Genomic DNA, 417,578 nt, shown 5'->3' with positions numbered 1-417,578 from the left:
ATCCCGCCCCGCCGCCGCCCCCGGCTCAGCCGCGCTCGGACACGCGTGCTCGCCCCGCCGCCCCCACGCGTGATCCCGGGAGGGCCAGTAGCTCCCAGGTTTCGTTGCAAAGCTCGCGGCCGTGGAAGCCCCCGCACAGCGAGAAACGAGGGGGGAGCCGGGTACCCGGCCCCACGGCGGCCCGCTGAGCCCCGAGGAGCTCATCGCACGAGTCCGGGCTGGGGGAGCGGAGATCCGGCGGCCGAGGGGCGGATTTGGGGTCAAATGGGCGAAAACGGGGCTTGCCGCGGCGGCACACGCCCGTGCCGGGCCGGAGCCGTCCCCGAGTCCGCGCTGAGCCCCGGGACCCCGGGACAGGGCCGGGACCGGGAGGGGCCGGCGGGGGCGGAGGGGGCGCGGGGGCGAGCGGGTGCCCCCCGGCTGAGAGACGCTGGGGCGCCCGGGCAGCTTCTGCCGTTGACCTCGGGAGCGTGAAGGGCGGCCCGTGACCGGGCTCCGTTCCTGCTCCCGGTGGCCCAGACGGGCGGGAGGGGCACCCGCAGCACCGCCGGCCCCGGAGGAGGGGGTCCCCGGGCCTCCTCCGGCAGCGGGAGGAACTGCCCGGGAGAGCCGGGGACGGTCCCGCCCGCCGCTATCTCGTCCCACGGCGCCGGGGCGGCTCCGTCCCGCTTCTCCTTCCGGGCCAAGACCCGCACGAGGGGCCGTAGCCCCGGCCCTGGCTCGCCCACGGCCCGGGGGCTTCGGCCAGACCCCCACGCAGCGGCCGTCCCTCCCCGCTGCTTTCCCCGCGTCGTTCTCGTTTGCGTCTCGTCTTCTCCCTGTCCCCCCCACCCCTTCTGCACGGCAACTGGGGACCCAGCCCCGGCCCCGCGCGGGTCCCGCGTGGGTCACAGCAGGGATGAAGCCATTCCTTCCGCTGATGCCCGCGCGGGAGGCAGCTGAAGCCGCGGCCTCTCCCCTCTCCGCCCCCACGCGTGTCCGTGGGGCTCCGCGGAGCGGCGTAGCTCGGCGCAGGCGACGGGGCAGAGGCGGGTGCTCAGCCGGGAGCTCGGCGGCCCCTCAGGGCTCCCGCGAGCGGGGAGCCTCGGCCCCGGGACCGTGCTTCCCACCGGCACCGGGGACACCGGCAGCGGAGGTGCGGGGCAAAGACCTGTTTCCCCGGGGCTGCAGCAGCCCCGCGGCCACGGGGATGGGCCCTTTTAAGCCCCGCTGCGCCGCCGCGGACGCTGCCCCGGGAACCCCGAGCAGCGGAGCGAGGCGGGGGCGACGGTACCGTCCGGCCCGGGAGGACGACCTTCGCCCCCCCACCGCCCCCGGCCGGGACCCCCCTCCCAGCCCCCCCCGAGCGGGCGTTGCTGCCCCCGGGTCTCTCCTGTGCGCGGCACCTTCCCGGGAGCGGGATCCGGGCCACCACGTCCACGCCAATTCACGAGCCGCCCCGCGACCTGCCTTAATTAACAACGATTAATTCGACATTAACGAAAAACTCCCCGGGACGCCGCTTGCCGGGGGCTGGGAGGACGCGGGGGTGTGCGCTCCCCCCGCCCGGCCCCTCCGCACCGGCGCCGCGCTCTGCGCTGGGCCGGACACGCCACGCAAAACACGTGGGGCTGGAGGCGTGGGGCTGGGAGCCCACGGGAGCCGCGGGGTGGAAATTTTCCGCCTCCTCTTGTGAGCGACGTTTCACCTCTTCCAGCGGCGGCGGGAGGAAGGCTCTGCCCGTGGGTACCCGACCCACGCGTCCCCCGTGGGGCCCCCCTCCGTCCCCCTCCCGTCCCCCCCTCCCGGGGAACCCTTGCCCCGGTGACCCCAGTTGGAGGTTGCTGCCCGCCCGGGTGGCGGGACCGGGCAGGGCTCCGCGGCGGCGGGCAGGAACCCCGGGAGGCAACGATCCGCGGGACGGAGACAACGCCGGTGCCCTCCAGTCCCCGCTGCCGGTCCTGGCGCACCCCGGGGGCCGTGGCTCCCCCCGGGCAGCGCCCCAGGCCGGGGGAAAGCAAGTGCCTCGTACCCCCTGCACCAAGTAGGCGCACTGTGGAGACGGTCCCAGAGCCGCGCAGGTCTCGCCGTCCACGCCACGGGTGACCCGGCGTGTCCCCCCGGCGGCAAAGCGGAGCCAGACCGGAGCCCCGGGGCGAGGCAGCCGCGGTCGCATTTAGAAGAGAGGAGGCGCAGCCGTATCCTTGGGGCGACGCCCCCACCTTGGGTTTCCCACGCGTGAGCGCGGTGGCCTCCGAGGCCCGCTCCACCTCGGCTTCGACCTCCTTGGTGGAGAAGAGTGGGAGACGGCGGGGAGGTCGGGGGGGGCAGGTCCACGAGGGCCTCGCCCGGCCTCGTCCCGAGTGGACGGCGCCACGGAAGCCCACTCAGCACCGGGCCGTGGTGCTGAGGTTCCCACACGCGGGGCAGCCCCGGGCGGCGCCGCTGCCCGCGGGCTGGGGAACGACCCCACTCCGCGGGACGGGACCGAAGCGCCGCCGGGCCCCTCCGGAGCCTCCGCGCGACGGCCCTGGGGGGGCGTTTCGGGGCCTCGCCCGGGGGACCGGTCGCTTTGGATCTCCAGGCCCCCCGGAGGCTGGACCCGTCCCCCGTGGTTCGCCGCCCCGACGCGCGTGTCTCGGTCTCCCGTGGCCGCCTTGGGGACGGATTCGCGGCAGGAGAAGGCGACGGTTCCCGGGCGGGACGCGGTGCGGCAAGGCGAGAGGCAGGGGTGGGGAGGGGCCCCGAGGGGGCCCCGGTACCGAGTGCCACCCGCGCACCCACGCCACTTTGCTGACAGATAACGGGGGCGGGGAGATATCGAATCCCGTGTGGGGGCGCCCCGCTGGCCCCCGGGCTACCTCTGCGCCCCCGCGTGGACCGGAGCCGGGGAGCTGCCGGCGCGGGGAAACCGGAGGCCTGTGGTGATTCCCGCGCCGGCGGGAAGGATTCGCACTCCGGCGGGAGCGACGGCGCCGAGCGGCCCGCGGGACACGCGTGTCTCCGTGGTCGGGTCCCACAACCGCGGTGGCGAGCGGGCCGCTTTGTGCTCCGCTCCCCCCACCCCCCGCCCTGCGGGCCCCCCCGCCTTCCCTTCTCCAGGGCCCCCCGCAGCGGGGCGGGGCGTAGAGGGCGTGGCGGGAGGGCGTGGCATTCTGCCGCCGGCCCCGCCCCGCGCTCATCGGGACGCGGGGCACGTCGGGGGGGGGGGCGGGGCGGCGGCGCGAGCCAATGCGGCGCGGGCGGAATATTCCACCCGGCTCCGCCAGCAACAAGTGCGGGGGGGGGGGGGGAGGGGGGGGGCTGTGAGGGGGGAGGGGGGGCCGCGGCGCTGACGTCAGCGGGCGGAGTATTATGGTCTGGGCTGCGCTGGCGGCTGCCTGTGTGCTGCGAGCGGCCGCGTAAACATGGAGCTCTCGGCCGTCGGGGAGCGCGTCTTCGCGGCCGAGGCCCTGCTCAAGCGCCGCATCCGCAAAGTAGGTGCCCCCCCGCACCCACCCCCCGCGGCTCCCGCCTCCGGCCCCGCACCTTCTCCTTCCTTCCCCCGCCCCCGGCCCCGCCGCTGCGGCGGCCCCGCCGGCCCCGGCCCGGTTGCGGCTGGGCGCCCGCTGGGGGCGGCTCTTTCTCCCCGCCGCATGCCCGGGCGCTCCCCGCCGGCGGGGCGGGCGTGCTCCGCCGCTGCCCCCCCCTTCTGCCGGGCCGCGCACCCCCGCGTCGTGCTTTTTTAATTAAATCATTATTATAATTTTTTTTTTGTTGTATCCCCCCTCCCCCCACCCCACCCCCCGCGCGTGTTTTTGACGCGCGGGCTCGTGTTTGTTGCACGCGTGGAATTGCGGGTGCAAATATCTTTGTTGCGGGCTTTTATCGCGGTTTCCCCTCCATGCATATTTATTTTTTCTCTTTGCATCTGCAGGGGCGCATGGAATATCTCGTAAAATGGAAGGGCTGGTCTCAGAAGTAAGTCGGCTGTTTGTCCGTTGGGTTCTGCAGCCGGGGAGCTGGGGGGAGCTGGCTGGCTGCAGCCCTGCTCTCCCATTGTAGTAGAAAGGGAACTTGGGTCCCTTCCTTTATGTCCCATATATTTTAATTTTATTTATTTTTTCTGTTTCTGGCTCCTCACGCTCTTCCCTCTCTCTGTGTGTGTTTCCCACCCCCCCCGCCCTCCCCCGGCAGGTACAGCACTTGGGAGCCCGAGGAAAACATCCTGGATGCCCGGCTGCTCGCAGCCTTTGAGGAAAGGTACAAGGCCTTTGCTAGCCGTAGCCGTTGCGCTTGTAAATATGTTGCTGTCTTGTAGCTATGCTGAATTGAAGCTTTGGTTTTTTTAACACCTCTAGGGAGCGAGAAATGGAGCTATATGGGCCCAAAAAGCGAGGCCCCAAGCCCAAAACCTTCTTGCTAAAGGTAAGGAGGCTGGAGCCCCACGTGCACCGGTGCCGGCCAGGGCTGCGTTCCACAGTGGGGAGCGGGTCCCTCTCCGGTCCCCATGGAGGATGCTCCTTGCAAAGGTGGCCTCTTGTCTTGTAAGTTGTAATTATGCAGCTGGATGGCAGGATAATAAAATCACCAGTTGATTTATCTTCTTTGCAGGCCCAGGCAAAAGCAAAAGCCAAAACCTATGAATTCCGCAGTGACTCTTCCAGGGGGATCCGGGTGCCGTATCCTGGCAGGTCTCCCCAGGAGCTGGGCTCCACGTCCCGGGCTAGGGAAGGACTGAGAAACATAGCCCTGGCTCCCCAGGGCAGCTCCAGTACCAGCACCCCCAAGGGAGACAGCATCCGAGACCGGGTGATCCGCGTGGAGGAGAAACCTGGAGAGACACCCAAAAAGAGAGGCCCGAAGCCCAGGAAGGAGCTTTACAAGGACCTGGCGGAGTCTCTGGATGCCTCCAAGAGGAAACTGGGGGACCCGGGGGACAAGGTGGGAGACTACCTGAAGGCCAGGAAGATGGAGGAGGCAGCAGTGGGAGCAGCCAAGTTCGGCTCGGGACACAGCGTCATCCAGCTGGCCAGGCGGCAGGACCCCGACCTCCCCAGCGCCCTGCCCGGCCCCAACCGAGCCGAGGTGGGTGCCAAGCTGGGAGCCGCTGAGACCTACCCTCCGCGGCTGGCCAAGCACCGGGCAGACTTTCTGGACCCCAAGGGGCAAGGGGGGCTGGACCCCGGCGGGCCCAAGCTCCTGCACAGCACGGTGAGCCCGGGCACCGTGGGCAGCCTGTACCGCGATGGCGTGGGGGGCCAGGCAGGGCGGCCCTCCCTCATCGCCAGGATCCCCGTCTCCAGGATCCTGGGGGACCCTGAGGAGGAGTCCTGGAGCCCCTCTCTCAACAACCTGGAGAAGGTGGTGGTAACTGATGTGACCTCTAACTTTTTGACCGTCACCATCAAGGAGAGCAGCACGGACCAAGGATTCTTTAAAGAGAAGCGATGAGTTTGTTGGAGGAGGTGCTGGGGTTTTCTTCGGTCAGATCCAGACAAAAGCTTGGTTAGAGCTTGGTGGGCCTTTTTTTTTTTCTTTTTTTCTTTTTTTTTTTCTTTTTTTTTTCCCGGAGAGGATTTAGAAACTGTCCTAAATTCATTAACTTTTTTTTTTTTCCCACGTCTTACATTTCGTTGGAAAGATTATCTCTAGAGTTATATTTTCTATTAGATGTAAATATGTTATTTAAGAAAAAATGCTTATATATCTATATATATATATTTCAACTCTGAGTTGTTTTATTTAAATGGAGACAACAGTGACTGCTCAGTTGCTCTTAGAAAGGACAATAAAACTGAGAACTAACGGAGTTCATGCATCTGTTGCAGGAGCCGGTGTACATAACAAATGATGTTCATAGCTAATTACGTTCTGGGTTTTTTTAACTATTATTTTTCATATGATGCTATGGATGGTGGAGGGGGGAAGTGTTACTCCCTCGGGGGGCAAAGTGCCCTGATTTCTTGATTGTGATATAAGGTGTTGCTTGTACAATCAAGTGTGCTGTATCCAGAACTGTTGCCCTTGACAGTTGAAGTAAGCACTTGAATTTACAGTATTGTTGGGGGGGGTGCGTTTCCAGTTTTAACAAAAAAAAAAAAATGTTGCTACAAAGTCGGGGCGGGGAAAAGCAGAAATGCATAAAAAGGTTAAAACTGTTCTAGCAGAGTATTAACTTGAATTACCTTTTCTTGTGAAGGAAGAGGAGGTTTGTGTGTGTAAGGTTCCTGAGAGGGGTGATACTGAAATGCACTTTATAATAGAGTTGTCGTAGCAGTTGTGGGAGATGGGACTGAGCTGAGAATCTGTTTTCATTTTGTCTGGTCGCTTGATTCTGTTCCCCCACCCACTTAAAAAAAAAAAGAAAAAAAAAAAAACAAAACAAAAAAAGAAAAACCCAACAGAAAACCCCTCTGTTTACATTCCTGAAATGCCAGAGAGGTTTGGGAGGGTAGCATGTCACTGCCCATATTTAGATGCTTTATACCGCTATAGAAAGTGGATTGTTGTTGTTATTTTTTTTTTTCCCAACACAGTTCACTTCAGACTGTTGGAAGACTCCAGATAAAGTGTGTTGTAATATCCACATCTCTGACAAATACCAGAGCCACCTTTATGCATTCAGAGACAATAAATATTTCCCTTTTCTTATGCTAGTTAAACAATAGCCAAGAGGCGAAATATTCCTGTGCGTGAGCAGCCCTGCTGACTTGGGTGGCTTTATGTGGTTTATTTGCCTGTGTTATTTCTCCTGGCTCTGGAGGGCCATGTCACTTTTCCCCCTGGGCTGGGGCAGGGGCAGGGCACAGCCATGGGGTTTCATGGCTCTGACAAAGTTTCCCCTCCCGCCCTGGGTTGAGCAGCAGCCTTGGGTGGCTGTGGGGGAGGCATGGGGGCTGCAGCCCCCCACTCTGCTTGCTCCCTCTCCCCCAGCTCAGTCACAGCCTGACCTGGGTGGGAAACAGGACCTTTACCCATGTTATGATTTTTGGTTGAGGTGGAGCAGGTGTCCCCGTCCTGACGTGTTGGTCTGAGCATCTCTGTGGGTTGGAAAGCACAAATCTGTCCGGCAGTATCTGAGGGCCAGGGCTGGGCCAGGTTGCCCTCATCCCTGCTTGGCGGCCGCCCCGGCCAAGCTCCCGAAGGCTCCCCATTGGGGGGCTGCGCGGGAGATGAAAGCACACAGGGCCCGACGGGCAGGGAAAGGGGCTGGGACAAGGAGCAGCCCTCGCTGTTGGGCCCATCTGTGGCCCCACCTTACTCGCTCTCCTTCCCCATCCTTCTTTTGGGACCTTTGTCAGATGGCCTGGCAGGAGGATGCTGTATTGACTGTACAAAGGGAGCCATGTCTGTGAGTTCTGGATTTTTTTTTTTTGTTCTTTTTTTTTTAAGGCATATTTTGTAAAATTGAGGTTTTTAACTTCGTTTGTATGAAGAACCAATGTGCTGGTTTCAGTGCCGGTGCCAGGGGCAGCTGACACGGGACATGTGTGTTGTTGGAGGGACGATGATGGGATTGAGCTGCCCGTCTTCCCGCTGCCGCCGTGCCAAGGCTGGAGGATGCCTCCCTTTGTGAAAGAGCCCGGAACCGCGCTCCTGCCTCGCCGGGACGCAGTCGGGCTTTGGTTGTGCTTTGCTCCAGCCCTGTGTATATGCGTGCGTCCAGACACACATGTATCTGGAGCAAAACATATATGTGGGTGTATATGTGTGTATGTATATAGCGACGTATATACTGAGTGTGTGTGCGTGGGGGTGTGTGCGCGTGAATTATTTAATTCTAAGACTTGTACAAAAACGATTTGGCTAAATCTCAGTCTCAGAAGTGAAGCTTAACTACGTGTCTTCTGCCAGCCGTGAATGTCCATATGAGACCTGCTTTTTATGTGAGTTTAAATATATACTTTGTAAATAGAAACGTGTCTGTCTTCCCTTTGTGGCCCTGGGGTGAGGGGTGGAAGTGGGACTGGGGGATGCCCAGCAGTGTCGTGGGGTGCCTGGGAGCATTGTGGGGTGGGTGGCCCTGCATCTCCCCTCTGCGCGGGCGGTGCGCTGCGGCCGTGCGGAGCTGGGGCCGGACCCGACGGGGCGCAGGGAGTCCTGGGCAACCCCCAGCCGGGCCGGGCTGCCGCTCAGGGTTCCTGCGGTGCCCGGACGGGGCGGCGGTGGGCACCGTGTGCAGCTCTGCTCCGAAAGAACAGCTCCGGGACCGCCGCTCCGCCCCCGGGAAAGGCACCCGGGTACCGGGCCGAGCCCCGGCGCTGCCCCGGGCCGCGGCGCTCCGCCTTTCCGACGGGGCGGGCAGCGCGGCGGGGCACCGGCCGGGGGCCGGCGGGCCCGGCCTTTGTATTCAAATCTGCCCCGGCCGCGCAGGCGGAGCGGGGCGGGGGGTGGTGGGGTTTTTTTTTTGAGCTGTGTCCTCATTAACCTCCTTTCTCTGCTCCGCCGGGTGAAAGGCGGGGACCCCAGTATTATGGGAGCTGTCAGCGGCTGGGCGCGGAAAATGAGTGTCAAGGAGGAGCGGGAGAAAGGGCCGCACAATGGCGCCTTTCTCCCCCAGCCCAGCGGGGGGGGCCTTTCACACGGGTCGCGGCGGGGCCCCCGGCGGGGCGGGCGCGGAGGAAGGAGGGGGTGGGGGCGGCGGGGGTGACACACGGACACCGGCTGGCGGAGCCCCCGGCCCGCAGGAGCCGGCGCTCCCCTCCGCGGGGCTCCGCTCCCTCCGACGGCAGCCCCGACGGCGGAGCCCCGAGGGTCGCTCGCCCCACCCCGCCCCGCCGCGGCCGAGGAGCCGCTGCTCCCCGCGCTCTTCCGCGGCCGCGCAGCGCCCTCCCCAGGCCGGCCGGGCCCCAGCGGGTCCCCGGGCTGAGCCGGTGCTGAGCGGAGGCACCTGGGGACCCCCCCCCCCCGCCCCGCCCCCCCCGGCAGCCGCGGCGCCAACCGGAGCGGAGCCCCGCAGACCGCGTACAGCGGCCCCGTAGGATCGGGGGCTCGCGGGGTGGTGGTGGTGGTTCGCGTCCTGCCCGGACCCTCGGGTGCCGGTGGGGGCCCGGCCCCCCGTTCCCCTCAACATCATCCACCGCCATCCCGGCGGGCAGGGGCGGGAACACGGTGCCCCCGGCGCGGGGATGGGGGATGCGGTTTCGCAAGGCAGTGGCAGCCCCCGGGGGGGCCGGGCCCAGGCAGTGCCGGAGCTGCTCCCGGCGCAGTGACCACACCAGGCTGAAACGTTTTGAAAAAACCAAATTTATTAATATGCTAAAAAATAGAAGTGTAATGTTATAAAAAAAACCCCAAACCCAGCCCACCCGATGTAACCATCTCGTAGTTTTCCTGCAAATAAATTAAAAGCAGCCTAGAGGTCGTGGGTCTACACTAGCGTTAGTGTCCAGAAGCACTAGAAAACACAGGGCACACAACGCAAGCGAGGTGCGGGAGGGCGAGCGGAGGCCCCGGGGGAGTGGTGAGCGTGGCCCCGCAGCCCCGCATCGCTCAGCGGGCCGAGCGCCTGTCCTGCTCAACAAAGCCCTCAAGCTTTCCCAGGGTAATAACATCTCCAACTTTTGTTCTCTGAAAATAAAAGCAAACAAACAGCTGTAGTTTAGAGCAATTATAAGTGTCATACAGGAACGATTTGGCTCTCTCTTTAATTAAAACATACAAATCAGACCAGTGACTGGCACAAGTTACAAGAACAATTGTTTGTTTTCACCCATCCCTCAATTTCTTTCAGTTAAAAACCTTCTCTCCAGCTTTGGAGCCCTTCACACCCAGCTCAGAAACTCAAAGCCAGCTGAACCCCCTGAACCATCCCCATCCCTCCACGAACTCCAGTTTTTTTGGTACAAAATATATATATAAAAATAGACTAAGTTTCTAGGGAAGATGGCTGAATTGGCCACCTCTTCCAGTCCAATGGAAAACAACAAGTATGCTTAACCAGATTATGCCTGGAGAAAATATCCATTCAATATACAAATACTGCAGGACTTTCCACATCGGAAACCCCTTAGAAAATGACAAGTGACAAACCTTTAATTGGCTGTTTGACACACGGCTGAACACTCCAACCCATAGCAGCAAACTTGGGGGAAAAAAAAAAGGTAGACCTTGAATACTAATGGTACTGACTGGTAAACAGGGTCTGCACCGGCTTTCAACCCCTGTCCACAAAAGATTACAGTAAATCACTCACATAATGTGCCTTTGAGAGGCAAACTCCAACAGGAACCATTTGCTCAGACACCCCAGCGCTGCTGGGAAAGCTGAGATCTTGAAACATGAGGTTGGGAAGGGACTGGGAAAGGAGCGCAGGAGGAGATGAAGGTCAGAAAAAATTCTGGATTATAATTTTCACCATCCTTAGACCTTTGGAATTGAATCAGCTGGTGAGGAAAAGGCACAATAGCAAGTGGTGACAGCAGAGTCCTGCCGCTACTGGGGGGGACATGCCTGGGTAGGGTGGGTGGTGGGGGAAAGCCACCTGCCACTAGGATACGTGCACCCTCGGTGTGAGCCTGGACCCAGTGACCCTTTGCCCAGCCAGGAGGCAGGAGCAAGCCCCCACATGGAGAAATGCATGTGAGCTTCAGCTGAGGCTCTGGAGGGAGCAGCCTTCCTGGAGCCGGCAGGGAGCAAGCACAGAACACAGCACCTGCTGCCACAGCTCCTCTCCTGCACCCTCTGTGGACTCGTGGTGCCAGACGCCTTCTCGGGGCACCCCTCAGGTGATTTATCCCTCTGGGGGGGACACCAGTCCCCACATCCTATTGCTATAAGCAAGCGCATCCCTGCCAGGTTGGCTTCCTCTTGGTGAACATCCCTCAGCTGCCTTCAGCCCTGCAGCAGGGCTCCGCGCGACAGCTGGGTGTCCCGCTGGGGTCCAGGGCATCTCTCCCCGTTGGTGTCACAGCTGTCCCCAGCACCCTGTGACCATCCTGCTTTGCATAGGCACAAACCTGTCGTGGGACCGGTGTCACAGACAAGGCTGAGAACAAGGACGGTCTGAAAGGCACATTTGTTCAGTTTGGATTTGCAAAGGCCAAGTAGCAAACATTTGGTGTGTGGGGAAAAGCGTTACCCCCGCGCCCCCAGGTTTTTTTGATTCTTCTCCCAAAACGCTCATATCCCCCACACAAAAGCACACCCAGCAGAGACCATGCCCAGAGCATTCGTTTCTGCGGACACAGGCTAACGTTTTCTTGGACTGTTCAAAGCAACGGTAGCTCGTTTGGCAAAGTTAAAGGACTAGAAGGTAAACAGCACAGACTGACATTTTGGCATCATGGATCTCGATGGAAACTCTGTCCTTGGGAACCTCCTCCATGGACAACTCTCCCTCCCCTCACCTCGGTCCTTTGCCTGGCAGAACAACGCGCAGTGCATTGCTGGGCTGGGTGGCCAGCAGCAGAGCAGGGCTGCACCACTGCCCCGTAAACCCCCTGCCCCAGGCTGCCTGACACCGTGGCAAGGTGACATTTAAAGCTGCCTGGCTGCACTGGGCCAGAACTGGAGCTGGCTGGGAAGCCTGCACAGGTCTTGCTGCAAGGCAGCGATACACCTCCACCTGCCCCAGCTCACCGGCATGCCGTTGGCTTATGCAGGATGCTGTGCTCAGCTCCATAACGCAACAAACACAAAGCCATGACCAACAGGATGGTTGGGATTAAATACAAAAGCTAAGGGAGGGCGTCTCTGGAGCACAGGAGCCTGTCCTGGCAAAGGCTGCAGCTGCCGCTCAGGGAACAACCATCCCCCCTTGAATAACCGGACAGTACATGCAGCCAGCGCTGGCTTTTCTCGTCCCCCTGAGAACTGCACTGCCGCCAGCCAGCAGCGGCAAATGCGGCTGCAGTGGGCTGGTGTGTCAGGGCGGGTCAGAAGTACCTGTACCCCAGTTTGGTCCATTTATCTCCACACTCCTGCATGTGATGACACCGTGGGTGCCCCTGCCTGCAGCAAAGTCAGATGCCCATCCTGGTGCCAGGTCAGTCACCCAGCAAGTGGTGACCCCCGGAGCAGTGCCTGCTCATGCACACACCCAGCAGACGCTGGCGGGACAGCCCTTCGGAGGCACCTCCTAACCATGCATTGAGACCTGGCAGACTGCAGGCTTTTTATCTCCTCTGAGAAAGGAGTTCAGCATTAACAGAACTGAAACGACCTCAAATGCTGCTAAACTCTGCCTGAACTACTGCTGCTAATTTTGGCTTGTAAGAGTAATCTATTGTAGGGAAAAAAGACCTCTGTAAAAAAACCATTATTGGTTGCAATTACAAGCCAAAATGAACACCACGGCTGCTGGCACAGGACGGCAAGACGAAGGCAAGCGGCTGCTGCAGGCCCTGTGGCTCCTTGGGGAACAGCCTGCGGGGTGGGCAATGGCGTCAGGCATCCCCTGCCGCTGCCTGGCCCTGCCGCTTGTCCCTCTCTTCTCCTTCCCTTTCCATCGCTCCAGACTGCCTGTGCAGGCGCCCTCAACCAGCTTCTGAGCCCTCCAGCAGGAGAAAAATGTGGATGATCAGCATAAGTCGAACCCAGCAAGCATCCAAGGCGCAGGGCTGGACTGAGAGCTGTATCCAGCTGGGCTCCCAGCAGGGAGGGCTCACCCCAGCCCTGCCCAGGTGCTGCTTTTTAGCTGAACTCCAGCAGTGACCTCACAGACACCTGGCAGTCCGAGTATCAACCTACCTGCCGCTGGAAGGGTTTGCATGTCCTGTAAGTCTTAAAAAAATATTCCCCAGCTCAGTCCCTGTGAGTGCCTGGAAACTGCAGAACGGGAGGGGCCAACACTGGCGATGCTGGGACGAGGCAGAGGAGCGGTGCTGGGGCTCCCTGGGCTGCACAGCAATTCCAGCTTCATTTTCCTCTGAAAGGCAAGTCACTGCAAAGAAGCCAGCGGCTCTCACTGGCTCCCACCCTTAGTAAGGCAGGACCCTCCCCGGGCAGCAAGAATATGCCCACTGCCAGCCGGCCCTTGCTCTGAAAGAGGCACCTTTGACAGCCATATCATCAGTGGCATCCAGGATTCAGTCTTCCCCTAGACTGGGTTTATTCCCCTCCCTCAAAAAAATTATTTTTCCTTAATAAAAAAATGTAAACAATATTTCCCTATCAGCTGGAAACCACAACAGAAACGTCATGGACTTCACCATCATTGGAAGTGACCTCACCCAGGGGGGTGGCTGGGCGGAGTGTACCCTGAAAAACCCCCGTGTACAGCCGCCCCCCAGCAGCCCCTGAGGGCTGGGAGCAGCAGCTGCCTCATTTGGATTGACTTGCGACTCCCCACGGCTCACAGGCAGACTCGTGGGGAGCCCAGAGGAAAGAAAAGGATCTCCTTTTCCTCTCCTGAGTGTAAGCCTGGCCCACCGCAGCTCCACACCCTCTCCCCGCTGCCAGAAAGCCGCAGACCTTGTCATCTGCTGTTTCAAGTTGTAAAGCAAAGAAACCCATGTACAGTGAAGCCTGGCTCAAAACTTGCCAGCCTGTCACCCCCGGGAGCACCAGTGCCCCTGCTCCCGGAAAATGGCATCAGCCACCTCCACTTGGGACGCCGGCTCTGGAGAGCATGGAGAGAAGCTGGGAGGGATCCATCGACCCACTGGCAGTTCTGAGCAGGTTTCACTGCGTCTTTCTCACGCCTCACTAGACACGAGTCCCGGCAGGTCTCACGACGTCTCCACGTTCACTTGAAGAAAGTAAAACCTGATGGAAGAGCTGGGCAAAGCTGAGAGAGAGAGGCTGAAGGACCCTCTCCCTCCTCTCATGCTCCTGGGCTCAGTATTGCCGTAGGTTGAAAAACCCGACGCTGGTGGGGGACTCCTTGACCGTCACTGTGATCAGGTTAGCGGTGACGTCGGTGACAAAGACATGCTCGATCAGGCTGCGGGTGGGTTTCCAGTCCTGGCTGGTCTGGATTGAGACAGACATGTTCTGACCCACGCCTGGGAAGGAAGCCGAATCCCGATCTGAATCTGAGCTGGTCTCTTCACCTGTGCTCATTTCGGAAAGGGCGGCCGGTTTGCGGTTCTCCGCGGCCGTGTGCCCCTCCTGTGTGCCGGCTGTGCCGCTTTTGGCCAAGTCTCTGTCGCCTGCCCGGTGTGCCTGCTTCTCGCTCTTGCCGCCATCTGCTCCCGAGAGCATGCCGGCACCAGCAGCATTCAACCCAGCACCCATCGTGCCACCCTTCATGCCGGTGGCACCCGCACTCGCTGCCGCACTGCTGCTGGAGCCTTTGGACAGGGTGCTGCAAAGGTGGCGAGGGAGGCCGCTCCCGCCAGCTGTGCTCGGTCCATTTTTGACGCTCTGCAGGTTTAGAGCTTGGAGGTTCAGCTCCTGACTGGAGGTTGGCTGGCTGCTGGCCCCGGACGAGCTTGCTGGCATCTTGCTGCCGTTGTGCAGCATTTGGCCTCCTGCAGCAAACCCTGTTTTCTGGTCCCCTCCAGCACCACTGCTAGGAACCTTGGTGGTCTTGGGTCCCTGCATGCTCAGCCCAAGCTCCCCAGATGCTTTCTGGTTCCTCATTTTTAAGTCCAGCCCTAAGCCGCTCTTAGTGGATGCCTGGGACTTCAGCGCCAGCCTGCCCAGAGGCGAGGTGTCTGCCGAGTTCTGGCTTTGGGACATCCTGTTCATGTAATGCACGATGGAGCTCTGCCAGCTGATGGCCCGGTTTGGGCTTGTGGAGCCGCTCTTCATCATGTTGGGCAAGTTTTCTGCAGATGAACCCCCCGAGCTGAGCCCAGCCAAGGCACCCGGCGGGTCCTTCAGCACGGCCATGCCTGAGCCCTGTGTGCTGTGCTGAGGCTGCAGCTTCCCCATCAGCTTGGCGCTGCCGCCCACCTCCTTCCGGGATGTTTTCAGCACCTTTGTCAGGTTCACGGTCCTTCTAGCCGCTTTCTGCTCCGGGGGAAGAGGTTTCCGCCCACGCTTCTTCCTGGAAGTGTCTTTCATTTCAGGCTTTGCCACCAGGATCTGAGCTTTCTTCTGTGGTACCGGGTGAGTCTCTCTGCTGCGGGGACCCCTCTTTGCTTCCAGGTCACTTTCATCCTCTTCATCAGAGGAGGAGGAAGAGGAGGATGTGGAGGAAGAGGAGCTACTTGACTTAGTTTTTGTAGGCATCTCTGGTTCCTGCAAAGACAGGGAAAGAGTTAACACACGTTACAGAAGAACTGCTGCGGGCATTGCAAATTCTTCAGTGTTGCCTGACCAGGTACCTCAGACACACACAGGTTCTTTCCCCGATTAGCTGATCTGCTCGTCCTCTACCATAAAACGAGTTAGGGAGTGTACAGTGCAAAACCAACCTGGCTTAAATACCAGGCAGGACCCTGGTGCCAGGGAACTCTTCTTTCTCCTTCTATGCCATTGCCATTGCAGTGATGAAGAGACCTCTTCCTCATCAACCCAACCATCACTGCAATCTCCAAAGCCCCTCACCCGGGGTCTGTAGGCATTGCTGTGTCCTCAACACCCTCCAGAGGCTAAGCATCCACCGCACCCTGTGCTGTGGACACTCACGGGTGCCTTCCAAGGCCAGAGCCCCTCCAGCGCCGTCATGGCTGTGGATTTCCACCACCACGAGGACTCACCACATGTTTCCTGGGCCTGCCCCTGGGTCGCTTCCCCCTTTTCCGATTCTGTACTTCTTTTTCGTGTTCCCTGAAAAAAACAACAGTTAAGGACAATGTTTGCAGGGAAGATAGAAACCACCCCAAATCATGCTGGTTCCTCCCTTTCTTCTGTCACTAAAAAAACCCCTTGCCTGGGATGCTATAGGCTCAACTCCCATCCCAGCGCCTGAGCCACAGCTGGGAGGTGCCCTTAACCCCTACAGACACGTGGTGATCTTATACACTCTGAGCACATCACTTGCTTGAGCCCACGCTGCCACGGACACACCAGTGCAGCCAAAGAGCCCCAAGAACTGTATAGAAACCTGGGGACTTGTGCGGTTAAACCTCCCCCGTGTGGCACCTGGATCATTTACCCTGCGGGACCAGCACAGGTCACTGGAAGACTCAGGTCAGGAATGTGATGCAATGCAAGAAACAACTACGAAGTGAGGAAAGGGTTATAAAAATCGTGGCCTTAGAACAAGGACAGCTATCTGGACATCAGGGTACCCAGCTGGCTCAGCAGCAGGCATCTGCCCTGATTTACCAGAGGAGAGGTGAAAGGAAAGAGAAACTCTCTTGCACGCAGCATGGGATCGAACTCCATGGATGGCTGAAATACATTGACCAAACTGAGAGTGGCTCCCTGCTCTGCTCGCACCCAGGGGAACGGAGGCAGGCTGAGCAGTGATGGGGGAGCATCCCTGTTAGCATTCCTGTTTGCTGCAATAACATCCCCACAGCGAGAAGCTTCCAGCAGCCAGCAATGGACGGCACAGTGTTACTCATCCTGAGCCAGTGGCTCTTCTAATTCATGGTGAGATTTGCAGATTTTCTGGTACAACGGGATCAAGCAAAAGGAAGCATCTGCCCCATATCTGCTAAGCCTCGCCTTACACACTTGCAGAGCTAAGCTTCCCCTCTGCCCACGGGGAGATGCAGTACAGCCTCCGTGCCGAGGAAATGAAAATGCATGCCCAGAAACTGCAAGTTCTCTCCTTTGCTGGGCTCATTTCACCTCTCCCACACCTCCTGGTCTGGACGTGGTGGCCCAGGCCGGCAGCTACGCAAAGCCCGAAGTGATCGTATGGGGAATGTTTGCAGATCACTATACGATTTTGTAGTTCTCTGTTTAAAAAGGACAGTGTTAAGCCATAAAACATACGCTAATTAAACACCGTGCTGTCTGCACTAACCACCAGATTCCATTCCTGAAAAAAATTGATCCAGAAATGAGTTATAATTAAATCCTATCATAAACTTTAATGATTGTTATTAATACGGAGCCAAAATATTTGGCAGTGCTGTGCTTGTCGTAGCCAGCTGGCTACTTTTTTACCCTCCGTGTGTGATCCCTGGTGTATAATAGCAGGAGAACAATTGCTGGTCCTCGCTCAGCTCTGGGCAGTAGCCCCCGTGCTGACAGAGGACACCATTTTCTCCCACCCGTTACTTCTTCACCCCTCATAGCTGTGCCCTCCAGAAGTACATTTCGGTGCCTTCCAAGCCCACCGTTCCTGCAGTCCTGGGCACCGTCTCCCCACCGGGGCCTGCGGTCACCCCCCCAGGCACAGCGAGGCCCCGACCACTGGATGAGGAATGAGAACCAAAGCTCTCTGCTGGGCGCTGCCGGGCTCCCATTGTACAGCCAGCGCAAAACCAGATTGTGCACGGGGCCATAAATTCTTCGTGTTTACCCAGCCCGGGGAGAGACGTCCTAGGTGGACCTGAACTGTAATTTCGGGAGATGAACAAAAGGGCTGTGCCACAAAAGGCACGGCGAGCTTCAGTCTGTTGTTTCCACAACTTCCACCGCACGCGCGGCCAATTAGAAGTTAATTGACTTTATCGTTCGCTTAGAAATATTTATAGTTTGCTCACTTCTTTTGGAAAGCGAGGAGGAGTCTTGGATCAAGGATGTTCTCCTCGGGCTCCCAGCTGTTGTGCCTGCAACAGAAGACACGGACTGGGCAAGAGCAGGGGGCCGGTGCTCCCCGCCACCCCCGTTACCGGCCCGGCACCGGGGAGTTCATCCGAGGACAAACGGGCCCTTCGAGCTGCCCGGGGCCGAGCACCCGGCACCGGGCCCCGTGGGGACCGGAGCATCCCCGCGCTGGGGGCCGTTACCGCCCCTCCCGTCCCCGCGGGGCGGGCAGGGGAGAGGGGACGGGGGAGGGGGCGGCCACGCCGCCGCGGGGCGAGGCGAGCCCCGCGCATCCCGGGGTAGCTCCGGTTTCAGCGGGGGGCGCGGGGCCTGTGCCTGCCCGTTTTGGGGGGTGGGGGGCGCTCGGGGAGCGGCCGGCCCGGCCCGGGGGAGGTGTGCGTGTGTGGGGGGAGCGGAGCCCCACGCGGTGGCGGGGAGGGCCGGGCCGCGGCCGCGCTTATTTGTAAACAAAAGGAAAGGCGCGACCCGAACAAAAGCGGCCGGGCGGGCAGCACCCCCGCGGCCGCGCCCCGCACCGCGCCCCGCACCGCGCCCCGCACCCCGCACCGCTCACTTGGAGGACCAGCCTCGCCACTTGACCAGGTACTCCAGCTTGCCCTGCGGAGAGAGACGGGGAGAGGCGCGTTAACGGCGGCGGGGGTCGACGGCGGGGGGGGGCGGTGGTGGCGGCGGCGGGGGGGGGGGGCGCGGCGGGTCCCACCTTGCGGAGCCGCTTGCTGAGGATGCACTCGGCGGCGAAGACCTGCTCTCCCACGCTGCTCAGCTCCTCCATGGCCCCGGCCCCGCACGCACACGCACGCACACGCACACGCACACACAAGGGGAGCCCCCGGGCGCGCCCCCGACGGCGGCCGCGCGCGCCCCCGCCCCCCCATCCCCGCGCGCCCCTCGGCACAATACGGCGCGCGCGCCCCCGACGGGGGCGGGGGGGGAGGGGGGGGGGAAGCTGGTGAGGGGAGGAGGAGGGGGGGGGCTCCCCAAATTCCCCGCCGGCCAATGGGGAGCGGAGGGCGGGGCGTGCCGGCAGGGGGGTGGGGGGGAGGCATTGTCTGTGCGCGACCCCTCCCCTTCCTGCCCGCGCGGGGGGCGGCCGCTGCCCGGCCGGAGCGGGGACAATGGGGACGGCCCGGCCCGGCCCGGTGCTTTGTTCCCCTGGGCGAGGGGCTGGCTCGGTCAGCCCGGCGGGGGGGTCCCCAGTCCAACGGGGTGGGGGTCCCCAGCCCGGCAGGGGGGGTCCCAGTCCGACGCGAGGAGTCCCCAACCCGGCGGGGGGGGACCCCAGTCCGACGGGAAGGGTCCGCAGCCCGGCGGGGGGCGGGTGTCCCCAGCCTGGTGGTGGTGGGGGGGTCCCCAGCCCGGCCCTGCGGGGCTCCGCGGTCCTGCCCGCGCTGCCCTGCCGGGACAGCCCCGGTCCCTCGCGGGGACAAAGCAGCGGCGGGGTCGCAGCCCGGGGCCGGGGGCACACCTCCCGTGCCGTCCCCCGGGCCCCGCGGGCCGGAGCAAACGGCAACGGGCACGTCTTTGGTTCTGAAATAGTTGATTATAATGGAATAAAGCCCTCAGAGGGCGGCAGCTGCGTTAATAACGACCTCGCGGTGTCGGCTCACGGGCTCGGAGCCAGGTACGGGCCTGGCCCACAATCCTTTCCCCCGCCGCCGAGCCGCGCTACCGAACGCGCCGCGGTAACGACCGCGCCGCGGCACCGCACGCCACCGGGGCGTGCAAGGCGGCGTGCGGAGCTACTACACCGCGGTCGCGCGTTGTGGGCGTGGAGCAATGAAATATGGTGCTTTACAGGCATGGAAGAAGATGAGTCAGCACCTCAGGGAGTTTACAACCGCGGGCCCGGAGCCTGCGATTAACTGTGCAGGAGCCAGAGGGAAATGAATTTCCGTAGCCCCAGCGCCTGGGTGCCCGCTGTGCGCAGGGGCTGAGCGGGACCTGGACGGGCAGGACGGGCGATGGGGTGTCCTGGGCGCGGGGCCTCACGCAAACCCCGGGCAGTGCTGTCTCCGGTAAGCGATGCTGAATTTAGAAAAGCATTTTGCACGCACCTCCGTGAGCTCCAGGCTGGCGCGTTGGGCTGTCCCCGCTGCGGGCGATAACGTCGCTGCTGAGGAGCTCCTGCATGATGGAAGGGGAAAATAGCTGCTTCGTTAACAGAGCGGGGCTGACTGGGTCTGTAGGACAGTGGGTGTGCCTGGGGTGCTGGGACAATGCGGGGTAATTGTCCTAGGTCGAGTGCTATCACATTTTATTGTTTTCTTTTACAATTACCGTGGTGGTTCGCTGACCAGGAGAACCGTTAGAAGCATTTTTTTAACCAAAGGTGACACAGAAACGGAACCCGGTGCTGCGCTTTTTCTTCCTTTTGAGTTAATTTACCTTCCGCCAGCTCTGCTCTTTGTGTGCAGCACATCTTAAATTTTAGTTAAAAAAACGCGTGTGACTTTCCATCCCCGCGCGCATGAGCGGTGTGCGCGCACAATACGGCATTCACGGCGGGGTGTGTGCGGCTCCGGTGACCGGCCGTGCTGAGCGGGCTGGGCTCGCAGTGCGTGGGGCTCCCCAGCAGCCGGGATGTGGCTCTCCACCGGCGCTGAGAGATGAGCACCATCGGGAAATGAGCCCTGTTGTTCGGATAACGCTGGGTGGGCTCTTCTCCCAGCCGCCCCTTGGTGCCGGCGCTCCTGAGCTCCCCGTGAGGACGTGGGAATAGAATAGCTGTTCTCTTCCTTCCCAGAGCAAAGAAGAAAAGGCTGGTGTGAGTGGAGGTGCTCAGCTCCCTCTTCACCGAGCCCGAGGGAGGCTGGGGATGGGAAGCAGGAACAACCCTTGGCATTCAGGTCTCTTTGGGGGCTGAGTGTGCGCAGTGCTGGGGAGGCTGGTGCGTGGCGTGGGGCTGTGCCAGCAGCTTTGTCCTTGACCTGTGATCAGCCCCGAGCAGTTCATTCCCAGCAATGACCCACACTCTGTTAATGCTGTGCAGCCCCAGTGCGCTGCACGCGTTCCCGGTCACGCCTCCGTGTCCACGGGGAGCTGAGACCCCTTCGCCCATTGCAGGGAAACAGGCTGCGCTGCTCTGTGGACTGGAAATCTTTATATCCCCAGGGATTTACTGGCAGCTTGTCCTGGTCAGCACCTGGGCCCCGGTGGGCTCTGTGCTTTCTGCCTGTTCTCCCCAGTTTGGAGCTGGAGGTTAATTTGTGTAGTTTAAAAGCTGTATGTGATGACTGGGGTGGAGCCGGTGTTTCCTTGGAGCACAAGGCACACCAAGCCCTGGCTGTTGTCTGAGCTGGGGTGACAGCTTTCTCAGGTTGAATGCAGGTTTCCCATTATTTGAGGTCTTTAATGGAGCCTTGTGGTTTAAATGAAAAATCTCACTTTTTCTCAGAAAAGAAAAAGGAAAAGAAAGAAAACAAATCACTCCAAGAACTAAAGAAGTCCGAATTTCTGGCTTTGAAGATTTACAAAAACGGGAAGCGAATAAAAAAATCCTACATTTTTTATTTGTTAAAATCTCATGAGTTTTTACACTGCGATTCAGATCATTTGCTCTTGGGCTCAGCAATAGCAAAATGGTCTTGCTGCAAGCGTAGCTGCCTGCCCCTTCCCAGTGCCGGGACACCGTCCCAGCATTGCCTGGCTTTCTCTTTGGCATTTCAGGATGTTTTAGTGATGGAAAAAAAAATTGTCCACAAGTGCCTTTCGCCGCTGCCTATCTGCCTTGTGCTGCTGCGGCCAGCTCCTCTGGGAAGGGCAGGGGTGGTGCCTGCATGGTGGGACCAAGGGCAAGGAGGGCTGGGGCTCTGAAGGGAAAACCCGGAGGAGTTACAGGTCCTGGCGCAGCGGGATGTCCCCTTTCGGCTGAGTCGGCCAGAGGGGACCGTCCCAGCGATGGCGCTTCCCTGGGCATCGCTGGCCGGAGGTACCGCAGAGGCTGCACCAGCTCTGGCTTCTGGCTGGGGCAGAGCTCCCCGGGGAGGTGCAGGAGGAGAGGAGATGCCCACCTGCTGCTGCCGGAGCTGCGGCTCCACCTGCGAGTGCCTTTGGGCTGGATTCCATGTTCTCCATCCCTGACAAAGACTTCACCTTCCCAGAGAAACTTGGGAACATGCAGTAAATAGCGTAGCTGCCACATTCCCCAGCTCCAGCCGAGCTAAGTGGCAGCGGAGCCAATAAACTCAGCAGTTGCTGAGAAAACCTTTGGCATCTTAAAAATGAGACTCAGACTCCTGAACTAATCCGGTGGAGCATAATTTTGTAGCTCTTCCCAAGTATGCCATCCATCCCAGCAATGCTGTGTATCCTGCGTTATGTCGGTAGCGGGGGGCTGTCTCGCTGGGGTGGAGGTTTGCTGTCAGAGGAAGGTGTTCACCCAAAGACCAGACCTTCCTGATGAAATCAGCGGTGCTTCTGGCGCGGCAGAGGGTTTGGAGCAGGCGTATGAGCAGGGCTGCAGGAGCGAGCGTGGTGGTACCAGGCATCAGCCAGGAGTGAGAGCCTGTCCTAAGGGGCTTTGTACCAGCGGCGAGGGACACGGCTGCTCCCTGGGGGCTTGCAGAGCAAAGAGCTGGGGAGGTGCAAGGTGGGGGTCAGGGCTGTGGCTGTTTCCACGGGGCATTTGGCCTCTTGTCTTTGTGCCTGGACCCACCAGGAAGAAGGAGCATTGTTAGGAGTGCCCAGTGCTTCCTTCCCACGCTGTGAGCTCAGGCCTTTCCTGGGTCAGGGTTAATAGTGATGGGGTTTTCTGAGGGGGTACCAATGCGTGTAATATTACTGACTTCAAAGGATGAAGCTGGGGCCAGCCTGGGGAGCGGCTAGGCCACAGTAGCCATGTTTGTTGTGGGCAAATGGTGGTTGTTTTCCCAAGGCATCAGCCAATTGGAGCACAGAGATCTGCATATCATTTGGGCACCGCAGCCGAGTTGCAGCCGGGTATGGAGCTGTGCAGCTTACAGGATGGAATGACCAGAGAACATGTCGTGCCTGGGCCCTGTGCCTGGGTGCGGGAATTGTAGTGGCATGTGCCATCCCTGGACTGGGCATTTCAAGAGGCAGCAGTGTTCCTGCAAACTGTGTGTACGCCATAAATAAATACATGTATGTATATGTTTGTTGTTACGTTACCATCTCGGAGCAGCTGGGACCCCTGGGTAGCAAGCATCTTTCTAGTGCAGGAAAAAGAAAGGGAAGCAAATGGTGTGGAAATGCATAGCAAATTGGGATGCAATACACAGCAGGGCTCTCCCTGCTGTCTGACCCCCGGCCCCAGGGAGGGGGGCGGTGGGGAATGAATTACTTGGGGAAGGGAGGGCGGGGGGAGATGCAGCATTCGGCAGAGCTGGGATCTTGGCTGAGCCCAGCTGTGCATCGGGCAGCGACTGCATCCACCAGCACAAACTAGTGCTGGGTTTACCAGCAAGGCCAGGCAGGGCTTTGTCTGTTGGGCAAATGTTTGGTGGAAATGTCTTAAGGTGAAAGTGCACAAGGTGTGAGATGCAACGGGGAGGGCTGGGAAAGACTCAGAGGACATTCAAAATTTAACAGCATCTTCTAGATTCCAGGATTTGCTTTGGGAGAGGCTGGGCTGGAGGCTGTTCCTGGGCTGGGGAGCAGGAGGTCAGCAGCCAGTTTAGGCTGTCACAGCTCTGCGTGTCTGTCGATTAAACCCCCTCGCACCCACAGAGGGAAGGGTCTGCCTCTCCCATCAGGCCTGGGACTTCGAAACATCCATCATTCCAGGGCTGTGTTGTCAGAGGGGAGGAAAGGACTGGAAGATTTAAGTGTGTGACATGCAGCTCCAGGGCATCACTTGGAGCAACCCCGCGTGTTCTGGTGCAGCCGGAGCTGTGATGGGTGCTGCGTGCTGGGAAGCGCCCCGCGCCCAGCGGCTGCCAGAGGTGGGTTGTGCTTTCCCAGGGTTGTGCTGCTGAGAGCTTCAGCTTTGCATTATTACCAAGCAGCACCGGAGAAGGGATTTCTCCCTGTGGAAACCACCGAGGCCTTTCATGCTGAGACCCGGCGGGAGTTTATTGCTCCGGCGCAGGTGCCAGGCGAGTGGCCGGTAGCTCCGGGCACCGCGAGTTTTAACAGCAACCGAGATGCTCCTGGACGGGGTTTTACGGTGAGCTGGCCCCCCGCCCCGCCCCGCCGGTGCCGGGCTCTCCCGGTGGGGGGGGGGCGTGGGGCGGTGAGCGCGGCTCGGGAGCCACCGCCCGCCGGCTGCCGGTACTGCACCGGGACACCGGGCGGCGTCGGCTGGAGCGGGAGCAGAGGCCGGTCCCGGCAGATTTTGTCCCACGCGTGTGCGTGGGCGCCCAGGGGAGCAGCGGCTGGGGCAGGGCATGGGGAGAGGGGAGGGAGGGCCACAGGGGGAGGGTCTGGGGGGCAGGATGGAGAAGCAGGGCCAGGGTCCGAGTCGCCTGGTTCCTGCGGTGCTCAGAGACACAGAGTTCAGAGGATGCTCTGGGCTGTAAATACAGTCGGACTAAAGCAGTACCGTGTTCAATGCTTTCTTTTTTCTTTCCCTTGCCGCTGAGTGAAAACAGCTGCTCCAGGGTAGGTCTAATGGCAAGCCATATGATTTCAGGGGCAATGGAAATCTTCCTAGCAGGGATATGGCAGGGTTCAGTTTTCAGCTGGAACGGTATCTATCTCACAAGAGATTTTTCTGACAGAGCCCTGTCTCACTGAAACACTGCCTGTTGAATCAGGAGCTAAATTCCCGTTCACAGCTGAGGCAAAAATCAGCTGTTAGGTAAGGATTCCCGTCAGGAAGTTGGTCACTATAAACTCTGTGTTGCCTGTGTGGGTCTGGGAATGAGACTGGGGCCAGCCCTGTGAGCATCCTGCTCTGTGTCTGCTGCAGTCGACTGTTGGGCACCCTGAGGACCCCGGCACGGGGCCATGCGGAGCCTGGCAGCTTTGGGTTACCAGCTCTGCGGTCTCTGCCTGCTGGGATCTCAGGGATACCAGCTTCACCACAGAGCTGGCTGCCTCTGGCCATAAAACCGGCACAGCTGTGCTGACCTGTGTGGAAAGCCCTGAGATTGCCAGCAGGATTACTGGGAAAGTTGCTATGCACTATTATTATTAATATTATTTTAAATAATATTTGCATGCTGGCCCATGTGGCTCCCCTTTTGGAGCCTCCCCGTTGTTTGCTGCCAGGCTGTTTGTGCAGCGTGCTGCCGGCCTGACCCCCACCCCCAGCCCGGTTTCAAGCCAAACATTTTCTTCCTGTTTTTCTGAGTGGAGCGTGCGTCTCTTGTTTCATCTCGTTGGGTGATGCAGGGAAGGCAGCGCGAGCAAGTCTCTATGGCAACAGATGTTTATCGAGCCCCTGAGATGAGGCACAGGGTTGGGGAGAGGTACTCCAGCATCTGGGATGGGGTCCAGAGCAGCTGCCACGCTGACACCCCACTGGAAGGGCTGGGACCAGGGCTGCGGGATGGGGGGGGTGTCCTGCTCCCTGTCCCCTAAGCCCCAGCCTGGATTAGCAGTGCTGGGCTGTTTTCTGCAGAAAGAAGTTTCGCTTCATATGAGGGCCTTTTGCATCCAGGGTGTATCAGCCCCCCTACAGGGTACCAGACGGGTGGCACAAGCCAGCACAGGCTGTGCATGGCCCTGGGCTTGGGAACCTCAGGGCTGGGTGTTTCCTTTGAGCTGGGAGGTCTTCGCCATGTTGCTGCTGCATCCCCTGTCCCTCCAAAATACATCAAGGATTAATGACGCCCTCCCAGAGCTCCCAGGAGCTTATTCAGGGCCGCAGATGGGTTCAGTCTCATAAGTGCTGCCATAGAATAGCGCAGCTGGGGCCCATCCTGCCTGCGGGGTTTAAGCTTGGGGGTGTGTAGGTGGTATTTCCCATTTTTGTGACAGCCATAGGAGACAGAAAACTTTGGTCAGACAAGTAGAACAGTGCTCAGTGCACCCAGGGCTCTTGAAGAAGGGGCTGGAAACACCAGTTGACTTCGGGATCCCTCCAAGGCTCCCAGGCTGGGTGGCTGCCTTTGCCGGAGCAGAGCCGGTTCTCCCAACACCACTGCCACAGCCAGCCCAGCCCTGCAGCCACCAGAAATGAGCTGGGCCTCACTGTCTCCTCAGTGTGTCAAGGCTGTCCACTCTGTGCCAAGGCCCATCGCCATTTACAGGAGGCTTCTGGCACAATCAGAACTTTGATATGCTTTTAATTGCTTTAGATGCTCAACAGGTATTAACTGTCTCTGGTCTGAACCGAGTTGGAGTTGTTGTGCCTTGAGCAGAAAGGGAAGTTGGGGTAACCTTGTCGAGGTCAGACTGTCCATCGGTTCCAGCTTCCACAGCGGTGCATCCTGGTGCGCACCTGAAAGCTTGGGAGAGGCATCTCTCCCCTGGGACTCAGTCATTCTGGAGGAACGTGGATCGGTAATTTGGGGAGGTTTTTGGGAACTCTACAATTCTCTGAGACTGGGACCGGTTGTCTTCATGAGACGTCCTTTCTCATTTCTCCACGCATTTCTGGTAGAGCTGCCTGGAACTTGGAGGCTGCCAAGACAGGAAAGCACAGCACAGCACTGCTGTTACTTATTTCACGTATATGCAGCCTGTGGCTATCGGCTGGGAGTGCGCCCTGCTGGAAGTGCCAGGAAATTAGATTGAGTATTATTTGTCCTGATGGGTCTCCAGGCACATATGCACAGTGAAGTGAACAAACTTATGTCCTTATTTCTCTTGCAGCCACACTCAGACACACACAGAGCCACAAGGAACGAAGCATTCACCCCTCCTTCGTGATGCTCACACAACTGCTGTCCTGCCTAGACCCGGCCACACACAGAGGCCGGGGAGCAGAGGGACGGTTAGGCAGTGGCAGGCAGGTGCTGGAGAGATGCCCAGTCCTTCTTTCTAGCCCAGCAAATGCCATGGGTGGTGTCAATGCTGACCTGGGCAGTAAAAGTCCCTCTCCTTGAGGTGCAAAGCGCCTGCTGTGCCCTGTGGGGAGCAGCTGGTGGGCAACGTGCAGCACGGGGTTTCACAGATGGACAAAACGTGGAGAGACCAAGAACAAATGGGGCACGTGCCTGCCTGGACAGGAGCACTTCCAGGGGTTTGCAGGGTACCCTTAGACTCAGTTACCTCTGGTGGGGGGTGTTAGTATATTCCTCCCCAGCATCCCAGAACAAGAGCAATTCCCAGCATCACCGGCAGCTTCGTGGCAGGAGGGAGAGGAGCACCTGAACCTGCAACGCCAAGAGGAGTTCAGCATTAGCTCGGTGCCCGGCCCCTGCCCAGGTGAGCAGCACCACCCCCCCATCGCCCCCCCCGGCAGGCTGCGATAGCGGGGAGCTTGTGCGGGGAATTTGGCACACTGCTTCTCCCGGGGTGATGCTTTGCTGGCCTCAGCACTGCGCACATCTCCTGCTGCTGACCGCTAAGGGCTGTGGGAAGCTTTGCTTTCCTGTCGTGGATGTTTATACACCTTTAAAGTGAAACCTCCCCGCTTGCTGAGGCCGGGGCTGTGGGGGCTGCGGGGGACCGCAGCGGACATCAGCATACGGCCGCGGGGCACCGATGGCCGGTCTCCGCCGGTGTCCCGGAGGCACCGGGAGGCGGCGGGAGCGGGAGGGGCGGCAGGCGGCGGCCGCCAGGTGTCGCTGTTCCCGCGGGAATCCCGGCGGAGCGCTCCCGGTGCCGCCGCCGCCGCGGGACTCACGCAGCATGGGCTTCACTGCGTCCAGGGAGCCGTCGTGGGGCTCGGGGGTGATGCCCAGGAGCTTGCAGAGGAGGACGTAGACATTGACGCTTTCGAAGGGTTCGACCACCAGCCCCTGCTTGAAGGCCGGCCCCACGGCACGGAAGATGGTTTTCATGTTCATGGCCTCATTGTCAAAACCGTGTTCCCCTACGTTGAACTGGACCTTGTATCTCTGAAAGGGAGAGAGGATGTGAGTGCCCAAACCCTTCAGCCCCACCAAAGCATGGCCTCTGGGAGGCGGCAGGCATCGAAACAGCAGCGCTGCCAGATCCTGCATGTGGCTCTTACGTGCCATGTTCTGCAGCCACAGGGTTTAACAGTCTGTTTGGTTTCTTTGAGTTTTTGAAGTTGATGTAATAACATTAAACTTTGCAGGAGCAGGAGGGTGCTGCCTAAACACAGCTCTCAAGCAATTAGGCCTTGCAAGTTCCCTCCCTAAATGTCAGCGCATCCAAACTTTGTTGTATTGAGGAGCTTCACGATGGGAAGCTGCCTGCCAGCCTTGACTATGGGCCTTCCCTTAATGCCAGGCTAGGAGAGGATCCTGCAACTGATCTTCTGTGCTCATGCAAGTCCTGCTTCAAGATTTCTAGACCTTTTATTTTCTGAAAATCAGAGAAGGTCTTTACACAAAGAGCTGGAATTTCCATCTGTTTGTATGGGGACCAATCAATAGGAAGGTGTAAAGCTGGGTAGGTACTGGGGTGCCATGAGAAGGACAGGAGGAGAGAGGCAGATCCCCAAAAGGCAGTAAGATATGTCTGTGCATACACCTTACCCCATGGATCACATAGCCTGGATCACTGTACAACAGGAGTGGGGTGATCCGGGGATGGTTGGCATAGTGGAATCTCTTCGGAAAGTCTGCTTTCTTGTACACGTGTAAGTTTGGGTGGGCATTTTTCAGGACTGAGTACACATGCTCTAATTTTCCTTCTTTTGGCACCAGTAGTCCATTTGGTCCATAATCTAAGAGTTCAAACTGGATGTCTTTGAACGAGAAGTTCTGTACTGTCTGGATATGAATCTCATTGGTCTTTATGACAGTCTCCATGCCGTGGTCAGACGTGATGATGAGGCTGAGGTTTGATTCCAGGCCACTTTCCCGGATACGCTGCCTCAAGTAACCGATGGTTCTGTCCACCTGCTTGATCATGTTTTTCCTCTGTGTGGATTCAGGCCCATACTTATGTCCTGCTGAGTCCGGCTCACCAAAGTAGAGGGCGATGAAGTCGAGGTTGTTCACCGTGAACCATTCCATGGTGATGTCAATGTTCTCTCTCCAGTTGGTTTCATTGCTGTAGTTGAACAAGGGGTGCTCCACCAACTTCATATTCACTTCTTCCCCTTGATATTTTGCTCTTCCTCCAGGGAAATAGATAGAACCTGTCTTTAAACCCTGTTAGTGGAGACATTGCATAAACACACCTGAACTCGCTCTGCAGCACCTTTCCATCAGTCAGTGCAATACCTACTAATGTGGTTAGTTCATTTGCCCCCCTAGTATCTACCTCTGCCTCTAATGAGGTTTTCTTGCTCATTGCCAATTAAAAGTGATTAATTGAAAGCATTGCCCTTCCCAGAACTCCTGTGCGTTGGTTTTCTCACTGTGTTAGTAACACTAGTTATAACTTTGGAACCAGTGACCCATTTGTACCTTGCCTGAACCCTCCGGCTCTTGACCATCAAGACGTTAAGGTGTGTTTTACTCCAATCATATAAGCACTCACCCTGAAGTCAATGGGGCCAATTTGGCAGGTAAACACAAGCAAAGGTAGGTGTCTTGTGCCAGGTCTCAGGTCCTGTCTCAAAGCCAGATTCAAAGCCTACTGGGATCTAGAGAAGCCTTGCTGCAGCCCCCAGCAAAGAGGGGAGCAGCCCAACGGCCCTGGGTGTGGCTGCGGAAACGGGGTTTGTGCCTTGAAGTGTGTGAAACCCCTGGGCTCATGACGCTCCCTAAGGAGCCGACTGACATTTCTTTAACAGGAAGAAGATAACCTGTTTCATTAATGTCTTAATAAAGCTGAAATGCATCTATTATTTTTTGCTATTTTTAATAGAATGATCATAATTATTCCTGCCAGTGTCTGGGGATTTCATTTTTTTGCTGGTCTAATTAGCCTGTCGTTTGCAGCGAGGATGTTAGCTCATGGCCACTAGAGATCGTGGCTTGCCTGTAGCTTTTACTACATGATTGCAGGCAGGATCCGTCTGTGCAGGGTCTGTGCATGAGAGGAGGCTGCTGCACTTGCCTGTCTCTGAGCGGTGATCCAGATGGGCAGGCTGCCGTTGTCCCACCAGCTGTCCACGCCTTGCGTCATGTGGTAGGGCAATTTCTGACCTGTGCTGGTGTTGAACCACATGTTGTGAATGACTCCGTGGTTCTCCAGGTATCTCCCTGTCAGGAGAGATGGAGGAAGCGGAGGTGAGCCAGGCTGCGGCTGGAGGGGGGGTGTCTCACCCCTGCGTGGGGCAGTGGGCTGGGTCCAGGTCAGCGAGGAGCTTCTGAGCCTCTCGTATCCTGTCCCAGTTCCATTTTTGCCTCGTGCAAAGTGGGGCTCCCAGGGCAAGGACTGAACTGACATGCTGGGGGGATGCCTGCTCCTCACACGAGTGGGTTGATCCCAAGCAGGTCTCACCCAGACCCCGAGCCGGGGCACCCTCATCCCTGGAGGTGCTGATGCTGCCTGCAAGCGCTCCTGCCCTTCTCGAAGCAGGCAGGGTTCACCGTTACCCTGCATTTAACTAATTGCTTTGGTGTTTTGCTTTCTCTGTTGTTCACAACTAGTGAGGTCAGCATGCAGCAGAAATTCCCATTAGAAATGAAAGACTTGCTCTTCGTACTATTACATTTCATGTTATTTTTATTATTCTGGTCCTGAAGACTGCACAGTTACTGCTGCACAATAACCCCATCCTGCCCTGTATTGACAATGCCTCCCTGCCTTTTCTTATCTGCAGATTTCATTAGCATGTTCCACTCTTTTATGCCAAGGTTATTAATGAAAATCTTAAATAAGATTGGCTTCAAGATCGATTCTTCAGGAATTCCCCTGTTGCCCTCCCTCCAGCTTGACAATCTCCTCTCAGCATCACCTGCTGTCCTCTTCCCTGTAGCCTGTAACTTCCCCACATGAAAGATTTTGTACTAGTCTTCATCTTCTCCATCTTAACTAATGATTTCCCGTGTGGCACTGTATCAAATACATTACTAAAGTCCAGAAAGATTAAATTTAGTGCATCTCCCTTGTCTAAAAAATAATTTGTCTTATCAGAGAAGGCTATCGGGTTGGTCTGGTGCTATTTACCTTTGACAAATACAGGTTCAGTTCTATCCCTTTCTGCAGCTGTTGCCTTGTCTCTTGCTGACTGGGGAATCTGGATTAGGAGAATATCGTATGGAATATTATTTTGTGTTTGTGCCTTTGTAATTATATTTGTGTGTTTGCAGTGTTGTAGCATGTGTTGTACTCAGATATGTACACAGATTAGAGGCAATTGCTATTCGGCACCTATATAATATAAATAATGCAGGTATGCTAATAAAAACAAAGGGAGGACACTGTAGTGAGAGACTAATTTGTGCCAGAGCTTAGCATTAGTGATTAAAGTAAATGAAGCCTTTGGCTGCATGAACTGTACTTTAATCTTTGTTTTGTGACTCCGGTAGATAGAGAAGTAAACTTTAACTACAGGCTATCCTGTAACAAAAGAGAAGGAAATGTCTCGAGACAGAGACAAAAAGGGTGCCTGGAGGCTGCGAGAGCAAACCAGGAGAAGAGAAGATGCCAGACTCTGCGAACAGGGTTGGGTGAGCAGAAGTGCCATCAGGAAATCAGGCGACCTATAGAGACTATAAATCCAGTAACAACCGACAGGCACCCAGCTCGCGCTGCAGAACACATGCATTAGGAATAAAAATATACAAAACAGTTGATAAGCAGAACTTAGGGATGAGCCCTGTTGGGATGGCCTCCATGTAATTCCTACCATGATCTAGGTGGTGGCTACATAATTCTTACCACATCTGGTGCTCTTTACCTTTGATAAATACAGGTTCAGTTCTATTGCCTTCTGCAACTATTGCCTTGTCTCTCACTGTGTTTCCAAAATACAGCTATTCTAAAGCTTTGCATGCTGCTGAGGCTGGATGGCTGCTTGACTTAGTTTTCTTTACTGATGCATAAGCCTTAAACTCACCTTTCCCCAGCCTGCACCCTGTTCTGCTGCGCCTGGCTCAGGGCAGCGAGGACTCACCAGTCAGCAGTGTGAAGTGGCATGGGCTGGTGATGGTGATAAAGGCAGGAGTCATGTACCGTGCCTTCACCCCCTCCGCGGCCATAGCATCGAGGTTGGGGGTGTCCACATCCTGGTCATAGTTCCACCGAAAGCCATCAAAGGACACAAGGAGGACTTTGCTGCGGTCGGATACCGGCTGCACGGGGATACATCTTGCTAAAGAGAGGGTAGCAAAGAAGAACCCCAGTGAAGTGAACATCTTCATGCCCTTGGGCTGGAATAGCCCAGACATCCAGACAGCTCACATTAATACATGCAGGATGGGACTAAGTTCAGTTTTTATCTAATCTTGCAATTGGTGATCAGGTGCATCGCTTCAGCGAGCATTTCATATCAGAATGAGCCTCTCTACTGTCTAGTTGAAGTAGATTAGCTTGGATTTCCTTCTGCGTCAAACACAAAATCTGCTTCCTCCATCAGTGGTGTTGGGTGCTATCAGTACTTGAGAACAGGAAGAATTGCTCGTATAGCAGGAGGCTGCCTTCTGCAGGCAGCCTGTGCAAAACCTGCCTCCCCACCACCCTGTGCCCCAGCCACCGTCCTTCACACCATGCTGGCTGCCTGCAGCCCGTTGCTGTGTCCTTTCCACGCTCCCAGCATTTGGTGCCCTGCTCTTTGGTCAGCAGTTCAGCTTCAAAAGGCAATTCACCCCCCTCCCAGGGCCACTCATCCACCTTGAGAGAGGTGCTCAGAGGCTCAGAAACTAGTCTGGATTTACCCAAGGTCCCTGAGCATGATTTTGTGGAGCTACATGCTGGGGAAAGAGGCTGTGCCCTGGATCCTGGCCATGCCAGCAACCCCTGGAGATGCTCCAGAGGGTGAGCCTGGCGTTGAAGCCCCTGTGCCCCATCATCCCAGCTCCTGCTGCTTGGGCTCTGCTGCTTGCCACGGGTGCCCTTCATCCACTCGTGCGCTGCTGAGCTTTGCCATATCAGCATCCATTTTATCGGTATCTGCTGGTTTTATGACTTCTCTGGGGTTTAATCATTACTAATGACTCATTTCTCAGCAAAACTGAGATTAAGTCTTTTCTAGACCTATGTAACAGAGGTTGCCTTGGTCCCCCAGGGTCTGAACTCTCAGCCTTTGTGTCTTTGCTGATCTCCCTCTGCTCAGGTTCCAAATTTATTTCTTGGTGCTTTGCTTCCTAATTGTCCAGCCATCCCCCTCCCTTGCCAAGCAGAGCTGTCTCCACTGGTTCCTCCAGCCCTGACTGGGGTCATTCCTTGGCATTTATTCCCCAAGGGTGAGCTGGGCAGATGAGCCTCACGCGCATGCCATGGTTCGTCTTTCCTGGCCCATGACAGTCTCTTTGCAGACCTGAGCACCCCTGAGTATTCCTGTCTGGACTGATTCCTCAGGGTGCATCAACGTCTCAGTTGCCTCTTCCCCCGTGCTTGTGTTTCCCAGTTGTGACATGGGACAATCGTGCAAGGACATCATGAGAGGTTTGAGCGATCCTACCAGGGACCTCACGGCTGACACAAGCCAGGAGCACAGCCTTGGGCACTTGGTTTGCATACAGGGGAAACAAGCCCAAGCTGCAGTGGGATGGAGCCCGCTCTGAGCCCTGAGCTGACCTCTCCTCCTGCTAATGGAGGTCATGGGGTGGGGGCTGGTCTTACAGCAGCCCAAGGGGAAATCCCTCTGCAAGGAGCAGGGCTCACAGCCTGCTGGGGAGGAGGTGTGCGGTCTGCCGGGAGCAGAGCTCTGCTGAGCGCTGCGAAGCTGGAAGCTGCTGGTGTCACCAGTGTGTCTGCATGCCCTGGGTTTGTCCAGGCTGAAGTGGAGTGGTTGTTCTGCTGGGGTCCTGTCTGTCTGTTCCAGTAGCTGCTGTGTGTCTTGGGAGTGGAGAGCACTGGGAGAGGAGTTACTGTCTGGGCAATCCGCTCTGCCAGTCCCAGCACTGCTGTTCACTCAAGGAACTATTTTCATACCAGCATTTGCTGCCCTGGATCTGATACTGTCCTTTCAGCAAGGACAGAGGGGCCTGCCAGGCACTGAGGGTTTAAAGGGCTCATATGATAAAGATATTATCGCTTACCAAGCTCACATGAAGTCTTAAATATTCAGTGTGTTGTTCTGAGGTGGGTCAATAAGTCCCCATGCCATTGCTAATAGCACAGGGGAAGGCCCCGATAAGTTATCATGTTCATCAGCTCTGTGGGAGGGAAGAGACTAGAGAGAAGGAAGAACTGCTCTAATCTCAGAGGAATATTTAATGACAGGAGTGTCTCAAGGCACATTTTGATATTCGGTATCTGAAGAGCATGAGGCACAGATAAAGAACACCACCTTTGACCACCCTGCTTGGAGACACTGTCAATCTCCAGTTAAAAAGGCTGATGCAATTGATCTTGCAGCAGCAGCACCCCAGGCACTTATCCTGTGAGCAGATGTGCCCGAGGGGCTGTGGCTGCTGTGGGGCCACTGTGTCCCTGCTTGGCACCCTCCAGATCAGGGGCCCTTTGCTGGCAGCACTGACCCTGCAGCCTTGGAAGCACTCACGAGAACATACAATGAGCTATGCTCTGATGGCAAAAGTCATTAGTCCCAACATCTAATTGGGGAAGATGGTCCCTGCAAAGGCATGTTGGGCTGAGACTGTCTTTCCCACACTTGTGTACCAATTTTCTCAGTGAAGACAGGTGAAGGGGCTAGAAAATAGAAATCACGAGCACAGAGAAGTCATCTGCCAGTCGAACAGCCCAGTTTGAAACATGGTGCTCCGGTGCCCAGCCTGTCAACAGCCTTTGCAAAAAGTGACCTGCTGAGCACCCCTTGTGCAAGACTGCAGCTTTCCTGCAGCGTGCAAGTGCACACAGGTGGCACTGGGCAGCTGCCAGGTGTCTGTGCTGGGAGAGCAGTTTGGTAAGGCAGGCAGGTGGTTTTCCTTCTTTATTTTTTTATTTTTAAATGGAAAATCAAATTGCAAATTTCTCAGGGGTGCCATTTGAATTTCAGTCAGGAGTGCCACACTTTTTCCCACAAAAGTGGTTGCTTGGCTCCACAGGGCATGTGTCTACAGGGATCGGTTACCAGCACAGCCCTGGTGATGGGAGTGATGAGCTGGACAATGCCTGGGCAGGGGTCCACAGGTGAGGCTGGCTGGCTGGAGGGAGGGGGGCTGGGGGACACTTTATAAAAGCCCTCCATGCCCTTAAGAGCTCTTTTGGTGCTGCTCTGCCTGAGCACAGAGGGAAGAAGCGCTGGGAAGTGGAAGGATAGCAGAGCCCCAGGTCTGAGCCACCTCAGGAGAGTAGGGTACGTGTGGAGTCTCTGGGTGGGTGGGTGGCTGCTTCTCCTGGAGAAAGGCTGAGCTGCAGCCTTCCCTGCTCCCCAGGGAGAGCCCCCTCCCAGGCGCTTGCTGGGGTGTTGGAGGGCAGGATCGCTGCAGGCTGGAAATGGTGCACTTGGACACTAACATAGAGGATGAGTTGATGGAAAGCAAGTAGGTGTTTTTCTTTTGTTCACCTCGGTGTCCTGCCTGGAGTAGCTCTGCTCTGTAGATCAACTGCACTGTCCCAATGGTTAAGGCATTGCATATGCATCCCATCGGGAAGAGGGCAAAGGAAGGGAAAAGGGGAGAAGGAGGGTGGCCAGGAGGGTGAGGAGAGACTTTAACAAAGCAGCTGGAGGTGCTTTTGTTTGCTCTTTACACTAAGCTGGCTGCCTTCATCAGTCTGGTGCAGCTCAGATAAGGGGTAAATGTCTGCAGTGCTCCTTTTGGCTCCCAGCACAAGATTGCCTGAGTACCAAGGGCTTAGATAAGCTCATCAGTGTCAGTAAAACGTCTAATGTTAGGACCTTGTGGTTAAAGTTGTAGTGCTGCCCTGGTAAGCAAAACCAGAAGGAGCTCTGCAGCTGAGTGGGGCTGGAGGGACATGGAGCTACTGAGTGTTGCTGGAGGTGTGGGGTCTGTGGCAGCTGCTGGGGACTGGATGCACCTGGGACAGTTGGGTGGAGTTGATGGGTGTGGAGCAGACCCTGTTTTGTTCCCTGTAGGGAGCGGCTGAGGGCAGCTCCTGGAGAGGAGGCTGTTCCCAGACAGAGCAGACACCTGCTTTTGCTTGCACCTGGGGGAGTTACTGCTGTCTGTGGGTGTTCAAGCTGCTTTATCCTAGGCATGGCCAAGGAACTGGGATGCAGGTGAAGAAAGTGCTGGTAATGGCCTCAAAATCAGGAGCAGAGCAGCAGTGACGGTATGTTGCATGAAATCAAAAGCCAGGAGCAGTCCTGGACTTGGCCTGGGCCCTGAGGCAGATGGAGGGAGGAAGGTGCTCCAGCCAAACAGCTTGTAAAGGCTGGGAAAGAGGCAAGCAGATTGGAAAGGAGGCTTTGGTTGCTGCAGGGGAGGTCCTCAGGCAGAGCCTGGGTGCCTGTGCTGGGAGGCAGGAGTTTGGGTCTTACCCCTGTGGAACTGTTGGCCTGGTGCTCCTGAGAGCCCCAGGGCTATGGGGAGCTGGTGTGGAAGCTGTGGCCTGCGGTGTGACTACAGGCCTGACCACAGAGCTGGACCCACTTGCTAGTGGGCTGAAAGAGCGTGGTGGTGGCTGCGGGGATCCCCCAAATTGCACCACTCCCCGAGCCTGTGCAGCAAAAGGCTGGGAAGAACCTGGCTTCGGCCGCAGCGCCGTGGCGCTCGGCGTTGCGCCCTGCGGCCGGAGCCCTGCCCGGAGCGGGCACGGAGAGCTGCGGGTGGGGGGGGCCGTTCCGGGGACCCCTGCGGAGGGACCCCCCCGCCCAGCACCGAGCAGCGCGGCCGTGCGCCGGGCCCGGCCGCCAGGTGGCGCTGTTCAGCCGCCGGAGGGGGCGGGGGTCCGGGGTTGGGGGGTCCCCCGGGAGGGTGGGGGGGCAGCAGCGGCGGGCCCGGCGCTAGCCCGGGGCGGGGGGGCGCTGGCCCGGTGTCCCCCTCGGGAGCACCTGTGACGGGCAAGTGTGCGGTGGGAGAGCATGGGGGGACCCTCCCTGTAATGTGTGTGTGCGTGTCCCCATCTGGGTGTTTGCCTGGTTTTCTGTTCTCAGCCGGGACGGGAAATGTGCCACCCGCTCCCTCCAGGAGGTGCTGGGCTCGCTGCTCGGAGCGGTGCTGCGTGCGGCCACGGTGGGCCTGGAGGAACATGCAGTAGGGAGGGAGATGTGAGGAGGGGGCTGAGATGATCTACCTGTGGTCAGTGCTTTAGTCTGAGAAGGGGCAGGTGATGCAGCACTGTGACCCCCCCAGCCCATGCCTGGGTCACAGGGCAGCTGCCCCCATTGGGCTGCAGGGCCTTGTTGGGGGGACGGTGATAGGAGCACGTCTTGCACAGCCCATGGTGACAGGATCCAGTGATGTGTAGAGATGGAGCATGTGCCCTGTGCTCCAGGAGGGCCAGGAGCAGCCTCCTGGGAGCAGGGCTATGACTCCTGTCCCAGTGGGAGAAGGGAGCACACCCCCTGGGAGGGATCTCTGGGGACAGCTGCTTTTCTCTTCACAGGCATGTGTAGAAACTCTGCCTTAAGCACAACCCCAGGCTCTAATGCTCTTGAGACATCACTAGCTATGTGCCTGGTCCCCAAAGACTCCCCTACACGGAGAACAGTGCTGCTTCTCTCTGCTGGCTTGGCTCCGATCAGGCTCTGGCCGTCAGGTTTCAGCAAGTGTGGGAAGGGGAGTAGCAGGTGTCAGGGCTGAGAGCGACAGCCTTGGAGGAAACATGAAGGGAGCACGGAGCTGGAGTAGCTGGAGTTCAGCACTGGGGTCAGGCTGGCTCAGGGAGCTGGATGTTTGATGGAGCCCAGGGCAGGAGCATGGCAGGGTCTCTGTGCCAGGGCTGAGTCAGCTCTAACGCTGTCAGCGAGACCCAGAGGTTGTGCCCACTTGCTGCCTGGGGCTGTCTGCCTTCCCAAGTGCTAAATTTGCTCATGGGTTGAAAATCAAGACTCTCCCCCAAGGAAGCCCTGTGTGCAGTGACTCAGTCAAGTGCTGGCACCACCCAGATGGGCTCCAAGTGCTCTGGGCTGGGGGAGCACGAGGGCATCTCTCAAGGTTGGGTCCTGGGTGAGCCCCAACTCAGCAGCAGCTCTGTTTACCTGGGCTGGTGCTACACCTTCTTGGGTGATCTTATTTTCATCTAGCTTGCACTTCTTCCATGTGGTGGCCCTTGGCGAGCCATCCAGCACAGCACTCAGGGTGAGGAGAGGGGCAAGGGGCCAAAAGCAGTGAGGAAAACTGCTCTGCAGCCAGCCCTTCCCTGAGGAGGCAGGTCTGTCAGCCAGGCAGCATGGGTGTGAGGTTTTGCATGCCTCTTCTGCTCTGGGTGAGCTTCCTAGAATGCCCATAGACTCCTGCGCTCTCCTGGGCTGTGCCCCACAGCAAGAACCAACACTTGAAGTTTTCTGCAGCCTTTGGTCCACAGGAGAAAGGCCCATGGCTAAAACCCTGGCTGTTGCTCTCTACAGCCAAGTGATGTCCCTGGCTGATGATGAGGGGCTCTAGTCTCTTCCCTGCCAGCAGTGGTCCCATTCCCCCCTCACGCCTGTACCACTGTTGCTGGATGGTCTGGTCTGGTCCAGAGTCCATGGTGCTTCTTAGGCCCCAGCACTAGACTTCGCAGCAGGCCATGACCTGGGCTCCTCATTCTGTTCCCTGTTGGGGGTCTGAGCCTAAGGAGTGGAGCAGGGACAGCCCTGTCTCATTGCTGCACCCTGGCTCTGCTGTCCCCCTGGGACCCTTCCTCTGCTGCTCAGTTAAACCTGGTATTGACTGCTCCATCAGAGCCCAGGGCTCTTTCTCAGCTTTCTTAGCTAATGGCTGTGTCTGCCTCCCATTGATCCTCAGCTGCAGAGCTCATTGATTAAGTACATTTTTTATTACACTTAATGGTATTTTACTCCTTTCTGTGCTTACCTTGTGCCAGATGCTCACCCTGTGCTTCTGCCTGCCAGGGGGAGAATTCCTCTGGTTAGGGAAATGTCCCTCCACTGTGCTAGCCCTGCTCTCCTACCTTTGGTCACCACCCCTGCCCCGTTCCCTGTGCCCGACTGGCCTTCCTTCTCCTGCTTTCCCTTCCTGCCTCTTCCTCCTGGGCCAGGGCAATCTGTTTGCCCTCCAGCTCTTTTTGCCTTGGTACCTGCTCCCATGCCCTCCTTGGATGTCTGATTTTTCTCCCAAGCAAAGCAACAACACAGCCACGGTTCCCAATGCTTCAAGAGGGCTGTGAGCCTCCTTGGACAACCTGTCCTGTACCCCACCTCTGCACGGCTCCTATTGCACCTTGCTAATGCCTCCACTGAGCTGCCAGGGACCTTGCATTGAACTCCTTTCCAGGCTGGTGGTACCTCCCTCCCTGCTGCTCATTGCGGCATCCCTCCACTTGCCAGAGCCATGCAGGGCTGCCTTACTGGAGTATCTTGTCTGTCTGAGGTGCAGCTCTTCCAAGGAGTGTTCTAGATGTGTCTTACAGACTGCACAGAGCCTCTTGAGAGCCAGGAGGACTCCTGCCTGCAGGCTTGGTCAGGGGGGTGCAGATTTCCCTCTCCATTGCTGCCTGGGGCTGGTTCCAAGTGAAGGGGAGGGGAGATGGGTCAGCACCTCAGCAGATGTCACCCATTTGGGGCAGAACCATCTCCCTGTCAGGTTAGCTCTAACTTTTCTGCAGCAGAAGGGCATTGTCACTCCAGCAACTAGAACAGCCCTGCCCTGCTGTGCTGCCCCTGCCAGCAGCCACCCAGCCAGGGTACGGTGTTTTCCTTTGCCTCCCCCCACAAACACCTTCACACTCAGCACGCATTGTATGTTGCCTCACTCTGTGCCTCACCTCCTTTCAACTCTCTTGCATGCATCATTCAAAAGCCATAACATTATTGGGCATAAAATATTTACTTAACTGAGCTTTTTGCAAATATTCCCCTCCATTATTTTTCCTCCTTTTGGGAGCAGACACTGCTTCTCCTGTGCTCTCAAATGGCTTCTCTTAAATAATACAAGAAGAACATATGAACACCCAGTAGTCTTTTTCTTTCTCTTGAAATACCTGTAAATATAATGGTGTCACCAATCCATCACAGCTGCACCAGGACCGTGGCTCAGGAACACCCAGTAGCACAGGCCTAGCCTGTGTAATCACCTTGCTGCTGGAAGAGGGACAGAGAGGGAAGGTGCTTAGGGAGGGAGCATAAATATGTGAGAAGATCTGACATGATGCGGAGTATTAATATTAATTAAGAAATGTTCCTTTCACAAGGGACATCTGAATCTTAGCAGAGGGAGTGCAGGAATGAGCACTCCCAGTCTGGTCCCAGCTAGGATGCTGGGCCAACTGCTTGGAACAAAATTTCCTACAGCAGCTAAATGGCTGGTCCCCAGGAGAAAAGCCTGAGGCACGGGGATACTGAGGGATCATAGAATCACAGAATGTCCTGAGTTGGACCCACAAGAACCATCGAGTCCAACTCCTGCCCCTGCACCGGGGCAAATTCATACCCCAAATTCATACCATGTAGCTGAGGGTGTTGTCCAAGTGCTTCTTGACTATCACCAGGCTTGGTGCCGTGACTGCTTCCCTGGGGAGCCTGTTCCAGGGCTCCACCACCCTCTGGGGGGAGAACCTTTTCCTAGTACCCAGCCTAACCCTCCCCTGGTACATGTCCTTGCCATTCCCTCGGGTGGGAAGTGGATGTTTCCCACCACAGGCAGCAGGGCGGGCAGTCCTCAACAGCTCTTATAGAACATGGTAAAGTATTTTAGGAGCTTGAGAAAGCCAGAAAGGGCAGATGTTTTTCTCAGAAGTAGGGGGGTGTGTGTGTCAGGGGTGAGCATGTTCTCCCCTTGTATGAAGGCATCTGGCTGCTCACCCACAGCTTCCCCTGCTGCGGACTGGCGGCTGGGTAATGGGTGGCTCTTCCCACGGAGGGTGCCATGGGAGGACCCGTGTCGGGGCCTGGCTGTGGGCTGTGCTGTGCCTCATTTGGAGCTGTAGCTCTCACGTGCGGCATGTGCCATACCCAGCGTGGGGCTCCTTGGGCGTGGGTTGCACCGTGGCCAGGCGTTGTGGTGGTGATGGTGGGGGATCTGGCTCCTTGGGCATGGGGCCTGCCGGATCTCCCCACGGGGGTCCGGGCCCTGGCCGTGGGGTGGGCGCGGCGTGGGGCGGGCCCTGCCCGCCCGTGGGTCCGGCGGCGGCCGGCGCTGTCCGCGGTGCTGACGGCGGCGGCGCCGGGGCCGCTGCGCGCTCCCGCCGCTGCTCCCTATGGATTCACCCGATTCTATCAATATGCGCCCGGGGTGTAATCCTCCCTTAATCCCCCCCGCCCCGCCGAAGGAGGGGAGGTCGCGGGAGGCATAGCGGCCTCTCCCCCCTCCCCCCCGACAGCCGCCCCTGCCGGAAAGGCTTGATGGATCTCTGCAGCGCTGGCCAAATGCTCCTGGGATGCTTGGGCTTTTTCTTCTCTCTGGTAAGGTGTAAAGTCATCTCAGAGGGAGGGAAAACTGTAAATGGCAGGAAAAAAGTCACATAGAGAACACCACTGCAGCAAGGGGGGGGGGGGGGAAGAAATCAAAGGACCCTGTTCCCTTATACATGTGTCATTGTCCTCGTGTGATCTGAGCCTCTGGGATCTTGCTGCCTAGAAATAAACAAGTAGTTAAACAAAATGCATTGGGAGGAGGACATGGGGATGCACCTGAAGTTGCATCCCCCACCCAGGAGAGCTGGGCTAGGGAGCTGTGAATTTAATAACTTATCTGCCACTACTGATCTCATTTGCTTGCTGTTATCAGTAATAGTCGGGGTAGTTTAAATTTAAAGCTGATTGGGTAGGGTTGTGGGAGAATCTTAGTGTGAGTGGCTGGGTGGCAAAATGGCAGATGAATGTTGCTGAGTCCAAGTAATACAAAGGAGAAAACATCCTTAACTACAAGAACACGAAGCTGGCCTTTAATTTAATATTTCCTACTCAGGAAAAGAGACGTCGCAGTCACTGTGGGTAGTTCTATGAAAATGTCATCTCAGTGCCCAGTGTCAGTCAAATAGGCAAATTACTTGTTAGTAGTTATTAGGAAAGAGACTGAAAACAAAACAGGCAGCAGCATTATGCCAAGGTATAATACGCTGTGTCGCAGTGCAAACGCTGTGTGCGGTTTTGGTTGCCCAATCACAAAAAGGAGGTAGTTGAACTAAGAAGGTAAAGAAAAGGATGACAAGGCTGATCAAAGGCACAGAACATCTTCTGTGTGAGAAGAGACTAATAAATTTGGATTCTCTTGGTTAGCAGAGACAATAGAGGTGATACAGGATAGAGTTCTGTAAATTCAGGAGTGGTATAACGGTGAGTAATAGGAAATGGATATTCACTATTTCTCATAAATAGGTGACATCAAATGAAACAATCGGGCAACAGGTTTAAAACATAAATGAAGGAAAGGATTTTCTTTTTTTTCATGTAGTGCTTAATTATGCTGTGGAACTTGGGTCTGCAGGGCAGTTCAGGGACCCACAGCCCCTGGTTCAGAAAGCAATTAGACAGGTTCATGGAAGAGGAATGCATTAGCAGCTATTAAGTGTGGTGATGTAGATGCAACGCCCGGCATGAGGAGTGCTCTGCTGTTGCTGGCCAGGTACAGTGTCCAAGAGAAGAGGCTGCCTGGCAGGTGGCTACAGCCTGTGGCATGATGAAGCCTGCAGGCCAGTCCTGTGAGCCTGGTTCAGTGCTTGGCTCTGCTCCCCAGTCCAGCTGGGACCCCCTTCACCTCCTGCCAGCCCAGCCTCCCCTTCTTCTCCTAGGGTAGAAGGGCTGGACACGTGGGCTGTGTATGGCCCCATGGGCAGTGGGGAGGAGCTGGGGAGCAGAGACAGAGCCCAGAGCATCTCTGACCTGTGGTGTGTAGCCAGGGCCAGGCTATGGGCAGCTCAGTGCATGCAGCTGTTGCTGCTCTATCATTCCCTCTTCTGCATTAACCTGCTGTGACCATTCCTGGCCCTCCCCGGAGCTTAACTGGCCACGGCATCAGCTAGCCCTGGCTTGGGATGTACCTTTGTGTCAGAGGACTGTTTAAGTGTTTCCCAGTTACAGCCAAGTGAACAGACCTTTCCTTGTAATGCCGGCAAATCCATGTTCCTGAGGAGCCGTTAATTGATTTCCCTTTTCATTTAGCCTCCCCTGCCCATGGCTGTGCTGACACCCGCCTGCCCGTGCTCTCCTGCCTGCGCTCCCAGTCAGTGGCTGCGACAGGCAGATCCTGAAATTATTGATAAACACTCATTGGGGCTGGAGCCTGGTAAATTGCCAGCAACCCCAGCAGATTTCTCTCTTGCCAGCATCATTTTTCTTGATGACAGCATGTTCTGAAGTTTGTTGGGGAGGGGGCAGGGCCCCCTGGTAACTTTTTTTGTTTTCATGCATTGGTTGTTTCAAAAGGTCCCTGCATAAACAGAACAGAGGGAGGAGAGGTTCGGGAGCTAATGCCTGCAGTTATGTCTGCCCTCCAACCTGTCCCCAAAGAGCTCGCTGGGCTGGGCTGGATTCTCTGCTGAGGCCTGTGCCCCTCCTCACAGGTCAGAGCCACTCTGCCGTCCCGCTCAGCACCCTTCAGGCTCAGGATTTTTTGATCCTGATGTGCTGGATCCCTGTTTCTTCCTCCAAACCCTCTGCTCCCGCAGGCTGTCACCCTGTGTCATGGCATGCATGTGGGTAAGGACACGGGGCTGTGGTCTGAGCAGGGAAAGGAGCCAGCGTGGGCACAGCAGCTGGAGCAGGACATCCCCCTTCTGAGCCGGGACAGTCCTTGTCACTGAGGAGCCTGGCTGTTGGAAGGGCTGGCTCTGGCTGGCAACCTGCCCTCCCCAGAGGGCAAAAGTCAACTTGAGCATCTCCTGTGGCCAGTCCCTACCAGACCAGTGTAATTTTGCCTGGGCAGTGCTCTGTGCCCAGCTTACGCAGTGCATACAAATGCGGGCGGTGTGTTGGGTCTCTAGCTGTTGCTCTTTCTGGAGCTTGGAGCATTTTTCTCTCTGCTAGGTCTGCTAATTAGTGGGAGGTTGTGGATCAGGAACAGAGGGAAATGTCCTTCTGTGGTTCTGGCACTAGAAATAATTGAGCCATTTTTCACCTATGGCCAATCTAATTCTGTCCACATCTTGATTTTTCTCTTAATAGCTTGGGGATACTGTTGGCAGCCATGGGATTCACAGCCATGTCCAAGCTTTTCAGTAATCGCCTGGATTTTGTGCTCACTTGCTAACCGGTTGCTGGTTTTTCCTTAGTTTTTGCTTAAGCTCTGCTGGGGATGGGAAAGGAGCTCATTTTAGCCAAGCTGCATTTGCCTCTGCACTGATATTCCTCAGTCCCTCTCCCAGGGCAGTGGTGCAGGATGGTGCACCCAGCATGGCTCCTCTGCAGCAGCCACATGTCCCTGGAGCCGCTGCTCAGGTCTGGTTCCTGTCCCTTTCCTGCCCTGCCCCGACCCTGGGCAGCGTTCCTGCCTCTGGTTGTCTGGGCAGGGGCTCCTGTTACCCTGGGCTCCCCCAGACCCTCCACTCTGTGCACGGAGCATGTCCCACAGTGGGAGAAGATGGGCAGCGTCTCCTTGGGCTCTCACAGATGGGAAGCTGCCCTGGTCTGTGTTCCCTGGGGTCAGTCCTGCTGCCTCCCCGGCTGGGCAGCCCCACACTGGGGCTATGTGGGCAGGGGCTGCGGGGAAGCGAGGCTCCCCCGGCTGGCTCAGGGTGTGAGACCGGCAGAGACCTGCGCACGGGGCATCGCCGCCTGCTTGGGGTGGCTTTGCAGAAGCAGCTGATCTTGCTCTGTGCCTAACAAGTGCGTTCCTGCACACTCCGGTGCTCCCAAACCAGCAAACACCCCATTACAGTTGTCATGGAAATTAGAAAGTGTGTCTGCTTGAGTTTCCTCGGCACAGGGCTCTGTGTTCCCAGTGGTTCATACATCAGAGAGCCTCTTGCCGTGGTGATGTGGGAGCAGCTCTCGTGAGGTGGCTGGGGCTCTGTGGGCAGACACTGCTTCCCCCCACTGCTATGCTGGTGCTGGAGCCAGGCTGGTGCCGCGAATTGACGTGTCAGCCACTGGCCAGCCTGGGAAAGTGAAGATGTTCACGGCAAACTGAAAGGTGTGATTTATCAATGCTGGTCCCCTGAGGCTCGGGGCCTGTCAGGCACCAAAAAATCCCATACATCATGGGGAGGGGGGTGCTGCTGCCCCTTTTTCTTGTTTGATTTTTTTGCCATTTTATTTTTCTGTGAGTGCTGGAGTGCTGCAAGGCGAGAGGGGCAGCAGCGTGGGAGCCAGCACTGGGCACGGGAGGGCTTAGGCTGATGAGCTGTGGGGACTGATGGATGCAACTCACTGTTTCATACATTATAGAAATATCTCTCCTCCATCCGTGTGTTTGGAGGTGGGGAGGCTGCGGCGTGTGTGAGGAGGTCTGCAGGCTCTGCACAAATGAAGGGGCTCAGACATCTTTCCCAGCTTCACCCTGTCCTCCACATTTGTCCCTCTGTCTGTACATGTGTGCATGCATCTGCGTGCAGATTTGATTGTTTTCTTTATAACATTTTCTTTTTCCAATGTTTATGGGCCATGGGATTGGAAGTGAAGCATCTACTTAATTGCTGTCAGGCAAAGAAACGGGTTATAAAGTTGCCAAGGGAAAAAATAGATCACTCTGGGGTAAATGCAGGGGAGCAGGGCTGATGTAAAGAGGAGGGGGAGAAAGGCTCGGGATGGGAAGAGATGGAGGGGAGAGAAAGAACAGGAAGGGATTGGCAGGCAGTGAAGGGAGCTGGTGTGGGAAGGGATGTGGGGGCTCTCCCTGCCTCCAAGCTGAAATGGCACCTTCTGTGACAGGCACCTTTGCTGGCACTGAGGGGTGAAATGCTTCCCAGAAGGCAAGGGTTTGTGCTGGGAACACCCTGGGGCTGGAGCAGCTCCCTCCCACATTTCCCTCTTTTGCCTTAAACACCACAGTTCTACTAATGTGGTGTTTCCAGATGTGTCCTGGCACTGCGGAGTGTGTGAGTGCCTGCGCTGGGGCAGCAGGAGTGAGGACAGCTGTGTGAGGCCATGCTGGGCTGTGCCGGGGCACGAGTCGACCTGTCTGCCCTCGCCTGGGGCCTCTGCCTGTGTCCCCCAGAATTGGCAGTGTTTGCCTTCCTCATGCCATGGGTGGGGCTGCTGGAGCGCTTTGCAGGGGGGAAATCAGAGAAGGGAGCCCTCCCCATCCTCCCCATTGCCAGAACGTCCTGGCTGCCGCTGCTCCAGTTCCAGGCTCTTTGCTTGCAACTCTCTTCATCTGCATCGCTTTCTTGTTTCCTTCATTATCTCCCCCAGTCTAACTCTCCACCATGTCATCTTCATTGCACGGCTCCTCCCTCTCCCCGTTTGCCACATTACTGCAGTAAGGACTCACTTTCCCATCTTTTAGTCTCAGTGCCATACATAAAAGCGCTCTGATGGCCATGGCGTGATAGCAAAGACAGAACTTAATTTCACAGCATTTTCATATAATACTCCATAAAACTGAACAAATTTGCTGGAGTCCAAATCCATCTCATTATGCAGAGTCATTGAAAGAGAGGCTTTTACATTCGGGGACTCAGTGCTCAACTAGGGGATGGTACAGAAAAAGAGAAAAATAATTAATTAGGTGCTGCTCTGGATCTTTGATCCTGCATCGCAAGGCACATTAAATAAAATGTCTGGCTCATGAATAAACGCTGTATGGAGCCCTGTTTTTCTGACCCTGCTCAGAAAATTTTCAGTGAGGCTGAGGTGTGTGTGTGTAGCTCCCTGGCCTGAGTCCATGCCACAGGGCAGGGAGGAGGAGATGGAGCAGGGCAGGGCATCTCCCTGGGGCAGGAGCAGAAGGCTCCAGTGACAACCCCACTGGCATGCTTACAAAAAGTGTGGCTGCAATGCCCTGGCAGGGTGCTGGGGATCAGGATGGGATGAAGGAGCACCCAGCTTCCCTGGAGCTCTGCTGTGGTCCCCTGCTGTCCACGTTGCTCCCAGAGACCCTGTCTGGCACATCCAGGGTATTAGCCTTGCCCTGTTGGGAGAGGCTTTGAGGTGAGGAGCTGTGCCTGCAGCAGTCTGGGGATGGTGCGATGTGTCAGGGTCCCTACAGCGATCCCCATCCTCCTCCCCCCATCCCTTGCATTTAAGTCTATCCTCTGTACACAGCTGCATCCCGTCTCTCAATGTTTGTAAGTGAGCTTGAGATTCATGTAGGGTTTGTATTTTTTGAGTAATGCAATTTGTGGGATGTAAGGACTGAGGATCCAGCCGTGTCAGGCGGGCGAGCGGGCTGGGGGTGCACCAGGCAGAGGGGTCCTGGGGGCTGGGGCTGTGCTCCAAGCCCTTGGCTGAGTTGGGAATGAGCCCTCGTATGCTTTGCGTGGCAGCAAGGGCTCTCTCTGCCCTGCCTGTCACTTGGCCAGAACAGATGATTAGACCAGGCAGTGCTAACCTGGGCAGGGGAGCGGGAAGTCTTAAGGAAGCCTTAAAGCTTGGCTTTATTCACTGGCATCTCCCAATGTCCTGGTATGGGAACGAGTCCTGGCTGGGGCTCCCATGCCCCGATCAATGGGCAGCGCTGCTGTGCGGGGCAGGGTGGCGCAGTGTCCTCAGGGGCAGCCGTGGGGCTGGGCAGGTGGATTAAAAATGCACTAGCAAAGCAATCCTGCAGAGGAGAGAGCTCGCTTCACCTCGTGCTGTTAATTAATCTCCGAGCCAATGAGGATGCTCTCATCTGGTCTTTACTTAATCCATAACCCAGAAATCCTCAAATTATGTCATTTGTTCAATACAGATTAAATTAATTACTCTGGGAAATAGGCAACAAGTTGCATTTCTGATGCCCCTTATCGCATAATCAAATCTACAAAGTGCTTTCCGTGCAGCCGCAGTGGCAGCAGTGGGATTGCCTGCAGCAGGCATGAAATACTGAGTAGCATCCACTATAAATCTGGCACGGTGCTGACTCTTACAGGAAGCCGATGGCCAAACGAGGCCGGGACGTCTCCGCAGGAGTGCCAGCAGTGCAGCAGCCTGGGCAGCGAGGGATGGGCAGCTGCCGCACTTGCTGCCACTCGCCGCCACTCTTCCCACCGAGCAGAGCCACCAAGGAGCCGCCACCAAGGGCTTCACCACCTGCCTTGGCCCTGTCGCTCCCTCCTGCGGCTGCCATCAGCCTCTCTCTTTTTTGTTACCTCTTATTGGGATCATAGGTACAGCTTTCAGGGCTTTCTGGAGGATCCAGAGGGACAGGTTCCCCCCTGCAGTCCCCCCCACCAGAGCATGGCCCTTCCCCCTGGGGCTCCATCCCTGCAGGATGCATCCCTCCGCCTGCTGACTTTGAGAAAGCAAGGGAAACGTCCTCATCAGGATGGATTAGAAGAGCCGGGTACAAAATAATAGCAATTTACTCTTTATTGGAGTTATTGCAGGGAGGGAGAGCTGGGACGTGAGCGGCAAAGGCTATCACAGCGGCTGCGGCAGTGCTGCGGGAGTGTGGTGCTGGCCCCATGGGTGCTGGCCGTGCAGCCTGGGAGCCTCTGCTCTGCCTGGGGGGGCAGGGAGGGGTTGCACGGTATGGAGGGGTGGGCAGGTCGGGCATTGCCTTTCTGCCCCAAAGAGGAGCAGCCCTGGCACGGCAGGAACCTGTGCCTGTGACAGCCGTCGCCTGCACCCCTGACACCTCCAAATCCCCCTCCTGAGACAGGGCTGCAGCCTGGAAATGAGCCCTTCCTTTCCTGCTTGTCCTGAGCGTTTGTCCCCTGTGCTGGGAAAACCCTCAGAGATTTTTGCTGGAGCCTGTGTGGGGGGAGCCTGCGTGCTCCAGCACAGCTAGAGATCTTGTAGAGAGCACTAAAGATGATTCCCAAAGGCGTAAAAAGAAAATTTGCAGCCCAAGCGTGCTCCCTCCTCCCACTGCTCAGCTGCAGAACGCAGCTCTGGCATGTGAACTGCCGATCCAGCTCCGAGTGTCAGCAGAGCACATCCCCAGAAACACTTTAATTACAGCCTCTGGCCAGGAATGGGGGCTCTCGCGGCAGGATGAGCCCCCACGCTGGGCTGCCTGTGCCAAGGGATGCCTCACCCTCTCTTTCTGGCCGGCTGGGGGTCTGTGGGGAAGCGGCTGGGGAGCTCCAACCCCTTCCCGGTGGACTGGTTTTGGTGGTTTGGAGGAAAGCTTTACTGTAAGTGGTTAAGGCATGTACCAGCTTACACACAACTAACATTAAGAGCTGTTGTAACAAAAAATCTATACTAGTTGTTTGCTAAAATGACAGTAATGAATTGAAAAATATTACAAGCTGATCAAGGCAGCTATTCCAAGGCATGTTAGGGCCCTTAGCCCAGCTCTTCAGCTCGCCTGGGTCACCAGACACTGGAAAATCTATTCAGAGAAGATAGAAATATAATTTCACTCTGCCCTATCAATTTAAATAAATTAACTATTAGATTAGCTGCACTTAAAACAAAACAAGAAATCAATCCCACCAGCCTTGGCTGCTATTAAACTATGTTTTGCACCACTAAACCTATAATTGCTAAGGGTCCCTATGATAGGAGAGAAGCTGGGCTGTGAGGTGCTGCTGGTGGGCTCAGGTTGTGCTCCCTGGGTGGGAGGAAGGGCGTGGTGGGCAGTGGCTGGGGAGGACAGACAAACTGCCTGCCCTGAGCTCTTCCACCTCTGCCACAGCAGCTGAGCCTGAGATAATTCACAGATGAGCTTCCTTGAGTGCCTGAGCTCACCTGGGCAGCCTGGTCCCAGCCTGGGAGAGGTGCTGAGGTTGGGGCCGGCTGCTGGGGTCCCCCTGCACATCCCTGGGGATTGCCACCTTGGAAGCACCTAAAGCCCCGGGGTAGGTGGCTGGGTTGATGTGTGATCCCGCTGCAGCCTCCACCCCCCTGTTGTCTTCTCTGAGAGGGTGAGCAGAGCTGGACCCCTACCCAGAGAGTGCTGAGCCAGGGTGCAGGCAGCCCATCGGGCAGAGCCAGGTGGAGGCAGGAGGCAGGCATCCCCGCAGGGAGCTGGGGAGGGCAGGAGTCCCTGGGAGGGAGGGCAGGTTTCTGAAACGGCATTTCAGACATGGCTGTTCTCTTTTTATTCTTATTCTTTTTTTTTTTCCTGCTGAAACTGCTGCCTTGTGCAAACCTGCTTGAGCTCCTCAGATAAATTAGCATCTAGGGGTTTTTTTTCCTCTACGTTTTGTGCAGTTGCATAAGAGGGAAGAACAGAGGAGCCCAAGTAGCAGATTGCTTTGTAGAGAAGGATGAAACAGCTGCAGACAGAGCTGCTGTTTCCCTGCTGCTAACAGATCTCATACATTCAGCTGGATGAAGCTCATGGGTGTGATCTGGGCATATTTGGGATTGTCTGGGTGAGCGTGGCTGGGATGGGGAGACCAGGGGGGCGTGCAGGCGGCTGGGGCTCCTCCTGGCATGGCTGGGCATCTCCCGGCTGTGGCTGGTATTCCCAGGTCTCTGGTTTGCAGGGTGGCCGGGTGCAGCAGAAGCAGTCCCCATGGGCAGCCCAGCTCTGTCCCTCCCTCCAGGAGAAGGCAGCTGCCGGGCCCTTGCCCGCTGCTGTGGTCTCTGCCTCTTCTCCCCCTCTCCCAGGGGATTGAGAAGCCTCTTCGCAAAGAGGCCTAAAGAGGCTCTTAGGATACACCTGTGCAGGAGCAGGGGAAGCTACAGGAGCTTCCCAGCGGGTGCCATTCCCGGAGAGAGGAGGGAGGAGGAGGAGGGTGTCAGTATCCACTCAGCGGCCTCTCTCCCTGACCTAACCCCATTGATTTGTACCGATCTGAGTCTGATGAGGTGTGTGAAGCAATCAATATACCTGCAGCTCTGCCAGTGGATGCAGAGGCAGGGGATGAGGGTATGGTGTTTAACCCTTCCCTTCCCCTGCTGTGGGTCCCACCCCTTCCCCGAAGGCTCAGGGGCCTCTGCTCAGGTTCTGCTGTCCAGGCTGGGCTGTGTGTCCTGTTACTGTCTGGGGACAGATGGGTGGCTCCTGAATCACGCCTGTCTCTCAGACCACACGTCCTGGAATGTCCCCTGCCGAGCCTGCCCCACCCGAGCGCACCACCAGCCTGCCTGGCCTCTGCCTCTCAGTCACCTCCCTTGGGGATTTATTGCCCGTGTGCAGCGGGACCGATGCCATCAGGCTCCTTGGGCAGTGCTGTGGTGCAATCGCCTCCCCACCCGCTCTCCATCTAGCCTTTCCTGAGGCGAGTGTGGCCCAGAGCCAGCTCTGCTCTGACCCTCATGACATTTGCAAGTTCCTTACGATAACCTGTGTTATTGTTTCACCTTCCCATAAAACTCCAGAGAGAAGCCTGGGAAGAGCCTGGGGAGGAAGGAAACAAAAGGAGAGGAAAAAAAAAAAAAGAATCAAAGGCTCAAACTTGCAGAAGGGCCAAGAAATTTGGGATAGGAGGAGGGAGGGGAAGGGGCTGCTTGTGAGCCTGCAGAGCTGCTGGGCACACCTGGGGATGCTTGGCAAGAGGAGCTGGGAGCTGTCACCCCTGGGGAGGGAGCTGGGGGGGCAGAGAGCTCGGGGACAGCTGTGTCAGGGGAGCGCTCGGCTCTAAGTGCTTCCATAACCCTCAGCCAGAAGTGATTTTTTTTCTGAGGTGTAAGTGATGTAGGTAAATAGGATTATCTCACAAAAGCAAATGGCAAAATAATAAACATCCTTGTAACAGCAGTGCCCTGGTAAATGACTGGTGCTGAGGCAGGCAGCCCTCCCCGCAGCCAGCACTGGGAGCGGAGCCGCGTCCGTGTGTCCGTGTGAGAGCACACCAAGAAGCCGTCACCCAGAGAGCCTGTTCAGGGTGACAGTGTTAAACACCCACTGCAGAGCAGCCCTTGGCACATGGAGAAGCTTCTTTTCAGGACCTGACCTGACCCTGTGGCTTCTTGTAAGTGCAAAGCCATGACTGTGTAGGGCTGAGTATTTTGAGTCTGTTTATCAGCGTGACATGAACTCAATGTCCTGTGTGCAGTGTTTGGTGTTGTGCGTGGTCAGCAGCCTGGAGGCATGACTGCAACTTGTGCAAAGGTACCTGGGCTAGCAGGGAGGTAATGAGCTTGGGTACCAAACCTGTGGAGCCTGGCACCACGAAACAGCACACGAGGGGGGCAGAAGAGAGCAGGCCTCCAGCCCAGATCCCCTGAGAGGAGGTTGGGAACCAGCCCTGGTGTGCAGTGCCCTGCCAGCTGCCACTATGGACTCTGCCTTCACCTGCCAGGGTGTTTTCTTCCTCTGTCCCAGAGCCCAGGGTCCCTCCCAGCCCACCATAAGCTTGGTCTGACAGAGCGCTGCTTGTTGCAGGGCAGGGGCAGGCTCAGCTGTGTGCGGAGGGGGGAGCAGAGTGATTGGAGACCCCCCTCACTGGGCAGGACGTAACAGACCAGGTCTCTGTCTGGGAGAAACTGAGAGTGAAGCAGTGTCTTAGGGGGGCAAGGCTGTCGCAGGCAGGGGCAAGCACTGCCCATGTGCTCCCTGTACACTCTGTGGCGTTCTCATCGGGATGCTGCAGGAGTGAAGGCACAGGAGTCCCCCCGACTTCCTTATGGCAGCAAAGACTGAGTCTGCTCTAGTGGGGAAAGGCTCTTCAGCTGCATTAACAGGCTGGGATCTGATGGGAAACACGAAAAAAATTGGTCTCCTCCACATCACTCACTTGAGACTTTATCAGACTTGCCCCAATTAGGAAAATTCACATCGAAGGCCTCATTTGTGAAGGACCAAAATAAGAGAAAACGTTTGGCCCAGAGGGAAGCAGAAAAGGAATTTAAGCTACCTCTCATCTTTCATCATTTGCTTTCTCCCGCTCCTATCTTGGCAGTCTCAGTATTTTGCTTTGTCTCCTTCAGGTGACTAATCATTAGACTAATTAGTTGCTAATCAATGTTTAATTAAAACTTAGCTGTTAATTACTGGAGGTGCTACTGTAGGTTGGATATGAAATGTTATGAAAATACTTTTAAGGGCATTTCATAAGAAGTTGGCCTCTCTCCCTCATCTGTGGTCTGTCTCTTGGTCAGGGTCCTCTCCCCTGTGATGCTGCTCTTCCAGCTGAGGAACTGGGGTGGGGGCTGTGGGTGTAGTGCATCCGTACGGCACCGCTGCACCCTGCAGTGCCCGCTGCCTGTTCTCTGGAGTCGGCTCTGTCACCTGGGACCGGCCCGTGTGGGTGTCTCGGGAGCATCCTTGGTGCTTTCCTACAGAGCAGCCAGGGAAGAAATTTTTTATGATGAGGGTGGATGGGGCATTCCCCATCCCTGGAAACATTCAGGGTCAGGCTGGATGGGGCTCTGAGCAACCTGATCTAGTTGAATATGTCCCTGCTTATGGCAGGGAGATTGGACTAGATGACCTTTAAAGGTCCCTTCCAACCCAAACTGTTCTGTGATTCTATGATTTGGGATGCTGATGAGCATCCAGCCAAAAGCCAAGAGCAGTGGTGTAGCTACTGTTCCTGTATCTCCCTGCTCAGCCTCTGTTCGTTCCCTTAAACCTCTCTGAAAGCCGAGGCCAGGCAGCAGGGCCTGTCTCCAGAGACAGAGGCTTCGTTATGCACCTTTCACTGCGTGCAAGAGCCTGAAGGTTTTTCATCCACAGTCCATTGAAAAGAGCCTGTTAAATATTCCATCAGCAATGGATATGTAGGTCACCCAGGTGTGCTGCTGCCTCCAGGTACCAGATCATTTCAGCCCTTGGTGGGGAGCCTGCGTCTGCTCATTAACTCTGCGGCTCCTTCTCCTGCCCCGTATCCTTCTGGAGCAGGGGCTGGCAGGGCTGGTGTGCCCGGCCGGGAGCGGGGCCTGGCCCCATGGGTCTGGGAGCTTTGTGCAAACCTGGAGCGATGCGTGGGGCTGGGAGTACCACGTCTTGTTCAAGGGCCCTGAATGCCTTATGGCTCCATAGGGTGGGCACCTGGGAGAGGGGGGCCAGAGGAGCACCCCCAGGCTGGGGCAGGGGACCCCCAGGACCCTCATGTAGAAGAGGCATTGCCCCATCTCTGGGTGGTGGGGAGCCCTCCCTCCTTGGGGGCTGCACTGATCAGGTGGGGAACAGGCGCTTTGCAAGTGCTGTACATATGCTAATGACACGATTTACATTCTCCCTGCTCTTTACATTCCTTATTTCACTTTACTTGTCATTTTATGGCTCATTTTAATTTCTTGCAAGCAGACCCATAGGATAATAAGGTCTAGTGCTGCAGAGGGTCCCGAGGCAGACAGTGTGTCTCCATCCAGACAGAGACACTGGGAGCACCGCTAATGTGCCTGTGTCTGGGTCAAGCGGTGGCATGTTCCCATCACCTGGGGAAGAGCAGGGGGTTTCTCAGCAGAAGCAGAGGAGTTGAGTGGCTGATGTGCTGGGGCCCCTGGGAGAACCGGCTCCTGTCCGCTGTGCTTGGCGTTCTGCTTGTCTGTCCTCTGAAAACAGGCACCTCTTCAAGGGGCTGCTGAGCCCAGCTGGGTCCCTGTCACCCAGATGGTGTTTGCTGCAGAGACAGGTGCTGCGAGGTGAGGGGTGCCTCCAGAGCTTTCCTGACTAAGGGTCTGGAGAGTCTCAGTCCCTGTGAGGGTGATGTCCCCATCCTGGGCTGTCCCTAGGCGATGCCTGTTCCTCCCTCCAGCTGCAGGCTGGGACTTGTGTCACTCCATACATCGCCACTAAGTGAAATATGCCTTACTCTGTGCAGGGTGGGCTGCTGCAGGACCTGGGAGGGCGAGAGTAGGGGTGCGGGTGTGTTTGCTTGCTTGGTGCCACTGGATATGGGTTTTTCTTGGGGAAAAATAATTATCTTTTTTTCCCCTGCTAGTTAGAGAAAAATGCTGACAATGGACCAGGGTTTTGGTGATTTGCATGGTGACAACGCAAGGAAAGGGAGCTATGTTTAGAAATAATTGCTTTGTCTTTTGTAGAGGTATTAGTGCTTCATGCTGGCAGTTACAGGAATTAGCTGAAGGTATTGGTGACATAAATACAGAAGCCAAATTATTGCTACTTATAATCACTTTCATGTGTGTGAGAGAGAAAGAGATGTTATCAGGGCAGAAAGAGGAGAAGGAAATGGGGAGCCAGAGGGGCAGAGCTCTGGGATCTCCAGTACAAGGCTGGCACTTCCTTGGGCTCTGCTCTGGACCAGAGACCCTGTGGCTGCTGGGCTGGGGGTTTGCTGGCGCAGCTCTGCGCCAACCCTGGTGGCTGCTGCTCCACTGAAAAGAGATGCTGGCTCTGCTGAGGGTGCCGAGGGTCTGAGCCCACCTCTGGGGGCAGAGTCGCAGGGAGGCACCCGCAGCACCGGGGCTGCTGAATGGCACCTTCCCTTTAGCTCAGTTTGGCACCGAGGGAAGGTGGATTATGGGCAATGGCTTGGTTGCATGGGAGCTGGGGCAGATGGCATCCCCCACGCCGAAGTGAGACTTGGGGGGCTGGAGGGGTCCCTCCCGCTGCTTGTTCTGGGCGAGGTAAAATGGGCTGTGCCCATCCCAGCAGAGACCTGGCCGCATCAGTCAGCTGGAGGGAACAGGCGGCCAGCGTTTCGGGAGCCGTCCAGGAAGCAATCACTAGGTTTTCCTTAACAGTAGCAAGCAAGTCTGATATTTTGCTTCTAGAAAATAATTAACCAGCCAAGGAGGGAGTGGGGCTGTAGGGACAAGGACAGAGCGATTACAGATGAGTGGCTGCAGGTAGCGTGCTTCAGCTGCAACAGGGAAACTCGCTGTGTCGAGGGCATCGTTCCTGTGGTGTCCCAGCTACCACCCAGCACGAGTGGGAAGGTGACCTGCTGGCATCTCACCTCCGGGCTGGCACTCTGCTGCTGCACGGACACAGCCTGGAGCGGGTGTGGAGGTGGCTGCCAGCCCTTGGGACCAGGGGGTCTTTGCAACCAGGAGAAGCTGAAGAGCCACAAGCATGGAGCATGTGAAGACGAAACAGTGGGATCCTCCTGCAGCACAAAAGGTGCTTGATCTGGAGAGGCTGGTCCGGGTAAGCAGCACCAGAGGGATGCACGGCCAAGGCAAAGGTTCCCTGTGGCAAAGTTGTCCTGTCCCTGGATGCTGTTGCACTCAGCCCAGGCTCCTCTTTGGATGGAGGAGTGAACTGGGGGGGATTTAAAAAGTCGCAACCTTTCGGCTGTTAAAATGGGACTAGATGACAGCATGTAAGGTCATAAGCTGAAGGCCTCATGCGGATGCAGGTGCTCACCAGAGGAGTGGCAGCCCCACGTGGAAGCGTCTGTGGATGGGAGCAGAAGGATCCTCCCGCAAAAGAGCCAGCAGAGCCCCTTGGGAGGCTGCTCTTCTCTGGATTATGGAGCTGCTGCTCCATCGGGAGCACCTGAGGATGCGGCCGTGGCTCTGGCGACGCTCTGCTCTCCTGCTGTTTGTTTCTCTCCGGCTCCGGCAGCGCGGTTCCTTGCAGGCAGCATCCTCCCCCGTCCCTGCCCGTCCCTTGGCGGCGGGGCTGGCTGTGAAAAGTAAACTTGAATGTTGGGAAGGAACCGATCTCTGATGAAACAAGGCCATTCATGTTTTCAGATATTAAATTCTGTGCAGAATATTAAATAATTTCCTCTTCAATGATCCCAGTAAATTTAATTAGCTCTTGTTCCCCCGATAGAGTTGTCTCTACGATCCTGAAGCACTGTGTTTGGAGTCAAGGGGAACTCGGCTCCTGTCTGAAGTGCTGCCTCCCTGCAGTGCGCACACTGCACCTGCTGCAAGAGGTGAGCGGCCCCTTGGTCTGTTCCTACGGCACCTCCCTGCTCCGCACTGGGGCTCCTTCCGAGCAGGATCCCGGCTCCAGCTGCAGCAGTGGGGGAGACGGGGACAGGGCACGGAAGCCCCTTCTTCTCTGGTCCAGGTCCTGGCGGCTTGGCTGTGGGATGCTGTTTGAGGAAGGTTTTGTAGATGGTGTCGGTACAACTTTGCTCAGAAGATGGCTTGAGCTTCTCTACCTGGAGAGTGAAGGTCTGGGGAAGGGGAGGAACCTGCTCCAGGCAAGCCAGGGCTGCGGAAAATCAGCGGGATTTGGGTCACCTTTCCCGGGCCTTTTCTGTGGCCACTTGAGAGCCAGGTCCCAATGGGGAAGGAATGGAAAGCACACAAGTGGTTGACTTTCAGTAGCAGTGCTTGCTGATGATGATTTTGGTTTTTTTCATTTGTGTTTTTTTTTTGTTTTTGTGGGTTTGGTTTAGTTTTGTAACTTTTAGAACCTCAGAGGAAAAAGGGAAGGAAAAAAAAATCCCTTCCTGATGGAAGTGGCTAATAGTGGGTTATAAATGTGTCCCTGGCATGGTTCATTAGCTGCCATGACATATTGAGAGCTACGAGCGGTATGATACCAGCAAATCAATTCAGAATTTAATCTGAAAAAGAACGTGGGGAGGTTGGATCATGCAACATGTTACCAAACATTTCTTCTCAGATGAAATAGAGCAGCTCTTCTCTCCTGGTGCTCCTCCTGCCTGGTTGCTGTGCAAAACGCAAAAAAAATAAATAAACAAGTACCTGATTTACTGATGATTAATTTGCATAATTAGTGCTGTGTCAAATCACTTCACTGAGGTGCGAGGCACACTTTGCTGTAGATGTTTGCATGGACATCTTTCCAGGGTTACTCAAGCTCACCTTATTTCACATTTAACGGTCTCATAAGGACATAGCATTGGTGGCAACGGGATTTCATGGAGTCGAAATGGGAGGCGAGAGCCTGGAGGCTGCAGGGCAAAATCCCTGCCAGCCTTTGCATGCCCTGTCCTGCTGTTGGAGCAAATGCCCTTCCCTGACAATGTGTGCCGCCGCAGGTGGCCGTCGCCCTGGAGCCAGGAATGAGCTCAGACCTTGCTGTGACCGCGGGCTCTGGCCAACGCTGGCTCCTCGGAGAGCAGCAGCAACGTGATGGCTGAATCCTGGCCATCTACCTGCTGTGCACCACAGCTCTGCTCCAGGGATACTTTGGGAAGGTGGGCAGCCGGGGATAAGCCTTTGCCTCTGCCTGAGGGCAGAGTTGGGGCAGAGCCGGGGGCAGAGGCAGTGATGGGTCTGGTCTGTGGTGCCCAGGAGGGGGGAGGCAGGGATCCAAGCAGCTCGGCAGCACCTGCTGCAGTGTGTCCCTTGCTTTCTATAAGACTTGCCTTTTTGCACGGTGTTTTCTGACACTGAGCGCTGCTAATGCTGCAGAGTCAATCGCGTGGCACTGAGGAAATCCCAGCAGTGAGGCTCGCTGCGCTTCCCTCCTTGGCCTCCTGCTCCCAGGCAGGACCTGGGGTCTGAGCACAGAGATGGCTTCAGGCTCTTTACTCTCCCTCTCCTGGAACAGGGCAAGCGGCTGCAAAACGCCCAACAGGTGCAGCATTGCATCAAAGACGTAAATACATTTAATGTTTGAAAACACGCCGCGCTACAGGCAGCCCTGGTTGCACGCCCTCGCTCCTTCTCCCCCCGTAATGGATATCAGATTGTTCTACTGATGTTGGCATTGTTTTAGTAATTGACTGATGCAATGCAATGTTCACTGATTTAATAAGTTTGTTAGTATAATAGAGGTTGAGGATTTTGCTGTTAATGTGCAGTGACAATTACATTTTAGATTTGCTCATTATGTTGCATAACTTAGCCATGAAATCTATTGTAAATTATATTTTAAAAAGCATTATTTCTGAGAACATTAGCATGGCTCTCCCTTCTCCTCTCTCCAGTGCTGGAGAGTGCTTTGCAGGCTGAGTGTGTTCACGACCAGGCATGCGTTCAGCTCCTCGTTGTGTATTGCACGTTCCGCTTCGGGTTTTTTGGGTCAGGGCATCTGACACTTGCCAAAAAAAAGTCTGGGTCCTGCCATGTCATCCCACCCTCTCCATCGCAGCCAAGGACGGTGCAGGTACCCGGTGTTCTGGCAGCGCTCTGGGGAAAGCTCCAGCTGGCACAGTGCCTCCCAGCCCTCCGGCGGGCAGTGGGCCCCGCACCGCCCCGCCACCTGCGCAGGTAGGACGGGTGCTGGTGCCGGTGGATGTGGGTAAACCTCCTGGCAGGGCCAGGCTTGAGCTGCTGCTGCTGTGTCAGAGCTGAACACAGTGCAAACGTCCCTTTGTGGGGAAGAGTCATGAGGAGGGGCTGGACCTCGTTTGGGCACCTTGAAGTCAAGGGTCCCTGAGAGCCCAAGCCGTGGTGGAAGATGTGGAGGGGCAGCCACCTCCTTTTCCTGCCTCTCTTCCTGGTAGCAAGTGCCATCTGTTGCCTCTCAGAAGTGATTTCTGTAGATCTGGGACTGGCTGCTTGGCACTGTCCTTGCTGGGGCTCTGCAGAGGGAATAACGGGGACAAGACGCTGAGCCCTGGGGACTGGGAGGATCACCAGGTGCTGGGGTTTTGCTGTGCCTCCTGCTCACAGCATCTGCATTCAGGAAAAACCCAAGAAAGGACTGCAACAAGTCTTGTCATCTCTTTACTCCAGCCACGGTTATGAGAAGGAAAACCTCGTCATTGTTAAGGATAAAAATAAAAAAAAGCTGCAGTAATTTAACAGCTATGACTTCCTCCAAATGAAGGCCCTAAATACCAAACAGACTGTGAAATAAATGAAGAAAAAAAGAAAAACAAATATTTATTTCCTCTTGTTCAGGTAACAGCTCTGCCAAAAAGCGGGGGTTTGTTGACTTGTGCTTTTTCGAACTGCTTCTCTTCCCTCCACTGTTGCTCTCACGCATTCTCTGCCATTATCCTCCGTCTGCTCCTCCTCCTCTCCACAGCCAGGTTCAGATGCTTGCTCTCCCGGAGACCCACGACCAGATTCCCCCGGTGGGTTCCTCTCTCAGTGTTTCCCTGCCCAGGAGCCCTGGCTGGGCGCGCTGCTCAGTTCAGGCCTTTTCCCGCTGGGCAGTGCAGGGTTGCCTAGCAATCCCGCAGCATCACCGCCTCTCCTCCGCTCTGCTTAGCACACGCACACCTCCAGTTTGCAAGGCTGCACCTCCCGAGCTGGTACCAGTTTGCATTTCTAGGAACAGATGTCAACAGGGACCCAGCTCAGAGGCTTGAAATGCAGAGAAAATTTTGCAGAGCTGCTCTCTCCCGTGTTCCCAGTTCCTCATTCTCCAAATCTGCTGCCTAAAGCATCTTCAGCCTCAATGAACCATGAGAAAACAGCACAGCAGGGCATAGCAAGGAGCCATCCTGGCTGAGCGCTGCCTTTGTCTGGCAGGTCGTGAGAACAAGGGCTGCTCCGCTCTGACAGGGCAGCGAGGCTCGGGTTCGGGTGCTTACTGCATCCTGGAGGGCTAAAAATATGCACATTTATCATACAAAATGGATGTTGAGATGTATGAGGTGCATTTGGCGCATTTTATAGTCCTCATTCACGTTATGACTGTGTATAACCCTGATGATTTTCTCTGGAGTGTTTCTCAAAGCCCTTGGGAGGAAAGTAAAACTGTGTTAGGGGAGGAACGGGGGTGGTGGTGCCTGTTTTCAGGGGGCTGTGCATGGACTCTGCAGGATATTGATAATATCTCAAAGAGGGACCCTGTGCTAAGTTCATAGGGAGTGAAAGATGGCTTAAGCAGAGTGCAGGTATTCCAGATAGTTCTTAGGAAATATAACTTATGGAGGTTCACCACAGTCTTAACTGTTGGGAACTACAAATAGATCATTTGAGCCAGAAAAAGCTGCTGAGCCCCATCCAGCCACTCTGGCAGGTCTGCAAGGAACAGTTTGCTGCTGCTGTGCTGTGTAACTTACCCTGGGCTTTGGGGGGGCACTCGGGCCACCCGGCCACACCTGGTACGAGGGTCCCGCACTGCCACAGCAGCCACTGCTTTTATGGCCCTTTCAGAAAGGTGGCATCTGCTGGCGAGCCAGAGGAGAAAGGGCAGAACAACAGGACCTCTGACAGCCTGTGGTTTGCAAAATATGGTAATGCAGGTCTGCACCGTGTTCAGCCGGCTTCCCGGGGGAGGAGGTGAACAGCAGGAGAATGGGGTAGAGCTGGGAATGCTAGAGGTCTGCTCTTGCATAACGCTCAAGGAAGGACTCTTGCTTCCAGCTGCTGTGGGAATGCCCAGAGGTCCTTAAATTAGATTTAAAGAGAAGGAAGGGTAAGGGGCTGAGACATGCACAGAGCTTTGGTGAATCTGGGGTATGCTGGAAACCTACGTCCTGAGGGTTTCCAGCACTGCCTTGGTTTTCCCTGTGTTTGCAATGGGGAACAGAAACCTCCTTTCTCGCTGCCATCCTGCCAGGTGGCTGAAGTGGGCCCGGGCATCCCACCCAGCCCTCGGGCATCCTGCGTGGTGATGGGACTCAGACGCAGAGCGGCCAGGGTGTGTGTGTGTCTGCTCCTCACCCACCAGTGGGTCCGCATGGGCTGGCGCTGCTGAACGCATGGCAAAATGGAGAGAAGGCCCTTGGGGCAGCTCCCTGCCTACTCGCAGGCAGCAGCAAGCGCAGCCGAACTGCGGGAATAAGCTCCCCGTTCATCGGGGCTGTGATATGTTCATTTTCGGGGGGCAAAACAGGGAGGAAAAAACTGCCTCTTTTTCCGGATCAGAGGTGGGAGCGTGTGCTGAGCGCCCGCCGAGCACGCTGCCGGGCCGGGAGAGCCTCGCCGGGGTGGGGCCGTGCCTGGAGCCCCTCGCTGAGGGGGGAGCGTGGCGTGGGAGCGTGTCCTGAGCGTGGGGGCTGGGGGAGGGGGCGCAGGAGGAGGGGATCCCGAGCGGGGGGTGGCAGCCGCGGGGCGGGGCGGGGGCGGCCGTACGTGCCCCCCCCCTCCCCGCGGCTCTCGGCGGCGGCGGCTCCGGGGGCGGGCGCGTTCGTTCGGCGGCTCCGGGGGCGGCGGCGGTGCGGGCGCAGCCGCGTGTGAGGCTGCCCGGCGAGGCGAGCCCAGCCCGGTCCGGCCCGGCACGGCCCAGCCCAGCCCAGCTCAGCTCAGCTCAGCTCAGCCCAGCCGCCTCCCGCCGCCGGGGCTGCCCCCGGTCGCCGCTGCTCGGGAGATGCCGCTCGGCGGGCGGGGACCCGCGGCTGCCCTGCGCCTCCGCTGCCGCGGCGGGGACCGCTGAGCGCGTGAGTCACCGGGAAGGGGGGCGGGGGGCGGGGGGGGCGACGGTGGTGGTGGTGGTGTTGGTGGTACCCCCCGCCCGGCGGGAGCGGGGAGGCTGCGGGCGGGTGGGGGCAGCTCACCCCGATCGTGCGCCGGGAACTCGGGGGGGAGGGGGGCGGCGAAGTTCCCTCGGGGTGGCCCTGGAGGGGGGGAGCCCCCGGGGAGCCCCCCCGGGAGCCCCGGGGTGGCGCTGCCGGAGCGCATCCCGGTGGAAGGCTCCGGGCGGAGCGGGGCGCGACGGGGTGGGGGGGGGGGGGCTCGGCGGCAGCGCCCTCCCCGGTACCGCGCTGCTGCCCCGGTGCGCTCCGGGACGAAGTTTCGCTGCGGCGGAGGGGGTGGGGGGGTGGCGCGGTTTGGGAGCCCGAGCTCGGGTCCGGTAACTGAACCCTCCCGTTAACAACGTCTCTTCAAGCTGGAGTCGGCAGCGTTTGATTTGCCTGCGAAAGGATTCTGGCACAACTTCTCATTAAGTTTGCGTTATAGGTCCTTAACGGATGTCTTAATTAGGTGCCGTTGTTAACAGGAATGTTACGCTAATTAAAATCACACCCTTCAGGTGAAGGTAAATTGTGAGAAAAAGTTGGAGTCTGAATTAATGGGGTGGAGGAGGAGGAGGAGGAGGAGGAGGAGGAAGAAGAAGAAGAAGAAGAGGAAGAGGAAGAGAGATTCCCGCTCTTCTGGCCAGCCTCGGGGAGTGGGCGAAGCCGTGGGGGCACAGCACGGCCCTGCTGCGAACAGGCAGAGCCAGGCGAGCGAGCATGAGCTTGCACAGCTTTCGTTGGGTTTTTCCTTTCCTGTATCCCTGCCTGCCTCCAGGGATTTCATCGCAAGGCGAGCTCGCTGTGCCGGCATGTTAAGGGTTTGCTGTGCGGGGAGGGATGGATGGAGAAGGCCTTTCGGAGTCACCTGGTTTATTTGTGTTGTGGGTGTAAATGCAGAGCACCGTTATTCAGCCGCCCATATGCCGGTGGTCCCCTGTCGGTGTGCGTGCCAGGAGGCTGCACCGGGGGCAGCATCGCCTCTGAACGCTTAAAGGCAGACGTTTGAAGTAAACAAACGTGGTGTGGGGGTCTGGGAGCGGCCGTGCTGCCGAGGCGCTGGGCAGGCCCCGTGTGGGGACTGGCAGGGGGTGTGGGCGGTGTGCCGGCAGGAGTCGCGGGCACAGACCCATTGCTGTGGCTGGAGCAGCCTGGAGAGCACTGGGGAGGCTTCGTTAGCATCTGTGTGTGCGCAGGCGGAGGGATGGGGGGAGAGCAGGGAAGCAGGGATTTCTCGGCTTCTCACTCCAGTAAGCATGACATTAACAACACCGACTATTTTCGGTTGCCTTTCATGAAGGTTTGGAACTCGCTCGCTGCCTCCGTGGAAGCCTGACTGTGGGCAGGGTGGCTCCTGCTGCCTGGTTTTCTGTCCTGAGGGCCAGCCTGGCTGGGCGTGTCTTGGGGGGCACAGTCCAGGGTGGCCACAGGTCGCTGTGTGCTGCGGGAGGCTCTGAGGTCGGGGAATACCTCCCTCTTTTTCCCTGCCAGTTCTGCCTGGCGTTCTCTGGGATGTCTGGGGCTCATGGCTGGTCTCGCAGCACTTCAAGGGTGTGTTCTGCTGCCCTGGTGTTATTTGCATTCCAGCGGTACCCAAAGGCTGCAGCCAGACTGGAGGCCTTGCTGTGCTGGGTGCTGTGCAAACATCGATGAAGGCACTCTGTTCCCCAAACAGCTTCCTGGTTTCAGGCTAAAATGGTTGAGGCGTGATAAAGCCTCACAAAGCAAGAGATGAAGGCTATTTTCCTGGCTAATAGATGGAGAAAGAGCCTGGAGTTGATAATTTTCGTGGAGGGATGATTGCAGCGGGTTGGGGCTGGCAGGGCTGCCCAGAGCTGGCCAGTGGTTGGGAACTTGTTCTTGGCTCTGAGGAGCTGTAGCAAAGCTCTGCTTGTTATTTCACAGAAAATACAGGAGATTCCACCCCCCTTTTAAGTGATCTGTGGGGTTGTTCAGCACTGCTTAAAGCCTTGGCACAAGGGCATACAAACGCTCTGCTGCAGCATCAGGTAAATCTTTGCCAGGGTTCAGGTGGTTGCTTTTGGGGCACAGCTGTGGGATCCTCTCACAGGCACGTATATTTTGTGTAGTGAGCTGAGGGGGTGGTTTTGGAGCACTGAAGATGAGTGGTCTGGAGCCCACAGGCCAGCTGGCTGGTGAACTACTGTGGCTCTGAGCCCAGCCCCAGGTACCCAAAGGGGCACAGAGGGACTGGGATGGGACTGGGAAACATCCCAGCCCAGGAGTCGTGCCTCTCACTCCTTTCTCCAGTTTAGGAACCACATGGGACAGATGTCGCAGAACTGGAGGCACTGAAGGAGCCAACAGATGTCTCTCCCGGGAGCCTGCTTGGCACGAGGCAGCGCTGTCGGGAGCACGAGGCTGGCGTCTCTGCTGGGCACCCCGCGCTTGGCTGCAGGGCTGCTGCGGCGCCCGTCCCTTCCCTTCCTGCTGCTCCTGAACGAGAGGCACCTGAGCAAGCTGGGAGGTTTTAGGAGGCTTTAGGACGTTTTAGGTTGCTGCCTTTGGAAAACCGACACCTCCAGTGTTCCTTTCCCAAACCTGGCCAGTTGTGCGTATTCCGTATGTTCCCTTCTTACACAGTCCCTTTTTGCCAAGGGCTGGCATTTTTTCTCCTTTTCAAAATAAAGGGCCTCTTTCCCAGTTGCACTCGTCTCTCCATCTCCCATCACTAGAACATGTCGTCCTTAATTACCACGTTGATGTCCCAGGCAGTGGGATGGCTGGGCAGCCTACACGCTGCCTTCGCTGCTGGTGGAGCCCGTCTCTCCGTGCTGCTGCTGGTTGCTGATGCTTTGCCTCCCTGTCTTGTGCAGCAGGTTTCTTCTTTCCCACCTTGGGTGGGATGGTTTAGCTCGTTTGCCAAGATGCCTGAGAGGGATCCCCGGCTGGTGGGGAGTGCAGGAGCGGGGCTGGAGCGTTCACTGGCTGGGTTGGGCATTCAAGGGGGACGCAAATGTCCCCACCAGACTTGTGGCTCAAGCAGCTTGTCCAGCACAGGCTGTATTTGCTCATTCAGTGTATCAATAAAGGTTTTTAGTGTGTGCATTTACTAAATTAGTTTGTCGTCACAATTTTTCAAATGGATCAGCTGATGGCAGATAAATGCCTCTGAAGGTTATTGAGATAATAAAAGGCATGAGGGAAGTTCCTTAATTTATTTGAATTCTCTTTTAATTTACAGTCTTAAGGGGTGAGAGTACACAGAATAATTAGTTCTTATGAATGATTTGCTCTTTTCAAACAACTGTGGAAGAGGAAGGGGAGCCAGTGGTGAGGTTTGAGACTGGGCTCAGTGGAGAGCGGTTGAGCTGGAGGTGGTGCAGCCGCGGACGTGCGCAGCTGAAGCCGTGCGGTGCTGGGAGCCCAGAGCTCCTCGGGCATCACCGCGGAGCAGCCTGCAGAGGTATGGGGGGTGGATGGGTTGTCAACATCTCTCCTTTTTGCACATCTGGAATAAGAAAGTAGAGGAGACTGAGGTGCCTTTCCTGAGGCTGTGGAGTGAGTCAGTGTCTCAGCTGGGTTTGAAAGGTGACCTGCAGAGCAGCTTTCTTTCAAATGGATTTGAACGCCTTTTGCTGGTCAGTGATGAATACAATGAAGTGGAAAGGAGACGTATTTTCAAGCGTGCGAGCTGACAGGCCTCCCACATATCAGCTCAGAGCCCGCAGTGACCCTCCTGTGCCCTCCCCAGCCCCTGTCCTGCCCTGGCTGTTGTGGGCAGTTGGCTCCGGCTGCCCTGGGAGATTCGCTGCCCCTGGGGCCCTTGGGGAGTGCCTGTGCCCTGCCAGCAAGCAGAGCAGCAGCCTGAGCCCAGTGCTCTGGTGCCTTCTCCCAGCAGGATACTCCGGCTTCCCTCTCCAGGCTGGGATGCTCAGGGCTGCCGGCAGCAGCTGCTTTTTCCCTCTCTAACCTTTCGCAGTACAGGCAGGGGCTGTTGTCAGTGCTGTTCCAGGGCTTTCTGCTGGAATCGTTTGAGGTATTTTGGGATATGCGTTCTTGCAAATTAATTGTCAGGCTGAGATACCAGACGAGGAAGCAAAATTTTCTTCTCTGTTATTTCATTAGTTACTGAGATTAAATTTTTTTTTAACTTTATTTTTAATAAACCAATCTAAAGCTAGCTCTCTCCTTTGCTCAGCTTGCACGCTGATGCTCCAGGCATCATTGTGTCTTCCAGACTAGACAAGATTGAATTTCTAATGGGTAGAAATGAGCACACAAGCGCGGGATCCCTTTTCATGTTTCATTATCCGCTGTGTATGTGCTCCCCCCTCGCTGCCTGGCATGGGTTGTCCTGCCAGCGGCTCCTGCCTGTCCCAGGCTTTGCTGGGCAGTTCTTGATCCTTTTCCCTTGTTGGCATCGCCTGACCTCCCCTCTCAGCCCCGGACTGCAGGCAAGCCTCAGCAGCACAGCGGGATCTGTGTAATTTTAAACCCCTCTGCATGTCATCCCACCCCAAGTCCCCACGTCCCCATACCACCAGCTCTGCTGGCTCCCTTTCAGGCTGTGTTTTCCCTCTGTGGCTTTTCCTGTGTTCCTCAGGCCACTGTGGCAGGAGAGCTGTTATTTTATTTATGACTGTGGTATGCAGCTGTGCTGCTGGTGGTGAGGTGTGCTGGTACGTGTAGGACCCCAGCTCGGAGGCTCGGCTGCCCAGTGTGGGGCTGGCTGTTGCTCTTGTGGTTTATTTTTAGTTATTTTAGCTGTTTTTTGGCTTTACTGTTCAGAAACTGAAGCTGTTTCTGCTCCTGTGAGCTTCCTGGGTAGAGAGTGGCTCTGGCGCTCGGTCACTGCCGCACTGCACCCGCGCCGCTTGCCGGGGTCAGGAGCTGCGAGGATGGATCCTGCGGCAGTGGGGAGGGGGTCCCGAAGGGTTTTGTTGCTGGGAAAAGCTGGTTTCTCCCAGTGTGTTGATATTGGTTTTCCCAAGGAACTGTGTGCTCGTGCAGGCCCTGCCAGGCTGCCTGCGCCCCTGCTGCGGGGATGCTTTTCTATCTGGGAAAATAAAAAAAGGCTCTTTTGCCATCTTGGCTGGCGCTGCCGTGGGGTGGATGAGATGCTGCCCGCAGTCCCCTAGGGCCTGTGGGCCGGTGGGGACGGCGGCTGCTGAGCCCCAGCTGGTTCCCTCCTCTCCCCCTCTCGCACCCGTGCCGCAGTGCCTGGCGTGCCGCAGTGCCCGGCGTGCCCTCCCAGCTCCTCAGCTCTGCCAGGTGGGAGGTGGGTGCAAATGGGGTTAAAAGAAGAGGCCCTGGACTTACTGGGGGTTGAGTGGAACCACTAACGTTCCCTTTGGGAAGTGTGGTGAATTCAGGATTTCTTGCAACTGGGAATCCAGGCAGTGGCCTGAGTTCCTGTAATCTGCTAAAATCATCTCACGGAGTTGGTGAGCAGGGCATGTGCATGGCCGGTGCTTAGAGAAACCGGCGTTATTGAACCAGAGGAAGTCATTGCAACTAGAATTTATGGAAGTGATAAAACAACTTTTGACAACAGGCTCGCCTCCTCCACAGCCGGCAGAGAATATTTTCCTCTTGTCGGATCGATAAACAATTAATTCTAAAGCAGGGAGCCAGAGAAAAAGGGGGAGTTTTCCAGATTTCTAAACTCTTAATCAAGCTCTGGGTAAAACATAGGTGTGAGAATCTGAGAGCTACTGATAAAATCTTGACCTTGATAACTGGTTCCTCAATTCCTGGACCACAGATGATACTTCCTTTGCTGAATAAATCCACTTTAAAATATAGAACTTATTCCTAGATATTTGTGCTTCCAACGTGTTTAATGTAGCTTTACTTAATAATCTGCTACAAAATGCTGACTTTCCCCCCATGTTTTAACCGAATTCTGATTTCCATTCAGAAATCAGCTTAAATTTAATGAGTTTAAAAACACAGTAAATAACGCTTACAATTTACTTAGTCTTACCATAAGCTGTGAAAATAAAGAATCCAAATAACTACTTAAACCTGCACGCGGTGCATCCCTCTCGTTAGCAGAAGACCCGGCATCCTTTTGTTCAATATCATGTCTTTGCGAACTGGCCAGTGAGAAAGAAAAATTACTTTTAAGCTGGTAACTGGAGTCCAGATGGAATCGTGATAAAGTGCGATCAGTTAACAGTGCTGTGCTGGGGGATTTGCCTAGCGGCCGGCAGCGCTGGCTGGAATCGGCACCCCTGTGAAGGTGCGGCCGTGCATGCCGGGTGCTGCCCTGTTTGCGGGGCGGGAGCTGGGGCAGGCAGCGGTGCTGGTCCTTGCTGCAGGCAGCCAGGGGTGGCTGGGCTGGCTTCTCCCTGTCCTGCATCCCTGGGGCAGGTGGAGAGAGCCAAGGGCATGACGAGCCCTGGAGTGCTCTCCCTGCACCCCATCCCCCCTGCACCCTGTTTCTCAGCAGTGCCCCGTGGCGAGGGTCTGCCTGCCAGGGCCCTGCTGCCTGCCCTGCCAGGTTGCAGGCAGGGGACGAGGAAGGGAGCTGTGGCTCCGAGGCAGCGATGGTCAGAGTGCGCCCGTCCCTGTTGGTGGATGCTTGAGCAGGGCGGCTCCGCAGGCGCCACGTGCTCTTGGGAAACGGCGCGATGTTGACTGATGGAGCTGCTGCATCGTCCTGGTCCGCTCTGGGTGGGTTTGGGTTTGTGCGCCCGGCTGGGCGCGGGGAGCTTTCGGTGCCATTTTCTTAGGGGCTTAAACTGCACGGTGGCAGGAGGGGAGGCAGGTGGTGACGGCACTGGTGTCCTGTGCCTATGGGTTTGGGAGCCCCCAGGTCACTGGGAGTACTGACAGACCTTTGGGCTCTGGCAGATCTTCCGTCAGCCACCTTTGCTGCTGTGACTGATGGAAACTGTGGGTTTTAATGAAATTTCCCCAAGCGGCATGTGGGTCCATAATGCCTGATGGGCATGGTGCTGTTGGGTCATGGATGCGATTGAGCATTGTCAGTTTGTGGGCTGGGAAGGTCTGTTTGTTCTCCAGGAGTTACTGGGGTTGTCCGAGAGTCTGTTTTGCAGGAAAAAAGGCTTAGCGATCTCTCACAACTTGTGGTTTGGTTTCTGGGCAGTGAAGGAATTTCTGCTGTAGCGCTGCAGCAGGCATCGAGCTGGTGTGAGCTGCTGGCTGAACTGGGGCCAAACGCTGCTTTTGGCTGTTTTCTGGGCCCTGGCAAGACACCCCAACGCTGGGGTGTCACAGCCCTGATGCTTGAGCCCCTCTTTGGCGGGCATGGGATAGGGGCTGCGGTGCTCTCTGTGCGGGGCTCTGTGTGTGGCTATGGATGTTAAACACGTACAAATGGTGGATGCTGCTGGGGAGCATCACTGTGCGCCGAGGTGCTCTGCAGGCAGCCCAGGTAATCTGCATGTCAGCGCGTCGCTGCTGTAGTCAGCTAGAGCCATGTTACAGCTGGGGCTGGGTGCATGGGATGCTCCCACTGGGATCCAGAGGCTCTGGCAATGCCATGGCAGGAGGACATGCCAGCAGTGTCCTGGTGTGGTGGGGTGGCGGCACCGGTGGGGCTCTCCCCGTGCCCCCTGAGTGAGATCAGGGCTCGGGGCGCAGCTGCAGGAGCCCCCAGAGCCGCGAGCAGGCAGGCTTTGCATGGGAGGGCTCTTGCAGGCAGATCTGCCTGGGAAGGTGCTTCATGGAATATGCAAATCCCAGTATGGAGAGGGGCCTAAATAATTATACGCATAGCCAGATTTTTTTAAATAAAGCTATCTACAGTATATTGCAGAAGTAATTAGGAATCCTGAGCTGGCTGTATCTCGATCTTTATAGCAACATAGCTGATAAAGCATGATTCAGGGACCTCGTTATCTTTTTTTAAAGAAGTTTTTATTTAACTTCCGTGAAGTTGCCATGGTTACTCCTGTGCATGGCTTCCCTGCCTCTCTTGCCTTAAGTACAGCTGCTAGCGTTGAGAATTAAAACATCTACATTTGGAACAGCCTGCCCCCCCACCCCGCTGTAATCCTGGCTGTGCTCTTGTGGGGGGAGAGGCTGCAGTTCAGGAGTCTCATCCTTTGCTGACCCTGGAAAAGGCATTTTCAGCTCCTGTGCTTGAGCTGTTTGGCTTAGTAAAGCCCTGCCTTTCCTGTGCTAAACAAACAACCCAGGAGGAAGAATTTGGAAGGTAGGTGTGGGTCCCCATCAGCGTAGGAGAAAGATACTTGTGCTTTCTGAGCGGAGCTGCCTCTGCAGTGATGCACCTCGTGCGGCTGTTGCTCTGCATATGCTGTTGCATGCTAAATGGTGTAACAGCCCCATCGAATCTCTGACCTCCAAAACCAGAGCTTAGGTTCTGGGTGCTTGTCTGGGACAGTGCAAACCTCGCTGCAGGTGGAGCTGCTTCCTCCTGCTGCAGTGCCTCTGCTGAGGGGAACTGCTGGCCCCTGCCCTTGTACCAGCGCTGGGAGCCTGGTTTTGGAGCCTCCTGTGCTGGGATCGGCTGCTGGGTTTGGCTGCCGCTGGGGGCACGGTGTGGTGGGCGCTGGTGGCTTTGTGCAGGTGTGGCTGTGGGCGGCCTGTGCCGCAGCCTATGTCCCAGATCAGGGCTGCTGGGATGGCTGAGGGCGGCTGCGCCATAGTGGCCTGGCCGGTGCCGGTGGCCTCCATCATCTCTTTTGCTTTCTTGACGTCCCTTGTGGCCCTGGCAGCCCCGTGAGCATGTGTCATGGGACACTGCAGTGGCTGTAGCTTGTAGCGTGCAGGAGCATCCTTGCAGTCATCCCGTGAAGCAGACTGGGGACCAGGGATGTGCTGGTTGGGTATGTCTCTTGCAGGGGATGTGCTACCATGGGCCCCCCCCCCCATCACTGTGCAGCCCCCACACGCCGTGAGAGTTTTGCTCCAGTGCAGGCATGGGAATAGGCTTCCCCCCCGACAGGCAGCAGCGAGCCGCCAGTGACAGAGATTAACTGGCTCGCCAGCCTGCGGGATTCCTGTGATGTGCTGCGGCCACGCGCTGCTGTGCATTGGCACAGCCTGGGATGGTCCCGGCTGCATGACACAAGGCTCCTGTGGGGTGTGGGGGGGCTGCGGGGCTGCCTGCCCAGCCCTGAGCGGGATGGGGAAGGCGGTGGGAGGCGCTGGGAGCAGGGACCGGTGCCCCGGCATCCCGGCTTGCTCTGCGTTTTGGCTAATAGGGCATCGTTGGCCGGGAGCTGATGGAGGCAGGGGGTTTCATGAGCCCCGAATGAGCCCTCTGCCGATCCTATGCTGGGAGGCCATGGACTGCAGGCGCAGGGAGCCAAGGTGGGGTATGAGATCAGCCCGTTTCCATGGCAATGGCGATGACATAAGACAGCGACAGGAGATGTTTTGTGATAACGCATCTTGAGCCAGGCAAACCCAAGAAGTTGGGGAGCTGAGGAGGCAGCAACTCCCCTGACCAGCTGAGGGGCCTGGTGCTTGTCAGGGCGCTGGAGGGTGGGGAGCCTCCAGAAGGGAAAAATCAATATTCGACCAGTTGTATTTGATGGGAAGGAGCTGTGCTGCCGCCTCCTCCTGCCAGCAAAGGGCTTTGATTTCTGCTGGCAGGGGCATTTGGGTCTCACGGGTGCTTGGAGCTGCCGTTCTGATCCGCTGTGCCGCTTCCCGTCCCCACGGTGCTGGCCAGGTAATGAGGAGCCCTCCGCCGGGCTGGTGATAACGGCCATCTGTCCAGGGCAGGGCTGAACTCTGTCCTCATTATGTCTGTCAAAGTTTTGTCAAGCTTCCCCTCCTGCTCCTCTCGGCATTTTTAAGCAGCGGAGGGTGGGAGGGTGTGTGGGAGGTGAAGCCGCACCAGAAATAATTCTGCGCGTTTGGGGGTGTGAGTGGCGCTGCGGGAAGGCACCTCTCCCCGGCAGCCCCGCTGCTGGCCCGCCGGCTGTTTGCCTGGTTCAAAAAGTCCCCCAGATGAAGTGAGCAGCTTTTATTTGTTTGTCTCCCCTTTCTTCCTCCTACCCCCCTTTCTTTATTTCTCTTTTTCCTTCTCAGTTTTCCTTCCTGATGAAAGATTTTCTTGCAGTGTCAAGGCAATGTGACCTGGTTCTGTAATAAAGAGGAGGCTTATTAGAATTAAAGCCCAACAGTGTTAAAAAAGCAATCTTTGCAAGATTGAGGCCATCAGGGAATTGTAAATTCTCAGCAAAGACCTCATTTAAAGACTGGGATGAAAACACATGCGCACGCACGCACCGAAGCCTTGCACCGCGAGGGGACGTCTGGTTTTGAGGAGAATTTTGGGGAGGATGAGGGAGCAGAGCAGCACTCGGGTGCGCTTGGATTTGCCTGGGATCATCCCGTTTGGATGGGCGCGTTTGTGGCTGCACTCGCTCCTTGGCTGGGGCAGCTCCGTGAATATCCCTTGGGTTTGCGTTTGTTTTCCTTGTTCCTCTGGGGACACCCTCCCCGCGGTGCCTCCCCCTGCCCCGTCCCGGCTCATCCCCTCCCAGCGCAGCCACCCACCACCACGGCGGTGGGGGCGATGACAGCCAGTGCCGGGCGTGCAGCCGGTGAGTCAGGCTGCCCGGGCTTCCTGGCGACTCTCCGGCTCCGTGCAAGCCCTGAGGGGTGCGGGGCTCCCCTGTCTGTTCCCTGCAGAAGTTTCCCTTGGGGTGTGACGGGCACTGGGTCAGTGCCAGAGCCGGCAGGGAGAGCTGGGATGGGGTGTCCCTCCCTGGGGTGAGGTGTGCCGGCTCTGTGGACCCCTGCCCTGGCACTTGTGGTAGGTGCTGTCTGCTGGGGGTGCTCCCCCCACAAGCAAGCAGGGCTTGCAGTGCTCTGCAGGGCAGACCAGTACCCATGGCACGGTGTGGCTTTGGCCTCATCCTGCATGGAGCATGTTTCCCTCCTGCCTGCCTCTTTGGGAGCGTGGATACTTGTGGGAGCGTGGACTTCTTGTCTGTGCCTGGGGAGGCGCTGAGCACGTTGTGGGCTGCGGTGGGGAGCAGGTGAAGTGACCCTGCTGCCCTCCAGAAGCTCCCTTCTCTCCCTCCTCCTCCTCCTGCTGGATTCTTCTCCGGGGCTGAGGCTGCAGCGCGGGCTGCTGCTGCGTTCCCATGGCCGGCTGCGGGAAGTGAGTGTGGAGCAAGTGGAGTTGCTGTCAGAAAGGCCCCAGAGCTCCTGCTGTCCACGGAGCAGCAGTCCCTGCCATTCCCCGTGGTGGTCTGTTGTCATGATTTGCTGTTATCTGTCTAATTAGAAAGTAAGCTTGCCTGGCAGGGAGCTCGGCTGCTTCTCTGGCTCTAAGTGCCATGCACACCTGTGGTGCAGTAGAAATGAGGATATCTTAAGTGATCAAAAGGGACGGCTGATGTATGAGTGTTCATCAGCTCGCCTGCCTGGGGCTGGGGCTGTGGGAGCCCACGCTGCCCGGCCGGCACGAGGGAGAGCTGCCCAACGCTAGCTGGCCGAGGGGAGAGGGCTGCTGGCAGCCGGGGATGCTCAGGCTCCTGCTCAGCGATGCTTGAGGTCAGTGGGGGGGCTCTCTGTAATGAGGATGCTCAGAGTTTCGGACCTCGGACAGGCTTGGAGCCTGGTGGTCTGTGTATGGTGCTGCAGGGGAAGAGCTGTCACCTCCCATGGATTTCTGTCCCAGTGCCTGTGGCCAAGCCTCCTCGGGTAGCCAAGGAGCTGGCTGCACCGGAGGGACAAAAGCAGTGGATCCTGCCAACAGATGGGACATCAGGGAGCGCTTTCTCCCAGGTCTCACTAAAGTGCGGGGGGAAATACAGGGCAGTTAAGTTCTGTGGCTGTGCTGTCCCCATGATATATGGTGCACAGGTCAGCTGTAGCCTTTGTTGTCACTTCAGCTCCAGGATATTTATAGCTGACCGGAGCTGGCCCAGCCCAGGGCCTGCCTTGCAGCGCTGCTCCCTCTGCGTGTCAGTGCCTCCATACCCCAGCCTGGGGAGGGGAGCAGGGGCTGCAGCCCTGGGGGGGGAGCTCTGGGCTCCTGCCTGAGGGCAGATTGCTTGCACTGGGGAGATGTTCTTGGTCAGGGAGAGAGCTGGGCGTTGGTGGAGCTGGGTCTCCTGAGATGGATCGGTGCTGTGTGGTGGGAGTGTGGGGCAGGGTCTCCCCCAGGGGTGCTGTGTTGCTGCTCTGCTGCTGCCTGAGCAGGGTTTGGAGCCTGAGGTGTGCATGGATGCAACAGTGCTGCTCTCCAGACCCATGCTGGCGTCCCATGTGGCCATATCCTGCTGCGTGGCTGGTGCAGCCAGATGGTTTGTCCCGCTCCAGGAGGAGCAGAGTAGCTGGACACTGAATTTTGAGGTCTCTGGCATGGCTGTTAGGAATGAAAGCTCCTCGTGGTTGCTGCTTGGCTTGGTGTGTAGGTGCAGAGCAGTGGCCATAACCAGGGTCTCTGCAAGCATGTGCTGTTGAAAGAGCTTTGCTCTTCCCTGCAGCAGTCCGCTCTGATGGGTGGTTAGTGAGAAAATTCTTGCTGCAGCCTTCAAAGCCCATAGATGCTCTTTTGCTCCTGAACTTCCTCCGTGCTGGGGGAGCCGCAGGGTTAGGGGGATGCTTCAGACCGTTACCTAGGTCAGAACTTGAGGACTGCTGTTTCCTTCTGCCTTAGCCCTTGTGCAAAGTGGTGACAGTCTTGTGTGTGTCTGGAGTTGCATTTATCCTGAGATATGACTTAGAATTTGGGCTGTATGGTAGGGATTGGGCAGACGGGTTTTGGGGTCATCCTGGTCCTCTCCCATCCTGTGGATCCACTGCAAAGGCCCTGAGGAGCAGCTGGGGGCTTGCAGAGGGGATTCTTCCCAAAGGGATCCGAGCAGACCCCTGCTCTGCTGCCTGGGGTCTGTAGGAAGGCAAGGCTAGTGCTGCCACCTCTTCCCAACACACCATTAATTTAATGTGTCGTGTAGGAGCCTTTCACTTCAGGATAAATGGTCTTTCCGTCCAGAGCCTGTGTGAGTTACTCTGACGTTTTGCTACTGAGTAGACACGGGTAGGGGACAGTTGGGTATTAGATTGGGTGATAGGCAAGAGAAGCAATCTCTGGGAGGCCATCAATTTGGATTAAGCTTTGAGGACTGGGATATAGGGTAATCACCATCCTTCATTTCGGAGAGGTAAGAAACAAGTCAGCTTCTTTATGGATCATTATAGCTGCATCAGGAATTGCTTCCACCCTGGCCATGGGCACGCATCCCCACCGGGCCAGAGGCGGTGGAGGAGGGTGTAAAGCTGGAGGAGCGAGTTGGCTGCGGCAGAGCACGCTGGGGCAAACGCAGCTTTGGAGGCGTGAGGCAGGCTCTGGCCTCGCCGCAGAGCTGGGTGCTGCAGCCACTTTCCTCCTCGGCCCGGGGGGGCTGGCTCCCTCCCTCGATCGCACGGCTGCGGGGTGCTGGAGCTGGCTGAGGTGAGGTGGGCAGCAGGTGCCAGCACTGGTGGGAGTTGATGGGGGAGCCTGGGAACCTGGGTCCGGACCTGTCCGGGGCTGGGACCCCACCTGCTCCTGCGGTGCCTCCAGCTGTGTCCGCCGGCAGAGACTCCCAGATGAGTGTTGGAGTTGCTCGTTGACCAGAACTCGGTGTCCATCCCCTGGCACGGCGCCGTGGTGGGGGACACCTGCCACGGGGGGACCGGCTGCTGCGTCGCTCTGTTTGCGCAGCATCCCCCACTTTCAAGCCCTGCGATGGCAGGAGTTGCAGAGCATCTCCCTGGGCCTGCTGACAGCAGTGCTCTCCAGGCATCCTCCTCCCGCCCGCCCGCGCACGCCCACGCGCAGCCAGCGATAAAAGGCTCAGCCCCGTAAACAAGGGGGAGAGGAGGAGTGATGAAATGGAAATGGGGCAGCGGTCTGAGCTGGGGGAGTGCGGGTGTGAAGCCTGAACCAGCCGAGCTGAGCTGGTGGGGCTGGTTGCAGATGGTGCGCTGCCTGCACGCTGCCTCTGGCTGCGGTGGGGAGATGCTTGCGGGCCGGCAGGGAGGAGAAATCCGTTTTGGACTCGCTGAGCGGAAGGCCTCTCTTTCCTTTTGTTTGTACTTTTTATTTTTTTAATATCCGAGTGCTTCCTTTTCCAGAAGCTGTCATTTTACATAAACCTCTCAGCGAGGTACATCCATTCCCACTGCCAAAATCTCCATATCAAACACTTGTAACATGCCGCTGAACTGACAGCCCTGACTATACACGCTCCGTGGCTTTACAAAGGGATGCTGCGTCGGTGAAGGATATAAATACACGCATTGAAATGACACGCAGTGCGCTCGCTCTCCAGCTTGCTCTCCCCTGCTTTCTTGCTGCCCAGTTAAAATTTATCTGTAGCCTCGGCACGGGTGCCTGCGGCCCTCGCAGCAGCACCGCTGCACCCGCCTGGCACTGGTGTGGGCGGAGGGGATGCAGGGCGGGCGGCTGACGTGCTGCACAGCGCGCCGCTGCAGCGGGCACCGGGCTTGGGTGTTGCATGCACCGTGGGGAGTGGGCTGCAGCCAGGCGGCAACGTCCCCGGTGAGCGCGGGAGGCAGGAGACCCCAGGCAGCAACGCCCGGTGCCTGTGTGTGCGGGAGGCCTTTGCTGGTGCGGTGCCTTGGAGCTGGGCACCGGCTGAAGTGGCCTTCCCGCTGCCCGGGTGCAGGCAGCGGGATGCAGGCAGGATGCTCTTGCCTGTCAGGCAAGGGGCTGAGGTGCCTGTGGTGAGGGGAGGGTGTCGGGGCACCAGCAGCGAGGAAACAGTGCTAAAGCAGAAAGGGCTTCTCCATCTCAGCAAAGCACCTGAGTTTGCCTTTTTTTAAAAACAAAGGGGATTTGATGCAAAGGCACCTGGGCGCCTGGCACCCCGGGCAGCCCTGCCCCGGGCTGGTAATGTGCTTGCAGCAGCTGTGAGGTCAGGAGCCATGTGCAGGCTGCGCCCTGGGCTCCCCAGGAATCCTTTCCAGCCTGGATGTGGCTCTGTCTGCACCTTCTGCCTTGCAGCAGCTGTGGGCCGAAGAGTGGCCCAGGACTGCTCTGCCACGGCTGAGTTTGTGAACACACATGGTCTCTCTGGGATGTGGCCTGTCTCCCCCTGCTGCAGCGCGGCCGCTGCTTGTTTGCCCTGAACCGCCCTTGTTCGGCGTACGGTGACTCTGCTGCAGTCGGGGTTCCCATGCTGATGGGGCATGGTGGGGCAGGCGGCTGCCCCAGCCCCGGGACGGTGCAGCCCCAGGGTAACCCATGCTCCTGCTGATTCAGCAGGAGTGGGGGCTGCTTGGCTTGAAACTCTCTTTGCCTGAAATCCCGTTTTAATGGGAACGTGGGGACAGAGATAGTTAAGCAATCCAACGGCTTTCTTTTCAAAGAAAATTCTTTTCTTCTGGATGAAATTCAAATCCAACCCCAAATCTCTATTTCTTTGCAAAAGAGAAGGAAGGAAATGCAAAATATGTTCCCCATCCCCCCAAGTCTATCAGTCTTGCAGCTGATGAGCAGAATCACTCCTGCTCCTCCTGGGATTCCCCCCCTCCTCTTTGGAAAGAAGTTGCTGTTGGTGTTGTAGCCATGTGCTGCTGGGCCGGCTGTGAGCACCGCTCGGCTCATCCCCGGGACAAGATGTGGTTTTCCAGCAAAGCAGCGGGATGCTGGAGCAGGATACAGGGTAGTGGGCTCTGCTTGAGGGCCGAGAGTTCCTGCGGCCCCTTACCCCCTCCCCAGGGCTCCCCTGGGGGCCAGGTGAGCTCTCAGGGCCACCGCCTTCCTCCTGCACCTGGCCATTCTGTGGGGGTCTCTTGGCCAGTGCAGACCCCACAGGGCTGGGGGACATGGGCCAGCACCAGCCCGGGCTGTGAGGCCGTGGGTTGGGAAAGGGCAGTAGCAATAATTAGAGGTCTGGGCATGGGGACACTGAGAGACAAGGGCTGCATAGTTGGGGAAGCAGCGACAGAAGTCACAGCAAGCAGCAGTGACAGCCCAGCCCCTGGGGTTCTCTTGGTTCCTTCCTGTGTAGAAACTGGAGCTCTCCGTGAGCAGCCTAACATAGATGGAGACTGCCTGTGTCGGAGTGGGGGATGCCCTGCTGTGGGGACAGGGCTGTAATTGTGGGGTCTGTGTGTGAGGCAGGACCCATCCCCACCAGTGTGATCTGTTGGGGCATCCCATGATGGAGCGGAGCTGGCAGGTACCCCCTACCCCGCCTCGCACCCTTGTCCACTGCGTTAACGGTCCTTGCTTCATTGCAGCCCCTAAGGAGGGCTGTGGTGAGCTGCCCATGTGCTGCTGCTGTTGCCGGTGGCTCATCAAGCACCGTTTGGCAGCAGAGCAGCTCCGTCCTTCCTCCAGCCTCACTGCTGGAGGACCTGGAGCAAACTGGGGAGCAAAACTGCATGGGATGCGAGGCTCACTGGATCTCCGTGGGCTGTGCTTGCTGCGTTACGTGGCTGCGTCGCTCTATTCATCTTTCCCTTAAAAACGGAGTGCGCTGGCTGGTGGCGCGGGCTTTTACTGGCACAGCGTGTACCCCATCATTTGTAATGCTACGCTTGGAGGTTTCTGCTGCTCTTACAGACAGGAACCTTGACGTGGGAAATATGACAGTTATTTTTTTTAATGTAATACCATTAAAATGGTTTTTAATTGAGTTCATTTCTGCAAGTTCAATGATAAATTTTTAAGCACCTCAACTTGGAGAGACAGGTCTGCACTCAGCTCCTCCGCTTCTTGCGTGAGCGAAGCTCCAGGACCTGAAATGTTTCTGGACTGCTGCTTCTTCATCCTCAGAAATCCTCTGAGATCTCTGCTCCCCAGCTAAGGGGAAGCTTGGCATGTGCATGGGGGGTGTGTGTGTCTGTGTCCCAAAGCTCCTGTCCACTGCAGCTCTGCTGCCTGGGCTGTCACTGCTGAGGGATGTGGGGATGCTCTGGGTCAGGTCTCTGGAGACCCGAGCTTGGCCAGCTGCGCCAACGGAGGGTTTGTGTTGGCTCCTACCTGGGGGAAGGTGTGTGTGGGCCGATGCAGAGTGGGCACCCTAGCTGTGCGTGGGGAGGGTGTGCTTGCAGCTGGGTGTGCTGCGGTGCCCAGGCGGAGCGATGGTTGGGAAGCCTCTCCTCTACCTTGCCTCTGCAGCTCCTTCCAGACAGGGTGAATCAGCCTTTCCCAAGGGCCTGTGGTGATCTGCCACCACTGTAGCCTTGGGTTCTTGGGGAGAAGCAGCCCTCCCCAGGCCAGGGAGCCATGGAGGGTGAGAGCAGTGGCGATGCAAGCTGCAATGCCATCTGCTGCTCTCGCTGGCATATAGGCACAGACCTTGTGCCCCCATACTGCTCTTAAATTTAGAAGACACATGTGCACCCGGATGGTGATGTTCCTCAGAACGAGTGGCCCAGGTAGCACCGATGTGCTGGGGCTGGCAGCTGCTGGGGTTGTACCGTCCCTGGGGGGCTGTTACACCCACTGGGTGCCTGCTGTGGGCTTGGGGCACTCCCCGTGGCTGAGGGTAGGGATTCCCTTTTCCCATGTTGGAGGGAAACATCCAGGTTTGGTCCCTGGCTCAGTCCGGAGCCCCGTGTTCATTCCGAGGGAACAGTGACTGTTCTGGAGCTGGGATGGGCGCGTGGCTGAAAGTCTCCCCAGGCTGAGGTACGGATGCTTGGGGAGGGCCCAGCCGTAAAACCAGAGAGGGCTGCTGCTGGGGAGGGGCTCGTGGAAGGAACGGGTCTGGCTCCGTGCTTGCGGTGGGTGGCTGGCACGGTGCTGCTCCGCTGGCTGGGAAATTCCTGGTTTCTGATTTCTCAGGAAGGGCTGGCTGGCGTGCGTGTGCTGAGGAGGAAGGCAGGAGTCTGCAGACGAGCAGCAAATCAAGCACAAAATGCTGTGTGGTTTGAGACGGGGCCTTTTGGTCCATGGCTGCACTGTGGGGCAGGGTCCCTTTGGCCTTTGGAGCCCCAGGGGTGCTGAAGGTCCAGAGGGGTTTGGCCAAGAGATGAGCACCCAGCTGTTCCTGGCCATTGCTCCCCTCTTCCCGCTCCTTGCCGCTGTGGGACGCGGGCTGGCGGGTGGGTAAGTGTGGCGGGCGGCTGCGCACAGTCCTGCACGCTGGGTTTGCCCATCTGCTCTCGGTAGGGAAGGGTTGTGGGGGGGCTTTGGATAACAGGCTCAATCGGAGCATCGCCCTTGGCTCCATCCCCTTGCAGGACCCAGCGGGACGGCAACGCGGGCAGGCGGTGCCTCTCGCCAGTGTTGCCAGTACCTGCTCTTGGTTAAGTGCCCACTCTCCCGCTGGCAGCGGCAGCTGCTGCTGCTGAGCCGGGCCGGGAACAGCCCCCGGTGCCAGCTGCCTTCCCTTTTCCCCCCTCCTTGTCTGGAGGCTTTTCCCTCCCTGCCTGTGCGCGTTCCTGCAGGAGCACTGGTGTTGGAGGCAGGAGAGCGCAGGCATGGGGAGCGGGGGAGCTGGAGCTGGGCAGAGGGGTCGGTTAGGTGGTGGGCTCCTGCTGTGAGTGATGGAGGGAAGACGGTCTCTGCAGGCAAAGTTCATGAACGTTCATCACTGGCGATGGGAAGTTTTTGTACGTGCTGATTAACTGCCTCCCTCTGATGTGACATGGCAAGATAAAATACGAGCGACTGCATTCTTTGACTTAAAACTTAATTAAAACTATATATCAAAAACGTAAGACCCTAGGCTTAATAAAACCTGATAAAATTATACTAATACACTTCAATTTCAATCCAAGGCTCCCTGATGGAAGAGTGTGAGAGGCTGAACCCATAACTAGATTAGAAACACCTCCTATGCAATATTTATGGTGCTGTCCTGCTTGAGATGCATGGCCTCCGAGGAAGACTCTGGCACTGTGATGAAGAGGAGTTGTCAGCCCAGCTTACATGTAAATAGGGGAGACGGCAAGATCATACAGGCGTGCTGCTGGCAGGGGGATAGCAACTCTGGGGCTGAACTGGGGCTGGAGGATGAGTTCGAGGAGGGAGGGATGTCGCTCCCCTCATGCTGCCGAGCCCCGGGGACGCCTCTGTACCCTGTCCCTGCCTGCGCCGCGTGGCGTTGCTGCAGTCCCTGTCTGCGTCGCCGGTGGCCCAGCAGCCGTTTGGTGGGGTGAAGGGAGAGGTCGCGAGCTCTGGCAGGTGGGTTCTGCCCGCAGGCTCCTGACAGCTGCCGATAGCTGTTGGCTGCTTTGCCTTTACGGGGTGATTTATTGAGTGAGATGCTGCATGTTGGATTAGAGGCTTAAAGCCAGAGCCCTGCGATTAGGAGCAGAGTGGAGAAAACGAGCCTGTTAGTTCACTGTGCAGGAGTGCGGTTGTCCCGGTGCGGAGGGCGGTTGTTGAGCTTCTGGGGGGTGGCTTTGGGGTGGAGGTGCCCCTCTGCTCCCTCCTCTCCAGGCAGAAATTAGCAGGAGCACCCAGTCCCCTGTACGTTCCCTCCAGCACAGCCCGGAGCATCCCTGCTGCTGGAAGTGCTCACTCAGCCTTTCCCTGCTGGCCCCATATCCCCAGAATTTCACTTTCAGGCAGAAACGTCCCAGGTTTGTTTCTGCAGAGGGGTTGGTGCCTGGGGCGGGTGTCACCTGGAGCGGTTTGGTGGGGTTTGGGGTTACTGGCGGGGCTCGGCACGGCTCAGCCGGCTGCAGTGCCACCTCACCCCGGCAACGCGGGAAGCAGCTCTGGTAGACTGCTAATGTGGAGCATAAATCGTGGTGGAGACAGGGTAGGTCAGAGGAGGGAGGCAGGACCAGTAAAGCATTACGGTCAATGAGACTCTGTCCTTAGAGGAGAAACTGGGGTCTAATTACAGAGTGAAGGGAAAACACGCAGTGATGCTTTACAGGGATGGGCGGCTGGCACGGCTGTGGGAGCGCTGCCCTGCCCCGCTGCCCACCAGAGCACCGGCACAGCCGACGCTGCAGGCTGCGGCGTCCTTGCCCACTGCATCGGCTAACGCTGCCTCTGTGTCCTTTGCTGCCAGCCCTCCCCCCGCTGCAGTGTGCTTTTGGGGGCCATGACCACTTTTTTGATGTGTTTGCATGCAGCCTGGAGCAACGTGCTCTCGGGGCCTGCAGCGATTGCAGCTGGTGTTTGGAGTCAGAGCGTTTCTGTTGCCTTTTGTTCCTTGGGTTGCACCTAAACCCATTGGGACAGCCCCGTTCTGCAGCCAGTGCCCAGATGGGACGCTGAGCGTGGAGGGGCCCCCGTGCATGGGGGGCCAGAGCTGTCTGTTGGGGTTTGGGGTGCAGCCAAGGGCTGGTGGGCTGCTGGGATCCGGCACTGCTGGAAAGCTCTGTGCCCATCTCCTGCATCTGGGGTTTGTGGCTGCGGCTGGCCTGTCATTCCCCTCTCTCCTCTCCCTTCCAGGTGACAGGGTGCCTGTCTCCAGGGTGTGCTGATGTGTGTTAGTGATTTTCCAAGGCAGTGGCAAGACTGCAGCAAGTGGCCTGGCTTGACCCCAGGCACTGGAGCTGGGGCGAGGCAGGTGCTGGGCTGTTGGGGAGCCCCTTCCCTGGGCAGGAGGGGACCTGGTGGGCAGTAGCATCGGCTCTACTAGCCACAAGGTCTTCATCCCCTTGCCCACTCCCCACAGCCCCCAGGAGCTGAAAGTAAGGGTAGAGCAGAAGGAGAAGGGATGGGTGTTTGCAAGCCGATGCCCACCTTCTGCCTGCCTCTGCCCACCCTGCTTCCCTCCTTCCCCAGGCTTTGCCCCTGGCTTGCTCCCTTGCGCCATCCCTCTCCCCAGCCCCGCATGGGGACGGTGGTGCACAGTGCTCCGTGGAGCTGTATTTTCAGAGACTGCGGGGGATGTCGTGTGTGTAAAATTAGCACTGCCTTGTTAGTCCTTTTCAGGCTAATTCGGAGTGAAATGCTTTAGCAGCGGTGGGCTGATTCTATCAGGAGAACAAGAACTAATTAAATTCACTCTGACCATCAAGCAGTAAATTATTTATACCCAGACAGATGCAATCTTATCTGTAGCATCCAACCCCACTGAACTTGCATCCTCCTTGGTTTGGGGTGAGGAACAGATTAAATGTGCAGAGAGGCAAAAGGGGGCAGCAGGAAGGCTGGGGGGGCAGAGCGAGGGCAGCCAGGGAAAGCAAATCCATTTTCCCCTCCAGCACTGGTGGACCCCTCTGCCAGCACCGTGGCCCCATTTGGGGAGCTGGGGGTCTGCAGGGGTGGGACTGGGGGGGACAGCTGGAAGAAGAGTTGGGGTGTCCCCTGACAGCTGCTTGTTTTCATCCATTGCAGGGAGCTGGCATCAGACCCCTGCCATCGGCTGGGGAGGTGGCAGGGCAGGATCTGCCCTTGGCCGACGCTGGCAGGGAGGTGCGGGAGTCCTTCTACTCCTCCTCCAGGGGAGGAAGGCAGAGCACTGTGCAGAGGTGAGGGCAGGTTCCAGCCACCGTGTCTGGGTCCCTGTGTGGGTTCCCCCACGCTGCCGTGCGATCTCCATCACACCCCTCCCTGCATCTCCCGCAGGCCCAGTAGCTGCAGGCAGGGCGGGCAGCTCGGCTCGAGGCAGGTATGAACAGTTATCATCTCCTTAAGGATTTACTTTTTTGGTTATCTGACCCTGGTGCCTGATTAGATCATTCTTGCATCTCAGTGGTAACATGAGCTTTGACTGCTTAAAAGCTGCAGTTCACTCTAATTACTATTGAGCTGAGATCCCTCTCCTTCTCTTGAATCGAAAGGAAAGAGTGAAAAATCATTTGCTGATCCTTCAGGGGGTTGTAAAGGATTCCAGCAATCTGGGAAACTGCTCTGGTTGGGGCTGGGTAAAGCTGTGTGTTAAAAATTATCTGGCCATTGTTTATATTAGAGGGACACGAGGAGCTAATTGCAGAGCAGCCAAGACAGTCCATTGCAGGGCTGGTCCTTGCCTTCCTGGGGAAGGAGATCTCCATCCCTTGAGCAGGTGCAGCGTCGGGAAGGCTGGTATAACTGGTGAGAGCTCTGCCCGCTGGTGCCGAGGCACAGGCACCCAGTTCTGCTCTGTGCGGGGCAGAGCAGCCAGGAACGTGACGGGCGCACAGCCGCGCCGTTAGCAGGATTAGCAGAGCTGGGTTTATGTGTTTTCCAGCCATAGCTCCCTGTCGGGCAGGGGAGCAGCCAGGCAGGCACCCAGGGCAGCGTGCGGCCGGGAGCAACGTTCGTCCCCGCCGGGAGCTGCCCCGCTGCTCCTGCAGCCAAGGGGGTGGGAGGGGGACCATTCCTCTGGAGCCAATTTTGGGCTCCTGATACATTTATTAAGGTGTTTAAGGATACATCAGCTGTTAAGCAGCCCATGCCCATATGGGCTGAGTTCCTCCAGTCTCCAGTGCGGAGGGCTGGAGCAGAGCTTTCTTCAGGGCTGCCCAGTAATTCTTCCCGATAGCAGGAGGTGGGGGCAGGCTCCAGGGCTTGTGCCTTGTTTGCATGAAGCGCTCGGTAGCTTTGAACTGATACTTTCCACAACAAATTAATTTTTCCATACCTCAAGGTAAAGGCACAGACAAAAGTCTCCGTCAGCATTACGCGTTGCAAAGCTCGCGGGTGCGAGCGGCATGGGGTGCTGCTCCTCTCCTCCAGCTGCGCTGCGTTTTGGGATGGTTGAGCCCAAATGGTGTTTGCATTTGCACCGGTGATTAATCTCTGTAACAGGGGAGGGGACTCCTGTTATGAATCAGGCTCATAACTCTCAGCACACATATTTCCAAAGCCCTGTTGAACTATTAATCCTCCCGGCTCCCTGGAGTAGGGAGGATGGAGGGGGAAATGTCACCTTGTGGCAGGAGAGCTGTGATACGCAGCCAAGCCAGCCAGCTCTGTCTTGGAGATGGCTCCTGGTCTCCAGATCACTCCGATGGACCATGTGGCCTCACAATTGATTTAAAAAGGGGAGGAAAAAAAAAAAAAGGCAACTGCTTAGCTCTGGTTTTGCTGCTGCTGAGAGGACAGATTTGCCTGCTGGCAGCTATCTGCCATTAAATGGATGAGCTATTCAAGTGTGGGTTATGGATTTAGGATCAGCCTGACTGTGCTGGAGAAGACACACAATGCTGAGCCCAGATGGATGTGTGGTCCGGGATGGGGGCCCGGGGGGAGCTGACACGCTCTTTTCAGTAGCAGCAGAAGGTGGGATGGAGGAGCCTTCACTAGGAGCAGATAACCTTGCAAAGGGCAAGATGCTTCTCCAAACTACTCCGTCCACACGTGCGGGTGGCTTGGCCGGGCCCCCTCCTGGCTGTGCACAAGTGAGATTCACTGGGGCGGGCGTGCACGGGATGGGACGCGCTGCTGCCTCCACGAGCAGAAAAGCTGAAAGCAGAGCAGGAAAAGTGAGCCTGGGTTTCGGCTCATGGTTGAATTGGATCATAGGAAGTTGGTTAAACAGGCTCTGCTCAGAGGAAGTAATTGGCAATTTCCCTCTGGGTTTGGTGAAATTGGCTGGAAGGGACCGGGGGCTGCGCACGTGGCAATGCTGGAGGAGTGGGGTGATGGAGCCAGGGCTGCTTCGTCCCCGTGACCCACCACAGCTGCGTAGCGCTGCCTGCAAACCTGCAGAGCCAAGTGGGCAAGCTCCCTGCGAGCTGCCAGTGAGCTCCTGGCTTCCTCAGTGCCTCTTCCCATGGCGAGCGTGTTGCGCTCTCACAGCCTGTCAGCAGGGCAGTGCTGGCGGCCAGGTGCGGGAGCAGCTTGCTGGGACGGCCAGCCAGCATCACCACCAGGCGACAGTGGGAGAGGAGCCTTGCTGGACCTGAACATTTCAGAGTCTGGGAGCAACTTCCAGGCTGCAAACATCCCTTTCCAGCCCCAGAGCTGCCACGAAAATCCTCACTGCTCCTGTGGGCAGCCAGCACACATGGTCCTGGCATCCACAGGGATGGTGTGGCAGCAAGGAGTGAGCTGGACTTGCTCCTGCCCTGCCGACAGCCAGCAAGGAGGGGGACCTGATTTTTTGTTTTTGGCTCACGAAGATCACTTGTACATTGAGCAGCCAAAAAATGGAGCAGGGGGAGGGTGTCTCCCTGGTATTGCTCTGAGTGGGGTGGGATGCCACGTGCTCAGAGCCCGGGGATGCGCCTGTGGTCCCAGTGCCGCTGCCTCCTGTCTCCCTGGCCCGCGAGCACTCCCGGAGATGCCAGGCACGGGCAGTGGGTGGAGTCCGGCCCAGCACCACTAGTACGGTTCAAGAAGGGTGACCATTTTAATTTTTTTTAATTTTTATTTTCCATTTTTGACATCATTCCTCAACCCCTCTATCGCACTCCTTGTTAAGCTGTTAAATCACTGCATTTATTTAGTACGAGCATTGCTGAGAGCTCATTTTTATCTTGGTGAAAACCAGACTTGCTCATGGGCACATAATGAAATTGTATAAATATACCCTTAGCTGGGAATCTAATTTATTTTTCCTGTTCATTATGGGGTAGAAGGCCATTATGAAATGTATAACTTTTTTTTTCCCAGTGCTGGAATTGAAAGGCTGGTGCGGGCTCTTTTTATACTGATGATTTTGTCCTGATTCAATTTAAAGCTGGTTAGAGCTCAAATACTGTAGCATAATTGACAAAGATCAGTGTGGGTTGTAATGCTAATGCCTTGTCTGTGGCTCCGGCGCAACACTGGGCAAAAGCAAGTTGGAAACAGCATCCAGTGGATTCGTGGCATGCCTGGGATGGGCACGAGGAGCGGGGCCGAGCCGCCTGGGAGCAGCGCATCCGCAGGCATCCCCGCCAAGCTGTGGGAGCACGGAGCCCAGCTTGCCCCGTGCCATGGAGAATGGCAGAGGCCCGGCCCTGGGGTCAGCAGGACGTGAGTCTGTCCATTTGTCCATCAGCGGGATTGATTTTTGACTGTATTGATATTGCTATAAAGTCATGTTTATAGAGCTATAATTAAGCGGGGCCATTTAGCAGGCAGTGTTAAGTGCTAAGCAGATTTATGGCACAGTTCAGCCTTCTGCGGTGTTATATTTCACCATGAAGTACACCAGGTTTTTATGTGTTCTGCGATTGTGTTCGTTTGACAGTGATTAGTATAATGGGGGTTTCCGGGGTCGTGTTGCCAAGCTAAGGAAACAGCAATTATGGTCCCACTGCAGTATCAACTTAATTGCATCCATTTGCAAGTGACATGAGCCCGGGTGCACAGGAGCAGCTGGTGGGGCGAGCCCTGGCCAGAGCCTTCGCCACCCTGCGCCTGCTGGCCCCGTCCTGCCCCTGGCCGGGGAATGATGCTTGCTGCTCCGCTGGCTGCGACTCTGCAGATCTATTACTGAGCAGAAGGAAGGGCATCTCCTGTGCAGGTGCGTGGTGTTGCTGCCCAGCACTGGGCGCTCTGGGAGCGGCCACAGTGGGCTCCTGTACGTGCTGGGCTGGAGGAAAGGCACCACTGCCGGGGTTCCTGTGGGTTCGGGGTTCCTGGCACCAGGGGAATGGTGTGGGAAAGTCTGTGGGAACAGGCTCGCCCTTGGGGGCGGCAGCCCTAGGGGCTGGTGGTGCTTTGCTGGCATTGCCCGGGGCTGGATTATCTTCCTGCGGATGCGTTTCATCCTTGCGCACTTCCATTGCGTGACTTGAGCTTGCTGTTGGCGAGGAGCGGTGGGGGCACGAGGCTGGATGGTCGGACGTCTTACCCCTGCGCTTGGGAGCTGCACGGCCAGGAAATGGGCAGGCCAAGAACTGCAGGCAGAGCGGGAGAGGGGAGCAAACAGATCAGAGGGCAAAAGTGCCACCGGTGAATTTGGAGTCATGCAATTAGAGCTAACCTTGGCATGCACTTGTCAGCCTTTCCTTTGAACTCTCTCCCCCAACGGCTTTCCTGAGATCTAGAGATTTACTGGCTCAGCCGTTCACCGTCCTGATAAGTTGCAGTGAGGTTTTTCAGGGTGGTTAATAGAAACCCAGTGAAGGCTGTGAAGGAGCCTTTCCTGAGCATCAGGAATTTCTATGCCCTTCTGTGGGCAGGTCCTGTCCTTTAGCAGGGCATGGGAAACCTCTGGGCATGCTGGGGGGTGTGACGGGCAGGAGCACTGCCGTAGCGCCCCGCAGGCAGGGCCCATGGGTGCTGGGGCTGGCCGTCCTGCCATCGGGGACTTGGCACCCTGCCAGCCCAGGAGCAGCTGGAGGGAAGCAGCTCTGCAGGTGCTGGGCAGGGTGGGGACACGTGTCTTGCTGCAGGATGCTGGTCCCTCGCCTGCTGACCTAGAAGCAGTGGAGCATTGCGTGAGGCTCATGGATGCGCTGCCGTGAGTGCAGTGGTCCCGCCTCTCTTCAAGTGGAGATGGGGTTAGGGAAAGGGCAGTCTTCCTTGCTCTTGCCCTTGCTATGTGCACTTTCCCAGTTCGCTGCAGGAATCAGATGGGCTTTTGCCGACTAAGAGGTGTTAAACGGCTCTAAATACTCTTCATGCTGCAATATCTCCACCACAGCATTTAATTGAGTGCCACAGAAATGCCTATAAATAAATGTAATATGCCTGTGCCAGTACCCTCCTACAGCATCTTGGAGCTTGCAAGAAAGTTGACAAGTGGCTTGTGCTCAGGCTGCAGCTCCTGCCCTCCCCACTCCTGCCTGTTTCTTTTTTCCGTTTTTCCCCCCATCTGAGAGCAAGTGGGCCCACCCTGTGTTGGTGTTCCCCTGCGCTGCCTGCCCCTCTGCAAGACTGTGGTTTTTTGCCCTGCTTGCGGGTGAGCTGTTGCTGCCACCCTGGCTGCAGCACCGGCCCCATCCCTGTGATGCTCAGCACAGTGCCGTGTACACCGCATGCTCCCAGTCCCAGGGAGCCTGGGAGCCTGGGGGTGTGGAGTCCCTCCGTGGCGATGCCATCCTGCTGGGATGCAGATACGGGAGCGGGGATGGGGGGGTCTGGAGCAGCAGCCCAGTCCCGAGCTGCAGTGCCCATCAGGATGGGACTGGGAAGCTCCTTGCAGGCATCCCTGCTGCTTCTGTCATCCCTGGGGGCCACATCCCCAGGCACTGGGCCTGGCAGGTGTTTGGGCTAGGCACTGCACCTGTCTGCACCCCGAGTCAGCCAGCAACAGTGAGGAACAAATGCAAGTGTAGGAAATTGGAGAGCAGAGGGAAGGGAATGGAGCGTTTCACGGCTGTTTATGCTGTTCCTGCATCTGTATTTGTGTCCAGATTCCTTTGCGATTGGAGATTCATATACACCAAAATAGACGGATTTCCCACCAGACTGCCTTAAATCTCTGGCATATCAGTCTTTGAGCCCAAGCAGACAAAATGTCTGTGTTGTGCTTTATCTGTTGTAAAAGATACTTTTTGGTTGCTGGTGTGCAGAACTGCCTCCTGAGAAGTGCTGCTGAATTCCTTCCACGTTCCCTTCCCAGAGCCTTTATTAGAGAGAATAAATAACAAGCTTAAGGGAAGGTAGGAGTGGGCAGCCAGGTGCTCCTTGGTGTGCCCCGCAGCCTGGCGCAGCTGCTGCAGGGAGCGCTGGGTGCCCGGGGCGCTGGTGCCACAGGGTGCCCCTGCTGCATGGTCCCCTCCCTGGCTGTGGCCGCAGGGCAGGGGACGGATGGCTGCGTACATGGGGCTGTCCCCGTCAGCACCCCCTGGCCAGGGTGCTCCATGTGCCCGGGTGGGTGCTGGGGAGGCTGCGGGGTCTGTGGGGTCCCCAGGATGCCCCTGTGCTGAGCGACCAGCTGGACCCCTCTCATTGCAAGAGAGCCTTGGGGCCTCACTTAAGATCCTCAGCCAACTGAGATCCCTAAATAGGATCCTCAGACTCATCATTTAACTGCCTCTTCAGTGCTGATGAGCCACTCTGATGTTACTATTTAAAATCCTAATTGCTTTAATCAGCTCGCCTTTAGCCGCAGCTCAGCCAGCAGAGTCCAGGGGCTGAGAGCTCTCCTGCTCCCCTTCCGCCCGCAGAACCCCGTGCTCTCCAGGCGCAGCTGCAGCCTGGGCACCGCGCAGGGACCCAGCATCCCCTGGTCGCGGCACTCTGCTGCTCTGCGCCAGCGTGTGCTGGTGGTAGAGCCTGGCCGCGGGGTTGATGAGCTGGTGGGATGGCTGTGGAGCTGAGCCCTGGGGAGGGGAAGGACAAGGACTTAAGCAGATGAGGAGACAAGGAGCTGCTGTTACCAAGGGCTGAAGGATGCCAATGCTTTAATGAGCTGGAAATTCCCTGTTTCCTCTCCTGTAGCTCCCTGCGCTCACCTTTATCACCATTAATTCCCTTCCACAGTCAGAATCATTTCTCCTGTCCAGTAGGACCAAGGACAGCCCCGGTTCTGCCCCCAGTTCCCACGCAGTGTTAGGCAGCCCCTAGGAAAAGGGAGACACGTCCCAGCCCACAGCTGCAGCTTTGCACTTGCGGCTTCCCTTGTGGCGGTGGAGCAGGGGCTGAGGTGGCAGCAGGTGGGCTGCAGCCATCCCTGTTCCTGGATCTGGTGCCCTCCAGCCCCCTCCTCATCCGAGCGCATCCCAGCTGGCTGTGGGGACAGGGGGACAGAGCTCTCCCCGGGCTGCGCTTGCAGCCAGGCTCGCTGGGATGGATGGGAGAGTGCCGGATTAAAATAGCACGGCGCTTCCCCAGCTAGGGAGCCTTGCAGCAGGAGCCGCGTGGTGGAAAGACACCCACGCGGCTGCGCCGAGGAGGAGGGTGCTGGCTGATCAGCGCCTGACTGGCTGCGCTGGATGGGGTGGAGGGGCAGGAGATGGGAAGACCCAGATCTGTGGGCATAGTGCTACCAGTGAGGGACCCCCTCCCCACCTTTGTTGTCCCTTTCCAGTTCTCCTTGGAGGTGTGCAGGTGTGGGGTGATCACCAGGGCTGGTTCCCTTCCTCAGCTCGAGGCTTTGTGGCTGCTAAAAGCCAGGGTGGGCAGGAGGGATGCGTTTGTCCTTTGCTAGGGGGGATTAGGCAGAAGAGGGATGGGGGGGACCGGGGTGCTCAGCGCTGGCTGGGGCTGGCAGCCCGCAGGCAGGCTGGGAGGAAATGAGCAGGAAGCTGCCTGCCCGCCGGGGCTGATGGGCTCTCTGCTGCGGCTCCTCCTCTCTTGCCAAGCCTGGCAGCGTGGAAGGCGTTTGCCAGGGGATGGTGCCGGCACCCCGGGCACAAGTGCCAGCTCTTGGGGACAGGCAGCCCCTCGCCTTCTGTTGTGCTGTGACTTGGCTTCTTCAGAGCAGTGCATCCCACCTGCAGACCCTCTGCCAGCGCTAAGCAAGCCCCCATCCTCGTCCCACCATGCTCGGGGGCACGTGGCTGCTCCAGCCTCTGGACACATCCCTGTGGGGCACCAGTGGCCATGGGGAGCTGGCCCCCTCTCTCCCCTCCCAGCTGGGTTTGGGGGCAGAGCAGTGTCCCCCGGCCCTGTGAGCACCTGCCTCTGGGAGCACCCGTCCCTCAGGGCTTGGTGCCTCCCTTGCCTGGCCTCATGGTTCGGCAGCCTGCTTGCTTCTGGGGTACCAGGTGATGGATGGGCAACGTGCAGCAGTGGCCCTGGGGCTGTCTTGTCCCAGAATATCCCTGGATGAGCAGAAAACCTCATACAGTGGATTGCACAACTCGCAGCACACTTCCCGGGGAGCGAGGACATTTCTGCATTTATTCAAGGACATCCCGTCTCAATTAAATCCCGGCATGGGCTAAACAAATGGGCTGCTGAGATCAAAGGGGTTTTTTTTCCACTTTTTTTTTTTTTTTCCAAATCATTGAAAAGATGCATTGGAGGGCAAGTGGTGCGTTTGGCTTGCATTTGCCTGGTGGGGAGGAGAAACTTCCATTGAATTCACATAAAGGCGTTTGCCTGTGTTAATGTAGAAGTGGAGAGATGGTAACTGTTGGTCCAGGGGTGATGGCCCTGGGAGGCCATGGTGGCTGTGGGTGAGCCCGTCGGTGTGTGATTGCCTGTTGGCGTGGGATTGCCGTCGCACACTGGGAGATGAGCGGCAAATTGCTACTTCACTGCAGCCTCACCCCTGAGGTGCAGCACCCACCGGGACCGGGCTGGGGCCCCTCAGAGGGGTGCTCTGTCCCCTTCCAGGCGGCTGCGGATCCGGCCCCGGGACAGCTCCCTGTGGGGCTCCAGGGCAGCCCTGAGCCCCTCACCATGGGGTTGGGGGTGTTGGCCCCTGCCTGGCCATGTGTCGGGGTTGGAGCCTACGCGTCCCCCCGCTCCACCTCCAGCTCCTTGGGGATTGATGGTGTCGTTAAAGCGTCAGGCTGGCCCAGGGCTGGCCCCACTGCGGGCCAGGATTTATGGTGGAATCTGCCTCGGCGAAGGTTTTATCGCAGCCGTTAAACTGCCGAGCGTGTGCTGGGGGGCCGGCAGTGCTGGGGGCGGCTGGGCAGAGATCGGCCTTGTTTACTGCCAGTGCAGTGAGAGCCTGCTCTTGCAATCATCGTTAATGATGGGGGTTGCTCTCCTGGGGACCCCTTGGATGGGGGGCAGTGCCAGGATCCCCCCCAAGCTGTGAGGGGTTGTGATGTGATGCTGCAGCTGCGCAGGGGCAGCCGTCCTAGTGCAGGCAGGAGGGGCCGAAGCTATGCTTGTTTGGCAGTGAAACCCAGGCCCGTGCCCATGGAGGGGTATCCAGAGCCGACTGAATGTGTCCGGCTCTGCCCCCGCCTGCCGGGGTCTGTGAGCTACCAGTGCTGCCTCCGGCTGGGACACCCACAGCTGGGGTGGGCACTGGGGCTGGGCTGGGCAGGGCAGTTACCCGCTGCTGGTGCCACTGCCAGTGTTGCTGGCACTGTGCTCTCAGCATCTTCTGCTGGTGGCTGATGGCCGGACAGGTGTGCTCAGCTGGTGGTGTGCCATTCCCTCCCATGGGCATCCATGTACCCCAGAGCTGGCTCCTTGATATTGCGCTGGCTGTCACCCGGGCTTTGTGCTCTCTCCCCCATAGCCCCCGGCAAGCACTGGAGCCCCAGGAGTTGGGAGGATGTGCCGAGGCAAAGAGCCTGTGCGGCATCTGCGAGGATGGCAGACGTTGGAGCCATGGAGGTGTACGCTGCCGTGGCCTGCCCATGCTGGCAGCAGCAGGCGCTGTGGGACTGTGCTCAGTGGGAGCCCAAGCCCTGACGCTGTGGGGCCAGCCCGTCCTGCAGTGGCAGCCCCAGCTAGGCTGTGGGGCATGAGGCTGCATTGTTGGGGTGCGAAGCGGAGCACCGTTTAGCGGCGTGCGTCCCCGGGGTCCAGCGTGTCACCCGAAGCCGTCCCAGCACAGGGGCTGGCCACGGTCTGCACAACCACCCCCGGAGTCTGTGGTGGCATGGGCCTGACCTCCTCCTGCTCCCTCTGTCACGGATCCGTCTGTTAAGAAATCGATCCCTTTGCCACCAGCCCCGTCTCCTTTTTCCTTTTAAATGGTGTCACTCTTCTATTTCCTGGCCTCTCTAATAGATTTTTATATAATCACTACAGTGCACTTTTAAAGAGCGATAGATCACGTTCATTGCTTTTCCCCGTGATTAATTTCCCATAATAGTCCTCTGTAACACCAAGGCAAAGAGAGGAGAGAGAAGAAAACCCCCACATTATCCACTTTGTGCCCAGAGTATAAATGAATTAGATTTAATTTTTGTTTAATTGTTTCCATAGCTCAGCCTCTGCTAACTTTGCAGGATAATTTATTTTGCAGTCTTGGGGAAAAGAAGGGAAGAAAGTCTCTGCAGCCGATCGGTCTGCCTGTGGATAGTGGTTAATTACAGCTGATAGCCTTATCTGCTTGTAATTACTGGAGTCGCGTTGGGCGTGCTCCTGCTGGCAGCTCCCCTTTGCACACCCCAGGTCGATCATGCATGAGCAGTGTGGGGTCTGAAGCCATGGGTGAGCTGGGAGTGGGCGAGCTGGGGTTGTGGGATGCTCTCATGTGTTTTGACATCCAAAAAGCGTGGGGACTCCAGCCAAGTAGCTGCTTGGCTTGGGAGGGGAGCGGCTGGGCAGCAGTGGGACCTGCGGCACAGGGCCAACTGCAGGGGAAGGGGCGCGTGTCCCGAGTGCTGGCACGGCTCTTCCCGGTAGTGGAAGCAGCTGTGACACCCCTGGTGCAGGATTCAGTGGCCAGGTGACACCACCAGCATGGGCAGAGCCGGAGGAGGAACCAGGAGGGAGGTGGGCAGTTGGGCTGTCTGGGTGTGGGGCTGCCATGGAGCAGTGCTGGATGCTGGGGGGGCTGCCGTGGAGCAGGGCTTCCCACTGCCTTGTCCTGCGAGCAGCCCCGGTGGGAGGGGAGGGGCGTGCTCCCATGGGACACCCTGGCTGCACAGGACACCCTGGCTCCACAGCTCTGCAGACCCCAGGGTGAGGACAGGCCAGTGACTTGCATCCTGGGATGACAAGTAGCCAAGGTGAGGGGGAGTTTACTCTGGCAGCTGAACTCTTTGGAATAGCTCATTAAGGGGAATGTTTCGTGGGGAAGGTGTGAACTCCCTGTGCCATGGCCCTAGCAGCGCGGGCTCTCCTGGCTTGGCTGAGCCTCGAGCATCCTGCCCCAGCCAGGTTAGAGCCAGACCCCAGGGAAACAGCCCCACAATCAGCACACGTGAGAACAGGCAGGGATCTGTCAGTGTCGCTTCCTGCCCATGTGTTGCTGCCTCTTGCACTGGGGAGCTGCTCTCGGTGTGTCTCCTCTCTGCTCTGCAGGTCTGAGCTGGTGCTCTTCTCTCCATGCACAGGGTCGTTGGCTTCCTGGGAATCATGTCCTACTTCCCCCTGCCTGGTGCCGGTGCCTGGGCAGGGGCCACACCAGCAGCGGGGAGAGGACGTTCTGGGAATCACTGCTCAGCATCCTCCCCTCTGATGGCCCCTGGCCACTGGAGCCCAGTCCCATCCTGGTCCTGCCCTGGGGGAGCGTGGGAAGAGCAGCGGGGACAGAGTCACTGCACATCCTCCTTGCCCAGCTCACCCATTAATCACGGACTGCGGGGCATTGGGCCCCTGCTTAAAATGCACTGACAGTTCCGAGGTGAGAGCAGGAGCTCGAGAGAGCCTCTGCTAATCTGCTCCCTCGGAGATGGGCTACCTTCGGCCTGTTAATCAGTTGCAGTAATTACAATCCCAACTTTACATGTGGAATGTTAATTAAAGGACGGGACGCAGGGACCTACAGCCTGGCAGCGAGTGGTGTGCTGGGCTGCAAGGGGTCAGGCTGGGCTGAAGGCTACGGGGGGTAACCCCTGCACCCCCAGGCTCCTCTGCTTCTCCTCCCTGCAGCTGGGGCAGGTGCTAAGCCACAGTGATGCTGGGCAGGGGACTGGCTGCCTGTGCTTGCTGGCGGTTGGCACTGCCTGCGCTTTGTGTTCCCTGGATGGTGTGGCTGCTGGGGTTTCTGCGCTGAGACTGCTGCTTGCCTCTACAATTAGTTTGCTGATGCAGACGGCAAGATTTGGTGAGGAAATAGGATATTGCAGATGGAGGTCCGCTGCCCTCCCTGCTGCCTGCCCTGGCTCTGTCCTCTCCATAACCCCCCCAGTTCCCCTGAGCCTCCCCTTCTCTGGACTGAGCACCCCATGTCCCTCTGTATCTGTGTCCTGTGCTCCAGCTTCCAACCATCACCATGGCCTTCTGGGGGGCCCAAAGCTGGACACAGGATCTAGACATGGCCTTGCGGGGGGCTATGGCAGGGCCGGATTGGGGGGCACGCTGCTGGCTCATCCCTCTGCCCCCGGCAGTGTACTCCTGCCTGGCTGGCTGTGGGTAGGTCTGCTCTGGCAACAGGGCTTGGCGTTTTCCTTCCTGAATTTCATGAGGTCCCCCTGAGCGATACCTGGACTTGATGCTGGGGAGGAGGTCCTTGCCCTCTGTCCTGCACTGGAACCCTTGCACTGCTCTTGCTGATAGCTTTAGCCCTTGGCAGGGCACTCACACTTGTGCTGAGAGCTGGCAGATGCTGGCATGTGGGCAGCTGAAGCCCAGGGTGCTGCCCGTCCTCGGGGCAGGCAGAGCCTCGGTCCCCTGCCCAGTCCCTGCCTCTGCAGAGCCCCGTGCCGTGATGCTTTGAGAAGCATCCGTCTGTCTGACACTGAGCCGCAGTTGTCCCTACCTGGTCCCTGAGGAATACACGGCGTGCTGTCAGCCTGCGGCCCCTCTGGCTGTGCTGCATTGGTGCCCTTGGCTGTGCTCGCCTGTCCTGGGGGCTGGGAAGCCCTGTGGTGCCGGGGCTTTGGAGGGGATTACGTGGGTCCCTGGGGTGGCTGAGAGCCCAGGTACGAGGCAAGAGGAGATCCTGGGCTGAGCCCCTGCTGAGCCTGGAGGTGGTGGATGCTCCTCGCTCATCTCCACAGTGTGGCCAGGCCTCATTAGGTACAAGTGTTTCATGGAGGAGGAAGCGGGGGGAGCCTTGCTGGCAGCCAGCGGAGGTGGGGATCAGCCCCTGCCACGTCCGGGGGAGTCATTAAAACCCCGGTCATCAGCAGCTGGGGAGCGGCACAGAGCAATCTGCTGGGGCGTTAGTGCCCTGGATTATTGCAGCGAGCAGCTGAAGGAGAGCAGAGAAGAGGCGTGAGCTGAGAGGAATGACAAAGAGGGGAAGGAGAGGAAGAAGCCCTGGAGGAGGAGGAGGAGGTGGGGGGGCGAGGCTGGATCAGTGCCGCAGGCAGTGCGGGGTGCTCCAGCAGCGATGCTTTGGTGTCCCAGCATCTGCCTGGTCCCCACTCCTTGAGCAGGGATCCAGTGTTGGCCCTGGGTGCCCCATCCCTTGGCAGCCTGCTCCCCTTGGTCCCTGGGGCTGTTGGGCTCCTTTCTTGTGTTGCTTTTGTTTTTCCCACGGAGTGGTGGAGCTGCCGGGTCATTCAGATCTCTCTGTCAGCTTTCCCATGGGGTCTTAACCAGGTTCACTAATGCTTTTCTGTCTTTTTGTCCATGGTCATCATAAATCTGGGGCTTGTCTTGTTGAGCTCTGGGCTGTTCCAGTCTTCAGATGATCCAGCCTCTCAAAATGAGGAATGCTTCTCCTGGCATTTCTATCTCCCTCCTATCACCCGCGGCATTGGAAAGGGCAGGGAGGAGGACACGTGCGCTGCGGCAGCTGGTTCCAAAGACAGCGCCAGGAGCTGCGTGGCGGCTGGGAGGGGTGGCAAGGTGCAGAGTTTTGTGTGGCGCCGGCACCAGTGCTTGGGCAAGTCCTGGGGGTGCCATCGTCCCGCTTGGCTGTCCCGCAGCCTTTGCTGCCAAGGAGCCTCGGCAGCATGAAAGTCGCACCAAGGTGAGGAAAAAGGGGCTGGTGCTTCCCAGAGCAGGGCACTGTGCCAGGCAGGCTGGCTTCCACCACCATGGCAGAGGTGGGCACCAGAGCCGGTGATGCACCTGTGTTTCGCCGGTGCCGCCAATTCGTGCTGTGTTGGGGCTGCAGCTGGCAGTTTAACTGGAAAAGCTGCCATAGCTCTTGGAGGAGCAGCACTGGTAATCAGCGTTGCTCCAGGAGGAGCCACGTTGAATATTCGCTCTCCAGGTTTGGGATCAAGGACGGTCCCTCAGGACCTTGCTGGCCTGGAGCAGCAGGACTGCAGCCCCAACTCAGGCTGCTGCAGGTGTGTGACAGAGTGCAAGCACGGTCGGAGCTGCCGGTGTGCTGGGGCTGAGCGCGGCAGCTCTCCCATGGGGTGGCTTGGGGGTCTGGAGTCCCCCTCAAGCCAGGATTAGGGATTCCCCAGTTCCCTGGTGCCTGGCCCCGCAGGGTTTCCAGCTGCTGATCGTGGGGCAGCTTTTCTAAAATATGGCCAGTGAGTGGCCAATGGTGAGGAAAGGGGTTTAAGATCCTTAAGGAGAGGAGGAGCAGGACAGATATAATGAACACATCCCTGGGTAGCCGAGGTTGTCACCTTGAGAGCCCAAGGTGTGTGTGCAGGCAGGGGCAGGGCAGGGAAGCAGGCAAAGCTCTGCAGACAGGCAAGCTGCTGGGGTCAGATCATGGGGACCTTGCGCAGCTCACAGGGGCTGGGTGCAGTCAGGCTGCATGGTAACCTGCCTCTGCTTGCGCTGAGGAGGGCAACACTGGCAGAGCTCAGGTCCTCCTGCCTCTCCCCACCAGGACAGTGGTGCGGTGCGGTCCCAGCCCTTGGCGTGGGACCGAGGGCTGGGAGGTCTCTGTGGGAGAGGGCGAAGTGGTGGGTTTGCTGGGGGGCTGGCTCAGGTCCTTGCTGCCCTTTTGGTTTCTCACCAGCCTCAGGTGTGGTCTCTCCCTCTTCCTTCTCCTTGCCCCGCTGGGCAGGTGGCATCACGGGCAGCAAAGCGGGGTGACGCTGCCCACAGCTCTCCTGGGGTGATGCCTGTCTAGAACCTGGCAGAGCCAAGACAGGTCTCTTATCTCTTGCATCTTGGATCCTCTGTGCAGTGGTGTTTTGGCCCTCTGGTACCTTCTGTCCTCTGCCAGAGGCCCTGGCACTGGTGCACTAGACTGGGTCTCCTTGCATAGCTTTGGGCACCATGTGTCTCCACTTGCCTTGTGCTGTGGAGCCCCTGGGCAGCCCCTGCTCTGAGCTCAGGAGGTGATGCTACAGGTTGGGCTCCATCTCTTTGCTCTGCTCTCAGCAGGAGATCCTGTGTGCGGTCTGAATTTGCAGACCTTAAAATTGCAGGAGCACCAATGTTGTCTTTTCAGTTTATTCAACCTTTTTTGCATTTGGCTTCAAATAGCCACTCCTGATGAGCTGCCTTGTGCGCTGGCAGCTTGCGGTGGAGGCCTGGAAGAGCTCATCGTGTGGACCACTGCTGTCCCATTACACTGTGCAGATCTGCTGATGCCGCTCCATTTGACCACTGCCAGCCTTGTGAAAAAGCCCCTTTTCCTCCCTTCTTGGAGCTCCTTGGATCTGTTCCGTGGTCTCTCTCTTCCTTGTTCCTCAGGTACCATTTTGCAGCCGTATTTCGGTCACATGGGAGGTGGCTGGTGGAGGTTGTAGTGCTGGTCGCAGAGCTTCTGTCAACATGGATCCTGCTTCAGATTACCTTTATTCTTCTGTGCTAGAAAGTGCTGGCATTTCTCCATGCAGCTACTTCCTCCTGGCAAAGCACCAGCTGGATCACCGGGAGAGACACATCGAGGCTTTCTCCGTGCTTCCTCTGCGTGCTCCCTGGCTGGTGCCTGGGTCCCTCTTGCGGGTGGTGGAAGCCTCCCACCACCTTCCTCAGTCTCCCATCCTCCGATGGGGCAGGCTGCCTGCAGAGGTCCTGCAGACATGCCTCCTCAGCGCTCTGAAAACCCTCCCTGCGCTGGGGATGGAGCTAGGGACCCACAGGCAGCTCATGAGGGGCATGGCCATCACCCTGCAGCACTCAGCTTTTTTTTTTTGTTCTCTGCCCTCCTACCCACCACCTACCCCAAGAGCTGCCCTTAACAGCTGTTTGGGCACTGTGCTGTGAAAACCAGCCTGGTGAGGGCTGGGAGGGTTTGGCTTCCACAGCCCATGAGAACCTGAGCTCTGCTGGGCTCCTTCTTGTGCAAATTCCTTGAAATTGCACCAGGTGATTGCCCCGGCAGGACCACGGGGCCACGGGTTGCAGGTACCCAGCTTGGGGAGAGCTGGGGGCCTCCTTCTGCCCACCTGGAGATGGACAGGAGAACCGAGACATGCTCCAGTCAGCCTCCCGCCGGAGCAGAGCCGAGTTGGGGAGCCAGCGGCCGGGCAGGCAGGACTGCCTTGTGCCCAGCTCTGGGCTTCGGGGCTGCAGCACGTGGGACTGGCACCACTGCTGGTCTCTCCCCCCTGGGTGGCGTGGGTGTGGCACGGCTCTCTCCCCAGTGGGCTGGTGCCGTGGGGTGGCCGGGGCAAGACCCGGTGCTACTGGTGTGTTATGCAGCAGAATGTGACCCTCTGTCCTGGGCAGTCTCTTTCTCCAGCAGTACCAGATGCTTTTGGTGCAGTTCAAGTTTTTCCATCTCATTCATTTTAGGGATTAATTAAAGTGTTTCTCCTCCCTCCCTTCCTCCCTCCCTCTTCCCCATTACATACAGCTGCACATGGATTTTAGGGTCATGCTTGTTTACATCAGTTACATTTACGTTAATGGGTGTTTGTTTTAGGAAAAGCAGCAGAAATCCCGTAAAAACAAATGTTCCTTGCGTCCCACAACTGCCACCGCTGCCCCGTTGGGGCAGAGGCTCCCGGGGTGGGTGCCCGGACAGCCCCTGCCCAGCTGCCCCTCACCACCGCAGTGGGTATGGAGAGCTCTGGTGTGGGCATGGGCAGCTTCCAGCATGCATCGGGTACCAGCTGTGAGGGCTCTTCCGATGGTGCGAAGAGCAGCACCCTGAGATGGGCGGCGGGGTTTCTGGGTTTTGACTCCTCGGTCCTGCGCCCCGGCAGCAGCAGGAGCAGCCACTGGGCAGCCGGGTCGGCCACGCATTTGCTGGGGATAAACCCCTGTCCTGGAGTGGGGCTGCTGCTAAACCCTGCCTGTGCTGGGGCGGGCAGTGGGTTTGTGCTCTTTCACCAGGAGGTTGGATGGGGGAGAGCATTTAAGAAGAAGAAAGAGAAAGGGGAGGGAGGAAGTCTAATTATTTTTTCAAATGGCTCTCAGCTGCTGGATGCCTTTAAAGTTCCCTTTGTGTCCCCGTGGGTCAGGCTGGGCAGAGCCTGGCCCGGAGCGGCACGGCGCCGGCTGCCTTTGTCGGCATGTCTGCGGTCTCGGTTATTAGCTGGGATACGGAGACCCAGAACCTCAGATCTTCTGTGCGGCTGGTGGGAGAAATAAGCAGAGCTGCCTTATCACGCTCATTTAACTGGTTAATACATCTTCAGAGCAAATAATGCAGTCTGTGGGTGAATTGCTTAACCAACCTCATTACTATTGTGCATTTAGCAGCTTGGAGGAAGATAATACCTTTCAGGTTTGACCCAATTTTAGTTTTTGTTGTCATAACCATGGAAAATCGACCTTCAGAGACCCTCAGCAGTGAGCCTGAATAGGAAGTGATTTACAGCAAAAGTGCTGTGCAGAATACTTAATGCACTTGTGCAGAAAAACAGGCTGCAACCGTTGTCTTGGCATCCCTGTCCCCCCGCAGCAGGTGCTGCCTGTGCTCGTGCCCGCCCTGGCTCCTGGGCACGCGTTGCCCGTGCTGCCCGAGCACGGTCCATGCGGGACGGGGTCCACGATGGCTCGGCGCTGCAGCTGCTTTGCCTCGCCTGCTCAGCACCGTGGTTCCCTTCCTGCAGGTGCCATGGGCGCTCCTCATGTGAGCTGGAGCAGGGCTGGCATGGGCACCTACTTACCTGAGTGTGGGCAAGCTTCTGGCCGTCACCGCCGGTGCTGGGGCCGCTCACTGTGGCTGATGTTGGGGGCTGTCACTGCTGCCTGTGTCAGGGGCAGGGTGCATCTGTGAAGCAGTTCTCAGGCTCCTTGGGAGCCGTGCCCCAGACCCGGGGGTTCCCAGGGAGGCGCAGGTACCCACAGCCCTGCATGGGCCCTTATTCCTACCGCTGGAGGTGCATGGTGAAGCATCCCAACTGCTCACAGCCACGGCACTGCCTCAGAGCATCAGGGGACAAATAAAGAGGTAGAGGGTGATGTTCCTAACTGCAAAACTCAAAACAAAATTGCAGGACTGTAGAGATGTGATGCCCTGGGGGGTTCTGCCCCACAGGCTGCCTTCCCAGCCAGTGAGGGGGGGCTAGGGGGTGGCTGACAGACCCCCTCCATCCCCTGCCCCAGTTGATGGCTCCTGTGGCATTTCCCAGGACTGTTTTCTCCGTCCTTTTGTTCAAGAAGGTTTCTCCTTCCACTCCTGTCTTTCACTTCTTTCCTGGCTCTTCTATCTAATAGCAATGCACCTTTAGTGCGGCGGGACTCTTTACTAAGTCTGTGATAACTCCCTGTTCTCTGGAGCTGGACTAGGAAAATGCAAATGCTATGAGCGGGATGCATCCTGCTCCCCAGGCGCCTCGAGTTGCCTCCCTGCTTCGCTCCTAATGAGCACTTTCCTTCTGGCTTGCTCAGCCCGAGCCTGCTCACAGCCTGCTCAGAGATTCTTGAGTGCTGTGGTGCACCTTGTGAGCAGCGGGCACCCCATGCGCCTCTCTTAGCGTGCGTGCTCTCAGCCTGGCCGCTCGAGCCTGCCGGTGCCCAGCTGCGGCACGCTGACAGACGGCCTGGCCTTGGCTGGACTTTCCTCTCCCTACTGCTGCTTGTGGGTGCTCGGAGCTGCCAGCCTGGTGCTTTTCTGCAAGTGCCCTTCGTCCGCCCGGTTTGCGCCGTGGGAGGCGGTGACAGCCCCGACGCCGCGCCGGCAGTGTTCCCACGGGTGAGATGTCACCTGCGCCTGGTGGGGGTGGTTCCCATCCTTTTGGTTTTGTCTGTGGCAGGCAGAGACTTTCCCAGCGCCGGCAGCGGGTGTGCGTGGGACCTTCCTCTTGCTCAGACAGGGAGGAGGGTGGCAGGGAGGTGATAAGCCTTCCTCCCCTTTCCCCGAGGCAGCTGTGAGTGTGGCTCTGCCACCCAAGCCGGGCTGCGCGCTGCTGCTGCTGTGTGTGGGTGGTCCCCGCAGCGCGGGATGCGGCTGACAGCGGAGCCCAGGGCTGGGGGAGCATTGGGAGCGGTTGATGCCTGCGGGGTGCTGGCTTCCCCCAACCCAGTGGTGGGCCACCAGCCTGACTCCAGCCCCCAGCACAGCCCCAGGGGCCGGAGGGCTCTGCCTGCTCCCACGGGGGTTTGTGGGCAGGAGCAGAGTCCTGCCAGCCAGGTGCTGCGGCCGGTGGGATCAGTGGTGCAGCGGGGATGCTGCAGCAGGGATATGCTCTTCTCCCTCCTCTCCCTAGAACAGTGCCGGAGCGGGGGCACAGAGCGGGCAGCTAATATTAGATTGCTTTAATTCTGTTGTTTTGCAGCTAAAGGAGAAGCTGCTCCCTCAGTGCAAGAGTTGAAACTCTTTAGCCTTCCTCTGTGTCACCTCTATGGCCATGGATATCTCCAGGTGTGACGTAAGTGAGACTCGGGGAAAAAACATCTTCTGTTCAGCATCAAAATCCTATTACCAAGTGCCGTGTTCTGCTGCACAGATATCAGGCTCGGCACAGATAAGTGGGAAATAGCTCCTGATCTGGGCTGGAGCAGGAGCTGTATCTCGGGCTGCACAGGCTCAGAGTGCTGCTTCAGTGCGTTTTCTGCTGAAAGAAAATTCCACTCTCCCCCTCCTTTGCAACCAAGGGAAAAATCACTGCAGGTATTCGCCTTCACAGCTCCCCCCGGGCTGTCCCCTCCAGCACTGTCCTGGCAAGGGGGATTTCTCCATCACCCCACTGCTACAGTGAAGTCCAACAGACAGCACTGGGCTGGGGCCAGGGCCAGGCATTCTCCTGGGATTGTGGGGGCAGCGGCAGGGGTTCAGCCTCACGAAAATGAGCAGGCGCAGCCCTGGTCCTGCACCCCCTCGCAGCAGCAGCCATCAGGCTGGCCCTGTGATTGCAGATGCAGTGGGCAGCTGCCCTTATCTTCCTGCCTCCTCCCAGGGGTGCTGCTGGCTTTGATAAAACCTCTTAGCCTTCCGGGGGTTGGCTTGTAGATCTAATCGCAATATTTTACTGCGTAGTAAAAGCCTGGTGTCTCCTGGGGGAGATGCCCTGTGGGGATCGGCAATCCACTTTCACACCCCTCCTGGGGCTGGACCGCTTTTGCTGCTGGGGGGGATGTCGCAGGAGCAGGGCTGACTGCCGGTGGTTGAGGGGTGCTGCTGGTCCCATGCTGCCGGTGGGGAATGCGCCAGCCCCATCTCCCTGCACACACATGGGGTGCTTTTGAAAATAGAAGGTGATGAAAAGATATTACTGTGTTCATCTTGTTTTAGGGCTGCTGTTGGGTTTTCCCTGTGTTTATCATGTCCTGCGCTTGCTGTATGTGCGTGGGATTTTTTTGGGTCTTGAGTAAACCCTGCAGTGCAAACATGGAAGCTGGAGCTAAATGAGTTCATGTTGGAAATAAGGTGTCATGGAGGAAACCCAGGGCTGCTGCCTCCAATGCTGCCCAGTGCTGGGATGGGATTTTGGGGGAGAGCGGTCTTGGTTGCTGAAGTCCCGGGGAAGAGATTTGAGAGCAAAGATGGGCTTGGGCAGGAGCTGCCATTTCAGGGATTTCTGGGTGAGGTTCTTTGCCCTGTGTGGTGCAGGAACTTGGAGGAGATGATCCTCGTGTTCTTCCCAGCCCTCACACCCAGCTCCCTTGGAGGCTTAAATACATCTTGTGCCTCAAGCACCTGCTTTGGGCCAGTTCCCCCAGAGATGCTGGGCTTGCTGGCTGCCTTTCCCAGGGGATTGTGGGGTGCCTGATGCTGGCTTGGTCAGTGTGGAGGTGCATGTCCCAGCTGCCCACTCCATTCTCCAGCTGGCTGGCAGTGTGTGGTGGGGGCTACATCGGGGGTAAGCAGTGGGGAGACATGTATGATTTAAAAGCCTCTCAGGAGCCAGGATGGCTGAATCCCTGCTGAACCGCCAGCTCTGCTGCAGTTCCTGGTAATGCACGAATAACCCAAAGTGGAGAGAAGAGGGGCTGTGACAGCAGCTGCCTTGGGGAGAGGACAGCAAAGGGGCTCCTGCACTGGGGGGATTGGGGGATCGGGCGGTGACAGATCAACATTAAATGGGACTGGGATGGAGGGATTAGGGAGCATGAAGTTGTGCTGAGCGGTGCTCTAGCTCTGCGTGCTAATCAGGAGCCTAATGAGCAGGACTAATCAGGTGGAAGGGGAATTCCAGCAAGTTTGGGGAGGCTGGGGAGTTTCTGTGCTGTTCACCGTTTCTCTGGAGGTTTTCTGTGGTGTCTCCCCAAACGCGGTGAGGGGTTCCCAACATGGGGATGGTGCCTGCTCCCAGCAGCATGCTTGGCGTGCCTGGATTTCATGGCAGAGCCCGGATTTCATGGCAGAGCCCAACGGCTGCACCCCAGAGCCAGATGACTGCAGGCGCTGGTCCCAGTGTGCACTCCAGCCTGCTCCTGGGGCCAGGGCATGGGTGCTACCAGAGGTGTCCATCCATGTTTGGCAGCCGGGGATGCTGGAGCCTGAAGAGCAGGAGATGGGTGTCACTGGTGGGGCTGCAGGAAGGGTGGCGATGTAGGTCCAAGGGCACCTGCTGACTGTCAAACTGTGGGCTGCATGCCTGCTTGCTCTCTGCACTGATGGAGGTGGCCTGAGGAACGTGCCCGCCTTGCAGCCCTGGCCATCTCCTCCCCCAGGAGGCCAGGCAGCTGCAGGGGCAGTTCTGTGCCATGTTTGGGACCCCTCTGCCCATATTCTTCCATGTCCTTCCCTGGCCAGCATCTGAGACCCTCTGTGGGCTGCCCATCAGCTGCTTACTGGCTCTCTCGCCCCTTCCCCAGGGCTGCAGTGCTCCTGCACTGTGGGAAGTGGCATCCCTGTCTGGGCACTGCACTGCTTTGTTTATTGGGATGCGGCTGGGATGGGTGTTTGGGGGATGCTGGTGGGTTCGCATGGCCCCAGCCAGCAGCCTCCCCAGGGACTGCTGCAGACCCAACCTGGGGCTGCTGGCTCCCATTCACTTTTCTTTTGGTTTTGGCTGATTTGAAAGCGGGAGGGTGATTCGTGAGCCACACCACTGCAGGCATTTTTTTCTTCCCTCTTCTCCTTGCTTTTTAATGAGCCAACCTTGGGGGACCTTGAGAGACGCTCCTGCAGCTTTGCTGTGACTTATCTCCCGGCCTCTGCCCCCTATTCTGCCAAGGGGATAAATCTCGGCTCCCGGCACAGAGCCAGCGTGCCGAGCCCATCCCGCCGCACGGTGCAGGCATCATAACTCATGGCGGGCGGGGGGGCTGCCTGGCGGAGGTCGCAGGGTGGACGTTGCCGCTCAGTGCTGTGATGGATGGGCTGCCCAGGGGGGAGAAGGGAAAAAAAATCCCATTACAATGGGGGACAAGCTGTTAAATTATCTCCCGTTCAACCTGGGTCGAGGAAAACCAAACCAGACCTGCTGAGAGTGATGTGGGACTGCAGGCAGCCTCTGAGAAGCCTTTGGGGGGCACTGGGTGGTTTGAGGGGTATTTTTCTCCCTTTGGAAGAAGCCATGGCCTTTTCTTGTCTCCATCCCATGTGCTCTGCAGAGGCCAGGGCTTGTGCTCCCCAGAGAGGCAGGAACATCAGTATCCTGCATCAGTGTGGAGACTGGGATATGGTCCAGCTGGGGACCCCTGAGCCGGGGTCCCACTGCGCACCCCTTGCAGCCATGCCCGGTTCCCGAGGGCCAGACACACTTCCCCGCCTTTGGAGGGCTTTGCCAGTGATCAGGGTCTTGCCTGCCAGGCTGCCTCTGTGCGTGTTGGGCAGCCGGGCCATGGTCCAACGCTGCTCCCCAGCCGTGAGATAATTGTGCTGTGAAAAGAGTGGGACAAGTGGCGTGTGAGTCCCTGGAAGCCGTGGTGTTCAGAGGCGCTGAGCTCTGCCGCGTCCTCCTCCGTTATTAGCAGCGATGCCTACACAGGGACGGGACTGGAGCCTCTCCCTCTCTCTTTCAGGCTGAGAAGCTGCTGCTGTGAGACCCCGACGGCTCTTCCCATCGGCTCTGAGGGGCGAACGCGAGCGTGAGCTCTCACCTGCGACCGCACCACGAAGTACCTGCTCTTGGCCTCCAGGTACGTCGCTCCCACCGAGCAGCCCAGGTGGGGGGGGGGCATGGAGACAGGTTTTGGTTGAGGATGAAGCTGCTGCTTCCTGTGGGCCGTGCCTGGGGCAGCAGCCCACGATTCAGCCTGTTGTGTGCTTTGCACCAGCACTGGGAACAGATCCTGTGCCGACCTGCAGTGGCAGAAGTGCCCGAGGTCCAGGCTCTCGTGACATGACCTGGCAAAGGGGAGCATCACAGGGAAAAGCCACAGCAGCTCCGGTTCTCGTGGGACAGGGGGTGAGGGGCATCTGGTCCTGCCCTGCGGGCTGGGTTCCCCGCTGCTCTGCAGGGATCAGTCCTGGCCATCAACTTTCTGCTTGCTGCAGGAGCGCGGGAGCCCTGGAGCACCCGGGACCTCAGTGGACCCCCTGCACGGGCAGGGGCGTGCATGAGCATGATGCACACACAGCCCTGTGCGTCGCAGCCCGGCCAGACCTGCCAAGACCCGGCTCTTGGCACAGACCGTGCCGCAAAAACCCACCACGGCTGTTTGCGTGGTTTCTGTTTGGTCTGGTTTGAACCTGTCCTTGTCAGTTCATGTTACATGGACTAAAAGCCCGCCTTGTGCTGACACCAGCCTGCACTGGGGGCTTGCACCAGCTTAACAAGTAGTTAAAATTTAAACATAGCGGAGGCAGCATGACTTTCTCCTCCAGACGAGCTATCGTCCCCATTTCTTCCCAGCGTTGCTAGTACCTGAGGGTGCAGTCAGCGCTTGGAGGGGCTGTGGTAGCACTGGCACAGCCACGCTTTCACTGCGATGGCCAGGGATGGGTGCTGCTTGGGGATGGGCCACGTACTGTCTGCCACTGCATGCATCTCCAGGTGTGCTGTCCCGCTGGCTGCCTCTCCTGGGAGGGACCCCCGGAGCCAGGACTGCTCTTCCCCCAGCTGGTGTGGGCTGAGGGGAGCGCCCGGGCAGGAGCAGGTGCTGGCGGAGCTGTGCATCGCTATCCGGCTTGGCCCACCCCAGGGGTCCTGGCGCTGGGGAGCTGCGCATCCCCGCCTTGCAGTGCTGCTCACCAAAAGCCAGCTCCTCGGCTTGGCCCTGGTCCCACGTGCATGCTCAGAAATCATCAAGCAGGGAGCGGGATTTTGAGAATCCTCGTCCCTCGGCTGGGGCAGAGGTCGTCCCGAGCGGGGGATTAGAGAAGCCTTGCCTCTGCGAAGAGGCTGTGCAGATGGATTTCCCCAGCTGCATTAATCAGTTTGAAGGCAGCAAAGGCAGCTGAGCTCTGTGTATCACCTTGAAGCTTTTTTTTTGTCTTTTAGAAAACTTTGGGTGGATGTTATTGCTCATGAAAGCAAGGGGCTGATCATGCTGGGAAGGAGCAGGCGTAGTGTGGGCTGGCACTATTATGCAAGCTTCCCACATGCCGCTCTGCCAGTGCACTCCGTTCCAGAACAACAGCACGCGCCTGCGTGCCAGCCCCGAGCCCACCCCCGGGTCTGCCGGAGCACCGCGGTCCCGCTCTGCCCACGTTGCCCTCGCCGTGGGCCCAGCCTGCGCTGCCTGTGCTGCGCTCCTGCCTCATGCAACCTGCTCCTGCAAAGAGATGTGAGCCCAGCGAGTGGGCAGGGATGGCCAGGCAAGGGGGATGCACAGTCCTGGCTGGCCTCTGCTGGAGGGGGAAGCACGGGGCTGCACCCCGCAGCACAGCGGGAAGAGGGGCCGTGCAGGGCTGCCGCACAACAGCATGATACATCAGAGCCGGCCCGTTACATTTGCCCTGTCCAGAGCAGGAGCATTGGGAGTTTCTCCTGGGACCTTGGGGTGTGCTGGGCCATGTACAGGTCTTGGGACTGGGGCTGTGCTGCTTTTTGTGGGGGTTCGGAGTCAGATTGTTAAGCCGGTGGTGATGCGTGTTGTGCCCCTGCATGGGGAGGGAGGTGTCCATCCCAGGGGAACACGCTTTCTCGGCTGGGCCGGCACAGCCGTTGCTGCCAGGACGCACTCTGGGTGCCCAGGCAGAGGTGGGCAGCCACCAGGCCTCTTCCCCAGCTGGATTTTCTCCCTGCTCTTTTCTCCTCTGCTCTTAAACCTCCTTTCCGTACAAGCCATCTTTCTTGATGGGGCCTTGTATGAAGGCTTTGGGTTGCCGGCCAGAACCTCAAACGAGGGTGCAGGTGCCGTGCAAGAGGCTCGCTGGGACAGCGGGGAGCAGCCTGGAGCATGGAGGAATGTGCCGATGCAGAACCCCTGCAATGATGCTCCTCGTCATCCCCAAACCCGCTGGAGCCCCCCGGGAGGATAGCGCTCCTTAAAGGAAGGCTTAAAGATGAGCAATGGAGAAACATCTGACAGGGGAGCCCTCGAGGCGCTTTTGTTCCAGCGAGTGGGAGTGCGAGATCCGCTCAGACATGAAAGGCTGCGCAGCTCCGTCCCCAAAGTCATGGCGAGGAGGAGGACGGGGGTGTGCGGCTGCATGGGGAGGTCATCCCGGGAATGACTGGCACCGGGATCCCCGCTCCCTCCCACCCCTCCGAGCAAGTAAATTAGGTCACACTTGAAAGTCAGTTTCTTGGCTGTGGATTTAATTTAGCTTTTCCAGGCTAGTTATCATATAATAAATTCCAAGAGATTTATAGAAAACATGCCCAGGGAGGCTTAGCCAGTGTGTAACAAGATTTGTGCCTATTTCCCGCTGCCGAGCAGCTCCAGCAAGCGCAATGCTGCCGGCAGACATGCAGGCAGGGGGGGCAGCCCCGGGAAGCTCCCTGGGCAGGTTGGACCTGAGGACTGGGCTGTCACCCCACAGCTCTCTGGGGTGTGGGGGGTCCCAAATGCAGACGTCCTCTGCCCCAGCTCCCCAGCAGCAGCAGCCGCTGCCGTAAATCACGCAGGAGCAGGTGCTTTCCCTGTGGCCGTTCATCACTTGTCTTTTCATGTCTGCTCGACGTGAGCAATGCCAAGTGGGAGCCTGTCCCGGTGGTACCCAGCACGGGAGCTGCAGGCAGGTGGGGGCAGGTGATGCAGGTGGCAGCGGTGGAGTGAGCTGGGTGCCAGAGGGGAGCGATGGCAGGGATCACGGAGCCATGGGTGCCTTTCTGCTCTCTGCAGGGGAAGTGTGCGGGAGATGGCTGCTGGGGAGGACCCTGCGTCCTCTCTCCCCTTGCTCCTGGGGTGCAGGTGGCTGTGAGACGAGCTAAAATCTGCAGCTCTTTGCTCTCCCTGCTACTGGAGGCAGGTTTCCCACCGCTCTGCAAAAGGCCGAGAAGGGAAAAGCGTGTGGGTTTGTAGTGATTTATGATACTTGCGGCACACCAGCAGCTAAGTGGCTGGGAGAGCGCCGGCTCGGCACAGAGGGCACTGCCAGCCATGCTCCCCACTCTGTCTCTTGCTGCTAACGCCGCCCAATTAGTGTCTTATTAGTCACTCCGCGTGTTAAAGCATTAAGAACAATTAAGGGTGAGAAGAGTTTCCAGATGTAGCGGCAAGCGCTGGAACTGGGAGCTGGCAGCTCTGCTGGCTGCTCCCATATGGAAAGGATCTCGTGCACAGTGGGGCTCGCTGTGGGACCACAAGGACCAGCCCGCAGGCACTGGGGCCAGCATGGGGTCCCGGGACCACTGAGGTGCAGGTACCCGCTGGGCACCCCCACTGTGGTGCAGCCCCAGGGGGCAGTGCCCGCCTCTGCCGTCCGCGCCACAGCTGGGGGCCTTGCAGAGGTGGGGTACAGCCACAGGGCTTTGGGGCTGAATGTGGAAAATAGCCACTGGGGTGCTCGGTGCTGGGGGGAACAGCTGGGCGCTGCTGCTACCCCCTCGGCAGAGGCGGCCGCACTGCCCTGAGCGGGGGGATGCGCTTCCGAGCACCGCTTGAGTGCCTTGGACATGCTCCCCGATATTAAGTTTGCAAATGAACTCAAGTCAAATATTTATTTATTGGCTGGGCTGGGTGTGAGTCAGAGTCCCTCTGCTCAGTGCCCAGCCGTCGCTGGCAGCCCCACGCTGTGCTGTGCCTTTCCTGGCGAGAAAACAGGGCTGGGAAAGTGCCTGGCTGCGAGCAGCTACGAAAGTGCATCTGGGACACAGCGTGTGGGGGACAACCACCTCGATAAAGATAGCACCCATGTTGTGACACTTTGAAGCGCAGGAGAAGTAGCACAAGCAGAGACGAATGTGACTTCAGAGCCCAAGTGCAAGTGACTTCAGCTCCCCATAAATAGTCCCTGGGCAGTGCTGGAGGGAGGGGGCCTGGAGCAGGCGGTTCCTGGGGGCTGTCGTGGCACTCCTGTGGCTGGTTCCCCCCGTGCAAGGTAGGTCTCACCCCCACCATTGCACCCCAGCCCATTGCATTGGAGGGGGCCACCAGCCAGGGGCTGGGGAGGCGGCAGTGGCCTCTGGCTGGCACAGGCGATGGGGCATGCGGCTGAGCGGGGCTGGCCAGGTGCCGTTTCCATACCGCTTGCCGGCCACACTCCTCCTCACTCGCCTGCTGCCTGGGCAGCGACCCACTGCCAGCTTGTTGGCTTGGGTAAATGTATTTTATCTTGGCAGCCTCGGTGTGTTTGCCTGCCCGGGGCGGTTGTATTTATAGCTGTGGCCTCCCTGCACTCCTCAGCACCAAACCCCTTGCCCTGCAGCTGGGCACTTTGGGAAGTTTTCCCATCTGCTCCTGGAGGCTTTGGGTGCCCTCGTGATATGAAGGATCTCTGCTCCCCGGTGTGGGAGGCTGCCCCAGCCTGGGCGCTGCCTGCCTGGGGCTGCCTCGCCGCTGAATGGGCAGGGGTCTCCCTGGGCAGGGATGCTGTCATCCCCCCCTTTACTCAGCTGGGGCTGAGTGAGCGTTGTGAGATGCTGGCATGCAGCTGGGGCAGCAGAGGGAAGGACAGTGGCCTTCAGCGTGTTGGAATAATTTCTCTCCTGCTCTCTCCAGGGCAAGGAGCGGTTCTTGGACAGATGGTGTTTTTGAGTGACCTTGTAGCTCTGAGTGGTTCCCCCGGCTGCTGAGTAATGGTGGGAGCTGCGGGGAGCGAGCAGCGGTGCTGCAACCTGCTCGCGCCGGTGGGAGTTTGTCACGGAGCCAGGGTTGGGGAGGGATGTGGGGTGAACCAGGGGATGAAGCCAAAGCCCAAAAACCATGACGTAATGGCTGCAAGGAAATTAAATGTGCACTGCAATTCCCCACTCCCCTCGGCCGTGGGACGAGCGCGGCATGTCTGGTGAGGCTCTTCTGACGCTCCTTTACAGCTCTTCCATCCCATGCCTCCGTCTCCTTTGCCTCAGCAGTGAGGTTGCTCCTCTTCCTCCTCTTTGGGAAGAGCCTGAGTTTTTCCCAAGAGCCGAGGCAGCGGTGTCTGCAGTCAGTGTGGCTGGGGCCAGGCGTGGGGGGGAAGCCCCCATGCCACTGCCGTGGTGGGTGCTGTGGGAGGGTGCGGCTGCCTGTGCTGAGCCCCCAGGAAGGGGGTGTGTGGCGGCATGCCGGGATGGAGGCTGGGTCATGCCCGCGAGGGCTGAGCCGCTTGGCGAGTGCACTGGTGCTGGTGGGCGTGTTGAGCCCGAAGGGCAGGGACGAACAGCGCTGTGCTCCCCCAGCGCTGGGGTGGGTCTGCAGCGGCGAGGTGAGCCCCCTGCTCTGCTCTGCCTTGGGATGGCCCCAACCCAGTAGATTAGGGTGGAGCATGAGGTGGGATGTACCTCCCTCTGTGAGAAGCAGGGCTTTCTGCTCCCTGGAAGCGTGGCACGGGGTTCACTGTCCCCCACCACCTCCGGTGTGGCGCGGGGCTGGGTCTGGCATCGCTACTCGGGACGCAGCCCCGGACACAGCAGGGTGAAAGTGAGCAGAGTGTGCCTGCCCTTGGGGCTGGGGCTGTTCAGCCGCTGCCTGCCCTGGTCCCCACTGTGGGAGGTCAGGCTCCACCCTGACTCACCGGCCCCCAAAATTGGCAGGAACGGTGTCCAAAGGTCCATGTCCACTGTGTTGGCACTGCCTCTGTGAGCCAGAAGCTGAGGATGGCTGAGAGTGTAGCAGGTAGAAAGGCTTTTGCAATATGAAGTTTGTCTCACAGCTACAATCTAGGACTTTAGCCCTAAGAGAAAAGGCCTAAGCGTGGGTGAAACAGCACTTGGAGCTTTGCCTTTGCCATCGAAGAAGAGTCACTCCTGGGTCAGCATTAGCACGCTCCTTTGACACCCTTGCAGCTGCCTACCAGCTACGTGAAGGCTGCAGCACCGAGAGGTGTCCTAAATTGAGGAAGGAACAAGGAGATCTTGGCACCAGCCTGGAGCATCATTTGCATTCCGGCGCAGCTCCCTGCTGCGAGGGAGGCGGGGGCCGCAGCAGCGCCTCGGGGTGAGGAGCATGGCCGGCACACTGGCTCTGGCTGACATAGCGTCCCTTGGGACCACTGCTGAGAGAGGTGTGTCTTGGGGATCACTGCACTCCAGGTTTCTTGTTTTCATGTTTCTCTGCTCAACTTTGTGTCGGAGTTTGCCATCCAAGATTTGTACCTCCGCTTCTTCAAAATGGGAATTGTCATCTCACTCCGGCAGCCGGTGCCCCGGTGCCTTCTCTTGCCTCCGAGGGAAGATGCTCCCAACACCATCCCAGCTCAGCCACTCTTTCGGCTGCCAGGGGTTTGGGCGAGGAGGGAGCTGCGCTGTGCGTCCCTTGGGTCTGGCAGGGACCGTCAGGAGGAGGCTGCCCGCAGACATACCGATGTGGGCTTCTCCGAACCTTTCCCTACAATTCCTGTAATGTGATCTGATAAACTGCAGTGGGGCTGTTTCTGTTCCGGCCTGTTCCTGTGATCTCTGGGGATGGAGAGCGCCTTACCTTCCCATAGGGTGCACCACAGGGACCAGCCAGGACTGGGCAGTTCCCAGCTGGATTTGACTAGTCCATCATGGTGACCTGTGGGGTGAGATGCTGCTGGCCTGGCTGGAAGAGCTGTGTGGAGCAGGCAGCCTCTCCGAGCTGGGATGTGGAAATGCAGCATGGCGAAGGGGAGCAGCGGAGGATACGCGGGGGTCTTGTGAGTCTGCAAGTGCAGCACGTCAGAGTGCGGGACCCAAAGCTGCTCTGGAGTCACCAGAGGGAGCGAGCTGGGAGCAGAGCGCTCCCGCTGCGGCTCTGGCGTGTCCAGGTGAGGTGGGAGCACTGCGTGGAAAAGAAGGGTGCGTGTACCCTGCAGCATCTGCAGAGGGGATGGGGACTGTCCTCCCCGGGGTGCCCTGTGCCGGTGGCAGTGCTCCCGGGCAGGAGAGCTGCCTGCGGAGGCAGAGGTGGCTGCGGTTGGAGGGCTCTGCCCCGGGAATGGGGCAGCATGGGAGGAGGGGACGGGCCCTGCCGGGTCCCCTGCCCCTCACGCTGCGGGTGCTGCTGGGGAAGGCTGGGTGCTCAGATGTGGTGCATCGCCCGCAGCCGCCGGTGCCAAGCTGCCTTGCAGCATCTGAGCAGCTCCAGTTACTTAACATGCAGCAAGTGTTGTACTCGGAGAAATTTAGACGTAATTTTTTTGTGCTTGCATGTAAATGTGGGTAGGTGCTGTCCTGATTGATGGCAATTAGCATTTTCTAACGGTAACAGATGTTCAGATTGCCAGGAGGCTGGTACCTAACGCCCACACTGCCATCTGTTCCACTGGGCACTGCCTGGGGAAGCGATACCAGCGCTGCAGACCTGCGAGTCCTTGGTGGGGTGTATTTAACAGTATTGTGCAAGGTGGTTTTTTTTTTTTTTTCTGGGGGAAAATAATAATAATAAAGACGTTTTCAGGTTTATAAATAGTACACTCTGTTTATTATGGGATGGAGACTTTCCATCTGATTAGCAGCCTGGATTTCTGCACGGAGTTAGGGAAGCAATCTGGACAGCGCATGGAGCAGGGGTGCCTGGCCTGCAGTTTTCCAGGGCCGCAGTGGGAAGGGGCTCTGGTGCTGCAGCGGCAGCAGCCGGGGGTGTCGAGGGGTGAACCTGCCGTTCTCTGCCCGCTCCCCACAGCGGGCGGTCACTGCTCTGCGGGCGAAAGGGCTGCTCAGCTGTGGGCCATCACTTGTCAGCTCTGGTAGGAGAAACAGTGAAACATCCAAGTACCATTTAAAAGGACTTTAAAGGCATGTTCTAGGAAGAGGCCCAGACCCCGGAGCCCGGTCCCTGCTGTCTGGGCAGTCCTAGCTGCAGCCCCTTTCCTCACCTGATCAAGCATCCATACAGTGCCTGTCCCTCCCTGTGCACAGAAACCTCCTTATTTCCTTCCTGCCTCCCTTTCTTTGCAGCCTTTTACACCCGTTTATACTTGTGCCGACATTGTCCTTTAGCTTGAACAGCTCCTCTCCCTCCCTGGTGCCTACTCCCTGCATATTTATAGAGAAGAAGCCTTGGCTGGGGTTGGATGAGCTCCTCTGTCCTTCTGTCCGCTCCCCGGAGCAGCTCTCCATCCCCTGGGCAGTCCTGCCTGGCTCCTCCATCCCAACCCATCTCACATGTGGTCATCCAGCAGTACGGATCCAGCCCCAGCAAAGCATCGCGCAGCAGTGTGGATGCTGCCTGCTTTCTCCTGGAAATCTCTTTGCCAGGCAGCCTAGAAACACACTTGCTTTTTTCACAGATGCAGGAGATGGTGACTCATAGTCAGCTTGTAACTGAGTAATATACCTAGATGTTTCTCTGTGTGTTTTTCCAGGTTAGAGCAGACATTCTTGCGTAGTCCTTATGTTCAGCATTTTGAACTTTGTGCTGTTCGGTTGCTCCAGTCTTGAGGTCTGCCAGCCCCCCTGGGCTGAAGCCTCTCCTGCACAGCAAATGCCTCCCCCGGCCCTTGCCAGCCCGTCTTGCTGGGGTGCTGCTGCTGGCCAAGCCGCTCGCCTTCCCCTTGTCTGAAGGAAGATACCAACTTATTCTGGCATGAGCTGCCTGTGGTAAGGCAATGTTACATCTTACCTGTTTGTCATGTATTTTCATCTTGTTTTTCACTGAGCTTCTGTTCTGCGTGTTGGGGAGGTCTGGGGGGTCTCTCCCTGCCCCGGCTCCTTTCTTGGCTCCGTGCTGCTCTTTTCCAGTGCTGTGGCCGATTGGAGCTTGACATGTCTGTGGTTGGGCTGTTGAGTTAGGCCAGTTCTGGTGGGTTTCTGAGATGGAGGTTTCCTCGTTCCTCTAATTTGAACTCATTGGATGGTTTGAGTTTTGCTCCTGCTTTGGAGCTTCAATTTCTGTTCCTCTGTTCTGTAAAGCAGCCTGCAGGCAGCAGTGTGTTAATCACCACCCCTCCTGAAAGCTGAAGCTAATTGTTCAATCAGTTTTCAGGCAGCACCTAGGTTAGTTTTATCTCTACTCATCCATGCTGTTTAGCAGCCTCACTTTTTTTTCTGTATTATCTTTTTATTTACATAACTAATACCTTTTACTATTTTGCCACAGCATCTCATTCAGCCCCCTGGCAATCCTTGCTCTGCCCCGTGCTGCCTGGCACACAAGGTTTTCTGTGCCACTGCTGCCTCCCCACATTCCTTGCAGGCTCCCTTCACATGGCTCAGGTCCTGCTGGCTGGGTTATTTATCCGCTCAGTTCTGGGTCTGTTCTCCGGGAGCTTTATTCCTCTTGCTGAGGACTTTATTTACTCCTCCTGCATTAAATAAAACTCTGCTGGCCTTACAGCTGAAGGCTGTGGCCTCTTAGGTCTTCTTGTCTTTACTCTTGGAACTAGCCCTAACATACAGATATATTTTTGTTCGCTAGTCTGTTGTTTAGACTGGCTCAACATGTGGCCATCCGAGCCAAGGCTGTTTTCTGCAGCCATTCGTCCTGTTCTGTGTCCGTGCCAGGCCCTTCACGTGGCAGGACACCCCACACCGTGCCTGGAGATGTCAGGCTGCCAGAGAGGTGCAGACCATGGCCTTTATTGTAAGCTGCAAACTGCCATAAAGGCATGAAAAGATTCCTGCTGGAAGTCATGCACCCGTCAGGGGAGATGCTAAAAGACAAATGGATGCAAAATGCTGAAAAAACTGAGATGTGGTTTGCAAAATGTTACTGTGTTGTTGCTGATTCCTCTCAGAAGGAGGAGTGAGTCCCAGGGGCAGGCAAGGCCAGTCTGGAGGAATTAGTGATTCCCCCAGAATCCCTTTGCTCATCCAGGAGAGGCTTCCTCAGCCAGGCCTGGGGCGTCCCGCTGGCACACGCAGAGGGGCTGATGCAAGATGCCAGGAGCGAGACCACACCATGGAGGTCCCCAAGTAAATGAAGGAGTTTGTTATTTCCTAGAGGACAGGTCAGCTTGAAAAGGTGCTCTGGGTACAACAGAATTCTGAGCTTTTTTCCCTTAAATTGTGCCCAACGACAGGACTTCCCTGGGCGATCTGGCAGGCAGGTGGGTGTGCGAGTGTGGCGTGGGGGCATCCAGAAGGCAATGTGAGGCTTTGGGGATCCGTCGGGGCTCAAGGTGCTGGGTGCCACGGCCAGGCAGAGGTGCTGGTCACCGGTGCAGGCAGGGGACAGCTTCCCCTGGCTCTTGCCTGTTCCCTGCTCACCTGTGAGTGACATTCCACATCGGTTCGTTTGGGTTTTGTCCTTTCTGGGAGAGCTCTCTGGTCCGTAGCACATCCCAGCTATTTCTGTCACCCTGCTGACCATCAGGCTCCCCTGTTCTGTTTGTTAGTTGCAGTACAGTAATTTGGGTGCTATTCCCTGGGGGAGGAGGTGGCTGCTGCCTACTCCTGGCTGCAGGGGGGAGCTGGGAGGCTCTCAGGAGTGCTTGGTTGTGTCCCCAACCGCACTGGGCTGGACCGGCTGCTCCATCCCCTGGTGCTTGCAGGGTCCTGCCAGCCAAGGCGTACCTGCGGTTTGCGATGCTCTTGCCGTGGTCTGGTGTAGCCAGGAGGGATATGCCACTGTCACCAGGAGCAGTCCCCGGGAGCTGCAGGTGCTAAACCTGTGCACGGGGCTCATCGCCAGACACCTGTGGGTGACCCATGGCATCCCCATGGTGCCAGCACAAGGGGAGTCCCGGTCCTGCCCTCACCTGCGGCCCGTGTGGGGCTGGGACGATGTAGCACTTTGACTGGCACAAAGTTGTTTCTATGACACATGATTAGCTCTTCCCTGGGCATCATTAACATTTCTCTAAAAAGACCCTGGCGTTCTGCCAGCTGCTTTGTAAGCTGCTTCAGAAGAGAGGAAATCAGCTTGTCTCCTTGGCAAACTGGGCCAGGGGATGGAAGTTTTCTGATGCAGCTCAGTGTCCAGGGCAGAAACCTGCTTACCCACGGGAGCGAGCGTTCCCCAGGCCCCACCGTGGATTTCCCAGCACGTGGCCATTACCTGGCTGTACCACTCAGCTGCCGGCAGCAAGAGGGGTGGTGATTAAATGACAAAAGGTGAATTATATAGAAAGTGCTTTCCTCCTCTCTGGAGAGCTCCCACGCTTTCTTCGAGGTTTGATTCTGAGGCATTTCTGGTTTTTTTTTCCCCCCCCTCTCCCCCTCCCAGTTTTCCTTTTAAAAACATGAGTCAATTTTAGTGTGCACAAAGGGGAATACAGGGACCCTGAGCTGGATGCTGCGAGCTGCGGAGCCGTGCTGCAATAAATCCTGTCCTTGGCACTCGGCTGCTCCAGCTCGGGGAGGCTTTGCTGGGCTCGGGGGCAGCAGGCGAGCCTGCTCCTCCCCTTCAGTGCCTGCAATTTCCCTTTGCTGTGCCCATCTGGGAGGAGCCTGTGCAGCGAGCTGAACCCCTCAGCCTTGCTGAGCCCTGGACCCCCCTTCTGGGTAGCCTCTGGTGGGGGAGGGAGATGGCGAGGGCATTGCTCGGAGCTGGGGCAGAGCTGTGGCCCCTGTTGCTGGTGTGGTGACGGGAGGCATGGCAGAGGCTCAGGTCCCTGGAAGAGTGTGGTGTCCTCTGCTGCCATGGCCTCCCATGGCATCTCCCTGCTGCTGGCTCTAGCGTGACCCCTGCTTCACCAACGGGGCAGGCAGCAGCCCTGTATCCCCCGGTGCTGCTGGGGCTGCGGGGAGGAACTGGCAGCGATTTTCCAGCAGCCCGTCCTGCTCGGGGTTCAGGCTGTGTTTGCCTATCTCCCTTTCCACTTTCCTTCCCCAGGCAGCCCCTGACATCAGGCCGGTGTTTTCTCTGGTTGGCAGCCACGCCGTGCCACCATCTGGGCAGAAACGAGCCTTTGCTTTATCCCATGTGCTCCCCCAGTCAGTACAGACCTGCGGCCAACGTACTCCATCTCTGGCTTTTTTTTCCCGTGTCCATATCCAGTGTTCATGGCAGTGGAAGCAGAGTGAGCCGCACCTGGGGAAAGGTGACCCCTGTTACTGATTACTTTTTAAATTCTGGCAGGGCTGGACTCTGGTACAGTTGCTTCCCCCTTGGAGGCAGAGCCATGTGCTGGCAGGGGGGGAGAGGCTGAGGGCAGTCAAATAAATGAGGTGATGGATTGAGTCAGGGCCAGGCTGGAAGGGTTTGTCAGCTGCCATCACCAGGTGCTTCTCCAGTTGCAGCAGCCCAGCAGGGCTGGTGATGGCAAATGGGCTGGGGGCTGCACTGGCGCAGCCCCCCGGAGTGGGTGTGCACCCCAGGATCTGGGGTTCCTGTGGCCGCATCCAGCAGCCTGCCAAACTGGGGAGCTCTGGTATAAGTTTGGAGCTGTGGGATTGGATTTGCTTTGATTGTCCATGTTCTTGCCAGGTTTGGGACCTGGCAGCGTCCCTGAGCCACGGCGCTGCCGGGGTTTGGGATCGGCCCAGGAGAAGTTCCGAGGCAGCTGTACCAGGCTGGGGTGAGCTCGGCTGCTGCGCTGCTGCAGCACAGGGAAACCTGAAGGGACTTCTCTCTCTTCTTTAGAGATGTCCTTGGCCCTGGCCAGAGCCGGGCATGGCACGTGGCGAGGGAGGGGGCATGGGAGGCACTGCGTGGGGCAGAGGAGCCGGCGGGCTGCAGGCAGCTTTGGGACGAGCCAAAGCCTCACCCTGGTGTGAGCAAGTTCAGATGTCACCGCAGAGCTGGACCCAGAGCGCCCAGTGCTGCACGGGAGATGTGGGCTGGGGACGGGGTGAGGGGCTACAAGTGCAAGCAGGCTTCTCCCCTCCATTTTTTTTTAATTGGAAAAGAAGTCTGCTTTGCTGTCTTTGTCATTCTTCCCCTCACTCTCACTTTTCACATTCATCTGGGAAAACTTCCCCGAGTGTTCAAATAGGTGTCACCAGCCCGACAGCTTGTGCTGCTCTAATAAAATGGCTCCGTAGCAGAGGGTTTGATCTATTTTTAAAGCGAGCTCAGCGCTGTCTCCTCCCGCCCTCCCACCAGCAGGCTAAACTAAGCCCAAAGGCTCTTGGGAGCGCGGCAGCAGCGTGGGGTGGCTTGTGCGCCCAAAGCCTTTGCTCTCCCAGCCATGCCAGAGGCTGTAGCCATGGCCAGGGCTCTCCGTGCCCAGGAGATGCTCCGGTATGGCAGGAGCAGGGAGCAGAAGGCTCCCTTCACTGCTTTGTCAGAGAGAGGAGCTCTCTGTGTGATTTTTATTCCTTCAAGCAATGAATGTGCTGTATAAATTAACATATGGAAACTTAGCTCCGCTTGGAAGTTTGGTATTTTCTTCTCGTTTGATGCCCTGTTATTAAAACTCAATTTTCTACGAATAACGTCCTTTAAATAGAATTCGTCTTCCAGCGATGACTCATATCAAAGCAGCAGCTCCTCGCAGGAGAAGGCAGGCACGAGGGCAGGTCTGGCACTCGCAGCCTTGGGAATCCCCAGATTAGCTCCCGGTGCTTTGCTGAGCTTGGGGGAAGCTGTCCTGGTTGCCTCTCCTGCCTGTCCCGCTTCCTGCGCGTGCTCCAGCTGTCAGTGATGCCCAGGGACTCGGTACAGAGATCTGTCTGGGGTGTCCCTGGAGCCTGCGGACCTGCCTGTCCCCACCTGGCCAGGAGCGTCAGGAGGTGACTGTGCTGCCTCGCAGCTGCCCACCTGCCGTGCTGCGGTGCAGCCGGTGGCGGCACCATGCCGCTGCCTCCTGCCTGCGCTGGCCCCTGGCGCTTGCGGTGTTACAGGCTGCGGATGAGATGCACCCCCGGAGCGGGGTGCTGCGGTGAGCCGAGGAGGTGGTGGATCACCAAGCAGGCTGGCTGGGTCCGACCTTGCTGAGTGGCGGCTGGGGGAATCTGGCAGCAGGATGTGGGGTGCAATAAAATATGGCTTTTTCCGCTCTGCCACATTTGCGTCTGTTCTGTCTGGCGCTGGCTCTTTGCCTGTGCCGGTTCTCAGAGCCGTGCTGCCTCTGTAGCTGTTCTGTGGGGAGATGTGGCTCTGGTGCGTCCAGGAGATGCGGTGCTGGGCTGCTTGTTAACACAGGCAGATGCAGATGTGCATCGAAAGGGATGACTATTGCTGAGCCGACCTGTACTCCATCTGCAGCTTGCAAGTGCTGGGGGAGCATGGAGAAGCTGAAGGGCTGGAGGGAGCTTCTGCTCAGCTGCCTGCACAGGCAGGGGCTCGGGCCAAGCTCTTCTGCTCATCCTTGCAGAGAGTGAGGGGCCAGAGGGGCTGGAGATGGGGACGTGGTCTGCAGGTGGCTACAGTTTGTTATCAAGTGCCAAATGTTTGGCTTGGCCTGCTGGGGAGAGGATCTCTGCCCCCTTGGTTAGATTGATGATGATGCTTAGTTTTTCATTTCCCAAAGGGAACGGAGAAGTCTGGGGTGAAGAAATGCAGGATAGCAGCATGACAATGACTCTGCTCAGCCGGGACAGCGTGCAGGTGCGTGTGAGCCAGCATACATGGACATGGCTGGTCAGCGTCTGCAAGCACAGTAACAATTTATGAATTGTTGTTAGAGGTGTCAAAGGGTGTCGTGGGTCCCCTGCGCCTGGCGTGGCCTCGGCAGACCAGCAGGAAAGCAGGAGTGGTGCAGGCAGGTGAGGGGGATCTCACAGGCGCTGTTAGCAGGAGCGCACTGGTGTTGTGCCTCTTGGCACATGGTGAGACCGCTACTGTGATGTGGAAAGAAAAGGAAAGGGAGGAGGCACCGGGAAGAACCAGCAATGGGCAGATGTGGGGGACCCCGGGGCAGTCCCCTGCTCAGCCCTAGGCTGGGGGCTGTTGCTCAGGCAAGGACTGGGGCAGACTCAGCTTAAAGCAGCTCAAGGGGCACCGGGCAATGGAAACATGACATCAGTGGGGGCTGTCCCACCACCCATTGGGTTACATCTTCTGGGAAGGGACTGCGTGTGCTGTGAATCTTTGCCCCCGTGGTTGCCTGCCTGCAGCCCGTTTGCTGCCAGGGCATGGGCTGTGCCAGCTGCCCGAGCCCACGCTGCCCTGTCTCCCTGCCCTCACTGGAGTCCTGCTGTGGGGCAGAGGATGCAGCCCCAGACCTCCCGAGGCCCTCCACAGCCCTGTTCGCAGCGCTCACGTGAGTGGTAAATCTGGGCTGTATCCTGCTAATTGGCAGGGTTGCCTGCAGGCCGCTCAGGCACCATTTGCTTTAGCTCCCTGTCAATGTAAAACCCTCTCTAGACTGGGGAAGGGGAAGAACGGGAGAGCCAGCTGGCACAAACACTCCCACGCTGTGCTCTGCACCGTGGCTGCAGTGATGCTCTGCCATCCATCAGCCATGGGGCTGCCGGTGCTGGGCGAGCGGCCCCAGTGCTCGGTCCCTGGCAGAGCGTCGGGCATAGATGCATGGGGGACCCTGTAGCTGTGCCTAACCCATAACACAGTTTATCATTGCTGAAGACAGTGCCTCAAACCTTGTCGGGGCTCTGTGCGTCTCCCGAGACCCCTGGCTGGTGCAGGCTGCAGTGGGCTCTTGCCTGACTGGAGCAGGCAGGAGGCGGCAGGCAGGTGCTGGAGTTAATTGGGAAGGTTGTGGGTGGAAGGAGTGAGTGGCAGGGTGCTCGGGGGCATAGCTCAGCGCCTGAGCAGAGCGTGGGAGCGGGGAGCGGGAGGTCGGGCGCTTCGCCAGCCGGCAGTGAGCTCGGGGAGCGGGCAGAGTGGCAGGGGAGGGTGAGAGGTGTCAGGGACAGAAATAGGTGGGGGAACTGTGTCAGAGAGGGGGGAGGCGCATTTTAGGTGCTTACTGGGGCAGCGAGCAGGTCCAGTGGGCCGGGAGGCAGGATGGATGGGGCTGGGGCTGAAGGGCTCCTGTCCAAAGCTGTGTTTCACGAGCGCTTCAGCACATCTGCATGAGGCAGTTTCCCCCCGGGAGGAAGAGGAGGGCACGAGCAAATCTTCCAACACTGACAGTGTCAGGCCGGGGCAGCTCTGCTTGGTCCTAAGCACCTGCAAAAATGAGTTTTCTTCCACCTCCTGCCCCCCTCCCCAGGAAGCTGCTCGCTCCGGTTCAAAGTTTCCTGCCAGGATTATTATTCTTTCTGGTCTGGCATCTGTTAAGGTGACAGCAGTCAGGGAGAGGGAAGGTATTGGAACAAATTTCTCATAAAAAGTAGCTAAGTTGATGAAACCATTATGGTGCCTGCATCCTGCACTCAATCATCGTGACACGCCGGGGGAGAGGTGCACGCGCTGCTGTATGCCAAGCTTTCCTGCAGGAGAGCGTGGCCAGCCCTGCCTTCCCGCAGCTCCTGTCCCTGGGTGCGCACACACGCCCCGTCCCGTCCCCTCTGCCCGTCCTGCAGCCCGGGCTTCCCCACATCTGCCTGTTTCTCCTTGCTGGTGCAACTGTTGGTGTTTAATGGGAGGGCTCCGCCGGCGGGGTTCAGTTGTCGTGGCAGAGCAGGGCACCCATCTCCGGCAAAGTGACAGCATGGAGCCAACGTCCGACAGCTAGCACTGCTCCGGGCAGTGCCTGCTTCGGGTCCTGCAGGGTCGATGCAAATCCCTGCAACCATCTATCAGGGATCAGCAGAGGAGAACCAGGCAGGCAGCAGCCCTGCATCAGGTGATCCCACAGGAGCAGGGTCTGTGCTGAATCCCCAGCCCCAGGGCAGTGCTGTTGAGTGGAGCGAGCTGGGGCTGGGGGAGATGGGGCGGCCAGGGAAGAGAAAATGGGGCTGAGTGCTGGATTTCCAGAGTGTTACCTGCTTTTATTAAAAATCAATGATGCACTTGAGCGGTTCCACTTTGTCTCCCTGACAGCAAGGCCTCTGCATCAGCCGGGACGCAGGATCCAGCACCGCTCACGGCTCTTGTTATCACCCTCTTCTCTCTGCTGCTCGCCCCCCGCCCCCCCACCCCCGAAAGCCAGCCAGCTCATCTCCAGCGCCATCAGCACCGAGATTTACAGCCAGTCTCTGCCGATTGCTTGTGTCACCCTTCTCCTTGTTTTATTCCTATGATCTATCATGCCCTGCTCCTGCTGCACAGCCACCGGGGCACTTCATCAGGCAAGTCCTGACTCGTTGTCCCCCACTGCTGTGGAGGGAAATGTGTGTGATGGTGTTAAAATAACAGGGCAGGGTCCGCTTCCCCACATGCTGCACCAGCCTGACCCTTCCCCAGTGCCACCAGGGTTTAGGGTGGCAGTGACCCGACAGCTGCTGTCTGCAGGAGCCCGGGGCTCTCCAGTCCCTCAGCTGTCCTTCCTAGCAAGTGTTATTTGTTTAAACTTCTGGAGGAGCGGGGCCAGTGCACGCAATCCACTGCGTTACAGATATGTGGGCAGGCAGCTGCCAGCTGAGTGCCAGAGCCCACGAGACCCACGGGCAGCAGTGCCCGATGTGGGGTGGGCACCACAGAGGCTGTGGGGCTCCACAAGGGCTGGGGCAGCCCCAGGGCGTCAGACTGTGCCATGAGGCTGCTGGTGGCTGGGTGCTCCCTCCTGAGAAGTGGAGGGGTCGTGGCTGGTCCAGGCACCCTCAGCTGTGCTGTGCAGTCTGTGCTGCCAGAGCATGATGCATCCCTCCTCCGTATACCTCCCTGGGACCCTCATAAATAAACACAGCGTTCAGGGGGCTGCAGGCAGGGCTGCAGCTTGCACAGTGAGGCAGGGGATGCTGTTTACCACCAAGGTCACAGGTATCGCCGAGCAGGATGTATCTTCCATGTGCGGTGTTGGTTCTGAGACACGGCATCTGCCATGCAAAATATAGTGGGAATCTGTTGGCCCTGGCCCAGGTCCAGGCGGTCTGTCCGTGTCCAGCCAGGCTCCCCCAGGTCTTTGAATTCTCTAAGTGTCTTTTCCTGCAGAGGTGCTGCTCTGGGGACCATAAAGAGCCGAGAGGACTCCAGAAATGGCAGCTTATCTCTACACCAGGTCTCAGAAATTTTTTTAATCCCTTTTCTGCCCCCACAGCCTGCTTCACGCTAGGCTTGAAGTGGTCACCCATGTTAAGTGCTCACTCCTGGTCTGGGTATCGAGCTGGTGGAGGAGGCACTGGGATGTGAAAGGAAAACCCTTTTTCCTGGAGGCGTTGAGCTATTCCTTACTCTGACCTAGATGTCAGTTTAATGCTCCGGCAAGTCCCAAGACTTGCATATGAAGTTGCCCAGGGGAAGATGATATTTCAGGAACACAGAAGCTTCTCAGCAGTGGTAAAGTGCACGAGCTTTTCCTGGCAGGAGCCTTGCAGAGCCTCCGTATGCTAGTGACTGCCATGCCAGCCATGGAGCGGTGCCCCCCTCTCCTCGGGGGTGCAAGCACAGTGCCTGGGCAGCAGGAGTGTCCGTGGTGCTCTGGCACATGGTGGCAGTGCTGGGCAGAGCCTGCAGTGCTGCTGGGGCCGGGAGCTGGACTGTGACTGCAAGCGGCTTGTGGTGCCCTGTGCTCTGCAGCGTTGCAGCGCTGCCATCGGTGCTGCCTGCCTGGTGCTTGGCCTTCTTGCCCAGAGCAGGAGTATTCCCAGCTTCATCACGTGGATCCACAGCAGAGGCTGTGAGCAGACTGCAAAGAGGAATGCGGCGTGAGTTGAGGATGCACGCTTGACATGCTGGGTAAAACTGCATTTGCACACTCGTCCATCGCTGTGGCCGTCAGGTCTGATCTCCCGTGCGGGGCTCCAGCAGCCAGTGCTGAGCATGGGGAGCCCTGCTCACCTTCACCTCTGCTGTCCTATGTTAAACTAATTATTTTAATGAAGCGCACTGTGTTCCCCCAGGCATCCCAAGCCTAAGCCTTGCTGACACACAGGCTCTGAAGTATCTTAGCAAGTGCCCAAGTACTGGGGAGGTCTGACAAGTTGGGGAGCAGTGGGGAGACACTGAATCTGTCCCTGCGTTTTGGAGCTCTCCAAGGGGTCGCAGAGCTGCTGCCTGGTCTGTCTTCAGGCACCGAAGAAGAGCTTGAGCTGGGACCTTAGGAGGTCTGGAGGGGTTGAGCTGGTTCCCTGCAGGCAGATTGAGGTGCGGAGGTGGCCCCGCTTCCCTCAGCATCGCCACTGCCAGATGGCCCTGCACCACCCCATCCTCCTGTGTGCTGCCTGCACTGGGAGGGGAGCGACACTGCTCCATGTCCTCCTCCCTTCATCTGGGTGACACCGCAATAAATCATTGCCAATGGACCGTGGCCCCATGCCCCGCTGTGGGCAGCGTGTGTAGCGCTGGTGGTGGCTCAGGTGCTGGCTGAGGGTGTCTGGTGCAGCTGAGCCAGCTGCGGCGGGGGCTGGTGCAAGGTGGCTCTGCCCAGCATTGGGTGGCGGTGTCAGTGTGGGGCTGCACGAGGCTGGATTGCACGGGTTAGCTTTGACAGATGGATTTGAAAAATGTGATTTCATTCTGGTTTTCTTATTTATCTTTATTCCGCTGCAGTGGCTGCATGTGGAGAGCGAGGAGCAGGGACTCCACGTGGCACAGCCTGGTTGCAGTCATGCTGGCTGATGGGAATTGTCCCCAGCTGGGTCCCCGGCATGTCCATCCCCAGGGACAGCCTCAGGAGCCCTCGGTTCCCCAGGGCACTGCCTGCTGCATTCTGTTACCTGCCAGCTTCAGAAGGGATTGAGACCGTGGGAGAGTCCCTGGCAGGGAAAGCTGGCAGCTACCCAAAATGGGGCTTCCCTCCTTTTCTGCAGAAGGCTTTCTCCTTCATCAGGCACACCTGCAGGTGGTTGGAGCAATGAGGGCTCAGGGTGGGGAGCAATGCTGCTGCCCTATAAGAGCCCACCAAGGAGGGTGGAGTAGTGTTGTCTGCAGGAGGGCTGTGTTGGAGCTCTCTTCCTAGCCTGCAAGTGCAGCAGTGTGGTGAGAAGATGGAAAAGGTTAGTGGGGTTCTAGAGGGAATTTTGTGCTTGTTTTAGTCTCTCAGTGGCTTTTTTATTTTTCCTTTCCTGCCTTGTGCCTCAATATACCTGGGTGTTAAACAGAGGTCAGATTTAATGTCCCCTCTGGATCATGCACTGTAGTTGGTGGGTTTTTTTGGGTGTCTTGGTGAAGCCAGAGCCTGACCCCTGACTCCCCTCCTGCCTTGGGACTCCTTCTGCATCAGCCCCCCCCGCCCCCCTCCCCATGATAACTGGGGACCAAATGTTCTTCTCTGCTCCTATCTGGGTAGCTGTGCCCTCTCCTTCCTCCCTGGTGTCCCCTCTGTGCCTGCTGAGCTTGGATGCCTTCCTGGAGGTCTGACGAGGGCTTGTGCTCCTGGGTCCCCTCTCCTGCCATTGCTCTTAGAGCTTTTGTGGTAGGCACTGCCTGGCACAACCAGTGTGACCAAAAAGTTGATGCTTTCATGTTCTGTTCTCCTGCACCTGTGTGTTCCCCGTGGATGATTTAGAGCTGAAAGCCTGTGCTCTGGCACTGGGAGAGGGTTCCTGAGATAAAATAATCTCTGCCAGCAGCTGAAGTGACAGAAGCCCCATTAACAGCAGCATATGCCTGAAAACACACACATACTGCGAGGGAGGAAGATGCAGGGTGGGGGAGCGCGGGAGCAGCAGCCCACAGGAAGATGGGGATGCAATAGCTGGTAATTACTCTGCTGCCATTGGGATGCTCCTTGCTAATTTACAGCATTAGTGGAATCGGGATGTGATTCTTCCTCCTGAGCCTGGGCAGGGCTGTCCCCTGGTGCAGGCAGCCGTAATTATCCACATTTAACTGAGGGCTTGTAAAATCTATTTGTCTAGCAGAATGTGAGTATAATTGCTGTGAATTAAATAAGGATGCAGTTGTGGCTGGAGCAGGACCTTGCCTGACGGAGAGCACAGAAAGTTGTGTCTCCCCGGGCTATTCCCCGGCACCCTGTGCCGACAGGGAGGGACGCTGCTGCTGGCTTGGAGCTGAGGAGGATTTTGGGGGTTTCTGTGCATTGCTGTGTCCCCAGCACAGACCTTCCCTTCTTCTCTTGTGGCTGGTCTGACTGGAGTGGATGTGCTGACGGGAGCCAGGCAACCTGTGAGTATTCTCCATGATCTGCTGGTTTATCTCTTCTTTCAGCTTTGGTCCTGGGGCCAGGGATTGCCCTGGGTTTATTTTACTTGATGAGTGTGCTCCCAAAAGCCTGTCCCTGCATGCAGCCAGTTTACTGGGCTGTTCCCCTGGTGAAGGTCAGTGTGCTGAAATTCTTGCCTCTGTAGCCTGCCTTCCCCACAGCATTGCTCCTGGCTGCGGGAGGAGCTGTGTCCGGCTCCTGCCCTCCCTGCAGCTCCGTGCCCCTTTTTGCAGCCCATCTGTGCTGGCATTCTTTCTCCAGCGGTCGGCCAGGGGCTCGGGTGCCATGGAGCTCCCTGGCAGGGTGGGGAGCAGACGCTGGGTGCTGCTTGGTGGCCTTTCAGGTGGGCACTGGCATGGGTGGCACTAGGAGGGCTGGTGGAAAGCCAAGTGTCCCGTGGGCTCTGGGTGCTGTACAGAGGGGACCGGCTCTGGGTCTCCGTTCTGGTTGCGGAGCCTCCCCTAAGGGAAGCTCTCAAGGTGTTTCAAAGGCACTTGGAGCTGCCCTCGCTTTGCTCCCCGGGGGGCTGTTTCCTCTGCCTGGAGCAGCAGTGACAAACCTGTGACTTGGACTCGCTGAGCCTGGAGGAAGCGGCGCTGGGGCGGTAACGGCTTCATCTGTCCCCTTGGCCCGGGTGCAGCTCGTGGGCTGGGCGAAGGGGCTTGGGGACTGTCCTGCTCAGAAGCTGAGCTGGCAGGAGCGGGGTGGTGGGGGCAGGCAGCTGTCGTCTGTGGCTATCTTCCCCTCCAACCCAGCGCCGGGGTGGGATGCTAAAGGTCCCTTCTCTGCATTAGGGTGATTGTGGCTGCAATCGCTAATGGCTCGATTGAAAGGTTTCCTGTAGCTGCGCAGTGAGCCTGTGGGTGAGGAAAGGTTGTGTGTGTGATGGGAATGCCAGCAGCGTCATCGGGGTACTGAGACCACTCTTGATGTCTGTGCTGGAACAACACTGGCTGGTGAAATGGGCAATGTGCAGAAAAGAGTTACAGAAATGGTTCACGGTCTGGAAAATCTGCTCTGCTTTGGGAGATGTAGCCTAAGTAGGTTGAACTTTTCATCCAAGAGAAGTTTAAGAGGTGGCTTTGTGACGTAGGTTGTTTTAGGCTGTGATCAAGAGATTTCTGTGGGTACAGAGTGCTCTAATTTAGCAGGGAAAAGACATAACAAGATCCAGGCACTGAAAGCTCCAGCTAGACAAATTTTGACTAGAAATGAAGTGCATATTTTTATCAGGGAAGGTAATTAACCGCTGGAACAGCTTAAGCCTGTGGGGGATTCTCCATCACTTGACATCTCTGGATCAAACCCGGATATCTGTCTGGCAGGGATGCAGTAGCTTGAATGAACACGGGATTAGAGCACGGCCATCTTTGGCCCGTGTTCCTTGGGCGCTGTGCTCGGCAGGTCTGATGGCCCTTATAGCCATAAGCTGTAATAAGTAATAATGTTCAGTGTTGATACTTGGGGCTAGGTTAAAATTTAGGTTACGGCAGGAGAGATGGAGCACTAAAGCACTTGAAAATGGGAAGTGAGAGAGCTCATAGCTGTAGAGAAGGAATCTTGTTTTCTCTGAGGATTTCTAGAAGGAGGTGGCAGCATGCTAAAATTGCCCTCAGAAGCCTGGTAAGAAGAAAGTGAATGATGCCATGGGCTGGCACAAGAGCTTTGCTGCTGGAGCGCCCTGGGAGCCTCTGCTGGGAACAGCTCTGGCAGAGGGCTGCTTCCTGGGAGGTTTTGGGCTCGGGCCCCTCTGGCTGCTGCTCGTGCTCTGGGCAGGCACCCCCAGGACGTGGTGAGGAAGGGGCTGGGAAGGGTTGGTTTCTGTTGTTTCTGGGACCTCCGTGTGGTGTGTGGCTGTAAGTCAGTGCCACTGCAGGGGACATAGAGCTGCAGCCGGACTCGGCTCTGCAGCCAACGTACAACCAGCGATGGGCAGAATAACTGTCTTGCAGGTGATGCTCTCTTCATGCATCTTGGCATGTTGTTGGCCTTTTTTCCATGTAGCATATCAGGCAGGCCTTGCTCATTTTTGTCTTGAGATCCACAAGAAATTCTCCTGCCTTGAAAAGGCTGCCCCTTACCTGGGTGCCCCCTACTTGACATATGCTGGTTGTGGTTCCTGCCTGCTGCTGGGCAGCCTCTCCCCTCCAGCCCAGGTCTAGCCCTGTCCCAGTTTGGTATCTGCAGGAAACTGAAGAAAAACTTTCTGTGCATAATTGTGAAAATCAGACACTCCAAAGGCAGGCCTGTTTGTGGTTTTCCAGCCCATTTTCTGTCTGTGCTGTAATACTTCTGGCTAGACCATGCTGCTCTGCTTTATTTACAAGTGCTGTGTAATGGGGCTTCAGAAACTTTCCTGATGCCTAAGTCATGTTCCTGCTTGTATCGAGAGACCTGGTGACCTTCAGGGGGAATGAAATTAGATTGGGGTGACCTTGACACATCAGTGTTGGCTGTTGCTTGTGTGGCTCCTTATCTTGAGCTGGGTCACCATGGACAAACAGATGTCTCTCCTGTAGCCCTGTGTGCTCTGTGCTCAGCAGCATCCGGGGCAGGCGTGGGGGTCTGACCTCTGCCATCGGCTCGTGCGGAGCCAGGCAGTACATTGTCAGAGCAGGCAGGACATTTGCTCAGCGTGTGTTGGGAGGGTTCCCAGGGCCATCCATCTGCTCCTCCATGGCAGTGTGAAATTTGTGCAGAGCCAGTGAACCGATGGCCATGGGCCGGGGCCAGCCTGCTTGGGAACCTTCCGCCTGGCCCGTGCGTGCTGGGGGACGTAGGCGTCCGCTTGCTGGCAGGCCTGGGCATGAGCTGCCTGTGGTGTGTTGCTGCCAGGTCCTCAGCTGGCACCTGGCATGGTGCTGGTGGCTGACCATGTTCCCGATGGAGGAGCATCCTCTCCTGCTGACAAGGACCGCAAATAGCGACTGAGTCAGGCTCTGGAATGGGACCATCTTCCCAGGTCCCATATTTTTCCAAATAATTTTAAATCATTCCTGGGCTCAGAAACTGAATCCTGTATCAGAAGGGAGTGCCACAGGGCAGGGGTGTTAAGTGGGCTTTCTGCCACTCGGTGGGATGGGGACTTGTTGTGCCCCCTTCCTCCCTGCTTATGATGCTCGACCAATACTTGCAGGTTGCTCCGCACCAGGGGCCAAGGCAGCAGAAGTTGAGTTGTTCTTAGTGTTTCTGAGCATCGAGGAGTGCTCCTGTGAAGGCAAAGCTGGTCTCTGCCACAAGAGCAGCCCTGCCACGAGGTGTCCAGGGAAAGTGGGGAGACAAGTGTGGCAGTGGCTGCCGTGCTGCAGGGCTGGCAGGAGAGCACCGCACCTGACTTGTCACAGTCACCCCAGGGATGAAATGTTATTCCATGCGTCTGTGCTGCTACTCCTTGCGTTCATCCTTGAGCCAACCTCCTGTGGGACAGAGGGCACCCTGGCCTTCCTGGCTAAAGGAAAGGGGAAAAAATAGGGAATGTGGCATAGGAAGGGTTAAAGCAGAAAGATTTTTACCCTGTGGCATAAACACTACAGAATGCATGTTTGCCTTCATTTGCATATTGAAACATATCCTGAAGGCCCCTCGTTTTGAAAGTTCTGGTTTTTACTCCATCTTCCTATAGAAGGGAGGAAATTATTCATAATTAAAAAGTAATAATAATGTGGAATGAAGGAACCCAGCTGTATAATACCCAGCACAAAAGGGGGAGCGTGGGGAATCTATTTTTAATGGTTTCCACAGCAACAGAGATTTTGTTTACAGTGATTTTCCTCCTGTGCTGTGAGGCTGTTCCCAATTTACATTTTTAAGAAGCTCTTGCATAGGAGGTCCATCACTGGGGGGTGCTCTGGGCACTCAGGGAGGATGCTGAGAAGATAGGATGCAGATGTGGAGAAGCTGGCTGGTGCTTGTGGGATGGGGCATGATGAGCAGGAACCCTGGGAGCTTGGTACCTGCCTAGGCATCGTGCCCCATGTGTGATATCCCTGCTGGGCTCGTGTGGCTCTGGTGGCTGCATGACACAAACATCTGCTGAAAACTGGCCTAAGACTTTCAGATTTAGCTCTGCCTTCAGGAGCTGAACAGTGATGCTGCTGGCACAGGGACTCTGCCTCTGTCCAGTGGGAGCTGCAGCGTGGTTCCCTGGGGAAAGCTGTGGCTGTGCTGGAGCTGGGAGCTGAGCCCCTGCAGAAAGTGGGGGGATGCCTGGGCTGCACACAGGAGGGCTGTGCCCTGCCGCTCAGCTGTGCTGGGCAAGGGGTTCCCTTGTGTCTGCTGAGCTGATCTGTTTGCTCAGAAGTTGGTTTCCCTGCTGTGTGTGGGGGTCTGGGTGCTGGGGCATCCCTGTAGCTGCAGGGTACTGAGGAGAGCAGGACGGTGCTCGTTGCTTGCCCTGTGCTGCCACCGTTGCCTGCCTGGCCAGGTTGCAGCTCATCCTGGGTATGGGTGATGGAGAAGGCCTGTGCCCAGCTGGGGTCTGCAGCTGGTGCTTCCTCGGGGCCACAGGCTCTGGAGAGAGACTGAGTATTGCTGCTGCAGTGTAAATAATGGAGCAGAGGAGATGCTGATTATTAGAGAGCTCTTTCATCTGGCAGGCACAGGCACAACAAGATCCAGTAGCTGGAAATTGAAACTTGCCTGATAGGTACAGGTTTTTAACGAGGGCTAATAGACCAATGGAGCAATTTGCGGAGAGCTCATTGTGTTCCTTGGCACTGGGTCTCTCCCTCTGTGGTTCCCAAAAGCAGACATGAAGTAGTTTAACTGCGAGTGTTTTGATTGCTGCAGGAATAGTGCAGCTCCCTGGGCAGAGAGCATGGCTGGTGCTAAGTGAGGGTGAAGGAGGCTTATCCGTGGTCCCTCATGATGTCTGTGGAAGATGCTCTTTCTCTGGGAGGATGGGGAGGTGGATAAGGGCTTTTCTGTGTCGGGTTTTTTTTTTTTTAGGTTCACTCCCCTTTCCCTCCAGGGGTGGATGGTGAACAGCTCTTTCCTTTTCCCAGTACCTGTCTCAGGGTGCTTTAGCTGTGTGTCGCTAGGGATGGTGGCTCAGCTCTGCTTCAGGACAGTGACAAACACACCAGCCCCAAGGACCCTGAGCCAGGACAGGCTTTGGTTCTGCTCTCACCCTGTGTGACCATGTATGTGATGGTGTCCCTTGCGAGCAGAGCTCTGCTCCCTCACCTGGGGTACCTCCAGCATCTGGGTGGGTTTTGCTTTAATTACAGGCTCATTTTCATCAGTAGAAAGCAGGGTTGGCTCTTATGAAGTGCTCTGGTCTGACACGGTGAGTCTGGGCTTAACCACCCAAGGGAAGGTGAAGCTTGGGGCTGGAGTAAATGGTGTTTGAGGGCTCTTTGGGACCAGGGAGTGATCCTGGCCGGGCTGCCTGGGGGAGGGGGTTGGCCCCTTCCAGCTGCATGATGGGGAGCTGCTGCCTGGAGATCAGCTCCTTTTATGAACCAATAAAAGAAGGTTTTTATCACCTGTTCCAGCTAATTTTCTGTGGTTTGTAATGGCTTTGGGAAGCAGGTAATTGCAGTGATCGCATTACATGTGTAGGCATTAAAGGGAATTGAGGGGACTGTTTGTTAATTAGCTGTACTTGTGTGGAACCTGAAACATATTAACCTTCATATAATCCCAAACTATTAGGGATGAAGAAGGGATTTAATGATGGGAGAAGCAGAAAAACAAAAAGCAATTAGGGCTCTTTTTCCCAGCATTGCTGATGTGTTGGAGCAGGGGATGACTGGCAGACCAGCCCAGCAGGCAGGCTCAGGAATCTGGGGGGAAGGTGGGAGGGCTCCCCTGGAGTGGTGGGGTGAGGTGAGTGGAGCCAAGAGCCATGGGCAGGTGCAAACTCCTCTGGCAGCAGCACCCCCAGGCAGGAGGATGAGCAGGGAGAACTGGGCAGCTGTTTAACCTCCTGATGCTGCTCATCTCCCCCACTTTGAGCTTTGCATCATCTGAGCTGGGATTGGATGCTGCAGAGGCAGGTGTGTGTGCTGGGGAGCAGTTGATCTCCTCTGCTGGGGGCTTGTCTGGCTTTTCTTAAGCAACTCTGCAAATGCTGAGCTCTGAATACTTTCCTGGCTGTGGGTCTGCTGGGCATGGGGCAGCCCAATGGCCCATCAGAGGGGATGGTGGTCTTGGGCTGCTGCATGTGCATGGGACAGGGCAGGCTCCAGGCACTGCTTCCCTTTAAAATCCCTGGAGATGCTCTGGGACATGGCTGGGGAACAATCCACTGTGCAGCTGCTGGCTTAGCCCCTCTGAGGCCATGGGGATCTTGCTGGCAATTGTGGAGGGGCTTGAGCCCCCAGGGTACGGGGGCTGAAGCATGAGTGGAGGGGAGGGTGTGATGGAGACCCCCAGCGTCTGTGAGGGCCAGGCAGCTGGGGTCAGGGAGCTGAGCTGGGATCTGGAGCTGCAGGAAAGCATAAATAATGTTTCCATGGCAACCGTTCAACATAAACTCTTTCCTCCCTGATTATGGAGCTAACACTATTCCGATCAGTCCTGGGCTGCTCCCCCCCGTGGCAAAACCCTTCAGGTGTTGGTTATTTTTCATGCTCCATCACAGCAGCGGGCCGTGTTGGCTCTGTGTGCAGGCGCTGTTCTGCAGCGGTGAAACGTGGCGCTGCCGGAGCTGGGGTGGGAAGAGCTGTTAGCTCCTCTCTCACTTCTGGAAGCCTGGAGATTTGGAGGCCAGGCACTGGTTCCTCTGAAGATATTTAACCTGCCCCTCTCTAGTTGCACAGAAATGGGACAGGCTTCTTGCCTGGTCCCGCTGCCCAGGCGGGTGCTGCCAGCTCAGTAATGGGGTGCTGGGGCCTGTTGCCCTTGAGGGATGCGAAGCCTGGAGGGACTCGGGGGGGTCCCTGGTGTTGCACATCTGGCTGGCAGCCCGCTAACGCATCCTCCTCTGTTCAACATGTGCAAAGCAGTAGATGCTTCTCCCTAGGGACAGCTCTGGTTTTGCCCGTCTGTGCACAGTAGTCATGTGTGCTGGGAGTACTGTGATACCTCCTGCCCCAAATCGTCAAAGCCTGGCCAGGCGCATGAAGCCACTAAGACAGCTCCACTTTCCTGCTGGGAGCCCCAGTGCCTTCAGAAGCAATCGTTAATATCCATCAGCACCATGCAAACAAACTCCCCGCTCCATTTATTCCACCCAGCTCCCGATTTAATTAGGTTTTCCAGTTTTCCGCTTGTCCTGGGCCGATCACTCCTTAAAACAGTGGAGAATTAATTTGCACCTGCTGTCAGAAAGTGTCTCTCCCCAGTTAGAAAAATAATTAAGCCATCATCACACATCAGGGGTAATGAATCACTGCACTCCATTCCCTTCACAGGTTGTTTGTTTCCTTCCACACTGGCAAAGAAGGTGCAAACTAAATGTGAGCAGCTGCCAAGTTATCCCTGTTCCCTCTCTGCCCGATTTCATTCTAGCTCCGTGGACTTTTCCAGCTAAGATGGACCATGGCCTTTTGGAAAGGTCCTAAGCAGGCAGGTGAGTGAAGTTTTCCAGTAGCCCCAGGGATGAGAGAACCTGGGTTTGCTCCTTCCCACTGCCCTGGGTGTGTGTATGTGCCGAAGGGACAGGCTCTGGCTGCTTTTGCCGTATCCCACCTGTGTCAGCGCCCTGCCAGGGAGGGGAGCTCAGCCCAGGCTTGGAGCTTGCACTGCTTAGGCAAGCGATCCTCTGGTGTCAGCCTGCTAGTGAGGGACAAGGGGCATGCGGTGGCACGCTGTGGGGGAACAGCGGACCTGCCTGCAGTAGTTGAAGTAGTCCTAGTAGCAGGCTTCTGGGTGACTGCTCCAAAATGCAGATAATGCTGTTCATGTCGTGTGTAAATAGGAACGTACCAGTTGGAGTGGCTGTGGAAGTTGGTGGAAAGGAAGGGGGGGTGATGTGGCAGGAGCTGGTGCCCGTGGGGGTTTAGCTGTGCGTTAACCAACAGCGTGGCAGAGCCTACTGTGGCAGGGCCATGGGCACCCCTTGGTCCACGTGGTGTCTGTGTGGGCCATCACTGGTGAGCTTATGCTTGATGTGTTGTAGTTGAGTCTGGACATGCTGTAATGCTGGGGAGAAAGTGATATGATTGTTGGGAGAGAACATGGTAAATGCCTTGTATTTGTAATATGACATAATTACTGGCTTGGGTGTAATTGTGCCCTCAGATTTGGGGTAATGAAGAAGTTTTCCTCTAGATCAAATTGCTGGCGGTTTGCTGGAGGCTTTGTCTTTCTCTAAGTGCAGGTTGATTCTGCTTACAGTGATCAAATGAGGACTTTAATAAACCGTTTCCAGGACCTGTGTCCCCATCTCCCTTCCTGTGCTGTGTGGCACTTGGCACTTTTATCTTTTCACCTCTTTCTCCCTGACAGGAGCTCACCACGCCTTTGCAGACCCATGGTGCGCGGGGAGGCCATGGTGGGATGCTCTTGCACCTCCTCTGTGGCCTGTCATGGAGGCAGGGAGGAGACACCACATGCTTAGAGAGATCCCAGCTCTCTGCAGATGCTTTGAGCAGAGGCTGTGTTGTGTTAGCCTCCTTTCTTTGACAGATATATTGTTATCTCTTCTTGGGGGTAACCATGTGCACCAGGAGTGTCTCAGCTGAGAGCTGCTGGGCTCAGGGAAGTTGCTTCATGTTTGGGTAAGGCAGGGATTTCGGAGGGTGCAGCACAGACAGCACCTTTCCTCCTGTCCCCTTTTCCAACTGCCAGGCTGGCGCTTCCCCTTCTTTGCAGTAAATGGATCTGTCACTTCGCATATGGGAAGCATTTGGGGGAGCGAGGGTGGGATGGCTTCATCCAGGATGAGAAAGGGCTGGGAAGGTGGGTAGGCTCCATGCAGCACCTGCAGCTGCTCCGAATGAAGCTGCTGGGTCCCCAGGGACAGCTCCCTCCTGCTCTTTCCTTCTGAACAGCTCTGCCTCGGGTTAGCAGCACTCTGGGTCTGCAGGGATGCTGGTGGGGATGAACATGCCCGTGAGCGAGGCCAGCAGACTCCTTCCACTTGTAACCGATGCCCCATCTGGTCTTGTGTCATCTGCAATGAATCTTCCCTGTGCACTGCGGTTCCCAAATGCTGGGGTTACCTGAGGAGCTTTCCTAATGGAAATGTTCCTCGGTAGCAGAGTGGCCGAGACATGGTGTGAGTTGTCTTTACGCTGGTGAAAAGTGCTTGTGGACACACTGGCCATGCAGCACCATTAGCTCCTATTCTGCGGGCTCGGTGAATGGAGATGAAACGCTTGCCTTTGCTGATTTGTGCTCACACCTGCTCTCATGAAAGCCCAGTGCCCACTTCAGTGCCAGCTGATTAAATTAAAGTCCTAGTGAGTTTGAATAATTTTCCCTGTGAAATGTGGCAGATGGCCTCCATTAGGCGTCTGCTCCCAGCATCTGCCAGGATGTGATCAACCCCTCTTTGGAAAATGCACAAAAGGGAGTGGAAGTGGAGAGACCTGGGAATGGGAGCCCATCCCTTCATCAATGAAGAGGGTTCTCTTTGGAAGCAACCAATGTTCTGGAGGAGCAGCGTCCACGCATCGCTCCAGCCTTTCTGCGCACTTGCTGCCGTACCCAGCGACGGCAGGAGGAGGAGTGATGGGCTGCTGTTCCTGGCCCACCAGTCAGGTCACCCCAAGGGTAAGCAAAGCCCTAAAATTGGGGTGTGTGGTCCCATCTGAGGTTGTGCTGTGGCCTGGTGCTGCAGAACTGGGTGGGCTTCCAGGGTGCCAGCCCCTGCTGCTCAGCCCCCCTCATCTGCCCCAGCAGCCTAAGCAGCTCTCCTGTGCTGGGACAGCCAGGGAGCGCTGCTGGTGCTGGCTGGTCTTGAGGATCCTGCAGCTGTTGGCATTAAACCAGTCCAGCCTCCAGGCTCTGCTGCGAATCCTGCGAGCCCTCCTGTGCTCTCACTCCGGTCTGTGTTGCAGAAGGTGGCTGGCACATGTGTGATTATCTGACATGCAGCTGTGTGTGCATCCCCCCGCAGGCTGACCCTGTTATAAAGGGTATGGGACATGGGGATTTGTGTATGCATTGGGGTGCCCTGTCTCCAAATGCTATACCCGGGGGACTACAGGGCCCTGGAGGGGGAGCGTGCTGTCGATGGAGTCCCAGGACCTGTTAGTGACAGGCAGCGTGTGGCACTGGGAGCAGGCAAGGGGACGCTTGTTTGTGTGACAGAAGGGGACCGGGTGGGACCGGAGGGGATGGGTGGGTTCCCCCGGTGGGTGGGTGTTAGCGGCAGCCCCGGCTGGGAGGGGAGCGGAGCGGAGCGCTGGTGGCGGCGGCTCCCTCCGCGGGATCGGGCTACCGGCAGGTGGCAGCTGCTGCCCGCGCCGGGCCGGGGTCTCTGCGGGGAGCGGGCGGGGGGCGCCGGGCCGGGCCGGCCGTCGGGAGCCACCGGGGGAGCTCCGGTGCGGGGGGCTGCCCGCCTCCCTGCCCGCCCGGGCTCTGCGTCCTCCCGGGCGGCGCGGTGGGGTCCTGCCGCCGTTCCAGCGGTGCTGCAGCCCGACCCGGCCGCTGCGGAAAGGTTGCCCGTGGCCGAGCCCCCCGCTCCGCGGGCCGGAGCGTGGAGCCCCGGGGCAAACAGCTGGCAGCGTGTGGGGCGACGGGGCCCGGAGGGAGGAGGGGGACGCGCTGGGGCGCTGCCAACCCGCAGGCGGGGGCACTGCTCCGTTGGAGATCGATACAAATTAAGATGGTTTCCCTTGAAAACAGCTTAATAAAGCGAAAAAGGTAATAAAGCTGCGTTCAAACCTCTGCAAGTGCTGCAGGATGGAGCTGGCTCCGGGCAGCTGCCAGGGGAACTCACTGGGGACAGGCAGCAGGAGCTGCGAAGGGGCTCCCTCCTTCCCCTCGCTCGCAGCAGTGTGGGCCGTGCTCCCCCGGCACTGTGGGGAGAAAGCAGATCTCTGCTCGGTTGCTGTTTAAGTGCCGTGGAAGGTACCAATAAAAACCCATTCCCTGCCCCAGAGACCTTGCGGTAGGATTAGATGCGCTGTAGCTTGTGTTCGGGAGCAGAAACCGTGCTAGGGAGGAGGAGGAGGAATTGCTGGAGGCTACCCAGCATGCCTGCAGTGGCAGGGAGAAGGCTGCAAGTTGGAGGATAATCCGGGGGAAGAGTCTTGTGCGCTTGCCTGCGTGCACTGAGTGTCTGCAGCCGGACGGGGAGGTGAGATGGTCCTTCAAACCCTATCCCTGTGCAGTGGGGAAGCTCAGCCTGTGCCTCTGCCATGGGGCCTCGGTGCATCCCCCTGCTCTTGTGTTTGTGCCCTTATTACAGATAGGTGTTCTCCTTCACTTGCTAATTTAGCCATTGTCGTGTTCTTTTAATTAAATTAGCATCTTTTAATACATTTTGTCCTGCCATCACAGCTTAATGTGTCTCTCCAGCTGCAGCGAGCTCAGAGCTCCTCCAAGGCCCATTGGGTGTGTGTGTGTGCACAGCCCTGCTGGCATAGGGGTGCCCAGGTGAGCTGGCACTGACCAGGGTGCAGGATGAGCCCCTTTCCAGGGAGCTGGGGATGGGTCCCATCTGTTACCTCCTGCAGGTCCTTGGGGTCTCTCAGGAGGGTAAGCACAGGGACCTCCATCCTCACCAGGTAATTGATGTTGCTGGTAGGAGGGGAAGGGGATGGAGCCATCCCTCGAGGCACCAGGGCCTGCACATTTCAGGGCTGGTAGCTTGGGGCAGCCTCAGTGCTTGTCTGTTGCTTGCAAATTGTCAGGATCTGCCTGTCCTCTGCCAGGCATGCTGCCTGCTGCTCTGGTCTGACAGGCTAGCACATCTCTTGCCCCTCCTTGCTGCCTGCCTGGCTGCTCCCCTCGGAGATGGGCCCAGGCACCTTCTGGGTGCAGACAGGGCAGCTAGCAAGAGTGGTCTCCACTGCGGGTGCTGCTGCATCCTCTGCCAGTGTCAGGCAGGTGGTCTGTGCCCTGTAATGGATGCACCAGTCTATTAACATTTTCACACAAGTCAATTCTCTTCTTTAAGTGACCTTTAAGTGTGATGCCTGAGTGATAATTGGCCAGTGGTGAATGCAGGGCCCTGGCAGGACGAATCTCCGTCCTGCTGGGCTCCCCTTTGGTGGGTTCCAGCCTTAGTGCTGCAGTCTGGGGGCTGGCGTGCTCCAGTGGGCCGGGGAGCACATGGGCACTGCAGGTCTGGGTGCCCGGGGGAGGTGGGCAGCAACGGGTGCTGCTGAAGAGGTACAGGGTGCTTGCATCTGCATGGTTTCCTCTTGAGAAGGGTTCTGTGGCTGCCCCCAGCTTGTGAGTGGGCTCCCTCAGGTCCCCGCTCCCTGCTGTTGCTGGCAGGGAATGGTGTGGCAGGGCTGGCCTTGCTGCTGGCTGTCCCCCGGTCTCTGGGCTCCTGGTTTGGGGTGACGGTGTTCCAGGCTGTCAGCCCTTCTGGTGTCCGGGAGGGTGTTACAGCAGTACTAGCGTGGGCGCTGTGGGTGGGATGGACCCTGTGCAGCCCTTCCACTGGGCCTGTTGTGGCAGCAGCCTGGCAAGGAGAGGAGCTGGTCCATCCCCAGACGTGGAGGCGGGGGGTCCGGCTGTGCCGCAGCGAGGGGCTGTGGATGTTACTTAACCTTGCGCATTTGCTCCAGTTGTTTCCTGGCTCAGTGAGGGGGGGCAGGTGGAGGAGGGCTCCCATGGTCACCCTGCCTCACTGAAACGCAGTGAAACACCTCAATTGTTAGTCGGGGCTTGTCAGCTGTATCACAGGAGCACCGGATAAAGTGTTCCACTGAAGAAGATAATTGAAAATCAAAAAAGACTTTGTTAATTTGATTAGGCAGAGCCGTAGTTGAATAGTTCTTCATCAAAAGAGATTTAATTTTGACATGCAATTAAATCCTTCTGCTGTACTGGTGCCCTGTGCGTTCCCAGCAATAGGGCAGACTGGGCGGGGGGGTTAACAGGACAGCGGGGAGATGAGACATGCTGGGGGGGCGGAGGGGAAGAGGAGTAAGGGGAGTGTAAGTGCCTGACAGGCGTGACAGGAGTGCAGAGGCAAGGAGGGTCTATCGTAGCAAACGCTCCTCGTTTAGTACTGACTCTGAGTTGTGGTTTAACTGCTTTAACTAATTGCATCATTGCAGAAGGCAGCTCTGCACCTGCTCGGTCCTCTCGCCCCACCAGCATGGATCTCCTGGGGGTAAATCCCTGACCTACGGGGCTGCGATTGTTTGAAAATAGTCTTTGCTGGCAGCTGGGTTTGGTGCAGTGGCTGGAGCAGGTTTGCCGCAGGATCGGCACCCTCCAGCCCGGCAGGAGCTCTTTCCCGCTGCTGGGAGCTGGGGCAGGCAGCACTGGCGTTGGGGTCCCTGCGAGCTCCAGCCATCCTTCTCGCCGGCTGCTCCCTGCACTGATAAGGCAGAGGATTATCGCTGCTGCTGAGCTGAGGTGCCGTAATCCCTCCCCACTGCGCTGACGGGGGCGGTAGCCGGGTGGAAATCCCACAGTAGGGGTTGTGGATTTAGAGCTGGTGGTGAGAGAAGGAGCTCAGTGGGATGTGACAGAGCTTTAAAACGTGAAAAAAAAATGCCTGTGTGCCTCCTCTAATGGGAGCGTAGAAAGGCCCTCGCAGTGAGAAAGGGGTTAGGGGGAATCACAGGAGGGCTGTGTGCTGCGGCCACGGCGTCGTGTCCCGTTCAGCCCTGACAGCGGGAGGTGGTGTGGGTGAGCAGGCTGGGTCTCGGCCGATGCCGCAGCTCGCCAGGGCTGGGCTCTGGCCCGGGCCCTTCCGCCTTAGCGGCGCGGCAGGGCCAGGTCCTGGCTCTGCTCGGAGGCAGGTTCAACGCGGGGCACCCGCTGAGCTGAGCCCCATCCTTTCCCTACCTGGGTTCACATCAGCCTCGGTGGGAGCACGCCAGCTCCGCAGCGCTCAACGCCACGCTCGGTGGCGGGGGGTCTCCGAGGTCTTGGTGTTGGCAAAGCCCGTGGTGCCATGAGCTGCCCACGCGCCCTGCCTGCACCTCTCCCTGGGCTCAGCACCGGCAGCAAGGCTGGGAGCTCTTGGCACCAGGGGATTTCGACTGCTCTGATCTAATTCTTAGACTGGATGGAGCCGCGGGGAGTTTTTCTGTTACAGCCTTGCTGTTCCATTTGCCAGCCCAGAAGAGACTCTCTGAGAGGTGATGGACTTGGCCATGCAGAAGGCTTTTTAATTCCTGTGCTCTCTGTGCTGATGGGCCGTTCGTGGCGCCTGGCACAAGCTCTGTGCTGGTGCCCCAGGGTGGCAGCAGGGCCTTTGGTTGCTCCTGGGCAGTGAAGATTTCCTTCCCCAGGGGGGCTGGCAGAGCCTTGCAGCCGTCGCCCTTCCCTTGTGGAGACAGGCTGGGGAGTGAGCAATAGGGCTGATGTAAATCACATTTCCTGGTCTGGAGTGCGATGTAGCCAGTCCTGCCCATGGCCCCTCTCCTCTCTGCCTTTTGTTGTCCCTTTTGCCTTGGTCTTTGTCTCTGTTCCCCCCTTCATGCATTGCCATCTGCCTGGCTCCCCCCAGACCTGCTGCAGCTCCCGCTACACGTGCCCATGTTTCCTGCCGGTTTCTGTGTTGACTGGCCTGGCTCTATCCAGCTAGCTGTGCGCCGAGCTCTCGTGCTCCGCAGCTGCCCAGCTCTCCTGCTCACTCTTCTTGGCAGGGGGAGTTTTCCTTGGGGTACCTCTGTCCTGTGCTGCAAACGGCAGTGCTTGGTGCTGGCGCACAGACAGCAGCAGGAGAATGGGGACCTGCTGGGGGATGCTCTTTCAGCTGTGGGAGGTGGCAGGGGTGAGCCCTGATCTGGCAGCTCCAGGGTGTACCAGGTAGAGCAGGAGGTGGGGGATCCCAGGGGCCCCTCAGTGCTGTCCCAGCAGGGCCAGGTGCTTGGCTGGCTTGTGTTGCTGCAGCCTGGGCATCCTTGGCTGCTTGTGATGCTGCAGCATATGTTCCACCTGTGAAAAGGGTGCCCTGCCTGTCTCCCCAGGGCTGTGTGGGTGAATCGGGTATTGATCTGCCTCTTCCCTCTCTGACTTGAGCAGCGACAGAGGTGTGATAGCGTGACCCTCCCGTGCTGCCTGGCCGCTTGAGCCAGAGCTGACAAATCTCATGGCTCAAGCTGTTCTAATTGCCTTTAAAATGCTAACCAAGAGCCAGAGGCACTGCGTGAGGGCAAGAAAACGCAGCTGCCTGCAGCAGCCAGGGTGCCTCTGCCCACTGGAGATGTCAGAGAGGATCAGAGCGATCCAGCTGCTCTGGGGGGATGCAGTGAGCCCACGTGGTGGGACGCCCCGAGGAGACCCAAAGCATGCTGCTGCATGGGGTGCTGGGAGTGCCGGCAGGCCCCCAGCAGGCTCCGGCGGCACAAGTGAGCTGAGCGCTGGATGCACCATGCTTAAAAGCAGTGCTAGCGGCTTGTGGGCAAACAGGACTTGGGTGTTTTTGAAAGGCTGGGAGGGACAGCAGTGAAAACCTGTGCTGCGTTTGCATGGGTTTGTGTCCCTGTCCCAATGAGCAGTGGCCCTGATTCGGGTAAGGGGAGGTCCTGAAGCAGCTGCAGAGCTGATGTCATGTCTGGATAATGTACCACGGCATCATCTTTGCCCTGAGCTGCGGGGTCCTGCAGCAGGTGCTGCATCCACTTGGGTGGGTGCTTGGAGCTGCAGACCCTGCAGCACTGGGGCCAGAGGATCGAGGGGAGAGGCATGGACATGCCTCGTCCTAGCCCTGGGGCTGGCAGCACGCAGGCAGAGAGCAGGTTTGAAGTGGGCACTTGCAGCTGCCCGTGGTTTGGGTGCAGCAGCCCCTGCGAGCTCGGTGCAGTGTTTACCACTTCCATCTTGGCTTGTTGCCTTATTTGTTCTCCTCTAATTGAGCAAATGCGCTGTAGGCAGTGAAGCTAGGCCAGCATTGACTTTATTAGGGGAAAGCATCAATACAACGCTGCATGTTAGGAGGCTTAGTCTAACACTGTCAGACTACTGGAGTTTTAAAGTTGCACTTTATTCATGATGTTTTGATTTCTCTTGCTCTGGGGACTCTGACTTTGATAGATTGTGATGCGGTACCAGAACAATATGATACACAAGAGCAGCTTGCTTCCAAAAAAGGCATTTGCCACGAGAGCCCAACGTTTTCTTGAATTTTTTTAGAGTGAAAAATGATGGCATAAAGAAATCTTAAGCTTTGTGTAGTTCAATCATCCAGAATTAGCAACCAGAAAGTTGATTTTACTGCTGACTGGTAGGCTGTTAGAGGTAGTTACGCCAAGCTAATTCCTGGGTTCATTTTGCTGCATTTTTGCTGCTGCAGCAGCGCTGGCAGGAGCTGTTTTCACTCCAGAAGTTGAAGTTTCTGGCTGCCAGTTACCAAATTCTTCTTTTTGCAAGCGAGCGCCCGCTCCGCTGCTGCGTTGCTGTTGTCGGTCGGGTGCTCGTTGTCTCAGCGCGGAGTACAACACGCTTATCTGCTCTTCGTCTGGATGCCATAGGGGCTTCTGTCGGAGCTCCCCTGGAATTAAGTATGAATTAAATGTACCATTAAAATAAAGTGTTATCACAGCCATTTAATGAGTTTGAGTCTCTAACAGCTTCATTTTCCCGTGTTTGATGGCCATGCCCCTTCTTATTTAATTTGATTCTCATAGGTTGCTATTGACGGGCACTTGTGTTACTGAAGCACAAGCCCTATGCTGGGCTCTGCTGCCTTGAGTCAGGTGTAAATAACATTCTTGTGTTAGGCAGTTGGGCAGCTGGGAGCTGATCTCCGCTCCCTGGGAATGTCCCAGCCGTGGAGGCTGCCCAGCCCTGGCTCTGCCCCCTCTGTGGGAGGTCTGGCTCAGGGTAAGCCAGCCAAGTGCCACACAGCCCAGCTTTTGGTAAAAACGTGGGGGAGTGCTGTTGCACTGTGCACTTGATCTGTACCAGAATGGATGTGATGTGTAATCGGCTGCTTTGCTGCAGGATTGGACCCTCTCGCACATAGGGGCTGGGCTGTGCCCTGGTGCTTTGCAGCTTCAGCGTTTTCGTGAGTTAAGGAATAACTTTATGGGGAGGGGGAGAAGCTCAGGAGAAGCAGTGGCTGCTGTGTGTGTAGTGGTGCATGGTGCTGGAGCTTCAGGTGGGCAGGGGCTCAGGGGTGCCCACTGCCTCCTGCCCTGCTCCAGGCTCCTTGTTGGGCTGCAGGAAGGTGGGAAGATTTCGAAGCATTAGAGTTGCAGAACATCATCTCTTTTGGATGCGTCAAAACAGCATTTTTCCACAGCCTTGTTCTCGGAAATGTTTGAACCATTCTCACTAAAACTTCCCTCAAAATTTCAGCCTGAGGCAGACACTCAATATGGGAAACATCAGAGCGAAATGTCTTGCGTTGCACAAAGACACAGGCAAGTGATAATAGGGCCTTTTAAAGTGTTGGGGAATCGCTGTATGGTGGCATTGCAATCTATAAAGCCTTATAGCAACCTGGAGATGAACAGGCTGCCTGCTGCCTTGGCACCTTCCCAGGTTTCAGCAGAGTCCCTGCGGATGGGTTTGGCCCTTAGAAACACAGCACTGACCTCCCAGGCGACATCCGCGCAGGCTGGAAATCTTTGCCCCTCGCAGGGTGACCCTGAATGCAGCAGAGCGCTCGCAGCCTCAGCACAACTTGCTCCAGGCCTGATCCGATGCCCGCAGCACCTGCTAGTGAAGCTTTCCTTGCTGTCCTGGCTGAGACTGCTTCAGGAGGCTGCACTGCTGCCGGTGATGCTGTGGATCCTGCGGGGCTGGAGAAGGATGCTGTGGGCTTGACCATCCCCGTAGGGGATGCACTGCAGGGGCAGTGATGCCTGTGGCCATGGGAGCTCTTTGCTGAACACCTTGGGGTGGCAGAGGAAAAGCTGGTCTGCTTCTCTGGTCCCTGCCACCCCGGCTGGGCTCTGATAGCTGTGTAAATATGCAGTAGGCAGTGCACATTAGGCTGGGGCGGCTGTATTATTTACAGAGAGGCTTGGGGAGTCTCTGAGGAGAGCCAGCACAACTTGCATATTAAAACAGAAATTGCAACTAACAACAAAAAAGGGCATTTTTATAACATTTTTATTGAAGTCTTAATGAACAAATAAAGAAGCAGAGAAATCTGCATATGCATTTGTGAGATATAAAACTGACTGAATCAAGATGAAGCAGCAAGAAGCCTTGGCTTCTCTCATTTTCTGCTAGATAAGTAAAATAAAACTGCAAAGAAGAGAGAGGAGAGGGGGAAGAAAACTGGTGCGTGATCCTGGAACTGAGAGGCCCCAGTATGTGGTTCCTGTGAACCCAGTAAGATGCAGGAGGTTGGGTCAGCAGAGCTGTCTGTTGTCTTCCCCCTTGAGCTGTGCCAAAGTGATTTGAATGGATTCCTGAAAGCATATTGGAAAAGAAATTGGAAGCTGAAAAAAAAAAAAAAAAGTAGAAAAGGCTGGATTTGAACCCAGAATCTGTACAGGCAGCAGGTGCTGTGGGGCTGGGGGCTTGGGTTGCTCTGGAGAGGGGAGGGAAGGTGACTGGCAGAGGCTGTGGGTGAGCTGGGGTGGCCAGTTGGGAGATGGCAGCTGGAATGATCGCTGGTAACAGGGCTGTTGGATGCCCTGCCAGGTACCACAGGTGGTGCAGAGCCCTGGCTGAGGAGCCTGCGGCAGGGATGCTTCTGGTGGAGGGGAGGCGCTGGAGTGTGGCTGCACGGGCAGGGAGGTGGTGTGCAGTGGTGTCAGGGTTGGGGCTGACCCTGACCCCGCGAGGGAAGGTGGGAGGCTTTGTTCAGAGCACGGGCAGGAGTTTTGGGCATCACCCCTTGATTTGCATTTGGACACCAAGCGCTGGCTTTGGCTTTGTGTCACGGCGACCCCCAGGATCCCACACGCTGGGTTTGGGGGTGCTAAGGGGGCAGGTGGGGTCTGGAAGGGCAAGTGTGATCTCTCCAAATATTACGGGCTACAGAAACGCCTGTGTTAAGAGGAGCTTATCTGGTACTGAGGGCAATGAGGCGCATCAATCAGCGTCAGAGATGTATTGACAAACGAGTCAGCGTATAGACTGAGCAAAGCCACGGCGCGCGCCGGGCGGCTGATGGCAGAGTGCGGCGGTGCGGGAGAGCTGCTGCTGAGACCAGCCGGGGAGGTCAGAGCAGCAGCCACCTCCTGTGACAGATGGAGCTGCTGCGCTAGTCCCCGTGCCTGTTCGCTGTCCGTCCGGGGAGCAAGGATTTGCGTTGCTTCGGAGAATGCTCTGTAGCCTTTCCGTGTCTCAGGGGCACTGTGTGCAGCTGGTTCCCTCTCCTCCCTTCTGAGTTTCCCAGAGCACGGCAGACCCTCTCTTCCTTTTCAGCGCAGGCAGCTCCAGTGGGACTTCTGCAAAATACTCCCCAGAATGATTTATGATACTCCTTCAGCTAATTTTTAACTCTGATTGCTTCTCCTTCTCTTCAGTAGAATTTAACTAGTTTGCCTGGAATATTAATAATTAAACATCAAGGAATTATATCCCAAGCAGTCTTTTCAGATGAACGTTTGTGATTGTTTTAAAGCGCACAGCATCGGGTTTTAGTGGCTCTTTGATAGAATTTTGCTTCTTTTAAACTGCTGACACCAGTAACCCTATAAATTAGCAGATGATGGAGGGAAATCTCCTGGCTGCTTCTGTTGGTTTTTATAGTTTGATTTGTTAATAGGAGTTTTGGGTCACAGCCAGCAATTCCTTAACCGGCAAAGGGAAGGGTTTGCCCCACGGTGTGTCGGTGACCGCCTGGCTCTGCTGTGCGGTGCCACGTGCCGTGCGGGGCTGCGTGCGCGCGTGGGCCAGCGCCGGCCTTCAGCCACACGCGGGTGCAGAGATGCGTGTTGGTGCCGGTGGTGTGCAGGGGTGCGTGTCTGCCCACCGCTGTGTCCCTGCGAGGGGAGAGGTGTCCGTGGGTGTGTGGCGCTGAGCGGGTGGGAGAGTGTAAAGGCACTGCGGGTTTGAGGGTACAGTGGTGATTGCTTTTCTGCACAGCGAGACAGCCTTGGTGGGATGCTTTGAAAGTGCTTTCCCTACGGGAGTGGGTGGGCAGGGCAGCAGGGGGAGGCTTGGCTGTAACATGGGCGGGAGGTCCAGCCACAACAGGATGCTCGGCAGGTCCCAGAGGTTGTAGCCTGTTGCTGGCGTTTGCTGCAACTGTGGTGCTCTCTGCTGCACAGGAGGATTCTGCCTCCTTCTGCTTAATGCTGCTGAACTGCCCACAGCAGCTCGTGCTGCTGGCGTGAGATGATGGCTTCTTGGGCCTGATTCGTCTCATTATCTGCAGAGTGGGTATAAATGCTGCCAACATGGAGCGTGTGTGGTGGTATTCACTGTCCCCAGGCACGGGGGGGGATGACACCAAACTCTGCTATCTACCTGCCAGTAATCAGACTCAGTTGTGAACTCGAGGCATTGCCCAAGCGCGGGGAAATTGCAGCAGCCAGCTTGGTTGGGTTTAATCGCTCCACTCGCAAGCGTGTCATGATGCAGCCAGGAGCAGGGAGGGCAGCTGCAATCCAGGAAATCATCTTTTCTAATGCTGAGCACATGTTTCTGAGAGCATGGCCGAGGCAGCGTGTGTTTCTTGCCTCCAGGGTGGAGATGCTGTCATAGGAAAGGAGCTCATTGCACCTTCTGATTTTTGCTTTGAGCCTGGGGAGCACCCAGCGCTGGGTGCAGAGCTCCTGGGGGGGCTCCCAAAGGAGAGTTGTTCTCCGTGCAGAGATGTCATGGGGAGGGGTGTCTGGAGCGCAGCAGTGTGGGAAAAGCTGAGCAGCGTGTTCTGGGCTCTAGATGGGAGCTTTTCCAGTGTCAGGGCAGCACTAAGAGCCAGGCTTGCTGCTTCAGCCCTGCCCAGCCTGTCCTGCATCCCTCCTGCCCATGGGACAGCTGCTGGATGGGGTCCAGGAGGGGCCATGTGTGCTGGGGTCCTGCTCCTGAGCTGTCCCTTGGGGCCGAGGGTCCGTGCCTGCCCGACCCACTCCCACCCCTTGCCATAGAGCTGAAGTTTCATTTATTCTGAAGGGAAAAGAATTCGCATCTCCCCAACCAGCGCGAACCCAAATACAAATAAATTTCTCTCAAAGTGCAGTCATTGGAGAAAACTAAAGGCCGTTAGTCAGGCTGACATCAGAGGAGCCGCATTCACTCTGACAAGCAGCAAAGGCTTATGTTTTATTCACCAAGCCTGAAAAATACCTTCCTGAAGAGGGGGCCCATAAATAAACCAGCGTGATGAATATTACACGGGATAAAAACTGATAAAGCAAGGGCTCTAAACACAAGATGCACAATGAGGTTAGAAAAGCACATGGTTTTCATTACATCTAATCCTGCATGATGGGCTGGGGAGGTGAGCAGCAGGGTGGGACGGGGAAGCCACCCACAGGGATGCTTCTGGACCCCTCGGGAGGGAGGGGAGGCGGGACAGGCTGAGATGGCCCCACTCCTGGCCACACACCTCCAGGGGAGAGGTGGCATGGGCACAGGTGGGAGCATCTCTGCAGCCCCTGGCCTGGGGCAGAGGGAAGAGGTCAGGGGGCTGCAGAGGTGCTCCCAGCCCTGCCTGGGACACCTTCAAAGTGAGGTCCTGACTGCCACAGTCTATAGTATTGGGAGTAGCAGGGGTGACTGAGGTGGCAGACATGGTCTGTAACCTGGAGCACTTCTGGCTGTGAAATGTCTGTGGTTCTTTGGGATCTCCCCTATGAGGTTACCAACAGTTTCTCTCACCCTAAAAGCCCCATTGTTTGCAGTTACTGTGGGGCTGTGTCAGGATGCTGAGGCTCGGGGCTGGGTGTAGCTGTGGGCAAGCCCATCTTGTGCACAGTCTTTCCTCACCGTCGGTTCTCTGCCCATGGGTTTGCCAGGGCTGCACCGCCAGTGCCAGTGGCAGAGCTGCCAGGCTGTCCCCGCAGCACCACCATGCCTGGGATCACGACAGCGGCGGCGGGCTCAGCCCCGCAGCCCTGGCCTTGCTGAAGGCGGCTGCAGGGGTTGCGCAGGCATGAAGAGACGAGCTTGGGGTGCTGCTGGCATTGGAGGGACGTCTCCTGCTATTGCACTTCTTGGCATGAAATACATCTCAAATACAATGATTTTGAGAAAAGTAGGGAATTACGAAGGCTGTAATGGGAAAGTGTGTCTTCAGAGATGACATTTCCATGTTGGAGTGTTATTTAAAGGTATCTTCCCTTCCGCGGCCTCTTCCTTGCTTTCCGCAGACACACATGGCTGCTGGCTGCAGTCAGGGTTATCACAGTGTTTGGGGGTCAGGCCATGGTGCAGTGCCCCGGTGATACCTGTTGGGGTGCTCCAGCCCCGCTGGCGTGGGAGGACGGTCAGTGGTGGGGCCTGCAGTGCCCTGGGGTTGGGTGGTTGCCCCAGGTGCCCACCCTTAAACTGGTGTGGGCTGCGTGAGGCTGCAGAAACACAGGAGAAACAGAGTAAATGTTTCATGAACAAAGCTCTCTGCTGGATGGTGGGGGGTATGTCAGAAGAGGCGTTGTGATGTGTATTAATGCCGTTTGGAAATGCCATCGCAGACTTGGTATCTCCCCACAATCTCTCTGAAATTCTCCGAAATCCAGTAAGGGAAACATTGCAGTGCCTTCCCTGCCTAGGGAGCGCTGGGGGCTCAGGGCAGCCATGCAGCCTGCAGCCCCTTGCCCGGCCCGGTCCCCATCGGTGGGGGGCTCTGCGTGTGGGGGGCTTAGTGGCAGCTCTGGGTGCCGGGGGCTCGGTGGCGGGCGGCTGCTCCTGCCCAGCCTCTGCAAGGAGCCAGTGGTGAAAGACAGTGTTCCCCTGGGGAAAATGCTGCTTCCACTGTGGGTGCAGGCCTGGAGGGAGGAGGAGGAGGAAGAGGGTTCTGTGGGTGCAGCAGCAGCCATGGAGTGGGAAGAAAAAAAACTGCATCAATGGTTCTTGGAGCCGTGAGTGCCAGCAGGTCACGGTTAGTGCTGGCTGCCCCGGCCCTGGGGCTGGGAGGTGTGTGCTGGGGTGCCATGTGCTCAGCTCCTCCAGGTGACAGGGGCAGGATCAGGCCCCCTCCATGCCCGTGGGCAGCTGGAGTCTGGGGGCAGCCGTAGCTGCTGGCCGCCCTGGGTTGCTTTGCCAGAGGGCACGCAGTGGTGAGGCTCGTGCAGAGCTCGCTGTGCAGCGCCGGGCTCCCGCTGGTTTCATCTGCATTTAACTTTTGGGAACGTTTGCCTTTCCTTCTCTCTACCCAATTTAAGAAAAACAAAAGCAAGGCTTCTCGGGAAGCAACTGCAGGGCTGCAGCTTTGTGGAGGTCCCTCCATCTCTCTGAACAGCAAGCCACAGACAGCACGAGAAGCGTTTCATTCAAAAACCACACGTTCAAAGGCTGCAGAAGGGGAAGTTTGCACAGATTTATGGGCCATAATCCCGCATTTGGCAGATTCTGTGTAAACTGTGTGCAAACCTCCTTTGAAAAGTTCCTCCGCTCTTCCTTGGGTTTCCAAGGCTGGACCCTGTGGGGAGCAGGAGCAGCCCCCTGCCCTGCACCTCCCCGCCGAGCGGGAGGCAGGAACCTTGAAATATGAGCACTTAGCTTTTTATTACACCATTTAATTGCTGCCTGACAGTCTAATCCACCATTAAAAACACCAAAGCTCAGGGGAATTCACCATTGTTATTCAACGTGTATCTCCTCCTCGCCTCTGCTGCTCAGAGAACCCATCTGCTGCCTCCTTCCACCCCACTTGTTCCTGGGATGCGCGCTGTCCGGCACTGAGCGTGTGGCTGCTGCACGCCTGGTCTTGCTGGTGGAGACGACTTCTCGGTGGAAGCGGTGGGTGCCAGTAAGAGGAAACATGGAGAGGGCTGCCGTGCCACCCTCTGCAGCTGGCATGGGTTCCTGGGCAGCAGGGAGAGAGGGCTGGGGCTATTGAAGTAAAGACATGCAGGTGTCCTCAGGGAACCGTGGTGCTTATGGGCAGTGTAACTGGTGTGGAAACACCTGTAGGAGCTTGCCAGCGAGCCTCCCTGGCCTGCTGGGCTGCAGGGCCAGTGTTTGCTGTTCCTGGGAGTGTGTGTGATGGAGCATGTACATGGAAATGTGGGTCCCAGCTGGAGCTGGGGGGGTGGGCGGTTTCCTCCCCTGGGGCTGCCTGAGTTGGGATCCGTCTGTCCCTGGGGGCAGAAAAACGCACATGAGATGGTGTCCTGTCTGCAGGAGGAGCATGCCAGCCTCACCTGTGCTGTGGGCATCCTCTGCAAGCCTCAGGGCGGGTGGTGGGGGGCACTTTCAGGTCCTGGTTTTCTGCTGAGGAGGGCTGTGGGTGGCTCTTCTCAGCAGTACTGGCGATGGTGCTGTCTTGGAGCTCACCAGCTCCTCTGGAACGAGAGCCTTAGCCATTCTTGCTGTGTCTTGAAACAGGAGCTGAAAGCAACCCGAACAGTGGTGAGCCATTCCACCACCCCCCTCTCCATCCTCGGCTGCCCACAGCTCCTGGTGGAGAGCTGCTCTGCAGGTGCAAAAATCAGTTTGGGAAACTGCTTTTCATGTTGGATATGGGTTTTGCAAAGCTTTTTTCTTCTGAGCTGCAGCTCTCTGTGCTGGGCTGCATGCCTGGGTGGGCGCTGGGGTGCGGAGGAGGCACATGCTGCCGTGCTTATGTACCCTGTCTGCATCCTTCTCCGTGCTGGGGCACCTCCAAAGGGGTGCAGGACCTGATCGCATGCTCCAAATATTGCCTCTGCTGGTCAGCAGGAGTGGATCACCCCTCCCTCCGTGGGACCCTGCCGCCCTCCTAGGCACTCCCTGCCCGTGGTGGGGGGAGACGGGGGAGGCCAGGCAGGAGAGACAGGCTCAGCCGCTTCTCTGAGCGGTTCTTGCTCACGTTTTCCTAAGTAATGATATGTCTTTTTTTTTTCTACTTCTGTTGTGTAAAAAATAATGGTGTTGGCAGCTGTGCAGGATGCATTGATCAGGGAGTGCTTGGCTGCCAAGGGGACATGGGGGAAGCGTGGCTCCTGTGCCCCCCAAGCCATGGCAGGACCCCCCCAGCAGATCCGTCATGGGGGGCAGCAGGGGTGAGCTGCAAGGCCCCTGTGGAGTGTGTGACCATGGTTATCTGAAAGTACTGGTTTGTTCCCCTGGGGCTCCTCTGCATTTGTGTACAGGGGCTGGTTCCCCAGCACCCTTTCTTGTGCTGCCTCCAGTTAAAGCAGAAGGTGACCATTGATGCTGCTGCTGGGGGGATGGGGGGTGGCCCCAGGCCTTCTGTGAAAGTCACAGCTGAGACCCCTCAAGATGAGGGGGCTGCTGGCAATGTCACATCCTACCTGTGTCTCTGCTCAGCTCCTGATGCCTGGTCCTTTTCATGGTCCCAGTGCAGGTCCCCGCTCTGGTGGGCTGGTGCACACAGGACGAGGAGGTGGGAGCTGCCCCCCAGCACTGCCTCCACCACGGGGAGTGGCGTGCTGTGCCGGCCGGGCTCACGGCAGAGGGGAGCCGCAGCATTTTTGTTGGCTGAGCCGCCACTGCCGTGCTCCATGTGCTGCCGGCTCCTGCTAATTGGCACGTCTACAGGACGGATCAGCCTCACCAGCCTGGAGGGGTCTGCATAGCCCTTTTGGGCAAGGTGAAGCCAGTGCCGCTGTCCCCCTCACAGGTGTCTGCGTGGGCTTGTGAGGGGCCCAGCAGTTTGCCCACGGCCACTCCGACGTGTGTTAGTGGGGCCAGGGCAGCTGGTGCTCCTGGTCCGTAGTGCCATGCTCTGTCAGTGCAGCCCCACTCTTCTGGCAGAGCCCCCTGCTCCATGCTGCATGGGGGTCCCCAGGCCGCCCTCCCCTGCCCGCTGCCAGCACTGTATTAAAAAAACATAATTGATTTTTCTTCCTGCCAGCGCTTAACCTGGACTTTCCTGCTGCAGCGGCAGAGGGCCCTGATTACAATATCTCTGAAGAGGCCAGTGAGTTATAGTAATGGACACTCTTCTAGCTGTCTGTGCTGCTCATAAATCTATCCCCTCCTGAAAGTGCAGATGGTCCATAATCGTCCATCATCCCGAGCCGAGCGCCGGGCAGCGCCAGGGTGGGTTTCTCCTCTGAGGCTGCTTTTTCTGCAAGCTAAACGGAACTGCGACGCGGCGTGAGCTCTCTCCGTAATGGAGTGCGAGCAGCCCCGCCGTCAGCCATGATTTAGGAGGGAACGAACAATAAATATCCCAGAGGTTTGGGCTGTGAGCAGCCACCGGGGGGGAAGGCAGCAGGGCCAGAGGCGTACTTACACACAGCCTCGTTTGCTTTGGCAAGCGTGGCATGACCCCTGGTGAAGTGGGAGCTCAGGGGGGCTTTCCAAAGGCTGTGGCCCTGCTCTGCTCTCTGCACCGGTGCAAGGGGCAGGAGCGTCAGTTGAAATCCCAGCTTGCACGGTGCCTGTGGCCCTGGGTGCTTTGTGACTCCGCCTGGGAATAATGCCAGCTCCCGGCAGCAGCCATCTGGGTACTCCCGAGGCCCTGACAGGCAGGAGGGCACCGATGCGCTGGCAGAGCCCAGCTGCAGGCAGGAGCCTGGGCAGCATGGCACGGAGCTGCCTTTCTGCACTTTGTCCCCATTCCTGCCATTGCCAGTCTGTGCGCTTGGGTGCTGCGAGGCGCAGCATGCTGTGCTCTTCCCTGCAGCAGTGCCAACCCTGGGGTGCTGGTGTTCCCTCTCTGCCTGCGATGAGCTGGGCTGAGCAAAAAGTTGCTGCTGCTTCCAAACAGGCAACTGAGAGCTTGTGCATAGCCTGTGCAGAGCCCCTCCCTCCTCCACATCTAGTAGAGCCTGTGGCATGTTACAGGTGTCTCCAGCGATGTTCTTTCCCATGTCATTCGATCGGCTGTTGGTGCTGCCTTGTGTGAGCTTCGGCCCTACCACGCACTGGTGGGCGCCCACGTGCTCGTGGCTGAGCAACATATAGCTCCAGCTCCTGCCCGGCCATCCTCTGCCCAGCAGCCCAGGCTCTGTCCTGTGGCAGTGGTCTCTGCCTGGGGGTGCAGGAGTCAGCCCCCCCGAGCTGTGGGCTGGCAGGGCCCTGTTAGCGTGTGCTCACAAACTTGATCTGGTGATGCTGTGCTTGAGGCTTGGCCTGACCTGCCCTGGGTGCCCCTGCCCTTGCTGCTGGGTGTTTGCTGCCTGTCCCTCTCGGGACAGGGCTGTGGGGCCGTGCAGGCAGGAACCTGGTGGGATTTTGTTGCTCTGGCAGTCCTGGCTGGTGCCTGCTGTGCCCACAGGATCCTCAGCAGCCATCGGGGACCTGCCTGTCCTGCTAGTGTCAGAACAGGTCCCCAGCACCTCCCTGGGGACTTTGTGCTCCCTTCTCCCTGTTGCTGCCCATGAGCACTGGCTGCCTTACCCGGCCCCCAAGCTCTCTGTCCCCAGGTCCCTGGGCCCCTTGCTGGCTCCAGGCCCTGCGTGTTGACACCATCCCCACCACGCTGCCTGGGCTCTGCCCCCTCCCCACGGGAGACGTGCATTCATGTATCGATGCTGACGGCTGCAGCGCGGGGAGCCGGCAATACCCAGCTGTGGTGCTAAATGTCTGTATCGACCCTCCCACCAGAGTCGATTCCAGCTTGGTTACGGTGATTTTATTTGGTATTTAACATCTGAAGCGTGTGTGTCTGCGCCTGTGAGTGCTGGGGGATGCAGGTGGGCTGGGGTATGCTTGCTTGGAGCCAGGCTGGGATTCCCCATGCTGGTGCTGAGGACCTTGGCCCTTGCATGGTGACAGTCACCAAGCCCTCTCCCATGGGCAGATTTGTTCCTGTGCCAGCGGTCCTGGGAGTGGGCAGGAGAGCAGACCCAGGACCAAGGACCCCGGCAGCCTGGCCCCTTGTGCCCCTCCTCTTCCTCCTTGGGCTGCCTGCAGGCAGCCATCACAGGCAGGGGTGTTTACCAAGGGTTTTAGGAGGAAACACTCGAGCTTTTCTCCCAGAAGCCTATCCTAGACTGATTCAGAGCTGCCTTTTATCAGTGCTGCCTTGCAGCCAAGCTCAAGAAGCTGCGCCCCCCCCTTGCCAAGTGCCCTTATTTACAAGAATCCCCCTGGCATGGCCTTTAAGCACTTCCATTAACATTTTTGCATCTTGCTTATTGCAAGCCTGGGCCTGCCGAGACCCGCGCGTGGCAGGCAGCAGGCAGGAGCGCTAGGCTCACTTTAATTGGTTTGAAGCTCTTGCTGCCAGCCGTGGAGGGGTCTCTTTCCTTGAGTAATGACCTGGAATTTGATCACGCGGCTTTTATTAGATTGTGATACTGGAAGTGTAACTGTACAGGATCAAAGCAAAGCAGGCACTGCTGTGAGCTGGGAACTGCAGGGCTGAGGGAGAGGAGCCCCTCGCTGCCAGCCACCCCGGCAGATTAAAACAACCCAGGCTCCTAATGACGGAGCCACTCCGGCAGACATGTGCAGGCAGCACAGCCCTGCTGCCTCACTGGCTGCTCGAAGATGATGTGCTCCTTTGCCGAGCTGCCACCAACCCCTGGGGCTGTCCTGCCCCTTGCCACCAGCTGGCACCTCCGTATCAGGGTCAGACCCCCTGGAGCTTCATCAGCCGAGGGGGGAAGGTCCTGCCAGCTGTGTGGTGCCTGAGGACACAGGCTGTCCCAGCATGTCCCCGGGGTGTGGTGGGAACTGTGGGGGACCCCAGCAGCTGGTGCTGGCAGCAGCGCTGGGTACGACTGCAGCCCTGCACGTGCTCACATTGGGGCTGCTGAGGGCAGCGCTGGGAGCCGGGCAGGACAGGGCAGGGAGAGCAATTGCAGCGGTGATTAATGGTGCGCTGGTGGGAGCTGACAGCTCACGGTGCCCGCGGTGGCGATGAGCAGCTGGATCCTCTGCTCCCAACAAGCTGTTCAGGGCCCCCTGGGCCGTCATGGCTGTGCCCCGATGAGGGCAGCCCTGCATGGGCTCTCGGTGCCAGCCAGACTATGGGAGCCGTGCCGGCAGCGTGCGCCGTGGCAGCTCTCTCCGCTCCTGCAGCGAGGAGGGCTTGCGGCCGGTTTGGAGATTCTGGCAGCATCGGCTGGGTTTATTAAGCTAATAAAACAATGTTAAGTATCCGCACACTGGAGCCCCCTGAGGTCTCTTTATGTGCAGAGAGGAGCCGGGGGATCCCAGTGCCTCCGCACTGATGATTGCTCTGTCACGCTAATAAATAGAGAGGAGCAGGTAGCACTGCACCAGGCTGCTGGGCGGCTGCCACTCCTCCCAGCAGCGCTGGGCATGGGGGTACTTGCCTTTGTCTCTCCTGATGTGCCAACTATGCTGGTGCTTGGGCACCCCATAAAGCACCTGCCGCCCTTGCTGTCCCCTCTGCGCTCTCGATAGGCAGGGAGCAGAGCAGCAGAGGCTGCTGTGTCCCCAAGGGGCTGCACAGCTCAGGAGATGCTGGTGGCATCTCCTTTCACCTGTCCCCTGGTGCACGTGGCTGCAGTGCCACAACTGGAGAGCCTCGTCTTGTGCCATACCTGGTGCTCTGCCTCTGCTCCCAGCGCTGGCTGGGCCGCGCCAGTGGCACAGAGCTGTCGCTTTATAAAACCAGGTAGGGTCTCCCTGGCTGTAGGCTGGTGTAGAAACACCTGATCATGAGGCATGAATACCCCGTCTTCTCAGAGGGTTTGCGAGGGGCCTGGGCAGCCCAGCCATGCTGGGACAGTGCCCCGACCCTGGGAGCTCTACCCCTGCTGCAGTGCGTCCATGTTGGATGGTGGTGGTAGGCAGTGCACTGGCGGCATGCAAAGCAGGCCGTGTATAATAGATAATAATTAATAGACTGCTCCGGCAGCTAGCTAGGTAAGTAGATAAATAATTTTAATTATCCTTGGGGAGGCTGTAAATTCGCACACAGCCCTTTATTAAACTCTCTGTTTACAACAGTCATTTATATTGTGTGTCATTTTGCATAAAACCCCCTTGGGGCTGAATAACACTGCGTAATAACGGCTCCGTCATTGCCAGCGCCTCTGCCTGAGAGCTGCTGGCGGCGCGGGCAGGAGCGCTGCGGGCAGGGACCCGGGAGCTGGCGGCTGTGGGACACGGGCACCCTGGCCAAGGGGCAGCTATGGGTCTCCTGGGTGCCTTTGGTGTGCTCCTCCTGAAGGTGAGAAACTGGGTGCTGTGGACCCAGCTGGGCTGAGCTCTGCTCCCCCAGGGGATCCCCAAGGGCTGTCCCCAGACCCCCGCTCCTTCCCAGGAGAGTTTATGTTTTTGTGCTGATGGCAGGGTATTTTTTCGCCCTTTTTTGCGCATGTCTCTCAAAAGAATCATAAATTCCAAGCTGTGAAATCCCGCTGCGTCAGCAGTCTGCAAAATGAATTGATATTAAACGCGACAAAAGTCTCTCTAATTCACCCTGGCCACTTTCTGCTTCCCTCCCTGAAGACGTAATTGAAAAGTGGAAGAACAGAGATTGCCATCGTCCCTGCCCGGAATAACACTGAGCCATCTATTACTGAGAATCTCATTAATTGAGGATTATTTACAAATAACGGTGCTCTTGCAGTGCTGCACACGCTACCCTGTCCATGTATGTGCTCCCTCCCGCCGCCACCCCTCCTGTCACACGTATGTGCACGCAGGCTCGCCGGCCTGTCGGCCCCCGGGCACCCACACATTGCTCCAGCTCCCACGCACTTTTGGGAAACGGTTTTGCTGGGGCAGAGGGTTGCAGGAGCTGCACGAGTGAGTGGGGATGCTCACTGGGATGCTTGCCGTGGCAGCAGAGCGACCCGCTCGCTCGCTGCAGTGACCTCGCTTGCGGAGGACCGTGCTCCATGGACTAATTTGTTTTCAATGGCAGTTTCTGGCAGAGTCCCTGCCAACATCAGGACAAGAGTCTTTGGGGATTTAAAATTACTTTTACAGGAACAGCATGTGTTTCTCCGCTCCCGGATGGGTTTAAGGGCTTTTTTTCAGTGCGGGAGAGGCTGGGTGCTGCTGCTCAGGTACTAGAACCAGCCAGGCTTGTGCCCAGCGCCCTTTTCTCGCCTGGACAAGGGGGATGCACGCCTGGGGAGGTCACAACCCTGCAGCTGTACCTGCACCTGGCAGGTTTCAAGGTGCGGTTTCGTATTCTTGGCAGCGGGCAGCCTCCCCAGGGAGCACCGGCTGGCGACGGTGGTTGGCCACGTGGCCTCTGCCCCGCGAAGCGGCTGCCTGGCACCGTGCGCCCTTGGGTGGCCGGTTCGCAGAGCAGTCGAGCAACGTGGTGGGGAGGCTTGTGCCGGGTGGGCTGGTACTGGCCTGGGGAAGCAGCTTGAGAGACACGCTGGTGCTGCCTTTGGGTAGCGGCAGTGTTTTTTGGTACCGCCCCGATGCACAGTGGTGTTCATGCTCGCTCTGACTTCAGGCATGTGTGAGAGAGGTAACTTTGCAGAAGGCAGTCAAATAACCATATAGTTTAATATCCCCGCAATCAGAGCTGACATTTATGTCGTTAATTTTAAAACACTTTATTTCTCCTCTATTAAGTTAGACTCATTTCCAACAGACTAAATAACTCTCTTTCCCTAACTGTGGGCTGGTGTTTTATCGTTTCCTTCCCTCCCTGGTTTTTGTTCCCTTTCTGGGAAGCTCAGCGAGATGGAAGGAGAGGAGGTGTTACCTCTCTGGGTAATTTTGGGGTATCCCAGTGGATGGGCAGCTCTGCCTTCTGTCTTCTGAAGGAGGAAGGGGTGCATCCCTCTGCTTTTTTGGAAATGCATAATCATAGGAAAGACAGGGATCGGAGCAAGTGTACATGGGGACTTTACCAGTCCCCTCCCATCCATTTTCAGAGCCTGGAGGGATTACATCATGTGGTGGCTTCCCAGAATTTAAAGTCCTAAGTGATGGCTCTGCGTGGGGACAGTCCGTGGCCTGGCAGGTCTGTGTGTGCAGAGAGGTAAAAGACACAAAAGTGCTGGTTCTCCACTCCCATCGGTCACCACCTCCTGCGGAGCGACTGCCTGTGGCTTTGTTCAGGGTGGTTTGGGCAGGGTGGGGGTGACCCAGCAGTGCTGGGACTGGACCAGCCCCGGTGAGGTCCCCTCTGCTCGTCCTATCCCTCCAGAGGTGCTGGGACCCGTCACCCCCAAGTGCTGTGGGGGCTGCGCCCTTCCTCATCCTCACCCTTGCCCTGCCGGGGCTCTCACCGGGCGGACCCGGGCTCGCCATGTGCAGGGTGCGCAGGGGTGGTTTCAGTACCGCGTGCGGTGAGCGCTCCCCGGCCACGCCAGGCCAGGGTTATTAGTTATTTTTAGCAATCGATGTTATTGATGCTGTGCTAGCTGGAGGAAGCCACTGGAGGGCTGTTCTTCCAACTCATTACATTTAGAGCTGAACTATCCCCTTTTTATATAAATCCTGACACATAAAGATAAAATACACCATTTTCCACAGAGCTGCGGCCCAGTGTCAGGGCTGGCGCTGGCTGGGACCAGCCCTGCACACACGTGTCTTGGGGAAGGTCCCCTGGCTCTGCTGGGAGGAACGTGCTAGGCTGAGCAGAGCCTGGAGCAAATGTGCCATTGGTGCCAAAAACCGCTCCGGAGGGGCTGTCACATCAGGGTCCTGTGTGTCCCCTCTGCTGCGTCCCTCCCTGCAGCTGGGAAACCTCCTGGGGATCTCTCCATAGTTCATGGCCCAGGATGCTCCTCTCCTCCCAGCCAGCTTTGTGAGGGTCCATACAGTGGTCTGAGCTGCTGACGATAATGAACAGGGGACAGGGTTGGAAAAAGTGCCTGTATGTAAGTCTGATACGTGCAAGCACCCTGTGTGTCTGACATCTGTGTTGCTGCACGGAGTGCGTGGTCTGTGTGATGTGCTGGAGGTGCTGCTGTGGGGTCCTGAGCCCCTCTTGGGCTGTTCTGGGCAATGCTCGCTGTGGGCTGGAGGTCTCTGGCCGGCTGCCTGCGGGAGGGACTCAGGCTTTCATGCATGGCCAGCAGTGACGCTGTGCTAAGGTGCTGTCCCAGCCTCCATACCCCCTCCCCAGTCAGGCAGAAGCCCCTCAGAGGGGCTGGGCTCCCCCTCGCCTCTGCCCTTGGCACTGGCGCCCAGTGCTGCAGGGGTCTCCCCCACCCTGCGAGAGCCGTGCTGCTGCTGCTTCATTAGCATTAATACTTGGCCAATCTCTTTGATTAATGCACGACTTGAGCAGGAGAAACTAGTGCAGAGATGAAATGGAAACCCCAGGCTTCTTCCTAGCTCGGTCTGTGCCCCAGCCCGCTCACTCGATGGAAACTCAATCCTGGCCAGAGGGATCGATGCTAACCCGCTCACTGCCCACACTGTGCTGGTCCCAGGGCCCACGGGAGGCATTGCTCTTTGGGGAGCCAGGAGGAGTGCTGGGGGTGTGCCTACCCTGGGGGGCTGTGCCTTGATGCTGGGCTGCCCTGGACCACCACCTGTGCAGCCGGAGGGCATGGGATGCCCTTTGGGGACAGACCCCTGAACGTGGCCACCCCTGAACGTCCGCACATCAGTGCGGTGCAGGACGGTGTCTGGGTTTCCCCTGGGCTGGCATCCCTGCTCCCCCCTGATCGCAGCAGCATGTCTGTTCTGGAGCTGGGCATGAAGAGCTGCTTCCCCGGTGTCTTCCTCCCCAGATGGAGGAACGTCCCTGCCCAGGCACAGAGCAGAGGGCACCTGCGTTCCCAATGAAATCAGCCCAGCAGTGGCAAGGCAGCTGACCAGGCTCAGCGGAGAGGGCTCTTTCCATTTACTTTTGTAGTTTTTCATCTCAAGATGAAATTAAACTACAGAGAGGAAAAAAAAAACCTCTTCTTTTAAAGCAATGCAACAACGCATACCTTAAGGGGAAAACACTCTTACACAGAGGTTTTCCTGCACTTTAGTTGTCCTCCGTGTCTCAGTTCTGCGCTTTCAAAATGCTTGCCCCTGGCCAATTCCCCGTGCGCTCTGGGTTTTTGGTGGTTTGGATTTTTTGTTTCGTTCTTTGCTATTGTTTCCAATCAATTTTACAGTAGGTTTGTATTTAGGATAAAAGCCTCCCCCGTCCTCCGCTCGCTCTGCTGCATGTTGTGCCCCCGCACCTCTGCTGACGCAGCCTCGGAGCAGCGGGGGCTGAGCGGAGACCCTGCGCTGGGCAGCTGCCCCTCGCCCGCAGGTTGCCTACCTCTGCTGTGAGGCTCGCCCCGTGCCAATGCCTGGATATCCACAGCCAATATGAGCAGCTCTTCTTCCGTGGTCTAACCCCAGTCGCGGGTGCTGCAGCCGCTGCAGGCTGCTTGCGTTCTTGCTGGCTCCTCCGGCAGCTCCGGTCCCTGTCTCCCCTCCTGCTCGGTCGCAGCCATCCCGCTGGCTGCCGTGTCCCTCCCTTGCTCTGCATCAAGTGATCTCGGCAGTGGTCACCCCTGGAGCAGAGCTGTCTCCTTTTGTCATGTCCCATCAGGTTCTCACTAAAGAGGTTGAGCCGCAGGTTAATTTATGGTGTACAGGGGAGCCGAGGATGGGAATAGCGTCTGCCCTCTAAATAAGTCATGAAGCAGGATCCCAACAGCACAATTAGAACCCTCCGTTAATGATTATTTATGCGGCTGGGAATGCTTATTTAACCTGACTATATTAAATATTAAACCAAATTATAATATTTATAACTGTATTTACAACAAAAGGGAGCGGCGTGTTGCTGGGGCTGTGGTGTGCGGGCGAGGTGAGTGCATACCGGCGCTGAGGGGCCACAGGCAGCACGTGGTGGCTCGTGGGGACCAGAGAAACGGTCTCAGCTCTGTTCCCCACACTGGCCCAGCCCATGCCTTCCAAATGGTTTATCCGGAGCACCCCCATGGAGCAGGGGAGCCTGCGCTGTCCCAGCAGGAGGGTGAGGGGTCCCTGCTGGTGGCCAGCTCTGAGCCAGGGTGGGGAATGCTGCCGGACACAACCTCTGCTCGTCTCTCTGCCTGTGGGTGTCATGGAGCTGCTGGGGCCGAGTGATGCCGGCAGCCCCTTCCTGGGAAGCGCAGCCCCCTGCGGGACTCCCATCTGGCAGCGGTGGCAGGGCACAAGCCGTTTGCCTTCTGCTGGCCCTGCCTTCCCTGCGGTCATCCCTGGCGTCCTGGCAAGAGCGGTCTGTGCTCCCACCACCCTGTGCATGTCCTGCGGGGGAAGAAGGAAAAGCCCCATTTTGCCCTGGCAGAGCCAGCTGGGCACACTTGACTGTAGTTGACAGTAGCCACAGAGGGAGACGGGCAGGGAAATTGGCTGCTGTTAGCAGAGTCCCGACTGAGTAAAACACCCAACTGAATTGATTTCACTTGCAATTGGAAAGTCTATTGGAGAAGCAAACAGTGTTATCAACCCACAATGAGCTGAGTGTGCACTCCTCCAAAGAGCGTGCTGGGGAGCTGTGTTGCCGTGGGGGCACTGCCCTGCCGTGCCTGCACAGTCCTGGGAGGCTTTTCGTTCTCTAGCTGGGAGTGGGAAGGAATCATCTGCTGCATTTAGGAGTGCAGTACCTGGCCACCCGGTGGCCTGCAGGGAGGACGAGCTCAGACGGCCCTGGGGTGCCTTCTGTCCCACACCTTGCCATTGAACCATGCCAATAGCTGCAGTACTAGGGGCCAGAGAGCCCATAACCTCCCGCCGGGGCTAGGTCTGCTCCCTCGTGCCGAGCGGAGTCTGGGCAGGGCACAAGCTGTGGCAGGCGGTGGGGAGGCGGTGGGTCCCCCCAGGCTGTAGGTGATGGGGATACCCGGCAGACTACTTTGCCCACCATGCTGCCCCAGGGAGCTCCAGGGATACTTTGCCCTGGGGCAACACGGGGTCCCAGCCCGTGATGCTGCTCATCATGCAGAGCGCCTGTCAGGGGTGTGGGGCTATATAAAATACCCTGCCCCGTGCCACAGCGGAGAGGACAGAGTCATGCTGTAAAACCCCTCAGCTCCCAAGCAGCAGGCTGCTGTCTGCACCGAGCACAGCAGGTTTTGTAGAGACAACAACACAGCATTTTGAGGAGTGGAGAAGCAGCCTGGGGGATTTCCAGCTGCTGAGGGCAACTGAGAGGAGACCTGTGGCTGGGTTTCCGCAAAGGTTCAATGCCGCTGTGACCGCTAACAATATTTTCAGGTATGCAATCTAGGGTAATGACAGGGCTAATCAAATCCCCAGTATAAGCTGTTGGTTTTGGGGTCAGGAGGGAATGTACTGCACCTAGAGCAGCAGTGCTTAATTGCTTTTGTCTTCCCCTGAATCAGAGGAGACAGCTGGGCTTGGTGGGCCAAGGGGTCTCATGCTCAGGTCTTACAGCTGCGTGTGGCTGGGTGGTTCCTGCGTGCTCCAATTCAGCTCCTCTATGGCAGAGCCATGGCTCCTATTCTGCTGGCCCTAGCAATTGCAGGAGATAAGTGAAAAATCCCTCCATGCTCCCAAAGACGGTGTGATTGCAGGTTCCGCAGCCTATTGCAGATAAAATGATGATTAAGGGGTCCTACCCTATAAGCAGACAACCATGTTGACCTTATTTAGGCTCCTAATCAATTTGCCCCCAGTGTGATTAATTGAGATGCTTGCCATTGATTTTTCGTGAGACAGGAGCGGCTGAGGTGGGATTCACAGGGATGCCTGCAGGGAGATCTCCGGGTCTGTTCGCTCCGTGGCGGCAGCGAGCGGCTGAGCCGTGCCGAGTCCTCGGCCAGGTGGGGATTATGCCATTTCTCCTCAGCCGCAGCTCCTGGGGCAGGCTGCTGGAGGCTGCTGCGGGACTGTCTCCCTGCCTCTGCCTGTAGGAGGGGGCAAGGGCTAGGCACTGCAGCGCCGGTCATAGAGGTCCAGGTGGGATTTGGGCTTCCTGGGATCCTTCCTGCATCCTGCAAATGGTGCAGCAGATCCAGGACCTGGGGAGGCATGGTGCACTCTTTCTCTCAAGAGAGCCAGTAGCTCAGGGAAGAGCCTATGCAACAGGCGCTGCTGTCTGTCCCCCCATGGGCACACGGTTTGGGGTCCCCCCTTGCCAGTGGCTGCAGCAGTGCCAGTGAGAGGGTTGCTGGAGCGTGGGCTTGGCCGGGATGTGCTGTGAGGGGCAGCATGAACCCCTCCCCGAGTATCCCTGCTGAAGGTGGTGTGGGATCACCAAGCATCAGGGCGCCCGTGTGAGCCGCCAGCAGCTGCCAGAGTGGAAAACACTTTGCCCAGAGCTACGCGTTGGGGGTGAAGGACCTACAGCATGGATGATTGGAAAGGATTTTCTAGCTAAATTGCTGAGCAGATGGATTTACCCTGGGCTGGTCCTTGTGGACTCTGGAACATTTTCTCTTCTGTCATGGTTCCTTTTTATGACCTGCCATTTGCTCCAGCAAGCGAGAAGAGAGCCCTTGGCGTCCAGCTCCCGCTTCGGCCTGCCGTTCAGGAACACGTCGGCGTCGCTGCTGGGAGGCACTTGCTCCTTTTCAGGAATGGTGCCGGGGCCTGGCAGGACACCCCTGCACGCCCCTGCCTGCCCCTGCTCCCTGGCTGTGGCAGAGCTGGGCACACAGGGAGTGTGCTGCTCCCCTCTGCCTACATGGCTGGGGCTCTGCCTGCGCTGCCTGCCCGGGCTGGCGGGTGCTGGAGAGGTGGGAAGGGGCAGCTCCTGCTGAGGCAGGAGGAGCTGGCAGCTGCTGGCTGGCGCTGGAGGATGCTGTGCCAACGATACGGCGGTGATTTTTATAACGAGCCATGAATCGTTATAGCGACCACCTGCAGTGTGCGCAGGAGCCAGCTTGTGTTCTGGCTGGCGGGGGTCTGCTGCACGGGGGAAGAGCAGTGCCCCATCCCCTCTGCCGCTCCATCCCCTCTGCCGCACCGATGCCAGCACGGGCAGCACCAGCAGAGCACCAGTGACGTTGCCTAAGGCAGACCTGTGAGCCCTGGCACTGCTGGGACAGCGGCAATGGCAGCAGGCTGGGGAAGCGCTCCCCACCGCACCCAAGTCAGGGCTCCAAATGTGGTTTCTCTCTTTGCCTGTGGCCCACCAGTTCTGCTAATTACACACAGGCCACAGCCCCGGGTGGAGCAGCTTCCAGTGGTGGTGTGTGCCCTCAGCAGCTTGCTGGAGCTTGGCCCCTCCTGCATGCTGGGTCTATTTTTTGCCCCTCCGTTGTATTCCCGGTGCTGGTGACAGTCCTTTGGGGGTGATTTCTTGGCAGACCACTCCATGATGGCAGCATGTGCAGAGGGACAGTGGTGGCCCCGGGAGGGTGGGCTGTCTGCTCCCCTTGCTCCGCCATCAGCGTTTCTACAAGGTGATTCGGCCGGATGCTTTAGTTTCTACCATCCCTACTTATGACTGATATTTCTCTTTCTTAGATGAAGGGGGAAGGACGACACACTATCTCCCACCAAAAGCCCTTCCCCTTCCTCCAGCAGTGTTTCTGCCATTTACATTAAAGGCTGTAACGGGTTGGAGTAAATGGAGCAGGTTTGCAATTAGTTTTCAAAGTACTTATCTCATTAAAGTAAATGAATTATTGATTTAGTGACACTCATGCTTTTAGTGAGCGGCACAGTGCCATCACCACTCTGTTCCCTGGCTCACAACGGTGGTGGCCAGCCCTCGCATGCCTGCTCCTCGCGTGCACGCGTGTGCGGTCACGGGTGCTTGAGCAGCAAGTGGCTGCTCTGCCACTTACTTGGCTTCACAGCCAGCGCAGGCCCATGCCAGATGTGAGAGTTGTGTCTGTGGGAGCCCTGGCATGGCTTTGCAAAGGGCACACATCACGGTGCGGCCAGGCAGCAGGCAGCAGAGCCCTCCAAGGAGGGATAGGCTAGGGACCTGTGCAGCTCACTTCAGGCTGTGCCCTGGACAAGGTCTGGACCCCAGTGTCCTGGCACGCTCCTGTGGGCATGGTGGCTGTGCCGGGACACCTCCTGCCAACCCAGCCTTGCTGTGCCAAGGGTGATGGGGGAGGGAGGAAGGCATCCCACCAGTGACACAGGGTGCTCAGCTCGCTTGGTGCCCAGCAGCATGGCAGAGGACTGGCATGGGGCTGCCAGGCGGTACAAGGGGACTGGGGCTGGTCCATCTACCACTTGTGCCGCCTGTGGCTCCTCCAGCCAGCCCAGCGCTCGCCAGGACAGGGAGAGGGGTGTGCACTGGGCACTTGGGGCCGGATGCTGCCTGGCGGAGCGTGGCCACAGGAGGGTGAAGTGCTGAAGTGTTGTACTGGAGCCAAATGCTTATGGCTGAACCTCCTGCCCCCCAGCCAGCTGCTGACTCAGCTCTTTTGTGCTTCTCTGTACAGAGATTTAATCTCTCCCGTAAGATAAAATACTCCATTAATGGGAACCTGCCTACTCAGGGCCGCCCCTCTCTCGGTTCCAGGCAAGAAGGGCTGTGCTCTCCTGCCGCCAAGACCTGAGGCTGCCGCTGTTGGTAGAGGACCAAGAACAGGCCCAGGAGGTGCCCAACCCCACACGGGCCGGGTGTGCAGCTGGACATGTTCCCCTTTCACTCCTCTGCCCCACATTCAATGTGTGGTGGGGCAAGGGGCTGTGGGAGGGATGGCAGCAGGGTGAGCTGGGAATGCCAGACTCCTCTGGTGATGCCTGCCGTGCGAGCGGCTGCCGTTCGGCTCTGCCAGCGAGTGTTGCAGGCGATGCACATGTCAGAACAACTTCGTCCTGCTCAGGAGTGTGGCACACTGAGATGGAAGAGGTGGCGATGCTGGAAGACCTGCCATCATTGGGCGGGCAGGAAGAAGTGTCGGGAATGAGCAGAAGTTGCAGCAAGAATTTCAGTTGAGAGATTGACAGCAATTATTCAGGCTGGTGTTTTGGTAACCGGAGTTAGGGCTGGTGGTGCTGGCAGGGGCTGTGCTGAGCGAGCGCGCTCCCCAGGTCACGCCATCCCCTCCCCATGGGCTGAAGGGCTCCGATCATGCGTTGCCAAAGGAGACAGTTCTCCTGGGGCAGAGGGAGCTGCAGGGTGCTCAGCATCACCCGCGCGCACGGCAGCTCTTGCCCTGTGGTGCGACACCCTTGCCTCTGCCTCCGAGGAACCTGCAGCTGGAGCTGGTGGTCAGCCCTGGGCCGGGGACCTTGCCCGTGCCTGTGCCGCTCCACCTGCACACCCTGCCTACCCTGGGCTCGGCGAGGCAGAGCAGGTCCCCTGGGCAGGCAGGAGCCGGCCAGCCGCAGTATTGGGAAGGGAGTTACCAAAGAGGGGGCAGCGCTGCGTGTTCTCGCTGTCCCCAGGGAGTGACTGCGCTTTCTGGACTGGAGCCACCAGTTCGGGGACTCTCCCGAGCAAATGGCGACTCAGCCCTGGAGCCGTCCTAGTGACAACCCCTCGCCGAGCCCCGTCAGGAGCTGGGGCTCCTCTGGGCGCTGCCCAAGCACCTGCTGCCTGCAGCTCTTGGCTGGCGGCACGGCACGGCACGGCTCTGCAGCAGGCAGCCGGGCAGAGCCGATGGTGGTGAAACACGGCCTGAGAGCGGGAGCCAGCGCTGCCTCCATGCGGGACGGCCCCAGTCCCCTGCCCGCTCCTTCCACACACCTCCAGGAGCTGCTGGGAACGGGATGTTTTATCTTAGTTTAAAAAAAAACCCTTCTCATTTAATTAAAAGTGTTGACATTGTGCCTGGCCATCCCGCCCGCCAGAGAACGTGGTTATAAATTAAACATTAAACCTTTAATGGCCCATAAAGAAATATTCGCTGCTGCTTATGTATATAGGGGATATAAATAGAGAGGGCTGCTGGGGGAGGGGCAGGATATTATTTTTCCTCAGCCAGATAATCTTTGCTAATGAATTTAATTAAAAGCAAAATTAATTTAGGATTTTTGGTGGAGGGAAGGGGGGTCAAAATGTACATTGAAAAACTACTGAGAAATTTCCCAGCAAAGCAGAGCAAGGTGGCTAGCCCAGGCCTGCCCGCAGGGTTTGTCCCATGGTTGCAAAGCGGGGATGGGGGCTGTTGGAGCACAGCATCCACGGGGCCCCATGCTGCTGCTGGGATGAGTGACACAAGTTGCATTTCCAGGGGGCCCCGTGCGGACACTCTGTTTCAGATCCAAGTGGTTTTAGCTGTGTTGGGGTTTGCTTATGAGCTGGCCTGCATTGGGTTCGCCTGTTCTGGCACTGGGTCCGTGTGAGGCTGCTCGGGGCTCCAGCAGGTACCTGGGGCTGTCTCCTGCCTGGCTGGAGCCGATCAACTTTTCCTCTCCTGCTTTGGTGCATGTGGCAGGATGGGAGGTTTTGACTGAGCATCCCGGTCCCTGTGGTGCCTGGGACCACGTGAGATTTTTGCCTGGGCTGGAGCTGGGCTCAGCAAGCTCCCTGGCTGCGCAGGCGAGCACAGCGCATCCTGACTGCCGGGTCCCCAGGCTGCTGTGGGGAGTTTCTCAGAAGGTGTCTTCACTGGGAAATGTGTTTGGGAAATGAGATTTTACCCATCGCTGTACCTCCCTGAGGAGAGTGAGCATCCTTCAATTATTCATTGCCAAACAGGCTGTCTGGGTTCTCAGCACGCCCAAACCTACTGTAGCGTACGCTGGAGTTCTCTGCTCCCGCTTTGCTGTCTCTTGCCTTCCCCTGTCAGGGATTCTGGTGAGCGCTTTCTTGGTGAAGCTGAGGAAGACCTTGGGAGCGGTTGCTGCAAGGCAGGAGGGCAGGAGGCTCTGACAGGCCCAGGGCCATGCGGGGATGTCCCCTTGCTGCTGGGGGCCGGAGAGTTTTCAACCAATTTTGGGGGGGGCACCGGTGTCCCACAGCTGAGTCTGCCCCATGGCTGGCGTGAGGGGTGGCGGTGGCGGGGAGGGAAGACCCCCCAAGCTTGGAAAATATGTCTGGCTGGGCAAGAGTTTTCTGGAGGGTTTTTATCATAAGAGTACTAATGGAAGTCAGCACCAGCCTAATGAGCTGTGCTCCTCCATGAATCTGATTCATTGAGGCAGGAATTACCATAATTGATTATCCTGCTGTGCAGCTAAGAGTGGTGTTTGCTAACAGAAGTGCCTGGGAACCAGCCCCTGTCTTCCCAAGCCATCGCCACCTGTGGCTGCGCCTCCGGACCATCCGTGGCCACGCCTTCGCGGGGATCCAGCCATGGATTTGGAGCAGCGTCTGTTTGCCCAGCCCCAGGGACAGGGCTTGTCCTAGCCCCGGGCACAGGGTCCCTACACCCACTCCTGTGCACCCAGGGCTGCCTTGTCTTATGGTGCTGCCTTCAGGGCCAGGCTGTTTGGAGGACTATTGCAGCTCTGGAGTTTAAAAGTAGAGCTGTTGCTGCCTGCCTAGGCAGGTGCCTCGACACCTCCAGGGCCCCAGAGAAGCAGTTCACAAACAGAAACAACCCTTGCTTACTCTTTTTTAAAAAATCTCATGATGTATAAGCTGTTCTCATTATTTTTTAGGGTCTGACATGATTTATGAACATTTGGGTTGGCAATGTTGCAAAAGCCAATTAGTTGAAGTGCAGCTTTCAGGAAGTTTTCTTTGAAATTTGGTGATATTCTCTAAAAAGTGCCCGGAGCTGGGATGGCAGTAGCAGAGCCATGTGCTGCAGGGCTCCCTCCTTGCAGGAGCGCGACACTGTGCTGGGGTGCAAGGGACGGGGACGGGCACTGCTGGGCGGCAGACATGTAGGAGCATCCTTGGGTGCATGCAGCGAGCTGTGGTGGGCAGAGGGCTTGGGGCAGGCTGAACAGGCTGGGCATCCAGCGCTTCGGTGACAGCCGTGTCCTGTGCAACGCCGCTGAGCCACGGGCTGTGTCTGGGGCCAGGGCTGTGCTTGCAGAGTCCTGGGGAAACTGAGGAAAGGGCCTGTGATCTGCAGGAGCTGGGTCAGGTTCGAGGTGTGCTGGCAGAGCTGGAGGCAGGGGTCCCGCTCCCATTGCCCAGTGCAAAGTGCAGGCAGGCTGTGCTGCTGCTCAGCGTCAGGGCTCGGCCACCCTGGGTTGAACCCCCAGCCTGGCTGCCAGCTCTTTACCAGGGCAGGTTTCCCAACGTGCCCAGGGAGATAACGCTCACGTTCATACTCATATTCAAACGTTTTGCCAGTCAATGATCAAATAGCATTGACTGTAGGCAGGTTAGTGATGATGATCATTTGATTTTAATTCTTCCTCCTCTTTCTTGTCTTTTCTTAGAGAGCCCAGCGCGAGCATCGCAGAAGGAGCTGGGCTGAATAAAAGGTACGGAGGCGTTCATTTCTGGCGGGCCAGAAAGGCGAGGGGCTGCTCTGGGCTTGGGCACTGGCTCCTGGGGCCCCTCAGTTGCGCAGCCTGACCCAATACTCTTGGGGCCCAGGGTCCCTCTGAGCAAGACAAAACTGCATGCTGAAACCTGCACGTGTGGGGCGGGCGATGGGTGCTGCTGCCTGAGCTGCGCGGGGCCGGGTGGGACAGGGCAGCACCCTCTGCCCTCGGCTCCGGGGTCTGTCAGGGGCAGGCGGGCAGGCACAGAGCCATGCACTGGGGAGGGCTGGGAGGAAGGCTGCCCGCTCCTCTCCACCAGCAGCCCCCAGCACCAACCAGGTGCCGAGCCCCCGCACAGGCGTGACGTGAGTGGCGTGAGTCCCGGGTTAAGAGGGCTGAGGGCTGCAGTGTCTGTGAGCTGTCCGTGTGTGCTGACGTTGCTGTCTGTTTGTCTGTGCTCTGTGAGGCTCCCAGGAGCCATCCCTAAGGAAGCCTGTGGAGGGGACTCTGTCCTTACCAGGGTGGCACCAGCCCCCAGCCCCAGGTCCTGGCCCTGAACCGGCAGTTGCCCGCCACGGGGTATGTTTGCCCCTGGGGTCCTGCAGCCCCTGCTGTGCGGTGTCACACCAGCTTGTGGTGTCCCCTAGGCTCAGACCCAACTTGGGCACGTGATGGCTCATGCATGTGAAGGAGGTAACGGGGCCAGGTGTCCCCTGGCAGACTGGTCCCCACTGGGCAGACGGGGATGGCTGCTTCCCACCGTAACCTCGTGTTGCTGGGCTTCATGGCAGTAAGCTCTGGTCCCACCACAGCAGGGGCGGGCCAGGTCCTCATGAAGGTTCATCCTACTGAGTACAGCACAAGCCTGTACTCTGCCTGGGTCCAAGCCAGTAAAGCAGAGGAGGAAAGATAAGACAAGGGGCTGGGGGTGAGGATGCTGGTGCCTCCATCCCTCCATGCCCTGGCACTGGTCTGGAGGTGCCTGTGCAGCAGTGGGACGGGGGGTGGGGGTGGCCGAGGTGGTGGCACTGGGGAGCTGTCATTGTGCAAAAGTGATGGACGAAGGAGGCATTTGGGGGGAGTTCTTTCGTCTCTGTCATCATCAGGATAAAGATGAAGGTGACCCACTGGAGGGGTGTTGTGGTCCAGAAGGGTCCTGAGACACCATGAGAAATGTGGAAAAGGAGCTGCTAGAAAGAGCAGGAAGGCTGGAGCAGGAGTTGGGCTCACAGGCAGCATGAGCCAGGAGCCAGGATTAACAGGCTGGGCTGCAAGCTCACACCTGGAGGAAAATGTGCCAGTCAGCAGTGGTGCTGTGGGCTGTGCAGCCAGGGCACCGAGCGCTGGGACTGCTGCAGCGCAGTGGTTTGCTTCCATGTGGGAGCAAGAGCCCAAGCTTTGGCTGGCTCCAAGCTGGGCCATTCAGGAAACCCGACAACCCTGGTACAGCGCAGGCAGGGCACGGGTGATCGTCGGGGCTGGGCAACAGGGCAAGCAAGGAGCTCCCTGTGGGCCTGGGGCTCACCCCCACCTCTGGCATTCATGTCTGTACTGATGTGTCTGCAACTCACTTCCCGTGCCGAAGCAAGGGCTTTGCTCCCTCCCGGTGTCTGTCTGCACGTAGGAGACAGGTGACACTCAGGTGACTCCCTGGGGCTGCAGGTGCCCAGAGCATGCCAGGCCATGGCCGTGTGGTTGTGTCTGGAGAGATGTGCCCTGCAGTGGAGGGGAGGCAGCAGCAGGGTCGGTGTCCTGCGTCCAAGGAGCCCCGGAGCCTGGTTTGGATGGGAGGGTCAGGACATGGCTGCAGGGTGATGGGGTGCTGTTTGCAAAGGTGCCTCAGGGCAAGGGGTGTGCATGGACGCGGGGCTGGGGATGCTGAAGCTGGCGGAGGTGACACAGCACTGGGAAGAGAGCTGGGCCGGGGAGCCAAGCTGGGGAAGCGCTCCAGCTGCCAGCCTCTTCCCTGGCTCCGGGATGGTGTTGCCCCCCTGCCCAGTGCACCCCAGGTTTTGGCTTGCGTGGTGATGGAGGGGTTTCAATCTGCTGCATTGGGCCCCTCTGTCCCAGGTCTCTGTGCAGCTGGTGCACAACAAGAGCACATCCCACACAGCAGCATGGGGGTCTGGCAGGCTGGGGATCCCTGGGCCGTGGCTGGGGCTTTGTTTGCAGGGTACAGAGAAAGAGGAGAGGGTTTTGATCACCAAGATACAAGAAGGAGTGGGAAGCCCCTCAACCTGGCTGCCTGCAGTGGTGGCTCCTCTGCTTTATCACCCTCTCCTGGTGCTGAATTATTGAGAGTGTTGCTTTCTTTTATTGCTGTGCTGGAAGAGAAATGCCTCAGCCCAGCTCTGCTTTGAATATGATTATGGGGCTGGAGATGTCAGAGCCAGCTGGGCCCCAGAGACCGATCTGCCACCCCTCTCGCTCCTATGCCTTCGCTTATTCTTATTTATTCCCTTGCTCCCACATGTGGTTCAGCGCACACAGTCCCCTCTCTCCTCCGCCGAGCGGTGCCCCAGGAGGATGGGTGATTTAGTGCCTGACAAGCAGCGCTGCCCTGCTGCCGAGCCGCCATGCCCGCGGCACACGCCGGAGGCAGCTGGAAGCTCGCTCCCCACGGGGAAGGGGTATCTCGCCCCGGGAGCCCCACTGCCCCGTGGGTGGAGGAGCCACACTGCTGCTGGGCCGCAGGCAGGGCCAAAGCAGGGCTTGTCCCTGTGGCCCACCCTGTGCCAGCTCTCCCCCCGCCTCCTGTGCGGGATCTTGGCCAGCCCTGCGGCTCTCCCCTGTAGATGAGATCTCTGTCCTGGGGATCTGCTGGGGTGTGATGCTGGGACTTGAGGGACGGTCACTGCGCCAGCGTCAGCGGGGACTTCTGTGTGCCCGTCTCGTGCAGACTGTGGCAGCCACATCCTGGGCTGCAGGGTCCATCCCCATCGCCCCTGCACATGGGGACGGAGGGCTGCTGGCTCTGCCCCTCCGTGGGTCACAGACCAACCGCATCATGCAGAGCAGGTCACACTGGGGCCCCCAAAACAGCCTGTCCTGGCAGGGCCTGCTGGACCCTGGCTGAGCATCCCTGCCCACTGGGAGCAGAGATGAGGAGCGGGTGGCCATGCAAACCACTGCCTGCTGAGGGGGCGCCGGGAGCCAGCTGGCACCTCGCAGGTTAACTGCAAAAGCGGCCGATTCCCTTATTGACAGGGTAGCTTGAAAAATGCTGAGGCAGGACATCGGCTCCTCCGAGTGTCAACGCGGGAGCCCACGCTGCGCCGCAAGCGCACACGCTGCCATTGCTGGCCGCCCCCAACACCTAGCCTGGCCACCGGGCCCTGGACCCCTGCCCGGGCGCTCCAGCTGGGAAGCGGGTTGGCTTCCCCTCACACGCTCGCCCTTCCCTTTGCTTCCCTTTGCTCTTAAAGACGCCAGAGAGGATTTCATTTTTATCCCTCCCTCTCCCATTTTTTTCCCTCGGGTGAATAAGCCCCTGCCCCACCGTGTGCCTGGGGCTGTCCCAGCATCCATCCTCCAGCCCCAGCTCTCCAGCCCGCCCAGCAGCAGCATGTTGGATGCCGGCAGCCGGCTCTGAAGCGTGTGGCGGCCCGCGGCCGCGCTGCGCCGGGGAGGGCGAGCACGCCGGGCACCCGGCCCCGCCGGCCCTTGGCGCTGGAGCTGGACAGCAAGCACCCAAGGGGAGAGAGCCCACCGAGGAGGAGCAGTGCCCAGCGCAGCCGGCATCAGGGAGCAGCCCACCGCCCTCCCACTGATCCTGCAGAGCTCCTCAGCACCCCGCTGCCAGCACGATGATGTATTTTTGGGTAGGTACCACTACCAAGGGGGGGCATCCCCCCCCTCGCCGGGGTTTTGCTTAGGATCGGGGTCATTTCCTGCTGTTGTTGCTTCCCAGATGAGCTGCTGGCCAGGACAGCTTTCCTCCCAGCTGACAGGGGATGGGCAGGGATGCTGAAGGCAGGCTGGCAGTGGCAGAGGTGGGCAGGGCTCCCTGCCTGGGCATTGCAGCCTCATCCCTGCCTGAGGGCAACCCCAGCCCACTGTCCTGCCTCCCCTCTACTCCCTTCGAGCTCTCCTTAGTGCTGGCCACAGGCAGCAGCACCCTTGCCTGCCCAGGGTCGCCAGAGGCTATGGAGGGACACCCTCCCACCCCTGTCCCTTCTCGGCTGCGCAGGGTCAGCAAGCAGCCGGCTCCAGCACGTCTCTGCTGCTGGGTCGTAGAGTGGTAGGCTCCAGAGCCTGCCCCAGGGGCTGTGCTGGGAGGCACGTGGGTCTGCGGTGGCAGCGGGGCATTCAGGTAATGGGTCTGCAGGGAGCAGCAGCCAGCCTCTCTCACCTGGGGGTCTGTCCCCGGCTGGTGCCCACCCAGAATCTGGAGGCCGCTCGTGGGGTAGCCCCCGCACTTGTATCCCAAGCTTGAAGTTGGTGGCCAAGGCTGCTGTGATCCCTGTGGGTCCCTCTGCGGCTGCAGCACTGCAGTCCCTGTTTGGGTGGTTTGGAGTCCATGGGGCTGCACAGTTCAGTGTGGTTAGTCCCCACTGAGCCCAGAGCCGGGGGACACAGGCAGGTGGGAGGGCTGGGCTCTGCAAGGGCTCAGGCTCTCCATGTACAAGCAGAGCTGTTGAACCATCCAGGGAGGTGGCTGGTGGTAGACCAGCTGAGACACACCACCGCCACAGCCATCCCAACGGCTTTGACCAAGGTTAGGGAGGAGGGGGACGTGATGGGGTCTGTCCAGACACTTAGCAGTGGCTGGGGACAAGATGCGGAACGCAGATGCAACCTCGTCTCCTGGTGCAGCTGGGACAGTGAGCAGAGGGGAAGGGGACAGAAGCCAGCAGCGTCTTGTGGGGCTGCACCTCCCCAAAGGTGCAGGAGCTGGGCTAAGTGTCAGGCTCTGCGCCATTCTGAGGGGCTCCCTGTGGCGTTCCAGCCCACAAACTGGGGCTTAAGCCAGTGGCACCAGCTCCTTCCACCCCCTCCCTCCTGCTCCCACTCCCCTGGAGCTGGCTGAGCTGGCAGGGGGCCGCAGCAGTGCTTGGGGGATTACATGCTCTAGGGAGCTGCACTCCCCTGGATTTCAGAGCAAGGAGCTGAGCGGACAGAGCCGGTGAAGAGGGATATGGGGAAAGGAGCTTACGGGGTGGAGGAGGATAACGCGAATTCATTGTTTCTCAGGGAAGCAGCTTTCAGGCGTAAGGTGCTTTGTCATGAGAGATCTCTGTGCAGCTGCCGATCCCTGCTGGTCAGGAGCCCATTGGGGCTAGCAGAGCCTTCTCCTGCATTAATTCTGCCCAGGGACTTAATGAGCCGCTGTGGCTGTGAAAGCAAACTGCTCTGGAGTTTCCGCTTGCGGCTCCATAGGTGCCGCATGGCTTCGCAGAGCTCCAGCTGGTGCAGGGCATGGGGCAGCGGTGCTGAGGTGCCTATCCCAGTGGGAGCTCCTAGCACAGCTCCCCACAATGTATTTGCTGCCTGGAGCAGTGGGCAACGCAGTGGTGCTCGAGGGTCTCCCTTCCCCGTCCCTTGCAGTGCATGTAGGCAGCAAGCCCGGGACAGCCGCGTCTCGGCATCGCGTGGGGCACAGCAGCATCCCTAGCCCTGCTGGGAGAGAGGCCAGGCAAGGTCTTTGCTCCTGGCAGAGTGGCTGAGCATCATTTCTTGGCATCGCAGGCATCTCTCCGTCGCGAGAAAGCGGCGGGGTTTGGTTTCCCTGCGTGGTGGGAGCGTGGCCGCCGTCAGGAGCGCTGCGGGGAGCGCTGCGGTGGCGGGCAGCAGCGGGTGGCTCAGTAATCGACACCGCAACAGGCTGAGATGCCAAAGCAAAATGTCTTCAAATTAGCAGTAATTGCAGGCGAAATAAAGAGCATGTGGGGCGAGTGGAAGGAGGGTTCTATAAATATTATGATTTTTAAAGTTTGCCCTGGAGTCCTAGAGCCTGTTTAAGCGCTAATATCCTGTCTGTGCATTTAAAAAGCCTTATAATGAGGATTGAGTGTCTGTTTCCAGAGCACCTCCTGCCTGACGCTCCCCCTTTGCCCACATCACCTGTCTGCCCCTCCTGGCTGGTGGCATCCCAGCCTGGGCTGCCCGTGTCCAGCACCAACAGTGCCACACACACCCTGCTCTCGCCACTGCTCAGGGGCATGCTAACACCTCCAGGCGGCCTCGACCGTCCCATCCTGCCCCTTGCACTGGTACCCCACGGGCTGTTGCCAAAGCCCCCCTGCTGCAACCTGCAAGCCCAGTGTGCAGCGTTGCACCAGCTTGGAGGGGGTTGCGTTTACTTGGGAAACCCTCATCGGGCAGCAGGGCTGATCTCAGGAAAGGGGGGGTTCTGGGAATGCAGTGTTTCAGGTCCCTGGGTCTGCAGTTGCTCATTCCTCACATTGTCCTCCCTCATTCCTGCGTCACCCTCCAGCCCACACCGGGCCCTGCGGTGGCGGTGGCTCTGGCCGCACCAGTGCGGGGCACTCTGCTGAGTGCGGTGCGGCCATTTTACCTGCTGCGGCCCTGCTGGCGCTGCCCACCCACCCCACGAGCTTGAGGTGCTCGGCAGCATCTGTTCCGCCACAGTTCTGCTGCCTGCACGTTAATTCTCATTAAATCTAGGGAGCCTAATTGCCATTTCATGTAAATATTTTGTCAAGTGAAAGGGCTCTAGGAAGGGCTGTGCTGACTGAAGGCGAGAAGCCAGGCTCTCTTGCTGCTGCAGTGACAAGCTCCTGCTTGTCCTGCCCAACCACAGGTGTAAACTGTGTCCCTGCAGTAGCTGCCACATGTCCCGCAGTGAGCCCAGAGCTCGGACGTGGCTGGCTGCTGGCAGGTGCCTGTGCACCGTTTGCTCGTGCCGGATTATGGGGGGACACCAGCTTCCCTGCTCATGCATCTTGTGATACGGCTGCAACCCAGACACTGTTCTGTGGAGAGCACCAAGGGTCCTGACTCTTCTTGTGTTGGTTGAAGGGCAGAGGAGGGATGGCACAAGGGCCAGCAGGACGTCCCCCATGCTGGCCCCGCTGCTCTCCTGCTCTGCACAGCACTGGCAGCTCTGGCCGGACTTGAAGCATCTCCAGGCCCCAGTCCCATCCCCCGCCCCGCAGCAGGCGAGGAAAGTTTCAGCGAGGTGGTGTTTTTCTCTAGAACCCATTAAATTTTCATGTGCTTCCTCTGCATTTCTGCTCCCCTCCCGGCTGCTACAGCTGCTGTCCCAGATACTTGCCGTGTGTTGGTCATGGTCCCCTCCTCACCTGGTGAGGTCATACCCGGTTGCTGGTGACATCACTGCCCTAGTCTGGGATCTGTGACCTCATGGCCGCTGTGGCAAGCAGGGAGGCAGAGACAGGATCTGGGTCAGCAGCAGCAAGGGTGCTGGGAAGGCACAGAGGGGAGGTTTTCTGTAGTCTTCAGCTTCTTTGGAAGTTCAGACTGGGGGGGCTCCAGTGACCCCCCGAGCTATCAGAGCGATAGCTCTGATAGAGATAGAGAAGATAGAGATAGAGAAGGAGGAGGCTCAGCCAGGTGTCCCCAAGGAGCCGGGGCATCCTCCCCACATCCCACCCGCACTCCCTAAGGGTCCCTGTGCCCTGGCAGGACTGGTCCATAACAGACATAGTGGGTTTCAGTATGCCTGCGGTTAGATTAAACCACATCTGTCTTTTAGAGATGGAGCAAGAAACCAAGAATCTATAGGTGGCTGCATGGCTGTCTCCAGAGATGGGGGAGCGTGAGGGGATTCAGGGCAGCACGTGGCGCTGGGATGGTGTGAGCTGAGCTGGCTGGGCTGGGAGCTGTGGTGCAGCTGGGGCTGGCAATGCCGGCAGCAGGAGGATGCGCTTTGGTTTGTGCTGTTGCCGGTGCTGGGTGCTCTGTGCCAGCAGGTCCTGTGGTCAGGGGACCCCTGCCTGGGAGCATGTGCAGCCCCAAAGGCCCTCAACTCCTCCCACACTTCTTGGTGCCCATCACACTCTGGGAGAGGCATCCCTGTCCCAATCCAGTCCCAGTAAATCCTGATGCTGCTCCTGCACAGAGGGTCTGGGAAAACCCCAGGGGTAGCTCGGGCAGAGGGAGCAGCAGCACAGCGATGGCATGGAGGTGCTGGGTTGGTGGGCAGGGACCTCTCTGCGGTGGGGCAGAGCCCACTGGCACATGGTGCTCTCGCCTGTCACCTCTGTGGGTCTCTTCTCGCTGTCCTGGTCTGCGCCAAGTGTTGGGTTACTCTCTGCAGCCGAGCCAACAGGGCACACGGGACCTTCCCCTTGCTTCACAGCAGCTCAGATCCGTCAGCGCCTTCATCTAATCGCTTTATGTCTGACTAACTACTAATGAGCTTTTAATTAATGAATGCCATGGCTTGGGGGCATTCTGGAGTGGGTGGGAGGAAAGGACTAGACGGGTGCCCCGCTGCCTGGGTGCTGCAGGGCCACTGGTGCTGCACTTGCAGGCTGACCCTGTGGAGGCTGGGAGCGCCTGATCTTGCTGGTCCTCGCAGTGGCAGCTGTGCCTCGGCCTGACCCTCAGCCCCCCTTGGCAGCCCTCCTGAGTGGCAGCATCCAGGCTCGCGCCCCAGCTTTGCACTGCAGGAGCATGCTGAGGGGAGCCACAGGGGTCCCGTTAAACACTGGACACTTGCTGCCCACCCATGGTTGTGCGTTGTGTCCCTTTGGTGCATCCCTGGCAGGTCCGTGGGCCGCGGTGTCGTCCCTCTCCGCTGGGAGAGGGTGCGGATGGTGTCCTGGTGAGGACTGCAGCGCTGGGGTCTGGGATTTCCCATTGTATGCGGCGCAGGGGTGTGCTGTGGGGCTGGACATGGCGTTTGGGGCAGGCCTTAGGGGGCAGCAGGTCTGACGTGTGCTCAGGGGCTTGGTGCAACGTGTATGAGGGCCCCTCGGCACCTGGATGTGTGGGACGTGCTGCAGCCACACTGCACCGCCGGTCTGCCCAGCACCGCGTGCTCAGGCAGGCTCTGGGGCAGAGCCCTGGCCTGGGCTCCAGGCAGACCTCGGAGCCCTCGTTTCTGTCAGATGCAGTTTCCAAACGGCGGAGGCGAGTGTGCCTTGGAGGGGAGCTGACTGCCTGGAGGTTCTGGCATCTCCCTGGGAGCAGGAGCCAGCAGCGCTGCACTGGCCGCCTCGGGCACCTCCCGGCGGGTCTCTGCCACCGGGCCAGCTCCCGACCATGCATGGCCAGTAGATCCCGGCTGCCTGGGAGCACGTTCCCTCGGTGGTTTGGGGGGCGCACGCCCATCAGCTCTCCCAGCACAGGCTCTGCCCCTCAGCTCCGGCACTTTGCTGGGCTCTGGACCAGCGGACAAGGCCACTCCTGTCCTGGTGCTGTGTTGTTCTCCCTCTTCCAGAAAACAAAACCAAGGAGCCCTCCAGGGTTCATTTAAAATAAATAAAAAATGAAAATAGTGCTGATTTGAAGGAAAGCCAGCCCCATCCTGTGCATGGGAGCGCATCGCCAACCCATCCCCGAAGGGCAGAGAGAAAGATGTGCTTAGAACTGCAGCCCTGTGCAACTTCTGGCTTTGATCGTATATCTTACATGTGCCCTTTGCTTTCCCTCGTCTGATATTTATTAGGTTTAATTTTACTGGGACGCGGCTGTAAGTGAGACAGATGGAACGGGGTCTGTGCGCCTGGTGAACACATCTTAATTAAACAGATAAATAAACTTTCATTCCAGGAGACTTCAGTTTTGGAGGGGCTCCTCTGGGGCTGCAGCTCCACGGGGCTGGGAAGCCCTGGCTGGGGCTCCTCAGTGCCATCGGTTGGGGCTGCAGCATGGCGTCACCACCAGGGTGGCTGGGAGCAGCAGGGCGAGGGAAATCAGCTGTTGGTGGCTGGGGACGTGTTCCCCACCCTGGACCCAGCCGGTGAGTTGGCACAGCCCAGCTGTGCCCGTGTTCCACAGGGGCTCGCTGCTGCTGTGGGGGCATCTCTGCAGCCAGCCAGATGTTGGTGATGGCTGGAGGAGGGAGAGAGGAGTCTCGAACGCTCCTCAGCTACCAGAGCTGTGCCCAGTTCCCCCACTGCCAAGGTATTTATCCTGGGGAAACATGGCCAGTTCCTGCTGCTGATGGCGGTGCAGAGGGTCTGCACCAGCGGAGTCGGTGCCAGGGTATCTGCCCAGCACGTCGCTCCATGCGCTCTCCCTGCAGGAGACCAGCATCTCTCCTTGCCCCGCGATGGGAGCCAGCCCGGACCTCCCCATGACGCAGGCTGCTGGCTCGGGGCAGTGCCAGGACTTGTGGCGCTGCCACCAGCCAGGAGCACCTTTGAGTCACCCTGCCCGGAGCCAGGCTCCGGCGCGGGGGAGGATGGGCAGATTACCTCATCCTGGAGCTGGCTCCTGGCTCACGTGGTTTGCTTGGTTGGGCACCGCAAGCCCAGAGCACTGGGACATGCCCTTCCCTTTTCACCTCTGCCTGAGAGCAGTGCAGGAGCTGTGGTGGAGCCCAGATCATCCCAGGGCCTTTGGAGTTGCACGTCACCTTGCCCAGGTCGTCCCTCACCCCACACCAGCATGGTGTGCTGTGCTTGGGTGCATGTGGGTGCCTGGTGGGATCCCTCTCCCCACAGCTGCCTGAGGGGCTCTGGGAGGACGTGCTTGTCCCCCAGCCCTTGCAAAGCTGCCCCATGTCCTGCTCTCGGAGCACGTGGGAGGGCGCAGCACCAGGGCCACAGGAGTCCCTGGGAGCATGGGGTCTGAGCATAGAGGTGTGCAGGATGGGATGCTGCATCAGGTTCCTCATGGTCATTTGGGAGCTGGAGGGTGAGCAGTTGTGGTGGGACATGGGCGCTCGCTGCAGCCTGCACTCCTCATGGGCAGTGGCAGCCGGAGGATGCTGTTGGTAGCAGATGTTGCTGCCAAACTCCTTTCGGCTCTTAGTACCATGGAGTGGTGGTGATGAGAAACCCTCTCCCTGGCCTGTCATCCCCTCCCCAGTTTGGCACCTTGCGGTCCCTTTGGTGCATGGTCACCCCAGCAGCAGGACCCCGTGAGGGGGCTGGCACCCCCTTAGCCCCGGCTTCTACTTCTTCAGATGGCTTTTCCCAAAGCTATTTGTTTCCACCAGGTTTGTCCAGTGGCTCCGGGCCTGCCGTGCCACACGCCGCTGCTGTCGAATATCTGCAGCAGAAATGGGAACCGCTGCGAGTGTACCAGGACACTGCAGCATGTCGCTATGTCTGGGGATACTGTGGAAAATCCCAGCCTCCAAACAGGGCTGTTCGTGTGCTGGAGGCTCCGGCGGAGACGGAGCATCAGCAGCTGCTGGCACAGACCTGCCTTTGTGCATCACATTTGGCCAAGATGGAAACTGAACTGAGCCCAGGTTTCATTTCCCACATACCCAAGCACAACGCCATCCCGGCAGCTTTGTCGCTGGCCACGGCTCTGAAGTCGGGCGCGATGCAGCTCCGGCGGCGTGGGGCACTGGGGGCAGGGACCCCCGAGACAGTGTTGAGCTCTGCGACACCCAAGGGTGCCGGGGGCTGCCATGGTGTTGAGACGGGAGGAGGTGTGAGGTGGGACAGGAGACCCAAATGAGCACATGTGTGTGCCCCGGCTGTCGCTCACGGGCACCGAGGGATGTAGGCTATTGCCATGGCAGCTGTGACAGAGGTGTGCGTGGTGGTGATGCGTCAGGGCTGCTGGCAGCACCAGCAGGCCAGTCTGAAATGCCAAAAAGCCTCTCAAGCTGTGCCAGGGCCAGCACCCTGCCCATTGCTGGCGAGAGGTGCTCAGAGCAAGGGGTCCCCATGGCTCCAGGGAGCATAGGGAAGCCAGCACCAGCAGGCAGGGCTCTTCTGCATCACCTCGGGCTGCCAGACTCCCCCCAGCCCTCCTTGCAGGCGGGGGGGCTCACAGGCTGCCAGGAGCAGGCCCTGCCTGGGGCTCACACACCTTTGCGCTTGGCGGGGCCAAGCCACCAGTGCCCAGGGAGCACGGGCAGTGCCGAGGCTGCGGCCGCAGCTCCTCTCGCAGGGAAGGCCGGCGGGCTGCCAGCCCTGCCCGCCGTGGCGCAAGCCCGTGGCAGCACAGTGCGTGGCTGCTGTGGCTGTGCGTGCTGCGGGGCTGCAGGCGTGAGCAGGTATGTGCCTCTCCGGGGAGGCGGAGCTGGGTCTGCTGCATGGCTCCCTGCCCGTCCCTGCCAGCGCGGCTGTCCCTGTCTGCGTGTGTGTCTCCCGAGGAGAGCGTGGTGCGTGTGCACGTGTCCGGCTGTGTGTGCGTGGGGGAGTCCCGCAGCTGCCCGGCGTGGCGGCGAGGCTCTGCCATAGCGGGGGCTGCACGGCTGGAAGTGCCGGCTGCTCAGCACGGCTTCCCGGGGTGCCCGTGTTGCATCACCAAAACTCCCGGTAAGACCCTTCTTCCCTTGGGAGCCGGCGCCGGGAAGGGAGATGGTTCTGCCTGCTCAGCCCCATCCTGCCCACCTGCTTCCCTGGCGCGGCAGCGCGTGGCTGGGGGCTGCGACGGGGCTGCCCGGGCGGCGGGGAAGCCATCTGCGAGCGGCGGCGGCGGAGGGGTTAAGTGCGGGATCAGCTGTTCTCATGTCATTACGGATTCTCTTCATTTTATACAGAGCTCTGTTTGATGTCTGAATGCACAGGGGACTCCCCCTCCTCCTCCAACTCCCACCCCTTTTATTTCGCTCCCTCGCCCTCTCTCCCTTCCTCCTCCCCTTCCTTTCTCTCTCCCCGCTCCCGCTCTGGCTCACACACACCCTTTGCAGACCGTGCGCTCAGTGCCAGTGTCTAATGGCACCGAAGTGAACAGGCGAGCGCTGCTCCCGGGGCGCGCGGCGCAGCCGGCCTGCCGCAGATGAATCCCTCCTAACTAGCGCCGAGGGGTCGGGAGGGACGGCCGAGGAGGGGAGAGCCCGAGGGGCGAGCCGGGAAGACGAGGATAGCGGTGTGCGGAAGAGGACAGACCCGCGAGCAGCTTCACGGCTACCTGTCGACACATGCTGTGCTCCATGGCTAACTCGGGCTGCCTCCTTGTCTCCAACTCAGGCATGCTTCCTCACTCTCTCCCCTGTCCTCCAGCCTTCCTCTACCTCCAACAGGTAAGTCACCCTCTCCGGGGGATTTTTTTGCTTTCTGGTTCACACGTGTTTCTGGCTGGTTCCCTCTCGGCAGAGGGTCAGAACTTAACTGCTTCCTTCCCGGCCACGGGGCCTCTCCAGCACCAGCCCCGTGGCACCGGCGAGTTGTGTTGCAGTGGTGGCTCGTGCTCCTTGGCCACAATTCCTTTGGGGTTTCTGTAGTTTCTCTGCTGAGGCGGCTGGGAGCGCGACTGGGGCTGGAGAGTGGGCTGAGACGCGGGCAGTGCGGCAGGCAGAGTCGCCAGCGCGGGTCCAGTGCTTTCCCTGCCTCAGCGCTGCTGCTGCTCGGCAGAGGCGAGGGGCGATGATGGATGCTCAGATAAAGGAATGAGGCTCCTGTGTGGCCTGAGCAGCCTCCAGGGAGAAGGGAAGGTGATGAGCTTGTGCATGCACACGTGTGTGCATGTATGTGCGTGTGTGCGTGTGCCATCACGTCGTGCGTGTCTGCAGCTGGGCCATGGGGTTGAGCGTGCATGGGTTTGTCTTGCTGTAGATGGGAAGGTGCTGCAGAGGGACCTGGGGGGGCCAGTGGGTCCAGGCAAGCCTCAGGATCGGGCAGCCTGGCCAGAGGGTACCTGGGCCATCAGTTTGGTCCTTAAATCATGCCCAGTGCAAGCTGTCCCACGGGGCTGCCCTCAGGTCCCGCGCTGGACCCAGCACGCCGGGTTTCCGGGCTTGTTGTCCCAGGGGAAGCACAGCTCAGGAGAGGCTGCGTTTTCTTCAAAAGCCTCTTCGCTGCGTCGGAAATCCTGTCTCCCAGCCAGGCAAACTGCTCCATTTGTGCTTTCAGGAGTTTAAAAATTCATAGCATCCTCACCGCGCTCGGTGTGGCCTGCGTGGCTCACCTGGCAGCCGAGGACAGGCAGCACGGTCACGGACACAAACCCTCCCACCCCAGCAGGGAAAGGCTGGGAGCGTTTCGGTTCTTCCGGATGTCTGTAGCCTGTGTCCGAGTGGGTTTGCGGCCGGAGCATGGTCGTGCTGGCAGTGGGGACAGTGAGGCCCAGGGTTGCTCCATCTGGTGTGTTGGAGATGGGGCTGGCAAAGCTGGTGCTGCCGCTGGTTATACAAGTGCAGCGGTGGCCACGGGGTGCGCATGGGGCCGGGGCTCACGCGGGGGCTGCTGCAGAGGCTGGCCAAGATGGGTGCGTGATTTATTGCGTCCTCCTGCAGGCAGAGGCTGGGGAGAGCTGGGGCTGGGCTGGATTTTGGTCTCAGCTTCCCCAGGCTGCGCTGAGGTCCCCGCGGCTGCTGCTCGGCTGCCCAGGCACATCTGATACCGAGCAGAAACCGTTCCTGGGCCCCCACCCGTCCCCGGGGAGGTTTCTGTCCCTCTGAAGGGAACGCATGGATGCTTTGAACCAGCAGTCAGCATGGGGCCCGGAGCCTCTGTTGGGAGTGGGTGGCAGCATGGGAGATTTCCCTCTCCAGCCAGGATCCCCTCGTCCCCTGGCTGTCATGAGGGGCTCGGCTGTGTTGCTCGCCCTGCGGAGCTCTCTGGCACGGACCAGCTGTGCTGCCTGCCGGCAACCAGGGCTGCGGCTGGAGGCAGCAGGGGCCGGCAGTGTTGCGGGCAGGCGTGGGCTGCCTGCTGCCGGTGCCCAGCTGGGCCATGCACAAGTGGAGGTCGGGGTCCCTGGGAAGGAGAAGCTTTTCCACAATGCGCGTCTCTCCGCACCCAACAGCTCCTGGTTCCCCCATCGCCCTGTTTGTTTTAATTTGGCCATCGTGTTTAGCGGCTCTTCCTCCCCGCTCTCCCAGAAGCCTCCTGCTCCTTGGCAGCAGGTCTGGACTCACGAGGTGGGAAGGAGGGTTTTATTAAGAGATTTGGAGTTGGATTTTCAGCCAGCTAATGAGCGCAATGGAGGCCAAAATCTCTGTCCCCTTCCTGGGGCTTGTCCCTTGCTGAGGTTCTGTGCCCAGCACTTGGGGACAGGGTGTTCCTGGTATGTGTCGCAACAAGGCATCAGGCAGAGGGACGTCACTGGCTGCTGCCAGGCTCCTCATCCTGCCTGGCTGAGCAACGGGCCTGCCTGGTGCCTGGTGTTTTAGCCCTGAGGTCACTCTGGATTTTGGACTCGCACACCTTCAGCATGCCTGTGCTAGAGGTGTGTGCAGGGAGCAATGCTGCTTCTGCCCGTGGCTGCGTGCCTGGTGCGGAGCTTGCCTCTGGCCAGCCAGCTCAGCTCACCTGTGTGTGGCCAGAGACGCCTGGAGGGGTTTAACTGACTTTTCCCCAAGGGTGTTGTGATGTGGGGTCTGTGGGGGGCTTGGTTTAGATCCCCTAGGTTATGGTTCCCCGTCCAGAGTGCGTGTGTATGTAGGGAGGCAGATGTCTGTGTGTCCGGGGTGGGCACATATGCAAGGATGGTGCCTGAGCCCCGCAGCTGCAGGGGCCCATGCTGGTCACCGGCTCCTCCCACGCCAGGACACAGCTGGCTGGGCTGGGCTGGGCTGGCTGGGGGGCTAAGAGATGGGGGGCCACAGGGTCTGTGCGCAGTAACTGGTCCTATCCCCTTCAGGCATGTGCCTTCCCCACAAGGAGTTTGTTGGCGTTTGCTGTATTTGTTCCCAAGGAGGCCGCTTGTGTTTGTAGCTCCCCAGCCCCAGAATTTTCAACAGTGCTGGTATTTGAAGGAATGACCAAGAAATGAAGTTGTCTGCAAAACTTCAATTAGCCCAGCGCCAGGGTAAATCCAACTGCCAACAGGCTCTGGCAGTGCAAATGGCTCGTCCAAGTGGCTGCGGGCACCTTGCAGCTTGCTCAGCTCAGCTTCCCCTGCGTAGCTGCGCGGCCGCCCCAGTCCTAGCTGCAGGAGCTGTGGTTCATGGCACTCGCGTGGTGCGACTGTGCTGCATGCAGGAATTGCCCCCCACCCTGCCACGCTCCAGCACTGGGGCAGGAGTGGGGGACCAGGAGGGGAGGGGGCTGCAGGCGGGTGGTGGGAGGGTGGGTGCACACCCATGGCAGAGCATCCCCCACTGGTGGGTCAGGCGGGAGCACCATGTCCTTCGGTGGAGCTTGGCAGTAACATGTAGCTCTTGCTCAGCAAGGCCCTGGGTGCAGAGGGAGACTTTGGTGACTGTGTTTCCTTAACAGAAGAATCAGTTACTACTTAGAAAGTGTCACCATTATAATTATAAGTGAGCAGCTAATCACTCCAGGATGAGGCATGGTGCTGACCAGGAACAGACCTGGGGCTCTGAGGCTCAGCATCGGTGCTGGAGCACAGTGCAGGCCTGGTCACAGGCAGTGATGTGTGTGTGGGGCTGGATGTGAGCACAGGTTGATGTACAGGTGGGCTGAAACCTGCCGCAGAGCTGCCCCTGAGGTGCCACGTACCAGGGGCATCCCCAGTGCCCGCAGTCGCACCACACTGCCCAGCCTGCAGCGCAGGAGGCTCAGCTGAGCAGCACCTGGCCCGCTGGGAAACAGCCTCTGCAAAAGGCTGCTTGGAAAATTCCTTTCTAAAAGGGCTGCTGCCAAGTTTAGCATATTATATTTTTAGGGAGCAAGTCTATTCCGAGCAATATTGTAGCGTGTTGCAGCAGCGGGTTCGTTTCAAACCTGGTTTCTCCCCTTGCTTGCATGTCACACGGATGCGAGACCCGGCACGGCGGCTCCCGGCTCCGGCCGAGCGCCTGCACTGCAGCGGCTGCCTCGCTTGCACGGCAGAGGACAGGCTTTAAAGCCGCAAAAAACATGTTTTCCTTTTTTTAATATATTGAAAACACTGACATTAATTTTAGCATTGCAAAGCTGGTTTTCCCACAATAGCTGTAATTTAGGCCTACACTGCCTGGCGATGCTCTTTTTATAGGTATATTCCTATTTTAGTACTACAGTGATGGGTGAATGAGTAGATTAAATTAGATTTAGTATCTATCATTCTTTAAAGCATTACAGTCAGTCGGTGGAGGGGTATGGTTTAACAAAGAAGAAAGGCTAATTAGGGGAGCAGGCACAGGCTGCCCACACCAGCTCCCACTGCCCTCGTCCCCTTCCTGCCCCCGGCCTGCAGCCACCCTTCCTCAGGGCCCAGTGTCCAAATAGGAAAATGCATTTGAAACCAGATTTTCCTGCACAGCCCCAGGGCTGGGAAAGCTCTGGGGTTTGGAGCCGGGACTGGATGGGATGCCAAGTGCTGGGTGCCGGAGCCGAGCACCCTGGGCTCCTCGCTCCTTCGGGGATCTGCAGAGTCATGGCGGTGACTTGTCTCCCCAGCCGCTCTCCCCACAGGGTGAGCGCTGCCACCAGCTCCTGCCCGGGTCCTGCTGCCGACCCCAGACAGGACGCCTGCGCGTGGGTGCATTGTGTCTGCCGCGCCGGAGGGACCTTGGCAGCCAGCGGGGCCCTGCCGGCACCAACGCCAGCGTGAGCGCGGTGGCTCTGCAGGCAGCTGGAGCAATGCTGCCCCATTCCTAGGGCTTGAGTCTGTGAAACGACAGGATTCAGTGGTGGAGCTGGCGAGCAGCGGGGGCACCGAGGGGCACAGTGGCCTTTCCAGAAAGCGCATTGGTATTGGCAAGTAGGCATGCTGGGCGTGCATAGTGCTGGGCTGCTGGGAGGGTGCAGGGAGGCTTGGGAAGGCAGTAGCGTCAGGGGAATTCTAGGAAAGATGCCTTGGCACAGGAGGGTACCAAACATCCAAGGAAGGAGCTGGATCTTCCCAGTGCTGGGACACCCAGGCTGTGGCAGTGGGGCAGAGGAGACTCCAAGTCTGTGGAAAGCCATGCCTTCGGTATTCCTGTGAGGGCCACGGCAGCCAGGCCAGCCTGGCCTCATCCTCGGGCAGTGGCGTATGGAGGGGCAGGAGCCAGGCTGAGCAGGGAATGCATAAATGGCAGCACCCAGCAAGAGCCCAGGGGTGCAGGTCAAGCATGGACACAAACCCCCAGTGCAGGGGACACACGGGCACCTGTGTTGGACAGGGCTTCGAGGCAGTGCCTGCACATCCCTGCTTGTACCAGGGCCTCAGCGCACTGAAGCTGCTCGCTGCAGCAACGGCTATCGCCTGGTGAGCCCCGCCGTGCTGGTGTGAGCCTGCCAGCCTGTGACCAGGGGACTCTGCAATCCTGGCCATGCTGTGACTGCCAGCTCGGTGAAATGCCACTGCCGTCAAGCAGGCTCAGAGAGCCGGGCTGCCCGCAGGGCTTCACCCCTCTGCTGCCTGCAGGCAAGCGTGGCGGTACCACGGGCAGCCCTAGCAGGGCTTTAACCTGCGCCACCTACCTCAGCGTTCATCCAGCCAGCTGGGAGCAGATGTCCTCCCTCGCTCCCTGGGGCGAGGGCCGCAGCAGCGGTGGCACTGCTGGCACTGCAGCCCAGCCGGCAGCTCGGGGAGCCGCTCCCCCTGACCTAAGCTTGGTGGGCTGCAGGCTCGGGGAGGTGCTGGCCTGGGCACAAGGTCTGGCCAGGGAGGGACAAAAGGCAACATCCCAGCAGGTGACAGGGTTTGTGGTGGCCACCACAGAACAGGCATCCCCCAGGGCTGCAGGCATTGCCTGCAGGGGGGTCAGGCGCGTTCCCAAACCCCCTACAAGTTCTGCTGTCCCCATATGATGTCCTCCTGCCTGGGTTCTCATTTTGCCCGACTGGCACCTTCCCGAGCATCCAGCCGGCTCCGGTGGTCGGGCAGCCATGGTGTCCCCCGGGGTGGAGCCCCCACCCCAGCGGCCTTGGTGTCCTGCCTGCACTGCACAGATCTTACAGATGGGGTTTGCACAGCATCAGCAGGATTCGCTCCAGCCCCTGTGTGAGCAGCACTGCTGAGATGTGGTCCCTGGCAGCAGTAGCCTATTAAACAGAGTGAGACGAGCGCTGGAAGGAGACCCAGTAAGAGGAGGCAGTTTGCGGGGATGGTGCCAGGAGCAGCACTCGGGCAGCCTCCGCCTCTGTGCTGGTGCTGCCAGGGTTTCAGTGCGCGGGACAGGCCGGTGCTGCCAGGGAAGGCAGGCGGTTTGGGGGCGTGTTGGGCTCAGTGCCTGTGGAGCCAGGTCCCACTCCCACCCTCGGGGATCTCAGCCATTTCCCATCCATCAAAGAGCAAGGGGGCTGCTGTGCCCTGGTCCCCAGAGGGCTCCGGCCAGCATGAAATGGGTGCTGGGCCAGGGTGGCCTTGTGCCCACCAGGTGCCCGAGGCCAGCACCCAGGTGTGGTGGCTGGTGTGCGCAGCAGGGCCGAGCTGGTGATGGGGCTTGCTGCGGGATGTAGGGGTGGGGGCAGCCAGCGTGCCTGGCAGTGGCCCCATGGCAGGGGCATGAGGCAGGTCTGGCTGCTCCCGCTCCCCCTTGCTGGAGCACCGGGCTTGCAGCACTTTGTCATGATTTTCCCCCTGTCTCTGAGCAGCAATCCCTCACTGCTTGCATTACCTGAGTAGAAAATGACACATAAGCTGACATGATTGCCATGGCTCCCAGCACCCCACGGCAGCTCTTTCCCGGCAGCACGGGAGGGCAAGGCAGGGCGGGTGGCACGCGGTCTGGCCCCTGGCTCCTCAGCCTGTGCTCCCCCTTGCTGTCGCGTCCCCCTCCATCTGAGCTGCGGCAGAGCCAGGGAGAGGAGGGGACCAGCGGTGCCGAGGTGGCACGTCAGCGAAGCTGAGCAGCAGAGCACGGTGCCTGGCTGCCTGTGTGGCCCACCCTGCCCTGGCCACTCATCTCCCCCTCTGCTCCATGCCAGGGACTGTGCTGTTCCCCTGCATCCCTGTGGCCTCCTGCAGCTCTCTGCAGGGCTTGGTGGGGAGCCCCCAGCAGTGCATACTCACCCTGTCTGTTGGCACCCCTTCAGCAGCTTTGGGTGTTTACCAGCAGATTCCTGTCCCTGTCCTTTCTCCCAGGCTGGCAAGGGACGTGGCTGAGGACATGCTGCGCTGGCGGGGCCAGAGCTCGAATCTCAGGGTCCAGGCTGCAAGCCTGGGCTGTGCTGGCTGCATCCCCACTCCGGCTGCCCAGCAGGATGCACGGGTACCGGGTGTGCAGCCAGCTTGTCCCCCGGCAGCAGGCCCGGTCAGGGTGTGCATGCAAAGCCCCTCCTGCAGGCAGGAGCTGCCCAGGGAGGGAAGCAAGGGAAGGACATTAAGGTCCTGCTTCAGTGCAGGGGTCAGAGAGCTGAGCTCTGGCTCTGGGACAGGGTCCCCCAGGGGAGCAGCAGCAGGGGGGCAGCCCTCAGGCAGGGGAATACCATGCATCCCACCCAGCTGCACCCACTCGGTGTTTCCCCACCATGGCGCTGGGCGCAGCCTTCAAATGGCTCTTGTAAAAAATCAAAAATGGGGAGAGAAGAGCAGGAGCAGGCGACAGTGGCAGCTTATTTGTGATCTGCATTGTGTGTGGAGCTCTTAATTAGAGCTAATTAGACTAATTAACTTGCAAATGAGAAACTCATCTTTTCCTCCTTTTCTTTCACAAGAAAAAATAAAAAGATGAACAACAAGATAAATATTGAGGCTAATTACTTTGTACCTGCTGCAGAGCCCCTCCAGCTTGCGGGATGCCCCTCCTGACCAGTGTGCCTGCCAGCGCGGTGTGCTGTGGTGTGCCATGCCTGTCCCTATCCTGGTGTCCGTGCGTTGGCTGTCCCCACTCATGGCTGGTCCAACCACAGACACAGCTGCCCACGTCCCTGTCATCCCCACTGGCAGAGCAGAACCACCCACCATCCTCTATGCACCCTCGTGTCCCAGTGCCCGGCAAGGATGCGGCACGTGCCCTGGAGCCGGCGGAGGCAGCGGCCTCCACAGCACTGGCCATCACCAGGACCCAGTGGCCAAGGTCCAACACCATCCTGGCACTCAACCTTGGCCATCGGGTCCTAGTGATGGCCGGTGCCACAGGGGGGCATGGCAGTACCATCATGCCCTGGCATCCTCCCCACCATTCCCATCCCAACCTGGGACTGGAGTGGGGTGGGGGGGTCCCCACTGCGGCACCGCACAGTCCCGGCTGTTCTCCAACTCTCCCCTCACAGCTTCTCTGGTTTCCCCCCACTCTGATGCTGCAACACCCCGGGGGCTTTGTTATCACAACTCGGTTCAAATGTCTGATTAGTCTTTAGGAGATCGAGGGGTCAATTTTCCACAGCTCCTTCCTCTCCATTTAACTAATTTAACTGCGCAATTGTTACAAATTTCATTTTATTATACCCCTGCTTCTCAGTCCAATTGAATTACCAAAATCTCATTTTCTCAGAAGTGCTGAATATGTAATTAGAGGAAAAATTATGCTCCTGACTGCCTATTAGAGAGGGCTGCGTGAGAGAGCTTGTCCGGGCGCACACGCAGGTCCGTGGCTCCCCCAGCGCCCACGCTGGCCGGTGCGAGCATGCGCGCACGCTGGCGAGGCTGCGCGCGAGCAAGCGCCACGTGCGGCTGTGCCAGAGTCCCAGCGCCGTGGCGGTGTGACAGTGATAGGGGATGGTGGGTGGGCTCCTGAGCGCAAAAGGCTTGGCAGGAGCGGGACCAGGGGCAGTGCTGGCTGGGCTCCTTGGGGACCTGTGAGCTGTGGGGCAGGGTGCGGGGATGGTGGCTGGAGCTGGTGTGGTGCTTGCAGGGGAGGCATGAGACTGGCAGACGTGGCCATTCATCCTGCTGCTTGCTGTGTCTTGAGCTGTCTGGATCCAGCAAGGCTGGACTTGGCTGCTGGTAGCTCCAGCAGCACCGCACAGAGCCACAGCTGCAGGGGAGCCGATGGGGGCTGCTGGGGAGCTGATGGGGGCAGCTAGCAGGGGGAGCACCAGTCCCCTGGCAGAAGCAGCCTCTTGGCAGGTGCTGGGAGCGGCTAGGGAAGTGAGCCAAGTGCTGCACCTGCACTTGTCTTAAGGGCAGAGCTGGGAGCTGGTGGAGCTGGCAGCCCCAGCAGTGGCAGCCCTGCTTTTGGGCATTTGCAATGCCCTGGGCACCTCGGGCCCTGCTCACCTCCCCGCACCCGCAGCAGAATCCACTCAAGGGCCTGGGTGGGATCGTAGCCCTGCCAGCACATGGCCCCACCAAAGGAAGATGCCTGCTCCTCTCTGGGCCCTGCCTGGGCTGTGACAGCCAGACACGTGCCTTAGCTCAGCAGTGTGGGCTGGGACACCCAAAGGTGCCCTGTCCCCTCCAGAACCCCTCTGTGCCTCTCAGTCTGGATGCAGTGGGCACGAGGCACCCTGCAGCCCTTCCCAGAGCAGCAGCTGCTCTCCAGAGCCTCCAGGGCCTTCCAGCAGCGGGGAGACAGCAGCTGCCCCCCAGGGCTGCTGGCAGCAGCAGACAGGCCAGCCTCCGGCATGGCTTGGTCACTCTGGTGCACAGAGCCGCGTGGTGTACGGGCACCTGCATCCAATGCTCCCAGTGTCTGCAGGCCTCAGGAGGACTAGGTAGCTCAGGCAGATGCTCCTGAGGACTTGGGTCCTCTCTGGCCCATCCCTGTCCCCAGGCTCTGCAGCCAAGCTTGAGCCTTATGTGCCTGCCTGTCCCAAACCCTTTGGTGGCTACTGGGGACCAAGTGCTGCTGGGAATCCCGGCCAACACTGTGTGCACCAGGTCTGCGTTGCTTCGGTGTGCCTGTAAGAAAAGCTGTGTCGGGGGCTGGCCCGGCTGCTCCCCTCCAGCAGCGTCTGCTCCGGGCTGGGAGCTGCTGCGGGCGAGCCCCAGCACCACTGGTGACGCTGGGAGATGCTGCAGGTGCGCCCTGGCACTGCCGGCGATGCCGGGCCCTGCTCAGAGGGAGGAAAGTGCCGCACGTCCCAGAGCAGTGATCCTCCCACTCGCTGTGGGCCTGATCCTGCCACGTCTCCAGCGGTGACGCAGTCCAGTCCCTCCCCAGTGCAGCGGTACAGGTACGTGTGAGCCTGGGAGATGTCAGCGGCACACATGCGGGGGGTGGCCGGGAGTCCCCCAAGCACCCCCGTCTCGCCTCGGTTACACAACATTATCATTTCATAATACTCTGAAATATACATGAAGTTGGCTGAATGCAGATGAAATTGCACCATTTACTTCATGAATATTTCATGCAGCCTCAGCTCCAAAGTTTCCGGCTGGTGGAGCCAGGAGCTGGGGCCGGACACTGCTCCCCCCTGCCCCTTGTAGGAGGTGACAGGGACGCGTGGACACCTGGCCTGTGGGCTGGCATCTCATCCCCACTCTTGCTGGGTATTGTATGGCTGCTGGTTGCAGCATCCTTCCTCCGCGGGCTCCTGCACGCCAGGCAGAGGGGAAGCAGCGTCTGGCCCTGGCCCCTGGCAGCCATGGCAGCCGAGTCTGCTGGCAGGGGCTCACAGGGCTGAGGGCAGGACCTGGCCCCGCTGCCCTGGGCTGGCAAGGGGCAGCTCCCCTCTTGCAGGGTCCTGGTGCAAGGGGCAGAAGGTGCCAGGACAGTGTGAGGCAGCTGAGAAAAACAGTCTTTTTCCCATGCCAGCAGGCTGCCCTGCCTTCCCCCCCCGCTCCTCCTCCTCTCGCACCGTCGCTCCTGCCCCTCGGGTCCTGCCTGTTCTCTCCAGCCCCGCTGCTCTTTGCAGAGCTTCCCACTTGAGCATCCCCAGCAGATGCCATTAGCAGGCTCTCACCCCCCCCTGCTCCTCGTTAATGAAGACATTAAGCACGGCGGCTGCTACCTCTGGCCTCCACAGCTCCTCACCTCCTTTCACAGCTCCTTCCCAGGGGGGTGATTCCCCCGTTGTCCCACCCCAGCTCTCTGTGGGGCGGCAATGGCCTCCATTCTGGGGAGGAGAGGAGAAGCAACCCGCCGCCATCTCCCACCAGCCCCCACGGCGTGCAGGGCTTGACCCTCCTGGGGCCAGGGACGTCCCTGCAGCGAGCACCCCGACCCCGCTACCCCGCTGCAGCCTTGGGGCTCTGTGCCTGGTGCCTGCTCGGGGCCAGGCACACTGCTTTGTATGGATGGCGCAGCATTTTGGGTAATGAAATATTCACAGGTCAGTGATTCCTTGAGAAATGACGGGGATCAGTCAATTCCTTTTCAGGGAGTAATTTTCTTCCCCTTCACGGCCTCTGTTTCATGTTGACAGTCATTAGCATGAGCGAGCGGCTGGATCGAAGAGGGGACATTGTGGCTGTCACGCATATGAGCCGCGCCGGGCATGGCCTCGTGGCAGCTTGCGGTGATGGCACAGCCGCATGACCCCTGGGTGCCCATGGGGCACGTGGGGCCGTGTGAGGACCCTCCTGCCACCACCGGTGCATTTGCTGAGCCCGTCTCTGCTGCCCAGCACAGCACGACGCTGCCACACTGTCCTGCTCCAAGGCAGCGGGCACGAGGGTGGATGCTTCCATCAGCCTCCCTGTGCGCTGCCCCTGTCCGTCCCCAGCTCTGTCCTGCTGGCAGGCACGGTGGGTCCCACGGCAGCTATACACTGCAGACCTGTTGCAGCAGCGAGCAGCTGCCCTGGCACAGGCGGGCTCAGGCACCCTTGGGGAATTGCTCAACACCCTTCTCTGCGCTCCGCTCTGACCTCGGGCTGTCTTGCTCTCCGGCCAGGGGATGCCCTGACAGTGAGTGAGCAAGCGGAGCCAGTCTGGGTCAGGGTAACGTGCTTGCTGCCTGCCTGCCTGCACTGCCTGCAGGATAAGCTGCCCACTGAGGCTTTGCAGCTTGGAGGAGCGTTTGGCAGCCTCCTTGAATGCTGTGGTGATGTTAGGACCCCAGCCCCTCGCTGCACCCCTCAGTGGGTGTCTGGTTCCTGGTGAAGGGAGCAGGACAGCTGCAGGCATCAAAGACCTGAGCTGGACTGGCTTCCCACGGCTGCCTGCGGATCCATGCTGCCTTTGCTTCCCAGACACCCGTGGCTGCAGGCTCCTCGGTGTGCACTGCTCTTGGGGCTCCCTTCTCGCTGGTGGTGGGGAGGTCTGCGGTGATGGGACTGTGTCCCCTCCCCAGCTGCTCTGGGGACTGGCACACTGCTGTCCATCCAGGCTGTACATGTGCCGTGACCAGGTGGTGCCGTGCTGGGTCCAGGCAGTGCCGTGCCACCCCTGCACCAGCAGCACTGGCCTGAGCACAGTGCATGGGAAGGGGACATCTCCAGGCAGAGCTGGCCAGCTGGGGGTTGTCCAGGGCTGGAGACATGAGCAGGAACAGGCTGAGGCAGCAGGAAGGCCATGAGGCTCTAGGAGAAACTCTGGGCACATCTGTGGCAGCTGCGGGGTCGCACAGGAGGGGAGCAGCCTTGGGACATGGCTGTGTGTGCAAGCAGAGGCCCTGGCTGAGTATGGACAAGGCTCGCCGGCTGGCCTTGCGGGGCCACTGTGGGCCCACCGTGCTGCTCATCCGTGGCCAGAGGTGGGTGGCAGTAGGTGATGGTTGCTTGTGAGTGGTCGATAACTCAGGAGCTCACACACTGCACTTTCATACCATGCCGGCAGGACACCCATCGCTGGCAAGGTGTGGCGGCACAGTGCAGGGTGCCTGGGGCCAGCAGGTGCCCTCTCGTTATTGCAGGTGCTCTGCGCTTGCCTAATTGCTCAGACGCGTTCTCTGTATTTGGGGGCTCCTAGTGCATTATTTTCTTAAAAAGGAGCAAGTGTTAAAAATGGTGTCGTCAGCCCCGAGCTGACAGGCACAATCACCAAAGTGCGGCGTCGGCAGGAACTGGCCCCACACGCTAAATGACTTGAAAGGAAATGGCCTGGATTGTGCTGAGGAGGCAGAGTGCGGTGGGGAGAAAGCAAGTGGAGCAAACAAAAAAACTTCATTAATTAAAGAAACTCGTTAATGAGGGACATTTAATCAGCTAAAGATTATATCCACCCCCTGTCTGCTGCAGCAGCCACTGCGCAGGGCTGGTGGCACGGGGCTGAGCTGTGGGCAGGGCAGGGGCCACCATGCAGGGGACACCAGTCAGGGGACCTCGGGGTCCAAGCCTGGGCTTGGGAAGCAGCATCCCACAGCCAGCTGGATGGAGCCGCTCTCTGGGGGTTCCCCTGGCCCCGTCAGCTCCCCAGCCCCCAGGCTCCTCGTCACGGTGCTCAGCCAAGGAGCTAGGAGGCAGCGGGACGCCAGCCTGTGGGACGCAACAGCGTGTGCTGCGCTTCCCAGGGCCACTTCTCCCCTTGACGGCAAAGGCCTCAGCTCCCTGTCTCAGCCCTTCTGCTGCCATCCCCAAGGCCATGGTGTTTTGGCATGGGGCCATCCCACAGCCTTGCTGGTGTCCTGGCCACAGATGGGCAGCATGGATCGTGGGGTGCTGCTTTTGCCCCTCATGCCGTGTTAAATACTGCTGGCTTTGCTCTGCACTCTGTCTCGGGTACCGCACTAATCTCCTGTCTCATTTACTAAATGAGGACTACAGGCTGTTAATAATCAGAATTCCTTTTAATGCAAATGTGGAAAGCTGCCCCACAAAGTGCTGTGTAGGAGCATCCCTTGCGCCCCCGGGAGGGATGTGCGGTGCATGAGCAAGGGACACCTGTCCAAGCCCCGTGTGCCTGGCACCCACAGGCCAGCACCGTGCCAGGGGCTCCCTGTGCAGCTGGGCGCCCCGAGCTGGGAGCACCTGGCCGCAGGTCGGTGCCATCTGGCTGCCTCCCTTGGGATGCAGGGGTGGGTCTCCAGGACCCCCTGTGAACTCGACCCAGGGAAGGGGCTGCTCCTGGTGCAGGCTCGGGCTGCTGTGGGGCAGGGGCCCCAGTAACCTTCCCGGGAGGAGGAGAGTGGCCCGGGTGCTGCCTGGGAACAGGGACAGGGCTTTTCCCACGCTGCAGGCAGCCCAGAGCAGCCAGCAGGGGAGGACGCAGGCGGCGCGGGGTGTGGAGCCGAGCAAGCAGCCGTTTTCCTGTGATGTCAACAAGCATCACGCAGCCAAACCCATCGCCATCCCACTCCCCATGGGACCCTCGCCCCCGGCAGACGCCTGCCACCAAGCTGAGCAGACCCATCCCTGCCGGGGATGGATGGGCAGAACTGTCGGGGGGGAAATATTGGAAGCCGTAGATCGGTGCCTCTGCAGCACCATCAGCCCTGGCGACGGCGAGCAGAAAAACAGGGGAACCTAATGGTCCCTGAATGAAATAATACTTGGGCTGACAAGCACTGCGACAGCCCTAATTAATAACAGATATGAACGTGGCTGTCGGGATGGGCTGGCGAGGAGCCAGCAGGGCCCGAGACCTGGACAGGTGGGGATGGTCCCTGCCCCAGCACCCATCTGCATTCCCCTGTCCTGCCGCCTGTTCCTGCCTGGGCAGCAGTGCCTGTCCCTGCTGTGATGGTGGCTGATCCTGGCTATGGTGACAGCAAGGACAAGGGTCCAGTGCGGAGCATGCAGGAGTGCTGCAGGCTGCTCTTGCTGCTGGCTCCACACACAGGCAGGAAGGGCTGGGCACTGGGCATCAGGGATGTAGGTAGGGAGGGTCAGGCACTGGGAGTGCAACTGCTGTGACTGGTTGGTGTCTGCCCGCTCACTGGCACAGGCTCAGGTGCCAGGGCCAGGCTGAGCGCAAGACGGAAACCCTACAGGCTGTGAGATGGGGTTTGCGTCTGTGGCGCAGGCAGGAGCGTTGCCCCGGCTGCCCAGTTTGGGGGTAGTACTGGGGAAGGGGCTCTGCTGTCCTGCAGCATCGGCAGCCCTGGGGCGCGCTGGCAGGTGCATCTGGCTGGCACATCCCTGAGCAGCTGAATCAGCACGGGAAGGCGCTGGCAAGCTTGCCGATGACTTGCAGATCTGTAGCGGGATTATTCACGCTGGGTTCGCATGCGGTCCCTGCCATGCCCCCGGCACGGGCTCCGCTGCCTCCCTCGCAGGCACGATGGTCCTGCCGGCTGGGGGATGGCGGCTGGCAGAGCGGCCCCCCTGGTTCTCCCCACCATCCCTCTGCACCATAAATCGGCCACACACACAATTAAGGAGCTTGTCTCCACGGGCTGAGCCACAGATGTATTTCATGGGTGAGAGGCTGCCGCAGCAGGTTGTAAAGCATCCGAGGGGCTGCAGGTGCTGCCCCGTGCACTGGCTTAGGTGTTTGCAGCCTCTCGGCTGCCGGCAGGGGCTGCTGCCATGTGCTGTGGCGGGTGTTCTGTGTAGTGGCGGGTGCAACACATGTGTGCGAGGGGGCAGAGCCCGTGGATGCCTGCAGGACTGTCAGGATAGATGGTGGGTGGGCGTGCAGGAGAGGCACAGGCTGGCAGCCCCATGCCATCCCCCGGCAAGCAAGGGCAGCCCATGGCACAGGTGCAGCTCACCCTGTTTGACCGAGGTGGCCAGGCCAGCTGCGTTAGAGCAAAGGCCCTAATCAAATATTTAGCAGTTAATTGATCCCTGTTTGGTGTTTGCCAAGGGGCCATCGATATCCCTCCCTGGCTGCCCCTCCCTGCCTTCCTGGACCCGCTCCCCTTTGCTGCCACCACCGTCATGGGGACACTGGGTTTGCTGCTGGCAGGGGCTGATGCTGTGCAGCCCCCTCGAGTGATGCTGCCTGCCTGGCTTGGCTTTGCTTTGCCCTGTATTGGGCTCCAAACTGAGGGCTGCCCTGGTTTCCTTCCCCGAGGAGAGGGTGATGTGCAGGCTCCCCTAATCAAGCCCCACGGGGCAGACTCTGTCCTCCCATTGCCTGACCCCCAGTGCACCAGGCAGGCTGGACCCTGGAACAGGAGAGCATGGGGGCTCAGCTGCAGGCAATACAACCCAGGAGCTGTTGCAGCACAGAGACAGCCCAGGGTTTGAGGGGGACACACATCAAAGGCTGGGGTGTGGTGGGGCTGGGGAGCCTGGGCGCTTCAGGGACCAGGCCTCTCCCTGGGGCAGGTTGCAGCCCAGGCACCCTGGGGACGTGGTGGGTAAGGGGGCTGGTGCTGCTGTCTCGGCAGGGTAACCAGGACGCCACGGCTCCGCCGGACGCGATGGCTCAGCCCTACCCCCCGGCCCAGTACCCCCCACCCCCCCAGAACGGGATCCCCGCAGAATACGCACCGCCGCACCCCCACCCCACGCAGGACTACTCGGGGCAAAGCACAGTACCGGAGCACGCCATGACCCTCTACACACCAGCACAGAGCCACGCCGAGCAGCCGGGCACCGACGCCAGCACACAGTCCATAGCAGGGACACAGACAGTACCGGTAAGGGAGTGGTGTGGGGGGGGCAGGCAGGGGTCCCAGGGCAGCACTGGACGTGCTGGGAGGGGTGCTGGAGCAGCAGCACTCGCCCAGCCATGGTCCCTCGGGGTGCTAGGCTGGGTGCCCCTGCTGTGGCTGCCAGCTCTCTCCCTCGCGGCCCCCCCGTCATTTCTAATCACTTGTAATCTACCTGCTTGGCTGCCTTCCCACCAGATAGCTTCAATTACGGGGTTGTAATGCAGCGCCGGAGAAAGTGCTGAGCTGAGCACTTCCCAGCCCGGCTGCAGCAGCCCTGCATGCAGGGTCTGCCGCCCCCCACCCCAGAACACCCGTGTGCCGCAGTCATGGCCCCTGGGCACTGGGCTGATGATGGGGAGAAAGGCCACTGTGAGGCCACCTGGTGCTGGATGGCTGTCCGCGGTGGATCGCCCCTCGCCCTGGCCTCCCCCTCCCCAGGGCGTGCTCCCTGTGCCCTCACAGCACTCAGCCCCCAGGTCCCCAGCACCTCTCATGGGGCGGGTGATGCCCTGACCCCACTTGCAGCACTAGCCAAAGCGGTGAGGTCCAGGCAGAGCTGGTGGCTGGTTCCCCAGGCTGGGCATTCCATGAGTCCCTGCAGGCAGAGATCCTCTCCAGCATCGCCCTGACTCGCCAGGCTGCAGGGACACCCATGGGGTGCCTGGAGCTTGGGGACCACAGGGTCCAGGGTGTCCCTAGGGTTGGGCAGGGCCAAGTGCAGGGGAGCGGAACAGTCCCCGTGCCCAGACCCCCGCCAGGGGACACAGGGCTGGCAAGGCCAGGGTCTGACAACCAGTGGTGCTTCCTGCAGCAGACAGACGAGGCGGCACAGACAGACAGCCAGCAGCTACACTCCTCAGACAACACAGACAAGCAGCAGCCCAAGAGGTTACACGTCTCCAACATCCCCTTCCGATTCCGGGACCCTGACCTGCGGCAAATGTTTGGGGTGAGTCCGGCCCCATCCAGCCACCCACGTCCCGCTGCTCTCCACTCGGGTGCTGCCCCGTGGCACCACAGGGACCCCGACACCGTTCCATTCCAAGGGCCTGTCCTGCCCAGCCCGCAGCATGCATGGGTGCCTCCATGCAGCTGCTGGCCATGAGCAGTGGTTTGCAGGATTAGCACCATGGTTAACAGCCAGGCTGTTGGACCAAGGCCCACGCATGGAGGGGGGGAGTGATACAGAGCCCTTGTCCCCCTCCCCTTGTCCCCTTCCCAGCCCTCATTAGGATTCAGAGCAGTGCAGGCTAATGAGATTTTGGGTGATACTCCTCAAGTCCTGGAACAGAGGGTACAATGGGAGGGCCAGGAGCTCTCCCCTGCATGACACTGAGGGTCCCCCAGTCTGGTCCCCGAGGCAGACCCCTGCTCATCCCTGGTCTGGCCAGGTGCAGAGCCCTGTGCCAGCAGCCCTGGCTCCGGGGCTGGGGGCTCTGCAGGCACTCACCCCTCTGCTCTCTCTGCTTGCAGCAATTTGGGAAGATCCTGGACGTGGAGATCATTTTCAATGAGCGGGGCTCCAAGGTGGGTGCTGTTCATGGCTGGTGCCATTACAGCGAGCCCCGGGGAGGGGGCTAGGTGGAGCTGGGAGGCCTGGGGGCTCATCTGCCTGCTCTTCCCTCCTCTACTGTCCCACGGGACCCAGGCATGGGATACCCCATCTTGGGGCAGCCCCATCCCACTGCCCTGCACTGGCTGGGGGGGCCGTGCGGGTCCCTGCACCCTGAGCACCAGAGGGAGGGGAGGGCTCATTCTGCTCCCCCTGCACAGGCAGCTCGTGTCCCTCTGTGTATGGATGTCTCTGTTGTATCTTCCCTGCTTTCTGTGCCCCTCTCCCAGACTCTTTTTCCCAGCTCGTGGGCGATGCTGGGGCCTCAGCCGGGGGTCCCAGCCCCAGTGGGGGCCCTGGCCCAGGCTCTCCATCTCTGCACTGCGGCAGCCTCACCTCCTGTGCCAGCTCTCCTGATTCACCCCCTCTCTTTCTCTGTCCCCGCACCCTCTCTCTGTCTCTCTCTGTCTCTTTCTTTCTCCTTTTCTCCTCTGCTCACAGGGTTTTGGGTTTGTAACTTTTGAAACTAGCACAGATGCCGACCGGGCACGGGAGAAGCTGAATGGCACCATCGTAGAGGGCCGGAAGATTGAGGTGCTCAGATAAGTGTGCTAGTGCCATGCCTGCGTGTGCGTGCATCCCCTCCGCCCTGCCTGGGGACCCTCTCCTGCCAGGGGCTGCAGGCAGGGGAGAGCTCGGGCAGGGGATGCTTTGGGGCAGCCCTGGATCCTGCCCTGGTCCCGCATGCCCCAGGGGAGGCTTGCTCGGTGCGTGCATACCTACACCTGTGAATGTGGCACGGGAGCATGTGTGCCAGCTGCTGGGAAGGTCATCACTTTGCGCAAGGAGCATCCAGCTCAAACGAACCTCCTGCATGCGGGGAGAGCTGGGGCACCAGCCCGGGCTCTGGCTGTGTTTTGCCTGGTTACGGAGGGGTCTGGCAGACCCCAGCTGCCCACAGTCCCCGTGCCCACTGCACAGCCGCCCCGAGCTCTGCAGAGAGGAGGGGGGCTCTCTGCTCTGTGTGCTGTCCCCACCTCCCCTGCGCCTGGAAGGGAAGGATGCTGTGCAGGGCTCCTGAGCCCACTGTGCAGGCAGCTGCTACGCTGCCCAGCCCCTGAGGCTTTTATTTCTTCAAGCCAGGCAGAGGGATCAGGCTCTGCCCATTCACTGGCAGCCCCTTGCTGATTGCCGGCAAGTGGTGGGAAGTGGGGCAGCCCACAGCAGAGGGAGCGAGACGCAAATGCCCCTGGCAGTGCTGAGCCCAGGGAAGGGCAGCCTGGCAGGGCACAGCGATGCCCCGTGGACAGGCCCTGCCTATCAGAGAACGTGGTCCAACAAAGCTCGGCAGTAGCTGTGGGCGCTTGCAGGAGTGACCTGGGCTTCTGCTACAAGTGTGTCCTTCCTGCAGGCTGGGTCGGGCATGGGGTGGGGACGGGAGATGGCCAAGCCTGGCAGCAGCGTGTCGGGGCTCAGCCTGAGTGCAGCACCACAGTGGTTGGGGCATCGGCTGCCAGCCCTACCAATGCTCCTTGCTGGAACCAGAGCAGGAGCCAGGAGGCCTGGGCTGGCCGGGATTGTGGGCAGGACTGCATCACGGCAGGGCAGCTGCAGGCAGAGACTCTTCCTGCGTCTCCTCACGCAGCCGGCGTCCTTCGCTCTGGCATCTGAAGCAGCAGCGACGCGCACCAAGTGGGCCTTGGACTGCGGCCTCGCCAGCGTTGCTGCCTGCATGTGCTGAGCTCCCATCCCATCTCTCCGTAGGTGAACAATGCCACAGCCCGGGTCATGACGAACAAGAAGGCTGCCAACCCCTACACCAATGGTAAGGGCCAGCACAAGGAGAGCCGGAGCTGCTGCAGGCAGGGGCATCCCTGGGCACCTGCACTCCCTTGCAGCCAGGCTGCCACTGAGCTCCTGCAGCAAATGCCCTCCACACCCTTGGGCACAGGGGAGAGTGGCCACTCTCTGCCTAGTGTGGGGGTGCAGCCCCCTCAGGCACCCCACACACTGCAGCCGCCCAGGGGTGGAAGCTGTGGCCCCTTGGAACCCAGTTGGGGAGTGTGGGGGAGTGCTGTGGAGAGGGTGCCCCCAGTCTCACCAGCTTTCCCTGCCCGCAGGCTGGAAGCTGAACCCGGTGGTGGGAGCAGTCTACGGCCCTGAGTTCTATGCAGGTAACGTCGGGTCAAGGCCAGCCCTGTCACAGGTCCCCCCGAACATCAGCTCCACTCTGTGTCTGACCCCACCACTGCGCTGAGCAGCAAACAGCCCCCGGCCCCTCTCCCCTTTCCGTACCCCTGCATGCACAGCTCCTCCCTCCCTGTCCCCTTGCCCCTGTGTCCCTGTGGGGCTGTGTCCCTAGCAGGCCCAGGGGACGGAGGCAGCTCTTGCACAGTGACTGTGGGGAGCTGCTGCAGGAAAACCCACATTTGTCCTCTCCCTCCTGCAGTAACGGGGTTCCCGTACCCCGCCACAGGGACGGCTGTGGCCTACAGAGGGGCACACTTACGGGGACGAGGACGCGCTGTCTACAACACCTTCCGGGCTGCACCGCCGCCACCCCCCATCCCCACCTATGGCGCGTGAGTACCCGGGCGGCAGGGGGGCACTGCCTGCTTTGGGGCAGGGGGGTCTGTTTGCTGCCGCGTTGCTCTGATTCTGCTGCCATCGGCATTGCCAGGCTCTTGCGCTTCGGGGACAGGCTGCGGCTCTCCCAGCACCAGCCTGGCCTCAGGGTCTGGGAAGCCCCCCTCCGGGGCTGCTGCCCTTCAGGGTGACCCACATGCCTCCTGTGCCCCAAAGCACAGACTCTTGTTTCAGCCGTGTCAGTTGGTTTAATAGAAATACTCTCTCCTGGCACACATGGCCACTCTGGTGGCAGGCGCAGCGATGGCGATCTGTGGTCGCTTGGTGCTCCCAGCAGTGATCGTGCACTGGACTCCCCCATCCCTGTGGCACCCCCTGTCCTTGGCCATGTCCTCCACCTGTCCCCATGTCCCTGCTCTCTCTGCCAGGAGTCCCAGGCCAGGACATGCCCTCAGGCTGTCTGGATGGCCACTCCTCACCTGTTGGCTGTGCTGCTGGAAGCAGCTCCCCCAGGTCACTGGCTTTGCCCCGATCCCTCTCAGCCGGTGACACCGGCCAGGCTCTGACGCCTCCACCTTGTTTGCAGGGTCGTCTACCAGGATGGGTTCTATGGAGCCGAGATCTACGTAAGTGCTGCTGTGCCCACATCTGGGCCATGCCGGGGACCCTGTGCGGGGCTGGGGATGAGCAGCATCAGGTGGCTCTGTGTTGGGCTCTGCCCCCTGCCAGCCCCTTCCCCTGGGGAGGGCAGCCAGAGCCCAGGCAGAGTGTGGATGGGAGCACAGATGGGAACGCAGCTCCTCCAGAGCAAGCGGGATGCTGTGTTCCCAGCCAGGCCCCGCGCAGGGCCAGCACCACACAGGATTTACAGCCTCAGCGAGTGCCGGTGCGCTGTCTTACACCGGCATTTAACCTCCATATTTAAGAAGCCACTGGCGATATTTCAGGCGGGCGGCTGAAGGATTTATCTAACGTGACACCTCATTAAAGCGATCAGGGAGGTGACATTCTCTTCTCTGGAATTTAATTTTTTAAGGTTAATGTTTGTGAAAGCCCCTGGGGAATGGTAATGAGGCTGGTGTGTGCCTGGTGGCATGGGCACCAGCTCCCCGTGGGGTTCCGCCACTGCTCCATGGCAGTGCTCAGGGGGTGCCCAGCTGCCCCGGCCCCCGAGCCCCCCCCAGCGGGTGCTTCCCTCCTCCCTGACAGCATTTTCTCCCTCCACTGTAGGGGGGTTACGCCGCCTACAGATACGCCCAGCCGGCAGCAGCAGCGGCAGCATACAGCGACAGGTAAACACCATGGGCATCGCTCTGGGGAGGATCGATTTCACAGGGGAAGCTCCGGGGGGGGGGAATTGATTTCAGCAGTTTCACCCCCTGCACCACCCAGTCCAACACACCCCAGCTTTTGTGGGACGAGGGCAAGGATGGAGCCAGGCACAATGAGGGTGTCCTGCAAACGGGGACCCTTGTGCTCCCCTTTGGACTTGTTATGGCAAGGACTGGTGCCCAGGCAGAGAGAAGCAGGGAGGTCCTGGGGGGCTCCCAGGTGCAGCAGGGGGAAGCAGTGGCCAGATGGGGGCCTGCTGAGGGGAGGCAGGACCCCGACCCCAGTTGCTAATGCCCACCGCTGTGTTTGCTCCTAGTTACGGCAGAGTGTATGCAGCGGCAGACCCATACCACCACACCATCGGCCCCGCTGCCACGTACAGCATCGGCACCATGGTAAGAGCAGCCCCCACGGCCTTTCTTTACTTCCCGGCGTGAGCTGCAGCCAGCCCGGGGAGGGGGGCCCAGCACAGCAGCCCAGAGAGCCTGCGGGGTGCAGGGGCAGGCGAGGGCGCCGTGGGAGGGGGAGCCAGGAGCAGGCAGCAGCAGCGCAGCCCCTGCCTGGCTCTGTCCACAGGCAGGCAAGAGTGGAGGCCCCCCCCCAAGCCTCCACCCGATGTGCCCCATTACACCCAGCCAGAGGCCACCCCACACAGTTGCCCACACACACTGCTTCCTGGGGGCCTGGCTGCCCGAGCAGCACCCCAGGGACCACTTTTCTCCTCCCCAACGCAGGGCCATGTCCCGAGGCCCCGGTGCGCAGCCACGCAGAGGGAGCAAGCGTGCACGCCAGCACCTGCAGCCCACCCGCTCGCCGCGGCTCTTAGCTAGCTTCACAATCAGCATCAAAGATGAAAAATCCCACTTAATGGGCAGGATCTCAAAGCCAACCCATCTTTTTCTTCCTTTTTTTAAACCCCCCACCCCTGGCTGAGGCCAGGCTGCCGAGTGCCCCTCGGCACCCCCAGCCCTGGGCAGCTGCTAGTGAGGGGCCACGGCCCCTCCATCCTGTGGGGATGGGCAGGGTGGCTACCAGCCCAGTGCCACAGCGGGGACGGGGACGGCTCCTCTGCAGTCACTGCAGGCAGGAGGAGGCCTGGCCATGGTGGTGCTGTGCTGGGGGCACAGGGGCTTGGGGCACCCCGCAGCCCCCAGCCCATGCACCACCCCAAGGCAGCACCCGTGGCCATCCCAGAGCTTGGGCAGCGCTGGGCACCCTTGGCCCTGCCCGCCCCTCATGTCCCAAGGACAGAAGTGATTTGGTGTCATTTTAAAGAGAAAAAAAAAAAAAAAAAGAAGGAAAAAAAAGGGAAGAACTGGGCTTTGCCTCTCTCTCGAATACTGATTGGCTTTTTTTTCATCTTTGATGTTGCAGGCTAGTCTATACCGAGGAGGGTACAGCCGCTTCACTCCCTACTAGCAAGACAGACACAGCCCCTCCCACCACTAACACTGACTGCTCACTAGCACCAAACCAAACCAGGCAGACAGAGCCGAGGCCGAGCCTCTGGAGGAACCGCGGGCCCTGCCCAGGCAGGCTGGGGCTGGGCCTGGGCCTGGGGCTGGGCTCCGCTGAGCCTCGGCAGCCCACACCTGTAGGGTTACCTCAAGCCGCTCCATCCCGCCGCCTGCCCGCATCTCCTGCACCGTCCGCCTGCCCCGGTGCAGCCCTGCGCCTCGGTGATGCCGAGCACCGCAGGACCCCGGGCGGCCCCTGCCCCCGGCATCCCTGTGGACTGCGGGGAGTGGGGCCAGCCCTCGGCCCCAGTGGCACCCCGCTCCCAGAGCCGGGTCATGGGGTCCCTGGGCAGCTCCGCCCCAGCCTGATCCCCCAGCGGGTGCTGCCCTTGCTCTGGGGGGCAGGGGGCTTGTCCCCCCATGAGGCAGGAGGGGATGCTCTGCCCACAGGGGCGGGGGGCACAGAGCTGACTGCAGCCCCGGAGCAGCCCCTCTGCCCCCAATAGAAGAGACAGGAGCTGGTGGGGACTTCTGTATGCTCCCTGGGGACAGAGCTGGGCTGGGGCAGGGACGCTAGGGACAGCCCCCCCGGGGCAGCCCCCCAGGCAGCAGCGCTTCTCTGGGGTGACTGTGCTGCTCCATGGAGGAGCTCTGGTGCAGCAGGATGGCTCCAGAGCCGTGGGGTGCAGTGTGGGGCTCGGGGGGGCCGAGCTGGTGCCTGCATCCTTCCCAAACAGCAGCTTGGCCAGGCTGCCCCGCACGCTGCTCCAGCAAAAGACTTGCCTCTCTGTTTCTGTTGTAGTGAAACTGCGGCCGTTTCCTTCTGGGACCAGGAAGGGCAAAAAAAATCCACACACACACACAAAAAAAATAAAAAATAAAAAAATTAAAAGCAAAGCAACAAAAAAAAAAAAAGCAAAGCGGTAACAGCCAAGTGAAAGTCCCATACTGTCCACACACGCACCGAGCGAGTCCCGAAGGAGCGCCGCAGCGAGCACGGACCAGCCGGACGCGCCAGAGGGGTCCCTCTCCGCCCCGGCCCCGCAGCCCGTGGCAGGGAGGGAGAGCTGGCACGCCGCCGAGCGCGGGGGCGTCCGGAGGGGCCTCCGCCTGCCCAGGCGCAGGGCCTGGGCACCACGTCTTCCTTTCCGCCCCGGCACGGCGGCGCTGGGGGTGCCGGTGGAGTGCTGTGGCACGCTGCCCCTTCCCCGGCTCTGGGGACTGGGCGCCAGGGTGGGAACCCGGCTTCGTTTTTTCCGAGCTCCGGCGCTTGCCGGTCATCAGCGTGTCGAGTGTGCGAGGCCTTGGCTCCCAAGGGGAGCTGGGGCAGCGGTGCAGCCGCTTTGCTGAGGCGCTGGGCGTTGCAGGGGGATAAGCCTCTGCCTTTTAAAGGGAATTTTTGTTAAGAGGAGCTTGCAACTCGCTTGCGATCCCTTTCCCCTCCCTCCCCTCCATTCCCTGACGCACCTGAGGCTCCCACCCTGCAGGGAGCAACCCTGACTGACGCCGCTTGTGGCCCCCTGCGCTGAGCTGGGACAAGGACTGCCCTGTTCCCACTCCCGCCTGCTCCATGGCATGGGACATGCTCACAGCCACCTGTCCCTGCCCAAGACAGCGGGATACCGCCAGCCCTCAACGGGGGATCTCGGCCATGGCATCACCCAGGACTGGGGGCCAGCATCGCCTGTGGGGACCAGCCCGAGCCCTGGGGTCGGTCTGCAGCTGCCAGCATGCCGGGTCCAGTGCCCGGCAGCACAGGCCATCGCAGAGCCCACCCTGGGGTGCAGCCCCGTCCCACGGGGCGTCCTCGCGCTCCGCCCCCTGCGCCCTGCCCCATGTGGCTCTGCCACTCCTCAAACCTCACTTTATAGTCTGCAGATGCCCCCGACGCTCCAGCAACGAGCTCCCCCTTTTCTATTCCCGGTGTACATAGCCCTGGCCACCCCGGCCCCGCGCCCCTACCCCTGTACAAAGCTCCTTCCATCGCTGTACTGGCTTCTTCCTTACAGCAAACCCCTGCGCTGGCCGCCAGCGCGCAGGCTGGCACCGACCCATCCTGTATGCTTCAAAGGTGTGACCATTCTAATAAACAGTATTATTATTATTATTATTATTACAAGGATTATTATTATTATTATTATTGAAATTATTAATAAAGATTTCTTTCTTCAACCAGGGCGACTCAGGTTTTGACTGGGGCACTGGCGCAGGGGCATGGGGCTGGGCTGGCACGGTGGGTCTGGCCATCCCGGCACACCGCTGGGCAGGGGGCTGCAGCCTGCAGCAGGCAAGGTGGGGAGTCTGCCAGGACCCCCCAGCCTCACCGTAGCAAGGGAGTGGGGTGCTGGCACGGCAAGAGCCCTCTCCTGGCTGTGCTGAGCCCTTCATTTTTCGAACGGTCAAATAATTCATTTCAGAGTGAGTCCCCCACTGGAGGAGCAGCAGCTTAACTGCTGACATATTAATTTTCCTGACTAGGAGCCAGCACTGTTTGTGGGACCAGGGCTGGTGCTCAGAGGGAGCTGGGGCTGGGCGACCCCGCTGTGCGGCGCGCTCGCCTGCCTCCCTGCCTGCTAATTGCTTGCTCACCAGACTGTGAGAAAATAATTGCTGCTATAAATTTTCTCTCCTTCTCCACATAAGATATCCAGGGGAGGCAGTGCTGCCTGCCAGCCCTGGGGAGAGGGCAGCATGGGCCGTGCAACGCTGGGGTGGGTCCACAGCAGACGGGCACAGCAGCCACCCACACTGGACTGCTCTTTGGGACTCAGTGCCACAGTGGAGCTGGAGATGGCAGCTCCACACCGACGCCAGGCTAGTCCCCGAGGCGAGCAGACGTAGGGCTGGGGGATGTTCTCAGGGCAGGCATCCCCAGTCTGGGTTCTTGCAGGCAGCAAGGGCTGCTGGATCAGGACTGGGGTCCAAGAGCAGCCCCTCGCAGGACCCCAGCCAGCACCCAGCAGGCCTCTACCGCAAGGGTGGGAGACGAGGGACCCACCAAATCAGGGCAAAGAAACAGCCTCCACTCTCTCAGGCCCTCAGCACTGTCTCGGCCATGCCCCCTGCCCACAGCCCACCCACCAGCACAGATGAGACACAGATGCAGCGCTGTACCATGCTTTCCTTTAATGTCCGTCTCGGCTGGTGCCACCGCCTGGCTCCGAGTAGACCAGCGTCAGCCACCCCCAGCGGTCGGGGTCCACGGGCAACTCGTCACGCAGCACCGGCTCCACCAGCAGCTCCAGGCCACAGGACTGCCCAGCCACCGGCCGCGGCACCACCAGGCCCACAGCGCGGTACAGGCAGGCGTGCACCAGCCCCAGGAGCTGTGGCGGCGTCTGGCCCCGGCGGCAGCGGGCGCCCTGGCTGAGGATGCGGAAACAGCTGGCCCGGCTGGGCGGGAAGGCCCAGCGGAGGGTGAGGCTGAGCGTGAGCTGCTCTGCCCCAGGGCCCTCCTGCCACCAGAGCTGCGAGGCCGTCAGGCTCTGCACCTGCGGTGGGGAGGCCACCATGCTGGCTGCATCCAGCACCTGCGGAGGGAACCACAGGACTGTCGGGGCTGAGGCCGATCGCGGTGAGCACCCACCCAACTCTCCCAGCACGGGACAGCATGGGGCAGCACCAGGGCAGGTGGTGCCCAGATGGCATCGGCAGACACTCACCCGGACCTCCCCGAGGAGGCAGGTGAAGGGCATCTCCTGCGGGCTGGACTGGTGGAGGGACACAAGCAGAAAGAGGTCTCGCAGGGTGCAATCCTGCAGGTCCAACTCGTAGCACCTGAAAGCAAATGGGCAGAGTGGGCATGGTGCTGGGGGGCCCTGGGGTTCTCCCACCCACCCATGGATGCAGGGTGCCACCAGAGCACTCACCGGCCGGTCCAGCCGTGAGAGCCGTGGTTGCAGGCAGTGAGCAGCTTGGCGAGGCTGGGCGGCGGTGTTGGGAGGAACCGGGGTTGGTGCCGACCGTTGGGCTCTGCCAGAGGTAGCAGGGTCAAGGTGGAGCAAGGGACCGAGCTTGTCCCGCACCCTGCAATGGGTGCTCACTGCAGAGAGCACGGAGGGGGGCCAGGGTCCTCACCAGGCGGGGAGGTGACATTGGCCTCATGGCAGGTACCCGAGTCACAGGTGCTAAGCTCCAGTGAAACTGCAAACTTGTCAAGGTGCGGCCCCTCCAGCTTGTAGACCAGGGTCAGGAAGAGCTTGGGGGGTGCTGGCATCTGCAAAGAGAAAAGGCTGATGACCCCAAATCCACCCAGAGAGAGACAGAGAGAGAGAGAGGGGAGAAAAAGATGCATTGGGTTAGATCTGGTGGGCAGTGTGGGCAGAGCGCCCTTCAGCACTCACCACGAGACCCCAGGGCTGCACAGCTCTGCCTGGGCCGTGCCATGCCGGCACAGCATCAGCCCAGTGCTGAGATGGCAAGAGGGCTTTGCCCCACAACTCACCGGATAGCCACATGCTCCTCGTTGGGGGGGATGGTCCCCTGCACCCTCAGGGAGCTGCCCCCATACCAGGCATCCTGCAGGCAGCAGCTGATGCTCAGCTTGCTCTCCTGCTCGAGGTAGAGGGGCTGGATCTCCTGAGCACTCAGGTCATACCAGGGACCAGCCTCTTCCTCCTGAAGGACATGGTGAGCTGAGCCAGGCAAGGAGCCGGGAGCATGGACCCTCCCATGCCCAGCCATAGCCGTGCCATAGACACACACCCACCTTCCCAGCCAGGAACCTGCTGGTGCCCATGCCCAGGCTGAAGGAGGTGGTAAGGGGCAGTGTGCAGATGCTGTGCGTGTGCAGGTACTTGGCCAGCAAGCCCCAGAACCTGGAGGAAAAGGCAGGTGTCTGAGCAGAGACCCTTGCTACAGCCTCTGCACTGGCATGACACTGGGCACTGCTCCAGCCAGGGCAAAGCAGGGCCAGCCTGGTCCCGGCGGGCAGCCACAATCCCCCAGCAGCAATGTCCTGCTGCCCAGCAACCCTCTTGGCCCGGGGTTCTCCCAGGCCTGTCTCCCCGCCACGGCCCCCACCCCTGCCAAGCCGCCCTCACTTAGTCTCATTGTGCAGGAAGTTTTCCTCCCCCAGGTGCTCGTAGACCCAGCCAGGAGCGAAGATGGCTGCAGAGAGGCCACGCTGGCGGATCAGGTGCAGGGACTGTGGAGACAAGCAGTGAGCAGCATGGGCTGGGCCAGGTGGTCACCTTGTCACCAACTCTGTCTCCACTCCCCCAGGTCCCGCTAGCCCCATGGTAGGGCAGGACAACACCATGGGGATGTGCTGCAGCATCTCCTGCTCCCGGTACCGCAGCACTGGGATCCCCCAGCTCTCGCTCCATGCATGGCTGGCAGCCCAGTGGTGCCGGGTTCCCCCCTCCTCACCACTGCGTCCCCAGGTTAGCAGCCCAGAATGGCACAGCACGGTGGGAGCTCAGAGCCCTGCACCGGCGGGGAGGCCCAGGGTCCTGCTTTGGCCTGGCCCCAGCACACCCACCTTGTCAGTGTCGAAGCCACCACCGATCACATCCCCGCGGGCAAAGACATCGATGCCGACATAGATGTCGGTGTGGCGCGGCCCAGCCAGCCTGCGCGTGCGCTCCAGGTGCTCCTCCTTCCAGTTGTAGTTGGTGAACAGCCCGTCACAGGAGTCAAAGAACACCCTGGGGATGAGGGTCAGGGTGGCAGGGCTGACGCTGCAGCTGTCCCCACAGACAACCCCACCGAGAGCTGTGCAGGCCATGCTCTGCCACCCCCAAGTGCTGGGTTTGGGGAGGGCTCATGATCCCCAGCCCGAGATGGTTTTGCTTGGGCAAGGTGGCGGGGCAGGCAGGACCCAGCCTCACCTATTCTGCTCGTTCAGCTCATTCTGCCATCTCAGTGCGCCGTTCTGCAGGACACTGTCGTACCAGATCACCAGCCCCCCTGGCACGGCGCTGTGCACCTGCGCTGTCAAGTGCCGCAGGAAGTGGGGCAGGTTCCCCACCGCCGCCGCCTGGCAGGAGAGAGCAGGGAGAGGTCGGCACGGAGTGGGTGAAGGGCCCCACGCAGGAGCAGCATGAGGTCAGGGGAGGCGGTGGGGAGGCAGGCAGGCCGCGACAGTGGCTCACGCTCAGCATGTTCTCTATGTTGACCAGCCAGCCATCAAAGCGGTAGTGCTGGGCGATGCGGGCCAGCTGCTTGCTCACAGCGTGGTATGCCTCCTCCCCGCCGGCCAGGAACGCCTCGCACAGCTTCTCCCCATCCGTCCACTCTGTGATGAATGTGCCTAGGGAGGCAGTAAGAGCAGCGTTGACTGCACACCCCAACAAATCCACTGCATGCCTGGGGCTCTCCTGGGACTGGTCCTGCAACTGCCAGCCCTGCAGCTGGTCCTGCCCTCACCCAGCACAGGGACACCGTTCCTGTGTGCCGCATTGGTCCAGCACACGGGTGGGATGGTGATGGTGTGGTGGCTGAAGTAGATGAAGATGTCAATGTACTGCCAGTGGTAGAAGACATAGGGGTTGCGTGTAGCTGAGCCCTGGATGAACCTGTAGAGGAAGAGAGGGAAGAGGGTTGGGCAATGCGGGAAGGAGGCTGACAGATGGCTGTGGGGCTGGGCAGGAGCCTGACTCATGGCCCAGAAGCTGGGCAGATTTGCGGCACTGAGCCACCCCTGTGGACCCTGGCTAGGGCTGGCCTGAGCAAGGTCACCATGCTCTGGCACCAAGATCCAAACCCCTCCATCCTGCCCACCTGCACCCAAGCCAGCAGGAAACAAATCAAGCAGAAATAGAAGAGGTTTGGGGTTTGAGATGTCGACCCCCTTTGCCACATCTCCCCTCCGCCCAGCACATACCTGTCCTCCAGGTACCCGCCGCGCATGTCATGGCACACCAGTGTCCGGGGCCTCTTGCTGTGGAGCGGGGGCTGGCGCTTCGCCAGCGGCACGGCAGAGACGTTGAAGTCGTCGTTGCTGTTGGGCTGCCAGGCCAGCAGATCCTCCAGGCTGGACAAGAAGAAGCTGATGGGCTCCGTCGTCCTGGTGTCGAACTGCCTCGCTGGGGCAGGTGGGGAGATGGAGGACGGGGTGAGTGGGGAGCGCTGCCTGTGCGGCTCAGCACCGGCCCCGGCCCCGTGGGGAGCCAGGGGTGCAGCGGGCGGCCTCCCCGCGGTGCCTCACCTGGCAGGGGCTGCGGGTGGGTGCTGACGGTGTCGTGCAGGACAGTGGCTCCCCGGCGCTCTGCCGCCGGCTGGAAGCTGCCCGGGGAGAGGTGTGAGGACCGGGCCAGGAGTCGGTGCTGGCCCGGAACCCGCCGCCGGGACGGGACGGGCCAGCACCGCGGCCAGCGCCCGCCGAGGCAAACCGAGCCCCGGCCCCGCTCCCGGCCCCGGCCTCGATGGCGGCCCGGCCCGGCCCGGCCCGGCGCCCACCTCCGCCGCCGCCAGCCGTCCCGCTCCGCCTCCGCCGGCTCCTCCGCCCCGGCCCTCTTGCCGCGCCGCCCTGGCCCTTCCTGCGCCTCCGCCATGGCGCTGCCGCCGCCGCTTCCCGCACTGACGCCGGCGCCGGCGCCGGCCCGGCCCTGCTCTCCCGGAGGCGCGGCCCGCGGAGCTCCGCCCACCCCGGGCCGCCTGGACCCGTGTGACCTGGGGCGGGGATGTGTGTCCCGGGGAGGGGGTGCGTGTCCCGGGGAGGGGGTGCGTGTCCCGGGGAGGGAGTGCGTGTCCCGGGGAGGGGGTGCGTGTCCCGGGGAGGGAGTGCGTGTCCCGGGGAGGGGGGTGCGTGTCCCGGGGAGGGGGGGGGTGTCCCGGGGAGGGGGTGTGTGACCCGGGGAGGGGGTGCGTGTCCCGGGGAGGGGGTGCGTGTCCCAGGGAGGGAGTGTGTGTCCCGGGGAGGGGGTGTGTGTCCCAGGATGGGACACGTGTGCCACGATGCAACGTGTTTTCCCAGAACCGGCCCTGCTGTGCAGACTGGGACAGAGCTGCTACCTGTGCCATGTGCCAGCAGCGCTGGCAGCCCCGGCCCTGCCTGCCACCCGAGGGGCTAGGTGCTGCTGCGGGGCTTTGCCCCTACCGCAGGGCTGAGATGGAGCCCTGGGCTGGCCGTGAGCAGGGCAGCTGCAGTGTCCCTGGGGACAGCAGTGCCAGGGCCCTGAGGGTGCTGCCAGCCCTTACCAGCCTCACCTGGAAACCCACCCACCCGTGGGGCTCAGCCCTGAGCCGTCCCTCACTTCCCTGCTATGCTGAGGGGATGCTGGTCTCCAGCTGCAGCCCTGCCCTGCCCTGCCATGGACCCATCAGTCTGGATCCTGACCCACTGGCTTCCCAGCTTGACCTCAGGCCTGGCTCATCACCACAGATCGTCTGGATGATCCTGACTCTTGGTAAACCCAGCCGCCACCCCAGCCTGCCCTGCTCACAGGTGACAGGTTCTGCTACTGTGCTCAGCTCCCAGCTCCCCAGCCCTTACGGAGTAGTTGGCCCTCATGGACCCCAGCTCGGGTCTCCCTGGCTCTCTAGGGATAATCTGCCCTTCCCCTCCCACCACCAGCTCAGCAGCACCATGCCAGCCCATGGCTCCCGGGGAGCCCCTGCACCCCAGGAGAGGGTACCTGCCCTGAGATGCTCAGAGCTACACACACACACAAAGCAAGAGGACACACTGAAAGTAGGAATAGGACTCAAAATCATGGGGTGTTTATTGTGGTCAGAAGCTGTACAGGGGGCAGCACGCTGCCGTGGGCCCCACTCTGCCGTTGCACCTATAAAAATACAAAGCCTGGCCAGCAGACAATCTAGCTGAGAAGGAAGCAGCTAAGGCCAAAGGCCCCGCACCCAGGGCTGCCAGCAGGGAGCCAGCCCCTCCTCAGCACTGAGCAGAGGCTGCGGCAAGGGGGGACTGTGACGGGGCCTTGCAGAGGGGAACTGATGCAATCTGCTCCCCCATGGGAGTGCTTGGGAGATGTGTCAGCCCAAAGGGTACCCAGTGCCATGCTGCAAAAGCCACGCCATTGGGACGCAGCTCTGTGGAAGGAAAGAGGGGCCCTTAGTGGTTTTGTTGCCTTTCCTGCTGGATCCTGAGGACCCTCTGCCCCTTTTCCAGGAGAAGGAGCCTGCAGAGCACAGCACAAGGTGAGCGAGGCAGGGAAGGAACACAGGGCACGTGTCTGTGCTGCCTCACACCAAGGCACTGGCTGTCAAACCCGTTCAGCTGGTGCCAGCTCACAGTAAGTGCCACTAATGCCTGTGTCCCAGCAAACCCAGCTCTGAAGCACGTGCAGGTAGGGATGAGCTTTCTGCCTGCCCTAGTTGAGCAGCCACTTCCTGGGTCACAAATGGAACAGGGCCTGGAAATGGCTCAGACTCCTCCAGGTGCATCCAATTGGCCTTGAGGAGCTGGGTGTGGGGGTATTTACACACTCATGCAGCTGCTGAGGGTAGTGGCACATATAAGGGCTAACAGCTTAATGATGGGTGGCATGCCCTGGGTGAGGGGGCAGCAAGGGTTCCTTGGACACCCGCTCCAGGGGAGGGGGAGCAGGATGGAGCAGGTGCTCAGGGGTCCCCGCTGTACTTGATGAGGTGGCCGCTGAAAGTGATGTAAGTGTCGTACTCATCACTGAAGACAGCATTCTCGCGCTCGCCCTTGTAGAGCCGCACCCAAACCTCATCCTGCTCCTGCAGCTCCAGCATGACACTCTGGCTCTGCATGATGCTACGGTCGCTCACCTGGGCGTAGAGGATCACCACCTCCACCCCATTGCGCATGATGTGTAGGTATGTCTCCTTCTGGTTCCAGGTATGCACGTTGAGGCTGAAGTAGTAGATCCCAGGGACGTAGCAGTAAAACTTGCCCGTGAACATGTTGAAGTGGTCATAGAGGTTGACAAACTCCGTGTCAAAGATGAGGGTCTGGTAGTAGTCGTTGCTGTGCAGGGGTTTCTTGCGGCCCACCGAGAAGGCGGCATAGTGGCTCTTGCAGCGCTCCCCCGGGGCACCCATGCTGCCCTTCTGTCCCTTGGGCCCTGTGTGGCCCCTGCTACCAGCCACCCCTGTCTTGCCAAACTTGCCCTGCATGCCTCGCTCGCCACGGTCCCCCTTCTCACCTGGGCAAAGCAGGAGGGACAGTTGTGCTGTCAGAGGTGGTGCCACCTCTAAACCCAGTGCCCTGGAAGCCCCTTTGCCTGACAGAAGGGGATGGAGACAGCAGGGACCCCCCCATCCCAACCCCTGCCCCCTCCCTGGGCTCTGATGCTGCCTCCAAAGCTGCTGCCCAGAGGCCACCAGAGCAGGAGCAGCTCATGCCCCGGGGTGTCTCGGGCCCAGCACTCCTCTGCCCATGCAGGGTGCTGGACCACAGGCACCAGCCCCAGCTTCTTGCTCCCAGTTTGTGTGAGACTGGCACCCCAGCGAGCAGCACTGGTCCAGGTGTGATGTTGGTAGACTAGGCAGGCTCATGGTGGCATGGGGTGCCCAGGCTGCATGTTTGGCCACAGTGGCCACGGGCAGTGCCACAGCATGGGGCCCTGCCAGCCCTCACCTTTCAGGATGGTCATGTTGATCTGAGGCAGGGGCTGGTACTGGGGGTAGAAGCGCTGCTCGGGTGGCTCGCAGCAGCGGACGCAGCGGGGTCGTGGGGGCAGCCCCTCCTGGGCACTGCCGGCCTTCTGCTCCTGTGTGGCCCTGGGGAGGGCAGAACCCAAAGTGCAACATGGAGCTATGGGTGGGGGTCGGGGCTCTTTGTGGTGCCAGGGCTGCCCTGTCGCCCGGGTCCCCTCACCTGGCAGTGTGGTGCTGGGATGGTGCCTCCTCGGGGTCTGTCTGCAAACGCCAGTCAGGGCTGGGGCTGGTCTGGCTCCCCATGGGGGAGGGCAGCAGCAGGCAGGAAAGCAGCAGGACACGGAGCGCCCAAAGCCCCTCCATGCTGTGGCAATGCCCTGCAAGATGCCAGGAGCTGTGGAGACACCGTGCCGCGCCAGCCTGGCTGTGCCCTGCGCTGTCCCTGGGACAGGAGCTGGTGCACCACGCAGCCCTGCGCAGGACACAGCTATGCTTCCAGCCCCAAAAGTCTGCTCTTGCAACAGCCCTTCCGCAGCGGCGCCCGCAGCATGGGCACAAACATATCTTGCAGCTGCAGGGACCATCTGTACCTAAATAGCTGCTTTTAGCTGGGCTCTGTGCCTCGATGACACTGCAGTGCGCACCCGGGGATACCCATGTTTGCGGCAGTGCAGGGGCTCTGGGCTCACCAACAAGCTGGAAGGTGGGGCCATGCAGCCCCCAGAGCTCTGGCATGAGTGGAAGAGTGGCTTACCTGGGGAGCTGACGGTGGAGTGGAGCAGTCCTGTCCAAGCCCTGGGGCAAACACTGCTGTTCCTACTCAGCCTGGCTCCAGCTGCCTCCCATGGATGCCCAAGAGCCGCAAGTCAGGGTGTCAGCGCCTGGGAAAATTACAGGCAGCTCCAGATGCTGTGGGGCAAATATTGGGGTGCAGCCCTGGCTGTTGTGGGAGACCCCAGCCCTGCCTGGGGAGGCGATCTGCATCCTTCCTCCCTCCCCAGGGTGTACAAGGACGCCTGGTGTGCAGACCCCCTGAAAGGCACTCCTGTGCCCCAGGAACTGCCAGCCCTTGGCGCCCACCCCTGTGCCTGGGCCCTTGGTCTGAGGGTTTGCAAGGCGACAAGACCCGCTTCTCTGGCGACATGGATGTGGGCTGGCAGCCCCAGCTGGGAGCTGGCCACCATGGAGAGAAACCTTTCTGGGAGTCTACAACCTGTGTGCGGCCAAAGCTAATATTTGCAGTAGCCAGTGGCACCATGGCCCAACCTGGGCAGCTCCACTGCCCTTCTCTGCCATATCACAGCTGTATCCACTTGAGGCGTGGGGCTGGGCACACAGCACCTAGACCTGCAGCTCCAGAGGTGCCAGGGCAGCCATGGCCAAACACACACATGGCACTGCCCAGCCGCTCGGCATCCCATGGCAGCAGGGTCCCAGGTGGTACCAGGGCACGATTGGGTGGGCACATGGCTGCAGGTATGGGCTGCCTGGTCCCATACCCTGCAGCGCTGGGATGTGGAAGGCTGCTCGCCAGGCTTCTGTCTTGGTCAGGTGCCTTCCTGAAGGGGTACGGTCTTTGCCTTTCTCCCCTCCCGAAACAGCCTCCCCCAGCACTGTCTGGCCATTCTGCGCGGGCTCTGCCGGGATCCTGGAGCGCCTGCCCCAAGGGGCAAAGGGTCCTGCACAGCACAGCCCTGTGACCTGGGGGTGGGCCAGGCCATGGGGAAGGAGTTTGGGGTAGAATCCTGCTGTTCTGGTGAACACCTGCTCTCCGAGCACTGGGGTCCCCAGTTGGTGATCGCCAGGCTGGGCCAGCCTCCAGGCAGGCTGTTGCCATTGTCCCCCAAGTGTGGGGGCTGGCGGGGTCCAGGCGGGCGTGCTCTGGCAGTGGGTGCGGAGGGTGTTTGAGGCCAGGATGGATGCCTAGCTTATGAGTCATATTTTCTGGGGCCAGGAAGGGGCGGAGGGATGGGGAAAGACTCCAAAGGGCTTTCCTGCTGCTCGCACCCTCTGCAAATGGCCCATCCCCTCATGCACTTCCCAGGTGACTGTGTCTCCCTTGCCTCTGGCGTCCCCCCACCGTGTGTCACTGGCGCTGCTGGGTATGGGGAGAGGCTGGGCTGTGGGCAGTGCGCACAGGCAGCCTGACACTGCATCCTCCCTGCCTGCACCCTGGCCTGGTGCCTGCCCGCACTCCACTCTGCAGGCAGAGCAGAAGTGGACACAGGGACAGAGCAATGGAGCTGCCCAGCCAGGGGCTTGTGAGCAGATACTATCCAAGGGAGCCTTGGCCCTGGTTCTCTTCACCCTGCTTGGCCTCCAGCTGTGCCAGCCACATGCCAGTAAACATGGCATGCAGCCAGCCAGGGTTTTGGGAAGCTCGTGGCTTTCCCTCAGCAATGGGACCGTCAAACCAGATACTCCCCTGGGACTCGCAGCAGGGTAAGCCCTGGGGAAAACACAGCTTTGCAGGCAACTGCTCCGCAAGGAGAAGAGATCCTTCACCAGGAAATTCCCACTGAGAAAGGCAGCATGCTTCCTAGGCTGTTGTAGGGCTGGAAATGGAGGCAAGCACGCCTCTGAGCACATGTCTCCCCCAGCACGCCGTAGGCGCGTGGGGCGAGTGGTGCCCGTATACAGTCTTGCTGAAGGGACGCTGTTTTTCCTGTCAGGGCTGGATGCTCTCCAGGAGCGGTTTGGAGATTTAAATTTAGTGGCTGCTAAAGCCTTGGGACTGCAAGTCAAAACATCCTGAAATACATTCCAGGCGGTGATAAAGACCAGGATGAAACAAGAACAGACCCCAGGGGAGGGATGAGGGGGCTCAGAGCAGTGGGGCAGCATGGAGGGAGCAGGACCTGCATGTCCACCACACAGGGTGGTAGATACAGCCCTCCCCGAGCCACAGCAGCTGGAGCTGGGATGCCTCTGATGTCCTGGGACATGCTGGTGGGCTGGCTCCCCCCGCCTTTTGCTGCAGCAGCTGGGACAGCGCAGACCTGGTGGGCTGCAGGGTGGGAGCTGCATGGGGCAGCTGCAGCCAAGGACAAACAGGGAGGTTGCAGCCCTCCAGCTCTTGCAGCACCAGCAAGATGGTATGCTGGGGACCCCAGCAGCCACTGTGTCCCCCAGAGACATGCCAAGGAGTGGCTGAGCTCTAGGTTTGACATGCTTGTGGGAAATGGCTTTTTTGGGCACACGGCTGAGGCAAGGCTGTGGGAGCCGCAGTCGATCTGTACAGGGTCCAGCCTGTGCTGCAATATCCAGCACTAACCCAGAGCTGCAGCAGGTTGGGCTGTGCCCTCAGAGGACCCCAAGGCTCAGACCTGGGGTCCCCACCACCCCCTCTGCAGGCAGGGCAGGGCCCTCACCCAGAGCAGGAGGAGGTATGGGTCCTACTTGCTGGGCATACCACAGGGCACCTGTGTGCCTAGCAAGGCACAGCCACCTCCTGGGTGAGTCCACCCCAATTCTGCAGCACCCATTGCCAACAGCACCCACAGATGGGTACACAACAAGGTGCAGCACCAGGGTGCTGGTCCCCAGGCCTGCAGGACGCCCTCCCCCCAAATCTGTCTCCACCTACCTCCAGGGCAGGGCTGCTCCCTCCTGGCGCTGCCTTTCCTTCCCTAGAGCATCCCCCGATGCTGCCCTGCCTGCCCCCAGGCACGGGGCAAAGCCTGCCCGCAGCAGATCGGCTGCCTCCCACTCCAACACCCTCTTCTCCGTCAGCCTGGGCGGAAATGCACTTTTTATAAAGTAAAGGAGGCAGCGGAGGAGCAGGACGAGGCGCGCAGCCCTCCCACTGCCAGATATAAGCCCAGCGGCGCAGGCAGCTGGTGTTAACCATGTGTGCTCCCAGCGCCTGCCAGCGCTGGGCCCATGGCCATGGCCAGTGCTGGCCTGAGGTCAGGGAGCGGAGGCGGCACATGCGGGGAAGTGTCTCCAGATGCTGGAGTTGGCGCGGGGGGCTGGGACCCTGGCAGCCGCAGCTCCACTCCGGGGCAGGACCCTGCCTCACGCTGGGACAGCCGCCAGCCATTCCCCAGCCCCCGGGGGCACTGGACTCGGCCCAGCCCAGACTGGGGATGGGCCTTTTGCGTGTGGCTGCTGGCAGCCAGACATGCACACGTGTCCCACCGCGCTGGGCAGGATCTGTCCCCGCACGCCAAGTGGTGGTGGGGCCACAGGGCACGTCTGGGACACCGCAGGCGTGGCAGGGGGAACGGGGGCTGCGACCTGCCAGCACCGGGGGCGGCACCGGGGTCATGCTCACTGAGCAGCTGGGCTGGGCCCACCCGGGGCTGGGCTGAAGGAGGGACAACCCCGCAGGGCCGGCTCAGCCGCCACACCGCGGCCCAAAGCCGCTGGGCTCCAACCGCCCGTGCGCGGAGAGGGTCGGCTCCAGTCGGGGCTGATCGGCCCGTATCGGACCCGGCCCGGTTCGGGCGGGGAGCAGGCCGCGGAGCGGACTACATCCCCCAGCAGCCCCCGCGGCGCGGCGGGAAGTACGGCGTGTGCTGCGGCGCGCAGGGGCTGCCGGGAGTTGTAGTTCTCGTTCCTGTCGCCGTGGTTTGGCCGCTGCCGGTTACCGTGGCGGCGCGCGGGGCCTGCCGGGAGCTGTAGGCGGCGGCGGCGGCGGCTGCGCTCGGCGGCAGCGGGGGAGGCGGGCGGCGCCGCGGTGAGCAGGGACACCGGGGCGGGGGGCCGGGGCGGGCGGGGGGCCCGGGCAGCAGCCTGGGGTACTAAGGCTGGGCTGGGCCTGCAGCACGGGGGTCTTTGCCGGGCTGGGGCGGGGACACCGCGGGCCCCGCGCACCCTGCTCGGGTGGGAGCATAGGGGTCCCGCAGGCTGTGCCCGATGTGCGGGGGCTCTCGAGGGTCCTTAAGACCCGGCTGAGGCCGGGTGGTGCGCTGCCTTCCCGGCAGCTCGCTCGGGGGAAGGGGGCTCGAGGGTCCCCAAGGGCTCACCCAGTGGAACCGGGGTGTTCCCGGGTCCATGCCCGGGGCGGGGGCTGGTGGTCCCCGTGACCGTGCTCGCGTCCCTACAGCTGCGGTGGGGGCCGGTGCACCCCGCCGAGGGTCATGCTATGGTGTCCCGGCAGGACGGAGGGTCGCTCCCCACCCTGCGGGGTCCGTCGCCCGCTGCAGCGGGGCCCCGGGGCGAGCAGCCGTCCCCTGTGGGCTCTCCGGTGTCCAAGCCGCGGCTGGGAGCGCACCCGCCTGCCCGGGGCTCGGCCCCCCACACTCAATGCAGCCTCTGTTCGCACCTTGGGCTGCTGAAAGGCACATTGAGAGCCCCACCGCACGGCTGCCTGCGGGGAGCACGGCCCCTGCCCAGCACCAGGCCCGGGGGCCCTGCTGTGGACGGTGGACCGGCCCTTTGGGGACAACTGACCCTTTGGGGACAGCCCTGGGCCAGTGGCTGGGGACCCCCCCTGCTCAGCCCCAGCTGGGGGACCACTGTCTAGCGGGGTGTCCTTGCTCGGTGCTGCATGACACGGGGTGAGAGTGGGTGGTGCTGGAGCAGCTTCTAGTCCTGGGGAGCTGCTTGCTCCCTGCATCCCACACAGCCTGGAGTGCCTATCTGCAGGACTCCGGGGAGCTGCCACATCCCTTGTGCTGCATGGAGGGAAGGTGGCAGGGAGAGGCACTGCAGTGTGGGCACAGCCCTGGGTGGGCTGAAGGTACCCACATATGAGTCCTGTCCGGAGAAGACCTTTTGACCATGGCAGGCCTGGCTGGGGGGACTGGGTGGGGTTTGCTGTTACTATAAGGCTGGGCAGATCAGTGTGTGTGTCCCTTGGACCTGGGTGCTGTGCTTCCTGCTCAGACGTTGGCATCCTGCTCGGGCGGAGCTGCCACGTGTCTCCCCGTGTGCCCATGGGGCCTGGGGGACATGCTCACCGCTCACCAGCAGGGCCAATTCCTGGGGGCTGCAGGAGCTGGGCCAGGCCAACAGCTGCTCTGGAGGCAGCAAGGGTCATCCTCATCACCTGAGGGGAACCTCCTTCTTCACTGGGGCCATGCGGGAGCGCTGCTCAGCAGGACACCCCAACGCAGGTCCCAGGGGCTCGCCCCAGGCAGGGTGCCTCGGCTCCCTACCTGGGCTGCTGCAGACCTGGGGACAGGTAGAGGTGCTGAGAAGGTTGTGCATGCCTGCCGATGTGCCAGGGCTCATTCTGGTCTGGGAATGCAGGGGACAAGGGTGAGAAGGGGCTGAGGGTGGCTCCAGGAGCAAAGCAGCCCCCTTGGTGAGCTGGCTCTTCCCTGTATGAGGCAGCAACACTTTCTTCTGCTGCAGGTGGGGGGTGGAGCCCCTTACCTTTCCCTCATTGCTGTACCCTGCCACCCCCTGAATTCAGTGCAGCACCAAGTTCCAGCTCTCTGACCTGCCTCCTCCCCTCTTTGCCATCAGGCTCTCCTTGCCCCCAGTCTGATGCCCATCCCGCCCTGCCATGAGTCCTATGAGCCCCCTCCGGATCAGCGTGGGTGGTCTGCCTGTCCTCGCGTCCATGACCAAGGGTGCTGATCCCCGCTTCCGACTGCGCTGGAGGGCCATCGTGGTGTCATCAGCCTGCGTGGGGTTTGTGCTGCTGCTCTTCTGCCTCCACCGCTCTTCCCCAGCACGGCACGGTCCACCCAACCCTCGCAACTGGCAGCTCAGCCTACAGGCAGGGGACCGCTACAATGACACCTACCCACTGTCCCCACCCCAGAAAAACCCCGAGGGTTGTGCGCTACCGCATTGGAGTCATTGCGGACCTGGACACGCAGTCCCGAGGCTCCTGCGGAGCACACCTGGTTCAGTTACCTGAAGAAGGGCTACCTGGTCCTGTCGGACAGCGGGGACAGCGTGACGGTGGAGTGGGACAAAGATGAGAGCATGCTGCAGTCCCACCTGGCTGAGAAGGGCAGGGGCATGGAGCTTTCTGAGCTGGTTGTCTTCAATGGGAAGCTGTACACTGTGGACGACCGGACAGGAGTGGTCTACCAGATTGAGGGCAACAAGGTGGTGCCCTGGGTGATCCTCCCAGATGGGGACGGCACAGTAGGGAAAGGTGAGCTCTCCTGTCCCACCCTGCAGATGCAGAGTAGTGACGCGCCTTGGGTCTTTGCGGCTTGCTGGGGTGGGGTGCACTTTTTCTACAACCCCGTAAACCTGGCCAGGATGGAGGCAGTTCCTGCCTGGGACCAGCTGGCTGTGTAGGGGAAGGCTGTGCCCAGCACCAGGCTGTCTGGTGTGGCATTCGGGGGAGTGGGGGTCAGTCTGATGTCCGTGTGCTGGCTGAGCCCCGCTTGTGCCGTTCTTTCTGCTGCAGGCTTCAAGGCAGAGTGGCTGGCTGGTAAAGGATGAGCAACCTCTACGTAGGGGGGACTGGGCAAGGAGTGGACCACGACGACGGGGGAGGTGGTGAATGAGAACCCCGAGTGGGTGAAGGTCGTCGGTTACAAGGGCGACGTGGGCCATGAGAACTGGGTGGCAAACTACAACGCGCTAAGGGCTGCAGCAGGGATCCGACCCCCAGGTACTGAGTGAGCGCCCTCCTGCTGTCCCGTGTCCCACACCCTCTGCGGGTTCCAGGGCTGGGGTCTCCCTCCCCACAGATACTGGGATTTGTGTGAGATTTAAAGGATGCTGGAGGCCAGAGACTTCCCCATGTGCTGGTGGAGAGGCCAGAGCCTGCCCCTGGTCAGTTTTCTCCTCTGTCTGTGCCATAAGCAGCTGGAGGGTGGCTCAGCCGGTGCTGTACCTGGCAGCCAGGCCCCCAGGCAGAGGAGGCCGTGCTGAGGTGCCCCTAAGTGGCTCTGGGAGGAATTGGGGAGCTGCTGCACGGGCAGCGGGGCAGGGGGAGGTAGAAACATTTGCAGTGGTTGCCTGCATGGGGCTGCAGCCTCCCTGGCTGCAGTATCTTTTGGAGTGGGGAAAGGTCCCACCCCAGCCTGGCGGGTGCCCTGTTTGCCACGTGCCGTCAGACGCCGCTCCCTGCCGCAGGTTACCTGATCCATGAGTCGGCTTCCTGGAGCGACACTCTGCAGCGCTGGTTCTTCCTGCCACGCCGCGCCAGCCATGAGCGATACAACGAGAAGGCGGACGAGCGTCGAGGCACCAACCTGCTGCTGAGCTCCACCCAGGACTTCGGGGACGTGACAGTGGGACGTGTGGGCGAGGTAATCCCCACCCATGGCTTCTCCTCCTTCAAGTTCATCCCAGACACGGACGACCAGATCATCGTGGCACCTGAAATCGGAAGAGGACAACCGGCAAGATCGCCAGCTACATCATGGCCTTCACGCTGGACGGGCGCTTCCTCCTACCTGAGACCAGGATCGGAAGCGTGAAATATGAAGGCATTGAGTTTATTTAACCGACCTTTTGCACTGGACCAGAGGGGTGAGGGAGGCCGAGGGTCGCTGGGGCAGGCCCTGCCACCATGCTCCCTAGCCGGGCACGCACCCCCGGCTCAGCCGTGGGATGCTGGGCAGCGCTCCAGGTCTGTAGTTGGCCTTGGCATCTCCTGTAAAGCGTTGGCTCTGCTGCAGCAGGTGTGGTGCACGTGTTTCGGCAGTGGCACCTGGTGGCAAGGGACTGCCACCACAGGGTGCTGTGAGTCTCAGCCCAGGAGGCAGACGGCAAAGCGCCTGTGCACGGGTTTCCTGGGCAGGCCCCACAGTGCAGCCATTAGCTCCCAGCCCCTAATTACAACAGAAACCTGCAATGAGTTGGTGGCTTTAGTGACATCTGGGCTCTGGGTTTGAAGCCAAGGAGGAGCCTGAGCCCCAGCTCTGCTGCTCTGCTTCGCCATCCCACCATGGCGTGGTGCTGCCCAGGTGGAAGAAGGGGTGTCCAGCTGGAACACTGGGCCCCTCCTGGTACCTGGGGGCACGGGTCCGACCTGGGCCCTGGAGCCCAGCCATGCTGGCAGCCTGTCCTGGGGCCACCCTCCCTCGTCTCCATGCCCCCAGCACCTGACTTGGGAATGCACCAGAGATGTGGGCACAAGCATCCCTGTGGGCATGATTGGCCAGATGCTGCCCCATTCCTGACCCTCCTGGGGTCAGGGTGACAGGGCAGAGGTTGGCGCACATCAGGCGTCACAGCAAGGGCAGGCGAGGGCCATCTATGACATAGTTACACAGTATTTCATCAGGCTTTTTACCCAGAAGCTGGTTTTCCTTCCCTTTTCTCATAAGCTGGGTGGGGTGGTAGCTGGGCTGACAGGCAGTCCTGGGCACTGTTTTTTTGGGCAAAGTCTCACATAGGAGGGGACTGTGGCGGTGTCCCTCTGCCCCTGTCTCTGAGGGGGATGCAGCAGTTCCCACACTGCCAGTAGCACCAGGGAAGAGGCTTTTAGCAGCCTCAAGTGCTGACAGCTGGGGCTGTTCCTGGCACAGCAGTACCAGCATAGCAGCTCTCCCTCCGGGGCTGGGAGAAGTGAGTGTGGCCCCAAGCAACTGATGGGGCCAACAGCCAGGGCCAGGTGTAACGTGGGCACATCCCTGTGCCTGGCCCCATGCCATTACCAGCCTGCACCCCAAGGAGATACATGGTTTGCTGGCTGCGTATCTTCTCCCAGCCTTGTCTGTGCATGGCTCCGGCCCCAGAGGTGCCTCTAGACCCAGAGCTCGCAGAGAGCCAGGACCTGGACTGAAGCTGTCGGGAGCCGGTGGGTGGTGCAGCTGTGTCTGCTCCAAGACCTGCTGTGCTCGGCGCAGGAGGGAGAGCCAAAAGCACCAGCTTGGCTTCCCAGAGCCATCAGCAGCTGGGAAGCATTTGCAGCAGCCCTGGGGCCTTGCTGGCTGGGGAGCCCTGCCCGAGCTCACCAGCAGTGTTGTGAAATTGCAGCAGCAGCCTGTGGTCCCTGGGAGGAACTTGCACTGGTCTCCAGAGCGAAAAGTGCAAAACATGGGCATCTGCAAGCCCCCAGGGCCTCCTTCCCACCCTGCTAACTGCAAGGATTGCAGCTCCTGGCCTGGCCCATGCTCCCCCCAGCTCAGCCCAGCCCCTGCCCCAGTTTGCAGGGCAGCACAGCTTCACACCAGCAAGGGGCCAGGGCCAGTGTTTGGCTCTGTGGTGCCCCCGGAGTTTAGCAGGGGAGATCTGGAGGCACAGACCCTGCACCCAGTTGTCATCGGGCAGCTGGTGGGGTACAGGGTGGCCATAGTGCCAGGACCCTCTCCCAGCAGGAGTGGGACCTCCTCCTCTCTACCCCCCAGAACTGGGCTGCTGTCCGGAGCCCCATGGGACAGGTTCAGTGCAATATCAGGGTGACCTCCTGGCAGCCCAGGGTGTCTGCGACACTGCTGCTGGTGGAGGGACCGTGTGCCCAGTGCGGGAGGGAGCAGGCAGGGGCACAGCTTGATAAGTGTCTGCCTTGTAGCTGTGGGCACAAGCCCCCAGCTGATACCAGTGTGTGTTTGGGCTATTGGGGTGCCTCCCTGCATCTGGGGTCCCTGTTACCGCCCGGCCCCTCAAGCAGCTCTGACAGTAGGCAGGGCTTCAGTTCTGGGACCAGCTGGTGTGGTTCAGGGGGGTCCTTTGGCCTTGTGCCCCCTGTGCCTCCCCTGCCTGCCCTGGCACTGCCTCGCTGTGGGGACCAGCTGTGTTTGGGCGAGGGATGGGTCCTGTTCCTGCAATGGCCAGGATGCGGTTGGGTGGGAGGACCTACGACCCAGAGAGCTGGGGGCAAAAGGGGCCCACCCAAGAGCCCAGCCAGGCTGGTCCCATCCTATCTGTTGTGTCCCCCTGGCCCCTGTTTACATTGTCCGGCACCTCCGCAAGCTGAGTAAGGAGCCCGTAAGAGGCTGAACACGTGTTTTCATTTAGCCCAGACAATGACTCACGCCAGCACTGGGCTGTAAGCAGATGCACTCATCTCCTCTGCCGGGCAGCTCTGCCCCGGGCACGGACCCATCCCCAGCTCCGTGGGCAGAGTTGGCTTTGACCCATGCACGTGGCCTCCAGGGCCGTGCAGCACCCAGGGTGCTTCCCCAGCCTGTGCCGGGCGCCAGCTGGCCATTGGCCACGTTGGCCTCTCTGCCTTCATCTTCACTTTGCTTGGCACATCCTTTCCCGCCCTCACTCGCCCTCCTGGCCCAGGGCTGCCAGCTCTGCAGCACCTGTCTTGGTCCCGGGACTGTGCCAGTGGCTATCCCCATGGCTGTCCCTGCCGAGTGGCTTCTTCTCGTCCCCTGGGGTCAGCCAGGCAGGGAGCTCTGCACCCTGCTGGGAAGTGGGGCCTCCCCATACTGTGTCCCCCTGCACCCCCAGACTATCCAGCATCTGTCCTGCCTGCCTGCCCTTGCCCTGACCATTCTAGCAATGTGGCAGGCCACCATCTCACCCCTCCTCGTGCAGGCAGGATGCCAGGGGCCTGGGAGGCTGCCGGGGCACGTGGGCAGCAGGACCATTGGCCTCTGCCTTGCCACAAACGAGACCAGGCTGCAGTGTCCTTGGATGCCCAGACCCTCGGCCCTGTGGTGCCCTTGGAGCAGCACAAGTGCCCAGCAGCACCAGGGCATGCGGCAGCAGCCGGCACCTTGGGCAGCTGGGCTGGCACGACTCCTGGCAACTGCTGCCGAAGCATCTGCAAACCGTGTGCCCTGCAGCAGAGTCAGGGACTGGGAGCCCCATCTCCAGGTTTCATCCAACATAGTAGTGTGAGCGCAGTCACCTCCCACAGGTTCCCTGCAGGCTCAGGCAGGGCTTGGACCGGGTTTGCCTGCCCACATTTCCGCTGTTTCTTCTCATCCTAAAGGGCAAGCAGCTCTGACACCTCCCTCAAATGTGAATAGCTGTGGCAGGACAGCTTTCTGGCAAGAGGGTGGCTCAGAAGTGGGTTGTGTGGCTGCAGTGTTGGCTGTCCCCACCAACGTGTGCCTGCGGCGCCTGGCTTAGCTGTGGTCAGAAGCCGTGTCCGTGCCCAGAGGCAAAGCTGGGCTCTCTGCCCACTTCACCGGGATGAAGGCACTGCTGGAGAGACAGAGCACGCTCGTGCAGCCGGCTGGGTGTGGGCATACAGGTACCATGAGACTGGCAGCATCCTGACACCCTCTGGGGTGATGCAGCCAGGACGGGAATGAGGTGGGGTTTTTGGAGACACGCTTCAGGGCAGATGGCTGCTGGCCAAGGGGGAGAGGCCCGAGGGTCTGTGGACATGTCACAGCGGTGCAGGACCCCTGGGTGAGTACAGCCATCGGCCAGCTGTGCCGTGGGTGCAGAGGAGGGAGCAGACGAGGGGGGCACGAGCGGTGGGATGAGCTGAGCTGAGCTGGAGAAGCCGGAAGGAGAGGAAATGCTTGGGCACAGACATAATCGCAGCCCTCCTCTGCAATTTACTGCTCCGCTCGGCTCAGGCCGGGAGCCAGGTCTGCGAGCTGGGGCCGGGCTCCCGTGCCTGCCCCTCGGCTCCTTCCCCTCCCGCTGCCCGCCCTCCCGCCGCCGCCGCCCGTCCCTGCCCGCTGCTGCCTGATGGGCGAAGGGGCGGCGGGTCCCGGGGCCGCGGGTGGCGGGAGGGGGCGGCCGGGATGCGCGGGGCTCGGCCGGGGGCGGGGGCAGCCGGTGCCGGCGGCGGGGGCCGGGCCGGGCCGGGCCGGGGGAGGCGATCGCGGCGCGGATCCGCATCCTGCGGAGGGGCGGGAGCAGCCGGGCTGGCCCCGCGCCATGCAGAGGAGGAGCAGCAAATCCCCGGAGCACATTAAAAAGCGAGGCTGAGCGGCAGCAGGGGAAGGAAGAAAACACCTCCATAGAAGGCAGCGGAGGAGCGGCCGCAGCAGCGCCCGCAACGCCGCGCAGGGGCCGCGGCTGCCGGACCCAAACTTTCCGCCGGCGGCTCGGCCGGGTCCGGCGGTGGATGCGGCTTTCTCAGCCGGGTCGCTGAGCCTTGCAGCCCCGCCGCAAGATGCCCGCCGCGCTGCCCAGCCTGCTGGCCTGGCTGGCGGTGCTGCTGCTCGGCAGGGCCCGCCCGGCCGACGCCTGCAGCTGCTCGCCCATCCACCCGCAACAGGCCTTCTGCAACGCGGACGTAGGTGAGTGCTGCCCGCCCCCCGCACCGTGCTTTGTGTGTGTCGTGTCCCCCCCCTCCCCGGACCCCCGGCGGGACCCCCGGCAGCCCCGGCCCGGCCCGCGCGAACTTCCCGGCGGGGGAAGGGGTGGAAAGTTGGCGCGGAGCGGCCGGGCTCGGCGGGCGGGCAGAGCCGCCCCGGGCCCCGGCACCTGCCCGCAGCCCCGCACGGGTGCAGGTTCCGCGCCCCGGCCGGCCCCGGGGGTGTGTCGGCGGGAGCAGATGCGCGACCGGGCGCGGTCCGTCTGTCCGTCCGTCCGTCCGGGGTGTGTCCGTCCCTCCCCGCTCGTCTCGGAGTGGGGGGAGACACCCCAGCGGCGGCGCCCAGCCATCGCTCCCCGGGCGATGCGAGGAGCCGCCGCCGCGGGGTTGGGGCCGGGGCTGGGCCGGGCTCCCCACGGCGCAGCCCCGGTGACACGGGTGAGCCCGGCCTCTTCCAACTTTGATTAAACCGCGATGGTACGTGGCAGCGCGGGGAGCTGACGGCCCCGGGGGAGGCCAGGGCCCGCCGAGCGCGGCCGCCTCTCGGACGGCACCGGCCTGGAGCACGGAGCCAGCACCCAGCCCGGGAGAGCCAGCCGCGTTGGGCTCGGTCACCTCCCGTCTGTTCCTTATTCCCAGGCATTTCCTCTCCCCCGTCCCACTTTGTTCGGCTTGGATGCTGCTGAAAGGGAGGGCTTGGCAGTGCCGGGATCTGGATTCCTCTTTCTATGAATAATGCCCTTATTAAATTTTAACATATTAAACAAACAGACCAGCCCAAGTTCCTGACGCTCTCCTTTGCGGGGCAGTTCCCAGGCTTAGCTGGAGAGGTGACATTCCCAAACACTTAGGCACCTCCAACCTCTGGACGGCCCTGCCCCATCCCCTGCTCCTGAACCAACATGCTCCTGATGGATTCCCAGGCTCCCCTCGACCCTTCCAGACCCCACTCTCAGCATTTCTCCTCCACGGGGGCAACTCCTGGAGCATCTGGCTGCTGCCCCATGTGCCCCAGCTCCGTCTAGCCTTGCTGCTCAGCACGGCGTGCCGTGAAGCATGTTGGGGACAGGGAGGTTTCTAAACAAAATGGAGCGCTGAATTTTTGGAGCTGCTACTCAAGCCGGTGCCTCTGGACTATGGGATTCCCCGCATCTTCTCAGGGAGCGGGGTTGCGGCTTCCCGTCACGCTGTCATCGGGCTCAGCTTTCCCGGGCACTCGTGACTCACTGCCCGTCCGGGGTGACGGCTCAGCCATGACTCAGCTGCTGAGTCACTGTCTGTCTCGGCAGCCCCGGCTGTCTCAGCCATCCCCTGGGAAGGTGTAGTGGCCTGGCAGTGGTCGCCTGCAGCTCGGGCTGCCCCGCTGCCCTCAGCAGGTGCCTGTCCTGTGGGTGACCAGAGCCTGTCCTGCCGAGGCAGCCTCTTCCCGGGCTGTGTTGCCTGCAGCTTTGGCACCTCACGACTCCCAGCCTGAGTTCCCTGTGCGGCTCGTCTGGATAGTTTTTGTCTTGTGTGACCCCAGGTGGGGGCAGTGCTGGGCTCGGGGATGCAGGGCTCATCCCGGGATGAGCTTCCCAGCGTTCTCTGTCCACACAACGTGGATTCATCTCCTGCAGCCTGTGATCCCTGGCCTTCTTGCTGCTTCTCATCTTCCCCCAGATGCTCTCTGGAGCTGGAAGGCTCCTTTGCCAGCTCCCTCCCTGCCAGTGCGAGGAACCTGGGGCGAGCCTGGGGTGCTGGGTGCTGCCAGGACCTTCCCTGGCTGCTGCGGATGAAGCAGCCCATGTCCAGGCTGGGCCCTTGGTGGAGATGTGATGGGGTGGCTGATGCCCTGTGGTGCTGGGTGCACCTGGGGTGTCCTGTGAGTCCCAAGGCTTGTGCTCAGCCCTTGATTGGGGGGAGCTGGGTGAGTATAGTGTGGGGTCCTGGTCCTGTGGGGCTGGGATTGCTGCTCCATAGCATGGAAAGTGCCTGCCATGTCCATCTGTGCCTCCCCATGGCCCCCTACCCTCACTCTGACCTCTGCAGCTGGCTGTCCCCTGGAGCAGAGCTGGAGCCCAGGGCTGTGTTTCCAGGTGGTGCAGGGGGAGACAAATGCGACTCTGCCTTAGCATGGGGTGCTGGAGGGGCTGGGGGTCATGGAGAGGCTAGGAGTTGTGTCACTGGAGCTGGTGACTTGGGAAAAGTGACCTGGCCTGCCTGTGCTTATACTTCCTGGCCCATGAGACGGGCAGCAGTGTTCTGCACAGCCCGAGGGCTCAGGGCTGCCCCATCTGCCATTCCTTACCCAGGCTGTGCCAGGGCAGCAGAGGCTGGTAGCTACTCTCTGCTTGCTGGGGGGGTTTGCTCTGCTGGGGCCACTCAGCTGTGAGAGATGCTCAGCTGCCAGGTGGGGATGTGGATGGACCGGGGGCTGCAGCAGGAGACCCAGCTTCTGCTTGTTCTCCTCTAGAGCAGTGTGGGGATGTGTGGTTGAGGGAGGTGATGCTCAGCCCTTCTGGGCGTGGCCGTGGCTTTGGCCTTGTGGCCAGTGCTGGCTCCAGGAGGGGCCGATGAGGCAGTGGAGAGCAGGGGCTCGGTGTGCCACCTGGGACAGGGGGCACCTTGGATGCAGCCCCTGGCAGCATTGCACTGATCCCGGTTGTCCCAGTGCTCGGTTCCTTGGGATGGGGTGCAGGGAGCGCAGAGGAGGGGGAGGAATGATGGAGGCTGCCAGCAGCCAGCAGGGACCAGGCCGAATTGGGGAGAGAGGTGGGAGCAGTCCCTGCTGAGGGCTGCTGGAGGGAGTGCAGCTGCCTGGTGGGCCCTGCCGAGCCCTGGTGGGGCTGAGGAGCTGCTGGTCCCCTGTGCTGCTCCGCCAAGCTCCGGTGGTCGGAGCCCTTTCCGTGCAGCTGGCGCGGAGGAGCCGTGGGCTGACTGCTGGGGCTGCCGCTGATTGGACCCCGTCCCGCTCCCGTCAGAGGGCCGGGATGACGCACACGGCCGTGGCAGCGCGTAACCCATGGCTCCCATGCAGGCCGGCAAAGAAGCAGGGCCTGGTACTCAGGCACTGCCTCCCACCTCCCCATGGGTGCTGTCATGCACCCACGGAGTCCCCATGGCCTCCACTGCTTCTCCCTGTGGGGCTGCCATGCTCAGCTCCACATCCCTCCAGTCTCCACATCCCCAACACAACCCTGCTGCTGTGCCAGGGCAGGGGGTGCCCGGCTCCGCTGCCGCCACAGGTGCTGGGGTGCAGGCAGGCATCTGGGGGCTGGTTGCTGCCTGCATGCCAGGCAGGGTTGGGACTGAGCCCCTCCTGGGGGCAGTTTGCCGGCTCTCCATCTCTGCTGGCCTCAGGAGGGGCTGGAGTGACCCTAGGGCTGCCCCTGCTGTGGGGACGGGCGCCCAGGCTGGCAGTGCTGGGCGAGCAGCGGGCAGTGCTGGCACTGGCAGCCGGCCCCTTTGCTCAGCCGGCTGCCAGCAGCCCCGGAGAAGGGAGCTTTGTTCCCCAGCCATTCAGCCCAGTAGCGGCCCCCGTGGTCTGTGGGCATCGGCACTTCCCAGGGGACTGCGGGCGGGTGCTGGTGGGGCCGTGTGGTGGGGTCTGGGGTGGGATGGCGGAGGAAGGGGTGGCCATTTGGCATGTCTCTGGCCAGGAGGAGAGTCCCAGGGCTGAGGCTCCTTGTGCTGCCCCTCTGCCCATAGGGCACACATAGGCAGGCGCTTTTCAGCAGCTTTCCCGAGGTAGGGTGGGCTATGGCAGGATCCATCCCAGCTGCAGGGCAGCACCCACACAGCTTCTCTTGGCAGGTCTCACCAGGGCAGGTCATCACTTCCAATACCCCTTTCCTCCTTTCACAGGGAGAACCTGGGCTGCTGCATCTCTCCTCAGGGCCTCACAGCATCTCTCCCCACGGCAGCTCCTGCTGCGATGGCAACTGTCTGCAGCAGGAACTCCCTGCTCAGCAGCCAGAAACATGGGGTGCAGCCCCTGAGTTGGGGTAGCCATGCAGCAGGGTCCAGAGAAGAGAGCATCCCACTGGCTGGCAAGCCCAGAGGACCTCTCGATGGGTTTGTGGCACTGGGTGACTCTATTTGCCCCCAGCTTTGCTCCTGGAGCTGTACTGCAGCCCCAGTCTGTCCCAGTTGGTTGCGTGCTCATCACCCAGCCATGGGGATGCGATGCAGGGTCAGCTGGACCCCAGCATGGGGCCCTTCCTTGTGGCACCACTTCCCACCATGGCATGGGGACCCCTCTGCTGCGGGGTGCCCTGGACTCCTTGGCCCCAGACAGCCCCAGCTGGTCAGTGTGGGAAATCACCACCTCCCACCAGCTCCCCGTGGACCTCCACCCCTCTGCAGCCGGGGAGAGATCCCCTTTCCCTGCCTGCATTTGTGACCGTACTTGCATCCCGCTGCGGGCAGGAGGATGGGGCAGTGAGGAGCGGTGCTGGGAGGCAGATGGCGGCCACAGGCCATGCTGAGGCAACCACAGCGAGGTGTGGGGGGTTATTGAAAAAGCCCTTGGAACTGGCCCCAGCCCCAAGTCCCCTGAGGCAGTGGGTGCGGGCGGGCAGCCCTGCTTGGTGTGCAGGGCTGGGGGCTCTGGAAGCCCTAGCTGCAAGCGCAGCCCTGCTCATGCGGCAGCTTCTGTGCAGAGTTAAAGGTGAGTGCTGGGGTTTCTCCCAGTGCAGAGGCAGGAAACAGCCAGCTGGCAGCTCTGGCACAGGGGTGAAACCCCCTGCCCTGCTGGGGCAGTGGGGTGAACCCTGGTGGCAGAGGGCAGCAAGGGGACCCGCTGCCTCGTAGGGGTCTGCCCCTGGGGGTGTCCAGAGTCCTCATTACAGGATGGCCACAGCTTGCAGCCCTGGGGGCCAGCACAGGGGTTGTCACTGGTGGGGCTCCCACCCTGCTGGGAGGGGGCGGCCCCACGGTGCATCTTCTTGCTGCAGCTTGTCCTGCCTGGGGAAGGAGCGCTTCCAGCATTGCCCTGGTCAGACTCGGTCATCCAGTGCCAGTGGTGTGCTGCGCCTGCCAAGCACCCAGGGAGCCAGGAGAGCCTCAGCTCAGCTTCATGGAGGGTCTGGGCTCCTGTGGCTGGTGGCTGTCCAGGCGAATGGCAGGAGTGGTGGGTGATGCAGCTGATGGAGACATTGGCATTTGGGGAGGTCTGACTGCCGGTCTCTGAGCACCCGGGGGGTTTCCTCTGTCCCTTGGCCCTGCCTCCTCATTGCAGGGATCTCAGCCAGGGTCTCCTCCGGGGCTCCCCTCCACGATCCCTGCGGCTCACCCTCCTCGCCGCTCCGGTTCCTGGCTGGCGCAGAGCAGCTTGGCTGCATTGCTGGGGTCTTGGCGGGGAAAGCGCAGCACAGCCGTCCCCTCCACAAAGCCGCACTGTTCAGAACAAATCCGCCTAGAATTGGGCTGCATTTTTGTCAAGTGATTCATCAGCACGTGAATGGAAAAGGCTGGAGCCCACTGAACCAGTAACCATTACCCGCGCCTGGAGCCACGGGGCCGGAGTCAGCACACGGCTCTCCAGCTCCGTTGCACCCAAGTTACGCCGCAGCACGTGGGAGGACACGGCAGCCGCTGGGTTGGGAGGCAAGGGGTGGCCCATGCCTGCAGTGACCTGGGCGCACTGCTGGCAGAGGAGTGGGCACAGGCAGCGGGCAGGGACCAAGCCAGTGTTTGCCAAGCAGAGCTCCTTCAGCCTGAGTTGGGCCTGGGCTGGGGGGCTTGCGCAGAGGAGCTCACCCTGCTGCCGGCTCCAAGAAAGGAAGCTGGGGCTTCCTGCGTGGCCTTGATGCTGCTTCGCTGCCAGCGTGCCGGGGCAGCCTGGCCCTTCCCCAAGGGAGGGGAGCATGGCTGGGAAAGTCCTCGGTGCAGCCCTGGAAACAGCAGGCATTGCGTCTGCCTGCCCCGCACCGAGCGAGTGCCCACGTTGACTGGGGTGGCTGTTTTGGGGAGCCTCTTCCCCAGCCCCTGCTTGTGCTGGTGGCCACCCTCTCCTTTCCAGAGTAAACTCGGTTGGTACTTACTGGTACCCACATGGGGCCGTGTCCCCTGACCTTCAGCTTAAATAGCCAATCCACATGCCCTTATGCCCTGTGCTATTTATAGAGGGCGGTCAGATTCCCTTTCCTTGCCGTGCCAGGTTAAAGAAGGCAAGTGCATTTCTGTCAGGCTGGCAGGCAGCCCCTGGCTGCTCCCACCCCAGAACTTTTTGGTGGGGGACACAAGCTGTGTCCCCAGCCTGCCTTCCCGCCGCCCTGGCTAAAGTGTGGCTCCCTGTTCCCTACCCTGCTGCATGCATGCGGAACAGGGCTGGCAGGACACTGGGGTGCCCCCGAGGGATGGGGGAGCAGAGCAGGGAGCCCTGTGAGCCCCTGCCCTGCAACCAGACCCCTTCTCTGGCTCAAACCCTGGCTGTGGGGGTGCTGAGCAGGAGCTGCGGCTTTGGGGCTGCCATTGCCCCCTGTGCCATCAGTGTCCCTGGCATCCCTGGTACTGCCTGGGGCTGGCTGGGCGCTCCCATCACCGCACAGGTGGGGGGAGCTAGGCAGAGTGGGGAGCTGCTGGTCTCAGCGCAGGGACCAGGCCCTACACGCCTGAGTGGCTGCATCCACCATACGTGGCTGTGACCTGCACAGCGCAGCACCAAACCAGCTGCTGTATCCTGAGCTGGTGGGTCAGGGTGAGCTTGCTGCCTGCCTGCCTTGCCTGTCCTGGGCACCCTGCAGGTTACAGCCACGTGCTGAGCACTCACATGCCAGTTTGTGTGTCCCCAGGCTGTGCTGGCAGCATGACCACAGGGACCCTTCCATGGCAGAGCTGTGTCCATGTCACTGTCCCCAAGCTCCAGGGTGCTGTGGCCTTGCCAGCCCAGAGCACTCAACTTTACCCCTTGGCACTGAGCACTGGGACCTCCCTGGGGCCTTGTGGAACCAGGAAGGCTCTTGCCTTTGCCTGGGCTGCTTGGAGCTGCTGGCTGGAGGTTTTGCTGCCTCCTCTCACAGGGTCGTGTTTTCCCACTGCCCCAGTCCTCAGCATCCCCAGGTTATTTTTGCAGAAGGAAGGGCAGGAAGTGACACCCTGCGGCCCCCAGCCCCAGGAGGATGTGGTTTCTGTGCCTGCACGGCATGAGGCTCTGTGCAACAGTAGCTGAGGTCTGGCAGGGAGCCGGCAGCCAGAGCATCACCCTGTGGCTGCTGGGAGCCCTCCGTGGTGGGACACAGACCCCAAGTTTTGGCTGTGGGGTGCAAAGGCAGCCTGGTCCCAAGACTGCCGCTCCCCTGGCAAGGGGGTGTGGTGGGGCTGGTGGGCTCCCTGGCTCCTCTGGGAGGGGGGCTACAGAATGGGGGGGCCTGGTGGAGCTGGGGACCCTGGCACGAGCTGTCTGTGCAGGCACTTGGTGGGCAGCATTAGTGCTCGTGCTGGCCATGGTGAGTGGCCGGGATGGTGCCATGGGGCCATGGCTTCTGCCTCTCTCTGCACCCAAAGGTGACCCTCCAAATAGCTCCCTCTGCCCTTTTCTCCTCCAGCCCTGCCAGGCCATGTGGGCATTTGGCTGGGGCCCTCGTCAGAGACTGGTTTAATTAATGACAGTGGGACAAATATCACAGTGCTCCCAGGATGCTGCTGGCAGGTTTTAGCTGTCCCAGTGCCACCTGGGTGATGGGCACGAGCCCGGGCAGGGCCAGCCTGCACCCATGAATCTGGCAGGGGCTGGGCAGAGACTGAGCCAGCGGTGGCCAAGGGTGACCGGCCCAGCACGGCTGGTGGCAGTGGGGACAGGTGATACTGAGGTGACCTTTCCTTATCAGTCCCTGTGATGGTGCTGCTGCAACGCTGTCTGCCACTATCCCACACGTGCCAGAGCCCCGTCCCTTCAGTGACAGCATGTGACAGCCAGCTCTGCGGGCAACTGGGTGTCTGCAGGGAGGGCAGCGGGCTTCATTGTGGGCAGTGTGGGCAGCCAGCCCTGTGCAAGGGTGGGAGGCCCTGTGGGATGCCAGGGCAGCACTGTGTGGTGCTGGCGGCACCTCTGGTCCCCTGCTACCCCTGCTGACCTCAACACCTCTCCATTGCAGTGATCCGAGCAAAGGCCGTCTCTGCGAAAGAGGTGGATTCAGGGAATGATATATATGGGAATCCGATCAAACGAATTCAGTATGAAATCAAGCAGATCAAGGTAACAGAGCAAGTTGGGGCAGGAGACTGGGGGGGACGGGGCAGCCTCTGTGCTGGGAGCTCACTCCTACTCCTTCTTTCCAGATGTTTAAGGGCCCCGACAAGGACATAGAGTTCGTCTACACGGCTCCATCTACTGCCGTGTGTGGCCGGCTGCTGGACACCGGCGGGAAGAAGGAGTATCTCATTGCAGGTGGGTGGCTGTGAGGGAGGGCTCTCAGGGGACACTGTGCACCTCCCAAGACGCCTGTGATGTGTGTGCCCACTCTCCAGGCATGAGGCCCCTGCCTCCTCCTGCTCCAACCACCAGCTCTCAGTGGACCCGCCAGCTCTGTCCTGGTTGTGCTCAGCAGCCCCAGGCTGTGGCAGGGACAGCTGGGGGATGAGCTTCTGCTTCCCGGGGCTCACCATGGACAGTCCATGGCAGGAGGGGCCGGATTGCTGCAGCCTCCGGCCCCCCAGGGTGGGCTGAGCCCCAGGCACCCTGAGTCAATGCCAGCCCCAGTCAACATCCCCCTGCCAGGGCACCTGGGGGGACCGTCTGAACAGTCTCTCTGCCTCTCCCCAGGCAAGTCAGAGGGCAATGGCAAGATGCACATCACACTCTGTGACTTGGTCTCCACCTGGGACTCGCTGAGCCCGACCCAGAAGAAAAGCTTAAACCAGCGGTACCAGATGGGCTGCGAGTGCAAGGTGAGTGGCTGGGCTGCCCCCTGCTCCCCATGGCAGTGGGGTCTGCAGCCCCAAGGCAGGTGTGGGCTCTGCGGCAAAGTGCTCTTCCCTGTCCTCCAAGGATGACACTGTGCAAGGAGCGTGGCACGCAGCCGGGGGTGTGGGAAGGTTGCCCAAATCTTTGACTCTCCAGCTAGGAACCAAGGCCAGCCATGGGACCCACGCCCAGGGGTTCAGTTCCCTCCGTCCCCCTGCATCAGGGTCACCGCCGTGCCCCTCATGGATGGGGCAGCTGGCATCCCTGTTCCAGAGCTGGACCATCAGCCCCAGCCACCCCATGCTGCTTCCTCCTGCCCCCCTCCCGCCCCGGCGTTCCCCCAGTCAGGGTCGTTGGTGACGGTCTCTGTTGTGTGCAGATCTCGCGCTGCCTCTCCATCCCCTGCTTCGTCGCCTCCTTGGATGAGTGTCTCTGGACAGACTGGGCGATGGAGAAGAACAACGTGGATGGGCGGCAGGCGAAGCACTATGCTTGCATCAAGAGGAGCGATGGCTCGTGCGCCTGGTACCGCGGCATGGCCCCCCCCAAGCAAGAGTTTCTCGACATTGAGGACCCCTAAGCCAAACGAGCGCATTCCAGTAGCCAGTAGAAAAAACCTGCGAGATGTTAGACTGGTCCACGCTGATATCAATTCCTGGAGACAGCATGAAAATCCGCTCGGCTGCAGGGGTCCCCGGGCTGTGGTGGCTGCCACGCATGTGCAGGGGGCAGGGATGGGGACCAGCTCTGTCGCAGGCACCTGGCAGCCCGTGGCTGTGCTGGGCACTCCCCTGCTCACAGCAAGGCTGAGCGGGGTGTGGGGGCACCCACTTGCTGGGGCCACGTCCCCACCTGGCCACGCTCAGCCCTGGTGCCCTAGCAGCTGCGAAGGAATTGAACCCTCATGAGTGGCAGGAGCTGCCCTGTCTGTGTAGCAGGTCTACCAGTGCCCCCACCACGGGGGAGCTGCCCCAGCAGCTCCTCACTGCAGCATCCCTGGCCACCCTCCAGCACTGGGGACCCCACTGTCCCACTCCTCACCCACTGCCCGACCCTCTCTTTGCGTTGCAGGAAGGGTACAGCCCTCCAGGCAGGGGCTCTGGGCGGCTTTACCATGCAGCAGAACATCCACCTACGTCCGAGGGGCCACGGGCCTTTCGTGGGGCCAGATGGCTCCTGCGCTGGTGCCTTGTCCCAAAAAGCCAGAGGGACACATAAGCATGGCTGGGGTGACCCCCCATGTGCACCCAGGCACTCCTGCCCCTCTCTCCACATGCTCCTCTCCTCGTGGGGACATGGAGGTGAGCAGGGGGTTCACCACCTTCCCCAGCATAGCGATGGGGGGGTCTATTCCCACCGCAACCTCCTGCACGGGCGGAGAGCTGCTGCCAGACCCTTCTGCAGCTGCCACCGTTGGACAGGCTTAGGCCCACCAGCTTTGCAGGCAGGCAGCGAGGTTTGCCAGGGAGTTCCCTCCCCGGCAGAGCACCAGAGGCAGGAGATTCGGCGGCGCGGGTGCACGTTGTTTACCATCGCCTCGTGCAGCTCTTTGCTGAGCCGTGCCGCGGCCTTTGGTAGCGCTGCAGCATTGCAGCCAGTTGAGCTCCCTGCTCTGCGGCGGCGGGGATGGAGCCCAGCACTTGGCCGGGTGCAGGCAGCCGCAGGAAAACCCATCCCCTCCAGTGAACCCTCCCACACACCTTGGGCCCCGCTTTCTCTGAGCCATTCCCACATTGCAGCGGCACCAGCGTGTGCCGCAGAGCTGCCCGTCCGCGACACAGGCAGCACCGGCACGTGCGCCCGCTGCCCCTTACCGTAGCTTTGGGAGCGTGCTGGGAATAATCCCCGCAGCCCCGCTCTGGGGGCGTTTTCATGCTGTGCGTCCCTGTAAGGTTTAAGATGTCGTACTGGACCAGTCTGGGCAATTTCAACGTATTAAAGAGAAAAATTAAAAAGAAAGAAAAAGAAAAAAAAATCCCCAACCTCTAATCAATCCCATATACGACTCCTGTTCGCTTACTGTATGGTTATATCATATGTGCCATTTACTCCTGTCTCTGCTGGTAGTCTATCTTTGAGTTTAATATTTCCACTTGTTTTGCCACCGGCTGTATGGTCCCTGTGCTGTAATTTCCGTCTCTCCTCGTCAGGCGCTGGAGTCGCACCGGTTTCGTGCGGGGTCTCTGCAACCGGGAGTTCCCGGGCAGGGGAGAGCGGCGGCGGGGACCCGCTCCTCCGGCTCGGCCGTGCGGCGGTTCAGCCGGTCCCCCCCGGCCGAGAAGCAGAGGGTCCCCGCCGGGTAGTGACTCGGACCCGCGGGGCTCCCGCCGCCTGCCCGGGCCGGGGCCCCGAGGGGAGGAGCTGCGGCGGGGCCGCTCTCAGACCGGCCCCCCCCCCCCGGCACCGCTGCCGCGGCGTCTAACGGGGCGGGGAGCGGGCTGGCCCCGCCCTGCTGACGCGCGCCTGCTCACAATGAACGCGTCACACACATCCCGAACTGGCCACGCCCCCTTGGCCGCGCAAGCGCCACTCCGCCCCCAGTCCGCCTTGGGACGCGGAGCGTTGGCAGCGTGCGGAGCCGAGGGGCGGGGTCAGTGTGCTGGGCCCAGTGAAAGCGTCCGTAGAGGAGGGCGGGGTCGGTGTTGTATCCGCCTCCTTAAGGGAGAGGCGCGGAGGGAGTTTGTGTCGGCGGCGGGTGAGCGGGCATCTCCTCTTTAAAGAGACGACACGTGCGCGCGCGACGGCGGAGGCCCGGATGGTGAGTGCGGCGGGACGGGGCGACACGGGACAGGGCGGGCAGCACCGGGACCGGGTCCTCTGTACGGCGCCGCCCTGCCTTTCCCCCTGAGAGGCGGGCGCTGCGTAACGCACCGCAACGCACCGCAACGCACCGCCGGTACCGGGCGGGCCGCACGTGGCGGCGGGCGGACCGGACCGGCGCGGCGCGGCGGCGCTCAAGGTCGCGGACGGGAGGGCGCGGCGCCCGTAGCGGCGGCGGGTGGGGACCGGCTGAGGCCTCCGGGGTGCGCGGCGGCGGGGCCGGGCCTGCGGCGGGGCCTAAGCTGCGGCCGGCAGCGCGCGGCCCCGGTAACGGCCCCTCCGCTGAACCGCCCGCCGCCTCTCCGCAGCCGGGGCCGCCGGGCCCCGCCATGCCGATCGTGGAGAAGCTGAGGGAGGTGCTGAAGTCGGCCCGGCGGGAGGTGGGCGAGGATGGTGAGCTGGGCCGGCTGCTGGCCGCCTCGGCCAAGAAGGTGCTGCTGCAGAAGATCGAGTTCGAGCCCGCCAGCCGCGGCTTCTCCTGCCAGCTGGAGCTGCTGCGGGGGAAGTACGTGCTGCTCAACCCCCAGGCCGAGGCCGCCGGCCACCACCGCGGCCCTGAGGAGCGGCCGCCTGGCAAGCAGGGTAAGTGGAGAGGGCGAGGGGGGCCCTCCCCGTGCCCCGCGGCCCTGCGGCTCATCACCCCGCATGGCCCTTCTTCTTGCAGGCAGCGGCCATGCCCCTGGGAGCCACGGGGATGGGGTCCCTGTGCCTCAGAAGGTGCTCTTCCCTGCGGAGCGCCTCTCCATGAAGTGGGAGCGGATCTACCGGGTCGGCGCCGGGCTTCAAAACCTAGGGAACACCTGCTTCCTCAACTCTACGGTGCAGTGCCTGACCTACACGCCGCCGCTCGCCAACTATCTGCTCTCCAAGGAGCACAGCCGCACCTGTGAGTGGGGAGGCCTGGCTCAGCGGGTGGCAGGGCTGGGGTGGCCGTGCTGGCGGGGAGGAGGAGCACCCGCCTGTCCTGCTCCCAGTGCTGCGCTCAGCACCTCTGCACATGTTTCTGTCGAGGGGTATGCAGGTGTCAGGATGCACTTTCTCTGTTCGCCCCTGCCTGTTTCTTCATTGCGGGGTCATTCCTGTGTACAACTCGTTTTTCCTGGCCATAGCAGTGTTCTGCATCCTTGTGTCTGGGGAGGCTTTGCCTCTGCTGGGCATAACTAGGGCTAAGATGGGTCCAGTGGAGTTTGTTGGCTTCCTGGGGGCTGAGCTGGGGGTCCCAAACAGCCCCTGTCTGTGGGGACTGCGTGAGGGCAGGGCAGAAGGCTACGTACAGACAGCAGGTGCTGTTTATGGGTGGTTTTGAAAGGGAGTCCTCTGGGCACTGCTCTGAGCTGTGACCAAGGGGAGCATGTGGGGCTAGCAGCACCGTCCATAGGGCTCTGGTGGGATCTGCCCCTCAGGGTCAATCTGTGGGCTCCTCTGGCGAGTACCTGTGACCTATTTCTATCCTCCTGAATGCCATTTCATCTGGGCGAGTTGTGGTGGCTGGTATTGTGACATGGGCTGTGCTAGCCAGAGTGGCATATGCTGGTCCCTGTGTAGTTGGGATGCCCCAGAACTGTGCAGAGACACAGAGCTCGTAGGGAAAACTGAGCGTGGCTGAGCTGTGTTGGACCAGAGATCCCCCATCCCCTGTACTGCCTCCCTTTCTCCTGGGTTTGTCCCCAATGTCGTGTCTTCTCCTCTCCTGCTCCAGGTCACCAAGGAGGCTTTTGCATGATGTGCGTTATGCAGAACCACATGATCCAGGCTTTTGCCAACAGCGGCAATGCAATAAAGCCAGTGTCCTTCATCCGAGACCTCAAGAGTAAGGATGGCTGCCCTCCCCTCCCATAGCCATGCAGGAGAGCGGTGACTAATGCCAGGAGCACAACCTTTGAGATTGGGGCAGGTCCTGGCAGACGGCTCTTCTGAGATGACTCACTGAGCTTGCTGGGGGCTGGTGACTTCATGGGCTGCGTAGGGCTTCCCCTATGGCCGGCATGAGTCTCACATCTGGTTTGGGTCGAAGGGGCTCAAATCCTGGAGTCTGTGCCCTGAGGAAGGGAGGGAGGGCCTGCATCTGTTGCAGCATGTGCTGGGGCTGATTCCTCCCTCTCCTGCAGAGATCGCCCAGCACTTACGCTTCGGCAACCAGGAGGATGCACACGAGTTCCTGCGTTACACCATTGATGCCATGCAGAAGGCCTGCCTGAATGGCTGTACCAAGTATGTGGGGCCTCTGGTGGCCCATTGCTCTTCTCTGCTGTCCCCTCACTGGTCCCGTGCACCCATGGGAGGGGGCTGTGGGGTGAATGTGTCCTCCAGGTTGGACTCACAGAGGGGGGTGCTGACTCCAGGGGCCCTCAGGTGGATCACCCAACACTCTGCCCTCTCTGTGACACAGCTCTGGGCTGTTGTCTGCCTTCTCCTGACACCTCCGCCCTAGCATAGTTGTGGTCCTGTCGCCAGATCCTGCTATGAGTTCGGATTCTGTCCCAGTTGCTAAGGAATCCAGGCATGCTTGCTAGTTCAGCCCCAGCTCTGTGGCTGTGGGTGAGCAGCTTTCCCCCTGGGTCCCCCCTCCCAGGAAGCCTGCATTGATTCTGCCTGCGGTGCCCAGCTCTGAGCTCCAGCCAGGAGTTTCTGCTCCTTCTAGAGGAAGGTGTGCATTGGAGCTTGGTGCCACCCCTTGAGCTCTGGCACTGGGAGAGCAGACCGGCAGAGGCTGCGAATTCCTTCTACTCCTCAAGCTCTGCAGCCTGCCCGCTGGCCAGAGCACATAGGGGAGCTGTCCTGAGGACAGCGGGGACCTGTGGGGGGTGGCTGTTGCAGAAGGGCAGTGTGAGATCCAGTGCTGCTGTCTCTAGGTTGGATCGCCAGACCCAGGCCACGACGCTGGTTCACCAGATCTTTGGCGGTTATCTGCGGTCCCGTGGTGAGTGCTGGCTGCTAGGTCCTGGGCCTGTGACTCTTGGACCTGCTGTTTCCCTGAGAGCCTTGCAGTAAAAATCTTTTGGGAAAAGTGCTAGGCATGTGTAAATTACCCAGAGCTGCAGTTGGCCAGTCTTGTGGTGCCTGTGGGTCGTGACCCCTGTTGTGGTGAAAGCTGTTGGTCCCCTGCTTATTGCCACCAGCAAAGGAACCTGTGTTACTAGCTGTCTAGCAACACTTGCCATCTCAGCACATAGTGGAATTACCAGCCTTCCTCCTTGCCAGGCTGTGAATCCTGGTGGCGATGTCCCAGAGCGCAAGCCCAAAGGGGGAAGGAATACTGCAGCTACCTGCACTGTGCTGTGCTGGGGCGGTGGTGGGTGCAGGTGTTGTGCCAGGGTGTACTCATTGCTTTTTCTTTTGCAGTGAAGTGCTCAGTGTGCAAGGGTGTCTCGGACACCTATGACCCTTACCTGGACCTGGCGCTGGAGATCAGGGTACTGATGCAGGGTCGGGGATGGGGAGGAGCTCTGCTGTCATGGGGGATCTTCCTGCAACTGCACCATTACTGCTGTTAAGGCTCCTTAACCTGCCAGTGTCAAGGCATGGTGCAAGCAAGAGGGAAGCCGCTTCCATTGTTGCGCTGCCTTCTCTGTCTGGCAGAGCAGTGCCCGTTGCCTTAGTGTGAGCCACACCTCCTCTATTGAGGCTCCTTGGTGTTGGGGGACAGTGCAGGCATCCCTCGCAGCCTGCTGGCCGGTGCCTAGCTGGTGGCAGGCTCTTGGGTTTGGTCTACTCTGCAGCCCTGTGTTATCTCTCAGGGCCAACGTCTCAGCAGGGAACCAGGCTGTCGCGTGACAGGCCGCTCATGCCCTGACCTCTCCTCTGTCCTTGCAGCAAGCCGCAGACATAGTGCGTGCACTGGAGCTGTTTGTGAAGTCAGACTTGCTGGGTGGGGAGAACGCCTACATGTGTGCCAAGTGAGTGCGCGGGCCTGAGGTGGGGAAGGGGCCTGCGGGTGTGCTGGTGGGAAGCAGGTGGGAAGCCTGCTGCAGTATGACAGGGCTTCTCAACCTGCTCCATGGGTAAACTGTGAAGTACACGGCCATGGAAGCCTACGATGAAGCCTTGCCACTCCTCAGCTTCCTCCTCTTGTGAGGAGGGCCTGGGCCAGCAGACATGTCTGTGAGCAGGTGCCTGGAGCGGTGCCTGGTGTCAGCAGGGTCATTTCCGTGGGGTTTGCCGCTTGGCCAGGGCTGGAGATCATCTGAGTGGTGAAACAGCTTGAATAGCTCAAGCTCTTCCTCTGCAGATGCAAGAAGAAAGTGTCAGCCAGCAAACGCTTCACCATCCACCGAGCTTCCAATGTTCTCACGCTCTCGCTGAAGCGCTTTGCCAGCTTTGGTGGAGACAAAATCACAAAGGTGAGTGCTCAGCAGTCCAGAGCTGGGACTGTCTCCAGAGCAGGGTGGGAGGTGGTCTGTGCACAGTGCGAGTTCTGCTGCAGTCTTGCAGCCCTTCCCCAGCTGTGTGGTGTGGTGGGAGTTTGGCTCATCCTGGGGTTATCCTCACTGTGACCTCTGCCTGGGGAGAGCGGGTCCCCCTCCCTCAAGCGATGGGACTCGTAGGACAGCTGAGCTGCTCTTGCTGTATCAAGAAAACAGGCTGCTGTGCAGGCTCCTGAGACATCCTCTCTCCGTAGGACGTGGGGTACCCTGAGTTCTTGAACATCCGCCCTTACATGTCTCAGAGCAATGGGGATCCTGTCATGTATGCGCTCTATGCAGTGCTGGTGCACTCTGGGTACAGCTGTCATGCAGGGCACTACTACTGCTACGTGAAGGTGAGTCCAGGGCGCTCTCTTGGCACTCTCTCTGGGCTGGGGGCTGGTGGATGCTTGTGAGTCCCTGTAGTGTGCAGAAAGGAGGATACTCGGCAGACGTGTGTGATGTGGATCACTGGGTGGGGGGGTACAGGCTGTGCTCTGCTGCAGGAAGCGTGGAGTTCTGCTCTTCCAGAGTGCCCTTGCCTGTCCTAGGCTGCCTGTGGGTTTTGGGGAGAGGAGCTCTGCCAACAGGCACCATTCCTGCTGCTTTTCAGGTCAGGAGGGTCCCCTAGACACAGCCTGACCCCATTCTCTCTTCTGCAGGCCAGCAATGGGCAGTGGTATCAAATGAACGATGACCTGGTCCGCTCCAGCAACATCAAAGTGGTCCTCAACCAGCAGGCCTATGTGCTGTTCTACCTGAGGTGAGAGCACCCTGTGCCTCCCAGCCCCTCTGCCCCCTGCTCTCAGCATCTGGGACAGGGCATGTGCCTGTGTGTGGGAAGGAGCTTGGCCCAGGTAGCCCCAATGCTTTTGTGTACATGCTGGCATGGAGGAGGATGGCAGGGAGAGGTCCAGCCCCTTGTCGTGGTTTTGCTGTAGATCAAGAGTGCATCACCTCCTTGAATCTTCTGCCTCCTGTTTCTTGTGCGCGTCTCTGACAAGAGTGTTCCAGTCTTTCAAACCCTTGGAGATAACATGTGTGCTTCTCTGCCTTCACCAGAATGCCCAGCCCTAGCAAGAGCTCAGAGGGGCCCATTGCCAAAGCTGCCTCCAGCCTGCCTGGCCACACTGGCAGCATCTCTGATCCGGTCAAGAAAACAATGACCAATGGGACCCTGTCTTCACCAGTGGTGGGCAAGGTGAGTCCTAAAGGCAGCTGTCGGCCAGTGCTCCTGGGAGCTGCCGCCCCTCTGTCCTCTCTGAGAGGGCAGGTGGCTGCAGCTTCGCAGGGAGGCAGGCACACTGCTCCAAATGGGCATGTGTGAGGGAAGGCTGTTTGCAGGAGGGATCCTGCTGGGCCAAGGGTTCCTGTGAGGGCCTGGGGAGGGACAGGGAGGGCAGTATTGCTCTGCATCCTTGACTCTTTGAATTCTCTCCTTGGTGAACTTCTCTCTTCCTCTTTGTCTAGAGAACAGACATGCTGCCAGGGAAGAAGCTGCCAGGACCAGAGGAGGTTGGAGTCCCTGTGGCCCGTAGCACGTTCGAGACAGGGCTGAAGCTGCCAAATGGAACTGCTCCACCGAAGCTGCCTGCTGGGTCCCCATCACCCAAACTGCCCCTCAAAGCCACCCACACGGGCACAGCGCTGCCCAGCGATGCAGCTGGGAGGCCCAAGAAGCAGCTCTCCTTCCCACAGCTGCCTCCTGTGCCCAGAGCAGTTCAGGGCTTCTGCGACACCAACAATGCAAGTGGGGCCAAAGAAGAGCTGCCCCAGCAGAGCTCCTGCGAGAGCAAGCGGCCACCTACCTCACCCAAGCTGCTGCTGGAGCCCAGCCACATCGAGGAGCCTGGACGCAGTGGGGACGATGGTGGGACCCTGGAGAGGGACTCTTGTGGCAGCAGTGCTGCTAGCCCAGTGCACAGCGCAGTGGGGAAGATGGCCAAAGCGTCCCAGAAGGTCAAGAGCAGAACCGACAGCTTCTGCACCTCTCAGGAAACAGACTGTGGCACAGACCTCCCTGCTGGCCCCAGCACCGAGCCAACTTCCCTTGAAGACTCCAAGTCGCCGAAATTGAAATCCTCCCCCTTGTCCAGCGCCACTCTGGAGCTGAGCAGTATGATGTCACCGCCACCGGCCAAGAAGCTGGCACTCTCTGCCAAAAAGGTGAGTCTGAGCTTCTGCCCTGAGACTTCAGTTAGGTCTTGTGCCTTCTGAACTGGGGCTTGTGTTGGGGGCAAGTGTATAGCTAATGCTTGGTATCTTGCTAAGCCAGAGGTGGGCAGGGAGAGCCCCTTAGCCCCAGGCCTGTAGCAGTTGCTCTGCCTTCCCTCTGGGATGGGGTGCAGGGCCAGGCCCCTGCTGTTGTTTGCATCCCTAAGTGATGCAGGAGAAATGGCTCCTGCCTTCTTGCTCAGGACAGAGGGGTGGCTGTGCCAGTCCCTGCAGTGGGGTGGCCTCGCCAGCCTTCTAAGGGTAGCGGGTCCCCTGGGGCAAGTGGGAGCAGGTGATGCTGCAGCTGGAGGGCTGTGGAGTTGCATGCTCCCCAGGACTGGCACCTCTGGGTGCCGCTGTGCAGCCAGGGTTCAGGACGATGCATTGGGTTTCTGTTCTTTAAATTTCCTTCCTTCCTTTTATCCTCTGTGCTTCTAACTGAAAACACTTCTGATTCTTCTTCTACCACCCCTCACTTTCCTCCCCCCATCTGTGTCTGTTCCCCTCCCCTTTCTCTGGGCTCCCCTTTTTATTTTCTCCTCTTGGCTCACGGAAACCTCTTTTCTTTAGACCACCAAGTTTTTATTTATGTCGATAACTGCAGGGCAGCACCCCGCGGAAGGCGAGCAGAAGTGACCGCCACACACAACCTCACCCACAATTTGCTGGCCACACCTACCCCACGAACACCACCCACCCTGACTCCACTCCCTGGCCTTTTGGCAAGTCGAGGTAAGCGGTACCAGTCGCTCCCAGGCTCCTGCATGGCAGCAAGGCCAGTAGCAGCCTTGGGGTGTTCCACGAGGTAACTGTCTGTCATGGCAGCTGGCTCGGGGGGTGATTTTGGCAGCCGGCTTTCCTGTTCTCCTGGGCTGGCACGGATTGCCCCGGGTCTGTCTTGTAACTTTCACCATTGACATGTGCTGCAGCAACACTAACTCTTTCCTAATCCCCCGTGGGACATGGTGTGCCCTGTGCATGGCTGGCACTGGGCAGGTGCAGGGTCACTATGTGCACTTGCAGCTGCTGCTCTGAAAGCAGGATCTGATTCAGATTTCATGGCTGGGATGGTAGCAGTTAGGTGCTGTGCTCATGCACCTCAGGGTGGGGAGGAAAAGAAGGGCTTCTGCTCCTGACCTGGCTTTCAGATCATGTCAGCTTCTTTTCCTGTCCTTTAGACTGTCCTCATCTGCTCTCAAACTGCCAAATCCTGAAAAGCCTGCCTGCAGCTTCAACCTCAACTCAGCTCCTCAGCCCTCAGCTTCCCTCCTGACCAACGGTTCCACTGCCCCACCTTCGCACCACGTTACTCCCTGCAGCAGGGAGAAGGAGCCCAGCAAGGTTACCCCTGGCTCCTCCAAAAAGAAGCACCGAAAGCAGCATCATGGAGCAGATGGCAGCCCTTGTGTTCCAGCTGTGAAGGGCAAGGATGATGTCTCCAGCCCTCCCAGGAAGAATAATAATCTTGCTCAGGAGGGCTCAGTGTCCCTCACAGGGAAGGAGGCGGCAGGCGAGTGTCCCAGAAGTAGCAGGGAGGTGCCATACTGGCAGAACCTGGAAAGCAGTCCAAAGCAACATGTGTCAGACCCCAGTACTTACCTGGACACGGAGCCCATCTCCCCCCTCAAGAAGAAGAAGAAGAAGAAGAAGAGGAGGATGGAGGAGGCAGAAGAGCACTGCCCTAGGATGCTGTCCTCGGGCAGGTGAGGGCCTGGGGGGCACACGAGAGCCTTGTGGACCTCTGCTCTGCCTGAAGTCAGGCTCCCTGGCCTGCAGTTGGGTGTGTCTCCTCTTTCTGTGGATGGGACAAGCCTTGCCATGGAGCCAGCTGGAGCGCCAGCTTGCTGGGGGTGGTTTCACCCATCCCCAAGTGCAGCACTGGGGTGCAGGTGTCCCTGTGTCCCATTGCCCTGCAGGGAGCTCAAGCTCTTTCCTCTCTGGTCTGGCTAGAGCTAGCTTGACCCGTACTGCCTTCCACAGCTCTAGGAGGGCTGAGATGGAGCCCCAGAGGACAAAACAGCGTTGGAGCGTGGAGGCTGGGGCTGGAGAGAGTGAGCACCGCAAGCGCAAGCGGAGGGAAAGCCTCAGCAGCCCGGTGTTGGAGGTGCCGGCTGCCAATGGTATCGATGCCATGGACAGTACCCCAGGTACGACTGTGTGCCTCCACCCTGCCTGGTGCCTGGCAGGGGAGAGCTGGCTGCTCATCTGCCCACGCAGTCCCTCAGAGCACTGGTGTCCAGACCCTGGTGCTTGCTGGTCCCCACAACTGCCTGGTGGTGCCTGTCTTCCTGGCCCTGTCCTCAGCTGACCTGCCCGCAGGCTTGCGTGCTGCTCCTGCAAGAGAGTTGTCCTGTTGTACCCTGGACGAGTGTGTGCTCCTCTCCAGGCTCATGGGGACAGGCCCCTCAAGGGATGAAGATTTACCCCCAGTTCCTCCCTGCCCAGGACAGGCCCCACTGTGCCCAAAACCCTGTGCCATCAGGACCGTGTTTTTAGTCCTGACAGTGTCTCCTGGGGCAAGATCTGCCTCTGAGATGGAGCAACACAGGAGCTCCCTCTGCTCCCTCAGGCTTGTCTTTACCTCTCGTCTTTCCGCAGTGGCAGTGTGTGCCTGGGACAACCAGGCTAGAGATGAGTACGGGTGCTACCCAGCTGCCCTGAGCCCTGAGCTCAGCCAGGGAGCTAGCACAGCACCTGGGAGCCAGGAGGCGTCCAGTGTGGTGGAGGAGCTGCTCAGGAACTCCTTGGACAAGGCTTATGGCAAACAAGGTAATCCCTGCTTGCCTGGGCAGGTAAACAGCCCTGCAGCTCCCCTGACTTGGGCCCTGGAGATGGGCAGAGCCCTCCGTGCTCTGCCACGGCCTGGGCTCCCCCCAGCACCAGTGCAGGCAGCATCGGGGGCTTCTGGAGCTGGGCAGATGCACCTGGCCAAGGGGCTGTTGGAGGTGCTGCAGAGTGGGGTGCTGGAGTGAGGGGCTCCAGCCGCTGGCATGGGGTGGGGGCCCTGTGCCAGTGGGTGTGGAGGAACACAGCATGGTGCTCCCTGCTGACTGTGCTGCTCCACAGTCTTGACCTGGGAGGGTGAGATCTCAGCTGTCAGCCAGGATGCCATTCAGGATGCAGCGTGGGCCCGGAGTGAGACTGTCATCGATGAGTGGGATGAGGAGTTTGACAGGGGGAAGGTGAGTGCTGGCTGCATCCTGGGCTGGGGCTGGTGGGGGGAGGCAGGGTACTTGCATGCTGACCCCACGAGCCTTTGTGCCTCTGCACAGGTGAAGAAGATTAAAAAACTGAAGCGGGAGCGGAGGAGACGCTTCAATCCCTTCCAGCAGCTGCAGAGCAAGCGCAACTTCTGGTCGGTGACGCATCCTGCCAAGGTGGCCAGCCTGAGCTATCGGCTCTGAGGTTAGTGAGTCTGAGGGGTTGGGGAGGGGGGTGGCTGCCTAGTGAGGTGCTAACACTGCTCCTTTCCTCCCAGGTGGAGATCTGTGTCTCCCAGCAGGGGGAGTGCTGTCCTGGGAACTGGTGGTGGACCCTGCTGCTGAGGGGACTCCAGGCCTGCGTGGCTCCAGGGCCCCAGCCCTGAGGCTCATGCCGTCATTGGTGTCCCCTGCCTTCCCCTTCTAGAAGCTGCTCTCCCTGCAGGCCCCGGGCCCTCGGGCTGGGGCTGCTTCCTTCTGCCTTCCAGCTGAGGAGGAGCCTGGTGAGCTCCAACCTGGTCTGGGGTGAGGGGACACCCTCTCCCCTGCCTTGTCCAGGCTCCTCCGCCAGCTCCTCTGTGCCTCTGCCTGGGCCTGGAGCAGCCCCTTCTCCCACCCAGCCTGGAGTTCAAGGCTCCTAGAAAGTGCCTGCACATCATCCTTGCTGGTCTGGATTAATGTGCCCCCCACTGCACCCGTGGGGAGGGGAACACCAACCCGCGCTCCAGGGCTGGTGTTCCTCTCCTGGGGCCACGGCCCAGGACTGCTCCGCTCCCTCTTTCCCCTTTCCTGCCCCCCTCTGCCTCCCTGGCCGGTTCTGCCTCCCCCTGCCCGGCCAGGGCCGCACCACCCCCCACCCCCCCCCCGTGCAAGTCGCAGTGGAACCGCTGGGCGCCCTGCTCCCCTCCGCCCCCGGAGCCGCGCTGGGCGCGGGAGCCGACGGCAGGATCCTCGCGGGGACGGGGCGCTGCCGCCGGGACACCGGGCAATAAACTCATGGTGTTTGTGAACCGGCTCGCCTCGGCTCGGCTTGGGGTACCGGGAGAGGGGGGCGGGGCACCGAGAGGGGGCGGGGCCTACCTGGCACCTCGCCTTCCCGTGTCACGTGCCGCCGCCCGTGGCGGCCTCGGCGCCCTCGTCACGCGGGCGGGGCCGGAGCGGCGGCGGCGGCGGGATGGAGGAGGAGGGCGGCTACGGTCAGTGCGGGCCTGGGACGGGGACGGCGCCGGGGGGAGCGCCCAGCAGTGCTGGGTGTGTGCGTGTGTGTGCGTGTGTGTGTGTGTGTGTGAGACTCGGGGTCCCCCACTCGGGGTGGGGTCGGGCACGCAGCCCGTGGGGGCCGGAGAGGTCCGTGATCCGCGGAGGGGGGGGGAGGGAAAGGCGTGTTTGGGTCACGCCGTTCCCAGGTGCAAAACCGGGGTCGGGGGCTCGGGGCGGCGGGACCCGCGTCCGCAGGTGTCAGTGCGGCTGCTCCTCCCCACGCGCGGCCGCGGCCTTGGCGGCATCGGCCGGGCGGGGCCGTGGGGGCGGTGGAGGAAGCGCCGGGAGGAAATCGGTACCCGCTGGCCACAGAGCGCGGGGAGCGGGGCGGGATACCGGCGGCCGGTGCCCCCTGCACCCCTCGAGCCCTGGCCGTCCCGCTTCGCTGGCGGCGCGGCCTCGTCCTTCCCCGGGGCTCAGCCCCAGCGGCCCCGCACGGCCGGCGCCGTGCTTTGCTGCCACGGCTCGCGAGCTGCCGGCAGCGTCAGTGCTGCCGGGCTCTGGGACCCGCTGCCTGGCCACAGGGACCTGCTGCCGGCAGCGTCAGTGCTGCCGGGCTCTGGGACCCGCTGCCTGGCCACAGGGACCTGCTGCCGGCAGCGTCCGGGCTCTGGGACCCGCTGCCTGGCCACAGGGACCTGCTGCCGGCAGCGTCAGTGCTGCCGGGCTCTGGGACCTGCTGCCTGCACACCTTCCCTCCACTCACACTTGGTATTCAGCTCCTGCCTCTGAGCACTGTCTGAGTTCAGGCTCTGCAGATCTGCAGGGCAGGCTCGCGTCGATGGCATCCGTTCAATATCTCACAAACCAAACCCAGCTCGGGAGTGTGTCTGCCTGCTGTGGGAGCGGCTGATGTGCACCCGGGGCCTGCTCCCAGGGTGGGCTGAGAGGGGTGAGGTGGCTCAGGGGCTGCAGGTCCCCTCTGTCATGCACGTGCAGATTGCTTCCCTGCTTTCCTCCGTAGAGCATTCCCTCCCGGTCCTGCTCCGCAGCACCAGGAGGGAAGGCACTGCCTGTGCCTCAGCCCTTTGAGGCATGTTCCTGTGTGTCGCCAGGTGGGTTTTCTTTGAGTGATGACTTTGCTGAGGGGGAGGCTGGAGTCCGTCTGGGTGAGATCTGAAACCAAGGTCTCGATGCTGAAAGCTGTGCTGGTGACCATTCTTCCCAGAAGCTGCCAGTGCAAGTAGCGCTGGCTCACGGGCTGGCTTCCTGCCTGCTACAGTTGTGCAACGCAGCTGATTAGGAGGCAGCTGTTCCACCCTAGAAGTGACTGCACTCGGCAGTGGGGGGTTCACTGTGTGAGATAAGGTGCAAGTGCCCGGTGCCGCGGGTGCGCAGCCCAGCCCAGGCGTTGTCGGATGCAGCCCATTAGCAGGAGAGCGCTGCAGGGAGCGATTCTGTGAGCAGCCTCTTGCTGCTTCCCAGAATCACCTGGAGGATGTCCTGGGTTGTCTGTCAGTATCAGAAATTGCCTGCTCACCACGCCATGGGGGCCGCAGGGCAGCACGCAGGATGGGCGGCACAGCCAACTCCAAAACCCTGCTGCTGTCCCTGTTTGCGAGGTCATCATGATCTGCAGTTCTCCCGAAGCCCTTGAGCTCTGTTGCTTTTGCAGACGATGGTCTGCCGAGGTTTTGGCACGGTGGGAGCCTGACAGGGAGGCTCTTGCTGGTGGGATTGTGCTGACGCTAGTGTCTGCCCCATGATATGCGGCCCTTCTCCAGCCGTCTGCCTCAGCAGAGCACAAATCCCAGGGTGAGCAGCTGGCGGCACAGATGCAGGCTCCCCCTGCTCCTGCCAGGGTGGGGGCTGCGCTCCCACCCCCTCCTCAGCATCTCTCTGCGGGGATGGCAGTGAGACCAAACCCACCCCTAGACAGGAGCTGACCAAGCGCAGCGTCGCGGGTGCAAACATCTCTAGACGGTGTGGTGGCAGTGTCGTGGTAGGGAACTGTCCCGGCTGCTGCTGCCCCACTGAGCTTCAGAAACGGTGAGCAGCCTCCTGTGGGGAGTGCAGTCTGTCCCAGCACCGTGTCCTGAGCTGGGCCCTGTGTCGGCTAAGGCCTAGCCCGAGGTGAGGGGGATTGGGCAGTGCTGGTAATCCTGCTGCACCCGGCGGATTACTGCTCGCTCTAGCCTGGGGGATTAAGGGATTTCTTTAAGCAGGGGTGATGCAGCCTTCTGCAAAGCGGCTTGTGCTTGGGGGGCCTTGCTGTCTCCAGCAGGATGGCTGGTGCCAGGAGGCAGGGTGGGCTGTGAGAGGCGTAGGAGATCCTGGAAGGGCGGTGGGCTCTCAGCTCGCCCGGCAGGCTGGGGGGATCCCCAGCCTCTCCCCGCTGCCAGCCTGCACAGCCCTGGTTTGCAGGGAGGCACTGGCAGGGCCCTTGGCGCCAGCTCAGCTGTTTCAGAGGCAGCCCAGGACCACAGTGTGCACCTCTGCACCAAGGGGACAGGGTCTGGGGGCAACACTGCCGGGGGAGCTACCAGTGACACAGTAACCCCTTCCCTGGTGTGGCACAGGGCGACTTGCTGGGCCCAGCGGGGGGAGTGCCTCTTCCACAGAGCTCTGGGGCTCCCAGGTCGAAGACACAAGGACAGTGCAGAGATGGCACTGGGCTCAGAGAGCAAGGGCTGGGGCCAGCGGGGCTTGGGCAGTACAGCATTGGGCAGAGGCAATTAGCTGTTTCCTCGCCCGAGATGTTCAGGAGCAGAGAATGATAAGCCGCATTGCTGACACTCAGCAGTTACATGTCAGGGACACGCAGGCCCCGCTGTTGGGTTGTTTCAGCCTGTCCATGTGCTGGGCCATTGCAACGGGGTCAGGTTCGAAGTTTCTGCTCTGGGCCTGAGGGAAGGGGGAGGCTGGTGAAGGGAGGCAGCTCTCCCAGGCCCTGCTTTCCAGCAGGTGGAGGATCAGGGCCCAGAGCCATGGTAAGCATAACCCTGGGGTGTTTGTAAACACCCCATCTCACCCAGGCAGGGTGTGAGGATCGAGGCGGGTGTCCGGGTCACTTAGCTCAGGAGGTGTTGCCTAGCCCTGCTTCAAGCCGGCTGGAGCACCAGCAGGGGCTGATGCCGCATGGGGGTTTCTTCAGCTGCTGGTGCAGACCCTGGGCAGGCACTCACCACACCATGTGCCCAGCTCAGCCCTGCATCCCCCTGGCCCCTTTTGCCTGCTCTTGTACCGCCTGGCTGCTGAAGGCCCCCAGAGATGTGGCAACCACCGCTTTGGCCCCTGGGCAAGGGGAAGTGGTGCTGAAACCAGGTCAGTCACATCAGTGGCGAGAGCCTGGTTGCCCTCACAGCCCTGCAAGCTGCCCTTCTCCTCTGTCTTTGCTCCCATCTGCAGTAGCACTGCTCCTGGGAGTCGGGGTCCCCTCCTGCACTGCACCTTCCTGCCTCAGAGGGTGGTTTCCTCCCAGGGTGCCCTTCCGCACTGCCTGCCCCGTCAGGGCTCCTGCCTGCCCAGCTCAGGTTTCTCCTAGGTCAGCGCGTCCCAGTGCTTGCCGGCGCAGGTGAGTGGAGCTTGCTGGCTCCTGGCAGCCAAGAGCCAGCAGCTGGGCTGTCCACAGGATGCTGTCTCATGCCCTGACAGGCTCTGGGGTTACTCACAGCCATGCCCTGTGCTTGGGGATCGCTCCTGCTTTGAGGGAAAGAGCTGTCTGTCCAGTTTGCGTTTGTTTAGCGCCTGTGGGGCTGGGGGGCGCAGGTGCAGCGGGGATGGGGGGCAGAAAAACTGTGCCCTCACCCCAGCTTCACAGCTGGCCCCGAGGTCGGGATCCCAGGGCAGGACCCCTCCCGGTTCCTGCTGCAGGAGCCCCCCAGCACTGTGGCAGAGTGGGAGGCACCTCCGTTGCTGCTGGGGCATGCCTGGAGCTCAGCCGTCTGACTGGCATCACCAGGGGGCTGGCAGAAGGTGCAGCGGGCCTGCCCGTGCACGGTGCGTGGGGCAGGCTCAGCCTGTTGGGGCTGTGCTGGGATCAGCGCCCAGGCCCTGCGCCCCACAAGCATGGGCCATGGCGGCACCCCCCACTCCCCACGCCTCTCCAGAGCCACGTTGGGTCTCTCGGTGCACCTTCCTTTATGCAGCGCTGGTTGCTACGCGACCGCCGGCTCCCGATGCTTAACGCTCTTAATACGGAGGGATAAAACTGCTCTAAAAATACCATGCTGCCAGCCCCCCGCGGGGGCAAGGGGGCTGGCGGGGGGCAGGCAGCCTGGGGCAGGGGGGCTGCTGGGGAGTTCCCAAACTCCTCGTCCTCTAAGTGGCTTTGAGCCGCCGGCCAGTGCATCCATCGGGAGCGGAGCGGGCTGGTGTGCAGGCAGGGAGCAGCGGGGATTGGCTGGGGCTGGCGCGTGGGCTCCTGCAGCTGGAGCTCCCCTGCCAGAGCTGCCTTCCCTGGCTCCAGCCAGAGCGGGGAGTCCTCCGGCTCTCTTGGCTGCAGCTTGCCTGCAGGCCCCAGCACCGGAGAGTCTGCTGCTCAGCCACACGGCACCTGCCAGGCCTCTGCCTGCTCCTGCCTGCCCTGTCGGAGCTGGTGGCATCCTGCGCAGGGCCTCCGCACCATGGGGACAGTCAGCGAGCTCTGTGCCTCCAGCTTCCAGGCCTTCCTTTGCCCCTCGGTGGCCACCAAGGCAGGTAGGCGCTTTGTGCCCTCCCCTCCGCTTACCACGGGGTTCCCGTCCCCCCAGCAGATGTGATGGTGCCCGCGGCTCCGGCTCCATATGGCTCCTGCTGACAGCGGCACAGAGAGTCCTCGCTGTGCTCCCCACACACCGCCAGCCTCCTCAGGCTCAGGCCTCTGCAAGTGTTGAGCTCCAGCAGGACAGCTGGGCACCGGGCTGCCTCGCATGGCATTGCCCTGCACCGGTGCTGGGTGCCACGCTGGGACAGGGGTTGCTCAGGAGCTGCCGGTGGTGGCCGGGAGGGTGCACGCGGCCCAGTGCGGCTGTGGCAGGTCCTGTCCCAGCCCCTTACCCTCCTGCCCTGGGCGATGCATGAGCACTCAGCCGCCCTCGCTGCTGCAAGTGTCTGTGGCTGCAAGGACAGCTTGCGGTGGTGCTCTCCAAACCGAAATCTGTGCAGGGCAGCCCAGCACCTGCTGCGCTGGGACTGCTGTTGGGGCTGGCTGCCCATGGGAGCTGCTGCTGTCTGTGGGTTCCTGCCCGAGTGTGGGACCAGGGGTGGCTGTGCTGTGGGGCATGGGGCAGCGAGACTTCCTCTGGCCAGTCCTGCACCCTGCTGGCAGCTGAGGCTGAGCAGCAGCAGGCTCTGTTCCGCCTGAGGCCCAGCATGGTGAACAGTGCAGAGAGCAAGTGAAGTGCCTGCCAGGGAGCACTCCCAGCACCTGAATGGTGCTCAGTGCACGTGGACACGGCCAAGCAAGTGCTCACCTGGCCACACTGTGGGCCAGGGCTATGCGCATGGGGGTTGCAGGAGGCTGGAGCTGCCAGGGAGCGAGGCAGTGGCTGTGGACATGGGTTCCCTGCCAGGCTTTGGGCACAGGGAGTGGGGGTGATGAGCAGGGCCGTGCTGAAGCAGCACAAGGACCCTGGCTGGCTCTGGGCACAGGGTCCAGCCGCCTGGGAGGGTCTTTCCTGGAGCTGCCTGTCCATGAACCCCTCTCCTGAGGCACCTCGGCTGTCAGTGGGGAAGGACAGGGCTGATGCAACCCAGAATGCGCACGCGGCACAGTGAAAACAGGATGTGGTGTGCTGAGATGAGCAGGAAGTTTCTTGGGGCCCTGCGGGTCCCCCAGCTGCCAGGCATGACAGGAGCGGGCAGCGGTGCCCCACAGCAGAGCCCAGCAATGGCCAGTGCTGGCACCGTGTGCTCGTCCCCATGGTCTGCTTAAACCCAGTGCCTTTGCCCCTGTGGTACAGGCTGGTGGGAGGGCTGGGTAGCAGGGCAGCACAGCTGTGGGCCGAAAGACTGATGCAAGGCTTCCAGAGCCCTTCCTCCCCTTGCACCATAGCTGGCGTTCTGGGTGCTGTTTCTCCATCTCATGCTGCCGAGCAGGATTTAGCTGAGTCAAGGCGGCCGAGGCTCACGCGGCCTCTCCAGGCAGCTGATAGTGGGACAGGGACATGCCAGGGGTTTGCTCCTGCTGCCGGCACGGCCTCACGGGCCCTGGACTCCACTGCACAGTAGTCTCATATGGAGCAGTGGGGTCCATACAGGATTCCCAGAGCAAGGGGGCAAGACAGTGGGGAGCAATCTCCCATGGGGACCAGTATCGCGTCCGGCCCTGGTCCTGATTCTGGTCCCATCCAGCCGAGTGAGCTGCCATGGAGTCTGCAGAGGGTGGCAGGCACCAGTGGTCGCACAGCCCTCCTGGTCCTACCCAGGGTTCGGTCCTTACAGCCTGCGCAGGACCTGGATGTGCAGTGCAGAGTTTGGATGAGCTGCACAGGGAGCTGTGGGGCAGGGCTGGGAGTCTGCTGGGGTGGGGGGCCCCACCTGATGGAGGGAACCCTGGTGTTGCTCCATTGAGCTCAAGGTGTGCTGGGTCGAGTGTCTTGGGCAGCCCCCAAAGAAGGAAAGGCTGGGCCAGCCGCCAGTGCCTGTCTGGCAGGGACCCCAACACTTCACATCCCCCAAACCCAGGGCTGAGGATGGGGAGCAGGGCCCTGGCTGCGCCATTTCCTCACCCAGCCGGCAGCAGAGGAGTTAAGGCACTGTTGGCCCTGGGCTCGTTGTGGCAGGAACAGGGTGTTGCTGGTGCTGGCTCCTGGTGAGGCCGGGATGACGCCCAGGCGGCCCCGGAGCTCATTGGCCCGGCGCAGCCCTGACTCACCCCGGGAAGCACCAGAAGCACCGGGGCAGGCAGGTGTCCGCACCCCGAAACAGCAGCACCTCTCCAGAGCTGTAGGCAGCACAGGCACAGCCAACGGAGCCGGTGGAGAGAGCCTGCCAGGATGGTGCTCAGGGCGGAGGGCAGCGGTGAGCCCAGCTTGGGGAGGCTGGTGGGGCTGGGGAGAGGGGGAGGCAGGCAGGTGGCTCTGCGTCTGCCCTGCTCCTGTGCCACTGGCCCTGCCTGCTTGTCTTGAGGCAGCAGGGTAGGAAGGGAACACGGGGGACAAACATGGCCTCTGCATGCCAAGGGGGGCTGTGCTCTGTGCTGGGCATGGCGGGAGTGGGGGATGTGCTGCTGCTCCTGCTCAGAGCTGCCGTAGACCCCGGCAGCCTTGGAGCCCGGGACAGATGGATGAATCCCGCTGGTGCCCCTTGCTGCCCTCCTGCTGCGGCCAGTGTGCAGAGTCATTGGGCTCAGATGTTGGCAGCAGGAGCTGCGGGAGCCATGGACCCCCTGCACTGGGGCCTCGTGCTGGCAAGGAGCAGGCGCCAGCGCTGGGATCTCCACAGTCCTGTGGGTCACCGTGCCCCAACTCCTGTGCCAGGGTGAAGCTGGGGCAGCGGGTGCCTGCTCCAGCCTCCCCTTCCCTGCAGCCCGTGGCAGGGCTCACTGGCCTCTCGGGAGCCATTTGGGCTCTGCTCGGTGCTGCGGGGCAGGAGCTGTGCAGAGTGCCGGGGAAGGGTTAACGCCCTCTTCCTTCCCCAGAAAAGCTCTTGCATCTGGGGTTTCTCTTCCTCTGGCTGCTGCTGACATGGCTGGGCTGGTGTCACGAGTGCTGACCCTCCACTGCAGCAGCGCGGGTGGGGAGGGACCTTCCTGGGCTCCTCTGCCCTACAGCTTCTCGTTCTCTGCTGCGCCTGCCGTGGGGCCTGCTGAGACCCCTGCCCGCTCACAGGTGGGCAGGGGGAGGCAAAGCTGCTCCTGCAGGGTCTGCCTTGCTGCTCGTCAGCTGAGTGCCAGCGGGTCCCTTTGCTGGATCCAGCCTCCCACCCTTGACCAGCTCGCCTCGAGACAGGTCCAACCCTCGCACCGAATTTCACCTCCCCTCCAACTGCGGCTGGGCGGGAGGGTCCTGCGACGCGTGCTACAGCCCAAGGATTTAGGGGGTTTTGTGTCTGGCAACGGGTGTGTGACGCAGCTCAGCCCTCCCACAGCAAGCCCGCGCTTGCTGGGTGCCCTGGGCGCCGGGCAGGAGGGGCTGAGCACCTGCAGGAATGGCACTGGGGTGCACGAAAGGTGCTTGGATATATCGATAAGGCAATGCCTCAGGTATTTTAAGTTTAAATAACTTCTAACTTGGTGCTACGAGCCAGGTTGTCTGGTTCAATCTTCTAGTGTTGGAGACTAAAAATATTGAGAAGTGTTGCCGTCGTGTCTGGAGGGGTGGTGTCGCAAACTCAGGCTGCTGCTGACCTTGGCAGTAGGGGATTTTTGCGAAGGAGGAAGCTCGGCAGAAAGCCGGAGCGGAGCCGGGGAAGTGCTGAGTTCAGAGATTCGGTTTGTGTGGTTGCGATCGCCCCAGGGTCGTGTGTGGCTCCCACGGAGGAGGTGGCAGCTCGGTGGGGAAATGATGCACAGTTGAGGACGGTGCTGATCCAAAGGCATGTGGCGTCCCTGGGTGCTGGGATAGGGCAGGTGGCCATGCTGGGGACACTCTGGGTGAGTCCAGGCTGGTGTCAGCAGTGCCCTGGAGACCACAGCCGTGGTGGCATGCAGAGCCTTGGTGGAAAGGAGAGGTAATGTTTGGGGAAGGAGGGAGCGGTGGCAGCCCTAACACATGCCTGTCCCCAGTAACCCTGTGCAGGAGGCAGTATGAAGGCCGAGCTGGTGGGTGCTACTGCTGCCTCCCTTGGGGACACCGATCCCTCCCTCTGGAAGGACAGTGCTTTGGTGTTTTCACGGGCAGCCTTGATGTGGCATACGAGGGAGCTGCTGGAACCTGCTGGCAGAAGTGGGAGGCGTGGGCAGTAGACAAGGGCTAGGACCACTATGGGAGGAGTGGGTGACCTTGGGGACAGGAGGGAACAGAAATGGGATGCCGTGTCACTGTAGAGCAGGACCTCATGCACCAGGGAGCATCAGGAACGTCCCAGGAGCTGCAGGGCTCAGGAGGAAGGTGGGGCGTGTGGCACCCCAGGCTTGAGACTCTGGGATGATGTTGGGGGGCGGGGGTGCCTGGCTCCTGTGGGTGACGGGGAGGTGTAGATGGCACGGCATGTGGGCAGGGTTTGTCCAGAGGGCGCACCAGCTCTGGGCCCTGGCTCAGAAGGATGGATCCCATGCAGAGTGGGCTGCAAGGACAGTCAGGAGCTGATTTTCTATGGGGCTGGCCCAGTGCAGCAGAGGAACCCGAGGGCTCCAGGTCCTTGTGGAGCCCGGTACTGTGGGGCACAGCAGAGCTGCCCAGCCATGTCAGGGACTGGGACAGCCACCAACACTGGCCTGGCTAGGGTAGAGCGGAGTTAAACTGGACTCGGCAGGACGGCAGGGCTAGAGCCAGGGGGAGCAGCACTGGAGCCAGTCCATGCTGGTCCTCCCTGCCCAGCCGCCGTGGGCTGAATCAGCAGGAACAACAGTGCCTGGCTCCCCCGCTGCTGCCACAGCCCACCAGGGTGATGGCTTGGCCCTCACATTCCTTGCGTGCCGTCGGTGGCACTCAGCCACCGTGCAGGGCTGGGGGCACTGCTCACTGGCCCGGCTCCTCTGGGCACCCAGCAGCTCCGTGTCCCAGCTCCTGACGGGCCCCAGGCTACCGGCAGGGAGCAGAGGCTGCGCCTGGAGCCTGGCGGGGATGATTCCCATATCCACGCGTGCTGATTTGACCGTGTCTTCACTCAGTGCCCAGTGACCTGACCCCAGAGGAGTGCCAGGAGCTGGAGAACATCCGCCGCCGCAAGCAGGAGCTGCTGGCTGACATACAGGTGTGATGCTGAGGGCCACCACCGTATGCACAATCCCCCTGTCCTGGATGTGGCAGCTTCTTGCTCGGGGCTGTCCCCTGGGAGGCAGGGGACAATCTCCCTGCCTGTGTCACTGGGCAGGGTCCCTGTAACCCCATCCAGGGTCCCTTGCCGTGCTTGCTCCTGGGAAAGGGGAGGGTGGCTCCTGGGGAAGGTGAGGTGGGGAGGAGAGGCTGCCCTGGCCAGGGCTGTCAGTAATTGCCAGGGGATCGGGGTGCGCTGCCCCAGACCCACAGAGCCTGTGCAGGAACAGGCCCAGGCAGGGCTGTGGGTTGGGTTTGTGCTCCTGTCCCCTTTCCTCGCCAGCCCCCCTCTCTTTGTGGCCCATGGGGGCTCTTGTGGACCTTCTAAGGCAGAGGACTGGGGCTGCTGGAACTGCAGGGCATGGCGAGCTGGGCCCGCAGGGTGGACACCAGCAGCTGCTGCAGGGAGCCCATGATCTGCTGCCCCGATGCCTGATAGCATTGCCTCTGCAGAGCCCGGCGCCAGGGAGAGGGTCCCAGCAGGGGAAGTGGGCCCAGCCTGGCAGTCGGTCTGCCCTGCAGGGCCGAGGCAGCCATGGCTTTTCCTTGCGCCCCACAGAGCTCCGGGCTGTGTGCTTTTGCTATTCCCCGTGGCTCGGGGCACCGGCGTCTCTGTGCCAGCCCCTCCCTGGCACGGGCAGGGACCGTGTCTCTGGGCCAGGCCATGCCCTGGCAAGTGACTGTGAGGTCAGGGCTCATCTGGGACACCCGTCAGTCATGTCCCTGATTAAGGCAGCAGAGGCTAATTATTGCCATATGCTGGGCATGATCTAAAGGGATTAGGGGGTAATTTTATTAACCTCTGAATCTCTTCCTTCCTGCACATTCGGAGTGTGTCGATGCTGCAGGGGGATTAGCAGTGGGGTGCCACCAGCCCCCTCCGTGAGTGCCCCCCAAGCTAGTTCAGCCCCAGGGCAGCAGTCAGGTTGGAAGGAGGGAAGGAAGGAGGAGCTGCTGGGGCGTTGTGGGGGAATGGCCCCGGGGCTACCATCAGGGCTGGGGGACTGGAGGGTTTGGGAGGGAGGGGGGCAGGCACCTCCTGTCTCAGTGTGCTCTCTCCCCTCAGCGGCTGAAAGATGAGATAGCAGAGGTGACGAATGAGATCGAGAACCTGGGGTCTACGGAGGAGAGGTGAGTCCTCTGCTGTCAAGGCGGCCCAGGGCCTCCACTGAGCCCTCTCCCCTGCATCAAGGCTGTTCCTGAATGCTAGCTCACTCACACCATGTGGGAGCCTTAGACAGCTGAGCGGTGTAGCCTGATCCCATGGGTGCTGGTGCAGGTAGCTTTCCCAGGCACCCTGAATTCCTTGGAGCAGTAGCAGGATCCCAGTCTGAACTGCTGCTCCAAAGGTCTGTTTTTCCAAGCCTCAGCCCCTCTGTCTGGACGCAGAGACTGTCGGACTTTGTTATTCTGAGCCGGCGCAGGCAGTGCCAGCCTGGGATTAGGGGGTCCTGGCAGCCGATGGGAGCTGACTCCCAGCGTCATTTCTAATCACCTACTGGGGCATGAAGGCTGTCACCCTCACACTGGCCCTGCTGGGGCCTGAAGGCTGCTCTCCCCAGAGTCCCACCGCGCCCAGCTTGACCTAGCCTGCCCCATGCAGAGATCACCTGCTGGGATGCTGTACCCAGCACCCCTTCTGCATGGGGTGACCCCATGGACTGGGTGACCCCGTGGACAGGGTGACCCCGTGGATGGGGCACAGCAGCTCCTCTTTGCTCTGGGGCCCAGCAAGCCGAGAGCAGACCCATGCTGCTGTGCCACGGTGCAGGGCAGAGATGTGGCACAGTGTGCCAGCTTCGCCCCGTGCAGGTTCAACACAGAGGGCCTGGCCTGGTCAAAGTTGCTCAGCTCCCATTCAGGCCAGACTGACCCCTCTCCGCAGTGCTCTGCCCAAGGGATGAGGGGGGAGGCAGGAGGCAGCCAGGTTCCTCCTGGGCACTCAGATCTGCTTTGGGCTTTGCAGGAAAAACATGCAGAGGAACAAGCAGGTGGCCATGGGCAGGAAGAAATTCAACATGGATCCCAAGAAGGTACTGTGGGGTGGGCTGGGCAGGGAGCAGGGCTGTTCACCAGCCCGCCTGGGGCTGTGGTGGGCTCTGCCACCTCGCAGTCCAGGTGCCTGGCCACCCGCTGGGCTGGGGCAGAGCCAGCACCCAGGGCAGGGGCCGGGGAGGCAGCAGGCGGGCTGGCAGGGTCAGCAGCAAGCCCCAGAGCCGTGTCTCTTGCACCGCTCCAGGGCATCCAGTTCCTGATTGAAAATGACCTGCTGAAGAACACATGTGAGGATATCGCTCAGTTCCTTTACAAGGGAGAGGGCCTCAACAAAACAGCCATCGGCGACTACCTGGGCGAGAGGTACACTGGCCTGGGGTGGCTTGGGTCTCCTGCGGGTGCCCTGGGCCATCACTGCCTGAGAGACGAGACACTGCAGCTCTTTGAGCTTACAGAGTAGCTGAGTGGGTGTACAGCGGGGCTGGGCACCCTGAATGCTAGGGAGAGCTGGGGGGCTGTTCGATCCGTGTCTGGCACTTGTGAGAGGCTGGTGTGTGCAAAACCAGCCCAGGACTCAAGTGCAGGGGTAGCTGCAGGTTTTCCTGACAAATGAGCAGCTTGGCAGTCACAGGACTTGCTGATCATGCATCCCTCGTGCTCTGGCTTTGTTCCTGCAGGGATGAGTTCAACATCCAAGTCCTGCATGCCTTCGTGGAACTTCATGAGTTCACTGACCTCAACCTCGTGCAGGCCCTGCGGTGAGCAAAGGGGGCTGGGAGCAGAGTCGTGTCCCATCAGGGGAGACAGGCAGCAGGCTGGTGGGGGGCCATAGCAATGTGAGCATGGTTGGAGGGCACGTGGAGCCGCCAAAGCAGTGTGATGCCTTGCTCTTCGCAGGCAGTTCCTGTGGAGCTTCAGGCTGCCTGGGGAGGCACAGAAGATTGACCGGATGATGGAGGCCTTTGCCCAGCGGTACTGCCAGTGCAACCCTGGTGTCTTCCAGTCCACAGGTGAGTGCCTGCCTCAGCCCCTCTCCCTCGCTGTCCTGACTCACAGCTGACTTTCCCCTCTGCCCCTGTAGACACCTGCTACGTGCTCTCTTTCGCTATCATCATGCTGAACACCAGCCTGCACAACCCCAACGTCAAGGACAAACCCACAGCAGAACGCTTCATTGCCATGAACCGTGGCATCAATGACGGGGGGGACCTACCTGAGGAGCTGCTCCGGGTGAGGGACAGGGTGTGGAGGGGCCGAGGCTGGGCTGTGGAGCTGGCCCATTGCAGGGCTCCTGGGTGGAACAGAGCTGACACTGTGTATTGTTGTACCAGAATCTTTATGAGAGCATCAAGAATGAACCTTTCAAAATCCCTGAGGACGATGGCAATGACCTCACCCACACGTTCTTCAACCCCGACCGGGAGGGCTGGCTTCTGAAGCTAGGTGAGCGCTGGCAGCTGGGCAGATGTGGCCTGGGGAGGAGCTGGGCCACGGGTGCAATGCCCCTGGGCTGCCTGCACCTCACTTGCTGGCCTGGCTCCTCGGAGCATGGCCCTGCAGAGGGACAAGAAGCTGCAGACAGGGGCGCAGCCCCATGAGGAAGGTGTCCATACATACAGCAGCCCTCCATCTTCCCTGAGCTGGGTGGCAGGAGCAGACTCACAGCTGACGAGGCCCTGTGGTGTGGCTGGGTGGGCATCCTGGGGGATTCTGCATCTAGGTTGGGCAAGCCCCGGGTTGCAGAGCTGGTACTGGAGCCTGGTGTCAGAGCACGGAAACTGCGAGGCCCTTCTCATCACCAAGTCACAGGAGGGTCCTGTTGGAGCAGGCCCCCGGGAGCGAGCGGCGAGCTGCCCCAGGCTGCGTGCGTCCCCCGCTCCATGCCACAGACTGGTCCCTGCCTCACCTTCCCACAGCATTATCACCTCCGCATCCCGGCTCCACATGCAGGCAGCGTGCATGGCATCCCCGCGGCCCCGCTGCACAGCCCAGCTCTCGAGGCCAGCGAGTCTGCCCCACGCCCTGGCTCCTGTGGCTTCTCCTCTTGGCAGCTCTGGGGAGTCCTCTGCCTGGGTTAAGCGAGGGGGGACAATGGGGTGCTGGCAGGAGCAGGGTCTGGTGGGATCCTTTCCCTGGGGCTCTCACTGGGGTTGAGGCTCTGTCCTCTCACCAGGGGGTGTTTCTGCCATATTGCCACCCCTTTGGGATGGTAGAAGGGCCTTACCCCCCCACCAGTGCAGAGCCTGGTCCTGGGGCTGAGCAAGGGCCATCTGCCCCTTGGCTCTGGGGTAGGGGGTTGTCGGGGGGAGCCCCAGGTCTGCCTCTCCTGTCCCCAGGTGAGCCCAGCACCCCACTGGCAGAAGGGCCCCACGCACGGCAGGTCAGCATCCGCTGCCATTGGGGCTGTTGGCAGCTGAGGGGGTGAAGAGGCGGCAGAGCAGCTGTGGCTCCCAGCCTGACTGCCGTAGCTCAGCCCACTCGTGGGGCAGGGGTGGACCCCACAGGGAGGCCATGGGGCAGGGGGAGCCAGGCCCAGTGCCCCCCAGCCAAGGAGATCTGTCCCACAGAGCCACAGTGAGCCAGGGCAGGTTGATCCCTCACGGTGGTGCCGCCGGCCCAGCCCCTCATGGCTTCCCTGCTGCAGCCCTGCACCACTGACCCGTGTGGGATGAGGGGGGTTCTTTGGGGTTTCCTCTTTTTTTTTTTCCTTTTCCTTTCTTTTTAATTTTCTTTTCTCCCTCATTTGTATGTTTCCATGATTTTGGCTCTTCCCTTCCTTGCCCCCAACTCCAGGAGGTACGTACCCCTCTCCCCGCTCTGCTCACGCCGCTGGGGCTTCGTTTCCTTTTTGTTTTTAATTGCTGGTGATTAGTCTCATTGCTGCTGCTGCTAACCACCTGCACTGCCCCAGGGACCTCGCCTGCCGAGGGGACAGCCCCGCTCCTGATGCTACCAAGGCAGGGATGCGGGGTACCAGCCCCGCCAATGCGAAGGGCTCCCCGAGGCCTGCTGGCCCCCTCCGCTGCCCCGGCGCACCCCACAGCCAGGGACGGACAGGGCCGCAGTCGCTCCTTGCCCAGCCACTGGTGGGGGATGCCTGCCCATCCGTGCTTCGCCGTGTTCGCAGGCAGCTCAGCCTGGCCACAGTGGGTTTTTGCCTCCAGCACCATGAGGGACAGGGATGGGTTTGGGATGTTCTCAGGAAGGGCCCCAGCCTGTGCACCGGGGTGTTGGGAGATGCAGAGTGCCTGGAGCAGGATGAGAGCAGGGAGGAGCTGTCCGTGCAGTGCCCTGTGCTGTGCCACGGGCTAGTGGCAGTCTGTGTGCTGGGTGCCGGCACTGCCCTGGATCACCACCTGCAGCCCTGGGGTGCCAGGGAGTGTCGGTGTTCCCCTGTGGGGCTGCACAGGCCCTCAGTCCCATACAGCTCTGCAGGCCCTGCCTGACCCCACGGAGCCCCGCACCCCTGCGGGCCCTCAACACCAGGTCCCTCCTGTGCTCCCTGTGCCGTGGGACCCTGCCCTGGCACATGGCTTCTTCCCTCCCACAGACCCAGGAGAGGAGGTGGTCCTGGGAAGGCTTGTGGCTGAAGATGGTCATACCCTGGGTTTTGGGGTGACCTTGGCTGGAAAGAGTCAGAGGGGGGGTTTCCTCTAGGAAGTGCTGGCCCCAGCCTGGCACTGGGGCAAATACCGGGGTGGGTGGCCAGCTGGCATGGGGGAGCAGGGAGGCTCGGGGCCTTTCTGGTGCGGTGGGGGAGATGAGCACGGCCCCCAGTGCACACAGTGCCTCCTTGTGTCTGCACAGTCCCCAGGCAGCACCGCCTGGGTGCTCATCCCATGGTGGCAGCACATCTGGCACTGCTGTGATGGCCAGAGCATGCCGGAATGATGGAGGGGGAGCCAGGCCCAGGGGTGAGCCGTCCCTGAGCCCAGGGAGCAGCTTCTACCTCTGCAGTGGCAGTTGTGAAACTCCCTCCCACCAAAAGTCCGCAATCCATGGTCTTGGCCTCGTGCCTTTCCCCAGCGCTGGGCTGTGCTGGCCAGGATGCAGTGGGCCCATGGTCAATGTGAACAGAAAGCCCCTGCACCCCCCTGAGAGCTGTGTGGCTGCAGCGTCCCCTGGCCATGCTGAATCAGTGTTTTGGGTGGGAATGGGCGCAGTGTTCCGGGCCCGATCCCCCCTCCCCTCCATCCTCATCCCGTCTGCTTTCCGCTCCTGCTCATGCCCTGCCCGGCGTGGTGTGTGCTGCCTGCTGCTGCTGTGCCCGGCGCCCACCGGGCTGCCTGGCTCTGCTTGTGCCCCGGCACCTGGTGCTTGTCTGTGTGTGTCTGTGTGGGCTCCAGCTCTGCCATAGCCTCCATGTGCCGCGAGCCTCCAGGCGCGTGCCCTGGCCGCGCTCTGCTGGGGCTGCACCCAACCTGCCTCTGTCTGCTCCCAGGAGGCAGGGTGAAGACGTGGAAGCGACGTTGGTTCATCCTGACTGACAACTGCCTTTACTACTTCGAGTACACGACGGTCAGTGACCTTTGCTTGGGGTCTGCTGAGCCAGGGCAGGGAAGGGCACCGGATCCAGCTCAGTGCTCATCTGTCTGCATGGCACAGACCAACACGGCATCCCAGCGCGGGGCTGGCAGCCTGCCTCTTGCCATGCTGAGGTGCTGGTGACTGCAGGGGTGCAGGACATGGCTGTCAGGCCGGGCAGCACTACATGCCTGTGCAGAGGGGTGTTTGGGGATAGAGGTGTTTGCAGCATCCAGCCCTGCCTGGGGCACGTGGGTGGGGTTTGGAGGTGTCCAGCCTGCAGCTAAACCCTCTGCTTCTCCCAACCAGGATAAAGAGCCCCGTGGCATCATCCCCCTGGAGAACCTCAGCATCCGTGAGGTGGATGACTCGAAGAAACCTGTGAGTGCCGTGGCAGGGTCCCCTGGGGCTGAAGGGGCAGACCTGGTGCTTTGGTTGGGGCAGGAGCAGGGCAGGGAAAGCTGGGAGGTGCTGCAGCCCCCGAGGGATGGCCCCGGGAGAGGTGGGAGGGCCCTGCAGCTGTCACTGCCTCCACCCATCACAGCAGCCAGGTGCGGACTGGGGCTGGTCACCGCAGTGTCCAGGGCTGGTGGCAGGGCACGCCTGGGGGCCATGGGGTGACGATCACAGCATGTCCATCCCCCTCTGCTGCACTGGGGGTGGCTGTGCCAGGGGACTGCCTGCAGCCTCGGTGCTCTGCCTCATCCCTCCCAGCCTGGGGTCCCCTTTGGATGCGGGGGCTGCCTCTGAATGGTCTCCTCCCTCCCAGAACTGCTTTGAGCTCTACATCCCCGACAACAAGGACCAGGTGATCAAGGCCTGCAAGACGGAAGCGGATGGGCGGGTGGTGGAGGGGAACCACACAGTGTACCGCATCTCCGCCCCCACTCCCGAGGAGAAGGAGGAGTGGATCAAGTGCATCAAGTGAGTGCTTGTAGGAGCAAGTGGCAGGGTGCTGGGCAGGGGCGCAGCCGGGTCCTGCCTGCTGTGCTTGAGGAAGGGCAGTGCTTCCCGGGATACCCTACAAGGACTAGGGGGAATGGGCTTTCCCAGGGCACAAAGGGAAAGGCTGCTGACCAGCCCTACAGCAGTTTTTGTCTGGCTGTACAGCTAACCTGAGCCCTTGTTCCCCCTGCCAGGGCAGCGATCAGCCGGGACCCTTTCTACGAGATGCTGGCCGCCAGGAAGAAGAAGGTGTCCTCCACCAAGAGACACTAGCAGCCTCCACTGGCCTTGTGAGGCCAGCGTGCCCCTGGCAGCCTGAGCGTCTCCCCTCCCCAGAGGGCTGCGGGGCTGGGGCTGTGCTGCAGCCTGGCCCTTGGGGCCCAGGACCTAGCTTCAGCTTCGCAGTTTCTTTACTGTGGGGAGAGGGAGGAGGCACAGGCATCTCGGTGGCTCTGGCACCCCCATCACTGCCTCATTGCCAGGACAGCATCTTCACAGACTGGAGCTGGACCAGCAACACCCCCCACAGAGGGAGCTCCGTCCTGTCCCAGGCTCGGCTGCAGGATGGGGAGTGCCCTGTGTGTGTATTGTTCTCTCCCACCTTCACCAGCTGGGACTGGGCAGTGGGGCACCATGGGCACCCTCCCTGTTCCCAATCCCCCCAGCAAGTGTGCAGCCGCACATGCTGCTGGATCCCACCAGCACCCATGTCCTGAAGTACTTGGGGTGTCCCATTGGGAAGGTGAAGGGCTGGCAGTTAACAGATGGCAGTTTTGGGGGTGCTGCAGGTGCCAGGGTGAAGGATGGAAGCCCCAGGGCAGCTGGGGGATGGCTCATGGAGGCACGACTCCTGGCCCTCGTTGTAGCGGGCCTGGGTCTGTCCTGGGGCTTCCCCACGCTGCTGCCTTGGACCCTCCCAGCTGTCTCCTGCACTGGCAAAGGTCACTGTGGGTGCAGGGAGGGCTGAGGGGCAGAGACTTGTCACCATCATGGGGTGCAGTGGTGCCACATGGTGCACAGACATGTCCTCACCCAGCTGGGGGGTGCTGGAGCTTGGGTGAGGGCCCTGGTCCGGCAGCACTGGCTGGCATTGCCCCGGCTCGTCCTTGCAGGGTGATGCCCTCGGCGAGGGGCAGGGGAGGCTGTGACAGGGGTGGCCATTGTCTCCTCGAGCACAAGCTCTCGCTTCTGAGCAGGTGGGGGGATGTGCCCAGAGCCTGCACCAGGGACAGCTGCTGTCAAGGGGGTCCAGCCAGGCCAGGGGCTACAGCCCCCGTCTCTGCCTTGCAAACTTCCGTGTCTTGTCCTGTTCCCTCAGCCACCATGCACAGTCTGGAGAGAGGCGCCTGGATCAGTATTAGTCTATTTATCAGAGGTGTAAATACTCCTGTATAGTTTTCTCCTTTTAGATTATTTTGTATGTTGGGTTGTTCTGTGCAGAGACCTCTCCAGAGGGTGGGGGAGTGGCAGGGTTTTTTTATTCTAACTTTTTTTTTTTGCCACGGCCTTGTAAAACTAGTGCTGAGGATCTGCAGCAAATAAACATCAAACCGCGTTCAGCCCTGGCCTCCTGTGGTCTGTGTGTGGCTCAGGACAGGCAGGAGCCCCCGGCTGCCCACCACTGGCCCCCCCAGTGATGCCACATTGGATGAACCTGGCAATGCTGCAGCCCAGCACAGTCCTGGTTTGAGTCCCTGCCTGTTTCTGTTCAAGGCCTCTCGTTTCTTGGTGCACTGGGGGGTATTTGCATGCCTTGTGCCTTGCCAGCTCCCCTCAGCTTCCCCCAGCCACCAGGAGGGTTCCCTGGGGACCTCGCTGCAGGGGATGGCGGGGGGGGCCGTGCCAGGTCGGGATGGCTCCTGGCCTCGCATCCTGCGTGCCACCTGCCTGGTGTGCAGTGGGGCGTCACTGAGCCCGGCTGGGCTGGGGGGCAGCTCCCCACCTGCAGGGACCTGTGGGCTGGACCATGCAGCACCGGACCCCCAGCTGCACAGTGGCACACACTGCACCAGTGTGAGGGGCCTGAGACACAGGGGTGCTGGGGCACCCCCTCGGGTACCCCCGTTCACATCCCAACTCTTGTCTGGCAGCTGCTGGAAGGCCGAGCCCTGGGGAGGGACCCTGCCCTGCCTGCGATGGGGACAGGGAGGGAACCATTGCACCAGCCCTGGTCCTGTGCTGGGCTCTGGAGTATCAAAACTCCCTCGGGTGGTACCAGCTCTAAATAGGAATGTGATCAAAAGCTAAGTCGGGGCCAAGGGCGAGCCAGGAGCCACGGAGTCCGTGCTGGCTGGGGCTGGGGGAGGATGGTCCAGCCACTTGCACACTCGTGCAGAGATCCAGGCCATGGCGGGAAGCCTGGCAGAGCCAGGGGCAGCCCCCACCATGGACCCTGCCCATCTTGGACAGGGCAGCCCTTGGCACCGTATCGTGAGTCGGGCTAGGATGGGTACGTGGGCAAACAGCCCTCGCCAAGGGGTGCCGGGGTGGATGCTGGGGGGGGCGAGCAGCCCTGCAGTTCCGAGGCAGTTGGGCTGCACCTGGTGTCGGTTGGGGCCGGTGCTGCTGTCGGTTGCGGGTGCAGGTGGTGACAGTTGGGCTGCGGTCAGTGGCTGGAGGCTCTTGGAGGGCTGAGGGGAGCGGCAGGGCAGTGGAACACTAGGGCCAAGCAGGGGTTGGGCAGGCTGGGGGGGCAATGGGGCCAAGGATGGGGCAGGCGGGGGGGGCAATGGAGCTGGTGGGGGCAATGGGGCCAGGCAGGGATGGGGCTGGCAGCTCCCTATGAGGCTGCAATGTGCAAAGGGAAGGCTGAGGGCAGTGGCAGGAGGGTGGTGGGGTGTGGGGCCTGCACAGCCCCTGGCTGAGTGGGGTTTTGCCCCCCACCCCTGCAGGCGCTGGGGAGCTGTGGCCAAACCCTGTGCTGGCAGGATGTCAGCTCCACTGGACGAGCAGCATGGCTTCCTGGAGAGCTTCATCACATTGCTACTGCGGGTCCGGCTGGACAAGTGGAGCAAGTTTGTGGGCAGCGAGGAGGCTGCGGCTGTGCTGGACAAGTTTTTCAAGCAGCAGGATGTGCTGGAGCTGGTGCTGGGGCTGAACCCTGCTGGGCAGCTCCTGCCGACCACAGGCTTCCCACCCACCCTCAGGGGCAAGGGTGTCTACTTTGTGAAGAAGAAGAGGGAGAACATAACCCGAAAGAACTGCCAGAGCAGGCTGCTGGTGGGAGACATCAGCCCCTCACCAGTGGAGCAGTTCATCACTGTGGTGGAGGAGGTAGGTTGCCCACACAGGTGGGTGCCGGGTGCAGGCTCAGGGCAGGCAGGACAAGCTGAGCTCCCCACACATGCCACTGCCACCTGGACACCCGCTGCAGGCTGCTGTGGCCAAAACTTTAGGTGGGCTTGAAGAGCAACTAAAGGAAATTAATAAAATTGCCCCAGGCACTGGCCCCTGCGTCGCAGTGGCTCCCGGCCATCCGCCCTGCTCCCCACCAGGAAGCAGATCTGGGTGAAGGTCACAAGCCTGGTTTTCTCCCAGGGCCCAGCTGGATCACTTTCTTGATGTGGTTTTAAAAACTCAGCGTAATTCCCCCCTTACCCACGTACCACAGCTGGGAAATGTCTGAGTGGGTTTCTCCCAAACTTCCCATAAATATTCCCACTCAGTGGACTGCCAGCACAGAGCACCCAAAAGCTGAGTGAGGCCCCAGGAGCCTCTGCAATGCTTCCTGTTCAATGCCAGGGGCTTTTGCTCATGCACCAGCCCCTGACCCTGCTGGGTGCACTCACTGCACCACTCCCAGCGCTTCCCAAACCATGAGTTGGAAAGCAGCCACAGGGTGAGGGGTCTTCTGGTTGTCCTGATGAAAGAAACATCAGCAAAACACATCTGTGGCTGCCGGATCTGTGACTGGGCTGAGACCAAACTCAGATGGGCAGCAAAAGGGGACGCTGTGCAAACCAGCACGGCCGCATGCGGCTCTTCACAACAGGAGAGCTGGTGCTCCCGACTGACCCCTCTCCTTCAGGTCGTGTCCCCCCTGCTCCTGAGTAAGGAGAACATGGTGGACTGGCCCAGGGTGATGGTAGAGGAAATCATGCGACAAGTCCACCGGCTGAAGAATGAGATGTTCATGATGGGTGGGAAGATCCAGGGTAAACCGCTGCTCCCACTACCGGAGCACCTGGACAGCCAGGATGACTCCAGCACCATCCTGGAGTGGTAGGTGCCAGCAAAGCCTGACAGGGTCCCAGGGCAGCACAAGCCTGGGGAGGGAGGGATGGGAATCAGGATGCCAGCTTGGCCCCTGAGCATCCCTGGGCACAGCCACCCCTCAGCAGCAGAGCACCTTCGAGCGGCTCATGCCGGGCTGCCGTGCTGGTGGAGGTGGCTGCAAGTGGGTGCGCCGGGCTCCCCTGGAGCAGCAGGGGTGGTTCAGGACCAGTCCTGGTGCTGGAGCATAACCAGGCTGCCTTTCAGCCTGGGAGGGCCTGTGAACATTTCGGTGCTGCACTCCATCGAGACCATTGTCATCGAGTGGTCCCACCAGATCAGGGACATCCTGAGCAGGGACTCAGCGCAGCCGCTGCTGGAGGGGCTGCACCCCCTGCCCAGGGCAGAGTTTGAGTTCTGGCACACCAGGATGGTTAACCTGCAGTGCATCAATGACCAGGTACCGCCTCACCCATGGGTGGCTGGCAACCACGTGTCCCCAGTGCTGAGCCCCTGGTGCTAAGCCCGCCACCTCTTCCCTCCCAGCTGCTCTCACCCCGAGTGACGGCCTTGGCTGAGATGCTGGAGAAGGCCAACAGCTGCTACTGGCCGGCGCTTCAGAGCATGTTCAGGGATGTCAACACCTGTAAGCCCCTGGGCAACATGGTGGGGAGCTGCCTCTCACCCCTCCGGCGAAGCTTCCCCATCCCTGATGCAGAGTTTCTTCCCTGGTCCAGGTCTGGAGGAAGCCAAGGACATCAGCCTCCACCTGCAACCACTTCGGGTCCTGCTTGAGGAGATGGAGCAAGTGGATTACTTCCAGGTAAGCTATATGCAGCAAAATAACCAGGCATTGCCTGGCTTCCTTATCACAGTAGAGGCAGCAGCACTGAGCCCCAGAGGCTGCATGCGGGTGTGGAACCACCCTGGCTCTGCCCGACCCTCATTAGTGTGGCCACAGTCCGGCACTAACAAAGCTCTGCTCCTGCAGCTGCAGCCCTACGTGGACAGGGCGCTGTGCACCGTCCGCCTCCTCCGGGCTCACTGCCAGCCCTACAGCTCACCTGCCCGCATCATCGTCATCCTGCAGGAGATCTGCAACCTCCTCATGGAGATGGTAGAGACCTGGGCCCAGCGGCAGCTCATGTGGGACAGGGGCAGGGCAGCACCAAGACACCACTGCCTCCTGCAGCTGCCCTGCTGTGGGACCGTTAGCAGGAGGGGTGACACAGGACAGGCGTGGGGAGCACTGCTGGGGTGATGTAGCGATGCCCCAGTCAAGGGACCAGCAAAGACCCCACATAGGGCTGGAGGGGGTTTGGGGCAAGTGTGGGCTGCAGGCAATTGCCAGAGAGCCTGTGGGGCCAGAGGGTGGACAGGGGGGCAGGAGAAGCCCCCTTGATCCCCTCTGCCAATGGCCCCTGCCTGCATCTGCCTGTCCTAGACCCGTAACTTTCTGAGCCCTGAGGATGTGATGAAGGGCCTGCAAGGAGAAACTGAGGAGACCTTAGGAGGAATCAGACTGAGCATTTCCACCATAGAGAAGCTCTTCCAGTCCTACAGCACTTACTGCTCTAACCTGATACCCACGTTGTTTCCGGTGGGTGCACGGGGTGGTGCAGGTCCACCTGGCCCTGTCCACGTGAGCTCCACCTGCTGATGGCACCTCTCCGCTTCCAGGAGGAGCCGCAGCCCTGGGAGTTCCCCCCCTCCCTCATCTTCAGCAGAATGGACTCCTTCCTGCACAGGCTCAAGACCATTGAGGTGACAGCAGAGCATTTTGGGGCACAGCACCAGGCCTATGTGGGCTCTTCCTGCCCCAGGGGTGCCAGGGTCATCCCCTGAGAGCGACACAGGGGCAAACTCTGCTCCGGCCCCAGGGCGGGCTGGGGCTGCCACACAGGCAAGGAGCAGAGGCGGGGTGGGAGCCCAGCAGTGCTGCATCGCTGGGAGCACAGCAGCATTGTTCCCAGCACACCATCTGTGCTCCTGCACCCCCTCGGGGGTGGATGGCCACCCCCAGCCACGCCACAAAGCACCACTGGGGAAGGTGCTCCTTGGGAGCACTGAGCTCAGAGGACACAGCCCTGCAGTGGTCCTGCAGCTCCTGCGCCCACAGCGCTGGGGCATGGGGAGCCAGGCCTGCCACCGAGAGGAGCCAGGTGAGATGATGGTTTGTGCTCACCAGGAGCTGTACCAGACAGCTATTGAATTTCTGAAGCTAGAGAAGGCAGAGCTGGGAGGAGTGAGAGGAAACATCCTCGGGAGCCAGATGTTTCAGATCTACGAGGAGGTGTCTGAACTCATCAAGGGTTTTGCTGATTGCAAATATGATCCCTTAGATCCCGCAGAAGAGGTGAGTGAATGCTGGTATGGAAGTGCATGCATTTGCTGATTTGAGAAAAAAAAAAATCGCTTGCCAGAACATGCTGGAAGAGTTCGTATAAAACTGTCCCACGGCAGCATACATGCTTGCCTTGGGGCAGGTCACAGGCATCTGGGTTCAGCAAATCCCTCATGAAGGGTTTGGGAAGGAAGCGCAGAGTCTGCGCCAGCTTAAATAATTTTGCTCTTACTGGCAGCAATTAAACAAAGACTTTGCAGAGTTCCAGGAGAAGATTCAGGACGTGGACAGGCGACTGGCCACCATCCTCTGCCAAGGCTTTGATGACTGCCACTGCCTAGCATCTGCTGTGAAGGTACACGTGCTCGATGGGTCCTGCCCTCAGGCACAGGGTGTCCTTGCCTGAGCGCCGGAGGCTGGCAGCAGGCACGCCGCCTGCAGCCCAGCACACTGCACCAGCACGCTTGGGAGTGACTGTGGGGGTGTCACCGGGCTGTTGCGGTGATGCACTGGAGCACGGAAGCCAACGCCTCTTCCTCCCGCAGTTGATGCACATGTTTGCCTCCCTGCTGGAGAGACCTTTGATAAAGGCTGAGGTTTTCCCCTATTACTCAGCCCTGCTGGGAATGTTCAACGCTGAGCTGGATAATGCGAAGGCGCTGTATGACGCCCAGATCGCTTCCCTGCCGCCATGCAGGGGGGTACCGCCCATCAACAAAAACATGCCGCCGGTGGCCGGGCAGCTGAAGTGGGCCCTGGAGCTGCAGCAGCGGCTGGAGGGGCCACACAGGGACTTGTTTGCCATCGACCACCCGTACGTGCGGGTTACTCCATCACCCCACGGGGACACGGGGCAGCAGCCGGGGCAGGATCTGGCCTGGCGTGTGTCTCCTCCCATGCTCTACTGCAGCAGCTGCTTCTTTATCATGACCTTGACAGTGTGATGGTCAGTGCGGAAGCTAGACTGGTGTCCAGGAAGTACAAAGGAATGATAGGACTGCTGCAAGGTTACCGTGAGAAGGTCTACGAGGAGTGGGTGTGCGGAGCCGGCCAGGACTGCCACTTCAGCCTGGAGCAGCCCTTGATCCTGAGGGACCCCAGCTCTTCCTTCCTCACCGTGAACTTCAGCAAAGAGGTCGGTGCTGGCACAGGCAGCCAACTTGGTGTAGGGGAACACCAGCCATCACCCGCCTGAATGTAAATCTGACTTTCTCAGAGGCTGTGGGGAGGCGTTTTGGGTTTTACTAACAAGCCTTGTCTCTGGCCATTGTGTCTCACAGCTCGTTGCCGTTCTGCGGGAGGTGAGGTACTTGCACTTCCAGCAGCAGAAGGATATCCCAGGCGGTGCTGAGAGCCTCTTTGCTCAAAATAAGACTTTCCAAAAGTTTGTGGACAACCTGGATCTTATTGTTGGCTGGTACAATGAGGCAAGTTGCAAAGGGGAGACAACCCGGCAGCTTTTTCATGCCCTGAGCACTGGCCAGGCTGACTGGCTGGGGAGCCCCCAAGGGAGAGGATCTTATGAAATGGGCCCTGGAAGCCAGGGGGGAGGGGGAGGGGGAGGTGTACACTGGGCATGTCACCGGCACCCCGGGTTCCTGCCCATCCCACGGCCGAGCCAAGCTGCTCCTGCTGCTGTCGCACCAGCCTCCTTCCACCCCTCAAGCTCCATGTCAGTGGGTTGGGGATCCCATTCCTTTGTAAAACCAGTGCCCTAACACGTGCGCGTCAGCTGCAGCTGGGTCCCTCCTCTGCCTGCAGTGCTCACCTGCTGATGCATTGGCTCTCCAGGTGAAGCAGAGGCTGCTGCCGGTGGAGCTGCCACTGGTGGCAGAGGAGCTGGAGGCTGTGGACAGCCAGCTGGCCACTGCGGAGCACACCCTTTTTTGGCACCATGAAGGTACAAACCCACCCTTGGCCACCCAAGGTCAGAGATCTTCTCTGCATTTCCGAGGGTCGCCAGCACCTGGCCCAGCAGCTGTCCTGAGCTCCCTACAGCCATCACACCTAAAATGTGGACACCTGCCCCACAGGCATGGGTGGGTGGGTGAGCTGGGGGTCCAGGTCATGTGTCCCCCTATGGTGAATAGCCCTGAAGTGCCCCAACCACAGCTTGCTGCTTTGGAGGCATCTGCATAACCTGTCAAGCTTGGATGTGTGTTTTCCTCCCAGGCGTCACAGAGTACATCCAGGAGATGAGAGAGATCTTGTACGACTTGCAGACCAGGGTCCAGAAAGCAAAGTTAAACCTGGAAAATATCACCCAGCTGATGGAGGTAGCTTTTGCTGGTGCTTTACAAAGGCATTCCCAGGAAGCCTCCTGCAGGGATTTACCCTTCCGCAGCACAGCGGAGCAGCCCTGTCATCTTGTCCCTGCAGGAGTGCTCAGCCACTCCCTTGTTTGAGAGGAAAGACAACAAGGAGGCAGCACTCTTGGACCTGGATGGGAAAGCAAACACCTTAACCAAGCACTGTGCTGCCATTAGGGACGCAGGTGTAAAGATCCAGGAGATGGTGGAGGTGAGACTTGTCCCAGGACACTTCAGTCAGAGTTGGTATTACAAGGACTGTGTCTGGTGCTCATGTTCTGCGATGCTCTGAACCCAGTAGTGTCCCCGCTTTTGTAACTGTGAGCACTGGACTCAAACCTGGGGTGCAATCCTTGGGTCTCTGCTGAGACAAGGCCTCAGAGAAGGACCATGAAACACCACACACGGATTCCAGAAATCCTCTGCCCTCTTGGGGTGAGGCCTTGGCTGCAGCCTCTGGTGAAATACAGCTGGGAGAAGGGAAGGATGTGGGATCCGTGTGAGACCCAGCCAGGACAAACCTGCAGGGGCCATGAGAGAGGACTCGCGCACAGTGTTAGGAGCTGGTATAGTTGCTGAGTATTTATTGACAAGTGTTATTTGGGGTTTTCTGTTTGCAGGAGAATGCCAATCTGTTTAAGACTGACAAGTCATTACAGATATGGCTGGACTACATGGGATACATAGATGGAATTGTGCTGGATGGACTCTTCAGACTTATCCACAAATCTCTGCAGCTTCTGCTTACCAACATGACCCCTGATGTAGGTCCAGGTTTACCCTGCAGTGTGGTGCCCCTGCTTTGCCCGTGCTCGGGATGTCCCACTGCTCGCTGTTACCTTCTTCAGGCATTTGGTGGCCAAACATGCCCGTCCCAGTGCTTCCCGGCACACCTGGGCAGTGAGTGCTGGAGGTGCTAGTGTCCCCTCCTCATCCCCATCACGGGGAGCACCACAGGGCTGGGGGCCAGGGGGGATGTGGGAAATGAAGCACCATATGGGCACTGACCTCTTTCAGACCAACGTGGCCCCGTTGTTCGAGGTGTCCATGGAGCTGTGTGATGGCAGAGTGCGGTACCATCCCTCACTGGACGCAGGCGACAATAACAGTTTCTTGGAGCTGGTGGAAAGCCTGCTCAGTGACACCTATGCATCGGCAGCCTGCATGCCTCGGCTGCTGGAAGGGAAGCTGAGCTACAAGGTTGGTCCATGGTGGGTGGCACCTCCCAGCTCAGCTGGAGGTGGGTGAGGATGCCTGGTCCCCTGAGCCGGTCCCTGAGAGCTCTGCCCATCCCTTCAGACCACCCTGGAGGAGCAGGAGGATCTCAGTAGGATGCGGGAGGAGGTGGTGTCACTGGTGGTCAGTGCCATGGCAGAAGGTGAGGAGTACAGTGCCGGCTTCGAGGAGCAAGCCCACCTGTGGCTGGAGGACCCCAGGGCGTTCCTGCAGCGGTTTCTCGCCTTGGGCAATGCCCCCACTCCTGAGGAACCAGAGCCACAGCAAAAGGAGCCCCCAGCCCATAGGACCCCATCCCTTCAGCTCTTTCAGCAGGAGGTATGGGGCGGGTGCTTGGGATGCACTGGGTGCCCAGAGGACACCGGATGCCTGGGGATGTGCTGGGTGCCCGGGGAGGTGCTGGCCATGGGCTGTGACCAGCTCTTGTCCCCAGATTGATGCATGCGAGGCGCTGTGCGAGGAGGTGTTGGAGTTCTCAGACACTGAGGTGTTTGGAGGGTGGCTGCAGAGCAACTGCCGCCCCTTCAAGCAGGCGCTGCTGGGAGCCATCAGGGGCCGGAGCCTGGTGCTCCGGCAGCACCTCGCCAGCCATGTCACCACCAGGTAGGGGCCTGGCGAGCCCCCCACTAGGGACAGGGCACTCCCAGTGACCGGAGCCCAGCTGGGCTGTGGTGAAGGCACAACTGTGTGCCAGGGCAGGGCAGGCTCGCAAGGGATAGAGCCATGGGGGCAGGGGTGAAGCTGCTGGGCTCTCCTGCTGGCATGAGTCCCTGGGGGGCCGTGCTCTGCCCCAGACAAGCACAGGGGCAGCTGTGAGCCCCGACGGCGATGCCCAGTGAGCACTGCCATCTTCCTCCCAGCCTCCAGGAGCTGGCAGATTTCATCCAAGAGGCAAACACTGGCTTGAGTAAACCTCTGGAGGAGGGAGACTATGATGGGCTGGTGGAGGTGATGGGGCACCTGATGAGGGTCAAGGAGAGGCAGGCAGTGACCGACAGCATGTTTGAGCCCCTGAAGGAGACAGTTGCCCTGCTCAGCACTTATGGAGAGGAGATGCCAGAGGAGATCCACCTGCAGCTCCACGTGAGCCTCTTGGGATGTGGGGCCTGGGCGTGGACTTCTTGCAGCCAGGTTGCTGATGCCATGTGGTGCTTGCTGCAGGACCTCCCTGAGCACTGGGACGACACCAAGAAGCTGTCCCTGCGTGTCAAGCAGAGTGTGGCGCCCCTGCAAGCCAACGAGGTCAACATCATCCGCAGGAAGTGCCAGCAGTTTGAGGTACCCACAGTGGGGGTTGGGGGCTGGAGGTGGGGTGAGTGAGCAGCCTCCTGGCAGTTTTGGGAAGACCCCTGCTGCTCTCCTGGCTGCCAGCTGCCCCCCCTGAGCCCCATCTTCCCCGCACAGGTCCGGCAGCATGCCTTCCAGGAGACGTTCTGGCAAAAAGCCCCTTTTTCATACACTGACCCAGACCCCTACAAGTCCTTGAACAAGGTAATGAAGGGGAGGACACCAGGGCTGCTCCTGTCCTCTCTGGCACTGCATGGCTGCCCCCGGCCCCATGCGCTCGTTGCTGCTACATAGAGGGCCTGGGGAGGGGCAGCAGCTCTGGCTTCAGCTCTGGCACCCAGCTTGATGGGGAGGGTTTGGCCCTACAGCAGTGACTCTCCCATCCCCACCATGCTGCAGCGAGGATGGAGCCATCACTGGGGTAGGAGACATGTTGCTAGCACATAGTTCGCAGCTGAGACCTTTTCTTTTTGTCCGGCCAGCAACAGAAGAACATTGCTGCCATGGAGAGTGACATGGAAGCCCTGTCCAAGTCAGCTGGGCTCTTCGAAGTGTCAGTCCCAAAATATAAACAGCTCAAAGCATGCCGCAGGGAGGTGCGCTTGCTGAAGGAGCTCTGGGACATGATCATCCTGGTACGTGCCGCGGTCTGTGAGCTAGCACGATGGGGAGGGCAGGAGGAGGCAGGAGCATGGGGGTGTGCAGAACAGGCTTCTGGGGTGTGCTGGGCTGGTCCTCACAGTTTTGAAGTTCCTGAAGCTGTGACAATCTGCCCAGCATCTGCAGACAGTGGCTGCCAGTAGCTGTCTGCGGTTGAGCACAGTGACCAGGAGCCCTGGGCTTGGTGCTGGCCCCTGTGCCAGGGCTCAGTGCCCAGTGCTGCCTCCAGGCGAGGGCTTGACAGCAGACTGCTGTTGGCAGGCATGGGAACCCATCACGGGCACCCTGCCCTGGTTCAGCTGGGCATTGCCAGCCAAAGGTGCAAAGTCATCGTAGCTCCTCCAAGACCCTCATTGCCATGAGAGGTAGGATGAGACACAGGGCAAGCTGTCGCAGCATTAGAGCAGGTCTGCTAATGTGGGGGCTGTGCACCCCAGCATGGGTGCAATGGGTGTGTGGGTGCTGGGCGTGCCCGTGTGGGAGGCAGGGCGGGTGCACGGCGGGCGCAAGCGCTGGGTATATGGCTCTTCATCCTAGGCAGGACTGCTTCTGCTGATTACACGTCCTGTGAAAATGTATTCCCAAATTCAGGTTAACACAAGCATTGACGACTGGAAGACCACCAGGTGGAAGGATATCAATGTTGAGCAGATGGATACTGATTGTAAGAAATTTGCTAAAGACATTCGGAGCTTGGACAAGGAGATGAGAAGCTGGGATGCGTTCACAGGGCTGGACAACAGCGTGAAGAACATGATAACATCCCTGCGTGCTGTGAACGAGCTGCAGAACCCAGCCATCAGGGACCGGCACTGGCATGAGCTCATGCAGGCAACCAAGGTGCCCCCAGCCCTCCTACCCTTCCCTGGCTCCAACCCCTGACCTGGGAGGCTCTCGAGATTTGCATCCATCAGGGGAAGAATGCAATGCTGGCCATATGCAAATATTTATGTAGGGTCTTTAAACATGGGTGTTAATGAGCTCGTTTGGGTGAGCTGCTGGGCTGCCTCTCTGCAGAGGGACATCCATGCCCTGACAGTGCTGGTTCTGCTCCAGGTGAACTTTACCATGTCCGAGGACACGACCCTCGCAGATCTGCTGCAGCTGAACCTGCACAAGTTTGAGGATGAGGTTCATGGCATCGTGGACAAAGCCATGAAAGAGTCGGGGATGGAGAAGGTAAACGGGGCTCGGTTCCTACCCTGCTTTGCTGAGGACCCTGCTCTGATGCGGCTCTGTGGCTGTAAGCACTCACGTTCCTGCTCCTGGGGGCTGGAGTCCACACGCGGTGTGATACCCGTGGAGCTCATGCTCTGGAGGAGGCATTCCTGTTGCTGCCTTGCCTTTCTGCAGGGTCTGGGATTCAGCACCACAGAGTCCAGCTCATTTCTCATGCCTCGTCTGCAGGTGCTGAACACCCTGGACACTACCTGGGCGACCATGCAGTTTGAGCACGAGCCCCATGCCAGGACTGGCATCATGCTGCTCAAGTCGGATGAGATGCTCATTGAGACGCTGGAGGACAACCAAGCGCAGCTGCAGAACCTGATGACATCCAAGTACTTAGCCTTCTTCCTTCAGGAGGTGTCAGGCTGGCAGCAGAAGCTGTCGACCACCGACTCTGTTATCAGCATCTGGTTTGAGGTGCAGAGGACGTGGAGTCACCTGGAAAGCATCTTCATTGGCTCAGAAGACATCCGCAGTCAACTGCCAGAGGACTCGAAGCATTTTGATGCTATTGATCAAGATTTCAAAGTGCGAAGCCCATAGCCCCCCATGGCCCCATAGATCTCCCTGCCAGTTAGAGTAGAGCTGAAGTATTTTCCCTCTTGCAGGAATTAATGGCTGACGCAGTAAAAACTCCTAATGTGATTGCAGCTACAAACAAGCCTGGTCTCTACGACAAGCTAGAAGCGTTGCAGAAAAGGTGAGGTTTGAGTCAGCCTGGGGAAGCTTTATGGAGAGGCCTCCTCTAGCTGGTCTAGGGCCAAAGGAAGAGTTTGATTTCTCCAAAGTGGGATCTTCCTCAACATGGCAATGACTTTGCAAAGAGTGAAAATTAATTAATGGAGGTTTTAACTGCAGTTTTTCCTCCTTGTTTTCTGTTAGATTGGTGCTCTGTGAGAAGGCTTTGGCAGAATACCTTGAGACCAAAAGACTGGCTTTTCCCAGGTTCTACTTTGTTTCCTCTGCAGACCTGCTTGATATATTATCTAATGGGAATGAGCCAGTTGAGGTATGGGTTGAGTGTAAAGCATGGGGGCAAGTCCTGTGTCTCTTGTGTGTTAACTTCTTATAGCAGTTTTAAAATATTTTTCATCCTAACAGACAGACCACCCCTGGTACCCTCTTTCTCAGGGATGCAGCACCCTGAGAGATGTGCAGGAATTAATCCAAGAGGTGATTACACCTCTGCATGGAACCGGGGGTCCCTGACCCTCTGCTGTGCCTCTGTTCTCAGGTGTCCCGTCATCTGCCGAAGTTGTTCGACAATCTGGCTAAACTGAAGTTTAAGATGAGTCCAGACAAAAAGCCCCTGAAGGTTGGCCTGGGGATGTTCAGTAGGGACGAGGAGTACGTGCCCTTTGACGCAGACTGTGACTTGTCTGGCCAGGTCAGCCAAGCTCCATGGAGCCCTAACTTGCAGTGGCAGAGGTGGGCAGGTTCAGGACAGGGACGAGCCTTTTGCTTGTTGTGGACTAACAGCCTGGCAGCAGATTTGAAATGCAATTATGAAGCGTTTCAGAAAAACAAAACAAAACAAAAAAACCCCAAACCAACCAAAAACCAGAAATGGGATCTGCATTACAGCTTTAGAGCAACACTGCCGCAATATCAGTCATATAAACCCACTCCAATCTTGCAGCCCCTCAGGCAGTGTTTTTCCCCTCTCTGTTGTTCACCCTCAGACCATGCACCATAAACTGCCATGGGACATGCCCTGTTGGGGCCTGGTACCAGGGCCTTTCACGCAGCTCATTACAGCGTGCAGGGAGAAGCTTGCTGCACAGAGCAGCAGGGAGCCGCTTGCATGCTGCCACGGGGTCGTGCAGCCAGACCGGGCACGGGCTAGGAACCGCTCTCTCAGGGTTTGCTGGATGTGACCCTCCAGGTTGAGGTTTGGCTGAACCGAGTGCTGGCGAGCATGCGCTCCACGCTGCAGCACCTGATCCCCGAGGCCGTGGTGACCTACGAGGAGAAGCCGCGGGAGCAGTGGGTGTTCGACTACCCAGCACAGGTGGGAGCTGCCACGCCGGGCAGGGCTGGCCGGCGGCTCCACAAGCCGAGGTCTAAGAGAAGGAGCAAGCACAGAGCCAGGGAGCCAGCATATTGCCCTTCATGGACGCATGTTGTCCCTATGGTTTGCTGTAGGTTGCTCTGACGTGCACCCAGATCTGGTGGACTACAGAAGTCGGCATTGCCTTTTCAAGGCTGGAGGAAGGCTATGAGAACGCAATGAGGGATTACAACAAAAAGCAGGTTGGCATCCCTTGGACCTGACCTGCAGCTGTCCTGCAGCCCGCCTCTGCTTGGAAGAGACGAAGTCCAGTCTGGGGGGGTCACCACGAGATGGGCAAAGCATGATGTCATTTTTCTGTTCATCATTTCTTTCCTTCCTCAGATTACTCAGCTAAATGCGCTGATTTCACTACTCATTGGAAACCTAACTCCAGGCGACAGGATGAAGATCATGACAATCTGTACCATTGATGTCCACGCCAGGGATGTTGTGGCCAAAATGATCCTTGCTAAGGTATTTGTTACAGGAGAATATTTTTACTGCTTTCCTTCTTGGCACTTCTGAGCAAAGATTTCCTGTTATTTTTACTTTCCAATATTTTCAAAGTATCCTGACTGCACAAAGAAAACACACGTGGGGTGTTAGAGGTGCATGGGAGCCAGGGAGGTGACAGCATGGCCAGGGTCAGACAAGACTGGTCTGGGTCTCGTGGAAAGCCAGATTAAAGAGCAGTTTTGCTGGTTCCTGCTGTGCTCGGTAGGAGCCTCGGCACAGGGCTGTGCACCACGGTGGGCAGGTGCAGGGTGGGCTGGGCCACGTGGTAGAACAGTCCTCACCCACCCCAGCATTGCACTGGACCTGTTTGCACGCTTTTGTCGTGTACGGAGGTGACGAATGGTCCCGACACATATTTGGGAGCTCACTGTGCTGGCGGGTCAGAGCGGGCAGTGCTGGTGCCTGCCTGCCCTCCGCAGCTGGCTGCTCCACAGGTGGAGAGTGCCCAAGCATTCACCTGGCAGTCCCAACTCCGGCATCGCTGGGACGAGGGGAGGAGGCACTGCTACGCCAACATCTGCGACGCTCAGCTCCAATACTCCTACGAGTACCTGGGGAACACCCCCCGGCTGGTCATCACCCCCCTGACAGATCGGTAGGGGCTCGGCTCGGCACCCCCCTCTGCCTGTGCTGAGCTGCTGGCACCACTCAGCCCTGCCCGTCCTCCCCTCCGCAGGTGCTACATCACCCTGACGCAGTCTCTCCACCTCTTCATGGGGGGGGCCCCTGCTGGCCCCGCAGGCACTGGGAAGACAGAGACCACCAAGGACCTGGGCCGGGCAGTGGGCATGATGGTCTATGTCTTCAACTGCTCCGAGCAGATGGACTACAAGGTAGGGTGAAGGGGAGTGGTTTGGCAGCACTGAGGCGAGAGCCATGGGTTGTTCACCATGACAACAGGGGATCCTCTTCTGGGAGGCACCACTGCAGCGTGCACCCCCTGTGTCCAGCTGCAGTGTCCTTTGCCAATGCCCTGAAGCTGCTCTCCTCTCCCCGGCTCGGCAGCTGGCAAGAAATGTGTGGGTCCGGCAGCAGCTCCTGGCGCCACCTCACAGCACTCACTCCCACCACAGCTCCAGCCAGCTCAGATCCCTGGAAGCCTGTGGGAGCCCAAGGGGGCTGTAATGCTGCGGGGCATTTCCCTAGGGAACAGCACAAAACATAAAAGCACGAGCAGTCCCCCACACTTGAGCTTTCTTAACAAATGCCCACATTGCAGCATCCATATAAAATCTTGGCGTCTAAAGCCCACCTCTGGTGCTTTCCCTCCAGTCCTGCGGCAATATCTACAAGGGGCTTGCTCAGACCGGCGCCTGGGGCTGTTTCGACGAATTCAATCGCATTTCTGTGGAGGTTTTGTCTGTGATTGCTGTGCAGGTACGTGCAAAACCAGTGGCAGCGTGGGGTGCCATAGGGACTGGATGAGCCTCTCAGCATTTCCAGTTCATGTACTGAACATTGTCTCAGGTAAACCTGATTTTCAAAGGGATGGTTTGCAGCTATTTCCAGTGTGTCGTGTTGGGAGGCGAATGGAGGGGAAGTGCAGCAGTATGGAGGCTTTGGGCATGTTTAAGATCATGCAGCCCAGCTGTGTCCCATCCCAGTGACCCGTCACAGCCCTGCTGGCTCTGCCATCGCCCAGGGACAGGGCGTCGCAATGCCTGGGAAGAAGCTGATTTAAGGCCAGCTCTCCTGAGCCTGGGGACTGCTAAACTGCCGTGCCTTCAGCAAGCTGTCGATATTATTTCTAGCATTGCCAATGGCAGGACTGAACCTCCAGGCTCGTTTTCAGTGGGCGGTTGATGAGGGTGAGCCAGGGGTGCAGGGCAGGGGGCTGTGGGGCTGCCGGCACTGACACTTTCACTCGCCTGCCAGGTGAAATGTGTCCTAGATGCAATTCGCACCAAGAAGAAAACATTCCATTTCCTTGGAGAGACGATCACTCTCGTCCCATCGGTTGGGCTGTTCATCACCATGAACCCTGGCTACGCAGGACGGACAGAACTGCCTGAAAACTTAAAAGCTCTGTTCAGGTACCTGCAGGCAGATGGGTCAGTGTAACTGGCAGTCGTTACAGCATTTAACCCTGTGGTAACACTCACCTGCTACATCCATAACATGAACTAAGCCTTTGCTACTGCAAACAAGGATATTTGTGTGTACTGGCAGCCTTTGTGTCAGGGAGACCTTGGCACCCCAGGACAGCCCTCCTCAAAGCCCCTCAGATGGTCAAAGGCTGGGAGAGCTGGGCTGCTCAGCCTCAGAAGGGGATGCTCAAGGTGTCTAACTGCCACCTTCAGCTAAAAATCCGACTGGAATAAGAAAAAAGATTGTCAAGCACTGGCAGGGATCCTGCAGGATCTCTGTCCTTGGAGGAACTCAAACTGTGACTGAAGAAGGCCTAGGGTAACCTGAGCCCTGCTTGGAGCAAGATGTTGGACAAGAGACCTCCAGAGACCCCAGCTGGCATAAATTACTGACTGATTCTCTGATGTTGACTGCAGCAGGGAATGCTTTATTCTGGAAATTCGGGTGCAAATTCTTGCTGGCTGTGGGAGGGCAAGGGACATGTGGATGTCTGTGCACAGCCCTGCTAACCTGCTGCTGCTCTTCTCCAGACCCTGCGCCATGGTGGTTCCTGATTTTGAACTGATCTGTGAAATCATGCTGGTTGCAGAAGGTTTTATTGATGCTAAGCTTCTAGCAAGAAAGTTCATTACTTTGTACACACTCTGCAAAGAGCTACTATCTAAACAGGTAATTTAACAGTATTGCAAGGTTCTTTAAGATTAAAGAGTTAATTTTAGTTTCAAACCTGACAGATTTTAGTAGGATTGCTGGTAGCAATGTGCTGGCTGACGTTCTGCATAGTTCAGGTTTATGGCTGGACAAATTCCACTTCCACACTGGTGCATCATATGGCAGATTCTGCCTTCTGGAAAAAATCAAGAAGCCCAAAAATAGAATAGAATAGAATGCAGCCAGTTAAGATGAGAGCATCCAGATATTATTCATCTCAGCAGAAGTGATTTACAAAAAAACTATGCTTCCAGGAAGCAAGCCAGACCGCCATTCACCTCGTGACTCACTGGGGCTTGTCTTGTAAATAAGCTCCCTTTAAGTCCAATCTGCTGGGCACTGCGTGGATAACCTGGGTGTGGGGCAATTGACAGGGTGTTCCTCTGCAGTGTTGTTTAAAGCGGTTCTCCCTCACCAAAGTAAAATTGTAATCCTTTGCTGATTGTCGGCAGGACCACTATGACTGGGGTCTGCGGGCTATCAAGTCCGTGTTGGTGGTAGCTGGCTCCTTGAAAAGAGGGGACCCTGGCCGTGCTGAGGACCAAGTCCTGATGAGAGCCTTACGAGACTTCAACATCCCTAAGATTGTGACAGACGACTTACCTGTCTTCATGGGGCTGATTGGAGACCTGTTCCCAGCCCTGGACGTCCCCAGGAAGAGAGACCTCAACTTTGAGAAGGTGCAAGCCCAGGCAGAGCACTAGCGCCAGCGACGTCACAGCCCTGGCAGGGTCCAGAGGCTGAAGGCGCATTTGGCACTTCCTGGGGGTGGGCAGCTTGCCTCTAGGGCCTTGCCAAGGCTGTGATGGCTGCCTGTGGTCAGCACCCACTCTTCCTCCCAGATCATTAGGCAGTCCGTGCTGGAGCTGAAGCTGCAGGCGGAGGAGAGCTTCGTGCTGAAGGTGGTGCAGCTGGAGGAGCTGCTGCAAGTGAGACACTCCGTCTTCGTCATCGGCAACGCCGGCTGTGGCAAGTCCCAGGTAGCAGCCAAATCACCCCCAAGGACACAGGTCCCCTCCTGCCCCTGGCCAAGCACATCCCATGGCTTCCCCATTCTCTTGGCGAGTATGTTGCTGCTGGCCTTGGCTGGCCATGCAAATCCCCAGCTGCACCAGCAGCAGCATCGGGGTAGGGGACAGTAGCACGGCCAGTGTCTGTGGCCACACCTGGCCCTCTAGCACCATGCATGCTGGGCTTATCCCATGGAGGTGAGCAGGTTTGGGATGCACAGCTCAGGGGCTGCCTGGGACACCCGTAAGCAGAGCAGGGATGAGGCAGGGAGCAGACAGGGGCACGCTTTCATGATGCTCAGTGTGCTGTAGTGCCAGCAGGGCAGGCAGGATGGTGTCTGCTAGCAGGGCTCTGGGCTCCCACAACACCCCAGCCAAGAGCCAGCTCTGCAGAGGAAGGTCCAGAGCCTTCACAGCAGCTATCTGGGCCTGGGTGCTCTGCAGCGGGTGGGAGCAAGGCTCTGCGCCCCTGGCTGCAGGCAAAGGCTGCCAAAGACCCTCGTAGGAGCAGCAGCTGAGGCTGCACCGTTCCCCTCACCGCAGGTGCTGAGGTCGCTCAAAAAGACATACCAAAATATGAAGCGGAAGCCGGTCACAGTGGACCTCGACCCAAAGGCTGTAACCTGCAATGAGTTGTTTGGGGTTATTCATCCATCCACGCGAGAGTGGCGGGACGGTGAGACACCAACGCTTGTGAGCGGTCACTGACCCCAAGTGGGAACTGGCCCAAACCATCCTTCAGCCGCAGCTGACGCATAAGCAAATACCTTCAAAAAATGTGTCTCTGTAAATACTTTGTGATGTGGTGATAGATTGGGAAGACCTTTCCTTGGGGCTTTTTACTGGAGCATGGGGGAGGAGGAGCATGTTTCAGGGAAGGAGCCAGGCCCACATGTTCCCCAGCAAATGTGCCATACGTGGAAAGGACAAACCCACGTGTCTCTCTCACTGGGGCAGGTCTGTTTTCTTCAGCGATGCGTGACCTGGCCAACATCACACACAAGGGGCCTAAGTGGATCATCCTTGATGGAGATATTGACCCCATGTGGATCGAATCCCTGAATACAGTCATGGATGACAATAAGGTCGGTACCATTACACACCAGGAGCTTTGCTCACTCATTAATTTGGGGTGATCAGTTTGTGTTCATGCCTGGGCCCCAAGATCAGGGCATTCACCCATCATGGGCCACTTTCCCCAGGTTCTCACCTTGGCCAGCAATGAGCGCATCCCCCTCAACCCCACCATGCGGCTCCTTTTTGAGATCAGCCACCTGCGGACTGCCACGCCAGCAACCGTGTCCCGGGCAGGAATCCTCTACATCAATCCCACAGACCTGGGCTGGAACCCGTGAGCCCAGGGAGGGAGATGGATGGGATGGAATGGGATGGGACGGGATGGGGTGGGCTGGGATGGGCACTGGTCCACCATGTGTTTGCCTGCAGCCCTGCCCATCCCTCCCACAGCATTGTGACCAGCTGGATAGAGACGAGGACGGTGCAGTCCGAGAAGGCCAATTTGATGATCCTCTTTGACAAGTACCTGCCAGTGTGCCTAGAGAAGCTCAAGTCTGGATTTAAGAAGATCACCCCCGTCCCCGAGATCACAGTGATACAGACGGTGCTGTACCTGCTGGAGTGCCTCCTGACACCACAGACCACCCCACCAGACTCACCCCGGGAGCTCTACGAGCTCTACTTTGTCTTTGCCTGTGCCTGGGCCTTCGGTGGGGCCATGTTCCAGGACCAGGTACGGCTGCAGAATCAACCACTTGGCACCTGCCCCCGTCTGCTTGCCAGAGCCTCCTGCCCAGCTTCGCTCCTTGGCTGCATCCCTTCCAAAAAATACTAAAGCAACAACATTGGCTGATTTCTGAGTTTTTCTCTGTTTCGTTCCTTCCAGCTCGTGGATTACCGTGTGGAGTTCAGCAAGTGGTGGGTGAACGAGTTTAAAACAGTCAAGTTTCCTTCTCAGGGGACAATTTTTGACTATTACATTGATCCAGAAACAAAGAAATTCATGCTCTGGACTGAAAAAGTGCCAAAATTTGAACTTGATCCTGAAGTCCCTTTACAGGTATTTCCCACAAGCTTTCTGTGTTTATGTGCTTTATTTGTTTATTACTCCATGGTCTTCCCCTGAGCAATGCTGGGCAAGACCCAGCCGCTCCAGGCTGGTGGCACCCAGCAAACCCCATGGCTTTCTGTGGTTCTACTTTACCCTGTGGAAACCTCAGTGAGAGCTGCAGGAGGTGAGCTCTGGGGATTAACAGTGTGATTTCCCCAGGCCTCCATGGTTCACACGATGGAGACCATTCGCGTGCGCTACTTCATGGACCTGCTGATGGAGAAGCAAAGGCCAGTGATGCTGGTGGGGAACGCAGGGACAGGAAAATCGGTCCTGATGTGGGACAAGCTTGAAGCACTCAATGCAGATGACTACCTTGTGCAGTCTGTGCCCTTTAACTTCTACACCACCTCGGCCATGCTTCAGGGTAAGGCTGGCCTGAGCCTCCAGCCGGCCCTGCACTGGGCTATGCCATATGGCCCCACAGTGCTGCCCCACCACCCACCCACTCCTCTCACTGCAGCTATCCTTGAGAAGCCCCTGGAGAAGAAATCAGGGAGGAACTACGGCCCACCTGGGACCAGGAGGCTTATCTACTTCATTGATGACATGAACATGCCGGAGGTGGACAAATACGGCACCGTGGCACCACACACACTCATCCGGCAGCACATGGACCACGGGCACTGGTGGGTACCCGGCTGGCGGCCCCCACTGCAGGGGCTTGGTGACCCTCTGCACAGCAAACCTGTGCTGTGCTGGTGCCTCTCCCATGCTGGCGGAAGAGCCCAGCTGTGGCCTGCCCATGCTGCCTCCTGCACCATGCTGCCCGTGGAGCTGAGCTGCCTGTTTCCTCCCCAGCCCGCTCATTCCTGGAGCTGCTGGGAAGACTTTGGCAGACGAATGGGAAAACTCTCTGCTGGTGGCTCCAAACACCATCCAAAGCAAACAGCCACGCTGCCAGTGCAGGAAACCCCGGCAGGGGATCCCCATGCCTGGCAGTGCAGCATTCAGCGCAGGCAGCAGGGAGGGCTCGCTGCCGTGGGGGGGGGGTTGTAGCCAGGTCTGGCCATGGGGCGCAGGAGGGGTCCCACACAGCATTGCCAAGGGCAATGCCAGGCTTAGCTGAGTGCTGGGGAAATGGGGATCCCTGCTCCTGCGTTGCCTCTGACGGAGCACCATGGGGCCGGTGGGGCACAGCCCGCCTGGAGGAACCCGTCCCTGGGGAGAGTCTCATGGTGCCGGTCCCTGTGCAGGTATGACAGGAACAAACTGACCCTGAAGGACATTCACAACTGTCAGTACGTGGCCTGCATGAACCCAACCGCAGGGTCCTTCACCATCGACTCCAGGCTGCAGGTACACAGGACCTGTGGGGCATGGGGCTGTGCCCAGTGGGTTTGCTCTTCCGGGACCAGAGCCCAGAGTGGGTGGGATGGGATGGGGGACCTTGCAGTGCCAGCTGGCTGCATCAGCCCCTGGGGCAGAGCTCCCAGCTGAATTTTTGCCCCTTTCTGCAGCGCCACTTCTGCGTCTTCGCCATGAGCTTTCCTGGCCAGGAGGCTCTGCTGACTGTGTACAGCACCATCCTCGCGCAGCACCTGGCCCTCCAGAAGATGCCTCTGGCTGTCCAGAAGCTGCAGCCCCAGCTGGTAGCAGCAGCGCTGGGTGAGCCCCTGCCAAGCTGGGGGGGTGGGAAGGCAGCATGCACCGACGCTGGCCCCAGGGAATGCACCCGCACCTACTGGCACCAGGAAACCCAACCGCACCACAACCAGCCAGTGCCCCAGGAGTCTCACGCTGCACCTCCACCTCACAGCACCATGCAAATGAAACGTCCGTCCCTCTTTTTCTCCTCTTCTTGTGCAAAACACAGCATCATGTCCCTAGAAATGGTCCAACTAAAACCTCAGGCTTGTCCTACTTGCCAAAGTTCACAGAGGGGAAAGCGAGCCAGGCTCAGTGATCCCGCAGGAGGCTGCAAGGGTCTCTGGGGACCTGCCTGCTGGCTCACCCCCTGTTTCCTGCCAACAGCGCTCCACCAGAAGGTTGCCTGTACCTTCTTGCCTACAGCCATCAAGTTCCACTACCTCTTCAACCTCCGCGACCTCTCCAACATATTCCAGGTAGTGGGAGGGCTGTTTCCACTAAAACATCCTTATTCCTTTCTCTCCTTCACCATGCATCCTTGCAGTGTGCCATGTCCTTGAAAAGTACCATGACCTCTTCCCAAAGCCAACCCCTAAACTCAGCTCTGAGTAGCAGTAAAATAAAGCCCCGAGGACTGAGGGATTCACGTGTTTGTCAGGGCCTGTTGTTCTCCACCCCGGAATGCTTGAAAAGTCCTATGGACTTGGTGCGTCTCTGGCTCCACGAAGCTGAGAGGGTGTATGGAGACAAGCTTGTCGATGAAAAGGATCAAAAAGACTTTGGGAAGATGCTGGTGGACACCTGCAGGAAGTTCTTTGATGTAAGTTGTGACGGAAAATGAGGGAGTGCCCCATCCCAGTGCAGTTGCACTGCCAGGCTGAGCTCCCCAGCACAGGCTCAGCGGTGACACAGGCAGCAGTACCCCCCCGGGTGTCCCACAGCTGAGCCCCATGTCTGGCCTTGCTTCTCCCAGGAATTCAATGAAGACATGGTGTTCGCCAAGCCCAACATCTACTGCCACTTCGCTCAGGGCATAGGGGAACCCAAGTACCTGCCGGTGCCAAGCTGGCCAGCCCTGAACAAGCTGCTGGGGGAAGCCTTGGAGAGCTACAACGAGATGAACGTGGCAATGAGCCTGGTGAGTGCCCTGCTGTGGGCAGCTCCATGCCGAGGCAGCCCTTGCACCACAGGGACATGGCTGCAGCATTGCTCTTGCTCGGGTTTGTACATAATGGGGCGTTTGCTGTTTTTCCTGATGTGATTCAGAATATCAAACCTTCCTCTCCTGTTTTCTTCAGGTGCTCTTTGAAGACGCGGTGTCTCATATTTGCAGAATTAGTCGGATCTTAGAGTCTCCCCGGGGCAATGCACTGCTGGTGGGGGTAGGAGGCAGCGGGAAGCAGAGTCTGGCACGGCTAGCAGCATACATCAGCAATCTGAATGTGTTTCAGATTACACTGAAGAAAGGCTATGGCATCCCAGACCTGAAGGTGAGAGCAGCTTTCCTCCCAGCCCTCTGGGGCAGCACCGCCTGCTCATGGGACAGATCCTGCAAATGTGGAGTGGTGCTAAGCTCCGCAGTGGCTCCGGTGCTGGGGTGGGTGCACAGGGCTCTGCTCTGCTCTCACCGCTCTGCCTGTGTACCACATAATACGCTCAAATACCCATGAGTCCTGTCGCAAGGGGCGACAGCTTTTTCCCAGCCAGGGACAGGCAGGAGCTGCTCGTGAGGGAGGTGCAGTGCAGGCAGCCCTGGCGGCTGGCCCCGTTGCTGAGCAGAGCAGCAGGCACCCAGTACCTTCCCAAAGGCTCCTTCCCAATCTCTCTCCTGCCGCAGCTGGACCTCGCCTCCCAGTACATCAAGGCGGCCGTGAAGAACATCCCCACCGTGTTCCTGATGACAGACTCTCAGGTTGCTGACGAATCGTTCCTGGTCCTAATCAATGACTTCTTGGCATCCGGGGAGGTGCAGGGGCTTTTTCAGGATGATGACCTGGAAAATATTATCAGTGCCATGAGGCCCCAAGTGAAGTTCCTTGGATTGCAAGATACAAGGGAAAACTGCTGGAAATTATTTATAGAAAAAGTCAGGCAACAGTTAAAGGTGGGTGTTCATTCAGGAGGACGGTTTTGTCAGTGCTCCTGTCTTGCCTAATTCAAACCTATTTGCAGACAGCACACAGAAAAATGTGGTTTCATGATACAGTGATGGGTTTGGGTGAAAGATGTTTTCAAAGGCTCCCCAGCCAATGGCGTGCTCTCTGCCCCAGGGCGCAGCTCTTCACACCCATGTATTTACCTCCCTTGGGGCACAGGCGGGGTGCGCAGCCTCCACATCCACGAGCCAGGGCCAGGCTGTGTTGGGTGCTCACAGTGATGCCGATGCTGCTGATGCCGCTTACCACAGCCACCAAAGGGGATCCGGTGCCAGCCCTGACCCCACTGAGAGGTGCAGGGTGCACAGTCACAGACCACCTCCTACATACTGGGAAGGGGAGTTAATGGGCAGGAGGCAAAACCCTAATCTCCAGCAGAAGAGTTTGCAGCGATGTAGAGCACACAACAATGCTCTTGCTGGCCCCTGCACGAGCTCAGCCCCTGGCAGTGGGGATGCACCGCTCACCCGTGGTGCTCTGCCCCAGGTCATCCTCTGCTTCTCCCCTGTGGGCTCAACCCTGCGGGTGCGAGCGAGGAGGTTCCCTGCCGTGGTCAACTGCACAGCCATTGACTGGTTCCACGAGTGGCCGGAGAATGCGCTTGTGTCCGTCAGCAGCAGGTTCCTAGAAGAAACAGGAGACATTGAGGTGAGCTGGAACCCTGGGTTGGTGCATGCCAGGCTGTGCACAGCCCGCTGTCCAGGGGGGCTGGAGAAACCAGGCTGCTTTGGGGAATGACCTGCACCTCTGCTGCTCTCCTTATTGCAACATGCCCCAGGGATGGGGGTCTGGCATGAGTTGGGGGTGCTGGGGGCAGCAAGCCAGGGATGGGGTCTGGGGTAAGCTCACAGTCAGCTCCAGGGTCAGAGCCTGCAGCCTCGCACCATGCTGGTGGGGACGAACCTTTCCTTGTTTCCCATTTGTCCTTAAAACACTGCCACAAATAACAGCCTGGAAAGAGCAGCTTTTCCCCAGTGCAGCCCAGGTTAACCTGGGGGATTAGAGCCAGGAAAACTAGAGTGGGGCTTAAGAACCAGCATCGTTAGTGCTGCAATCACCTACATTTCTCGGCCATGTGTTGTGCTCTTTAACAAAAAGCAATGCTTTCCCTCCTGGCCTCTGCGGCTGGATGTGGAACCAATGCTGCGGGAAGGCTCCGTTCTACCCCAGCATTGGCATTGCGTCCGCATGTCACGGCAGCTCACTGTCCGTGCTTCTGGCGCAGGCCGAGGTCAAGGCCTCCATCAGCCAGTTCATGGCTTACGTCCACATGAGTGTAAAGGAGATGTCCAAGACCTACCTGGCCATGGAGAGACGCTATAATTACACCACGCCAAAGACCTTCCTGGAGCAGATAAAGCTCTACCAAAACCTGCTGTCAAAAAAAAGGAGCGAACTCACTGCTAAGATTGAGAGGCTGGAGAAGGGGCTGACAAAGCTGCAGAGCACAGCATCACAGGTGCCTGCCCACAGCATCGTGCCTGCTGCGGGTCCAGCTTGGGGGGGGCGAGAGGAGACACAACCCCGCAGGGCAGTGTCGGTGGCCACGAGGTCCCCAAGCTGTACTGAGCTGCCACTGCGAGGCCGGGCAGGGCTCAGCAGGATCAGCCCTCTGATCCTCTTTGTTTCTCCCCCCATCAAGGTGGATGACCTGAAAGCCAAGCTGGCGGTCCAGGAAGCAGAACTGAAGCAGAAGAACGAGGATGCAGATAAACTGATCCACGTGGTGGGTGTCGAGACGGAGAAGGTCAGCAGGGAGAAAGCCATTGCTGATGAGGAGGAGCTGAAGGTCCAGGCCATCAACACGGTGTGTGGCGCTGAGCTGGTGCCCACCACGCTGGGGTCCAACACAGGATGGGGCAGCGCAAGCTCTGTTGGCTCTGGCCCCTCACCCCATCCTGTCCTCTTGCCTCCCCAGAATGTGGCTGAGAAGCAGCGAGCCTGCGAGACCGACCTGGCAAAAGCAGAGCCAGCACTCATAGCTGCCCAGGAGGCCCTCAATACACTCAACAAGGTGGGCAACCCCCCAGTGGGAAGCAGGTCCCTGGCTGGCATCCCTGTGCTAGGGCAATGCTCATCAGCCCCGTGGTCCCTTCCCAGAACAACCTGACAGAGCTGAAGTCCTTCGGGTCCCCACCTCAAGCGGTGGTGAACGTGACAGCAGCCGTGATGATCCTGACAGCCCCCAAGGGCAAGATACCGAAGGATAAGAGCTGGAAGGCGGCAAAAGTGATGATGGGAAAAGTAGACACTTTCCTTGATGCCTTAAAGAAGTTTGATAAGGAGCACATCCCTGAGGCCTGTCTCAAGGCATTTCAGTGAGTCCATGGCCAATTCCTGCCCCCTGCCCAGCCCCCTGATGCAGGGCTGCCCTGGGCAGGGTGTCCAGGAAAGACCCTCAACCCAGCGAGTGCAGTGGGGTTTGAAGGGCAGGAGTGGGATCCAGGCGTTTGCTCTGCTCTCCTACCCTGCTGCCCATTGGCAGCCCAAGCCCCAGGAGGAGCAGCACGGCACCACCAGCAGTCATGGCACAGTGTCACAGCACAGCATATTCTCCCATTCCAGGCCCTACCAGTCAGACCCTAGTTTTGATCCAGAGTTCATAATGTCAAAGTCAACAGCCGCGGCAGGTCTGTGCTCCTGGTGCCTAAACATCGTTCGATTCTACGAGGTGTTCTGTGAGGTGGAGCCCAAGAGGCAGGCGCTGGAGGAAGCCAACGCTGAGCTGGCGGAGGCACAAGAAAAACTCAGTCGCATTAAGAACAAAATTGCCGTAAGTGCGTGCCCCCTCCCACAGCCCCTGGCCAGGGCCAGCTGCTGGAGCCAGCCATTGTTTGCCTTGGCTGGCGCCCACCGCGGCCCCCATCAGCCACTGGCAATTTGGCTGCAGGTCACGGCCAGAAGCCAGAAACGAGCAAGAAAGATTTCTATAATTCATATAACCTGGAGCCCAGGTGCAAGAGTTGCGTCATCATGACAGGGAGCGCTGCAAGTCTCCTTTGGGGAGGCAGAGCTCTCTCCTGGCCTGGCAGCTTACTGCAGCTGTACTGTGTGTGCAGGAGGTAACTGTAGATGTGTTGTCTTTTGAAGGATCTGAATGCCAACTTGGCAGCTCTCACTGCAGAATTTGAGAAAGCTACAGCTGAAAAAATCAAATGCCAGCAGGAGGCTGATGCAACCAACAGAGTCATCACGTTGGCAAACAGGTACCATGCAAACACCAGCTCCAGAAGCGCTGGGACCATCTGCTGCTCCCTGGCATTGCCTGGTGACAACGACACAGGGGTCATGGAAGCACAAGAGCCCCTCCCTCCCCTCAAAATTAAAAAATCCTGAGTATGAATTGGGCCAGAAACTTGGGGTGGGGGTGTGGGGGTGGGCAGGGGTTGCAGCTGCAGAGCTATGTGCCCTAGGTGAGGGCAGCCCACTGCCCAAGCAGAAGTGGGTTAATCCAAACAGCGTTTGGTGATGGCTGCACTGGGGCATCACAGCTGAGTCCCCCCCAGCCCCGCACAGCACCTGGAGCAGCGGCACCACAGCAGCTGCTGTCTCCTCTCACTGCCCCCCAGGCTCATCGGGGGTCTGGCATCCGAAAATGTCCGCTGGGCTGAGTCAGTGGAGATGCTCCGAGAGCAGGAAAAGATGCTGTGTGGAGATGTGCTGCTGGTCTCTGCCTTCGTGTCATATGTTGGCTACTTCACCAAGAAATACAGAGCCGAGCTGCTGGAGAACCACTGGATTCCCTTCCTCAGAAGGCTGGTGGTGAGTGGCCACAGGTCCTGTCCCGGGGTGCCTGGGGCTCCTTCCCCCCATGCCCGCCAGCACCGAGGGGCTCCCGCTCCTCCGTGGCCAGGCACCCAACAGCCCCTCCCCGGCAGGTGCCCATCCCCATCACCCCAGGGCTGGACCCCCTCAGCCTTCTCACCGACGCTGCTGATGTGGCTGCCTGGAGCAACCAGGGGCTGCCCAGCGACCGCACGTCCACCGAGAATGCCACCATCCTCTGCAACACCCAGCGATGGCCCCTGCTTGTGGATGCCCAGCTCCAGGGCATCAAGTGGATCAAGAACAAATATGGGGAGGAGCTGTGGGCCATCCGCCTGGGCCAGAGGAGGTGGGTTGGGTGCTGTGGGGCAGCTGTGGGCTTGGGATGGAACAGCCCCCTCTTCCCTTGCCACCAGAGGGGTGCAGGGCTCTGCAGGACAGGGAACCCACGTTCCCCATCAGACTCGGGACACCTGAGGGCAGCAGCGCTGATGGGGGCACCCAATACCTCCATGGGCTCTGCTGGGACCAGGGCTTGCAGAGCACCACGGGGGTCACAGCAGGGTGCAACGGCTGGAGGGCGTTCACCCAAGCTCACCTGAGCTCCCTGCAGTGCACACGCTTGCCCCACACCGTGCCTCCCTCCCCTCTCGGCCACAGCTATCTGGACACCATCGAGCGGGCGGTTTCTGAAGGACAGACACTGCTGATCGAGGACATTGGCGAGACTGTGGAGCCGGTGCTGGACCACCTGCTGGGCAGGAACACCACCAAGAAGGGCAGGTCAGCACAGCCTGTTCTCTTGTGCTGAGTTTCACCTGCTCTGAGCAACCACGCCTGCCCTAAAATGCCAATTTACGCCCCTCTGCATGACAGCAGATGGGGCCTGATCCTTCCCCACGCACACGAGAGCCTCTGGCCACATCCCCTAGTTTTCTCTGTGTATTTCCCAGTGGGGACGCTTGTAGTTGATGTGACGTTTTGGACCATTCTGGTCTGCAGAGTCCAGCTCATTTAATGGTTTAAGAAGAGCGTGTTCCCTCGTGCACCTGCAATAAGGTGCGATAAACTGGGAGGGTTCTCCTGGCAGATGCAGAAGCTATTTGGTGATGGGGCTTTTGCTGAGAATCCCCTGCCCCATCTTCCCCGCCCCACTTGGCACTGCCAGCCCCGCTGCAGGCAGTGCTGCCTTCCCCGGACACCACTGGCCTTCCTGGCCGTGCCCCTGGGGTCTGCAAAGGCTGGTCCCCCAGGGCTGCAGGGACAGGGCTCTGGGGCTGCTGGGGAGGGAGCTGCGCCACCCTCCCCTTGTATCATGGGACGGTGCCTAAAAGCAGCACGTGCCCAGAAGCCGTCCAAGAGTTGCAGGCAGGGCAGCCACCAGCTCCTTCTGCTCCTCTGGCCTTTGGCTTGCCAGGGCTTTTTTGGTACTTCTGCCCTTGCTATGCCTTTTCCCAACCAGAGTAATATATCTTGAGTGGCTGGCAACAGCAAGAGGGTTGAGGGTTTCTGTTTGTGACAAGTTCCTGCCAAATGTACAGAAATTAATTTGTTTAATCACCTGAACAGATACATTAAGATAGGAGATAAAGAAGTGGAATATCACCCACGCTTCCGCCTGATTCTGCACACCAAATATTCCAACCCTCACTACAAGCCAGAGGTGCAGGCTCAGTGCACCCTGATCAACTTCCTGGTGACCCGGGAGGGACTGGAGGACCAGCTCCTGGCTGCTGTGGTGGCCAAAGAGCGGCCGGACCTGGAGACCTTGAAGGTAACAACCCAGCTGCCAGCGAGACGGTAGCAGGGGGCGGCCGGGGGGAGCTGCGGTGGCTTTGCTGGCAGGGAGCAGTGACATCTCACCTCTGTGAGCTTGCTGTTGCCTATCGCGAGCCAAGCGAGTCCCAGTCAGAGCCTTCCATCTGTGTGGGCCGCTTGGGGTCATGGCGCTGCCACGGGCGTGCTCACCGCTTCACCCTGTGGGCGACAGTGTGTCTCAGGAGGGACCACATCCACCTTCCTCTTGCATTGGTGTTTTGGTGACAATGTGAAAAACTTGGCTGGTTTCTCAGAGACGTGTTGCTCAGCTGACAGGTACCTCAGTATGTTACATGGGCTGCATTTGTAAAGGCAGAATTTATAATCAGTAGAAGATAAAGCCAGCAGAACTGCTGCTGGTCCACAGTCTGTTGCATGCAGTTTGTTAGAAAGCATCCAGCGTAAGTCGCAGCGATTGATGCCAGAGTTTCACCACAGCCTCTTGAATGACACATGCATCTCTGGGGTTCTGGTGTTGTAGGCAAACCTCACAAAGAACCAGAATGAGTTCAAGATCAGGCTGAAGGAGCTGGAGGACTCCCTGCTTGCCCGGCTGTCTGCTGCTGCAGGGGACTTCCTGGGGGACACAGCGCTGGTGGAGAACCTGGAAACAACCAAGCGCACAGCCATGGAAATTGAGGAAAAAGTAAGCAAGCTGCCCCAGAGTTGGTGCCGCAGTGCCGCGGGCAACAGGAGAGCTCTCCTGGACCATGCCAGGCACCTGGCACTCAGTGGGAGGTGGCATGTGCCAGGATGCTGAGTAACACCCACCTTCGTGTGCGTCAAGGTGAAAGAAGCTAAAGTCACCGAAGTCCAAATAAATATTGCTAGAGAAAACTACAGGCCAGCGGCAGAGCGAGCATCCCTGCTGTACTTCATCCTGAGTGACCTCAACAAGATCAACCCCATCTACCAGTTCTCTCTCAAGGTAGATGTGGACCAAGGAGGGAATTGGCAGGAGAGGGTTTGGGGGATCTCAGAGATTCGGTGTTTCAGCATTTATGCTGGTAACAAAGCACCCAGCAGCCTGGGCACTGAGCTGCCCACCCGGCTCTTCCTTAGGCATTCAATGGGGTCTTTGAGAAGGCCATTCAGCACACGGCCCCTGACGACGACATCAAGCAAAGGGTGATCAACCTGACAGATGAAATTACCTACTCGGTCTACACATACACCGCACGGGGACTCTTTGAGAGAGACAAACTCATTTTCCTGGCCCAGGTTACCTTCCAGGTAACATGTACAAATGTTTGGAGCTTCTGTTGTATAATACTGTATGTGAGTTTATGTTGGTTTAGACAGGTTGTTCGCTTACTTCCGTGCTGCTGCTGGGTACTCAGTAGCTTCTCACCCAGAGCACAGCCCCTTGTGCCAAGGCCACCTGTGCTGGGGCAGTCATGATGCTGTGCTCTCGACTCACCAGGTCCTGGCAATCAAGAAAGAATTGAACCCGGTGGAGCTGGACTTTCTTCTGCGCTTCCCTTCCAAGGCTGGTGTCACATCCCCCGTGGACTTCCTGCAGCCCCAGGGCTGGGGTGGCATCAAGGTTGGTCCCCACAGTCGCCCACTGTGCCGAGGCGATGCCAGCACAGCCTCCAGCACGGTGGGTCCAGGGTCACCTGCAGCACTCAGGAGGGTCCAAAAGCCCCCCTGCCCCTTGCAGCTGGTAAGACCAGGCATATCCCAGGCCCTGGCAGGGGATGTGGGACAGCAGTGTGCCAGTGGCACGGGGGTGCGCACTCAGCCCTGCAGCAGGCAGTGGGGTCGGCCATTCTGCTGACCAAGCACCAGAGACAGCCTGTCCCACCGCACCCCCTCCTCTGCACATCCCGCTCACCCCAGGGGCTGCGGGAAAGTGGAGACGGGCTGCTCACACCGGCAGGAGGAGGCAGCTGGCGAGGTTGTGGCTCAGCAGCATTTTAGACTGTCAGTGTCCCCTGTGTGCCCGGCTCCTTGCCCATGAGCTTGGGGGTGTCCGAGTGATGCCCCTCTGGCCCACACGCAGCATCCCCATTTCACCAGGCCCCCTTGGCACCCCGGGGATGCCTCTGGTACCCCTAATGTGGCCATGCCTGGCATAGGGCAGGTCTGGCAGCCTGCCTGGGATGGTAGAGCAGGGCTGCAGGACCCCTCAGGGCCTGGCTGAGGCACAGTACCATCCCCATGTGCACACGGATCCAAGGGAAGCCCACAGCCTGGGGGTCCCTGAAGGCAAGCAGAGCCCAGGCGTGATTTATCCCATCTCTGCGGGACCTGAAGGTGCTCTCAGAAATGGAAGAGTTCAAGAACTTGGACAGCGACATTGAGGGCTCAGCAAAGCGATGGAAAAAGTTTGTGGAGTCTGAGGTGCCGGAGAAGGAGGTGTTCCCCAAGGAGTGGAAGAACAAGTCAGCCCTGCAGAAGCTGTGCATGCTGCGGTGCATGCGGCCGGACAGGATGACCTACGCCATCAGGTGCACCAGCGCCCACCCGGGGCACGCGGCACAGAGCCCTCCTGGCAAGAGCCTGGTGGCATTGCAACACCAGCTGTGCCCAGTGACTGCGTTTGTTCCTAACTCACATTATGGTTTTATTTTTCTTTAGGAACTTTGTGGAAGAGAAGATGGGGAGCAAGTTTGTGGAAGGAAGGAGTGTTGAGCTCTCCAAGGCATACAAGGAAAGCAGCCCCTCCATGCCCCTGTTCTTCATTCTCTCCCCTGGTGTTGACCCGCTTAAAGACGTGGAGGCTTTGGGTGAGCCGCTGCCCTCTCCTTGGCCAGCACCAGCCCACGATGGCTGGGTGCAGCGAATGGCCAGAGCTGCGCAGCCCTGTCTTCATACTAATACTAACAAAAAAGGTGTCTCACACTGTGGCGGTTTCCTCCTCTCCCCAGGCAGAAAGCTGAACTTCACCATTGACAATGGGAGGATCCACAACGTGTCACTGGGGCAGGGCCAGGAGGCCGTGGCAGAACGGGCCCTGGAGGTGGCGGCCACACAGGGGCACTGGGTCATCCTGCAGGTGGGTGGGAGGCACAGGAATGTACCATGAGGCACGCAGCCCTGCCAGCAACCAGGCACACTGGGATGCATCATGGGGTACACAGCCCTGCCAGACGCAGCTCAGGGTGTCCCCAGGCTCCCCCAGCCTCAGCATCGCTATTGACACTAAGGTGGCATCTGGGATGGCTGAAGCTCAGGGAGTGTCGGCAGCTGCTCCGCTCCCCCCATCCCCCAGCACTAGCTATCATGCGCAGTCTCGGTGCTCATCCCACGCCGCAGCTGGGTCCAGACTTGTCCTTGCTGTGGACAGAGGTGGGAGCAGGGAGGGGACGGGGGGCAGCAGCACCACCGGCAGCAGGAAGGTAGCACGCTGCCTTGAGCAGGGACAGCAGGATGGGCTCAGGGAAACAGGAGAGGCTGGAGGGGTGGAGCGCAATGCCCCTTGCTCCCTGCAGCGGGGCAGGGGGACACAGTACCAGCAGGTTAAGGGCTGGGGCATGATGGTCCCTTGCCCTCACTGCACTGCCATGGGCAAGGCAGGAGATAGGGGACATCCAGGACAGACAGACCTTTGGTGTGCACCAAACCTGCCAGCCTAGGCCAAGGGAACCAGAGAGGGGCCACAGCAACAGAGACTGGCGGCCAAAAGCGTGGGAGGCCTTCCAAAGAGGATGACAGCCCTGCAATAGGGGTGTGGTATTTTTCACGGTGTACCCTACGTGATGGCAGTGACACTGCCTGGGTTAGCTGGGTATCTGCAGACAAAGTGATGCTGTGTTGTGCTGCACCTGGTCTCTGTGGAGCCACAGTAGGAATCTGGGGAGGAACGAGTGATTCCTGAGGTTGCACTTCAGCCCAAGCAGTACAGGAGGGGTTCCTGTTGCAGAACATCCACCTCGTGGCCCGGTGGCTGGGCACACTGGAGAAGATGGTGGAGCAGTACAGCCTGGGCAGCCACGCCGATTACCGGGTGTTCATGAGTGCCGAGCCAGCCCCCAGCCCCGAGGCACACATCATCCCACAGGGACTGCTGGAAAACGCCATCAAAATCACCAACGAGCCGCCAACGGGCATGTATGCCAACCTGCACAAAGCCCTCGACCTGTTCACCCAGGTACCCTCGCCCCACCGTGGTCACGCTGTGCACAGACTGTTCCTTTCAACTGTTTTGAGTCCATGTATCTGACTCACCCCATCCCTGGGGTTTCACAGGCTCAGCATTTTCGGGGGCATCACTGCAGACACAGATGGTGCACCAGGAGCCAGCCCACACCCAGGCACGTCCTCGTGGGGTCGCCAGAGTCCCCATTTGCAGGACATGATTTAGGGGTAACCAGAGCTGCCTGAGGGTTCCCGAACCAGGGAGGGCACTGAATTCATGGTGCCTTTCCCACAGCTGGATGGCAAGCTGCTGCACCTTGGTGCCACAAAAAAGCTACCTTGACTGTCAGGGGTGGGGAGGGGTGTGGGGGTGTGTGGATTCCTAATTTTTTTATAAACAAATGAGTGCAAAAATTAACAAACTACAAAATCTTTAAAAGATAATTTTATACTTTTTTTTTTAATAAACAACATTCAGTTCTCCTTTGCCATCCGGTTAATTTTCTTCAGTAGAGGGACAGCTGATAGCGATATTCACTCATTCGCTTGCAAACCAACTCTCATTTTTATTCCACTGCAGGACACGTTAGAGATGTGCAGCAAAGAAATCGAGTTCAAATGCGTGCTGTTTGCGCTCTGTTACTTCCACGCGGTGGTGGCTGAGCGGCGCAAGTTTGGCACTCAGGGCTGGAACAGATCTTACCCCTTCAACAACGGCGACCTGACCATATCAATTAATGTCCTGTACAACTATTTGGAGGCAAACCCCAAGGTAAGGGGCTCACCAAGTGACCATACCTCAGCACAGTGCACACTATGACAATCAACCTTCTGTAAAAAATTCATCAGTTTGCTCCACAAATGCCTTCTTCGAGAAACACGGCCTTGCCAGCAGTTCTTCCCCTACTCCCCAGTGAGCTGCACGCACTCTGGCAGGTGAAGGTACAGAGTCCTCAGCGCGACTGAGCTGGGTGGAAAGCGGGCGTTTAGCACCAGGCTGGGACAAGCGCCTGCTCTGGCCCATGCCTTGGTGCTTTGTTGGGTTGGGTTTTTTAAATTACTTTCCACCTAAAAGCAAAGCCTGACCCAGAAATGACGGTGCAATGAGTAAAATTGAGGTCTCACCCTTAGGAGAGTCGTGCTTTCACAACGTTGATCTGAATAAAGACCGGATGACAGGGGTTCAAAGTATGGACAGCTGTGTCCATACCAGGACAAGGTGAAATCTGTGGGCAAACACAAGAGACACCTGAGAGTAGGTCCCCTGTCTTTCTCCCTTCACTCTGTCACCGAGGCTCTGTGGGTCCAGGGTCTGTCACCTCCCTGGACACTGGACAGGTCAACCCAGGAGCCATTGCTCTGCTGCCCTGCAGCTCTACGGTCGTGCGCAGCTCCCCCAGGCAGCAGGGGACTTCTGGGAAGCCACAGAGGCTATAGAAACCCCACAGTGAGCCTCTCCTTGTAGGTACCGTGGGATGATCTCCGGTACCTCTTTGGTGAAATCATGTACGGGGGACATATAACAGACGACTGGGACCGCCGGCTGTGTCGGACTTACCTGAGCGAGTACATCCGTGCGGAGATGCTGGAAGGGGAAGTGTATTTAGCTCCAGGGTTTTTGATCCCTCCCAGCTTGGATTACAAGGTAAGAAAGTTCAACGTTGCAATTTGCTGTGGGAAACCACCACTCTGGATAAATGCACACTAGTCAGCGTTCCCTCATGCTAACCAAGGGGGAACGTAGGGAAAAAATAGTTTCAATCCTGTGGAAATATGCAGAATAGCTGCAAAAATAATTCCTGTGGCTGGGGTGGTAAGGGAAAAACTTAGGTAAGACATGAGTAAAAAATCATCTTGAATAAGCGACTCCAGCTAGCTGTGAAGCACCACCAAAAAGCAATTGCATATTTTCAAGGCTGAAGCAAAGCTCATGCTCCTTTGTACGTATCTGCTAAACCAATGTCAGCACCTGCCCTGTGCTTAGGGTTACCACGAGTACATCGATGACAACCTGCCACCGGAGAGCCCCTACTTGTATGGCCTTCACCCCAATGCAGAAATTGGCTTCCTGACCGTCACTTCAGACAGGCTTTTTCGGACAGTTTTGGAAATGCAGCCCAAAGAATCAGATGCTGGAGGGGGATCAGGTGTCTCCCGAGAGGAAAAGGCAAGTAAAGTTTCTGCCTCTTTACAGTAAACAATGACAATTCAGAGGCCAGATGGGGAAGACAGATATGGGCCCACACAAAACGTACAGGAGAATACGACCTGTAATAACAACTGATTTCTCACCAGTGCAAGACAGTACAGAGATGGGATTCTAGCCCAGTACCCAATGCTACAAGCTGTCAGCCTGGAAAAGGGGGAGCTGCTAGCGCAGAGCTCACAAGAAATGCTGCAGTCTCTGCTCTGCTGGACACTCCTGTCAAGTTTTTATTTAAGTATATTTGCACTCGTTTTCTCTGGGACCAGGCCCTCCTTTCCATTTCCATAACTTTGCCAGTCTTTGGCACTAGTAATGTAATGGAACACGAGCAAACGCTTCACCGCTCTACAGCTGCTGAGAAGGCAGGATGGGCACTGCAGCCCAGGGCAAAGTACTGACCACGGCCGCCTGTTTGTCCCTGTCCCATCTGCAGCTCCCTTCCCTTTTCCCTGCTCTTGCATCAGTCTAGATCCCAGGCAGGCAGGCACCTAGTCACACGGATCATAAGACCGTTAGCTGCTCTCCTCCAGCATCTCTGAGAAACCCAGAGGGTGAAGAGAAGGGGCTAAAATGCTGCCCGGGCAGTTTCTTTGTGTTCGCTCCATCTGAACACGTGGTGTGGTTACAAAAGTCAGCAGCGCTGAGAAAGGTTACTCTTTGATGGGGTCGAGATGCGCCAGTGGCAAAACATGGCTCACATGCTGCGTTCTCAGCAGATGGAGCAAGCTTAGTAATTTCCATTCATAATGGCAACTACTAAAAATACAGATTTTTTTCTTTTTTTAAAAGAAAAAAGTCTTCCTCCTGACTCCCTGGATTTTACACTTGAATTTCACAGCCTCTGTGGCTTCAGTTCTTGGCTATCGAAAAAGCTGCAGCTTTTTAAGCTTTTTAAGCTCCAAAAGCAGTTAATTACAGAATAGAGTATTAGTAACAGAGGACAAAGCACAAGAAAACACAAAGGCAGAAAAAAATCATCTTACTAAGTTGATTAACTGTTAACACACAGCATTTTTCCTTAGGTAAGAGCAGTTCTATAGCATATTTGCCCACAGAGGTTGTGGAGTCCCTTCCCTGAAGACATTCAAAACCCACCTGGATGCGTTCCTGTGCCCCCTGCTCTGGCTGTGCCTGCTCAAGCAGAGGGGTTGGACAAGGTGATCACCAGACGGCCCTTCCAGCCCCCACCAGTCTGTGATTCTGTGATAATCTTTCCAGGTGAAGTCAGTCCTAGATGAGATAATTGAGAGGCTGCCAGAGCCATTCAACATGGTGGAGATAATGGCAAAAGCAGTGGACAAGACCCCCTATGTTGTAGTTGCCTTCCAGGAATGTGAAAGAATGAACATCTTGACCCATGAAATCAGGCGCTCTTTGAAAGAGTTAGACTTGGGACTAAAGGTATGCATTAGGTAGATGCCTAGAAAGCACCCCTCCCTGCCAAATAATTTCCCATGATTTGCAAATGGCTGTTGCTGGTTTTGAACCTTGTCTTGTACAAAGCGCTTGGCTACCTCTGCTCGCGTGTTTCCACATCCCACTGTGCTGGGTACAGCCAGACAGCACCAGCCTCCTGTTTCATTATAAGTTTGAGACCAAATACTTCCATCAGCCTTGCTTTCTTCAGATAAAACTGCCCAGACTTTCCTCTTTTTTTCAAAGGGAGAGCTAACGATTACATCAGATATGGAAGAGCTGGCAAACGCTCTCTTCTACGACAGTGTCCCTGAATCCTGGACACGTTATGCCTACCCCTCTCTTCTTAGCTTGGGAGCCTGGTACGCAGACCTGCTCCTTCGGATTAGGGTGAGCAGATTTCTTGTGAAAGTTAAAGCTTAGGGAGCAAGCAGACCAAGAATGACCTCCATCAGTGTACAGTGGTTAACTGGTTTATTTTTCAATATTAATTTAAGCAGTTTGAAGTACCTGAAGTGGCCTGTTACCCCAAGGATGAGAGAAGTTTGAAAAGGGTTCGCCCTTAGAGTATATCACTATTTCAAAAGAACATTAGCTAACCCCATCATAACATTATGTCTCAGAAGAAAAAAAAAATATTTAATAAAACTATCTATTTAAAGTTTAGCTTTGTTAAAAAAAATAATAGCAGTATTTACTGCAATCAAATTAACTGTTTAAGTTTCACTGCTGCAGTGGAATCTGCTATTTGTTCATCACAGACCACCTCCATCCTACTCTCCCCATCTGGAAGATTACCTGAAGCTTGTGTTAGGCACAGTGAAGCATCAGCTTCTTGTCACATCATACCTCAAAGCAGTATTCTGCTGCTCAAAGGCCATGCTTCATGCTGAAGTATTTTGCTGATTTTATTTTCCAGGAACTAGAAGTCTGGACAACGGATTTTGTGCTGCCTGCAACAGTGTGGCTGGCAGGATTCTTCAATCCCCAGTCCTTCCTCACTGCTATCATGCAGTCCATGGCTAGAAAAAACGAATGGCCACTGGACAAGATGTGTCTTTCAGTGGAAGTCACCAAGAAAAACCATGAGGATATAACAGCTCCACCCAGAGAAGGCTCCTACGTGCATGGATTATTCATGGAAGGTAAAAGATGGCATCTTTTAGGAGGTGTTTCAGACACGGAGAAAGCCCAGTTCAGCCTTAAAAATTCTTGCAAACAGAGCAGGTGTTAGTACTCACTGGCTGCTTTGAACCTGTCCAGCTTTTGCAACAGCTCCAAGCAGCGGAGCCTTATTCCACGCTAATGTCAGAGACATGCCAGCTGAGGGCAGCACCCGTCCAGTTTACAAGCAAGAGTTTCACAAACCAGAAGCTGCTTTTTGGAAATTCAGACTGCATATCATGAACCTGAGGAGTGGCTGTCTGAAGCTACATGGTTCTACTGAATAAATATATTATGTTCTTATCTGATGTGGGAGTAAGACAAAACTAAAATAATTACTGTTAAAAACTAAGGGGGAATGAGATGGCAGTATCAGCAGAGCACCAAAGGGGTCCACTTAAACAGGAGCACAGAACAAAGGACAGCTATCATAGTTCCCACCACAGCCAAGTTCTACCTTCAGCTATGCAGCTTTCATGCAAACCCGTGCTGAAGGGATGAGTGGGGACGGAATTTATTTAGACATCCCACACACAGTAAGGCAAAATGCATTCATGAGTCACAGTGAGATGATTACATGTTAGCCCTAAAGACTACTACTACTACACCACGGCTACCCAACCTTCACACTCCACCCTCAGCTGTGCTACTAGAGCAACTCCTTCCCACCCATTAGTAGTTATGAAAACAGCCCCCTCTAAGTGAAAAAGCCACTGGGTAGCTGGCACCCTGACAATTTCATAATATTGCAGGTGCTCGATGGGACATCCCTTCTGGTGTGATCACAGACGCTCGACTGAAGGAGTTGACGCCCATGATGCCAGTCATCTTCATCAGAGCCATCCCTGTGGATCGCATGGACACCAAGAACGTCTATGAATGTCCTGTCTATAAGACACGGATGCGAGGTCCCACCTATGTCTGGACCTTTAACCTAAAGACAAAAGAGAAAGCCGCTAAGTGGATCCTCGCCGCTGTTGCTCTGCTCTTACAGTCCTAAACTTTAATGACTATGGAAAACAGCAAATTTTTTTACTTGAAGAAAAAAAAAAAAAGAAAAAAAGTTGTGTAACTTAGACTAAGTTTGGTTGTTCCAGAACTACTTCAGCAAAGTATCAATAAAAACAGTGCTGGAACTCCTGTCATGTGGAGACTGCTCTTACAGTACATGGAGTTTCTCATGACGGATACTGGTTTTACATTGGTGGTTTCTGATAAAGTGCTGGTTGAGAGCCAGACCCCCAAAGGCCGCCAAACAGAACAATTGCATGTAACTACCCGGATTCTTTTCCTTCTCATAGCTCTCTGTCTTTCCACAGCTATTTGTTTCATAGCTTAGTGCTAACTGTGAGCAGAAGTTCATCAAGCCGTCTGCACAACACATTCCTGCATGGAAGCGTGTATCTGTTTAGACCAGATGGAAGAAGAAAGGTACAGATTTGGCCCAGTTCACCAACACGTCAACCTGTACAACCCAAAAAGTCCAGCCACAAACAAATCAATCTCTGAAGTATATTTCTTTCTATTTCTAGGTTATAGAGTCCCTTTATTTCTCAACAAATAATTTGTATCAGCAGTAACACCTATTAGCGTGATTAGATCTGCTCTGGCCACCACACGGAAGCCAGTGCCTGTCCCTTTAGCACCAAAATTCCACCCCATGAAATATCTGAACAATTAGTTCTAAAATACAGTTGCACAAAACTTCCCTCACAGCTAGTTGTAAGAAAAGCCACAAGCGGAGGCAAGTAGAGCTGCTTATTTCTTTATAAATTTAGAATAAATTACTGTTAAGCTTTACACTTACCTTCAAGCCTTTTCAGGTGCCAGAAATCCCTTTTGATGGCAATACAAGGTCAGAACAGACTGCACATACTCCACCAGTGAAACTCACAGGTTCAAAAAGCTTAAAGCCTGAGCTCTAACATTTTTTTTTATCTGGCTTCCCAACCAACTTCTTTGCAGGACACGTGTTACGGTTCAAGCCTCCCACTTTCAGCAAATAACATCCAAAAATCACATTAGCACCAAAAGTCCTCTCATGCCCTCTCCACAGTTCATGAAAGACACTCGTAACACATCTTAACATGAAGGAGCCAGATATACAACCCCAGAGATGGAGGCCATATATATGTAAATAAAACGGGTGTGTGAACATTCCCCATCAAGGGCACACACTTAAGTCCCAACTGCATGGACTAGGTGCGCAGCACAGGAAAAAGAAATCTAAGAGCGATTCCATGAAGCTCAGAGGGGCTCCAGTTACTGGGCAGTCAAACAGCCAGGCAAATCCAGGACACTGTACGAAGCAGAAAAGCAAAAACAACTGCCCCTGTTAACCAACATCTACAAGGTGAAAGCAAAGTGCTGATCAGATAAAAAGAAGACAGAACATTTTAAATATTCCAACAATGTTTTCTATTAGCTGGTCAAGATAAAATAAACAGTCTCTCTCCACAAAACTCTGGAAGGGACAGTTCAGAAATTGAAGTTTTATTTCTATGTATGGGAAATACCCTTGTATGGGTTCTCTTTCATTGACCCTTCCATAAATTCTAGTAGCCGAAACCCGGTACAGGCCTTGAGCAATGATTCCAGTCAGTGGCAAGTACCCCAGAAGGAGAGAGATGTCTGTTTTTTCCCCCCACATCATCTATGTTTCCATCATCTATTTCTTCCACATGACAGAGTACTGCGCTTATTAACTGCAGTCAGGGCAACATAAATTCCCCATAAGAACAGCAGAACACTCACGCAAAGCGGCAACTTTTCTTCTTTCAAAAGAAATTCTTGATCAGAGGAGTTACCAGCTTCACCCACAGTTTCACGTAACGATTTGGCTGCTCAAATGTTGATGATGAGACTACACCTGAGCAGAGGTAAAGCTGCTCCTGTTCCTATAAAGGGAAATAAACATCATCCCAGTAAATCTTAAGTGTTAGGTTATATAATGCCCTTTAACAAAAGCAAATTCTCAGATAAATCTGGCTATGGATCCTGCCAAAAGGATGCATCATTTCTCCCACAAGCCTGAACATAAGAGTCTCATTCCATGCGGCACAACTCACTAAGCACCTGAACCACCAAGGAGCTAGCACAGGATCTGTCCTTCACACCCGCCTGCCACAGCATTCCACCTTTTGATGACTATCAGTGCGCTCAGTAACCGAACCCAAAGATTTAGCAATTTAAACTCTACAAAGAGCAAAGGTAGAAGGTTTTGCCTTATTGAGCCCCACAGTTGCAAGAGATCTAAGCTTCAGTTTCAGAAAAATCCTAAATCCCTCCCTGTAATTGCCAGAAAAGGAAACCTTACCATAATCTCAAGAGACTGGCTTACAAAGCTCTTTCTAGACATAGCTCAAGCACTGTGTTTTCAAATGAATATGCAGTCATGATTTTCAACTAAATTACCAGAAACACTTAGCCTTCTCCAGCGTGTACACAATACTGCTGAAGGAGGAAATGAACCATCGTGATGATAATACACGCTCACATTGCATGTGAAAGCAGCTGTTTGACCAAAGGTAGAAGTGGTTTTCTTATCAAAGCCACTCAAGTTTCTAGATTTGCAGGCAAACAAGGATCAGACCATCTACTGTAAGCCTGTTCATAATCTTTTTTTCATTAACTAAGCTGTTACAAACAGAATATATTCTGCACTGTTTAAATTCAGGGTGGAACAGGGAAGCAGGAACAAAGCATTGGAAAGTAACACCAAAAAGATGAAACATCAACAGAAGGAAGACATTTGTGTGCCAAATCAGTCTAATTTTAGAAGCCCAAAATGCTCCAAGGGCTACAGTCAGCCCTGCTATGAAGATTCTGCACCATGGTCATCTTATACAGTGAGGTTGATCACTGGAAGCAAGATTATTTATCTGAATTGAAGTGCAGTTCATTCAGTGGAGCATCCAAAGATACCCAGACTACTCAAATTTCTACCCAAATCTCATCACACATTTTTAAAATGGAACTGAATGTTACATAGGCAAAGTGATTTCATGGCAGCATACCAGTAATGTATTAAGTCTTCTAAACAAAGATCACAGAACAGTAAACAAACAGCCAACCTCAAAATCAGCTTCCAGCAAATGGGAATGGTTTAAAGCCCTTTAAATTAGATCACTGCAGCACTGTTTGAGAAAATTCCTTTGTCACATTTTCATTGATTCTCCCCTTCCATTAGAAACAAGTAGAGGCAAGATATGAATTGAAATATTCAAGCAACTCTTCCAGTAATAGAATTGTTTTTGATTAGATATACTCTGACTCATTCTGTGGAAGAGCCCTGATGCAAGAGGGCAATTCCCATTGATCTTGAAGAGAACTGTGCCTCCCTATGCCAGGACTTGGCTTAACAGAATACATTTTTGAGATGCCCGAGTCACACACAGAAGCACCAAACCAATTTGCTTTGTATCAGAGCACTACATGAGAAATTATTTGGGACACTCTCAGTTCCAGCAGAAGATTCAGAGTCCAGACAGCTTAAGAACCAGACAGGGTTTAGAGAAGCAGCAAAGTGCTGAGCAGTCCAAGCTGCCTAATTAAAAACAACAAACAAACAATAAAACTGGACGCTGAACATTAAACCACGGAAAAATGTCTGTGTCAGGATTATATAACATCATATTAATGACTGCATCATGTCATATAACTTCATGGGCAATCCAACCAGCCCAGACACCCTCCTCTTCTAGAAACTACGCTAAGATCCCCTGCCTTTGTTTACCTCCACAGCCTGTGGGCAGCCACCCAAAATCTGACTGATTGGCGTTTATATTCCTACAAAGGATTTCCCAGACACCTGAGAAGCAAAACCCTCCAGAAGTCCAAGATCAGCAATTCAATGGGCCTGAACTCATTATCCTAGAGCACAGTGCAACCTTGGCAATGCCCAGATACTGGGGATAAGGCCCAAGAACATGCTGTGTGATCAGCAAGCAGGAGAGCCAGCAGATCCTCCCTCAGCATCCAGTGCCTGAGCACTCCTGATACTCGAGTTCACCGGGGACACATGTTCTTTCCCGTTATGGCCTTCATTTCCCAGAAGCAGGCACTTGCAGCAGGCATCTCATCAATAGTCACTTAACTGACAGCTCCTTGAGACTTCCTATGCCCAAGAAGGTTTTGAATTATTGTAGCTGTAGGTTTTTATTGCAACTGCGTCATCAGCATTCCCTATCTGACCAAGAAGCACAACATCCATGTTATCTCCCCATAACCAGCCACTTACCTGATGAAGTTGCTGCTGCAAAGCTTTATTTTCTGTCACTATTGCAACCTGAGCTTCCAAGTCACGATGAACTGATCGATATCCGAAATTAGGAGAGCCAATCAGAGTTAGGCAGGGAAGATCGCTTCCAGCCAGGTACAGCCAGAGGCCTGCAGGAAAATCAAAAGAAAGGAAATGTGGCAGACAAAGGAAATGACTGGGGTAGCCTCAAACAATCACTTCACTTAAAAGAAATGAATTAAACATGTTAGATTACAGTAACTATAAAAGATCACGACACAAAGCAAGCCTCCTTGCAGATGGTCTAGCATGTCTTGTAAAGCCTCATATGAATCTTGGGGTACCCTTGCACAGCTTGCATTGTCCAAACTCGTGGGTTCTTAACAGGGGGGCTGCAGCATAGTCAGTGCCATCCCAGGGACATGTTCTTAAGAATATAAATACACTCATGAAGGACCCCCAAAATAATCCAGAATTAGTCAATATCATTAAGTTAGAGGTCATTTTGCACCATGGCATATCTCAGAAACACTGAAATAAGTCAAACAGTTTTTCAGTAAAGGAAAACCTATGCCAAGCAATGGAGCACTGGGCAGATACACCAGGCCTGGACCAGTCAGTCCAGAACTGGAAGCAGTGTAGTAGTGACTAATCCCTTTCCCAAGTCTACACAAGACAGTGACATGAAATGGCATCTCTCTGCTCTGACAGGTGAATTCACATGAAATAAAGACTCGTAAGAGAAGTACAAATTATTATACCTACTCACTTCCTGAGGAGCCACCCAAAGATGTAATCAAACTCTTGCCAGGGTGTAAGACTCTCAAGTCCACTCACCACTGCAGTTCACACACAGCTTTGCCAGTGCAACAACAAGAGCAAGCATGATACAACCCAGGACTGCTTTTTCAAGTGCAAGGTGGAAACACCATACTCGAGCACACCACTGTAGCATGGCAGAAAAGAACAGCTAGGGATGGAACAGGAGAGCCAGGACTATTGCCAAGTAGAGTCTATACAGCTGTCCTCTGTGTATAAACAGACCCAAGAAGTGTTTGCTCTCCACTTAGCAAGCCACAAGCACTTAGAACAGCCCTGGGCAGGTCCCTGATAGATGGCTTATCCCTACTGCAAGTCACACAAAGGCTACAACAAAGAAACTGTAGCATAAAAACCACCTAGTCCTTAAAATAGCAGCAGGTTTCCTAACTCAACCCCAGAGCAGTTCCAAGAATGCCTTGAGTAAGAAGCTGCCGATTCACCGCTGGTTCCTGTAACCTCCTCCCCGCCCCCACATCGCACACCCTCAGCAGCTTCACTGCCACTTTCAGTTACACATCCTGGCTCAGAGCTGGCACTGCCCATAACTCGGCAGCACGACCGACTCCTCCGCAGGCTCACCTTCGCCCACAGACGGAGAGGAGTGACAACGCAGGGTGCTCCGGGGGCTGCAAAAAGCACCCAGGTGTCACAAAGATTCAGCAAATTCTGCCTCCGAACAGGACGGCTGCCAGGGGCTGTGTGGTGCCCTGCCCAGCCACAGCACAGGGCTCTGGACAGTGGGCCAGAGCTCTGCCCAGGCAGCAGCTACAAGGAACAGGCTTCCTTGCTCTAAGCAGTCACGCAGCAGCCCTAAAGCCTTTATGGTGTCTCTGGCTTTATGGCCACCTGGCAGGATCTGCTCAAACAGTGACTCACCTTTCCAGAAAGGGGAAGCACAGTTTCCCAGCCACCATTCAATAGCAGAAATGCAGGTTTATCTCAGAGCAAACAGCCACCTGCCCGGCACTATGTCACCCGATGCTTGCATGGAAGGGACCCTAATCCTAAAGGATGTACCTGTGTCGCCACACCACCACACCCAGAAATGCAGCAGAAGATGGGTAGATGTGCGCTGCTACAGGTAGGCTTCATGATGTTACACCCAGGAAAGCCTCATTGCAAAGGTCTGCATTTCCTACTCACGCATGCATGATGGCTACGCAGCGCTCTGAACTGAGCTGCTACAACGGCACTTGCACCGAACGCACTTAGGACAGTCATAACCCTGGTGGGAATATACACTGTGGGAAGTCATGCATGAGGATACAAAATGTTTTAAGAGGCACTGGAAGGGTTTACAAAACACCACCCACAGCATTTGGTGTAAATCAGCTAGATCCTACAAGAAACTAAAGGGCATCTTTCGTCTTAGCCCAAAAAGGAAGTATTAACAGGCACTATCTACTGCTATGGATCTCACGTCCTCTTCCAGGAGCCAGGCTCTGTGTGCAACTGCCTTTCATCTGTCTCCAGGGTTTCCTCCGTTTCCCCCTTCTGCCCTGTACTCTCTTTCACACACACACACTACATGACTCCTGCAGAAGAAAACCCGGTGAATTAAACATGGGCCAAAGGGATCTTTGCATGCCAGAGAAGGGAGCTACAAATTGATACTTCCAGAGCACCAAAGAGGAAACAGAAAGAAGGCAACAAACACCTCTGACTGTCCCTCCTCCCAAGCATGGGAGTAGCTGAACTCTGACTCTTGTATCCCCCTCTCAAAGAGAACCCCACACAACAGATAGAGCCCAAAGCACTTCCACAAGAAGGCACAGCTGGCCCAAAAAGGGATTGACTGCCACGTGCACTTTGGTAGCTTTGAAAAGCAGCCCAAGCCTTCCGAACTCAATCCATGCCAAGCCACAAAATCCCACTCAGAGTCAGCAGTGCCCAGCAAGAGGAGGAACCTGTGAACCACAGATCACTTGAGCACGTGCTTCCTGGAAGACAGACCACACAGGACTTCCCAGCCAGGCAGGCACCTCCTCCAGGCTGCCTGGATTGAGATAAGGGTTTCACTGCACTAGAGCTGCTGATCTCACCACAGAAGAGGCACAACTCTCGTTAGAAAAGCTTGCAGTTTTGACACAGAGGCAGCCTAGTGTGTTTTCTTAAAGAAAAATAAAGAAAATACTCGTGTATTTTCTTTAGTCAAGAGAAGGCCTAGTCAGCAGCTTTCTCTCCCTTCCACCTCTGAACCTTCTTCTGAACAGCCCTGCAGGAAGCAGGGCAGATAGAGGCATTCCCACGATCATTAACAGCAAGTCTTCTTCAACAAACAACGGGAGAACAACTCCGGAACAGGCCCCGGAGCCCCAAGGGTTGCATCCTTCCAGCGTTCAGATCAGACAATGCAAACAATGGAAGTGCCCCTCAGCACACTGCAAGGCCGGCTGGGGAAACTTGCATGTTAATTAGCGCCAGACTGGGTACTGCTTACAGTAACAGAGTTGTCCTAGGGGACCGGTGAGCCATCACAGGAAGTGACACAGTGACGTGGTGCAGAGCTCTGCTTGCAGAAGATTAGAGTAACAGAAGATGCTGTGGAACATGGCAGAAATGTCTCAGCTCAGCCAAAGGCCATGCTTGACCAGGAGCCCAAGTCATTTTGTGAGGTGTTCCACTGCTGCACCTCCACATGGGAGGACCGTAAGAGTCTAGATATTTATCAAGTGTCACATGTATCAGACTTCTCAAAAAAAAAAAAAAAAGATCCTCAGTGAAGCAGACTTCCTAAGCTATTTGCATTAGTAAAATCTACTACTGAGCAATCAAATACTACTGCGTACAAAGGAGGAGAACATAACAGTCAAGGACTGCACTTTCTGGAAGGAAAATTCAGAGACAACCAGCAACAACCAGTCAAGGGAAAATATGCTTTGGTCAAGGTGGCATCAGGCTTCTGAAATTTGTACACAACCTGTCAAGCAAAAAAGGAAACTGGGATCTTCTGCAGAAGACCATAATAGCAGTATTAATTATTTTTGTTTATTATTAACTACATTTGTTAAGCAACATTCATTTCTCAGCAACTTCCCCTCCAGCTGCCTCCCACTTCCAGAATGCACATGGGTGCATTTATTCACTGTGCTGCACTTTCCCGTATGCTGTAAACAGAAGCTGGTACAAATTCCTCAACACCTGGATCATCCCCACAAAGACCAGCTGCCAAGAGAACACAGCGTCCAGGACCACTGGGGAGTCACCACTAGCGGTCTCCTTTCCTGCTTCTGCTGTAGATCCTGCCCTGGGGTCCCTGACACAGTCATCGCTTCTTGTTGCTGAAACTCGCAAAAGGGATACAAGAAACTGAATCACAACTGTTACTGCGATCATAAATACATCCAGATGCTTCCTTTTCTTTCACATCAAATTTCACATCAAGACAGTGCCTTACTGTCATCACTGGGACAATTCTTGTACAATCTCTGAGACTATCTTCGAATCAGGCAAGACATGGCTTTGCACGGTTGTCCCCAGCAATCCAAACCTTCCAGGTTTATGCAAGCAAGACGTTTAAACCTTGAATGAGTACTTTGGATGTTAAGTCTAGACTCGGCACCCAGCCATCCCCCCACTAGTTGCGCAATCCAAATACGCACAAGTCTCAAATGCCTTCTGAACAAGTCCTCTTGAGAAATGGACATCTTACCTTTGGCATGGAAAGTCCACCCAGCCCTAGAGTACTCCTGCAGCTGGACCCTCTCCTGTTGATGAAGGTAGCAGACCTCACTGTAAAACTGGTGTTCAATGTAAACATAGGCAGCAGGGATGGCACCTGCCACCCCTTTGGCACCAAAAAACCCATTCACCTCCGGCGAGGCCAGAAGAATCCGATACTCAGCCCTAGTGCCCAGAATGAGGTCCATGTAAGCTTGTGTCAGGTTGAAGTAGCCTGTGGTAAGGTATATCCTGGCATCCCGTTCAGCCTCTGTCAGCAGCGTCTCTGTGACCATTTCATCTATTTGAATCCCAAAAGGTTTCATTTGGATTAAGGGATAGACCCAGGTGTCGGGTTCTGGTTTCAGACCCCCAGATGCTTGAGAGCCTTGCTGGGATAACAAGGAGCTGCCCTGCTGGCTGCTGTGGAAAGTCTTTGCATGAAGGAGTTCTTGCCGTGTCCTGGCAGAGTTGATCACCTCCATGACTCTTCGATTTGCTATCTCACAGTAAGCCATCTTGTCTCCTGCAGGAAAACCATAAGAGATTGTGTTTGAGACCTAAAGATACAGAGTTACACATCACCTATTAGGTAGCAGGTGAAGAAATACTGACAGGACACCAATATGAAAACAAAAATGAGCTAACACAAAGGCCACAGAACTTTCTTCCCTAAGTCTCAAAAGCAGATGTTTTAAGGTTAGCAAAGCTACATTACAGATGAAAAACATTCAGCTTTAAGAGTGGTAAGAAACTTGATGAGCAGCAGCTTGATAAAATCCACTGAGAAATTAAAAGACCAAGGCAAAGCTAAAATGGTAACCAAGAATGAACTGGAACATACAAAATAAACTACTGTCCACAGTCTAAGCTTACATCACACAGCAGTGCACAAGGCCAGAACAAAAACTTATGATGCAATAAGCCTGACAGGTAGATGTCCTTCTCTGCCCACTTCGACGCTTGTTTTCAGCCTTCCTAAGCCAATATTCACTTGATTCCCAGAATAGACTCAGCTACAAAATATTAATTACTAGAATAACAGTACATTCATGAAACTTTCAGAATAGGTACACACAGAACATTATAGACATTAATATCACAAACAGAAAGAACCTCTCAAGGAATTTAAGTTCTTGTTGAAGTCACAAGCAGCAGAATTATGAAGAAGCAATGAGACAGTTACAGAGGAACTTCTAGCCTTTGCACATTCTGCCAGATTAGCTGGTGATAGCCACTGTGCTAGGAACACTCCAACAGATCCAGTCTCAAAACTCTAGCAACCTTGATTTTAATAATGGATGGCACAGAAATGGGACAACCGGCAGTCTGTAAATGATGGTCAGACACTCAGCAGTTCACAAATGGATGGAGTTCAAGTCACCCTTAAACCCTGGCTGTCACTCCCCACCTCTGGATTGTATCATCCGACCAGCCAAGACAACTCCCTCCTACCTTGGTACGGGTGTACCATCCCCTCCATCATCTGAACTGTATCGTTTTGCTGTAACTGCAGAGACACATCTCCAATCGCATCCACTAGCTCCGTGAAGAAGTCTGCAATCTCTGGAGAATCCTGCAGGAGAACATAGCGGTCCTGACGATTGGTGAAGTACAAATCACTCAGGTTTGCGCTAGGAGAGAAAAAGAAGAGTTGAGTTCCAGAACAGAGCATAGGCATATGATCCTGAACACCCCAGACGAGGTTACAGATCTCATTCTGCATATAACTGGATTAAAGTACAAATTGGCCATTTCCTTTTGCATCATGAGAAATTTTTTTCCTTTTGAGAAAGACTCTTTCATATGAGAATCCCATGTGGAAGAGCTGTGGCTGCTCTTCCATCTCAGAAAAGCATTGATATGATCATTACAGAAACACCAGATGCAAATAATGAAGTTCAAACAACACTGGTAGCATGCATACCTTGCCTCAAAATCTCAGCTAAATGAACCACATAAGGGCCTGAAGAGGCAGGACTCACCCGCTGAGGATCACATTATCATCAAAGAGATAGACCTTGATGTGTTGCAGTCCAATGGTCTCATTAAAACGCTCTGGAATCAGGAGCCTGAGAAGTCCACGCAGGTTTGGGGTGTGGAAGAGGGATACGCGGACTTGCTCAGGAAACCGCTGTAGTAATGGAATTAGCATTGTTCGAGAATTCTTCCTACCTGGGAGACAAGGGGAGTTTCACACACAGGATCACACCAGACAGGGGATACATCATGGCATGGCACCACAGCTTCTCAGCTAGAAACTGGTTACAGGGTGAGCGCCCATCTTATCTGCTGGCACTTAACGTGTTTTCCCCTTCTTTTTTTTTAAATCACTTTCATTTGCACTATGTCATTATTGAAATCAACACCCAGAACTGTAAGTTCACTGATGAATGGGCCTTGGAAATGGTCACTGAGCATGTCTGACATCATTCAAGCTTCTTTATCAAGCCACGCCTAGTATTAGTTAACACATGCTACAAAGAGTCACCACAAAGGTTTCTGATTAAGTGTACTGCTACTTCCAACAATTCCCGCTTTCGTTTACAAATGAAAATATAACAGAGCATGATGGATAAAGGCAAATGCACTCACAAGTGAATTAAGCAAGTAAGCACAAGTTGCACAGAGCAGAGTTTGGCCCTTCTTGCTCCTACCACCTATTTTCAGAAGAAAAGCTGCTCAGCTTGAAAATTTTCTGGGAATAAGTAGTTCCTGGTACACAAAAGGCCAGTTTTGAAAGGTATAAGATTTAAGTAAGTAGGTCCAATTGGTCAAGAAAACCTCTCTCTGAAAAAAAGTTTATTCAGCCTAACTGTTTGAAGAAAGCAAAGCATTGTAATATCTACCCCGAGATCCCCTGGTGTAGTCAAGAAGAATGGAAACTCTGAGGTTAGACGATCCTTTTGCTTGCAGTGATTTCTCCAGAGTTTCTTCTAAGCAATCCACCTGCAGAGAGAGATTTCTCTACTCATTACAGAAAGCAAATAAAGCTTTACAAGGAAAGTATTCAGCAACCAGGAGGCCAGTGGCCATGAAAGCTTCCACACCCTAATACGAGTCTTTCCCACTCATGCAAAACACTGCTAGTTTAGACTTTGCATCCGTCAGACTGGCGCCCTACTCTATCAGCCTAAAGCAATACATGAAAGGGCATTGATTTTACATGCGCACATTTTTCAAGCCTCTGAAGAGTAATTAATATTAGCAGAGAAAGTCCCAACATCATTCCCAAATCAGATTTGCATTACCAAAGAGAAACCTTCTTGGTAGGAGTTCATAAACGATGCAGAGGCAGTTTTATTCCTGAACTACAAACTTGTTTGTCACATGCAAATTCAAATCTTGTGTACAAGCCCAGACAGAGCCAGGCACAAAATCCTGTGCAGAACTCAGTCCACCTTTACCCTCCTGTGGAATTTGCATTCTAACATAAGAAACTGGCTAAGGACAGGCTTCTCCCTAAAGGTCTTAGATAATGCTTTTGTTTCCAGAAGGAAGGACAGGAAATAGAAAAGGTAAGCAACAAGAAGCAAAACTGACCTCTGTCTTAAATGCAGAGAGCTAATACTGCATCTGCATACTGTACTTGGAGGACAAAACATATGTAGAACTTCAATCATTTTCCAGAAAAATGTCAGAGGAAAAAAATTATCCATGATCCCACAGTTCTGTAAAAACCCTTTGAACACTATGCCAGTAACCTCTTACAGTCTGAAAGATCCAGGCTCATTATCCCATGAAAAAGTTCAGTAGTTCCATGGCTCTCTACTAGTCCTAAAACAGAAACTCCCTATGCCTCCCTTCCAAATCCCTCCCTCCCCCACCCCGTGTACAAGTACACAAGTACAGCCAGGAACCCTGAGAAAACTCTCAAGGAGAGGAGAGTAAAGTGTAATGTGTGTAAAATGTAAAGTGAATCCCTGTGTAAGAGTTTTGACGACATTACAAGCTCACAAACTGCACGTCACATACACAGCTTGCACCTGAAGGAACAGGATGCTTTTTGCAAAGGCAGGCCTTTTCTTTCTGCGTTCACTTTTTCCCCTTCCCAAACCCTTTCTGCACTCACCAGCTCCTGTTCAAGGAGCCCTGTTCCCAGGTATAGCGAAGCCATCACCACTCGCTGCTTGGCTGTTTTTATTTGTACCTGGAAGTAGCAGAAAATAAGTTCAGTTTCATCCTCGGTCTCTATGATCACTAGGAGTTAATGATCCAGACCACAGAAGAGCTGTGGTTCTCCCAAGGAGAATCACTTTAGCCAAATCATAGCATTGGCTGCCTTTGCCTCGTAGAAGGAAAGGCACAAAGATAACACACTGATAGCAAAGATGTAAAACACACACGTCTTTACAGAGCAACATCAGCACCATTGCTGCATCCAAAAATCAAGGAAGAAATCAATGCTTTCTGGAAAACTGAGGAACACATTCCTCGCAGCTAAAATTATTACATACAAAAGCAGTTACCACGCCGTAGCTGCTACATTGGGATTGTATCAGCACTGGCAATCCCAGCTTTCACTCTGCAACTGCTTTAATCCTTTGTATCCCATCCTGTGAACTAGCTAGACCCTAAAGACCATTGCTTACAGAGGTCTTCTCCTTTCCTCTGTGCTCACCACTGACACCGCAGGGGGTGGTAGCTGCTGCCTTCATGGCCCTCCCAACCCTTCTTTTCCAACAGCTTACCATGGCAATCTAAGACCATGTTTCAATTCTAGAACTTGCTTTAAATATGCATTGTGAAAAAACTGAGTTAAACAAAGAAATTCTCACCTCAGCCCTACTACTTAAGAGATGAAGTATTACAGGATTCACACTGTAACGACCTAAGAGACCACTGGGAGAGATTGAGGGAGCTGTGTTTGTTTTGTATTGCAAAGAGGAGACTGGGGGGTGATCTAATAGCAGCCTGCAACTACTTTTAGAGCAGTTACAAAAATGACGGAGCCAAACTCTTCTTGGTAGTTACAGCTGTGCAGCAGCCACAGCCAGCTTTGGAAAGTTCAGGCCTGACACCAGAAAAAAGCCTGTAAACTACTTAGACGGTGCGGTACTGGAACTGCTTACCCAGAGGCAGAACCTCCATCCCCAGCTGTTTTCAAGACTCAGCTAGACAAAGCCTGCCTGACCTGATCTAGCTAACTGACAACAATCCTGTTTCAAGAAGAGGCTGGACCATTCCCACAACTTGGAACCCACAACTCACCTTCAAGAGTTCATAGAATTCAGCTGGGGATGAAAGCACCTTGACATGCGAGCTGCAAATCCCAAACTCTGGAACCAGATTCCTGATCCACTGGAACCTGTGTGCTCCTTCTGGACAAAGGGAGCAAGGTGGGGCTGTGATCACAGGAACAGGAGGGGTGAGCAATGGGGCGAGAAGAAGCCATGACGATCTGTGAAAAGAAAGATCAAGAAATTCTGTATGACGGAGCTTTTGCTTCCCACAAACAACCTCCAAGAAGGTAAAGAAAGAGCTGCAGCTAGGGCCAATACATTGTCAGGATCTACAATGGCAAGAATGCCTTTCCTTTTCCATAACCCCAGCTGAATCACCAAAGCCAAATCTAGAAATAGAAGAACACAAGAAAAAGGTGGAAAAACAGATCTTGACATCATCAGCTCCTTCCCCTAACTGGCAGGGGAGATAAGGGGAAACCAACTCTTTCATCAGAACAAGAACGCAGGATAGGAAACAGGCTGGAAGCTGAAGAAACTGAGTATGTGAATCCCAAACACTCACAGATCAGATGTCTGGTGATACCACTGTGGTACCAGCTATCCTTGTAATCAGTCACTTCTGAATTGCCTTTATCACGCGTGTGTCAGCTTTGCCATGGCCAACAGTCACTTTCACATCTAGCTTAGTTCTCAGCTGGGCTAAAGATTAGTTGTTTCTATTTCAGGTAGAGACATTTTAAAAATAATGCTACTCAAAGTTTTTCAACAAAATGGAAAAATGCCTCAACCCCTCAAACTTATTAAAAAAAATAAAATTTACAACTCGCAAAGTGCCTGAGCGCAAGTACTAGCAAAAGCAATGAAGTCATAGCACAAGAGCAACGTACCAGAGGATCGAGTGTGTTTCAACAGATACGAGCCAAGAACCGCAACTGTGAAACATTAAGTAGCCCTCTACGATGACGCCACTTGTGTTCTGCACAAGTACTAAAAGAAGGTCAAGACTTCTCTTACAAACTTCAAAGTAACTGTAAGGGAAATAGCAGGAAGCTCATTCTTTAAAAAGAAATTTCAGAACAAATTTAATTCCTTTGAAGTCGCTTAGGGAAGAAACCAAGTTACTGCTAACAGTCATGCTTCGGGGAGCGACAAGAAGCAAATAGCATCTTTTCTTCCCTGGAGACTTATCATGCAAATTCATCAAGTCATACAATAACCTCTGGTAGGATTTGTCCACATGACAAAACCACATTTCAGCACAATTAGCAGCAGCAACTCCCATGAGATCCAGGAATCGACAAGCAAGGGACTGAACTACATCCCCAAACCGGACAGAAAACATTCTGGTCTGCAAATCCTACTTGCAGGAGTCAGACTCACTGTCAGGACAGAACCAAGGCAGCTGGTCTTATCCCAGAGGAACGCCAGGTCCCTCAGGCCAACAGGCAGCCACCATCTTGTGACCCATCCTGATGCGTTCTGCCACCGCCACATACCAAGAAGAAACTGGATTATGACCTTTACCAGAATTTCTCATGGGGAACTTTTAGGTTTTACCACAATCCAAAGCCCAAATGACCACAGATTCCAGGAAGATGATTTCACTCATTTGCTTCATGATAAAACACTGGATCTTCACAAGGTTTCCGAACACCCTTACGCAGAAGCCAGTTTGCAGTTCTGTTTCCTGGAAAATCCACTAGTTTGTCACTGACTATTCATCGCAACATAAAACTGACTCAATTTGTGCAAGAATTCCTAGGATGGTGTTTTTCAACAGATCATGTGGACCCAGCTCAGACTTGACACCCAGAATAGATTACCAACACAGGCTGTTAAAAACAACAGGAATATTCCATAGAAGATGTTTACACACACAAAAAAAAAAAAAAAAGAATCAAAGCAGAAAAGAAATACAAGAAATACTGGTTTTCAAGCACATTCTAGTCGATCTTTACAGAATCGGAGCAGGACATTTGTGCATCTTTGCTCAACTCCTGTCTCAAGGCACAGACTACATACTGGGAACGGAGACCGCCTGCTACGTTACCGCCAAGCGAGCACAGCAAACAGCAAGGAAAACCGAGCTACGTGAATTCAGACTAGCATCCAAAAATAGGGTGTGTTTTGTAAAAAAAAAAAAAAAAAAAAAAACCACAAAATGCATGACTTGCAGAGCAATAACAAAGTCAGGGCTATAACCCAGCCCCACAGATTGCAAATTATGGTCTCCAGAATTATTCCCACTGAGGTAACAGTGGCAAATTTTATGCATTTTATAATAACAATTAATCAGCAAGAGGAGATAAATATTTTCCTTATTATTCCATCCATCAGTCCTGGCCAATTATACTTCCAAAAGCCAGCACAGTGGCTGAAAAGCCACTTTCCAGAAACATGATTCCAAGAAGCCATTTTCTGGCAGAGTATGAAAACTGCAGGTTAAACTGCATCCTCGCTCTACGTAGCTGAACATTAGGTTCATGGATTGATGAGGCACTCTTCAGGCAGTCCTTTCCCAGTGCTGCTGAGGGAGTAAAATCGATCTGCGTCACAAGTATTATTTGCTTTGAGCCTTCACATTAATTCCATGCATGCATTGATATCCACTAATTCTATACTCTGGATTTTTTACACCCTATGCAATTTAGAGTATATCTACAGCATTTTAATCCAAAGCTGAAATTTTAGAACTTATTTAGCATTGAGAGCCTAAGGCTTTTATAATTATCAAATAAATCAGTATTTTGCTCCAGCCAATAGTAATAATGGCACAGCAACTGTCTACTGAAGTGGCAGCTTCTACCCACCGGTGACTGAAAATAGCTGAGGCGCTCCCCCCCCCAATGTATGACACAATCCTTTCAACTGTACGCACACAACAGTCAGAAACCATGTAACATTATGAAGAAATAATGAAAATTCCATACTTCGACAAACCAGCTTTCAGAGAAACAGAAAATGGGGCAGGAGGGGAGCCCTTCCCATGTACTCCACATCATCAGGTTAACCAGAAAGAGAAAACAGAAGTAAAAGGAACCACCTCAAATCTTTTCTGCATAAAAAGTTGACCCTAAAAATAAATGAGGGATTTTTTGTGTGTGTTCTATTTTTAAAAATTGTGGTTTTGGTACACAAACTCATGATGGAGCTGAAACACTCTTATTCACTGTAAAACCTCATCTGCAGAACCAGAGGTGAAGTGAAACGACAGGATACGGCGCCGTCCTTTCACCCACGCACACGTCACTGCACAGGGGGATCTACAAATTACTTGTCTTTGAATTCAGTTGCCTCTTTCCAGGGCTCAGTCTAGTAATTTATCTACGCTAAAAAGCACTGATGAAACCAAAAGACAAGTTTTAAAATAATTTCTTTGGCTTAACCAGGAACAGACAGCAGAACACAGGCTAACACAGGGCTCTGAGACAACAGCAAGGATGAGCGCAGCACATCTGCTGCCCGGGGGGGAAAGGAGAGTGAAGACACGCCGTGACAGGAGAGGTGCCACCCTTACAAAAATAACTTTAGCTTGCCCAGAAGATTGTGTCAGGCACTGTACTAACTAAAACAAAACACGGAATCCTTCTAGTGCTCTCTTACCAAGTACAGTGCAAAGTGACGCCCAAAGAATAGGGGGGAAAGCCTTTTTTTGAAAGACTTCTTCAAAGCATTTTGTTTGATCACTTCTGAACCCAGGATGAGGTTCTACAGAAAGACAATCACCTCTGGTTTTTTTAATGTTTTCTTTTTAGCATGAATTGTACTCCTGATAGCACCAGCCCACAATAGGAGCAGCAGTAGCGAAACTAAGGCAGCCGTGCAGTAGCAAAAATAAGGAGAGGAGAAGCTGTTCAGGGGAGCGCAGTTGCAGAAAGACTGATGGGAGGAACCACAGCCTGCGGCTGCGACTGTGCATTCCCTTTAGCACGTCACACAGCCAGTCTGGCACCGAGAAGGGGAGGTCTACCTCCCCACAGCCATGCCTTCCCCATCCCTCTCACTCCCTAGGGAAGGAGAGAGAGGAAAGGGAGAGCTTGGGCAATTTTCTGAGGTCAGCTCCTGGATCCTGCTCACTGCGCAGCTGCCCAAGGTAGACATCAGGAATGAGCCATGGGAAGAAGGTCCACTCTTTCCCACAGCAGCCCACTCAGATCTGTTTAGAAGGACGTTGAAAACACGCTCTGCACATGGTTTGATAATTCACCTGCTCCAGCATATCAGCGACTGCCGCTGCAAGGAGCGGCCCTCTTCCCCAGTCACCTCTCTCGTGCCAGACACAGCCCCAGCACAGGCAGGACTGAGACCTGTTCTCATCTCTTTTTCTGACAGGGAGTGGGGGGGAATTCCACCTTCCACAGACAACCCCCAGTCCAGGCAAGTTGTGCCTAACAGCTAAACCCCAGCCAGTGCTGCTCCAGAGACTGACCAGCACTTGTGATAGCCGAGGAGGAGAGCTATCCCTAGCAGATGAGTAATATGGTTTAGCACCTGAAAGACATCAGTAAAGTACACAAAAAAGAAGGAAATACAGTACACCTCTTGTCCTAAGGGCAAACAGCTAGGGCAGACTGATAGCCTAAAACAAGCTTAAGTAGCAGAACTAGCCTCGAGCCTAACCCTAAGCCTAACCAGCCTTTTCAGTAGCTGATTCACTGTAGAAAACAGCAACCGCTTCTGCGGAACCGCGCAGCCCGGGGGAGGCCGGGGGTCCCTTGCCGGCAGGGCCGTCACTTCCCGCACCTCCGCAGCGTTTCTAACGGTTCGGTCGGGCACACGCGGAGCAGAAACCCCCGGGAAGCACCGTACCGAGAAAGGGGAAGCGGCGAGCGAGAGGGCAGCGGCGCTTCCCGCCCGGGCATTCCCGGATAACGCAAGACCCGACACCGAAGGCGGCCGAGGGCTCCCGCCGGGGCCCGGGGGAGGCGGCCCGCCCGCAGACACGGGACCGGGAGCGGGGCCTCTCGCCCGCCGCGGCGGGAGGAGCCCAGCTGGGCTCGGCTTAGCTGGGCTTAGCCCAACTCAGCTAGGCTCGGCTCGACTCCTTACCTGCGGGCGCGGCGGTCGCGGCCCCGGGACAGGCGGTCGGAGAGGCGACCGAGCAGCGCGGCCAGGCCCAGGCGGCCCCGCGGTAGCCAGGCCGACAACCGCCGCCACAGCGCCGCGCCCCCCGCCGCCGCCGCCATCAGCACCGAGCGCCTTCCGCTTCCGCCCGTTGCCATGGCGACGTACCCGGGTTTCCCCCCGCTTCCGCTTCCGTTCTGCAGCTGCCACCGGCCGCCCGGATCCCCCTCCCCCCCCGGCGGGTCCCCCCCCCCGGCCCCTATCCTGGCCCGGTCCGGCGGGCAGACTCGGCGTCCGCAGCGATTCACTGCGGTTCAGCCCGGCCTGCGAGCGGCCGCCGGTCCCCGCTGAGCGCAGAGCCCCCGGTGGCGGCGTGGAGAGGCCACTCCAAATGCCAACGCCGCTGCTGGCGGGGCCGGAGGGCGCGGAGGGGGGTTCCTCGGGAAAGGCTCGCTGTCCGGCAGTGCCGGGCCGGGGGCTCCCCCTGGCCCACGCACACGCAGGACGGCTTTACACGCGCCTCCGGGCACACGCGGGAAGCTGCAGCCCAAACACCGGGAATTTCATCGCCGTCCCGACAGTTACACGCACACACACACGCCCCTTCTTGGCGAACGGCTTCTACGGGAAGGACACGGCTCCTTCCCACGGCGGGATGGGCGCTTGCCGCCCCCGCTGCCCGCCCTGGCAGCCCCCCCCCGCCCACCCCGGAGGGGGAATGGGGAAGCGTTTGTTCTACGGTCACGGAGGGGAGCGCCTGCCCCCCCGCCGCCGGGATCCCCGCCGTGCCTTCCCACACCGGGCAGGGCGAGGCGGACCGACGAGGGGGGACGGGGGGGGGACGGGGGCGCGGGTGCAACCGCTGTGACCGGCAAAACCGCGTTTCTACTGCCCAGCCCCGGCTGCGGGAAGCCCGTCCCTTGGGGAGCGGGTAGGGGGGTATGGGAGTCCCTCCCGGCCTCGTTCCCCCGGCCGGAGCCTCCCGCCCCGCTCCCCTCCCCGTCCCTTCCCCTGTGTTTCACCACTCCTACCTCAGGCAGAGCTCCAGAGCTCGTTTGCATTTCAGACCAGCTGGTTCACCGCAGCCTCACTTCCCAGAACTGCTCTTCTTGTGTTTATTCCTGACTGGCAGAGGCAGCAGCGGCGGCGGCAGCTCCTCCAGGGCAAATTAAACTATTTAAAATAAAATCCACTGACAAAGTCTGGTTTGTTTTCGAGGTCGAAATTGACAATCGCCAAACGAAAATGCAGAGAAACCAGGTGGGGAAGGGGGGGTCCTGGTCCCCCTCCTCAGCTCCACTCGCTGCCTGCTCTGCCAGGCCAGGCACCATCCTCTCCCAGGGCACTGGCACCATGGCTGCTGGCTCTGGCTGCCAGACCCGAGCCAGGGCAAAGGGGTGAGGAAATCCCTTCGGGACAGAGCCCCGCCGCACCCGCACAGGGGGCACTCAGCCAGGGGAAGGAGGGCCCCAGCTTCTCAGCTTCACAGTGGCTCCCCACCAGCCCACGACGACTTTGCAGACGGGCGCCTTGGCCTCTGCTGTGCTGGGTGCCAAAGCACCAACCGCATGGAGCATCCCAGGGCTCCCGGAGCCAGCACTGTCCCCAGCCACCAGCCACAGGCACCATCAGAGCCACCACCGTCCCTGGGCACCCTCGTGGGGCATGGCTGCCCGGGAGTGGGGCTGCAGGCAGGGTGACCGCACCACTGCTGACCTGGCTAGCTCCTGGGAGCCCCCAGGCACAGCCTCAGGAGGGGATTTGCCCCTTAATGCCCCTAGACATGTAGATCGAGGAGAGGTTTCTTCCCCACAGGTCTCCTGGGAAGTGCAGCCAAGGCTGGCAGCAACCTGGCACATTGTACTTGAAAAAAAGGCTGGTGATGTAGGGACACTGGATCTGCCTCCACACTGCATGCGCAGCCCCCCTCCAGTGTACCCCACCAGCTGGGCCCGAACCACCTCGGCAGGGGGGGCCCACACCTTGTCCCACATCTCTGCCTAGATGGGGTCTGGGTGCCCCCCAGTAGACGTAGGGGGCTTCGCAGTGCCTTCCCAGGGCACCGGCACCCCCAGCTATCACCCTCCCCAGGGGCCACTCGCGGGCAGGACTCCCACCCCAGTGAGGGTGTCCCAAGGTCCTGGGGGAATGTGGCCGCTCTGCCCGGGGCGGCGGGGGTCGGGGGGCACAGCGGCCCCGGGGCTGCCCTGATGCCCATGCTCCGGCTCAGGGGAACCCGGCCTGGCTGGACCCGGTTCCCCCGGTGGGGAGAGGAGCCAGGAGGGTGGAGGGGGCCGCGGCCGGGACTCTCATCTTCTTAGAAGGAAAGAGCATGAAGGGGAGCGGGAGGGGGCGGCCGCGCTGCCCGGAATGGGCCGGCGGTGGCTGGCGGCGCGCCGAGGCGGGCCGGGCCGGGCGGGGCGGCGGGAGGGCGCCGGGGAGCGTTACAAGAAGCCGCGCAGTTCCAGGAACCCGAGGGCGGGCTCTGCGCCCGCTATAAGAGGCCTCCCCGGGCGGCCCCGGCAGCTCCGCCGCCGCTGTTCAGCCGCCACGCATCGGCACCCGCCGCCGCCGAGACCGGCATCGGCACCCGCGCCCCAGGTACGGAGCTGCCTGCGGCGGGACGGGGATGGGCACGGGCACCGGGAGGGGGAGACGAAGACGAAGACCGGTGCGTCCCGCGGGGAGGGATAGCCCGGGACCGGGGATGCCGATTCCCTCCACCCGCGAGGGGATAGCCCGGGACCGGGGATGCCGATTCCCTCCACCCGGGAGGGGATAGCCCGGGACCGGGGATGCCGGTTTCTCCCTCCCCTCCCCGCCCCCCGGGAGGGAGATAGCCGAGGGCCGGCGGAGCCGGTGCGAGAGGACAGCCGGGGAGTGGGGATGCCGGTGCTCCCCAGGGAGTCGAATAGCCGGGAATGCCGGTGCGCCCCAGCAGAGCAATAGCCGGGGTCAGGGGATGCCGGTGCCCGGCGGGGGGGGGCGATAGCCCGAGACCGGGGATGCCGGTGCCCCCCGGGAAGGGAGAGCCGGGGACCGGGAGTGCCGTGGCTCACTGCCGTCTCTGCCGCAGGTGATGGTGTAGCAGCAGCTGCTCCTGGCAGCAGCACCCCGAGCACGCAAAGCTGGCTCCCTGCGCCATGGTCACCCACAGCAAGTTCCCCGCTACCGGGATGAGCCGCCCCCTCGACACCAGCCTGCGCCTCAAGACGTTCAGCTCCAAGAGTGAGTACCAGCTGGTGGTGAACACCGTGCGCAAGCTGCAGGAGAGCGGCTTCTACTGGAGCACAGTGACGGGCGGTGAGGCCAACCTGCTGCTGAGCGCCGAGCCAGCTGGCACCTTCCTCATCAGGGACAGCTCAGACCAGCGGCACTTCTTCACCCTCAGTGTCAAGACAGAGTCGGGCACCAAGAACCTGCGCATTCAGTGCGAGGGTGGCAGTTTCTCCTTGCAGAGTGACCCTCGCAGCAGCCAGCCCGTGCCCCGCTTCGACTGCGTGCTCAAGCTGGTACATCACTACATGCCACCTGCGCCCTGCACTGTCCCCGAGCAGCCAGGAGGGACCCTGCACCCCAAGCGCACCTACTACATCTACTCAGGTGGTGAGAAGATACCCCTAGTGCTGAGCCGCCCGCTCTCCTCCAGCGTCTCCACCCTGCAGCACCTCTGCCGCAAGACCGTCAATGGGCACCTGGACTCCTATGAGAAGATGACTCAGCTGCCAGCTCCCATCAAGGAGTTCCTAGACCAGTACGATGCCCCCCTGTAAGGGGCCGGCGGAGCAAGGTTACACGCTACAAGCACAAGAGCAGGGGACAGGCACAACACCCCACCGGCGCAAGGACTCGCAGGGCACGCCAAGCCTCTGCCTCTGGGAAGGAGAGGAGGGGGACTGTGCGAGCTGTGGTGGGCCTAGGGCTGTGGCCAGCACAGCCTCGTGCCCTTGGTCCTGGAGGGACCTCCCCGAGGAAGCGTGACACCCCTTCTCCATGGGGAAGGAGACTGCTCTGGTCAGACTGTGGATGTTACAGTGCGTCCAGTGTGGAGGCCCGTCACGGGCGGGTAAAGCCCATTGGCAAAGCCTCCGGGGGCTGTGGCAGCCAGGACAGCACCCATGGCATGGGGGGATGTGCGCCCTGGCAGACGCATCCCCGCTGCCATGGTGGGACCACACCTGGGGTTGTCCTGGCAAGAGCCCCCTTCTGCCACCAGAGAATGGAAAGTACTGGGGTCCAGCTAGTGCCTGATCGCTTTTCCTCGGTTTTAAGGGGAAAGTGTTTTTTGCCCATTACTGTACTTTACCTCTTGCTGCCTCCTTGTGGGTGGAAGCTCCTTTCACACCAGGCCCCAGACTTGGAGGTCGCTGCCTTTTTTCCCCCCGTTGCCATTTTCCAGGGGACTAAGCCTTAATATTCTCCCTGCCCTGTGGTCTGGGTTACTGCACATCGTTTGGTGACACTGCATGTTAACGGTCCCAGTGACATCCTGTGAAGCCAGAGGGGAAACAGCGTGTCCTGACACTGCTGAGAGTCCCGCACGACAACATCTGAAAGGAGCGCCCCGGGGACCCGGTGTTGCCGCTGGACCGTTACTCCTGAGTGTTACACCCCACCTCTGCCTGGCCATTCCCTGCAGGTCCTGGCCATGCTGCTCCGTGGGGACACTGATTTCCACAGGAATGTGGTGGGAGTATCCCCTGGAGCGCATCATCTCGCAAGTGCTTTGCGTCCGCTTGGAGAAGCGGTTGGGTTTTTTCTGGCTTTTTTTTTTTCTAATTTTTTTTTAACCTAAGGGATGTTTACAGGCCAACATGAATCACTGTCTTTTATAAAGATTCCATCTTCACCTCCAGCCTCGAGGGCTGAGCAAAACCATGCTTGAAAATTCAACCAAAACAAAACTCAGATGAAACTTTGCACATATTTATATTTATATTCAGAAAGGAAATGTTTCCATAATTTATAATAAAGAGCACTATTTTTTAATTAAAAACCCCAGATCTGGTTTGTTTCCTCCCCTTCACCCCTGAGGCCGCTCAGGCCCCTTGACATGATACACGTCCCTCCCCAGCCGCTCACTGCGACACCAGGACGGTGTTTACACCACGTAAGTACTGGCTTTTTGGAGCCGCTCTCCATGCGGGGTGATCCCACCACGGTGACTCACAGCCCGGTGTGCGTAAGCACTGTCCAAGCACTCAGGTATGTCTGAGCCCCATGACATCGCTCCGCCGGCTGGGCCAAGCCGTGAGGCACTGTGGGAACAGGACCTGCTCCCAGCTCCAGGCACATGCTGCAGCTGCAAACTGTCCCTGGCCCCCAGGGCATGGCCCATCGTCCTGGGCACAGAGGAGCTGAGTTGGTGGCTAAGGCTGGCCCATGGTACAGCCCCAAGCACAGACCTGCTCCATAGTGCTCGTGCAGTGACATGCTGCCCTCTGCAATGAGTCTGTCCTGCCTCCCAGCGTGCCCCCAGCCCACGTTTGGGAGGGGAAGGTGGAGGTGGTGCATGATGAAGAGTGAAGAGTTGTGGGAACAGGGCACCAAAAGGCACAGGGTTAGAAATGGATTTGTGGTGCTTCTGCTGCAAGCACAGCAGGCTCAGGGGAGGGGGGGGTAAGCAGGAAGGCAGAGACGGATAAGTAGGGAGGCCGAGGACATGCTCACCCCAATGGCAGAGCACTGAAAGCTCTGGCCCTGGGCCATCAGGGCTGTCCAGACTGTGGCCTGGCCCAGAGCAGCTGTCCGAAGAAGAGGAGGGAGAGGATTTCCTCCAGGGGTCTCCAGCCCCCAGGAGCGCCTGGCCCTCTACCCTTGCCTCCCGTGGAGGCACTGGCTGGAGGGTGTGAATGAAGCATGGGAATAAACCCGTAGCTCCGGCTGGCCAGAGGGGAGGGTGATGCCCAGCTGGAGAGCTGTGTGCAGGGGCATGTAGGGGAAACTTCTGGGAGGGGGTGGCTCCCTGCAAGCCTGCCAAGCCCCCAGCAGCAAGGAGCAGGCTGTGCCCTGTGCTTCACAGCCCCTCCAGCACCTGCACAGCCCCTCCAGCACCTGCACAGCACCCTCAGCCCTGCACCAGAGGCATTGTGTTGAGTGTTGTGCACGGTGTTCCCACCTGGGGAACCCCAGCTGCTGGGAAAAGGTTTCCCTTGGGAATCACCGCAGAGCAGATGGATGGCGATTGTGTCTGCTCGGGCTGCAGGCACAGCACGGTCCCAGTGACTATTTTGGTGCTGCTCTCCAGAGCTGTGACTCGCGGGCTGCCAGGAAGCACCGTGCAGCCTGCCCGGGCACCCGCCAGAGCTATGCGAGGAATGTCCATGCGCACGGATGGCCGCCCGCCAGGCCCTGCCGAGGCACATCCCCGACGTCAGGGCTCCCAGCAGCACCGGTGAGTCCCAGTCCTGTGCCAGAGAATGGGGTGGGAGCTGTGCCACGGGGCAGAGCAGCCCCCACCCAGTGGGGAGCATCACACCTGTGGCACTTGCAATCCCTGGGGAGGGACCTGGAGCATCACAGCTTTTGGGCAGAACAAAGCACAGCAGTGGATGGAGAACTGGGGTCTTGGGAGGGCTGAGCACCCCCAGCCTCCTGTGACAGAGTGAGGGGGCTCACAGCACCCCATGGTGGGCCAGAGCTGCCCTCTGGGGAGGGTGGCCAGGCTGCCTGCAGCAGCCCTGCCCGACACCCCCGGTCAGACCCCAGCCCTCCCATCACTGTGGGAATGGCCCTGGCTTCGCTGCTTCCCAGAGGGCCCTGGGCACCTGCACCACTGTTCAGGGTCCTCTCCTCCCGCTCAGGCTGCAGCAGTGCTGCAGCCCACTGCTGAGCCGAGAGTCCGGGAACTTCACCAGCCCCACGGGTTTCTTGGAATAAACCCAACCTCACGGCAGTGGTGACGCAGCAGCCGACGGGCAAATCCCTGCTGAAGGTTTCACAAACCTCTTGCCTTCCCCAGAAAGCCAAGCGGACTTGGCCCCGCATTTCGTAAGCGGCCAATCAAGCGTGTCATGGGCAGCCAGTTCCCCTCTGCCCCACGGCCAGGGCTGGCTGAGCTCACCCCCGCAGAGGCTTCCTGGATGAGGAAGGCGTTCCTGGCGGTGATTAGACCCTGTGCCTGCGTGGTGGTGTAGGGAGCCAGATGGGAAATGGGGCATGAGTGCAGGGGGCCAGGAGTGGGACTGGAACACCATGGTCCTGCAGATCCCTTCACCCCATGTCTCCTGGGGCTGGGCACCCGGCAGGTGCAGCAAGGTCGCCCACCAAGCCGAGACCAAGAAGAGAACACCACAGCCCCGCTCACCCTGAGACCCCAGCTCCCAGCTGCCTGGCTGGGAGTACTTGGGCAATCAGCTGGCATCCCCAGAGCGGGACTTGGGGCAGCCTGAGGACCAGTCAGCAGCAAGCAGAGAGATGGCCACAGTCAGCCAAGCTGGGCAGCCCAGCAGCTGAGCAGAGCGCCTGGTCTCCTCGCTGTGCCGCACCAGCCATGGGGTGGACTAGGCACCGGCACAGGCACCAGCACCAGCACAGCACCCTACCAGGCAGCGGCCCCAGGCCCTGTCCTCCCTGTGCTGGTCAGGCAGCATACAGCTGGAGGCTGAAGCCATCCGTGACTTTCCTCTGTGCTGGGGCTGAGCCTGCACCAGCAGGGACAGGACCGGACGGGACGGGTCGGCCAGCAGTTCTGCTGCACCTGCTCTGAGGATGAACAACCCAAACCTGGCACAGCTGGGCTTCGCTGGACAAACCAGCACTGGCCCTGTTCTGCCCAGGGCACTTTTAGGCAACTACAGCCCCCTGCACCAACCAGGTGTCCCACCACACCAGCCTGCGGCACAGAGCTGCAGGGCCTGGCCTGTTCCCAGCTGCTTCCCAGGTGGGGAGTCATCCTGGCTCACACACCTCTCCAGGCAGTGTGGGAGCCACAGGCTGAAAACCAGCCGAACTCACTGCAGCTGTAAGCACAGCCTGTGTCTGGTGCCACCACCTCCTCCATGCCGTGATGGTGGCTGTGCGGAGCAGGGCAAGAGCAAACCGTGCCACACAAGAGCCCACCGAGGTGCTGCGGCACAGGAGGGTGGCTGCACAGGGACAAGCAGCTGCCCTGCTGCCCCTGGAAACCCCTGCCCTGCCCCAGCCTGGCCTCCCCAGAGGGGTGTGGAGCAGCCAGCAACGCTTCCCACCACACCGCCAGCTTGTTACTGGCACGAGAAGGAAGTGTCCACTGGGATGGCAAACCCAAATCCTGTGGGGTCAGGGGGTGCAGGAAACCTACTCTGCTGCATACCAGCATCTGCAGACCCAAAAACAGGAAACAACTGCAGCCTACAGTTGCCACGGGCAGACAGCCTCCGGCAGGGCAGACAGCATGGCAGCTGGCAGGGCTCGGCCAGGCACTGCGGCTCTGCTGCGGGTACCCCAGCTGCACAGCAAAGCCCAGTCAGGCACAGCCAGAGGCCATCCCTGGGGAGCAGGACAGACCATGAGGGTACCCCAACCCCACATTGGGACCAGTAGCCTGCCTACAGTGCACAGAGAGCAGCCCCATTCCCTCGTGGGAGCAGTAGCCGTGGCAGGAGGGAGACCTTCCTGCTTGGAGCATTCTTGTCCCACCTGGGCCACACCAGCTCCCTCCAGGCAGGATGCACGGGCAGGACAAGCTGTGGTGCAGATGCCAGCCCCATGCTGGCCCATCTGAGAGAGCCCATAGGACTGGGCACAACACACAGCCCACAGCAGGAGGGAGGTGGTGCTGCATGGGGCACCCTAAGGGTATCCCCCTGGGCTGGCTGGGCCATCACCCAAGGGACCAGTCACTCAACAGCCTCTCCTGTCCTTGCACCGGAGAACTGGCGGTCACCCCGAGGAAGGTAGCAGTGAGCGGCAGCACTGGCAGCCGCCGGGGCAGCAGAACCAGGCAGGGAGCTCACTGCAAACACCCTGACCCCGCGGCACACCCCTCACGCACTTCCTCCTGCCTCGGCTCCACAGCGCCAGGACATTCCCACATCCACTGCTGCGTTTCCCAGTAGGATGCAGGAAAGGGCTGCGCAGCAGCCGGGGGCTTACTGTAAATGGCACCACCTGCTCCGTACGTGGCAATTCCTCTGCGGGCCATGGACATGGGGACGGCTGAGAACAGGGACTGAGACATCTGCTCCCCGGCATGCTGCCAGGAAGCACGAGCTCAGGCTCTGTGGCACAGCCCAGAACTGGTGCTGGCTGCCCTGGCTGTGGGCTTGGGACAGGTGATAGCTCCCTGCACTGGAGGAGGAGCGGGGCTGCACAGCCATGCAGCTTGACATCCCTGGGGCCCACAGGAGGCCTATGGTCCCACAGCATCCCCTCGTCTTGCCCCTCTGCCCTGGGCAGGTGCACACAGCACAGCTCTGTGGTGTGGCGCAAGGTCCCTGGCCCTGCTGGGGCCCACCCCATAGCTAGTGCAGAGGAGGCACAGCCTTGCTGGCCAGGGGAGCCGCAGGGGCTGCCTGAGCCCCTTCATCGTGTGCCTGGCTTGGCACCTGGCTCTTCCCAGCCCAGGCAGGGCTGAGAGCAGGCAGGGAGCATGGGGCAGCAGTGGGACCCCCATGCCCAGGCCAGGGTGTATTTTGGGATGCAGACGAGCCCAGAGGCCTGTGTACGTTCCCATGGAAACCCCACTCTGTTGTTGGTTCTCCAGCCAGACCAGCAGTCAGCTCAGAGGGAGCCAGCAGCTGTGGATTCCTCACTCCTTCCATCAGCAGCTCCACGCCAGGCTGCACTGTGCCCTAGTCCCCCTCCACCCAGCTTGCCCATCTCACCACTCCACCTTACCCACCGGTCAGGCCAGGGGTCCTGCTGCCCTACCAGCCAGCAGCACCCCAAGCCTTGAAAGACGCAGACCCTTTACCCACCCCATAGGACCCCGCAAGGTAGCAGCCTCTCAGCCTCTCCCGCTGCCCCACAGCCCCTGCCTGCCCCTGCCTACTCCAGCAACTACCTGGGGCTTGGTCCTGCGACCACTGGCCATGGTGTGGGGCAGAGGTCTTGCTGCCCACACAGAGGCGGATGTTCAGTGTGGAAACACACACACACCCCCCCGGTGCATTTCCACAGCCTGGGAGGAAGTTTTCATCCTGGCAGCAGCAGCTGGAGCCCGAAGAAAGTCTTGACATTTCAGAGGAAGGTTTCAAACAAAGCTGCGTTGCTGTGGCAATGGCAGCCGCAGGCCCCCCCGCCCCATCCTGCAGCTGGAGACATGGCCAAGGCAGAGGGAACTGCAGCCCAGCACCGGCACTGCTGGGGCTGCTGGGTGGGCAGACGGCAGTGGGCCATGTCCTGCAGCCCCAGACCTGCCCCTGTGCTGGTGCCAGAGGGTCCACTACCAAGTGCCGCCTGTGCCATCCCCGGTAGGGCTGTGTCTGGGGCGGGCTGAGGGTGCTGGTACACAGGCAGAACCCATCCTGCTCCTTCCCTGGGATCAGCTCTCTCTCGCTCCCCGCCAGTGACCCTGGCCTGGGCCCATGCTGCACTTGCACATGCATTTGCAGGGAGCAGCAAGGAGGCTGCCACCGGCTGTGGTCACTGCTGGGCATGGGCATGCCGATGGCACGTCACGGGAGGTCCCTGTGGGTGCTCCGGGCAGCAGGCTGCCAGCTGTCTTGGGTGTGTTTGCCCAGCACAGTGCAGAGTCCTTGGATGACCCTGGCAGAGCAGCCGTGGGCAGGTGCCAAACCCTAGCCCTGGAGCATCCCTTGGCTTCGCATCAGCCCTGGCCTCGGCCCCGGCACAGGATCAGGCAGTGGTGGTGCTGCGCATGCAGCTGGGGACAGGGCTCCGGGACATGGGACCCTGTATCCACATGGCTGGTGCTGCTGCTCCCAGTCTCCTAGTGTGGCCCTGCCTGCCTGCCCCCTCCCCACCAGTGCACAATGCCGGGGTCCCAAAGATCCCCACAAGCCTGGTGGGCTGTGTCTGTCCCACAGCTCCCAGGGTCCTTCAGCAGAGAGCAGCTCTGGCCTGTGCCGGGCAGCCTGGGGGTGATGGGCAGAGGCAGCAGTGTGCTGGGCAAGGATGGGACGTGTGGCTGGCAGAGGGCATAGGTGGAGCATCTGTTGCCTAGAAGACCCAAGGGCCCCATATCAGCATTTAACGAATGGGAATGGGAGCGCTTTACTGTAATTCCAGCAATTATATTGTTCATCCTTGGCAGCCGACACCAGCTGGTGTCCAGTGCCACGGGATCACAATAAGCCACCTGGCACGGAGACTTGGCAGTGTGCCGTGCCGCCGGGCAGCCAGCCAAGGCAGGGCAATAAAGGGCTGCAGAGCAAGGTGTGAAGTACGGTAAGGGCCCGCCCCTGGAGTTCCTGTCACCGGCACAGCCCCAGCGCACAGGTGCTGGTCAGGACAACCCCAGTGCCTAGGAATGCCTGCCAAGTCCAGCAGGACTGGGGATCACCAGCCCCGCGGCTCCAGGGAGCCGAGCTGTCACCTGGTAGGGACCTGACAGCCTCTCCGCACCATGGCAGCCCCTGCACCCATGAAGCCTTGCTGGGGCGCTGAGCTGGAGCTGCCAGCAGCAGGATGCTCCAGGCAGTGAGTGGTGTGGAGGGCTTGGGGCAGCAAGGTGCCAGCAAGGTGGAGGGGAGCCCCCGCTCACTTGGCACAGGAGGTGGCTCAAGGACAGGGCTGAGGCTGCACTCAAGGGCCTGTAAGCCCTGGTAACCCAGCATCCAGCCCAGCCAGCATCTCCCCAGCCCCTGATCACCCATTGCCGCTTCCAGGCAGGCGCTTCCCCCAGGCTCTCCTTCCTTGCATTGCCCACCCACCGTGGCCCAGCTGCCCCATCCACCGGGTGGTCCCCACTGGTGCCCAGGGCTGCGCGGGAGCAGGGGACAGTTGGCACCCAAGGGATGGGAGTGTGAGCCCTGCTGAGTCATCACTTCACTGTTCTCGTTTTTCCATGGTACTGTTGTGCAGTTTGCTGGAAGCCAGCTAAAAGCCATGACTAATCTGTTCTCAAAACAAGCACAAAGAGAGCAGGGAGGTTTGTGCAAACCCCGCGGGGAAGGGGGGGTGAATCACAGCACAGGGCTGGGGGAGGCGAGCAACCAGGAGCAGCTGGGATGCCCAGCCAGGGAGCAGCCCCGCCAGCAGCACCTGCACTGGGTGCAGGGGGTGGACACAGCCCAGGACTGGGCAGGGGCTGTGAGGACCCCCGAGCTCCCCTCCCATCCCCTCCCCGCACAGTGCAGGCTGGGGTGCAGGCAGCACGCCGGGGTGGGGTGAAGCAGGCAGGGCAGCCAGGCGTGGGCCATTGGCACTTGGAAACACACGTGCAGTCACCAGGGTTAGGGCTTCCATCCTGGTCGTTTCTGCCCTGCAGGGAAGCCACTGCCAGGGAGGCCAGGATAGGAAGCGCAGGAGTTTGCTCTGGCCGGAATCGGGCATCCATTGATTTGCTGTTATTAAAACCAGAGCTGCTGTCGGGAACTCTGCAGCCTGGCTGCCCTTGCACACGCTTCCTGGAAAGGGCCGTCCTGCATGCCCCCGCCGGTGGGGGACGGTCCCCCCAAAGCACCTGGACGAGGCACTGGCCTGTACAGGGTTCCGGTAGCAGCCAGAGCAGGGGAGGCCCCCGCAGGGAGGGGAGCTAGGGAGCCTGTTCCATGCTTGGCGCCCAGCAGTTCTCAGCCCCAGAGCCCCCAGCCCTCCTCAGCTGGCCCGGTACCACCAGTGCTGCCCGTGGGGCTCAGGGCAGCCCTGCCACCCCACAGCGGGTGCTGGTAGTGTCGAGGGCGTACCATCACTCACTGCCCCTTTTGTCTGCTGGGCTGAAGAGGGTTTACTGGAGAGGCAAAGTCATTGCTTCCAGTGGGGGATGAATCACCCCTGTCAGGAATTCTGCCCGGGGGCTTTTCTGTAAGCGCATGGAATTTCGACACAGCCAAGGGCTGAGGCCACCGTGCCCTCCCGGCCGTGCGGGTCCCTCCTCCTTGCACAACCTCCCGCCGGGGTTCCTGTTCCCAGCCTTGGCCCCACAGCCACAGCAGCTGCCAAGGGGCACAGGCACAGGCATCCCGATGGGACGGTCCCTGCCCACAGTGAGGGAGCCACCAGAGCTGGTGACATGGACAGGATGAGCCTAGGTTCCCAGCATGGCATGGCTATACCCACCCACAGAGCTGCATGGCTGCCCCAGCCATAAGCAGGTCCCTGTGGGACCATGGGCTTGATGGTGCCACCTGTGCTCAGCACCGCAGGTCGGTGGCTGCTGGCGGGCTGTCACTGCAGCAGTTGGCTGTGGTTCAGAGCCACCAGCTGTGCTTGCACCCACAAGCAGGTGCCGACAGAGGGGAAGTGGTGGATCCCAGTCACAGTGGGCACTTCACCTCAGCAGCAGCATCTTCCCTCTGCCCTGACCAGGCACATCCCACTGGCAGCACCCCCAACTGTCGGGAGCAGAGTGGAGGATGTTGATGGAGTGGAGCCGTGTGGCCATGGATGGAGGGGCAGCTCCTGGCAGGAACTCACCCACTGCCCCTGCCCATCCTGGTGCTATCCTACTGTGGGGTCACTGCAAGGGGACACTGCTGACCTGGGGTGGGACACCAACAGCCCAGGGGCTGCCCTGGCATGGGCTTCTGCAGCCCCACGGCCAGGCTACAGCTGGAGGGGACACAGGGAGGGTGCTGGAGGCTGGGGGCTTTCCTGGCAGCCAGCAGTGACCCCATAGGAGCCGAGCCAGTTGGTGGGGCCTTGCCAGGGCTGGGGTTTCTCTCGGTTTCCACACGCTGCAGAAACTTTCTTTCAGAGCGAGAGCAGAGGGGTTTCTTATAAGGGGGGAAGCACACTCAGAGCAGGAACTGAAACATCACCTTTTAGACTGGCAGCTCTTCCCCAGGCCAGCCACCCAGCACAGCCTCATTGCTCTCCTGGCAGCTTTGCAGTAAAGGGGGCTGCTGGAGAGGGGGCTGACCCTGCCCCACACCCAGCCCAGCCCGCCAGGGCCCAGCGTCTGCTCCAGCTGTGCGCACAGCATGGCCCCACTCTCTCCAGCATCCTGCTGCAGCCCCCGCCTGCACAGGCTCGTCCCATGTCACCCCTGTGAGGGCCTCCACAGAGCCTCAGCCCTACCGTTCCCCATGGCCAGGGCAGACCTGAGCCCAGCCCCACAGCCCCACACCCCCCTCCTTCACTCAAAGCCTCTGCTGCCCAACCAGCCCACTCCCCCTGGGGGGCTCTGCTGGCATGCTGGGACCCGCCCTGGGGACAGAGCAGGGGGACACGGTGGTTGGCACACGGGAGAGGTGAGGGAGCTTAGGCAAACACACCAGGCAGATGAAAGCAGCAGGAGCCCCTGTGAATGAAAGTGAGCCCCAGCCCAGGCTGCGGCCGCACTAGCTGCACCGTGGCGAGCATGGTGTGGGGGGACGGGCTGTACCGGTTCCCCAAACAAAGAGTCCCACAGGTGAGGAGAGCAAACAGCCGGCTGCTGGCTGCCCCACAGGGCCGGCACTGGCGAGGCGAGTGCATTGTTGTGGGAAAACAGAGATAACAGGTCCCACTTCCCGGAGCCTCCTTTCCTGGACATAGGGCTGCCAGGAGCAAAACATGTGAGAGCCTGCTCCCAGGAGGCCCTTCTCGATGTGAATATCCTCTGTGCCCCGCTCCAGGCATCCCAGCAAGGCTCCCAGTCGGGCATGGCCCCACATGGCCAGCGTCCCCAGTGGGAAGGCACAGCTGCTCCAGGCAGGGCAGCCCAGCGCTACGTGGGGGTCGCAGGACTCACAGCCTTTGCAGCCTCCCTGTGCCAGCGGCAGCCGGGCACATCTGCAACAGGCAGCTTCAGCGCAAAGAACCCACGTGCAGCCGTGCCACCACGGCGCTGCTTCCCGGCAGGGGCCAGCCGCCGTGCGTAGCCACCAGCCACAGCTGCAGTGATGCTTCCCGGAGGGTTGGGTAATTTGCCTGCCCTGCTTTGCATGCCTGAGGCTGCCCCAGGGGCAGGGGGACACAGGGTGTATGGCATGGCCAGTGCGTGGGGAGGGGGGGGCACAGCCACTGGCCTCACCTCAAGGCAGGGCAGGCAGAGGGCAAATCTGCCCCCACCCCAGCACACTGAGCACCCAGCAGCCTCTCTGGGTCCGGGGGAAGGGAAGTGGGGGATGTGGCAGTGGATCAGGACACAGCAGGACCTTGGCTGTGGGAAGTTGCTTTATTTTGCTTTACACTTTCTGCCATTCCTGGAAACAAACAGCTGGAGGGGCCGCTCTGACCTGCCTGCTGGGAAGCAGCCATGGTCCCCTTGGCCCCCTTGGCCCCCGCCCCTCTCTGCCCTGCCAGGACGCTACACACCCAGGGGCTGCCTGCAACTCTCCAAGGAGCCGCTCCTTGCCCAGAGGGGGTCCCATGGCCCCCATGGGGCTGTGGCTGCTGAGCCCAGCCTGCCCCCAAAACCAGGAGCAGCTCATCCAACCACGCTAAAACCAGGGGGACATTCATACCTTGGTGTCACAGAGCAACCCCAGCCCCACAGGCTGGGACGGTTGCTCTCAGCCCCCCTTTTCACTGCATGCAGCACTGGTGAGCACATGGGCTGCAGTCCAGTGCACGGAGGCTGAGCAGCTCCATCCCAGCCCTGAGCTGCCTGCGGGCTGCGGTCCCTGTGCACCAGGGCTGCGCAGCTCCATCCCAGCAAGCCCCACACATTAGCACCAGGTTGATTTATAGAAATCCAATGGCTGGGGCTGCCAGTGCCTCCTGCCAAACCTCATTAACGGCTGGCCTGGGAGCAACGCAAACAGCTCGTGCAGCGACAAGGAAATCCTTGTTTAAGCATTTCTGGCCATGCAGGGCCCTTCCCCTCACACCCAGGGGAGGAGGAGGAGGTGCAGGCCACAAGCCCCAAGCTGGCACCACCTTGGCTGCCATGACGAAGGAGATGCAAGGGGACGCAGCAGGGTCTGTACAGGGAGGAACCCCCCAGGACGGGCTGTGAGCTGTGAGGGAGTGGGAAGCCACAGGGACACAATGGGGTGCAGAGGGCTCCCATGCTGCAGCACCAGGGTCTGCCCTCCTTGCACCACCACAGCGGCACTGGTAACCAATGGGGACATGAGGACACCGGGGTGCCAGGAATGGACGACCAAGGGCTGGCTCAGAAGTGCAGCACTGAGCTGACAGCTTCAGGCTTTGTGGCTCACTCCTGCCCATCTGTGCAGGGCCACTGGCCGGCCCTCCTGTGCTGTGCCATGCCAGGCCATGGGGCAGAGCTTTGCCAGGGCAGACCAGGGCTGTCCCGGAGGGATTCACCAGTCCACTCTGTGCAGAGCAGCCTGGAAGGAGCTTCTGCAAGGGGCTGGAGCAAGATCCTGCCTGCCCCTCAGTGCCCCCTGCTCCCACCCACACTGGGTTTTCCACACAAAGTGCTGGCTGTGGGCGCAGTGAGCTCCAGGCATATAGAGCTGCTGGGAGGCTATGGGAGCTGGCGCCGGCACACCTGCCCTGCGGCAGGCACGGGGCACCAGCACGGCTGGCCTACGGACCTGGCACCGGCAAGCTCCAGAGCAGCCTCAGCGACCTGCATCCGCCTGCCCCATGTGTGGCTCAGGATCTATTTCATCATCTGGAGAAAAGCATTTACTGCCAATAAACGGGCTAATTAATTCTCCTCAAAGACCTCTCAATTATTCATCTCGGGCCACAGAGAAAACAATTACAGCGCTTACCTCAGCCCTGGCTCGGCCAGTGCAGCAGCCAGCATGGGGCCAGGGCTGGCGGCAGGCAAGGGATGGCCAAGGCCGCCCAGCACAGCCCCTGGCACAGAGCCCCAGCTCCCAGTGCTCAGCTAGCCCCGGCTCTGCCCACCTGGCAGGACCAGCCCTGCGATGCTCTGGGGAAGGGCTGCTGACCTGGCACAGCCACCCAGCCCAGAGCCGTCGCCAGCAGTGGTGCTCTCCCAGGGTGCCTCTGAGAGCTGCTCCCAGCACCAGGACTTAAGAGCAAGGGGACCCACCTGGCCCCCTGCACCACTCCTCACCACAGGGCACGTCCCATGGGATACATGCAGCCTCCTCACATGCAGCTGAATCCATTGCATCTCATTCACCGAGAGCACAGTAGCAGTTTGCTCCCTCCTCACCATCCACCTGCAGTGGTGTCCTCTCCCCGTTCTCACTGAGCAGCCCAGCCACCCTCCACACCTCTGCGCAGGGACCCACGCCTTTGAGCCATGGCCAGACACAGCTGTGGGTGCCTGCTGCCTGCTGGGGCTCAGGCCGCACACCACACAAGCTGGCTCCCAGCACCACCCAGTCCCATACAGCACATCACTTCTGCTCATCCAGGGACAGGCAAGACCCTATCCCACCTGGGGACCCAACCCTCTGCCCCGCAGCCCCAGGGGCAGGCTGTGCTTGGGTCCCCTTTGGAGAGGGGCTTTTTTCCCAGACCATTCTCCATCTCCTCAGCACTTGGGATCCTCCTTCTGCCCCATGGTGGGGTTCAGTCCCTGCTCCCTCCACCTCAGCTGCACCTTGAGAAGGAAAACCCTCTGCGCCACTGGCAGTGCGAGCTCGGTGGTCCTTTCCCACGGCATGGCCACACCACACCTGGGCAGGATGTGGGCACAAAGGCCGCCTGGGGCCGGGCTCCATGTCAGCTCTCTCCCACCCGCCTCCCCCGTGCACGGCGGGTCAGGCTGCTCTAGCACGGCCACCCTGCTGCTCCCCGGGACCACCCCCAGGCCGCCCCGGGGAGCGGGGGCATCGCTGACCCGGGGCGGGCGGCCAGAGCCCCCTGCACGGCTCCGCGGGGGTCCCGGCCCCGGGCTCGGAGCCACCGGCCGGGGCAGCGCGGGGGGCCCCGGGCGGCCGCGGGGCCGGGCCGGGAAGGGTTAAGGGCAGCCCGCGCCCCCCCGGCGGCCGAGGGGCGGGCCTGTCGGGAAGCCGGGATTTCTGCGGTGGTTTTACTGGAAAAGTTGTTGCCGGCGGAGGGAGGGGTCACCCGAGCAGCCCCGGCAGGTTGGGGACGGGGGGGGGTGGGGAGGACCGGCACGCACCGCACCTCCCGCCAGCTCCGCTCCCGGGTGCCGAGCTGGCCGCAGCCCCGGGGGCCGGCAGCATCCACCGGGCTCCGGGCTCCGGGCTCCGGGCTCCGGCCGGCGCAGGGCTCCGGCCGGCGCAGGACTCACTGCCTGCGCTGCCCGCACTGCCGGGACACAGCACACGGCTCACCCCGGCTGCTGCCCGGAGGCTTCCTCGGCACCCCCGGTGCAGGCCCTGCGCGTGGCTCCCGCAACTAGGGCAAGGATGCCCCTGGCCAGCCCAGGGACCACGGTGGCCAGCTGCTGCCCAGCCAGGGGCTCTGCCCACTGTGTCCTCTGTGAGTGCTCCATGGGGAACAACCAGTCCTGGACCACGGCAATGGCAATCACAGCCGAACCTCGCGCCACATTTGGCCGGCCCCACCAGTTCTCCTCTGGGCAGTCCCACCCCACCAGGTCGGGGCTGCGGTGTCTGCTGGTCACGTCCAAATGGGGCCATCAAGGGTTTATTCTGGGCTCAGCCTTGTTTGGATGCTATGTGTGTGAGCAGCTACTGGTGCACACCCCAAGGAGCCCAACACACCAACAGCGGTGGCAGGCTAGGGCTGGCAGAGAGGGCAGCACCATCCCTCGGCACTGCCTCTACCCCCAGCACAGGCTGGCACTGGCCGCAGCATGGCACAGCACGCTGGAGGCCTGGCAGGCTGAGCCAGAAGCCCAGCACGTCCCAGTGCTTCCAGGCATCACTCTGTGGTTCCCGACAGTAGGAAATCACTTGGCTCTGCGGCTCCTACCCTCCCAGGGATGATTGATGGTGGCTCCCCCCTTCCCCAGGTGGGAGCAGGGCCCTCCAGGCCAGCCAGCCCCAGCCAGCAGGACGAGCTATGGCAGCCTGCAGCACAGGCAGCATGGCCATGGGGCTACCCAGGAAGAAATAGCCCCAAGCTCACGGCAAGTGCTTCAGGGTTGCCAGCAGGCCCTGCGGCCAGCCCCAGTCATAGGACACAAGACACCCATGGTACTGCATGCGCCACCGGTAGTCCAGGGCCCGCAGCTCCTGGCTGGCCCAGCCCAGTCCCCCGGTGCAGCCATGTGTGCCTGGGGTAGCTCGGCCCCAGCCCGGCCATGGCGGAGGAGGCACAGCCATGCTGGCCTCCTCCTGGCCCGCAGCCCCTCCTGAGGCACCCACAGAGGGGGTGCATGTGGGGGCCCAGCCCTATGGCTGGGGTCTAGGACACGCAGCCAGGCAAGCAGGCAGGGCCTGGCAGCAGCTGCTCGCAGGGCTGCATGTGGGGCCAGGGGCAGGGGGAGCCCAGCCGGCTCCGGGAATCGCCCCGGCAGCTGCCAGGCTTGTGGCAGGGAGGGCGGGGGGAAACACGATCCTCCCCGGCGGGACCTGGGCTCCACTCCCTGGCCAGACCTTGGCTGCTAATTTTAGCCCTGGGGAGGCACCACTGGAGCATCAGCTCAGCCCACCGTGGCTGCATGTTCGGTGGGGCCGGGAGCCACCGGCCAGCGCTGGCAGGTGGCAGCTGTGGGAGCCACAGCGCAGCCCAGCCCTGGGCAAGCCCCCAGGCGAGCCCCCCACAGCTGCTGGCCGAGCCGCCAGCCAGGCGCCTGCACTGCCCTCCCGCTGCCCACACGCCTGCGGCCTTGGCTTGGCCAGCCCCACATGTGGGCACGAGCCCTCCCGTGGGCTCCAGTGCTGGCCCCATCAAGCCCCCACCAAGGCCCTGCTGGGCCCTACATGGTCAGGGAGGATCACTGAGTGCTGGCGGCTGGGGGAGACCCCTGAGGCAAGGGGAAAGGTCCCCTAGGGTCTGGCAGGACAGGGGGACTTGCAGAGGCAGCCCTGCCATGCTGCAAGGTCCTGCAAAGGATGTGGCTACCTCCCAGCAAAGGAGCCCTCTGCATGGCCGTGGACCCCAGGCCCTGCCCAGGCTGGTGGGGGGGCTGCACAGCGCAGAGCCTTGAGCGAGCCCCCTCATGTCTCTGAAACCAGCGCTTGCCGGTGCTGAGAAGAGATGCACAGCCAGGACGGGTGCTCTCCCCACACTAGGCACAGTGCTGCAGCCAGCCCAGCAGCCCCGTGGGACACCCAAGGGCCACCCGGCCACCCCAGACAGCAGCAGCAGGAGCAGACAGGTGAGCAGCTGGGGAGGCCGTGGCCCAGGGATGCTCCAACCAGCTGGCTCTTCCCGAGAGAGCAGAGAGCAGCTCTGGAGCCTGCCCTGCCCCAGGGCAGCTGCCCCAGACGTGGTGGAGGCCCCAGCCCAGGGCCCCATGGTTGCACTTCCCCCCAAGCCCTTCACCTGTGGTGTGACCGGCCAGGCTGCCCAGCGCTTACTGGAAGAGGAAGCTGCTGGGAAGGCAGCGCGTGCAGCGGGGCAGCTTTGGGGAGGAGAGGTTCGGCTCAGCAGCCGGCAGAGCTCGGCTGTCCATACTCCCAGGTCCAGGGCCAGTAACGGGAAGTGTCTGCTCTCAGTGACGGTAAATCAGATCGGGGAGATTAGAGGCCTTTTTGCCTAATCATGAGCAGCTTGAAGTTGGAGGACAAGTTCCTGGAACAAAGAGGAAATGGAGGCAGTAAATAAAGAAAAACTGTTAACATGTGGCCCTGCGTGTGAAAAACGTCTCCATGAAGGACTGTTTATGGCTCACTCATCTGCGGGGCTGACAGCACGGGCTGTGGTGGGAGGTGGTGATGAGGCCCCGTGCGCAGGGGTGCAGGCAGGGCAGCAGCCATGCAGGCAGCCAGCTGGGGCAGCTGTGGGGGGCTCTCAGTTGGGGGGGCGAGGGCTAGGGGGGCTGGGGCTGTGTCGTGGCTCATAACGGATGGAGGAGGAAGGCAGCAGCATAGCAGGGGCTGTGGCGCAGGCAGCTGGACCAGCAGTGTCAGGGAGGATGCGTGCATAGGGAGGCAGCGGCATGGCGCATGCAAGGGAAGAGGTGCTGGGCAGGCGGGGCCAGGCAGCATGCGGCCCCCAAGGGGAAGGGGGGCACCCGAATGCACCTGCCTCACTGCTCCCCCTGCAAGTGTTGCAGAGCTGTGCCCCCCTCCCCACCTGCAGCATGAGGTGGGCATGGCCAAGGCTTTCCCAGAAGAGCACCATGGTCGTGGGCTAGATCCCCCCCACAGAGCATCACCAGCCCAATGGGGGGAAGGCTGGGGGTCTCACTGCTGCACCGGGCACATGCTTCCCTGCTCCAGGGCAGCGGGGATTTCTGCCAGGAGCCAGGCACTGGTGGGCCCCCTCCTCGGTGCAGGCAGGGAGACGACACCAGCGCTGCTGCAGTACGTGCCTGCCCACGGTGCCACAGGACAGCATGTCAGCTGTTTCCAGGGCAGACGCAGCCAGAAGCCAGAGCCAATTCCTAGCAGCAAGGTCACCCCGTGCTGTCCCTGCTGGCAGCGGAAGCAGCATGGTGGGAGCCATCGCCATTCAGCACGCGGCGCCATGGGCCTGCGGAAAGACTCGCGGATCCCTGCGGAGCCATGGCCGTGGAGGAGCACACGGCCTCGTGCCAGCGCTCCCTCCATCAGGACGCCCGGGACGGGCGCTCCCAGCAAAGCGAGGGGCCGTGGGACAGCCGGAGGTCCGGTGCCAGCACCCACCCGTGTCCCCCAGCGCTTCCGCCTGCCCCCACAGCGTGACTCGGGGGTGCAGCCGGCAGAGGGCAGAGGCCGGGCAGGACGGAGAAATGGGGAGAGTCTGCAGGGGCGGCTCTGCGGGGGCAGCCCGGGACACGCTCGGTGCCCACGCACGAGCCGTTGCCCCGTGTCCGCCCGTCCCTGCGGCTCGGGCAGCCCAGGACTGCGGGTCCCAGCCCCCGCCCCACCTGCGGTGTGGGACGGGGCCGGCCGGGTGATCCCGCCCCCGCCCGGGAGCCCTTGCGGCGGGGCGGTCCCGGGGTCCCGGCGATGCTGGTGGCGCGGGGGGCGGGAGGGGCGCTGCGGCGGGGTCGGTTGCCCGCGGCGGGGGCCGGCGCCGGGGCCGGGGCGGTGAAACCGCGGGTCTCCCCCCGCCCCGTTGGGCGCCCACCGCGCACCGTGGATCTGCGGAGCGACACGGTGACGCGGCCCTGCGTGGGGATGCGCCGCGCCATGGCCCGGGCCCCCGTGGGCGACGACGACTACGGGGAGGACCCGACGGTCAACGGTGGGCGGTGGGGACGGGCCCCCCGCGGCCCCGGGCCCGGCAGAGACGGGGGGCCGCACAGCCCCCCCCCCGGTGGGGTCCCTGCCTGCAACCCCCCCAGCCCAGAGGGCAGCTGGGATGGGGAGTCCGGAGCGGGGCTCCTCCAGGGCTGGGGGCGGCAGCCTGGACCTGTGGGGTTCCCCACCGTCCCCCCCGTGCCTGCCCAGGGCCAGCAGACGCCCCCTCCCCAGGACCCCCGTGCTTCTTCCCCCTGCAGAGCTGCAGCGCCTGGCCGCAGGGATCCTGGGCATGGAGGCAGCTCTTTTTGTGCCCACGGCCACGATGGCGAACCTCATCGCTGGTGAGTGCCCAGGGCTGCACCAGCCCTCCTTCCCTGTGCCCTGGGGCAGCCAGGTCACAAACCAAGGGACAGGTTTATGCCCCCATCCCATGGAGGGTGCAGAGCGTGAGAGCAGCTCTGCTCCTCCCCGGGGCCCTGAGGAGAGCCCCGCTTCTGCTCAGGAAGCTGCCCAGAGGGCCACAGACAAGAGCTGTGGGCAGCAGATCCTTTCTGACCCGGGTGTATCTCCTGGCCCCTTCCTTGGCCCTCTCCACCTCAAATCTGTAGCAGCATGATCCCACTCAGACCCCAGAGATGCTCCCTGCTTCGTGCTGCTGCTGAGCAAACCCCCCTCCTTGGGTCTGCTCGTCCCTGTTTCACAATCAGCTTCCACTCTGCTGTGTTAACCTTTACCTTGTTTGCTTTCCTGCCCTCCTGTGAGCAGGTATCCGCTGTGGGAGCGTGGGCCCCACTCCAGCCCCAGTGATGTGCATGCACCAAGGAGGGTAGGCCATGCCCCCCCCAGATGCCCTCCCACCCCCAGCTGCTGTGGTCAGCCCCAGTCCAACAGCCCCAGCACCTTGAGGGACAGAGCAGATACCCCGTGCCTGCACGAGGCTGCTCTGCTGCGGCACCACTGTGCTGCATGCCCAGCCTTCACATGCTGCAGCCGCACAAACTGCCAGAGCACAGGCAGCCCATGGGCACCCCAGCTGAGCCTGCTGCCCACCCACACGCGCTGCCTGCTGGGTGCTGCCCACAGTGCCCCCTTCTCATGGCCTTCTCCCTCCCAGTGATGTGCCACTGCCAGCGCAGGGGGGCTCAGCTGCTCCTGGGCCGGGACGCCCACCTGCACGTCTACGAGCACGGCGGGGCTGCGCAGGTGGGTGCTGTGGATGGGTGGGCTACAGCCTGGGCTGGCAGGGCCTGGTGGCACTGGCAGCGCAGGCAGGGACAGGAGGGTGGCTTGCTGCTGCCCTCCTCTGGCTGCCGGGGCCGGGCTGGGTGGAGGATCCCTTGCTGGGCTGCAGCAACAGCATCACCCGGATTGCCCCAAGCCACAGCCTGGAGCACAAATGGGGGCTAAGCGCACCCAGTGCAGGGCAGGAGGGGACAGAGGGGCAGAAGGCTGGGTCCCCCATGCACTGCCACCATCTGCCATCAGCTCTGCTCTCTGCCCTGTCCTGGGCACAGGTTGCTGGCGTCCACTCCCAGGTGCTGCCGGACCTGCCAGATGGCACCTTTGACCTGGACCAGCTGGAGCTGACCATCCGTGAGGCCCACGGCAGCCGGTACCATCCACGCCCCGAGCTAATCTGCCTGGAGAACACGCACAGCTCAGCAGGGGGCCGGGCACTGCCCCTCACCTACCTCCAGCAGGTAGGAGCTGTCAGCGTCCCTGCCTGGGCGCAGGCAGCTGGACCTGGCAGGATGGCACCGTAGGGACACCAGGGCCTTGATGAGGATCTTGGAGTGCAGCCCATGTTGGCACCAGCTGCCCCCCCCGGGCTCAGTGCCTTCAGGGGCCCCTCCTGGCCCAGCTCCTCCTCTGCCTCCCCCCAGGTCCGTGGGCTCGCTGACTGCTATGGGCTGCAGGTGCACATGGACGGAGCACGGCTGATGAACGCGGCGGTTGCCCAGGATGTGGAGCCAGCTCAGATAACCCAGCACTGCGACTCCGTGTCCCTGTGCTTCTCCAAGGTGTGCTCACATGGGGAGGGGGTCCCTGGGGCCAGATTGGACCAGGACAAGCTGGGGCCTCGCCTGTTTCAGGCTATAGGGCTGCATTCCCAGCTTGCAGGCTGGGGCATCCCTGGGTACATCCCCAAGAGGGGTACGGGCAGCCCCCGGGGCAGCTCGGGTCACCCCTCTGGTGGCTCTGCAGGGCCTGGGCGCCCCGGCTGGTGCGCTGCTGGCTGGACGCAGGGACTTTGTTGCCGAGGCCTGGCGTGTGCGGAAGCTGCTGGGCGGGGGGATGCGGCAGGCAGGCGTGCTGGCAGCTGCTGCCCGCCTCGGGCTGGAGCACGCAGAGGCAACACTGCGCAGAGACCATGACAACGCCCGACGCTTTGCTGAAGGTATCTTGGGGCCCCTCGGCACGTTGGGAGGTATGGACGCCTGCAGCCTGACGCTGCTTTCCCTGCCCGGCTGAGCAGGTTTCCACGTGCTACCACATAGCTGGGTCCTGCCCTGCCCGGCGGCTTGGTCCGGGCCCAGCCTTATCCCCCTCTTTGCTGGCTGGGCACACCGCACCCAGCACCACCCAGCACTGCCAGGGGTAACAGCAGTGCAGACACCTTCCCCAGGCAGCCGTGCTGGATCTCCAACCAGGCGAGGATGCTGCTTGGGTCTGTGCCTGGCTAGAGTGTCGGGATGATGCCATGCCTGTCCCTGTGGTGCCTGCAATGACACTCATGCTGCACAGCCAGGAGGGCAAAGGGCCCCTCCTTCAGCTGGAACCTGGGGTAGGGCTTGGGCAGTGCTGCAGCCTCCTCTCCTGGGAAGCCGGGCACTTGGCTTGCAGCCTACCACCCCTGCCTTCCCCAGGCGTCCAGGAGCTGAAGTCGCCCCTCTGCTCCGTCAACCTCTCGGCAGTGGAGACAAACATCGTGATGGTGAGCATCAGGGGGAGCTGGCCATCCCCCGCAGAGCTCTGCGAGCACCTGCGGGCAGTGAGCAAGGAGGAGTTGGCTGAGACCGGCCAGGCTGTCAGCGTCCTGCTGTTCCCCTGGTCGGCAAACACCGTGCGTGCGGTTTGGCACCGTGATGTCTCAGCCCGCGACACCGAGCTTGCAAAGAACAAGCTGGAATTTGTGGCCAGGAAGTGCCAGGAGAAGCTGGCCCTGGGACTCTGCCCAACTCCTCCGAGTGCCGGGGGAGCCTGAGCATCGTCCCAGTCCCAGCCCAGGGACAGCTGCCTCCCCCTTGGTGCTGCAGGCAAGCTGGCGGGCTGGGGCAGCTCTCCCAGCCCTGTCCTGGCAGCCAGCAGCAAAGGGGCTGGGACTAGCCACAGTGTGCTCCAGGCATGTTCCCAACCAGCTGCACCACAACATCCACCCCCGCATGAAGCCCTGAACTTGCAGCTCCAAACTAACGTGAGCCCAGCCCTGGGGAGACCCCAGCCCACCCCTCCCCCAGTGAGAGCACTGCACCTCCCAGAACAGAACGCCTTTGCAGACATGCCTGGAGGGACAGAGGGAGCCCATACCTCACACCCCCACCCAGACCACTCCGAGGCAGCATCCCCCATGTTGCTAGTCACCCAGCAAACATCCTCAGAGAACCCTCTAGTCCTCTACAGAAACTCTGTTTCTGTAACTTGGGTCCTGCAGACAGCACCCAAAAGCAGAGCCAGACACCCCCTGGCCCCAAACTGCACCTGGCCCATGTGCACCACACATGCGCAAGGATACTGCAGCAGGGAGACAGATCCCAATGGATGGTCAGGGCACAAAATAAATGTATTCTGGCAGCACTGTGGCTGTGCAGAATGTTTTCTTCCAAGTATGTGCCTCCCCTGACCATGTATCAGGGACATCATCACAGCCCAGAGGTCCCCATTGAGGGACGAGGTCTCCTGAGGATGTGGAAGCCTGGCCCAGACAGCTCCCCAGTGTGCTCCTCCATCAGTGCCATCCACAAAGGCTAGTGTTACCCCAGTCCCAAAGCCTCCCCACAGCCTTTGGCAGGCTCTCTGGGCTTCCCTGTCTGCTGAACCTGTCGCTTTCTGGGTTGGACTTTGCCTGTGCAAAAAATTAGGCAGGGCTTAGTGGTGCGCTCCCCACTGCCAGCACAGAAGAGCCCAGCTGCAGGTCAGGAGCTCTGCGCTGGGAGAGATTCTCTCTGCAGCAGCCACATCTAGTGTGTACTCACCAGCTCAGCACAGCCCCAGCTCCCCAGGAAGCAGAGCTACACCCAGGCAGCAGTTATTCCTTTTTTTATTGGCAATACGCAGTTTAAAGGATATCAAGGGAACAAACTTCATCACCCACTCGATAAAGCCCTGCAGGCCTGCCAGCACTGTGCGCTACACAGGCAGAAACACCCCTGAAAGGAACACCAGCTCAGGCGAGAATCGGTGAGAACTGGTGCTCCCCTGCTTGGAGCCCCCCTGCCTGGCTGCAGGCTGGAAGGAGCCAAGGGGGCACAGAGGGTGTCCAGAGGCAGCAGCTGCCCTGTGCTGCAGAAGACCCCACAGGCTGGAGCAAGGAGGGCAGCAGGGTATGGTGCATGCAGGCTGCCTGTTGCCACCATGCAGGGCTGGGACTGCCATCTCAGTTTGCTCCCAACATGCCATCAAGCTCTTGAAATCATGTTCAGAATCACCTTGGATAAGAAACAGCCCTGTGAGCAGTGCCTGACCCTGCTCCTCTGATGCTGGAGGTGACAGCCAGCCCCAAAGCCGCAGCCCTGCACCGGCTGTGGTACGCAGGCGAGCTCGCCTCAGCACAGCCGTCCTGGGCTGCTGATCTTAGCTGTGCTCAGAGAGCGAAGGGAGGGCAGGAGCTCTTCCCCTACCTGAGTGAGGACATAGCTCTTCTCCGACAGCTTCTCAATGATGTCAAAGTGATCCACGCCGGCGAGATCCAGCAGAGAGACAGACCAGCCAGCTGCACGCAGGGCCTGTGGATAGCAGCACTGGCAGGAGGGACCCAGACCCACATCCGCCCAGATGCTGCCCCGGCAGCAGGAATGACGGCTTGGCAAGGACTAGCTAGTGTCCTCCCCTGAGCCACTGTCATCTTTGACAGCAGCCATCGCCACAGCAGCAGAAATACTGCTCTGATATGGCACACAAGCTGTTCATCCCAGCTTAGCAGGTCCGAGCAGGCCGGCTCGAGCAGCATCCCTGCGGAGCCAGGCATGGTGCTGCCCAGAGCTCACCTGGCTGTACTCCTGCGATTGCCTGCGAAACTCCGGGGAGTCATGCTGGGCCACAGCCACCAGCACCTCACAGGCCGTAGCTGCAGGCACTTCTGGGGTGATGCACAGCATGGGGCTGTTCCTCTGGGCAACCTCCCTGGACGAGACACCACAGTGGCAGCTGACGTAGCCCCTTGCTTGGAGAGGGCATCTTTGCATGCAGAGCCCCCGTGTCCTTGGCTGTGTGCTCCAGCCAGGTGGAGGGTGCAGGGCCTGTGCCCTGCTGCGCAGGCAGGCTGTGCAGGCAGGGGCAGAGCAGGCTGCAGCACCACTGGTGTTCACCCGCAGGCTGTGCAGACCAAAGCCACATGTGTGCACAGCCTGCTTGTGCCCTTTCCCAGTTGCTGTCCCCACAGCGTGCGGGCTCACCAGCTCATGTTCAGCGCATTGTTCACATAGGTGTGCAGGATGGGCTCCAGGTCATACACACCGCTCACCAGCACAGCTCCTGGAGGCAGAGACGTTGGCAGGTGAGGGGTCCTGCAGCTTGGGCCACTCTCACAGCCCTGTGCATGGGAAGTCTCCTTGTGCCCACGTCCCCAGGCCTCAGTGAGTGGCTGGCCAGTGCAGGACACACACACCCCCAGGGGCAGCTTGTCCAGGAGCCCAGAGTCCTGCACTCCCAGCACCTGTGGGCTGCAGTCAGCTGGGGCAACTCATCTCCCTCAGCTCTACAACCCCTGCAGCCCTGTATGGGCAGCAGAGATGGCCTCATCCCAGGGGCAGTTTCTCCTTCAGCCCCCGTGCCTGGACACAGCAGCGCTACCTTTAATATCCGGCACCACTCCGTATTCTGTCCAGTCCGTGGACAACACCATGGCTGCCAGGTGGGCCCCAGCCGAGTGTCCACACAGGTAAATGCCTCTGGAGAGAGGGAGCCATGAGCCAGCACAGGGATCGACAGCGCAGCGCCTGCTGCCTCGGGACACCCTGCTCTACATGGAGGAGGTGGCACAGCTGCAAGTGCTGCAGCCTGAACACAGCAGCTCGGACATGTTTCCCAGTCCATCAGTTGACACCTCGCATAGTGACAAGGGAACACAGCCACGGGCATTGTCCAGCCCTTGGACTGAGGCACTGAAGCCTTTGTCATGGCACAGGGTTTATTCACCCTCTCCTGTTGCTGCCACAGCCACCCCCATGCAGCAAATGGCCCAGGGAGTGAGGCGGGCACAGTTTGCCTTCAAGGTCTGGCAGCGGTCATAGTGGTGGGGCAGAGGGGATGCCGGGAGAAGTGCACAGCCCACCTGATCACGGAGTATTGCTCCACCAGGAAGGCGAGGCTGCGCCGCACTTGCAGCACCATGGCGTCCATGTGGCCTGGGCAGAGAGCAGAGTCAGGAGGGCGCCAGGCCAGCACAGCTCAGCCGTAGCCTCAGCTGGGCAGCACCTACCTTTGGGGGCTGTGTCGTATCCCACTGCCACCACCACCACACCCTGCGACACCAGCGGGGGGGCTGCGAATCCTGACTCATCTTTACTGGTGGGGGAAACAGAAGGTAGCCAGGCTGGGGAGGCCAGGGTCTCCTTGGGCTGGCCAGGTGGCTGATCAAACCCAGAATACCCAGAACAAGTCTGGGTGTCATGAGGAGGGAGGCAGTAAAAGCGGGTCAGGGGGATCCCTTCCCAAGGGACCCCTCACCGACACCCCACCTCACCTCAGGCACTGCCAGTATCCACCATGGATGTAGACCAGGACCGGGAAGGCTGCGCAGTACAGCCTAGGGTGAGTGAGGGGCACGGCCCCTGCCCACCACCACTGCTGCCGCCACTGCCTGCCCATCACCTACTTCCAGAAGGGTCCGTGGGGAAATAGATGTCCAGCTTCTCCCCGTCCCCATCGCCGTAGGGGACGTGCAGCGAGGTCTGTGCGCTGGCCCGGGCCTTCTGCGTTCCTGCGGGAGGCCGGACACGTCGCCTCTCCCACTCCCCGCTGGGACGGGGCCGTGACACCCCAGCGGCAGCCGCGCTCCCGGCCCGGGCGCCCCCAGCCCCGTCCCGCCGTCCCGGGACCCGCCGCTCCTCACCTGCCGCCGTCGCCGCGAGGTGGGCCTGGATGACGGCGTCCCTGCCCAGGCGGGGGGACCAGCGGCTGGGGGAGTACTGTTCCTCCAGCGCCTGCGGAGGAGGCGCGGCGGCTGCGGCGCGGGGCAGCTCCGCCCGGCCGGCGGCCCTGGGGCGGCTCGGGGCGGCGGGTACCGGGAGAGGTCCCCCGCTCCGCGGCCCAGGCGAGAAACGAGCGCTGCCCAACCCGCGGGCCCTACCTCCGCGGGCATGTCCCGCCATCCCCCCATGCTGCGCCGGGCCCGATCCCGCTCCCGATCCCGCTCCCGCTCCCACGCCCGCCGCCGCGACCCCGCGCCCCCTGCCCGCCCGGGGGGGGTGGCCCGAGCCCGGGAGGGGCGTGGCCGGAGCCAGGGGGCGGGACCGTTCAGCTCCCATTGGCCGCTCAGGGGGCGGGGACGGGGCGGGGCCGCCCCGCTCCTATTGGCCGCCCAGGGGGCGGGGACGGGGACACCTGCGGGCTTGGCAGGCGGGCGCGCGCAGTGCACGCCGGGAAGTCGGCGCGGGCCGAGGTGCGGAGGCGCGGAGGAGAAATAAGAATTTTCGCGCCTGTTCTCCCATTGGCCTGCGCAGCGGCGTGAGACCTTCTCCGATTGGCCGCCGCGGCGGCGCATGGGCGTGAGGCCTGCTCGGATTGGCCAGCTCGCGGCCGTAGCGGAGAGGCGCGCGCGGGAAGTCAGTCAGTCAGTCAGTCAGTCAGTCAGTCCGTCCGTCCGTCCGTCCGTCCGTCCAACGCAGACATGAACTGCCTGACGGTGCCCGGTGTCCACCCCGGCTCGCCTAGCCGCCCACGCGGGCAAATTCAGGTACGGGGCCGGGCCGACACCAGCAGCGGGTGGGCGCTCAGGGCCCGCTGGGGCTGGTACCGAGAGGCGGCGGGGAGGCAGAGGCTGCGGCGGGGAGGCAGAGGCTGCGCCGGTACCGGGGGAGGGATGTCCGGGCTGCGTGGGGTGATGGCGTGCCCGGGCTGGTGTGGGGCTGCGATGGGCTGAACCGGCGCTCGGGGGGGGCGGATAGTGGTGCCGGTGATCCCCCGAGTCGTCGGTGCCTGGCCGGTGTCCGGCAGGATGCCGTGACTGGGCAGAGCGATGTCCAGGCTGGCGGCTGGGGGCTGCCTGCGTGGTGCCCCTGCCAAGCTGTGCTTTCGACCACTGACCCTCATGATTCTGCCCGCAGGTGATCTTCGGGCCCATGTTCTCCGGGAAGAGGTAGGCCCGGGGCAGATGGGTTGGGCAGAGAGGGGGCTGAGGCCTGGAGCCCGCTGACGGCCATCTCTTGCAGCACGGAGCTAATGCGGCGGGTGCGGCGGTTCCAGCTCGCTCAGTACCAGTGCCTGCTGGTGAAGTATGCCAAGGACACACGCTACTGTGTCTCTGGTGTCTCCACACATGACAAGTGAGTCCCTGGGGCAGGAGGACCCACCCCGTGGGCCCAGCAGGTGGGCTGTCTGGCTCACAGTCTCACCCTTCCCCACAGGAACACCATGGAGGCCCTGCCAGCCTGCCTTCTCAAGGACATATACCAGGAGGCGCTGGGCTGTGCGGTCATCGGCATTGATGAGGGCCAGTTTGTAAGTGCATGGCCAGGGCAGGTCCTGGGGAGCTCTGCAGGATGCAATCTTCATAGCACCCTGTGCAGAAGAAGGCCTGAATTCTCTGTAGGAGAGGGTGGGAAGAAATACCCTGCAGCAGGTTGATCCTGCTGGACTAAGCTCATGTAGTCAAACCCTTCCCTTCCCTTAGTCCCTGCAGGCTGAGGAAAGTGGGCCTGGAGTCCATTTCATGGATAGGCAACATGGCTTTAATTTTCTTTGTGCCCTGTGCTGCTGTCTGGGCATGTGCCACTACCCCCTGAGTGAAGTGCTGCTCCTTCCTCTTGACACTGTTTCTGTACCTCCTCTAGTTCCCAGATATTGTGGACTTCTGTGAGACAATGGCCAACGCTGGGAAAACAGTCATCGTTGCTGCTCTTGATGGGACTTTTCAGAGAAAGGTAAAACACTCTGTTTTAGTGCAGCAGCTGCTTTGGGATCCTTGTAGAACCCATCCAACAGAACCATCCCCTCTATCTTGGCACAGGCCTTCGGGAGCATCCTGAACCTGGTGCCACTGGCAGAGAGTGTGGTGAAGCTGAATGCCGTGTGCATGGAGTGCTACCGAGAAGCTTCCTACACAAAGAGGCTAGGAGCAGAGAAGGAGGTGAGTTCCCTTGGAACAGAAAGCACTTCAGTAGCTTCACCTTGCCAGTCCTGCTAGTATAGAGGGATCTCCTCAGGAGAACCGGGCTCTGCAGAGTCATTCTCCCAACTTCCTTACCAGGTTGAAGTAATTGGAGGAGCAGACAAGTACCATTCTGTCTGCCGAGCCTGCTACTTCCGCAAGCGGCCTCAGCAGCCTGGGTTGGAAAACAAAGAGAACACGCCCTTGGGGATGAAGCAGCTGGACATGGCCTCCTCCCGGAAGATCTTTGCTTCTTGACTGCTGGGGTCCCACATCGGGGAAAATGAGAGGAAGAAAGCTGAATCCTGTGGCTCCCAGATGCCAGATCTGGCTTCCCCTGCTTTTAGCAAAACTGTAAAGTGTCTTAGTTTTACCTGCCAAGCTGCTGTTCCTCTGCACCAAGGACCAGGAAAGAGGAGGATCAACTGGACCTGATGCTGGGGAAACTGAAGCGGGAGCCTGACCAAAAGTGAGTTCCTTCCTCAGAACATGGAAAAGAGACAGGTGTAGTTACTGATGCTGCCACGCAAACAGGTCCTGGAAAACTTCATAGTAAGCCGGGCTGCAGGGCTTCCATCGCACGCCATCGTTCTGGCCTGCTCTCCTGGTCCTCTGCACATGTTCAGACTGGCACTGGTGGCTGGTTCATTTGCCTGTGAATGCAACTGTTTCTTTATCTGTTGTGTGCTCTTGCTAAACACCAGGTTTCTTAAGACCACAGTATTTTAAACCCGCTTCCTTTTTTAATGTAGTCTGAGGAGATAACCTGTTCCTTGTCATAGAGCCATGACACAGCTTTTCAACTGACACACAGAGCAGCAGCCTGCCCTGTAGCAGTCCCTTCGAATGATTGTGCATGGCCTGCCTCTTTGCTGTTATGCTCACTGTAACTGTCTTGCAAATTTTTTGTTGAAACAGAAGTTGGCAGGGGGAGAAAGGCTTGACTTGATGGCCTGACAGTAGGCTCTTCCTAGTTTTTGAGCTTTAAAAGGGCTAGCAGTAGCCTAGTAGTAGTCTGTGTAGTAAGACAAAGTCCTTCTGGAACAACTAGACTTCACTTCAGGAAGAGCCTCCTCTCCAAATTCAGGGTGTCTTTGCTTAGGTTCAAGCTTGGTGCTGCTACTTTAGTGCTTAGTTATCTGTGAAGGGTTTGGAGGCTCAGGATTCAGTGGTAAGGGTTTGGGCTACTGTTTCTGTGAAGATCCAGCTACTTGGAAACTCAGCTCTAGTCATGTATCTTGCTCCCTGCTGAGCCTTCCGAAAATTCTTGAGGCTGATTCTTCTTCCACTCCAAGTGGACTGAAGGATCCTCTTCCCCCTTTGCTTGACTTGGCTTCTGGAAGGGGTTTAGTTTTGGTTTTTTTCTTTCCCCCTTACTGCAAAAGTGCTTTTCCCTGAAAGCCAGCCTCCACAAGCTCCAAGCAGTAGCTCTTGGTTGTGGCCAGGTCACATCTCCACGTGCAAATGCACTGCTCTGTTTGCCTGCACCCTCCAGCCAGGAAGAGCCACCTCCCCAGAAGGTTACAAGAGCCATCTTGAAAACCCATGCTGTTTGTTATCTGAAGTAGTGACAGTTATAGTACCCACAAGGACTTGATTGCCAGGCATGGGCTTTCCCCTTGCGGGGGGGAAGGCAGCACTGCTACTGGTTTTGGCTAATAAATAACTTAATGAAATTGTCTCTGTGTATTTTATACCAGACTGTTCTGAAAAAGCTACCTTGCGGTGAAGAGTGTGCAAACAGTGCAGGCTGATCACTCACAGCAGCAGCTTGGGCTGGGTGCTTATCTGCTCAAACCTTCTACCTAACAGCCTCTGAGGAGCAGGAGGAGGAGGGCTTGCCTAAAAATAGCACTAGCATGAGTGTGCTGTTTGTAGTGCAGCAGGTGACCAGGGCTGCTCTGCTGCTTCCCTGCCTGGAATCCCCTGTCCCAGCCCCTGGGGAAGAGAGAAGGATCCCTATTTTGCTTCACTAGAGAATAAAGGCACATGGTGGCTAGGTGAAAAAGTTTATTCCATCTCTACAGTGACAAAGAACTACTTGGACACCAGCCCCAGCAGTGACAGCTCACATACCACATGCTGCTGCTGGGAATAGCTTCACAACAGGTGCAGCAGAAAACAACCTGAGACAGCCAGCCTGCACAGGCGCTGGAGCAGCACCCTCGGGTCAGCCAGGAGCATGGGTGGCAAGCAGGGTGCTGCTGAGGGAGCAGTGGGTGGGATGGTGGCCTCACTTCTGCAGAAACAGCGTGTGGTGGGAAGCAAGTGAGGGGGGCTGAATACCTAGTCAGCAGGGAAAGCACTCCAGGACTCCTTGGACACATGGAATGGCCACAGCCCCACTATGAGCACGCAGCACTCAGCACTCCCACTGATCCTGAACTGCATCATCCCAGCACTGGCAGCCCTAGTGCAGGCTGTGAGAAGGCACAGCACAGGAATTTATAGTCAAAAGGAAAAAGGGGCTTTGGCATCAAGCTCACCCAGCAGCAGCTGAGGGGGAAAGGCACAGGAAGCCAGAGGCAGGCAGGAGCTGGACTGCACTGCCCAGCTGTGCTACAGCAGTGAGAGCCAGCACTCAAGGGGTTGTGGCTGGTGGGGCTGGAAAGGCACTGGTGCCAGGACGGGCCAGGGCAGCAGTCACAAGGGCACAGCCAGGCTAGAGCCAGGGGGGTGCGAACCACACACCCACCGCACTGCTTCCTCCCACAGCTGCTTCCCCAAAGGCACAAGAGTAAGGGCAGGCGCTTGTCCTCGCTGGGGCCAGCCCCATGCACCCACCTCCCTGGGGCTGCGGGGCTGTGCTCAGCAGTTGCAAATATATATGTGCCATATCACTCACTATGCGCCAGGCTCTGGAGCGCAGCAGCAGGGAGCTCAGCTCCACCACCTGGACCAGGCCCCTCCTGCACCCCAGCACCCAGGCCCGGTGGCCTTCACACAAAGCAGCCACCACCCTCCCACTTCAAGTTGCAGGTCCCTCCCACCCCACATAAGAAAATTGCACTGGTACAGCTGTCCCTGCCAAGCCACTGGGCAGGGGCTCAGTACACCGGTGGGGGCTGGTAACCCCCTGGGGCTTCTGCCGTGTGGGTGAAGGGCGGCTGCTGGTAGCTGTCGTGGCTGATATTGGGGTAGCTGGAGTAGGGAGTTGGAACCTCCGGGGTGGGGTCGACGTAGCTGTGAACAAAGTCCTCCACACCCATTTTGTACCTCTTGTAAGCAAAGGCCACCAGGAGGCCCTAGAGAGATGAGGGGGCCAGCGTTGTCAGGGCTGCCCTGGGCTGCCTGGCCCAGGGAGTCCCTCTGCACTCCCTCCCAAGTGGGGCAAGGCCACGCTCCACTGTGGCTTCACTCACCCAGGAGAAGATGGAGAAGAAGCTGAAGGTGATGGCAGCACGGGCCGAGTCAGCCCCGATGGGCACATCCTTGGCCTGTGTCCAGGTCCACTGGTTGGTCAAGAAACAAAAGCCAATGAACCACAGGAACGTCCAGAGACCTGTGGGAGGAAGGTGGCATGAGGGGCTGGGACTGCATCCTCCTGCTCACAGGCCAGACCCTGCTCCCACCACTAGGCTGTTGCTGCCATCATGGGGGGGGGGGGGGGGGGGGGGGCTAGAGGCCAGCGCAGGTGTTCAGCGCAGCACAGGCATCCGCATGTTGCTCCCCATGGTTCCTTGGAGCGCTTTCAGCAGGCAGCACACGGGCAGCGGGCCAGGCGGGAGCGACTCCCTTCGCCAGGCACCGGCAGCCACGTCACGGGACAAGGGCAGCCATTGTAGCAGCCACAGAAGGCGCAGCCCTACCCCGTAGCTGCCGGTACCTGAGAAGCCAAGGTCTGCCAGGACCAGGTACTTGCGGTCGGTGGTGTTGCTGATCTGGGGGAAGTAGATGTCCACCATGAAGAAGAAGATGCAAGCGAGGAAGGCGAGGATGCCAATGCCGATGCCATAGCGGCATGCGTCCTCGTTGTGGTTGAAGATGCAGAAGAGCTGAGGCGAGCTAGGCAGGTTCATGTAGCCCTCCCCGACCAGGCAGGCGAAGACGATCAAGGCAAAGATCTACAGAGGCAGGAGTGGGTGTTCGACGGGCGGCACCGGGGCGGTGGGGCCCCTTTTGGGGGGTGCCCGTGCCCAGCAGGGCTGGGGGCACCGGCCTAGGCAGGGCTCAGCTGAGCGCCCGCCGCTGCGGCTGTGCTGGGGCAGGAGCCGGGGGAAAGCCGCAGCAAGAGGGAGGGAGAGGAAGACCGGGCCGGGCCATGCGGGCTCCGGGACGCAGGGCTGGCCCGACCCGGGGCCCCCACGCAGCCCCGCGGCCCGGCCTGGCGGGGCTGTCCCGGAGCAGGCCCCGGCCCGGCCCACCCCGACTCACCGCGCTGGCGATCCGCGCCAGGACCTGCGGCTGCTGCACGAAGCGGCCTAGGTCGAAGGCGCCGCCGGCCTTGGCCGCCCCGTACGCGCCGCCGCCGCCGCCGCCGCCGCTCTCCATCGCGCCGGAGCCGCCGCCGCCGCGCTCCCCGCCGCTTCTGCGCGGCACCGCCCCGCGGAGGGCCGGGCCGGGGCGGTCCCCCCCTGCCGCCGGGGCGGGGAGGGGCGGAGCGGGCCCTGCTGGGGCCGCGCTCAGGCCGGCGGAGCTGGATCTTCACCCCGCCCAGCCACCGTGCCCTCCCTGTGCCCCCGTAGCCGCCCGGCCCCGTACAGCGGGGAGGCCGGAGCCGCCTCCCAGCCTCCTGTGTTGCCCCCTTCCCTCCTGGTGCCGCGGTGGCGTGGTCCCCCCGCAGCACCCACGGCAGCGGGCAGCGCCGTGGGACGGGGGACTCCCGGCCGGCCCCACGCGGTCCGCCGGCGGGTGAACGCCTGGTGCCTCCCCACGTCCTTTCTACCGCGGATGAGGCCCAGCCCCACGCCCCGGAGCCCGGTTCCCGCAGGTCGCAACCCCACAGCCCGGCCGGGCGGGGAAAAAGGGAGGGTTCTGCGGGGGCTGCTCCCAGCGCACCCTCGCCCGGCGCTGGGAGGTAGGAGGGATAGGCTGGGGGGGTTGTCGGTGCTTCCTCCGACCTCCCCATGGTGGTGTTGGGGCGGCTTCACGCCCACACCGAGCCGCGGCGCTTGCCCGGTGCCCGACGTGGGCGGCGGCAGCAGCCCCGGGACACGTCTCCGTCGGTTCCTGGTACTGGGACGGGCGTGGGGCTGCCGGGAGCCCCGGGGCGGTGGGTGACCGAGAGCGGGAGGCGGCGGCTCCCGGGGGCGCGGGCAGGGTGGCCGGCAGCCCCGCCGGGGCCGCCGCCTGCCCGGTGCAGCCTTTGCCCGCCCGGGGGTGAGCTGCGAGGACTGATGGCGGTGGAGGGGGAAGAGGGAGGGGAGGAAGAAGAAGGCGCTGGGGCACGGTGGGAGTGGAGGACGGGACATGGGGGTCTCTGCTCCGGTGTGTCCGTCCCGTCCCCCCAGAGCGTGTTTGAGCTCCCCCGAGGCCGGGGCTACCCCATGGACGGAAACGGGTGTCCTCGCCCGCCCCGGGGCTGCGGGTCCTGCCGTGCGCTTCCAGAAACGAGGGCCGGGCTGGCGGCGTGGGCTTGCTCCCACCCCGGAGCGACCCTGTCCCGGAACAGCGGGCGGGGTCCTCCGGTGCAGCCCCGGGCCGGGGCGAGTCCCCCAGCGAGGGCAGGACGTGCTCGGCGGAGGCTGCGCCACCTCCCCCATCCGCCCTTCCTTCCTTCCTGCTCCCGCCGCAGCTCCCAGTCTGCTGGGTTGCCGAGTCGGGTTGGCCTCGGTGTTAGTCCTGGGTTTAGCCCCGGGTTTAGCCCCGTGGCTCCCTGCGCTCCTGCCCCCGCATGCAGCAGCACCGACTCCGGCTCCATCCCCGTCCCAAGGGCCGACAGGGCCCCGTGTGTCCCAGGGGAGTTGTGGACGTTGGGGTGACTGAGGGTGCCAGTGGCGTGGTGCCAGCTGACGCCTGTCCCCTCGCTGTGGCAGGACAGCGTGTCAGAGTGGGTGCGGTGCTGCAGGGACCCCCTCAGCCCCAGCAGGATGTCCCAGCCGCTCTCCTTCACCCTCTGTGTCTCTGAGGATACCGAGAGCAATAGGTGAGTGTGGGCCTACCCTCCCGCAGCCCCAGCTGCTGAGGGAGACTGCAGCCCTGTGCCCAGCAGGCACCGGCTGCCCATGCCACAGGGTGGCATAGCTGGGCTCTGGCACCAGTGCTTTTCCATGGCTCTGTTCTCTGGGGCCCCAGTGTCCAGCCCAGCCCCAGCCCCAGCTGAGTGCAACTGTGTCCCTGCAGCCAGCAGCCGAGCCCGGACAATGAAGGAGCCCTGCACACCTCCTTCCGCCAGCTCATCCAGGAGCAGAGCAGCTTGGTACAGGCAGATCTGGAGCTGGAGATGCAGGAGAAGGACACAGGTAAAGCACTGTGGGCACAGCTGGAGTGGGATGGGGACAGTGTTTATGCCCAGGGCCATTTACCATCCCAGAACCTGGCCTGGGCCAGCTGGGGCTCGTGCTGAGGCTGCAGGCAAAGCAATTGTAGGAGCCTGCTGACACATTCGCCAGTGCAGGCAGTGGGGAAGACCTACCCTTGGGGACACAGAGTGCCTCTAGAGAAGGAGGTGCTCCGGGGGGAGCATACACAGGGTGGGCTCCTGACCTCTGTGCCAGAGCAGGGCAGCAGGGCCACAGGGACTGGCATCATGGGTGCTCCAGCTCTCACCACTCTGCATCCTGCCCTCCTTCTCCCAGAGCACCTGACCCCCTTGGTCCCCCCAGACACCTCTGCTGCAGCCTGGCTGGAGCCTGGGCAGGATGAGCAGCACCCCGGCTACTCCTCTGCCACCTTGAAGATCCTCGCCAGCATGCCCAGCCGCACCATTGGTAGGTGTCACCCAGCCTTCCTTGGGCCCAGGAGCCCCTTGGCAGAGCTCTCCTGTCTGCCCTGCTATCCCATGGCCACCCACCCCCCTGCCCTTCTCTCTCCCACAGGGCGCAGCCGCGGGGCCATCATCTCCCAGTACTACAACCGCACAGCCCGGCTGCGGCGCCGGAGCAGCCACCCACCCCTGCAGCAGCTCTGCCGTGCGGCGCGGCCCAGCCTGCGGCAGTATGACCTGGAGACTGACCCTGCCAGGGCAACGCTGGAAGGTGAGGATCTGTCAGGAGTGGGTGGTGCTGGGCACTGTCCCCATGCTGGGTTCAGGATGGGTACACCATGTCCTGGCTGGCCATGTCCTGCTTTGTGCCCCCAGACAAGCGGAGCCTGCTGGTGAAGGAGCTGCTGAGCCTCTCGCCCAGCCAGTGCAGCTACATGCTGCTCACTGTGCCCCTCAGCCTGACAGAGAAACGCACCCTCCGGTAAGTCCTCTCCCACTGGCCCCAACTAAGCAGGGCTCCCACAGGCAAAGCTGACCCAGGGTCCATGCCACCCTCTGAAACCCCTCTCTGCTGGGCAGGCAGGAGCTGAGCAGGCTGAGGGGCCCCCTGAGGCAGCATGCCCAGCACCAGGCTCCCTCCTCTCCCTGCAGATGGTCCAAGGACTATATCATCCTCGTAAGTCTGGGGCACGGGTCTGCACAGCAGCCACAGGGGACTCTGGTACAGGCTCTGGCCTTGGTGCTCTCTCCTGGCTCCCTCTCCCCAGGGCTGCCGGGACTTCTGGTACAGGCTCCTCTCCCTGCTCCTTGCTGCACGGCCCTGGCACTACGCCCTGAAGCAGATCAGTGGCCGCTTCGGCTCCAGTGTCCTCTCCTACTTCCTCTTCCTCAAGACACTCCTCACGTTCAACGTCATCTCATTCCTCATCCTCCTTATCTTCGTGGTAGCCCTGCAGGCTGCGTATCCCCCTGCCCCGTCCAGCCCCCAGCCCTTCACTGGCCTTGAGGTCCTCACAGGAGTGGTAAGCACTGCCAGCCCATCAATGCCAGCACATCTCTGGGCCAGGAACTGCTCCAAGCCTGGGGCCCATCCTGGCACAGCAATGTCCTAGTCCCTGCCCTGCATCCCGGCATCCTCTGCCATGGCAATGCCCTGGTCCCTGCCCTGCATCCTATGCCATGATGATGCCCTGGTCCCTGCTCTCACACCGCTGGGACCACCAGTGCTGTGGGTGCATAAGGGGTCCTTGGTGCTGCCCTGGCCCAGGGCTCTGTGCCCGCACGGACTGGCACATTTGTGCCAGGCTGGGCAGGGAGCTGCAGGTGCCAGCAAGGTTGCCATGGGCTCCATGGTGCACTTCCCCACAGGGCTACTTCACTCACTCGCTGCTGTACTATGGCTACTACAGCAATGTCACCCTCAATGACCCCTGCGCCTTCAGCCCCAATGGCAGCGCATGCCCCCTCGCCGTCCCCCCACTCCCATACAACATGCCCCTGGCCTACATGTTCAGCGTTGGGGTCTCCTTTCTCGTCACTTGTGTCCTGCTGATGTACAGGTGGGTCAGCAGTGCCTGTGGCACTACCAGCCTTCCCCTCGCTACCCAGCCCTGATGCCCTGACACCCTTCCCCTTGCTGCAGCATGTCCCACTCCTTTGGGGAGAGCTACCGCGTGGGCGGCTCTGTGGGGGACCTGGCTGTCAGAGTCTTCTGTGCCTGGGACTTCAAGGTGATCCAGAGGCGCTCAGTGAAGCTGCAGTGTGAGAACATCTGCACCCAGCTGAAGGTGAGAAGCTGGGCTCAAGTCAGCCCCTGCATGACCTGCGCCCTGCAGTGGGCGGGCAAGGGCGTTCACAGGAGCCAGTCCAGGCCCAGGGCTCAGCACCCCTCTCCTACCCACTGCACAGGGAGCCCTGCAGCTGCAAATACCCCCTGACCCCAGTCGTGCACCAGCACTTTGTCCATCAGCCCACTGGGTCCCACCTCAGTGCAACAGGACAAACCCCCACTCCAGACCCAGAGTATGTTCAGCAGCACTGGCACTGATCTCTTCCAGGAGCTGCTTGCGGAGCAGCGGTCCCGCTCTCACTCCCTGAGCCTCTGCCAGTGCCTGAGACACACTGCTGTGCTTTTCCTGGCCTGGGTCCTCTCACTGGGCACGGTGCTGGGGTGTGTGTTGGCTGTGCACTACTTCTCGGAGCATATGCATGCGGTGAGTGCTGCCCTTCACCATGGGATTTCCTGCCCTGGTGTAGGGGGGCTGGGGCTGGGATAGCAGGGAGGGAGGCCAGAGTAGCTCTGGGACGCAGGGGCAGCCCTGTTGCAGCTCCCCTCCTGGTGTTGGCATTTGCTGCAACTCGCCAAGGGTGCTGAGCAGCCGGCAGCCATGTGCTTACTGTGGTACCCACTTGCCAGGTTCAGCAGGACCACCAAGCCCGCGCTAGTGGCAGGTGGCAGCAGGAAGCCATCCTGCTGGTGCTGCCCCTCATGGTATCCCTCCTCAATGTGCTGATGCCCCACCTGTACAACTTGCTGGGGATGTGGGAGAAGCATGACTCCCCGGTGGCAGAGGTCTACGTGGCAATCTGCAGGTAGGCTGGCTGGGGATGGGGCAGGGGGAGCATCCTGTGCCCCCACCTTCGGTGTGCGGGGAGGCTTTGGGACCAGGCACCCCGTCTGCGGGGCTTGGCCCCTCTGTCCCCAGGGCTCAGGGGCTCCTGGCACCGCTCCTGCTCCCCAGGAACCTCATTCTGAAGATGGTGGTCCTTGGCCTGCTCTGCTACCAGTGGCTCAGTCGGAGTGTCATCTGCTCAACAGAGGAGGTCAGTGCTGCCGCCCCGGGGCTGTGCAGGGCTGGGCTCTGCGTGGATCCATGTGAGGAGCATGTGGTGCCCATGTGAGCAGGCTGGGATACGCCATCCAGACTGTGCTGGGGTCTGCCAGACTGCACTGCAGGCACCATTGGCTCCTTTGCCAGGGAGAGGGGAATGACAGACAGACAGGGGCACCCCAAACATGGGGTGGCTGTGGAAAAAGGTTCAGGGGAAGAAAATGTCCCACAGCCCTGCACAACCTATGGGGGCCAAGGAAAAGCCATGGGGGAGGAGAGGCCTCATTGCACGCTTGATGCCACCCTTGCTTGTCTCCCCAGTGCTGGGAGACCTGTGTGGGGCAGGACCTGTATCGCTTTGTGGTGATGGACTTCATATTTACCCTGCTGGACACACTCTTCGGGGAGCTGGTCTGGAGGTAATGTGCCCCAGGAGGGGGTCCCCCGCCAGCGTGGCATCCCCGGCACAGCCCTGGCTCTCTGCTGCCTGGGCGGTGCTGCCCTGGTGCACCCAGGCTCTGCCACTGTCTGAGGGGGAAGATGGGTTGCCGAGCATCCCCCCCCAGCAGCAGTGTGGGAGCAGAGCTCCACTCCTTCCCAGGCTGATCTTGGAGAAGAGGCTGAAGAGGAAGCAGAGGCCTGAGTTTGACATCGCCCGAAATGTGCTGGAGCTGATCTACGGGCAGACTCTGACCTGGTGAGTTGCCACGTTGCCTGGCGCGGCTCTGCTGATGAATGCCTCACAGTCCCCTGTGAGCCCTGCAGCTGGCGGGGACCAGGCATGGGGAGCTGCACATGTCTCACTGAGCAGGGCTGTGGGAGACCAGCCCCAGCCCTGCGTGTGTGGGAGGAGGGAGATGGACAGTTTGGCAGTTGCGGCGCCCGGTGCCAGCACCCTACATGCTCACTCATGAGGTCTGGCTTTGGTGATGGGGTGAGAGCCACAGGGCAATCAGCAGCAGAGCATCCTGGCACCAGTCCGGCATCCCCCACCCAGCTGGTCCCCTCCAGAGCTCTGGGGAAGGAGTAGGCTCCGGAGCACGCACAACCCCTCTCATTTGTCCAGACCATAATGGTACTTGTTACTCCAGGGGGCCTGCTCGGCTGCTTAGACCCTTGCTTTGCCACCCTGCACCTTTCTGCAGCCCCCAGCCTTGTGCCCCACTGCCTGAGGGGATCCACAGGTGTGCTGCTGCATTCCTACTTGCAACACACCTGGGAGCAACAAAGGCTACAACCACCCTGGGGATCGATGAGATCCCAGCCCAGCACAGGCTGCGCAGCAAGCCTGGCACAGGGTGTCTTGTTCTTTGCTTTAGGAAAGCCTGATTACAGGTGGTGATGGTGTCCTGACACTGCCCCCAGCTCTGCCCACCACTGGCTCCTGTGGGGCCTGGACCTGGGACAAGCTTTTCTTTCCCCCTTTCTCCCAGGCTGGGCGTTCTCTTCGCACCACTCCTGCCAGCCGTGCAGACACTGAAGCTGCTGCTGCTCTTCTATATCAAAAAGGTGTGAGCTGCCCCACAGCTCCCCATGTGTCCCCATGATGGGCAGCCCTGCAGTGATGCTGCACCCTGCCACAGTAGCACACAGCAGGGGTGCTGCACCGTGCAGTGAGCAGCACCATCCTTGTGGGAGGGAGGAGGTGTTCCTGGGGACAGGGTGTCCCTGAGCTCACTCAGCTCCTGATGGATGGAAGGGACAGGATGGCAGGATGGGTGCAGCTATCTTGCTTGCACTCCTGGGGCCCCTTCCCAGGAGATGGCAGCACATGGAACTCTGCTCCCTGTCTGCAGACCAGCCTGATGCAGAACTGCCAGTCCCCCAGCAAGCCCTGGCAAGCATCTCACATGAGCACCATCTTCATCACCCTGCTGTGCTTCCCGTTCTTCCTGGGTGCAGCTGTCTTCCTCTCCTACACCATCTGGTCGTGAGTACCCGCTGGGCCATGGCTCAGGGCGCAGAACCACCAGCTGACTGGCGAAGGAGAGAGACTTGGGGAAACCGTGCCTCCCTGGCCCTGACAGCACATGGAGCACATCGCACCCAGCACAGGGCTGTGCGGTGCTGCCCCAGGCGGGGAGATGCTACCCAGCCACTGGTCATTGCACAAAGTGTAGCAGCGGTTGGTCTGTGCCCACTTCTCCCAGCTGTTCCTGATGCAGGACGAGAAGATGAGGATCCCCTTGTCCAGCCGCTGGGGATGGCTGGGGCAGATGAGGCTGTGTCCCTGGAGGGCTGGGCATCTGAGGCTGGGCAGTGCCCTGGGCTGGGGGTAGTGGCTGGCTGGGGTGCCCATCGCTCTGACTGACCCCATTGCTCTGTCTGCTCAGGGTGCAGCCGTCAGAAACCTGTGGCCCCTTCCAGGGGATGGAGACGATCTATATATCAGGAAAGACCTGGGTGCAGGTGCTGGAGAAGTCTAACCCGAACATCACCTGGTTCACCTGGGTCCACCACCACCTGTTGGAGAATGCCTTCCTCCTGTTCTTTGTGTCTGGGATCCTACTGTGAGTAGGGATCCAAACCCAAGCCTGAACCCTGGGCCCATGCTTTGAGGGTCCTCCTGTCACGGCCTTGAGCAAGGGGCTGGGAGCTGGGGTGTCACTCCAGAGCCTTGTGCACCAGCCTGGTGCCAGAAGCGCAGTATCCCCCAGCTTCCCACCCTGACTCTACCGTCCTGTCCTATTTGTCATTGCAGAGCTGTGATCTACTTCAACATCCAGGTGGTGAGAGGCCAGTGGAGGATCATCCACCTGCTGAAGGAGCAGATTGCCAACGTGCGTGAGCTCTGCCTGCTGCCCCGGCCAGTCCCAGCTGCTCCACGCCCTGGTCTAGCCCCGGGACTGCCAGAGCCAGGCTCTAGCCCCAACAGCACTTCCACCTTGGGTGTGCAAGAGCCCATCCCGCAGCTGCTCACTGTAATGTCTCTGCTGTTTCAGGAAGGGGAAGATAAAAAATTTCTTATTCAGAAGCTTCACTCCATTTATGAGCAGAAAGAAAGATGCGCCCGAGTCCCAGGTGAGGCCTGCACAAAGGGGAGAGGGGGCTGCCAGGGTGCTTGGGGTGTGTTGACTTGTCTCCGCTCAGTGCCGGAGCGGGGCCAGTAGGAGCACAACAGCACAGTGCTACCAGGGCCAACCCAGCTGCAGCAGAGCGCCGCTTGCCAGGGAGTGGGAAGGCACAGGAGACAATGGGGTGGGCCAGCCTTTCCCAGAGGCATTTCCCCTTGCTCTGCTGGCACAAGCAGCTCAGGATGTGGGGCTGAGCGCACTAGGAAGACACCCGGTTTGCTGGGCTGCCCCAGTACCCTGCCTGTGCCAGGGGTGCTGGATGCCTGGTGCCGCTGTGGCCTGGAGACCGCACCAGCTGCCAGCAGAGCCAGCACAGGAACAGGGAAAGGATGGGGACAGGACTGGGACAGGGAAGAGGAAGGGAATGGGGATGTTTAGAGAGCCTCCTCTCTGCTTTCAGTGTGGGGCACTGCTGTCTGCCCCCAGCAGCAGACCCTCGGCATCTCAGGGAATGTATTATCTCCTCATAGTGCCATACTCCCCGGGAAGGAATGGGACAAGGACACAGGACCCTACCGACAGCCAGGGACTGGATCCAGCCCTCTTTCTGAGCTGATGCAGCGTGGTGCTGGAAGCAGCAGGGCTGTGGGGTGCAGAGAAAGATCCTCTCCTCCAGGTTGCAGTGACCAAGGATCCACTGGGGCACATTTTCTGGCAGGTCCACAGGGATGCTGTGGCACGGGGATGTGGGTGTTCCCACTGCCTGGAGCTGCTGAGGATGCAGCAGGACCAAGGTCAGGACTGCCATCGTGTCCCAGGGCACAGCTCCACCCACAGCATGGCTCACCAGCAGAGCCCTTCTCTGTGAGCAGTTACTGTTAGCAGAGAACAGAGGACTCTCCTCCTGTAAATGCCCCAGCCAACCTGGAGAACAACTTTGGGCTGTTTTCAGAAGCCTTTGGGGACAGCAAAGCTTTCTGGCTTGAGAGAATGTGCAGCCCTCTCTGCACTGCCCAGGAGCAGCGAAGCTGGAGCCAGGAGCTGCCAGGCACTGACCCAGCTCCAGCCCTGTGCCTGGCTCCCCTGGAGGAGTGCAGCTGGCCAACACCTTCCCCACAAATGAGGCCACTGGGCCACCCCCACCAGGCCAGGCAGCCCTATGGGCACGCTGTACTTGCCTACAGGATGGCCTCCGGAAAGCCACCGTGGTGCTGCATTCTGGGCTGGGCAGAGGAACATGAAGGCTCTGGCTCCCCAGCCAGAGGCTGAGCTGGCCCATTAAAGGTAGCTGTGCAGGAGGGCTCACAGCCTGTGTCTGGACCTGTTGGGCTGGAAGCAGGCAAGTAGCTTTGGTGCATTAGCGTCAGTTTGTTAGGGATAGTGACTCAGCAGCTATGGCAGGGTGTGCTTTCGCTCCTTGGCACTGCCTGCCTGCTCTGGGAAGAGCCCAGCTCAGCCCACACTGTGGGAGCAAGAACCACTGCCACCTCATCCCCTCAAGCCCTGGGAGCCACTTGCTACCGCAGTGTGGTGTCCCCAGCCCCAGGAGCCACTCACCAGTGCCATGTGGTATCTATGGCCACAGCCCTGAGAGCTGCTTTCTACCACAGCATGCTGTCAGCAGCCCCTTGCCCTGATTTCCCCCATGGCACAGCACTGACAGACCCAGGGAGGGTTGTGCCACAGTTTGGGCCAGGCCCAGGCAGCCACAAGTACCCCTGACTTGGCACTCACACTGCTGCTGCTGGGTGACACAGCTGCCAGCCCAGCTAGGCGCTGGGCTGGGCTGTCAGCAGAGGCACAGGATAGGTTGGTTATCAGTGCAGACGCAGACATGGGACAGGTTCTCTGCACAGACCCAGCTGTTTTCTGAGCCCAAGCAAGTGCTTGGCTGGCACTTGCTGCAGCTCATGTCTCTGACTGAGATATCCCTGCAGCTCAGCCTGCCCTGGCTCCCAACACCCACCCAGGTACCTCAGTCTTTCTGCATGTCCCCTTGGGTCACCCCATGAGGCCCCCAGGGCCGAAGCTGCCAGCAGGTGCCCCACATGCACTTACCCTTCAACCTGGGAGGTGTTACCAGCCCCTGCCCTACTTGGCCCAGCCCAGGTGCTGCTGCAGCCCCTGGCCCCACTGCCTGTGCCCACCACAACCACCTCTCCTGCACCCAGAGGTGACAGCAAAGCCCCATGCAAGCATGGTCTGGCCTCTGAGGCTCCTGCTTGTCCCTCCCCTGAAGGCTGGGGTTGCCACCTGAGCAGAGGGTACCCACCAGCCTGGACAGTAAGATGGAGGGTTTACTGTAAAGTCCCACAAGTGTCCTTCCATCACCAGCCTGTGATGCTGTCCTGGGCCCTGCTCCCAGCCCCAAGCAGGACAGCTGCTCACTGGCCGCCTCCTTTGGTGACAGGGCTCGCTTGGGCTGTTGCAGGCACCCAGGCAGGGTCGAGCTCAGCGGGGGTCTCCGAGGGTGGCCCGAAGCCACTGCAGGACATCCGCCAGGCCGGTGCCGTCACGGGCGCTGGTCTCCAGCATCGTGATGGGCTGTGTGGCACAGGAGATGATATCCTGCATGCGGAACAACGACTTCATCTCCACCAGTGACATGTAGCAGGGCAGGTCACTGCAGCCAGGAAGAGGAGGGGGCTGTGTTAGCCCACTCAACAGCTCACTTGACTGGCCCAGCCCCCAGCTTGGGCGCCCCCACAAGCCCAGCCAGCCCAGAGGATGCAGCAAAGTGCGGCTGCTGACCCCCACGACACATCGGGCTTCCTCAGGCGACACCTGATGGAAGGCACATGGGGAGCCACTGCAGGCCCTCAGCATGCCCCCACACACTCCCACCCTTCAGGCTGATCCCCCTCCTCACATCTTATTGAAGATGACCAGCACAGGCACGGAGGCAAGCTGCTCTGCGGAGAGGATGGACAGCAGCTGGACACAGGATGAGGAGACCTGGGTGGGATTGGCAGCATCGACCACAAACTGGAGAAGGGAAAGCAGCAGTGTGGGTGTGCCCGAGGGTAGCCCTGTGCCAGATCAGGGCACAGAGGAGGGAAATCACACAATCGGCAAAATCAAGGGGCCCGACTCCCCACAGCAGACTGGGGGCCAGCACCGACCCCTGGCTATGGAATGCTCTTCTCCCTGCGTCCATGTTTCCCTGGCTGGGTCCATCCCTCGGGGCCATGGCTCAGGACGGGGTCCCTGCCCACCACCACTGCCCTGCCGGTGTGGAGTCCCGGTGCCGCCGCCGCTGCTCACCAGGAGAGCGCTGCACTCGCTGTAGTAGCTGGGCCAGATGGGTCCCATACAGCCGCCCAGCTCCCGGACCGTCACCTTCCGTGGCAGCCGCAGGTCAGTCAGGTTGGTGCCCACCTGCCGGGACAGGCAACTCGGTTGGGCGGCAGCCACACTTGCACACCAGAGCCTCTCAGCTGCACCGGGGCTACCGGCCAGCTCACGGTCCCCGCCGGGCCCTGCCTACCGTAGGCAGAGTAGCCGGGGGCTCGCCCAGCTCTGACGTCCCCTCCTCGGTGCTCAGCTGTACGGCAGAGTTAAGGACACGATGACGGCTGGGAAGGGGATGAGGACACGGTCCACCCGGGACCCCTGCCCCGCCGGGACCCCCCGCACCCCTCGGTATTCCCCGGCATCCCCCGTTCCTGCCGGATATGGCGGAGCCGCCTGGCCAGCAGGCTCTTGCCGCCGCCCGCCGCCCCCAGCAGCAGACACGTGGGCCCGGGCCGCGCCGTTCCCTCCATCCCACCACGCCGGAAGGAGCCCCGCCCCGCCGGAAGGAGCCCCGCCCGTACCGGAAGCCGGAAGCGGAAGGGCCCGCGGAGGGGCGGTGGGGCAGGCCAGGCTGCCGGTGGCAGGGGGACACCGACACTGGCACTATGGGGCGCGGTGGCGGCACCTTCGAGCGGCTCCTCGGTACCTGCCACGGCCTCCTCTCGGCGGGTGGGGCGGGGCGGGACGGGAGCCGGGCCGGAGGACGGGCCTCTCCCGGGCCGCGGCCTCGGGAGCCGGGCGGGTCCGGGGCCGCCGCCAGGCACCGCGATGCCCGAGCTGGGGCCGAGGCTCGGTGCTGCCCGCCCGGTCGGGCGGTGTCGGCTCCGCGGCCCGCAGGAAGGGGTGCGTTGGGGCCGAGGTTACCGAACGCCCTGGGGCGGCTGAAGGGGAAAAGCCGGCGCATTCCGGGAAAAATGAGGATTTTTGCCATGCGGTGCTCGGGTCTGGACATCGCCAGCGGCTGGGGGAACTTCCCTGCGGTCATGGAGCAGAGCTGAGATAAACAGAACTGCTTAAAGTGGCCTAATAGGCTTATTCTTTGCAGATAAGGCTACAAGTCAGCTCCTGCTGGAGACGGATTGGGAATCCATCCTGCAGATCTGCGACATGATCCGACAGGGAGATACCCAGTAAGTGCTCTTTGGCTTTTGGATGTGCTATAAGCATAGCTCTCCTCACTTTTGCAAGGTGAAGCATGAGGGTCTCAGACCTGTCAGCCTGTGATAGCACTCATCTTGTTATCCCCTGTCAGAAGAGTGTCGGAAGAGTGGTGCAGTATGGCCTGAGATGTTGATGTGCTTCCTTGACCTCAGGAGTTGCAGGTTACCTCTGGCCTGAAATCCTCAGAGAAACTCAAGCTTGAATGTGCTTATTCTTTCTCTTCCCAGTTTGCCTTAGGGGGAATCACAAAGACCATAAGCTTGCTGCAGCCTTGCATTAGGGTGCAGGTTAGCAGGTTATGAGCAGCCGGTGGCATATCCCCTCAGATTCTTGATTACCTGAGGATGTGTACTCTCTTTTCTTACTCAGAGCAAAATACGCCGTCAACGCTATCAAGAAGAAAGTAAATGACAAGAATCCCCATGTGGCACTCTACGCACTGGAGGTAATGTCAGCCCAAACTGCGAGCGCCACAGGGGCCTGGCTCGCAGGCCAGGGAACCTCCCACCTTTTATAAGCCCTCCTGGGATGTGCAATCTGTGCAGTGTTCCCTGCCCAGGGAGCGGTGGAGTCACAGCTTGGAGTTTGCCTTCTCCTGGCTCTAGCACAGGGGTTTCATGACTGATGGGCAGGCTGTGGTTTTTGTTCTTTAATTCCATCTTGGAGTTAGAAACAGACAGAGATGGAATTTGAGATGCTGTCCCTGGGGGTCTGTCTCTAAACAGCAGAGGTACAAAGGCTGCCGTGCAGTTGAAGCATAGCTCGCTCTCCAGCATGGTGGCGTGGATTCCTCCAGCTTGACTGACACCACTCTAATGCGAGTCATTGCTTAAATAGTGCCTCTGTCTTGGTGTGCTGGCTCCAGCAACCTGTAAGGTGTGCTGGGACTCATTGCGGGCCACAGAGAAGGACAAAAGCAGCAGGCTGATATTGTTCTTTGCCCTTGCAGGTCATGGAGTCAGTGGTTAAAAACTGTGGCCAAACAGTCCATGATGAGGTGGCTAATAAACAGACTATGGAGGAACTGAAGGAAATACTCAAGGTAAATGCATGGCGTTTTTCTGCTGGTTTTGAATGAGCTTAGAAGAGAAGCAACAGAAGGAGAAAACATGTGCATCCTTTCTTTTATTCCCATTGTGTAAGGAACAGAAGGGAAACTGCTTGGAAATGCATTTCAGAAAAGAGCAAACTGTATTGTGTGACGTGGAGGGATGAGTGTAGGGAGCTAAGGAGTTCCTGCTAGGGAGAGAAGATGTTGTGAGAGCAAAGGTAATGTTTGGCTGCTCCATGAAGTGTGGTAGCAATACGCTGCAGAGGGCTAGAACACTTCATGGTAAATGCTCCAACGCTGTGCTTGGCTTGAGGCAGCCAAGGAAAACAGAGGTGATGGTCTAGCAGTTGCACCAAGGACCTGAGCAGTGAAGTGAGTTCCCTCCGTGTATGAGGTACACAGGAACGTAAGCAGCAAAGTGAAAACTGGCAGAAGCTTCCTCTTTATCAAAGTGGTTTCATTAGCCTGTGAAATTGTCTAAGGAGCTTTGCAGGATCTAGACCTGGCTGTCTTTACTGACAAGCTATCACTTCCCATTTTGATGTAACAAGATGCCTGCAGGAGCGCCGTGTGTCCTTGGACTGGAGACTTCCACAAGTGAAGTGGAAATGAGAACTTCTGTCTCCAGCTCCCAGCCCCACAACAGCAATGTCCAGGCAAGAGCTTGTTAGAGTAGTGCTGTTCCTTCTTTACAGCCTCTGTCTTCTGCCAGAAATAGATGACCAGATGACCCAGATATTTGGTGAATGAGCTGTGCAATTCCCATCATCTCACATGGTGTAGTGGGGTGTCTCTCTCCTGTCACCTTCCTGTTAGGGCTGACTCAGTCTCCATGCAGGATCTTCCACTTAGATAGGAATGCTGCCGCAATGTGGTGGCCAGGTATAGTAGGGCAGCTGCTCCGAGTGTGGAGATCAGATCAAGAGATTTTGTGGTTCTCTCCAGTCCTTGTCTGCCTTTGTAGTTTCATAACTGCTGTAGACCCATTCTTCTCCTATGCTTGGAACTTTACTGCTTGTGAATGCCCAATGCTAGTAAAATAGTCTCAATTCTGACGAGGTTCAAGGCTGTGACATTTGTGGAATGCAGGATTTTGCCAAATCTTTTAGAAGTTTGGAGCTCCAGGAATTGTCAGTAGGTCACCATGTGGGCTGAGCTCTTGGCTGAAATAAGAGCTTGACAATGCTCCTCCACTCCCCGGGGGATTTCTGGAGCAGCCGGTCATGTGAATGTGCAATGACTTGGTCAGCTGATGACAGGGCTGCTCTCAGAGGCTGGCTGGGATAGGAACAGGCTTGCCAAGTTTCCTCCAGCTCCTTGAACTCTGATACAACCGCCCCTGCCTCCAAAGGGCAGGCTTCCCAGCTGTTCTTACTGCTTCACATCCTGAGGTAGCTTTGGGTATTCCTGGGCAGGAGCCTCAGGGCTGGAAGTGCTGACAGCTTGACACCAACACCCTCCAGCTGTAGCTGTGAGCTTGTGGTGCCCTGTCAGCGCTCGGGTGAGGCGGGCTGTGCTGCTCTGCCCAGCTGGGTAGCTGTAGGTCCCGCAATTTTCCGAGTGCGGAATGAGCAACTCTTGCGAGACAATGGGCAGGCCAGTGCTTGTGTCTGCCGTGGGGAGCAACTGTGTGAGTCTTTATGGGTATCTTCTCAAAGCATCATAACCACACCCCTTCTCAAGTTGGCCCGTGCTGCTCTGACGGACGTTTTCTTGTCATATTGGATTGGGGAAGTGGGGAAACTGAAGGAGTATGTAGTCCTTGCTGTGAATCACCTTTATCACAGCTTTCTGACAGCTCTTGCCTTGCATAAGTACTCTAAAATCTGTCTTCCCATGAATGGTATTTCTGGCTGCTCTTCTGGGGGATTCATGCCATCCTTTGGGTTTCAGGGTCTTTTTCTGATTTTTTTCCCCCCGCCCTCTTCCCTTTCTGTGCAGAGGCAAGTGGAGACAAGTGTCCGCAGTAAGATCCTGTACCTTATCCAGGCCTGGGCTCACGCCTTCCGGAACGAGCCCAAGTACAAGGTGGTGCAGGACACCTACCAGATAATGAAGGTTGAAGGTGAGGACCCTGTGGGTGAAGGTGGGTGAACAGCTGGCCCAGCAGCTCTGCTCTGGGGGAGCACTGCAGGAAAAGGAATGGGTGTCAGGACCCTGTCTGGTGTTAGCAAAATCTGGGTTTGCAATACTGGAGTTTTTTCTTGGTGCCCGATACCCAACGAACCCCTTGGAGTGACTGAATCCCACTGCAGAGAGGACAGCACCATCATCCCAGGATTGGGGGCTGCCTTGCTCTGGGCGTCCAGCTCAGCTAGCAGCTAAGGGTTGGCAGTAAGACCTGAAAAGCAGGAGCTGTGAATGTTCTTCAGGAAACTGGTGGCAAGTCAGCATGTCCCCTGGGATGGGATTTACAGTGGGCTGGTTCCTTCCTCCCAGGCTTTCATTAATACCTCCAGGATGGGTCCAGGCTCCTGCTTCGTGGCAGGGTGTCAGTATGGCACTTTCTTGTCCCAGGCGTGGCACCGTTCCCTGTGAGGGAAGGGACACACTGCCGCCTCTGCCACTTTCTGTGCACCAGAACCTCCACGGGCAGTGGCAAAGCCTGGAGGTCCCAATCCTGCACCAGTGTTGCCATACTCTTGCCATTCAAGGGGTGAGACTCAAAGCCCTGTCTGCCCACACAGTGGGCCTTCCCCCCCCAACCCCATGCTGAGTGCAAGGTCTTGAGAAATAAGTCTTATTCAAGGGGCCCTGATGTCCCTTACAGGTGTGTAAGGGAAACCAACAGGGGACTGTCCTGTGCATTCGAGAGCGTGGCTGGGAGCCCAGTACCCCACAGACAGCAGCAAGTGCTGTGTAGTATTGCCCTCTGGCCTCCTGTGGGAGGAAGATTGCTGTTAGTTGTGTTAGAGTAAGATAATGGTCAGGGCAGGTGTGCTGAGCTGGATCTGATGTGTGGCTGAGACCTACAGCATGAGGCTGTAGGCACCACGGCCTCCCTGTGCAGAGGAGCCCTTTCACAACGTGACTGTTGCTTCTCCTGCAGGTCACGTGTTTCCCGAGTTCAAAGAGAGCGATGCCATGTTTGCTGCAGAAAGGGTGAGCTCTGCTGGTGGGGAGGGAGTTGGCACTGTGGGACAGACCTTGCTCTCCTGCGCCCTTCCTACTAAACATTCAGTTCTTGCATTCCTCCATTTCACATAGATTAGAGACCTTGCTGGGTGCATACTGCTCCCAGCTGTCACGCAGGCAGTTCTGGGGTGGAGTACAGCAATTTAGCCTAAAATGACTGGACAGGGAGTTAGTCTCATCTTACCCTACTCGGTGGCCTTCCAGCAGCATGGCAGTCTGAACATGGCAGCAGGGCATTGCTAAAGCAACTGCTGTGCAGACACCTTCCTAGAAAATATTTTGCTGACTGGGAAAGCATCGCAGTTTCTAGTAACATGAGAAGAGATAAATTGTGGGGATTAATATTTCCTGGTGAGCTGCAAATGCTTCCAGTGTCCCCATTCATGAGAGCAACTTGCTTAGCTGTAGGAACTCCTGAAAGGCCCTGTGGAGACACCCTTTGAGGCCCCCCTGCCCTCCTCACGCAAGTTTCCTTAACCCTGACAGGCTCCTGACTGGGTCGATGCTGAGGAGTGTCACAGATGTCGAGTGCAGTTTGGCGTTGTGACACGGAAGGTGGGTGCAGCTCCTGCCTCTCTGGGTTCCCTGGTTCTGCACAGCCCTCCGGGACTTGCAGGATTCCCTGAGCCTGCGTGGAAGTGTGTCAGGGCCAGACCGCGTTCCTTGGCCACCAGCAGGGAAGTGCCAGGAGTGTCTGAGTGATGTTGTCTGATGGTGAAGTAGTATCTTGCTACTGCACTGATGTCTCCCATCCTTTGCAGCATCATTGCAGGGCCTGCGGCCAGATCTTCTGCGGCAAATGCTCCTCCAAGTATTCTACCATCCCCAAGTTTGGGATTGAGAAGGAAGTGAGAGTCTGTGAACCCTGTTACGAGCATCTCAACAAGTCAGTACCCTTTGTGGTGTGTTTCTTTGCCTGCAACAGCTGGGTCTGTGAGGGGAGAAACTTAGCGTGGAGCCACCTTTCCATGGACCAGAGTGAGGGTTTCCCAAGCTGTGCGGGCTGGGCTGGGTTTCCTTCCTTCCTGAGAACGGGGTTTACAGCTGTAGTGTTATGCAGAGCTGGGGCGACAGTGCAGAGGAAGGAGCATTCAGTCTGCACTGTCACCTCTTTCTGACTACAGGAAAGCTGAGGGTAAAGCTGCTGCCACCTCTGAACTGCCCCCCGAGTACCTGACCAGTCCTCTCTCTCAGCAGTCCCAGGTGAGCAGCTGCCCTGTAGGTGATCTAGTGACGCTGACCTGCTTGTTTATCCCTTTACTGACCACCTCCCATCTTTCCACTTGCAGCTGCCTCCAAAGCGTGACGAGACGGCTCTGCAAGAGGAGGAGGAGCTCCAGCTAGCTATTGCCTTGTCTCAGTCAGAGGCTGAGGAGAAGGAGAGAATGGTTTGTGCCCTGCTTGGCATCTGGGAGTGGTTGTTGCTGTACAGCCCAGATGTGCTGGGCATCTCCTAGCTGTGCAGTAACAGATCTCTGGGCATGTCCTGGTGTGAGCAAGTCGCAGGGTCTGTGGAATGAGAGGGTAAAAGTGGAGCCAGGCACAGGCTGTGTTGCAGTCCCAAATCTTGGAAGCAGGCTGTGCCCAAGCTGCAAGCCCTGGGCTGTGCTGGCCTGTGGGAATTGTACAAAGCGCAAAGCTGGGTCTGCTGGCTATGCCTGGCCATCACTCAGAACCTCACCTACCCAGTGCTCCCATTCTGTTGCTGGTTGGGTGATTTGGAGGCATCTGCACAGTCCCTGAGTTGACTGATTTTTCTCTTTTGCAGAGGCAGAAAACAACCTACTCCATGTACCCAAAGGCTGAGCCCACACCCGTCACCTCATCAGCCCCCCCAGTCAGCACGCTGTATTCCCCACCTGTGGTATGTTCATGGGAGCCCCTGGACATGAAGTGGCTGGATGCAGGCCGTTTCCCTAGCCCAAGCCTGCACTGCTTGGGTCAGATTTAATCCATGTTCTGAAAGAAAAGATTTGCCCCATTCAATCCCTTGCTCTTTCACAGCACTGCTGTGTTTTCAGCAAGAGGGTCTGTACTCAGCTGACATTTAGGTGCTTCCCCTGCTTCCAGTAGCTGCAGCATGTGTCTGGCTGAAGGACACAGCTGTCCCCTTCCAGTCTCTTGCTGGTGCTCGGCCGTGGTGGTTGTGCATGGCCAGGTCCGAGCAGGACGTCTGGGAGCTGTGGATCTCCAGTTTCTCTCAACCTGATTTCCCTGTTTACCTCTTTCCAGAATTCCTCTGCTCCCTTGGCTGAGGACATTGACCCGGAGGTAAGGATCCAGGCCTTACCTAGTCCACGGCACATGCTTGCTCCTATTGGGGCTGCGATGCTCATCTTCCTTCTCTTTCTGACAGCTGGCTCGGTACCTGAACCGCAACTACTGGGAGAAGAAACAAGAGGAAGTTCGCAAAAGCCCCACCCCGTCAGCACCTCTGTCCCTCACAGAGCCAGCTGCTCAGCCTGGGGAAGCCCACCCTGCCCCGCTCGGTGTTGTTGAGGTAAGAGGGGGGCCTGGACCTGTGTCCAGCAGCTTCTGAGGGGTGCGGAGTGCCCAACTCCTTTGTCCAGGCCAGTCACGCAGCCCTGCAGGCTTACTGCTGCCTTTCAGCACGGGAGAGTTGAGGCTGACTAGCTGCCCTGTTCTTCCAGCAGCAGTACCAGAATGGCGAGTCTGAGGAGAACCACGAGCAGTTCCTGAAGGCGCTGCAGAACGCGGTCACCACGTTTGTCAACCGCATGAAGAGCAACCACATGCGGGGCCGCAGCATCACCAATGACTCTGCCGTATTGTCCCTTTTCCAGTCCATCAACAACATGCACCCCCAGCTGCTGGAGCTGCTCAACCAGCTGGACGAGCGCAGGCGTACGTGAGAGCTGCTCAGCCAGGAGCATGGGGGGGTATCCTGGGGAGGGGTGGGTGGCTGCCAGGGCTTCCCCCAGTGCCGGATTTTGGCATTCCCATGACACAGCCTCTCTGGGGAGAAGCCAGTGCAGTGTGCAGGGGTGGTCCGAGTGCTCTGCCCTCAGGGGTGAAGCCATCTCTTCCCTCCCCAGTGTACTATGAAGGCCTGCAGGACAAACTGGCCCAGATCAGGGATGCACGTGGGGCTCTGAACGCCCTGCGGGAGGAACATCGGGAGAAGCTGCGCCGTGCAGCGGAGGAGGCAGAGCGTCAGCGCCAGATACAGCTGGCCCAGAAGCTGGAGATCATGAGGCAGAAGAAGCAGGTGAGGCAAGGAAGTGTTTCCAGGGTATCCAGGGCTGCGTCCGCCAGCAGGTCTGCCTACACCTTGGGTCAGCCCGGGGCTGGCAGGGCTGGCTGCCCTGGCAGGAGGGGATGCCGTGGCATCCTGTCTTCTAGCCGTCACAGCCCTGTTCCCACAGGAGTACCTGGAGATGCAGCGTCAGTTGGCCATCCAGCGACTGCAGGAACAGGAGAAGGAGAGGCAGATGCGCCTGGAACAGCAGAAGCAGACCATCCAGATGAGAGCCCAGATGCCTGCCTTCTCACTACCTTATGCCCAAGTACGATTGCTGGGCCAGAGATGCTCCTGCCAGGTGCCAGAGGACACAGCCTAAAGCTCGCTTTTCTTCCTTCAACAGCTCCAGGCCATGCCCGCAGGCAGTGGGGTGATCTACCAGCCCTCAGGGCCCACCAGCTTCCCTGGCACCTTCAGTCCAGCTGGCTCCGTGGAGGGCTCTCCCATGCACAGCGTATACATGAACCAGGCAGCACAAGGGGGCACAGGGCCGTACACCACGATGCCCGTCACAGGGACAGGTATGTCAGCGAGCTGATCCCATGTGGGTGGAGGCTGAGCTGTAAGATGGTTGCTTCAACCTCTGCCCTCTCCACCCCAGATCCCAGCATGGTGAACGCCTACATGTACCAGCCGGGGGCAGGCAGCGGGCAGGCAGCTCAGCAGGGGCAGGCGGTGCCCACCACCACCCCAGCGTACTCGTCCTACCAGCCAACTCCAACACAGGGCTACCAGGCAAGTGAGGGTGGCCTCTCCAGGCCGTAGCAGAGCAGCTTGTGGCCAGATGGGGCAAGGACCGGGACGTTCCGCAGGGCTGGTGCAATTCATCCTGTCTTCAGTGACAGGATCTCTGTGTGTGAGGGAGAAGTGGCTGATTGGTCCCAGGTCTTTGGATCGGCTGCTGATTTTGGGTTGGGGTCAGAGCCAGTTCTGGGCTCCCCATGGTGCAGAGGTAGGACACCCTGGTTTCAGTGGAGTGGGAGGGCAGTGCTGGTCCTGGGGCATTGGTCTGAGCTGAGTGGTCACTGCCTGCAGCACCTCTCACCAGCCTCTCCTCCCCAGAGCGCAGTCTCACAGTCGCAGAGCATCCCGGCCATCTCTCAGGCCCCCCAGTCGGGCGCTATGGGCTACATGGGCAGCCAGTCAGTCTCCATGGGGTACCAGCCCTACGGCATGCAGGTGAGCGCTCCCTGCCACGCCGGCCCCTCGGCCACGGCGGGGGAACAAAGTCGGGTGGTCTGCAGCCCACAGAGCCTTCCTGTGCCTGCACTGGCAGGGAAGGGGGAGGCCTGGCAGAGGCTGTCAGCCTTCACCTCTGCCTTGTGGGCGCCGCATGTCCCCCAGCACCAATGACAGCCTCTCCCTCGCTCCTGCAGGGCCTCATGTCCGCCCTGCCAGGCCAGGAAGCTGCACTGAGCAGCCTGCCAGCCCAGCAATCATACCTGCCCGGGCAGCAGCCCCTCTACCAACAGGTGAGTGCTGCTAGATGCGGGAGGGGAGGTTGGGGTCCCAGAGGGGTGCGGTCGCTAACAAAGCCACCTCATCCATTCCAGATGGCACCTGCTGCAGGCCCCCCCCAGCAGCAGCAACAGCCCCAGCCAGCGCCCGCACCCGTGCAGCAGCCCCAGGGCAGCAGTGAGGCGCAGCTCATCTCGTTTGACTGATCTCTGCCGCAGGGAGCGGCGGGGGATCCCGTGTAACACTACTCCGCGTCTGGAATCACTCGTGTACTTCAACTGCTCATTCCGCCCTCAGCCCCCTCTGCATCTGCCCCCGGCCTGGGGTGGACATGGGACCACGGGCTCCCAGCATCGGCTCTGAGGACCCAGCAGCAGGAGAGCTGACTTCCGCCCTGCTCCCGGGGCCGCCGTTCAACCTCGCCGTGCCCCGGTGCCTTCCTGTCCCTCGGGGCCGCCCGGGAGCTCGGCCTGCGGCTCCCTGGGCTTGGCCAGGCCTGGTTGTGGTTCAGCCATTCCCCGCCTCGGGCACCGCGCTGTCCGGCGTTAGCTTCGCCTCGTCCCGCCCCCGCCGCGCCCCGTTCCCCGCCACGGCCCTCTCCCCTCCCGGTGCCCCTCGGCGGGTCGGGCCTGTCCCCGTCCCCACGGCACAGCCGGTGGCTCATCGCGGGGGAAACCGAGCGCGAATGGTAATAATAATAATAAATAGTTCGGAACGAGCTGCGGCCTGGTGTGCTGGGGCAGCGGCGCGCTCGGGCACCGCGCCTGCCCCACCGGGGCTTACCGGAGCTAGCGAGTCCCGGCGGACCGGGCGCCTAGAGCGGCCGCACCGTGCTGCCTCGCCCCCACCATCGAGACGAGGCGCCGGAACCTAGAGCGGCCTAGCGCGGCGCGGGGGCCGCCGGGACCATCGAGCGCGGGTGGCAGAGCGCCGCCGTGTCCTTTGCGGCCGCCATGCTGCCCGCCGCCCGCGCGCTGCCGCCGCGCTTGTCCCGCCGCCCGCCGCCGGCCTGGCGCTGGGGCTCGGCCGGGCCGCCCGCCGCCGGCCTGCGGGCGCTGGCTACGGGCCGTGTACAGCGCTCGGAGGCGCTGGCCGGGGCGCCGCTGGACACGGCCGCCAAGGAGTACTCGCCCAAGGTGCGGCAGTTGGTGCGGGACATCGCGGGGCTGACGCTGCTGGAGGTGGCCGACCTCAACGCGCTCCTCAAGGTGGGTGGCGAGGCCCGGCCTGACCCGGCCCCGGGTCATCTCGGCTTGGGCCGGCTCATCTGGGCCCGGACCGGTCCGGTGTCTGTACGCCGCCTCACCGGCTGCCGGTACCGCTGCTCTTCCCGCAGGAGACGCTGAAGATCCCAGACGTGGGGGTGATGCCGGCGGCAGCGGCTGCCTCCCTCCTGCCCTCCCAGGGGGCTTCGCAGGTACCGGGATCTCCGGGGTGGGGAGGGGCGGGAGTTGGGCCCCGGGGGGCCTCCATGTTGGCCTCGCGGGTCCCCATGCCTGGGGGGGACGGGGGGGGGGGGGGGAGGAGGAGGAGGAGGAGGGCTTTTTGGCCTGGCTGGTTGTCTTACACTGAGCTCTTGCTGCTTCCAGGAGCAGGAGGAGGACGTCCCGCTCAAGAAAGAGAAAACACATTTCACCGTCCGGCTGACAGAGCTGAAACCTGCTGATAAGGTGAAGCTGATCAAGGAGGTGAAGAACTTTGTGCCTGGAGTGAACCTCGTGCAGGTGAGGAGAGGGCTGCCCAAGGCTCCGGCTGCCCTGCTGTGTCGCCCCCAAGCCTGGATGGGCCTCAGCACTTTACAAGCAGTGGCCTCAGTTCTCTGTTCAAAAGGGAGCCTGGATTTCTGTGTTTAGAGGAACACTCTGCCTGTGTGCATGCCTCAGTGCAATGATGTGGACGAGGTGTAGAGCAGGAGTCAGTTGCATCTCTTTGGCGTTTTTTAGAGAAGGCTGTTCCCTCCCAGCTCTGCTGTGTGGTGAGCAACTGAGCCCCTTGCAGAAGCAGTGGAAGAAGGAGGCTCAGAGCAAGGGCCTCAAAGTCCTCCGTACCAGCCTCAGCTTTTCCAACTCTAAGGGCTGTTGCGGGCATTCCTGCAGCCAGGATTCCTCGCTGCAGCTGGGTTTGGCTTGCCTTCCCCTAAAGTTTTTTGCTTTTTCAAGGCCAATATATTTCTGAATTTAGATGAGCCTCTCTAATTCACATATCCTGCAATCCCTGCTTCCAGTCCTTTTCAGAGCTCTTGTTTTTGTAGGGGATGCTGTCTCCTTTTTTCTCAGGGCAGATGGGCCTTTCACAGTCCTATGCAGCATCTGAGCTCATGCCCTTGAGCAATGATGTTTACTCAGAACAAAGAATGGGTGATACTGCTACTACTCTAGAGGCATTTAATGTGCTTCTGTTCTCCACTGGATGATGCTTTCTTATCTTGGGGATAATAGTAGTGCATTCTGTTTATCCAGTTGCATGGAAGAACTGTTGAGCATTGTAAAATCTGCTCTTATTTGTAGCCCGGGGTAGGGGTTGCAGGATATCCTGCAGGGGTTCCAGGATTTGCAGAATATAATCTGACCCATCTATATTTGATACTTTGCAAAGCAAACAGTTCAATAACAGAGAGACTCTGGTGGCAGAGACGTGTGAGTTCCATTGACCCACTGGGATAATAAACTATCAGTTACTTATCCATTGTCAGTTACAAGCAAACATTAAAATACCAAAACCCTGTAACGGACATGATCAGTGGATAACTAAAAGCTGTCTAGAGCAGTAATGCTAAATCAACTTGGCTTAGCATGTGGAACCTGTCGAACAAGCTGGTTACAGTTCCAATGCAGGTACAAGGCTGGTAGATGCAGGCTATTGCAAGTAAACTTTGTCAAGTGTGACTTACCCGAGCTGGTATTTTGGTTAAAACACACACACACAAACCAAACTGCTACTGATGGTTGGTTCTGTCTACAGAGGTTGTATTCAAAGTGTGGCTGATACATTTTTACTGTAAGTTTTTTTGCCATCCAATTGAGGCGTTTTTAATGAGATTTGCAGGGAATCTATTCTTGGCCTGCAAGGCTTTTAATGGTTTGGAAGAAAGCATTTGGACATTGGGTGCTGGTGTGACTCAAACAGGTCAGCCGTACAGAAACACCCACTTGATGAGACAGGCACGTTGTCAGCGCAAGCTGGGCCTGAGTCCTTTTGCGCCTCTGAAAGCTTGTTCAGAGCCAGCCCAACAGACCCTTACCTCGTGCCTTCACCAGCCCTGGGCTGGCATTCTCAGATGTTCCGGCTGGGATTGGAAGTGCATTGCCTGTCTGCCCCTTGGCTGTTATTGTGCAGGTCCAGCTTGGCTCGGGCCCTGCTCTTCCTCCTGCTGGGAGCTCTGAACAGTTGCTTCCTTAGTCTGAGGCTGCTTCAAAACAGAAGTTAAGCATTAGTGAGCAAGGATCTTAAATTAATAACCTTGATTATGTTGCCTGTCCTCATCACAGCAGGCCAGAACAGGCTCCTTCCCAGATACTGTCCTGGGCTCTGGTGAGCGAAGGCACACCTGCCCTGCCAAGCTTTACCTGCACAGCTACACTGTCTCAGCCCTAGCAAAAAAAGCATTTTCTGGCACCACAGAAAAGTCGTGACTGCGCCCAACGTGAATTAAAACAAAAACCCCTTCTTTCTGTCACCAAAGGTCAATCTGTTGGGTGCTAAATACCTGCAGTGCCAGGCGGCAGAGGGCTGGCAGTGGCTTTCCACCATAGGAACCTCCCAGGCTTTTTTTTTAAGGAGCCAAATATATTTGTTGGTGCTCCTTGGCGTAAGAGCAAGAGCATCTAACTGCAGCAGGGACTTATCTTCCTGGGCTCCCTTCCCTTTCTCCACAACAGTACTGGAGGAAGTCCCTTTAAATTAGTTCAACAGCTTTCCAGCTTGCCCTAAATATTGCAGTAATGTATAGTACTAGTAGTTTGTGTAAAAAGTCCTGAAGCTATGAAGATTGTGTTGTCGAGCATCGTCTGTACTGGAACTCTTTTTTTACCCAGTACAGCAGATTCCTGCGCTGTCATGTACAAACCCCGATACGGCCTCTCCTCCCCGCTGGCAGAAATACGTGAACCAAAACGTTTGCACTGGAAAAAGTCGACACAATGTGGGCCAGCAGCTGCCTTGGCAGGATGCTGTGTGGTGGCTCTGTGCATCTCGAGCACCTTCTCAGAGCAGGGCTGTACCTCTGAAGGGACCGTGCACGTGGTGGGAGGAATTTACAGGCAATTACTCGCTGAAAAAGGTCTTCTAGGGCTATAGTGGACATGCCATCACTTGCAGTCAGTTTTATATGTCTTCCAGCAGGATGTGCTGTAGTCAAGTAAAAATCTTGGGTTTTAGACCAGTCAGTGAGTTTCCCTGGACTGCTTATGCAGAGGTCGGGCTCATGGCTCTAAATCTGTTAATCCGGTTAGTGAAAGCCAGTTTACAAGTCTCGTACTTTGTCCCTTCTGCAGGCAAAGAAGCTGGTGGAGTCCCTTCCTCAGGAGATCAAGGCTAACGCCTCCAAGGAGGAAGCAGAGAAGATCAAAGCAGCGCTGGAGGCAGCAGGAGGGACTGTGGTTCTGGAATAGGCGGCCCCGTCTCACCACAGAGACTGGTGCAACGGCAGCCTTCCCTGCTGCTGCCTGCCCGGACACCGGCTGCTGCCCAAGCCGGGGTCCAGACGTTTCTGAGTGCGAGACGTCCCCTAGCTGTGCGGTGGGAATGCTCTCTCAAAGCGATCCGGTGTGAGAACGCTGTTTGGTTTGGCGGGGCTGCTGTCTAGTTCCGGCATCGCAATGAACTCTCAACCTTCATAAATGTCCAAAAAAACCCCACAACCTGTAAAATGGTTAATCTCTCAAAAGTCATTCCTGCGTGATTGTCCCCTGGGCTCTGCGTGTGCACCCCAGTACCGGTGCTGCCTATCCCCGCTGCAGCTCCCTCCTCAAGCTGCTTTTTGGTGCTGCTGCCTCTGCAGGGATGGTTTGACCTCCCTGTTAATTATTGAACATTAATTAGTAACGAGGAGAGGCGCCTTCCTCTGTCTGCGGAGCCGGCTGGGAGATGGGTGGGAACCATCCTCCGGGATCCCGGGGCAAGTCACGGCGGCCCTGATCCCGCTGACGCCCCGCCGGTACCGGGGGGGGGCGTGGTTTGGGGAAGGGGGCGTGGCGTTGACCCGGGAGGGGCGTGGCTTAGCGCAGAGCGGCGCCGATGGCGGAGCGGCGCGTGTCGCGTTGGTACTTCGGCGGCCTCGCGTCGTGCGGCGCAGCCTGCTGCACCCACCCGCTCGACCTGCTCAAGGTGAGGGGGGGCGGCCCTGAGGGGCCGGGGAGCCGATCTGAGAGGGTGGTTCCGAAGGGGCGGCGGTGAGGGGCCGGGGAGCCGCTCTGAGGGGCCGGGAGATGGCCCTGGAGGGGCCGGGGAGCGGCTGTGAGGGGACAGTTTTGAAGGGGCGGCTCTGGAGGGGCCGGGGAACGGCTCTGAGGGGACGGTTCTGAAGGGGTAGCTCTGAGGGGCCGGGGAATGGCTCCAGAGGGACCGGGTGAGCGGCTGTGAGGGGCCGGGGAATGGCTGCGGGAGGACCGGATCTGAGGGGTCGGGGAACGGTTGCGGAGGACCAGGAAATTAGCTGCCCGGGGGTCGGTTCTGAAGGGGGCCGGTTGGCGGCTGTGAGGGGAACCGGGCAAGCGGGGACGCGGGCCTGGGGTCGGGGAGGAGGCAGGCGGCTGTGGGGCCCGGGGGTACGGCGATGAGGGTACAGGAGCGGGTGGACACACGGGGACAGAGCTGAGGGTACACGGGCCCGGCCCAGGGGCAGGTGTGCGGCCTGAGGGGACACGGCTCGGGGCTGTGGGGCTGAGAGCTCTGGGGAACTCGGGGCGCCGGCCCTGGGGGTGTGGGGGCCGTGGAGGACAACCCAGCCAGCCCTGCCAGGTGCCTGTGTGAGGCACAGAGGTCACTCCGGGGCCCGTGGCATTGGATGTTGGACACAGGCCCACTGGGCTCCGCGTCCTCGGGCCAAGATGTCACCTAGGCGCCGCGGACGGCCTGGCATCCCCTCTCCCGCATAAAGAGTGCCGCGCGCAGCCCTTTGCTGGCAGCACCCACGGACGGGGTGAGTGCCAGTGCTGCCCGGAGCCTTGTGCTCTGGCCAAGAAGCAACGAGCCTGGCAGCTGGGCAGGCTGCGGAGGGGGAGCAGGAGAGCAAGCCCGGACCAGGCCCTGCCGTGCCCAGGGCCATGCCCATGGGTGAGGCTTGGGACAGGCAGCCCTGTCCCACCCCACTGCATGGAGAGAGGGGAAGATGCACAAGGTGCAGGCCCAGAAGAGGAGCCAGCATTGGCAGGGGGATGCTGTTTCCCCAGTGCTCGGCCTGTTGCCATGCCCGGCTGGCCCTGTCTGCCCAGCGGAGGTGGCTGGCAGCCCATGGGAGCTTGCGTAGGATGCCCTGGCAAGGTGCTAAGAAGGGGAATTAGTCTGGCACATGCCATGGTCTGCTTCTGTCTTTGAGCCAGCATGATGGGTGTGACTTTCGGGCTGCATCCCTCTGCACTATCCCCTAGGATGCATAGCCCCTGTGTGCCCCACAGCTATGAGCAGCCCAGGCCAGCTGGCTGTTTTTTTGCCAGAAACTTCACACCTGAATATTGAACACAGATCTACCTTTGGCCCAGAGCTGCCCCGCGGTGGGGGTGGTGCCAGGCAGTGGGGAAGCATGAGGGGCCTCAGGGTCTGGCAAGGCAGGGGGCCAAGGGCACTTCACTGCACCACTGGACCTTGGCCCCAGCGGGAGGCCCCAGCCAGCCCTGCTGGAGGCTGCTCACGCCCCTGCTGGAACCCTTGAGCCGGCACTGCGCAGCCACTGGCCGCCCACGGGGCTGCCTGTCCTGCGGCAGTGACCACAGTGCAGGCCAGCTCCTCCCCTGCCTGCCCTTCTTGCGGCCCTGGGACGAGCAGGCAGTGGAAAACTTCCAGGCATAGTGTACCTGCCTGCCCGCCCGGTTCCTTTGCCCTGGGCTGCCTGGCAGCCGCTCACCCAGCTCCCTGACACGCCACAAGCTGTGGTCCCTGACATCTGAAATCCATCCACCAGCATCAAAGGCGGGTCCCTTCCCTGCGCCCTTGCTGCTGCCCTGCACGGGAGACAGAGGCTGTTCCCAGCGTCCTGCTGCGTGTCCCACACTCCAGCTGTGCTGGGGCTTCTGTAATGGGAGCCAGGCCTGGTCCTCCGCCAGCAGCCCTTTGCTCTCTTTAATTATATCTCCTGGGGCCTTTGACCCACACGTGACCTTCACAGTGTGGGGCCGAGTGGGTGCACTCAGAACCTGCTCCGGTACCAGCTGACATGGCTCCTCTGTCCCAGCCAGCCCGTGTGCCATCCCACTGCACTTCCTCTGGGGATGGTGGGAAGCATTGGGCTGCTGTGTGTGGAGGGGAGCGCCCCGCCTGTGCCTGGCTGTGGCAGGGAGTGGCTCGGAGCTGGTGAGCAGGGCTGCAGAGTTGTCTTCCTGGGTCTGCGATTTCTGCAGCTGGGGAGGAGAGGAAGTTACTTCTAGAGGCCTGCTGCCTTGTGTGGTGAGGGCGTAGGGCAACAGGAGGTCATGAATTCACCAGCCCTGTTGTGGTCCCTCCAAGTAAACCCACGCTGGTTGCTCATTTACTCGCATGCTTCTGGATCCTCCTGCCCCAACATGGCCCAGGGCCTTTCTTGGAGGACCAGGTGCTACCGCTTCTTCTTGGGGTGTGCTCTTGAGGCCATGGAGCTGGGCAGGCACCTGGGAGGGACTGTGGGCACGTGCCTCGGCACTCCCCCTTCTCCTGCCAGCCTCCACCGCTTTGATGCTGATCTGGGCCAGTTTCCAGGTACTGTTTAAGCATGGGAAGCCTGGAGCCATTTCTGTTTGTGCGGAAGCTCTGGCAAGTACTTGGAGTGGCCTTCCTTGCTCCACTGCCCTGCACTCTCCCGTTTCTGCCCAGCCCTGGCACTGAGCCGGTGCGCTGACGCTGCCGGCCTCTGCCCCAGGTCCACCTCCAGACACAGCAGGAGGTGAAGATGCGGATGATGGGGATGGCGATGCGTGTGATCCGCAACGACGGCTTCCTGGCTCTCTACAACGGACTCAGTGCCTCACTGTGCCGGCAGGTGAGTGCCACCTTGCCCTGACAGCCTCTGGTCCCCCAAGGCCAGCACGGAGCTCCTGCTGCGTGGTGCTGGGCTGGAGCTGACAGGCTGCCCTGAGCCGCGGGGGCTGAGGAGGCAGGTGCTCAGCAGGACACAGTGGCTCATTCTGTCTTTCCGCCAGATGACGTATTCCTTGACTCGCTTTGCCATCTACGAGACTGCGAGGGACCGCTTGGGCCGGGGCAGCCAGGGGCCTCCCCCCTTCTACCAGAAAGTGCTGCTGGGTGCAGTGGGAGGTGAGTGAAGGAGAGGGTCCCTCGGCCCTGGGCTCCCTCAGGCTGGAGGAGCCCCCTGACCCCAGCTCTTCTTTGGCCGCAGGTTTCACCGGCGGATTTGTGGGGACCCCGGCGGACATGGTGAACGTCAGGTCAGTTCTGCCTGTGTCCCGCTGCTGCTGGTGAGGGAGGCTTGTGTCTGGTGCATGACAGCAGTTGGGATGGTGGGGCGCTCTTCCTATTCTTGACTCGTCTCTTGACCAGGCTGCCCTGTGGTTAGTGGCCCAGTCCCGGCAGGGAGCTCTTATCTGGAAGGCCCAGAGTTGTTCTGCCCTTCAGTGTGACAGCCCCAGACCCCAGACCCTCTCTGGTCCTCGGGGCGGGGGGGTGGGCTGGCAGCAGCTTGCCTGTCCCTTTGCAAAGAGGTGACACTGCTGGGCCTCTGCCTGCTGCCCTGAGCAGGGGCAGGCTAGCCCCAGGGCCCTGGTGCTGGGGGGACACAGCGGGATAGTGGCTCCTGCCTCACCCTGGGTGCTTTGCCTCACAGGATGCAGAACGACATGAAGCAGCCACCTGCCCTGCGGCGCAAGTGAGTGGGGGGCAGCCGTGCGGGGCGCTCCTGGGGGGCCAAGGCAGGGACTCCCGGGACCGGGGGTCCGTGTGGCCGCGGGGTGGCAGCACCACACTGGTGGTGAGGCCCTGTGCCGGGGGGATGGCGGGGCCGTGGCTGCGGCCTGGGAGCTGCAGCTGCCTGCTCGGGCCGGTGGTGCTGCCGGGGTGCTGGGGAGCCTCAGGCCCTGACACCATCCCCTCTCGCTCCTTCCAGCTATTCCCATGCCCTGGACGGCATGTACCGTGTCCTCCGGGAAGGTGAGGCCGTGCCAGCCGGGGTAGGGTGAGCCCACCTGGGGTGTCCTCGCTGACACTGGGAAACTGTGGCAGGAGTGGCCCGGGGAGCTCCATCTGGAGGCAGGGAGAGGGGATGGAGGGTGGCCGTGGGGCCCACAGGGCCAGGGGACCCGAGGGTCAGTCAGGGCCTGGCACCTCCACGACATCTGGCTGGGGCACGGGCCAGGCAGGGCCTGGCAGCCTGCCTGTCCTCCGGTGGAAGAGAGAGACCTGCTGGGAGCCACTATGAAAAAGTGCAAGAGGGTGGAGCAGGTGGGAAGGGGAATGAGTGGCAGTGGGGAGGAGTTAGAGCTGTTCAGAAGGATTCTCCTTTCCTGCAGCCTATTTTCTGTTGTGTGTTTTAAGCACTGTTGTATGAGGAGTCTGGGGGACAGACCGGGCAGGGAAGGAGGCTTCCAGAGAGAAGGGAGCGTGAGTAATGTCCCAGGACTATGCTGATCCCCATCCGTCTGTTCACAGAGGGCTTGAAGAAACTCTTCTCGGGAGCTACGATGGCATCCAGCCGAGGGGCCCTAGTCACCGTTGGGCAGGTAGGACAGCTCTGCTGGGCAGCAGGTGCCTGGGATAGGGACAGGGCTAGTCCCTGGCATAGTGAGGAGGGTGGACATGCCACTAATACGCCGTGTCTCTGCAGCTCTCCTGTTATGACCAGGCCAAGCAGCTGGTTCTCGCGACTGGGTTGCTGTCAGACAACATCTTCACTCACTTCCTGGCCAGCTTCATCGCTGTGAGCAGGGCTGGGTGCGGGGAGGCAGGACTGGGTCTGGGTTTGCCCTGCAGCTGGGCTCAGGACCTCAGGCTGGGGCTTCCAGAGCTGCCTCTCAGGACTGTGATGAAGCAGGGCTGGGCACAAAGGCTCCTCTGGGACTCCCAGCATGGGGTTGGGCACAGGCAGGGCTCTGGGTCTCTCTGGTGACCGTGGCAGTCACTGGCAGCTGGGTCTCCTCCATGAGATGTGGCTGCTGACCCCTGATGACTCTCCCCAGGGTGGATGTGCCACATTCCTCTGCCAGCCCCTGGATGTGCTGAAGACCCGCCTCATGAACTCCCAGGGCGAGTATCGGGTGAGTAGCCCATCCCACCCACCTTGCTGCTGCTGGTCCTGTCCCCTTTGCGCATTGGCCTCTGCCTCCCAGCGCCTCCTCATCTCTGCCCCTCTCTCTCCAGGGTGTTAGCCACTGTGCCATGGAAACTGCCAAGCTCGGCCCACTCGCCTTCTACAAGGTACCTGGCTGGGGATGCCTGCGATGGGCTGGTAGGGTGGAGTGTGGGGGGGCTGGCTGGGAGCAGAGGTTAAGGTCCAGAACAGTTCTGGGGCAGGAGCCGCCTTCTGCCAGTCCCTGGCTTGGCCATGGAATATTGGGAGCTTTTGCCTCTCTGGGCTTGCAGCCTGGGTCTGGGCACTGCAGCAGCTGCTCTGTTGCACCCGTTGGGTTCCTAAATGGGAATGCAGCTATGGGCAATGGTGCTCCAGCACTTGTTGGATGTTACTGACCAGCAGAAATTGGTCAGCTCTTGGGCCCTGCGTGCCCGGGCTTGGTGCAGTCACCCATATGTTCAGCCTCACTCCTGGGAGGGTCCCTGGAAAAGGGTTTCAAACCCGAGGTTTCTTCCAGATGCTGCCAGTCAGGCATTTTCCCTGTTACAGCCTGTCTGCTCGTCTTCCCCAGGCAGCGTCCAACCCCTTTCTGAACGAGGGGCTGTGGGATCTGCCCCAGGCTTCTACTGAGATTCTCCCTCCATAGTGGTGATGCCGGCAGTGATGTGTTTGGGGGTAGAGGGGGTTGATGCATGATGCTGAGATCTGTGTGCACAGCGATGGCTGCAGTGCCTCCCTCACCACTGCGGCAGTCTCTACCTGCCAGCAGGGCCCCAGCTCCTCGGAGCTGGTGCTGCATGCCCAGCCAGCCGCTCCCCTGTGCTTGCAACCTCGTGCCACTCCCTGTGGGTTGGGCTGCCGGGCACCCTTGGCCCTGATGGGGACACCCAGGGCCAGGCACACGCTGACTCTCCTTGTTCTCGTTGTCTCCTTCCAGGGCTTCGTTCCTGCTGCCATCCGGCTCATTCCTCACACAGTCCTCACCTTTGTCTTCCTGGAACAGCTGCGCAAATATTTTGGGATCAAAGTGATCACCTGAGTAGGAGGGATGGGACCCTGCCTTGCCCCAGGGGGTTGACCGTGTGGGTCACCACTAAGACCGCAGAACCCCTCTCTGCTGTCTGGGGCCAGCACTGTTCCCCCTACCCCTCGTCCCCACTCCGTGCCTTGCCAGTGCCTGTGGCCGGCCAGTCCCAGACTCGTCTTTCTCACACCCATTCTCAGCACCTCCGTTACCTCTGGGATATTCTTGAGCCTCTTGTCTCCTCTGCACTGTCGGTTTGGGTTTTTTTTTGCTATCTTCCCGCTGCCCTACTGGCCACAAGTTCTGACTTTACCCACCTCAGCCCTGTCCCTTACGGGTCTCTGGGAGCAGGACTGCGCCGTCCTGGGGAGGATGGGGGATCAGGCCCTCTGGCTCTGAGCCTGGTGACAGAGCCTATGGGGCTGGGGGTGCTGGTGACAGCACTGCGGTGGGGCCCGTGCTGGGGACAGCAGAGCTGGCATGCTCCAAGCCACTCCTGCAAGCAGCAAGGGGGAACGTGGGTTTAGCACAGCAAGGCCCTGTCATCCCTTAGTGCCTCTGGCCCTATGTGCTCCTCCTCTGGCCCCAGGGCGGCCTGGCATCCCCGCTCTGCTTCCCAGCCTCCCCAAACACCCCCTGCTTCTGCTTGGCCAAAACTCACCAGCGCCCGATGGCTGCTGGGCTCTTCAGGGATTGTGCCTCATACCAATGAGAGAAAACGGACCCTGTGGGTGAGGGGCAGCCGCTTGGCCGCCCTGCCATGCTGTCCAGGCACTGGCTGGAGCCCTTCTCGCCCAGGCTGCTTGAGGACCCGGCGCTCGCTTGCCCTCCACCAGACCCGGCCTCGGGTGGGGGGGTGTCTTTCCAGCACCGCTCTGCCGCCTTACCAAGGCCAGGGCAGACGCCAGCCCCGAGTGTGCCCAGGCTGCCTCACGGCCCACCCCTCACCCTGCACCGCCCTGTGCGCAGGGGCTACAGGCACCAGCCCCTCTGCCGTGTGCACCCCTGTGCATGGTGGCCTCAAGGGATCAAAGAACTGGAATATCTGTGACCTTAATATATTAATAAACAGTGGAACAAGCACAGCATCTGGTGTCCTGCTCATGAAAGGAGGGGATGCTGTGCCCCCTCCTGCTGTGGGAGAGCTCTGGCTTGGAGCTGAGCTCCACAGGAGCAGGAGGAGAGCAAGGCTCATCCCCCTCAGCACTGTGGCAAGCAGGGGGGTCTTCACCCCATTCTGTGTCCCCAGCCTGGCCTTGGGGGCACGTGCGCCCAGCACCCCTGGCCCCATGTAGTGGGGAGCCATGGGCTGGGCTCCCCTGGGCCAGCCCTGCCCTGAGCTGTGCCCAGTCTCAGCTGAGTGCGCAGCTCCTGGGCAGAGCTGTGCCAATGGCGCCTGCCCACCTCTGCCTCGTCGCGGGAGCTGCCTCCTGGATGCGACACTAATTGGGCTCTAGCAGGTGGAACAGAGCCAGCCTGGGACAGCAGAGAAGTGAAAGCTCGTCACCGTAACGAAGTCTAATGATGCTGGCTGGCATCGCTGCTTTGTTCCTGTGTCTGGCCCTGTGCAAGCCATGGGCAGGTGAGTGTGGGGTGAACTGAGCCCTCTTTCCTTGTGAGGGGCTGGGGGCTGCCTGGCCCATGCTCCCAGCTACCCCAACACTGCTTCCAGGGCTGACGAGTACGGCTCTGCGCCCACACGAAGGGCTGATGTGGAGAAGGAGAGCAACGGAGCGGCAGGGCCCTGCCCAGCCAGCAGTGGTACGGAGCTCTGCCTGGCCCTGCGCCAGCCAGCACCGGGGCTGCTCCAGCCAGGCCGTGGTCCTGCTGGCTGCGCCAGCCCTGCGCTCGTGGCACCCATATACCTACGTCCCTTACGGCAGCTGAGCTGCGCTGTGGCTGCACCGGCAGGACAGCATGTGCCAGACACAGCCTGGAGCACGGAGTGTCCGGCAGCTGCATGGTGCGGGAGCGCTTCTTATCTCTGAGCATCGGAAAAATGAGAGGCCTCAGGACTGTCAACAGCCTGTTGCCAGCCCTGTTTGCATGCATGGTAGCTGACTGGCCCCTCCTGGTCTCATCCTGCCCTCTGCCCAGGCCTGCGCCTGCCCCCAGGAAGCAGGCCCAGCCCCAGGCCCTGCTGCCTGGAGGGGGTCCTGCAGGGCCCCCCTCTGCCTGCACCGGGCTGGGGGCTGCCCGTCCTCCCCCTCCACAGGCACCTCCTGACCCAGAGGGGTGTGAGGGCCGTCTCCAGGGGGGCAGCTGTGAATCTGAACCCCCTGGCGCTGGTGAGGCACCTGTAAGCCCCAGTGTGTGCCCAGGTGGCCAGGCCACTCTGTCTGCACCCACAAGGGGCTCTGAGCAGGCAGCTGAGCAGAGCGGGACCCTGCCTGGGGGGCTCCGGGGAGCCCTGCGCTGCAGCCGGCCCCAGGGGCTGAGCTGGCCAGGCTCCAGGTGGGAGGACGCTTGGTGTCCCCAAGCTGCCACTGCCTGCATGGCCGCCACGGCTGTTGGCCCAAGGTAAATATGTTTGAGCCTCACAGCCGGGGCAGGGCGGCAGGTGGGCTGCTGGCATCCCCAGGGCCAGGGCACTCGCTCCAGCCCCGGCGTGCGGGAGGTGCCCAGGGCGTTTGCTGCTGCTGCGCTGGGATGTGTTTACCTGGTTGTGCTGCAGCAGGACAGTGTGCGGCACACACAGACCCGTCACCGCCAGCGGCGGCTGGAACCGAGGTGATCGAGGCAGCTGCCGGCTGCACGGCGGAGGTTTGTCCGGGTCCTCGGGAGGGGCCAGCCCAGCTCCGGGCACAGGAAGGACCGCGCGCGGGGCTGGGGACCGTGCCCGGGGACCGCAGGAGACCCCCGAGGCCCTGCCGCCTCGCTGGGGCAGGAGGAGTCTCCCCGGGGGACCCCGCGGCACCCACCGGGTCTGCAATCGCCGTCCCGCCCTCCGAAGCACCGGGCACCCCCGTCCCGCTCCCTCGGGGTACGGTGCGGTCCAGCTACCCCCGTCGCTCCGTCCGCCCCGTCCTCACCGGCGAGCCGAGCCGGTGCCCGGGAGGAGCCGGCGGCGGGGACCGGTGCCCCGCAGCTCCCGGGCGCGGTGCGCAGCGCCGAGCACCCGGGGCCGAGCGGGGCGCAGGGTACCGGGCTGCGCCCCCCGCCCCGTGTCGGCGGGAGGAGTGGGGCGGCGGGACACGGCTCCTCGTCCGCAGTCCCTCCCCCCGCAACGGTCCCTCCCCCCGAGCCGCCACAGCCGCCGCCGCCGCGGCTACGGCAAAAGTTTTCGCCGGAGCGGCCGAGCGCGGCGGTGCCGGTCCCGGTCCCCGCCAGCACCGAGATGCGTCCGGGAGCCGCCGCCAGCCCAGCCCCAACAGGTACGGGGAAGAAGGAGGAAGGAGGGAGGAAGGAGGGGAGCGCCCATCCCCGCGGTCTCGGAGCTCCCCGTCCGACGGGATGCCACACGCCCCGTCGATGTGGACGTGGGTCGTTGCTGCGCATCCCGGGGCCGCGGTTTGAGCCCCGGGAGTCCGGAGCAGCAGCCCCCAGAGCCGTCCCAGTACTGGGCGCTGGCCCCAGTGGGGTTGAGCCCCTTGGCAAGGGGTGTCCTGGGCTGGGGGTGTCCCAGCTGGGCTGTGCCCAGTCCCCACCTGAGCCGCTGCCGCCGGCATCTCTGGAAAGGGGTGCTGCCATTTGGCATCTCAGCACCCCAGGTACTGCCGCGGCTGTTGTGAGCCCCGAGCGCGTGGTCTCAGCTGGGCTCTGACGTGACAGGAGCATCTCCCTGAGAAGCCCCTTGCCGAGGTGGTGCCCGCTGGGTCTCCCTGCCGCAGACACAGCAGTGCCTGCGGTTTTCTTGCTGAGGGGCAGAAGCAGGGGACAGTTTTCCACCCTTCACAGTGGTCCCCAAGCTCTCCAGGCATTGCAGGGGCCCATTGCAAGTGCCCTTTGTGACTCTGTCCCGAGCTCTGCTGTGTCAACATGGTGTTGGTAAATGGCTTTGTTTAACCAGGACATGTTGGGTATGTGACCTTGCCGCCCTCGCGGTTGCAAGCGCATCTCCAAAACAGCTGCCAAGATCACCTCTGCCTGCTGCTGCGCTTCCCAGCCTGGCAGCTCCCTTGGGACGGTGAGGGAGAGCAGGGCACGCTGGTGTCAGTCTGGCTCCCCTCGAGCTGTGGCAGCTGGATGGGCAGAGGACAGGGCATCTGCTGCTGCCAAGCCAGTGGCTGTGGAGCATACATCTGCCCAGCGCCTCGGCATGCACCCTGTAATGCAGCTGCCTTGCCCCACGCAGCACTCGGCAGCACATACTGTGGCTGTCCTGACCCATGCCAAATTCAGTGGTTGCCCCTGTGATTTCGTCAGCTTTATATGTGCATCAGCAGGGAAATTTAGGGCCTGCAGGACCCCTCCTTGGCATGTTAGTGCTGCCCCAGCTGCCAGCTCCAGTCCTTCCCACCAATCCCTGCTCCTTTCCACACACTGCGGTGTGGATTTTTTTATGTTCTGTTGCCTGGAGAGAGGAAAAGCTGAATGGAGAAGAGGCAAAATGTGGATTAAAAATAGTTAATGAAAAAATGTGACCGCAAGCCCTGATCGGCAGTGCAGGGCTGAACCAGCTGCCAAGCGCAGTGCTGCTCCATGCACCTCACTGTGCCAGGCAGAGACAATGGCAGGGTCAGGGCAAGCAGGGGAGATGGGATGGCTGCACCACTCTATCCCCCTGTGCTCCTCCATTGCATCCCACACTGTCCTGCATCCCCCACAGCCAGAACCCCTGTCCCTGTCTGTCTACCCCAGTCCAGGGGGTCTGGGGAACCTGGCTGCAAGCAGCAGGTGCCAGTGGCTGGTTGGGTATGTGTGCCACCCTGCAGCACTGCCTGCCTCTGGCACGGCTGGTGGCTCGCCGTGCCCAGGTGCTGCGGGTGCCTCAGGACAGGGAGGGACCCTGCCAGGACCCCTTCCAGGACAGGCTGCTGTGTGCAATGTCACTTGAACATCCACACCTTGGCGGGGCAGGGGTTGAGCTCACTCCTCAGTGAGGTGCCAGGAGGTTGTCCCAAGCTCCGTGATAACCACAGCGTTCATTTGTGACACGAGCTGCTCTGGAGAGGCGGGTGCTGAGCTCCCAGTGCAGGCACGCGTTCACACACGCCTGCCTGCACTGACCTTTTCCTGGGTTTTTCCCAGTCCTGTGCTTCCCCTGTGACACGCTAAGCACACGTGTTACACTGTGCCTTTTGTGCCATCCTCCTGTATTTCGTGGGTTTTCATGCAGTGTGATAAACAAGAAAAATGCATTTCCCCGAGCCAGAACTGAGGTGCTGTGCAGCTCAGCATCCCTTCACCAGAGCCTGCTGGGCAGCAAGGTTATTTGACCGCTGCCCAGCCACGCTTGCAGACCACGGTCCCCCTCTGGTACTGGGCAGCTGTGGAAGATGCCCTTGACCGTCCCTTTCAGTAGCAGTGCAGTTGTGGAGGTGATGCAAAAAGCGTTCATCCTGATGGCACAAGGGTGAGTGGCGGTTGTTTGTGTTGCTGTTGACGAAAATGCTGTCAGGGTTGGTTTAGGTTTTCTTGGACCAAAGTGACACAGAATCTGACATCGTTGGTGCCTGCTGACGTCGGCTTAGAGTTTCCACAATCATGTAGCTCTGTGCAAACGAGCTGCAGCCTTGCAGCGTGAGGGCTGCTCCAGGCAGTTCAGCTGTTCCTCCGCTGCCCACGTTCCTTGTACTCATTTCACAGGGGATGACTGGAGCAGTTGTGGGTCACAGGTGGGGAGCAGGAGGCACCCCCAAGCTCGGGGCAGGGACACAGTCAGGGACAGCTCAGGGTGTGGGCCAGACCTCTTGGGCTTCCCTGCCACGGCCGTCTCCCTCCACACCACTTGTCCTGCTTGCTGTGGTGCTGGGTGAAAAGTGGAGCAGCATCTGCAGGGCCAGGCTCGCCTTGGCATTACATCAGCTCTGGCCCTGCACCATCCCCTCCCCTGCCAAGTGCCGAAGCCCCTGCCGCGCTGGCTTGTAGCTCTGAGCTCAAAGCCAAGCCAGCCGTGGAAAGCACTGCATTAGCGCACTGGGGGCTAATCCCTGTGTCTGGAGGGTGCGCAGCCCCCACTGCTGCCTCCTGAGCAAGTGGTGCTGTGCCGGGTGCAGGGCTGCGCTCGCGGGGCTGGCCTGCAGTGGGCTGTGCCAGCCTACAGCGCTTGTACGGGGCTGTGGCTGTGCCAGGGTGCTCCCGGGTCACATTGCAGATGCCCATGAGTGTCCCGTGGAGGATTCACCGAGCCACTGATCCATGTAGCAACCAGTCGCAGCACTCCCAGATGTGGAGCTCGTTCCCTCGCACGTGTGGCAGCAGCCAGTGCCGGGTGCTGGCTGAGGCAGCAAAATCCCCACGGGAATCCAGCTTGGGTGGGAGGAGGAGGGTGTCTCTCCCCTGGGCAGGGCCAGGACCCCAGCAGCCATGGGGGTCTGCGCAGACAAAGAGCTGCTGAAGGGCAGCTTGGGGGCTGCCCACCCGTGGGTGGGGGGCAAAATCCTGACAGAAGCTTTTCCCCATCTATTCCCTAGGGCTTGGTGCAATGCCACAGCAGTGGCAGCGGCACAGCGTGCCCTGGTACTCAGCTCACCCCGTCCCTTCCTCAGGCTGCGTACCCTGGCCCCCACCTGCCAGCAAACCCAGGGCTGGCAGCTGCTGGGCCATGAGCCACTGAGAGGGGTAGGTCTGGAGGCCACAGAGAAGCTGGTCTGGGCGGGGGAGGGGGTCCTTGTTGTGCCCCTGCCACTGCAGGGGTTGGCACTGCTGGCTCGGGAAGGGCTCAGCACACCAACACAAGTGCCAGTGACTGCCCTGCTCCCCTCACCCCAAGGGTAAATGATGGTCCCTGGGTCTGACACCTCTGGCCCCCCAGCACTGGGGCTGCCCACATTGACCCCTTCCCTACGTGGGTGCATCCTTCCTAGGGCTGGTTTCTCTTTCCTCCTCTCCCATCGTGGGCGTGAGGTCTCCCTTGCCAGTGGAGCAGCACTGGGTGTTTGTAGCCTGGCCTCCACAAGGGTCAGCAGCCGCAGAGCCATGACACAGGAACACACTGCGTTGCCCAACGCCAGCGTGGGGCAAAAGTCCCCCGTGTGTCCACTGTGGCATGCCGCAGCCCCAGCAGATGCACCCGCTCACGTGCTGGGCACTCTCCACCCAGTGCCCATGGCTTGGCACAGCAGAAGGTCCCCCAAAGCCTGGCCCTGGCTAGGAGAGAGGTGCTGGGGCAGGGGAATATGACAGTGAGATCCAGCTGGGCACAGCAGGATGAGGGGAGGTGGTGATGTGGAGCTGGGTCCCTCCTGCAGTGCTGCCTCTGGCGGAAGTGGACATGGCAGAGAGGGGCTCTCGGCACTGACGCCTGTGGCACGTCCAGCCAGCAGCGACCACTGCTCTGAGCACTGCAGGCACTGATGCTGGGCAGTGCCAGCTCCCAGGGAGGTGCTCAGTGCCGCCAGTGGTCTGAGCTGCCCCAGACCCCACCGTCCTGGCCACACAGGACCACTATTCCTTCCCTGTCACTGCCTGTCTGCACTGAACCACAGACAACTGGTCCACAGCTACTCCTGCACACCTACGTGTCTGCTAGAAATAGACTGCGTCTCTGAGAGCACACCATGGGATGGCCGAGCTGCCGGCGGTCCCTTGCACCGCAGGGAGCAGGGGGCCAGCACAGCACTGTGGCTGCACAGCACCATGGGCAGCTGGGGCAAAGGGCCTGGGCAGGGCTCTGCTGCAAAGCGGGGAGCCCCGTGCCAGAGGCGAGGAGCGTGACCGGCCCCGTGCGCCAGGACCCCTCACCCAGTGCAGTCTGCCCAGCTTGGCCATAGCAGGGCCCCGGGGCCGGGGGAGCAGCTGCCAGCTCAGGGGGGGAGTCTAGGGCAGAGGCCTCCCTGCTGCTAAATCCCATTGCAGACAGCTAAAAATAGAGACACCTCTGCCCCAAAGCTGCCTCCCCGGGCCGTGGAGAGGGGCTGGCAGCAAGTTCGCTGCTGACCTGCAGTGCCTGGGAGGAGCGTTTCCTCCTGGGGCAGGGATGCTCAGGCAGGAGCCGGGCACCGGGAGGTTCCCACGGGGCCGGGCCACGGGTGGTGGGATGGGTGGGTGGGGTTGCTGGCGGGGGGCTGAGGGGGGGACAGGGACAGGGATGCTGGCATGGAGCTGGAGGGAGGATGAGGACAGGGATGCAGGTGTGGGCAGGTGGCCAGCAGGTGCTCACCAAAGGTCCCTGTTCCCAGAGCCCACCCAGTGCAGTCTGTCCCAGGAGACAGTTCCTTCTGTCCTGGGACTGTCTAAATAAGGCACGCGCCAGCAGGTCCAGCTCCCAGAGCCACATCTGGAGCCCCACACACTGATTAATGAGCTTCTTAGACAGCTGCTTGCGACACGGCGAGTGGGTCTGCATGGAGGAAACATGACTTTCCCAGGGATAAAAATAGGCATGGGCAGAGTGGCGAGCCCTGGGAGCGGTGGCTGGTTGGGAAGCGCGGTGCTCCAGCTAGTGCCCGGGGGGAGGCTGGGAGGGAGGGGATGCCGCAGTGTCTTTGGTGGCATAGGCACTGCTGTCTGTTCTGTCCCCATTTCCCACCCCGGCTCAGCTGCCCTCAACCCACACAGCCACACCATGCCGTGGGGCTGCCATCAGAATAAGCCCTTGTCAGAAGAGCTAAAATCCCACTCAGGAGCCCCGTAACCGGCTTATGGGGATGGAGGGAATTACAGCGCCTCGTGAGCTGGGCTTTGCACAGGAGCTCCTGGGCGCCAAGTCAGACGAGGCACTGTGTTGCTTGCCTGGGCCAGGGGCGACAGAGCCATGGCGGCATGGCCCTGCTGAGCCGGTCCTGGGGCCATGGCAGCCCCGCGAGGCGAGGATCCCTGCGGGTTAGTGCTTAACTGCCCTGGGGCTGGCAGCCATCCCTGCTGGATCCCTGCCCACCTCCATCCCCAGGTGGGTGTTGCAGCTGGGCAGACCTGCAGGGCCAGGGCCGGGGATGGGGCACCCTGAGGGCCACCCTGCAGGGCTGTCCTGGGGTCCTAGCCACCTCCACAGATGTGGATCCACTGTGAGTGGTGGTGTGGAGAAAGTGGGGAAGGAAGGCATGCCAGGAGCCAGCCCCTGCCCTGAGAAGATGCTCAGGCATGAGGAGGGGTCCTGGCTGCTGCTGGGGCCCTGGGCTTTTGGGGCTCAGCACCAACACACCACTGGGCACCAGCACTGGTGTGGGGTGGCCCCAGCCCGGGTCTTTGCACAGGGGGGTCCAGAGGCAGTATTGCCCTTGGGAGGTACAAGGGTCCATCCTGCACAGGGGTGCAGCCCTGTGTGTGACTGTGCTCTGGCCATGCAGGGGCTGGGGATTTTGGCTTGGCAGGCAGAGGGGTGGTGTGGCCACAGTTCTGATGCTCTCTGAGGGAGGAAACAGCAGGTATGCAGAATGATACACACACGAAACCACAGGGAAAACGCACAAACCACCAGCTGAACGTTAAAGCCAGGCAGGGTCAGGCAAGGATGGGGACAGGAGCATTGCACCGTAAGCAGGGCCACCTCTGTGCCAGGGTGGCCTCCCCTCCTGCACTTGCCTGCCCTCGGCCGCGCATTCCCCTGGCTGTGTGCTGGGATGGGCCCTGCCATTTATGTCCCCATGACCCAGCATCTCGTGCAGGGTCACCCATGCCCCAGGGCCCTCACTGCCAGGGCAGAGGAGCTGCCGAGGGCCAGTAGGAAGCCAGGCATCCCACGCTGCTCCCCATGCGGCTCACGGCCCGGCGGAGGGATGTCCCAGACGTATCTCCTCAGCCTCCTGCTGCTGCTGCTCTGCTGCCAGGTAAGGACAGGCCATCCGGCAAAATGATGCTCTGCCCCACAACCAGCCCGCTGCCTGCCCCCAAGCCACGGCTGATCCACCCCTGCCTGCAGCAGCCTTGAGTCACGGGCATGCTGTGCAGCAGCCTCTGCCCTCTCCTGCATGCCCTGCCATCCACATGGCACAGCATGGCATGGCATCGCATGGTGCTGCACTGTGTGTTAGCCCATACTCACCCACGGCCATCCCTGAACCAGGGTCACTGCTGTGCCCGGCACAGTGGCCCCCACTGGCAGGGCATGGATGACACTCCACCGTGCCCCCAGGGCCCCTCAGCCCAGATCACAGATTTCCTCTTCGAGAGCTGGAAGGCGTACAGCGAGGAGTGCCACCGCAACATGAGCCGCCTGCCTGCGCCCACAGGTGAGAGCTGGTGGGGGTCCCAGCGGGACGGGGACCAGGGGGAGTGGGGCCAGCTGAGGCTGAGGGTGCTGCCACATCCTGTCCCTCCACAGAGCTGGTCTGTAACCGCACCTTCGACAAGTTCTCCTGCTGGCCTGACACGCTGCCCAACAGCACCGCCAGCGTCCCCTGCCCCTGGTTCCTGCCCTGGTACCAGAAAGGTAACAGCTGGGCAGGGGTGTGTGTGTGTGTGTGCAAGCGCTGCTCCAGGTAGTCGTGCCTGGGCCGATGCACAGCACCCGCGGTGGCTCTGGGGCCTGGCACACCCCATTGCCTTCCTCCCCTTGCAGTGAAGCACAGACACGTCTTCAAGACCTGCGGGCCGGATGGGCAGTGGCTGATGGGCCCTCGGGGACAGTCTCTGCGCGATGCCACGCAGTGTGAGCTTGATGCTGAGGACCTGGAGGCGCAGGTGGGCAGAGCTGTGGGGTGGCCAGTGTGGGTCTCCCTGCCCTTCCCTGCCTGCCCCTGCCATGCCCTGTCCTGCTCTGCTCCTGCCTGCCCCTGCCCTCACTTGCTCCCTCCCTTTCCAGGAAAAATTTGCCAAGACCTATGGCAGCTTCAAGGTGATGTACACCGTGGGCTACTCAGTGTCACTGTGTGCGCTGCTCCTTGCCCTGGCCCTGCTGCTGGGCTTCAGGTAGGGTTGTGGGCACGGCTGCCTGGCTGGGGGGCAGGTAGGGGCCAGGACAGGAGATGAGGGGCAGGCAGGGGCTGTGCTGGGGGTCCAGGCACAGGCACTGACAGCAGCTCCCCACTTCCACAGCAAACTGCACTGCATGAGGAACTACATCCACATGAACCTCTTCGCCTCCTTCATCCTGAAGGGCATCTCCGTGCTGGTCATCGATGCCCTGCTCAAGACCCACTACAGTGACAAGATCGACGGCTACAACGTGCACATCTGGCTGAGTGATGAGGTGAGCTGCGGGGCTGGCAGGGCTGTTGGCATGGGCGGTGCAGCAGCCCTGACCCCTTCCCGCAGGCGGCCGCGGGCTGCCGGACGGCTACAGTCTTCATGCAGTACGGCATCGTGGCCAACTACTGCTGGCTGCTGGTAGAGGGCATCTACCTGCACAACCTCCTGGTCGTGGCCGTCTTCTCTGAGAGGAGCTACTTCACCCTCTATCTGTGCATTGGCTGGGGTGAGTGCGGGCGGGCTGGCTCCCCATCCTCTGACCCCAACCTTGATCCTGCTGTGCCTCACCTGCCCCCTGCCCACCTCCCCTCCAGGGGCGCCTGTGCTGTTCCTCATCCCCTGGGTCGTTGTGAAGTTTCTCTATGAAAACATCCAGTGAGTACCAGACCCTGCAGCAGGTCAGCGCCTGCAGGTGTGCGGCGCATGGGTGGGTGCACGTAGGACACATTGAGGGGTGGTGGGTACGGTGTGATGGCCCCAGAGAGACTCCACACCATTGCCCTGTGCAAGGAGCAGGGTGCTGGGCTCTGGCACTCACCCAGCTGGGGCTGCTGACACTACACCAGGCTCTAGCAGCCGCCCAGTTGAGGGGCTGCCCAGCAGTCCCCACTGTCCCCCTCTGCAGGTGCTGGACCACCAATAACAACATGGGCTTCTGGTGGATCCTTCGCTTTCCCGTGTTCTTGGCCATCCTGGTAAGTCTGGGGCTGCAGCTCTGCCCACTGCAGCCCTTCGCTCAGCACCTGCAAGTGCCCCAAGCCTGCTGCAAACAGGGCTGCCCTGGACAGGGGCCGGAGCTGCCCTGCCTGACCCTGCCCTGCCCTGCTCCTCATGGCTCACTCTGCACTGCAGATCAACTTCTTCATCTTCATCCGCATCATCCAGATCCTTGTCTCCAAGCTCCGTGCGCACCAGATGCGCTACACCGACTACAAGTTCAGGTGGGTGGTGGGCACAGCCCTGGCCCTGCACACCCATGGTGCACATGCTGGGGGTGTGCGTGTGTGTGTCCACCCACCCTGCAACTCTGGTGCTGATGGGCCCCTCTCCACGCAGGCTGGCCAAGTCCACGCTGACGCTGATCCCACTGCTGGGCATCCATGAAGTGGTCTTTGCATTTGTCACAGACGAGCATGCCCAGGGCACCCTGCGCTATGTCAAGCTCTTCTTTGACCTCTTCCTGAGCTCCTTCCATGTGAGCCCAGCCCCACAGAGGATGGCCCCTCCACAGGGACCTCCGTCTTGGGAGGGGCCAGACCAGGGTTGGGGTTGGGGTTTGGTGGTGCACCTCTCACACTTCTCATCCCTCTGACTAGGGGATGCTGGTGGCCATTCTCTACTGCTTCGTCAACAAGGAGGTGAGCGGGACAGCGTGGGAGCAGGCAGCCGGGGGGGCTCGGGCAACCAGCGGGCACGGGGCCATGCTGACAGCAGCTGCTCACAGGTGCAGGCAGAGCTGCTGAAGAGGTGGCAGCGCTGGAAGCTGGGGAAGGACCTGGCAGAGGAGTACAAGAACACTTACAGCCATGCACCCAGCGCCCGCAATGGTGCCGGCAGCACCTGTGAGAAGCATCAGCTGGTAAGCGGCTGTGCCAACGGGCTGGGGCGCAGCCCAGCCGCCATGCGTCCCAGCACCCACTACCTCGAGAGGACCGGCCGCAGCACTGCTGAGCACCTTGCCCTGGAGGACCGACACCACTGCTACGAGTTCCCCGAGACCACGGCTGAGAGCCACTTCTGAGCCTGTAGCTGGAGTGGGACGGCTGTGCTGGCCCCGCTGCCGCAGGCTGAGCCAGCTGGGGGCAGCTGCCGCCTCCCACCCCAGCTCCGTTCTCCTCCGGGTGGTGTGCAGGCTGTGCGGGACCCTGCCCACCCCGGTGGGGACGCCGTGCTGTGCCAGATGTGCATGGGGCAATGGATGCGGCTAGGCCAGCTGCAGGTGAGGCACGGTGAATGGGACCCGGACCTCTGCGGGGAGGGGATCTGTGGGGTGGGGGATCTCTGTGTGGGGTGGGGGTGTGGGGTTCATCCTGTGGTGCTGCCCTCGTGCGCCTTCGAGACCCTTTGCGCAGTGCTGTAATTTATCTGTCGTAACTGTAAATAGGTGTGGGCCCATGCCGGGCTGCAGGGCCAGTTCTGCGTGCGCCTCTCTGTCCAGAATGGGTGTCCGGGGTATGGGGACTGGGGGTGCCTGCAAGCACCCATGGGTGATGGCCACAGCCATGGAGGGGTGGGGCTGGGCCACCTGGCATGGTTGGGCTGCACCAGAAGACAGCCCCACTGCCTCCTCCATAGCCTCGCTGCCTGCTCACAGGTGAGCGAGGAAGGCGTGAGGCAGCGGCCACTGCAGCGCTGCTGGATGGGGCTCCAGCTCCCCGCCAGCACACACTTTCCTCTGGCCACTAATCGGCTCTGTCCTCTCACTGCCAGGAGCCCTTAATTAAATCATTTGGCTCTGCCCACCAGCACCCCAGCTGTCCTGGGCCACCGGGCGGGCAGCAGCCACCAGCAGCACTGAGCGTGGTGAGCAGCACCACAGGATGCGGGGCTGTGGGTCCCCCATGCCAGCAGGCCAGGCTGACTGTCCGTGGCAGGGATGGAGCGTGGCAGGCTGGCACCCTAAGAGGCTTGTGCTGCACACATGAGCGCTAAGCCCGGATGCCACAGCTTTGGGCACCACAATCGCCTGGTGTGCGGGGATTAGCCAGGCACACCTCCGCAGCTGGGGGCACACTGCCCGATGGGTAGCAGCAGGACAGCCAGCCAGCCCCACCACGACCACCCGCCACCCCGTGGGCCCTGGACACAGGGCCCTGCCTGTCACCCTCTATGGCCGGCCCTGCACAGATGATGGTCCCCAGCTGTCTGGACCCATGGTCAGCCCAGCGCATGGGATGTGACGAGCAGGGCGAGCACTTGGAGCTGTGCCCTGGTAGTCCCCCACACTAAACAGCAGCACTGGACAGGCAGTTGCCCCCCCCCCCGCACCAAATCCCACCCTGTCCCAGCATTGCTCACACTGCCACAGCCGCGGCTCTGCCAGTTGGCACCAGGGATGGTGGGAGCCATGCCAGCTGCCCGGGGGGTGGCAGGGTCCCAGACTGCTGTGAGGGTGTCAGCGGGGCCAGCTGTAGGGTGGGGAGCACACATCCACAGCCCCAGCCCCAGCTGTGGGTGCTTGGCTCCCAGCAGCAGCACCAGCCCGTGGACGCAGTAATTTTCCTCTGTTTACTTGACAACTTGCTGTCTGCCCTGGCCGAGCGGGGACCTGGCATCTACAGGCCGGTGCAGTGCAGGGAGCAGGGATGCACAGCAGAGGGGTCTGGGCTGCAGTGCCAGGGGCTGCAAGCCTATGGCAGCAATGCTGTGGGGCAGCATGGCAGTGCTGTGGGGACACATTGCCCATGGGGGAGTGGTGCTGTGGGGCTGAGCGGGCAGGGGTTCAGGTCTGCCTGAGCCCCCGGGTGCAGGGCTGGGGATGGGGAGGGGGACAGGGATGGATCCTGCCCAGAGCCGCAGTACCTGAGCCGGCCAGGGCAGCCCCTGCAGAGCTGCTGGCCCCCATGGCCGCTGCCGTCACTGTGGCCTCCTGACGCGGTAACAAGCCTAATTGAGGCAAATTGCTAGAGCACGAAGCAGTTTCTGGGAAGGTAAATATGGTCATCGAGCAGCGCCGGGTCCTGTGCCTGTTGCTCTCATGTTGCCATGGCAACACCCCACTGTTGTCCCCTGTGGCACCATGACGCCCCACCAGGGCCAGGCTGGCCCCACAGCACCGAGGGAACTGGGACCCCCAGACGCTGCCCAGGCAGGGTGACATGCAGCACTAGGGCCCTGCATCTGCCACACCATGACGGGGACCCTTCAGGGGACACCCCCCCAAGCCAACCCCAGCCACAGGATGTCCCTGCGGTAATGTCCTGTGTCCCCCAGGGCCATGGGGCAGACCCCGGCACTGTCCCACGTCCCCACAACCCCCTGTTCCCTGCACAGCCCCTTCCTGTGTCCTGCCATCCTGCCAGTAGGCACAGATCAGAGCGGGGATGGCGGCTGCTGATGGCTAGGAGCCTCGTGCAAGCGCCTGATGTCTGCCCACGCCAGGGCCCGCCGGAGCATGTCCCCTCCCTTGGAGCTGCTCACCACAGCCCCGTAGTACCTGCCACCAGCCTGGCTGCCACCCCAAAGCTGGGGCACTGCCTGTGTTGCAGGGCTGAGCCTGCAACCCCTGTGCCCTGGTCATCCCCCGTGCTCCCACAGAGCCACGTGCCCTGGCCAACAGCTCCCCAGCACACACAGACCCCTCAGGACTGCTGGGCGCAGCCCCTCCTTGCGCAGCAGCACAGCTCCTGGGACCCCAGAGAGAGTGAGCAGGGCTCCCACAGCCCCTGGGAGCAGGGCCAGCGCTGCTGACTCCCACAGGGCTGCCATCAGCATCAGCATCCTTTCCCATCACCACGGAGAGTCTCTGGCAGGGGACAACCTGCTGCCAGTGTGCTGCCATGCCCACCGGCTGCCAGGGCTCAGGCTGCACCCAGGGCTGAGGGCAGAGCCACCCACCCTACACCGGACTGTGGGGCAGGGCAGGTGAGATGTGAGTGGCTTGGAGGAAGCTAGCCCTGCCCCTTGCCCCAGAGACCCTGCTGGGACCACAGCAAAGGCTGCAGCTGGGGGACCCTTCCCTGCCGTGGCACTGCCTGCAGCGAGTGTAATCCATGTGCACCCTGACAGCTCCATGCAGAGCACCAGCACCAGGCTGCGGGTAGCACAGCCTGCACCCCCACACCCCCTGGGGTACATGTCAGGCAGCATGACCTGCACAACACACGTGTGTGTCCATGCACAACAGACGCACTCACATACATGCGTGCAGAGGTGCACACCTCAGCTGCCTGGCAGGAGCTGGCTGCTCCCAATGACGGGCAGAACGAAGATGCTGCCACCAGCCCACATGACCCGGGGCCTGGTGGGTCAGAGGCTGGACCCAGCTGCAGCACAAGTCTCTGGCTGTGGGGCTAAACCCAAGGCATGGACTGGGGCCAGAGCGTTAAATCGCCACTTACTGCCCAACCCAGTCTGCCCGGGCAGCTGCATCCCTGCGGCTGCAGTCAGGGACCCCGGGGCCACAGCGCCTCGCAGGAATACTCCCACTTTATCAAGGGAATTGAGCACCACAAATTAGTCTTCTAAGTAGATTTTGCCTGCTGCCGTTCCCTCTTCCCACCACTTAATTCAATGATACAACACATACCTCTCTTCCTCCCACTGTTTAATCTAATGATAAGCACCATATCCGAGTCACAGGGAAAATAAACCCTTGCTGAGTTTTATTTTTTATAGGTAAACAGCCTGATTTCTCTGGCCTGCGGCCTCACTCCCTCACAGGGGCACACCCCCGCCACCTGACTTCCACACTTCTCCTGCACTGCCTCACTGCCCTCAACCCCCGTGATTTGTTACTAGTCTTTATAAAAATCGCCTGTTTATACAATGATTTTTGTACAACATTTCATTAGAGTTCAAGCAACTGCTTTGCCTCTGGCTTTACAGCACCCAAGCAAAGAGGAAAAGCAAGGCAGAGGCTGGCAGGGTTGGGCTGCAGGACCCCTATATGTGCTCTCGGGCTCAGGGACACTTGCAGCCCCCACGTTTGCAGTGTGCACCCAGCTGTGGGGAGCAGTGCCAGGCTCCACAGTAGCTGGCCAGCATTCTGCCCGGGCTGGGGAGGAAGGGAGGTGGGCACTGCACAGAGCCCATCCCACATGGGCTGTGAGCCCCACGGGGCACAGGCAAGCCGGCCGTCAGAGCAGTGAGCTAGCCGGCTGCAGCTCTCCATGCGGGAGCATTGGGCACAACCTACGGATGAGCTGCTCGGAGGGTGCTGCAGTCTGCCTGTGCCAGCAGCATGCAGCCAGCACCCGGCATGCTGGGGTAGCTCTTGCCCACACACACCGTTCCATCCCACTCCCCTTGCACCAGGTTCAACTCCCTCCCTCCAGCAGCTCCGAAGGTGCAGGGGCTCCCCCGACCAGCAGGCTCTGGCCACTTAGCCGGGACGGGTTGTTTTCCTCCAGCATCACCAGCCCCAGCGGAATCTCTTCCCATCCCCTCGCGACACACAGACGAAGGACACATGGCTCCAGACACACTCAGGACTTCCAGCTAGGTCAGTCCTGCTCGGATCTGTGCTCCCCAGACATGGGGCACACCACGGGGTCCATCCTGCAGGAAAAGTCAAAGGAGAGGGGCTGTGACAGCAATAACTGTCACCTCTTGCCCCTGACCCCCTGAGGGTACTCACTCCTCACAGGCTGTGGCCTGCCAGCACCGGAGTGAGGGAGCAGGCACCAGGGTGGCTCCAGCCAAGTCGGCAGCAAGAGTGGCCAAGGCACCACCTCGCCGTGCCAGACCCAGGCAGTGTGCCCCAGCACATGAGCACCCTGGGAATATTTTGGTGAAGGGAGGTAACCAGGGTCATAGCTAAGTGTAAAGAGATGCACTTGAGGAGAAATTCTAGCAATGCTAAGTATAGTTTAAATGCCATTAAAGCAGGAGAGGGAAGAGGATACGAGTGTATTAATAGTCTCAACATTTAAAACTTTGGTCCAGCGACAGCTCCTAGGATGCTGGCTGGCAGGAGGGCTGCCAGAGCCCAAGGGCATTGTGCTACCAGCACACAGTGCCAGGCTGCACATGCTTGAGGTGAAATTAAGAGCCCTAAGCAAGTGCAAGGGCAAGATCCCTCCTGAAAAAAAAAA

The 417,578-nt window shown here is 59.3% G+C and overlaps 23 protein-coding genes across 50 annotated transcripts; 15 read left to right on the top strand and 8 right to left on the bottom strand.

Moving 5' to 3' along the window:
• Positions 1–3,299: 3,299 nt before the first annotated feature.
• On the top strand, positions 3,300–5,770 carry CBX8 (chromobox 8). 2 transcript variants are annotated; one of them, XM_075110992.1, is made up of 5 exons: positions 3,300–3,455; positions 3,896–3,939; positions 4,156–4,221; positions 4,320–4,386; positions 4,573–5,770. In XM_075110992.1, exons 1-5 carry the CDS (start codon positions 3,387–3,389, stop codon positions 5,410–5,412), a joined length of 1,086 nt encoding a protein of 361 aa, XP_074967093.1. In that variant the 5' UTR covers positions 3,300–3,386; the 3' UTR covers positions 5,413–5,770. The 2 variants fall into 2 exon arrangements, with proteins under 2 accessions (XP_074967093.1, XP_074967092.1); XM_075110991.1 differs by having other exon boundaries at positions 4,296–4,386.
• A 3,496-nt stretch (positions 5,771–9,266) lies between these two features.
• Positions 9,267–18,475, bottom strand: CBX2 (chromobox 2). Its single transcript, XM_075110933.1, has 5 exons — positions 18,221–18,475; positions 18,074–18,117; positions 17,457–17,522; positions 15,552–15,621; positions 9,267–15,090 (listed from the first exon to the last, which is right to left on the bottom strand). The coding sequence occupies exons 1-5, from the start codon at positions 18,290–18,292 to the stop codon at positions 13,741–13,743; spliced, it is 1,602 nt and encodes a 533-aa protein (XP_074967034.1). The 5' UTR covers positions 18,293–18,475; the 3' UTR covers positions 9,267–13,740.
• RBFOX3 (RNA binding fox-1 homolog 3) lies at positions 17,873–208,917 on the top strand. Of its 10 annotated transcripts, XM_075110936.1 has the most exons (16): positions 18,969–19,535; positions 102,436–102,528; positions 106,070–106,186; positions 170,583–170,627; positions 183,232–183,714; positions 199,552–199,803; positions 200,630–200,767; positions 201,292–201,345; positions 201,872–201,964; positions 203,135–203,195; positions 203,491–203,544; positions 203,820–203,952; positions 204,543–204,582; positions 205,187–205,248; positions 205,605–205,683; positions 206,663–208,917. In XM_075110936.1, exons 5-16 carry the CDS (start codon positions 183,613–183,615, stop codon positions 206,705–206,707), a joined length of 1,113 nt encoding a protein of 370 aa, XP_074967037.1. In that variant the 5' UTR covers positions 18,969–19,535; positions 102,436–102,528; positions 106,070–106,186; positions 170,583–170,627; positions 183,232–183,612; the 3' UTR covers positions 206,708–208,917. The 10 variants fall into 10 exon arrangements, with proteins under 10 accessions (XP_074967040.1, XP_074967036.1, XP_074967041.1 ...); XM_075110939.1 differs by lacking the exons at positions 18,969–19,535; positions 102,436–102,528 and adding an exon at positions 17,873–18,102 and having other exon boundaries at positions 183,662–183,714; XM_075110935.1 differs by lacking the exons at positions 18,969–19,535; positions 102,436–102,528 and adding an exon at positions 17,873–18,102 and having other exon boundaries at positions 183,382–183,714.
• On the bottom strand, positions 26,656–31,777 carry ENPP7 (ectonucleotide pyrophosphatase/phosphodiesterase 7). The gene is made up of 5 exons (XM_075111135.1): positions 31,517–31,777; positions 29,512–29,657; positions 28,038–28,658; positions 27,218–27,431; positions 26,656–26,744 (listed from the first exon to the last, which is right to left on the bottom strand). The coding sequence occupies exons 1-5, from the start codon at positions 31,761–31,763 to the stop codon at positions 26,656–26,658; spliced, it is 1,317 nt and encodes a 438-aa protein (XP_074967236.1). The 5' UTR covers positions 31,764–31,777.
• A 937-nt stretch (positions 208,918–209,854) lies between the features above and the next one.
• On the bottom strand, positions 209,855–214,316 carry ENGASE (endo-beta-N-acetylglucosaminidase). The gene is made up of 14 exons (XM_075111180.1): positions 214,147–214,316; positions 213,896–213,972; positions 213,572–213,773; positions 213,115–213,263; positions 212,841–212,998; positions 212,577–212,725; positions 212,228–212,393; positions 211,788–211,891; positions 211,454–211,562; positions 211,190–211,362; positions 210,823–210,977; positions 210,615–210,717; positions 210,408–210,522; positions 209,855–210,275 (listed from the first exon to the last, which is right to left on the bottom strand). Exons 1-14 carry the CDS (start codon positions 214,239–214,241, stop codon positions 209,871–209,873), a joined length of 2,160 nt encoding a protein of 719 aa, XP_074967281.1. The 5' UTR covers positions 214,242–214,316; the 3' UTR covers positions 209,855–209,870.
• A 1,064-nt stretch (positions 214,317–215,380) lies between these two features.
• C1QTNF1 (C1q and TNF related 1) lies at positions 215,381–221,351 on the bottom strand. Of its 2 annotated transcripts, none has more exons than XM_075111181.1 (5): positions 220,859–221,351; positions 218,027–218,153; positions 217,493–217,649; positions 217,253–217,395; positions 215,381–216,818 (listed from the first exon to the last, which is right to left on the bottom strand). In XM_075111181.1, the coding sequence occupies exons 3-5, from the start codon at positions 217,633–217,635 to the stop codon at positions 216,268–216,270; spliced, it is 837 nt and encodes a 278-aa protein (XP_074967282.1). In that variant the 5' UTR covers positions 217,636–217,649; positions 218,027–218,153; positions 220,859–221,351; the 3' UTR covers positions 215,381–216,267. The 2 variants fall into 2 exon arrangements, with proteins under 2 accessions (XP_074967282.1, XP_074967283.1); XM_075111182.1 differs by having other exon boundaries at positions 217,493–217,666; positions 220,859–221,002.
• Positions 221,352–221,822: 471 nt separating this feature from the next.
• CANT1 (calcium activated nucleotidase 1) lies at positions 221,823–225,814 on the top strand. The gene is given in 8 exon segments (XM_075111245.1): positions 221,823–221,953; positions 223,690–224,005; positions 224,007–224,054; positions 224,056–224,332; positions 224,594–224,800; positions 225,268–225,512; positions 225,514–225,531; positions 225,533–225,814. Coding segments are annotated over 7 exon segments (1,179 nt in total). The 5' UTR covers positions 221,823–221,953; positions 223,690–223,729; the 3' UTR covers positions 225,641–225,814.
• Positions 225,815–229,870: 4,056 nt separating this feature from the next.
• On the top strand, positions 229,871–241,310 carry TIMP2 (TIMP metallopeptidase inhibitor 2). Its single transcript, XM_075111118.1, has 5 exons — positions 229,871–230,300; positions 238,393–238,493; positions 238,577–238,685; positions 239,061–239,185; positions 239,581–241,310. Exons 1-5 carry the CDS (start codon positions 230,174–230,176, stop codon positions 239,779–239,781), a joined length of 663 nt encoding a protein of 220 aa, XP_074967219.1. The 5' UTR covers positions 229,871–230,173; the 3' UTR covers positions 239,782–241,310.
• Positions 241,311–241,842: 532 nt separating this feature from the next.
• On the top strand, positions 241,843–252,846 carry USP36 (ubiquitin specific peptidase 36). Of its 2 annotated transcripts, none has more exons than XM_075111133.1 (20): positions 241,843–241,959; positions 242,330–242,603; positions 242,686–242,907; positions 243,721–243,831; positions 244,130–244,232; positions 244,874–244,941; positions 245,364–245,434; positions 245,835–245,917; positions 246,250–246,361; positions 246,640–246,780; positions 247,087–247,187; positions 247,487–247,625; positions 247,895–248,590; positions 249,243–249,370; positions 249,817–250,341; positions 250,619–250,785; positions 251,237–251,407; positions 251,705–251,820; positions 251,911–252,043; positions 252,117–252,846. In XM_075111133.1, the coding sequence occupies exons 1-19, from the start codon at positions 241,957–241,959 to the stop codon at positions 252,040–252,042; spliced, it is 3,363 nt and encodes a 1,120-aa protein (XP_074967234.1). In that variant the 5' UTR covers positions 241,843–241,956; the 3' UTR covers position 252,043; positions 252,117–252,846. The 2 variants fall into 2 exon arrangements, with proteins under 2 accessions (XP_074967234.1, XP_074967235.1); XM_075111134.1 differs by lacking the exon at positions 241,843–241,959 and adding an exon at positions 242,140–242,160.
• Positions 252,847–252,956: 110 nt separating this feature from the next.
• CYTH1 (cytohesin 1) lies at positions 252,957–271,960 on the top strand. 6 transcript variants are annotated; one of them, XM_075111489.1, is made up of 14 exons: positions 259,828–259,929; positions 259,962–260,040; positions 262,793–262,875; positions 264,004–264,068; positions 264,904–264,970; positions 265,177–265,295; positions 265,610–265,690; positions 265,830–265,942; positions 266,014–266,162; positions 266,264–266,375; positions 269,374–269,450; positions 269,766–269,837; positions 270,226–270,380; positions 270,596–271,960. In XM_075111489.1, the coding sequence occupies exons 1-14, from the start codon at positions 259,843–259,845 to the stop codon at positions 270,672–270,674; spliced, it is 1,338 nt and encodes a 445-aa protein (XP_074967590.1). In that variant the 5' UTR covers positions 259,828–259,842; the 3' UTR covers positions 270,675–271,960. The 6 variants fall into 6 exon arrangements, with proteins under 6 accessions (XP_074967585.1, XP_074967587.1, XP_074967590.1 ...); XM_075111484.1 differs by lacking the exons at positions 259,828–259,929; positions 259,962–260,040 and adding an exon at positions 252,957–253,034; XM_075111483.1 differs by having other exon boundaries at positions 259,898–260,040.
• Positions 271,961–273,329: 1,369 nt separating this feature from the next.
• DNAH17 (dynein axonemal heavy chain 17) lies at positions 273,330–311,526 on the top strand. Its single transcript, XM_075111681.1, has 80 exons — positions 273,330–273,674; positions 274,429–274,622; positions 274,881–275,073; positions 275,160–275,259; positions 275,351–275,436; positions 275,605–275,730; positions 276,058–276,213; positions 276,294–276,416; positions 276,733–276,969; positions 277,196–277,312; positions 277,503–277,771; positions 277,897–278,092; positions 278,238–278,384; positions 278,749–278,857; positions 279,130–279,233; positions 279,337–279,477; positions 279,887–280,030; positions 280,284–280,466; positions 280,566–280,820; positions 280,936–281,105; positions 281,363–281,585; positions 281,664–281,780; positions 281,907–281,993; positions 282,272–282,424; positions 283,041–283,289; positions 283,506–283,628; positions 283,857–284,204; positions 284,285–284,376; positions 284,559–284,685; positions 284,911–285,063; positions 285,562–285,687; positions 285,822–285,929; positions 286,072–286,203; positions 286,680–286,840; positions 286,922–287,078; positions 287,518–287,622; positions 288,121–288,278; positions 288,864–289,002; positions 289,497–289,724; positions 289,887–290,024; positions 290,598–290,730; positions 291,012–291,139; positions 291,257–291,405; positions 291,522–291,804; positions 291,958–292,131; positions 292,342–292,549; positions 292,646–292,811; positions 293,379–293,481; positions 293,643–293,790; positions 294,157–294,248; positions 294,431–294,592; positions 294,746–294,910; positions 295,071–295,262; positions 295,610–295,876; positions 296,415–296,576; positions 297,154–297,387; positions 297,571–297,735; positions 297,847–297,942; positions 298,029–298,246; positions 298,494–298,701; positions 299,019–299,134; positions 299,498–299,690; positions 299,807–300,042; positions 300,354–300,476; positions 301,263–301,467; positions 301,993–302,157; positions 302,299–302,439; positions 302,574–302,744; positions 302,935–303,057; positions 303,771–303,964; positions 304,095–304,243; positions 304,385–304,512; positions 305,380–305,607; positions 306,175–306,366; positions 307,060–307,239; positions 307,579–307,761; positions 309,019–309,201; positions 309,463–309,606; positions 310,136–310,361; positions 311,133–311,526. The coding sequence occupies exons 1-80, from the start codon at positions 273,330–273,332 to the stop codon at positions 311,378–311,380; spliced, it is 13,500 nt and encodes a 4,499-aa protein (XP_074967782.1). The 3' UTR covers positions 311,381–311,526.
• Positions 309,674–330,524, bottom strand: PGS1 (phosphatidylglycerophosphate synthase 1). Of its 3 annotated transcripts, XR_012663406.1 has the most exons (11): positions 330,337–330,524; positions 325,313–325,502; positions 324,174–324,251; positions 322,951–323,050; positions 322,087–322,276; positions 321,557–321,735; positions 320,094–320,627; positions 315,620–315,768; positions 313,135–313,277; positions 312,188–312,679; positions 309,674–311,314 (listed from the first exon to the last, which is right to left on the bottom strand). XR_012663406.1 is itself a non-coding variant. In XM_075111482.1 (10 exons), the coding sequence occupies exons 1-9, from the start codon at positions 330,507–330,509 to the stop codon at positions 313,158–313,160; spliced, it is 1,713 nt and encodes a 570-aa protein (XP_074967583.1). In that variant the 5' UTR covers positions 330,510–330,524; the 3' UTR covers positions 309,674–311,314; positions 313,135–313,157. The 3 variants fall into 3 exon arrangements, 1 of the variants encoding a protein (XP_074967583.1); XR_012663405.1 differs by having other exon boundaries at positions 312,188–313,277; XM_075111482.1 differs by lacking the exon at positions 312,188–312,679.
• A 2,354-nt stretch (positions 330,525–332,878) lies between these two features.
• SOCS3 (suppressor of cytokine signaling 3) lies at positions 332,879–335,342 on the top strand. Its single transcript, XM_075111326.1, has 2 exons — positions 332,879–332,952; positions 333,428–335,342. The coding sequence occupies exon 2, from the start codon at positions 333,495–333,497 to the stop codon at positions 334,122–334,124; it is 630 nt and encodes a 209-aa protein (XP_074967427.1). The 5' UTR covers positions 332,879–332,952; positions 333,428–333,494; the 3' UTR covers positions 334,125–335,342.
• Positions 335,343–352,271: 16,929 nt separating this feature from the next.
• LOC142065214 (uncharacterized) lies at positions 352,272–356,336 on the top strand. Its single transcript, XM_075111160.1, has 7 exons — positions 352,272–352,545; positions 352,802–352,885; positions 353,659–353,747; positions 354,059–354,244; positions 354,428–354,565; positions 354,750–354,942; positions 355,412–356,336. The coding sequence occupies exons 1-7, from the start codon at positions 352,308–352,310 to the stop codon at positions 355,747–355,749; spliced, it is 1,266 nt and encodes a 421-aa protein (XP_074967261.1). The 5' UTR covers positions 352,272–352,307; the 3' UTR covers positions 355,750–356,336.
• A 449-nt stretch (positions 356,337–356,785) lies between these two features.
• Positions 356,786–360,152, bottom strand: AFMID (arylformamidase). 3 transcript variants are annotated; one of them, XM_075111163.1, is made up of 11 exons: positions 360,052–360,152; positions 359,815–359,905; positions 359,578–359,682; positions 359,446–359,494; positions 359,182–359,267; positions 359,035–359,107; positions 358,554–358,651; positions 358,157–358,235; positions 357,749–357,884; positions 357,383–357,487; positions 356,786–357,190 (listed from the first exon to the last, which is right to left on the bottom strand). In XM_075111163.1, the coding sequence occupies exons 1-11, from the start codon at positions 360,079–360,081 to the stop codon at positions 357,161–357,163; spliced, it is 882 nt and encodes a 293-aa protein (XP_074967264.1). In that variant the 5' UTR covers positions 360,082–360,152; the 3' UTR covers positions 356,786–357,160. The 3 variants fall into 3 exon arrangements, with proteins under 3 accessions (XP_074967264.1, XP_074967262.1, XP_074967263.1); XM_075111161.1 differs by having other exon boundaries at positions 359,815–360,140; XM_075111162.1 differs by lacking the exon at positions 359,446–359,494 and having other exon boundaries at positions 360,052–360,114.
• A 252-nt stretch (positions 360,153–360,404) lies between these two features.
• TK1 (thymidine kinase 1) lies at positions 360,405–363,746 on the top strand. The gene is made up of 8 exons (XM_075111166.1): positions 360,405–360,537; positions 360,570–360,657; positions 361,028–361,059; positions 361,133–361,246; positions 361,328–361,421; positions 361,754–361,843; positions 361,930–362,049; positions 362,170–363,746. The coding sequence occupies exons 1-8, from the start codon at positions 360,464–360,466 to the stop codon at positions 362,326–362,328; spliced, it is 771 nt and encodes a 256-aa protein (XP_074967267.1). The 5' UTR covers positions 360,405–360,463; the 3' UTR covers positions 362,329–363,746.
• A 319-nt stretch (positions 363,747–364,065) lies between these two features.
• SYNGR2 (synaptogyrin 2) lies at positions 364,066–366,635 on the bottom strand. The gene is made up of 4 exons (XM_075111167.1): positions 366,445–366,635; positions 365,897–366,134; positions 365,433–365,572; positions 364,066–365,315 (listed from the first exon to the last, which is right to left on the bottom strand). Exons 1-4 carry the CDS (start codon positions 366,559–366,561, stop codon positions 365,118–365,120), a joined length of 693 nt encoding a protein of 230 aa, XP_074967268.1. The 5' UTR covers positions 366,562–366,635; the 3' UTR covers positions 364,066–365,117.
• A 185-nt stretch (positions 366,636–366,820) lies between these two features.
• TMC6 (transmembrane channel like 6) lies at positions 366,821–376,100 on the top strand. 3 transcript variants are annotated; one of them, XM_075111155.1, is made up of 21 exons: positions 366,821–367,242; positions 368,046–368,155; positions 368,353–368,471; positions 368,808–368,939; positions 369,048–369,206; positions 369,311–369,416; positions 369,515–369,611; positions 369,703–369,957; positions 370,304–370,494; positions 370,578–370,722; positions 370,993–371,148; positions 371,352–371,527; positions 371,641–371,758; positions 372,088–372,185; positions 372,368–372,463; positions 373,200–373,275; positions 373,563–373,696; positions 374,100–374,276; positions 374,468–374,546; positions 374,709–374,787; positions 375,311–376,100. In XM_075111155.1, the coding sequence occupies exons 1-21, from the start codon at positions 366,961–366,963 to the stop codon at positions 375,394–375,396; spliced, it is 2,871 nt and encodes a 956-aa protein (XP_074967256.1). In that variant the 5' UTR covers positions 366,821–366,960; the 3' UTR covers positions 375,397–376,100. The 3 variants fall into 3 exon arrangements, with proteins under 3 accessions (XP_074967256.1, XP_074967257.1, XP_074967258.1); XM_075111156.1 differs by having other exon boundaries at positions 366,822–367,242; positions 371,677–371,758; XM_075111157.1 differs by having other exon boundaries at positions 366,883–367,000.
• Positions 376,101–377,059: 959 nt separating this feature from the next.
• Positions 377,060–378,544, bottom strand: ARL16 (ARF like GTPase 16). Its single transcript, XM_075111169.1, has 5 exons — positions 378,450–378,544; positions 378,268–378,418; positions 378,045–378,158; positions 377,650–377,765; positions 377,060–377,403 (listed from the first exon to the last, which is right to left on the bottom strand). The coding sequence occupies exons 1-5, from the start codon at positions 378,542–378,544 to the stop codon at positions 377,232–377,234; spliced, it is 648 nt and encodes a 215-aa protein (XP_074967270.1). The 3' UTR covers positions 377,060–377,231.
• A 16-nt stretch (positions 378,545–378,560) lies between these two features.
• Positions 378,561–388,859, top strand: HGS (hepatocyte growth factor-regulated tyrosine kinase substrate). 2 transcript variants are annotated; one of them, XM_075111159.1, is made up of 21 exons: positions 378,561–378,716; positions 379,120–379,204; positions 379,605–379,680; positions 380,185–380,277; positions 382,228–382,351; positions 383,336–383,388; positions 383,908–383,976; positions 384,183–384,307; positions 384,546–384,624; positions 384,711–384,809; positions 385,190–385,285; positions 385,654–385,692; positions 385,778–385,921; positions 386,076–386,286; positions 386,478–386,650; positions 386,808–386,948; positions 387,027–387,204; positions 387,285–387,418; positions 387,746–387,862; positions 388,060–388,155; positions 388,237–388,859. In XM_075111159.1, exons 1-21 carry the CDS (start codon positions 378,680–378,682, stop codon positions 388,345–388,347), a joined length of 2,280 nt encoding a protein of 759 aa, XP_074967260.1. In that variant the 5' UTR covers positions 378,561–378,679; the 3' UTR covers positions 388,348–388,859. The 2 variants fall into 2 exon arrangements, with proteins under 2 accessions (XP_074967260.1, XP_074967259.1); XM_075111158.1 differs by having other exon boundaries at positions 386,073–386,286.
• Positions 388,860–389,052: 193 nt separating this feature from the next.
• On the top strand, positions 389,053–393,000 carry MRPL12 (mitochondrial ribosomal protein L12). Its single transcript, XM_075111168.1, has 4 exons — positions 389,053–389,349; positions 389,478–389,558; positions 389,731–389,865; positions 392,635–393,000. The coding sequence occupies exons 1-4, from the start codon at positions 389,095–389,097 to the stop codon at positions 392,749–392,751; spliced, it is 588 nt and encodes a 195-aa protein (XP_074967269.1). The 5' UTR covers positions 389,053–389,094; the 3' UTR covers positions 392,752–393,000.
• A 325-nt stretch (positions 393,001–393,325) lies between these two features.
• Positions 393,326–400,679, top strand: SLC25A10 (solute carrier family 25 member 10). Of its 2 annotated transcripts, none has more exons than XM_075111164.1 (11): positions 393,326–393,466; positions 396,189–396,308; positions 396,469–396,583; positions 396,666–396,714; positions 397,110–397,151; positions 397,389–397,432; positions 397,931–398,001; positions 398,106–398,198; positions 398,458–398,535; positions 398,639–398,695; positions 399,508–400,679. In XM_075111164.1, exons 1-11 carry the CDS (start codon positions 393,377–393,379, stop codon positions 399,607–399,609), a joined length of 861 nt encoding a protein of 286 aa, XP_074967265.1. In that variant the 5' UTR covers positions 393,326–393,376; the 3' UTR covers positions 399,610–400,679. The 2 variants fall into 2 exon arrangements, with proteins under 2 accessions (XP_074967265.1, XP_074967266.1); XM_075111165.1 differs by having other exon boundaries at positions 393,360–393,466; positions 396,143–396,308.
• A 1,338-nt stretch (positions 400,680–402,017) lies between these two features.
• GCGR (glucagon receptor) lies at positions 402,018–412,956 on the top strand. Of its 3 annotated transcripts, none has more exons than XM_075111610.1 (14): positions 402,018–402,114; positions 409,302–409,463; positions 409,723–409,865; positions 409,958–410,065; positions 410,195–410,316; positions 410,438–410,544; positions 410,671–410,824; positions 410,890–411,049; positions 411,138–411,198; positions 411,449–411,518; positions 411,676–411,764; positions 411,880–412,018; positions 412,140–412,181; positions 412,268–412,956. In XM_075111610.1, the coding sequence occupies exons 1-14, from the start codon at positions 402,089–402,091 to the stop codon at positions 412,562–412,564; spliced, it is 1,680 nt and encodes a 559-aa protein (XP_074967711.1). In that variant the 5' UTR covers positions 402,018–402,088; the 3' UTR covers positions 412,565–412,956. The 3 variants fall into 3 exon arrangements, with proteins under 3 accessions (XP_074967711.1, XP_074967709.1, XP_074967710.1); XM_075111608.1 differs by lacking the exon at positions 402,018–402,114 and adding an exon at positions 402,254–402,357 and having other exon boundaries at positions 409,700–409,865; XM_075111609.1 differs by lacking the exon at positions 402,018–402,114 and adding an exon at positions 402,256–402,357 and having other exon boundaries at positions 409,769–409,865.
• Positions 412,957–417,578: the final 4,622 nt, after the last annotated feature.

The sequence above is a fragment of the Phalacrocorax aristotelis genome, chromosome 16, assembly GCF_949628215.1.
Source record: "Phalacrocorax aristotelis chromosome 16, bGulAri2.1, whole genome shotgun sequence".
Taxonomy (NCBI): Eukaryota; Metazoa; Chordata; class Aves; order Suliformes; family Phalacrocoracidae; genus Phalacrocorax; species Phalacrocorax aristotelis.
The sequence above is the reverse complement of the archived record's forward strand: the minus strand, read 5'-3'. Positions and strand labels throughout refer to the sequence as shown.

Coding starts and splice junctions, on each gene's coding strand:
- SLC25A10 (XM_075111164.1), top strand. CDS start 393,377: ATGGCGGAGCGGCGCGTGTCGCGTTGGTACTTCGGCGGCCTCGCGTCG. Junction 393,467..396,188: donor ACCCGCTCGACCTGCTCAAG/GTGAGGGGGGGC, acceptor CCTCTGCCCCAG/GTCCACCTCCAGACACAGCA. Junction 398,199..398,457: donor TCCTGGCCAGCTTCATCGCT/GTGAGCAGGGCT, acceptor GACTCTCCCCAG/GGTGGATGTGCCACATTCCT.
- PGS1 (XM_075111482.1), bottom strand. CDS start 330,509: ATGGCAACGGGCGGAAGCGGAAGGCGCTCGGTGCTGATGGCGGCGGCG. Junction 324,252..325,312: donor AATTCTATGAACTCTTGAAG/GTGAGTTGTGGG, acceptor TGCTACTTCCAG/GTACAAATAAAAACAGCCAA. Junction 313,278..315,619: donor TGCAGCAGCAACTTCATCAG/GTAAGTGGCTGG, acceptor TTCCCTTTATAG/GAACAGGAGCAGCTTTACCT.
- AFMID (XM_075111161.1), bottom strand. CDS start 360,073: ATGGCGGGACATGCCCGCGGAGGTAGGGCCCGCGGGTTGGGCAGCGCT. Junction 359,495..359,577: donor CCCCACGGACCCTTCTGGAA/GTAGGTGATGGG, acceptor TGTACTGCGCAG/CCTTCCCGGTCCTGGTCTAC. Junction 357,488..357,748: donor AATCGCAGGAGTACAGCCAG/GTGAGCTCTGGG, acceptor TGCTATCCACAG/GCCCTGCGTGCAGCTGGCTG.
- SYNGR2 (XM_075111167.1), bottom strand. CDS start 366,561: ATGGAGAGCGGCGGCGGCGGCGGCGGCGGCGCGTACGGGGCGGCCAAG. Junction 366,135..366,444: donor TGGCGCGGATCGCCAGCGCG/GTGAGTCGGGGT, acceptor CTGCCTCTGTAG/ATCTTTGCCTTGATCGTCTT. Junction 365,316..365,432: donor TCTTCTCCATCTTCTCCTGG/GTGAGTGAAGCC, acceptor TCATCTCTCTAG/GGCCTCCTGGTGGCCTTTGC.
- LOC142065214 (XM_075111160.1), top strand. CDS start 352,308: ATGCTGGTGGCGCGGGGGGCGGGAGGGGCGCTGCGGCGGGGTCGGTTG. Junction 352,546..352,801: donor GGAGGACCCGACGGTCAACG/GTGGGCGGTGGG, acceptor TTCCCCCTGCAG/AGCTGCAGCGCCTGGCCGCA. Junction 352,886..353,658: donor GATGGCGAACCTCATCGCTG/GTGAGTGCCCAG, acceptor TCTCCCTCCCAG/TGATGTGCCACTGCCAGCGC.
- CBX8 (XM_075110991.1), top strand. CDS start 3,387: ATGGAGCTCTCGGCCGTCGGGGAGCGCGTCTTCGCGGCCGAGGCCCTG. Junction 3,456..3,895: donor TCAAGCGCCGCATCCGCAAA/GTAGGTGCCCCC, acceptor TTGCATCTGCAG/GGGCGCATGGAATATCTCGT. Junction 4,387..4,572: donor CCAAAACCTTCTTGCTAAAG/GTAAGGAGGCTG, acceptor TCTTCTTTGCAG/GCCCAGGCAAAAGCAAAAGC.
- SOCS3 (XM_075111326.1), top strand. CDS start 333,495: ATGGTCACCCACAGCAAGTTCCCCGCTACCGGGATGAGCCGCCCCCTC.
- TMC6 (XM_075111155.1), top strand. CDS start 366,961: ATGAGGCCCAGCCCCACGCCCCGGAGCCCGGTTCCCGCAGGTCGCAAC. Junction 371,759..372,087: donor TCATCTGCTCAACAGAGGAG/GTCAGTGCTGCC, acceptor TTGTCTCCCCAG/TGCTGGGAGACCTGTGTGGG. Junction 374,547..374,708: donor TGAAGGAGCAGATTGCCAAC/GTGCGTGAGCTC, acceptor CTGCTGTTTCAG/GAAGGGGAAGATAAAAAATT.
- TIMP2 (XM_075111118.1), top strand. CDS start 230,174: ATGCCCGCCGCGCTGCCCAGCCTGCTGGCCTGGCTGGCGGTGCTGCTG. Junction 230,301..238,392: donor CTTCTGCAACGCGGACGTAG/GTGAGTGCTGCC, acceptor TCTCCATTGCAG/TGATCCGAGCAAAGGCCGTC. Junction 239,186..239,580: donor AGATGGGCTGCGAGTGCAAG/GTGAGTGGCTGG, acceptor TGTTGTGTGCAG/ATCTCGCGCTGCCTCTCCAT.
- ENPP7 (XM_075111135.1), bottom strand. CDS start 31,763: ATGAAGATGTTCACTTCACTGGGGTTCTTCTTTGCTACCCTCTCTTTA. Junction 28,659..29,511: donor GGATCACCGCTCAGAGACAG/GCAAGTGCAGCA, acceptor CTCCACTAACAG/GGTTTAAAGACAGGTTCTAT. Junction 26,745..27,217: donor CGCAGTGAAGCCCATGCTGC/GTGAGTCCCGCG, acceptor TTGGCGTTGCAG/GTTCAGGTGCTCCTCTCCCT.
- CYTH1 (XM_075111489.1), top strand. CDS start 259,843: ATGACGCCCAGGCGGCCCCGGAGCTCATTGGCCCGGCGCAGCCCTGAC. Junction 265,296..265,609: donor GGCGACTACCTGGGCGAGAG/GTACACTGGCCT, acceptor TTGTTCCTGCAG/GGATGAGTTCAACATCCAAG. Junction 265,691..265,829: donor AACCTCGTGCAGGCCCTGCG/GTGAGCAAAGGG, acceptor TGCTCTTCGCAG/GCAGTTCCTGTGGAGCTTCA.
- MRPL12 (XM_075111168.1), top strand. CDS start 389,095: ATGCTGCCCGCCGCCCGCGCGCTGCCGCCGCGCTTGTCCCGCCGCCCG. Junction 389,350..389,477: donor ACCTCAACGCGCTCCTCAAG/GTGGGTGGCGAG, acceptor CTCTTCCCGCAG/GAGACGCTGAAGATCCCAGA. Junction 389,866..392,634: donor CTGGAGTGAACCTCGTGCAG/GTGAGGAGAGGG, acceptor TCCCTTCTGCAG/GCAAAGAAGCTGGTGGAGTC.
- RBFOX3 (XM_075110935.1), top strand. CDS start 183,613: ATGCTGTGCTCCATGGCTAACTCGGGCTGCCTCCTTGTCTCCAACTCA. Junction 199,804..200,629: donor CAGGGACACAGACAGTACCG/GTAAGGGAGTGG, acceptor TGCTTCCTGCAG/CAGACAGACGAGGCGGCACA. Junction 201,346..201,871: donor TCAATGAGCGGGGCTCCAAG/GTGGGTGCTGTT, acceptor CTCTGCTCACAG/GGTTTTGGGTTTGTAACTTT.
- GCGR (XM_075111610.1), top strand. CDS start 402,089: ATGGCCGCCACGGCTGTTGGCCCAAG. Junction 409,464..409,722: donor TGCTGCTGCTCTGCTGCCAG/GTAAGGACAGGC, acceptor TGCCCGGCACAG/TGGCCCCCACTGGCAGGGCA. Junction 412,019..412,139: donor TCTTCCTGAGCTCCTTCCAT/GTGAGCCCAGCC, acceptor CCCTCTGACTAG/GGGATGCTGGTGGCCATTCT.
- C1QTNF1 (XM_075111181.1), bottom strand. CDS start 217,635: ATGGAGGGGCTTTGGGCGCTCCGTGTCCTGCTGCTTTCCTGCCTGCTG. Junction 217,396..217,492: donor TCCCAGCACCACACTGCCAG/GTGAGGGGACCC, acceptor TGCCCTCCCCAG/GGCCACACAGGAGCAGAAGG. Junction 216,819..217,252: donor CAACATGACCATCCTGAAAG/GTGAGGGCTGGC, acceptor TGCTTTGCCCAG/GTGAGAAGGGGGACCGTGGC.
- CBX2 (XM_075110933.1), bottom strand. CDS start 18,292: ATGGAGGAGCTGAGCAGCGTGGGAGAGCAGGTCTTCGCCGCCGAGTGC. Junction 17,523..18,073: donor TGGCGAGGCTGGTCCTCCAA/GTGAGCGGTGCG, acceptor CTTCTGTTGCAG/GCACAACAGCTGGGAGCCCG. Junction 15,622..17,456: donor CTCCTCGCTTTCCAAAAGAA/GTGAGCAAACTA, acceptor TGTTTTTTTCAG/GGAACACGAAAAAGAAGTAC.
- ARL16 (XM_075111169.1), bottom strand. CDS start 378,544: ATGGAGGGAACGGCGCGGCCCGGGCCCACGTGTCTGCTGCTGGGGGCG. Junction 377,766..378,044: donor GCGAGTGCAGCGCTCTCCTG/GTGAGCAGCGGC, acceptor TCCCTTCTCCAG/TTTGTGGTCGATGCTGCCAA. Junction 377,404..377,649: donor CTGGTCATCTTCAATAAGAT/GTGAGGAGGGGG, acceptor TCCTGGCTGCAG/TGACCTGCCCTGCTACATGT.
- DNAH17 (XM_075111681.1), top strand. CDS start 273,330: ATGTCAGCTCCACTGGACGAGCAGCATGGCTTCCTGGAGAGCTTCATC. Junction 281,106..281,362: donor GCCAGCCATGTCACCACCAG/GTAGGGGCCTGG, acceptor TCTTCCTCCCAG/CCTCCAGGAGCTGGCAGATT. Junction 296,577..297,153: donor AAGAAACAGGAGACATTGAG/GTGAGCTGGAAC, acceptor CTTCTGGCGCAG/GCCGAGGTCAAGGCCTCCAT.
- ENGASE (XM_075111180.1), bottom strand. CDS start 214,241: ATGGCGGAGGCGCAGGAAGGGCCAGGGCGGCGCGGCAAGAGGGCCGGG. Junction 213,774..213,895: donor CCACCCGCAGCCCCTGCCAG/GTGAGGCACCGC, acceptor CACCTGCCCCAG/CGAGGCAGTTCGACACCAGG. Junction 210,523..210,614: donor TCTCACGGCTGGACCGGCCG/GTGAGTGCTCTG, acceptor ATTTGCTTTCAG/GTGCTACGAGTTGGACCTGC.
- TK1 (XM_075111166.1), top strand. CDS start 360,464: ATGGGCGTGAGGCCTGCTCGGATTGGCCAGCTCGCGGCCGTAGCGGAG. Junction 360,658..361,027: donor GCCCACGCGGGCAAATTCAG/GTACGGGGCCGG, acceptor TTCTGCCCGCAG/GTGATCTTCGGGCCCATGTT. Junction 361,060..361,132: donor CCCATGTTCTCCGGGAAGAG/GTAGGCCCGGGG, acceptor CATCTCTTGCAG/CACGGAGCTAATGCGGCGGG.
- HGS (XM_075111158.1), top strand. CDS start 378,680: ATGGGGCGCGGTGGCGGCACCTTCGAGCGGCTCCTCG. Junction 384,810..385,189: donor CTGAGGAGAAGGAGAGAATG/GTTTGTGCCCTG, acceptor TCTCTTTTGCAG/AGGCAGAAAACAACCTACTC. Junction 386,949..387,026: donor TCTCACTACCTTATGCCCAA/GTACGATTGCTG, acceptor TTCCTTCAACAG/CTCCAGGCCATGCCCGCAGG.
- USP36 (XM_075111133.1), top strand. Junction 246,362..246,639: donor GTGGAGACAAAATCACAAAG/GTGAGTGCTCAG, acceptor CTCTCTCCGTAG/GACGTGGGGTACCCTGAGTT. Junction 250,786..251,236: donor TGCCATGGACAGTACCCCAG/GTACGACTGTGT, acceptor GTCTTTCCGCAG/TGGCAGTGTGTGCCTGGGAC.